At 41.9% G+C, this 576,716-nt stretch overlaps 4 protein-coding genes, 1 long non-coding RNA gene and 1 pseudogene across 12 annotated transcripts; 4 read left to right on the forward strand and 2 right to left on the reverse strand.

Moving 5' to 3' along the window:
- Positions 1-59,980: 59,980 nt before the first annotated feature.
- On the forward strand, positions 59,981-306,218 carry SLC35F3 (solute carrier family 35 member F3). 2 transcript variants are annotated; one of them, XM_061624518.1, is made up of 9 exons: positions 59,981-60,059; positions 61,031-61,260; positions 94,907-94,911; positions 249,576-249,892; positions 280,431-280,650; positions 289,134-289,259; positions 299,411-299,603; positions 301,430-301,519; positions 305,974-306,218. In XM_061624518.1, exons 1-9 carry the CDS (start codon positions 60,007-60,009, stop codon positions 306,216-306,218), a joined length of 1,479 nt encoding a protein of 492 aa, XP_061480502.1. In that variant the 5' UTR covers positions 59,981-60,006. The 2 variants fall into 2 exon arrangements, with proteins under 2 accessions (XP_061480502.1, XP_061480503.1); XM_061624519.1 differs by lacking the exons at positions 59,981-60,059; positions 61,031-61,260; positions 94,907-94,911 and adding an exon at positions 226,754-226,844 and having other exon boundaries at positions 249,568-249,892.
- LOC133384682 (5S ribosomal RNA) lies at positions 282,493-282,610 on the forward strand (annotated as a pseudogene).
- An 11,239-nt stretch (positions 306,219-317,457) lies between the features above and the next one.
- LOC133383578 (cytochrome c oxidase assembly factor 6 homolog) lies at positions 317,458-327,320 on the forward strand. Of its 3 annotated transcripts, none has more exons than XM_061624521.1 (3): positions 317,458-317,565; positions 324,830-324,975; positions 325,680-327,320. In XM_061624521.1, the coding sequence occupies exons 2-3, from the start codon at positions 324,832-324,834 to the stop codon at positions 325,773-325,775; spliced, it is 240 nt and encodes a 79-aa protein (XP_061480505.1). In that variant the 5' UTR covers positions 317,458-317,565; positions 324,830-324,831; the 3' UTR covers positions 325,776-327,320. The 3 variants fall into 3 exon arrangements, with proteins under 3 accessions (XP_061480505.1, XP_061480506.1, XP_061480504.1); XM_061624522.1 differs by lacking the exon at positions 317,458-317,565 and adding an exon at positions 317,599-317,772; XM_061624520.1 differs by lacking the exon at positions 317,458-317,565 and having other exon boundaries at positions 324,796-324,975.
- On the reverse strand, positions 323,551-391,302 carry TARBP1 (TAR (HIV-1) RNA binding protein 1). 5 transcript variants are annotated; one of them, XR_009762338.1, is made up of 32 exons: positions 390,143-391,302; positions 387,751-387,848; positions 387,219-387,288; positions 384,575-384,723; positions 383,748-383,800; positions 382,558-382,655; positions 381,442-381,577; positions 381,256-381,352; positions 380,465-380,554; positions 378,536-378,671; positions 376,486-376,585; positions 375,291-375,466; positions 368,856-368,953; positions 367,569-367,730; positions 366,816-367,006; positions 362,621-362,873; positions 362,344-362,532; positions 360,344-360,543; positions 359,642-359,713; positions 357,946-358,066; positions 353,978-354,088; positions 353,406-353,555; positions 352,823-352,909; positions 351,290-351,486; positions 349,243-349,324; positions 336,106-336,277; positions 335,699-335,878; positions 335,155-335,279; positions 334,055-334,191; positions 328,347-328,443; positions 324,087-324,166; positions 323,551-323,713 (listed from the first exon to the last, which is right to left on the reverse strand). XR_009762338.1 is itself a non-coding variant. In XM_061624516.1 (31 exons), the coding sequence occupies exons 1-31, from the start codon at positions 391,038-391,040 to the stop codon at positions 323,681-323,683; spliced, it is 4,758 nt and encodes a 1,585-aa protein (XP_061480500.1). In that variant the 5' UTR covers positions 391,041-391,302; the 3' UTR covers positions 323,551-323,680. The 5 variants fall into 5 exon arrangements, 3 of the variants coding, with proteins under 3 accessions (XP_061480500.1, XP_061480501.1, XP_061480499.1); XR_009762337.1 differs by having other exon boundaries at positions 323,997-324,166; XM_061624516.1 differs by lacking the exon at positions 324,087-324,166.
- A 106,445-nt stretch (positions 391,303-497,747) lies between these two features.
- IRF2BP2 (interferon regulatory factor 2 binding protein 2) lies at positions 497,748-501,218 on the reverse strand. The gene is made up of 2 exons (XM_061624523.1): positions 499,724-501,218; positions 497,748-498,876 (listed from the first exon to the last, which is right to left on the reverse strand). Exons 1-2 carry the CDS (start codon positions 500,736-500,738, stop codon positions 498,170-498,172), a joined length of 1,722 nt encoding a protein of 573 aa, XP_061480507.1. The 5' UTR covers positions 500,739-501,218; the 3' UTR covers positions 497,748-498,169.
- A 52,210-nt stretch (positions 501,219-553,428) lies between these two features.
- Positions 553,429-568,832, forward strand: LOC133384452 (uncharacterized). The gene is made up of 2 exons (XR_009762568.1): positions 553,429-553,841; positions 568,448-568,832. It is a non-coding gene; the product is annotated as an uncharacterized LOC133384452 (long non-coding RNA).
- Positions 568,833-576,716: the final 7,884 nt, after the last annotated feature.

Consider the following 576,716-nt stretch of genomic DNA (forward strand, 5'->3'; position numbering starts at 1 on the left):
TGTCTTTATGAAATATGGTTTGTTTATTTACACACATTCCAACCTGAGCTTAGGATGGAGGGGTTCAAGGCATCAGCAGTCCAATATCCAGCTTTTCCATCAGGGTTGCAGGAGGCATCCTAAAGCCATGGTGCAGAGAGCCAGCCTCTCTGCCTGCCTCCAGTTCCCAGCCATTCTCAGACAACCCTAAACACACTCAAAGCACAAAAACAAAGTCTCCGGGGGGGGGAGGCTCTCCTGAAGAGTTTCAATGACAAAAGGATCTTCCTGGCCCATTCACCAGTTGCTGGGCACCTGAAAGACCCATTAGCAAACTGGCCACTCTACTAGCTTAACAAAGAAACTCATCTGGCCAGCAGAGCCTGCCCCTCGCCCAAGGCACAGGATTCCACATCAGAGGCTGGAAGCAGACTCAGGAATTATCCATGCCAACCTGCAAACTCACAACAATATTTTTGTGTGAACCATTAAATGATTACAATTTTTTTATTGTGCAAGTCACTTTGAGACTGTTCCTTGTGTAAAGTCAGAAATAAATAATAATAAAATAAATAATGATATCACAGAAGTCATTCTATGTGTAGAACAAGTGAGCTGGCCAGAAATATAGGTACTCCTGAATAATAACCTCCTGTCTCTGCCTTCCCTGAATGTTAATTATATCCCGAGAGTTATATGCACACAAACAAAAATCTATCAACATAATTGCAGTTGGAATACAGACTCTCTGTTTTCATGGCTATGTATTTTTACCTTTTTTTACCTGTATTAAATTGTCTTTGGGATTATTATATTTAAACTTCATCTAGATATTCATTTCTTCTAAAAATGATGGCAATCAGAGAACCTGCACACAAGCTATTTATATTATACAGGTATTGTTTACTGAATTGACAGCACAATTTGTTTTGGTGTGTCACCTGCAGAGGTTTTATGATTGTTACCCGAACACAAGAAGTCACTCTCTCTTTTGTGGTCATATTATAGCTTGCCTCCAGATAGTGAACTTATTGAATAAGCTAGCACCCTATGGTGGCAGAACCAGGATAGAAGTTTCACACAAGTGAGACTGGTTAGCATGACTACATGTGTCCCTAATCACATATTATGTGAACTTGCGAGTTAGAGATATGGACATGTGATATTTGGGGATCTTTAACATGGAGCTCATTGAATATGATGGGGTATATTGCACTGTACCCTTATAAGCTATTAGGGGAATTAACAAAAAACACTGAGTTTGAATTTGGATTTCAAACTTATTTTTTTATCTATTTACAGAATCAAAATGGTGGTCAACATGTAAAAATAGCTTTGCAGCTTGAAACGCCAAATACACCCTTTGCAAAAGAATAAAGTGGGTAAAGATTAATATAGGCTGATCATTCCCACATTGCCTGGACCAATAGCTTCCACTTACCTTGTTGCTCTGAGAGACAGAAAGAGACAGAGGTGGGGAGTTCTATGGTTGACTTAGAAGGAGTGGGCAATGGCATTAGGCAACCAGCAGGCTGAACTGGAGGCTTAAACACACCATGGAGAATGCTTGAATGCACATGACGTGGATGTGGAGAACACTCAAGGGTGAAAATTTAACAAGATTTAGGACATTGGGGTGATAGAGAGGAAACAAAGGACTAAAACACTAATAATTACTTGTTCAAAGGGCTGTATTTCCTGGGTTTCACCCAAGCATGCAGGTTCACAGCTATGTAGTGGGGGGCCCTTAGTGGCTAAGTACAACTTTTGTGGATGTATGTCACAGTCAACCTCTCATTGTCTGCATATTGTGACTAGCTATTCTGGATCATTCAGGATTTCACCAGTACTATCCTGATGTAAAACTATATTTCCAATAACAACCTGAGTTCCAGAGCTCTTCCAAGACAATCCCAAAAGGAGAAGCATTCCGTTCGGGAGATCGCAAGATTTGTGTCCCCTTAAGGTTCTAAGCTTAGGAAAGTAGAAGAGGCCAGGAGAGGAAGCTGGAGTTGGAGCATGTGTGCTCAGGAGGAACTGGCTTGAAACAGTCTCAGTCAGGTGAGATCCCACGAAGACTGAGCAACATGGTTTCTTGGAGACAGACAGTAAAAGACTTGGTTTTCTGAGTGGATCCCTATGATAAAAGATTGGCTAAGATAAAATGATGGAAGCAGAAGGGATGCTGTAAAACAACAAGTGAAGTTGCTGAGTCACTGCAGGTACAACAATACATGTTTCCTGCCATGGACTGATTTGACAGCCCTAAAGGGCAAGGTGAATGGTAACAGCCAATCGGGTCAATATATACCAAGTCCATACCATATCTAGACTTGGGTGACAAAAGTGATCCACATGAGAACCAAAGATGAAGGTGCTTAATTAGCCAAATGACTATTTATTGAATTATCAATGGGGGAGCACCATTCAGGAAGAGACATTTGTTCTTGCTACAGCTACGGAAGACCAAATACAAGACTTGTACTTGTGCTGGCAGTTGGCAAATGACCAAGGGTCTTTGTGGGGTGGGGATTGAGTCACTACTGAGTAGTCTTCTTCAGGAATACTCCCCCTTTGCTGAGGTTTTGGACTTTCCCAGTCCTCTGGAACAGGATCGGATGTGAAAATTTCCTGAAGCAGGCTCATCCTTCTAATCCATAGCTGTATGAACTTGAGGATCTCTGTCTGTGGTATCTGAGGATGTGATTCTGACAACAGATGATCTAATTGGTCATGAGTTGGGGTGGTGGAACTGCAGCTTATTATGCAAACCCTATTGTATAGCTTCTGATCTTTGACAACTATTACAATCCTCAGGGGTCCTTAATTCTAGGGCTCATAGTAGGGATGGGGAAGAATATCTGACAAAATTGAACCTGGTACCGGATCCCAACCAAATTCGCTAGCTCGCTATCCCTTTGGAGTGGCATTGATTTCTTGCGCTGGGCCACAGCTGTAATCAGCATGGATTTTGCAGCCATCGGCTGCAATCCGCAAGATTCCCCCCCCAAATCTTCCCTCTATTTTACACATTTTTTTTCATAATTAAGATATGTCAACCACAGGATTTCCATTTGTCCATTATATATTACAAAACATTTTTCATTATCGCAATATAATGCAAAAACAAATTGGCTATGTATGTCTTCAATCTTAATTGTCAAATCATCCTGCAATGTCATGCTTTTCAAACAAGATATCTCAGAGCATTCTGAATCTCTTGCATGGGAAACATTATGATGATGAGACTGACCCATGCTGCCTGCCTAGCCCACCCCCACCCCTTTCATTGCTGCTGTCCTGAGTTAACCAAGGGCTGTCTCTTGCTTGCTCTCGCTCTCTCTGTACTGTTTGTGTATGCCACTGTATGACTGAAAAAAACCCCAAAAACCCACGTGGAACACTGTGATCATTCATTCATGTCAGTGACCTAAAAATTACGCAATGTTTTTCTCCGCTGCCAATAAACTATGTGGAATGCTGTCATTTACATAAGTATCTACAAAAACAATCATGTCATTTTTGCAACCTGAACAAAACACCTGCAGATTGAATCACCCAAAACTGCGCGCAGCAGATCTAATTGGCAAGCGCCAGAAAAGCTGAAAGAAAAAAGGACAGACCAGTAAAGAAATGATGGACTATCAAAATGCATGCAGATCAGCACCATGCAGTGAACCCCATCCCTAGCTCATAGTACTTGCAAGTTCTTTGAAAGGAAAAAAGGTTAGAAACCAAAGTTTTTTAATTCCAGACGTGAAATAAATATATACAGTAACAAACCCACTAAGATCATTTTAAAGGCATGGAAGTAAGTTGGCAAACCAGTGGAAGGAGAAAATAACTGTCCCAACCCTTTCAGGCTACTGTTGTCAGGCATGAGATGGGCAAAGATGTCCCTCGCCCCCAGTTGTTCAAAATTGTATATATTAGATTTTCCCAATTTTTATGCCTTGCAAGTTTTGTGCTGGGGCTGATGGGAGGCTGGACCTGGCAATGGAAGCTGTCGTGTGCCTGTGTGGTCTGCACATGTTGCTGTTTATATTTTATTAGAGTTTGACAGATTTTGAACAGCTTTTGCATGAACTACAGGAAAGACAAACATCATGTTCTCAGAACTCGCCTCCCTCTTCCTCCCCAAAATTCTACCACATTTCACTTCTTCATTTTTAATTTTTTTTAAAATGGAAATGGAAATGGACTGCCTTCAAGTTGATCCCAACTTATGGCTACCCTATGAATAGGGTGTTCATGGTAAGCGGTATTCAGAGTTGGTTTACCATTGCCTCCCTCTGAGGCTAGTCCTCCCCAGCTGGCTAGGGCCTGCTCAGCTTGCCACAGCTGCACAAGCCAGCCCCTTCCTTGTCTGCAACTGCCAGCTGGGGGGCAACTGGGCTCCTTGGGACTATCCAGCTGCACAAGTGGCAGGGCACCTTACCCCTGAGCCACTCACTGTGGGATGATCTTTAGCTGGCCCTTTACACCCAGGAGACACGAGCGGGGATTTGAACTTACAGACTCTGGACTCCCAGCCAGGGTCTCCTCCCCACTGCACTATACCAGCTGTTCTTTTTTTTTTAATGAACAACATAACAAAACTGCCATGGGAAGATAGTATATTTTGAACGGTGACTATTTATACACACAAATGTAGTCACTGTTCAAAATATACTATGTACACATAGTTACACACACACACACAGTGACTGGGACCGATGGGAGCTGTGATCCAAAACATCTGGAGGGCACCAGATTGGGGAAGGCTGTCTTGGAGGGATGGTACCCATGTATATTCCTCGCTTGGTGAATACATGATCAGGAGATAACTTGCATGTATGAATAAGCCACCACAAATCTGAAAACACAGATAAAAGTTCTATAACATCTCACAGAGTGCTTTTCTTTAATGGTAATTTCAGTGCGGGGTTAAGCCTTTTCATTCTCCCTGGCATTTTAAAAAATCTGTTTTTTTAGAATTCTGAACTAGTTATTTAATTCTTCCTTTTGCTGGAAACTTTTTATTTTAGGATGTTGTGTTTTAAATAGTATTTTTTATCATCTTATGCTGTAAGCAGCCCAAAGAATGTCATTGGTTAATTTTATATAAATACAGCCAATACATAAATACATGTCTGTTGAACCATCTCACTCACGAAGCTGCTGCGAGTCAGAGGGTGTTGTAATTAAGGGTCACACAACACACAACTGCAATTGGAACTCCCAACTCTTTGTTTCACTAAAAAGCAGCGGGGGGGGATGAAGTTGGGGCATGACTGCAATGTGGGTGGAAAGGTACAAGCACTTTGCCTCCCCCCCCAAAAAGCCCCTGATATTAGTTGCAAAGGGGAACCTTATGGGCTTAAGCAATAAACATTCATGTGATTTGAATTGAGGATATGATGTGAGGGCCAAGAATTAGATGCCCCTTTTCTTCAGGATGATTTTTTTTTAAAGTCAGAATTGTGAAATCAGCCCAAATAACACAAAAGCCATGCAGATTATCACAATGAGTGTCACCTGTGTGGTTTACATTCTCGGCAGGAGCCAGGTGGCTGGTGTAACATCTTAAACAAGATATAGCTGAGTGTTCGACTTACAGTCTAGCTGTACCTGATGCCCTTCTCATCCCAGCCCTGCCTTGGACATTATGCTCTGTTCACTCCCTAAGCCAGGGGTCACCAACCTTTTTTGACCAGAGGGCGCATTTCAAAATTTGAGAGAGTGTTGGGGGCACAAGTCACAAAGAGGCTTGGGGGGGGTAAGATAACTGAAAATTAGAAAGTAGTCATGGTGAAGCTTTTCCCATAACTGAATTTCAACACTAGAAAAGGCTTGACCTGTTGAATTTCTGCCTGTCATGTAGATTTTAAAGAACCCTGTTTCTCTCCAATGCCAACCCTAAACCAAAGCCTAGACTGCCAAACAATTCACTTATCAATCACAATTCTGACTTCACTCATTTACTAATAATACTGACAGGCAGGAGGTGCCAGGCCAGCTCATTTCACACAAATTGCTTAAAAGGGTACCTGCACATTTTGCTCCATAACTTTCTTTCTAGGAAGGCCAGAGACTTATTTTTTTTAAATAATGAAAGCCCAGATTCTGGGCTACCTCCTGGGAATGCCACTGAAGGCCTTTGTAGGTATCACAACACCCACAGAGGACATGTTGGTGACCCCTGCCGTAAACAGAGAGAATTCTCTACATAAGTCAGTATCTCTACCATTCCCCTTCCTTTCCATTCTTTGGTGCCACAATGCATCATTCCTTCTCACTCTCTGCTATCTTACTCACTGCAGCTGGGGACATTGTGCTACAGAAAAGAGTAAGGAATAGATGTAGGGATCTTTTTGGACAATTTCATATTAGCCTCAGGACACAAACGCAAGGCTAGTATGTAACTCTGCTGCAATTCTGCCCTTGATGTGATGAGATTCCCCTCCCATTTTTTCCTGTGGTTGGCTATATGGTCTGTTCTGTGACTAAAATGGTTTTAACTGTGTTTTGCTATACTTTGAATGTGTTTTAGATTTTTTTTTTTTTAAGTGTTTTGGAACACTTTTAGCTGTTTTTAGTGTGTTTTCCTTTTATTAAATTGCTTTGTTTCTGTTTGTCGCCCTGGGATCTTTCGGGAGGAAGGGCGGGATATAAGATAAATAAATAAACAAACAAACAAACAATAAAAGACTGTGTTTAACATTCAGATGGGTAAAATAAAAACGAATTAAATTCATTTTTCAAGTTGGTGAAACATTCAGACACTGTGACATGCTTAACACTTTATATCCATTTTTGCAGCAGCAGCAGCAGCAACAGGAAATTGGGCTGCTTCAGCAGCACTGTTCTGTACAAGTCAAAGGATGAGCTGATTTCATTCCAACCCTAGGAGCTCTTATACAATAACAGCTGCATCTTGGCATATGAAATCAGTTTCAGCCGAGTCTGGAATCACTGACTCTTTTGACTGAAGCTCAGCACACATTATCCTGCAATATTTGCCTTGTCGTGCAGGAGATGAGCACAATGTGAGGTACCTTTGTGCCTGCACGATGAAATGTTCTCAGAAAGAACCTCTCGGGTAGGTGTAAAGAAGCTACCCTCAGCCAATTTTGTAGCATCTTCTAAACCTCAAAAGTCATTAACAACCTAGGACAGAACTGATCAACCTCACATTAACATATATGAGGATCATCATCTTTCACAGGTTGCCACTTAATGAACAGAGTCAGAGTACAAAAAATGTACAATAGTGGATAGGAAAGTATACCTGAATCCTTGTTTGCCTATTGCATTTGATGTGTATGAGCTGCTGAACAGCACAGAACAGAAATTGGAGCCCAGAGCTCAAATAAGCAGGAAGAGGCACAGGCAGACAGCAAATCTTTTATCCTTCACAAGTTGCGGGGAAATCTGTTAAAAATGACATATTGGAATGATACAGGAATATCAATAATCATAGCAGTAATAGTAGCAGCAATAATAATGACGATAATATTGAGCACTACTATTTACATGCATAACCTTCTCATCACTCTGAGCATGATCTAGTGCTTCCAAGTGCTCAAAGAACATCCCAGACATTATCTCATCTGTCCTTAGAAACAACCTGTAAAATAGGCCAGTATTATTATTGCCATATTTCAGATATGGAACAGAATGTGGTCCTTGTTTAATACTACTCAGGATGAAATCCTGTACTCACTAGTTTGCCAGATGAAGGGCCTTAGCATGAGGTGGAGGGCTCCTGACACCACCAGAAGTGGAGAGCTGCCACCTCTTCTGGAAAACTTGCCCATGGAAGGGCCATTGAGCACTGTGGAAAGGCTAAGCGACTCGTTGGCCAAATTGTATCCTTACATAATGATTCCACTACCAGGCAACAGAACAGGATCAAGAACTTTACAGCCAACCCAAGGCCTAACTACCAACTACAAACAACAGAAATGAAACTGAAACTATGCTAAAATAACTTATTTGCCTCTAAGGGGCAATGTCAAAATTATTCAGCTGTGTAGGCAGAGAACATCCCCAAATGCTAACAATAGATAGATAGGTATAACAAAGTGGATCCCTGAAAATAGGGTGGGGTCACAGACAGGGCATGGGCACCACAAGGGAAGAGTGTGATTCCTCACACATACACATGCTAAGAACCTACATCTGAACAGGATCAGACAAAAGTAGTTTCCTTCCTATTGACTCTGTGATAAGAGCCAAAGTTACCCCATATTTCTGAGACCATGTGATCGACAAACAGGCTCCAGGCGAGCAAGAGACGTACACACAGTTAAATCTGCCCAGTGACTTCAGGAGTAGCAGAGCACCACATCCTGTTCTATCAGCTTATTTTATATAGCATACTGTTATTAACCACAAACTTTGTTCCAGTAGCCTGCTTTCTCCTAGAACAGTGTGCCTCTGTGGGTATGCAAAGTTTATATCTTCCATGCTTGTTTGTACCATATCTGTGTGGTTAGCAAAGTGCTAAGTTCTTATCTATGCAAAGAACTGTCTCCATGGATACCATGTGACGTGTCTATGAGGCAGAGACCACTATGCAACGTCTATAATGTAAAAGGTATAAAAGTGACTTGTCTCTTGACTACTGCAGTCTCATTTCAGAGACTGGGGTCTTAGTTCTGAACTAATAAACTGCTGCTACTTTACTCCCTGTCAAATGGCTGTTATTTGCAGTACCTAGAAAAAGACCCCAAAGGGAATATTTTCTCTTACAACAAATGGCACCCCAGATGGGACAGAACTAGGTCGGCTTCCCCACAGCTCCTGAGGATTGGAGACAATCCAGTGCACACCCAGGTGAGTTTACCTTTTGGGGTTCTCTTCACCTTGGGATCCGGTGGGACCGATAAAGTTGCAGGGCATTTGGCAACAAGAGTAAAGTAATTTAATTTCTTAAGAGACATTGCCAATGGAATTCAAATTTCAGGTTAATAGAAGGAAATAAATCCTAGGTGTTCCAGAATTAGGAGGTAAATCCTGAGGTGTTCCAAAGGGAAATAAATCCTGAGGTGTTCCAAGAGAATTAAATCCTGAGGTGTTCCCAGAGAATTAAATCCTGAGGTGTTCCAAGAGAAATAAATCCTGAGGTGTTCTACACAGAAGTAAATCCTCTTATTTGAGGTGTTCTATTATAACAGGAGATAAATCCTCTTATTGAGGTGCTCCCAAAATGGGTACAGGTCAGTCCATTCCGGCTGACACTCCATTGGCATGTATCTTAAGAAATTGGAAAATGTTTTCAAGATTGACTCACATACTGTCTAAAAAGCGCTTTATTAATTTGTGTATGAATTTTTGGCCATTATGTCTGAAAAACGCTGAAAGACATGACCCCAATTTGGCACTTTCAACCAGGCAATATTAACCAAATTGCGCCTCTGTTTAGAGGACAACAATCCTGGTCAAATTGATTACTGGTTTGTTTGGGATGATTCTGAAGTCAAAGACAAATGTAAAAATTACACATGTGTAAAACCATCAGAATGTTCAAAATTTAAAACTAAACATCTGATGCCTGTAAAACAAAAGGATCCTCAGGAAATTAAATCTGGAAAAAAGATTTTTTCTCCTCCTCCATATAATCTCAATCATGAAGACTGATATATTTTCTGTCACTTCTGTTCAATCCTCTGTCTCTGCCTAAGTCCTAGTCAAATAAGGTCTGGAATCTCTTTTCATCCTGACCCCTGTGTTCAAGTTCCACTATGATACAATCCTGTCCCTTTGGCTGGGGAAAATGTGACTTCTAGTTTGACTCATATTCCTTTCAGCCCCAGTGAAATCCTTACTTGGCAAATTAATACACTTCACTTAAGGGAAGATTTAGAATTTGAGGCGCCTCAAAACAATTTTTCAAACACACAGACCAACTGTTGGGGATATTGATCAATTATTGGATGCATTCTTGAATTCTGAGGGAAAGGCTTTGGTTTTGAGACATGCTGGTCAGTGGTTGACAATTTGTTGAGATATCAGAAGACTGTTTTGGCAGGTGTGGAAAAGGTTGGTGAAAAGTCTGTGAATTGGACTAAGGTGAAACAGTTGTAATAGGGTCCTGAGGAACGTCCTAGTGTTTATTATAGTAGAATGACAAAGTCTTTGAGACAGAATAGTAGTATTTCAGAGGCAGAAGCAGATGCAAACAGAAAGTTGGTGCCGTCATTGTACGTAGATCAGAGTATAGCAGACATTAGAGAATATTTTTATGACAATTCTCCAGGATGATAGGGAAAGTCATTGTTTGAAGTGGTTTCATTGGCAACGTTTGTGTTTAAGAAGAAGGAAAGACAAAAGGAGTTGAAAGATGAAACAGACAGACAAGTTCGTATGTTGGCTGTTTTAGTGACTCCATCCCACGGAAGGGGACGTGGTAGGGTTTTCCTCAGAATTCTCAGAATTACAATCAAAGTTTTTTTCTATAGGACATGGTTTTCCACGGGGACAGGGAGATAATTCCTGTCATTATTACAAAGAAATTGGCCATTATAAAAAGAGACTGCCCACTGAGGCTCTGTGGACTTAAATTCAAGGGTCCAATAATTCCTGCTGATGGAAAAATCCCATCAGAAATGGCCAGTCAATTTTTTTGAGGATGAGGTGGGTGACTCAACATATATTCTTGTTTTCCTAGTGTCTGATTTGTCTTCTATGTATTATATGTCATGTTTGTCATCTGAACCAATGGTGTCTTTGACTGTTGATGGATGTGTGTATGAATGTCTGGTTGATACCGGTACCACTTATTCTTTTTTTTTTTTTTCAATAATTTTTATTCAGATTTTCATAAAACATACAAGACAAAATCATAAAACATTCAAAGACAAAAAGCAAAATCAAAAATAGTTAAACAAAAAGAAAAAAAAGAAAAAAAAAAAACAAAAATAAAAATAAAGAGTAAAATATTGACTTCCCATTTGTCAAAGATCAAATCAGTTATAAGTCTATAATATATAACAATCCTGTCTCTTAAGTCATATTATAAAATCCCTTTCCTCCAGTAGTTATCTTACTTAATCATCAAATCTCATAAACATTATTTTATTCTTTCCACAAAAAGTCAAAGAGAGGTTTCAATTCTTTAAGAAATATATCTATCAATTTTTTTTTCCAGATAAGCATATCGATTAATCCATCTCATTACTAATTATGATAATCTTATTGTCATAACCATAGTCAAAATAAACATTTCAATTAATCCATCACATCAGAATCTGTTAGGTTCAATAATTTCAGTAGCCATTGTTCTATTATCTCTATTAGTTCCATTTTCCATCTTCCATCTTCAGTAGTCTTGTTAAGTCCAGTAATTTCAATATCCAATCTTCCATTATCAGTATTCCATAATAATCTTGCTGTCAAAGCCATAGTCATATAGTAAGAGTCTGATGGGGATTACCTCTATCCCAAATATTTTCTTGCCATCCATTCTGAATAGGTTGCTGAAATACTGCTGTAAAATCATATCTCTGTTCTTTTTTTCAAAATACACTGGGTCATCTCTTAAAAGTTTTTCCATTGTCACATGGCTGCAGTTAATTCCATAGATTTTCTCTATATTGGGCTCCATCACATCATTCCAGTCCAGAAGATTATCCATGCCATTGATAACTTTATCTCTAGAATCTTCATTCATTTCTTCAGAGATAACATTGAGTTCCAAACAATAGATTTTATTTCTAAAGTCCATAGACTCCAAATCTTGTTCCTGTTCCACGTTGGTTCCAATCTCCGGGATCTCCTCTCTCACAGGGACCCCTATTCCAGTCTCCAGGGTCACCTCTCTCACAGGGACCCCTGTTCCAATCTCCGGGGTCTCCTCTCTCACAGGGACCCCTTCCAGGGTCACCTCTCTCACAGGGACCCTTATATCTTTAATCTCCTGCTTCATTTTACTCAATTCAATTTTCATTATCTCAATCTCATCCATTATTTTCTGAAACATAGTTATTTCCAGATTTTCAGCCACTTTCTTAATTGCCATTTTAAAAGAAAAATATAGGAAAACCACTTCTTATTTCAGCAACAATTGGGTTAATACTCCAAACTTGGTGACATCACAGTATAAACAGAGCAGACAGCCTTATCTCTCCAATAGTTAAGTAAACAAAATGCAGTTCCCAGGATCGAAACAATTAATGGCAATCGTCAAGAAACAGATTCGTCAAAATAAAATAGACCAAAAAGAGAGTAGTCTCAAAACAGTATAATATTTTTCAAAATAAAAATCTGGAATAGAAATCCCTCTTCTGTGTATATCTTTAGAATGCAAATCCAGGACAGCTTTTTGCAACAAAAACAGAGATAAGCTATTAATTAGTGCGTAGCAGAGAGAAGTTATGGCTCCCCAGTGAGATGTCAAAAACTGATCAATCTGGCAAATCTCTTTTAAACAGCAACAATTTAAGTCAAGTAAAAGAAAAATATAGAAAGAAGGGTGCTTGCCTGTTAGTGCGTTCTCTCTTAGAAGATAAGGTGAACGTTCGCTTTATCAGATAGAGCTTGCTGTTAAAAATCCGTCCCACCTTCGTCGGCTGGACCTCGTCCCATAAATTAATGAGATCTGGTCGTCCCAACAAAAATAGGCTTTGAGGTTAATCTCTTCGTTTCTCCCTACCCGGGAGAAGTTTAATCAGTCAAAAAAAAAAAGAAAAAACTGACTGATATATCTGAATAAGCTTCTTTTGAGGCAGGAGCCCGTCTCAAAAGCAGGCACAGGCTAAGTCACCCTTCCCGGAAGTCTCGATACCGGTACCACTTATTCAACGTTGCAACAGGGCTCAGTAACATCAAGCCCTACAGATGTACAAATTATGGGAATACAAGGACGGCCTCAGACTGTGAAGAAATCAGAAACTACTAGAGTTTCAATTGATCTTTTGACAACTGAACATAGTTTTTTTAAAATGCAAGATTCTCCTGTCAATCTGTTGGGACGAGATCTCTTATGTAAGTTAAATGCAACCATTTACTATTCACCTGATGGGTTGAGAATTGTACTGCCAGCACTTAAGGTGTCACAATTGATTGCGTATTTACAGGCTCCCATTTGTTCCCTCCAAATTCCCTCTGAATTGGATTCTGTACCTCCTATTTTATGGAGTATTAAAGAGGGAGAGGTAGGTTTGTTGAAATCTGCTTCCCCAGTAAAAATTACTATTAAGCCACACAAGACATATCCTAGTGTGCCACAGTACTCACTCTCCCATGAAGTTATCGAAGGCCTTCGACCCCAGATTGATGTATATGTAGTTCAAATGCTCATTGTCCACCATCCCAACGCTGGGACTCCCCAACTATGAGAAATCTTTGTTTATATGTTCACAATAATAAGGATATGGACTCAGATGTGTTGTGCCAAACCTTTGGAAATACTATGTGACCTGTTGCCTATTACTCTGTTCAATTGGATCCGGTCGAAAAGGGGGGGGGAAGTAGTCTGTTTGCAGGCGCTAGTGGCTGCAGCAATATTGGTCAAACGCGCTCAGAACATTGTGTTAGGACATTTATTAATTCTGAGAGTTCCTCATGTGGTAACAGTTATCCTTTTTGCAAAAGAAAACAACATTTTATCCCTCAGAGACTGATTCAGTATGAACTGCATTTCATTTTACCAGGAAATTTAACTACTTATAGTCTTGAAAAACTATATATAACAGTTTTGGAAGAAGAAAAACATGTATGGACAAAGGATTGTGTGCAAAAAGATTTGGATGGGGTTTGGAGAATTCCAGGTGTTGGAAGGCCGGTGACCCCTAAATTTTTACTCAGAACGTTATTGCAGGAATTACATCAAATAACATATGCTGGACCTAATGTTATGGCTGATATCATTTCCAGACAATGGTTTGCTCCAGGAGTGCATCAGGAAGCAAAGCGGGTGGCGGTAAACTGTCCCATTTGTCAAGAAACGAACCCAAAGGGCCTACCTAGGAATGTTCCAGGAGGAAGGCTATGGGTTCATTTACCTTTTATAAGGTTGCAAATTGATTATGTTGATATGCCTAGATGCAAAGGGTTTCACCATATGTTTGTTTTTGTAGATCAATTGACTGGATGGCCAGAAGTTCGGGAAGATTGTCTCCTTTTGAGTATTTGTTTGGCCATCCTATATCCACTATTATGTCCTTAGGTCCTACTCATACTAGTCTTTTGGCAAGCGATGAAGAACTAATCTGATTTGTTCTGTCATTGCAGTATCAGTAACACTCTCTCTGCAGATATGTGGCTCAGTTCTATGCCCTTCCCCTTGATGTCCCTGTACATCCGTATAAGCCAGACATAAGAATGAAAGAGAAGAATTCCTGAATACATTATACTAGGACCAAGAAGGCCCCAACTCCAGTGGACATTGCAGGGACTGTGTCCCCAGAAGTAGACGATGGCGGACTTCATAGGCAGCAATGCATGGCCTTCTGACGGTGAAAAGGAAGGTCCAGAAGTAGACGAGTGGGTTGCCGGTCCTTTGTCCGGAATAAAGCTGAAGCTGAAAAGGCAGCGTACTAAGAAATAGACTCATGCATTGTTACCCATTTGGCTGTCTCCCTAGATGTAGTAAAGAAACACTTAGAACAACCAGTAATACTCTATCCTCTAAATGCTTTTGAACATATATTTTGAGGGTTTTTTTAATTTATTGGTGATATTATATTGCTTGCTTCTTGGGCAATTGAATTCCTGTAGAAATAGTTATGAAGCTGATATTTATGATAATTCACCTGATTTGCTTTCTAGGTGCCATCCATCCCTTTCCCTTTAATCCTTTATCAACAATTAACTAATGTCTCTGCAGAGAAAATGTGGGTTTGTCAGCATGGGCTCTCTTGTCCAGGGTGACTTCAGACCCAGGATCAAGAACTTTTAGGAAATGGAAAACCTTTGGATGAATGTAATGGAAGGTGGAAACACTAGTAGTCCCTTGTCTAGGACTTATTATTCTCTTGATTGCCTAGTTCAGGATGATTAAGATGATTGGCAATAGGAGCAATAACTTGTCTAATTGGGTTAATAACATTTCTGTGTTGTGTATAATGTCTCTGTGGAATGTTTCAGAGTGTGCTTTTTAAAATCTTGAAACCCTCACATGGTCAATATTCATTGGTTAGATCCAGGGGAAGATCGGAGTATGCACCAAAGGCCAAGGATTCGAAGGGATGTAGAGATGCCATTAGGATGCAATGTCTTCCTTATAATAAAGTGTTCTTGAACCAGTGAACTGGTTATGAACAAAGGGGGGATTGTGATAAGAGCCAAAGTTACCCCATATTTCTGAGTCCATGTGATCGACAAACATAGGCTCCAGGCGAGAAAGAGATGTACCCACAGTTAAATCTGCCCAGTGACTTCAGGAGTAGCAGAGCACCACATCCTTTCAGCTTATTTTATATAGCATCCTGTTATTAACCACAAACTTTGTTCCAGTAGCCTGCTTTGTCCTAGAACAGCATGCCTCTGTGGGTATGCAAAGTTTATGTCTTCCATGCTTGTTTGTACCATATAGCCTGTGTGGTTAGCAAAGTGCTAAGTTCTTATCTATGCAAAGAACTGTCTCCATGGATACCATGTGACGTGTCTATGAGGCAGAGACCACTATGTAACGTCTATAATGTAAAAGGTATAAAAGTGACTTGTCTCTTCTCTTGACTACTGCAGTCTCATTTCAGAGACTGGGGTCTTAGTTCTGAACTAATAAACTGCTGCTACTTTACTCCCTGTCGAAGGACTGTTATTTGCAGTACCTAGAAAAAGATCCCAAAGGGAATATTTTCTCTTACAACAACTCCAACAGGAGAAAAGAGGAAGAATGGAGGCTGTGCCTCCTGCCACACTTTACCTCTGCCTTCCTCCTCTCAGGTTTGCCATAGTTTGGGTGCTGTGGATGTTCTGCTGCTGCAACTATGGGGGATCCTGCCTCACTCACAGTGTAAATGTGACTATAGGATTCTTCTGCCTATCATTTTAAGACTGAGGAGAAATTTGAACTGGGGACTTTCTAATACACACTTGTAGGGTATGAACACACTAGTTGCCAGAGCAAAGCATTTCCATTGGCCACACCTGGAGGGGGAATGGGTTGATCTGCTGATCAGCTGCAAAATATCTTTGAAGCTGCATTTTTCAAAAACACACTCAAGCTGCTCCCACCAGATTTTGCTGTAAAAAAGGACTGAGTTTGACTAGTATCATGTACCCCCATTTTCAGAAGAGACAGGTGGAGGCGCACTGGATCTTGCAGAACAGTGAGTGTGCTTCTACCCTAAGTGGTGCTTTGCTTGAGAGTCCCTTGCTTCTCTACACTGATAGGGGCAGATATGAGCAGATATAAATTAATGATAACAGAAATAAATTTAAATGAACAGCAGGATTAGGCATACAATAGGTGAGGGAATTTGTTTTGAATGAAAAACTAGTTTCTAACAGAACAGATGTGAGATGATCTGCAACCTTAATTTTGTATGTATCAAATGCAATAATCCTTAATATTCCTCTTTATTAGAGTTTATTCACAGAACCATCTGGTTGGTTGCACATGGCCAAGCCAGTTTTGTGCATCTCCCACCATGTACAGGATCTGGCTTTCACAGTGTCAGCTGGAAAAGCAGCAGAAAAACAATACTTCCCAGCATGTGCTGAAAGCAATTGGTGTGCACAACCAGTTTGCTACAGGTTATGAGTTGGCATGTGCAAGCATTTCTCATGGCCACTTTGTGCCAAATGTTGTGTGAATAGACCCGAAATCTGGGTTTACTACTGTGGAATCATAATTTGTATAATCCAAGTCTTTCATTCCAAGCAGTTGGCAAGTATTTAAGATTTGACGGTCAAAACCAATGGGGTGTCATGATGACCCAGGGCTCTCTTCCTCTCTTCTCTAGGAAAGAGGTCCCACACATAGCTAGTTCTTCAGACCATTAAGAGGATTTGGCTTTGGGATTGGTTCTCAATGCCCCTACATCCACCAAACCCCCATAATCAAAAAAGACAATGAGGCCAACCCTTCTTAAATCTAAGGTGGTACCATTATCATCCTCAGGCTCTTGCCTCTGCATCACCACAGTCATGGGCTCCTAAGACAACCAAGGCCCCTTTAAGGGTTAGGGTGGAGGCCTCTTCATCGTTGTGGCACAGCTAATAGCCTAAAGCAGTGATCCACTTTTTTGGGGGGGTTGGGGGTCCTGTGGTCACATTTGTAGTTTTGAGAGAGTGCCATGGGCATCGGTCACAAAGTAAGTTGCCTTGGGGGGTGTGGCATATCACAAAACAGCTGCCATTCAATAACAAAAAAGGCCAAAGGCCACTTTGGGGCTGCTGCTAGTAATGGGGAATTTTATATATCCATACCTGTATGATCATAACTATTAAAAAGAGGTATATGTTTTATAATAATAATTAAGTATTGAATTGCAGGCCTAGTGGGGCCCTGAGATTCATGCTTATAGAGAAAACAGAATCTTAGCATTTTATTCAGGCTAACAGCAAAAACCTGTTGTGATGGCAACAGGTCACAGCGGTCTCCTGTTTTCCTGCCAAATTGCCGGTACTTGACTAGGCTAGCCTAAAGCAGGAAAGGAGAATACATGATTTGGTTTTGATGATGGCGTTAGGTGCCTGTTATGATGATAGAGATGAGGTGTTACGTACTGTTGTTATTTCAATTATATATTTTGGTGTGCCATCCTTTGGTGGCAGGGGCATTATAAATAAATGTTGTTGTTGTTGTTAAGGATCCCTGAGCATTGTCCCTGACCATTGGCCATGCTGGCAGGAGCTTATAGGAGTTGCAATCCAACAACTGGAGAGCCACATGTTCCCAGCCTTGGCCTAAAAGAATTTAAAACCCTGCTTAAGGCTCACGCAGAGTTTGCTAGAGATTTGTTAGAGAAATGTTCAGGTGAAGCTTATCCTGCTGCCAGCTCCACCTGGAACTCTCCATGGTGCAACCCATTTCTCTGCTCCTGCGTGTCTTGCACTCCAGACCAGGAAGTGAGGAAGATGCAGACCAGCAAACTTTGAATGTTGAAAACATTCTTAAATGCAGCAGAAGTCTAAACAAACTACTACATTCATTCACTACCCCATCATCTGCCCTGGGGGTCTACATTTTCCTTCCTCTTCCTAGAGTTCTACTTGCTTGCTTTTAAAGGCGCAGGGTAACATATTGTTGCATGCATCCCAATCTCCAAGCAGTGAGAGACTTCCAGGGGTGCCTGCACTTACTCAGGTTTCAGTTTCCTTGGAATGAAGGTCAAAAGAGACTCAAGATATATGATTTCATTTACACATATATACAACCTGAGTATCAGATGCTCACAGCATTAACACTCCAACAGATCTTGCATCCCCATTAGTTTTTTAGGGAGGTTTCCCAAAGCCATTGCTCGGGGTTCAGTACACAGAGCAGTCAAGCCTTTCTGTGTCTTTCTAGCTTCCAGCAACACATCAGATTAACATAAAGGCTATCGCTTGGCCCTAGCCAGGTGTGCAGAGAGGGCTACCCTCCATCACTGGCCATATGTTCCTATGGGCAACATATCTGTTCTTGACTAAGTTTTTAGACATGTAGATCATGTAAACTTGACAGGTCTATTCACTCAACAAAGAAACTGGCTTCACCAGTTCAGCAGGTTCCTTTACTACAAACTCCATCTCTACAGACACAGAATTACAGTGGAGAGTACCCACAGAAATCATCCATACCAACCCCCCAGTCCTATAACAATATATTAAGGATCAGTGAAAGCAAAGCTTAAATCAGATTTTAAATTAACAGAAGACAATGACAGGCTAATTACTCTTCACACTTCCACACTGGCCAGGCACCTGGAAGCCTGCTTCTCAAAATCAATCTCTCTTGCAGGATTGGGGCAAACACAGAGTACAACAAATGTATTGTTCCCCAAACAAAATCTCATATTACTGCCTTTCAATAAGCCCATTTGCCAAGATGCAGTCTTCACTTTTTGTTCTTTCTGAGATTTTAGGAAATGTTTCAGTCCTTAGTCAAGCAATTAAACCCTTCAATTTCAAACAGTATTGTACAGTATTGATTTAGCAACAACAAAAGCTAATGACAAATGTTACCTGCTAAATGCCACAGTGAAGGTGACCCAGTTTTGCCTGTCAACAGCTTTGAAAAAGGCCAGTACCAGATAAATACTATTCAGTTCCCAGTCTATGTGTCTTTGGTGTTTATAGTCCTTTTGTTTTATAGTGCATACCTGTTATTTCCTTCCTAGGCATACGTATTTCTGAAAAGAGGGTAGGATGTGCTGGCAATAACTATTTTTGTATGTTAAAAGTTCAGATGAACAGCACGAAGCCACATGTGTGAGCTTCCTGAGTGCATACAAGCAGGTTCTCTGTGAGCACAAGTGGAGTCCACTTACATGTTGGCTCTCAGTGGCTGGAGCTTCAGCGCATGGTGTGAAGGCACATTCTAAAGTAGTCTTGACTATAACCTCACCAGCCTCAGCAAGCATGGCAATACTAGCTCATGCTGATAGGAGTTGTAGCCCCAGACATCTAGAGGACACTGTCAAGATCACTGGGTTCCAGCCACTGGTGACCACAGTGCTTGTAAGGCAACCCTCAGATGCCAATCTGGCCAGAGCTGGTAAAAAGTACCAAGCCTGCCAGGCAGTCACACTGCTACCACTCCCTCTTCGCAATAGCCTGGTTCAAAGGGGGGGAGGGACAAAACCTCAAAAGAAAGAGGACTGGGATTCCAAGGGGCAAGAACTAAAGTGACCCTTGCTGCTCCTGGAGTCTCAAGCCAAAAAAGCTTGTAGCCAAAAGGCCGAGGTGCTGGCTTCAGTACCTGGTTTCACTTGAAGGGACACATCCAAAGTAAATATGAGGTAGTTTTCTTAAAATTGTATAAATACAAGAAAATAGCAGCATAAAACTCCTTAAACCCAAATCACCCAAAAGGGTAGGCATAAAACCTCAAAAAATTCAGGTGAGAAAAATCCACAGGACAAAATAATAAAGTCTCGGTATTCCTTCGCTATACATACCAACACAACTTTATGATAGCAAAGGATACATCAGGAACACAAACTTCAGGGTAGGAACATGGAAGCAACTAACAAAGGATTTCAAAAACATTTTTATAGCAAGGCAAATGCCTTAGCCAATCCAAGGGTCAATAGGACAGAAATGTCTAGGCCTAGGCATCCCGGGACCAATTCAAGGGATAAATGGTTAGAACCCTGGCCAATCAAAGGACTTCTGGACTGGAGGATGTAATGGGCCAGGCAATTCCAGAACCATCTCGTACATGCATCCTCACTGTTACCTGAGACTGTTTACCTTGAAGGTCCGGCAGAGACTAGATAACACAGGTGTCTCTAAATAATGAGCATATAGCTTATAAGTGAAGATGCTTGCTTCTCCACAGATATCACCCTCCTTTCTCACATGTTATCCAGAATCTTTCAAGGCAAAGCCATAATTTCAGATCAGAACAGGCTTTCTCGACAGGTACCAGGTTGGGGAGAGCTGTTATTCAGCAAGTTAAACAGGTATAGGTCCGATCAGTGCTTGACTCGAGGCTGTCAACATCTTGTGTTCCACGCATGAAAGACAAGATAGAAATGCAATAAAAGAAAATTCACATTCAGCTCCAGTATGGAAGTATTTATAGCAAATCATAAGTATGTCTGTGGGTGTGTTTTGAACACCAGTTCAAAAGAGTTTATGTGGGAGGCTTTCCCCCACCTTTGATAAATCTAATTAGTTTTTAATAGGAATCATGGGGGAAAGAGCTGTTGGTGTCACGCAGACTGATTAAATAACCTTGTTATAAACTTTACCCAAATTCATCTTTTTTGAAAAGTGCTTTGAATGAGAAAGATTAGCCTTGGGTTCAAAAGTTATTCAGAGCTACACATGGCATCTTGTAGCCTGGAATACAGGTTAATTATATGGCTAACATCTCTTGTAAAGTTGGTCCTCATTAACAAGTTCCCATCTTAATTATTGTTATGCAGACAGAACACTCCAAAGAGATAAACAAAATGTGACATAAGGCTGCACTATAATAAAATCAGCTCAGGCTATATTCCTCAAGAGCATATGTTTACAAAAGCTGGTTTCTTGGCTGGGGCTTTTTAAAAATCTGTAATATTGTCTCTGGTAGCCACATCAGACTTCAGCTTAAACATTCATGATGGCAGAGACAATAATATATATATATATATATATATATATAGCCTGCAGTTGCCATCTCTTAATGCCCTTAAAATGACCAGGGTTCGAATCCCCACACAGCCATGAAGCTCACTGGGTGACCTTGGGCCAGTCACTGCCTCTCAGCCTCAGAGGAAGGCAATGGTAAACCCCCTCTGAATGCCGCTTGCCATGAAAACCCTATTCATAGGGTCGCCCATAAGTCGGAATCGACTTGAAGGCAGTCCATTTCCATTTTTCAAAACATCCAGATGGAGTGGGAGAAAAAAAATACTCCACCCCCCCTCGCTGTGGCAAATCTAAGTGTGACACGTTTTTAGGGCTAGCCCTATCATTAGGCAGCATTAGGTGGTCACCTCAAACTTCAGAAACTGGGGAGGGGGCAGCCTCTCAGCTGTTTCCCTCTGTTGGAAGACAGAGTTTTGTGTGCCACACATTCTGCCCAGCACCCCCTCAGCTAACTTCTCACCCTCAGATGAAGTGGTGAATGCTGTGCCCAGTGCTTTTTTGGAGTAAAAAATGAGGTGCTGGTACTCGTATCTTGGCCACAAGTTCCATGAATGCCAGCATGAAATAGCTGCTACGGGCAGCAAAAAGAGAGAGATGTCGGTACTATGTGCCGGTGAGTCATACACATAAAAAAAACCCTAGCTGTGCCATTGTCAGGACAAGAGGGGCAAATCTAGTATAAGACATCTGCAAGATGCCAAAAGCAACAACAACTTTTCCAGTAGTGCTGACTCAAACTATCGACGGGGATGTGGGGACCAAGCCTGGCAAATACATCTCTCCTTGAGATTCTCCTTGAATAACGTCAAAACAAACATTTGTGTCCAAATACTAATGAAATGCCCAACATTGTGAGGGGTTGGTGGGCATCGAGCATGTTGTCGGTTCCACAGGTTTTGTCCCCATGTTAGCTTTGTCTCTGAGAGCACTGCTTTGTCTTCTCACATAGAAGTAGATTGGCTCAGCGGCATCACTAGCCGGGTGCGGGGAGTGCGGACTGCACCAGGGTGACACCATGAGAAGGGGTGTCACCCAGAGTAGGGTTGGCATATTGCCCGGTTAGCTGGGTTTCACCTGGATTCTTTGCATGCCACCTGGTGCCCGTTTAGCCCCTTAGCTGGCCTGGATTCTCAGCTTTCATTTAAAAAAAATTTAAGTTTCTAGGTAGTCCGGTTCTCGAGATATACATAAAAACATCAGCCCCCCCGTTAAATCTTTTTTTAAACTACTGTATAGCACTTCGTAGCTTTAACCCCGCCCGTTCAGGATTGCAGCCAATCAGTGAAGTGTTTGGTTGACCTGTGGCAGTGTCTAGAAAACCTCATTGCAAGGCCAGAAAATGGTGGTTCCCCCCCCATTTATCTGAAAATCTCATAAATTGGGTAAGTATATACATTTCAGTTTTTTCCCCTCTTGTGTGTAGGAGTCAGATCCTGGGCAGTGTTTGAAAATCTTCCCAATACTTGCTTTTGTGGGGGTAAAAGCATTGCTAATCCCATATGTCCAGAGTAAATCCCATTGAATTCAATAGGATTTACTTTTGAGTAGACATGGTTATGAATGTGCTGAAAATCAATGGGACTGTGGAGTGAATTTAAAAAAGAATTGTGTTTGTGTTCTCTTTCTGTCCCGTCCCCCTCAGTCCTATTTTAAAGCAAGTAGGCAGGGCTTACTTAGGTATTACAGTTTTTATTCTGTAGGAAACTAATACTGATTTTTTAAAAACTAATACTGGTTTTTCTGCAATGACCAACTGGTTTGACAATAAACTATTATATGGGCTGTATGTATTTATACATCTGCAGTGTGTGTGTGTAGTCTTTCCAACAACCCTGTGAGGTAGGGTTGGAAACCAAGGCAGCTCACAACAAGAAATAAAGCCATTTAAAATCCAATAACCATAAAAACCAGTATAAACAGTTGCAAAACAGCGTAAAGTGGCATGATTCAGAATTTTGGGTTGTGTGAATGAAGTTGCTTATCACTTGAGGTTGCAGTTCTGTTCCTGTTTGAGTAAGTTCCACTGAATACACTGGGACCTGCTTCTGAATAAATAAACCTAGGATTCCACATAAATATCTTTACAGTTTGTGTAAATAATAAATATATTTGATAGTCATGCTTATATAAATATTTCTTCATTTATCATATTTTTGGTTTTTGGTTAGGAATCCTGACTGGTTGTGAGATGCTTAGTTTTCTGCCTTACTCACAGGAATCTTGTTGTGGTTGGTATGGTATTACATTTAGGAAAGTGTTACTGCCTTCTGTGGTTTTTTCCCCCTATTTGCATTTCACTTATCTTTAACCTCACTCCATTACAGCCATAGAAGCAACAGCAGCATATGCAAGATAATTAACTCCCATTAGTGATAAGAGCAAGAATTTATAATTATTATTTCAATTAAAACAAGAGGCTTATCAGTACTTTGAAGAGGACCAGATATTTATTTTCTTTCTGAGCCCAGGACTGGGTCTTTCATGATGCCCGGTGGGGGGGGGGAGCAGGAGAGTAGTCGATAAGACAGACATCCTGGCATTGGTAATCTAATTAGCAAGGTATGTGTGGGGTTGTTGTATACTTCCAGGCCCAGTTTCATTTTGAGTATGGAGGTGGAACCTGTGTAGATGTGGTTGATCAAAGGGAGAAGAAATTGTGAGTTAAGCAAAGCTCTGCTTTTATAAAACCTAAGAAACATACAGATACTTTGAATGTCTGAGTGCCTGCACCAGTGGAATACTGGAGGAACTTGTAAAACTTGCTGCAACAGTATTTAGAACTGAGCATGTGGTGTGAAATACTCCTTTTCTTATAATTTTGGCTTGTTTTTCTCCACCCACCACATCTCTGAAATATATCGTATATGTAATGGTTAACCGTACTGCTGCCCTGACTTACTTTATGTTTGTTGCTATTTTGTGTTTTTATTATGTTTTTGTATTGATTGTGCATTTTTATTGTTTTTATTATATTTGTAAGCTGTCCTGAGCTCTGTTTTTAACAGCAGAAGGGCAGGATATAAATCCTCTTAATCAATCAATCAACATTCCATAGTGTTGGAAACTAGAGTCTAGGCATTTAAGGCTGAAAATGTTAAGTTTTTTTTAAAAAAAGATTTCTCACATCTTTCCCCAGTTTTTGGTGGTAATTCCTAGGCACAAAAACAAAACAACTGGACAATCCAAATATCAATAATATGCAAATATTTTGCATAATATGCAAATTAGCCTGCCCGGATTTGTGGAACTGGAATGTGGCAACCCTAACCCAGAGCCGCCCCGCCCCTAGGCACCCTAGGTCTGGTATGGGAGGAGGTCCATGGGGGGGTGACACCATGAGTTACCGCACTGGGTGACACCAACCCTAGTGACGCCACTGGATTGGCTGGTTTAAACCCTTTCAGAAAAAACTGCCTAGGGCTCTACTCAGTTGCAAGCAAAATTGGTGGTGGCTGGTGGGGGAATCCATGCAGGCCAGGTTCAAGGTTCTTGTGTTAATTCACAAAGCCCTAAACAATTTGGACCCAAACTTTGTTAAGGACCATCTAATTCCTAATGCTCCTCCTTGATCACTGGAATCCTCTGATGGGACACTTTTGGTGGTTCTCCACACTCCTGAGGTTTGGTCAGCCTTTACTAAAGGACCAAGCCTTTAGTGTGGCAGGCCCTGCCCTGTGGAAGTCCCTGCCAGCAGAGGTTCAGCAGGAATCATCCCTGTCTTCTTTTAGACAGCTCTGCTATTCAGACAGGTCCTTGAAACATGAATTCCTTATTTCCAAAACAGTATTTTTGATGTTTTATTTATTTTATTGTAATGTTGTTTGTTTTACATTGTATTCTGCCTTGCTTTATTTTTTATGAAAGGGTGGTCTATAAATATTTAAATAAATAAGAAATACTCTACCTAGGAAAGGTCTATAGAACTCTGCTTTCTGACATCTAGTTCTACAGGTACAGGGTTTTTCCATGCAAGTGGAATAGTATTTACAAGTGGCAGAATATTCAAACATATGATTCAAACATGTGATTTAAAACTGAATTTGGTTCAGCAAAAGTTAATGTTCTGGGTACACTGAACTCTGCAACACCTTTATAGAACAGAACTGGCTCATTCAGATAGATGCTGGCAATGTAATGCTGATAATGCCTCTTTGGGGCACATGATGTGGGTGTGTCCTGTGATGTCTTCTTTCTTGTCAAAAATTGTTTGTATTAACATTGCTTGGGGAAAATACTTGATATCTGTGGACGTTCACACACTTTTAAATTATATTCCTGTGGTGCAGGACTAACTAATAGATGGACAAAAGAAGTGAATCTTGCAAGGTCTTATGGTTGCAACAAGAATTATACTTCAAGGTTGGAAGGATAAACACCCACCATCTATTACTCAGTAGTCTGATCTCACTGCCCTATATTTTATCATCATCACTCTCATTTGGATATCTATTTGAACATACAGACTGCTTATATTAATGTTTTTCTCCCTCTCTCATAATACTAGAACTTGTGAACATTCAAAGAAGCTGAATGTTGGAAGATTCAGGACAGACAAAAGGAAGTACTTCTTTACTCAGCGCATAGTTAAACTATGGAATTTGCTCCCACAAGATGCAGTAATGGCCACCAGCTTCGATGGCTTTAAAAGAAATGAGACAAATTCATGGAGGATAGGGCTATCAATGGCTGCTAGCCATGATGGCTGTGCTCTGCCACCCTAGTCAGAGGCAGCATGCTTCTGAAAACCAGTTGCCGGAAGCCTCAGGAGGGGAGAGTGTTCTTGCACTCAGGTCCTGCTTGTGGGCTTCCCCCAGGCACCTGGTTGGCCACTGTGAGAACAGGATGCTGGACTAGATGGGCCACTGGCCTGATCCAGCAGGCTCTTCTTATGTTCTTATGTATATGTCTGGATTGATGGATTATTTTTATTGTCAGTGTGAGCTGAAGATGTTTCTTTTTTATTTTTGTTATACTTGCAAACTAAAAGCATGTATAAAGAAAGAACAACATGTGATTCTTGTTGCCCACCCCCAGTCTAAAGTGGTATGGTCCTGGAACAGTTTCACCACTTCATTTGCTGTTTGCGTGAACTGAGTCCCAAAATCAAGTTCAGATTCTTATTACACATTTTTCCACCTCAAATCCTGCATTTGAATCTGAACATAGTTCATAGTTCACTGAAATTCCTACAAAACATTAAAATAATGGGGGGGGTTGTTTCTTATCTGTGTGTAACTGTAGTGTTCATTTTCAATTTGGTACTTACCTGATTCAAATGTTAATTACAGCAGCTCCGCTCTTCGTTACAGTTCTCATACATTTTGCACGTGTATGTGATCAATAAGAACTGAGCCTTCTGCTCCTCTTGTGTGAAGTAATTTGTACTCCTAACTTGGACAACAATTATCTGCCAAATTATCTTCTCAGCGAAAATTGCCGCTAACCTTATGAACGGTGCCATTGCTGGAATGATGCATATTCATATTTTTGTTATCTTCAAGCATCACTAATCTGAAAATGGAAGGTATTTGATAGAAGTGTTAGTATCAAATTGTAATGGCTAACTTCTTGTTTGATAGATGCTCATCTTCATACTAGCTGAAATTGTTCATAAGGTTTAAAAGTGGGACACATTATCATCATCACCATACACTATCCATCTGCTGATCTCTAGAGCCTTCTTCCCTTTGTCCATAGTGGTGATATGATTTGCTTAAGGATCTCAATGAGATGATAGATCCCAAAGACCAAACCTGAATCACCAAACAGGACTCAGCTCAGCTGTTAATTCATTTGTAGTAACAAGCCATGAGCACTAGGTGGCAGGCTAAGAAAATACTTGGCTGTTGGGGGAGGCTGTGTGGCTCACAAACAGTACATATCCCATCTATGTGAGCTGTGCAAGTAATATACAGATGCTTATGTGGACTGGATAAATATTCCCTTGGAGACAGATGCTGAAGAGACCCAGTTAGAATTTGGAAAGCAGCCCATATTGATGATAGTGGGATAGACAGAAAGTCACTCAGTCCACCATTCTTATTTGACCCGTTACATTGAGCCATCCCAGTGATAGTCAATGTACATTCTTTGTAGTTTTCTCTCCATCAATTAATTAAACTTTTAGATTGTTTGTCAAAGAGACTGAGTTTCTCTAGATCTAAGATGGAGAAATATCTAATAAATTTTTAATGTCAATTTTAAGCTAACCACAAACATATTTCAACAAAACCATTTTAATTATGGTGTTCACAGGCTATTCAGCAGAGTAAATATTCTATACAAAGCCCAAGCTCTTTAGAAATGTTTATTTCAATGCATTTAATAATGGTGGCAAAACGACTCATGTTCTTACAAGGAATTCTGCAGTTTTTCAGATATTAGGCAAAACTGTTTAAAAAAATGGAGGAAGTAACAGCATAAAAAGGACTGACAACGAAGTGGAACAGCAAATATACCAAATGTAGGTTCAGCATGAATCTTGTGAGGAAATGACACCTCCTATGTCTAATAATACTTCTCATCACTAGATAACTAGGTGCCATTTTTAAGACCATATTTCCTCTGTCCTGGGTAGTGATGGAGGAGAAATTTGATTCAGTTCCAGTTTAAAGGTGAACCAACCTAATAGACACTTTCCAAAACAATAAATTTTGCAGTGTAGTTCTTCAGTCAAGCAATGTGTAGAAAAATGCATAAATTAAAGTAAAGTGTGCATAAAAGTGCATATATATTTGTGAAAATAGCAAAAAAATTGCATTATATTAGGGAAAACTGTTTTTCAAAAATGAGTATATCAGGCAAAATTCAAAGGTAACTTCAAAGGTAAGTCTGCATGAAGACGTGCTCTCTTTTCATTTGCACAAATTACTCAACAATGGGAACTCATTTATAGTACTTTCAATTCTGTGACACCTGAACAGGCATATCAAACACTGCTTTATACACTGGATGAAATGTTTGGATGTATATGGCTGTATTTCTTAAGGGCAATAGTCAATCTGATGCCTTGCTCAGTTCCCTAGGTAAAGGTTATTTATTTCTGGAGGAAAATGTTATATAATAAAAGTCTTTTTAAATTAAAAAATAAGCTGTAACTCTTGCCATCTACTGAGAAAAATGGATTTCAAAAAAATCCTTTGGACTCTTTTCTGCTTCACTATACACTGACATTACAGTAATTTCCTTGGCAACGCATTGCGACAAAATAGGTGGTGATCCAGACTGGCTGAAGTAAAATGATATCCATATTCATCTGCTGTCAACCAGCATATGCCGAAGTTTGCACAGATTGGTTTTTGCACTCAGTCACAAACACTGCTTTTTGAGAATTACACAGTCTGCTCCCATTATCTGGTCTACACTTATTTATTTGTTAAATTTGTATGTTAATACAAATATATTAAATTTGTCTTTCCAGCCAGTGGTGCTTAAGGCAGCTAACAGCAATAGCACAAGTGCAAAATAATAAAATAAAACAAAACATCAACAAAAATCATAAAAACAAAGTAGGTAAAACATCAATAAAATATGCAGTTAAAACCCATTGCAATATATTTTCAAGTCAGCTTATGGGCCAAAACCCCATCTAAATAAAAATGTATTTGCTTCCAAGCAGGAGATCATCAGAGATGGGACTAGACAGACATTTCTTGGGAAGGAGTTTCACAACCTTGGTTCAGACCCTAAGTAAGCCCTCCCTTGAGTTACTGCCAAATGGGCTTTAGATATTGGTGTGACAGAAAGTAGGGCTTCTCCTGAGGACCTTAAAATGTGGGCAGACTTGTATAGAGTCTTTCAGATAACCTGGTCTCAAGTCATGTAGGTCATAAACAGCACTTAGAAATGTATCAAAAAAAAGGGAATGGTAACCAGTGAAGGTGTTGTAAACTGGAACTCATATGACCCCTATATGTAGAAGGTGCACAAGTCAATTCAGATTATTAATTGTTATTATTGTTGTTAGACTGTAAGGGGTATACAGTCTAAAAGCAGACACAAAAGCCAGTGCAATATAGTGGTTACAGTGTCAAACAAGGGTTAGGAAGTCCTACTTGGGGGGGGGAATAGTAGGGGAAAATGTTTTTTAACCCTTTCCCCACTACCACAATTTTCCAGTGTTCTTTTCCTGGGTCTTCTCATCTCTAGTCCTGGGTTCATATTCCTATCAAGCCCTTAACGCTCGCTGATTGACCATGGGCTAGTCACTATTTCTCATCCTAATCTACCACCCAGGAATGTTGTAAGGAAAAAGCAGGAAGGGGTAGAATCGTGTACAGTTTCCTGAGCTCCTTAGAGGAAGGGTGATATGGAAATGTGACAATCAAACAAGGAAACAACAGAGGAATGAGAGGAGAATGAAGGCAGGGATAAAAAGGGGAAGAAAATGTGACTATTTGTTTACATGTACTTGGCTTAATTACAGTAGCAGGCTGGGATTTCACATCTTCTCCAGTTACTTCCGCATAATGTGTGAAGCACCTGAAAGTGTGTTGTCATTGGATGGGCTGCTGAGGTCAAGGTTGATTCTGCAGAATACTTATTTATAAGCACTTCAAAGGGCAACCATTGCTGTATTTCCTTGGAGAATAGAACAAGAAAAGTAAAGAACTGTGAAGAGTTCATTTTTAGTTTGGAGTGGCTAGACCAAAGTGTGAGTGCTCAGATAGGCGTAAATGTGTGCTTGATTATGCTAATTTGGGAAATTATCAAAACCAGCCAGGAGTTGGGATATCAGAGACTAAGCATCATTGGTAAAAAGGTCTGTACTCTACTTCTGATGTGGGAAGAAGCTAGTGGTTAGAGTATTGGACTAGAACACAGGAGACCAGGGTTCAAATCCCCACTCAGCCATGAAGATCACCTTGGGCCACTCAATGCCTCTCAGTGTAATGAGGAGGGAGAGAACCATGTATGCCACCTTGAGCTCCTTGGAGAAAAGGTGGTATACAAATGCAATGAATAAATGCAATGCAATGAATAAATAAAAATAAAATAAATGGTGCTCTTCTTGGCTGGAGAACTGCACTACAATATTTGGAGAAGTACAAAGTTTGAAGGATAACTGTATTTTGTGCAGTATATTAATTTGGAAAGTGTGAATTAGGTAAGTTTGCATTCAAATTTATCTCCATCCGTAGTTCAAGTAAGCTAAAAGGAATATTGGCAGATGGTTTACAGAATGGAGAGCAGCATCTGGAAAGACACAAAACAGGCAGGAAAAATCTTGGTAACGGCAATGCTGCCTAAAACAAGCCAGTAGAGCAATCAGATAGAAAGTAGGCAAGTGTGATCCATCAGGTATGAAAGAAAAGTTCATCTCCCAGGGCACAACCTCGTGTTGTTTGTTTCAAGGAGCATGTATGCTAACTTCATAGTTCACACACTTAGAATCTTAGAATCATAGAATAGTAGAGTTGGAAGGGGCCTATAAAGCCATCAAGTCCAACCCCCTGAGCAATTCAGGAATCCAAATCAAAGCACTCACTTAAAGTGCTAGCTCATAGTTGCCCCCTTTCTGCCCATGTTGGCTGCTGAGGCCGGTTGCAAGATTGAGAGGGACTGTACAGTCTGCAAAGTAGGTTCCCTACTCTTTGTGCAAGGGCCTCCCTACATGCCTTTCCTGCTCCATTCCCTATCAATCCAGCTGACTGCTATAATGATGAATTAGCCAGTTTATGTGTTCTTGGTGGCAATGTAAGTAAAAGTATCACATTGCAAACAAGCCACGTCAGATGCTGCATTTGTGCAGAAATCTGTGTTTTATTTATGTTTTTTAAATCCTCATGAAAATTCTCCACCATTTTAGTGCAAATGTTCCAAATAAACACATTTTTGCAGGCAGTTTCGACAAAGCTACACATTTTTGCAAGCCATTTCTCATCACATCATGCCTGTTTGCCTGTAATTTTCACTAATGTATTCATTTTCATGCCCACTTTCCCCTAATACATGCATTTTGTAAATATTGTTTAGTTGGTGAACTGCACCCCAAAATTCTAATAAATGTGAATTTCGGAGGTTGGCTGTGTTTCGGTTCTCATATTGTTTTGGAAAGTGTGGATTTGATAAATTCTGCTTGAAATGCAAACTGAATCGAAATTCTCACCCATCCCTACTGCCCACCCAAACATTGTACTATAGCGCATCCTCACTTGTGCTCCATGTGATTTGAAAATGGATTGACCTTTTCTTATTGGATTATCCACAAAATGGAAAAACCTGGATTAAATGGGGGGAAAGTCTTGACTGGCATTTTGATCAGGACAAACAACACTTGTAGTTAAGTAACCTGAAAAGAGGGGATGATAGAAAAAGTAAACCTTATGTTTCTCTCACTGACTTACTCTTTTGCAACTAAGGAAGTTTCCTTGTTTGTTTCCCTTCTTCCCCCTTCTTCACCTGATCATTTTCTCCTTTGTTCTCCCTCCAAGGATGAGCCATCCTGAGCTCCCACTCATTTTCTTTCGCACCTTCAGCAATGGTCTTAACAGACAGTTTATTGTTGCAACTGCTGTGAGACTTTGCTGACATCCAATACTCAGGAATAGCCACTAATCCAAAATAAACTTCTGCATGGACTATACACTAAATTAGCCACCTGACACTCCCTCTATCAATCAGAATAAAAGAAAGATTTTTAGAACCCATCAAGCCCTCTACACTGCCACAAACTATGTCCTGGATTTTTCTTAAACTGCAGTGGCTTGTTTGAACCAGCCCCACTGCTGTGCAACCTGTATTAATAAATTCTGGAAATTAGCTCTAGATCAGATGTAGTTTTCAGCTTAGGCTGGAAGCAGTAGAGGCCATAGAACTGAAATAAAGATGTGGTTAGGGATACATGAATCTCTCAGATTCAGTTTCACTCAGTTTCACATTTCTCCAATCTTAAATTCAGTTCTCCACATTTCCACATCAATCTGCATTATTTTTTAAAAAGTCATGAAATGTTAATGCGATTTTCTCCTGATGCACTCATTGTTGTATGAGGCTTTAACTAATATACACATTTGTGCAAGTAATTTTCCTTCATGCAATGCATATTAGTATGTTATTTTCACTTCTATATGCATTTTAATACACACATTTCCCTAATATGAACTTCAATGCACAATTTCTCTAACATACGCATTTTTCTGCACATTTCTGGTTGGAGAACTACACTGAAAAACTTGGAGAAGTGCAAATTTAGAACAAAAGCTGTGTTTCAGTTCACATACTGGTTCAAGAAGTTTGAATGTGATAGTTTCTCATTAAGATGCAAAAAAAAGCACATTTCTTCCCCATCCATAGGTATGGCATTGCTGCAGTCATTTACTTAGTTATGCCTATTTTCAGAACAAGGATGTTAGAAGTCCAGATACAGAGATGACACTGGGCAGTATTCAACTAAATATCTGCATGAGCACAAGGATTTCTGCTCATGCAATGAGACTCCCCCCCCTCCCCTGCATGTACCTTGTGCCATCCCCAAATGTGCTCCAGAGGGTTGGGGGGAAACCCAGAACAGATTTAGGGAGCATATGGGAGGAGGAGAAGGGGAGAACATTCCATTGTACAAGGAGAAATCCTTGCGCTGGTGGAATGTTTGCGCCGTTGAAAAGAAGCTGCTGACTAAACCAACCAAATGACAAATAGTTGGCATTTTCTGGGTTAAGGCTGGAAAACAAAAAACAAAAACCACCCCAAGATAGAGAGGTATATGAGAAATATATACAACTTTGTGGGATGTAACAACCAACAGTAAACATGTCTGACTTCAGTAACATTTTGGTGTCATCAAAGACAAAATAAGGCAAAGATAAAAGATAAACAAATTATTAGAGTAGATCATGCCACAATTTGTTCAGGCTTGTTGGGGGTCCTTGGAGCACCACTGAATTACAGTTTGTGGGATTGGTTTCAATTGTTGCAGCCTGAGGATGTCGACAGGACACTTGCAGAAGTAAGGACAACTATGTGCTCTCTTGATCCTGCCCCACCATGGCTGGTAAAATGAAGCAAGAGAGGATTGACTGGATGGGTCCAGGGAGCACTTAGTACTTCACTAGGGAGGGAATTATGCCCACCTCCTTGAAAGAAGTGGTGGTGTGGCCCCTATTGAAGATGCCTCCCTGGATCCAGAGGTTTCAGAAAACTACTATCCATTCTCTAATATTGCCGTCTTGGGCAAGATGATTGGGTGGGTGGGGCTGGCCAGCTGCAGGCCTGCCTGGAGGAAACATGATCTAGATCCATTCCAGTCTGGTTTCCACTGCAGTTTTGGCACCAAAACAGTCTTGGTGGCCCTCATTTATTATCTATCTACCCTGTGGAATTCCCTATCATTAAATATTAGACAGGTGCCATCTCTGTTATCTTTTTGGTGCCTATTGAAGACCTTCCTCTTTCAACAAGCCTTTTAAGTTGAGACCTTATCCCAGTCTGCGTCTGTATTGGAATTGCTTTTTAATATGTTTGTAAACCTTTTTTAAAAAACACAATATATTTTAACCCTTTTTTCTTTAAGATGTCTTTAAAGCTTTTTTAAAAAATGTTTTTAAAGATGTTTTGTCTTAATGTACTTTAAAGTCTGTTTTTATGATGTGTTAAAGTGTTTTTAGTATTTTTGTTTGCCACCCTGGACTCCTGCTGGGAGGAAGGGTGGGATATAAATTAAATAATAAATAAATAAATATTTATTGGGGCAGAAATAGGGGCAATGTGACCCTGTTGGTTCTCCTTGACATCTCAGAGGATTTTGACACCATTGACCATGGTGTTTTCTGGAGTGGCTAAAAGAAGTGGGAGCTGGAGGTATCATATTAAGTGATTCTGCTCCTACCTGCAAGGCCACTAGCAGAAAGTAATACTAGGAGATTGTTGTGCGACTGCACGGCTTTTGGGCTGTGGGGTCCCACAAGGGTCCATTCTGTCTCCTATGCTATTTAACATCTATATGAAACTGTTGGAAGCTGTCATCTGAGGATTTGGAGCATGGTGTCATCAGTATGATGATGACATGCAGCTCCATCTCCCCATTCCATCGGAATCAGGAGATGTTGAGCTGGATGGGGGCCAACAAACTGAGGCTGAACCCTGATACGTTAGAAGTTCTGAATGGTTCTTACGTATAAGAATTAGGTGTACAATCTGATCTGGGAGGGATTGTATTCCCCCGGAAGGAACAGGTTTCTAGTCTGGGAGTATTCCTGGATTTCAGCTTGTCACTAGAGTCCCAAGTGGCTAGGAGTCTTTATGCCCAGCTTAGGGTGATTCACCAGCTAGGGCAATTTCTGGACTGGGATAGCTTGGCCTCAATTGTCCATGCTCTGGTGACTTCCTATCTGGACAACTGTATGCACTGTTGGTGGGGCTGGCCTTGAAAATGGTCTGAAGGCTGCAGCTAGTGCTGAATGCTGCTGCTAGATTGATAAGTGGAACAGCCCAATCGGCTCATGTGTCACCAGTCCTGAAAGCACTGCACTGGCTGCCAGTGAGCTCCTGGGTCAAATTCAAGGTGTTAGTACTAGCATAGAAAGCCATAAATGGCTTGGGATCCAAGTACCTAAAAGAGCACCTTCCCCAGTATCAACCATCTTGGACTCTACAATTAGCAAGCAAGACTTGTTGATGGTGCTGCCTCTAGGGGCTGCCTGGTTGGTGTTGATCCATGACAGGTCCTTTTCAGTGGTGGCTCCTCATTTGGGAATGTCCTTCCCAGTGAGGTGTATCTGTCTCTATCACTCTTTGATTTTTAGGAGAAATTTGAAAACATTCTGTTTACTCGGACATTTGATGGCTGAAGAAGACTGTTCCTGGCAACATGGGTGAAATAATGTTTTTATCTGGTTTTTAGAATGTTTAAAATCAGTTTTTGGAATGCTTTTCCTTTTTTGTTGTTGTTGTTAAATTGTCTTGTTGATGTGTTTGTTGCCCTGGGCTCCTTTGGGAGGAAGTGTGGGATATAAATTCTACTACAACTGCTACTGCTACTACTACTACTAATAATATGGCTTATGAACCTGCGGTTTCTTTTATGTATCTTGTCTGCAAGCAGTTTAGGGCTTCAAATATCAATAACAGCACACTGAATTGGACTGAAAGCCAGTGCAGAAGGCAGAGTACCAGCATGATGGGCCAATATCTACCAGTCCTCATTTATAATCTTGCTGCCCTATTTGGGGATAGTTTATGCTGATTTACAGACTAGCACGCAGACCATTGGGTTAGCTTACAGAACATTTTCACCTGCAATCACATGCATGATGCATTGCAGTAATCCAATCAGGAGGTTATCAGAGCATGGGTAACTTACAAGGTTATCTCTGTGCAGATAGATGGTAAATCAGCTGAAGCTGATAAAAGGCACTTCAGGCCATGAAGACCACTCATGCCTCAAGTCCCAGGCTATGGTCTGAAGGCACACGAGGTCACCATCTTACTGAAGCAAGTCAAGTCTGGGTCTGGTCAGTGCCTGAGACTGCCTGAGAACCACATGTATGTTGCCTTGGGTCTTATGATGAAAGAAATGAAGTAAATAATAAGTGACAAAGCTGGATGTAGGAACACCCAACTATTTGTTCTTTTAAGAATATGAAATATGGGATAATGATGAGAGTAAGGCAGTCTTGCAAAAAGAATATTTAACATCCCTTTTCCCAGATTCTCATGCATACAGGATCTCTGTGGACTCTTCCCTTAATAGACAGTTGGCACTGGGCTAGATGGCCTGCAGGAGGCGAAGCAAGCTTAGAAAAGGGCGTAAGATCAATAATGTTTGAGAATCATGGGCTAATAGCCATATATGCAAATGCTCTACAAGAATGTACCAAAAGAATTTATCAAACAGGAGGGAAAATGTGAGAAGGAGGCGATCAGAAAGAACTACTGTTTATTCTAATGCCAGATCCTTGCATAAATTGTAAAATTCAGAATTCCAAATCTGAATTCACTTGAGAAACGTCAGGATCTAAAACATAAAGCTAAACTCAAAGAACTACCCAACGACTATGAAACTCCCAGATTCATATATTAGAGATCAAGAAGTTCATTTTGAGAGTACATTGAGTAGATAGCCAACTGAAGTAAGTCTGTATGGTATTACCTCGTCGTGGTTGCAGGAGTTTGTGTTGTATCCTGTTGGCATTTTGGGATTAAGGATTTTATAGGAGATATGCACTATACTTTGGCAAAGGTGTATAAATGTCTTATTATTATAAAACTACTTTTAGTGCCTATAGCTTTAAGTGCTTGCAAAGGAGAAGGCCGAATTTCATATTGATTTAGCTGAGCTAGAAGGGTAAGGAGAAGAAAAAGGGAAGAGAAACCAGGCATGTCCTGAAAGCAGTTGCTGGGAGTATCAGTGGCCTACTTGATAGAATGGCTAGGTGAAAGAGCAGCTAATTGTCCAGCCTGTGAAAAAGTACTGAGAGTATTAGGAGCTGACATTAAGAGTTGGTATTTTAGAATTATTCTTGACAGAATGAGGTAATCACAGATGATCATAAGAAAGAACGAATTATTTAGTATCAAAACTGGTAAGACTAGGGAAGAATTCTGCATAGGGGCACAATTTATACAGAAATGATCTCAGTGTGGTTTAGGATTGTTTTAGGTGCCCAAACTGGGTCTCAACAGATATTTGGACTGTTGCACCAGGACGTGAAAAATTGAGAAGTAGGGTATCCTTTGCAGGATCAGGAGTATTCAATCTGAGTTCATGGGGGGATTTCTTTATGAGATCATATATAGAGGTTGTCAATTATAATCCCTAAAAGCTTGGTCTAATAGATGATTCTTTGAGGCTGGGTCTAGGTCAGTTTTGAATGTACAAAAACAGATTCTGAGGTCAGGGGGCTTGTCTTCTTTTCAGAATCCTAGTGAGAGATCCCACTCCGGAAGTGTCAAGTGTCTTCTTTTACTCTGCTTTGATCTTGTTAGCTCTGGCTGTGTGAGAAGGTGTTGATCGTTTTGCTTGCTAATTAATAAAATCAACAGTTATCTCTGTGTTGGTTGTGTATTGACTGCGGTCCAGTTGATGTCTCTGCTGAACCTCCCACCTACAGATTTGGGGATTTGTTGTTTGTTTGTGAAGCTGTGGCCCCTTTGCAGCTCTCAAATGGTCAGTAACTTCAAGCCTAACAGTCCTCATAGAAACAATCCATCTCTCAAAGCTGATGAAGGCTGGCTTCCTGTATTCCAGAATCAAAACAAATAACTTGTTCTGCTCACCTGCCCAAATATTTATGAATCCTTATAAAATAATTTTCTAATTAGTAGTGTCCCCCATATGACCAGCATAGAAACTCAACATATGAAAGTTCTAGCTGCCAGACATGCAGCATTTTTCACATCTCTTTTCTCATGCAAAGCATATCATTAAGTTCTAAATATTAAAAAATTCTCTTATTTACAACAAAAAATGTGTGTTTCCAGGTACAAAGCAAAGTGATAGCAATAATAGTAAGCTCTAGCTATGATAGAGATGTTATGGATAGTTCCACTGTCCATAAAACACACTGTAAAGGTTCTAGCAAAAGCTTTTATTATACAGCTGCAAAAATATATTAAAAATATAGGATGAGATCCAATTGTGGCAGCTCACTAGCACAGCAGCCATTCTGATAGTGACAGCCCTGTTCTTAGCATAAGGCAATAGTGGGTGGTCTGCATCAGCATAAATGGTGCACAGTGTTTTGTACTATTACACCACTTCCACTTGCAAAATAAAAATAACTAGCACAATAGTGCTAACTCTCCCACTTGTTATGCTAACATTATGTTGAATCTTGGTTATATAAGCTGGAGGAAAGCCTAAATATCTGGATAATTTGAAGTTGTCATCCATTGGAGTCTATGATGATCATGATGATTTATTAGCTTTATTAGTTGCTTGATCCCCAAAGATCCCCAAGCACAAGGTCCCTGGTGTGCAATTTACACAAGGTTAAAACAAAAACGAATAAAACACACTATAAAAACATAACAATAAATAACAACAAAACAATAGCAATAGCACCCCACACAGCCACAGGAAGGTTTGACGACATAATAGAACAAAACAAAACAAAACTACTTGTTTAGGATTATGAACTCTCTGGTAGATCGACATAACTAAAAGTTTGAATGGGTGTTTTATTGTACTGTAGTTCAAGGAGTAATAGTTATATTTCAGATTTGTTGCATGGGTGTTTAAAACTAGGACTGTAACATTTAGGCTGCAATCCTATACACATCAGGGAGTAAGCCAGTAGCAGAAAGCATGGTGGGGCACTGCTGCTCACCTGACCTCTGGTTGGTTGCATTGCTGCTGCTTATTGGGAAGTACAGGGGGAGGGGAGAGGCAATGGCAAGGCTGGTGTTCAAATGCACTGGCAGGAGCACCAGACTGACTCCACACATGCATTTGCACTGCACCAACCTCACTGCCACCTCATCTCTCCAGAGCTTGGAAGCAATTAGTTAGGAAAAACAAATTACTTGTAATTTATTACTTTTTTGTGGAATGGATGGGTAATTTATTTATATTTTGATTGTAATAGCATGAGGAGTGAGGTATAATTGTAATGTTTCCAGCATTACTTTTGGGAATTTCGGGGGGGGGGAGCAGGATAAATCTTCTACTCCTCTGATTTATGGATGAAAATCATGTGCCTCAAACTGGCCTTCTGTGCAACATTGCTCTTCCCTCGTGCTCTGTGGGTGTTTAGAAGGTGATGAGGGAGAAGGTGGAGAGCAAGACGGGTGGAGTGGAGAGAAAAAATGTTGAAATGGATGGTGGTGGAGAAGAATGGAGTAGAGAGAGAAAGGAGCTGGAGGGCAAGGATATGGATGAAGGAGGCAACAGTGGAATGGAGATGAAGTACTGTGGAGATGAGAGACGATGGTGTGTGTGTGTGTGAGAGAGAGAGTGAATACTGTATTTTCACTTGGTGCATGAAGCTGGCTCTGCCATCTCCCCTGGCTATTTTGCTGCATTTGCAGTGTTTTAACTTGGTGCAATGTTTGCTTGGGCAGGTGTGCCTTAGTTGCTGGCAGGGCAGGGTCCAGAAGGTGACTGAGTGAGAAAGACAACACTTGCTGGCTGAGAGTGTGTGGAGGTGGGGGTTGTACTTGGCTTGGTGCACAAAGTTCTGAGCAGTGGCCTCTGCCTCCCTCCCCACCCCCTGTATCAGCAGAGGGACCACCACTGCTATATTATAGATTAAAAATTTTATTCTACTACCCTCTGTGAGCGTGTGTTTATTTTTAATGTTTTAGACTACTTAGGTGTGCAGCAACCAAGGCCAGCAGCTTGTAGGCATTCTAGTTTTTTTAAAAAAAGTAACTTAACTATAATTGTATCGATAACTTTTGAGTAACAGTAAAATAATTAATTCTTTTCAGAACAATTATAATTGTTATAGTAATTAATTCCTTTTTGGGGCCATATAACAGTAATTGTAATTTATTCCTTTTTAAAAGTAATCTTCCAAGCGCTGCATCCATCTCCCTCTACTTCCAGTAAGCAGCAATGATGTGACCAACCAGAGATCAGGTGAGTGGCGGCACCCCACCCCATTACTTTATTTATTTATTTATTGAATTTATTAGTCGCCCATCTGGCTGGTTATCCAGCCACTGTGGGCAACGTACAACATAAAAACATACAAATTACATTAGAGCATTAAAAATCTCAAACAATAATAATAAAACCTGTCCCACTCCAAAAGCCTGCCTGAAGAGCCAGGTCTTTAAGGCTCAGCGGAAGCTTTTCATTAACGTCTAGTGCTTGTTTGGAGGAGGGGCTGTGTCTCTAAGTTTGACTAAGAAAAAAACACAGTGCTGTCTTTTTGCCCCATTTATTGCCAAATCAACATCTAAACAGGAGAAGACAAGAATGATACCAAAAGAGACATAATTGAGGCACAAGCTCAAAGGCCTGTTTTTGGATACATTCAAACTGCATTAAAAATATATTGCAAAGAGCAGTTTCCAGACTATTGCAGTTAGATTTTATACCTCATGATAACCTAAGGAATAAACATACAGGAGTGAACTACTGGAGTGAACCCCATTAAACTCAGTGGGGTTACAACTGAGAAGATATGCATAGGACTGTGCTGTTGATTAAATCAAGCCCTGGCAGGGGTGGGGAATGGAGACGGTTGCCCAAGGCCTCATAAATAGATGGGACCATATCACCCATTCACCAACAATACACTACATCTGAGAGAAGAAAGGAGGTGCCACCACAAATGAATATTCTGGGTTCCAAGATTTTAAATTTTTTAAATGGTTAGAATGTTCTATTAGAATCTTTTGATCTCTTAAAAATTAATAGATCAATTAATCAAGGAACTTTAAAAAAAATGCTAGCTATTTTTAATACAGGTGCTTAAAACAACTTTGTGGCAAGTACCTTCTTACAATAAGCATCCCATCTTCTCTCATAAAGATGGGAGTGAATGCCTGTTCTAAGATGGAGCCTCCTGTGAATGACACATGCGTGTAATCTCTAAAAAGAAAAAAAACTACTTTTTTTCCTGATAATATTTCACTGATTTATTTCCCACATTTCTACAAAGTATTAGGTGATAATGATAAGGAAATAATAAAAAGTGCAATAGATAATATAAAAGCATAATCCCATTGTTAAAAACAACTATTATTTAATTCATGGGCAGATTTCTGAAGATTTAATCAATTAAGATTTACCTAGCCCAATGTAAAAGCTGTCTGATGCTTGCAAAACAGTGCTTCTATCAAACCGGTTTTCATTAGTGCCACGTATTTACAGCTTTCCCCACAAATCCCTGAGATTTGCAGGAGCTAAGCATTTATGAAAAAAGACCCTGCAAATGAAACAAGCCATCATACATTTGCAGCTTTTTACAATATCTCACAATGGCATAGTATCAACAAGCAACAGCACAAGTTTGAGCTTTATCAGCATTCAAGATCTGAAGTGTGGAACTTCAAAGAGAAAGCAACAATTAAAATAAATTAAATTAAAAACCCAAAAAACCTCTTTATCTCCAAGAAGTGAATATGAAATTATGTGTATTAAAATGTTTTTCAGAGTTAATGAAAGGAAAGGGTGAACAACAAAACACATTTGCACCCCAGCCTTCCTCAGACTAGATCAGTTAGAACCAAAATAGACATGACTATAAATGCAGCTTGGCTTTTAATGTACACATTTTCCAAATGCAAATAGCAGCTGCTAGAGGTGCTGATGATTATTGGGACTGAAAGAGACAGGGTGGTAGTGGTGTTTAACCCATTTCTTCCTGCTGTGATAGCTCCCTCCCCCAGCAACTGCTATTTGCATTTTTTAAAGTAAAGATTAAATGCAAAGACACATTTAATGTCATGTCCAGTTTGGCCCTTGACTAACCTCATAAGATTGTTATAAGCAGCAAGACACTGATTTGTCCATCCGAGAGGCTTCATCGATAAGCAGCGGTCTGAACCTGGGCTTCCCACATTTATAATTATCACAGCGTATTTGGTATATGAATTTTATTTTTTGCAGTTGTAAAGTATGAAGGGTAGATTAATGTTTGTGAACATATGGGCACAGATAGTGGAATCATGCTTTTGGCCACAGTTTCCAGACACATTTCACCATATGTTTTCACATTTGCCTCTCCCTGCTGCACTTTAAGGTGTTTACTGTGATGCTCCATATTTCTTTTGTGGATTTATTTCAATGTTTATGGTAAGTGAGGTTTTAATAGGTTGAATATGGTAAGTAATGAGAGTTGAGAGGGGGGAACGAGAGCATGGAATGTTGGTGAATGCTGCTGCATGATTGTCTGGGTGAATGTGGAATGACTGATATATATTTGAAAGGTTTGACAATTGACAGTGGAATAGAGATTGAAGTTGGAGTTGAAGTTGGAGAGGGATAGGTTTTGATGTTTGGAGAGAGAGGGCTGTAGGGGGGGTGTGGGTGCGGGGTGTGGGGTTTTTAGAGGGCTATATAGGCAGGTTAATATTGACAATATAGGAAAGACTGTTGGAACTGTATAAGTAAAGAACATATTTAGAAACCACATGCTTTACTTGAAACATAAACAAACTTGCTTTAGAAACATCTGTTAAATAAACTTATTCGTTCTTTTTAAAGACACCTTGTTCTTGGCCAGCTATTACAAGAATGCAAGGGTGGCAAAACAAACAAAAAGGGGAAAACAATATCAATGGTGGCAGCAAAGCACCTGAAAAAGTAACTGTAGCAGGTTACAGAGGACCAGCCCAGGGCTGTTATCTTTGAGAGTCATACAGATACACAGGGAAGTTGAGGCTTGACTGGAAACCTGGATGTTTATAACAAGGGCTGGGGGAAACAGGCAAAGTCCCTAATAGCAGCTTTGTTATTTATAAAGGGTGGTACAAGAAAAGGGAAACCATGTTTCCTTCTGCTAAAGGTGGAGTGTTGGCAGGATGGTAATTGGTAACATGACATTTACCACTTCATTATGTGGTGAAAAGGAAGCAAATGCATGTGTCCCATAAACTGTGAATAAATCTATGGCTTTCTCTGATTAAAAAGTTGGTAATGGAATATAGAGCCAGCTGTGTTTTCAAACCAGTGACAGATTCATACAAGACATTCTTATTCTCACCACAGATCATTCTTTTCTTTTTGTCCTGCTGGGATCCAGGGATTTCTTCTGCTGCTGCTCTTTCTACACAATTTAAGAATTCAGTGTTGAGAGAGTCTGGGAGGCCTGTTATGTATGATTTATTATGTGTGATTTATTATGAGTGCTATGTTGATTGAAGACTCTGATCACAGCATCTCATCAAATGGCTCATTTTTGGCTTGAACAGAATTGCTGAGATCAGTGAAAATGTGCATGTTGTGCATAATACTTATTCTCTAATGCATTTGTAAACTACCATATTTTTCTTGCACAAACATAGGATCACGGAGTTGGAAAGGATTAGCTAATCTATCTCCCACCCTTCTTCCCAGTAGGAGCCCTGTGAAGCCATTTCCTTACTCATTAGAAAGGAGAAAGAGAAATGCATGGCTGGAGGAAATGAATCCCACAGTAAGGAACACATATAGGAAAGACCCAATTACTCACTGACATATGACACTATTTGTTTGTTTAACAAAGTGTATGTACCACTTGATTGTGAAAAACTTCTAAGTGGTTTACAGATGCTGGGATACGCCAACTGCAGGTCTGATTTAGATGTGCATGTCCATAACTGCAGCATCATGTCATTATCTGCATATGTGGATGAGACATCCACATACTTCACCTCATACACAATGCTTGGCAATAAGAACCATGCACATTCCTCTGCAAATCACCAAGACTGGTTCTGTTGCTGTAAACGATACAAAGTATGGATGTGAAGAAAGTAATGCCTGACCATATCATCATAGAATCATAGAATAGAAGAGTTGGAAGGGGCCTATAAGGCCATCAAGTCCAACCCCCTGCTCAATGCAAGAATCCAAATCAAAGCATTCCCAACAGATGGCTGTCCAGCTGCCTCTTGAATGCCTCCAGTGTTGGAGAGCCCACTACCTCTCTAGGTAATTGGTTCCATTGTCATATTGTTCTAACAGTTAGGAAGTTTTTCCTGATGTCCAATCAAAATCTGTCTTCCTGCAACTTGAGCCCATTATTCCATGTCCTGCACTCTGGGACAATTGAGAAGAGATCCCGGCCCTCCTGTGTGTGACAACCTTTCATGTACTTGAAGAGTGCTATCATATCTCCCCTCAGTCTTCTCTTCTCCAGGCTAAACATGTCCAGTTCTTTCAGTCTCTCCTCATAGGGCTTTGTTTCCAGTCCCCTGATCATCTTTTTTGCCCTCCTCTGAACCTGTTGCAGTTTGTCTGCATCCTTGAAATGTGGAGACCAGAACTAGATGCAGTATTCAAGATGAGGCCTAACCAGTGCTGAATAGAGGGGAACTAATACTTCACATGATTTGGAAACTATACTTCTGTTAATGCAGCCTAAAATAGCATTTGCCTTTTTTGCAGCCACATTGCACTGTTGGCTCATATTCAGCTTGTGATCAACGACAATTCCAGGATCCTTTTCACATGTCGTATTGCTGAGCCAAGTATTATAACTGTGCATTTGGTTTCTTTTTCCTAAGAGTAGAACTTTGCATTTATCCTTGTTGAATTTCATTGCTGAATTGTTGTTTTCAGCCCAGTGCTCCAGCCTATCAAGGTCCCTTTAAATTTTGTTTTTGTCTCCCATGGTATTAGCTATGCCCCCCAATTTTGTATCATCTGCAGATTTGATAAGCATGCTCTGTACCTCCTTATCCAAGTCGTTAATAAAAAAGTTGAAGAGCACTGGGCCTAGGACGGAGCCCTGTGGTACCCCACTTGTTACTTCCTCCCAGTTTGAGAAGGAACCATTGATAAGCACTCTTTGAGTACGATTCTGGAGCCAACTGTGGATCCACCTGATAGTTCTTCCATCCAGCCCACATTTAGCTAGCTTGCTAATCAGAATATCATGGGGCACTTTGTCAAAAGCTTTGCTGAAGTTGAGATATATTATGTCCACAGCATTCCCATAATCTACAAATGAGGTTACCTGATCAAAAAATGAGATAAGATTAGTTTGGCAGGATTTGTTATTCATAAATCCATGTTGGCTCCTAGTAATCACTGCATTGTTTTCAAGGTGCTTACAGACTGACTGCTTTACAATCTGCTCCAGAGTTTTTCCAGGGATGGATGTTAGGCTGACTGGTCTGTAGTTCCCCGGTTCCTCCTTTTTGCCTTTTTTGAAGATAGGGACAACATTAGCTATCCTCCAGTCAACTGGCACTTCACCAGTCCTCCATGATTTTGCAAAGATAATAGATAGTTGTTCTGAGAGCTAGTTCCTTCAATACTCTAGGATACAGTTTATCTGGCCCTGCCGATTTGAACTCGTTCAAAGTGATTAGGTATTCCTTGACCATTTGTCTATCAATATCAAGCTCCAATCCTGCCCCTTTTACTTCATGTTTCCCAGGAGGGTCATAGACCCTTTTTTGGGAGAAGACTGAGCCAAAGTAGGAATTGAGCACATCTGTCTTTTCTTTGTCATCTGTTATCATTTTGCCATCCTCATTGAGTAGCTGTGCCACCATTTCTTTTCTCTGTCTTTTACTATGGACATACCTGAAGAAAGCTTTTTTGTTGCTTTTAGCATCCCTCTCTCAGCTTTAGCCTTCCTGACACCATCCCTGCAATTCCATGATACCTGCCTGTACTCTTCCTTTGTGGCTTGGCCTTCTTTCCGCTTCCTGTATGTGTCCTTTTTTGTTTTCAGGTCATCTCTAAGCTTTTTGTGAAGCCACATTGGCTTCTTCTGCTGTTTCCCCCCTTTCTTCCTTGTTGGAATTGCTTGCCATTGCACTTTTAGATTTTCCTTTTTTAGAAACTCCCACCCATCTTGGACTCCTTTTCTCATTAGGGTGGCTTGCCATGGAACCGTACTTACAATTGTTCTGAGTTTATTAAAATCAGCTTTCCTGAAGTCCAGGGTGCGCGTATGGCTACTCTCAGCTTTTGCTTGTGTTAAAATCAAGAATTCAAATATGGTGTGGTCACTTTCCCCTAGAGTTCCCGTAACTGCCTCTTCAGCCACCAAATAATCTCTATTGGTTAGAATCAAGTCAAGGATAGCTGATCCTCTGGCTGCTTCCTCCACTTTCTGTAGAAGAAAGTTATCTCCAAGACAAGTCAGAAATTTCTTGGAGTGGCCGTGTTTGGCAGAATTTGTCTCCCAACAGATATTGGGATAATTGAAGGTGAAACCATACTTGTGCTGCTTCCGGTAGTTGATCTTTTATCCAATACACTAAAGCAAATTGTGGCACCAGGAAGTGGCACTGATCAGCATGGGTGCATCATGGCACACATGAGTTCTTCCATGTCATTGTGTGTACAGGGATCCTCTGTATTTTATTTTATTTTTACTTTTATAGCGCAACTTTCCTCAAAGAAGCTCAAGAACTACATGGTTCTTCCCCTCCCCATTCCTCAGAACAACCCTGAAAGTAGGTTAGGTTGAGAGATTGTCACCCAGTGAGCTTCATAGCTGATTGGGGTTTTGAACCCTTGTCTACCAGGACCTAGTCCAACACACTAACCACAACACCACACTGGCCTGCATGAAGGATTTTAGAATGTCTTCCTGTGAACCTTGTGTAAGTGTTGAGGGGAGTTGGAAGGGACATCAAAAGTCACCCAGCTCAACCCACTGATGCAGGAAGTCTACTGTGACGGTATTCCTGATAGGTGACCATCCAGCCTCTGGTTAAAAAACAAAGGAGAGTCCAAGGCTGTCTGTTCTTCTTAACTGCCTCTTCTCCAAGCTGCTTATATACTCCTTCAACCCTTCCTCAGAAAAGTTGGTCCAAAGCCTTCTCCATCATTGTTACCCACATAGGAACATAGAAAGCTGATAGGTTATTGGTCCGTCTTGTTCAGTATTATTTACACTGACAGGCAGCAGCTCGCCTGGGTTTCAGGCAGGAAACCTTTCCCAGCCCTACCTGGAGATGCTGGGGATAGAACCTGGGACCTTTTGCATGCAAAGCAGATCCTCTACCACTGAGCTATGGCCCCTCCTCCTCTGGACACGTTTCAGTTTATTGATATCTTTCTTAAATTAAGCTTTAAGAAATCAAGTAGTTCAGTTATAAGAAATCAAGTGATGCATGTGTGAAATCAGTCTTAATTGTCCCCCAGAAGGAAATATCTTTCAGGCAAATGGACATCAAACTAGAAGATCAGCTTAACTTTTATTTTTATATGTTTAAGTATAGCAATTAGAGTTAGCATATAAAGCTTATAATATTAATTGCTTCAATGCATATCAAACACATTACTAAGCATGAGAGCATTTTCGGTGGAAGGTTTTAAATTTGCATTTTGATTTTAATGGGCCAAGGAAATATACTAGAAGCATATTTCAGTAAGATACTATAGTAACCAAAAGAACAAACTGTGCTTCTTTCTGCTTTTTCCTGTTCTGATATTAAGTATTTTGGGTGGGGGTAGGGAAAATACATCAGAATACTTTAGAATCAAGGTCCTCTCAGAAGGTCACCTGCTCATGACTCAACTTTAACAAATACGATCCAAAGGTTCCTGAATTTCCACAGCCTGTGCCCCTTGGCAGAACTAGAGTATGTTGTTGCCAATGCAGCTCAGTGCCAAGCATATTAATGAAGCTTCTTGGCCTTTTTATTTGTTCGACAGTCAAGAAGATCAAATCAGTGGTAGATTTTGTGAGAAAGCCGTTTTCCAAAACTAAATGAAAAAACAAAAACAAATTGAGATTATGGTGTCCAGGTGAAAAAGAGGTCTCTTGCACCTTTAATGTGTGTAAGAGGGAGTTGCAACATATGTATATAATAACGCAACCTGCACCTGCTGAAATCCCCTCTTCAATTGCAAGAGCCCCGTTCTCTTTTTCGTAGAGATTGCATTGGATATGCAGTTGGAAAGCTTCCCCTGTGGTATTTCTGCTTGTCATGTAGATGAAGGAACCTGAGTCCAATGAGAAAGAAAAGTTCTAATCCTATGGGTGAAACAGATCAATGAAAGTGTTTTGACAGATACACCTGCACTTTTATAATATGGAGCCCTCTCAGCTACCCTTCCTCTTTCTCTCATCAGAAAGAGATCTCATCTGAATCTGTATTCAGGGCTCGTTCACACAGCAGTTTAATTTGAGATCGAACCTCCCTGCATACCTGTTAAACTTGCAGCAATCACATGATGTAGGAGGCAAAGGGGAGGCGTCCCGCTGCTTTCTCCTTTAAATCCAAAGCAAATCAATCCACTTTAAATCCAAAAAGGGAAGGAAAAACCATCTGTGTTTCACATCTCTAAGGGTGTGTAGATGGTTAGCTCCAATGCTTTGGTGAGTCCCCGCCGACTCTCTCCCCCTTTGTTTACCTTTTCCAGCTGGCTCCTGTTCTGCAAGCCTGCTGCAGAGGAAGAGATACTTCGACCTTAAGAGGGCATGGTCATTAGGAAGCTGCAAGATTACCCTTTCCTTTCATTATGAACGGGAAAAAAGCGGTTTGAGGGTTCATATAAGGTAAGCAGTGTGAACCTTTAAACCCTATTGCGATGAGAAAAGCTTCCTCTTTTATCCAAAATTCAGCTGAAGTCAGCTGCAGTGTGAACCAGCCTTTAGCGAACAACATTTTCTATGCACCTAAAATATCACTTCTTGGGACCATGATGTTATTGGAAGGATCTTCTCAGTGAACCAAGAACTTGCTTTAATATAGTTCTAGTATAATTCAATTTACATAGAAAAGAATGCCATCTTACACAACAAACATCTCTCAGTCAATAAATATTTATATTTAATTCATATCCTATTTTCCCCTTTAATGTGGACATCTCGGAAGATAGTATGTTTGCCTGTTGTAGAAGACTGTCAGCAAAAGAGGGATACTTTTTCTTAAACAAAAAAAAAGTATGTTGCTGGCAGCATGCCAAAATCTAGGTGGGGCAGATGCAAGAGCAGTCCGCATAGTGAAGGGTGCCAGGTGGTGTCACCATCCTCCCAACAGCAGTGTTTCTGCTGCTTCCTTGGACTTACATAGATGGTACAAGGATGGGACAGGCCGGTGGCAAGGGTAGGACTATGTCTGTGTGGGCACACTGGTAGATTGGCTCCCATGCAGCCCTGCCCCTTGTCTCCACCCTGCCCCATCCTTGTACCATCTATGTAAGTGACAGCAATGCCTGCCACTGTCAGAAAAAGTGTGCACAAGCATCAGTTCTTACTCCCCTTTGGCATTTTAAAAAGAGCACTCCAGTTTGAATCACTTCAGAGGTTGCCTGATTTGGCTTAGGATCTGAACCCTAATTTGGAAAAACAAAGCCTTTCGCTAGCATGGGGAAACAAAAAATGGCTAACTTTTTTTCTTTTTGGCAGAATTGGATGGAATTTTCAGGTTTATTAGCTCCTAATGAGTTAATACCTTCTGCCAAAAGACAAATAAATCAATGGGGTCTTGTACTAGGCACCATTAAAATATGAGGCCCCTCCCAAAAGGAAACTTTTGTTTAATTTTTTTGGCAGAATTGGATGAATCCTGCCAAATTTCAGAAGGATAGCTGCAGTGGTTTTCCTGGAAGGACAATCTACAGTTTGAGGTAGTTAAAAAAGGATTAACTTAATGTATCCTATTATTTTGTCAGCAATCTGTACGAAAATGGCATACCCCATGTACCCCAAATTGCAAATAGGTCCAGGTTTTTTTTTCTGCCAAGCACCTTTAAAGTTGACAGGGGAAACAAAAAGGGATTTGCTTCCCTCCCTTTTAGACAACTATTTTATTATGAAAATGACAAACATGATAGAGGTTTGAGGAAAATAACCTGCAAAATTTCAAAAGGATAAGTGCAGGGGCTGAGGAATTATGATAGATTTCATTCATTCATTCATTCAATTTATATCCGCCCTTCCTCCCACTTCAGGCATTCTGTTCAATTGGTGCCAAAGGTCACAGCAATTTAGTGGAAAGCTGATTTGATAGGAGTAGAGGGATAGACATGCAGCACAGATACAGAAGGACTTGAATGCCCAGCATTCTAAGCAAGCATCATTAGCAGAACTAGCAAATAGCTCAGAACAGATAACAATGTGATAGGAATGCCCTGGTAAAATAATTCCCTCTTATTAGAAGCTAGACCTGTCAGTTACAAAATAGTTCTTCCTCTCCCCATTGTGTCATTTTCCTTATATGGCAAGCTTGGGGAGAAAAATTTCAGTTTTTGCATACATACTGTCATTAGGCTTTTTTATTAAATCTGAATCTCTGGTCCCCACTTTGGTTCAGGGCACTCCAGACAGATCCTGCTTTGGCTTGGATAAGCCCCCAATTTATCTGAAATTATTCTTAATTTAGGATTCATCCCAATCTTTTATACCTCCGCTATATAGCTATTTATTTATCTAAGGATTTATCTAAGGATTTTCCAACTGAAATGGCTTCTCAAAGCAGAGAATAATATTACATTGTTTTTTAAAAAATCATTAAAACATGCAAGAAAACATACAAAATATATCAGGAGCATTATCTTAACATCAGGGACAATAATGCAGATCAAACAAAAAAGGTTAAAAGCTTGCTGAAAAAGAAAAGTCTTAACAAGCAGCCTGTCTAAACAGGCAAAATTCTCAACTTATGAATCTTTTTTTGAAAAATATTTTTACTGAATAAATTTCGTATAACAATTAACTCAAGACAACCTCCCATCATACCCAACACCAAAACGCCACAGTATGTAAAGCAAATACAATTCCTAATGATTACAGTAAATAAGCACTAAGTCAACCCATTAACCAGGATCTCTGTGGAATTATGTCTAACCAAAAATATGTTTGTGACAGTGGTAGCAATATCATTCTGTCTTTGTGTACCACGTATACAATAAAAGGATATCAGACATCTTCAAAAGTCTCTTTTATCTTCACACCTCAAGTTCTATAAATATAGAGCAGCAACAGACTTAGCTGTAAACCGCTCAGAGAGCTTCGGCTATGAGGCGGTATACAAATGCAATAAATAAATAAATAAAATATGCTCTATTTGTTCAAGGCAATGTAAACATTCAGCAAAGACCTATTGGACCTCAATGATTAAGGACATAGGTGCTTCCCCAGGTATCCCACACCTAGGCCATTTAGACTTTTAAAATTAAAACCAAAAACCTTAAAATTAACCCAGAAACAAAATGGTAACAAATGAAGCTCCTGCAGTATTGGCTGGGAACAGAGTCTGGTTGGTGGCTGCATCCTAAGCTCCCTTTCCTCTCTAGTGGGCCACTTTGACAGGTGGTGGGTGAGGGTATCCACCTGCTGCTACTATGACATCAGATGACCCATTTTTCCTTTGCAGTGTGAGCTTGAGGTCCAGCCATACTGCAAAGGAAGATCCCAGCCAATCCCAGTGGGGCTGGAAGTCACTGTTGATCAGCAATGTCTACAAGCCTTGCTTTCAGCAGGTATCAGAAACTCCAGAATATAGCTGATTGGCACAGACTTCAAGCCATGCTTTCATCTGGGATAGGCTACACTCTGGAATTTCCAAATGAGGACCAGCTGATCCCAATGTGGTGCCACATTCAAAAGACACAATATAAGCCCCACTTGCCAAGGAACAATCAGGGGTAAGTTTTAAGACTCCTGTTTGTTCCTTTGCAGCCATCTATTTAATTGTCCCACACTGGACATCGTATATTTCAAGTAGATTCAGCTTGGAAAAATAGCTCCACATCATGATCCCTGCTGGCCCTAATTAAGCATGCAGACTGGAGGTTCCCCAGTTATATATGCTTCTAGTGGTTACATCTCATAACCAGTCCAGTTATCACATTTTGAATCAACTGAAGTGTCTGAACTGCCTTCATGGCCAGTCTCACCTATAGTACATTACAGTAGCCCAGTTAGGAGGTTATCAGGACATACACAAGAGTAGCAAAGTCTCACTTTTTCAAGAAGGAATGGAAGTGTGTATCAACTGACACTGATGAAATGTATTCCTGAGCCCCATTCAGACATAATAGCTCCTGCGTTGCTCTAAACAGGAGCTGGGAGCAGGGATGCACCAAGGAGCCCTACCCCCTGGTGTCTGTACAAAGAACATGGATGTCTGAAATGGCAGAGCCTTTGTACATATAGCTGTACTTGAGCAGTAGGAGGTTTTGATCCAGGACACTCCCAGACAGTGAGTCTCATTTTTCAAGGAGAGTGTGACCTCCACAGAGGACAAGCACCTCTACTATTTCTCCAGTTTTAGGGCCACTTTCTGTGAAGATCTCTATTTTATCTGTATTAAATTTCAATCTCATTATCAGCACATTACCAACCTCAGACAATCATTCAAGGATTACCCTTTCACACCTGATTCAGACAAAAAATACAAACCGAGCTTGAGGTGGTAGAGGGGGGCACTAGCCCACTAAGGACAAAATACTTTCAAAACTCTGAATATCCTCTCCTGTGGAAGAGTCCAACCAATAGGAATCAGCCACAAAGGCCCTGCTCCATGCCCTCTACCACCTGGAATAAGGCAGCGTATTTTGTTGTGGAACCCCAATTTTTGGAACTCCTTTTGCAGAAATGTAAGCCTGGTACCATCACTATTCTCGTTTTGAGCCCTGCTAGATGAGAATTTTTTGCCCAGATTGTTGGGCTTTTTTGTGCTGAATTGTAATTATCCAGTGCAATTTGTTGTTGTTTTAAATGATTTTTATTACTTTATCTGTAACTCACTCTGAGAGCCATGACCAGCTAACAAATATTTGAAATAAATAAGAGCAGCAACCTTCTTGTATCATTTTCTGAAATTGCTTGCTGAAGCTGTATTGGTCCATCTAAACTGGTATGGTGTATTATCACTGGCAGTAGCATCTCTCCAGACATCAGCAGGTGTTTTTTCCAGCCCTTGTGAGATCCTTTTTCACTGGATGTACTGCCAGGGATTGAGCCTGATAGCCTTTTAAGTAGAGACCCTATCCCAGTCTGTGTCTGTGTTGGAATTGTTTTTTAAGATGTTTTAAAAGATTTTTTTTAAAAAGATGTTTTAATTTGTTTCTAAAGATGTTTTGTTTTAATATATTTTAAAGTCTGTTTTTAAGATGTTTTAAGGTGTTTTTAGTGTTTTTGTTTGTCATCCTTGGCTCCTACTGGGAGGAAGGGCAGGATATAAATTTAATAAATAAAATAATACCTTTCACATGCAAACACTGTGCTCTACCTCTGAGCTCTGTCCCTTTCTAAATAGAAATTTATACGTTGTCTACTTCAGGAACTGTCCATGCAACCACAACTCAGTTCAAGAATTCTGCACCACTCTGAATTTTGGTATTAGCCTACTGCTCTGTGCATTGGCATGCCTCTTGTGAGCCACTGGATGCTCAATAAAGAACTCTCTAATTCAAACACTTTTAGAACCTGGTCTTAAACATGAAAATGAATCTCATGAAATTCAAGATCCTTTGTTTCAATTTAATGATCATGATTTGGTGAGAAACCATAGTTCAATGGGAGAGCACAAGTCCTTTGCATACAGAATGTCCTATGTTAAGTCTTGGCAATCTCTACTTTAAACAGTATGAGGTAGCAGGTGATAGGAAAGACCTCTGACTGAGACTCTGGAGACCCACTGCCAGTAAGAGTAGACAATACTAGGCTGGCTGGACAGTCTGACTTAGTATAAGGCAGCTTCCTATGATCCATTGCACTTAAAAGTCATTGGCGGTAGAACACATGAAAATATCTAGACGCATCATCAGCCACAAATATTTGGCTGAATGAAATGTTCTTATAGAATTATTTTATGGGGGCTTATCCCTTCCCCATCACATAGCTTACCAAACCAGTAAACAAAGGAAAGGAGTGTGGAGAGGACAAAGAGGTAATATAGGAACATAAGGAGCTGCCTTATACTGAGTCAGACCATTGGTCCATCTAGCTCAGTATTGTCCACACTGACTGGCAGTGGCTCTCCAGCATTTCAGGCAGAGAAACTCTCAGTCATACATGGAGATCCCTAGGATTGAACCTGGGACCTTCTGCATGCAAAGCACATGCTCTACCACTGAGCTGTGGCCCTTCCCCAGGGCATTCCAGGGGATGCTCACCAGTGTAGGAATATCCTTCTTCTAAACACCAGTGAGGCATCTGTGGCCCTCCAGATGTTGCTGGACCACAACTCCCATAATTACTGTCACACAGACTGGGGCTGATGGGAATTGGGGTCCAATAACATCTGGAGGACTATAGGTTCTCTATCTCTGTTCTAAAGGTTTATAAAAGCTGATGCATGGTTACTGTGCATTTGAGATCTTGAGGAAATTTTTACTCTAACCCCAACAAAGTGAAAATACGCACTATACAGGTGAAGCAGGAGGGCCCTCAGGTAGAATCTGGTGATGGGAATCTAGTGATGGGAGAAAAGAATGGCATGGAGGAACAAGTCACTATTATCAAGGTGCTATAGGAAAGTAAGCAGAGTTCTTTCAAACAAATTGTTGGCAAAGTTCACATATGCATGTTTTCAAAAAAATATTTGATTTAGATTATGTCTGAGCAACAGACTGTTAAAGTATTCAGTTAGCCTCACTCCCACAATCATTATGAGTCAGATTGGCACAAAAATGATTGTTGCCACAAAAAACACTGGCAACCAACACCATTTATTGCTTTAAAACTTCTGTCTGTGAAATTACTAATTCAGTTGATCCTCTGCAAATAGTATTGGATTAAACTGTTGGTGAAATTAGTAAATACTAGAGAAATCAGACTTTGGAAACAAGTTGTCCACACACATATTAGAATGGTTTCTGAGGAAGGGGAGGACCAATAGCTCAGAGACAAAACTCATGTGTTGCATACCTGAGGTACTAGGATCAGTACCCATCAATTCCTGTTAAAGGCTCTTGGGTTGGAGGCTGTGAAAGACCTCAGCCTGATATCTTGGAGTAACAGTAGACAATATTGATATAAGTGAATCAATGGTATGACCAAGCAGAACAAGGATAGGGAACCTGTGGCACACCAGATAATGCTAGTCTATAACTCCCATCATCCCCAACTATTGACTATGCTGAATGGGATTATTTATTTTAAAGCATTTATCAACTGCATAATATTTTTTTTAAACCCTCTAAAAGTTGGATTCGAACAACATCTGGAGAGCCACAAGTTCCCCATTGCTACAGCAGAAGAAAACTTTATATTTTATGTGTATGTGTTGTGATATATTATGTGTATGTATTGTGATAAGACTCAGTGAGAAAACTACATATGGATCATTTACAGAACTGGAGGAGTTGGACCTGAAGGATGCATTCCTATGCACAATTATTTAGATTAAGTCCCATTAAACTCAGTGAGGCTTCTCAGAAAAGTTCAGGCTGCATTTCTAAACATAAATATTTTATAAGGCTTACTTGGAAATAAGTATTATTGGTATCAATAGGGCTTAAATTTGCATAAGTGTGATTACTAAAAGGCATATTTAGTCATGAAAATGTCCTTAGTTGGCTGTCTGTTTTACTTTCATAGATTCATAAAATCATACAGTTGGAAGGGGCCTATAAGGCCATTGAGTCCAACCCCTTGCTCAATGCAGGAATCCAGTTTAAAGCATACCTGACAGGTGGCTGTCCAGCTACCTCTTGAATGCCTCCAGTGTTGGAGAGCCCACCATATACCTAGGTAATTGGTTCCATTGTCATACTGCTCTAACAGGAAGTTTTTTCTGATGTTCAGTCGGAATCTCGCTTCCTACAACTTGAGCCCATTTGCTTTGCTTACTGTGTATGTGTACTGGAGGGGTTTTGGAGCAGTAGGTGAGATGACATAATGTATCTTCTGCCACTGGTCTAAACACACTAAAATTGCCAGTTGTATAATGCCAGGTCAATCAGGACCCTGGACAGCTCCCAGTGTGTCTTGCTAGCTGAGCTTGGGAAGTTGTTTCAGCAAAGAGAGGCACCAGAAAGCATAAAAGTGGCTCAACCCATCAGGAGAGTTCTTTGTAACATTTAAAGTGCTTGTAGCCTTTTCTGCAATTGGAGTCACCTGCACAGTTGTGGAGCAGAAGAGTCTGCAGGGAAATCATTCTCAGACTTGAAGTACAACGGAAGAGTAATGCCCTCAGATGAGGAAAGTGTAGAAGAGGATTCTGGGGACTCCCCAAGTGGGGCAAATGATGCATAATCTGAAGCATAGTCTTCCTCAGGCCACCCCTCCCCCTATGGTTGTTGTTTAAAAACAATAAAACAGAGATACATTAAATGCAACCACACATTTAATGTAACATGCAATTTGGCCCTGAGATGCGAAACATCCATGAATCTTGTCTCATTTTTCCTAAAGTCAGGGCTAGATGTTTTCTCTTTGCTAGACTGCTAAAGAAACAGAAGCCTTCTGATAATAAAAAGTTGACATATAAGTATATATATATTTTTCTGTAAGGCATCATCAATGTACATGATTACAGGGAAACAAAACCAAAAACAGCAGAACAGGATTCCTTTGATAATTTTGCAGAGGGAAGAACATTAGTTAGTCCTGCTTCTCCTCCAACTACAGTACTGTTGTTTTGACTACCAAGTGTCAGGGATGAAGAAGTGCAAACCTGTCTCAAGCTCAGCACCATCTCCATTCAGATGCTTACTTCTGCTTCAGCCTAAGGTCCAGAATGCTGCTGAAACAGAATTTGAGAGACTGCTGTATTTGATGGTTATGGAGAGACAAAGAGGCTTCAGAATGACACTTTAGGTTCATCCTCACTTTCTTCCATGAACAGCATTTTAAAAAGAGGTTGCTATATGGGCCTTCTTGCCTTCATTAGTTTTTAAATCTTTATGGTGCTATTGATCCCAAAGCAGCAAGGGATGTAAATCTCACAGGACCTGAAGACTGCACCGTTATCAAGCAAACAGAATGCTTATGAAAAACAAGCCATGTTAAGAGATTCTAGCTGGATTAGCTGCACTAGTTTTGCGATAGCATCCGCTTCACACATATCATTTTTCAGTGTAAACCTGTAGTGTTCTAAATGTACACATATAATGCACACCTATAAACACAGAATGTTTAAAACAGTAAGTATCACTGTGGCAAGTATGTACCATACAGGGATCCATGAGTGGCTACAGCTCCCTTTTTGAGATACACTTTGCAATGAATTTGTCGGATGGTCCTTTGCGTACAAGCTTGTGGGGTGGTCATACCTGCATGGGTGGTCAGAATGTGGGCTTGTCCAGCCTTTTTTTCTCTAGAATCACTAGATTTACCAACTAGAGCCAGCTGTTAAAAACATATAGATTTTTTTTAAAAAAGGAAACAAGGTGGTTCTGGGCACATTCTGAATATACAAGTTTCTTTTCAGTATTATAACTGACTGGAGTTCACCGGGTTGTATTCAGCTGATCCAGCAAATATGTCTGCTAGTCAAAGAGGAGAGGATGGAACATTGGCCTATTTATTATTAAAATGCGCTCATATTTACATGTGTTACATGAGTGCAGTTTTATATTTAAGGTTGAAATACATTTTTTATCTTTGTAATATATATGTAATATCTTTTACCTTAACTCCATTTTTAGCACTTGTGGTCTGTTAAGAATAACCTTCCAGCTTTCTCCCCAGCATAGGCAGTGTGGGGCACTACAGGAGTTAAGGGTACATTGGCAAAAAATCACCTACCTTCCTCTTCTGTCAGAAGACACCTCCAGTGGAGCAAAAGTGCAAGGAACACCAGTTGTCCTTTCATTTTTTATTTTTTTAAAAACCCACTTCAAACACAGGAACATAGGAAGTTGCTTTATATAGAGTCAGACCTGGTCCATCTAGCCCAGTATTGTTCACATTGACTGGTGGCAGCTCTCCAGAATTTCAGGCAGGAATCTCTCCCAGGTCTCTTTGGAGATGCTAGGAATTGAAGCTAAGGCCTTCTGCATGCAGAACGTGTGCTCTATACCAATGAGTTACAGCCCTTCCCCTGGCTAGTTTTCTTCATTTCAGCAGTGTAATTTAGTTGGGAAAAGTCACTTTGTAAAATTGTTGAAACCCTTGCCTCTCTACTGCAAATCACCCAGATATCTACCTATAGGTTCCCATTGGTCTTCTGCCTTTGCCTGCTGTAAGGCATTCCTCTTAGCTTTATTAAGAGCCAGCAAAAATGAAATAAATCACTTTGGGTGCCTGAAGCAGAAAGTCCAAACAACGTCATCACCTCTAGTAATGAGAAATGTGAGGCATGATGCATGGGGAAGTTCTCCTGCACAAGCCCCATTGAAATGAATAGAGGGAAAGGTTCATTACTCATCTGTTTTGCATGCAAAAGGGCCCAGCTTCTCCAGGTAGGGCTGGGAAAAGATCCCTACCTGAAACCCTGGAGAGCTGCTGCCAGTCAGTGTAGACTGAGCTAGATGGCCTGTTGGCCTGACTCAGTATAAGGCCGCTTCCTATGTTCCTAGCTGTGAAAAAGCACTACCTTAAGCAGCTCCCATTAATTTCAGCGGGGCCTGTGCCAGAGAAACTCTCAGAACATTCTGTCTCATGGGTCAAATTTGCCTGTCTCAGGTTCATTCTCCCACCCTTAATGGCACAATTGGCAGCTCAAGGCAGCTGCCTCTCCTGGCCTCTTGATGGGGCTGTCTCTGGCTTTGCCTTCATTATGTGTCAGGTTATAGAAGTGAAAGTAGGAATATCCCAAGGTCAGAGGAAAGAGCTTTCACCTCCCATTTAGAGTTCTACAAAAACTTGACAGGTGAAGTAAGCATTCCTGAGCTGCTCTATTTCAATTGACCCTCACTTTGAAGATCATTCTCATGCTTTCTTTCTCTAGAGCCCAAAGGTTGTGTAGAGGGAGGACTGGAGGGAGGACTGGGGGGAGGACACAAAACAGGAACACAGGAAGTTACCTTATATCTAATCCATCCACTGGGTCATCTTGCCCAGCATTTCCTACTCTGATTTGCAGGAGCTCTCCAGGGTTTCAGGCAAAAGTCTTTCCCACTCCTATCTGGGACATGCAAGGCAGGTACTGTTCCATCTTGGATCCTCTTTGGTATAAGAAATGATTGAACCACCAAGTGGATACATTTCAGGGTAAGCCCAAGACATTTTGCTGTCTGAGGCAAAACAGCAAATCTCCTCTTTCATGCATACTGCCCAAGGCCAGCCAAGTTATTTTGGTACTTGAGGCACAAAGGTCTGTTAGCACCTCTCCCCTCTCTGGCTGTAAAAGTATGACAATAGCAAACTAAACAACTAGCAATCTGCTGCCCTTTCCTGACACCCAAAGTCTGTTACCTGAGGTGGCTGCCTCAGTCTGTCTAACGATAGGGTTGGCCCTAGTTGTGAAGGAACTGAATCTGTATCATTTGGCTAATTTTTTTTATTATTATTATTGCTTTTTTATTTAAAAAATGAGGTGCTTTGATAAATGTTTTGTGAGTGCCGCTGTTTTGTGAGTAAATGGTTACCATGAGCAGAAAGAGAGAAGGAAAGGAAAGAGGTGCCTGTACTCTGTACTGGTGAATTCCATCACAAAAAAGTCCTCATTATCAACATCAACTGTGAGGGCTTATTGTTTTTGCCCCAAGGGCTAATTCTGCCACCTGTTTGGAAATAAACGTATAAAACATTTTCAAGTTCAAAGATATTAAAAGCACTGCATCTTAAGATCAAATAAAACTAAGCGTTTTAAGAGTATCTGCCTCCTAAGACAGGAGAGGGGTGGCCTCCTTTTCTTACAAACTGCCCCCTGGCTCCCCCTGTAGGTCGCTGGGCCAATTTCACGGCAGGGAAGAAAGCGGAGGAGAGAGAGAGAGAGCGCTCCCCCTAAGGGAAAAGAGAGAGAAAAGGCGGCGTTTTCCTAGAGAATGGGTGATGAGAGTGGTTGCCCGTGAGGGGAGCGACTTGCTTTTCTTTCCTCCTTCGCTTCCCTACTTCATGCGTGGCGGCGGCAACGACAGCAGGTTGCAGTCAGGAGCCAACGCCTCGCCCGTGTTGTGGATTAAAACGACTCTCATGCAGCAGCAGCAGCAGCAGCAGCAGCAGCACCACCACCACCACCACCAGCTGCTGCTCTTTTTCTTCACCGGCCGTTCAAAACTCCATGCTTGTGTTGTGGTGGCAAGCGCTAGCTCCGGCCACGTCTTTCTCCTTCTTCTCGCCGTAGCGACCCGCACGAGCGCCGCTCCTGCCTCTCACCCCGTGCCTTGTCAGCCCGCCAGCCCGCCCGCGGCGGCTGCACCTTCCTTGAAGTCTGGGAGCCCTTACTCCCCCGCTGCTCTTCCCTATGGGGATTCGAGAGTTTCCCAACGGCACGACGAGGGGCAAGACCATTGCGATGTAAGTCCCGGGGAAGCGGGCGAGCGAGGGAGGGCGTCGGGGGTGAGGAAAGATACCTGCTTCTTGCAGCAGAGGCAGAGCCACTTGCTCCGCTGGTACCTCACGCGGCCTTTCTCCGCGCCGGCCGTCCCTCTCCCACGGGGGCCGCCGCCACAGCTGTGCCTGGGCGCAAACCCGGCGCCGACCCCGGGCTGCCTCAGCAGTGGGGGAGGGGGACAGCGGGAGCAAAGTTTTCAGCCTCACCCCCCCCCCTTTGTCCTGTGCCCTTCGCTCTCCTCCTTCCTGGGATATTAGGAATGTAAAGCGGAGAAAGGGGTGGGAGGGAGGAATCGTGGGTTTGTCAGTTAAAGTTCGCCTGGAGCTTTTTGTGGCTAGTTTGGCAGGGACGGGAGCGGAGGAGCTCGCCTCTCTTTCGGAACTGAGGCGCTTCAGGGCTCCCTCTTGGCGGACTTGGAGGAGGTGGCTCCCTAAGGAGGATGTGTGAGCGGGAGGGAAGTGTGTACACACACACACACACAGCCTTTTTTGAAGGAAACGTCCTCGAAAAATCCATAAAATAGGTCTAGCACAGGTAGCAGCAGAACCTCAACTAAGGGACAGCTTATCCTTTGTGCCCAGTGCCCTCCTCAGGACCACAACTCAGTGACAGAGCATCAGTATTGCATGCGGAAGGTTCCAGGTTCAATTCCTGGCACCTCCAGATGGGGCTGAGAGAGACCCCCCCTGTCTGAAAACCTGGAGATCTGCTCCCAGTCAGTGTAGGAATACTGAGTTAGATGGTCTGACTGCATAAGGCAGTCCATGCATTCCTGTATTCCTCGCTCCAGCTGCCCACCCATTGTGTGTGCTTTTGTTACATTATTAATACCTTGTGGTGATGTTCTTGAGAGTGTTTGCATTTATTACATTCTTCTTTGCCTTACCTTCTGTCCACTCCATCTCCTCTCCTCCCGTAACCTCCCCACCCCCAGTGGCATGAGGAGATCTCCAGATGTCAGCCCCAGGAGGCTGTCAGACATCAGCCCTCAACTCCGGCAGCTCAAATACCTAGTGGTGGATGAGGCGATCAAAGAGGATTTGAAATGGTCTCGATCCATGGAAGACCTCACCAGTGCTACCGTGGGGCTCACTTCCATTGAGGAAAGGATTCTGCGGATTACTGGCTATTATGGTTATCAGCCCTGGGCTGCCAGCTACAAAAGTAAGTCCCTTGCTTATCCCTGCCTCCTTCACAAATGCAGTCACCATTCTTTCCATACCCCCCCCACACACACACAGAGAGAGAGAGAGAGAGAGAGAGAGTTGTCACCTTTCTGTCAGGTTAAACCAGTTTCTTCTCAAACTGCTTGTTGCTTGTGAGGTGTAGAGGGATGGCTTACGTTGTAGTCAGGAATTAACCCTGTGAATCCTCTTCTAGGTGTCAGACTGTGACAGTGGAATTTTATATCTTGTATTATCAAAGTAGATGATAAATCAACTTTGCTATTTGGCTAGTTTGCTGCTGCTGCTTTTCCACAACTCTTGTATATATGTGCCACATGCCTTATATTTCCGTTCCTTTTGGTGCTTGTGTCTATTGTTTCAGAAGGATATAACAACATGAGGAGTTAAATGCAGATCAGCAGACCTTACTGGTTGTCTGGAAAAAACATTGTGGTGATTATTATATAAAAAATGTACTGCCATCAAGTCAATTCTGACTTATGGTGACCCTATGAATAGGGTTTTCATGAGGCTGAGAGGCAGTGACTGGCCCAAGGTCACCCAGTGAGCTTCATGGCTATGTGGGGATTCGAACCCTGGTCTCCCAGGTCATAGTCCAACACCTTAACCACTACACCACACCGGCTCTTTGATTATTATATAAAACATAAAATACTTCAGATTAAGCACTCAAGCTTGGATCAAATGTGAATTTTATAAAAGGTCACTGTGGCATTAAGCTTGTTTTTAAAAAAGTGGTTACATAAAGTGAATAAAGTTTTATCTTTAATGCAGAGAATTGATCTTTTATTATATTTCAGGAAAATGTCTTATAGCTGGATGATTTAATGAATTTCTTTCAACCTCTTTGAAACAATTAAGCACATATTGTAAAGTCCATAAGGAACATGGACTTTAGTGCAGCAGTCCTAACCCCACTTACCTGGGAGTAAGCTTCAATGAATTCAGTAGGACCTATTCCTGAGTAGGCATGTTTGGATGCAGCCTTAGTGTTACTTACGTTAATTTTGGTTCTAAGGTATAGTCGTTTAATACGATGAATGAAATCAGACTTGTTTGTGAAGACAACTTTTAGCTATCCATGCAGAGGATAATTAAATGTGTGTTTATGAGAATACATTAAAGAGTACTTTAACCAGATTCTTAATGCTGGACTTCCTGCCAGGTTGCAGTCCTATATCCATTTACCAGGAAGTATGCCCAGTTAAACTTATTGTGAATAGGATTGTGCTGTAAATGTGTACATCATTCACTACATCTCACAACACTACACTGAACATGATTTGATACACGTTTTCCTTTAATGTCTGAGAGCACTGATGGTTATTGACACTGGCTATTTTTCATATATCATACAAAAAGACAAGAGGATTTTTTCATTATGAATCACCTCCAAGAGATGTCAAATTCCACGTTATGAAATTTGTGTATTTGCATGGTTCCTTCACAATAACATAATCCTGGTTTGTCCAGAAGGAAACATGTTCATGCTCCTTGTTTTCCTATCTCCATTTGTATTGGTTCAGGAGAGACCGTGTTCCCAGGAGGTGAGTCTGGAAGTTTTATTTTCAATAATGGTGTAGCTTGGTTGTTCAAGAACCCATCCTGTCAGCTCACAAATATGCATCCAGTATTTTATTCAAATTAAATAACTGGTTAAGTATTCAGCACCTTGGAAAGTGATTTGTGGAGTGCCACAAGTTTCTGTTTTGATATCTACATGAAGTCACTGGCTGAGACTGTTTGATGCTTTGGAGTGGGATGTCATTAATATGCTTATGACACCCAGCTCTGTTTTTCTATCAAGATCAGGAACCGAAGTTCCCTCCTGAGTTAGTGTCTAGAGACTGTAATGGACTAGATGAGGATGTATAGATTGTACCTGAATGCATATGAGGTATAAACGATGACAGTTTGGGTCCCTGGAGAAAAACTCAGTGTTGATAGCATTTGCCTTCCTTTAATTGAGTAGATGTGCATTCTAGGGGATCTTTTCAGCTCTACATTAGTTTAGATTCTAAGAATTCATGGTTACTGCTTCCATCTATCATTTTAACAGGAGGAAGCAGCTGTATGTATGGGAACCTGGCAACTATCACACATACTTTTGTAATATTAATGGACTACTATAATGTGTTCTATGTGGGGCTGAGCCCTCACATATGCAGACATGCAACAGTCTGCCTATTTTGGGGAGTAGGAAGACCTGTGTATTTAAGACCTGTGTGATTACTATCCAGTCCTGACAAAGACAAGTCCTTGCAGGGAGAGGGGGACTCTAGAGCTAGCAGGTCAGAGATCAGGTATGGACTGGCAAGTAAGCAGTTTGTATCCATCCACACAAAGGTCACACGCAGTAGCAGAGTGGCAAATTCATAAGTGTAGAGTCCCTTCATAAATGTCACAGCCATGCCTCCTTCTCAGATTATACAACCTTCTAAGATTACAGAATAATCTGGCCAGGTTTGAATACTCCTTCCTGCTTATCAATCTTTGTTAATGTCTTCTCCTATAACAACATATTGGGATAAGTAAGATTGCATGCTTTTAATAGGGAGATGTCCCTTCTAGCCAGAATTTGGGGACACCTCTATGCTTGTTTACTGTGATGTAACTTCCTATTGATAGGTGTTATTTCCCTTCTTCTCTTCCTTTTCTTTGTTAAGAGATGTTCTCTTATTTGCATATCCTCCATTAAGCCACAGGAGACAGAAGCCTCCACAGGTTTCTCTCCCAGATCATCCCAATCATGGACTAAAATCTACTATCTACTTCTATCTTTTCTGTCCAAGTTAGAGCCTGTGTTTCCTGAACATATGAAAGGTTGTGAGTAAACATACTTAATAATTTTACCAAAGAAGACTGTCTCTATTGTTTTTATTCAGGTAGTCTGTATGAGGGGAAGGTGGGCTGGTTAATTCTCATTCCACTTTGCAAAATATATACTCTGCAAAGAATCTACTAAACTGTTCCTATTTCATTTAAACCAAACACAACAGATGCCTCTAGGAGTTAATCAGCATGAAAGGGGAGTTTGTTAGCTACTGAGAAGAGTCTTCTCAATGGCTGATTCACCTCTTTTCACTCTGATTGGCTCCAATCAGCAGGAAAGGGCAAAGAAGCAGGTTAGAAGACTCTTTTCAGTGGCCAACATACTACCCTCTTGTTTGTTTGTTTGTTGCATTTGTATACCACTCCATAGCCAAAGCTCTCTGAGCGGTTTACAACAATTAAAAACATTAAAAACAAATATATAAATTTAAAAACACATTTTTAAAAAGCAATTTGTGATGATTGGCTCAAAGGATGCTGGATGATTGGCTCAAAGGATTGGCCCGCTGGCACCCTGTTCCCCAAAAGATAAGGGGGGTCTAAGACACACACACACACCCTGAGACCCTGGACAACTACACTCCTGGTCACAGGTCAGAAAACAAGAGTGGTTAGAGACAGACCTTTCAGTACCCTGGACAGGTCCTATGGAAGAGACCACTTGTTCTGAGGACTAGTTGTTGATTGAGCTCATAAAGTTCTTCACCCTGACTTCTCTTCCCATGCTATGCTCCCTTGTGCCAGCTCTACACTGCATCAGCAGTGTCAGGGGGGGCTGGAAATTCCTGGGTCTTTGGCAGGGAAGGAAAGTCCTTAGCCAGCAGTCGGGTTGTAAATCTGCCAGGCCTATCCGAAGCGTACTTGCCGAGTCAGAAGTCCAGAAGCGAGGTCAGTGGAGGTCCGGGATCAATTGCCAAGGAGGTCAGTCAAAGAGATGCTGCAGGGAAACTAGGTCTACACAAAGCCACGCCTGACATTGCAGTCAGCAACAAGCTGCAGCCAAAGTGTGCGTTATCAAGAGCAGGATGGACAGCAGGTGTGAGCCCTCAGCGTTTGGGCCTTAAGGAGACAGGCCTGCCTCTCTTCTGCCTGACCTTCTGCTGTCTACGTTCTGCAGGTGAGGGGGGAGTATCCTGTTCACTGTCTGTGTCTGGCTGCAGGGACTCTGCTGTATCTGGGGTGCTCTGCAGCTGAGGGGCAGAAGGAGCTGGATTCTCAGGAGGCTCCTCCGTGTCTCCTGCTGCTCCTGGGTCTGCTGCTGTTACTCCCGAGTCATCCTCATCTGAGGAGTCCTCTGACGGGGCCATGACACCTTGCTGGAAAACAGAGATAGTTTAAGAGGCTAACCTCTGGCCTAGAGCCTGGATTTTTGTTGTGTCTCCATTGCTAGGCACACTGCCTGTGGTGGTAAGCAGATTTGTCACACAAGGCCTTTTGGGGGCCAAGGATGCTGCTTCCTTTATGGGCCTTGGCTCAAAGACTGCAGTCACTGGCTGTCCTGGCTTAAATGTTTTAGCTTCAGATGTGTCAGATTCCAATAGTCCCTGGTTGCTGAACTCTGGGTCAGAAACAGGTCCCAAATCAGGTGCTTCTGTGGGTGGTACTACTGGTCTCTATCCCTCCAAGCCAGTGTCCAAGCAACTTGTGGTAGTCTGGATCATGACAATTGCAATGACACAGGCTGAGTTTTAGCTCTGAGCTGTAATTAAAGGTGCTCACTGTGGCCTCAGAGATATACAACCTATGCCCTGAATAAGTCTGCCAGTTCACTAAGATGTTCAGAAGCCACTGCGCTCCAGGTGCCTTTGGTGGAGGGCTGTGGCTCAGCAGTAGAGCATATGCTTTGCATGCAGAAGGTCCCAGGTTCAATCCTTAGCATCTCCTGGCAGGGATGGGGATGTTCCCTATCTGAACTCAGAAGATCTGCTGCCACTCAGTGTGGATATTACTGAGCTAGATGGACCAATGGTCTGTCTTGGTATAAGGCAACTTCCTATGTTACATCTGTTGTTTTGAACTACATGGAACAAAGTCTCTTTGGTAGTGGATCTATACTACAGAATTCTATTCTGAAAGAGGCCTTCTTAAGCTTTTTGCACCTTGAGAAGGCATTATAAATCTTTTTTTTAAAGTTTTTAATAATTTAATGTTCAGGATCATATTGTTTCCCTCCTGGAATATTCAGGGTTTGTTTCATTTTATATTCTGTATTTTGAGATTTGTATATGTTTAGTTATTTTTTATTTTTATTGTAATAACTAATTTGAATTTGAATTTAAAGCACTGTCAGTTTCTTCTTTAGATGTAACAACAATATAAACAAATTTAAGAAGGACCATCACAATACTAGGGTAAACATGTTTTTGATGTCACTGATGAAACTGGCGACAGGTTTATTTGTAAAGTATGAATTCTACACTTTAGTATAATAACTTATAAGTTCCTCATTCTTGACATTTACATAATCTTGAGCCTGACATCAATTCTATAATTGTTCATATGCTGAAATCCAGTTTCTGTCTATTTGGTACTAATATAATTCAGAATTTCAGAATTTTGCACTGGGAAGCGGGAAGATTTATTCTAAATGATTGTTAGTTTTTGTTGTAGCAGACTGCCTTGATGTGAAGATAGAGCTTTCAGGATGCAGCATATTAATTTTATAAAATATGATATACTGATCCTAGTGTTAATCTGATAGAGACATGCCTTATGGTAATAAAAGAAGGAGCTGTTGAATGCATGATGTGCATGGTTCACTAATTGTTTGTAAAGCATCTGCAGTTTATTAATTTTTTCTGAAAGATATCTGAGAACATATAACTTGTTGGGTAAAGTGTTGGTACTTTTGTTTTGTTGGCAAAAACTGGCTTGCTGTGTGTATATCTGTGGTAATTATTGCCCTGCAGGCTTTGTTTTTTCAGCCTTAAAATGAGCAGTACTTTGTCTTATGGCCCTATTGCCCTTTAAGAAAAGTATCTTTATTGGTGTTTCTGCCAGATTGGACCTTATAGGAGGGCCAGCTTCTGAGCTAGATATTAATGCTCCTTTCTGACATGATGACTAATAGTCCAATTGACTTCATGTCGAGGAACTATGGATAGACTTAGTGAAGTAAGAAAGATCACATCAGGAGCTCAATTATAATATGTTTGCTGGGTTTAAAACTTGCCTTTTAATGTTAATTGTAACCAAAGATTAATGTGCAATGTGAACTCTCCACAACAGTATTTAAATGGCATCTGTCTCTTGGAATCTATTTGGTAAATTTATGCCCATAAGAAGAGCTGGCGACATTTTTGGATTAGACACCAAAAATAATTATTTATTCAAATCCAAAGTTTTGTAAATATTTAATTATATTGTTGAGATACATTTTGCATGCTATACTTGAAGAGTACTTCAGTTATAAATATAATAATACAAAGTTCTGTTTACTTGGAATGGAATTTTTTGGAAAGATGATTGAGAATATCAGACTAAATGTGTTATCCTTCATTTTGTCCATTTGTTTTTACTGTGATGATGATCTGAAAATTCTATCAAGACCATTTGAAAATTTTCAGGGACTATTGTTCTGAGTATCAACAGGAAGACTTGGGTGGAAGTCAGAACATCTGAAACAACCCAGCTGAAAAATTTAGATACCTGTCTTATGTCACCTGGGAAAGTCAGAAAGAAACATATCCACCTATATGCAACCGTTAAAGTTGCTGTGCAGAAATTACCAGTGGAAGAAACAATGTTGTTCACTTTCCTGGGATTATAAGGCTATCCAGTGCAGAGAAGCATACAATGGAGTGCAAAGTTGGGGAGCATAGAGGAGGGAAAAGGCTTTGGGGCAGTTGGCATTATGATGCAGCTGTTGCACAAGTGACCACTGACTGGTCTGATCTGAGCTGTTGGGGGTAGGATCAGCTATAGACTAGAAATGATATAAATGTGGCATACTCAAATGCCAGTTTACTTTGTCATTGGCTTGGGCTCTAATAAATTCAGTTTGTGAGTTTGGCCTAAATATGTGACAACATATGAGATGGTTGTTTATATAGGTCTAATCCATCTGTTTCCAGCATTGGTCAGGCCTCTGCAGAGTTTAATAAATGTTTCATCATGTTAGTGGTCACTTAGAGTATGGATCAAAGATGTAAACTTCCTCTAAGAAACTACTGGTTTAGTGTAATATGCATGAGGGAAAAGCAATTTTAAAAAGTTGGAATAAATTCAGCAAAGTTTTGGAAAAAGACATGACATGTTACATTATTCTTACTAGAAGGTAGGACTCACCAAAATCAGTTAGACTTCCACATTAAACTGTTCAAAATTGAGGTCTTAAATGAATAATGTTAAATAAGTGTAAAACTAATCATGATTCAATGTGCGTTCCATAACAATTTTCTGTAATTTTTCTACCATGTACCAGAACATTAATTTGATAAGCTATCCAAGCAAGTAAACATGAAAATGATATGAAACATCATAATGTGATTTTAGGCTTTTGGAGGCAGCTAGATATTTCCTTAAGAATATATTTTCATACTATGTTTTGAATTCTAGAGCATACTGTTGTATTCAGATTAGCAATTCCTTATTAGGTTGTTTTTAAACTGTGGGTCACGCAGAAGACAGCAGTAATCTACAGGGTTCCTCTGTCACCTGGCACTGGGAAGCAAACAGCTTCTCCATCTGCCACCTGTTGGAAGGTAGCTTGCAGGCTATTGCTGATCTGCCTGGGAATCTGATAGTTGCAGGGAATGCAGAAATACAAACACTGATGTTTTATGTGCCTTTGAATGCATGATGGTGTCACTGAGGACCTCCTTCTAATAATATTCTGCCATTTCTCCCAGCAAATTGCTCTCTAGTTAGGCTTCTTAAGTATATATATTGGGAGTTGTCAGAAATATATTACTCAGCTGTATTAATGGGTTAATCCTAAAGCTTGTTGTGGATGCAAGTATTTGGGGTGAGACATACCATTAGCTGTGTCAGTGATATATGGCTCAGTTTATTGACACAATAAACTTAGGATGCAGAGGCTAGGCAGTGGGATAACTGTATAGAGCAAGCAGGTGAGAGGGCAGGGAGAAGACAATAGCTTTGGACCACCTGGTCCTCTTCTGTGTGGTTTTGCTTGCTGCTTGAAGATAATGGCCACACATGGGCCATTTTCAGCTGGAGAGTTCTGCTCTTCCCCATAAAGAATCAAACAGTGAGAGCACCCTAGTGTGCCGTTTATATTGTTATTGTTATTGTTATTTATATCCCGTCCTTCCTCCCAAAGGAGCCCTGGGCAATAAACATAAACAAAACAATTTAAAAAGAAAAACATACTAAAAAGAGTTGAAAATGTTCTAAAACTCAATTTCAACTAAAAATATTCTCAAACACACTTAAAAATCTAAAACACAGCATAAAAACATTCTATCAGTGAACTCAGTTCTCCAAGTTTTGCTCCATATATTGCCCAAATGGCACTAACCATGCACAAAGGGGGAAATAGCAGGCATGGGGGAACTTTGCAGAAGTATTAAAAAATTATTTAGAAAAAAAGCATAAGGAGTGGGAACCCGAAACAGACCAGTTCAACCTCAACATGCTCAGTGGCTATGGTATGCTGAAGGATGGACTAGAAAACCAAGGGTAGAGCAATGGAATAATGGAGAAGGACATTGCTGGAACCCTGAACAGGAATATTTCACACTGCAACATTTTCTTGCAGGTCTCTTTTGTACTTATTCCTGATTGGAATAATCTGAGGTGGAGAGGGCAAAATACTGGATGGCCCAGAAGGAAAAGCAGAGAGCCGTGGGTTGCCATGCAATAGCTTGGAGTGCTGTGGTTTGCTTATTATGGTATTATAGATGGGTGATGTGAGGGGCCTTAGGATCCTGCAGTCCACATTCAAAATGTCAGATCATGACGTTAGATATTCCAGTAGCATGTGTTGCGTGGATGGATAACATGAAATAAATTGATACTTTGGAATGGGTTGTATTCCCCTGATGGAGCAGGTCATAGTCTGAGGATGCTCCTGGATCTATCTTTGCCATTAGAAGCCAAGGTGACTTCAGTGGCTAGATGTTCATTTGCCCAGCTTCACAGATAAGACAGCTATGGCTGTTTTTGGACTGAAATAAGTTGACAGATGTCATCTTTGTTTTAGTAACCTCCAGAATGGATTACTGCAATACACTGTATTTGGGGCTGCCTCTGAGATTGGCCTGGAAGCTGCAGCTAGTGTAAAAGGTAACAACTTGACTACTCACTGTAGCAGAAAATTGCCACTTTTACACCATTGATGAAATAATTGCACTGGCTGCCAGTTACTTATTGGGCTAAGTTTAAGGTGCTAGTACTGGTGTATAAAGCCCCATACAGCTTGGGACCAGGATACCTAAAAGATAATCTCACCCATTATATGTCAAACCAATCACTGCACTCTGCAGGAGAGAAGCTTCTGCAGCTATTAACTCATTAGAAGTTCCTCTTCACGTGATGTAGGAATAGGGGCTTTGGAGTAGTGGCACCTGCCCTCTGGAAATCTCTTCTGTTGCTGTTAAAGAAGCATAATCTCTATTGTCTTTTCGACATCTTTTGAAGACCTTCCTTTTGCAACAAGCCTTTTAAATGGAGATTTTTATCCCATTCTTTTTCTGTATTGGATTTGAAAGTGGTTTTGTAATATCTTTTATTGTATATGTTTTAATTGCTTCAGGATGTTCCATAGGAAATGATTAAATAACATGAAATAAACACTGTCTTAAAAATCTTCTTTTAAAAACTTCTCAGGTATGGCATGATTCACAGTTCGTTTTCCTCAGTGAAAAGAGAATGCATGAAAACAATCAATAATGAATTTGTCAAATCCATAAAAGATTAATTTTGTGATAGACATCACCTAGTCTGTTGCAAGTGAGGCAACATTCGAAGTCAATTCATTTTCTAAAACTAGGCATTGCAAAACAAAAACAACAAAATCTTCAAATCCTTCTTTACTTACTCTAATGCAGGCTACAGTCATAACACTTACTAAGGAGTAAGCCTTACTGAACAGTGTGGACCTCTGAGTAAATATACATAGGATGACACTGTTAGTTATTTTGCATTCCTGCAATCAGGATTTCAGCTCAGTAGTGGCACCCCAACTTTGGAACTCCCTCCTTTCTGAGGGGTGACTGGCACTGACTTTGTTGGGTTTTGTGGGCCAGTTAAAGACCTGGTTACTCACCCAGGCATTTCCTGGCCTTTATTTTACTGACAGAATAAATTTTAAGCATTTATCTGGTTGTAATTTATCTGCCTGTATTTTAATCTGTCTATAGTATATGTATGAGTTGTATTTAAAATTGTAACCCACTCTGGAATTGCATTGCAATGAAGAGCAGACTAGAAATGCCTTACATTTTTAAAAATAAATACATTTGTTCTTGCTTACACCAGAATATTTCATAACAGCTGTAAAGCAACAGAATAGACTATGATACTGAAGGTGAAAAACATTTAATACTATGTTGTATCCATTGAGAAGTAGAAATAAATTTAATAATGAAAAACATTTAATAGCATGTTGTATCCATGGAGAAGTAGAAATTAATTATCAAGGATATGCAAGGTCTGTTGTAACGATACAACGGTGCATCTCAATCCCTATGGTTCCTGCATTCCTGTTGTTTGTATTGCTACCCTTAGTATATATTGTCCTTGCACCTCCTTTTTCAATTTCCTATGAGGCTGGATTCACTGACTTGTTAAAAACGTTCTCACTTCCCACCCTCAGTAAGCGAATACTGAAATAATGTAGGAGGAAGTCTTAACTGCTTGTTTAGTAGATCATGTCTTGTTTAACAGGTCCTAGAAGAGAAGGTTGATGTGCTATTTCTACTATTCCATTCCATTTTTTGTTTAAATTGCCATAATTTAATTCAGTTATGCATTTGTTTTGGATCTAGCGTGCAATCTGAGGATGAGAAAGGAAGCTAGAACAAGGTAGTAGTAGCCCATCATTGTAGTAAGCTCTGTATGAGCCCTTTAGTACCATCAAAATTACTCGTGTGGTGAATGATAACCACTAAAGAATGATATTCTTTCTCTAACCTTTTGTAATTTTTGATCAGGTCAAACTTTGGAGAAGAGTTTTATGTTATTAATAGGAAATAAGTTAATTTATTAAAACATGTTTATATAATTTTCCCACACACTCAAAGTACTTCACACTAAAAAAACCCACATAATAAACAAATTGTGGTACAATCCTATAATGATTTTGCTAAATTGCTTGAAAGTCTCTGGTGTGTATAGGCATAGAGTCTTATTAAAAATCTGTTGTTATGTGCCTTCAAGTCAATTATGACTTATGGCGATCCTATGAATCATCAATCTCCAACAGCATCTGTCATGAACCACCCTGTCCAGATCTTGTAAGTTCAGGTCTGTGGCTTCCTTTATGGAATCAATCCATCTCTTGTTTGGCCTTCCTCTTTTTCTACTTCCTTCTGTTTTTCCCAGAGTTATTATCTTTTCTAGCGAATCATGTCTTCTCATGATGTGTCCACAGTATGATAACCTCAGCTTCATCATTTTAGCTTCTAGTGATAGTTCTGGTTTAATTTGTTCTAAAACCCAATTATTTGTCTTTTTCTCAGTCCATGGTATGTGCAAAGTTCTCCTCCAACACCACATTTCAAATGAGTTGATTTTTCTCTTATCTGCTTTTTCACTGTCCAACTTTCACATCCATACATAGAGATCAGGAATACCATGGTCTGAATGATCCTGACTTTAGTGTTCAGTGATACATCTTTGCATTTGAGGACCTTTTCTAGTTCTCTCATAGCTGTCCTCCCCAGTCCTACCCTTCTTCTGATTTCTTGACTATTGTCTCCATTTTAGTTAATGACTGTATTGATAATCCTTGACAAGTTCAATGTCCTTTTTGTCAACTTTAAGGTTACATAAATCTTCTGTTGTCATTTCGTTAGTCTCCTTGATGTTCAGCTGTAGTCCTGCTTTTGTGCTTTCCTCTTTAAAATCTATTTAAAAATCTGTTAGTTGCCAAAATTTTGTTGTTCCAGAACACTGGAGTTCTAATGGACCATATAAAATCTTTGAATGATTGAGGAAAACACCACATAAGAAGAGCCTGCTGAATCAGGCTAGTGGCCTGTCTAGTCCAGCATCCTGTTCTCATAGTGGCCAACAAGTTGCCTGTGGAAAACCCGTAAGCAGGACCTGAGTACAAGAGCATTCTCCCCTACTGCAGTTTTCAGCAACTGGTATTTGGAAGCACACTGCCTCCACCTATGAAGGCCGAGCATAGTCATCATGGCTAGTAGCCACTGATAGCCTTTTCATCCATGAATTTGTCTAATCCTCTTTTAAATCCATCCAAGTTGTTGGCCATCATGCCTCTTGTGAAGCAAATTCCATAGATTAACTATGTACTCTGTGAAGAAGCACTTTCTTTTGTCTGTCCTGAATCTTCCAAAATTCAGCTTCACTGGATGTCTATGAGTTCTAGTGTTATGAGAGAGGAAGAAAAGTTTCCTCTATCTACTTTCTCCATGCTATGCATAATGTCACCTCTGATTCACCTTTTCTCTGAACTAAAAAGCCCCAAATGCTGCAATCTTTCTTCATAAGGGAGTCACTCCATCTCCTTGATCATTTTTATTGCCGTTTTCTGAATCTTTTCCAGCTGTGCAATATCCTTTTTGAGATGACCAGAACTCTACACAGTATTCCAAATGCAGCCACACCATAGATTTATATTACAGCATTATGATATTGGCTGTTTTATTTTCAGTGCCTTTCCTAATGAACCCTACATTGAATTTGCCTTTTTCACATCTGCTGCACACTGGGTCAACATCTTTATGAAGCTATCCAATACAACTCCTAGGTGTTGTTCCTGGTCACTCACCACCAGTTCACACCCCATGAACATATATGTGAAATTAAGATTTTTGCTTCTCCAGTATGCATAACTTTACACTGATTTACATTGATTTGCATTTGCCATTTTACCACCCATTCAGTCAGTCTGAAGAAGTTCTTTTGGAACTCTTAACAATCCCTTTTTGTTTTAACAACAATTTAGTATCATCAGCAAATTTGGCCACCTCACTGCTCACCCCTAACTCTAGATAAGTTCTGCACAAGTTGAAAGGCACAAATCCCAATACCGATCCTTGGGGGACTCCACTTTCTACATCTCTCCATTGGGAGAACTGTCCATTTATTCCTATTCTCCACTTCCTGCTACTTAACCAATTCCTGATTTACAGGAGGACCTCTCCTCTTATTCTACAACTGCTAAGCTTACTCAGGAGTCTTTGGTGAGTCTTTGGTCAAGAAAGCATTTTGAAAGTCCAAGTACACTCTTGGTAATGGAAATGGGCAAACTAACTGGATAGTTTTGACTTTGGAATGATATTGGGAATAATGAACTGTTGCAGCAGTGGGGTACTTTGGTGGCTTATTGAAAGAATTACTGTAATTTTCCTCAGTTAAACAAACATCTTTGTTTCTGCCTTGTAACATATACAATATGCACAATAAATATAGTTTTAGAAAATATTATTTTTATTTCTGCTTTATTATAAAGGACTCAAAAGTGCTTGCTCTTAAAACTTCAAGGGGAAAGTAAATGTAGTTGATACTTTTTATAATTAATATTGAGTCTACTAAGTAATACAATAGTTTTGCCAGGGTTCTGAAAAGTTTAAATAGTTCTGTTAACAGGAGCCTTTGTTCTACACTTAAGTTACATTTCAACTCTTTTTTAGATTTAAAAAAATCAGACAAACTAGTGAATCCAGTGGGGAATGAATCTAGAGGGGAGGTATGATAGCAGTCCAAGTTCTTGAAAGGTTGTCACACAGAGGAGGGCCAGGATCTCTTCTAAATCATCCCAAACTGCAGGACACGGAATAATGGGTTCCAGATACTGGAAGCCAGATTTCAACTGAATATCAGGAAAAACTGTTAGAGCAGTACAACATGGAACCAATTACCTAGGGAGCTGGTGGGCTTTCCAACACTGGAGGCATTCAAGAGGCAGCTGGACAGCCAACTGTTGGGTATGTTTTAAGTAGGATTCCTGCGTCAAGCAGGGGGTTGGGCTCAGTGGTTTTATATGCCCAATCCAACTTTACTATTCCACGATTCTATGATTCTAGTGACCCAAATTTACAAGCAACTGGACAAATCATAGTATGGGGCAGAACACTGCAGTGATGGTTTGAGGTCAGAGGGCCAAACCAGATGTGACATTAAACCTGTCTTTGAATTGAGTGTCCAAGCAGCTGCTAGCAGCAGGCTGATAATTTTGGGGTTTGCAGCATGTTGCCCCCCTTTTCTCCCCTACCGTGTTCCTGAAGCTATTGCATTCAGAGAAAAGCTCCCATTGATGGAACTCTGGCAGAAACACACAGTTTTTCTAATAATAAGCATAATGAGCAAAATGTGTATTTGTGAAATTTGCTTGTGTTCTTCCCAGTAACCCTGGCTGTCAGGTGTCATGTTTATTTTCCAGGAAGATGACAGAGTGTCTTTCCAAGGGGCATTCTTAAACATAGTGGCTACCAGCCATTGGTCTTTACCACTGAACAGGAGATGGTGGGAGAATGGCAAAAAAGACAGGGCAGATTTGTCCCTCCTTTTACCTCCAAATCCACCTTAAATTTCACCTAAAAGCTCTCTTTAAGAGGACCTTTGGCTCAACATTAATCCCAAGTGTGAATTACCTGTGGCATGTGTTGTTTTAAACTAGGAAGCTGAACTTGTGGAGTCCTGATGATCAATGATATTATTTAGAAATATAAAGGCAAATAATATGTCCTGTGCATTGGCATGGAATATGCATACTCTAGGCTGTGACTTGCAACCACTATCTTTCAACTCAGGATTGGTATTGGTACTATGCAGAAGCTTTTGGTGTACAAAGCCTTATACAGCTTGGGACCAGGATGCCTGAAAGACCATCATCCTTTATATACCCAGTCGATCACTGCACTCTGCAGGTGAGGGCCTACTGCAGATACCATCTTATCAGGAGGTCAGTTCTGCACAACATAGGAAATGGACCTTTAGTGTGGCGGCACCTACCCTTTGGAAATCCCTCCCCTTAAATATTAAAGACCTTCCTCTTTGAACAAGTCTTTTAAGTTGAGACCTTATCCCAGTCTGTGTCTGTGTTGGAATTGCTTTTTAATATGTTTGTAAACCTTTTTTTAAATATATATATATATAAAAACCTTTTTTTTCTTTTTTAAGATGTCATTAAAGCTTTAAAAAAATTTTTTTAAGACGTTTTGTTTTAATGTATTTTAAAGTCTGTTTTTATGATGTTTTAAAGTGTTCTTAGTGCTTTTGTTTGCCGCCCTGGGCTCCTGCTGGAAGGATAAATCAAACAATAAATAAATAAATAATAAATTTCTAATCCAATTTTGGAAGCCACCCTATGGGTGTGGAAAAGGTGTTATAAGATGCTGGCCTCTCCAACTCCCTAACATATCGATCATCCAGCTATGACAGATCATCCAGATATGCAATATCTGCAAATATGCAAACTGAAACATAGCCATCCTTCAAAATTTGAACTTCTCCTAATTTTGCAATATAGTTCACCAGCCAAGAAATATGTACAAAAATCCATATACTAGGATAAATGTGTATAAAAATGCATATGCTAGTGAAAATAGCATACAAAAGTGCATTATATTAAGGCTAACTGCTTTGCAAAAAAAGGTCTATATTAGGGGAAATTGGTTTACAAAAATTGTATATTAGGAGAAGTTAGCTCTAAATGCGGATGAATTTTTATGAGAACCTTTTTAAAAAATAGTAAACTGGTATGGAAATGTGGAGAATTTAAGGTTGGAAACAGAAACTGAAAGAGACTGACATTGACAGATTCACCCATTCCTATGAGAGATATATAATCTGTTTGGTAATTGGGAGGCGGCTGTAATTAGCAGAATAAAGATTTGAGCAAGGTAAACCAATATGACAGGAGAGCCATGCTTTTGCAAAACCAGAGGGTCAACTGGTTGTGTGTACTCCAGGTACTCCTACCCTAGATGAGATACTGGGGATACATAGATCTCTTACTCTATTTGAAAATGAATGTTTGGAATATCTTGACTGCAGAAAAGAAACTGCTTTGATCATTTATAACACTTAGTGGCAATGTGAGTACCTAAGGGTTGAAATTGACATAGAAGGCTGACATTGGGGGTAATGATACTTGATACAGAATAGGATGAGAAATTGAGAAAACCACCTTTCAAAACACAGCCACAATCTATGAGGAAGTCTGAACTTAAAAGAAGACAGACAAAGCATATGACATCTTTCAAGCTGTAAGACAATACCCTTTCACCCAGTTGTTGGAGGATATGCAGTCTACAGGGCACACAGTTACATATGTGGTAGCATTGCGATCATGTAATGTAATTTTGAAACTTGGCTTTTGAGCATATTTACAGAATAACACAGCAGTCAGTTCTCAAAATGCCTTTCTTGGTTTGCTTATCCATCTTCATGGGAACAAAAGTATTACAAAAAAGGCCTGATGGAGTTTCTCTTGTTAGCTAGGATGGTGGTATCCAGGGATAGGAAGAGGTCCTCAGAGTTTTCATTGTGAAGCTAGTGCTATGGTATTTGGCATATCAGGCTTGCCGAAAAGCTTATGCATAATAGCAGATTAGCAAAGAGTCTGACATAACCTAATGCATTTGAGATATGTGGTTTCCATTTATATCTTTAATAAATGTTAATGTTTCTGGGATTAGGTACATGATTCATTTGGAGGGACTCATTGGTGTAACAGGAATCTGTATTAACATAAACTTAATGTATTGTCCATGCTGGGCTATGAAAGTTTTAAAAGTGCACTAATTTTATTGCTGATGGATTGCAGGATCTGCACTTGTTTTGTTGTATGTTGATTATTTTTAAAATGTCAAACAATTATTTTCTTTTCAAGAAAGCTTCAGTGAAAGTTAAGTTAAAAAGATAAAATCTTATGTTCACAATGGGAGAGCTCAGTCTTAACATCAAAATCTAAACGTAACATGACAAGAACCCAGATGGATCAGACCGAAGGCATATAGTCCACCATACTGTTCCCAACAATGGCCAGCTGCATGCCTATGGGAAACCAACAAGCAGGACATGAGCACAACAGCTCTCTCCCATTGTTTGTTTCAGAAGCAAACTGCCTCTGATACTGGAGGTAGTACATAGCTATGATGATTAGCAGTAATAGATGGTTGTATGTTCCATAATTAGTCTAATTCAGTTTTTAAATCATCTAAGTTGGTAGTCATCACCACATCTTGTAGTAGCTAATTCCATAAGTATACATTGTGTGAAGAAGTACTTCATTTTCATGAATCTCCCACCCTCAGCTTCACTAGATGGTGCTAGTATTATGAGAGGGAGAAAATAATTATCCCTATTAAGTTTTTCGCTTAGCCCCAAGTGTTGAAACCTTTCCTCATAGGTACGTTGCTCCAGCCCCTTAATCATTTTGGTTGCCCTATTTTACACCTTTCCCAGCTCTATAGTATCCTTTTTGGTGTAAGGTGATTAGAACTGTACACAGTATTCCAAGTGCAGTGGTACCATAGATTTGTATAATGGCATTATGGTGTTGGTTAGCCTTTTCCTAATAATCTCTAAAATGAGTTTGCCTTTTTTCACAGCTGTTACATACTGCACTGACATTTTCATTGAGCCATCTACTATGATTCCAAGATCTCTGTGCTGGCCAAGTCAGACCCCATTAGCCACAAGTGGAGAGGGCCAAGACAGAACTATACATTATGTGTAGTTCTGTGATTCTTTCCAGGAATGTTTTTTGTCTTTATAAAATATTGCTAATGAGGCTGCAGTTTAAAGAGGAGGATCAGCAGAATGGAAGGGGGCTTCTTAACTCTTCCCTCTTGGGCTCTTCAAGTTGCTTTTATGTTTTCATTTGCAGGGGTAAAAATAGCTTGGTAGGAAAATGAACCAAGGAGAAATTGCCCTCTCCCCTTTTGCATTTCAGTTTCAACAGCTGTCTTTTGGGCAGGTACTAGAAACAATCATCGAGCTACATGTGAAATATAGTTCTGCTCTTAGTGTGACAGATAGGGTCTGTTCAGAGCAGAAGTCTAAACAGGTCATCTGTGTAGCTGGCTATAAGCCTGACAGTTAAGCTGGAACCTTTAGATCTCTCTGAGACAGATACCACATTAAAAGGAAGAGAGTTAGCCCCTCCCCTTCATATTAGCAAACAGAAAATTTAGGATTCAGGAATGAGTTCCCAGACAAGTAAGATCAGTTAAACAAGTTTTTCTTTACTTATAAAACTAAGTAAGGAACTTACATAAGGAAGAATAAAGGTTAATGATAAACTCAAAATAAAAGTAGGTTAAGGCATAACATATCTTAAAGCATAACAGATAATGCATTCATACAACCCGTTTGATGCAGAGCTGAGGTACCTTGCTTAATTCACGAATAGGCAAGAAACCTTGTGGTTTAAGAACGTACCTATAGCCAACAGATATTTCTATCAACCTTTAAAAAACAGGGAAATTGGGCAGCTATAGTGAATGCGTCAGGGGAGCAGATATTGTACTGCCCTACAAATTTGTCAAAATGCAAACACAATTTGGGTTGGCCTTTCAAAGTCCAATCCACTTCCTGTGTAGCATGGAAGAATTTGGTAACATGTATCTCTGAGCATATGAGAATTCTGACAGAAAAAAGTCCAAAAGGGGTCTGGTTTTTTCTCTCTCTCTTTTTACACTTTGAACTTTCGATTCTCTCTGACTGTTTTGTGTATCGCCATGAAAATTTAGAGGGTTGTTAAGCAAGCATTTCTGAGTTCACGACTATAAGGTTGGAAAGTTTTGTTTTAAATTGAGCTTATAAGCAGCATCAGAATGGCATGGGGGAGTATTTTCAATTTAACATTGCGGAATGTGAAAAATCCATGCTGACTATAGTATACAGCTGTATCTTGTGGCTGTATAGTTGGATCTTAAAAGGCCATCTGGGTGTGCAAGCCTACTGAGACTCTTCTGAGAAGACTACCTTAGTGTTAAAATGCAGAGATATTTGTACTAAATTTTCCTTTGAAGATTATATATTTATGAGAATTTCCTAAGTTTAATTGCTGTCACAATGATCAGAGAAAAATAAACTATTGTAAACTATAGAAATTAGAAATTATGATTCTATAATACATAGAATATAATATGAAAGAAATACAATAAATTCCAGCTACAAAATAACATACATTAAATCTCTTAGACATATCTGGTATGCATCTGCAGATGCTAAGAAATTGTCAGTTCAGGAATATTGTCAGTAATTATAAAAAGAGGTTGTCCAACTAAGTGGAACAAATTAGCAATTTATGAGAAAAAGTTTATTGCATTGTTATCAGTGTGATTTAATTGCTCGTAATTGATAGTAGTCACTCCAAGATTTTATTTATTTAAGTTTCTATCCTGTCCTTCCAGGAGCCCAGGGTGGCAAACAAAACACTACAAACACTCTAAAACATCTAAAACACCTTTAAAAACATATTTTTACTTTAAAAAAAGCTTTAAAAACATCTTAAAAAGCAGTTCTAACACAGACAGAAAGTGAGATAAGGTCTCTACTTAAAAGGCTTGTTGAAAGAGGAAGGTCTTCAGTAGGTGCTGAAAAGATAACACGGATGGTGCCTGTCTAATATTTAAGGGGAGGGAATTCCACAGGGTAGGTGCCACAACACTAAAGGTCTGCTTCCTATGTTGTGCAGAATAGATCTCCTGATGAGATAGTATCTGCAGGAGACGCTCACCTGCAGAATGCAGTGATCGACTGGGTATATAAGGGGTAAGACAATCTTTCAGGTATCCTGCTCCCAAGCTGTATAGGGCTTTGTACACCAAAATCAGAGTTCAGTAGCTAATGGGCAGACAGTGCAATTCTTTCAGCAGTAGGGTGACATGTTGATGATACCCTGCCCCAGCGAGCAGTTGCTCTACCGCATTTTGCACCAGCTGCAGCTTCTGGACCAACATTACAGTAATCCAACTGGAAGTTATGAGTGAATGCACAACAGTGGTCAGGCTATCCTGACTCAGAAGCAGCCACAGCTGTCTAACCAGCTAATGCTGGTAAAAGGCACTTCTAGCCATTGAGGTCACCTGGGCTTCTAGCGACAAAGATGGATCCAGGAGCACCCCCAGACTATGAATCTGCTCTTTCAGAGGGAATCTGACTCCGTCCAATGCAACTCACCAATTATCTGAACTCGAGAACTACCAATCCACAACACCTCTGTCTTGCCAGGATTCATCCAGTCTGCCACTGAGTCCAGGCACTGGTCTAGGGCTTGCACGGCCTCTCTTGATTCAGATGTTACAAAGAAATAGAGCTGGGTATCATCAGCGTACTGCTGTCACCTCACCCCAAATCTCCTTGTGACTGCTCCCAAGGACTTCACATAGATATTAAACCGCATTTGGGACAAGATGGTACCCTACAGCACCCCACAGCACAACTGCCAGGGGACCGAAAGACAATCACCCAATGCTATTCTCGCAAGATGACCACTGTAAAACAATGCCTCCAATACCCATCTTAGCAAGTCAGCTCAGAAGGATACCATGGTCAATGGTATCAAAAGCTGCTGAGAAATCAAGTAAGAATAACAGGGTCACACTCCCCTGTCCTTCCCCCAATAAAGGTCATCCAGCAGGGCGATGAAGGCCGATTCAGTCCCATAACTAGGCTTGAACCCTAGAATGGGTCAAGATAATCGGTTTTATCCAAGAGTGTTTGAGATACTTAAATTTTATGGTTATATGGCTGGAGCCATTAGGATTGGGATTCTAAAACCTTGGAATGTGGATCTGATCTCTGTCAGATGTCATCACAGTGAGGCCCTCAGATATAGACAAAGGGGTGCCTATTCCCTGTGTATTAAGTTTAATTGTGCCCCCTTTGCTTGAGGAGAATTATTAATATTAGCTCTGAATCCTCCATCATCTCTAAGGCCATTCACTTCTTCCTATAACAGCTTTCTTATTCTGTTCCTTTCTATTTTAAAAATGTTTTTAAAGCTGTTTTGTTTTAATATGTTTTTACAGCCTTTTTGTTTTTATATGTTTTAAAGTGCTTTTAGTGTTTTTGTTTGCTGCTCTGGGCTCCTTCCGGGATGAAGGGAGGGATATAAATAAATAAATAAAATGATGATGGGCTGTATCCAATTAATTTCTGCTCACTAGAGTAGACCCATTAAAATTCATGAACATGTCCTCTAATTTCAATAACTCTACTCTGAGTAGGACTAGCACTGGATACAGCTCTACATAAATAATATTGTTAATAACAGCTAAACAGAAGCAACAGTCACCACCACCACCACCACCACCTCCTCCTCCTCCTCCTCCTCCTCCTCCTCCGGCCCTTTCCCCTCAGAGGAGGGAGAGTTTCTTTCTCTTCCTCTCTGAACATCTCTGTCTCCCAGCCACCTTTGCTCAGGATGCAAGGAGTTGCTGGATCCTAGCATTGATCCAACCAAAAGGCTATGGCACAGCTGGAGGGTGGAGCAGGCATGTGAGGAGGCACTGAGCAGGTGGTGGCATTGACGTCCACCTGAAAGTGTCCCAAGGACTACTGGTGCACTGCAGCCTGCTGTTTGACAAACACTGCACTACTGCTTTAACCTTTGATTTAGAAGAAAGGTCCAAGTTTCAAAGTTATATATTAATATGCATCCTAGTGCATATTGTACCCAATTCCTTTAAAGGCACAAAGATATTGTACTCTCTTTTTTCAGGGTACACATATATATACCTTTTCCTTTCAAACAAACAATAACACACCTGCTGTTAACTTAGCTGTACATTCTAAAATCTAAATCTCCACCAGCTTGAAATCATGATATCTCTAGTGAATAACAGAATGCCAGAATCAACCTAAAGAGATATGGAAGTGTCTAAAGAATGGACATTCAGAAAGTTGCATATTTTTAAGGGGCATATCTTTCTGATTTTGGTGAATTTCTTGACTAAATAGCACTTCCTACTCCTTTTTTATGGTCTCTTTTCTAAATTCAAAATTTAACTTGTGATGCAAATCCTGGTATACATACCTTGGAGCAAGCCCCATTGAATAAAGTAGGGTGTCTTTTCTTAGTAAAATGCATATGATTGTGGTATTAGAATATTCCTCTTCAACTCACTTGTACCCAAGTGAAAAACATTATTAATAAATGTAGGAGGTGCACTAGCATTTCCTAGTATCTACATCCTTTGGCAGTTTGTATGTTCTCACTGCTTTTCTGTCTGTGCTCTCAATTAAATACTTGTTCCTAAGGCAACTGTAGCCAATTACTCCTACCCCAAGTGCCTTTAAAATATTTTGAACTCTGTTGTATGTCAGTCTTCTGAGTGTGGAATAATCTATATCTTTTAATGGATGTGCAAGATAAGTCTCCTTTTATCTCCCTATATTCATCAAGTAATCATTTCTAGTTTAATGGCTTCTGCAAAAGGAAATAAAAATGCTTCTCTGCTGCTCCAGATGAGGCTGGTTACACTGAGTTTATCTTCACTCATTGTGCCGATGACTGGGAAGGCATTTAAACTATTGTATAATATTATTATTAATATTAGTATTGGTAATGATATCGAACAGCAACAACAACAAATCATCATCCACCCTTCACCAGAAGGTTCCAGGGTGGGTTACAGCAGATAAAAACATAATACAATGAAACAATAAACAATAACAGCCCACCCATAACCTCAAAATAATAATTCTGTTCAGCACATTACAGGGAGGACACTAAAAGCAATTCTTCCATTTTCAAATGCCAGGGTGTAAAGAAGTGTGTTTTCAGCAGCTGATGGAAACAGTATAGATGGTATCAGATGCACCTTTGCGGGGAGGGAGATCCCCATTATTCGGGCCATCACCAAGAAGGCCCTCTCATGAGCCACCGCCATCATCCCAAACCTATGAAAGCAGCAGAACCACCAGGAGTGTCTCCTCCACTGGCCAAAATCCCCAGTCTGGTCTATAGAGAAGTACGCTCACTTTCAGTTACAGTACCTGGGGCCCAAGTTGTTTAAAACCCTAAACACTAATTTGAGCATCTTAAATTGAACTCAGAAGATAATATTCAACCAGTGTGGCAGCTTCAGAACAGGTGTTATATGCAATATTGCAGCTTCGTATAGAGCAGGAAAACTGTCAATACATAGCAGGAAACATTTATGGAACTACATCTAATAATTCTGAAATCTCAGACCACTGTTGAAGTCTACCAGTTGGCATGCTCACAGTGAGAATCTGGCTTCACTTGATTATGATTATGATTAAGAAAATTACCAGCTGTGCTTGGTACAACAGTGACAACCATTCCTGGGCTGGCAGAGCTTCATCACAGTAGTTCAGACACTGGTGACTTCAAGACTAGATTACTGCAGTATATCATATATGGGGCTTCCCTTGTGTTTGACCTGGAAATTGAAGTAGTATAGAATGCTGCAGCACGGTCGCTGTCAGGAGTGAGACACTGTCAGTATATAATGCCTCTGCTCAAAGATCTGCACTGGTTGCTAATCTGTTGCCAGGCCAAGTTCAAGGTGATGCTGCTGTTATATAAAGCCCTTAATAACTTGGGACCAATTTCTTTGCAGAACCATCTTACCCCATATATGCCCACTTGACCACTTTGATCTGCAAAACTGGCACTGCTGCAGGTGCCATGTATTCATTCCGCACTTGTAAGAAATCTTTCTTTTAGTGTGGCAGCACCTTGTTGTGCTGCAGCCAACTCAGAAGGGACAGGAAGGGGGGAGGCATGAGTTTCAGGCACCTCTGCAGCCAGAAGAAGCAGAGTTGGGGATTGTTGTGTCTGAGAAGGATCGTGCGGGAGGGGGGCAGCCTGCTCTCCAGCCAGTTCCCACGAGTAACACCCTTTCCGAGGAGCCAAGTGCACCGCCCCCAGTTGATGCAGAGGACTTGTGGGGGGAAGCTTCAGAGTCAGTGCCAGCTCCTCCTTACCAAGCAGTTCCCAGGAGGATTCCAGTGTGGCACCGCCCCCTGACCTCGAGCCTGTTGCTCGGGAGCAGGTGTCTTCAGATGAGCTGTTGGATGCGCGTCCCCTGTCTCCTCGTTCCCGTCGCCGTGAGAAATGGACAGGGCAAAGACAGGAATTACGAAGGAGTCAGAGATTATGTTCGAAAACATTTCCTATATAAGCCTGCCGCTCCCAGTGGGGGGTCGTTGAGTCAACTTCCTTCACACGCTGCAGAGCATGTCTAGAGTATAGTTAGGGACTCTAGTGAGTTAGCGTAGGGTTTCCTATGAAGCGCAATGCCTTTGATGTATCCATTACTCTAATAAAATGAGATTTACTTGCACACACACTCCAGCCTCATTCTTTTGGCTCTGGACGGGACACACCTATGCTTTGGAACTCCTTGCCTATTGACATCAGGCAGGTGCCTTCACTGTATTATTTTCAGCGCCTGCTTAAAACAGTAATGTTTAGGCAAGCCTACCTAGACACATAGATGTTAATGTGTTTTAATCTTTTTCATTTTTTTCTGTTTTAATTGTCTTTTTAAAGTTTTAATTACTTGTTTTCACTGTTTTTATTGATAATTTTAATGTCTCTTGTAAATAACAGATGTTTCTTACTATCAAGTGGTATATACGTTTTGTTAATTAATTAATAGTAAAAACATTTCACACTGCCACCCTGGGCTTCTTCTAGGAGGAAGGGTGGGATATAAATTTATAAAATATTAAATAGGCTAATTCCAATCACTGAAAAGGCCATTTCCCAACTTGTCTGTTGGGAAATAAACAGGCAAAATGGTAAACACATAGTAAGTTAATGCGGAAGACAGATGTTGGATAAAATCTAAACAAAGGCAGGAAAGAATACAATTCTTCTGTCTCTCTCTAATATTATATATAATGTGAAGTGCAGCATGGGTCTCCACAGAATTCAGATTACTTACAAGTCACAACAAATAAATGATGTTGGGTCCTGATCTTAATTTCCCTAATCACCCAAAATTTGCACTGAGATTTTGTAGAATCAAATAATGTAATAGCTTAGGCTTGGTACATAGGTTATGTTTGTAGTAAGGGGGCTGAATTGGCACAAGGCCTTCATGTCAGGTCTGTAGCCAAGGGCGGGGCAGAAGAGGGCTGAGCTCCCTAAAAAATTTTTGCGCCCCCTAATCATTGTGTAACTATTTTTTTTATTTTTCATGTTCCAACTTATTTGAATACATATTTACATTATTTTGTATTAACTATAATCCACAAAAATTAAAACATAATACACATTTTTTTTGATTGGTGGTGGTGCGGCATGTGTTTATCAGAGAACGAATAATCTACTGCCTGTACTGAATGCACAGACGCGCACACACCATGACTGTGTGACACCCGCACTGGTGCGATATGCCTGCCGACGTGAAGGATGGCACGCCAGCAGTTTGAATTGTACAATTATTTCTGATTGCACCAAAGTGATGGGATAAATCGCAGGTACATTCTGTTGCTTACTGCTTACTGCTTTGCTTGTAGGCAATTTGGATCCAATAAAGAACTGGCGTTCACTTCAAAGGAATTTAACAATTGGAAAAATGCTTTATGTGCAAAAAAAGGTTTGGTTTATCATGACAAGAATCCAAATCATTTGTTTGATATGACGATGTGGAAGGAAAGGAAAAAGAGGTGTGATATGGGCATGGAGATATCAACTTTAGTCAATGAAAACATATTGGAGCGAAACAGATATTATGTACAATCAATACTAGAAGTAATTCAGTTCTTTGTGATTAATGAACTGCCTTTTCATGGAACTTACAATATCCAAGAACATGTGGAGAGGAGTTTGTTTAAATATCTTTTTGAATACACCTTGAAGAAAGATCAAAAACTTTCAGAAATTGCCAAAAGTATACTAGCATCAGCAACATACACTTCACCAGAAATACAGAATGAAATTATTCAAATTATGGCCAATATGGTTACTGAAAGTGTAGTGAATGATGCAAAGAATGCCGATGTTCCTTATTTTTCCATACTGCAGGATGGAATGAAAGATAAGAACAAGAGGGAAAACATTGTTTTGGGGATTCAATACATTTTAAATGGAAAACCAAAGAATCCATTTTCTGCATAAAAACAACCACCAATCTTGATGCATCAGTGTTTGCTAAACATTGCCAACTCCAGACACTCTTGGATGAGACCGATTATCTGGATCCATTTCAGTCAGGTTTCAGGCCTGGTTTTGGCATGGAAACAGCCTTGGTCACCCTGTATGATGACCTCTGTCGGAAGAGTGACGGGGGAGGGTGACTGTTGATTCTCCTTGATCTCTCAGCGGCTTTCGATACCATCGACCATGGTATCCTTCTGGGAAGACTGGCTGAGTTGGGAGTGGGAGGGACTGCATGGCGGTGGTTCCACTCCTACTTGGCAGGTCTCCTCCAGAAGATGGTGCTTGGGGAACATTGCTGGGGACCCTGTCCAGTATGGGGTTCCACAGGGGTCAGTTCTGTCCCCCATGCTGTTCAACATCTGCATGAAACCATTGGGTGCAGTCATCTGGAGCTTTGGAGTGCGTTGCCATCCGTATGCTGATGACACGCAGCTCTGTTTCTCCTTTTCATCTTCTTCAGATGAGGCTGTCAATGTGCTGAACCAGTGCCTGGCTGCGACAATGGACTGGATGAGGGCTAATAAATGGAGACTGAATCCAGACAAGACTGAGATGCTGCTAGTGGGTGGTTCTTCTGACTGGATGGTGGATGTCCAACCTGTCCTGGATGGGGTTGCACTCCCCCTGAAGGATCAGGTTCGTAGCTTGGGGGTTCTCCTAGAACCATCTCTGTCACTTGAGGCTCAGGTAGCCTCGGTGGCACGGAGTGCCTTCTACTGACTTCAGTTGGTGGCCCAGCTATGTCCCTATCTGGACAGGGATAACCTGGCTTCAGTTGTCCATGCTCTGGTAACCTCCAAATTAGATTATTGCAATGCACTCTACGTGGGGCTGCCTTTGAAGACGGCTTGGAAGCTGCAGCTTGTGCAAAATGCAGCGACCAGATTGGTAACAGGGACCAGATGATTCAAACACTTAAAACTGATTCTGGCCCGCTTGCATTGTTTCCCAGCTCAATTCAAAGTGCTGGTTTTAACCTATAAAGCCTTACACGGCTTAGGACCACAATTCCTGATGGACCGCCTCTCCCAACATGAACCCACCCGTACACTAGGCCCACCATCTAATGCTGTCCTCCGGGTGCCTACTGCGAGGGAAGCTAGGAGACTGGCAATAAGGGAGAGGGCCTTCTCAGTGGTGGCCCCCAAATTATGGAATGATCTCCATGATGAGGTGTGCCTGGCACCAACACTGTTATCTTTTCAGCACCAGATCAAGACTTTCCTCTTCTCCCAGGCATTTTAGCATGTGTTTTTAAATTGTTTTTTAAAAAAATTAAATTGTGTTTTTCAATTGTTTTTTGTGTTTTAAAATTTGTATATTTGCTTTTATTGTTTTTAATTGCTGTAAACCACCCAGAGAGCTTCGGCTATGGGACGGTATATAAATGTAATTAATTAATTAATTAACATTAGAAACAATTGAAAAATGTGGTCTAGACACAAATAACATATTAAGTCAGTGTTGTGATGGTGCAGCTGTAATGAGTGGCAATGGTGAAAAAGGAGGATTATTCAAGAATCTCTTGAAAGAAATATTCCTTACGTACATTGCTGTAACTATAGGTTGTATCTCATAATAGTTAAAACTATTGAGGATATTCCAGAAGCCAAGGACTTTTTTGATTAATGTTCAATGCTTTATGATTTCCTGAAAAGGCACAATATCAAGAAAATGTATGAAGGACAATCCATCTCCCATCTTCTGGATCAGCGATGGAGCGGTCATCTACATATGACCAAAGTAATTGATTCAAATTATCGGAGTATATTAAATGTACTGCAAAAAGCAAAATCTAACAAAGAAATACCAGGTGATTGGAAATGAGAAGCTACTGGACTTTTGCTAGCGATGCCGTCAAAAACATTTTGGTTTTGTAATGTTTTGTTAAAGAAATTACTTTCTTTTCTGCCAATAAACTTATGCAAGTGCATCAGTTCAGTTTAGGGGATGCATTAAATATTATAAACTCAACGACAACTACTATTAAAGAATTCCAAAATTAAAATGTCTTTAATGATATTATTGACAAAATACAAGCAAAGAATCAGGCTGATGATGATGAATATGTTCCAAAAAGAAAAAGAAGACTGAACAAGAGTTTAAAAGACTATCTAATCATGGACAAAACAGGAGAAAAATCGGATATTGATGCAAAATCCTAATATAAACTTGAAAAGGATTGTTTATCAGTGTGTTGATAAAATTTTGGAAGAAACAAATTCAAGATTTAAAAGTAACAAGGATTTCTTGTATATAGAGTGCCCCCCTCTAGGATGCACACCTTAACGTGGGGAGGGGCGTTGAGAGTGTTGAAGAAGCTGAGAGCAATGCCGTCAGCAGTCTAGACCAAGAGGCTAGACACCTAGCAGGGGCAACCAAGGCAGAATGGTCAAAGCTGAGACACCAGACTAAGACGCATCCAAACTCTGAGGAAGGCAATGATAAACCACCTCTGAATACCTCTTACCATGAAAACCCTATGAACAGAGAATCCAAAATGCAACATGAGATAGTGCTGGAAAAGATTAGACCCCCCCAGGTCAGAAGGCACTCACTGAGCTACTGGGGAAGAACAAAGGACAAGTATGAGTAGCGCTGTGACTAATGATGCAGCTGGGTCAAAGCTGAAAGGAAGCCCAGAGGCTGATGTGCACAGATGTGAAAGGAGAGTCCAGAGTTGTACAACCTACACAATAGGAACATGGAATGTGAGAAGCATGAACCAGGGAAAGTTAGAAATTGTCAAGCAAGAAATGGAACGTGTCAACATTATAATACTTGGTGTGAGTGAATTAAAATGGACGGAAATAGGACATTTTCAATCAGGCAACTACAAAATATTCTATGCAGCAAATGAGAAATTAATAAGAAATCAGGTTGCTTTAATAGTGAGAAGTGATGTAGCAAAAGCAATTAGGAGCCACAACGCAAGGTCTGAGCGAGTGATATCAATGAGATTAAATGGGAAACCTATTAACATAACCATCATCCAAGTCTATGCTCCAACAGAAAATGCAGAAGAAGAGGAATTGGAGAGATTTTACGCAGAAGTACGGGAAGAAACTGATCACACACCAAAACGAGATGTGCTGGTAATCATGGCGGACTGAATGCAAAAGTACGGAACAGAAAAGAACTAGGAATTGTGGGGAAATGGGGCTTAGGAGACAGAAATGAAGCAGGAGAAAGATGTATTGAATTCTGTGAAGCCAATTATTTGTTTCTTGCAAACACATTTTTTGAGCAACCGAAAAGACGACTGTACCTGTGGACATCACCAAATGGTCAATATAGGAATCAGATTGATTATATAATTGGTAGCAGAAGATGGAGAAGTTCCATACTTTATGCAAAAACAAGACCAGGAGCAGAGTGCGGTACAGATCATGAACAGGTCGTATCGAAAATCAGAGTAAAGCTGATTAAAGTAGGGACAAAGAGAACTATTACAATAGTTATTGTATATAAATAGAGGAGGACAACAAAAAGGGAAGAACAAGAGCCCTATTCCAAAAGATTAGAGAAATGAAAGGGAAATTTAAACCAAGAGTAGGGATGTTGAATAATCAACGGGAACACACTGAATGCCCAAGATTAAATAAAAGGAAGATGGAAGCAATACACTGAAGAATTCTATAAAAGAGATGCCAGGATGACAGATTCATTCACAGAGAAACCGTATGATGAACAACCAGAAATTTTAGAATGTGAGATGAAAGCTGCTCTTAAAATACTTGGAAGAAACAAATCACCAGGAATAGATGGCATACCAATAGAGCTGCTACAAGCTACTGAGACTGAATCTGTCCAAATTTTGACAAACATCTGTCAATATGGAACACTAAACAATGGTCCACATACTGGAAGCGTTCCATATACATCCTAATTCCAAAGAAAGGGGATCCCAAGGAATGCAGTAATTATCAAACTATTGCCTAAATATCCCATGCAAGTAAAGTAACGCTCAAGATTCTACAACAAAGACTCTTACCATATATGGAGCAAGAAATGCCAGACGTCCAAGCTGGATTTAGAAAGGGAAGAGGCACCAGAGATCATATTGCAAACATACATTGGATAATGGAACGAACCAAGGAATTTCAGAAGAAAATCACCCTGTGCTTTATAGATTACAGCAAAGCCTTTGACTGTGTAGATCATGAAAAACTATGGAATGTTTTAAAAGAAATGGGGGTGCCACTGCACCTGATCGTCCTGATGTGCAACCTATACTCTGGACAAGAGGCTACTGTAAGGACAGAATATGGAGAAACTGATTGGTTTCCAATCAGAAAGGGTGTGAGACGGGTGTATATTTTATCAAGAAGACTAAAGTAATGACAACAGAAGCTTTATGTAACTTTAAAGTTGACAACGAGGACATTGAATTTCTCAAGGATTATCAATACCTTGGCACAGTCATTAACCAAAATAGAGACAATAGCCAAGGTATATTTTATCATCCTATTTGTTCAATCTATACGCAGAACATATAAGGAAAGCACGATTGGACCAAGATGAAGGTGGTGTGAAAATTGGAGGGAGAAATATCAATAATTTAAGATTTGCAGATGAAACTATGCTACTAGCAGAAACCAGTAATTATTTGAAACGAATGCTGATGAAAGTTAAATAGGAAAGCACAAAAGCAGGACTACAGCTGAATGTCAAAAAGACTAAAGTAATGATAACCGAAGATTTATGTAACTTTAAAGTTGACAATGAGATCATTGAACTTTTAAAGGATTATTAATACCTCGGCACAGTCATTAACCAAAATGGACACAACAGCCAAGAAATCAGAAGAAGGCTAGGACTCGGGAAGGCACCTATGAGAGAACTAGAAAAGGTCCTCAAATGCAAAGATGTATCACTGAACAGAAAGTCAGGATCATTCAGACCATGGTATTCCCGATCTCTATGTATGGATGTGAAAGTTGGACGGTGAAAAAAGCGGATAAGAGAAAAATCAACTCATTTGAAATGTGGTGTTGGAGGAGAGCTTTGAGCATACCATGGATTGCGAAAAAGACAAATAATTGGGTGTTAGAACAAATTAAACCAGAACTGTCACTAGAAGCCAAAATGATTAAACTGAGATTATCATACTTTGGACACATCATGAGAAGACCTGATTCACTAGAAAAGACAATAATGCTGGGAAAAACAGAAGGAAGTAGAAAAGGAAGCCACAGACCTGAACTCACAAGATCTGAACAGGGTGGTTCATGACAGATGCTTTTGGAGGTCACTGATTTATAGGGTCGCCATAAGTCGTAATCGACTTGAAGGCACATAACAACAACATATAGAGTGCAGAATCTGATTTGGACATCAGTAAATTAATATTATTGGAAACACTCAGACTCGGCACTCAACTTCCATCTGTGGAAGAATTAAGTGTCGTAAAAAATTTTTTTAGAAAGGTGTGTAACAAGACAGTCTTTTAGGCAGTGTATGAACAAAGGGTAGCTTTCAAAGACACCTGTGAAATGTTAGCTGTGATAAAAACTTTTGGTTGCAGCACTGCAACAATTGAATCTACTTTTTCAGTTCTTACGCATCTAAATCGACCTCAAAGATTGTCAATGTTACATGAAAGTTTAGCAAACTTAAATTTGTTAGCTTTTGAAACAAACGAAATGAAAAACACTGACAGGAATCTTTCTTAACAAATTTCAATTCCAGTAAAAACAGAAGATTGCAATTATATTAAATGAAAAATGTTATAAATGTGATTTTTTGGTGATTTTCATGTTGTGGTTATATGTTTACTATAATTTTCGTATGTTATGGGAAATACCACAGTTATACCATTTTTGTATGTTACTTGCCCCACGCCAACCCGTCTGACCTTGAGAAAAGAGTCCCAGAAGATCCAGGTGTCCTTGGATTATGAAAGGGGCCAGGTGCAGTTTTTGGATGGTGACACCGGCAAATTGATTTTCACTTACCATACAGGGCCATTCTTTTGGGAGAGGATCCAACCCTTTTTCCAAGTGAGGACACGTGGACTCACCAAAAATGGTTGTAAGTTATGTTATATGTTATTTTGTTTGTTATGTTAATGATATTGACATGTATATTAAAATTTAAAATCATTACAGCAAGGAAAAAAAATACTGCTTTTTTGTTTTCAACTAGCTCCCCTTACAACATCATCTGCCCCCTCTACATTTTGCTCCTAGCTGTGGGCCTGTTTCATGTACACCTGCATGATCTTGGGACCATGGGAAATACACTAGAGTTTATTTATTTATTTTATTTATTTATTAAACTTTTATACTGCCCGACTAGCAGAAGCTCTGTGGGCGGTGAACAACAAAAATACTAAGATACACAATATAATACAATAAAAACATATAACAATAAAGCAGTCTAAAATCAATTACAACAAATGAAAAATCAATAGCTTAAGTTAAAATGCATTGGGAAAGAGGAAGGTTTTAACTTGGCGCCGAAAGGATAGCAGTGTCGGCGCCAAGTGTACCTCCTCGGGGAGACTGTTCCACAGTTCGGTGGCCACCACTGAGAAGGCCCTAGATTTTGTCACCACCCTCCGGGCCTCTCTATGAGTCGGAACCTGCAATCCTATACTTACCTGGAAGTAAGCCTCATTAAAACTTAATGGGGCTTAATTCTGATGTGACACTCTGGTTTTATTATATGTACTTTGTTTTTGTCTTTATTTTATGCATAGAATTTAATTGTTTTATTTTTTTTATTTTTTTTTATAATAATTCCTGTTTTCAGGTTGTAAATCTGATTGGGGGGAGTTGCAGCATGGGCAAGTACTAGGAATCAGTACATCGATAGTATACTAGGAATGAGGTTGTACCTTCCATTCTGCCAAGGTTATATATGAGTAGCTCTGGCACTTCTTATAATAAGCTGTTAATTTTAGCTCAGGTGTTTAGGTTGACATGTTTCAGATATATGCCTCTTGTGTCAGAAGCTGTAAAGAGAAACGATACAAATAATATAAAAGGACAACATTATATTTAAAAACAAAACCATATAAAATTTAAACACACACACACACACACACACTCTATTACACTAAGGAAACACATAATATGTATACCAACCAGAAACTTGACATGAAAAATCTTAACCTCCATTCTTTTAAATCCTATTGGTAATATATGAACCATACAGCAGCGGCGTCACTAGCGGGAATGCAGGGGGGTGCGGACCTCTGGCGCACGCGTGCATGCACACGCACTCACCACGCACTCCAGGCTGGTGGTGGAAGGCTGTCCAGGCTTCACCGCCAGCGGGCGGGCACCTGCTGTCAGTCTCGCCCGCCCGCCTCCGAGGAGGAGTTGGCTGCGCCGACCTGGAGCGCTTCTTGGCTCCTTTGCCGGCCAACGGCGTGGGGCGGGGCGGCTCTGGGTGTCACCACCCTCAGGGTGTCACCCGGGTGCGGTCCACACCCTCCGCACCCCGGTAGTGACGCCCCTGCCATACAGGTGACTTTTGGATAGACTCAGACAGAATATCAGTACTTATAACGTCAGTTGTCACACTTGTTTAGATGAAGTTATCTGTAGAAATTTAGTAGCTGGTTTGGTTTAGGATGAAACAAAAAAAGCACAACTAAGGATAAAGGCTGGAATATTCCTGCAGTCTCTGTTCAGTTCCTGCTGAGTGAGGAGGGTGTCAGTGGTGCTAACCCAGTTTTGTAGTTGTTTTTCTGCCCTTTTCTGTGAATTGTTATGCCATGCTCCTTTGATTTTCTAACATTGTGTTTTGCTTTCATTTATTTCAATCCAACCCTTCCAAGAGGCATAGGACAATAACCCATTTTATTTTCATAAATATCCTGTGAGGTAAGTGAAGTTTAAACATAGAAACTGACTCAAAGCTTCCTAGTGAGCTTCATGTCTGAGTGGGGATTTGCATTTGGTTAGGATGACAAACTAACCACTATACAACACTGTCAAGACACAAATTATGCTACAGGGATCCATAATTTTTTTAAATTGCAACCTGAAGTAAACATTGGTTTAACTCACTAGATAATCTGCCTACCGCATTTATTTCTTATTTATTTGATATTTCTATCTCTCTCCCCTTTAAGAAAGTTCTCAGGGCTGCTCAGTTACACAAGAAAAGCTGAGTCACTTGGCCAAAGCATATTTGATGCAGGAGATTCCATGATTTTATCTCAAAAATCTTTGTCTTTCCCTCATAACTGATTTAATTTTGGTTACAGCAATAGCACTGAAGAGAAAGTATGATTAACTTTTTCTTCCCATGTCATTTTCCTGATGTAAACCTCACCCCCTATAGCTGCTATTTAAGCCCTGCTGGAGGGGACATAGGTAAGATACAAATACCTGAATATTTTCTATTAGTTGGCTAATAGCCAATTTGGTAGGTGTTCAAGTTCAGGGAAATGGCACAGACAAAAGGGTTAAATATATATCCTCATGGTCAATTTAAAACAATTTTTAAAATGTTCAGAGACCAATTCATAGATTTCCTACATAGCATGCAGTTTGGCTCTTTACTGATAGAATAGTTTTCTTTTCTCCTTGAGAACATTTCATAATCACAACCCCACTGAAGGATTGACTGATTCCCCCCCCATCCTAATTGCTACTTTCTTTCCAAGGTGGAAGAAAAATCAAGCAACTGTGCACAGCAGCTACTTTCTACATGGTACATTAAATTTCCTTTCCCCATCTAGTTGCTTTTAAATTAGCCTTTTCCCCTAGTCTCATCTGTGAGGAGCTCAAGTTCAACATGCGGTTATTTCAAAAGACAAATGGTAATTTTGACTGCAGTTTTTGAGGGGAAATGTAAACAAATCAGGAGCAATTATTGAAAAACCCATGCACTGTATTTTTTAAAAACCTTCCTCTCCTTCCCTCTCCTTCCCCGCCCCCCAATTCATGGCGGGGATAGGATGCACAAATGTTTTAGATGCAAAAGGTCCCTGGTTCAATCCCTGCCATCTCCAGTTTGTTTGTTTGTTTATTTATTTATTACATTTATATACTGCCCCATAGCCAAAGCTCTCTGGGCAGTTCATAGCCAAAGGTCTCTGGGCGGTTAAAAAGAAAACTTAAAAAGAAATGGTGACAAGTGATAGTAAAGGCCTGTGCCTGAAATCCCAAAAAGCTGCTAGCAGTCACAGTAGAGAATACTGCACTCACTTTTCCTAGTATAATGCTTTTTACATTTTCTGGGTTTACCAGGTCCATAGAATGGAAATGGACAATCACTGCCATGATGCAGACTACCAGCAGTAGGGAGAGAGGTCAGCTCATGAAGGCCAGTAGTACAGACCACAGAGGTGCTGCACTGGGTCTCTGACACTGAATCCAAGTCCAGCAACCTGGGACAACCTGAGCTGGCATCACCCACCCTTAGACTATTCTTGCAATAAAATCGTATCATGTTTGAGTAGACAGTCTTGTTTACTCATTTCATCTGATTTGTTGTCTTTTCCTGTTCCAACCCTGGATTTACCATTAGCAATCATTCTACCATTTGGAAGAAAAACGCTTCCATTGAGGAATCCAAAGATTACATAGTGTTTATTAAATTTACTTGCTTCAAAACTGAGGCATGTTATTATTTACCTTAAGATGGTGCATGAAAATGTTGAGAACTGTAGCTTTAAAGAAAGTGTTGTTTATTTTATTTTATTGTAAAATCTTAAATTCAAGACAGCTAACAATAAAAAGTAAACATAAATCAAAATATTGTCATAAAAACCTAATCCACAATAACAATTACAAAGCAGCAATCTGAATTAAAACATGAAAATACCAAAAAGCTGAAGGCCTTTTAAACAGCCATGTCTTCACCAACTATCTACAACAGTGCAATGAAGTGGCATGATGCAGCTCACTTGGCAGGGCATTCCACAGTGTGGATGCCACTGCAGAAAAGGCCACAGCCCTGGTCACTGCCAAGCATATCTCACAGAGTCAAGGGATCTGGTGGAGGGCCTAAGGGAGCAATCCAACTCACCCTACTGCTGGGCTGGAGTGAGTTGTATGCCGTGGAGCCTGGGCTACACCGGCAGGCTCTCAGCTGTGCTGGCCTTTGCCACAGCTGAGCTGTGGCGCTGTTGGAGCCTGCCAGTGCTGCCAGAGGTCCACCAGGGATGGGCAGCTCACCCCGAAAATGGGGCGTTCCATGGGCATGATGGGAGGAGGCACAGAGACACTTACATGAGTTCCTCCTTGCATTCAGAGCACTTCCCCAGGTCTTGATCCCCCCACAAACTCTGCCAGCCAAAAAAAATGTAAATGTACTGCCTTCAAGTCGATTCTGATTTATGGCGACCCTATGAATAGGGTTTTCATGAGGCTGAGAGGCAGTGACTGGCCCAAGGTCACCCAGTGAGCTTCATGGCTATGTGGGGATTCGAATCCTAGTCTCCCACGTTGTAGTCCAGCACCTTAACCACTACGCCTGATTCAATAAAATATTTTTTTTAAAATTCCCACATTGTGGCCTACAGTGAGTGCTTACTCTCTGGGAGGCCTGTTTGTTGGAGCCAGTGCTTCCCAGTCAGCTTGCGCATCTGGCTCCTGACGGAGCTGGCTGGACTGGTGGCTCACGAGTGGGTGGAGGATCCTGCAGAGCTTTCCACCAGCCCCTCCTCTGCCGGTCCCCTCTCTGCCAGCTTTCCAACATTTGGATTGCTCTGTTAGATGATGATCAGAGCATGCAGGGAACCTCATGCTCTGATCTCATATGGAGGTACCCAGGTTCCAAGCCAGTTAAGGTTTTAATCATTGACATCAGCACCTTGAATTGAGCCTGAAAACATATTTTTTGAGGGCAGCTCCACTAAGGCACATTGTAGTAATCTAATCCGAAGGTCACTAGGGCACAAATGAGTGTGACAAGTTCTGACTTTCTCAGGAAAGGTCATAGTTGATGAACCAGTCATAGCTGGAAAAAGTTGTCCCTCACCACCAACACTACCTGTGCATTAACAATAGCTCTGGGTCACGGAGGGCCCGTAGTCTAATCTACAAATCTAAGCCTTCAGGAGGAGTGTAATTCCATCCAGAACAGGTTGTAAGCCCAATTCCAAGTCAGCTGATTCATCCACCAAGAGTACTTCTGTTTGTCTGGTTTAAGTTTCAGCTTGTTCTACCCATCCAGTCCTTCACAGCAGTTCGGCCTTTCAGTTGCCTCCCTGGGATCAGATGAAAATGAAAGACAAAAAGTTGAGTGTCATCAGCATACTTTTGACTCTACCACCCAAATGATCTCACCCAATGCATTCATGTATATGTTAAACAGGACCAGGGGGACAGTAGAACCTTGCAGAATCCCATAGGCCACCAGCCTAAGGGAAGAGCAATAGTTCTCCAGCATCTGCTGGGGCCTATCTCTCAGGAATGAGTTGAGACAGTTCAATATTGTGTCCCTAATGTCCATCCCTTCAGAAATATACCGTGGTCGATGGCACTGAATGCTGCTAGAAGGTCCAGGAGAACAAACAGGGATGTGCTTCCCATGTCTGTTTCCTAGTACAGAGCATCCACTATGGTGACCAAAGCAGTTTCCAATGCAAAACCAGACAGTGAGATTGGAAGGGATCAAAATAATTAGTTTCATCCAAAAATGCTTAGAGGTGAATCACCACAACCCGTTCACATACCTTGCCCCAAACAAGGATGATAGACGTTGGGTGATAGTTATTCAAATCAGAGAGTCGAAATATGCATTTTTTTCAATAGAGGCCATGTCATTGCCTCTTTCAGTGTGAAAGTACCAAGCCCTCCCTCAGGGAAGCATTTATTATTTTGCACCAATCTGAATGTCTCCAAACAATTTTACCTCCAAACAAGTTACAACAGGTCCCAGAGCATTCCTTTTCCTTAGTCTAAGAACCAAGATGTAATAGCTCCACTGGACATGCAAAATAGCTCCTCTAGATGGCACTGAGCAGGTGCAGTGGTGGTGAAAAAGAAATAATAATAAAATAATGTCTTAAAGAGACTCGGGTAGTTACAAAAAGATGGTGGGGCTTCTCTCTTATTGCTTCCTTGCTTTGTTCATTTGTTGTATTTTATTATTTGTTGTACACCATCTTAACATGCCTGCATAATAGGCAATATATAAATCTTAATTAATAGATAAAATTAGCCACCAACATAGGAAGTTGGTCCATTTAGTCCACTATCATCTATACTGACTACGGTTGCCAGGTTCAGGGCCTGAGACTGATCCTATATCTTTAGGAGAAGAGAAAGTCAGCCAAATGCAGGTGTTCTTGCAACACTGTAATGGGAAAAACCACAAGGTGGAATTCTCCTTTCCCCCTGCACAATTTTTAAACATACAGAAGACCTCTTGGAAGTCGGGACTTTCTCTTCTCCTAAAGATACAGGAATCAGTCTCAGGCCCTGAGCCTGGCAACCCTAATACTGACTGGCAGTGGCTCTCCAGAGTTTCAGGCAGGAATCTCTCCCAGCCCTACCTGGAGATGCCAGGGATTGAACTTGGGACCTTCTGCATGAAAGGCAGATGCTGTACCACTGAAGTATGGTCCTTCCCCAACTTCACTCTCATATCCATTTTCCTATCCATGCCTCCTTCTCAACTTCAGTGCAGTTTTGTAATAGCTATTGTGCATCTCTTTCTAGATGTCATTACTGTTGGGAGTCATTACTGCTAAAACTGCAAGAGTTACAAATAAAAAGTATTAACTTGTTATAACTGTGAGGAGCTTTAGCAAGAGTTTACTGATATGAATAGCAGAAAGCAGCCAAGACCTGAAAGTAGAAAATACTAGTAAGACATCACACAGAATCTAAATAAAGTATAATAAAACAGATTTTTTTAAAAAAAAATGCAGATGAAAATGAGATGGAAGAAAACCTGAATGGAGTATAACTTCAGCATTTAAATCTGGGTGTAATTCAATCCATACTAGGAAGCACTTGATTAGCTTTGTTATTGCAGAAGCCCACATACTGATTTTATTGGTGTTAACATGGAGTCAGCTTCAGACATAAAATATGGAAGGGAGCATACAGGCAACCTTCATTCAGAAGAAGAAAGAATATGTGTGTGGGTTTTTAAGATTATTATTTGATATTTGTGTTTGATGACAAACCACTTATTTTCCCTAGTTGTTTTGTGGCATTTGGCTATTAATAAGATTAATTTTCATTTGGCTCTTTGTATCTTCAAATCCTTTGTAACCCAAAGCTTCTGGGATTGCATGGGCTTAAAATCTAAGTAAACAGATCCTTCACCTCTGAATAAAACTGATTTTTTCCAGAGAATGAATGAAAGAAAGAAGCTGTCTTTCGTGATATATACTTGGAGATGCAATCCCACTTCATTTCAGGTAGACATAGTAGAGTCTGTCCTAACCCTTCTGCATCTCTTCCCCTCTCTCCCACCCCCACTTTGAAATCATACCTCTCTCTCTCTCGGCACTGCCTGTACATATTCAGGTTAATGCAAGAAACACTAGGGTTAAATTGTTTCTGTCCTTCATGAATACATGAAGTTGGAAATCTAGTTTTGTACATAATTGGTATTTAGAGTTGTGTGTACATTAGGGGTGTGCTAGAATTCCACCCAGTTTGGATTTGGTACCAAATTTCCCATTAATTTGCTTATTCTCTATCATTGTGGATCAGATTTTTATATAGCAATTTTCCATGGCTATTTTTGAAAATGGATTTTTTTTAAAAAAATCCGACTCTAAAATACCAATATTTGGAACAACAATTTTATCAATATTTCCTCTCTTGTATAGATATTTCCTTTAAAAATAACAATATTAATATCAATATTTTTTGCAAGGAAAAAACGGATTGGTAAAAGCAGCAGCTAGTGAACAAAGAATGAACTCAAATCAATACTGGCCTGTTAGGTCAACTGAATGCTTTCCAACCGGCACTGGCCAACAAATCTGATCCCTAGTGTATGTGCATAAGATAGGGATGTGCATCGGCTTTGCACCACTATCTTTCTAAATTAGGGGGCTTCATCCCCTCAGAAGGGACAACTATCCCAGCAATTTGCATCTAATTCTGGCAGAAAATAAACAAGCTAAAATACTTTTTTCTTTTCTTTTAAAAATAAACTTTAAAGGTTTCCTGCATGAAAACCCTTGGATTGATCTGCCTGTAATCTGGCAGGCTTAATCAATCTGCTCTGGAGGAACTTCTTTACCTGCAGATTTAATCCATTTATGTGCGGCCCTGGGGTCCTTGGGAGGAAGTTGCAGGACAGAAATCTAATCCACAACAATAATATAGTAAAGTGTTATCATGTTTTTAGATTCCCCATTACAGTGAATGGGTGAAATAGAGCTTCAGATTTAACAGATCAGATTCAGACCTGTATGACAAATCAAATAAGAATGATCCAGAACAGATCTGAAACAGACTGGGCTGCTTCCATACTTACAGATACAGATAAAAGGTGAATCCTGTGGTTGTCACACACCCATAGTATTTGACATCCAAACTTTACATGTTTGCCTGCTGGAAACAATGGTGTTTCTTACAGCAATCATAATGTGTGGAGTTGCCCATGGAAGAGAAGGTGACCTGTGTACTCCCAAATGAGAAAAAAAAAATCTACAAGACATCTTCGGAATCTTGAGATCAATCAATTTTAGAAATTATTTTTTAGGATACTGCTTCTCACTTGAAATTCATGCTAATGCACAACACTTTTATATTTATAGCCTGGTTCAGGGCCAAGTTACAGCAAGACAAAACATGAGCCCTGGTTTGTATGTAACATTACATGAAATCATGATTTAGCTCTAGTTAGCATGGCAGTAGAAGGACCTGGGGAAGATTGAAGAGGTAGCAAACTTTGCTCACATTTGTTTGTTCACCCTAAGCTGTGGTTATGTGTGAACTGGGTCACTGTCTTTCAGAGCAGGCTCCAGGTTTTGGGAGTCCTGCAGCAAGATGCCCTCCAGTGGGCTCCTTACTAAATTACTTCCTCTCCTGACTTTTTAAAAGATTGGTCCTCCCCTTCTCTATCACTTCTGTGCTGCACCAGTGGCTTCTTACTGGCCTCTTCCTCCTCTTCCACAGACAGTGGGTAGGTGGTTGCTGTTGCTTGTTATTGTGAATGAGCAACTATTGGGAGTAGCCACTGCTACCACCACTCGAGAGAGGAGGGCAGGAGAGCACTTGCCCTGCTGTGAGGTGGACTAGGGGTAAATTGTGGATCTTCCTAGGGCTTTGAGGTTTCATGGTTGCTGTTCCTTGGCCTGCTTCAAGAGATACAGTATGTTTCATGATGCCCCTTCCTTCCTGCTGCACTGAAGCAAGAAGTTGCAAGTAAGAGGTACAAGAAGTACAGCCAATATCACAGAATTGGTTATCTGTTTCTATCATCAAATTTCTCATCATCTTCTACTCCAGTGGCCAAAGGAAATCAGAGAGTTGCAAGAGTTGTTACTAGGATTGCCAGGTCAGAAGCATCCCAAACCCTGAGATTTCAGGGGCAGATCCTAGTGATGTCATAGGGGGCATGCCCTGGTGATGTCATAGGGGGTGTCCTAGTGATGTCATTAAGCATGATACATTAAGCATCAACCACAGTTGCTTGGTGCATACCACTCAAACAAAAAATTTTCTGATTGGAAATTAAGATTGAAATCTTAGCTAAATGAGTGTCGAGCCCCAGGTGACCCAGGGGGGCCTGGATCAGGAGGTGGGGGACCCCCAGGGCCCCTTCCCAGCACAGAGTGACTCTGGGGGGGAGCTCTTCTAGGGCACCCCCCAGCTCTGCAGATGGAAGAGATGTCAGATGTGGAGGATGCTCCTGAAGATCTGGGGGGAGGAGACACAACCAACCACTCTCTGATTCCCATGGGAAATTTGCCCACTCACGTGGAGACCCCTCCCTTGCCAAGTGCCCTAGGACAGCCATTGTAGGAAGACCTCACACGCATGCCAACTCCACCCCAGGATTCCTTGTCTGGCCCTTCAAACGCCTCCCTGCCAGAAATGTCTCCTCCCCCTTCAATGGAGCTGGCACCTGAGGAGTCTAGACTGTCCGATGAGCAGACATGTGTGCACCCTCTGTCACCTCGTGCGCACCGCCGAGAAAAGAGGCTTGGCCAAAGGAAGGTCCCACGCAGGAGTCAGAGATTACGAGCAAAAACCTTTCCTACTTAAGTCCACACACCCCTGATGAGGGTGCTGAGTCAACTCCCCTTACATGCTGCAAAGTAAGCCTGAGTAGTCTAGTTAGGGATTACAGTGAGCTAGTCAACGAAATCTATGAGATGCCTTGCCTTCGATGTTACTCTAATAAAACAGGAATTAATTCCAGTCTCGCCTACATTTCATGATTTTCAGGACAATGAGGGTGTTTCCAGGTCCAGCTGAGATGAAGGGATCATTCCTTCTTACCTGCTTAGATATCCCGGGTAAGGAACATTTAATCTAGCCTACTTGCTTCTGGCAAGAAGGGTTTAAGTGCCCTCAGGCTAGGCCAGGCACAAGAAGGCCATTGTAGGAAGGGCCCTAGCGTTGTGGAGATGTTAGATGGGAGCACTCAGGAGTAAATATGGATACCCCTGAAGGCTGCAATTCTAAACACACTTACTAAGGGACTAAGCCCCATAGAACTCAACAGGACTTTCTGTATAGATATTGTTAGGATTGTGCTGTGGGTAAGTCTGGACTAGGAATACTCTGCAATGGCATCTATATTGGCAACCCCCTGCCTGGAATGCCCTGCATGCCTTTTAATGTGGCTGCTCCAAATTTCTTTACAGACTTGACCCTTCACTGCAGAGACAGGTTTGAGAAATCAGTAACAGTTAAGAAGATTCTCTACTCTTTCCTCTGCTCTGTGGGCTGCTATAAACTCAGTTTGACAGCCAACCCAATTTCACTGAGTAATAATTGACAAAGAGAAAACACACCTACCTTCACAGGCAGCAGCTTGGGAACAACTACAATTGCAGCCACACTTCCCAGTATGTGAATTATCTTTTACCACTGCTGGGCAAGAAACAAAATGTCATGCAACCAAAAGGTGCATCATCAGTGAGTGTAAGCGGGTTGAGCTGAGCACATGAAACCACTGTTTTTGCTTCTATAAGGGAGTGAGGTCAGAGGTAAATGAAATGCAGATCCACACCATTCATTTAAAGCATATTCAACACACATTTGAAGCACATTAATCCCACCACATAATCATGGGAACTGTAGTTTAAGGGTGGTGGGAACTATAACTGTGAGGAGAAAACTAAACTTCCCAGGATTCTTTAGAGAAAGTCATGTGCTTTAAATGCGAGTTGGTTGTGCTTTAAATATATTGTGTGGATCTACTTAATAAACGTCTGCATGTAAATTGTTTAAATTATTTTTTTTAATTGTAAATGAGCTATAAATTTACTGTGTGACCATGGGCTACTCACCATCTCTCAGCATAATCTTCCCTTCAGGGTGAAAACAACAGAGGGGAACCATGACTACCCCAAGGAAGAAGGGCACATTTAAAATGTAAAGAAAATGATAATGTTCAACCATAGTGTGACATCAGATACTTATTGGGACATAGTATGGAGAAATATTTATATAAGCATGCATGTCAAAGATGTTTATTATTTACACAACCTGTAAAGATATTTATAATGCAATCCTATGTTTGTTTACTCAGAAGCAAGTCCCAATGTATTCAATGGGGCTTACTCAAATAGGGTAGCGTGCAAATAACTGCACCATCAAGTGATAAGGAAATTCATTCACCCAACCCAAAATTCAGAATCATGCCACTTTAAGCTTTTTCGCAACTGTTTATACTTGTTTTTATAGTTATTGGATTTTAAAGGGATTTCTTTCTTATTGTGAGCTGCCTTGGTTTCTAATCACCAACCCTACCTCACAGGGTTGTTGGGAAGACTCCATACACATACACACACTGGAGATATAAAAATACATCCTTATAAAAATTAATTCCTTCTATAAATCTCTTTGAGGTTTTTTACAATAAAGCAGTATATAAATGTTGTAAATAAAATATATAAATAAATTTCTGAGTCACTGTGGCCCTTGGGTCTCTTTCCTTTTTTATACTGAGTCAGGCGATTTGGTACCATCTAGCTCAGTACTGCTGACATGGATTAGCATTGGCTCCCCAGGATTCTAGGCAATAGTCTCTTCCAGAGATTGAATTTTGGACCTTTGCATGAAAAGGATGTGTCCTACCACTGAGCTACAGCCCTGCTTTTAAAAGTATCTTATTTTTAAAAAAGTAAACAATTAGATTGCTCTTTTCATTTCACTAATGAATGCACAGCATACTAGGGCAAACCCACATAATATATTTAAAGCACATGAATCCCAACACAGAATCCTGGGAAATGTAATTTGTTAACGGTGGTGGGAACTATAACTGTAAGGGTGAAACTACACTTCCCAGGATTCTTTGGGGGAAGTCATGCACTTTATATGCAGGTTGGATGTACTTTAAATGTATTATGCGGATCTGCATCACTTCATAAACTTTGCCTTCATATAGGCCATTTCTGTCATAGCCCTGGGCTCCTACTGGGAGGAAGGGCAGGATATAAATCAGATGATGATGAAGATAGATAGATGGATAGATACATAGACAGACAGACAGACAGACAGACACATACATACATACATACATACATACATACATACATACAAAGTTTACTGGGCGACCATGGGCTACACACCATCTCTCAGCCTAATCTGCCCCTTAGGGTGAAAACAACAGAGGGGGACCATGACCACCCCAAGGTGCAATCCTATGCATGTTTAGAATCATAGAATAGTAGAGTTGGAAGGGGCCTATAAGGCCATCAAGTCCAAGCCCCTGCTCAATGCAAGAATCCAAATCAAAGCATTCTTGACAGATGGCTGTCCAGCTGCCTCCTGAATGCCTCCAGCGTCAGAGAGCCCACTACCTCTCTAGGTAATTGGTTCCATTGTCGTATGGCTCTAACAGTTAGGAAGTTTTTCCTGATGTCCAGTCGAAATCTGGCTTCCTGCAACTTGAGCCCATTATTCCGTGTCCTGCACTCTGGAATGATTGAGAAGACATCCCGGCCCTCCTGTGTGTGACAAGCATTCATGTACTTGAAGAGTGCTATCATATCTTCCCTCAGTTTTCTTTTCTCCAGCCTAAACACACCCAGTTCTTTCAGTCTCTCCTCATCGGGCTTGGTTTCTAGTCCCCTGATCATTCTTGTTGCCCTCCTCTGAACCTGTTCCAGTTTGTCTGCATCCTCCTTGAAGTGCAGAAACCAGAACTGGACACAGTATTCAAGATGAGACCTAACCAGTGCTGAATAGAGGGGAACTATACTTCTGTTAATGCAGCCTAATATAGCGTTTGCCTTTTTTGCAGCGACATCATACTTTTGGCTCATATTCAGGTTGTGATCAATGAGAATTCCAAGATTCTTCTCACATGTCGTATGGCTGAGCCAAGTATCCCCCATCTTATAACTGTACATTTGGTTTCTTTTTCCTAAGTGTAGAACTTTGCATTTATCCCTGTTGAATTTCATTCTGTTGTTTTCAGCCCAATGCTCTAGCCTATCAAGGTCCCTTTGAATTTTGTTTCTGTCTTCACAGTATTACCTATGCCCCCCCAATTTTGTATCATCTGCAAATTTGATAAGCATGCTCTGTACCTCCTCATCCAAGTCGTTAATAAAAATGTTGAAGAGCACTGGGCCCAGGACCTTGCCCTGTGGTACTCCACTCGTTACTTCCAGTTTGAGAAGGAACCATTGATAAGCACTCTTTTGAGTACGATTCTGGAGCCAGCTGTGGATCCACCTGATAGTTCTTCCATCCAGCCCACATTTAGCTAGCTTGCTAATCAGAATATCGTGGGGCACTTTGTTAAAAGCTTTGCTGAAGTCGAGATATATTATGTCCACAATATTCCCACAGTCTACAAGGGAGGTTATCCAATCAAAAAATGAGATAAGATTAGTTTGGCAGGATTTGTTTTTCATAAATCCGTGTTGGCTCCTAGAAATCACTGCATTGCTTTCAAGGTGATTACAGATTGACTGCTTTATAATCTGCTCCAGAGTTTTTCCAGGGATGGATGTTAGGCTGACTGGTCTGTAGTTTCCCGGTTCCTCCTCTTTGCCCTTTTTGAAGATAGGGACAACATTAGCTCTTCTCCAGTCATCCGGCACATCACCAGTCCTCCACGACTTTGCAAAGATAATAGACAGCGGTTCTGAGAGTTCTTCAGACAGTTCTTTCAATACTCTAGGATGCAGTTTATCGGGCCCTGCCAATTTGAACTCATTCAAAGTGATTAGGTATTCCTTGACCATTTTTCTGTCAAGCTCAAGCTCCAATCCTGATCCTTCTACTTCATGTGTTCCGGGAGGGTCATAGACCCTTTTTTGGGAGAAGACTGGGCCAAAGTAGGAATTGAGCACTTCTGCTTTTTCTTTGTCATCTGTTATCATTTTGCCATCCTCATTGAGTAGCTGTGCCACCATTTCTTTTCTCTGTCTTTTACTATGGATGTACCTGAAGAAAGCTTTTTTGTTGCTTTTAGCATCCCTCGCTAACCTCAGCTCATTCTCAGCTTTAGCCTTCCTGACACCATCCCTGCAATTCCGTGATACCTGCCTCTTCCTTTGTGGCCTGGCCTTCTTTCCACTTCCTGTATGGTTGGTAGTAGACTCCAAACACCACATTCCTTTTATTACTTGCCCCATTAATTTTAATCCAGATACTCTCTGTTGAGCTACCAAGCTCATCTTCCTGAATTTCTGTGCAGGGATATATATTTTTAACATATAGTACGACTCCACCTCCCTTTTTATTCCTTCTGTTCTTTTTGAACAAGTTATATCCTTCAATTGCTGTATTCCAGTCATGGGAGTCATCCCACCAAGTTTCAGTTATACCTATCAAGTTGTAATTGCCGTCCTGTATTAAGAGTTCAAGTTCGTCCTGCTTGTTTCCCATGCTCTGTGCATTAGTATACAGCCGTTGAAGACCATGTGATTTATGGCTTGGCTTCCTTACTACTTTTTTCTGAGGACTGTTACTGGGCCCTATTAGAGCCGATCTCTCTGTTTCCATTACTGTGCACAAGCCTTCATCAGTAGTTACCACCAAGTTTACTTCTCCCTCCCCCTTAGGATTCAGTTTAAAGCCCTCCTGATGAACTTCTCCATGCTATAGCCAAACACATTCTTCCCAGTCCTTGCGAGATGCAACCCATCACTTGCCAGCAGTCCATCTTCCAGGAAGTATAACCTGTGGTCCCAGAATCCAAATCTCTCATGTTGGCACCACCTTCGTGGCCATTCATTCACATGGAGTATTTCCCTTTCTACTCCTCTTCTAAGTACTGGAAGGATGGATGAAAAAACTATCTGGGCCCCAAAGTCCTTCAGTTTCCTTCCCAGAGCTTCCCAGTTTACTCTGAATCAAGTCCTAATGTATTCTATGGGGCTTACTCAGACAGGGAAGCATGCACAGGACTGCAATTCAGTGATAAGGAACTTCACTCACCCAATCCAAAATTCAGAATCATGTCAAGTTAAGCTGTTTTGCAACTGTTTTATACTTGTTTTATGGTTATTGGATTTTAAATGGCTTTATTTCTTCTTGTGAGCTGCCTTGGTTTCCAACACTACCTCACAGGATTGTTGGAAAGACTCCATATACATACACACACTGGAGAAGTAAAAATACACACACCCCATATAATAATTTATTGACAAAACCAGTTGGCCATTGCAGAACTTTTTTTAAAGTATTGGTTTCCTGCCAAATAAAATCAGTGACACCTAAGTAAGTCCTGCCTAACTGCTTTTTTTAAAAAAAAAAGGATCAGAGGGGGAGAAAAAGATTTACAACACAATCCTTTTCTATGTTCCTTCAAAAGTCCCACTGATTTTCAGCACAAACCTAACCATGTCTACTCAAAAGTAAGTCCTAGCGAATTCAATTCAATGGGGTTAGTTCCCAGATATGTAGAATTAGCACTGCAGCTTTACTCCCAGAAAAGCTTCATATTGGGAAGGTTTTTAAAACAGGTTATGAAGAAAACAAATAAAGTGCCCTGTTCCACTAAAATTTAAACTTGTTCGACTCCTTAATTAGAAAAGTATAACACTGCAGCATGTACACCTTTTAAAACTTCTATTTAAAAATTATCTGAAAGATAAAATGTATAATATGCCATTTTTGCAAGTAATTAAAAAAACCCTGCATGTACATTTTTATACCTACCAAGATCTTGCTGTGATCTTCTGTTGTAGTGCAATCCTATGCATGATTACTCAGAAGCAAGTCCCAATCCTGTACAGAGAAAGTACTCTTTATGCTGCTGAAAGCTATATATTTACTGAATTCTTGATGTGACCCAAGCAGGAAAAGGAAACTGTGAGTTTAGCTATTGCCTGGGGTCAACAAATCTTGTCATTCACAACCCTGACTTCACTTATTCATCATCATCATAATCAAAATTTATTTGCAGGGCCATTGGCCAACACAAAATAAAACAGATACAACAAAATTGCCTATAGTATTAAAACAATTTCTAAAAAAACCACAATCTAAAACAGTACCATAGCTGATACATATTCACGAACCATCTACTTTGTGTGACATTCTGTAGCAAAATTGACTCGTAATTTCCGAGCTGCTATCACATACAAAGATACTTTATGAGTCACCTCCGAGTATAAGTCAGACATTAGGAAAATTATTTTTTCATCATCTGTGCACAACGTATGAATGTCTAACCATTTCTTAAGGAATTTAATTCTAAGATTCTTATAGATTGGACAGTAAAACAGAATATGTGGGAGATCCTCCTCCGTATGGGATCCACAAATACATTTCCTTTGATTCTTTGGGATACCAGAAATCCGTCCCTCTCTATCAGCATTAGGCAAGGGAAAAAAACGTAGTGCTATAAATGCCTGTCTAAGGGTGACAGGTAGGGGCTGTAAGAGGTATGTGGAACATAGATGGTCAAATTTAAACCTCCCATACCAGGGAGCCACCTTAGAATTAATTAAGGATAGTCTGTCTAGATACTTAGAATGTTGGAAGACAACCTCACGGAGCCTTTTATTATTTGATATTAAAGCAAATTCCTGTGGGAATGGATGGTATCTGTGAAGTAGTTGATCTAATTTGCAGCCCCATAAATGGCGGGCAAAAGGGTGGTCAAGACATGATTTTAGTATTTCTCTACCCTGAAGTGCATTAGGAAATCTCATGAACTTCATGAGAGTAAGATGGATGTGTGCACTCAGCGGGGGGAGACCGGTCTCCGCTCGCAACATAGCTGCAGAAGTTCCTGGCGGGAGGGACAGTAAACGCCTAAGAAAGTTGGTTTGAATAGTCTCAAGGGACATTATGATCTTATTGTCCCATCCCCAAACAGACACACCATACAAAAGCTGGGGAATCACTTTAGAATTGAAAATTTTTAAAGCAGGGAGAATCAAATTACCGCCATCAGAGCGATAGAATTTTAAGATTGCTCCCACCGTTTTTGCCGCTATTAACTTAATGGATTGCAGGTGCCTTTTCCAAGCGAGAGTATCTGAAAAATATACTCCCAAGTATTTATACGCACGGCATTGTACTAACTGGTGGTCTGCCATTAGCCATCGATGTCCTGCGTATCTCTTTCCGAAAACCAGAACTTTCATTTTTCATAGTTTATTTTCAGCCTTTCTTTTATACAAAAGGCCTGTAGACTTCTCAGCAACTTTCTTAGACCAATAGGAACTAATGAAAGAAGAACCATGTCATCAGCGTAAAGCAACAGAGACACTTTTCTTTGCCCAATGGAGGGCGGAAAATATTGAGAACCAGATAGCTCAGGAATGATGTTATTTAAAAACAGGTTGAAAAGCAAGGGAGCTAAAAGACACCCTTGCTTGACACCCCTCTCTACTGCTATCAGATTCGTCATAACTCCAGGTTGGCTTACTCTAACCAGAGCTTTGGTGTTAGTATATAAAGCCCTGATAAGATGTAATAAACGGGGGTCAATATTCAGATTATATAATTTAGACCAGAGGGCGTTCCTATCAACCGAATCGAAAGCTGCGGCCAAGTCGACAAATGCAACATACAGATGTCTTGTGGGGCCAGCAATGTTCTGTTTTGCCAAGAAATGGAGAGTTAGGCAATGGTCAATTGAAGAGGAACCTTTTCTAAAGCCGACTTGTTCAGGGTGGATAAGCTGATGGATATCCACCCAATCTTCCAACTTTTGAAGGAGGTGTTTGCTGTAAAGTTTGGAGGCTATATTCAGCAAACTCATCGGTCGGAAATTTGAGGGTTCAGAGGGATCGCCTTTTTTATAAATTGGAACAATAATATTACACCTCCACCCTTCTGCAATTATGCCAGAGTCATTTCTCCTAGAGAATAGACGTGCCAAAAAGGGGGCCCACCATTCAGAAAATTGCTTGAATATTTCTGGGGGGAGAAAATCTTCTCCCAGAGATTTACCATTTTTCAAGGAATCAATAAGATATTTAATTTCTTCAGTTGTAACTGGGGGCCACGGAGGCATATTCATAATATCGATAACTGGTGAAATATTATGGGGAACCATAATTGAGGAATAAAGCCCATGAAAATGGGAGTACCAAACTAAGGTCGGAATTCGCTCCGCATTTGGAGTATTAATAGAACCAGTCCCAGACTTTACTAAGATCCAGAATTGGCGCTCTTGTCTTTCGGAAATCGCCTTGGTTAGCCGCTGCTAATGGAATTCTGCAAAATCGGATTTCTTTTTGTCTTAGAAGGCCTCTGTAAGAGGCCTTCCTTAGTTTAAAAAGAGTGTAAGACTGTTGGCTAGGAGACTTAAGTGTCAAACTAAGTAGGGCCTTGAGCTTTCTTTTTGCTACCCTACATTCTTGGTCAAACCAGGGATATGGGAGATATTTTCTAGAAGTGCCGTGGTTCTTTTGTGTTAGATAAGGTCTAAATAAAGTAAGAATAGTTTGGAAGGCCTGTAAGGGGTCCAGGGACTCATCTAGGACTCCCTGATGAATTGATTGAAATATGTTACTCCCAAGCAAAGTTGCTAAAAGGGCTTTTGTCTTCTCTGACCAGTGGTCTCTTCTCTCTGCCCCGGGATGCCCTTGTTGGAGTGTGGGGGGAAATGTGCTCTTAGATAGCGTAAGTTTTAATAAAAGTGGGAAATGATCGCTCTCTGTCCTGTATTCAACCTTAAAATCAATAGTGTCCGAAAACAATAATTGGGACACTAACACGTAATCAATTAGGCTAACACCATGAGAAGACCAATACATATAGGAACCATTGGAAACATCCACTATGGACCCATTTAGGATTACAAGTGAGTGTAATAAAGCAAGTTCGACCAAAAAAGAACCCTGTTTATTTGTCTTTTGGTCCTGTAAGCTCATATACTGAATAACATTCTGGGATAGGGGATCCCAGTTAGAGGATTCAATATTGTGAGGCCAGAAGTTACCTATTCTAGCATTAAAATCCCCACATAGGAGGATTCTGTCATTTGGGAATTGCACCTCATACTGGGAGAGAGCCTCTTCCAACTTATCCCATATATTGATAGCCCCAAAAGAGGTACCATAGGAAGGAGGAAAATATACGTTAATACAGATCAAGGCTTCATCCCATAAACCTTTTATCCTAAGTATCAGAATAAAATTGGAGAGAAATGAGGAGAGCTGGACAATTGACAAGGCCCAAGTATTCAAAATAAAGATTGCAAGGCCCCCGCTGGGGCGTCCCCTCACAGAATGCTTTACTGCTGGACTGGAGAAGGAGTGGTATCCTGGAAGAGTCAGACTATCTGGGGAGATAGCCCAGGTTTCCTGTAAGCAAATGATCCCGAAGTTATTTAAGTAGTCCAAAAAGTCAGCATCTTGTCGCTTATTTTCCCATCAGTTTACATTCCAAGACAAAATAGATAAATGTCATATGGTGCTAATCTCGTTAAGAGAAGATGAAAAAACAATGCACCCATTTAAAGTTGATGTTACCGATGCAGGTTGTAGAGGTTTATCAGCCGAATTTGCTAATGAGGTAGGCATCATAGGAGCTTTCTGTTTGAGAAATAAACAATGATTCACTCTTGACTCATAAATATATTTTGGAGTCCCCCTCTCTTCTGCCGCCAGAAAACGCATTTTATCCCAGAGCCCAGGTGGATCAATTTTTGCATGTTTAGCAGGGGGAGTTTTCCGGAAGATTTCTATCTTGGGAGGGGGAAGAGAAGTCTCCCTCCAAAAACCTCCTGCCTTTCTCCTGTTGAGAGATAGTTTGAATTACAGGACCCATAGCGGGATTAGATTGAAGTCCCACTAATCCACTAGGTTTAGGAGGCTGGCTTGTGTTTAAGATCTTTATCATTGGCTCTAAAGTAGCAACAGATTTAGCCCTTTTTACCGATAGTTGTGCTGAACACCGATTCGTAAGGGCACTGAGATGAACTTTCAGACGATCCAGTCTGTCTAATATCTCTTTTCGGTTCAGCTCAGGTAAAGAGCTAAAGGTGTCAATAAGTAGTAGCTATTCAGAGGTAAAGGCATTATTAGCGGCCTGCGTCAACAGAGCTGGTTCATGAATCAAATTAACTTTAGAATTCGGCTCCTGGGCAGGAGATTCAGGAGCGAGATCAATAAGAGGTTCGTATAATTGTAGAGGGTTAGCCTGAGGCCCGAATAAAATTCTAGATTGAGCAGGTCTAGTGAGCAAGGGTTCAGCCACAGCTCTATTTTCAAAAAATCTAAGTATGGTTATTCCTAGACTAGCTAAAGCGGGCCTGGCAGATAACATCCTTTGGACTATAAATCGAGAGGAGAATCGAACCAAAGTGCGAGCATTAGATCCATTAAAAAATAGATATTGGACCTGAAGAATATCTGAAATGGACAACACCACTCTTGATTTAAAAAGATTGCAGAAATGAAGGATACGATCAACTTGAGGTAATAGCCCAGGCGGTTTCGGGAAATTTTCAAATACTAGCTGTAGGGGGTCCAGAACCAAGTTCCATTGGTTAATCCTAGATATAAGATAAGAACATAAGAACATAAGAAGAGCCTGCTGGATCAGGCCAGTGGCCCATCTAGTCCAGCATCCTGTTCTCACAGTGGCCAACCAGGTGCCTGGGGGAAGCCCGCAAGCAGGACCCGAGTGCAAGAACGCTCTCCCCTCCTGAGGCTTCCGGCAACTGGTTTTCAGAAGCATGCTGCCTCTGACTAGGGTGGCAGAGCACAGCCATCATGGCTAGTAGCCATTGATAGCCCTGTCCTCCATGGAGGTCTTAGCAACACTTCAGACCAAGGATCCTGAGGTAAGTCAAATTGAGTATGTGTACTCCTCTGGAATGTAGGAGATATGTTAAAAGATTCTGGGATCAATGATTGATTCCTATTCAGGGAATTCGTTAATTGATCAGATATGGGGGTATTTCCTTTGGTCACCCTGACAGCAGAATTCTGTGCTTCATTTATATTCCGTGTAGATGGTGCAGAGGTTTTCAGCAATAAAGAATGTTTATTTGATTTAACAGATTGTTCCAGGAGCACATATAACTTCTTGAAGTTCATTTTCCTCCCATAAGATTGTTTATGATTCTTCACATTACTAGTCTTCTTTTTTTTGCATTTCTGTACTGAACAGTGCTTCTGTTTAAATTTTTTAGTGCATACACTTTTAGCCCAAGGTTTACTATTTACTGTCATCTTTTCCGTGTGGGGAAGGGAAGAAATAGGGGCAGATAGCTGGTTAGCAGGAAAGTCAGGGTCCTTGTTCATAAATGTGCTAACTATCAATGTTAGCAGATGGTTACTTTCGAGTAAAGATGTCTTCATGGAGTCAAGGTCAAGGGCAAGCATAAGTAGCTAGCCTGCAACTGTAGGGCTAATTTCTTCTACTATCTGGCTTACATTTGCCGACTTGCGGATACGGTCTTCAGTTGCATCTATAGAGGGGTCCCCCTCGGCCAGGCAACTTGGTTCCTCTAAAATCTGAGGAGGCACTGGTAACATATGTGGTCTGCACTCATTGGGCCAGGCGTCTAAAGCTCCCGGGATATTTTGCAGCTTACACTCGGCAGTATTGTCTTTTATTTCCACTGCTATTCTTAGTGACTCGCAGGAATCATCCTGAGGGGAAAGGCTCTTATTGTGAACTGACTCCACTATAGCTATTTCTTCTGCCAAGTTTAGAGCTGTGAAGTCATTAATTGCACTAGTATTTTTAAAAGAAGGGTGCAGAATAGACCAGTCATGGTTCAGAGGGGAGTCAAGGGAGGAATTCTTCAAAAGGTTCTCTTTCTCAGGTGAAATGAGAAACTGGGTAATTTGTAATTGGCCCTTTAAGTCCCTAGGCTGTTGAATAGCTTGTTGTGTGATTGTAGATGTTCGGCGTTGATGCGGCTGATTCAGGGCTTTAACTTTCTTTTCTGTTTATTTTTCTGTTTATTCTTCATAGGCAAGGGCTGAAGGGGGATCCCCAAAGTCTTCCTTAGGCTTCTCGTTAAAGCCATATAGTTGCAATGTTTAGCATAGATGTTTGGTTTAAATATTTCCCTTTATGTATGATATTCCTTTAAATAAAATTTTCTCTCGGAGGTAAAAACAGGAACTGGGATTAATAACAGCAGTAAAACGGCTCGTTATATAGCGAGTTTAAGTATAGAACAATAAAAACAATTAAATGATAAAATAATGGAGCGAAGCTCACTGCAGTACAATCTGAAAAGCGCACAAACTCAGAATGCCAAAAAGCTTCGACCTTGGCAGATAAAAACAGGTAAGTCAACACTTGGGTCGGCTCAACATAAGTCAGTGAGCCAAAACTCATTACTTAGTCCAAGATAAATTCAAAATAAGTAGCAGATAAAAAGCTAGGTTAGCAAAAAAGCGCTCCAGAAGCTCCGGAAAACACTACAGAGCTTACTTGTCAGGATGCCATCTTGGATTATTATTGGCAAAAGACCTGAAAGGGCAGGGATTAGAGCTGCTGGTAGTAACAGAAGTTGTGGGGGAGGCTGACATTTTGGTTTATATCTTTTGAACCAGACTACCTAGAAACTTAATTTTTTTTAAATGAAAGCTAAGAGTCTGGAGATTAAGGTGAGTCACCTGGAGACCCAGAGAGGACCTGCAAAAACCAGACACCTGGCAATCCTAGTTTTACATCTAGGCCTTTGCTCAGAAAATGATATGTGTCGGACTCCTCACATGCTGCAAAATACCACAGCTGTTCTATTATAACAGATATTCACATATACAGAAATGACATTTTGATAAGGTCCCTACCTAGTTCACCCCGCTGCTGAAACAGCTACATTGGCTGCCTATTTATTTCCAAACTAAAGTGCTAGGATATGAAGATAAGCCTGCCTGCTCATTACGATAATCCACTGAGACCTTCCTGTCTGCTCCAAGCTCATGTTTGATTGGAACAAGGAAGGGGGCAATTTATGTTGCTGTGCCCAGACTTTAGAACTCTCTACTTAATAGAGAGGTCATTTTTTTCTCCTTGGCCCCAGTGTGCAGACCTTCTGTTCACAAAGGTTTTTGCCAGGGCCGGTTCTAAAGGGCGGCCAAGTGGGGCACTGGCCTGAGGGCCCCTGGAGCTACAGGAGGCCCTCTGCTCTCCTTCCGCGATTCGCGGAAGCATCAGCGGACCACCATCACCCCACTATCCCGCTTTACCTACCTTTCCGTTGTTTTTTGCGGCGCGCAGATTTGCCATCAATTAAGATGGCGGCCAAGGTTTCCTTAAGGGGCTGAAGCCTCTGCCGCCATCTTTGCTGATGGCACACATGTGTGCTACGCGTGTGCTACATGCGCGCGTTGCTGCCTTCAACAAAGATGGCGGCAGAGGCTTCAGCCCCTTAGGGAAACCTCGGCCGCCATCTTGATTGATGGCAAACTTGCATGCGCTGCAAAAAACAATGGAAACGTAGGTGAAGCGTGGGGCTAGCGGGGGGATGGGGGGCGGCACAGAAGCTCCTTGTGGTCCACAGATGCTTAAGTTCCACAGATCACAGAGGGGGAGCGGAGGGGCCTAGGGCATGCCTGGGGCCGGCCCTGGTTTTTGCCTTTTAAAGTCATCACTTATTTTACAAGTTGGCCTTACTATATAATCCTTCTGGTAGAGTGAATCTCTTTCACAGTTCTCCACTATATTTTTATTGCTGATGTTTTTGTTTATTGCTTATTTATTTATTCATTTATTCATTTATTATTAAATCTATATCCTGCCATTTCTCCCAGAAGGAGCCCAGGGTGGGAATTGTTTTTACCCACTGGGTCATTATTGTTGTCAATCTTTTTAATTTGTTGGTTTTTAATCGTATTGTTATGTTAGCTTTTGTATGGGGCTCTACAAGGGAAGACAGAAGATTATATATACACACTAACTAAATAATAAACACATATTACCTAAATACAGAAGGTGGTGGATTTTTGAGATACACCTGGCTTGACGGTTGTTCCTCAGCTGCCACTTTTTCACAGAAAGAAATTGAAATTTCCTGTTCTGCTTTCATTGACTATGTATTTCTTATTTTATTATATCCTTAAAATCAGATTAATACAAAGCAAAGAAATGGCAATCACAACAGAGAGAGAGAGAGAGAGAGAGAGAGAGAGAGAGAGAGAATAGGGTATACTTTAATGTTGTCCTGGTATTTATTGTTCCAGTACATTACAAATAACGCCCATCCTTCAACAAATTTATTTGTCTCCTGTCCATTAGCTGATTTTGTACGATAGGTAAGTTTTTATAAAATTGCAATATTCCATGCTGTGCCATTCCATTCAAAAATCAATAGAGCAACTGTCTTCTTCCAGTGGCTGCCATGCACGTTGATGTTATGTTTACAACATCATGGTGAGTATTGTTAACCAAGTCTTTAACAAAGTAATAGTATTTTAGAATTGTGATATCAGACAGACAGTCATTTCATTCATCAAATTCCAGAATATTAGTCCAAAAAGACTGAATTACTAGACAAACCTGAAAAATACACATGCAATCTCCATAGCCAGTCCAGCATCACCAGTGAGTCATATGTCGAACTGTAAATCCTAAATAATTCCTGAAGAACTCATAAGGATACTGCATCTTTAAAAAAAAAAACAGATCAAATGATACTAATTTAAGTATATTTCTCTTCCAAGATGTCTTGCTGTGCTTGAACTGGCCGTTCCAAACCCTTCTTAGACCTGACAAAACTTGATTCAGAGGAAGGAAGGGAATAAAGTTTTGTCAGGTCTAAGGAGAATTTTTACAAGTAAACTGTAGGTTTTAATTAAATTAGAAATTCCATTAACACACTGGGTGTTTCAGAGGCACTGATGGCCCTTGGCCCCAAAAGAGAAATTAAGAGATGCTCCAAACTAAGCTTTAATATTCTGGCTTGTTCCAAACCTAATAATCATAGTTACCTAGTTTGAACATAATGGGAAATTGTAATGAACTAAAGACTTCTGAAGGGAATGGGCTACATTCATGGGCACAAGGCTTGTTCATCTCTCTGCTTATTAAGGCCAAGATATAACCATCAGAACTTAGCCAATTACAGTTTTACTGTTTTCACTGTTATGTCTTCAACAGTGATTTCAGTCTAATGTCAACCTCAACAATACAGTGATTGTATTCAAGTACAATAATCTTTAATTATACCCAACTCAAGAAAAAGTGCAAATGAGTCAGATCTTTCGCATGCTGAAGATTAGAATGACTCTAACTAAATTATTTCTACATTTCAAGGTTTCAAAGACCTGTAGTTGCCTGGCAACTATAGAGGAAAATGCAAGCATAATTCTGTTCTTTAGCTAAACCATGGAAAGGGTTTTAATTGTAGAAATGGCACTTAAAATGTTAAGTGTTCTATATTAAACCATATTTGATACTCTGATTCTTTCATCCAGATTGTTTGCTTTAGAGTTCTAATGCAAACATATATCTAAAGAAAAAAAATCACAGTAACAGGCAAATATGTAGGTGTGCACAGCTGTGGATGAGGCATAAAGTAGCTCATATTAGCTTAACTATAGCAGTTTGAAAAATGAATATTCTTTGTTTTGATATGCTGCCATCTGTAGTTTCAAACCCACCTACTGCTTCATTCCTTTTGTATAAAGTTATTGATATGCATAGTGTTGTAGTGCTGAACCAACAGCATCAGTGGCTGCTTCTGATAGCACCTATTAGGACATCTAAATCCTCATATCTCTGGCTATCAAAATGTCTTTAAGGATGCTGCATAGGTGAGCTGCACCCAGCCTGCTCTTAATCCCATCACATCACTTCTCTGTTGAACTCTGTGTTCCATAGTAGCTTGAAGTAGTATGGCAATACCACATATGGCAATATGGCTGTTACTGCCCAAGAAGAATTAGCATACAGTTTTATGACACCAGAACAGTTCCACAGATTTTAATGCTGTGCTAGTGTAGTAGTCAGTCCACTCCGTTCTGAATGTTTATTTATCAGCACCACTACTCATAGAATTTGGGCCATAAATGTGTGGGGTTTGCCATTTGTGAGGTTCTGCGCTTCTGTTGCTAACGTTTTTGGACTGGGATAGCCTGACCACTGTTGTTCATGCACTGGTAACCTCCAGGCTGAATTACTGTAATGCTCTCTATGTGGGGCTACCCTTGAGGTTGGTCCGGAAGCTGCAGCTTGTGCAAAATGTGGCGGTGAGACTGCTCACTGGGGCAGGGTATTTCCAACATGTCACCCCCACTGCTGAAAGAATTGCACTGGCTGCCCATTTGCTACTGGGCCAAGTTCAAGGTTCTAGTTTTGGTGTACAAAGCCCTATACAGCTTGGGACCAGGATACCTGAAAGACCGTCTTACCCCTTATATACCCAGTCGATCACTGAGCTCTGCAGGTGAGGGCCTCCTGCAGATACCACCTTATCAGGAGGTTAGTTCTGCACAATATAGGAAACGGACCTTTAGTGTGGCGGCACCTACCCTGTGGAATTCCCTCCCCTTAAATATTAGGCAGGCGCCATCTCTGCTATCTTTTCGGTGCCTTTTGAAGACTTTCCTCTTTCAACAAGCCTTTTAAGTTGAGACCTATCCCAGTCTGTGTCTATGTTAGAATTGCTTTTAATATGTTTTCTTGAATAATATGTTTTTAACCCTTTTTTAAAAAGATGTTTTTAAAGCTTTTTAAAAATGTTTTTAACATTGTTTTGTTTAAATGTATTTTAAGGTCTTTTTATGATGTTTTAAAGTGTTTTTAGCGTTTCTGTTTGCCGCCCTAGGCTCTTGCTGGGAGGAAGGGTGGGATATAAATCAAATAATAAATAAATAAATAAATAAAATAATGTTGAAAATGGAGCTCGTCACAGGAACAACGCAAACAAAAAAATCCTAAAGGTCTGCTCATACATTATGAATACACATTGAGGGAAGAGTGGGGCTGACATAGTAGCCCTGCCCCCAACTTCCCTGTCCCCACCAGCTGCAACCTCAAACCATCATGTGTTGAATGCAAAGATCTAAAAGAGGAGTCACTTAGAATCCTCCACACAATCAGGAACCCTGCACAATCAGTGTTCCCAATCACATGGATGATTCTAAGTGCATTTAGCTGAATGCAAAGATTCTCCTTCAGACCTTCTCACTGAGCACAAACATTAGGGTGAAATTGGCAGGAATCAGCACATGTGGCCTTGCTCCTCTCTGTATATGTTCTGAGAATACACGGAAGCAAATGCCTGAACAGGTCTTAAGTCAGGCAAGCAAATCAGTGTAATTTACTTCCAAATAGGGTTCTGGTGCACGGAGAACTGTCAAGATCCCTGAAGTGAAGCAATGGGAGTATCATGGCATGAAGTGAAGTTTCTGTTCAATATTTACATTTTGGTATTGTTGCTTGAGTTCCTAGTGAAACAAAATCCTCTCAAAGAGTACTGGGTGCATTCTGAATTCAAAGTTGGGTAGGAGTTATGCTTATCCTTTTTGCTGTCATCACTATTCATTGGTTAACTCCTATACACTTTGTGTTCACGATCCATAACTTTTCTTCACATTCCCACCCCCTACCCTTAAGAGCAATCATCTGGCCTTCCCACAAAAGCCTTTGTTTAGAAGAATAAGTGTAGTCCTGTAAAAGTTAAGTGTTCATACACTGATTGCTGTAAGTCCATCTGACAGATAGTGGCTAAAATCCACAGACCAGCTAACAGGAAAGTTTGATTTTAAACTAGCAAGGGCACTTTCATTTCTTTGGAATGAAGCCATTTTATATCCAACTACTTCTTTTTAACTAATTTGTGGATTGACCTGTGTCTTCCTTTCTTTGTCTTTGGTATGAATGTGAACAAGTTTATTAAGGAGCATGTCAGAATGTGACTTCTGCAAAATAACACAATAAAATAAAACAGCAGGTAAATGCAATAATAGGCTAAGTTGGGGTTTTTTAAGCAGCTCTACATTTTACTTTTTATAACTTTTTTAAAAAGTTAACGTCTGTATAAGAACACAAGAACATAAGAAGAGCCTGCTGGATCAGGCCACTGGCCCATCTAGTCCAGCATCCTGTTCTCACAGTGGCCAACCAGGTCCCTGGGGGAAGCCCACAAGCAGGACCCGAGTGCAAGAACACTCTCCCCTCCTGAGGCTTCCGGCAACTGGTTTTCAGAAGCATGCTGCCTCTGACTAGGGTGGCAGAGCACAGCCATCATGGCTAGTAGCCATTGATAGCCCTGTCCTCTATGAATTTGTCTAATCTTCTTTTAAAGCCGTCCAAGCTGGTGGCCATTACTGCATCTTGTGGGAGCAAATTCCATAGTTTAACTATGCGCTGAGTAAAGAAGTACTTCCTTTTGTCTGTCCTGAATCTTCCAACATGCAGCTTCTTTGAATGTCCACGAGTTCTAGTATTATGAGAGAGGGAGAAGAACTTTTCTCTATCCACTTTCTCAATGCCATGCATAATTTTATACACTTCTATCATGTCTCCTCTGACCTGCCTTTTCTCTGAACTAAAAAGCCCCAAATGCTGCAACCTTTCCTCATAAGGGAGTCGCTCCATCCCCTTGATCATTCTGGTTGCCCTCTTCTGAACCTTTTCCAACTCTATAATATCCTTTTTGAGATGAGGCGACCAGAACTATACACAGTATTCCAAATGCGGCCGCATCATAGATTTATATAACGGCATTATGATATCGGCTGTTTTATTTTCAATACCTTTCCTAATTATCGCTAGCATGGAATTTGCCTTTTTCACAGCTGCCGCACACTGGGTCGACATTTTCATCATGCTGTCCACTACAATCCCGAGGTCTCTCTCCTGGTCGGTCACCACCAGTTCAGACCCCATGAGCGTATATGTGAAATTAAGATTTTTTGCTCCAATATGCATAATTTTACACTTGTTTATATTGAATTGCATTTGCCATTTTTCTGCCCATTCACTCAGTTTGGAGAGGTCTTTTTGGAGCTCTTCGCAATCCCTTTTTGTTTTAACAACCCTGAACAATTTAGTGTCATCAGCAAACTTGGCCACTTCACTGCTCACTCCTAATTCTAGGTCATTAATGAACAAGTTGAAAAGTACAGGTCCCAATACCGATCCTTGAGGGACTCCACTTTCTACAGCCCTCCATTGGGAGAACTGTCCGTTTATTCCTACTCTCTGCTTTCTGCTTCTTAACCAATTTCTTATCCACAAGAGGACCTCTCCTCTTATTCCATGACTGCTAAGCTTCCTCAGAAGCCTTTGGTGAGGTACCTTGTCAAACGCTTTTTGAAAGTCTAAGTACACTATGTCCACTGGATCACCTCTATCTATATGCTTGTTGACACTCTCAAAGAATTCTAATAGGTTACTGAGACAGGACTTTCCTTTGCAGAAGCCATGCTGGCTCTGCTTCAGCAAGGCTTGTTCTTCTATGTGCTTAGTTAATCTAGCTTTAATCATACTTTCTACCAGTTTTCCAGGGACAGAAGTTAAGCTAACTGGCCTGTAATTTCCGGGATCCCCTCTGGATCCCTTTTTGAAGATTGGCGTTACATTTGCCACTTTCCAGTCCTCAGGCACAGAGGAGGACCTGAGGGACAAGTTACATATTTTAGTTAGCAGATCAGCAATTTCACATTTGAGTTCTTCGAGAACTCTCGGGTGGATGCCATCCGGGCCCGGTGATTTGTCAGTTTTTATATTGTCCATTAAGCTTAGAACTTCCTCTCTCGTTACCACTATTTGTCTCAGTTCCTCAGAATCCCTTCCTGCAAATGTTAGTTCAGGTTCAGGGATCTGCCCTATATCTTCCACTGTGAAGACAGATGCAAAGAATTCATTTAGCTTCTCTGCAATCTCCTTATCGTTCTTTAGTACACCTTTGACTCCCTTATCATCCAAGGGTCCAATCACCTCCCTAGATGGTCTCCTGCTTTGAATGTATTTATAGAATTTTTTGTTGTTGGTTTTTATGTTCTTAGCAATGTGCTCCTCAAATTCTTTTTTAGCATCCCTTATTGTCTTCTTGCATTTCTTTTGCCAGAGTTTGTGTTCTTTTTTATTTTCTTCATTTGGACAAGACTTCCATTTTTTGAAGGAAGACTTTTTGCCTCTAAGAGCTTCCTTGACTTTGCTCGTTAACCATGCTGGCATCTTCTTGGCCCTGGCGGTACCTTTTCTGATCTGCGGTATGCACTCCAGTTGAGCTTCTAATATAGTGTTTTTAAACAACTTCCAAGCATTTTCGAGTGATGTGACCCTCTGGACTTTGTTTTTCAGCTTTCTTTTTACCAATCCCCTCATTTTTGTGAAGTTTCCTCTTTTGAAGTCAAATGTGACCGTGTTGGATTTTCTTGGCAATTGGCCAGTTACATGTATGTTTAATTTAATAGCACTGTGGTCACTGCTCCCAATCGGTTCAACAACACTTACATCTCGCACCAGGTCCCGGTCCCAACTGAGGATTAAGTCCAGGGTTGCCGTCCCTCTGGTCGGTTCCATGACCAACTGGTCTAGGGAATAGTCATTTAGAATATCTAGAAACTTTGCTTCTTTGTCATGACTGGAACACATATGCAGCCAGTCTATGTCCGGGTAGTTGAAGTCACCCATTACTACCACATTTCCTAGTTTGGATGCTTCCTCAATTTCATATCTCATCTCTAGGTCTCCCTGAGTATTTTGATCAGGGGGACGATAGATCGTTCCCAGTATTAAGTCCCTCCTGGGGCATGGTATCACCACCCACAACGATTCTGTGGAGGAGTCTGCCTCTTTTGGGGTTTCGAGCTTGCTGGATTCAATGCCTTCTTTCACGTATAGAGCGACTCCGCCACCAATACGTCCTTCCCTGTCCTTCCGATATAGTTTATATAGTTTATATCCAGGGATAACCGTATCCCACTGGTTTTCTGGTCTGTATGTTCCTTCACTTCTTGTGCTGATACTAGCTATGTATGACATGGTGTTTAACTAGGGTTGCCATATTGCCCAGTTAGCCAGGTTTTACTCAGATTCTTTGCATGCCACCCGGCGCCTGTTTAGCCCCTTAGGTGGCCCAGATTGTCAGCTTTAATTTTTTTTAAAAATTAAGTTTCTAGGTGGTCTGGTTCTCGAGATATACATAAAAACATCAGCCCCCCCGACTGTTAAATCTTTCTTTAAACAGTACTGTATAGCACTTCGTAGCTTTAACCCTGCCCATTCAGGATTGCAGCCAATCAGTGAAGCCAGGGTTGTGTTTCAGTTTGGTTGACCTGAGGCAGTGTCTAGAAAACCTCATTGCAAGGCCAGAAAATGATGGTTCCCCCCGTTTATCTGAAAAGCTCATAAATTGGGTAAGTATATACATTTCAGTTTTTTTTCCTCTTGTGTGCAGGAGTCAGATCCTGGGCAGTGTTTTGAAAACCTTCCCAATACTTGCTTTTGTAAAAGCAATGCTAATCACATATGCCCAGAGTAAATCCTATTGAATTCAATAGGACTTACTTTTGAGTAGACATGGTTATGAATGTGCTGAAAATCAATGGGACTTTGGAGTGAATGTAAAAAAGAACCTGTGTAGATGTGGTTGATCAAAGGGAGAAGAAATTGTGAGTTAAGCAAAGCTCTGCTTTTATAAAACCTAAGAAACATACAGATACTTTGAATGTCTGAGTGCCTGCACCAGTGGAATACTGGAGGAACTTGTAAAACTTGCTGCAACAGTACAATAGGGCCTCGCTCATACAGTGGGTTATGTTCCGGACCCCCGCTGTAAAGCGAAAACTACTGTAAAGCAGATCCCATTGACTTACATTGACCAAAATGGCACCTGGTGGCAAAAAAAAAAGCCGTAAAAGCAGAACAAGCGCTGTAAAGCGGGGCCTTTCTACAATTCACAACCGCTGTATTAGCGGAATGCTGTACAGTGAAGCGCTGTAAAGCGGGGCTTACTGTATTTAGAACTGAGCATGTGGTGTGAAAGACTCCTTTTCCTAACATTTTGGCTTCTTGTTTTTCTCCACTCACCACATCTTTGAAATATATCGTATATGGTTAACCGTACTGCTGCCCTGACTTACTTTATGTTTGTTGCTATTTTGTGTTTTTATTATGTTTTTATATTGATTGTATATTTTTATTGTTTTTATTATATTTGTAAGCTGTGCTGAGCTCTGTTTTTAACAGCAGAAGCGCAGGATATAAATCCTCTTAATCAATCAATATTCCATAGTGTTGGAAACTAGAGTCTAGGCATTTAAGGCTGAAAATGTTGCTTTTAAAAAAAAGATTTCTCACATCTTTCCCCAGTTTTTGGTGGTAATTCCTAGGCACAAAAACAAAACAACTGGACAATCCAAATATGCAAATAATATGCAAATAATTAGCATAATATGCAAATTAGCCTGCCCAGATTTGTGGAACTGGAATATGGCAACCCTATGTTTAACCTCTGTCAAGAGCTTCAGTGGAGAACCTCCAACCTGCAGGCCTAATTAGTGGCATCATGTATGGTGCAGGTAAATATACAGGTGCAAAAGAACAACTGGGAGCTTAAAGTGCACTTCTGTTTGTTCTTTGGCAAGTGGGGTTGCTGACAGTGCCGACTGGCACTGACAGCGAGCCTTGAAGTTGTCCGTTTGAAGGCATGGTCTAGGCACGGTTTGGTTTCAGACCATGCCTGCAAATGGCCATTTTTGCTCTGCAGACTGGCTTTGCAGGCAGCTTTGCAGCCTGCAGAGGAAAAATATCAGTTTCCAGGTACAATTTGAATCCATACCATTCCTGCAAAGTGAGACTTGCTGAAAGTGCCAATCAAAAGGGCTTACAGTCCGTGCTGATTGGCATTGACAGTGAGCCCCTTTGAAGCTGTCACCTGATGTCATAATTTTGGCATCATGGTTGACAGGGTGATTGACAGGAGGGTGTCTCCACCCACCTATCAAACTGGCTCACATAGATGTGGGAAGGTCAGGATCCAGCCTGCCAGCCAGTTTCCCACCTGTGGTCAAGAGCATGGACCAGCATGTCTGTCTATGTACATCTGTCATTGCCATAAAAGGAAAGGTCAGATATCAAGCTTTTGGGATCTACTGTGTTATTTTCTAGAAGCCTGCTATCCATCGGTTAGAAACTGCTACAAAAGACATACAGCTAGAATTAAAGAATTCTGAGACCACAAATTTGTTTCAAGTACTGAGCTCACAGCTTTCTGTCCAAAAACCCACTCTTGGATCGCCCCTCCTCAGTTTTAGCAGTATAATTTAGGGAATTATTTTATTGTTGCCATTGGTAAGCTATTCGGTGTAAGAAATCTTGTCCATCTCCTTCAGACCACCCAAACATCTTTCAATACATCTTAGTATACCTTCTGTCACCACTGAGCTGTGAATTTGAAAAGATAACATCTAATTAAAAACTCTTTTAATATCTGTAACTTGATCTGTGTTGCACTTAAAGCGTATGATTAGCCTCACAGAGGTTAATTGATCTATTGTCTTCAATTTGGATTTCAAGTAGGGTAGAGTGTTACTTTTGTTCCATGAAAGTTTGTTTTAAAAAAGACATAGGCTAAGAATAGGCCCTTTCATGTCAGATGCACCTGAGCATACTTATGTTGGGATTACTTTCTAGCCTTGGATATCAGCAACAATACTTTGATCCTTTATATAATTTCTGCTTGAAGCTGTAATCATCTTTAGAAGTGCTGTTTTTCATCCAAAAAGTTCATATTGTACACCTCTTCGAAAGCCTCATGTAGAACATTTAAAAGGAAGAAATATAAAAAATTGGGCTCCTACTGGAAGGGTGGAATATAAATAAATAAATAAATAAATAAATAAATAAATAAATAAATATTAAAGCTTGCTGTTGGCTCTGATGTGAGTAATAATTTGAAACCAATAGTAGGGGTGTGCATTGGTGTAGACAAATCTAGGATCCTAAGCTGAGCTGAAGTGCTTCAGAGGGATTTTGGGCTTGCCTAAGGTGAAGTTGGATGTGTGTGAAGCTTCATGAATTGAAACAGGGACTCCTGAAGCTTTTTACAGTACCTAGCAGCCTTTCCCAACCACTGTGCCTCCAGATGTTGTTGGACCACAACTCCCATCAGCCTCAGCCAGCATTGCCAATGGTCAGGAAGATGGGAGTTGTGGTCCAACAAAATCTGGAGGCACACTGGTTGGGAAACAGTGACCTAGACAATCCAGACATTTTTAAAAGCTGCAGACAAGCATCTACTGAAAGCACAGGGTATGGGGGAAGGAAGGAGAGAGTAGCTGAAACCTATCTCTCTAGCTTATGGAAAATGCTAGGAGGGGGAGCTCCGTCACAACTAACCAGTCTAGTTTATAACGAGGGAATGAGTTTATCAGCACTCTCCAGTCCCACTGCTTTGGGGGGGGAGGTTACAAGAACAAAACTTAGGTCTCTAAGCTTGAGGAAGACACCAGCAAGGGAGAGGAAGGCAGAGCACCTTTGCAACTAGGGTTGCCAGATCTCCGGTTTTCTGCCGGAGTCTCCGGCAAAAGGGAGCCGTCTCCGGCCTCCGACCATAGGTTCTTTTAAGACGTCAATCTCCGGCTTTTGAGTCTCCCTCTCAGCCACGCATGCGTGATGGACACAGAAGACGTTGATCTCCGGCTTTTGAGTCTCCCCCTCAGCCACGCATACGTGATTGAGACACGCATGCGTGACGGCTGTGTCTGGCTGCCTTCCCACGCTTTGTCAGTCAGGCAGGGACTGCACTGCAGAGACAGGAGGACTGCCATAGTTGTTTCTGTCTGTGCTATACCCAGGTGAGGGTGCTGGACGGTGGCAGCGAGGCTGGGCCGGCTCCTTCTTAGGCCCGGAGCCTGCTCCGGAAAGTATGGCTGGCTGCTTCACCCCTCATGCTGTGGGCACTGCTGGGCGGGAGCAGATGCGATTGGGCTCAGCAGTCTCTGGCTGAGGGGGACCATCGTGGCCGCGGCCGCCCAGCAGCGCCCACGGCATGAGGGGTGAAGCAGCCGGCCGTCCTTTCTGGAGCAGGGAAACCGGCTCCGGGCCTAAGAAGGAGCCGGCCCTGGCCGGCCTCCACTCCTGCTGAGGCTGGCAGGCTGCTTGGATGCCATCTCCTAGCAACCGCTGCCGAGACGGGGCCCACGTGGCCTGGCAGCCTGAGCAGGAGGTGTGAAGAGGCGGTGGCAGAGGAAGCCAGGCTGGGCAGGCTCCTTCTTAGCCCTGGCCCGGAGCTGGTTCCCCTCCTCCGGAAAGGATGCCCGCTTCACCCCTCATGCTGTGGGCGCCGCTGGGCGGGAGTGGCCGCGATGGAGCTCAGCAGTGGCGGCGGTGGCCACAGCGTCTCTGGCTGGGGGGGCCATCGTGGCCGCTGCCACCCAGCGGCACCCACAGCATGAGGGTGAAGCGGCCAGGAGTCCTCGGGGCTAAGAAGGAGCTGGCCCCGTCTGGTGTCCACTGCTGCTGTGGGTGGCAGGCTGGAGAGAGAGAGAGAAAGAGAGAGAGGCTGGAGAGAGAGAGAAAGAGAGAGGCTGGAGAGAGAGAGAGAAAGAGAGAGGCTGGAGAGAGAGAAAGAGAGAGGCTGGAGAGAGAGAGGCTGGAGAGAGAGAGAGAAAGAGAGAGGCTGGAGAGAGAGAGAGAGAAAGAGAGAGAGGCTGGAGAGAGAGAGAAAGAGAGAGGCTGGAGAGAGAGAGAGAAGGAGAGAGAGGCTGGAGAGAGAGAAAGAGAGAGGCTGGAGAGAGAGAGAGAGAGAGAGAGGCTGGAGAGAGAGAGAGAAAGACAGAGGCTGGAGAGAGAGAGAGAGAGAAAGACAGAGGCTGGAGAGAGAGAGAGAGGGAGGGAGGCTGGAGAGAGAGAGAGGCTGGAGAGAGAGAGAGGGAGGCTGGAGAGAGCCAGCCTGATTGCAAAGAATTGTAGAACTGTGTGGCAGCAGGTAAGTGGTGAAGAATGGAACGCCAGCATTCTTTTTTGGTACAAGAAATGTCCAAGACTGTTGATGGAGCTACAGAATACCTGTGTATGAGTAAGATAACGAAAGAAGCTAACAAAAGCAGCTCTGTTAAAATCATGTTGCCAGATATAAAAGGCAGGAAAAAGACCTTAAAAACTTTTCAAGCTGCAGGAAGCATTCCATATGATACTAACAGGTTTCTGACTTCCTGAGTGGAGGTCTGTAAGGCAGACTGGACAAAAAAAGGATTCTTTTTTCTTTCTTTTTAAAAAAGGTTGCTGTTGGAGAAATGCATGCCTGACAAGCACCACTGGACACACGGTGAGCCCTGACCTTCTGACAGAAGAGTATGTAGCACCACAATCTTATACACACACATACACTTATCTTGAAATCAAGGGGACTTTCAACAAAATGTGTTTATTTCACCTCCCAGTTATGTTTCCCTGAAATCCTACCTTGTTTTCTCTTCCCCCACCCATATACAAACACATGGTGAAATCTGAGATATTAGATCACATAGAATTCATCCATTTAAAATTAACATAGCACCTATAATAATTCTTATATAGAGTGTAACCCTGTGTAAGCTCCCTGAGGAATGCCTAGAGAGCAGAGTCCTTCGGAGCCACCCTGAAAGTTTGGGTCAGAGGTGGTTGGGAGCAAGATTCTGAGGAGAGATGAAGATCAGACAGAGAGAATAAGGAGGTTATAGAGAACAAAGGAGTCATCCAGATAAGATCATGGTGAAAGCAAGAGCAGCGGGGGTATAGACTTCCAGGGTGTTGCGGGGATCTTAGACCCCTTTCTTTTTTGGGAGCTAGTCCCAGCAGGGTCCCTATGTCTCCAGCATCCTATGAGCCAATCAGCATGAAAAGGGAGTGTGTTAGCCATTGAGAAGAGTCTTCTAAAGCAATGTTCAAACCTGGCCAGATTATTCTATAATCTTAGAAGGTTGTATAATCTTAGAAGGTGTTTGCTTGTGGTGACATTTCTGTCAGAAGGACAAGGAACTAGAATTGGGGGGGTTCTGCATCTGTCTTGGTGCTACAGAGAGAGGAGTGAGTCGATTGTTTTGTCCTCTGAGTCTCCAGCATAGTTCCACTTTGTTCAAGCAGCCCATTGGTTCAGACACTGGCCTGGTTATAAACTATTTATTCCACTAGTTCATTTGGATGACCCCTGAGAGAGAGAGAGTGGTCCACACCAGACTGATGTGGTTACCTAGCAGCCTTGTAGAAGTGCTGCAGTTAATAGCATCACTGAACAGTAAATGGTGCATCTGAATTGTCCACAAGAACATGTTGTTGTTTGTTGTTATGTGCCTCCAAGTCGACCACGACTTATGGTGACCCTATCAATCAGCGACCTCCAAGAGCATCTGTCATGAGCCACCCTGCTCAGATCTTGTAAGTTCAGGTCTGTGGCTTCCTTTATGGAGTCAGTCCATCTCTTGTTTGGCCTTCCTCTTTTTCTATTCCCTTCTGTTTTTTGCAGCATTATTGTCTTTTCTAGTGAATCCTATCTTCTCATGATGTGTCCAAAGTATGATAACCTCAGTTTCATCATTTTAGCTTCTAGTGATAGTTCTGGTTTAATTTGTTCTGACACCCAATTATTTGTCTGTTTTGCCTAGAATGCCCTCCCTTGTCCTTAACATGGCTGCAACCATATCTACTCAGAAGTAAGTCCTATTGAGTTCTATGGGGCTTAGTTCCTTAATAAGCATGTTTACAGTTGCTGCCTTCAGGGGCATCCATCTGTGCTCCCATCTAACATCTCTGCAACACTAAGCTCCTTTCTTCCAATAATGGCCTGGCCTGAGGGGTGTAAACCCTTCTTGCCAGAAGCAAGTAAGCTAGATTAAATGTTCCCTAAAGGCGTTGAACTGTGACCTGGCAGACCAGGGTTTGAATCTCCACACAGCCATGAAGCTCCCTGGGTGACCTTGGGCCAGTCACTGCCTCTCAGACTCAGAGGAAGGCAATAGTAAACCACCTCTGTCTGAATACTGCTTACCATGAAGACCCTATCTGGGATCAACTTGAAGGCAGTCCATTTCCATTTCGCATCACCCTAAGCTTGTGAGAAAGAATGACCTTGTCACTTCAGATGGACCTAGGAACACCCTATTTTAGGTACGATTTCTATTTTAATCTCCAGAAAATTTTTTTGAATGGTATGCTCCAAGCAACTGTGGTTGATACAATGTATCATGTTTAATGACATCACTAGGGCCCACCCCGTGACATTACTAGGGCCCGCCCCATGACATCACTAGGGCCCGCCCCGTGATGTCACTAGGGCCCACCCCCATTTTCTCAGGTTTTTGGATGGTTCCGACCTGGCAACCCTATTTGCAACTAATAGGCAGAGTTTGGAAAAGTTACTTTTTTGAACTACAACTCCCATCAGCCCAATCCAGTGGCCATGTTGGTTGGGACTGATGGGAGTTGTAGTTCAAAAAAGTAACTTTTCCAAGCTCTGCTAATAGGTCTAGCTTGTAATCAGAGGGAGTGGTTTCACCCAGAAAGATAATCCCTTTCAGTTCACCCCATTCCAATATCATATTTGAAAGTGCTTGGCACAAAACCCTTGGTCTTGTCTGCAATTTGGCAAGTTTCTTACCCAGGGGACACCCCTCGAATGTCTGCAATTTTCAGACCAATTGCCCACAAAAGGCTAGGGAAAATATTCCTATTTTACACACTCCTAAACTGTAATGGCTGCCCTTGTGGGAAAACGACTGCAACTATTCTTCTGAAATTTGACATAATTCTAGGCCCTTGGGGCAAAGGATGGGGAAGTGCACTTGTACTTTCAAAAAGCTTTTGATGAAGTACCTCAACTCCTGAGTAAGCTTAGCAGTCGTGGAATAACAGGAGAGGTTCCCTTGTGGATCAGGAACTGGTTAAGTAACAGGAAACAGAAAGTAGGAATAAATTGATAGTTCTATCTATGGAGGGATGTAGAAAATGGAGTTTGTTGTCTGGACTGCATATGTTAATATGTTAGACTTTTAGACGGTGTTGGACTAGAGCAACCTTTCCCAACCAGTGTGCCTCCAGATTTTGTTGGACCACAACTCCCATCTTTCCTGACCATTGGCAATGAGGCTGAGGCTGATGGGAGTTGTGGTCCAACAACATCAGGAGGCATACTGGTTGGGAAAGGCTGGACTAGAGGGTCTGGGCCGTTCAAACTCTTGTTGTCTGTGAATCTAATGTGGGAAAGAGGGAATGGCAGAATGGAGTAATTGACAATGGTGTTCTATGCTAAACACAATTGTGATTTATTTCATTACATCTATGTTATAAATGATGTCATCATAATTAATGTTTGGATGTTATACAGCAATAAATTGCCTGTTTTTAGAATTAATGGAAGTTTGCCTTGCAAAATAGTTGCATTGATCACTTAATTTTAATAAGCAACAGGTGTGTTCAGGATTCTGATGCAAAGGCAGCAGTACGGTTCCTAAAAATGTCAATAATGCAGAACACAGACGAATTAAGCTAGACTTAAGTATTTTTTTAAAAAAACAAATCCATCAAAATTGCTACCAGGGATTTTAATATTCAGAAAACAAAATAAAGGTTTATAGAAGAGATTTATGCTGTTATGCCTTTAGGAAAGCATGCAGAACAAGTCAAAGTGTTACAAAACAAAACGCCCCAGTCCCTTTTAGGGGTCCTGGTAGCTTGGATCCGCTCCCAATACTCACCCAATAGAGTCTCAGAAACGAACGAAACAAGATGGAGGATGGAGTATATTTATTGCTAACACGTGCACGTGGAGAAGGGCCAAGCCAGTTCTGGCAAAACACTGCTGTGCTGGCCTTTTTATAAGCTTTGTTTTAATAATTATGCATGCATCAATATCATAGTAACTACATCATAACTACATCATTAGTCCATACCCATTTCCTCCTGGTAACCATATTAGGAGATTGTTTTTCACACTTGTTATCTTGTTATGTTCATTTTAGCCTTGTACATCTGCAACATAGTTTGATACTCTTCTACAGTACAGCTGCAGTTTGCAACAACTACTGATTTCCCCAGCTATAGTTATTTTGCAAACACAGCTTTAAACAATGATAATGCATGTCAGCAAATTAGCATTTCTCTTTACACACACACAAGTAAATTAACTTGTCAGCAGATTAACACACAAGCAAGCTAACTGTCAATTTTACTGTGCTATATTTCTAAACAGGCCCAGCACTTTTTTACTTTAAGCAGCAAATAAGCAAAATACATCTTTAATTTAAACAAATAAAGCCCAGTGTCACATTTAATTTAAACAAATAAAGCCCAGTGTCACATTTAATTTAAACAAATAAAGTCCAGTGTCACAATTCCCCCCTTAGAAGCTTTTTGATATTTATATCATATAGCTTCTTCATTCTGAATCACTTGTTGATACATAATTCTGCCATACATTTGCATGTTACTTTTAGTTACTGCATTGTCTATTATGCTACGAATACCATTCATGATTATAGACATCAGGCAAGGCAAAAGCATACATCCCATTAAAATCAGAAGAACCAATACAATCATTGTCTTCATTCCTCCAAACCAATTGAACCAACTTCCCCAAGTTCCAAGATTTATTCCTTTCCAAGTTTGCACTGGGACATAAGCAAGCTTTTTGATTTTATTAGCAATGTCTTTTACTACTTTACCATTGTCATCAATTTTCACACAACATTCTGTCAAATTAAGGAGTCCGCAGACCCCTCCTTCTTTGGCTAATAAATAATCCAAGTCTAGTCTGTTTTGGAGTATAGCCTCTCTCATCTGAGTTGATTGATCAGCAAGCAATGTTAAAGCTTTAGCTGTTTGATTGGTTATTATCTCCAATACCGCCTGAAGTCTAATAAGGCGATTCAAAATATATATTGGACCTCGGTATCCCGCTGAACCATCTTGTGCCCATGAAGCAGGATCATAATGTTCAATGATCCGTTCTGGAGGCCAAGTGTCTCTCCAACCATTGTCTTGGCCTTTTGTTAAAGAGGTATCAATGGCCCGCTTCTTTCTATCAGATTGTTCTTCATCAAATACTGGAATTAAAGGATTTAGATTTCCACCTTTTATGGTATACATTGGCTGTATGATTCCAACATAACAAATACCAGTCCAATTTAAGGGGAGAATTGCATAAGCCTTTTGATCACAAATCCAATAGTGTCCTTTTAGTGCAGGCATAGTAGTATTGTGTAGAATTGGGGAATTTTTATTATAAGGAATGTAGTAGGTATCCTTTGAGCCAAGAGGGCCCGTAACAATACGATACCCTTTTCCCAAAATAAAACTACATTTCCATAATTGAGATTCATTTCTGTAGGTACATTTGGTATCATTATTAGTTTGATTCCATATTGCCCAATAATTCTGAAATCCCAAAATAACAGTTCCATTAAGGTGTTTCCATAGCCAACCTTGATCTTTTAAGACTGTAGGAATCGTTAAATTTCTTTCTTGACACTCATGCAATTGAATATCTGTGAAGTCTGAGCACTTAGACCTACATGAACTCCGATTACGTGCATCAGGGATACATGAACACCATGTTCCATTTCCGAGTTGGACATGTGTATTATTCCATCGGGAGGCAAATGTAGTACAATTCATAACTGGACAACCACCGATGGAACAATATTCACGCCATCCCAATGTCCAATTACATTTACTATTTCCAACATATTTGCCTCTAGAAATATTCTGTTGAAGACAATATTTGCCCAAACTTGATTTGTACAACTCCCATTCATGTGGCTCTGTCCAAGTGCTCAGATTAACGTGTACTTCACTTTTATTACTTAAAAGCCAGTAGGGTGCAAGGGGAAATCCTATCCATGGCCATTTTAAAAATCCTTTTGGACTTCCACAGATCCAACAATTTGTGAGGTTAAACCCTTTGGCTACCTCTTGAGCGAGTTCAACAAACACATTTTCCCTTTTTTCCTTCTGGAATGAGCTCCTTTGACCTCTACATACTCTCGTTTCTTGAGTGGAAAAAGGAGTTGGGAAGCAGATATATACCACAAATAAAGAAGTGAGACACAAAATAGTACCAAGGATAGGCTTAAAGCCCAGAGAATTAATATCTGCTGAGTTTCTTCCCATTTTGACATAAGATATATTGCTAATTATGATCTATTCTATATTAATATCTTCTAATCCTAATCTCCAAAATGTTAATAAGCCCCAAGTCAACACTTTCCAACGGTACCTTGTTCGTCTGTAGCCCTTCTGATTTAACCTAGGCTGAGCATACAATACTTTCACATCTACCGCTGGTCGGGTATCTCCTGGAATCTCTTGTACAGCTGCTTTCAAAGGTAAGGGTCTTACTGAACCTCCCATTGACTTAAGGGCCTTGATCAAGGATGTATCGATCCGCCCATCTACGCCATACACGTCGTCGGTGTGTGAGTTTTGTCTCTAAAATAGGATGATAATAATACTGTCTAGGATTATTTGGTATATTGGCAATCAACGGAACATGGGGCAAAATAACTTTTACTCTTACACGTCCCCAAGTTTCAACAGATTCAAATCTCCAATCTACAGTGTATGCTTCCGGCGGCAATGTTGGTGGAGACCCTCCCATCTACCACCTTAGGTGTACAGTCCTTAGATCAATATTGGGCGGAAGAACAGAATTCAGAAAGGTTCGAGCGATGGTATGTAGGTGTTGCCTTTTATCCTTAGTACACGTATCTACGAATTGGATTACTGTTATTGGAACCTTCCTTCTAGGATCTCCTGGCACTTGTACACTAACAGCTTGGATGGGAAAAGGTTTCCGTGAACCTCCCATACAATCTCAGTCTCTCTGTCTCTTCAACTTGAGCTTCAGGTTGAAACCCGGCATGGTTTCCGACAACCACTTTTCTTCAGGCGTCTGATCCTTCGCCTCTCCAGGTGGGGAGTCCTTGGCTACTCCCTTCTCTGGTTCCTGGGTAATTGTAGGTTCTGCTTTCTTTATCCTGCTGCCATGGACCCACCGCTTATGGCCTACGAGCTTTACGGCAGACTCAGTAATCAGAATGATCTGCTCCGGTGGTCCCCACGTGGGCTGCAAAGGCTCTTGCTTCCACTTCCGAACTCGTACCCAATCTCCTGGTTGGTATTGGTGGATAGCCACATCCAAGGGTAGCCTCTGAAACTCACGATTATGCCTGTGAATAGAAGACAAGACACCCTGCAAGGCAGTAACATATTCCAATAACTGTCTGTTCCCCAATTCCCCATTAATCTCTGTCTGGGGCCCAGGCTCAATGGGAGGTCTGCCAAACAGTGACTCAAAAGGAGTCAATTTTGTTTTTCCCCTTGGAGTGTTTCTCATAATGGTCAAAGCCAATGGCAGTGCTGTTATCCAATTCAGCTTAGTCTCTTGGCAGAGTTTGGTCAACAAAGTCTTAACTGTTCGGTTAGCACGTTCAACTTGACCGGATGATTGTGGTCTCCATGGAGTATGAAGGTTCCACTTGAACCCCAAGGCCACACTTACAGCACAAATTATCTTACTCACAAAGTGTGGGCCTTGGTCTGACTCAAATGTCTCTGGCATAGAATATCTTGGAAAGATTTCCTTCAGCAGTATCTTTGCTACTGTAATTGCTGTCGCCGTTCACGTGGGAAAGGCCTCTATCCATCCTGTCAACTGATCTATTATAACAAGCAAGTACTTGTACCCTGCACATCTTGGCAATTCTGCAAAGTCTATTTGTAATCTCTGGAAAGGATAGTAGGCCCATGGTCTTCCTCCCATTGCTGGCGGTGGCTTTGGAGCAGGATTAGTTGCTGCGCAGATAGTACATCCATATACTGCTCGCTTGGTCTCTTCATATAATCCAGGTGCAACCACTTGTCTGATTAGAAGATCTCCTAAAGCGTTGCCTCCAAGATGAGTCTGTTTATGAGTCTCTAGTACAAGAGCTCGAAGCACTGCCCTTGGGACAAAAATTAATCCTGTAGGTAGCTGCCACCAACCATTAGGTAATTTCTGAGCCCCATATTGTACTGCAACATCTTCTTCTTTCTTAGAATATTGGGGGACCAACTCCCTCCATGGAATCATAATGTTCATTAGATTCTTCTCCAATGGTCGTCCACTCAGCGCTGCTTCCTTTGCTGCCTCATCTGCTTGATGATTTCCCTTTCGCCGAACTGGATCCATTTCTCTTCCATGGGCCTTCACATGAACAATAGCTACTTTCTTTGGTAACTGGACACATTCCAGAAATTCCTTTATCATCTGTTGATGCTCAATCCTGTGTCCATCACTTTTAATAAAACCTCTTTCCTTCCACAACATAGCGAAAGCATGTGCAGTTTGGAATACATACTTGGAATCAGTGTATATATTCCCCTCTTGTTGATCCAATTCTTTCAGAGCCTCTATGGCTGCGGCCAATTCCGCCATCTGGGCTGAATAGGTAGGCGGCAACTTAACACTCTTTACAGGCTTCAGGTCCTCACACACGGCGTAGCCTGCATACCGTTGTCCATCTATTACCTTCGAGCTTCCATCCACATATAAATGTCGTCCTGCTATTGGCTCATCAGTCAAATCTACTCGGGGTTTCAATGAGCATTCCAGTGTCTGGATACAATCGTGTACTAACTCTCCTGGTTGAGGCAGTAGTGTTGCTGGATTCAAGGTATTACAAGCTTTCAGATGTAAGCCTTGTCGTCCTAGCAACTGCTGTTCATACTGGGTAAGCCTACTTGGGCTGAGAACCTTAGCTGCCTTCTCTCCCAGGATCCTTTTCAAATCATGAGGTCCTAGTACTTCTACAGGAGCTCCCATCATGATCTTTTCAGCTTTCTTCAAAAGAATTCCTGTAGCTGCCACAATTCGCAGGCATGCTGGCCATCCTCTTGCTACAGGATCCAATTGAGAGGAATAATAACCTACAGGTAGGTGATCAGGACCCCACTGCTGTGTCAAGACTCCACTAGCAGTTCCCTTATTTTCTGAAACATAAAGTCTGTATGGCTTAAGTCCATCTGGCAGAGCCAAAGCTGGTGCCTCTTGTAAAGCTCGCTTAATGTTTACAAAAGCTTGATGACATTCTTTAGTCCATTTCCAATCTATTTCCTTCTTCAGCAACTCGTACAGGGAAGTGGCATAACTACTATAATTTGGTATCCATTGTCGACAAAAGCCAGCTAAACCCAAAAATGATCGTAGCTCCCTAACATTTGTTGGTGGTGGTAAACCACAGATCGCTGTACGCCTTTCAGTTGACAACATTCGTCCCTCCTGTGATAGTTGGTATCCTAGGTACGTTACTTGCTTCTGATTCCATTGTACCTTATCCTTGGACACTCGATATCCACAAGCATGCAAATGATTCAATAGGCTCACAGCATCTTGTTCATTGCTCCTCTTATCTGGGCTACAGATCAAAAGATCATCCACGTAGACCAGCAATGCTGACTTTGGTTGTCGTTGATACCATGGTCCCAAATCCTTCTGTAATGCCTTAGTAAATTCAGATGGGGAACTGATGAATCCTTGAGGTAATACGGACCAGGTTAGTTGAGACTGCCGATGGTCAACTGGATCTTCCCATTGGAATGCAAAAAGATCTTGGCTGTCCTCATGAAGAGGTATTGAAAAGAATGCATCTTTTAAATCAATCACAGTAAATCGGGTAGTGTTGCCAGGTACATGAGCCAGCAGAGTATGTGGGTTTGGCACTACTGGAACATCTTCTAGAACTTTTTCATTGATAGTTTGCAAATCTTGCACCATCCTATACTGTCCTGGGCAGCCTTCCTTGGGAACTCCAAATATGGGGGTATTGTGAGGACTAGTAGTTTGATGTAACCATTGATACTGGATGAAGTCCGTCACTAGTTCCTTCAAACTCAAGCGTACTTCTGGCTTCAAAGGAAATTGGCGTACTGGGGTTGGGCCTACCCCAGGCTTCAATCTGACCTTCACTGGTTCAGCATTGACCGCACGAGCAGGATTATTCTTTCTGGCCCAAATATCAGGGTGAATTCCTTCCGGAGGCTCCCACTGTTGTTTCTCTTTAACTTCTGGCTCCCCCCTTAGGATCATTTGGAAAGCGCATTCTTGTTGCTTTGGTATCATCACTTCCAAGGTTTTTCCTCTAAATGTAATTTGGGCTTGAAGTTTTGCTAGAAGGTCCCTTCCAAATATTGCAATAGGGCAACCATCCGAAACCAAAAACTGATGTTTAAAATATTGTTGGTTATCTTCTTTTCCTGGAAGGTGTACCTGGATGGGTTGGGACAAAGGGATTCGACTACGCTTTCCTTCTATTCCCATTACATCCTTGGTTTCTTTACTGAGGGTCAAGGGTAGACGGAACATTGCTCGTGGAATCATAGAGAAGGCCGTTCCTGTATCCACTAGTCCTCGGACTGCCGAATTATCCAGGGTAAGGGAAACATATGGTTCTTCCCACGAGCCGCCCTCATATCCCGTCCACCTTCATTCTGATTCCTCCTGTTGCCCCCTGGCAGCTGCCATCCGAACATAGGGTGGATTCGGATCAGAACTTGAGACTGTCCTGGATTCCCTGTCCCTAGAGCCAGGAACCTCTCTGTAGCCATATGAGGCTCCTCGTCCATCTTGGCAGGACCTAGGTACCTTCTCATTTCTACAATCCTTTGCCCAATGGCCTTTCTTCAAGCATTTAGCGCACTGGTCCTTCTCTAATCTCCTCCTTGGCCCTCTTTCTTTGCCCCTTTGATTCACACCAACCACTGCCGCAATCATATCACATTGCTTCTCAATCATACTGTATTGCTTCTTCATCAACTTTCCTTCTTCTTTCTTAGTTGCTTCATCCCTATTTACATAGACCTTGAACGCTATGTCTATTATTTGTCCCAGTCCCATTCCCATCACTCCTTCCACCTTCTGCAATTTCTTTCGAATATCTGTGGAACTTTGGCCAATAAACAAAGAAATTAGGAGCCTTTGATTTTCAGCACCCTCTGGATTAAGGGTAGTAAATCTCCGCATAGCTGTAGTAAGACAATTAAGGAAAGCAGAGGGAGTTTCCTCCTTTTCCTGATAAATTTCATATAATTTTGCCACATTCATTGGTTTAGGAATGGCATGTCTAAGTCCATGTAAAATCAATCGTCTATACGTGGTAATTTCAGGGCCCGCTGCTCCTGGGGTTTGAACCCACCTCTGAGGTTCTGCTGTGGGTAAAACACGTGCTGGGGCCAAACCGGGCGCATTGCCACCTTGTCTTTGCTCTTCTAATGCGAGAGCATTAGCTTGGGAAAGTACCAGTGACTTCTCCTCTGGACTAAGAAGGGTATTCATTAATGTCTGTATATCTGCCCATGTAGGATGGTGGCTTGCAAAAATAGTCTCCCACAATTGACAATGCTTATCTTGGTCTTCTCTCAAACATGGGATCTGGTTTTTCCAATTAAACAAATCAGATGTAGTAAAAGGTACATGCACATAAGCAATCTGTCCATGGCCATCAAGCATTTGTCGCATCGGTCCCATAAAGGTACCATCAGCCAAAACATCTTCCATTTCAGGGTTATTTCTTCCTGCATTATTGCCTATAGGAGTGGAACTATATGTCCGCCCACTCCGCAAGGTATGTCCACTTGCTCCTTGATTCTCCCTTCTAACTTCCTCAATCATTTGGAGCCGTGGATGTATCGTTTGGGGCGAAGCTCCCAAACCCTGACTTTGCCATACAGAATGGGTATAACGATCCAACATATCATATTCTTGACTCAGCCGCCCTAAAGATTGACTTAAATCCTGAAACGTTGCTACCGCTCCAGACGGGGTTCCAGAACTAGTGGACTGGGTCTGCGGGGTAGTCGACTGTTGATACGTTGGGGGCTGATTTTGAGGTGGTGGCGTCTGAGCTGGTGGCTGAATTTGAACTGGTGGCTGTTGGACCACCTGTGGTAGCACTGGTAATGCGGGTACTGGTGGAGGAATCACCGGACCCTGTGGTGGCGGTAGAGGAATCACGGGCGGAGCCGTGGGTGAAACTAAACATTCCTCTTCTTCTGCCTGGAGGACTGGGGGCTTCATTTTCAAATTCTTCCCCTCATTAATTTTACATTGAGCCAGTGCCATTTGGAGCACACATTCTTGTGGTGGGTCTAGACAGATGATTCTCCAACCCCTTGCATAATACCATGAGGTTTCCTCGTTTGGTAGTAACTCATAAAGGGTGGCTTCCAACTGTCTAGCCCTAATCATATTGAATGTGCCTCCCTTTGGCCAGCCAATGCCCAGCTCCACCCACTCTTCATCACAAAACATTGACAATTGTTCTTCGTTCGGGACTGGCCCTCCGGAAGAAATAACATTTTTCTTAAATCTAGCAAAATTTTGCAAAACACATTCAAGGGGGGTCATTTTCCAGTCACCCTTTTTCTTTTGAGTCTTTCTAGACCCTTTCTTAACTTCCCTGTGTACTGTCCCCTCTGTCTTTTCCTGTTTTGACGCACCCTGCCCCATTTTTCCTGTGCCTAGTCCCCTCTGCCCTTTGCAGACGACGTACGACACTTGGGGGTAGCCTCTCCGTCTAACCTGGGGGGTGTCTGAGACAAAACAACAGACAGATGATGTACAACACTCGCTTCCCGGTTTTCGCGGCCCTTCTCCTCGCGGAGGTAGGGAAACGCGCTACTCACGGTCCACACTCGCTTCAGGGTAAACCGCTGCGGATAAGCCCTGTCTCATGCACACACTTTCACACACCACTCTCTTCACACTTAGGCCCACTGGGCTTCTTACCCCTGCCAAGCAAAGACGTTGGAACGTTCAAATTCAATCCCCTGCTCCTCTCCAACCTTGTTTCGATTTAAAAGGGAGTCATTATGGCGATCCCTCGTCACCCTGATCCGCTCTCACAGGCTTGGGCAGGCTGAAGGTAGCCTGGCGCGCACTTTTCCCAACTCCCTGTGGACCACGCCCGAGGCAAAAAAGGGGTGCCAGTAAATGAGTCCTCGGCGGAGTTGCCAGTTTGTTACAAAAACAAAACGCCCCAGTCCCTTTTAGGGGTCCTGGTAGCTTGGATCCGCTCCCAATACTCACCCAATAGAGTCTCAGAAACGAACGAAACAAGATGGAGGATGGAGTATATTTATTGCTAACACGTGCACGTGGAGAAGGGCCAAACCAGTTCTGGCAAAACACTGCTGTGCTGGCCTTTTTATAAGCTTTGTTTTAATAATTATGCATGCATCAATATCATAGTAACTACATCATAACTACATCATTAGTCCATACCCATTTCCTCCTGGTAACCATATTAGGAGATTGTTTTTCACACTTGTTATCTTGTTATGTTCATTTTAGCCTTGTACATCTGCAACATAGTTTGATACTCTTCTACAGTACAGCTGCAGTTTGCAACAACTACTGATTTTCCCAGCTATAGTTATTTTGCAAACACAGCTTTAAACAATGATAATGCATGTCAGCAAATTAGCATTTCTCTTTACACACACACAAGTAAATTAACTTGTCAGCAGATTAACACACAAGCAAGCTAACTGTCAATTTTACTGTGCTATATTTCTGAACAGGCCCAGCACTTTTTTACTTTAAGCAGCAAATAAGCAAAATACATCTTTAATTTAAACAAATAAAGCCCAGTGTCACATTTAATTTAAACAAATAAAGTCCAGTGTCACAAAAGAAGTAAAAGGCAACAGTTTTCTGCAGCTAATTCCTTCATCCAAAATGATATTTGTAATCTCTGAATTTTAGCTGTGATAATGCCTGAGCTTTTGAGGAGTGAGGCAGGCCTTGGGGATTTATAGTTATTTGCTTGAGCCCCACATTAATTGTGCGTGTGTGTTCTGATTAAGCTAGGCAATGAAGTGCTGGTCTCCATTCCTTCCCTCAAAGAATTTGACTTTCACATGACCCACTGCTATATATCAGAGTGTGTGTAGAAAACAAGTCTTGAAACTGTCACCATAGGCTGAGGAGTAAATACCAGGAAGTCCTCCCCACAACTGATAGATGTTTAATGCTTATAATAGTGTTCATCTCTTGGGGTAGTACTGTCATAGCATTGTCCTATTGGGTAGGAAGACAAATCTGGACTGATTTCAGCCTCTCTCACACAGTGGCTTTGGTCAAACACTAGCACAGTATCCAATCTCCATGTCAAGGAGTAGGTAGGGTGGATAATAGGGTTACAGATCTCTGTTTAGCCAGAGACTCAGGTTCTTGGGGGTCCCCTCCAGGTCTCTGGGTGACTCACCTTAATCTCTGGACTTTCAGCTTTCATTTTTTTAAAAAAAAGTTTCTAGGTGGTCTGGTTCCAGAGATATACAGCAGCCCCCCCCCAAACTTCTTAGTTGCTCTAAATTCTGCTCTAATCCCTGCTATTTCAGGTTTTTAGTCAATAAGAAATCAGGGTTGTGATTGACTAGAAATTATAGAGCCAAAATGTAGAGTCAAATTGAATTGACTGCCTTCAAGTCAATTCTGACTTATAGCGACCCTATGAACAGTGTTTTCATGGTAAGCGGTATTCAGAGGGGGTTTACCATTGCCTCCCTCTGAGGCTGAGAGGCAGTGACTGGCCCAAGGCTCAGAAACATGCTTTTTTCTGCTTTTCTGAACATCTCACAGATTTAATAAGTAAGCTTTCAGTCTTTTTCTCTCTTGTGTGTAGGAGTCAGACAGGTTTACTTTGAAGAGGGCAGTGTTTTGCAAACTTCCCAAATTGAAGCTTTAATCCAGTATGAAAAGTATCATGAAGGAAGAGGCCACACAGAGCATCTAACAATAACAAGAACTTTACTATAACTAATTATATACAGACAACAACGCCCACAGCATGGTGCTGCTTGTAAGGCAGACCTGGAACTGAAACTGCCACAGCCTGCGGCTAACTCAGCAGTTCCTGGTATGGCAAGCCTGGAGGGCCAATACACTACACAGTATGTGCTTTCCAGAGTAAACATACCCAGAGTAAACCCCATTGAATTCAATAGGACTTACTTTTGAGTAGACATGGTTAGGATTGTGCTGTAAATTAATGGAACTTTTGAGTGAATATAGGAAATAATTGTTTGTGTTGTATATAGGGTTGCCAGGTCGGAACCATCCAAAAACCTGAGAAAATGGGGGCGGGCCCTAGTGATGTCAGGGGGCGGGCCCTAGTGACATCAGGGGTGGGCCCTAGTGACATCACAGGGCGGGCCCTAGTGATATCATTAAACATGATACATTGTATCAACCACAGTTGCTTGGAGCATACCATTCAAAAAAAAATATCTGGAGATTAAAATAGAAATCTTACCTAAAATAGGGTGTTCCTAGGTCCATCTGAAGTGACAAGGTCATTCTTTCTCACCGGCTTAGGGAGCATGGATGCAAAATGGAAATGGACTCCCTTCAAGTTGATCCCAGATAGGGTCTTCATGGTAAGCAGTACTCAGACAGAGGTGGTTTACTATTGCCTTCCTCTGAGTCTGAGAGGCAGTGACTGGCCCAAGGTCACCCAGGGAGCTTCATGGCTGTGTGGGGATTCAAACCCTGGTCTGCCAGGTCACAGTTCAACGCCTTTAGGGAACATTTAATCTAGCTTACTTGCTTCTGGCAAGAAGGGTTTACATGCCCTCAGGCCAGGCCATTATTGGAAGAAAGGAGCTTAGTGTTGCAGAGATGTTAGATGGGAGCACAGATAGATGCCCCTGAAGGCAGCAACTGTAAGCATGCTTATTAAGGAACTAAGCCCCATAGAACTCAATAGGACTTTCTTCTGAGTAGATATGGTTGCAGCCATGTTAAGGATAAGGGAGGGCATTCTAGGCAAAACAGACAAATAATTGGGTGTCAGAACAAATTAAACCAGAACTATCACTAGAAGCTAAAATGATGAAACTGAGGTTATCATACTTTGGACACATCATGAGAAGACAGGATTCACTAGAAAAGACAATAATGCTGCAAAAAACAGAAGGGAATAGAAAAAGAGGAAGGCCAAACAAGAGATGGATTGATTCCATAAAGGAAGCCACACACCTGAACTTACAAGATGTGAACAGGGTGGTTCATGACAGATGCTCTTGGAGGTCACTGATTCATAGGGTCGCTATAAGTTATAATCGACTTGAAGGCACATAACAACAACAACAAACCTCCCTGATAGACTGTGGGAATGCTGTGGACACAATATATTTCAACTTTAGCAAAGCTTTTGACAAAATGCCACATGATATTCTGATTAGCAAGCTAGCTGAATGTGGACTGGATGGAACAGCTATTGGGTGGATCCACAGTTGGCTACACAATCACATTCAGAGTGCTAATCAATGGTTTCTTCTCAACCTGGGAGGGGTAACTAGCGGGCTACTATAGGGCTTGGTCTTGGACCCAGTGCTCTTCAACATTTTTATTAATGACTTGGATGAGGAGGAGCAGGGAATGCTTATCAACCTTGTAGATGATGCAAAATTTGGAGGAATACCTAATTCCCTGGAAGACAGAAACAAAATTCAAAGGGATCTTAATAGGCTGGAGCATTGGGCTAAAAACAGCAGAATGAAATTTAACAGGGATAAGTGTAAAGTTCTACACCTAGGAAAAAGAAACCAAATGCAGTTATTAAGATGGGGGATACTTGGCTCAGCAATACTACATGCAAGAAGGATCTTGGGATTGTTGTTGATCACAAACTGAATATGAGCCAACAGTGTGATGTGGCTACAAAAAAGGCAAATGCTATTTGAAGCTGCATTAACATTTGGAGGCAATATGCCTCTGAAGGCCAGTTGCGCTTATTTATTTTATTTATCTATTAAACTGATATCCCGCCCTTCCTCCCAGAAGGGTCCTGCTTGCAGGCTTCCTATTACGGTTGGGGTGAGGAACTAGATGTTCTTATGTCCTTAAAAGGGAACCTGAAAACTACTGAAAGGTACCAGGAGAACAGATGGGCCCAACTCCTGCTGTGCAGCTCCCAGCACGGGCGGATGAAGCAGGGTGGCCAAGGCAAACTAAGACTCCGAGCCCTGGCCTGAGGCAGGATTGGACCAGATGTGAGGATCCGCTTCATTTACCCAGGAATGTTGGATGCAGACCCATGGGTGCTCTCTAGCCCAGTGCTGTCTGCACTGGCAGCGGCTCTCAGGGCTTGAGGCAGGGGTGTCTCTCAGCCCTACCTGGAGATGCCGCTGAGGACTGAACCTGGGCCCTTCTGCATGCGCAACAGTTTCCCTAAAAATAAAGTAAGATTCTAGTCCTTATGGTTCTGAATGAAGGGTGATTTAAACAGGGAGCTGCTTTATACTGAGTTAGGCCATTGGTCCATCTGGTTCAGCATCAGCACTGTCTACAGCGACTGGCAGCGACTGTCCATGTTCTGTACCACTGAGTTACGGCCATCTTCTCTTGATTTAAAAGGGGAGGACAGGCTCTGGCCTGCAGGTCCCCCAATATCACCTGCTCCACAGGCTCTTCTCAGGCAGGAGGGTGTTCAGCACTGGGCAGTCTCTGCTTGAGGAGAATTTTGAAAGTGCACATTGGGCAGGCTGGCAGCTGATCCAAGGCATCTTCTCCTCAGGCCACTGACCCACAGACAAAGCCAGCTGGGGCCTCAGGTTGATTTGGCTGCTGGTGGTCAATGGCTCTTGACAGACAAAAAGAGGCTTCCTACTCTGCTGCGGGGGGCTTTGCACGCACACTGAGAGGTTTAACTTCCAGAGTCTTGAGTGGAGGCAACTCAATGCTGAAAAAAGACTAGAAACTTGTTAGCAGAGTTAGGTTTGGGATCAAGAGCAGACCCAGCGCTGATGTGTGTGTGTGTGTGTGTGTGTGAGAGAGAGAGAGAGAGAGAGAGAGAGAGACTTTCCCTGTGAAGTAGCAGACTTTTACGCTGCAGGAATAACTGAAGATTCAGACTTAGTAAAATAAGGAACAGCTTGCTTCATTGAAGGAAATACACAATAGATAGGAAAGGGATTCTAGTTCTAGTAAACTACCTGCATTGGAGGTTCATGGACCTGACATGGCCTTTGCCCTCATGCTGCAGGTGAGAGAGACAAAGCAAAGACATCTCTTCTCTTCAAGAGACAGAGAAGAAGCAGGAAGGAGAGAGTTGGAAGGTGTGGTCAGCATTCCTAAGAGGTATCAGTTTTCAGGAAGATGAGCATATGACCAAAGGAAAGGCACAGCCTAGCAACCTGGAGGTCTCCTCTCTGTCTCCCTCCAGACGTGGAAACACCCAAATCGAGTTGCATTTCCACAATTCCAACACAAGTGATGCTTAAAATGGAAACTGTGATTTATCAGGGACAGGAATTAGGAAACAGACATTGTTCCTGGGGAACCTGGCCTGGTTTTCCCTGCCTTCCATCTGCAAGATTCTTTCTTTATTTTAAGACCCACTCTGCACCCACCTGTTCCCGGGGCTGCCAGCTTTCTTTGGGTGGCAGCCAGAAATTCAAGACGTAGAACTTTCATTGTCACAGAGATGAGGGGATGGGCCTGTTCACCTGCTGAAGTTCCATACACACACAAACCCAGCTGGAAAAATCACATGGCAACCTCATCCTGCTATACATTTTGCTTATTTAAACATTTGGTTTTCAACAATCCAAGGAGCAGTGGCAGACATGGAACCACCAGCTTTCCACAATCAGAAAAGGAAGAGGGGGGGCCCAGGGTGTGAGAGTGTGTGTGTGTGTGATGGAATTTCCTCCCCCAATGTGTGGTGATGGCCAGAGACTGCTGAGCCCCATCTCTCAGGCCTCTCTCTCTCTCAGGCCTCTCTCTCTCTCTGGCCTCTCACTCTCTCTGGCCTCTCTCTCTCTCTCTCTCTCTCTCAGGCCTCTCTCTCTCTCTCTCTCTCTCTCTCTCTCTCAGGCCTCTCTCTCTCTCTCTCTCTCAGGCCTCTCTCTCTCTCAGGCCTCTCTCTCTCTCTCTCTCTCTCTCAGGCCTCTCTCTCTCTCTCTCTCAGGCCTCTCAGGCCTCTCTCTCTCAGGCCTCTCTCTCTCTCAGGCCTCTCTCTCTCTCTGGCCTCTCACTCTCTCTGGCCTCTCTCTCTCAGGCCTCTCTCTCTCTCTCTCTCTCTCTCAGGCCTCTCTCTCTCTCTCTCTCTCAGGCCTCTCTCTCTCTCTCTCTCTCTCTCAGGCCTCTCTCTCTCTCAGGCCTCTCTCTCTCTCTCTCTCTCTCTCAGGCCTCTCTCTCTCTCTCTCTCAGGCCTCTCAGGCCTCTCTCTCTCAGGCCTCTCTCTCTCTCTCTCTCTCTGCAATCAGCCGCAGTCCAACCTGCTTTAGCTCCTGCCACCCAGCAGCCTTCTGCTTCCAAACGAGATTCCAAACTGCTCTATCGGCCGTGATGCAAACTGCAGCCAGAAACGCCCATCGCGGCTGCTCCTCCCACCCAGCAGCCATGCGTGTCAATCACGCATGCGTGCCTGAGGGGGATGTCCAAAAGCTGGAGATCAGCCTCTTCACATCAAATATGGCCGGAGGCCGGAGACGACCCACTTTTGCCGGAGACTCCAGCAGAAAACCGGAGACCTGGCAACCCTAGTTGTATATCTTTCTCTCCCCTTCCAATCCTATTTTTAAACCAATTAGGCAGGGCTTACTTAGGTATCACTGTTTTCATTATGTAGGAAACTAATACTGATTTTATTTTTCTTTAATGTTCTCCAATGATCAACTGGTTTTGACAATAAACTATTATATGGGGTGTATGTATTTTTACATCTCCAGTGTGTGTGTGTGTGTGTGTGTGTGTGTGTGTGTGTGTGAATCTTTCCAACAACCCTGTGAGGTAGGGTTGCAGTCTGGAAACCAAGGCAGCTCATAATAAGAAATAAATCCCTTTAAAATCCAATAACCATCAAAACAAGTATAAACAGTTGCAAAACAGCTTAAAGTGGCATGATTCTGAATTTTGGGTTGCATGAATGAAGTTGCTTATCACTTGAAGTTGCAGTTCTATCACTGTTTGAGTAAGCCCCACTAAATACATTGGGACTTGCTTCTGAATAAATAAACGTAGGATTGCACTATAAATATCTTTACAGGTTGTGTAAATAATAAATATATTTGATAGTCATGCTTATACAAATATTTCTTCACTTTTCATGTGTTTGATTTTTCGGTTTTGGTTAGGAATCCTGACTGGTTGTGAGATGCTTAGTTTTCTGCCTTACTCGTAGGAATCTTGTTGTGGTTGGTATGCATTTAAGAAATCTTCACTGTCTTTTGTTCTTTTTTTTCTATTTGCATTTCATTTACCTTTATCCTCACTCCTTTTCATCCATAGAAGCAACAATAGTGGTTCCATGCACTCCACTCAACCTTCTTAAACCCACTGATGATGCACCTTGTTGTTTGTTTCTTGTCCAATAGTGGTAAAAAAAATCACATACTGGACAGCGTGGCTGCAGTTGTTGTTCCCAAGCTGCTGCCTATGAAGGTAGACCAAATCATGTGTGCTTTCTCTCTGTCAATTATATTCACTGGAATTGGGTTGGCTGATAAAGTGAGTTTATAGTAGCCCACAGGTGAGACAGAAACGGGTAGAGAATCTTCTTACTTACTACTCAGACCTCTTTCTGAAGTGGTCAAATCTGTAAAGAAATTTGGGTGTTAAAAGGCAGGGGGGGGCATTCCAGGCAGGGGGTTGCCAACCTTACTTGGATATGGATATCTTTGCAGAGGATCCCTAGTCAAGCTTAACCAACAACACAATCCAAATCTCTGAATATTAGGCAGGTGCCATCTCTATCTTTTTGGCGCCTTTTGAAGACTTTCATCTTCAACAAGCCTTTTAAGTTGAGACCTATCCCAGTCTGCATCTGTGTCAGAATTGTTTAATATGTTTCTTTAATAATGTTTTTAACCCTTTTTAAAAGTTTTTTTAAAATATGTTTTTAATGCTGTTTTGTTAATGTATTTTAAGATCTGTTTTTATGATGTTTTAAAGTGTTTTAGTGCTTTGTTTGCCGCCCTGGGCTCCTGCTGGGAGGGAGGGTGGGATACAAATTAAATAAATAAATATCTACTGAGAAGTAAGTCCTATTGAGTTCTATGGGGTTTAGTCCTTTAGTGAGTGTGTTTAGAATTGCAGCTCTTCAGGGGCATCCATCTTTACTCCTGTGTGCTCCCATCTAACATCTCTACAGCACTAGGCTCCTTTCTTCCTACAATGGCCTTCTGGTGACTGGCCTGAGGGCACTTGAACCCTTCTTGCCAGAAGTGAATTAGCTAGATTAAATATTCCCTACCCAGGCTCCATCTTTTAGCTAAGATTTCTATCTTAATTTCCAATCAAATAAATGTTTTGTATAAATTGTATGAGCCAAGCAACTGTGGTTGATACTTAATGTATCATGCTTAATGACATCACTTGGACCCACCTCATGATGTCACTTGGACCCACCCTGTGACATCACTTGGATCCGCCACATGACATCATTTGGGCCCGCCCCCCAAAATCTCAGTGTTTGGGATGCTTCTGACCTGGCAACTCTAGTGGAGAAATGGTCTGACAAATGAGCAAACACTTTCCCTGACATAAGAAAAAAAAACACTACCATCCTTGAAAGGTTCAAGTGGAGAGTGATTTAAACATCTAGAATGTCCCTTTTTAAATTTCTTTTTATATATTTCTTTATAAAGTATTTCTATATTGCCATGTCATAAAATGTCAGGGCAGTGTACAATGATAAAACATCATTAAAAATAATACAAACAATAACTAATAAAGTGCCTGGCTAATAAATAAATACATTTTTTTAAATAAAAAATTATGTGGTGTTGAATGAGGTCACGTTTAATCATGAATAAGGTCACAGTTGCTACCAAACATGTCAGTATAAGCTAACAGGGCTCCTACCAGAAGGAAAGGTGGGATATAAATCAAATAAATAAATAAAATAACTTTCCACACAGCATTGAAATCTTCCTTTAAAAAAATTGAGAGAAATACAAATAAGTAACTGAAGGGCAGGGAAGGCTATGCAACATGTTACCATATGTTCTCTAAGACAAACAAATGACCATGATATTTCCAAAATTAAATCATTGCTCTCCATTTATTTTTAAAAACTGTTACTAGGTTATCATCAATTCTTGCCGTAATAAAATATATTTACTGTTAATCAGGAGATCCAATCAAGCCTCACACACACCATACCAAATTCTGGCCTGCATCAACCTTCATTGGATCCTTTCAACCCTGGTTCAATTTGCTCAGTAGTAATTCAGCGGAACAGGGAACAAAGCATGACCACAGAAAAACCACAAACTCAAAATTGTAACTGAAATTAATACATTGTGTTACTTATATACAAAGCTTAATGGTGTTCTAGAACTGAGTAGGGTTGCCAGGTCTTCAGTTTTCACCTGGAGATTCTGGGTTTTTGGGGTATTCTCTGGGTCTCTGAGTGAGTCACTCCAATATCCTTAGCTTTAATTTTTTTAAAAAAAGAATCTTAATTCCCAGGTGGTCTGGTTCAAGAAATATTCACCAAAATGTCAGCTGCCCTCCTGTGACTTCTGTTAAATGAGCTAATAGCCAGCTGCTCAAATCCCCACCCTTTCAGGTTTTTAGCCAATAAGTGAAGTCAGGATTGTGATTGATGATGGATTTGTTGACCTCCAGGCAATAGCTAAAACCAGTTGCAAGTCCTGAGAATAGCATCCTTTTCCTGCTTATCTACACATCATGAATTGAATAAGGTTATAGCTTTCAGCAACCGCGAGAGTGCCTTTTTTTCAGTGGGCGTATACTGGACATTAATCAAGCAGGAGAACTAGAACAAGATCACAGCAGGATCTTGGTAGCCATGGACAGTAAATAATTTCAGTTACAATTATAATAAAGTATACATGCAGGGTTTTTTTAATTACTTACAAAAGTAGCTAATCATACATTTTATCTTTCAAATAATTTTTGATCAGAAACTTTTAAAAAGTGTACATGCATCTTATGATGCCATTACAGTGTGTTATACTTTTCTCATTATAAGGAGTCAAGCTAGTTTAAATTTTCCTGACCTGCTGAAGAAGGCAGTCTGTTTGTCTTATTCATAGTCTGTTTTGAAAACCTTTCCAATATGAAGCTTTAATCCGAGACTCACACAATACATGTAGAGCGCAGCCAACTCACATTTAAAGCACATGACTTCCCCCAAAGAATCCTGGGAAGTGTAGTTCCCCCTCAAGGTATATTTCCCACCACCCTTAACAAATTACAGTTCCCATGATTCTGTGGTGGAATTCATGTGCTTCAGATGTGTGTTGAATGTGCATGGTGTGGATCTGTGCCAAGAATGCTGTGCATTCATTAGTGAACTGAAAATAACCATTTTAAAAGAACATTTTTAAATGGGAAAGGGCTGTAGCTCAGTGGTAGGACACATGCTTTGCATGCAAAGATCCAAAGTCCAATATCTAGAAAAGACTATTGCCAGGAATCCAGGAGAGTCAATGTTAGTCCATATCATCAGTACTGAGTTAGATTGTACCAAGTGGCCTGAGTCGGTATAAAGCAGATCCCTTTGCTCCTAAATGAGGAAAGAGACCGCAGGACCACAGTGCCTCTGAAATTTATTTATGTATTTTATTTACAACACTTACATACTGCTTTGAGAGCCAGTGTGATGTAGTGGTTAAGAGTGTTGGAATCCCCACACAGCCATGAAGCTCACTGGGTGACCTTGGGCCAGTCACTGCCTCTCATTTTGTCATATACTGCTTTATTGTAAAAAAAAAACCCTCAAAGCAGTTTACAGAAGGAATTAAAACAATAACACTATTGGCAAAAACAGTTAAAGACAGGTATTCAAAACATTCAAAATAATAATACCAACAACGAGTTAAAAACATAAAAAACACAATAGCTTCTACATTCCTGAGTAGGCTTGCCTAAACAAAAATGTTTTTAGCAGGTGCCAAAAAGAGTACAATGAAGGTGCCTGGCAAATGTTAATAGGCAGGGAGTTCCAAAGCTTAAGTGCTGCCACACTAAAGGATCAATTTCTTACAAGAGCAGAACAAGTACTATGTGGCATCCATAATATGGAAAGCACACCTTGACCTTGGCCTAGTAGCAAATTGGCAACCAGTACGTATTTCAGAGCAGAGGTGTTATGTGCTGACCCGGGTCTCATATCAGCAATCATTCTGCATCATTCTGTACTGACTGCAGCCCCCAGGTCAGGGTGTGCTACATGGGGATTTCTATGACCGTGGCTGCCTGGCTGCCAGGATTTTTTTAGTTTTGATTTTTGGGTAGGAACCCTGACTGATTGTGGGATGCGAAGTTTTCTTCCTTACTCATAGGAATCTTCTTGTGGTTGGTATGGTACTGCATTTAGGAAATCATCACTATCTTTTCTTTTTCTTTTTTATTTGCATTTCTTATATCTCTGACCTCACTCCCTTACATCCATAGAAGCAACAACAGTGCTCAGCTCAACTCCCTTAAACACACTGATGATGCACTTTGTTGGTTGCATGATGGTTTGTTTCTTGCCCAATAGTGGTAAAAGATAATTCACATACTGAGAAGTGTGGCTTCAGTTCCTGTTGTTCCCGAGCTACCGCCTGTAAAGAAGGTAGACCAAACCATGTGTGTTTTCTCTTTGTCAGTTATTACTCACTGGAATTGGGTTGGCTGTCAAAGTGAGTTTATAGCAGCCCACAAGGTAGACAGAAAAGAATAGAGAATCTTCTTACTCATTTCTCAAACCTCTTTCTTCAGGGAACGGTCAAGTCTGTAAAGAAGTTTGTTAAAAGGCAGGCAGGGCATTCCAGGGAGGGGGTTGCCAACCCTTCTTAGATATGGATATCTTTGCAGAGGATTCCTAGTCAATCCTTACCAACAGCACAATCCTAACGATATCTACTCAGAAGTAAGTCCTGTTGAGTTCTGTGGGGCTTAGTCCCTTACTAAGTGTGTTCAGAATTGCAGCCTTCAGGGGCATCCATCTTTACTCCTGAGTGCTCCCATTTAATATCTCCACAACACTAGGCTCCCTTCTGCAGCCGCCAGAGGCACCTGCGGAGAAAAGTCGGGAGAAAGTTTGGAGCAGGCAGTGGGTGGCGGCGGTGCTGCCCTCGGGTTTGTCCCCGGGCCAAGGCCAGCAGCCGCCGCCTCTCCCAGCCACGACGCCGATGCGTGCCGCCTTTGTGCCTTTGCCTCACTGGAATGGGACGGGTCTGCCTGGGGCCGCCGCGAACTTCTCGGAGATGAGAGGGAAGTTGTCCGTGCTCGCCACCACCATTGGCGATCCTTCCCTGGGCTCGCTTCTGGGCTTCTCCTCCTCCCCGCTGCAGCCATGTCGTCCATCCTGCCCTTCACGCCACCCATCGTCAAGCAGCTGCTGGGCTTGAAGAAAGGCGAGTAGAACGGGCAGGAGGAGAAGTGGTGCACGAAGGTGGTCAAGAGCCTGGTGAAGAAGCTCAAGAAGACCGGGCAGCTGGATGAGCTGGAGAAAGCCATCACCACCCACAGCATCAACACCAAGTGTATCACCATCCCCAGGTAGCTGCCTCCTTTCGCCTTGCATCCGATGACTGAGCTTGGCTTAGAAACGGAAGTCTCACAAATGGGGTCCAATCCCAACAGTCTGCTGGGACTGGAACAGAGTAAACTGTGTCTGAGAGAGACTCTAAGCATGGAATATTGTGTGCTGGCAAAGACAGAGTGTGATCCATTTTAAATTCACTTGTTCAAAATTTTTCTTGGACATTTGTTTTTCTTAATAATGTTATGTTATTTAGTTTAATTTTTGTAAATTGTATTGCTTTTATTGATGTATTTTTATACTTGTGTTTATTTTTCTTTGTAAGCCGCCTTGAGGGCCTTTGGCCAAAAGGCGGGGTATAAATAATAATAATAATAATAATAATAATTTCTACAATGGCCTTCTAGTGACTGGCCTGGCCTGAGGGCACTTAAACCCTTCTTGCCAGAAGCAAGTAGACAAGATTAAACGTTCCCTATCCAGGCTCCCTAAGCAGGTGAGAAGAAACAATCCTGTCATGTCAGCTGGACCTGGGAACACCCTCTTTTAGTTTTCTATCTTAATTTCCAATCAGAGTTTTTTTTGTTTGAATGGTATGCTCCAAGCAACTATGGTTGATGCTTAATGAATCATGCTTAATGACATCACTAGGGCCTGCCCCATGACATCATTAGGGCCCACCCCTCAAATCTCAGGATTTGGGATGCTTCTGGCCTGGAAACCCTAGACCTGAGAGATACTAAAGCAAAGATAATACTTGGAATTAAAGCAATTTAAAGTAAATTAAAACTAAGGTGATACATATAAACATTCTAGATAAATAATTGTTTTCCACCTAACTTTCTCCAACTCCACTACTAGCGTATTTTAGCTGTATGTTCCCTAGCATATATCAATAAAAATCAGTTACCAATCCAAGGAAGATGCTCAGGCCCTCTTAGGCCTTGTGGTCTTTAGTTTAGGTGAATCAAGGCAGATAGAAGCAAAGAAGAAAAAAGGAAGGAATCCAAAAGGCGAATCCCCCCTCCCTTCCCAAGAAAAATCTAACTAATCCAAAATTTGAATACTATTTTATACTAACCAGCAAACTGGATTAGCAGGTAGGAACAATTCAAATTTACATTAATTTCTCTGAGTGTGGGTGGACCCCCATAATATGTAATTATACGTAGACTTTGAATTACCATAATCTGTCAGGGAGGAGGACAAAGGAGTAACTGAGACTCCAGCATCAATGATTTTCCATGCTGGCAAAGCAGACACCTTTGATCTGGTTTAACACTGTTCTGGTGTTATAACAAAAAATATGCTATGCTTTCACTTTTGTTGTGTTTTCACACAGCTGCGTACTACAACTCCTTATCAAGTTACCAGCGATGCACATTTTTCTTGTTGGCAGCAGTGACAATGGTTTCAGAAATCCAATCAGTTTGCAAAAATGACACACAAGGCAAAAGTGTCATCCATCTTGTTTCATCATGGCTACTCTATTTTGTGCATTCACTTACCATAACTGACATGTGCACGCCTAGCAAGAACCAAATTAACATTTTCTATTATAACTTCCCAAATTTTAATCAGCCAGCGTTAGCATTAGCTGTCATGCCATTTATGATGAGTCATATAAACTGGAATATAATCCAGTAACAACATTTCAGAGGCTGCTAGTATGGTGTGGACCATTATTAAACTGATATATGAATAATTCCTTGTTAATATTCAACATTCTCTCCAGAAATTGATGTATGTCTGTTTATTGCTACAGCCTATCCAAGACAGACCTATACATATATGTCATTTTTTAAAATCCTCCATAGTGTCAGCTGTCATTTCAGTAGCACTTTGAAATGTGCCTCTTTAAAGGTTAGACATTGCCATCTTCCAAATATATTGCCAGAAATTATCTTCCACTTTTCCCACATTATTCAGTTGCTCATTTTAAAAAATATGAAGCTATCAACATCTTATACATTTCCCCATTTTATTTTAGCAGTGCTAATTAGCATGAAATAATCACTTCACTCATCAGTGACCATAGTTTCTCTTTAATGGAGTCACAAGTAGTGTCTGCCTTCTGCAGTAGCAAAAATCATCAGGTAACAAAAACTTGATAATGCTCTACTCATCAGTTCCATATTAAATATGTTCCCTCTCCTTCCCCTTTTCCCCTCAAACTTTTCTTTACACAGCAGAGCATTATTTACAAGTTGCTGCCTTAGATGTTTACCGCCTTTTGGTTCTCTGGATTCCTTCCACAATGTCTGCTCTTCATCATCATACTCAAAGAGTGCTTATCAATGGTTCCTTCTCAAACTGGGCAGAAGTAATGAGTGGGGTACCACAGGGCTCAGTCCTGGGTCCAGTGCTCTTCAACATTTTTATTAACGACTTGGATGAGGAGGTACAGAGCATGCTTATCAAACTTGCAGATGATACAAAATTAGGGGGCACAGCTAAGACTGTGGAAGACAGAAACAAAATTCAAACGGATCTTGATAGGCTGGAGCATTGGGCTGAAAACAACAGAATGAAATTCAACAGGGATAAATGCAAAGTTCTACACTTAGGAAAAAGAAACCAAATGCACAGTTATAAGATGGGGGATACTTGGCTCAGCAATACGACATGTGAGAAGGATCTTGGAATTGTCGTTGATCACAAGCTGAATATGAGCCAATAGTGTGATGTGGCTGCAAAAAAGGCAAATGCTATATTAGGCTGCATTAACAGAGGTATAGTTTCCAAATCACGTGAAATATTAGTATTAGTATTAGTTCCCCTCTATTCAGCACTGGTTAGGCCTCATCTTGAGTATTGCGTCCAGTTCTGGTCTCTGCACTTCAAGAAGGATGCAGACAAACTGGAACAGGTTCAGAGGAGGGCAACGAGGATGATCAGGGGACTGCAACAGGTTCAGAGGAGAGACTGAAAGAACTGGGCATGTTTAGCCTAGAGAAGAGAAGACTGAGGGGAGAGACGATAGCACTCTTCAAGTACATGAAAGGTTGTCACACAGAGGAGGGCTGGGATCTCTTCTCGATTGTCCCAGAGTGCAGGACATGGAATAATGGACTCAACTTGCAGGAAGCCAGATTTCAACTGAATATAAGGAAAAACTTCCTAACTGTTAGAGTCATATGACAATGGAACCAATTACCTAGAGAGGTAGTGGGCTCTCCAACACTGGAGGCATTCAAGAGGCAACTGGACAGCCATCTGTCAGGAATGCTTTGATTTGGATTCTTGCATTGAGCAGGGGGTTGGACTTGATGGCCTTGTAGTCTCTTTCCAACTCTACTATTCTATGATCTTCTCTACCTGGAGTGCAGTCTTTCGTTGCTTGCCTCATCAGCTCTGTCTCTGTCCTGTTGTGAGAAAATTGAGCTCGTGCCTTGCTCTGGTCACTGAAGGAGCCGGACAACAGTTTAGAAGAAAAAGTAACAAAGGAATTTTATTTAAAAGCACTCACACTAGCAGCACAAGCAGCATGGGTGCGGTCGACGACCAACTGCCGTCTGTGGTGGGCTTTTATACCCTCAAGTAAACAACTACATTCCATGTCCATATAAGGCAATAAGACAAATGTTACATTCTAATTGGCTGTCTTCCAGCTCATACTGTCTCAGCAACTCATGATGCATCTTATTTCTCCCTGAGTGCTGGGCCTGCCTAGTAATCCTAAGATGGTGTCAGCAGGGCCTTCAATTGCAAAATTGAGTTACTATGGCTTATAAGAAAATATCTCTTAACACTCCCCCCTTTGAGCCAATGAATGCACAGCATTACAGAGGCTCACTTCCAACCATATTTGGCATCTAGTCTGGAATGAATTTCACGGATTTCACACCTAGCAAGCATTTGCATACTAGCAGCTTTTTGTTTACACCAAGAACAAAACACATCCATAACAGTGGGTAAGTTACCCATACATTGGAAACAGCAGCATAGACAAATAAAGATAGCAACAGTACATATAAGGCCGACGGCTATATTATGGAGCCACCCAAAGGAAGGGAGCCATGACCACAAGCCTGACCACCAGTTGTTAATGCTATTTGCCCTCCCCAACTGAGTTCTTATTGCTTGTACCGCCCCAGTAATATTATTCTTTTCATTTTGTATGCCCATGATACAATGATCTTTGGATAGCGTGCACACACCCCTACTGGCAGGGAAATAGTAGTCCAAAGCGTGGCGATTCTGTTCTGCATAGAGTCTGATAGAGGTCATTTCTCCCCCTATGGCTTGTAGGGCCTTAATGGTCTGATTCCCCACAATAGTGATTCGGCATGCCAACTTCTGTGCATAATCCTTGCTTTTTAACGCTCCATAACCACCCAACGATAACACCCCAAGGAAAGCTGCTTCAGCCCAGGCCCCAGGGGTATTTTTTCCAACATCCAATTCCCCTAAGGTTTTACAAAACTCTGAGGTCATAGTACGGACCAAACGTCTCTGGTGGTTAAAGTGTCCAGGGCATGGGATAGCTATTGGTAAGGCAAAACCAATGGCTGCCATCTGGTTTCTGTTCAAGTAGTTGGTATACTTTCCATTTAGGAGAAAAAATGTCCCATGAGTTGAATACGCTGGTGCTTGGACACGGATAGTGGAAGTGAAAGTATTCTTACCTGGGAGCCCCATAACGCAAGCCCTTGCCGGCCCCCACTCCCCAGATGAGGCTATCCTTTGTGGTTTCAAGAATAGTTCCACAAGTAAATTCCCACCCCTGTACGCATTTGGGATGGACTTCAGAGACTGAGTTATCGTGTATGTAGGTGAATTCAGTGATGTTCATACAGGTGTTATTTACAAGATCAATATAACCACAGAATCGTGAGCCCTTTTCATAGGTCCAGCAATTGGGATAACCTGGTGCCAAATGGTTGAAACATCTGCCAGGTAAAACTGTGCCAAATATACCACGAATATGAGTAAAATTTGCAAGCTTATTATAAGTACAGGTGCCCATATAATCGAGGGGAAAAGCAGTTCATAGGGAGCGAACAGTTAGATTTCGTCCCCATGGATAGCACACAACCTGATTTTCTTTATATAGCTTGTGGTGTACTGTTAAAAAGGTATTTGGCAATATAGGTACAGGACACAAGGACAGGAGAGCCAACATTAAAATGGTCATGGTCCCAATGACGCAAATGTGGGTGTGCACATGCACACAGTTCTCTTAAAGATATTCGTTAGGCTTCCAGGAACAGGGTGGCGAACAGATATGTTCGAACCAAGAGAAAGACCAAGCAAATGGTGGGACTGCTGCTCAATGAGGATGGCAAAATGTTGACAGATAATGAGGAAAAAGCAGAACTGCTCAACACCTATTTTGCCTCCGTTTTCTCCCAAAAAGGGAACAGTGTGCAACCTTACATCAGTAGCAATCTCAGTAAGGGGTCGGGACTGCAGTTCGAGATTGATAAGGAGATAGTCAGGAAATACCTAGTTAACCTAAATGAGTTCAAATCTCCAGGGCCTGATGAACTGAATCCCAGAGTATTGAAGGAACTTGCGGATGTACTCTCGGAACCTTTTGCCATCATCTTTGAGAAATCATGGAGAACGGGAGAGGTGCCAGAGGATTGGAGATGGGCAAATGTCGTCCCGCTCTTTAAAAAGGGTAAAAAAGAAGATCCGGGGAATTACAGGCCGGTCAGTCTGACTTCAATACCGGGAAAGATATTAGAACGGATAATAAAAGAGTCCATTGGCAACTATCTAGATGACAATGCTGTGATTAGAAGGAGCCAGCATGGGTTTGTCAAGAAAAAATCCTGTCAAACTAATCTCATCTCTTTTTTTGATCGGGTCACTAGCTTAGTAGATGGTGGAAATGCTGTAGATGTCATCTATCTAGATTTCAGCAAGGCGTTTGACAAAGTCCCCCACAACCTTTTGATTAGCAAACTAGTCAAATGCGGACTACATGGAAATACCGTCAGGTGGATTCACAACTGGTTGGAAAACCGTACTCAATGAGTGGTCGTTGGTGGCTCTGTTTCAGACTGGAAGGAGGTCTCGAGTGGAGTGCCACAGGGTTCTGTCCTGGGGCCGATACTCTTCAACATTTTTATCAATGACTTAGATGATGGGGTGGAGGGAAGCCTTATGAAGTTTGCGGATGATACGAAACTGGGAGGGATAGCTAACACAATGGAAGACAGGAATAAAATCCAAAGAGACCTGGATAGACTGGAAAATTGGGCTGAAATTAATAAAATGACATTCAATAAAGACAAGTGCAGGATTCTGCATTTAGGCCACAAAAACAAAATGCACGGGTACAGGATGGGAAATACCCGGCTTAGCAGTAGTGCGTGTGAGAAGGACCTTGGAATTGTGGATCGCAAGTTGAACATGACCCAGCAGTGTGATGCTGCGGCAAAAAAGGCAAACGCAGTTTTGGGCTGCATAAACAGAGCTATAGTTTCCAGGTCAAGGGAAGTAATAGTCCCACTATATTCTGCTCCACGAGCTAGAGGGAGCCCCAGCTGACGAAGCGTCAAGGCCCCAGCTGACAAAGCGTCAAGGCGAGTTAAGCAGCAGAGCGAAAAGAGGGTAAGTAGCTCCCATTTATTCCATTATTTAATTGAAGTAAAACAGCTCAGAGCAATAAGTAATAAGGGCAGCCCAAGGTCACCCTGAGCTAGGAGCCAAATCCTGAAAGAACCTATATCTTAGGAGACAGATCCTAGGAGAAGGAAGCCCATAGAAAGCTAGTTTTCAACACCACCCTAGCAGGAAAGCTTCAGGGGACACTGTAAACAAGGCTAAATTCCAGTCGGAGAGAAGGGGGAAAAGGAAACTCCACCGACACATACAGGGAGAGAGTCAGCTCAGTCCTTGCTAAAAAGGGCAGCTTCAGCCTTCCTGAAACACACCCACAAGCTCTGTTTCCCTAGGTTAAAGAAAGGTCAGGCTGTTCTAGGTGGGAAAACAACAAACACAAAAGACTTGACTGGAAGGCGCAGCCCCTTGATTAGATTAAAAGCAGCCAAAAGCTTAAACAGCCCCGCCCCTCGCTCAGGAAGGAAGGAAGCCTGAGAGAATACTAAAGAGTTAAGCCCCAGCTGATAGCCATCAGCCTCAAGTAACACATCATTGGCTGGCAGCAGTAGCTGGGAGGAACCAGCCACACATATAAAGTCAGAGCACCCTAGCGAGGGAGCCTGCTCCACGAGCTAGAGGGAGCCCCAGCTGACAAAGCATCAAGGCGAGTTAAGCAGCAGAGCGAGTTAAGCAGCAGAGCGAGTTTGGCAGCAGGGCGAGGAGGCCAGGGCCCCCCACTCTGCCCGTCTGTTCCCTGACCTCAACTAAACCGCAGTCTCCAACCCATTGACGTAATAAACCTTAAACAAAACTATGCAGGTAAGAAGCCAGCAGGGGTGTGGGGGCTTTCCAGTGTTTTGCACCGCCTGCAGCATGTACGACTATCTCCCTGTTGGACAGAAGTTGTGGGTGTGCTCTCGGTGCAATGAGCTCCTGGCTCTCCGGGAACGACTTCATTTCCTTGAGGCCAAGGTGGCGGACCTGGAAAAGCTGAGAGAGGCAGAGAGGTGTGTGGAGGAGGCCTTCAGGGACGTTATAGCTGTGTCCCACTCCAACGATGATAGCTCTCCTGCTATCGTGGAGAACGATGGTCTCGGGGAAGGACAGCATCCAGCTGAGGAAGAGGGAAACGATCCCTTAGAAGGGACCCATTCCTTGGGGAATGAGCAGCTATCCTCTCGTGCCGAGGATATATCTCCAGGGGGTGGAGGGATCCTTGTAGTGGGTGATTCGATCATTAGGAACATAGACAGTGGGGTGTGTGATGGGCGTGTAGACCGCAAGGTGTTTTGCCTGCCTGGTGCGAAGGTTGCGGATATCGCCCATCGTTTAGATAGTTTGGTAGACAATGCTGGGAAGGAGTCAGTGGTCGTGGTGCACGTTGGCACCAACGACATGGGGAAATGCAGCCGTGAGGTCCTGGAAGCAAAATTTAGGTTGCTAGGTAGGATGCTGAAAGCCAGGACCTCCAAGGTGGCTTTCTCTGAAATGCTACCAGTTCCACGCGCAGGACCAGCCAGACAGGCCCAGCTTCGCAGTCTCAATGCGTGGATGAGACGATGGTGTCGGGTGGAAGGGTTCGGATTTGTTAGGCACTGGGGAACATTTTGGGACAAGCCGGGCCTGTACAAAAGGGACGGGCTCCACTTGAACCAGAATGGAACCAGACTGCTGGCACTTAAAATTAAAAAGGTAGCAGAGCAGCTTTTAAACTGACTGAGGGGGGAAACCCGACAGGAGCTGAGAAAGGTCCGGTTCGGAATAAACCTCCCCCCTGGGATAAAAACCAAAGAAATGATGAAATTTTAAAAGGGGTAGGCCTAGAAGTAGGCATTGTGAGAGCAGGGGCACAGGATATAAATTCAGAAGAGCAACATTACCACAGGCCAAACCACAAGTGCCAAAGACACTTGAAGAGAGACACTGCTTACAAGTGCCTGTACGCTAATGCTAGGAGCCTGCGAACCAAGATGGGAGAACTGGAGTGCTTGGTCTTAGAGAACAGCATTGATATAGTGAGCATAACCGAGACCTGGTGGAATGGAGAAAACCAGTGGGATACGGTTATCCCTGGATATAAACTGTATCGGAAGGACAGGGAAGGACGTATTGGTGGCGGAGTCGCTCTATACGTGAAAGAAGGCATTGAATCCAGCAAGCTCGAAACCCCAAAAGAGGCAGACTCCTCCACAGAATCGTTGTGGGTGGTGATACTGTGCCCCAGGAGGGACTTAATACTGGGAACGATCTATCGTCCCCCTGATCAAAATGCTCAGGGAGACCTTGAGATGAGATATGAAATTGAGGAAGCATCCAAACTAGGAAATGTGGTAGTAATGGGTGACTTCAACTACCCGGACATAGACTGGCTGCATATGTGTTCCAGTCATGACAAAGAAGCAAAGTTTCTAGATATTCTAAATGACTATTCCCTAGATCAGTTGGTCATGGAACTGACCAGAGGGACGGCAACCCTGGACTTAATCCTCAGTGGGGACCGGGACCTGGTGCGAGATGTAAGTGTTGTTGAACCAATTGGGAGCAGTGACCACAGTGCTATTAAATTAAACATACATGTAACTGGCCAATTGCCAAGAAAATCCAACACGGTCACATTTGACTTCAAAAGAGGAAACTTCACAAAAATGAGGGGATTGGTAAAAAGAAAGCTGAAAAACAAAGTCCAGAGGGTCACATCACTCGAAAATGCTTGGAAGTTGTTTAAAAACACTATATTAGAAGCTCAACTGGAGTGCATACCGCAGATCAGAAAAGGTACCGCCAGGGCCAAGAAGATGCCAGCATGGTTAACGAGCAAAGTCAAGGAAGCTCTTAGAGGCAAAAAGTCTTCCTTCAGAAAATGGAAGTCTTGTCCGAATGAAGAAAATAAAAAAGAACACAAACTCTGGCAAAAGAAATGCAAGAAGACAATAAGGGATGCTAAAAAAGAATTTGAGGAGCACATTGCTAAGAACATAAAAACCAACAACAAAAAATTCTATAAATACATTCAAAGCAGGAGACCATCTAGGGAGACAATTGGACCCTTGGATGATAAGGGAGTCAAAGGTGTACTAAAGAACGATAAGGAGATTGCAGAGAAGCTTAATGAATTCTTTGCATCTGTCTTCACAGTGGAAGATATAGGGCAGATCCCTGAACCTGAACTAACATTTGCAGGAAGGGATTCTGAGGAACTAAGACAAATAGTGGTAACGAGAGAGGAAGTTCTAAGCTTAATGGACAATATAAAAACTGACATATCACCGGGCCCGGATGGCATCCACCCGAGAGTTCTCAAAGAACTCAAAGGTGAAATTGCTGATCTGCTAACTAAAATATGTAACTTGTCCCTCGGGTCCTCCTCCGTGCCTGAGGACTGGAAAGTGGCAAATGTAACGCCAATCTTCAAAAAGGGATCCAGAGGGGATCCCGGAAATTACAGGCCAGTTAGCTTAACTTCTGTCCCTGGAAAACTGGTAGAAAGTATTATTAAAGCTAGATTAACTAAGCACATAGAAGAACAAGCCTTGCTGAAGCAGAGCCAGCATGGCTTCTGCAAGGGAAAGTCCTGTCTCAGTAACCTATTAGAATTCTTTGAGAGTGTCAACAACCATATAGATAGAGGTGATCCAGTGGACATAGTGTACTTAGACTTTCAAAAAGCGTTTGACAAGGTACCTCACCAAAGGCTTCTGAGGAAGCTTAGCAGTCATGGAATAAGAGGAGAGGTCCTCTTGTGGATAAGGAATTGGTTAAGAAGCAGAAAGCAGAGAGTAGGAATAAACGGACAGTTCTCCCAATGGAGGGCTGTAGAAAGTGGAGTCCCTCAAGGATCGGTATTGGGACCTGTACTTTTCAACTTGTTCATTAATGACCTAGAATTAGGAGTGAGCAGTGAAGTGGCCAAGTTTGCTGACGACACTAAATTGTTCAGGGTTGTTAAAACAAAAAGGGATTGCGAAGAGCTCCAAAAAGACCTCTCCAAACTGAGTGAATGGGCGGAAAAATGGCAAATGCAATTCAATATAAACAAGTGTAAAATTATGCATATTGGAGCAAAAAATCATAATTTCATATATACGCTTATGGGGTCTGAACTGGCGGTGACCGACCAGGAGAGAGACCTCGGGATTGTAGTGGACAGCACGATGAAAATGTCGACCCAGTGTGCGGCAGCTGTGAAAAAGGCAAATTCCATGCTAGCAATAATTAGGAAAGGTATTGAAAATAAAACAGCCGATATCATAATGCCGTTGTATAAATCTATGGTGCGGCCGCATTTGGAATACTGTGTACAGTTCTGGTCGCCTCATCTCAAAAAGGATATTATAGAGTTGGAAAAGGTTCAGAAGAGGGCAACCAGAATGATCAAGGGGATGGAGCGACTCCCTTACGAGGAAAGGTTGCAGCATTTGGGGCTTTTTAGTTTAGAGAAAAGGCGGGTCAGAGGAGACATGATAGAAGTGTATAAAATTATGCATGGCATTGAGAAAGTGGATAGAGAAAAGTTCTTCTCCCTCTCTCATAATACTAGAACTCGTGGACATTCAAAGAAGCTGAATGTTGGAAGATTCAGGACAGACAAAAGGAAGTACTTCTTTACTCAGCGCATAATTAAACTATGGAATTTGCTCCCACAAGATGCAGTAATGGCCACCAGCTTGGATGGCTTTAAAAGAAGATTAGACAAATTCATGGAGGACAGGGCTATCAATGGCTACTAGCCATGATGGCTGTGCTCTGCCACCCTAGTCAGAGGCAGCATGCTTCTGAAAACCAGTTGCCGGAAGCCTCAGGAGGGGAGAGTGTTCCTGCACTCGGGTCCTGCTTGCGGGCTTCCCCCAGGCACCTGGTTGGCCACTGTGAGAACAGGATGCTGGACTAGATGGGCCAGTGGCCTGATCCAGCAGGCTCTTCTTATGTTCTTATGCATTGGTCAGGCCTCATCTGGAATACTGCGTTCAGTTCTGGGTGCCTCATTTTAAGAAAGATATAGACAAGTTAGAGCGGGTTCAGAAGAGGGCGACAAGGATGATAGCCGGTATGGAGAACAAGTCTTATGAGGAAAGGTTGAAGGAACTTGGCATGTTCAGTCTGGTGAAGAGAAGGCTGAGGGGTGACATGATTGCACTCTTTAAGTACCTGAAGGGCTGTCACATAGAGGAGGGTACAGATTTGTTCTCTGCTGCCCCAAAGGGTAAGACTAGGTCTAATGGTTTTAAGTTGCAGGAGCATAGATTCAGATTGGACATTAGAAGGAACTTCTTGACAGTAAGGGCAGTTCGGCAATGGAACCGACTGCCTAGGGAGGTGGTGGGATCCTCTTTGCTGGACATCTTCAAGCAGAGGCTGGACAGCTATCTGCGGGAGATGCTCTAGCTGTGGATTTCCTGCTGTGAGCAGGGGGTTGGACTCGATGGCCTACAAGGCCCCTTCCAACTCTATGATTCTATGAACCACTTATCTTCTTCTGGATCTCTCCTTAACTTGAGAGCTGGAATAGGACTGGCAACGTCTTGGCTGTGATCAATGACAGCAGGCTTGATGTGGCTGTGGTGGATCCAAGTACTACGCTCAGCAACCTTGACAGCTGTGTGGGTGGTAAGAAGAATCTGGAATGGACCCAACCAGGAAAGAGCCAGTGGCGAAGTCTTGGAAAATGACTTGATCCAGATCCAGTCACCAGCCTGAAAGAGATGAAGTTGTTCTTCTAATGGCAATGTCTGGGTCAAGGCTGCAGTTTTCCACAGGTGTTTAAGGCTTCTAGAAAGAGAAATCAAACAGGCATGTAAAGAATTATCCCCACCCACTAGATTGAGGGACCTTGGTTCTAGCCCTTTCGTAGTGGGTGGTGGGTGGCCAAACAGCATCTCATATGGTGACAACCCACAATCAGCACGAGGTCTAGTGCGTAATTGAAAGAGGATGATGGGTAACACCTGAGGCCACCGCAGTTGTGTCATACCCAAAAGGGTCTTAATTTCACAATTTTACTCTTTCCACTCCCCCCGAACTTTGGGGGTGATGTGGGGCATGCAAATTACGTGCAATGCCAAGAGGAGTATAAATGTGTCAACACATCAGCTGTGAAGTGTGTGCCTTGATCAGAATCAATATAAATAGGCGGACCAAATCGAGGGACAATTTCATGAGAAACCGTAGGACGACAGCAGCAGTGGCGTGGGCTGCAGGACAGGCTTTGATCCAGTGTGTGAGCTGATCACAACAGACTAGGACAAATTTATAACCCTGTGAGGGAGGCAAGGAAATGAAATCAATTTGTAGCTTCTCAAAAGGTAAAGTAGCCCAGGGGCGCCCCCTTTTGTGGCTTTTGGACTTGGAAGATGCATTAAAGGCTTGGCAAGTGGGGCAGGCATGGGCAACCAATGTAGCCTCCGAATAGACGCCTGGAGCAAACCAACATGCGCGAATGGTGTCCACTAAAGCTTGAATGCCACAATGTCCTTTCTTGTGAAGCTGAGAACAAAGGAGGCGAAGAAGCTGTCAAGGGGCTATAGGTCATCCATCTGGAACTTTCTAGAGGCCATCAGTACAACACGCATCATGTTTTTGTTCCCAATCGTCGGTTTCCTGTGGAGAAAGGAAATCTGCATATTGTTTAAGAGGTGTCATTTCAAAAACAGGAGCCTGTACAGACAGCGGAAGTGGGTGCTGTGCAATCCAGTGGGCTACAGCATCAGCATAGGTATTACCTTTTGTGGTGACAGAAGAATCTTTCTGATGAGCTGAGCAGTGCATAACAGCGATCCGCATTGGTAGATGAATGGAGTCTAAAAGAGCCAACACTTGTGCGTGGGCAATGCGTTGTCCATTTGCTGTTAGGAAACCTCTTTGTTTCCACAGTGCTCCAGTAGCATGGCATATTCCAAAGGCATATTTAGAGTCAGTAAAAAATTTAACAGTCAAATCTTTCGCTGCCTTGCAAGCTTCTGTGAGAGCAACAAGTTCTGCTTGAGCTCCTTGGTGAGGAGGCAATGGGGCAGCCCACACAATATTGTACAGGGTCACAACAGCTGCACCAGTGTATCTCTGGCCCTCAAGCATGTAAGAGGAGCCATCAGTAAAATACTCACAGTCTGCATTTTCCCAGGGTATATCGGTGAGGTCTGATCCAGGAGTCTCAGTCTGTTGAATAATCTGAAGGCAGTCATGTGGAGTAGGAAGAGTTGGATCTGCGTCTGGGAGTAAGGTAGCAGGATTCAAACTGGAGCATCTTTCCAGGCTCATGTTGGAGGCTGCCAATAGTTTGGCTTCATAATTTGCAAGGCGCTGGTGTGAAAAGGCTTGAGTCTGACATTTAAGTAGAACAGCTGATACTTCATGAGGAACCAAAACAGTTAAGCAGTGGCCCATAACTACGTTCTTAGATTTTTGAACCAACAGAACAGTAGCTGCAAGGGCTCTTAGGCAGCCCACAGCTCCTCTAGCCACAGGGTCAAGTTGGACTGAATAGAAAGCCACGGGACACTGTCTAGAACCAAACTCTTGACTGAGGACCCCAGGGGCCACTCTGAGGCGTTCATGCACGTACAATCCGAAAGGTTTCTCATAATTTGGTAGGCCCAAGGCCGGGGTCCTGGTAAGAGTACATTTAATAGTTCGTAAGAGCTGAATGAGCTCTGGTGTTGGTTCAATCTTGTCAGGGGCATCTTTCACAGTCAGTGCCACTAAGGTTTAGTCAACTCACGCAACACTGGAATCCATGGTCTGCAGAAGCTCAAAGTTCCTAGTAGGGCCCGAACCTGGCGATTTGAAGTAGGTAGCAGAATCTGCAAGATGGCCTGAATATGTTAGTCAGACAACTCTCGTTGGCCAGGGGCAATAACATATCCCAAATACTTTACCTTTGTACTTGCAAACTGCAACTTTGCAGGTGAAGCCTTATGCCCCCTTTCGGCCAGTTGACATAGCAAGGCTTGGGTGTCTCTGGAAAAAGAAGCTAATAGCAAGTCATCAGTTAACTTCTGAATGGGTTGTATGGCTTCTGTTGGACTAGGATACTGTGGAATGCAAGGGGGCAGTCCTTGTTTGACATGAATCACAACTGGAGTGGCCGATTTTAAAAGGCCTACATCAGTAGAGGCCCATCCCCATAGAGTGGAAGGGATGGCATCTAATTCTTGTGGCAAGCTAGAAGGCATAGGTGTTTTTGTTCAAAATCATGGCCAAATTATAAACTTGTGAACTTGAAATATCCAATAGAAGGCCATCGGAGTACAACAGATGGTGGCTCTCAGTTTACAGAGGAGATCACGTCCTAAAAGGCAAACTGGAGACTGGTTAGTCAACAGGAAGGAATGTGAAAGAGATAAAGGTCCAACTGTTACACACAATTCATCAGATATATTCACAGAGAAACCTTTTCCACCCAGCCCTATAATGTGGTCTACTCCTTGTGTTTTACAATTGAAATCCTTTAGCAAAACATTCAATAAAGATCTTGTAGCTCCAGTATCTGAAAGACAATGATAAACAGTTTTCCCCACCTTCAAATCCACAAACGGCTCTCCCCTTTCAGTGTGCATTATAGGAATGCATGCAGCTTGCAATACTAACTCTCCACCCCCATTCAGTGTCTGGGACTCCTCCCCCTCCCATCATGCTGACATCTCATACTCATATAGGTCAGAAGAAACTGCTGCAGTGGTGCACTTGGTGGTGGGGATAGAAACTTCCAGTCCGGACCTTGTTGCTGATACGGTGCCGTTGGAACTCGAAAAGTGCCAGCTGCTTCATTTCTCTGGCGGAGCCTGCACTCCCGTTTTATGTGGCCAATTTTTTTGCAATAAAAACATACTGGGGGTTCTGTACTTACAAGCTGAGTTCTTCCTCCTCTTCCAAAATGCCCCTCCGAAGCCTCTGCCTTGGCTTCTGAATCCTCCCTGGCCACCTCTGAATCCCTGTAGGGAACTAACCAACAATTTAAAAACATTCTTACGCTCCCTTGGCCGCTTCTCTCTCTCTTCGACCTTCAAACAAATATGTTGCAATTCCCCGTATCTCACTCATTGACTTTCCACTCCAGCCTGGACAAAACATCTGGAAATACAGTCTGATATCAGGAGCAGCTTGGTTAACAAAGGCAGCAGCTATGGCTTTTATGTCTCTCTCATTGTCCGGATTTAGTTGTGCAAATTTCTGTGCTCCTTCTGATAGACAAACATAGAAAGTATTCGGATTTTCATCAGGCGCCAGAACAATAGAGTGGAATTTTTCTTTGATGTTTCTTTGAGCACTCTAAAAAAAAAAGTTTCTTTGGCCTGGGTAAAAATCTTCCACTGGCCTCCATTTCCATGATCATTATAATTCCAATTTGGATCGTGGGTGGGCCAGGGAGTAAAACGCACTCCTGCAGCATTATTTTGGGTTTCTAATTTTATGCAGTTAGCCAACACAGATGCTTTTTCATCAGTAGTTAAGAAAGCATCTAAAAGATCATTTATATCGTTCCAATTTGGATTGCGTGACCGAACAATGGTACAGATCCATTTAATAACTGTTTGGGGGTCGGCTCGAAAGGTGGGGGGTCTGTTGCTGCCACAAAACTGTATCTCCCGGGGCAAACGGATGGTGTATAAACACTTCATTGAATATAGCTGGTTGATCATTAAACGGAGGTTGTAAAATGATCTCAGCCCTTAAAGGAGCAGTAATTTGTGGCGTCACCATATCGCCCCAGGCTCTGACCCAGAAGCCAAACGATATGGAGGTGGGCGTATTGAAACATTGGCTGAGGGACAAATCCCATCAGACAAAGCTGCCCAGCAATACCAATAGTCCAATCTGCCTTGGCGCCAAGCCTTCCAGCCATGGCCTAAGAAGTTTCAGCTTGCAATAATCAAACGTCTCCCATTCTGGCCAAATCTGTTGTCCACTATCATCCAAAAATCATTCCCAATTTCCACACAGAAATGCAGCCTTTTTCTTACTCATTCCAGGCTGAACAGGAAGTTTTCCTTTGTCCCATGCCTGTAACAGTTTCTTTAACGGAGTTCCATCTGGTATTTTACTCTGTCCAGAATCCATTTCCTTTCCCTATAACCGTGACGACACCGGTGTCCCTTGGTTTTTGCCGTGTATTTAGTGGGGGTTGTCCTACTGACAATCCAAGACCCTTTTCTTTTCTTATAAATCAGGACAAAACAGGCAATTTCCACAAAAAGGCAGACAGCAACACAACATGCATTCAGCATTCACTCAAAACAAAACAATGTCAATAGGGGACAAGATATTCTATTTTGTTCTACACTGTTGCAAGAATAAACCTTGACCACTTTACAGCCATACTCATCCCAGAGCCCACGGAAACATCACCTTGAGACTCAGCAGATCTCTGTGCTGGCTGGCGATGGTCCAATGGTCCCCTGGGTGGTCTTTGGCAAGCAAGGTAGTCCCATCTGGGTCACCAATTGTGAGAAAATTGAGCTCATGCCTTGCTCTGGTCAGTGAATGAGCCGGACAACAGTTTAGAAGAAAAAGTAACAAAGGAATTTTATTTAAAAACACTCACACTAGCAGCAAAAGCAGTATGGGTGTGGTTGATGACCAACTGCCGTCTGTGGTGGGCTTTTATACCCTCAAGTAAACAACTACATTCCATGTCCATATAAGGCAATAAGACAAATGCTACATTCTAATCGACTGTCTTCCAGCTCGTACCGTCTCAGCAACTCAAGATTATTTCTCCCTGAGTGCTGGGCCTGCCTAGTCATCCTAAGATGGCATTGGCAGGGCCTTCAATTGCAAAATGGAGTTACTATGGCTTATAAGAAAATATCTCTTAACAGCCCGTATATGGCTCTGGCAGATACCTCTTGTTAAAAAGAGGGAAAGACTTCAATGTCTGACTGAAGAAACTCTTAAAATGGTTAAAGAGAGAAGGAAAGCAAAAGCAAGAGGAGACAGAAACACGCTCAGAACCCTAAATGCAACAATACAGTGACTAGTACGTAGGCACAAAGAGAACTATTACAATAGTTATTGTATAGAAAAGGGTAGAACAAGAGCCCTATTCCAATAGTTAGAGAAATGAAAGGGAAATTTAAACCAAGAGTAGGGATGTTGAATAATCAACAGGGAAACACACTGACTGACCAAGATGAAATAAAAGGGAGATGGAAGCAATACACTGAAGAACTTTATAAAAGAGATGCAAGGATGACAGATTCATGCATGGAGGAACTGTATGATGAAGAACCAGAAATTTTAGAATATGAGGTGAAAACTGCTCTTAAAATACTTGGAAGAAAGAAATCATCAGGAACAGATGGCATAATAGAGTTGCTACAAGCTACTGAGACTGAATCTGTCCAAATTTTGACAAAACTTTGTCAAGAAATATGGAAAACTAAACAATGGCCCACAGACTGGAAGCGTTCCATATACATCCCAATTCCAAAGAAATGGGATCCCAGAGAATGCAGTAATTATCGAACTATTGCCTAAATATCCCATTCAAGTAAAGTAATGCTCAAGATTCTACAACAAAGGCTCTTACCATATATGGAGTGAGAAATGCCAGACGTCCAAGCTGGATTTAGAAAGGGAAGAGGTACCAGAGATCATATTGCAAACATACATTGGATAATGGAATGGAACCAAGGAATTTCAGAAGAAAATCACCCTGTGCTTTATAGATTACAGCAAAGCCATTGACTGTGTAGATCATGAAAAACTATGGAATGCTTTAAAAGAAATGGGGGTGCAACAGCATCTGATCATCCTGATGCGCAACCTATACTCTGGACAAGAGGGTACTGTAAGGACAGAATATGGAAAAACCGATTGGTTCCCATTTGGAAAGGGTGTGAGACAGGGATGCATTTTATCACCCTATTTGTTTAATCTATAAGCAGAACATGTCATACGGAAAGCAGTATTGGAACAAGATGAAAGAGGTGAATATTGGAGGGAGAAATATCAATTATTTAAGATATGTAGATGATACCATACTACTATTTATTATTACTACTACTACTAGCAGAAACCAATAATGATTTGAAGTGAATGCTGATGAATCTATATGCAGAACACATAAGGAAAGCATGATTGGACCAAGATGAAGGAGGTGTGAAAATTGGAGGGAGAAATATCAATAATTTAAGATTTGCAGATGAAAGTATGCTAGTAGCAGAAACCAGTAAGGATTTGAAATGAATGCTGATGAAAGTTAAAGAGGAAAGCACAAAAGCAGGACTGCAGCTGAATGTCAAAAAGACTAAAGTAATGACAACAGAAGATTTATGTAACTTTAAAGTTGACAATGAGGACAACGAACTGGTCAAGGATTATGAATACCTCGGCATAGTCATTAACCAAAATGGAGACAATAGTCAAGAAATCAGAAGAAGGGTAGGAGTGGAGAGGGCAGCTATGGGAGAACTAGAAAAGGTCCTCAAATGCAAAGATGTATCACTGAATACTAAAGTCAGGATCATTCAGACCATGGTATTCCCGATCTCTATGTATAGATGTGAAAGTTGGACAGTGAAAAAAGTGGATAAGAGAAAAATCAACTCATTTGAAATGTGGTGTTGGAGGAGAGCTTTGTTCATACCATGAACTGCGAAAAAGACAGATAATTGGGTGTTAGAACAAATTAAACCAGAACTGTCACTAGCAGCTGAAACGAGGTTATCATACTTTGGACACATCATGAGAAGACATGATTCACTAGAAAAGACAATAATGCTGGGGAAAAACAGAAGGGAGTAGAAAAAGAGGAAGGCCAAACAAGAGATGGATTGATTCCATAAAGGAAGCTACAGACCTGAACTTACAAGATCTGAACAGGGTGGTTCATGACAGATGCTTTTCGATGTCACTGATTCATCTGGTCGCCACAAGTCGTAATCGACTTGAAGGCACATAACAACAACAACAACCAAGAACAAGACCTTGGGGTCGTAGTGGATAATTTAATGAAGATGCCGACTCAGTGTGTGGCAGCTTTGAAAAAGGCAAATTTTATGGTAGGGAACATTAGGAAAGGAACTGAAAATAAAACTGATAATATCAAAATATAAATCTATGGTGTGACTGCATTTGGAATACTGTGTACAGTTTTGGTCACCTCACCTCAAAAAAGATATTGTAGAGTTGGAAAATGTTTAGAAAAAGGCAACCAAAATGATCAGGGGGATGGAGCATCTCTCCTATGAGGAAACTTTGCAGCATTTAGGGCTTTTTAGTTTAGAGAAAAGGCGAGTTAGAGGTAACATGATAGAAATGTATAAGATTTTCATGGCATGGAGAATGTGGACAGAGAAAAGGTTTTCTCCCTCTCTCATAACGCTAGACCTCTTGGACATCCAACAAAGCTGAATGTTGGAAAATTCAGGACAGACAAAAGGAAGTACCTCTTCATGCAGCACATACTTAAACTATGAACTTCACTTCCACAAGAGGCAGTGATGGCCACCAACTTGGATGGCTTTAAAAGAGGATTAGGCAATTCATGGAGGATAAGGCTATAAATGGCTACTAGCCATGATGGCTATGCTCTGCCACGGTCAGTATGCTTCTGAATACCAGTTGCTGGAAACTACAGGAGGGGAGAGTGCTCTTGTGCTCAGATCCTCCTTGCTGGATTCCCATAGGCATCTGGTTGGCCACTGTGAAAACACGATGTTGGACTAGATAGGCCTTTGGCCTGATTCAAGAGTATCTTCTTATGTACCTATAAGTCTCCTTACACTCATCTTCTTCCCTTTCTATCTTTCAAACTAACTTTTTCTTCTTATTGTGAACAAATAAATATCAAATGATGCCCAGTATTTCTTCTGTACCATAAATTTCATATTTCATGATCCACTGATCTGTCATTATTTAAAAAAAATTTAAGCAGCCAGGTGAGAGCTGCTTCAGAAGAAAAAACCCTCCACAATTATTATTGAAACTGATGGTAAGATCTCTGTTCTGACCATTTTCTTGAGTCTGTTCTGTATATCATATCACAATAAGAACAATGTGTGCAAAAGGCAATTCTCCCTATTTTGGAGATGAAATGAGGTCAAATTTGTGGCTCCCTCAGTAATTGCCCTAACTTCAGTGAACTAGCCCTGAAGGTGCCTCATAAGCTTCCTACAGTTGTGATGCTAACAGGATTTTTTTGTAAAAAGTGTAAGGATTCTGCTTACTCCCATGAAAGTTGTTCAGGTTATAAAGGGCATTCACTTTCTTTAATCTTGTTATGTAAATTTGTATAAATGTAGGGATTGTCAACGGTCTGAGATGCGTGTGTGACAGTGTGTGCTTTTACCTAAGTGGCAGACGTGGGTATTGCCCTCATGGCTCAGGAGAGAGAGCAAAGTCAAGGATGTCTCCTCTCTCTCAGACAGTCGGAGAAGAGAAGAACAAAGGGTGGAAGGAGGAGAGGCAGATAAGCTTCCCTAAGCATATCAGTTTACAAGGAAGGAAGTTAGTCAGAGCATAGCACAGGTAAAGGTAGGTAAGCCTAGCCAGCTGGAAGACCCTAACTCTATCTTCCTTCTGGAACACAAATGAAAGAACCAAAGCAGGAGTTGCTCTTGCCCCACTTCCAACACCCCTTCTCAACGAATGTTTGGTTCAGCCCATGAGGTTCATCTTGTCTTGCAGTTTGCAATGTCTGACTTTGCCCAACGCCTTCATGCCATGCAGTCATGTCTTCCATTGGACAATACTCCATTTTGAGTAGTCGTCTGCAGTAGGTATCTCTAATGAAATGGTGCTTCACATCTATGTGCTTGGTTCGTGAACTCACCCCTTCTGACTCCATGAGTCTGATGTATCCTTGGTTGTCTTCATGCATTACAACAGGCCAGGTATAGAGATGCCTAAATCTTTGAACAGTTCAAGCAGCCACATCAGCAGTCTGCTTGCTTCAGAAGCTGACACATATTCTGCTTCTGTGGAAGAGAATTCTACAGTCTCTTGTTTCTTACTTGCCCAGCTGATCACTGAATTTCCATAGTAGGAGATGTTTCCACTGGTGGATTTTCGATCTGTAGTGTCTTCAGCCCAATCAGCATCTGCATATCCCACTAGTCTGGGATCTCTGGTAGCTGCTAACTTCAGTTTCATGGTTGCAGCGCCCTTCAGGTGTCTCGCCACTCTCTTGATTGCTTCCCAGTCTTTCTTGGTTGGCGAGCTGATTTTTCTGCACAGTTATCCCAGTGCTGCCGCCGCATCTGGTCTGCTAACAGTACTGATACACAGAAGTTTCCCAATGGCTTGTCTGTAGCCTTCATGGTCTTCACATGGTTGTTTGTTCTGGTCTGGTTTCAGGTATCCTACTTCCATTGGAGTAGGTGCTGGATGTGCATCCTTCAGTCCTAGACTCGCGAGAAGGTCTTGGATCTTTTGTTTTTGATTCAGCAAGAAGGATCCATCATCTTCTCTTTCAATTTGTATTCCAAGGTAGTGAGTGACATCACCTAGGCACTTCACTTCAACCTCCTTGTTAAGATGATTCACTAGTTGTTGCTTGTCCAGTGGGTCTTGATAAGCCAACAGTAGATCATCAACATAAATCTATAAGTCTATCTGTTGTCCTTGAATCTGCTGTACAAGCATGGCTCTGCTCTGCCTTGTACACAGCCTTCCTTCAAGAGCATTTTGCTCAGTTTCTCATTCCAGGCTCTGGCAGCCTGTTTAAGTCCATAGATGGATTTTTGAAGTTTACACACTAAGGTTTCTTTTCCTGGAATTTCAAACCCTGGTGGTGGTTGCATGTAGATTTCCTCTTCTATTTCTCCATGCAATAATGCTGTTTTTATATCCATATGCTCCACCTGCATTTTCGTGTTAGCAGCAGCAGTCAGAAGAGTTCTGATGGTCATGTGTTTGACCATAGGAGCAAATGTTTGATAGTAGTCTTGTCCATATGTTTGAGAGTATCCTTTGGCTACTAGTCTTGCCTTGTATCTCTCAACATTTCCTTCAGGATCTGGCAACTACAAAAGATTTTATGCAGGAAATGACAAATTAAGAAGAAATTGGGTTGCTTTAATAGTGAGCAGTGATGTAGCAAAAACAATTAGGAGCTACAACGCAAGGTCTGAGAGAGTGATAACAATGAGATTAAATGGGAAACCTATGAATTTTTGAAGTTTACACACTAGGGTTTCTTTTCCTGGAACTTCAAACCCTGGTGGTTGCTGCATTTCCTCTTCTATTTCTATTCTATTTCTCCATGCAAGAATGCTGTTTTTACATCCATGTGCTCCACATGCATTTTCTTGTTAGCAGCAACACTCAGAAGAGTTCAGATAGTCGTGTATTTGACTACAGGAGCAAAAGTTTCAAAATAGTCCTGTCCATATTTTTGAGAGTATGCTTTGGCTACTAGTCTTGCCTTGTATCTCTCAACATTTCCTTCAGCATCTGACTTTTTCTTGAATATCGACTTGCAGCCTACAGCTTTCCTTCCTTGAGGGAGCTTGGTCAGTGTTCAAGTTTCATTTTTGTATAGAGCTCCCAGCTCTTCCTTGGCTGCCTACCTCCACCTCTCAGCTTCAGCTTTGGGTAAGTCTTCAATTTATTTCCAGGTCTCTGGTTCTGGAAGTTCAACTCTCACGAGGTAAGCAAATATTTCTTTTTTTTTTCATTAATTTTTTATTAAAAGTTTCAAAAAACAAAACAAAACAAAAACAAATTAATAACTAATACAATAAAATAAAATGTTGACTTCTGATTTGTCGCAGATCAGTTATAGGTCTATAATATATAACAAACCTGTCTCTTAATATATTACAAAATCACTTTCCTCCAGTAGTTATCTTAATTAATCATCAAATCTCATTAACATCACTTTATTCTTTCCACAAAAAGTCAAAGAGAGGTTTCCAGTCCTTGAGAAATATATCCATCGATTTTTCTCCAAATAAACATGTCGATTAATCCATCTCATCAAGTCTGCTAGGTCCAGTAATTTCAATAGCCATTCTTCCATTATCAGTGTTAATTCCATCTTCCATCTTCCATCCTTGCATCCATAATAATCTTGCTGTCATAGTCATATAATAAGAGTCTGATGGGAATTTCCTTCCTCACAAATATTTCCTTGCCATCAATTCTGAATGTGTCACTGAAATGTTGTTGTAAAGTCATATCTCTGTTCCTCTTTTTTATGAAATGCACTAGCACATCTCTTGAGAGTTTTTCCATTGTCACATATCTGTAATTAATTCTATAAATTTTCTCTAGTTCAAGCTCCATCACATCATTCCAGTCCAGAAATTTTTTCGAAACATTGATAGCTTTATCTCTGATATCTTCATCAATTTCTTCAGGGACAACGCTGAATTCCAAACAGTAATCTTTATCTCTAAGGTCCATAAACTCCAAATCTTTTTCCAGTTCCACATTTGATATATCTGTTCCAATCTCCAGGACTTGCATCTTCCCTTTAATTTTTCTTTCTTCTTCTATTGCTTGTCTAGTTATATGTTTGATCTCATCAACCTCCTCTCTCATAAAATCCCCTATTTCTTTCAGCTCCTGCTTCATTTTGCCAAATTCAATTTTCATCTCTTGTTTGCCATGTCTAAGTTCTTGTTTCGTTATCTCAATCTCATCCATTATTTTCTGAAACATATTTACGTCCAGGGTCTCAGCCACTTTAATTGTCATTTTTAAAACCAAGAAGAAAAAAAAACCCTTCAATTTCCAATATAGCACTATTCCCAAGCAAAGAGCAATTTATTTCTTTTTCCAGCAACAAAGGAGTTAATATTCCAAACCTGATGACATCATAATGTAGACAGCACGAACTGCCTTGTCTCTTATGTGTCCAAGAATGCAAAACAAATTTAGTTCACAGCATCCAAATAGTGAGTGGCATAAAGAACAAGCAGATTCGTCAAAATGAAGTAGACCAGAAAAAATAGTCCCAGACATATAATACTCAACAGTTCATATAAATCAAAAAAATTCTCCTCAGATTAGATATCTCTCATCCGTTTGTATCTTTATAATTTTCAATTCCAGGCCAGCTTTTTGCAATAAAAACAAAGATAAGCTATTTCGATTTCCTTCCGCCTTAATTCCGTGTATAAAAGAGAAAAGTTATAACTCACCCAGGGATTCTTTACTGCTGATTCTTTTAACAAATCTCTTTACTGCAACAATTTAAGCCAAATGATAAGGATAGAAAGAAGAATGCTTGCCTGTTAATATCTGTTTTTCTTTGAAGAAAAGAAAAACGTCTCGCTTAATCAGTTTGAGCTTGCTTGAAATTCCTTGGCTCCGTCTGACGTTGCTGGCTGGTCCTTCGTTCATAGGCAATCCTAATGAATTCAAGTCCCCCAACAAACACAACGAAGCTTGTGGATGATCTCTTCGTTTCTCCCTTGCCTGGGAGAAAGTTTTTACCAGTCAAAAAAAACCTTTTGACTGGTTTTAAAACTGAAAAAGCTTCCTCTGAGACAAGAGCTCGTCTCAGAGGCAGGCACAAGCGAAGCAATCCTTCCCGGAAGTCCTCGAGGTAAGCAAATATTTCTGATGGTACACCTCTGTTGGTGTGTTCAGAACATCTGGGTGCTGGCGCTTCAGCTGCCCCTTCTGGCTCTGTTGCCTCTTCTGGCTCAGACTCCTCACCTTCCTCTGCAGGTGTATTATTGTTATACCTACTGTTGTGGAAGAATAACTCAGTTTCTTCCATTTTACTGTCATCTGTTTGGTGTGGTGCCCCTTCATCAAAGTAGACAGCTCTGTATACTCCAACTTTGCCAGTTTTGGGATCTATGACTCGGTATCCCTTCTGCATTGAAAAATATCCTATGAATATTACTTCCTTGGCAATGTTGTCAAATTTTGACCTCTTTGGTTTTGGGATGTGCACAAAGGTCTTGCAGCCAAATACACAAAGGTGAGACACACTTGGTGTCCGATCATGCCTTAGCTCAAATGGAGTTTGGTTGGTTGTAGATGCAGGAAGTCGGTTCTGCAGGTAGGTGGCAGTAACCGCTGCCTCTTCCCAGTATTTCTGTGGTAACTGTGCATCTTCCAACAAGGAACTAATCATCTGTCCAAGGGTCATGTTCATGCGTTCCACGACCCCGTTCTGTTCCGGACTGTAAACAACTGTAGTCTGGTGCTCTATGCCTGTCGTGTCCAGGACTGGACTCAGTAACCAGACCAGGGTGTGAAAGCAATTCAGTCTTTATTAGAGTAATATCCAAACAGAGGCTGCGCCTTCTCATGAAGGAACACAATACACGTGTCCAGCGACATGCAAGAGAGTTGACAGAACAAGGAATTCCTGCCCCCCCTCATCCTTATAAAGGGGGCTTTCTGGCGTGAATTCTCTCACTCCGCCTTAGAGTGCTCTCTTCCCCACCCCTCCTCTTTGCTCGTTTTTGTTTTCTCTGGGTTCTTGGTGAAGGTGGAGGCTCTGCCCCCTCCCCTTCTGATGATGTTACCTCTGGTATTGGAGACAGAGGGGGGTGAACGTTATGCCCATCGGGCGGGCTTTTCTCTGGCTGTTGAGGGAGTGGAATTCCCCCCTACTTCTTGTTCTAACTGCTCTGACTCGAGAAGGGGGGCTGGCGTGAGAAATTCCTGAGAGGAGTCTGTAGCTATGTCTGATGGAGTTCCAAGGCCACGGCTGCTGGGCAACACTATCTCTGAGAGTTCTCTCTCCCACTCTTCACACAACTCTGGGAAAATGATCTCCTCCTCATCCTCTGAAGTGCCAGGGCCCCAATCCTGCATCCTGACACCATCCCTTCTCCCATGCTGTGCCCCCCCAACTTGTCGGCTTAGGGCGACGGGGACACCGTTGATGGAATTCTTTCACTAAATCTGGGGCATGCACATCCCTCTCATTTTCCCAAGATCTGTCAGCTGGCCCATACCCCTTCCAGTGAATTAAGTACTGTAATCGATTGCGCCTCCTTGTGGAATCAAGAATCTGTTCCACTTCAAATTCTGGTTGCCCATTTACTAGAATGGGTGGTCCCGGGACTTCCACTGGTCGTAAATTGCAGGGAGGGGCTGCTTTCGTTAGCAAGGAGCGGTGAAACACAGGATGTATTTTGAAGGTAGCTGGCAACTTCAGTCTATAAGCCACGGGATTGATTTGTGCCTCCACTTGGAAAGGCCCCAATTTCTTATCCTGCAGCTTTCTACACTTGCCCGGCATCTGGAGGAAGCGAGTGGACAACCACACCTGGTCTCCTGGTTGGATGGAGGCCCCCTCCCTTCGGTGTTGATCAGCAATTCGTTTGTATTCTAGTTTGGCATCGTTTAGTTGCTGTTTAAGCACCTGCTGCACAGCCTGTAATTCCTGCAGAAATTCCCCTGCTGCTGGCACAAGCCCACTTGCTGCACTACTAGGGAAGGCTTTGGGATGGAACCCATAATTAGCAAAGAAGGGCGTCTGCCCAGTGCTGGTATGCACGGAATTATTATAGGCGAACTCTGCAAAATGCAAATAGGAAACCCAGTCATTCTGTTGATAAGAAACATAACGTAAATACCTCTCTAACACGGCGTTCAGTCTCTCCATCTGCCCGTCCGTCTGGGGATGATGAGCAGAAGAAAGTTTTAGCTCCATCTGCAACTGCTTCCAAACTGCTCTCCAAAACTTAGCTGTGAACTGGGTTCCCCGATCTGAGACTAAGCTGTTTGGCAATCCATGTAACCGGTAAATTTCTTTTATGAACAACTTGGCTGTTTCTTTAGCCTCTAAGGCCATTGGGCAAGGGAGGAAATGTGCCATCTTGGTAAGAGAATCCACTATGACCAATATGGCCGTCATGCCTTGTGACTTCGGCAAATCAGTTATAAAATCCATGGATAAATCCTGACAGGGTTTGTTCGGAGTAGGGAGGGGCTCCAATAATCCTGCGGGTCTTCCCGTGTCTGTCTTCGCCCGCATACAGACAGCACAGGATTTTACATAGTTCTCAATGTCACTGCGCATTTGAGGCCACCAAAAGTCCTTGGCTACATTCTGTATGGTCTTAAAGATGCCAAAGTGCCCAGCTGTGATAGAGTCATGACACTGACGCAGGATCCTGAGTCTTAGGTCCCCCTTCGGCACATATCTGGCGGCTTTAAACCACAACAGCCCATCTTTCCAATGGAAGTTTACCTCTGGGCCCTGGCTCTGTTCCATCTCCTGGAGATACTGTTGCATGCATGGATCCTCCTTTTGTGCCTTTCTGAGCTCCTCTTCCCAAGAAGGTTGACACGATCCCAACATCAGCTTCTCTGGCGGAACAACATACTGGGGTTGGTTGTCAATTTCACCTTCTTTGTATTGCAGTTGCCTGGATAAGGCATCTGCTCTCTGGTTTTTTGCGTGGGCATGGTAAGTAATCTTGAAGTTAAACCTGGTAAAGAACTGTGACTAGTGTATCTGTCTCTGATTCAGCTTCCTGGCCGTCTGTAGACTCTCCAGGTTCTTGTGGTCTGAACGCACTTCTATCTGGTGTTGAGCTCCCTCCAGGTATTGTCTCCAGTTCTCAAAAGAATCCTTGATGGCTAGTAGCTCCTTTTCCCACACTGTGTAGTGCCTTTCAGCGTCCCTCAGCTTTATGGAAAGATAGGCACAGGTGTGTAGCTCCGTTCCTTCCTCGTTCATCTGCAAGAGAACCCCCCCAATGGCAAAATCCGAAGCATCCGCTTCCACGACAAAAGGACGGGTGGGGTCGGCAAAACGCAAGATGGGCTCAGATGAAAACTTTCTCTTCAGCTCTTCGAAGGCACTTGCAGCTCCCTCTGTCCATTGAAATTTCCCTTTTCCCCTTAAACAGTCAGTGAGAGGGGCTGTTAATTTGGAAAAGCCTGGAATGAACTTTCTGTAGTAGTTGGCAAATCCCAAAAAACGTTGTACATCCTTTTTAGTGGCTGGTTGCCCCCAATCCAATATACAACTCACTTTTTCTGGGTCCATTTCCACTCCTTCTGCTGAGATGCGATATCCAAGAAAGTCCAAAGATGATAGGTCAAACCCACATTTCTCTAACTTAGCATACAAATGGTTCTCTCTCAGTCTTTCCAACACAGTTTTCACATGCTGATCATGGTCTTCTTGGTTCTTCGAAAACACCAAAATATCATCTAAGTAACAAATCACATACTTATCCAAGAGGTCTCTAAACACTTCGTTCATGAACTTCTGAAATACTCCTGGACTTCCACAAAGTCTGAATGGCATCACCAGATATTCAAATTGACCATAGGAGGTCAAAAACCCTGTTTTCCATTCATGTCCCTCCTTCATTATGATCAAATTGTATGCTCCTCTTAAGTCCAGTTTAGTGAAGATCTTTGCAGAGCGCAGTCAGCCCAACAACTCCGAAATCAGAGGAAGCGGATAGCTGTTGGAAATAGTTATTTGATTTAAAGCACAGTAGTCATTACAGGGCCTCAACTCCCCCCCCTTCTTCTTCACGAACAACAAGGGCGCTCCAGCGGGGGACAGCGAGGGACGTATAAAACCTCGCTTCAGGTTTTTTTCCAGAAATTCTTTCAGGGCCTCTCTCTCTTTCTCTGTGAGAGAGTAGATTCTTCCCGATGGGATGCTGGCCCCCGGTATTAAATCAATGGCACAGTCATAAGGACGGTGGGGGGGTAGCATCTCTGCCTCTTTTTCATCGAACACATCTCTAAATTCCCCATACTTCGAGGGAAGGGTTACTTACTTGGCTTCCTGCACTGCTCCTGCCAGCGTGCCAGAGGTTTCTTCTGCCTGACAGTTTTCCTGGCAATACTGAGAAGTGAACCACACCACAGCGTCCTTCCACCTTATCTTTGGGTCATGCTTGACTAGCCAGGGCATTCCTAGGATCATATCAAAGTTCAAAAGGTCTGTTACATACAGCGAAATGAACTCTTCGTGCCCCAGGATTTGCAGTTTCAATTCCTCCGTGGCTCGCGTTACCCCCCCTCCTTTCAGGGGCCTCCTGTCTATGGTCTCCACTGGCAAGGGGGTGTCTAATTTCCATTGGGAAATTCCATAACACTTTGCTAACTCTGCATCAATGAAATTTGTGGTTGCTCCACTGTCAATCAAGGCTGTGGAATTAAACATCACTCCTTTGGAAGTTGTAATCCGAATTGGTAATACCAAGACTCCTTTTGAAGGAGGATTGGTCAGCGGAGGCCCTTTGTACAACGTAGCCCCCAGTCCACCGGCCTGTGCATGGACTGGGTTCGTTAGTTTCCCACCGGCTCTGTTTTTCCCCCTTTTAGTCCACAATCTCTAGCCACGTGGCCCGGCTTTGAACAGTAGAAGCATAAACGTTCTTTACGATGCCTCTCCTTTTCTTCTTCCGACAGCTTCAGCCTAGCCCCCCCCGTCCTTCGGTCACATTGCCTGATGTTCTCGGGGTTGAAGGGGTCTTGCTGCGAGATGCTGAAACTGAGTATCTCTGGATCTCCTGTTTCTTTTCCAGGCGCCTTCCCTCCAACCGATGATCGATCTGCAGGCATAGCCGAATCAGTCCAGGCAAGTCATTTGGGGGGGTCGTTCTAGCCAAGTCATCCAGGACTTCAGAACTCAGTCCACTCCTATACATGAACCTCAAGGCTGCATCATTATAACCAGTTTCCTGGGACAGAATTTTAAAGGTGTTAGTGTACTCGGACACAGAGCCTTTCCCTTGTTTCAAGGTGCCCAACAGCCTGGCCACCGTCTCCGCCCTTTGAGGGTCCTGGAACATCTCAGTCATGGCTCGCATAAATTCTCTATATCTTCCCAGAAGGCCATGCTTTCTGACCAGGTACGGAGTCACCCATTTGGCAGCTTCTCCTTCTAAGAGGCTGATCACGAAGGCCACTTTGGCCACATCACTAGGAAACTCTGCATTTCTGATGTCCAAATATAATTCACATTGAGCCACGAAGGTAAAGAGCTGCTCACTCTGTCCCGCATATTTTGGTGGCAATCCTATAGGAATCTTCACCACAGCGGCCAGAGGGGCTGCTCGCATCTGATCTACCGTGGTTCTCAAGGTCTGATTGTCCGTCTTCAGAGTTCTGACATCTGCTAACAAGGTTTGAACATCTGCCTGTAGATCCACCACATTAGTCCTCAGCCGTCTCACTTCTTCCGTCTCAGAAGTGGGATTTGTTCCCCCTGCTCCCTTCTCCATCTTGTCACGTTCAAGCGGTGGAAGTGTTGAGGGTGAAGGATGTTGAGCTCTAGTGCCTGCCCAGGCAAGGCAGAATTAGCTTGCTGCACAGGACACAGAGGTTCACAGCTGAAACAGGACCAGTAAGGCGGCAAACAGGAATGAAGAACTCCGACACAGTCCAGCTTCGTGCTAGTACCATAAACTTTATCAAAGTGCAGTCAACGAATACAATCACCAACATAAGACGCTCCTACTTCCCCCCCCCCCCACAGCCTGGCTCTCTTAGCTTCTAATTTATAGCCAGCCCCTTAGATCAGTTGCAGCTGTGTGTCCTTGACTTAATTGTGCTTCAGTTAACCCATTCCCAACATGGGGAATGACTCAGCTTAACATGAGCTAACAGCCCCCACCTCATTCCACATTGTTGGGAGTTACTGTTGCTCTGCTGTTACAGTTTTTCCTTTTCATATTACAGTGTACATACATTTACACATATTACACATATTATTTACAGCAATCTTTTACATATACATAAGACATACAGTGTACATACATTCTTAGTCCCATTTGAGTTACATTGCACATTTTCATTAAACATTAACGTCTGTTTATTACATGTATAGGTCAGCATTTCTAAACAATGTTATGTAACTTATCTCGCCAATCTCTACCCCCATCAAGCATTGCATACCATTCTTGAAAATCCTGCTCAGTCCAGTCATCTTCCCCATTCTGACACTTTGCTGGTGTTTTGTGTTCCTGTTTTACTTTTACAGTCGTTACTTTAAATCTTTCTGGAGGTTGCCCCAGATTAGCTCTTTGTGATCTCCTTGGTATGGGTGTAGGCTCTTCTATTGGTACTTCTGGACTCTCTGTCTGTGCTATGTTTTGATCTATCTCTTTAACATTCTGACATTCCTCTGTTCTTTCCTCTGCCTCTTCAGTTTCTGCAGTGTCTACAATTCCCCCTCCCCTCTCTTCCTGGGGATCAGGTTTAACGTTAATTTCCTGTTGCTCATCTTGTGTGCTATCTATGTTTATTTCTACATGTTGTGTACTGTCTTCCCAGTCTTGCTCCTGTGTTTTAACACTTCTACACACATGTAAACATTTTTCTTTCATTAACCAGACTCTGTGATATGCCCCCTCAAAGCCGAGATAGTAACCCTTTAACGCTCTCGGACCTTGTTTACCTTTATGTTGAGGCTTGGGAATATGTGCCCAACATATTGCTCCAAATTTCTTTACATGATTGAGATAAGGCTTTCTGTTAAACATCTTTTCATAAGGTGTACAATCCACAGTACTTTTATATACCCTGTTCAACAGAAAATTAGCATAAATTGCACATTCACCCCAGAAATCCCTGGTAATTTTAGAGTCTGCTAACATTGCTCTCACAGTGTCCTGTAAAAATCTATGATATCTCTCTGCAACAGCGTCCTGATGTGGCGCAAAAGGACAGTGGTTCTGTCAATCTGTCGTGTCCGGGACTGGACTCAGTAACCAGACCAGGGTGTGAAAGCAATTCAGTCTTTATTAGAGTAATATCCAAACAGAGGCTGCGCCTTCTCATGAAGGAACACAATACACGTGTCCAGCGACATGCAAGAGAGTTGACAGAACAAGGAATTCCTGCCCCCCTCATCCTTATAATGGGGGCTTTCTGGCGCGAATTCTCTCACTTCGCCTTAGAGTGCTCTCTTCCCCACCCCTCCTCTTTGCTCGTTTTTGTTTTCTCTGGGTTCTTGGTGAAGGTGGAGGCTTTGCCCCCTCCCCTTCTGATGATGTTACCTCTGGTATTGGAGACAGAGGGGGGTGAACGTCATGCCCATTGGGTGGGCTTTTCTCTGGCTGTTGAGGGAGTGGAATCCCCCCTCCTTCTTGTTCTAACTGCTCTGACTCGAGAAGGGGGGCTGGCGTGAGAAATTCCTGAGAGGAGTCTGTAGCTATGTCTGATGGAGTTCCAAGGCCACGGCTGCTGGGCAACACTATCTCTGAGAGTTCTCCCTCCCACTCTTCACACAACTCTGGGAAAATGATCTCCTCCTCATCCTCTGAAGTGCCAGGGCCCCAACCCTGCATCCTGACAATGCCTTCCTCACGGAGAAGTCTTGCATAGCCCTGGACACATATTCTCCTCCATTGTCAAATGTTATGATCTGTGGCTTTCTGCCAAATTTGTTGGACACAATTCTGACATAGTCCTTCAATTTTTGAAGTACTTGACTTTTCTCTTTTAGCAGGTACGTTGTAGTATACCTTGAGTAATCATCTATAAAAGTCAGCATGTATACATTTCCACCCTGTGATAGCACTTTCATGGGTCCACAAAGATCTGTGTGAATTAATTCTACAGGTTTTTCCATTTTCCTTTCACTTTTCTTAGGAAACTTTGGTTTCACACTTTTTGTCTTTATACAACATTCACATCTTTCTGTAGATTTACATTGTCCCATTTTAATGCCTCTAGTCAAATTTTCCTTCTCTAGAGCACTGATTCTGGCTAAGTTGGCATGTCCCATTCTATGCCAAACATCCAAACATCCAGAATCACAGGTTTCTTGTTGATGGTGGCGGTTCTTGCGTGACACAGCATACGTTACTTTGGAGTTAAGTTGAGCAAGAAACTTCTCAGATGCATTAGATCAGGTTAAGAGTCTTTATTAAGACATTAGGGCCAACAGGCTTAAGAGTAAATACATGTAGAGTTTCTTCAGTCACCCCCCCTTCTGGTACATCTCTCTCCAAAGGTAAACACAAAAGACAACCTCTCAGTTCAGAGGCAATATACAGAAGAACATAACTTACAGACTCTGTTAGAACTTTCCCAGTTGCTATCTCACGTTACCATGACAACGGCTGGCCTTGGAGTGTCTGCTCTCAAGCCAGCAAAGACATAACAGTGTTACTTCTCCAAACTTGCAGGCTTTATGGAAAACTACTAGAGACAGTAATGCCTATGAGTCAACAATCCAACATATTCCCCTTTTTCCATTAAGACTGCATAATACACATAATGTTTAGCAATACATCTCCACAATACATTGGAATACAGTAATATTTTACATTGCATCATACATATCCAAATTACATCTCAATACATTGCAGTACATTTCAGAACATCTCTGTACATTTAGCTAGAACTTTATTCAATCAAATTTCGGCTGAACACAAGTCAAATACAGTGTATCAGGATCCATTTCAACTTGTTTATGCATACCTGGGCTGGTAATTACCCCCACAGTAAATCTTTCAGGCGGTTTCCCTATGTTTGATCTTGTAGAATGTCTTAAAGGCACTAGGGCTTCTGCTCTCTCTGCCCCCCCCATTTGTGCTTGTGCTTGGCACAGCGTGCCCAGGATCCTCCATTTCCTCAGCCTTACGTTTCTTCGATCTTCGTTTCCCACAAATGAGCTCATTTAAAGCATCCCTGAGAGGAATTTGTGTGCCTTCCACTTTTATGTCAAGATCTGGTTTAAATGTTTGTGCTTGTGTTTGTGCTTGTGTATCACTTGACCCTGTGAGAATGACTGTTTGCCTTTGATCCCAAGGCTTCTCTGCAACTTTAATGCTTCTGCTCAGGATTAATTGCTGTGTTTCTGGACACCAAACTCTGAAATATGCATTCTGAAATCCCAAAACAAAACCTTGCTGTGCTCTGGGCGCCAGCTTGCCTCTTCTTTTTCCCTGTGAAATGTGGACCCAGCAACGTGCCCCGAATTTTTGAATGTGTTGTATTTTAGGCTTTCTACCAGTGATTTTCTCATAAGGAGACATTCCAAGAGCACTATGAAACACCCTGTTGTGAATATAATTCGCATACAAAATCGCCTCTGCCCAGAAAGAATTCCCTAAACTGCAATCCATCAGCATGGCTCTCATTGCTTCCTGAAGCACCCTATTTTTTCTCTCAGCAGACCCGTTAGAAAACGGGCTAAAAGGAGCTGTGAAAGTCTGGCGTATTCCCTTACTCTCAAGGAAGTCACTCAATGCTTTGCTTGTGAATTCCCCCCCTTGATCTGAGTGTATCGCTTTCACAGTAACGCCATGTTGAGTTTCAATTCTCTTAATGAACAGTTTCAGCTTCTGCTCAGCTTCACTTTTATGCTTTAACAGAAAAACATGACAAAATCTTGAAAAGTCATCCACAATTACCATAAAGAATCTTGCACCTCCGCGTGAAGCATTTATTGGCCCTGATAAATCAACATGAACTAGCTGATAGGGAGCTGTTGTGGTTCTCTCAGCCTCCCGGTTAATTGGTGCAATTGTCATTTTCGCTTTATGACATGCATCACAATCCAACATTAACTGTCCACAATTTCTCAAACGCATGTTTTCACTATGCATTGGGGTTTTCTTTATCGTGTCAAAGTTTGCATGCCCCAGCCTTTGATGCCATTCATGGACGCAGCCTTGATGTGTGTGTACCTCAGCGTTTAACACAGCACACCCTGCTTGACTGCTCTTTATTACAAACTGTGAATCATTAAGGCTTCCCTGCAAGCACACTTGATCTCCTCTCATTACAAAACATTTGTCTTTGTGAAACAATACTGAAAAATCACAACTCACCAGTTTTCTGACTGACAATATATTATGAGCCAATTCTGGAACAAACAAACTATCTGAAAGTATTCCAAGTTTATCAAATCTCACCAGTCCTCGGGCTTCCACATTCTTCTGCGATCCATCCGCAAGTAAAACAAAGTCCTGCACATCTTCTGAAGTGTAAAACAAACTCCTGTCTGTGATTAATATATGGCTCGCACCGCTGTCAAGAATCCATTCAACAGGTCCTAAATCTTGAGACTTCTGTTTACAAACAAAGTTCACACTTCCCTGTTTCCAGCCTCCGTCCCTGGAGTTTCGCTTGAATGCACAGTCTCTCTGGAGATGCCCACGAGCTCCGCAACCATAACAAGCCTTCAGCTCCTGCTTGCTCCCGGCTGCCTCCTTCGGCACAGCACTTTTCTTTGCCTCCTGCCTCTGCTGCCATTCCTGGGTCAGCTTTTCTTCAATAAATGCAACGTTCAGGCCTCCATCAGGCATGGCCTCGATTCCCATAACAAAATTATTCCAAGTCCCATCAAGTGAAGCCAGGATCAAATAGGTCTTCTGAAGGACAGAGTGTTCCATGCCTCGATCCTGCAACTCAGCAAATAGGCGCCTGAATTCCATGAGATGCTCACTCATTTCGCACTCACCCATGAAGCACATCTGGTACAGCTTCCTTGCCAAACACAGCTTAGATCCCGCGGTCTGTTGCACATGAATGCCTTCCAACCGGTCCCACATCTGTTTGGCGTTTGTAACATCTCTCACGTGTAGAAGTTGAGAGTCTGATAGAGCCAGAATAATAAAAGCTTGAGCTCTCTCATCGTTCCTAGTCCAAGCCGCTGTAAGGGGTGCAGGGGGTGTTCCATCAATAGCTTCCCATAAATCCTCCTTTACTAGGAAAGCACGCATCCTTGGCTTCCAACTGCCATAATTCTTTTCATTAAGTCGTTCCATCGGCAAGCCTCCAGACATGTTTACAGCAGCCATCCTGCTCACCTCTGTCTGGCACAATCAATCAAGCTGCCCTCTCTGGAATTCCGTCTGCCGTTCAGACCAGCAACTTACTCTTGTGTAACATGCTGTGGATCTGGGCCCATAACCTTGTTGATGGTGGCGGTTCTTGCGTGACACAGCATACGTTACTTTGGAGTTAAGTTGAGCAAGAAACTTCTCAGATGCATTAGATCAGGTTAAGAGTCTTTATTAAGACATTAGGGCCAACAGGCTTAAGAGTAAATACATGTAGAGTTTCTTCAGTCACCCCCCCTTCTGGTACATCTCTCTCCAAAGGTAAACACAAAAGACAACCTCTCAGTTCAGAGGCAGTATACAGAAGAACATAACTTACAGACTCTGTTAGAACTTTCCCAGTTGCTATCTCACGTTACCATGACAACGGCTGGCCTTGGAGTGTCTGCTCTCAAGCCAGCAAAGACATAACAGCGTTACTTCTCCAAACTTGCAGGCTTTATGGAAAACTACTAGAGACAGTAATGCCTATGAGTCAACAATCCAACATTTCTTTGGCTGTGTTTGCATGCATAGTTTCAAAATATTCTAAATGCAGAAGTCCATTTTTCAATTTTGCAGTACAACATACTTCTCCTTTAGAACTTGGCAAAATTTCCACTCAGAAAAAGTTCACCTCCAAGCTGCATTATTTTAGTTGCGTTTATTAAATTATCTTTAAAATCTGGAACAAATGGCAATTTTTAATTTCAAGATGTCTAGCGCCCTCTGGCATTTTGCAAAGCTGTTGCACTGTGTCTATACTTTGAGAACAAAAGGTGTACCTAGATGCAGTTACGACATTCTGTGTATGGTTTTTAAATTCTTTAAACAAACTTTATCAGTTATAAGATGTGAAGTAGAACCACTATCAATTAAAAATCTGGTGTTATAATAATCTTTCTTTTCATAAGACACATGGTAACTGGAATCTTTCACTTTAGCTTGCCTTTGTTTACGATCAGGCTTTTCTCCTGTCTGCCTTCTATTGCAATCTCTTTGAAGGTGATTAGGAGATCTACATATGAAACACCTTTTTCTGTGTTCTCCAGTATTCTGCTGTGGTCTCATGGCACGACTCGTCCCTTTATTCTTTCTTTGTTTGCCATCTCTGCCTGCAGTAAAATTTGCTTTCTCAGACAGAGCTTGTTCTTGTCTCTCTTTAAAGTCCTGATCTTTCAAATATGACATAATCTGATTCATGTTCTGGTCTGTCTGTTCTAGTATGCAAGCTGTCACTTGATGACGTTCATTGAGAGAGGTCAGGAGGAGAGCTTTTTGCATTTCATCTTGGGATTATACTGTAGCTCTCAAAAAGAAGAGCTGTCTCTCACATGAATAAACTCTGTTCCTAATGCAATCTAAGGCTGTGAACACACTAGTTACTTATAGCAAAGTATTTCCATTAGCCACACCTGGAGGGGGAAGGGTAGATCTGCTGATCAGTTGTGAAATCTCTTTCAAGCTGAATTAAAAAAAAACTTAAACTGATCCCACCAGGTTTTACAGTAAAAATGAGTGGGTTTTTTTACTAGTGTCATGTGCCCTTGTTTTCAGAAGACAGAGCAGCTATGGGCAGCTATGGATATTAGCAAACTAGTCCACAAAGATTTGTGATATGGCTTGGACCAGACTGGTCACTTAACATTATGGGAGTACTGTCAAAACAGGCCGTCCATTTTTATTATTTATTCAATTTCTGTAAAATTCCTATAAAAAATACAAAACATCCAAATATGTTTGACTCTTCTGCTGACCCCTCCTAATAGATTTGACTATTCTGTTAGCCCCTTCCAATAGACTGGAATGTGCATCAAGAAATACAGCTCATTTTGTAGCCCGATTCTCATTCTCCTGGGCTCACAATTACGCCTGACCTATGCTGAGAATACCATAAGAAGGGCCTTACTCGTATAAATTGTGGCTCAAATGCATACTGAAGTAAGAGAAACATTATTTATTATTATTTATTGAATTTATATCCCGCTCTTCATCCCGAAGGAGCTCAGGGTGCCAAACAGATCAACAAAACAATTTAACTACTACAACAAAAGCATCATCTAATGACCCATTCTTTCATCCACTGATCTCAGGGTTGCCATAACAGTCCCCTTTAGCCATCAAGTCCCTGGGTAAACAGGAATGTTTTCAGATTCCTTCTAAAGGTAGTGATGGAGACAGACACATCTCACCAGGAAGGGAATACCACAAATGAGGAGCTAGCACTGAAAAGGCCCTGTCATAGGTCACTGTTAACCAGGCAGGCCCTGGTGGCAGCACTACCAACAAGGCCTCACCTGCTAATCGTAGGGTCTGATATGACAGAGACTGAGGAAGGCACTCTTTTAGGTACTTGGGTCCCAAGTCATTTGGGGCTTTATATGCTAGTACTAACACACTGAATTGGGCCCAGTAGCTCGCTGGCAGCCAATGAACACTTTCAGACTGGTGGCACATGGTCTTATCGGGCTCCCCGCTTATCAGCCCTTAAGAAAGATGGCAGCTGAGGTTTTTCTAAGGGGCTGTAGCCTCTGCCGCCATCTTGGCTGATGGCACGCATGCGTGCCGCACGCTCGCATCCCTGCCATGAACCAAGTTGGTGGCAGAGGCTTTAGCTCCTTAGGGAAACCTCAGCCGCCATCTTTCTTAAGGGCACTGCTGCGTGTGCAACCACAGAACAAGGTAAGTTAAGCAAGGGAATGGCGGAGTCCCGAAGCTCTTGCTGTGCGCGAATCACGGAAGGGGAGCGCTGGGGCCTGGGGCAGGCTTTTGCCCAAGGGCTCCAGCATGTCTGGGGCTGGCCCTGGGCGTGCACATGCATGTATGTGTGCATGCGCACATGTGTGCCAGGGCCCAGGGCAAGCTGGTGCCCAAGGGCCCCGGCATGTCTGGTGCCAGCCCTGAATATGGCTACACAGTCATGAAGTGATGCATATGCTTGTGGTAGCAAGTCCAGAGAACATCTTTATTCAGGAGTAGCCAGTGAGGGAGGGAATCATCACCACATACCTGGGGTCCCAGCAACAGCATCACTGCTGCATACAAGATGGTGATGGATTGGGCAGAGAGGTGGCAAGGTTGGGGTGATGCAGTACCCCAGCAGACCAATCTGGTGCTCCAACCAGTGTGCCCATCCTGCCCTGACTTGTGCTATGCCCTGCCTGGTCTCAGGGAGTGGCAGTGACACTAGTCCTGGCAAGCCAGGTCTTATGACACCACTCCTGTCAACTGGCTGCTGCCGCCTGTACTAATGGTGTTGGATCCAGATGTAATCATGCTTAGGGACAAAAGTTAGTTGTGACTAACTGAAATCTCATTTATTTCAGTGAGTCAGCTCTAAGTCTAGTTTCAACCCATGGTCTTTAAAACTTCTTTGTAATTGTTGATAGTTACATATGTCTTGTGTGTTTAGACTGATACAAATGTCACATGGAACAAGTTCTCTCCAACACTGTGGAATTCCCTCCCCTTAAATATTAGGCAGGCATCATCTCTGCTCTTTTCAGTGCCTTTTGAAGACTTTCCTCTTTCAACAAGCCTTTTTAAGTTGAGACCTATCCCAGTCTGCATCTGTGTTAGAATTGCTTTTAATATGTTTTCTTTAATAATGTTTTTAACCCTTTTTTAAAAAAAAATGTTTTTAAAGCTTTTTTAAAAAATGTTTTTAATGTTGTTTTGTTTTAATGTATTTTAAGGTCTTTTTATGATGTTTTAAAGTGTTTTAGCTTTTCTGTTTGCTGCCCTGGGCTCCTGCCGGGAGAAAGGGCAGGATATAAATCAAATAATAAATAAATAAACAAACACTGGAGGCATTCAAGAGGCAGCTGACAGCCACCTGTCGGGTATTCTTTAATTTGGATTCCTGCATTGAAGAGGGGGTTGGACTCAATGGCCCTCCAACTCTATAGGCCCCTTCCAACTCTACTATTCTATGATTATATGATTATGAGTGCTAAACCATGATCTAGAGAATTCTCCGCCCCCCAAAAAAGATACAAAATGGAATGGCCATCTTGTATCTTGCAGACCAATCTCTACAGTGGGGGTGGGTGGACTTGTGGCCCTCCAGATGTTGTTTGAGTCCAACTCCCATCAGCTCCAGCCAACATGACCAATAGTCATGGATGGTAGGAGTTATCACCCACCAACATATGGAGGGCCACAGATTGCCCATCCCTACTCTAGGAATCACTTCATTATAAAATGCCACCCATGCTCATTCTGTTGATAATAGTCTAATGTCATTTTGGACTTGAAGAATCAGCACAGTCCATGCGCAACTTGTGCTCTTGTGGTAACTTCTAAGGAATATCTCTGTTTTACAAGTGTATATTAGTTTTCAACAGTTTAACTGTCACACCTTACCCAACCCATGTAAAGTTGGTAAAGATGCTGAGAATACAAAGGGCATAATAAGAACCAGACCTTGAAAAATCCTTTGCCTGGAAGGCTCTTAAGTGATAATGAATATGCAGTACATCTCTGTCTCAAGGATGGATAGCATTTCTCCCAAAAAGATAGTCTGAGGAAAATCAGCATGTTACTTTTGAACACAAGATGGCACCACAAGAATATGCTTTCTTAACAATGTACTTTCCCCCTGCTGTATTTCCTTCTGTAGGAAAAATGTGGTTTGTTTCTTTTTGTTTTAAATTTTGTGCAGTCTAATTTTTTTAGAGTTTTCAGGTTTTTGTGTGTCATGTGCATGCTCTCTAGCAGACCTTTGGCCTAGATGCAGTAGTATTTTATGGAATATGGCATGCATACATACATATAAGAGTCATAAAAATCAACAGTAGCAACACTGAATCTATAAAAATAAATAGCTCCATGCTTATAATTTTTTTCACACAGTGACCAGTTACAGTTACAGCTATAAATATCTTAAAGAAAAACATCCATCACTTTTTAATACACATTAATATGCAAGTAATATTACACAAGATGGCATTTCAGTAGCACTACACTTCTGTCATGCTCATATTGCAAATAGATTACATGAGTGGGAATAGGTTGTTATACCTGTGGTCTGCCTTATTGCATGTATATTGCATGAATAAAAGTGAAGAATGAGGATATAATATAATAATACACAAAGTGCCCAAAGTTGGGACACACAAATTAGTTATAAAAGCTAGAACAGAATCTCTAATGCCACTGCTATTTGGTATTTATTTACTGTGCTAGGTGCTGGGTCAGTGAATAGCAAATGGGTGAACAAGCATGTATCCAAATTGTTTTCAGGAAGTGATATAAATGCAGTGAGTCAAAATAAAATAAAACTAAATTGAAAAGGTAAGTTATGATTTTAGAGAAAACGTTGAGATAGAAGAGATTACACATTGATAGGAGATCAGATGGGATGGTGAAAGTAGCATTTAGAAGAATTTTCAGAAGTCACATAAAGGGTTCCCTTTGGCATCCATCTCCTGCTATTGGCTGCAGAGCCCTGCATTGTGGGGAGCAACTTTGATGTAAGGAATTTTGTGTGCCAAGAATAAGCTCATATGTATGAACAAACTACATGTTTTAGCAGTTGCTGTCCTCAGTGGCTTGCGCAGTCAGGCTTTTCTGCCCCCACTCCTTGAGGAAACTTCCAGAATGGCTTGTCACAGGTGGGAGGGGGAGTAGTCCTCCCATGCACAAGCAGAAGTGTCTCCCACTCATCATGCAAGAGTTTCTTTGAATTCAAGCCAACATGTGTGGATCTCAGGTTTAAAAGTATTCTGTCGTTTCCTTGTCTCCAAAGAGAGAGAGAATTAGGGCATCCTTGAAGTAGTTTTCATGTAAGAAGTGACCAGTGGAGACTTAATGATATTTTACATTTACAAGCATGCATGTTAGGCAAGTATTAAGAGAGTGCCATAGTAAGCAGCACACAGACAGTACTGAATTCACATATTTGTTCTGTTCCACCAAGATTACAAAATTAAGAGCATCTCTGTCCACCAGACCAAATTCAAAACTCTTGCCATTTTGCTTGCAAGCACACATAGCTCTCAAACTGGTTTCCTTAGCAGGTGGAATGGCTTGTATTTCAGGTGTGTGCAACAGCATAATGGTTCATTAGTGCCCCCCTTTGGTGGCCAAGCTATAGCATGCCTAAAGGGAGTCTATGCATAATAGGTCTGCATGAAACTTAATAGTATTTTAATTATCCCCAGTGATCTTTTAATCACATGATTTGCAGTTCAAGTACCAATTATGATAGTTCTTCAGAATTAGAGTACTTAAGACTATTGTACTACTTAATGTAACTGAATGTCCATCAGATCTTTCCAGGTTTTACTTGGTACAGATTATTTGGTACAGTACATCCAGTTCAGCACTCTTTGCATTTCATTTTGCTTTGCTCTTTGTGCCAATCTTTATTTCCCTTTCAAATGTGCTTTCTTTTCTTATATGCTCCAACGAATTAGATATAAAAAGGAATGATCTTGAGGTGAGATTGTGAACTGGTTAGGTGCTTAGCCTCTACTAAACAAATCAGGAAAAGATATAGAGCAAGGTATGCAGAGGCTACTTCAGTGTCTCTCTAACTCAAAGAGAGCAGGCAACAGCAGCAAGGAGTTGCAGGGCCAGGATGCTCCAGCAATCGGCAATTAACTGCTTTTATTAAAGTTAACCAAGGGCTGGCTCACACGGAGGTTTAGTGTAAATCAGGTGCTATTTGCAGCCCCATTTAATTCATAGGGTTTACATGACGTATCTGTGAATGCGAAGGCATGCTGCTGCTTTTCCCTTTAAATTTGCATCAAATCAATCCAATTCTAATTTGAAAAGGGAAGGAAAAACTGTCTGTGTATCCTATATCCAGGGCTTGTAGACGCTTAGCTCCAATGCTTTTGTGAGTGTCTGCCCACTCCCTCCTCCTCCCTTTGTTCATGTCATTTCCTGCTGGCTCTAGGGTTGCCAGGTTCATGGCCTGAGACTGATCCTGTACCTTTAGGAGAAGAGAAAATCAGCCAAGTGCAAGTGTTCTTGCAACCCTGTAATGGGAAAACCCACAAGGTGGAATTCTCCCTTCCTCCTGCACAACTTTTAAAGATACAGAAGACCTCTTGGTTGCCAGGCCCAGCCTCCAAGAGATCTTCTGTATCTTTAAAAGTTGTGCAGGGGGAAGGAAGAATTCCACCTTGTGGTTTTTCCCGTTACAAGGTTGCAAGAACACCTGCACTTGGCTGACTTTCTCTTCTCCTAAAGACACAGGATCAGTCTCAGGCCATGAACCTGGCAAACCTAGCTGGCTCCCATTCTACAAACCTGCTGCAAATGGTGCTTTTTTTTTCTTTCCCCCCTAACTTGTGCAAAAAAGCATAACACCGTTCAAACAAATATTTGTATTCTACTGGATTCTGAAAATGCAAATACTCATACTTGAGGATTTTTTCTTTTTTTTTTAATGAAACTTACTCTGGAAAAAACTGAGCATGCTCGGTTGCCAAGGTAACCAGAGGAAGTGGTAGTTAGACCTTAAGAGGGCATGGTCATTAGGAAGCTGCGTGATTGACCCTTTCCTTTCAGTATGAACAGAAAACAGAGTATTGGAAGGTAGAAGTGTGAACCTTTAAACTTTATCGCGATGGGAAAAACTTCTTCCTTAAAATGGAGTTCAGTTCCCGTGTGAATGAGCCCCAAGTTGCGCTTAAACTTCCTGAAATCTCTGCCTGTCACTGTATGTGCCATTTCATGTAGACAAACCCCGGTACACTGAAAGTCAAGCAGCCTGAGAACTCGGGATGCTTTCTGTGCCTGACTTTCTTTCTATGGAGCAGCAAAATAATTTTCTGACAATATCAACCCAGTCCACATGAGTCATGCATGTCACAGATCAAAATGACAAGTGGGCAGATCTTGCATTCACCAGGGAACATATTTTAATATGATTTATACCATATTTTCCTCAATTTTTAAAATCTAAGATGATCTAAAAATAAATGATATGGAATCTATTAGTCATCTTGTGATGAAAATATGCTATTTTGGAGTCAAGTATCAATTGATGCTAACTACATTTATGTATAGTTATTCATATTCTTCACCAAGAAATCCTCACTGAGATTAATCATCTTGCTTCTGATAGCATCCTGTGGTGAAAATATCCCCTTGATTAACATGTTTATAAAGTCAATGAAAATCTATATTGGTTTGTGAAAACTGCATTTCTCATTTATTAAGCAAAGTAGACATGCTAAAAGAACTACATTTCTCCTTTGCTTAATAAATGAGAAATGCAGTTTTTGTCTTTGTCTGATGTTGCTGAAATCTATCAATTTAAGTTTGATTGGTCATAGTAGTGGGGTAGCAGAGTAACAGAAATCAAAAAGATTGTTCAATTCTGGCAACTAATGTACCCTTTTGTTTTCAGGTATTATTATAGTCATATATTTTGCTTTCATAGTGTGCCTTTCACAAGCAACATGTGTAGGAGATGAGCTCCTTACATTGGGCTGTCAGACCTGGCAATGTCATCCATCTTGGATGATTATCTCCCCCCAGCAGTAGTTCATAAAAGGGGTAGTCAGAACCAGTGGTGTCCTCTCAATGGCACTGTGCTCATCAGGACAGGGATATGGGACAGGGCAAGGGAAAGCAGCCCCATAGGTACACACACACATATCTTTGCAGCCACTGCCACCAACCCAGGCTCTTCCATACTTGCCTGCCATCTTACCCCACCCCAAGCACAACAGCACTGCTGCTGGAGGACACTGCTGCCTCTGCCCCCCCACAAGTCACCACTGACTTCCCATATAATTTTTTTCTCCCAGCTGCACAACAGAAAAGGTGAGCTTCATGCAACCAAACAATGGTCCTATATTTTTAAAACAGTTTTAGTGTTTTTATGAAGAGGGTTCCTGAATATAGTGACATCTTTGAATTCCACTATCATATGTGAAATCTTGAGGCATGCCATCTTCCATTTGAGTGGTGCTGCTTTATTGTCAAGGACTCCAGTAGCTCCACCATCACCTTTAACCATTTTGTTTTGCTCATGAAAACTGTTTTATGTTTTATCTGGATGTTTTTTACATGGCAATATTTGTAAATAAATACTTTGTTTTAATGTATTTAACTTTTTGGTTCTTACTATTGTAAACCACTTCAAGAATTTATAGAAAGTGGTCTAGAATTCGATTAAATAAATAAATCTATTCTGCTGCTAGTGGAATTTTCACAAATAAATGCATAAAATATACCTGGTGCTTCTCTGTAGGTTTTTGGAGTGTGTCAGAAAATACTGGTGACCACTGATCACAATGGGCTGCATTCACTGCAAATGTTTATGATATAACTGCTTAAGAGTATCCACATTATTTGATGTAATCTGAAAGTACAAGGAACATCGGGTTGGTATTTCATTAACTGATCTTGATTTGTAAGTGTACAACATATGAACACATTATTTTACCTTCAGAGATTTTACATGGCATATACTGCTCCCTGGAGGGCATGTGAGAAAATGTGTGTCCCATTTTTTTTGGACTAACATAGCATCTCAAGACAAAAGGGCATGTTCGTTGCCAGAAGTTAAGCATTTTTTTGGTCCTCCTACTCCAGTTACAACTCCTGTTGTAATTGTACAGTGAATTTACTATAACATACATAACTGCCAGGAACACTGGTTTGCTGCAGTTCAGGGAAATTGTCCTCATAAGCACTCCTCTAAATATTCTAAATTACATCTATGGTGGTGTACAGATTTGCTGTTTGGTTTATAATGAGATATACTATTTAGGTAATAAAAAAGCTGAATCATATTTTTAATGAGAGCTTTCAAAAATTCATCTGAACTGCACGTCCTTGGACTTATCAAAATATGCTACAGCAATAAAATTAATGCAATACTAGCTACACTTATTGACACTGGAGGCTGGTTCACCCAGGTGATGGCAAAAATCCTGTACACATAAATGGAGGTGCAGCAGGCATGTATATGCCATGCCCAGCCCAATCACACTTCTTGTAGTTGTTACCTTCTACACATGTCTCAAGGTGATGTACAAAGTGTAAGACATGGCACATATTTGCATACATCCATATGTATGTACATCCAATCCCATGTTCCCTTTGCTTCAAGTACAGATGAAAGGATAATGGGAATCAAACATACACACATTTTCTCCATATCTCAGCTGCCATCATCTGTTTAGGAAGAGCATACATGCTGGTCTTTTGCCCCACTGAGTACAGACTTTCTACCAGTAGCAGAATGGTGGTGAGATTTTATGGATGCACCAATGCGAGAGCTGGGTTGGTGGTGGCACTCCCACTACTGCAATCACATGGCCCCAACCTCACCACCATCACACCCCACTCCCTCCAGGTGAGGCAACTCTTGGGTTGGCAGCTCTTCCTCACCACACATGCCACTACTGCTTTCTGTTTCTTAACCTGACCAGGCTAGGTACACTCTGAGCTAATTGGTTTGAATGTGACTCTTAGTCTTATTGAGGCTAAATATTGCGTTTCAAAAAGGAGGATGAATAACTGGTCCTGGTGGAATGAATAAGATTATGCCCAATATTATTCCTTTCAAAGCTATTCTTTGTGCCCAGTTCTGATTTGTGCAAGACCTTTTATTTGGCAAATTGCCCAATGGCAATTGCTGTCTTCTTGATTGCTGAACCAATACACTATCCTAGGTGTCTTTGCTGCACTTATGCAATTTCATTATTTCACTGTTCCATCTGATTCTCTTTTTGCTCTGTAAAGCTGGATAGGTTGTACAGTTTTAAAGAGTCAGTCTGCTTTTAATTATAAGTAGAATTAGAATATTAGCACCACCTAAGGTCTAAGGTACATCCAGCAAGGCTCCCATTGATTAATATAATGAGCATTACAAGATAAGCACATGCAGGTGTTTGAGATGATGATTCAGGTGTTGCAAACAGTATTAGGAGTTAACTTCTCATTACAAAATGACTTATAAATGTGTGCTGTACCTAGTAAGATTTCATAACTAGACTATTAGTCAAATAATGGATCCATTAATTACTCTGAAGTTCATTTAAGAGGATCAGTGCAGACTTCTAATTAACTTATCTGAAGGTCCTCAATACTGGGGAAATAGTCGCCGAGGAAGGAAGGATGGATCAAGGGATGAATATATGTAATATATAGCACTAATTATGTGTTATATTTTTAGAGTTATCACCTGAATAAAGATCTATTGAATTTGATACATGCTGAATCATGTTAAGTGGATGATATTTTTCCATAATGGATTATGGGAAGTTAGGAAAACTCTACTGCCAGACTACTAGTAAATAAGAATGGATAGACTCATTAGAAAGTGTTGCTGAAGCTGCTTTGAGGCATAAGGGGAGGATGACAGAGAGGCATGACAGAGAGAGGACCCAAGCAGCATTAAAGCAAGGTGAATGAGCACTGTTCAAGCCATGGCAGTATTGCAATAACAATAGGTTAATTAAATATGTTTCCATTTATTATTAATAATATTTATTGCCCACCCTTCACCAAAAGGTCCCAGGGCAGGTTACAAAATATAAAATACAATATTAAAAAGAATTAAAACACATTTCAATCATAAGAATGGGGTGGGTTCTGAAAACATATATCTCAGGAGACAATGGCCAGGGTAAATAGGTGTGTTTTTACCATTCCCCAAAAACTATATAGTGAAGATGCCAGAACACACGTCTGTAAGGTGGGAATTCCACAACTTAGGGGCTTCCATAGAAAAAGTTATCTCCCAGGCCACCATCCCCCAAAATTCTGAGGGTGACGGAACTACCAAGAAAGTCTCCTCTGCTAATCTTAACACCTGAGACGGCCTGTAGAGAAGGAGACAGTCTCTGAGATATTTGGGGCCTAAGTCATTTAGGGCTCTAAACACTAATGTGAGCACCTTGAATTGGGCTCAGAAATGAATTGGAAACCAATGCAACTGTTTTAAAACAGGGATTATATGAGTTCTAAAAGGAACCCCAGCCAGTAGTTTGCCTGCTGTATTTTGGACCAGTTGAAGTTTTTGAGTTGTCTTCAAGGGCAGCCTCGTGTAAAGTACAGTGCAACAATCCAATCTGGAATTTACCAGAGCATGGAGTACTGTTGCCAAGCCATCTCTGTCCAAAAGGGGCCGTAGCTGATGAACCAGCCAGAGCTGGAAAGAGGACACCTGAGCCTCCAGTGACAATGCTGGATTGAGGAGTACCCCTAAGCTATGAAACTGCGCCTTCCAGGGCAGTGCATCCAGAACAGGCTGTCTTCCCATCTCCTGGACTCAAGAACTTGGAAGACATAATACTTCTGTCTTTTCAGGATTCAGCTTCAGTGCGTTGGCCCACATCCAGCCCATCACTGCCTCCAGACACCTCAACTGCCTCTCCTAATTCAAATGGCATGGAGAGATAGAGCTGAGTGTCATCCTCATATTGGTGACACCTAACTCCAAATCTCCTGATGAACACTCTCAACGGCTTCAAATAGATGTTAGATATCTTGCGGGACAAGATGGAACCTTGCCACAGGAGGCACACACAGAAAAGCTCCCATGGTGTTGAACAGCATCTGCCCATAACTACTCTCTAAAAGCATCCCTGGAGGTAGGAGCAGAATCACTGAAGTACAGTGCCCTCTTTCTGAGCCACTCCTGAAGGATACCATGGTCCATTTATCATGGTATCAAAGTCCTCTGAGAAGTCAAGAAGAACTAGCAGAGTTGCACTCCCCACCTCTCTCTCTCTCTCGACTAATGGCATCGACCAGGGCGACCAAGGCATTTTTGGTGCCATGACTGGGCCTAAAGAAAGACTGAAATAGATCCAGATATTCAGTCTCCAAGCATGCCTGAAGTTGGACCACTACTACCTTCTCAAGCACCTTGCCCCAAAATGGGATGTTTGCCACTGGGTGACAGTTATTTAACATTTCTGGGTCCAAGGAGAACTTCTTCAGGCACCATTGCCTCCTTCTCCTCTTCCACTGAAAAATTAATCATTCCCTGGACCCACCAGTCAATCCCTCATGGCTAGATCTAAGAAGCCAGGATGGGCAAGGGTCAAGGGGGCAGGTGTTGGCTGCACGTCTTCAAGCACCTTGTCCACATCCTCAGGCTGCAATAATCAAAACTGATCCAGTACAGATGGAACAGACTGTACTCTGGACACCTCTACTGGACTTGCTCAAACTGTGGCATCCAACTTGGTCCAAATCTGAGCTATTTTGTTCCTAAATTGCCTCCCACAGTTGTTACAGCTGGCTTTTGAGGGTGTCAGAGCAAAGCTCTCTTGGCCCGATGACCATTCACCATTCAGAAAAGCTGTTACACGTTTAGCACAATCTTAAAAATGTTTATTCCAAAGGTCCCACTGAGTTCATTGGGGTTTACTCCCAGGACACTGGGTATAGGAATGAGTGACACTGGCCTTCTAGTAGCAATATTGCTGCCACTTCCCAGGATGGTGCAGGGTGGGGGGCAAGGTGACAATGCAATCAGGCTGGCACAGTCATACTGGTAATATGTTTTCTTTAATAATGTTTTTAACCCTTTTTTTAAAAAAAAGATGTCTTTAAAGCTTTTTTAAAAAATGTTTTTAACGTTGTTTTGTTTTAATGTATTTTAAGGTCTTTTTATGATGTTTTAAAGTGTTTTAGCTTTTCTGTTTGCTGCCCTGGGCTCCTGCCGGGAGAAAGGGCAGGATATAAATCAAATAATAAATAAACAAACAAACACTGGAGGCATTCAGGAGGCAGCTGGACAGCCATCTGTCAGGAATGCTTTGATTTGGATTCCTGCATTGAGCAGGGGGTTGGACTTGATGGCCTTATAGGCCCCTTCCAACTCTACTATTCTATGATTCTATGGTAAGTGACAAAGACACCAGGAGGTTGGTGCCATGGCCCTATTCCATCAGTCGCTGTTGGGCTAGTACCAGTGAAAAACCCTCATTTTTAGTGCTTTGCAGTGGCTAATCTGTAGCTAGCTCTCTCTTTTTGTTTTGTGTTTGTTTGGTAGTGAAATCAGTGATATAGCAAAAGCCATATTATGAATTTCTGACAAATCCGTTTTACTGATGGAAAAAGAACTACACTCCTGGAATGAATGGAACTATTTTCTCATATACAAAGGTTATACTTCCATTGTTTACTTTTGTTTTCATCAGGTCTGATCTTACTTGTCTTATAAGTTATAACAATAATACTTGTATTATTATATGCATAATATATTATATACCCAGTCGATCACTGGGCTCTGCAGGTGAGGGCTTCCTGCAGATGCCATCTTATCAGGAGGTCCATTCCGCACAACATACAAAACGGACTTGTAGTGTGGCAACACCTACCCTGTGGAATTCCCTCCCCTTAAATATTAGACAGGCACCATCTCTGTTATCTTTTCGGTGCCTTTTTAAGACTTTCCTCTTTCAACAAGCCTTTTAAGTTGAGACCTATCCCAGTCTGCATCTGTGTTGGAATTGCTTTTTAATATGTTCTTAAGCTTAAAATGTTTTTAATCTTAGAAGATGTTTTGATAGCTTTTTTTAAGTAACATTTTGGAAGATGTTTTGTTGTAATGTGTTTTAAAGTTTGTTTTTATAATGTTTTAATGTTTTTAGTGCTTTTGTTTGCCGCCCTGGGCTCCTGCTGGGAGGAATATAAATCAAATAATAAATCAAATAAATAAATAAATAAAAATATAACAGATACTTAATTGATGGTAAAGTCATGAAACCACACACAGGTGGTATTCAATGTTAGTGCTACACAGAGTAGGCCAATTGAAGTTAATAGACATGAGTAACTTAGATTCATTAATTTCAGTGAGTCTGCACTGAGTAGGACTTAGCTGAATACAAACCAAATGTCTTACCTGAACCTAGCTTTAAAAAAAACACCAAGGAATCCTGAAAGACATAATACAACACTCTCGGCTTGGTCTCTCTAGAAATCCAGAATACTTATTTAATGTATGTTTACAGCAGCTTACCACCACCACCCGCCGCAGGTATGTCTCAGGAACTGCTGGGTGGATATACTTCACTCCCAGGTTTTGTAGTGAAAAAGTGAGTCCCTCATTAAAGAGGTACCTATTTCCTCACAATACTCAGTGTGATCTCTGAACTGACATTGTAAGGAACACTGGAACTGTTCCCAATAAAGGGCATAACTACTAGCTGAGAAGGGCTTTCTTGCAACCAGAATCCTGGAGTTCTCTCTAGAATCTACTCATCATGAGTAAGCACCCCAGCCTGCTGAATGCTAAAGATACTTAGGACACTTCCAGACTGTTGCTATTTTTGGATGGAATTCAATCATATAACAGCAAATTCAGGTTACACAATTAATTTGGAACTCTTGCACAATAAAACCTCTCCCCAAAACTGGATATTTTCTTATAAGTAAACTTATAAGTAAAGTGATGGGGAAATGCACTGGATAATGTGGGATAACATTTGCATGACACAACATCATTTAACCTCCCGGCAAACAAACCAGAATATATGCTCAAATAGCTGACTTCATCTAACCTCCCTGCAAACTTTGTGCAAACAAATAAGGATGAATTAACTAATAGGCAAAATCCTTGCGGTTTAAGAACATACCTATAGCCAACAGATATTTCTATCAAACTTTTAAAAGCATTGAAATTGGGCAGCTATAGTGAATGCACCAGGGGAGCAGGAAACCTGATCTCCTCTCTGAGATATTGGACTGCCTTACAAATTTGAAAAAATGCAAACACAATTTGGATTGGTCTTTCACAGTCCAATCCACTTCCTGTGTAGCTTGGAAGAATTTGAAAACGTGCCTCTGAGCATTTTATGAGATTTTATGACTATCCTGCTATCCAATTTGGAAAGTATGTGTGAATGATTATAATACAATTTGTGTCCTTAAAAGTGATTTCTAGTTGGGCATACACTGGGCAAAACTCTTCTTCTAAAACTACACTGAACAACCAGCACAGTCCAGAAATAGGCTGCATTCTGCAGTCTGACTGCATTTTGGTAAATTCCTACCTCCCACTGTGGCTTGTCCTGTGATATGAGCAGCTGGAAACTAAAAATGGTGCTTTGTTCTTCTCTAATCAGGCCACTCTTCAAAATTTAATATTAAACTTAGACATGGTTAATAAAACATTTTCACTAAAGCTGCCTTGCATAGATTTTATTTCTCAGCAGCTGCTCTTAAAAATAATATAGCAGAAAGTCTCAAAAATAGAAAGGTATGCTCCTGATTCACACTGCAGGGTATCCCTACAGGCTAGAAGTGCAAAGCATAATAATAACAATAACAACAATAATAACAGCATAGTGTTGATGTTTGCCATTTAGCAGAGGAGAAATGATATATATCTGAAATTGTTTTCAAGGTGTTTTAAAAAATATTATTTGTCTATCCTTGATTTGGCAAAGCTTTAAATTGTAGGGAAGATTGCTCTTGCACTGAGTCTTAGCAACCTTTGTAATTGTTATACTTAGTTCTGTAGCTTGTTGTGTTTTGCTTGTGGACATTGCATACAGGGCTTATTTTATTTATTTGATTTATATCCCACTCTCTAACAAGTGGCTTACAAAAAAGTTAAATTATAGTAAACCAAATGAAAACAAAAACATTAAAACAAGAACATTAATCAATCCATCTCTTGTTTGGCCTTCCTCTTTTTCTACTCCCTTCTGTTTTTCCTAGCATTATTGTCTTTTCTAGTGAATCATGTCTTCTCATTATATGTCCAAATTATACCTCCCACTCCCAACTCAGCCAGTCTTCCCAGAAGGATACCATGGTCGATGGTATCAAAAGCCACTGAGAGATCAAGGAGAATCAACAGAGTCACACTCCCCCTGTCCTTCTCCCAACAAAGGTCATCATAGAGGGCAACCAAGGCTGTTTCCGTGCCAAAATCAGGCCAGAAACCCGACTGATATGGATCCAAATAATCTCATCCAATAGTGTCTGGAGCTGGCCTGCAACCACTCGTTCCAGGACCTTGCCCAGGAATGGAATAGTTGCCACCCGCCTATAGTTATTAAGATTTTCCAGGTCCATAGTTCTTCTGGTTCTCTGTCAACTAAGTTTAAAGCCTCAAACCTATTCCTTATTTGATCTTTATATTCTTCTGGGATGTTATTTAAATTGTATTTTGGCATTATGATTGCTTTGTTGTTCTTCTTTGGCTTTACTCTGATTTTCAGTATTGCAAGTTCATGATCTATACCGCAGTCTGCTCCTGGTCTTGTTTTTGCAGAAATTATGGAATATCTCCATCTTCTGCTACCAATTATATAATCAATTTGATTCCTATATTGACCATTTGGTGATGTCCACATGTACAGTCATCTTTTCGGTTGCTCAAAAAATGTGTTTGCGAGAAACAATTATTGGCTTCACAGAATTCAGTAAGTCTTTCTCCTGCTTCATTTCCATCTCCTAAGCCCCATTTTCCCACAATTCCTAGTTCTCTGTTCCCTAATTTTACATCCCAGTGCCCCATGTTTATCTGCACATCTTGTTTTGGTGTATGATCAATTTCTTCCTGTACTTCTGCATAAAATCTCTTCAATTCATCTTCTTCTGCATTTGCCACTGGAGCATAGACTTGGATGATGGTTATGTTAATAGGCTTCCCATTAAATCTCATTGATATCACTCACTCAGACCTTGTGTTATAGCTCTTAATTGTTTTTGCTATGTCACTTCTCACTATTAAAGCAACACCGTTAATTGCTCGTTTCCTGCATAAAATATTTTGTAGTTGCCTGATTGAAAATGTCCCATTCCTGTCCATTTTAATTCACACACCAAATATTGTAATGTTGTTACGTTCCATTTCTTGCTTGACAATTTCTAACTTTCTCTGGTTAAGAACATAAGAACATAAGAAGAGTCTGCTGGATCAGGCCAGTGGCCCATCTAGTCCAGCATCCTGTTCTTACAGTGGCCAACCAGGTGCTTGGTTCATGCTTCTCACATTCCATGTTCCTATTGTGTGCGTCATACAACTCCAGACTCTCCTTTCACATCTGTGTGCATCAGCGCCTGGGCTTCCTTTTGGCTTTGACCCAGCTGCATCATTAGTCAGTGCTGCTCATACTTTATTCTTCCCCAGTAGCTTAGTGAGTCTTCCAACACTATCTTGTGTTGCATTTTGGATACTCTGTTCATAGGGTTTTCGTGGTAAAATGTATTCAGAGGTGGTTTACCACTGCCTTCCTCTGAGTTTGGATGCATCTTAGTCTGGTGTCTCAGCTTTGACCATTCCGCCTTGGATGCCCCTGCTAGGAGTCTAGCCTCTTGACGGCATTGCTCTCAGCTTCTTCAACACGCTCAAACCCCCTCACCACATTAAGGTGTGCATCCTAGAGGGGGTTACTCATGATATTTATTATTATTTTAATCCCATCTTTCCTCCAAGAAGCTCAAGGTGGCTTACAAACATGGTTCTCCTCTTCCTGATTTTATCCTCGCAACAAGCTTGTGAGGTAGGTTAGGCTGATAGACAGTGCCTGGCCCAAGGTCACCCAGTGAGCTTCATGGCCGAGCAGGGATTTGTCCCCAAAGTGTGCTGATGTGGAGCTGGAGAAAAAGATGTCATGAGGCTAGGAAAGCCTTTGTCTCATCAGAGCTTGGAAAAGTTACTTTTTTGAACTACAACTCCCATCAGCCCCAGCCAGCATGGCCACTGGATTGGGCTGATGGGAGTTGTAGTTCAAAAAAGTAACTTTTCCAACCTCTGGTCTCACTAGTTTACAGGCATTTTAAAAAAATTAAAGGTGTTCTAGTTCAGTATGGATCATCTCCAGTTTGCAAATATTCCTTGAGTCTAGCTAGTTCTTGTGGAAGGGAGCACCCCTGCTCTTTCTTAATCCCCAAGTATCGATTGAATGAAAGTATTCATCACAACATCCCCATTCCCATCTTGCTTAGCTAAGACACACAAACACTGCCAGTTTTACTTTTGAAATATTCCAGAATCCACAGCTGGCCAGGCAATACCTTTACTGTGACCAAAATATCACAAAAATAATGAACAAGCTCACCAGAACTCATCAGTCAGAATGTTAAGAACAGTAATATGGGCATGAGTGTGAGAAGGACAGGAAACACTCTTGGTGTTGAAGCCATGAAAAAAATGGAAATGAACTGCCTTCAAGTCGATCCTGAATTATGGCGACCCTATGAATAGTGTTTTCATGGTAAGCTGTATTCAGAGGGGGGTTACCATTGCCTTCCTCTGAGACTGAGAGGTAGTGACTGGCCCAAGGTCACCCAGTGAGTTTCATGGCTGTGTGGGGATTTGAACCCTGGTCTCCCAGGTCGTAGTCCAACACCTTAACCACTACACCACACTGGCCATAATGTCTGCATAAATCAAAGTTCATATTTGTTGTATAGTCTTAGAAGGGGTGTGGCCATGGGCGTGGTTATAGAGGTTGTCATGAAGAGTACCTGAACTTCTGAATTTATCACTATATTTATCACTGTACTGAAATGAATGCTAATCTGTGCCAACTTAATTAATTTAGCTGTAAGCTGCATGCTGATCATGCAAGATCAAGTTTCCTAGGGCAGAACTTACTTACCTACAAAAACTGTTATGAATTTTCTGTTTTTCAGCAAAACTGTAATGTATGTAGCTGTCTTTTACTATTCTCCTCTTCCACACTGACACATGCTTCAAATTATATAATAGTTTAAAGGTCTTGTGAGTCTTGTAAAAATCTCCCTCCTTCCCTGGCCAGTTTTAGAAACAAATGGCTCTGTGATAGCCTTAGCTTTTGTTGAATGAAAATTAGATACTGGAGTATTACACATTGTAAAACCAGATATTACATGATCACGACAGCGACATATTAATTATATGTGAGGATTCACATTTAAATTGGTGAGGTTTGTTTTAAAAAAGTAATACCAGAAGATATTCCTCCAGAAGAGGGCTGTTATTGAGAATCAATTCTTAAAGTACAACTAGAATCCTTAAGCACTAAGGATTTAGCTGGAAAAATATGGGAGAAGGAGCTTAGCTAAATTCTACCCTCTTATTCACAACATGCTAGACCTCGTAGATAATGCAGCACTGTAGCTGGAGACACCACTAGCAGGGTGGAAGTCAGGTAGGATAGTGTATATTTTCTAAGTACTACTGCTACTGACTTCAGAGTACTGCCTTAAGCAGCAGAGTCCAGAGCCTTATGAAATTGAGTTGCTTACAGACTGAGCATACCCACATTAGGTTGCAAGTATATCCTGTCAGAAAAATTCACATTCAGTCCACACTTTCATATAAACCAGTCTGCAACTGTAACAGCCCACTAGTAAGCTAGGATGCCTGAAAGATCACCTCCTACGTATATAAATTTAAGATCCTCTTTGGAGGCCCTGCCCCATGTGCCCCCATCAAATGAAGCTACAAAAAAGAAGGCCTTCTCATTGGTGGCACACTCAAGGGCCACCTGGTACTTTATGGTATTTTTGGCATCAACAATTTACCAATTTAAAACAATTTAGTTTTCGCGTGCTATCAATTTCTTCCTGTATTGACTGTACACTGACTGACTGAGATGAAATAAAAGATGGAATACACTGAAGAACTCTATAAAAGAGATGCAAGGATGACAGATTCATTCGTGGAGGAACCGTATGATGAAGAGCGAGAAATTTTAGAATGTGAGGTGAAAGCTGCTCTTAAAATATGTGGAAGAAACAAATCACCAGGAACAGATGGCATACCAATAGACTTGCTACAAGCTACTGAGACTGAATCGGTCCAAATTTTGACAAAAAATTGTCAGCAAATATGGAAAACTAAACAATGGCCCACAGACTGGAAGCACTCAATATGCATCCTAATTCCAAAGAAAGGGGATCCCAGGGAATGCAGTAATTACTAACTATTGCCTTAATATCTCATGCAAGTAAAGTAATGCTAAAGATTCTACAACAAAGACTCATACCATATATGGAGCGAGAAATGCCAGACGACCAAGCTGGATTTAGAAAGGGAAGAGGCAACAGAGATCATATCGCAAACATGCAATGGATAATGGAACGGACCAAGGAATTTCAGAAGGAAATCACCCTGTGCTTTATAGATTACAGCAAAACCTTTGATTGTGTAGATCATGAAAAACTATGGAATGCTTTAAAAGAAATGGGGGTGCCACAGCATCTGATTGTCCTGATGCACAACCTGTACTCTGGACAAGAGGCTACTGTAAGGACAGCATATGGAGAAACCGATCGGTTCCCAATCGGAAAGGGTGTATTTTATCACCCTATTTGTTTGATCTATATGCAGAACATATCATACGGAAAGCAAGATTGGACCAAGATGAAGGAGGTGTGAAAACTGGAGGGAGAAATATCAATAATTTAAAATATAAAGATACCATACTACTAGGATAAATCAGTAATGATTTGAAACGAATACTGTTGAAAGTTAAATAGGAAAGCGCAAAAGCAGGACTGCAGCTGAATGTCGAGAAGACTAAAGTAATGACAACAGAAGATTTATGTAACTTTAAAGTTGACAATGAGGACATTGAACTTGTCAAGGATTATCAATACTTTAGCACAGTCATTAATCAAAATGCAGACAATAGTCAAGAAATCAGAAGAAGGTTAGAACTGAGGAGGGCAGCTATGAGAGAACTAGAAAAGTTCATTAAATGCAAAGATGTATCACTGAACACTAAAGTCAGGATCATTCAGACCATGGTGTTTCAGATCTCTATGTATGGATGTGAAAGTTGGACAGTGAAAAAAGTAGATAAGAGAAAAATCAACTCATTTGAAATGTGGTGTTGGAGGAGAGCTTTGTGCATACCATGGACTGCAAAAAAGACCAATAATTGGTTGTTAGAACAAATTAAACCAGAACTGTCACTAGAAGCTAAAATGATGAAACTGAGGTTATCATACTTTGGACACATCATGAGAAGACATGATTCACTAGAAAAGACAATAATGCTGAGAAAAACAGAAGGGTGTAGAAAAAGAGGAAGGCCAAACAAGAGATGGATTGATTCCATAAGGGAAGCCACAGACCTGAACTTACAAGATTTGAACAGGGTGGTTTATAACAGATGCTATAGGATGGTCTGAATTATCCTGACTTTAGTGTTCAGTGATACATGTTTGCATTTGAGAACCTTTTCTAGTTCTCTCATAGCTGCCCTCCCCAGTCCTAGCTTTCTTCTGATTTCTTGACTGAGAAATTGATTGATTGATTGACTGTTGTCTCCATTTTGGTTAATGACTGTGCTGAGGTATTGATAATCCTTGACAAGTTCAATGTCCTCATTGTCAACTTTAAAATTACATAAATCTTCTGTTGTCACTACTTTAGTCTTTTTGACGTTCAGCTAACCTCTAACAGTTAGAGTCTAACTGAAATTTAGCATTTCCTTCAATTATGAATGTAGGCAACAAACCATAGTAGTACTAGCAGTACCTGTGACTTTGTCACCAATAGAAATCACAGATATTTTCATATCACATTACAGTTGTTGCAGATATCTCGAAATATCATTTTCACACATCACAACTTTGAAATTATGGTAGTTATTAGACCCTCTGCTAGATCGCACGTGATCGCAGTCTTCCTGTCTACAGATGGCCGTGTGATATAGCTGGCCAACTATTGGGCAACTCTGTGCCTAGTAGCCATTCAGCCACCAAACCAAATATTTCTTTTAACATTTTGAAGCAGGTCATTGAGGAATTGGCAGCCTCACAATTCCCCTTCAGTATGCAACTGGATGAAACTACAGACATCTCTCAATGTAGCAGCTCCTTGTTTTTGTTCACTATGTGCATGCTGACACCATCATCTTATTTTGTGAGTCCCTTGTGGAAACTACAAAGGCTGTCAACATTTTGGAAAGGGTTGTAGCTCATTGCTAAAGCATCTTCTTTGCATGTAGAAGGTCCTAGGTTCAATCCCCAGCATATCTAGCCTCTAGGTAGGGCTGGTAATGACCCCTAGTCAGTGTAGACAATACTGAGCTAGATTTATTCAGTATAAGGCAGCTTCCTATGTTATGGAGTTATTTTTACACATGATATTATCTATGTAATTGGGTAGCTAGAAAAAGTATGGGATGAAGGCAAAACTATTGTGTGAATTGTGCCCTAGTTGTTAGTTTATGTGTACAAAATGTGTATTTGAATCCACAAGGCAACTTCCCTGGTACAGATGGCTAAGTAAAAAATGTTGTATTAAATTTTTTCTAGGTAATAATTTCAACTGAATCAGATGGTAAGAATCATAGAATAGTAAAGTTGGAAGGAGCTTATAAGGCTATCAAGTCCAACTCCCTGCTCAATGCAGGAATCCAAATTAAAACATAACTGACAGGTGGCTATCCAGCTGTCTCTTGAATGCCTCCAGTGTTGGAGAGCCCACCACCTCCCTAGGTAATCGGTTCCATTGTCATACCACTCTACAGTTAGGAACCTGATGTTCAGTCGAAAATTGGCATCCTGTAACTTGAGCCCATTATTCCATGTTGAACACTCTGGGACGATCAAGAAGAGATCCTGGCTCTCCTTTGTGTGACAACCTTTCTTTTTTTTTTTTTTTCAATTAATATTTATTCAAATTTTCAAAATCAAGACAATACAAAAAGAAAAACACCAATTAAAACTAATACAATAAAAAGAAACAAAAAAAACTATTGACTTCCGATTTGTCGTAGTTCAGCTATAGGTCTATAATATATAACAAACCTGTCTCTTGATAAATTATAAAATCACCTTCCTCCAGCAGTTATCTTAGTTGGTATCAAATCTCATTAACATCATATCATTTTATTCTTCTACAAAAAGTCAAAGAGAAGTTTCCAATCCTTGAGATATATGTCCATCAATTTTTTTCTAGATAGACATGTCAATTAATCCAACTCTTCAAGTCTATTAAATCCAGTAATTTCAAATCGCTCTTCTTCCTTTATCCGTGTTGATTCCATCTTCCATCTTTACGCACCCAATAATCTTGCTGTCATAGTCATATAATAAGAGTCTGATAGGGATTTCCTTCATCACAAATATTTTCTTGCCATCATTTCCGAACGTATCACTGAAGTATTGTTGCAGAACCGCATCTCTGTTCCTCTTTTTTACAGAATGCACTAGCACATCTCTTGAAGGGTTTTTCATTGTCACAAAACAGGAATTAATTCTGTAAACTTTCTCCATTTCAAGTTCCATCAAATCCTTCCAGTCCATGAATTTTTTCGAACCGATGATATCTTTATCTCCAATCTCTTCACCAATTCCTTCAGGGATAGCGCTGAATTCCAAACAGTAATATTTGTCTCCAGGATCCATCACAGCCAGGAAATCCAAATCTTTTTCCAAGACCATATTTAATCCAATCTCCAGGGCTTGAACCTTCCCTTTAATTTTTCTTTTTTCCTTTTTTAATTTTCCAGATTTATCTTTGTTCTCCTTTCTCATAGGATCCTGAATTTCTTTCAGCTCCTGTCTCATTTCGCCAAATTCACTTATCATCACTTGTCTGTTATGTCTGAGTTCTTGTTTTGTTAACTTAATCTCATTCATTATTTTCTGAAACATATCTAAAGAGAAAGTCCCTTCTTGTACATCCATGATCTCAACCACCTTCTTGATTGTCATTCTTAAAACCAAAAAAAACACAATCCCTTCAATTTCCAATGTCCCAAGCAAAGAACAGTTTATTTCTTTATCCAGTTACAAAGGAGTTAATCTTTCAAGCCAGCTGACGTCACCCTCTAGACAAGACGAACTGCCTTATCTCTTGTATGTCCAAAAGTGCCAAAACAACTTTAATTCACAGCATCCAAATAATTAGTAGCAGGAAGAATGAGCAGATTTGTCAAAAAAAAAAAAAAGTAAACCGGAAAATAGTCCCAGACATATATTACTCAAAAGTCTTATAAATCAAAAAAAATTTTCTCTTTAAATTAGAAACCCCTCAGCCATTTGTAATCTTTATAATGCTGAATTCCATGCCAGCTTTTTGCAATAAAAATAAAGATAAACTATTTCTATTTTCTTCCCCTTAGCTCCGTGAATAAAAGAGAAAGCTATGACTCACCCAGGGTTTCTTAATTGCTGGTTCTTTGACAAATCTCTTTAGCTGTATTGATAACAAAATAATGAGAAAAGACAGGAGAATGCTTGCCTGTTAATCCGTTTTTCTTTGAAGAAAAAAAAACGGCTCAATCAGTTGAGCTGGTTGGAAATCCTAGCTCCGTCCAAGCTGCTGGAAGACCTTCTTTCGCAGAATTCCAGCCTCCAACAAACACAACAAAGCTCTGTGGAAAATCTCTACGTTTCTTCCTTATCCGGAAGAAATTTTCCCCAGTCAAAAAGCCTTTCTGACTGGTTTTAAAACTGAAAAAGTTTCCACCAAGACGGGAGCCCGTCCCAGAGGCAGCACAGGCGGAGCGATCCTCCTGGGAAGTCCCCTTTGTGTGGCTCTAACAGTTAGGAAGTTTTTCCTGATGTCCAGTCAAAATCTGGCTTCCTGCAACTTGAGCCCTTTCCGTGTCCTGCACTCTGGGATGATCGAGAAGAGATCCCGGTCCTCCTCTATGTGACAACCTTTCAAGTACTTAAACAGTGCTATCATATTTCCCCTCAGTCTTCTCAAGGCTAAACATGCCCAGTTCGTTCAATCTCTCCTCACAGGACTTTGATTACAGTCCCGTCGTCACCCTTGTTGCCCTCCTCTGAACTTGTTCCAGTTTGTCTGCATCCTTTTTAAAGTGCAGTATCCAGAACTGGATGTGGTACTCAAGATGAGGCCTAACCCGCACTGAATAAAGGGGAACTATTACTGCACATTATATGGAAACTATACTTCTCTTAATGCAGCCTAAAATAGCATTTGCCCTTTTTTGTAGCCACATCACACTGTTGGCTCATATTGAACTTGTGGTCCACAATTCCAAGATCCTTCTTGAATGTATTGCTGAGCCAAGTATCCCCCATCTTATAACTGTGCACTTGGTTTCATTTTCTTAGGTGTAGAACATTCCCCTTATCCCTGTTGTTTTCAGCCCAGTGCTCCAGCCTATCAAGATCAGTTTGAATTTTGTTTGTCCTCCAGGGTATTAGCTATCCCAGTTTTGTATCATCTGCAGATTTGATAAGCATTCCATGCACCTCTTCATCAAAGTCATTAATAAAAATGTTGAAGAGCACCGGGCCCAGGACCGGGCCCTGTGGTACCCCGCTTGTTATCTCCCCCCAGTTTGAGAAGGAACCATTGATAAGCACTCTTTGAGTATGATTCTGTAGCTAACTGTGGATCCACCTGATAGTTGTTCCACCCAGCCCACATTTAGCTAGCTTCTAGTCAGAATATCATGGGGCACTTTGTCAAAAGCTTTACTGAAGTCGAGATATATTATGTCCACAGAATTTCCACAATCTATCAGGGAGGTTACCTGATTAAAAAATGAGGTAAGATTAGTCTGGCAGGATTTCTTCTTGACATATCCATGTTGGCTTCTAGTAATTAGTGCATTGTTTTCAGGGTGCTTACAGACTGATTGCTTCATAATCTGCTTCAGAGTTTTCCCAGGGTTTGATGTCAGGCTGACCAGTATGTAGTTCCTCGGTTCCTCCTTTTTGCCCTTTTTGAAGATAGGGACAATATTAGCTAGCCTTTAGTATTAGTGAAAACCCAGGTCTTGGTAGCAAAATATTGTATTATGCCAGAAATATGTGTTGTAAACTTAGCAGAACTTCTCACCTTTATATCCTGCCTTCATTTTATGGATACTATAACCCATCTCCAGTTCTGGTTTTCTCATCTTTTTGAATACTTGGTTAATGGTCTGGAAAGCTCATTCATTCTGTCAGTGCTGGGAACAGTGTCATTTGCCATGTGCTTAACACCTAAGGCCAGGTTCCATGCTGGGGAAAAGCTACACTGACTTTTCAGTTGATTGCAATATTTAGTTTTATCACTTTGGAACTATGTTCAGCCTAGAAGGTTCCACATTTATGCATTTTTCTAGCTTGATAATTTAAATGCATTGAGGTCAATTGAGTCTGTCATCTGGTCCTTAAACAATACATAATATGTTGACTGTTTTTCTGATGCAGAATTTTAAGGAGGTCGTGTATAAATATTTAAGTTAGTATGTTAAAACACTGATAATATGCTGTAAAAATCCAAGCAGCACTAATGCAGCTGTTAATGCATTACAATTTTTCTTACTGAGTCATGCACCAAGCAAGCGAAGGCAACAATCATACTGTCTCTGTGATTCTTAATTTCCTACAAGTTTTTTATACCATCATTCTGGCATTTAAGCAGGTTTTTAGAATGAAAAGATTTTGATATAGATGAAATGCCAGTTTTCGTATACAAATGTATGAATGGGAAGGAGATTGAGAAGAGCGGTGGGAAGGTAGCATCAAGATAGTGCAGGCAGCAAAATGTCTTGGGCCAGCCTTGTGTGTAGCTGATATAGCAACTATAAATCCATTACACTGATCACAGTCATGTATACAGAAGATGTATGTGTAACAAATATGATGGATTATGAAAAGATCTTAAGAGTGTTGTTTTAAACAGTCTTTCATTCAGTGTGAGTTGTTGAAAACTTTCAGAGGTTTTCTTTGGTTAGAAAACACATGAAGAAATAGAACAACAATACTGGTCGAATAGTAGCTGCCCTTCACTTATTGACACATGCTTTCTATAATGTATACTTTCATATATAAAATAATACATTTTCATTATTTTTTCCCTGAACACAAAATGAGAAAATGCCTGTCTGATCATTTCTGTATATATTTTCACCTTGGCATTTTTACTCTCACTTAAATAATTAATATACCCTTTCTTGTTGCAAGTTGGCTTACATGTAATTATACAGCAACAAAGAGTGGCTGTATACTATAGCCACCGTGGATTTTTCACATTCCGCAATGTTAAATTGAAAATACCCCCATGCCATTCTGATGCTTCCCATAAGCTCATTTCAAAACAAAACCTTACAGTCCTGAACTTATAGTCCTGAACTCAGAAACGCTTGCTTAACAACACTTTCAATTTTCATGGTGATACACAAAACAGTCAGAGAGAATAGAGAGTTCAAGTGTAAAAAGAGAGAAAAACCCCAGAGCCCTTTTGGACTTTTTTCTGTCAGAGTTCTCATAATCTGTTGAAATTCATTAAAAAATCAGCCATGTTCACAGAGTACCTGTAATCCTAATATTGACCCTGCCCCATACTCTGACCTTCATCTTCTGCAGTTTAAAAGTTTAAAAAATGCCTGGCTGGTTTTTAATTAATTTAATAAATTTTGGCTGGAACCCTATGATAACCTTGGGCATGCTCAGTAAGAACCAACTGTCAGAATTCTAAACGCCAGACTCACAGCTGCTGGGCTTGCCTAATCAGGGGGCCACACCCACACCAGACTTTGATTTCACTTGAGAAAGTCAGGGCTTCCCTAAGAGAATCCTGGGAAGTATAGTTTGTGAAGGGTGCTGAGAGGAGACTGCTATTCCCCTGACAGAGCTTCTGTGGCCAGACTGGTTTAACAGTCAGCCGTTCTGATTGATGCTCTGTGAGGGGAACAGGGCATCTCCTAGCAACTCTCAGCACCCTTCACTAACTACACTTCCCAGGATTCTTTGAGAGAAGCCACGACTGTCCAAAGTGAAATAAAGGCCTGGTGTGGATGTGGCCAGGGACAGCTTTGGTTTAAATTTGGGTGGGAGGCTATGTGTGCCTGCTGTAGAATAAAAAAGTGGGGGGAAACGCTGAAAAGCAATGATACTGTTCACAATGTTTTCCTTTTGCAAAGGTAAGGGGCTTCCCCTCTGCCCAGTGCCCACCCACTCAATCTCCTCCCCTCCCCCTCCCTGCCCCTCCCCCAGGTCAGTGTTGGACTATGACCTGGAAGACCAGGGTTCAATTCCCCACACAGCCATGAAGCTAACTGGGTGACCTTGGGCCAGTCACTGCCTCTCAGCCTCAGAGGAAGGCAATGCTAAACCCACCTCTGAATACCGCTTACCATTAAAACCCTATTCATAGGATCACCATAAGTCAAGATTGACTTGAAGGCAGTCCATTTCCATTTTCAAACATGATTGCACAGAAATAAATCCCATTGATCTCAAAAAGTATGCAACTGATCAAACCCACCCTCCCTTCTCCTCCCTCCTAGCCCCTCCCTCTTGCTCCTTCCCTCCCCCTTCCTTTGCCCCTCCTCCCCCTCCCCTTCCAATCCCCTTCAATATCTCAGAGAGGAGAACAGGTTTCCTGCTTCTCTGGTGCATTCACTATAGCTGCCCAATTTCCCTGCTTTTTAAAGTTTGATAGAAATATCTGTGGGCTATAGGTACATTCTTAAATGGCAAGGTTTTTTGCTTATTAGTGAATAAAAATGTAAGAATGTTACGATGCACCTCCCAATGGAGGATCTGTAGTGCTACGTCACAGTCTTGGATATGCATGAAGTCAGGGCAGGGTAGGGGAGCAAAAGATAAGGCAGGTTGCACAACAGCGCATGGCATGGGAGCGAGAAGGGAGGGGGAAAGTGATGGTTTAATACAATGGGAAAGGTCTGAATAGGCTAGAAAGGAACACTGAGGGGTTGCTTTTAAAAAAAAAGTTTTAAGAAGAAATAGCAGAGATGGGTACAGCACATAAGCTTTCACAACAGAATCTTTCCAACTCCCTTCTTGCTATACTCAAACCTTGTTTTAAACTATGGCTTTTTTCCTCTCAGTGTCTTCCCCTGCTCACTCTACTCAAGCTTCTGCCATTGTTCAAAACTGTCATTTTCCTCTCAATGTCCCTACATTCCTGCTTTACTCAAACCTCTGCCATTATTTAAAACCACCACTCCCCCCCCCATGTCCCTCCTTTCTCACTGTACTAAAATTTCTCCTTCTTCCATTTGTCAGCTGTCAGGGAGATAAAGGATGTGGAGCCCTCGAAAGCTTCGGCTATGGGGCGGTATACAAATGCTATAAATAAATAAATATTCCATATTACCTTCACACAATGTATTTCACTCCTAATACTATGTGTTGTCCTCAACATGAAGTTCCAGATTCAATGTAGTAGTTTAGAACAGGTATTTTACTAACAAGTAAACACCCATGTATGTACAACATCCATCAACTGAATTTAACCTTCTTGTGACAGGCTTACTGTTAAGATTCTGTTCGTGTTAAAAACACAATCGCATATATCATCATGCCATCTGGAAGAAAAGGGGGAGGAGGGAGGGAAGGAGGGAAAAGAGGTGAAGGTGAAAATGCAGTTACAAAAGGGGATTGCAAAAAGAGGGAGAAGGAGGCATGAGAATGGAGGTGAAGATCAAAGCTGGGGTATGAAAGGGGCTGCAGAATAAGAGGGGATGGCTGCTTTATAATTGGGTGAAAGGTTAAAAGGGTACTTAGTAGGTGGAATGTATGGGAGGAGGAAGATGCAGGAGTTTACCATGAGGATGGTCTGTGTGCAAGGGGGAGTCACACAAAAGAAGAGGGAGAAGGAGGCATGGACATGGGGTGAAGGTGAAAATGGGGTGCAAAGTGAGGCTGCAGACTAGAAGAGAGGTGGCTTCAGAAATAGGGTTGGGAAGATGAAAAGGGAGTTTAGTAGTTGCTACTTAGTAGTAGCTGCATGGGGTGGGAAAGAGGTTAATGTGAGGGGAGTGGGGAGGCTGGCAAGCAGAGCAAGCAGTGGCACAGCCTCTAGTTAGACACATAATGCAAGTCTGAAGAACTAATGACTATTTGATAAGCAATTGCCATATTCAAGAAGTGAAGCTGAAGTGACCACTAGAGGTAGAGAGGTTGTGAGACTGCAGAAATCATGAATCGCTATGATATACTACAGCATTATTTTGGGAAGAGTAAGGAAATGATTGAGACAGGAATTGGTGAAAACCCTCTTTACCTTTTTATGTTCACTCACCTTTGAACTTAGCGCAGTCTTTCTGAAATTTCTTATAGCTGGGACATGCTTATTTTCTGTATTAAAATGAAGCACACTTCACACTGTTTATTTTAAAAATGTATTTCTCTCAGGGCTCACTAGTATTGCCTGAACCTGAACGAGTGACTATAGGACCATCAAGCTGCCTTATACAAGGGCAGATTATTTTTGCATCTAACCCAGTATTGTCTACTCTTACTGGCAGTGGCTTCCTAGGATCCCAGGCAGAGATCTCTTCCATCACCTACTACATGTTCCTTTTAACTGGAGGTGCCAGGGATAAAACCTCAGGCCTTCTGCGTGCAAAGTATAGGGGCTACCACTGATCTATAGTCCCTCCCTTATAAATTAAGGAACAACACAGGGAAAGTATTCATCAGCTGATTTTGAAATCAGAACAGCAGCTGAATAAAATATATTCTTTTTCTTTTTAAAAAGAAAGATAATGACCATAACATAATTAGCAAATATAGTAATATAAGATTAGATACATGGGAAGTGCCTACTAGAATATGTTATCATCTTAGAAAATGGTGACTCCTTCCTGAGTAGTTTGTTTTTTGCAAGGTTTTTGTTTCTCACTGATATGTCTACATTGACTAACAGCCTGATCTACAATCCAGTCAGTGATTTAATTTAGTCTTAGGCTATTTTTAATTACTTCAGTGGATCAACATCTACTGAAGTCAATATAGGTATGATCCCTATCTGTCTTGTTCTTCAAACATGGGAAAGTGGACTATGTTTCTATGAGCCTATTCTATACGCACAAGACCAAAAGCTGTGCTGCAGCAGAGGATGAGCAGACAAGCCAAGCTGGCCTACTGGCTAGCACAAGAGAGGGGAGCTGGTTTAATGTATGCTGTAGAACTTCTATCCAAAACCAGGACCCCTCCCTTGTGCTAGCCAGTAGGCCAGCTTGGCTTGTCTACTTGTCCTCTGCTGCACCATATGCATCTCTGCATTAAGACCAATGAATAGTCCTATCATTACAGCCAACTTTTTCATATCTGACATGTCAAGAACTCTGAAGTACAGATTTTTGAATATCAATTATTTATAGCAATTTGCTGTAAAGCAATACAAAAATGGCAACGGTGATAAGTTAGTTGCTGATATTAGAAATAAGAGAAAGATGGCATAAACTACCAGCGGAAGGGGTGGCAAGAGCAATGGGTAGCCTCTGGAATGTTGTAATTGCCACAAAATGTGGACAGGTGTGCAGCAGAAGTGCAGCACCATAGCAAAAGATAATCGTGTCACCAAGAATTTAGATTAATAGTAATATGGCTTATCTTTTATAAATACCTGCTAAAACAATGTGGAAGTATCCATTAATAAGATAACACACATTTCTCCATTTCTGCTAATCCATGTTAGTGATTATATATGGAACCAGGTTTGTTAGGTATTCTGACTAATGTGACAGTACAAGCAATCAATGTATGACAGTTGCAAGTTTAGATAAATAAATTTATTTATATATTTATTTTAAGCATTTTACCCTACTTTTTAGCTTACATATTAATTAATTAGCTTACATATAACATCAGTAACAAACAAGACAGTCACTGACCACAGGCTTACAATATTGCCGCCCCAGGCTCCTACTGGGAGAAAGAGCGGGATATAAATCTAATAAATAAATAATATAAAAGACATGGCACAAATGGAAAAAAGGAATGAGAAGAAAAGAGGAAAACAAATTCAGACATTAGTTCTTAAAGTTACAAATTTCATATAATGACCACTTTGAATGGAACCATTCATGGAGAGGAGCTAAATAAAGCTGGTCCCTCAGCAGAACCAATGGAGGGCCCTGCTTCCCACCTCACTCACTGCTGCAGCCTGCATACAGTTAGGTTTTGTGTATACAAATGTACAAATGTGAAACTCATGACAGACACTAGCTGAATCCAGAGTAAGTACCATCCTTGATTGTAAAGAACCCATTTATTATCTACTATTCATTAATGTAAATGGCCAGGTATGTAGAGTTGTGAATGGTTCTACATTTGGCACCATGGTTAGATATGTTTCACAGCTTGAAATGAAACATGATGTAAAACTGCGTCAGATTAGGTCTCATATGAGATCTCTGTCCAGATTACAACACATGGGGACTTGAAGCCTTGGTTATAATTGCAAAAGGGGACAGTACCTTGGTAGTTTGTAGTACTGAAAGTGAATTGTATTTTTATTGATTAAGAGCATCAAAAGACTCTAATCTGATTGGTGTCCTGTGGGTCTTACTCCTGTAAGGACTACCCTCCATTTTCCTCCAAAGAATATGTACAAGCTTCAAACAGTAAGGTGCTGGCATATTCCAATGATCAATTTGTGTGTGGGGGGGCATCATACATCATACTTGCTTCTCCATCTCCTCGGCCACACCAACATTGACAACTGATGCCCCAGTGGTTTTTTTTTTACCAGTCAGGATTGTACATATAGCTTCCATTTCACCTTTTATGCAACCACCTTGGAAGCTGGTACTCATGTTCCATAGAGTGTTCTTGATCCTCATAAGAGTTAAAGCATGCTGCTGCTACTACCACAGTGCCAGGCATGGGGATAAGAAGCACTGATCACCTAAATGTGTATTAGAGAGTGATATTTCTTATCTTTTCAGCACCTGACAGACGTATACAAATAGAAAAAAGTCCTCCCTGAAAGATCTCTGGAGAAGGATACTGAGCCTTGTATACTTCATGATCATCTGGACAAGGACCTAGGCCATTATTCTTGCTCCATAGTTGTGAACACATTGATGCTAAAATTTAATTGCTGCATACATGAACGAGTGAGCTCCCACACTAATATTTCATTTTCTGACTACATCCTTTCTGAGATGCACGCTGCAGCTCTGCTTAATTTTCTTGCTTTTTCAGCTGCTATTTGGAAACTCCAGCCATAAGGGGTCAGACAGGTGTCTGAAGCTTGAACAGACACACAAAGGAATGCAGCCAGCAAGCTCCTATTAATTGGAGCCCAGTGGAGAAAACTGTTGCTGGGTTTATGTAGAAGGAGCAACATTGATTGCCAAAAAAACCACAACAAAAATCCACAAAACCCTTCTATGATGTATTTGAAACAGTTATGTTGCAAGAGTGGAGCAGTGTTGTAGTATTTGCTTTCTATTATGTAATTTAAAACAAAAGACAGGATTGCAAAAATAAATAAAAAGATTGCCAATAATCAGAACATGTAAAATTCCAAAATTCTTTTTGGGATGCTCTCCTTTTCTGCGGACTGTTGATCATATGAGGGAGGAAACATACATACACACACAGCCACTATTGGAATTCTGTGCCTATGTGGCAACAGGCATGCATGGAACCAGGGCATGAATAGTACTGTGTGGGTGTAAATATGTGGCAGAGTGGCAGCAGCTATATGAGACTTCTGTCATCTTAGTGCACTAAGTGTGTGGGCTCCACTAAAGTGTTAATCAAACCAGTTACAGAAAACCTGATGTTGTAAATATACTGCAAAGACAAAAGTTCCTTGCCTCTACCATAATTGAATATATTTAATTGTTTAAAGATTATTTCATTGAGTAGCCCACTGAGAAATTGGTTGTGCAAATAAAAGTTGCAGTTTTTATTGTATTCTGAGATAAGCCAAATACTTAAGCAAATAACAAATATCTCAGTAATGACTGTGTCTAACAAAAACATGAATATATCTAAATTGGAAGAACACCAGTTACGTACCTCACCTTTTGACGAAGGCATTCTAATGGATTTTAACGTATCTGACCTCTTGGAACTCAGTTTCTAAAAGGAACTCAAAGGCACCTCGCCTTTTCTGGATATGCCTGATAATAATAATGGGCAGCATATTGCAGAGATTTACTAAACAAAAAGCTTCATGAGCTAACAGGCGAGGCCAACTTTTAGCTTTGCAAGTATCTCTGCTTTTCGAGTCTTATCCTCTTCGGTTAGGCCCGGAAGGAAACCAGTCTCTAGGGCACTTGCGGGAATACCCAGCTAAGGATAACCGTGGTTGTCGGGGGCATACTACTTTGGTTGAAGAGTCCGGCGCACAAGCTGACGGTGGGGGGAGGGTGCAGGGGAGGGGATGGATTGGCTTGTGACGTTTTGTTTGCAGCAAGTAGAGGAGAGCGTGCGAGACAGGAGGTGGCGAGAAGCTGCAGGGTGGCAGCAGCAGGAGGAGCTGCCGCAAGAAGGTACGAGAGGACGGGGAAGTGAGCTGGGTTGGCAGCCGCCGAGACGAGAATATTCACGGGAAACGGAGCTGACCGCTCTGCCGCAACCGAAGCCAGGATGTAGGCGATCCGCGGAAGGGCTCTTACTGGAGGAAGGGCTCATCATGAAGAAGCACTCGGCCAGGGTAGCCCCTCTCAGTGCTTGCAACAGCCCGGTGCTGACTCTCACCAAAGTGGAAGGTAATTGTGCTCGCCAGCTTCACCGGCGCGCTCAGCCCAAGCCTACGCAGCGAGTCCTGCTGGGCTCAGGCCGGTTTACTCCAAGGAAAGCGTGCCTGACTGGGATCGCAGCCTGCATCGAGCGGGAACGCCAAGCGGCAGTCGGGCCGAACCGTGGGGCGGCGAGGGCAAGCTTTGCTGGAGGCCTGCGGTGCGATCGCAAGCACCCGCTCTGCGGGGTCTAGGACGGTGGGCGTGGTGGAGAGGATGATGAGGGGATGGGCGGCGGACGGCTCGCCCGCCCGCCCGCTGCAGTCTCCCCCGCTCTCCTGGCAAAGGACATGGAGGAGGGGATGGGGCAGCCAGTTAGGACATGCTTGACTGGACTCCTTTCAAAGGAAGCTTTCGCCAATGCGGGCTTTGCCGTCCTGGAGTGGGTGCAGTGCCCTTGCTCCAGCTCTTCCCGCTGTCCCTCCCTCGAGAAACGTGCCCTCCTTGGCCCGCAACAATAAGTTCTCTCTGAAGGTCCGAGGCGTTTCCTGTAATGGAGAAGGATAAGGGGCTGTATGCGTGTGTGTGTGCGCGCGCTAGTGTGTGAACTTGGTGCATTGGAAGGGTGCAGCCCCGTCACCAGTGGGAAATGGATAATCATAATGCTCTGCTTTGGGGTTTGGGTGTAGCTGGAGATGTGAGGTAATTTTGCGGGTATCCATTTTGAGGGCGCTCTGAGGAAGAAGCTCTGGTTCTTGTGTTATCTTTTTTATGACTCCCCAAAAATACGTAGCCCAAATGCCTTCATTTAAGATGCATCTCCTCCGGTGTCCTGGCCATTTGGAGGGAGGGGGGAAAGGGGAGTTTTCTGGAAACACTTTCGCGCGCGGGGGGGAGGGGGTCTGGATATCTAGGTGAAGCCCAAACTCTCCCCGCAATGTGACAAACTGGCATTTCATCACTGGGGCTCACCTAGGCTAGGAAGTTGTTGCTATTATGCCAGATAAAAAGGGGCCCACTTGAGCCCGGCAGGTGGATTGTTGGTGTGTGAGGAGTTGGCAGTTGTTCAAGGGGAGCTTTGCCGTCATGCAAGTTGGGCTGCAGCAGTTGAGAGAGATGGCTCGGCTGAGCTGAGGCAACAACATGGTTAACTTGAAGTTAGCTTTCAGAGGCTGGCACAAAGGTTGTGCCATGACTCCAGGGAGCTGAGGGAAGCGGTGGCGGGGCACGGAAAGAGACGCCCGCGGGAAGCCCTGTAGCGAGTCGGGTGGGGAGGTTTGCGAGGCTGTGCTCCGGGGAGCTGGATGCAGCTGGGCAGGAGGGAGTTGAAGGGCGCCGCTGGGGTCACTGAAGGAGGCAAAGAGGAAAGGGAGACTGGGCAGAGAGGAAAATATGACCATAGGAAGGCTAGGAAGAAGACAAGGGAGGAGAGTTCACTGTTGTGACTATGGCCCAAGGTGGGGATTCTGCCATTAGAAGCATAAATATGAGAATAACTGGGGTAGGATTTGTTCTTTTTATTGTATTGGTGGATGAGCACTTCAGGAAATCTTCTTTATTGTATTTTTGTTGTTATTTGACTTAACTATTTTTAGCTTTTTTGTATTTTATCGTGTTTGTAAGTTGCTTTGACACTCTTTTTTGGTATAAAATGATGAATAACTGAAAATAATAATAATTTTTAAAACTGGAAAATCAGAGAAAGAGAGTAAGGTATAGGGAGAAAACATGGCTTAGGAGAGCAAGAAAAAGTTTGAACCTGAAACCAGAAGTACATTCTACTTAATTCACTGAGTTTTGGTCAGTAGGGCTGCGGACTTATTGTAGAGTTGCAAGGGAGTTGTTAGACCATCTAGTCCAATCCACTCTACTGTCTAAGAAAAATGCCCTGTACAACTACAGCATTCCCACCTGCCACCCAAAAAAGGTGACTTTCTCACCCTTTCCTAAACATTTCTGAGAGTATTTTGCTTCAATGGTTGAGAAATTGTTTTTAATGTTTAATATGAATAATGGGATAAAGGAGACAATGATAAAGTGAGAGAATTAAGCAATGGATAACTTCTTGAAGGAAAAAAGCCAGAATGTACAGAAGTTTATATATGGATAGAAAAGAAACAAATATAACTCCCCCCCCCAGTTTCAATAGGGGGAACTGGATTTGTGTGTAGAAAGTCACTTCTGAAAGTGAATAATAAGCATTTGTAAGCAGCACAGACCTGTACCTGTCTACTCAGAAATAAATCCCATTGAGTTCAATAGAGATTACTCTCAGGTAAATATAGGATTGCAGCCTAATCCAATCCTATAACACTTAACTGGGAATAAACCCCATTGTACTCAAGGGGGCTTTTTTTGTGAGTAGACAGGTACAGGACTGTGCTTTAAGAAATTTTAAGCTTCACAGGAACCATATCCTCCTTGTTTTGGTTTAGTATAATTCTAAGAATGTTTTCACTGGCATCAAGATAAAATATAAGGAAAATGGGAAATACCATATTGTCACCTTTTGAATGGTTGGCTTTATAGCTTTGTGTCAGAGCTATGTGGTATTTCTGTGTGTTTGTAACTTAAATTGGATTCTCTCTTGGCTTTTTGGTGCTGATGTCGGTTAGCGATTAGCTTTCCAATATGGACCATAATAATAGCCCTGTTAGGTCAAACTAAAGACCTGTCTAGTCCAACATGCCAACTACATGTCACATGAGTAGGAAATGAGCACAATCTTGCTTGTGATTCCCAACAACTGGTATTCAGAGGTGTTCACTGTTATGTGCCTTCAAGTCAATTTTGTCTTATGGTGACCCTATGAATCAGCGGCCTCCAATAATAGCATCTGTCATAAACCATCCTGTTCAAATTTTGTAAGTTCAGGTCTGTGGCTTCCTTTATGGAATCAATCCATCTCTTGTTTGGCCTTCCTCTTTTTCTACTCCCCCCTGTTTTTCCCAGCATTATTGTCTTTTCTAGTGAATCATAACCGCCTCTAGGATGCGCACCTTAATGTGGTGAGGGGCTTTGAGAGTGTTGAAGAAGCTGAGAGCAATGCCGTCAGGAGTCTAGACCAAGAGGCTAGACTCCTAGCAGGGGCACCCAAAGCGGAATGGTCAAAGTTGAGACACCAGACTAAGACGCATCCAAACTCAGAGGAAGGCAATGGTAAACCACCTCTGAATACCTCTTACCACGAAAACCCTATGAACAGAATATCCAAAATGCAACACGAGATAGTGCTGGAAAATGAGACCCCCAGGTCAGAAGGCACTCACCGAGCTACAGGGGAAGAACAAAGGATGACAGATGCTCTTGGAGGTCGCTGATTCATAGGGTCGCCATAAGTTGTAGTCGACTTGAAGGCACATAACAACAAAGTGAATCATGTCTTCTCATTATGTGTCCAAAGTATCATTTTAGCTTCTAGTGATAGTTCTGGTTTAATTTGTTCTAACACCCAATTATTTGTCTTATTTATTTAATTAATTTGTATCCCTCCCTTCCAGCAGGAGTCTTTTTCGTGGTCCATGGTATGTGCAAAGCTCTCCTCCAATACCACATTTCAAATGAGTTGATTTTCCTCTTACCTGCTTTTTTCACTGTCCAGCCTTCACATCCATACATAGAGATTGGGAATACCATGGTCTGAATGATCCTGACTTTGGTGTTCAGTGATACATCTTTGCATTTGAGGACCTTTTCTAGTTCTCTCATAGCTGCCTGCCCCAGTCCTAGCCTTCTGCTAATTTCTTGACTGTTGACTACATTTTGGTTAATGACTGTGCCAAGGTATTGATAATCCTTGATAAGTTCAGTGTCCTCAGTGTCAACTTTAAAGTTACATAAATATTCTGTTGTCATTACTTTAGTCTTCTTGACATTCAGCGACAGTCCTGCTTTTGTGCTTTCCTCTTCAACTTTCATCAGCATTCGTTTCAAATGTACTGCCTCTAATACTGGAGGTAATATAGCTATCCATGAATTTGTCTGTTTCACCATCCTCCAAGCACTGAACTGACCTAATAGTACTTGACACCTTTAGTTCCTATGAGCCAAATGCTGCTGCCATTATAATAAAGGTAAAACTGACATTTTTTTCAGGTACCAAACTAAAAATGGAAACTCAGCAATAAGACAGCTTTAGAATTTGTGGAATTTAGGCACATTTATTTATTTAAGTTATTTATATATTGCTTAATTCAGAATTCTTAAGCCTTTTGACTGTCTCTTCTTTCAATCATGTGTGTGCTACTCTGTTATTTCACAGAATGTATAAAAATTATCAACAGTATATTTTTCTTCCTGGGGAAAAAATAAATACGTTACTTGAGCAATATACTTCAAGACGTAAAAAGGCTCATGTACTTTGTCTTATTTCACTTTGGCAAAAGCACGATTATTGATTGATTGATTGATTTTATTAAATTTATATCTCGCCCTTCTTCCCAGAAGGAGCCCACGGTGGCAAACAAAAACACTAAAAGCCCTCTAAAACTTATTAAAACAAAACATTTTTTTCAACATATTAAAACAAAACATATTTTAAAAATCTTCTTTAAAAACAGCATCAAAAACACCTTAAAAAGCAATTCCAACACAGACGCAGACTGGCATAAGGTCTCACTTAAAAGGCTTATTGATGATGTTAGTCTGCCAGGGTGTTTTTCTTGCTCTCCCTCTCTCCCAAGCTAAATGTGGATGCTGAAATGGAAATGCTAAGGATTCTGCAGCAGGAACTTACCAGCTGTTTTACTGGTTACTTCTCCCATGACAATTGTAAAATCAGTCCTATTTTAGATAGAGGAATTCGATCCTGAGAGAATGCGCCACCTACCAGATGGGCTTCTGAGAGGAATTTTTCATGGATATGCATTGTCTTAATGTCTTCCAGCGGTTCCCTCCTTTTTTGCTTGTACAGTAGCAACTTTGTGCCAAAAGGGAAATAAGAACTTCATGCTGTTTCTGACACAGAACTGCCATTTCAAATTATCATAGAGATGGATTCCTCAGTAACCCCTGAACCTATAAAAACACCACAACAAATGCATCATTTTGTAAGGCAGCAAACATAATCTTTTTGTGTGTGTCTGCCTCTGTAGCACATGGTATATTTTTTATAGCTCCTGCAAAGCTTAGGCTCAATGTCCTTTCATATAGATGTGTTTATGGGTAAGAGGATGAAACAACTATCTACAAACTGTGTGCTCTCTTTTATTTCCCTCTTAACTACTTGCAGATCCATACTTGCTGTGTGGGGAATATTCACCTCTGGATCAGACAGCTTCTAACGTTCATCAGTCTTGGGCGGGTTCTTCCAATTTTGACTGTTCTTTAGATTTGTGGTTGTCAGTCTTTCTTCCTTGGTGGAAACACTTCCAAACATCACTTTGTCAGCCATGGAATCCATATTCATTCTCAGGTATATTCTGGGATGCACACAGTTACACAGGGCACTTGTGTGGAGTAGTGGGAATATCCTAGAACACACAGTTTTTGCACATTGCAGCTAGAAATCAATAGTGGCGGGTGGGCAAGCTGCCCTTCAGGGACATTTGTCCAGCATTGTTTATCTTCTCATTGAGAAGGTTTCTCATAACATAGTCTGGAAATCATTGCCTTAAAGCAGAATCCTGTGCATGTCATGAATTAGATAAGTTTGTATAGACAGGATTGCAGTCTTAGTCACAGTCACTGGAAAAAGGCATGTAATGTGAGAGAAAATTAGCTTTATTTCTCACCCAGCATGAACTCAGGTTTGTAAGATTACCCACCAGTCCCAAGTGTGGCTATCTTTAAAAAGTCACTGGTGGGGAATAAGAAGGAGAAAGCACAGTATGGAAGTTTGGTATCTGCTCTTGGGTCTGCCTGTTGGGTATGTCCCTATTGAGGCAGAAATAGACTTTTTGACTGAAGATGTAAAACTTGGGTCACAAGTTGATTTTGACCTGAAATTTGATTTGTAGAATATGCAACTGGTAACAAAATAAATGAGACAATGGTTAAAGAAATGAGATAATATGTATATGATTTCTTTTTAGTTTTGGTGGGAATATTGCTTGTAAAATCAGTGCTTCATACTTACACAAACATTAGAATTTTCTTTTCTCTTTGGAACACTGCTTGTTCATCTTGTACATTCCATTAGGTTCACCCTATGCCCTTATAATGCTGAATATGTTGCTAGACATTGTGCAAGGTTTTTCACCTTGGGCATGTTTCCTTTTAAGAACTTGGTGGCTGTTTTATCAATGTTTAAAGGGTTAGATAACTTGAGTTTCCTAATGTTTGAAGTTTTCTTTGTAAGCCTATATCTGCTGGTTGGTGAATCTGAAGGGAGAAGAGAATTCTTATTTATTTATTTATTTTATTTATTTATTTTGTATCCCACCCTTCCTCCCAGCAGGAGCCCTTCTGAATTAGCGCCCTGTGTTGTGACAGCATCAAAGTGCAGCAGCTGTGAAAAAGGTAAATTCCATGTTAGTAATCATTAGGAAAGGGATTATTAGGGATCATTAGGAAAAGAATTGAAAATAAAACTGCTGATATCATAATGCCACCGGGCCCATAGCTGGGGGAGCTAGAGGGTCTGCCCCACATTTCTTTTCTGCCCCTAAATATTTTTACAAAAAATAAATAATTAAATATATTATAGAAAAAATGCTTCCCCCATTTTTCAGTGCTCCCCCTGAACTTTTAGGTTGGCTATGGACCTGAATGAGAGCCAGTGTGGTGTAGTGGTTACAGTGTTGGACTATGATCTGGGAGACCAGAGTTCGAATCCCCACATAGCCATGAAGCTCACTGGGTGACCTTGGGCCAGTCACTGCCTCTCAGCCTCAGAGGAGGGCAATGGTAAACCACCTCTGAATACCGCTTACCATAATCCCTATTCATAGGGTCATCATAAGTCAGAATCGACTTGAAGGCAGTCCATTTCCATTTCCATGGACCAGAATGCCATTATAAAAATCTGTGGTGGTGTTGACTGCATTTGGAATACTGTGTACAGTTCTGGTCACCTCACTTCAAAGGAAATTGTAGAATTGAAAAGTTTCACAAAAGAACAACCAAATGATCAAAGGGGAGGAGCAACTCCCCTATGAGGAAAGGTTGCTGCATTTGGGGCTTTTTAGTTTAAAGAAAAGATGAATAAAAAGAGACATGATGAAGTTAATAGAATTATGCAAGGTATAGATAAAGTAAAGAAAGGTTTGTCTCCCTCTCATCACTAGCAATTGCGGCCAGCCAATGAAGTTAAATGAAGATTCAGGACATGCAAAACAAAAAGTACTTCTTCACACAGCAACTTCCACAGGAGGCAGTGATGACCACCAGCTTGGGTGGCTTTAAGACGATTAGATATATTCATGGAGGATAAGGCTATCAATGCCTACTAACCATGAAGGCTATGCTCTCCCTCTATGGTTAGAGGCACTATGCATCTGAAAAACAGTTGCTGGACGCCGCAGGAGGGGAGAATGCTCTTGTGCTCAGGTCCTGCTTGTGGGCTTCCCACAGACATCTGGTTGGCCACTGTGAGAACAAGATGCCGGACTAGATGGGCCATTGGCCTGATCCAGCAGGCTCTCATGTTCTTAAAGTAGTTCCTGTGAGACTAGCAATATAGTATATGTAAATGCACATAAGAGACCTTGACATCCTTTTAAACAAACAAGAACTGTTTCAGAAGAGAGTTGTAGAGAAGAGAAGTGATGGGGAAGAGGGTACTCAAGTTTTTTCCCCAACCACCGTTTCCCTCTTTGAAACCTGTTATTTCTCCAACTGGGTTCTAGTAGCATGTTTATCTTTGCATTTTACATTCTTGTAAATTATAAGTGGTGTATTATTTCACTTTTACTAGCAAGATTATAAAAGAAATTTAAACGAGACCTATAATGTTAGGAAATGCACCTTTGATAGAAGTTGTTGATATAGAAATCAAATTATGCTATTAAATTAATCCTGGGTAATAAGTGCTGATTTATACAGACTGCTATGGAACTGATCAGGTATCCATTGCTTGTTTTATCAGGAGTTAGTCCTTCAAACATTGTTTGCAAATGAAGCTCAGAACAAGGGAAAAATTAACTTCAGGATATTTTGTGTTGTCTAAGGGACTAGTACATGTTACACAGAAATGTGTTTTAAACAATTATTCATCCTTTTTTTCTGGAAAACCTGCTTTGGGAGAGAGGGAGAATAAAGAAGTGGCTTGTGTGTACAAAGTTCTCTCTGTCTTCCATTGCTTTCCTCCAAAGAGATCTTCCCAAGTTGCCCTTCAAAATATGGGCTTAACCTCAGAAACATGTGTCTGGAAACTTCTTGGAGAAATGCAACTTCCGAGTTGCTTTTTAAAGGGAAGAAGCAGCAAGCAGAGAAAAGGTTAAGCACTCCCCTCCTTTCTCTACTTTTATTTTATTTGCTCCAAAAGAGATCTCAGAGTTGCATGAGGGGTTTTTACAAGTAATATGCTACACCCTAAATGTGCCCTAAAATGAATAATTCTGTAGAACAGGATGATAGCCTAAATACAGATTTGTTTCTTATGGCACATGTGTCACAAACAGCATGCAAACGAAGGGCTATTTTAATGCTGTACAGAGGTGGGTTAGAAGGGTTTGTTACTGCTCTGTCAAGTAAAGCCAAAAGATAGAAGGCTGTACAGCTTATCGCCAATGGTTTAATTATTTTAGCAAGAAGGCAAAAGCTGTTTACCTTATCAAAACTATTCAATTTTATGTGAATAAGAAAATAATTTTCTAGTTGAAAACATTTACTCGGGACAATAATCCAAGACATCAAGAACTGCTATAACAGAAGTAGAAAGTAATGTGATAATGATACTACTATTAAGGCTGTTGTACTGGTCTTGGAACAGGAAGGCTTGGTTTCATATACAGGGTACCATTTAAAAACATTTGAGAAAGTAGAGATGTGGATCAGCTCTGTGTGTACGGATTACAAGGCAAATTGTGATTTGGGGGAGATTGTCCTGCTCCCAATTCAGATTGTGCTGTTAACAAGGCATGTCAAGGCAGATCAGGGTGTCCCCAATCTTCTATTTCAGTTTTTCTAAAAAGTTAAACACATGACCTCCCCACTCCCACCCCCTTTCTGAGAAAAAAAACCAGTATTAACTAGGGGAACACCCAGAGCTTGAAAGAGGAAAGTGGGGAATATTTCATTTTGACAGACAGGTCTAACTTTTAATCACAGTGCATTATTTCCCCAGTACACTGCATTCCAATCACAGTTATTTGGAGGATGGATGTTGGAATAAACATGAGGTTCATCATTCTCCTCCAAGTTTTGGCTGTGAAAGCAGGACATAAGCAATGCTTCTTTCCCAATCATTCTTTTTCCTAACAAACAATTAAAAATCATAACACTCCCTTTTTTTTCTTCATAGAGGGTTCTTCTGGGGAGGGAGAAGGACAGTGAGAAAAAAACTGACTTTCCAGTTTTTTAGAATGATGGAAAAAATTTCTTAGCACAATAACCCCTCAACCTATTTATATGAAGGCAGGTTTCTTACCAGGGCACCTCCCTCATGTCCCCAGTTTTGGAAATTAATTGCCTCCCAAAAACTAGGGAAGGGAACAGGATTTCAATCCACTCCAGAATGGTGAAGTCAGCCCTTGAGGGAGAATTATTGCACTATCTTTCTGAAATTAGGCAGGCTTCACCCACTCAGAAGAGGCAACCATGCCTGCAGTTAGCATCCAGTCCTGGCAGAAAGTAACCAAGTTAGAGACTTTTTAAAAACAAAAAGTTGCCTGCATGGAAAATCATGGATGGATCTGCCTGAAATTTGGCAGGCTTGATCAATCCAGCTGGAGGAACTCCTTTGCCTACAGACTTCATCCACTTATGTGAAAAGGAAAAAAGTTATAGCTGTTGTTTAGATACCCCATTATAGTCACTGGAGATGAAATAGGGCTTCAGTTTTAACAGAGTAATTCGGATCCCAATAACTAATCAAATCGGAATGACGTGGAGTAAATCCATAATGGATCAGGCTGCTTCCAAATGCTACAGATACAAGAGGAATCTTGTGGCTGTTGTTCATGCCCAGTAAGTAGGCATCAATGAAACGAATATTTTCTCTGAAATTAGGCAGAGAATGGAAGTTAATGGAAGTCAATATTTATCTTGCTGAGTTTGTACTTATTTCCTTTTGGCTCTTCTGTTAATCATGCCACCAGTAAAATGCTTGGATTCTTGACCTGCCATGATAATCGTTTCAGCAAATCGATCTTCTGACTGATATCTGGCCACCAGTTAAAGAACAGTTAATAGTGGTGATTTTAGAGAGTTACAGCAAAAATATAAACATTTTCGGTGCAATTTTAATAGTCCTGCCAGTGTCTTAAGCAATACTAGATGTTAAATCAAATGCAAAAAACCCCCCATACTTATATAATGTGTGGAATATTCATTAGAAATAGCTGTATTAAAGGAACAATGTTTATCTGAGATTTCATTTGCTCTGAAAAGGCATTCTTCTACTCATGTTCACATTAAAGGTTTATTGTTGGGAATTTGTTTTCAAATATTTCTAACATGGGAAGGCTATGCCCTTTCCAAGGCAGCTTACATTAATAACAAAAATAACATTACTAATAACAAACATTAAAGCATACAATTCAGTTCACAATAAAACAGACAGTTTAAATAAACTCAGGACAATAAAATTCAATAGTTCCTCACCCTGCAAGCAGACAAACAATCCCAAGCATCCTCCTTTCTTACTCTGTTTACCAAGGATAATTATTTACAAGCGTTTCTCCTGGTTGCAGTTCCATGAAGATTCAAGCCTCAGTTCTATCCCTTTAGTTACCTGTGTACATTAAGGGTAGAGACACACTTACTGTTGTGCCAGTTCCACTGTGTCTCTACCTCTTTTCTCAAAATGGGGGCACAATACGCTAGTCAAACTCCACCCCTTTTTACTCTTAAAACCTTGTCAGCTTAGCTCCGGTGCTTTTTTGTTTAATTATTCTGCTTCTTGAGCTTCTTGGAGGCTTCACAACTGATTAGTAGATGACCCCTTTGTCTTCCAGGTGTGTCCTATAGAAACACCTTGCTGCAGGTTCAGGCAGAGACAGTGATTGGCCCAACACTTTGCTGTGGGTGGTCTGGAAAGGTCTGAAGGCAGCAGTGGGGAAGGGAGGTGTGGCCAGCAGAGGGCAGTGTCACTTCAAAATGCAGCCGGAAAAAACATTCTGGTTGCTTTTGAAGTACAGGCGGGTCCCGCTTATACGACAGGTTCCGTTCCAGACTGCCGCCGAAAAGCGGAACCCATTGAAGATAATTGTGCGTGTCGCGAGAAAATGACATGGAAATGGTGCACGACAAGCAAAAACTGCCGTAAAAACGGAACAAGTGCCTTAAAGCAGGGACTTTCCCTAATTGAAACCCGCCGCGTTAGCGGAATGCCAAAAGGCGAAGCACCATAAAGCGGTGCCCACATGTAATTAGCTTGCAAACAGCCTCTATGTACAAAAATTCTTATGAGAGTTCCAATCCAGCTCTTAAGAAAAGGGCTATTTTTAAATTGTATACAGATGGTCCTCTCAGACTACTTTCTGTATTTATAAACCTGTCTTTGTAGTTAAGATTTTCTTTCTTCCTTTATTATTTATTTATTATTTGATTTATATCCCGCACTTCCTCTCAGCAGGAGCCCAGCGTGGGAAACAAAAGCACTAAAAACACTTTAAAACGTCATAAAAACAGACTTTAAAATACATTAAAACAAAACATCTTTAAAAACATTTTTTTAAAAGCTTTCAAGACATCTTTAAAACAAAAAGGTTAAAACCATGTTGTTGTTGTTTAAAAAAGGATTAAAACATATTAAAAGCAATTCCAGCACAGACGCATGACTGGGATTAGGTTTCTACTTAAAAGGCTTGTTGAAAGAGGAAGGCCTTCAATAGGCGCCGAAAAGTTAATAATTATGCTGCTTTTACATCTGGCTTATTAAATGAAATTTATTCATACATAACTCTGCACAGGAATCTCAGCCTGTGGTTGTGATCCTTTTCAAGCTGCTTACTCCATGTTCATCTAATAGTCATCCCACAGACTTGACTGAAACAACTCTAGTGATGCTCTTAGCCTCTTTGATTAAAAACAACAGATGATCTGGAATGGCCTCAACATTTATTGTGGGATAAACTGTTTGTCTTAGGGTTGTTAAAAAGTATTTTCTTATTATGATTCTTGCAATTCAAAGACGTTGAACTGGGCAGGAGGTCCTGCCCTTGGTGTGTGCATTTAAGGATCCTCCCACAATGTGCATGTGTAATCAGTCAGATGGCTAAGATTCTCAGCATTAACAGAGGTGGTCATTTGTTTAGACTCTAAAGAAAGGCAAGGATACATAGAACACTGATTCGAGGCACCCCATTCCCACTTTGGTTTGTGCTGCTGAAGCCAAGGGCAGCACGTATATTTCAACAAGTAACACAGAAATTGCCCTCTGACAGTGCCCCTACCTAGTAGTGTATTGCCAGAAAACGATGCATGACATAATTTTGCCAACTTTTCTGTGTCTTGAAATCACACGAGCACATGTACAGAAGGAGCAAAGGAGCGCAGCTGCCTTCTGAGAATCCTCACACTTGTGTGTTCATGTTCATACGAAACCTGATTTTGACTTAGCGTTACATGCAAACCAGCTCAAAATGTTTGTCCTGGCTCATTCAGATGTGGACAATCTCTCAAACTATGAAGCCCTTGCTCAGAAATGTGTTTTTCATTGTCAGATACTATACTTGCTTCTCCGAAAGGGATGGTGCTGGTCTGCTCACATGAATACCCCACAGCAGGAAAATACACTTTGGTGGGTAAGAATGAGATTTGAGATAAGAGGGGGAGCTGTACTGGAGTGTAGGTGTGATGCAAAAGCAGGCAGAGACCATGAGAATGATTCATATTGCAAGGTCAGACTTGGATAGGGTAGACTATGATTTCCAGAGGAACATAGTTCCTGGCTGTTTCCATTCTTATCTCATTGTGTGGAGCATAGATTAGCCTTTAGTGAGTACAACAAATACTAGCTGCCAGTCAGTGAGCATTACTGAATGTCTTTCCTCCTTTGCTTTTTTCTTCGCTGATTACTTCTACTTGTTCAGTTCTCTTGCTTCTGTTGGCTCACTTAGTCTGATATCACAGTGGACCTGAGTTATCTTGCGAGTCTGCAGCTTAAACTGATGAAAGCTCCAGATATCACAGCTTCTATTTCTATCATTGGCTCTGCTGCTGTGATGTCATAGATGATCTTATGTGCCTATGGCTAAATAGTACACTGTATAGGGATGATGGACAAGCCGTTTGATACTGGAATGTATTTATGCTGTGGTCTGAAAGCATATGGTTAGAAACAGATGACACTTGCTTTTTTCTGTTGTTGAGTGGGGAAGGAAGTTTTAAGGACACTCATTGCAAAATAGGGAGACACATTTTGGGAAACCCAGGTACTGCTTCCCAAAATGATGCAATATATTTTGTCTGGCCTGTGTTTACTCCTTCCAGCGAGAGATCAGAAGAACATCCTTGGAATTCAACCCCTGATGGGTGAGATCATTTTCATAGGGAAGTGATACTTGAAGTATTGTGTGTCACAGTATTTCTACAGTGTAAACATCTTTCTTAGTGTGTTTAATACTTCACTTAAGAATGTACATAGAAGACTTATGTGTAACAAACGTTCTTGCTCATGTTTGTGATTGGTATATAGCAAATTTTAAGAATAGTAATATTTTCTTATGCCCCTAAATGGGCTTATGTGCTCATGAGTACACAGAGTGCTTTCCAAAGATAAAAAATAAAGTTATAGGTAAGAAATAGAGTTCTAGGTAAGGCTCAATAAAACCTGTTGCTTGTAGTGGTTGCATTCTGGGATTGTTCCTAAAAAATGGATATCAGTGGTATGATATCCCATAGTGATTCTTTCCTCTTTTGTTGTGTTTTTGGTTTGTACTCCAGTGGTATTATCATTCAAACACAAAGTAAATACTATTATTTGAACTGGCTATATATTCCTCCTTTTAATAGTATTTATTGTAATGGTCTGCTGGTGTGGTAGTAATTTCCTTAGTCATGTTACAGTAGCCTGCATTCCTGTTCTTTTCAGCTTTCTCTTTCTTTTGTAGAACCAAATAGTTCTATATTTTGGATATATAGGACCAGGAGAAAAACAGGTTGGTATTGTGGAAGAAACAGAGCTTCGCGTTATGTATTAAATCCAGATCTTTATTAAAACAAGGGAAAACAAAACCAAGCAAGTGGCTGCTTGGAGAGAAATCCAGACAAGCATAAGTCCAAAGTTCTCTGCCATAGACAATTTTCAGCTCACTCTTATAGCAAAATTTCTAAGGCATACATAAAGCAGATTTCTATTATCACACAAACATTTCTCAATTACTTGCAAAAAGAATGCCCGAGCTACATACATGTGCCTATCTACTTGTGGTTTTTTAGAAGGTCAAACATCAACAGTTGTCTTGGAATATTCTGAAACACGCCCTGTACATGTTCTCTGTAGCACATTTCACATCATTCTTCCCATCATTCCCTTCATGTCTGCAAGGTTCTGACTAAAGTTTGAGGCCCATAGAATTTTAATTCCACAGTATGTAACCAACTATTAAACATGGTTATCTGAGCAATTCAAGACTGTAAAAAGTCCTTAAGTTTTGAAACTTATGTTTTATTATTATTTATATTTATGAGTTGCTTTTTTCAGAAAAGTGAAACTCAAAGCAACTTACAAAAGCAAACATTGAAAACAAGGATAAAAACAACCTAAAATACACAGACCAGATGCAACTCAAGATCCAACTCACATCCGCCTGGAAGAACAAGAAAAACAGATAGTGGTGGCACCAGGCATGCCTCCCTGGGGAGAGTATTCCATAAACGGGGAGCCACTGCTTAGAAGGCCCATTCGTCTGTCACCACCCTCCGCACCTCCCTCAAAGAGTGTACACAAAGAGTCTCAGAAGTTCATTCATGTGAAGAGAGACAGTCCATGTATTCATTTTTTATTTCTTTTATTTATTTAATTTAAATAAATAAGTGTGTAGCAAGGGAATACTCTGTTCTTTATCACTGTGTGGTCTATGAAAGTGACACATTTTTGAGTTTTTTTAAAATTCAGTTTACTTAAATCAATGTAATTCATGTAATAGTGTGCTCTAGAAATTGATTCTAATTCAGGACAGCTAAGCTTCATATGTTACATTGCTTATGGTACTAAATTCTTCAGGGTCATTAAAACAAAAAGGAATTGCAAAGAGCTTCAAAAGGATCTCTCCAAACTGAGTGAATCGGCATTAAAATGGCAAATGCAATTCAGTGTAAAGAAATGTAAAGTAATGCATGTTGAGACAAAAAATGGTCTATTGGCCTCACCCGAAGGGTGATTTTCACGGGTAGATTCCCATCATGTGGGCACTACTGCCATCTAGTGTCTGAAGGCAAGAATGCATGGAAAAGACCAGGGGCATCAGTCCCCTCCCACTTCCAGTTTCATTCATGGCGACTCCGGAGTGGTACACCTGAAAAATACAAAGGGCCAATGGGCCCACCAGCAAGGAAAAGAGAAAATACAGTCCCCTAGACCAACATAGAACAGCATGCAATGTAGCAGGGGCATAAAGGTCTTGACTTAACTAGACAGTGCCATATAAGAGAACTCTGGACCTAAATAATATGACAGCGGTGCGAAACATCCAGACATTCTCCAACAGGGAGGGCCATGATGGGAGTCTGTCTATGAAAATCACCCTTCAGGTGAGGCCAATGGACCATTTTCCACAGGTAGACTGCCATCATGTGGGATGTACCAAAGCAGCCCTCAATAGGGACCACCAGAGATTATTTATTGGAAATGACTTGCTGCAGGACACACCTCCCAAAGGAGGCATTGGTAGAGGCGTAGCGGTCAATTTTATAATGTTTCACAAAAGAATTTGGAGAAGATCAGACCACAGCTCTACAGATGTCAGCAAGAGGTGCGTTGGTTGCGAAGGCAGCCGAGGTGGCGGCTGATCTGGTGGAATGGGCCGTGATATTAGGTGGCACAGGAAGGTTAAGGGACTCATAAGCCAAGGCAATACAAGCTCGCAACCAACAGGACAAAGTGGATTTGGAGACCTTTTTTCCCAGGGTCCTAGGGTGAAAGGATACAAATAATGACTCAGTTCACCTGATGTCCTGGGTGCGAGATAGGTAGAGTTTGAGAGCTCTCCGAACATCTAGCGAATGCCAGGCCCTCTCTAATGGATGGACTGGCTTGGGTCAGAAGGACAGAAGAACAATGTCCTGGTTACAGTGGAACACTGAGTTGACTTTGGGACAGAAGGATGGGTCCGGACGCAACACTACAGAGTCCTTATGAAAGATGCAGAGATGGCGGGCCAATGACAAGGCTTCCAGCTCTGAGACTCTCCTCGCCAATGTTATAGCCACCGGGAACAGGACCTTGAAAGACAACAGTTGGAGGGGGACTGAAGCCAGGGGTTCAAATGGAGGGCACTGTAAGGCTTGTAGGACCTTCGAGAGACTCCAGGAGGGAAAGTGGTGACCCATAGCCGGCGAGAGGCGGGCGGCCCCTCAGAAAACGTTTGATGAGCAGGTGAGAGCCCACAGGAACGGTTGATGAGGAGACGGACAGGATAGAGGAGATAGTGGAGGCATGACGACGCAAGGTGTTTGGTTTTAGTCCCATTCTGAGCCCTCTATATAGGAACTGTAGAATCTGTTGTACAGAGGCTTGAGAAGGCAGGAAGCCCTTGGATGTGCACCAGGTGGAAAAGGCAAGCCAAGTACTCTGGTATATGCAAGTAGTCGACGGTCTTCTAGATGCTAGAATCGTGTCAACCACCCCTTAAGGTAATCCTGCGGTAGTCAGCTGCCTCCGTTCAAAAGCCAGGCTGTCAGACTCAACCAGGCTGGGTCCAGGTGCCAGATCAGTCCCTGGGAGAGAAGGTCCAGCCTGGTAGGCAGTGTCCAGGGATCTGTGACTGACAGTGAGAGAAGGTCCGAGAACCATGGTCAGCGAGGCCAGTATGGGGCTATGAGGAGGAGCTGAGCTCCCTTGTGTCACAGTTTTCTCAACGTCCGGCCCAGGAGGGAGATTGGGGGAAACACATAGAGGAGACTGTCTGGCCAGGGTGCTGTCAGCGCGTCCACTGCTTCTGCATTTGATTCCAGGTACCTCAAGAAGTAACATGGTAGCTGGCAGTTGTGGCTTGAGGCAAAGAGATCCACCGAGAGGGTGCTGAACCATTGTTGGAAAAGGTCGAACACCGCCGGATGTAGTTTCCATTCTCCCAGCCTCACATGCTGCCTACTGAGCCAATCGGCGGTCACATTCAGCACCTCGCTGAGATGTTCTGCTCTTATTGACAGTAGATGGGTCTCGGTCCAATTGAAGATTCGGGTCGCCTCCACCTGGAGGTCTCGGGACCTTGTTCCCCCTGCCTGTTCAAATGTGATTTTACGCATGTGTTGTCTGTATGGATTAGCACATGCTGCAGAGAGAAAAGAGGCTGGAAGTGCTGCAGGGCCAGGTAGATGGCTCTGAGTTCCAGCCAATTTATATTGTGACATTGCTCTGTTGTGGACCACACACCCTGGACAAAGTTGGAATTGCAATGGGCTCCCCAGCTGGTCAGACTGGCATCTGTGGTTATTATGACTCTGTCTGGCTCCCAGAACGGAGAACCTCTGCTGAGGTGTGTTTTCATTGCCCACCAGCAAAATGATGCTCGCAGCAATGGCTCCAGCAGGATCACGCGATGGACGGAATTGGCAATGTCCATCTGAAAAGGTAGGAGGGCCCACTGAAGAGGTCGAGTGTGATGTCGTGCCCACGGGACGATGTGAATGGTGGAGACTAACGTCCCGAGAACTTTTGCCAGAAACATGACGTCCGCCTTTGAGCATTGCGTCAGTGATGTTGCCATGTCTAGGATGGTAGAAATACGCTCTGGAGACAGAAACACCATGGCTCAAGTCGTGTCCAGTATTGCTCCTAGGTGCTGGAGCCGCTGGGTTGGCTCTAGATGACTCTTCTCAATGTTGACTAGCCAGCCATGAGATCTGAGAACCTCTAGGGTATAATGGAGCTGTCTGTTGGCCTGGTCCTTGGAGTGCGCCCGAAGGAGAAGGTCATCCAAATAGGGATAAATATGGACCCCTTGTAGGCGGAGGAAGGCTACCAGGGTGACCATCACCTTGGTAAATACTTGCAGGGCCAATGCAAGTCTGAACGGCATGGCCCGGTATTGAAAGTGAAACTGGCCCAATAAAAATCTCAGGAATCGTCTGTGGGCGGGACAGATTGGGATGTGCAGGTAAGCGTCCTTCAGGTCGATGGATGCCAGAAAATCCCCCCGTTGCAGTGCTTCTACAATCAACGCCAGTGACTCCATTTTGAACTGGCGATACTTGACAAAGCGGTTGATGAATTTTAGGTCCAAGACCGCCCTCCACGAGGAGTCTCACTTTGGAACTGCAAACAGAACAGATTAGACACCTTGCGACCTTTCCACTGGTGGTACTGGCTCTACTGCGGCTATGTTGAGTAGATGACATAGGGCGTCCTGCATGACCCTCCCGCATGACTTGGAGATGGGAGAGGGGCAATATTTGTCCAGAGGTGTCAACCAAAACTCTATGTTGTAGCTGTGGACGAAGATGCTTCTGATCCAGGAGACCTGTGTTAAGGCAAGCCAGGGGCTTGCGAAGAAGAATAGCCTGCCCCCGATAGGGATGGCATCAGAACTGCCTGTGCTGATGCGCTCTTCTGCCATATGAGGAAGATGGGGCTGGTTGGACTTGGTATTGGGTGTTCTGGAGAAGCAGAAATCTGAAGTTCAGCGTCTCGGCCTCGCCCCCGGCCACGCCCCTCAAAAGGGCTGGTAGGAACAATATGGGGTAAACCGTCGAAACGGTCTGCGGTCATCTCTCCTGGCCATGGCTAAGGTAGGTTTCCGATTGTCCTTGGGGTCAGTCAAGACCACTTTAAGAGCATCCTCCCCAAATAGCAGAGAGCCCGAGTATGAAGCCATGGACAAGTTGGATCTGGCAGTGGTGACAGCATCCCAGTGCCGGAGCCAAAGAGTTCTTTGGGCTACTACTTCTGCGGCCAGGGCTCGTGCTCCTTGGTGGGTCACATCCAAGGTGGCGTCCGCCATGAATGCAGCCGCCTTATGTAACTTGAGTAGGCCCTTTTGCAGTGTGGCTGGATCCAGACTGGGATCGTCCAAGAGGTCATTGAGCCACATCATAGAGGCCCTTGAGAAGATCGAGGCGGCAGCGGAGGCCCGGATGGAGAAAGCGGAGGCCTCGTGAGTCTTACAGAGCGCAAAGTCCAGCCGTCTTTCAGAGGGGTCTTTGAACTGTGAATCTCCTTTCGGAAGGAGGGACCTAGAAACTAAGTTTGAAATTGGTTGATCCACTCCAGGGACGTTAAGGAAAGCCATGAATTCCAGAGCCAAAGTATACAGTTTGTTGGCTAATGGCGAGAAGCAATGTGGGCGCAGTGGGCGGACCCATTCCTCCTTGGCCAGCTTGTTGATGGCGTCTGGCACTGGAATAGAGTGGTTCACTGACCTGGGGGACTTGAGAACTCTGGCACCTTTCACAGGCGGAGTAGTAGGTTGTGTTTGTGCAGGTTAGATGCTGAGGGTGTCCATCACTCTGCGGCAAAGAGGAAGGTAATCTGCCGAGTCGAAGAGGCGATAGGAGTAGTCCTCGTCCAGATCTGAGTCTCCACTCCATTCATCAGGATCTGCCTGCATAAAGGATAAATAGTTGTCCATCCCTGAGGGTTCACCGCCAAGTCTGCCTTGGGAGACATCGAATGGGTTTGGCGAAGCGGGAGGGGCGTCATCATGACAGCCAGGTTGCCCTGTAGAACTGGACTGCCGTGGAGCTGCTGGCTGAGGTGATAGGTGTGCCTGAGACTGAGGGTGAACTTGGGAGAGGAACCCAAGTACCTCTTGCAGCTGTGACAAAAATTCTGGGGTCAACTGTAGCCCTGAGGCGAGATCAGAGGGTACAGTGTGCTCCTGTGTAGGCAGATGAGGCTGCACTGGCGGAGGCATAGAAGCCAGAGGAGTATCAGAGTGGTGAGATGATTGAGTAGGAAAACCTTCAAATTCATCCTCTGATGACCCAGTAGGAGATTGAAAAAGAGCAGGTAATGCTTCTTGAGCATGTTCCTCCAAGGCCGGGGCCAATACATATCAGGCCCGCTTGGTAGCACTGTGGGCAGACAGATGCTTAGTCTTGGTGACAGCCTTGGCATGCTTGTGCTTAGATGCTTTGTGTTGCGCTGGAGCGTTGCACTGTTGACTTGCTCCTGAGCTATGCGCTGCCTCTGGTTGCTGATCTGCCATGTCAGGGTCTAGATACACACACACAGTGGGGAAGGTGCAGTATCACTCCTGTACAGCGTGCCGGTGAGGGACAATATGAGCTGTGCAGGCTGGGGTGCCAAGAGAAAAAATAGGCTTGGTTCGCTATGGCACCAAAAAAGTTGGGTACACGCCCACAAGGAGTTTACTGCTGCTCCAAAGGATAAATTGAGATACAGTATGGGCCGCAAGCTTACATGCACACAATGGGGAAGGTGCGAGACCGCTACTATACACTGCCCAAGCCGTGCCAAGGGAGAGATTTAATGCAGTGTGGCCCAAAGCTAGATACACGCACACAATGAGGAAGGTGCAGTACCACTAATGTGCACTGGTCAGGCTAGTGCACCAACAGAAATAGCTTGCATCAGTATGGCACGTATAAAGCCAGATACATGCGCACAATGGGGAAGGTGCGGTATCGTTCAAAGCAGCATGTTTGGGCTATGCAGCTCCTAGAGGCAGCAGGGAGTATGTAGTGTATCTGAAAAACGTGATCCAAATAAAGAAGAGAGCAAGAAAACTCTCGTGGCTCAGTATCGTTCTGCCTTAAGTGGGAAGAGAAAAAACAGCAGACGAAGGGGGGCGGGAAGCTGGGACGCAAAACAAAAATGGCAACCTAAAAGGGCAGGAAGACAAAAACAAAATGGCGGCCGGGGCAATTTGCCCCGGGAAGGGGCAATGGCAGCCTAGAGTGATCGCCTGCAACCCTTAACAGGCAGCCGAGGAGGACCGTGGCCATTTAGAGACAAGAAAATGACCTCAGCGTGCTTTGAGAGCCGCATGGAGGCAAAAGGCTGCAGGAACGAACCGGGGGGGGGAAACGCCGCCACCTCTGAAACGGGGCTAAGCGGCGCCGGAAGGCAAGCTGCTAAGGAACAAGGAGCTGCAGCCACAGACTCCTGGCTGTTCTGTGCAAGGCGCTGCTGAAGGATGCGGTGGCGGGCAGACGGAGGTGGTTCACGGAAGTGGAAAAATGCAGAAGCCGCGAACGTAGGCTTCCCTATGCAAAACCGGGGGGGGGGGAGCCGCAGCCACGGGCTCCCAAACAAGGAAGCAGCAGCTGCTGCTGCTCAAACAAGGTGGGGAGGGGGAGGAAAAAAAGGCTACCCTGAGAAGAGGAAAAAAACGAGGGCCAAAAAACGAACAATCACTCCCACACACTCCAAAAATGAGAGGAGGGGGGAACACGAGGGAAAAATAAGGATAAAATCATACGCTCAAATACACAAAAGAGAGGAAAAATAGGTAACTTAGCTACGCTCTGCTAGATTTCCAAACGCCTCGGACGAAGGCAAGAATGAAACTGGAAGTGGGAGGGGACTGATGCCCCAGGTCTTGACTTCCGTGCATTCTTGCCTTTGGACGCTAGATGGCAGTAGCGCCCACATGATGGCAGTCTACCTGTGGAAAATATTTCACATATATGCTCATGGGATCTGAAATGGTGGTGACTGGTCAGGTATGAGACCTTGGGGTCATTGTTGGTAGCTCGATGAAAATGTCAGTTCAGTGTGCAGCAGCTGTGAAAAAGGCAAACTCCATGCTAGGTATCATTAGAAAAGGAATTGAAAATAAAACTTCCAATATTATGATGCCATTATACAAATATATGGTGTGACCGCAATTGGAGTACTGTGTACAGTTCTGGTCGCCTCGCCTCAAAAAAGATATTGTAGAGCTGGAAAACGTTCAGAAAAGAGCAACCAAAATTATCAAGGGGATGGAGCAACTCTGCATGAGGAAAGGTTGCAGCATTTGGAGATTTTTGATTTAGAGAAAAGAGTAAGAGGTGACATGATAGAAGTGTATGAAATTATACATGTCATGGAGAAAATGGATAGGGAAAAGTTTTTTCTCCTTTTCTCATAACACTAGAACTCATGGACATCCAATGAAAGTAAATGTTGGAAGATTTAGGACAGACAAAAGAAAGGACTTCAAAAAGTGCATAGTTAAACCATGGTATTCATTCCCACAGGAGGCAGTGATGGCCACCAACCTGGATGACTTTAAAAGATTAGACAAATTTATGGAAGGCTTCTGGTGGCTATTAGCCATGATGGCTATGGTCTCCCTCCACTGTTGTAGGCAGCATGTTTCTCAATACCAGTTACTGGAAACTGCAGGAGGGGAAAGTGCTCTGGTGCTCAGGTCCTTCCCATAGGCATCTGGTTGTCCACTGTGACAACAGGATGCTGGACTAGACGGGTCATTGCCCTTGCAAAATAATTGCTTGCAAAACTGCTTGCAAAGTAAAATGGTCCATAAACTTGTTTGTTAATTCTAAGATTCCATCTCTTCTCCCTTTTTCCCCCCAGGGGATGAGCGTTCCCATGATTCCCCAGCCCCAGCAGAAGCCCAGGCACAAGCTGGAATGGAAGCTGGGGGAAGAAGGAGCCGATGTTGCTGGACCTGCTCAGTGACCCAGCTTAAGAAAATTTTCTGGGGAGTACTGGTGGTGCTTGGTGTCTGCTCCTCCTGGTCAGGTTCAACCCAGCTAGCAAAACTGACCTTTAAGAAATTTGATGTACCCTTCACTTTGACATGGTTTGCAACAAACTGGAACTTTTTATTCTTTCCTTTGTATTACATTGGACATGTTTGTAAGTCAGCTGAAAAACAGTCTCCACAGCAAAAATACAGGTAAGGCACATTCATGGTTTTAATTCTGCTGCCTTACTTTCTCTTCAATTATATAGTGCTGTTACAAAAAATGTTTATTATTTGACCAAAAAAATGAGGAAGGAATGGATGTTAAGAAAAGGCTCAAAGGAGGGAAATAAAAGGAAAAAGCAGGATGGGGAAGACAAGATTACTGCAAATGAGGGGTCTCTAATTGTGACAGTCAATATTATTAATTTTTTACAACACCATGCTACAAGCACATATAGCATCAATGTATCCTTCTCTTGGCATTTCTAGGTGGCAAGTTCATGTTGATGGTTGGCGGTTCTTGCGTGAAACAACACGTTACATTGGATGTAAGATGGTAAAGATTCAACACAGAGGCTTGAGAAAGTTTCAGAGTCTTTACTTAGACATTAAGGCCAAAGGCTTTTAAAGTAGATACATGTAAGAACATAAGAACATAAGAAGAGCCTGCTGGATCAGGCCAGCGGCCCATCTAGTCCAGCATCCTGTTCTCACAGTGGCCAACCAGGTGCCTGGGGGAAGTCCGCAAGCAGGACCCGAGTGCAAGAACACTCTCCCCTCCTGAGGCTTCCGGCAACTGGTTTTCAGAAGCATGCTGCCTCTGACTAGGGTGGCAGAGCACAGCCATCATGGCTAGTAGCCATTGATAGCCCTGTCCTCCATGAATTTGTCTAATCTTCTTTTAAAGCCGTCCAAGCTGGTGGCCATTACTGCATCTTGTGGGAGCAAATTCCATAGTTTAACTATGCGCTGAGTAAAGAAGTACTTCCTTTTGTCTGTCCTGAATCTTCCAACATTCAGCTTCTTTGAATGTCCACGAGTTCTAGTATTATGAGAGAGGGAGAAGAACTTTTCTCTATCCACTTTCTTTTTTTTTTTTTTTTTTTTTTCAATAATTTTTATTCAGATTTTCATAAAACATACAAGACAAAATCATAAAACATTCAAAGACAAAAAACAAAATCAAAAATAGTTAAACAAAAAGAAAAAAAGAAAAAAAAAAAACAAAAATAAAAAATAAAGAGTAAAATATTGACTTCCCATTTGTCAAAGATCAAATCAGTTATAAGTCTATAATATATAACAATCCTGTCTCTTAAGTCATATTATAAAATCACTTTCCTCCAGTAGTTATCTTACTTAATCATCAAATCTCATAAACATTACTTTATTCTTTCCACAAAAAGTCAAAGAGAGGTTTCAATTCTTTAAGAAATATATCTATCAATTTTTTTTTCCAGATAAGCATATCGATTAATCCATCTCATTACTAATTATGATAATCTTATTGTCATAACCATAGTCAAAATAAACATTTCAATTAATCCATCACATCAGAATCTGTTAGGTTCAATAATTTCAGTAGCCATTGTTCTATTATCTCTATTAGTTCCATTTTCCATCTTCCATCTTCAGTAGTCTTGTTAAGTCCAGTAATTTCAATATCCAATCTTCCATTATCAGTATTCCATAATAATCTTGCTGTCAAAGCCATAGTCATATAGTAAGAGTCTGATGGGGATTACCTCTATCCCAAATATTTTCTTGCCATCCATTCTGAATAGGTTGCTGAAATACTGCTGTAAAATCATATCTCTGTTCTTTTTTTCAAAATACACTGGGTCATCTCTTAAAAGTTTTTCCATTGTCACATGGCTGCAATTAATTCCATAGATTTTCTCTATATTGGGCTCCATCACATCATTCCAGTCCAGAAGATTATCCATGCCATTGATAACTTTATCTCTAGAATCTTCATTCATTTCTTCAGAGATAACATTGAGTTCCAAACAATAGATTTTATTTCTAAAGTCCATAGACTCCAAATCTTGTTCCTGTTCCACGTTGGTTCCAATCTCCGGGATCTCCTCTCTCACAGGGACCCCTGTTCCAATCTCCGGGGTCTCCTCTCTCACAGGGACCCCTTCCAGGGTCACCTCTCTCACAGGGACCCTTATATCTTTAATCTCCTGCTTCATTTTACTCAATTCAATTTTCATTATCTCAATCTCATCCATTATTTTCTGAAACATAGTTATTTCCAGATTTTCAGCCACTTTCTTAATTGCCATTTTAAAAGAAAAATATAGGAAAACCACTTCTTATTTCAGCAACAAGCCCCAAATGCTGCAACCTTTCCTCGTAAGGGAGTCGCTCCATCCCCTTGATCATTCTGGTTGCCCTCTTCTGAACCTTTTCCAACTCTATAATATCCTTTTTGAGATGAGGCGACCAGAACTGTACACAGTATTCCAAATGCGGCCGCACCATAGATTTATACAACGGCATTATGATATCGGCTGTTTTATTTTCAATACCTTTCCTAATTATCGCTAGCATGGAATTTGCCTTTTTCACAGCTGCCACACACTGGGTCGACATTTTCATCGTGCTGTCCACTACAACCCCGAGGTCTCTCTCCTGGTCGGTCACCGCCAGTTCAGACCCCATGAGCGTATATGTGAAATTCAGATTTTTTGCTCCAATATGCATAATTTTACACTTGTTTATATTGAATTGCATTTGCCATTTTTCTGCCCATTCACTCAGTTTGGAGAGGTCTTTTTGGAGCTCTTCGCAATCCCTTTTTGTTTTAACAACCCTGAACAATTTAGTGTCATCAGCAAACTTGGCCACTTCACTGCTCACTCCTAATTCTAGGTCATTAATGAACAAGTTGAAAAGTACAGGTCCCAATACCGATCCTTGAGGGACTCCACTTTCTACAGCCCTCCATTGGGAGAACTGTCCGTTGATTCCTACTCTCTGCTTTCTGCTTCTTAACCAATTTCTTATCCACAAGAGGACCTCTCCTCTTATTCCATGACTGCTAAGCTTCCTCAGAAGCCTTTGGTGAGGTACCTTGTCAAACGCTTTTTGAAAGTCTAAGTACACTATGTCCACTGGATCACCTCTATCTATATGCTTGTTGACGCTCTCAAAGAATTCTAATAGGTTACTGAGACAGGACTTTCCCTTGCAGAAGCCATGCTGGCTCTGCTTCAGCAAGGCTTGTTCTTCTATGTGCTTAGTTAATCTAGCTTTAATAATACTTTCTACCAGTTTTCCAGGGACAGAAGTTAAGCTAACAGGCCTGTAATTTCCGGGATCCCCTCTGGATCCCTTTTTGAAGATTGGCGTTACATTTGCCACTTTCCAGTCCTCAGGCACGGAGGAGGACCCAAGGGTCAAGTTACATATTTTAGTTACATATTTAGAACTCTCGGGTGGATGCCATCCGGGCCCGGTGATTTGTCAGTTTTTATATTGTCCATTAAGCTTAGAACTTCCTCTCTCGTTACCACTATTTGTCTCAGTTCCTCAGAATCCCTTCCTGCAAATGTTAGTTCAGGTTCAGGGATCTGCCCTATATCTTCCACTGTGAAGACAGATGCAAAGAATTCATTTAGCTTCTCTGCAATCTCCTTATCGTTCTTTAGTACACCTTTGACTCCCTTATCATCCAAGGGTCCAATTGTCTCCCTAGATGGTCTCCTGCTTTGAATGTATTTATAGAATTTTTTGTTGTTGGTTTTTATGTTCTTAGCAATGTGCTCCTCAAATTCTTTTTTAGCATCCCTTATTGTCTTCTTGCATTTCTTTTGCCAGAGTTTGTGTTCTTTTTTATTTTCTTCATTTGGACAAGACTTCCATTTTTTGAAGGAAGACTTTTTGCCTCTAAGAGCTTCCTTGACTTTGCTCGTTAACCATGCTGGCATCTTCTTGGCCCTGGCGGTACCTTTTCTGATCTGCGGTATGCACTCCAGTTGAGCTTCTAATATAGTGTTTTTAAACAACTTCCAAGCATTTTCGAGTGATGTGACCCTCTGGACTTTGTTTTTCAGCTTTCTTTTTACCAATCCCCTCATTTTTGTGAAGTTTCCTCTTTTGAAGTCAAATGTGACCGTGTTGGATTTTCTTGGCAATTGGCCAGTTACATGTATGTTTAATTTAATAGCGCTGTGGTCACTGCTCCCAATCGGTTCAACAACACTTACATCTTGCACCAGGTCCCGGTCCCCACTGAGGATTAAGTCCAGGGTTGCCGTCCCTCTGGTCGGTTCCATGACCAACTGGTCTAGGGAATAGTCATTTAGAATATCTAGAAACTTTGCTTCTTTGTCATGACTGGAACACATATGCAGCCAGTCTATGTCCGGGTAGTTGAAGTCACCCATTACTACCACATTTCCTAGTTTGGATGCTTCCTCAATTTCGTATCTCATCTCAAGGTCTCCCTGAGCATTTTGATCAGGGGGACGATAGATCGTTCCCAGTATTAAGTCCCTCCTGGGGCACGGTATCACCACCCACAACGATTCTGTGGAGGAGTCTGCCTCTTTTGGGGTTTCGAGCTTGCTGGATTCAATGCCTTCTTTCACGTATAGAGCGACTCCGCCACCAATACATCCTTCCCTGTCCTTCCGATATAGTTTATATCCAGGGATAACCGTATCCCACTGGTTTTCTCCATTCCACCAGGTCTCCGTTATGCTCACTATATCAATGCTCTCCTCTAAGACCAAGCACTCCAGTTCTCCCATCTTGGTTCGCAGGCTCCTAGCATTAGCGTACAGGCACTTGTAAGCAGTGTCTCTCTTCAAGTGTCTTTGGCACTTGTGGTTAGGCCTGTGGTAATTTTGCTCTTCTGAATTTATATCCTGTGCCCCTGCTCTCACAATGCCTACTTCTAGGCCTACCCCTTTTAAAAATTTCATCATTTCTTTGGTTTTTATCCCAGGGGGGAGGTTTATTCCGAACCGGACCTTTCTCAGCTCCTGTCGGGTTTCCCCCCTCAGTCAGTTTAAAAGCTGCTCTGCCACCTTTTTAATTTTAAGTGCCAGCAGTCTGGTTCCATTCTGGTTCAAGTGGAGCCCGTCCCTTTTGTACAGGCCCGGCTTGTCCCAAAATGTTTCCCAGTGCCTAACAAATCCAAACCCTTCCACCCGACACCATCGTCTCATCCACGCATTGAGACTGCGAAGCTGGGCCTGTCTGGCTGGTCCTGCGCGTGGAACCGGTAGCATTTCAGAGAAAGCCACCTTGGAGGTCCTGGCTTTCAGCATCCTACCTAGCAACCTAAATTTTGCTTCCAGGACCTCACGGCTGCATTTCCCCATGTCGTTGGTGCCAACGTGCACCACGACCACTGACTCCTTCCCAGCACTGTCTACCAAACTATCTAAACGACGGGCGATATCCGCAACCTTCGCACCAGGCAGGCAAAACACCTTGCGGTCTACACGCCCATCACACACCCCACTGTCTATGTTCCTAATGATGGAATCACCCACTACAAGGATCCCTCCACCCCCTGGAGATATATCCTCGGCACGAGAGGATAGCTGCTCATTCCCCAAGGAATGGGTCCCTTCTAAGTGATCGTTTCCCTCTTCCTCAGCTGGATGCTGTCCTTCCCCGAGACCATCACTGTCCATGATAGCAGGAGAGCTATCATCGTTGGAGTGGGACACAGCTATAACGTCCCTGAAGGCCTCCTCCACACACCTCTCTGCCTCTCTCAGCTTTTCCAGGTCCGCCACCTTGGCATCAAGGAAATGAAGTCGTTCCCGGAGAGCCAGGAGCTCATTTCACCGAGAGCATACCCACGACTTCTGTCCAACAGGCAGATAGTCGTACATGCTGCAGGTGGTGCAAAACACTGGAAAGCCCCCACACCCCTGCTGGCTTCTTACCTGCATAGTTTTGTTTAAGGTTTATTACGTCAATGGGTTGGAGACTGCGGTTTAGTTGAGGTCAGGGAACAGATGGGCAGAGTGGGGGGCCCTGGCCTCCTCGCCCTGCTGCCGAACTCGCTCTGCTGCTTAACTCGCCTTGACGCTTTGTCAGCTGGGGCTCCCTCTAGCTCGTGGAGCAGGCTCCCTCGCTAGGGTGCTCTGACTGATGTAGAGTTTCCACCCCCCCTTCAGGAGAAGCTCTCAGTTCAGAGACAAGACACAGACAGCAACTCAGACCGCTCAGCACAGAACAGAACAGGAATAGAAAGCAACTAGAACTTTTTCCCAAGCTGTTATCACCCGTTACCATGACAACCTGTCTGGCCTTGGATGTCTGCTCTCTCAGGCCAGGCACAGCTGATAACACAGCTCCTCTCCCATACATCTTGAAACATTTCAGACTTGATGAAAAAACACATTGGTAGTACGGCCTAGTAAGCCAACATTCTCCCCTTTCATCATGTCTGTAAATCCATTACAACAGTAACAATAACAGTAATACATTTCTACAATACATCTTGCAATACATTTCAGTACATTTCAGAACATCTCTGTACATTTAGCTAAAACTTTATTCAATCAAATTTCGGTTGCACACAAGTCAGATACAGTGTCTCAGGGTCCATCTCAACCTCTTTGTGCATCCCTGGACTGGTTATTAATCCCACCGTAAATCTTTCTGGCGGTTTTCCAATGTTAGATCTCTCAGAACGTCTCAAAGGCACTAGAGCTTCTGCTCTCTCAGCCCCCCTGTTTGAGCTGGTGCTTGGTACAGCCTGCGCAGGACATTCCATTTCCTCAGCCTTGCGTTTCTTTGATCTCCGTTTCCCACAAATGAGTTCATTTAATGCATCCCTAAGTGGAATTTGTGTGCCTTCCACTTTTATGTCAAGGTTTGGTTTAAATGCCAATGCCGGTGCTTGTGTGTCATCTGACCCTGTGAGAATGACTGTTTGCCTTTGATCCCAAGGCTTTTCTGCAACTTTAATGCTTCTGCTCAGAATTAATTGCTGTGTTTCTGGTATCCAAACTCTGAAATATGCATTCTGAAACCCCAGAACAAATCCCTGTTGTGCTCTGGGTGCAAGTTTGCCCCTTCTTTTTCCCTGTGGAATGTGGACCCAGCATCTAGCTCCAAATTTCTGAATGTGTTGCACTTTCGGCTTTCTCCCAGTGAGTTTCTCATAAGGTGACATTCCAAGTACACTGTGTAACACCCTGTTGTGAATGTAATTCGCATACATGATTGCCTCTCCCCAGAAAGAATTCCCTAAACTGGAATCCATTAACATGGCTCTCATTGCTTCCTGAAGCACCCTGTTTTTTCTCTCAGCAGTCCCGTTAGAAGGTTTAAGTGCTATTTTCTTACTTGCCAGCACTTCATGCAATGCTTTACCCATGAATTCCTCCCCCTGGTCTGAGCGTATAGCCCCCACCGTGGTGCCATGTTGAGTTTCGATTCTCTTAATGAACAGTTTCAGCTTCTGCTCAGCTTCACTTTTATGCTTGAGCAAATAAAGATGAGTGTATCTCGAAAAATCATCTACCACTACCATAAAGAATTTAGCACCTCCTCATGAAGTGTTTATTGGCCCTGATAAATCAACATGAATGAGTTCATAGGGAGCTGATGTGGTCCTTTCAGCCTCCCGGTTTATGGGTGCAATTGTCATTTTCGCTTTATGGCACGCATCACAATCCATCATTAACTGTCCACAATCTTTCAAACGCATGTTTTCACTATGCATTGGGGTTTTCTTTATCGTGTCAAAGTTTGCATGCCCCAGCCTCTGATGCCATTCATGGACGCAGCCTTGATGTGTCTGTGCCTCAGCGTTTAACACAGCACACCCTGCTTGACTGCTTTTTATTACAAACTGGGAATCATTCAGGCTTCCCTGCAAGCACACTTGATCTCCCCTCATTACATAACATTTGTCTCTGTCAAACAACACTGAAAACCCACAACTGGTCAGTTTTCTCACAGACAGCATGTTATGAGACAGTTCTGGTACAAACAAACAATCTGACAGTATTCCAAGCTTATCAAATCTCACCAGTCCACGAGCCTCCACATTCTTCTGCGATCCATCCGCTAATTGCACAAAGTCCTGCTCGTCTTCTGAAGTGTAAAACAAACTCCTGTCTGTAATTAATATATGGCTCACACCACTGTCAAGAATCCAGTCAATTTGTCCCAAATCTTGAGGCTTCTGTTTACAAACAAAGTTCACACTTCCCTGCTTCCAGCCTCCATCCCTGGAGTTGCGCCTGACTGCACAGTCTCTCTGGAGATGCCCACGAGCTCTGCAGACATAACAAGCCTTTAGCCGCTGCAGCTCCTGCTTGTAATCCTGCTTGCTTCCGACTGCCTCCTTCGGCACGGCACTTTTCTTCGCCTCTTGTCTCCGCTGCCATTCCTGGCTCAGCTTTTCCTCAATAAACGCAACATTGAGCCCTCCATCGGGCATGGCTTCAATTCCCATAACAAAATTATTCCAACTCCCATCGAGTGAAGCCAGGATCAAATAGGTCTTCTGAAGCTCACTGTGTTCGACGCCTCGGTCCGTCAGCTCTGCAAACAAGCGTCTGAATTCCATGAGATGCTCACTCATTTCACACTCACCCGTGAAGCGCATCTGGTACAGCTTCCGTGCCAAACACAATCTAGATCCCGCGGTCTGTTGCACATGAAGGGCCTCCAACACGTCCCACATCTGTTTGGCGTTTGTAACATCTCTCACGTGTAGCAGTTGAGAGTCTGATAGAGCCAGAGTAATAAAAGCCTGCGCCCTCTCATCATTCCGTGTCCAGGCCGCTGTAAGGGGTGCAGGGGGTGTTCCTTCAATAGCTTCCCATAAATCCTCTTTTATTAGGAAAGCACGCATCCTTGGCTTCCAACTGCCATAATTCTTTTCATTAAGTCATTCCATCGGCAAGCCTCCAGACATGTTTACAGCAGCCATCTCTGCTTACCTCTGTCTGGCACAATCAATCAAGCTGCTCTGTGGATCTCCGTCTGCCGTTCAGACCAGCCACTTACTCCTGTGTAATGCGCTGTGGATCTGGGCCCATAACCCTGTTTATAGTTGGCGGTTCTTGCGTGAAACAACACGTTACGTTGGATGTAAGATGGTAAAAATTCAACACAGAGGCTTGAGAAAGTTTCAGAGTCTTTACTTAGACATTAAGGCCAAAGGCTTTTAAAGTAGATACATGTAGAGTTCCCCCCCCCCTTCAGGAGAAGCTCTCAGTTCAGAGACAAGACACAGAGAGCAACTCAGACCGCTCAGCACAGAACAGAACAGGAATAGAAAGCAACTAGAACTTTTTCCCAAGCTGTTATCACCCGTTACCATGACAACCTGTCTGGCCTTGGATGTCTGCTCTCTCAGGCCAGGCATAGCTGATAACACAGCTCCTCTCCCATACATCTTGAAACATTTCAGACTTGATGAAAAAACACATTGGTAGTACGGCCTAGTAAGCCAACAGTTCAGTGCAGTGTGGCAGTATTTATTTTCTCACTGAGAGGATTCCAATGTCATAAGGCATGAACCTGCTGAGTTATTGTTTATATGTTATTCTTTACCTATTTGACCTATACATGTTTCTGATATTTGAGTTTCTAGAATATATTTTGTGGTCCAGTTTTCTTTCTCATTTGGCTGTAAAGATCCTGCTTGTGGGCTTTCAAGTAAAGCCCATCAAGCTGGCATAAACAAGAGACAGGATCTTCTCAGTGGTGACCCCATCATCATAGAACACACTCCTATGGGAAGTGTGTGTGGCTCCCTCATTCATTGTTTTAAAATGGACTCTAAAGACCTGGCTATTTACATCCACTTTTAATTAATTTGAAGTTGGCCAGGTTTTTAAGCTGCAACTTTAACCACTAGGGCTATTTTATTACTTTACTTCTGGCTTTTAGACTGAATTGTTTTAAGCCTGGGAATTTGTATTTTATCCTTTTATATATATAATTTTTAATGTGTGAATTCTCCTTAGAAGGGCCATGTAGCCCTGAAATGTATATAAAAATAAAATAAGGAAAGTATTAAAGTGTATTGCTTGTTTCAAAACATTTTAAATTATTTTTTCCTCATTCTGCAGAGGATTTCAGAGTAGTCTCTCTGAAATGGAAAAAGGGGTTTTCCAAGAAGTTTCCAGTGTTATACTTGGGTTTTGCAATGGTTTAAAAACCTAGATGCATAAATGCTAGTACAGAAAAGCATTTGAGCAAGACTGTTTCTAGTTCATTTAGGCTACATCCTAAGCATGCTTTTCTATTCCTTCTGTCTATAGTTATGACAGAAACAAGAGCTATGTAATTAATAACATTAATGTTGGCACAAATCCCCATCCAGAACCTTGGGAGTAGTCTAGGTAACTTACTGTTGGATGCTTGAAAGGCTATTCCTCCCTATTTTTAATACTCAGATATACATTATAGTTATAAAAGATATTTAATCCTCACTTTGGATAAATAGAATCATAGAATTGGAAGGGGCCTTGTAGGCCATCGAGTCCAACCCCCTGCTCACAGCAGGAAATCAAGTTGTGCACTCATGAAGTCCTACATGTTGTGCAAAATGTGCAGTCGCATCTCTCTCCACCTGGGCAGAGAGGCAGGGTTGTGTTCTTCAAATATGCAAAAAGTTGCCAGTGTATTTTTCAATTGCATGCATGCCATTGTCAGGATGCATTTTGAAGTTTGAGGCTTCAAATAGCTGTAAGGCAGGGCTTGCAGTTCAGCTGTGCATATGATATTATTTGCAATCTTCTGGTGCAGTTACTAAATTCTTCTTACCTTTTGCCCTATCATCAGGACTGATAAAAGTTGCTGGAAAGCTTTTTTTTTAAACGAACAAACTTTGTAAAGAGAAGAAAATGAAAGGTGAAACTTGAGTGGAGTTACTAAGAATTAAATATATGCTTCTCTTTCCATGAGAAATAGTTGTGTGTGTGTGCGTGCGTGCACGCATCATGAAGCCCTCTGCATTCATCCACCCTGCAAGGTGGTAAAGTGCCACCCACTAGGTAGTACTGCCATTATCCTGCTTGTGGCCCTCTGAGCTAGTGACAGTCCCAACACCCTTCAGGCTGTTATCTTCTGAACAATATTGTCTAGCAGCTCAGTGATCTCAGGATCCACTGTCAGTGCTCTTTGTTTCCCCATGTAGTAAAGTAACATGCATGCGATAAAGATCACAAAGCTGTTTGGCTTGATTAGAAAAATATCAGTAGGCAAGCACTCTGTTTCCTGGATCTATCTGAACACATGCATAACTGTGTTAGGGAGCAGCCCAGAAAGACTTCCCTCATAACTGCCTGCAACATCTTAAGGAGCCCCATGCCATACATTTAAACTTACGATTTTGAACAGTGACTTGCTGGAAGAACAACGGAATCGTGTTTTAGACCCTATTGGGTTTTTTTCTCTGTCTTTTTTAGAGGGTGGAGGTTGATACACTGCATAAATAATGGATCAAAGGCTCTGCTTTCATATTCCTGCTTCATTCCCAGTTTTCATAGAATTCATTACTGATGAAGGTTCCTTTCATGGAACAGTATACCATTCCATTCTGTGACTGTTTCTTGAGATGATCAGTGTTAGTGCCATCTTGGTCCTACAGAATGGAAACCATGGAGCTTACTAAAAGTAATGTATTTTCTTTGATCTACTCTCATTGCTTACTGGGACTCGCTATGAAGATTCTGGCTTTATTCACACATAACACTAAACAATGGTTTGTTTTAACTATGGTTCGTTCAAGGAACTTGTTGCTCCAAAATCTGGTTTGTTTTCCACCTGCTTTTGCCTTGCACCTCTATGACTGTTGAGTGTCTGGGGTGGGGTGCCCAAAGAAACCATGTTTAAGTAATAATAATATAATAATAAAATTTTATTTGTTAGTCGCCCATCTGTCCGACTTAACGGACACTCTGGGCGAGTTACACAATATAAAATACAATATAAAACATAAGCATACAACAATCATAATATTAACATCAGTTTATCTAAGCCATCCTTCAATAATACAGCATAATAACCTAACCCACCCCAGAAATCCCATAGGCCTGCCTGAATAGCCAGGTCTTTAAGGCTTGGTGAAAAGCCATCAGGGAGGAGGCATGTCGAAGGTCAAAAGGAAGCAAGTAAGGCTGCTAGTTTTAATTTCAGATGGATGTACTGATGGTTATTAATGTGAGCTGTAGTGTTTTTGTTGTGTCCCACCTTTTATTTCTTTGATATTTTCTTTGATATTTATAAATGTAAAAAGGCAAGGCTGTTGGGTTTGGACATAATGCCAAATCATAGTTAAAACAATTCATGGTTCAATAACCAGCAAAAGACCATAAATTCACATCATTATTTGTTGCAAGAAAACAAGCCATGGTAAGTCTGCAGGACATGGGTTCAAGCAACCATAGTTAGGCTAAACAAACCACAGCTTAATGTCATGTGTAAACCAGGTCATTGCACAGTCCACAACCCAATAGAGTGCAGCATTTGTGAGTTCATCATCTCTGCCTTGTACTGCTTGCTCAACTGCTTGGTAATCACTAATGAGTCAAGCCACTAAGGGCTAGAGTTGCAATCCCCAAGGAAAACAAGTGAAATATGAAAGGAGAACAGATTTTTGAATTAGTGGTCCTTCTGGAAAAATTGCTCACGTGCCCTCAGAGCTTCAGCATGTCTCTTATGTTCAGAGCCACCTGATGAGCCCATCTCCCTTTAAAGGTCAGGATGCTCATCAGCAGCAAGTACACTCTTAGATCTGTTACTTTATACTCGTGCACTTAGTTTGTCACTGGACCAGGCTGCCCTGGACTTCACACACCTCCTTCCTCACATATCTGTTTTCTCCCTCCTTGGTAATACTTACCATCCCTTTTATTCAGCTGTAAACTCTTCTCTTAATTTACCACAGGTGATGCTGTTTTCCTTTAGTCCTGCTGGAGTCACTGTCTCATTCTCATCTTTGATTACCTACACTTGTTTTTGCCTGGTTACTACTTGGCTCTCTGCTTGTTCCTCCTCCTCTGTTTTATACTCACTCACATATTCATGATCCCTGATTGCCCTCCCTTCAAGTCCACCCAGTCTTGTGGTCTCTTCTTCACTCTTTCCTTCCTGCCAGGCTCCCATCTACCTTTGCACACATTCTGTCTTTCACTGGCTTCCATTCATTCACACTCTTTCTCTGATGCCACTCCTTTTCTCACACTTCCTCTTCTATACAGTAATACCTCAGTTAACAAAGTAGATGTGTTCCTGGCCATTACTTCTTTAACAGAAACTTTGGTAACAGAGTTAGGAATAACATGGAAAGAATAGGAATAGGTTTCTATACCCACTCATAGATGGTGGCGGCAACTTCAACAGGGGCTTTAAAGGGTGCCTACCCAGCACCCATCCACTCCCCCTTCTCTTCCTCCTGCTCCTCTGAATTGTATTGGATCCTTCCCTCCCCAGCCCTGGGAGAAAGCAAGAGATCTCTTTAATGCAAAGCAAACAGACAGGCTCGTCAGTTTCACCCTAGCAAAGCAAAGGCTCAGATTTATCAGTTTATCCATAGCAAAGCAAAGACACAGGCTGGTCAGTTTCACCTTAAAACAAAGGCACATAGTAAAGCATTGCTGATCAGTTTCACCTTTCAAAAAGCTTTTGTTAGAAGGCGCTTTCTTCCTGGAAGATTCATTAACTGAGGTATTATTGCATATTGGCTCATCAGCTCCTGTTCCCCCTTTTCAGTGACTGTGACCCACACCCATGATGTATCTCACCCTGTCTTTATCCTCTGTCTAGCTGAATGGCACTACATCCTCAGTGCTCGCTCTCTCTGTGCAATATCACTTCCAGTCAAACTGGCTCACCTTCTGGTCAGATCACCAGCGCTTCGGCATGTTAGAGGGCAAGCCTCCCCGTTCTCTCCTCACACCTCAATTGTATGATTTTTATAAATAATACTTTTTAAATTCAAGTATGTTATTGGAATTTGTGGAATCCGTTTATCTATTTGCAAACTCCCTAGAGAGGACCTAAAAAAATCTATTAACAATTCTGAGATATTAGGATTGTAATAATTTTGTAGTTGCCTACTACAGAACAAGAGGCTAGACTCCTTGCAGGGGCACCCAAGGCGGAATGGTCAAAGCTGAGACACCAGACTAAGATGCATCCAAACTCAGAGGAAGGCAATGGTAAACCACCTCTGAATACCTCTTACCACGAAAACCCTGTGAACAGAGTATCCAAAATGCAACACGAGAGAGTGCTGGAAGATGAGACCCCCAGGTCAGAAGGCACTCACCGAGCTACTGGGGAAGAACAAAGGACTAATGCTGTAACTAATGACGCAGCTGGGTCAAAGCCAAAAGGAAGCCCAGAGGCTGATGCACACAGATGCAAAAGGAGAGTCTGGAGTTGTATGACGCACGCAATAGAAACATGGAATGTGAGAAGCATGAACCAGGGAAAGTTAGAAATTGTCAAGCAAGAAATGGAACGTATCAACATTACAATACTTGGCGTGAGTGAATTAAAATGGATGGGAATGGGACATTTTCAATCAGGCAACTACAAAATATTCTATGCAGGAAATGAGAAATTAAGAAGAAATGGGCTTGCTTTAATAGTGAGAAGTGACATAGCAAAAACAATTAAGAGCTATAATGCAAGGTCTGAGTGAGTTATATCAATAAGATTAAATGGGAAACCTATTAACATAACCATCATCCAAGTCTACGCTCCAACGGCAAATGCAGAAGAAGAGGAATTGGAGAGATTTTACGCAGAAGTACAGGAAGAAATTGATCACACACCAAAACAAGATGTGCAGATAAACATGAGGGACTGGAATGCAAAAGCAGGGAACAGAGAAGAACTAGGAATTGTGGGGAAATGGGGCTTAGGAGATAGAAATGAAGCAGGAGAAAGACTGATTGAATTCTGTGAAGCCAGTAATCTGTTTCTTGCAAGCACATTTTTTGAGCAACCAAAAAGATGACTGTACACATGGACATCACCAAATGGTCAATATAGGAATCAAATTGATTATATAATTGGTAGCAGAAGATGGAGAAGTTCCATACTTTCTGTGAAAACAAGACCAGGAGCAGACTGTGGTACAGACCATGAACTGGTAATATCAAAACTCAGAGTAAAGCTAAAGAAGAACAACAAAGCAATCATAATGCCAAAATACAATTTAAATAACATCCCAGAAGAATATGAAGATCAAATGAGGAACAGATTTGAGGCTTTAATCTTAGTTGACAGAGAACCAGAAGAACTATGGAATGAAGTCAGACACATTATCAGGGAAGAATGCAAAAAGACAATACCTCTCATTAAAAAGAGAGAAAAACCTCAATGGATGACTGAAGAAACTCTTAAAATGGTTAAAGAGAGAAGGAAAGCAAAAGGAGATAGAAACACGGTTAGAATCCTAAATGCAACAATACAGTGACTAATACAAAGGGACAAAGAGAACTATTACAATAGCTATTGTCTAGAAATAGAAGAGGACAACAAAAAGGGTAGAACAAGAGCCCTATTCCAAAAGATTAGAGAAATGAAAGGGAAATTTAAACCAAGGGTAGGAATGTTGAATAATCAACAGGGGAACACACTGACCGACCAAGATGAAATAAAAGAAAGATGGACGCAATACACTGAACAACTTTATAAAAGAGATGCAAGGATGACATACCAATAGAGTTACTACAAGCTGCTGAGACTGAATCTGTCCAAATTTTGACAAAAATTGGTCAACAAATATAGAAAACTAAACAATGGCCCACAGACTAGAAGCGCTCAATATGCATCCCAATTCCAAAGAAAGGAGATCCCAGGGAATGCAGTAATTATCCAACTATTGCCTTGATATCCCATGCAAGTAAAGGCATGCTCAAGATTCTACAACAAAGGCTCTTACATTTATATGGAGCAAGAAATGCCAGACGTCCAAGCTGGATTCAGAAAGGGAAGAGGTACCAGAGATCATATCACAAACATACGTTGGATAATGGAACGGACCAAGGAATTTCAGAAGGAAATCACCCTGTGCTTTATAGTTTACAGCAAAGCCTTTGATTGTGTAGATCATGAAAAACTATGGAATGTTGTAAAAGAAATGGGGGAGCCACAGCATCTGATTGTCCTGATGCGCAACCTATACTCTGGACAAGAGGCTACTGTAAGGACAGAATATGGAGAAACTGATTGGTTCCCAATCAGAAAGGGTGTGAGACGGGGGTGTATTTTATCACCGTATTTGTTTCATCTATACTCAGGTGCTATTGGAGGTCGCTGATTCATAGGGTCGCCATAAGTTGTGACCTACTTGAAGGCACATAACTACAACTACACTTTATATATTTCTTAACCTAACATCTATATATATAGTCTCTTATTGATTGCTGATTCAGGAATACTTTTCCTGTTTTACTTAATCAGATACATTGCAACCATTGTGTCCACATTAGTTATGTGTGAATACAGCATTTGTATCTAGAGAGTAGTATATTCTCTTCTGTTGCCTCTTCTAAAAAACTTGTGCTGATTAAAGAAAAGGATTTTGTTTACATTATACCAGAACTGAGCAATGTACATACCAGGCTCTTCTTAGAAGCTTGACTAAGAACTCGTATGTTTCCTCAAGCCTATTTTGGGGTCGTGAAGTAAAGCTATATGATATTTACTGCCAAGTTCTTAAAATCTGAAGGTCAACAAAATGACCACAGGTTGCCTATGAAAGGTAGACAAAATGTGGAGATACTGCTGGTGCAGTTCGAAGATTGTTGTCAGTGTGTTAGTCTGATTGTGGAGAAAGGCCGAAGAGTAAGATGCCTGTGTCTAAGATGTTTCTGTTTCTTTTCTGTTCTATTTATTTTCTAGCATTTATATCCTGCCTTTATTTCCATCATGGAACCCTCTGTGGTATACATGTGGTTCTCAGGCAGTCACCCATATAGGCACTGACTTAGACCCAGGCTTGCTTAGCTTCAGCAAGATAGCAGCCTCATGTGCCTCCAGAACATACCCTGTGAACCAACACACCTGACACGATGGTCTAACTTCCCCATTACATAATAACCTTCCTGTCACACATCTTCCATGTTCAAAAACAGAACTCACCCCTGATAAATCTTGTCCACCAAAAGTACATTGGAAATTTCTCTTGGTCTCACCTTTTACTTCCACCTTCCTGTTTTATTGAAAGATGCCAATGCCTATTCTTCCTCTGTGTTGGACATGTGTATCTCCTTAGAGACTGGAGAACCATAGAGAATGAAATTGACAAAGCTTTCGAGGCAGGCGTGAAACCGACCAGCAGCCCCTTTCTTGTTTGTATTTGCGATATTACGCTTAAACGAATGTATGCTTTTGTGCCTTTATGGATATTTAATAATAATAATAATAATAAACTTTATTTCTACCCCACCCTTTTTCCAATAGGACTCAGAGCGGCTTACAGCTAAAAGATAACACACCATTAAAACATAGAACTGTATACAATTAAAAATAGAATTAAACTATGAGGAAAATTAAAAACTATAAAATGTACATTTAAGAACAGCAGATAATTCAAAATATTTAAGGAGATACACATGCTGGCAATTACACTTATTTCTCCAAAAAAGAAAGAAACGTATCACCCCCCCCTCCTCCCTTTCCTTCCCTCGGGGAAATAATTTGAAACAAAAACCCCAGCCAGTAGAATGAAATTGACAAAGCTTTCCGGAGGCAGGCATGAAACCGACCAGCTGTCCCTTTCTTGTTTGTATTTGCGATATTACGCTTAAACGAATGTATGCTTTTCTGCCTTTATGGATATTTAAGGAGATACACATGCTGGCAATTGCACTTATTTCTCCAAAAAAGCAAGAAACGTATCACCCCCCCTCCTCCTCCCTTTCCTTCCCGCGGCAAAATGATTTGAAGCAAAAACCCCAGCCAGTAGAATGAAATTGATAAAGCTTTCCGGAGGCAGGCTGAAACCAACCACCCTCCTCCTTCTCCCTTTCTTTTCACAGTGAAAACTCCTTTACAGCCATATTGTGCTTCGTTGCAAAGGGGGAGAGGAGCATACGTCATTTTTTTGCTGACCAATTGGTTGATAGGGGGAGGTTTTAGAGGCGGAGCTTTGAAAAAGCAAAAAGAATGTAGGGGTTTTACCGCTGCATGTGCAGGTGCAAAAAAGCGGTTTTTTTAATTGGGAAAGAGCAAACTAAAAGGCAAAGTGAAGCCTATCAGATGACAAACCGAATATGGAAACCGTGGATTATCCCGCTCTGTTTGGATAAGCCCTTAGTCTGGTGTCTCAGCTTTGACCATTCCGCCATGGGTGCCCCTGCTAGGAGTCTAGCCTCTTGGTCTAGACTCCTAACGGGATTGCTCTCAGCTTCTTCAACACTCTCAAACCCCCTCACCACGTTAAGGTGCACATCGTAAAGGGGATTGGTGTCTTAGGGCTGTTTAAAAATGTTGTTGAGGGTTATTTAATGCTTACAATAAATGGCCTATGAGTTTTACCAAGATGATTCATTAATTTATCAAAATGATTATTTTATGGGTATCTTCAAGGTTACCAATTATTTAATTGACTACTTGAATTCTCTGACTTACATGAGTAATAATTTGAATTTATATGGGCTATGGAGTGATTTTCTGTATAATTGCCTTAGCTTAGAAAAGTCAGATATTCTCTGTCCTGCTCTGCACCCAACTTGGTTCTTGCTCACCTTTTCTTTCTAACAATTCTAAATGTTAGGCCAACAGAACAGTATCCTGCAGTTTCTTCTGAGCTGAGTATCCTAATATTAAGTTGTCAAGTGGTTAGCCTTTTGTAGGCTGTTGTACAATTACTGCTTCCAGATGTCCTATTTTAAATTTTCTTCCTGCTATTTTTCTATTTAAGTTCTGCTTCCAATTCTTGCAAGTTTTACATTTTGTTCTATCTTCCATTTTATAGTTTATATTATAGTATTAGGATGTTAAAGCACTGCCATTTTATTTCTACAGCTTTGATCTTCAGTGATGTTCCAATTCAGCCTTCTCCAACCAGGTGCCCCAGCCAGCTGGTGGAAGTTGTAGCTCAAAACTTCTGGAGGGCACAAGGTTGGTGAAGGCTGTTTAATAAACTAACCCAGTTATTAAATTGAGAAGGGGTAGTCCTGTAGTCAGTCACATTTCCAGGTGGGATATTTGGGGGTGGAGCATAGTATCAGCCAATTCCCCCCCCCCCCGGTCACTGGTGGAGAGGATGTAAGGGCCAGGCCGAGGAAGGAAAGGCAATTACTTTCTCCCTCGTTCGTCCTCCATGCAGAGAGTATATTAACTTACATAATGACTGTGTAAAGATCGAGTTAACACAAAAATTAGTATGAATTAAATGACTGGCATATATTTTTTATTTAACAAAATGTATATACTCTTGAATGTAAAGACTTTGTGACATTCCTGTGTCTCTGGGATTACCACCTCATGATTCCCAAACATATGGATCAAGAAATCCCCAGGACATATGCCTCAACCTGGGTCAGATATGCCATCTGAACCACAAGCTTCAGCCCTACCACTACTGTAATCTGTCTGTAAATTGGTATAGGGTACAGAATAGGACCATAGTATGGCAGCACTCTTGACCAAGCTGACGTGGGATTTTGAATCAAACAAATAAACTTTATTATATGCAAGATGTTAAATATGATGGTAAATGAGTAAGTTATTGTCCCTATCCTACCTACCTATCCGACCCCACAAATCCCAATGAAATCCTCCCCCAAAACCACAGCCCTTCTAACTAGATGTTCTCTGCTTGATCCCTAATCCTGTCTAACTCTGTCAAACCCCAATGGTTTTCTCTTTAAAACTCCCCTTGGAATTCTCACTCTCACACACCCTCCCACCTGTCAGTCACACCTCATCTGCACCTACTAACATTCTATTACCACTTTCTTACCTGAACACAATTTCAAAACAGTTTTAAACATATAAATAATTCTGATTTCATTATAGACCTCTAAGCAGTTTACAGAAAATATTAAAATTATCAATAAAAACATGTATGTTTTGTTTCATAAGAAAAAAGGATGCTAAGGATTCAGTGAACAAGGGTATATCAAAAGGTGTTAACTCTTCCTTGAGGCTCCCTCCTTCTAGTCTTATTTCTGACCTTTAGATTTTCCTTCCTGTTGGACAATTAATGGAAACTTTTTAACTGATTGCTATATAAGAGACTAACTAAGCAATTGGAAACTAATTGTGGAAAGCAACTGGACTTTTTCTTTTACTGATTGTTGTGTTGATTTTGCTGCCCAGAAACTCTGAAAAGGCCTCATGCCGAGTTGCTCGCATTGGGAAAATTAGAAATTAGGCCTCAGTTACAGCCTAGGTGACCAATGAACCAGCTAAATGTAGTGCGCACAGCAGTGTTTCAGTTCCTCTAAGGCTCTTTTCCAGAGCTTGGAAAAGTTACTTTTTTGAACTACAACTCCCATCAGTCCAATCCAGTGGCCATGCTGGCTGGAGCTGATGGGAGTTGTAGTTCAAAAAAGTAACTTTTCCAAGCTCTGCTCTTTTCATCCTTTGCCATCAAGTATTTTTTAAAAAAGAAAAACTTGCCACTATGACTGAGTGCTTTAAAAGAGTGATTTTTTCAGATCACTTTAAGTTATTTATTTATTTCACCCTTTAGTGTAATAAGCATTCAGTCCTGCTCTACACATAATAACTGCAGAATAAAAAAACCTTCTTACTGCAGGCAAACAAACATGCTTCTTTATCACTGACTGGATAGAAAACACAACTGGAACTGAAAAGCAGAGCAATGGAAAGTCAAAGGCATGGACTCTAACTCTAGCTCAGGGGTCACCAACTCATCGCCCATGGGTGTTGGGGCATCCATAGGAGCCTTCAGTGGTGTCCCCAGCAGGTAGCCCAGAATCCGAGCTTTCTTTTTTTTTAAAGAAAGTAAGTCTCTAGCAGTCCTAGAAAGTAAGTTATGGAGCAAAATGTGCAGATACCATTCTAAGTAATTTCTGTGAAATAAGCCAGCCTGGCTGCTTCTGCCTGTCAGTGTTATTAGCCAATGAGTGAGGTCAGAGCTGTGATTGATCAGTGAGTTGTTTGGTCACCAGGCAGTACATATCGTTGGGGTCCTAAAGCGCTGCTGTTTTGCCCTCTCTTTTAGTGCACTTTTTCCTGCTTCTGTATTTTTTCCTAGTTCTTGGAGTCACCATAGTTTGCCCTTCTTTTCCTCTAGCAACCAGGATGCATCTTTCCTGTGCTGGGTTCATCTGAGATCAGGTAGTGCCTAGAAATTATTTTCTGCAAATACTACTACACAATAACTGTGGATGAATATTAAAGAATCCCCCTCCCTCCCAAAAAGCAAATTTTGCAGAGGCGTAGGCATTGTTTTCTGCTTTGCTGGACTAAAGACCAGGGACCTTACAGCTAACAGTACAATGGTATGCATGCCTGCTCAGACATAAGTCTCTTTATGTTTAATAGGGGCTCACTTCCAGGTAAATGTTCCATAGTCAGAGGCAGTATGCTTCCAAATACCAACTGCTGAAAACCACGGGAGGGGAGAGTGTTCTTTGCACTCAGGTCCTGCTTGTGGGTTTCCCTTGGGCATCTCGTTGGCCACTGTAAGAACAGGACGCTGGACTAGATGGGCCATTGGCCTGATCCAGCAGGCTCTTATGTTCTTATCTTCTAACATTCCCCAGCAGGAGTGAGATCAGTGGAATAATAGTTCTTATCTAGAAACTTCCAGCGGATCTAACTTGCCTGTATAAAACTCTTTGAATAAATGCTGGAGTCCTGGATTAATATTGAAGGGAAACTGTAATCCTAGCTGCTACTAGCCATGATGGCTGTGGTGTGCCACCATAGTCAGAAGCAGTGTGCTTTTGAAAACCAGTTGCCTGAAGCTGGCCTAATCCAGCAGGCTCTTCTTATGTTCTTAATATGTTGTTTTTCTCAGTGAAGCCCTGATGGTAAAGAAAATATGGAGTGTCAGCATCATCACACCAGCATCCTACAGAAGGCAATTGGTCGGTCCAGTTGCTCAGGAACCCATGGAGCATTCTAAAGCCTCCTGTGACATATTTGCTAAACACTTTCCCGATAAAATCGAACGCCTGAAGAGCATGATTCCGTACGCCGTGGACACAGGAAGTGAGCCAGAGGCCGCCAGTTGCATTCCGGTCTGGTGGGATCGGTTTCAGCCTCTCCCTTCTGAGGAAGTGGACAAGGTGCTCTCTACTGTGAAGCCAACCACCTGTCTGTTGGATCCTTGCCCTTCATGGCTCATTATGAGCTGCAAAGAGAGGCTGAGCGAAGGGATCAGGGCAGTGGTAAATGCATCCTTGGAAGAGGGTGCAATGCCAACAGCCCTCAAGGAGGCAGTAATAAAATCCATCTTGAAAAAGCCCTCCTTGGATCCCCAAGAGTTAAACAACTTTCGCCCAGTCTCTAATTTGCCATTTTTGGGCAAGGTGATTGAGCGAGTGGTGGCCAAACAGCTACAGACACACTTGGATGAAGCAGATTATCTAGACCCATTCCAATCGGGCTTCAGGACTGGACATGGAACTGAAACAGCCTTGGTCGCCCTGGTGAATGATATGAGGAGGGCGTTGGATAGAGGAGAATATACCTTCCTCGTCCTCCTGGATCTCTCAGCGGCTTTTGATACCGTCGACCACGGTATCCTTTTAGATCGTCTGGGGGATTGGGAATTGGGGGCACGGTTTTACAATGGCTCCGTTCCTATCTCTCAGACAGACATCAACGGGTGGCATTGGGGGATGAGGTTTCAGACCCTTGGCCTCTCAATTGTGGAGTCCCCCATGCTATTCAACATCTATGTAAAGCCACTGGGAGCCATCATTAGGAGATTTGGGCTGCAGTGTCACCAACATGCGGATGACACTCAGCTCTATCTCTCATTCAAGTCCTCACCAGAGTTGGCTGTGGATACCATGTCCAAGTGCCTGGATTCCGTAAGTGAATGGATGGTAAGGAATAGGCTGAAACTGAACCCCGACAAGACCGAGGTGTTGCTCGTGGGAGATAAGAGAAGGTTGGGAGACATAGACCTGGTGTTTAATGGGGTAAGATTACCCCTGAAAGACCAGGTCCGCAGCCTTGGGGTCATTCTTGACTCCCAGCTGTCCATGGAGGCTCAGGTCTCGGCAGTGAGCCGGGCGGCTTGGTATCAATTACATCTGATATGGAGGCTGCAACCCTACCTTCCTGTTCATCTGCTCCCATGTGTGATACATGCCCTGGTCTCCTCTCGCTTAGACTACTGTAATGCGCTCTACGTGGGGTTACCCTTGAAGATGGTCCGGAAATTACAGCTGATACAGAATGCGGCGGCACGCTTGATTAAGAACAGCCGTCGCCGTGATCATATCACCCCGGTGTTAGTAGATCTACACTGGTTACCAGTTGTCTACCGGGCCCAATTCAAGGTGTTGGTGTTGACCTTTAAAACCCTATACGGTTCCGGCCCAGTTTATCTGAAGGAGCACCTCCAGCATCACCAATTATGCCGCCTGACAAGATCAGCCACACAAGACCTTCTCTCAGTCCCATCAGCTAAAACAGCTAGGCTGGTGCGGACCAGAGAGAGGGCATTTTCTATTGTGGCCCCCACCCTCTGGAATTCTCTTCCTTTTGACCTTCGCCATACCCCCTCCCTGACAGGTTTCCACCGGGCCTTGAAGTCTCCGGGGGTGGGTCAGTTTTTAATGTTGTTTAGTTTAATGTTGTTTAATTTTAATTATTGTATTTTGGGTTTTATATTGCATTTTATTGTGGCAATGTACGTCGCCTAGAGTGGCCGTTCAGTCGGCCAGATATTTATTTATTTATTTATTTGTTTGTTTCATTTATAGACCGCCCATAGCGAGTGGCTCTCTGGGCGGTGTACAAAAAGGTTAAAATACAAAATATCAACAATAAGATCAGACAACAAACAATAAACACAAGCAGCAACTAAAGAAAAAAATAAAAAATAAAAAATTTAAATTATAACATAAACGTAAAATAGGCGACTCACAAATAAAATTTTATTTTATTATTATTATTATTCCTCAACAACTAGTGGAACTCAACACATTGCCTAGCTCCTTTGGGCTCATGGAAACACAATGGCTAGGTTGTGGTCAGGGAATGAGCAAACAAATAGGGGATGAGATAACAAAACATTACCACACACATAAAAAACCTCCATCCACACAATGCACTTCAGTGCATCCATACTTGAGTAACATGATTTTATGTTGGATTTTTCCCCTTGCCACATTATCCATAGATCAGGGAAATCTACATTAAATGGGGAAAAGTGTGGGCTGCCACTTTGGATGAAGACAGTGTCATGTGGATGATACAAAAAACATGCACCTAAGGGGTGCATCAAATCCACTTTAAACTGCTGTGTGATGCTCATTGTTCCATGTTTTTTAAAAACCTTCTGTAGCCTTTCACTACACATCTCTTTTCCTTGAAAGAAAGAAAAGAAAGAGTAATGAGCATGGGGCTACACCCATAGCAAGGCTATTCTGCCTGCAGCATGGTTACCCTTACCCTTCCATTACTTAAGGGCAGGATATTGTGGTGTTGGCACTCAAATTGCTTAGCATGCTAGGGAGAAGATCTAGATTTTTTAATCTTCTGGGAAGGCCTTTAATGACCTCCCCCAAAGGGATGGCACTCTTCAGAAAAATATAGTTGGTTAGGCACTTACTTGAATGCTCTGCTCTTTGGATGTCTGGAACTGTTACTGCATCTTACTGCTCTAATGTTGGCATCTTGCCTCCACTGCGGTAAATTCCTCATACTTCTCAGCAAAGAAGATTTTGCTTTTCTCTTTTTCATTTGGATCTCTTTGGCAACTTTTCTTGAGGAACAAGCTGGCATTTCTGGAATCGGGAAATTATTTACTCTTGGGAAAAGAACCATGCATGCCACCTTTAGCTTTTTGGAGGAAAGGTGGGACATAAATTTAGAAATAAATATTTAAGAAATTCTGTTGAACTGCACTCCATCATTTCTGCCCCTCATCAGGCTTTGTACTTGGAATTTAGAGAACAAAGCTCTCGTTCCTGGATACTGAGGGATGGTGTTTGACTCTAGTTATGCCACTCTGTAAACATTTGCATTGAACTGAACTGACAGATCCACCTTCCTGCTCAGTTTTTCAGCTAAATGTTAATAGTAATACAAAATTACTTGATATCAATCCATAAGAGTAAACAAAAATCTAAAAATAAAAATATATGAAATAAAAACCATAAGACCACCAAATATAGTGTCTTAAGAGTGTAGAAGTTGGTCTCATTCCTTTTATGACTTTGCTATACTGGCAAGAACTTCATCACAAACAGTATCTGACATGTTCTCTGTAGTATTGGAACCTTGGGACCTTTTGTTCATGGAAGAATTTAAGCAATTATTTTTTTCTGTTCTGATCTGTTATAAAATTATTATTGGCCCCTTAACTAAATTGGTTCACAATGCATATTAAGTGTTTTTAATGAATAAATCAATAAATCAATAAATTAATTGCTACCTCCAAATCAGTCTCTGGGATTATATTCTTTAAATATCCAAAGAGGGGTATTTTAGGTTCCTGATGCATATAATAACCTAGCATTTCCAAAACAGCAGTACAAATCGTATGACAAAAAGTTGTATATGAGGGCTGTCCCCAAAATGTGCATCAAGTTTGTTTTATTTCTACTGCATCTCCAAAAACGGTCTTGCCCTAGTTTATATATTAAATTAAGCTTATACGGCATTAAGTACTAAAGATTTTTTATAATAGGTTTCTTTCAAGTCAGCTAATATCAATCTGGACATAATGTATGTCCATATCCAGTTCCATTAATCCATATTTATTTCTTGTCTCAAACGTCTCTCCCATTTTCTCATAAACATACTTACCTTCTGTTTTTATTCCAACACTATATAATAGGATTCACCATTATTCCCTTACCATTACTACAAGTAAATATAATTTTGCATTTATGTTCCTTTCTTAATATTCCACATTTCATAAGAATATAAGAAGAGCCTGCTGGATCAGGCCAGTGGCCCATCTAGTCCAGCATCCTGTTCTCACAGTGGCCAACCAGGTGTCTGGGGGAAGCCCACAAGCAGGACCCGAGTGCAAGAACACTCTCCCCTCCTGAGGCTTCCGGCAACTGGTTTTCAGAAACATACCACCTCTGACTAGGGTGGCAGAGCACAGCCATCACGGCTAGTAGCCATTGATAGCCCTGTCCTCCATGAATTTGTCTAATCTTCTTTTAAAGCCATCAAGCTGGTGGCCATTACTGCGTCTTGTGGGAGCAAATTCCATAGTTTAACTATGTGCTGAGTAAAGAAGTACTTCCTTTTGTCTGTTCTGAATCTTCCAACATTCAGCTTCTTTGAATGTCCACGAGTTCTAGTATTATGAGGGAGAAAAACTTTTCTCTATCCACTTTCTCAGTGCCATGCATAATTTTATACACTTCTATCATGTCTCCTCTGACCCGCCTTTTCACTTAACTAAAAAGCCCCAAATGCTGCAACCTTTCCTCATAAGGGAGTCGCTCCATCCCCTTGATCATTCTGGTTGCCCTCTTCTGAACCTTTTCCCACTCTATAATATCCTTTTTGAGATGAGGCGACCAGAACTGTACACAGTATTCCAAATGCAGCCGCACCATAGATTTATACAACGGCATTATATCGGCTGTTTTATTTTCAATACCTTTCCTAATTATCCCTAGCATGGAATTTGCCTTTTTCACAGCTGCCGCACATTGGGTCAACATTTTCATCGTGCTGTCCACTACAACCCTGAGGTCTCTCTCCTGGTTGGTCACCACCAGTTCAGACCCCATGAGCGTATATGTGAAATTAAGATTTTTTGCTCCAATATGCATAATTTTACACTTGTTTATATTGAATTGCATTTGCCATTTTTCCACCCATTCACTCAGTTTGGAGAGGTCTTTTTGGAGCTCTTCGCAATCCCTTTTCGTTCTAACAACCCTGAACAATTTAGTGTCATCAGCAAACTTGGCCACTTCACTGCTCACTCCTAATTCTAGGTCATTAATGAACAAGCTGAAAAGGAGAGGTCCCAATACCGATCCTTGAGGGACTCCACTTTCTACAGCCCTCCATTGGGAGAACTGTCCATTTATTCCTACTCTCTGCTTTCTGCTTCTTAACCAATTCCTTATCCACAAGAGGACCTCTCCTCTTATTCCATGACTGCTAAGCTTCCTCAGAAGTCTTTGGTGAGGTAACTTGACAAACGCTTTTTGAAAGTCTAAGTACACTATGTCCACTGGATCCCCTCTATCTATATGCTTGTTGACACTCTCAAAGAATTCTAATAGGTTACTGAGACAGGACTTTCCCTTGCAGAAGCCATGCTGGCTCTGCTTCAGCAAGGCTTGTTCTTCTATGTGCTTAGTTAATCTAGCTTTAACAATACTTTCTACCAGTTTTCCAGGGACAGAAGTTAAGCTAACTGGCTTGTAATTTCTGGGATCCCCCCGGATCCCTTTTTGAAGATTGGCGTTACATTTGCCACTTTCCAGTCCTCAGACATGGAGGAGGACCCGAGGGACAAGTTACATACTTTAGTTAGCAGATCAGCAATTTCACATTTGAGTTCTTTGAGAACTCTCGGGTGGATGCTATCTGGGCCCGGTGATTTGTCAGTTTTTATATTGTCTATTAAGCCTAGAACGTCCTCTCTCGTTACCACTATTTGTCTCAGTTCCTCAGAATCCCTTCCTGCAAATGTTAGTTCAGGTTCAGGGATCTGCCCTATATCTTCCACTGTGAAGACAGATGCAAAGAATTCATTTAGCTTCTCTGCAATCTCCTTATCGTTCTTTAGTACACCTTTGACTCCCTTATCATCCAAGGGTCCAATCGCCTCCCTAGATAGTCTCCTGCTTTGAATGTATTTATAGAATTTTTTGTTGTTGGTTTTTATGTTCTTAGCAATGTGCTCCTCAAATTCTTTTTTAGCATCCCTTATTGTCTTCTTGTATTTCTTTTGCCAGAGTTTGTGTTCCTTTTTATTTTCTTCATTCAGACAAGACTTTCATTTTCTGAAGGAAGACTTTTTGCCTCTAAGAGCTTCGTTGACTTTGCTTATTAACCATGCTGGCATCTTCTTGGCCCTGGTGGTACCTTTTCTGATCTGCGGTATGCACTCTAGTTAAGCTTCTAATATAGTGTTTTTAAACAACTTCCAAGCATTTTCAAGTGATGTGACCCTCTGGACTTTGTTTTTCAGCTTTCTTTTTACCAATCCCCTCATTTTTGTGACGTTTCCTCTTTTGAAGTCAAATGTGACCGTGTTGGATTTTCGTGGCAATTGGCCATTTACATGTATGTTTAATTTAATAGCACTATGGTCACTGCTCCCAATTGGTTCGACAACACTTACATCTCGCACCAGGTCCCGGTCCCTACTGAGGATTAAGTCCAGGGTTGCTGTCCATTTCCTTACCAAAGAAATAACTGCTCCCTTAATTTGAAATAAATGAAACAAAGGGAGGCCTCCTTCATCCCATATAATTTCCTCAAAAGTTAGTACATTTATTCCCTCTACTTGATCTGTTATAGTGTCCAATCCTGCATCCAGCAGCCATTATATTTACTTACCTATTATTTTGATTTCTAGTCTACCCTTCATCAGATTAATGATCCCAGGGTGGGTTACAATATAAAGTACAGCAACAATAAAATCATACAGCACATTAAAAATAAAAATAGAAACAACAGATATAAAACAACATGATTCTAGTAACAGAGCAGATAGACAATTAATTTGCAGCTGGTGTCAGTTACACCCATCCTCTGAAAAGACTTGATCAAAGAGAGTTCAGCTGGCATTGAAAAGTAAACAGCTGCAGTCAGGGTGTCACCACAGAAAAGGCCTATCCTGTGTTCCTGCACAGTGTACTTTATCCAATGGCAGGACCACAAGAAGGGCCTCTCCCACAGATCTTAATACACAGGCAGGCTAGGCATGAGTTTCAGGTTCCTCAGCAGTTAGAAGGCATGGAGGAGTCAGTAGTTGTTGAGTCTTCTCAAGACCTTGGGGAAGGGAATGAGTCTGATGTCATGCCAGTTCCCACAAACAACGCTGCCTTTGAAGAGAACAACGTGCAGCCCCCGGACATGCCAGTAGAGCCGTTGGGTGATGCTTCGGAGCGTGCAGTAACGCCCCCTTTACCAAGCGGCTTTCTGGATGCATCAAACGCTTCTCCACCCAGTGACCTTGAGCCTGTCTAAGGAACTGGTTCTTTCAGATGAGCCGTTGGAAGCGCGCGCCCCCCTTCACCTAGCTCTCGACGCCGTGAGAAACAGACAGGGCAGAGGGAGAGCATGCGCAGGAGTCAGAGATTACAATCCAAGACTTTTCCTATTTAAGACTGCAGCTCCCTGATTAGGGCGCTGAGTTAACTTCCTTCATATGTTGCAGAGCATGTGTAGAGTTTAGTTGGGGAATTGTAGTGAGCTGGCATAGGGGATCCTATGAAGCACGCTGCCTTCAATGTATCCATTACTTTAATAAAACAAGAATTGTTTACACCTGCATCTCAGTCTCGTGGCTTCCACTCTGAACGGGGCACTAGTATAGGGAAAGGTGCTCCTTCAAGTATTTGGGCCCCAAGTTATTTAGGACTTAATGTTACCTTGAATTGGGCTCAGCAGTGTATAGGCAACCGGAGCAGATTCTTAGAATCAGTATTACATTATTCTGAGCCAATGAGCTAGTCAAGACTCTGGCAGCCACATTTTGCACTAGATGAAGCTTTACGTGTATTCAGAGGTAACCTCCATGTAGAGCACATTACAATAATCCAACCTATTACTGCCTCCAGGCAATGGTCCAGCATCTGCACAGCCTCACCTGATTGAAATGACAGGGAGAAGTAGAGGTGGGTGTCATTTACATATTGATTACACTAGGCCCCAAATATCCTGATGACCACTCTCAACAACTTCATGGGAAAAAATTGAATGCCTTCAAGTCAATTCTGACTTATGGCGACCCTATGAATAAAGTTTTCATGGTAAGCGGTATTCAGAGGTAGCTTACCATTGCCTCCCTCTGAGGCTGAGAGACAGTGACTGGCCCAAGGTCACCCAGTGAGCTTCATGGCTTTATGGGGATTTGAACCCTGGTCTCCCAGGTCGTAGTCCAGCACCTTAGTCATCAAAAAGCATGGGGAATAATATGGAACCTTGCAGGATGCCACAACACAATTGCCATGGGGCTGAGCTGAAGTCCCTCAGTGCTACTGTCTGGAACCAACTCTACAGCTAGGAATGGAACCGCCATGTCACCATGCCTCCCACTCCCAATCCACCAAGCCATTCCAGAAGGATATGTCAATACCACAGTAGGACAGAAAGAACTGGCTAAATTCCACGCATATATTAATTCTCCCAAACATGCATTAATCTGATACTTCTATTATGAAATTGGCAATGGTGGGCATTTGGAAGGACACTGCATCACTTTTAATTCCAACCCTTTGTCTGATCTGAATGTTCAGTCCCAGTTGAGGTTCTGCAAAAACTTATAAATAAAAATTAAGGTTCTTCAGATTTGAGAAATAACTGTTTTAACCCAGTCTTTGGTTTTATTCCACACTGAAAAGCAGTGCAGCTGATACAGAATATGAAGGATATGCTTTCTACAGGGTCTAATTATTTTATTTTCTTGTTTTAGGGAATGCTGTCGGTTTTTTGGAGACAACGGCTTAACGCTAAAGGCATTTTTTACCAAAGCAGCACCCTTTGGTGTTCTTTGGACACTCACAAACTACCTGTACTTACATGCAATAAAAAAAATAAACACTACGGATGTCTCCGTGCTGTTCTGCTGCAACAAAGCTTTTGTGTTTTTGCTTTCATGGATCATTCTCAGGGACAGGTTCATGGGAGTGAGGGTAAGTGATTAATGATCTCTGTTTTTCCACCACCCAACTCTTGTTTGACTATTCTCAGGAGTTTCCCTACTGGGAAAATGCTGCTATAACAGATTGCATTTTACTATTTAAAGTAGTTCTTCCAGCCTTCTTTTGTAACATTTTGAATGTTTATTCTAAAACAAAATTACTGCTGAATATTACCATTGTGGTTTAGGTCTGAAACAATTATGACTTCCTCCTTCAAAAACTTGTTAATTTATCACTGCCTAAAAATGCATATATCTTATGTATATTAATGTTTCTATTCTAGTTGGAAAATATATAAAATAAAGCTTCCTAGAACCAAAATTTAGCTTTGTAGACCATACTATTGATGTGCATATTTTAAGAGGATCCCATGCTTAAGATTTATCTTCTGCTACATATAAATCTCAACCCTTACTGAGCAGCTGGCCTTTACTAAAGTGCTTTCCAGATAGAATTTTGAGTGTACAAATGTATATGTGCATAAGGGTCCAGGATTGTGCTTGCTTGTCAAATCTTTCACCATGCCTGCCCACCACACATTAGAGGTCCTGTCTACACAAAAGGGCCTAAGCAGGTAGGCACAAGCCATATTCTAGAAAGATGGTGGGGATAGAGTGCATGTTTGGATGTGTTGGGTATATGGTTTTGAGATTGCTCACTAGGTCTGAGCAACATCCAGTGCTTCTTCATCTCTTCTGGCTTCTAGTCCTTTTCTGGCCAAATTCAAAATGATGGTTTTGACCTTTAAGGCTTTTCATGGATTTGGACTAAGGCGCATGGAGGATCGTTTAGGTTGCTAGGTAAAATGCTAAAAGCCAGGACCTCCAAGGTAGCTTTCTCTTAAATGCTACTGGTTCCACACGCAGGTCAGCTAGACAGGCAGAGTCTCATTGTGTGGATGAGATGATGGTGTCAGGAGGAGGAGGAGTTAGGATGCAAGACCTGGTGCAAGATGTAAGTGTTGTCAAACCAATTGGGAGCAGTGACCGCAGTGTTATTAAATTAAACATACATGTAAATAGTCATGGGACCTTTGGGTAAAGGGTGGGTAAATAATGATGATGATGATGAAAATCTAGCATGGTCACATTTGACTTCAAAAGCCAAATCACTCCAAAATGCTTGGGAGCTTTTTTTTAAAAAAAATGAGAAGTTCAGCTATATACTGCAAATCAGGAAAGCTCCCACAAGGGCCAAGAGGATGCCAGTGTGGTTAATGAGCAGCGTATTCAGAAGCATACTGAGGAAAGGATGCAGCATTTGGGGCTCTTTAGAGAAAAAGTAAGAGGTGGAATGATAGAACTGCATAAAATTATGCATGGCATGGAGAATGTGGACAGAGAAAAGTTTTTCTTCCTTTGTCATAACACTAGAACTCACGGACATCCAATGAAGCTAAATGTTGGACGATTCAGGACAGACAAAAGAAAGTACTTCTTCATGCAGCACATATTTAAATGATGGAATTCACTGCCACAGGAGGCAGTGATGGCCACCAACTTGGATGACTTTAAAAGAGGATTAGGCAAGTTCATGGAGGATACGGCTATCAATAGTTACTAGCCACGATGGCTGTGCTCTGCCTCCATGGTTGGAGGCAGTATGCTTCTGAATATCAGTTGCTGGGTATCACAATTGGGGAGAGTGCTTGTTGCAGTCAGGTCCTGCCTGTGGGCTTCCCATAGACATCTGGTTGGCCACTGTGAGAACAGGATGTTGGACTGGATGGGCCATTGGCCTGATCCAGCAGGGTTGTCTTCTTTGCATTGGTTATACCTGCAAAGTACTGACTAATGCTGAGAGAAGAAAATACAAGGTAGGTAATATTTTGCCACCTACGGCCATGCTACCCTGAGCACGCCCTACTTGTCTGATCTCGGAAGCTAAGCAGGGTCAGGTCTGGTTAGTACTTGGATGGGAGACCGCCTGGGAATACTGGATGCCGTAGACTTAGAGGAAAGCAATGGTAAACCACTTCGGAATACCTCTTACCATGAAAACCCTATGAATATATTCAAAAAAGATTCATAGGGTCACCATAAATCGTGTTGACTTGAAGGCATATAACAACATTTTGCATCAAAAAACATTTGTTTTTATTATTGTTTTTTTCTCCCAGAACATTTGTATCCCATCTTTCTGTCTCAGAAGGAAGACCAAAGACAGCTTACATCACAAACAATACAAAATGATTTAAAAATATCCAGCCAGCACACAGGAGACAGCTGATAAAAATATATAACAATCCAGTAGCAGCAGAAAAAAACACAGGCAAAAACATACAGCTGTCATTGCACAGTACCAAATAGCTGACTAAATGATTATAATATGCAGAAGATGAGCCAAAACTCTAGACTCCATAAGTCCATGGACAGAATCTAAGACAAGATTCTGCCTTTTTTGCACTCATTTTCTTAATACATTCTGGAGCTCTTCCCATCATTTTGAGCCCATTTGGCCCCAAATTAGACAAAAAGAGTGAACATTTCAGTCCAAATTCTGAAACTAAAAAATGGGTTTTAGATCTGTGCCTTTAAATATGTCCTGACAAATAATTTTAAGAAACCTTTCAAAGGCTTTTGGTTGAAGTTGTTCCCAAAGAGTAGAACAAAATAATCCTTTCTGAGCATATGGTCTAAGTGATTATGAGGACAAATCTAGGAATTTTTGTTTGCACCTTTTCTACTAATGTTTACAGACAGAAGCTGACTTGTCAGAAAATCAGCAGTAAACACAGTCCTCAAAAAAATCACTTGCAAGTAAGAACATTATTCCTTAAAAATGCTAAACATTGTCTCTCAATGACAGCCTGTGTTTTCAGAGGAAACAAGCTGCCTGATAAATAAGATCATGTTTCATTGGGATGCTCTGGGCTCTTTTGAGGGTTCAGTCTTACATAATCATGATGGACACCAACCAACCACTTAGGTCAATCTGTCACTGAAGGAACTGTCTCCCTTATGTGCTGAATGAAACAGAAAGGGCACATTCCTAAGCTTGCAAAGGACTTGGGTAGGAGGCTGTTTTAGTTGTGATCCACACTTCTTGGAATAAGTGCTTGTTCACATGGCAATTTACTGTGAGATTGGTGCTACTTGCATCCCCATTTAATTTGCAGGGTTTACATGACGCAGGGAAGGAGAAGGAATGCCGCTGCTTTCCCCTTTAAATCTGTATTAAATCAATCTGCTTAAAATGCGAGAAGGAAAAATGGTCTCCACTTCTCTGTCCTTCTCCCATGTAGGTGCTTTGTCCCAGTGTGTTTTTTGGGGGGGGGGGGTGGATCGTCACTTTCAGATACTCCCTTTTCTCTACCCACTAAACTCTCCATGGGTTCCATTTTGCTTCCGGCAGCTTAACAAGGTACTGACTGCTCCTGAACTCCTGCAGACCTCCTTTCTTTCACCCCTTTCTCCCCCCAGTAAAATGCCTTCCTTCACACCTGTTCTTCCTTTTTTCTTTCAAACTTCAGCACAGTTCAAACTCTTTCCACCCAAACTCCCTCGGGCTTTACAAAAGCAAAGCAGCACCGCAGATCTGCAGGAAGGAAGGGAATGTTGGGCTGTGAAGTGTGTGGCGGCAGAGGCGGCAATGCCCTGGCACTATAGAAACAGGGCAGCCCAGAGTGCATAACAATTTCCACTGAAATCACTTTTATGATCCAGGCTAACTTTGGCAGCTGAACACAAGCGTGCACGCATGCATAACCCCTGCTGATCTCTCTCTTCCCATCAACCATTCTTCTCCCAGAGAAGGGGAGAGAGAGTGGGCAGAACAGGAGGGGAAAAATCATTAGCCTTACACAGCAGAAGAGAAAGGCGAGTTCGGCTCCACGTGGAGTCACTGTCCCTTACAAAATAATCCTGCACACTGTGCAAGCGATTCTTCAGACCACGAGGCACTGCTTTTTCCTTCCAGTTTGCTGCACACCACCCCAGCGGAGGGGGGAAAGGAGCAGCTCCTGGATAGCCTGAGCCACCTCCACATCTCCCCAAAACCACAATGTTCACTAGCCCCAGACCATTCCTTAAGGTTCCCCCCCCCCGCTCACATGCAGGCAATCCTGCAACTCTCACAAAGCAAGATTGTTTTATCTGCCAATTACTGGCAATGTGACAGAAGGCGCGCACACACACACACTCTGTCTCCCACTATAAAAATTGCATTTCATAAATACTTAAAAAAGGTGGGGTTACTATAAATGTCAGGAGGAACTGAAACTGACAGAAAATAGTTTTTCATGTCAATTGCACACACACACCCTTCATCATGCAATTGTCAAAAAAAATCCTCCCCTTCTCCATTAGCAATATGGATACTCTGGATGGAGTAAACATGTAAAACTGGGAACGGGGCCACAAGGAAACAGTGATACTAAACCTTCCCGGATGAACACAAACTAGTGTGAATGCAAAACAGTGGATTGGAAGGTAGAAAGTGTGTGAACCTTCCAAATCGATTGCAATGGAAAAAGCTGAGTCTTTAATTCAAAGTTCAGTTCCCATGTGAACCAGCCCTAAGTTTCACTGACCTCACTGGGGTTCATTGTGCCAAAGATGATTGAATGAAAGCTATGATGTTCTTTGTAAAACTGAATTAAACTTATTTTCTTCTTCTGAAACATTACCAGACTTTGAATCAATAGTAAAACATGTGCTAATTTTAGCAAGTACAGAGGTAAGCCTTTTCTCCTCCAATTAAAAATGCACTTTGAGAATTCAAGCATGGCACATATACTGTTTTCACTGGGGAGCGGGGGTGGTTTTTGACATTATTACTGTAAAACAATGTCTATATCTTTATAATACTGCCTTATATTCCATCACATAATTGGCCCAGTTGCTCAGTGTCTAGTCAGGAAGAGGAGTTTTGTAACCCCATGGCACAGATCCCACTGAACCCTAACTGCTCTTCTTCCCCCTTCACCAGACTACTTTCCTCCCCCCCTTGACTGATGCTTCTACATTCTTTACATCCTGGAACCAACAGATCCCTATCAAGGTGTTTGGCTTATTTATTTATGTTATTGCTTCCATTTACAAAATAAGCAGAATAATACAGAAAAAAACAGTAAAATGCAGCATGTTCACAGAAATACAAGAAGGGTCACCTTCAAGAGAAGGTTTGCTGGAGCCTGGAACAAATAAGTTTTAAGCTGGCACCTAAAACACACTGGGTTGTATTCAACTAACTGTAACTCAGATGTCTGTTTTTATTTAATTTACAAACTTATGTACATCTTCAAGCCTAGAGAATCGCCCCCAACATCCTAACACTTTGAATGGCCCTGTTTTGCTTCCAAAATTATAAGTGCTCAGTTATAATTTCTAAGCTATTAGAGGAAAATATTAATTTCAAGGCAACTCAGTTAATGTGTATTGTAGATGGCACATAAATAATTTTAAATTTACAGTATTTCTACAACCAAAATTTTCACTTTTCTGAACATATTCAATACAATACTCTGTTCCCATGACTTTTAAACTGGGGTGGCTAAACAATGGGTCATATCTAGTCCCCAAAGAAGCTTTTTTGTGGCCCCTGACCTCCACCCCATCAAGCTGTGTGTGTGTTCAAAGTTATTGACTTCTCCTGTGGGCTCCCCACTGTGATGTCAAAAGGACCCTCCAAAATGTACCCTTTTTTAAGAAAATGAACATTTGCAGGGTTTTTTGCAGCATTTGCCGACCTGGACTCCTACTGGGAGCAAGGGTGGGATATAAATCTAATAAATAAATAAATAAAACGTTAATTGTTTTAATTGATTGCTCCCAGAGCTCTCCCACTGTGATGTGATTCAAAAAGGTTTTTGTATCCCTCCAAAACCACTGCCATTTTTTTAAAAAACTTTTTTTCTGACTGCACCTGTACGCACCCCACTGTGATGTCAAAAGTCTTCTCTTCATCACCCCCACTTTTATACTTTAGCTACACCCGCTTTCACATTTCAACCACTTTGAGATGTAGCCCCCAAAGGATTGATTTGGGTCAATACCGCTCTCAGGCTGAAAAGGTTTAACCACCTGTTAACCGGGTGGGGGCGCTGTATGCCGCCTTCATAGACTTTTAAGTCTGCCTTCAATCTCATACCAAGAGACAGGCTCTGGGCTAAACTGGAGTCTGCCAACATCGATAGGCGTTTATTAGCACTCATACGTTGTTTATATCAGGACACCCAAGTTCGTATTAGATGTGATAGTGCAGGCAGCTTGTCCAGGCCAATCACCTCTGCTAAAGGAGTTAAACGTGTTTTAGCCCCCACGCTCTTTAATCTTTACATCAACTCCCTATTTAGAAGATTGTCGGAGGTCCCCTCGCATTGTCCTACTCTTTCGAATAGGCCCATATTTACTCTCCTCTACGCTGATGATGCCGTGCTGATATCTCTAACTTGCACAGGGCTCCGACGGTTGCTTAAAGCGCTGGCTAGCTATTGTAACAATGAGTCATTGGTCATTAATTATGACAAGTCCACGGTTGTGGTGTTCTCCAGGAAGCGGAGAAAACATTGGTGGTGTTTAAATGGGACCATATTAGACCAAGTATCCTCATATAGATACCTGGGGATAACTTTACACTCCTCCGGAGCGTGGCACATAAAGGCCAAGAATGCCCTGGCCAACGCCCAGAGGAGTTCTAAGGCTCTCCTCTCTTTCTGTTATACGAAAGGGGGGCAACATGTATCTTCTGCCATACAAGTATTTACCACCAAAGTTATTTCCCAACTATTATATGGTGCGCAGACAAGCATTTATGGTAATTACTTCTCTTTCGAAACCATCCAAACTAAGTTCCTTAGGAGTATATTGGGTACTCCCCCATGTCCCCAATGCCATCTTACGACTCAAAGCCAGCCTTCCCACAATTGAGGCGTGCATCTGAATTCTTAAGTTTAAATACTGGTTAAAATTAATGCTACTCCCAGCCAGTTTGGCCCCTCTGGTCCTATCTGACGTCTTCCATTCAAAATGGAAGAAATCTTTAGCCACGAAACTTTCACGATTAGGTCTCACTACTCCCATTCTTTTGGCGGCAGGTTTCCTTCAAGCGAAGTTGTGCATTACCCAGAGAATTTTAGACATGGAACTCCAAAACCACTTGGTTTTTGTTTGCTCTTACCCTGGTTTTGTTATACAAAGCCTTTTACCCCGGCGCAACACCTCGCCTTTCTAGATACCCCCAGGATCAGGAAAGCTTTTACCCTGGCTAAGCATAACATTCTGCCATCTGCCCTGTTAGAGGGCAGGTACCGGAAAATTCCAGTTGCAGAATGTCTTTGCCCTTGTGGAGCTGGCGTCATTGAAAATGTAAGACATGTCTTACTAGATTGTTCTTTTTATTATGACCTCAGATGTTTGCTTATTGCCCCCATCCTATGAAGACTCCCAGGCAGGGATGCAGAGTATCATGTGAATTATCTTTTAGCAGATACTGATTCTCGTGTCTCTTCCAAAGTGGCGGGGTTTTACACAGTGGCCATCAAACTTCGCAAAGCTTTGTTAGCACCCTAATTTTAATATTTCTGAGATGGTTTTAGCCTGAGCTGATGTTTTAGCGCTAGCAGTTATGTATATGGTGTTCTGTACTGCTTCTTTGAGATGTAATGTGTTTATTTTTATACTGTTCTGCATATGGTGGTCTCCGACCGTAATAAACCATTCAACCACCTGTTAAAAGAAAACATAAACATGAATCAAGTGCAAATTAAGCATGTAATCATAGAAAAGAAGCAATGATCATAATTATTAATGTAAGGGTAGGAATGAAGTATCAGAAATTCTAGAATATTAGAGAAACTGAAAATAGTAAGTACATTGAGAATAGTAAAAATATTAAGGGCTGCATCTTAAAGTGGAAAAAAGGCATAAGGCTGTATCTTATCTTGTATATTATTGTTCTAATAATTTATTAATAGAGTCCATTTTTCAATAATTTATCATCCTGTGCATTTTGTTTGGCTTTGTTTTAAATCCTACTTCAGGTGCTTTCGCTGCAAACATTTATGTTTCTCTATAGTATAGGTTTAAAATTAATCACCACACAATTAATTACCATACAATTGAGATTTTCATATTTGCAGTAGCACCAATTAATGCAATGCCCCATAATTTATTGTGGAGCATGGCACCTCCAGCTACAGAGTGTGAATGAGTATGCTGTAGTGACCATAACATTTCTCTCAAGGAAAATTGTAAAATTGTAAAAGGAGATTGTACTTTGAAGAATAATTCCCTTGCTCCCTATATTAGGATCTGATAGATTCTCTTAATAATTGTTTTTCCACTGGCAGCTTTTAGTTTTGTTTTGCTGTAACATTCATACCAGCAATTACTATATAAAAGTTCTTAATACTGGTTATATTCTTACAAAAGATACAAATTAGATAATAATCTTCTGTGTTACAGTGGGCCTTAAGTATTTCTCATGGTCTTGAGAGAACACTACTAACACGTTGCTTCCCTGTATCCAAACAGATTGTTGCTGCTATACTTGCTATTGCAGGGATAGTCATGATGACTTATGCTGATGGATTCCACAGTCATTCAGTTATTGGAATAGCACTTGTTGTGGGATCTGCCTCAACGTCAGCTCTCTACAAAGTAAGTATGCTCAAGCTTCATCACTGTAGCGATTCCAGTCTTGTGTACTGTCAAATAAGTAATAAATGGGTGCTTTTCCCGTTTTATATCTCTCCATGGCATGAATTTATTTATTTATTTATTTATTTATTAAATTTATATACCGCCCGACTAGCAATAGCTCTCTGGGCGGTGAACATAAAACAGCATAAAAATACAATAAATAACAAAACAATACTAAAATACAAGCAACAATCCAACACAATAAACATTTTTAAAATTAAATCAGATGAAGATCTAGGTGTCTATAAAATATGTAATGTAATTTGTTAGGCTGTGTTTGTGTATGCCTCAAAGAATTTCATGTGTACAAACTACATGATGAACAATTCTGGGTGGCAGGAATTACAAGTATTAAGTCATAGTTTAGATGGAACAGGGTCATTTTCCTACTGTGTCTATAGTGAAACGCAGACATGAAAAAGTCCATGGAAAAGAAATGTGTGCCACCAGCTGGCGGTTTAAATCCTTTGCTGTAGATTCTTCTGCGTTTGATAGAGACAATATCTTTCCATTGCCTTTTTTCTGTTGCTTTCTTACATTGGTGAAACAGCTACCAGACAGGTTGCCTGTGGGTGTTAGGAGAAGGGCAGCTGGAATTCAAATATAAAACCTTCTGGTTCATAACTGAGTCAGCATAAGGAATGTATATAAATGCGGTGGCTAGTTCTGTCTGCAGAGACACCTCTGCTGCTGTTGTCTATAATACTCCTTTGTGTTAAATCAGACTGGTGTCAGGAGAACCAAAATAAGAGAGGCTACAAAGAGAAAAAGATGTAAACACCATTAATATTGATTGTATAAAATTAAAAAATAGGATGATAGCTACATCATTAGTACATTTGCAGGCTTTCTGACAGCAAAGAGCCATACATGCTTCTTAGCAAAGAGGAAGAAGTTTATTTTTGCATTAATATATTAATATTCCATAACAGGAACTTTGTTCGGTCTTCCTTTTGTATCCTGAAACAAGTCATCTGAGAGTACATGGGGGCATGAGATGACTCCTCACTGTGCCATTCAATGTCTTGTTAGCACATCATCCTTAACCAAATAAGCAGTCTTCAAAATTTATTTTCTTTGTATCTGATGTTCTTGCACTCATATTCCATACAATGTGTCCTGAATTAGATTAAATGGCACAGTATAATGCCAATAATTATAACTGGCCAGAGGGGGGCAGGGATAGCAATCACTGACAATAATCAGAATAATCATTTGATAGGTTTCCGTGTCAAGCAGAATGGAAGGTGTTCAGGCATAGCCCCCAGCTATTCAGTGTCCTGTGCCATTTTGCATAATACCAATGACACATATGAAGGTAAGAGCACCTCCACACACACTGCCACACCAGTATAGTGATGCGGGCTGCCCAGCAGAAGTAGCTCAGTAACTTTCTGAGTGTCAGGTGCACTGAATCAGCACATTCGTGACTCATAAACCACAAAAGAACTTATGTACCAATGCCTATGCTGAGCTATGCTGTGCTAAACAGCAGACCAAGAGATAACATGAGTGGCACAATCCAAAACAAGGTATGGAGCACAATACCCACCATTAGTCAGTGTTCTTCCACGAGGTACCTTTGCTCTCATTTATATTTCATAGAATCATAGAATAGTAGAGTTGGAAGGGGCCTGTAAGGCTATCGAGTCTAACCTCCTGCTCAATGCAGGAATCAAACTTAAAGCATACCAGACAGGTGGCTGTCCAGCTGCCTCTTGAATGCCTTCAGTGTTGGAAAGCCCACCACCTCTCTAGGTAATTAGTTCTATTGTTATACCACTTTATAGTTAGGAAGTGTTTTCTGATGTTCAGTCGAAATCTGGCTTCCTGCAACTTGAGCCCATTATTCCATGTCTTGCACTCTGGGAAAAGATCCTGGCCCTCCTCTGTGTGACACTCTTTCAAGTATGTGAAGAGTGCTATCATATCTCCCCACAGTCTTCTCTTCTCAAGGCTAAACATGCCCAGTTCTTTCAGTCTCTCCTCACAGGGCTTTGATTCCAGTCCCCTCATCAATCTCATTGCCCTTTTTTGGACCTGTTCAGTTTGTGTGCATCCCTCTTAAACTGCAGTGTCCAGATGCTCCAGCCTATCAAGATCCCTTTGAATTTTGTTTCTGTCCCCCAAGGTATTAGCTATCCCTCCCAATTTTGTATCGGCAAATTTGATAAGCATTTTCTGTACCTCCTCATTCAAGTCACTAATAAAAATGTTGAAGAGCACTGGGCCAGTATCAAGTCCTGTGGTACTCCACTCATTACCTTCCCCCAGGTTGAGGAGGAACCACTGATAACCATTCCTTGAGTACAATTCTGTAACCATCTGTGAATCCACCTGATACCATCCAGCCTACACTTAGCTAGTTTGCCAATCAGAATATCATGGGGCACTTTGTCAAAAGCTTTGCTGAAGTTGAGATATTATGTCCACAGCATTTCCACAGTCTATCAGGGAGGTTACCAAATCAAAAAATAAGATTAGTCTGTCAGGATTTGTTCTTGACAAATCTGTGTTCACTTCTAGTAATCACTGCATTATTTTCAAGGCGCTTACAGACTGCTTTATAATCTGCTCCAGAGTTTTCCCAGGGATTGATGTCGGGCTGACTTGTCTGTAGTTCCCAGGTTCCTCCTTTTTAAAGATAGGGACAACATTAGCCCTCCTCTAATCATTTGGCATTTAACCCATCCTGCACAATTTCGCAAAGATAATAGACAGCGGTTCTGAGAGTTCTTCAGAGAGTTCCTTCAATACTCTAAGATGCAGTTCATCGGGCCTTGGAGATTTGAAACAATTAGGTATTCCTTGACCATTTGCCTGTCAATCTCAAACTGCAATCCTGCCCCTTCAACTTCATGTTTCCTTTTTTTTTTTTTTCAATAATTTTTATTCAGATTTTCATAAAACATACAAGACAAAATCATAAAACATTCAAAGACAAAAAACAAAATCAAAAATAGTTAAACAAAAAGAAAAAAAGAAAAGAAGAAAAAAAAAAACAAAAATAAAAAATAAAGAGTAAAATATTGACTTCCCATTTGTCAAAGATCAAATCAGTTATAAGTCTATAATATATAGCAATCCTGTCTCTTAAGTCATATTATAAAATCACTTTCCTCCAGTAGTTATCTTACTTAATCATCAAATCTCATAAACATTACTTTATTCTTTCCACAAAAAGTCAAAGAGAGGTTTCAATTCTTTAAGAAATATATCTATCAATTTTTTTTTCCAGATAAGCATATCGATTAATCCATCTCATTACTAATTATGATAATCTTATTGTCATAACCATAGTCAAAATAAACATTTCAATTAATCCATCACATCAGAATCTGTTAGGTTCAGTAATTTCAGTAGCCATTGTTCTATTATCTCTATTAGTTCCATTTTCCATCTTCCATCTTCAGTAGTCTTGTTAAGTCCAGTAATTTCAATATCCAATCTTCCATTATCAGTATTCCATAATAATCTTGCTGTCAAAGCCATAGTCATATAATAAGAGTCTGATGGGAATTACCTCTATCCCAAATATTTTCTTGCCATCCATTCTGAATAAGTTGCTGAAATACTGCTGTAAAATCATATCTCTGTTCTTTTTTTCAAAATACACTGGGTCATCTCTTAAAAGTTTTTCCATTGTCACATGGCTGCAGTTAATTCCATAGATTTTCTCTATATTGGGCTCCATCACATCATTCCAGTCCAGAAGATAATCCATGCCATTGATAACTTTATCTCTAGAATCTTCATTAATTTCTTCAGAGATAACATTGAGTTCCAAACAATAGATTTTATTTCTAAAGTCCATAGACTCCAAATCTTGTTCCTGTTCCACGTTTGTTCCAATCTCCGGGATCTCCTCTCTCACAGGGACCCCTATTCCAGTCTCCAGGGTCTCCTCTCTCACAGGGACCCCTATTCCAATCTCCGGGGTCTCCTCTCTCACAGGGACCCCTTCCAGGGTCACCTCTCTCACAGGGACCCTTATATCTTTAATCTCCTGCTTCATTTTACTCAATTCAATTTTCGTTATCTCAATCTCATTCATTATTCTCTGAAACATAGTTATTTCCAGATTCTCAGCCACTTTCTTAATTGCCATTTTAAAAGAAAAATATAGGAAAACCACTTCTTATTTCAGCAACAATTGGGTTAATACTCCAAACTTGGTGACATCACAGTATAAACAGAGCAGACAGCCTTATCTCTCCAATAGTTAAGTAAACAAAATGCAGTTCCCAGGATCGAAGCAATTAATGGCAATCGTCAAGAAACAGATTCGTCAAAATAAAATAGACCAAAAAGAGAGTAGTCTCAAAACAGTATAATATTTTTCAAAATAAAAATCTGGAATAGAAATCCCTCTTCTGTGTGTATCTTTAGAATGCAAATCCAGGACAGCTTTTTGCAACAAAAACAGAGATAAGCTATTAATTAGTGCGTAGCAGAGAGAAGTTACGGCTCCCCAGTGAGATGTCAAAAACCGATCAATCTGGCAAATCTCTTTTAAACAGCAACAATTTAAGTCAAGTAAAAGAAAAATATAGAAAGAAGGGTGCTTGCCTGTTAGTGCGTTCTCTCTTAGAAGATAAGATGAACGTTCGCTTTAACAGATAGAGCTTGCTGTTGAAAATCCGTCCCACCTTCGTCGGCTAGACCTCGTCCCATAAATTAATGAGATCTGGTCGTCCCAACAAAAATAGGCTTTGAGGTTAATCTCTTCGTTTCTCCCTACCCGGGAGAAGTTTAATCAGTCAAAAAAAAAAGAAAAAACTGACTGATATATCTGAATAAGCTTCTTTTGAGGCAGGAGCCCGTCTCAAAAGCAGGCACAGGCTAAGTCACCCTTCCCGGAAGTCCCAACTTCATGTTTCCCAGGAGGGTCATAGACCCTCTTTTGCAAGAAGACTGAACCAAAAAAGAATTGAGCACTTCTAGCTTTTCTTTGTCATCTGTTATTTTGCCATCCTCTTTGAATAGCTGTACACCATTTGTTTTCTATGTCTTTTACTATGGATGTACCTGAAGAAAGCTTTTTTGTTTCTTTTAGCATCCCTCCCTAACCTCGGTTCATTCTCAGTTTAAGTCTTCTTGACTCCATCCCTGGAATTCTATGCTTCCTATCTGTATTCTTCCTTTGTGGCCAGGCCTTCCTTCCACTTCTTATATGTGTCTTGTTTTGTTTTGTTTTCAGGTTATCTCTAAGCTTTTTGTGAAGCCATGTTGGCTTCTTCTGCTGTCTTCCCCCTTTTTCCTTTGTTGGAATTGTCTCCCATTGTGCCTTTAGAATTTCCTTTTTTAAAAACTCCCACCCATCTTGGACTCCCTTTTAGCATTAGGATCGTTTGCCTTGGAACCATACTTATCATTGTTGTGGGTTTATTAAAATCAGTTTTGCTGAGGTTCAGGGTATGCGTATGGCTACTCTCAGCTTTTGCTTCTTTGAAATCAAGAAATGAAGTATAACACGACCATTTCCCTCCTGAGTTCAAGTTCCTGTAACTGCCACTTCATCCACTAAGTCATCTCTGTTAGTTAGAATCAAGTCAAGGATAGCTGATCCTTTAGTTCCTTCCTCCACTTTCTATAGGAGAAAGTCAGGAATTTCTTGGAGGGGCCGTGCTTGGCAGAATTCATCTCCCAACAAATATTGGGGTAATTAAAGTCCCCCATTACTATTACATCATGCTTCCTCAAAACATTGGCAATTTGCTTTTCAAAAGTTTCATCCTTGTCTTCTCCTTGATTGGGTGGTTGGTAGTAGAGTCCAACCACCATGTTCTTTTTATTCCTTGCCCCATTTATTTTAATCCAGATACTCTTGGTGGAGCTACCAAACTCATCCTCCTGTATTTCTGTGCAGGGATATCTATTTTTAACATATAGTGTGACTCCACCTCCCATTCTTTTCCTTCTTTTTTTTTTGAACAAGTTATATCCTTCAGTTGCTGTGTTCCAGCCATGGGAGTCATCTTACCAAGTTTCAATTATACCTATCAAGTCATAGTTACCTTCCTGTATTAAGAGTTCAAGTTCATCCTGTTTGTTTTCCATATTCTGGGCATTAGTATGCAGACATCAGACCATGTGTTTTATGGTCTGCCTTCCTTCCTACTTTTTTATGAAGACTATTATTAGGACCCTTACAGTCATTCTCTCAATTCCTGTGCCACCTTTGTTGCCAGTCATTCTCCCAAAGTATTTTTCTTTCCCTTTCTACACTTCTTAGAAGTGTACTGGAAGGATGGATGAGAAGACTGTCTGGGCCCCAAAGTCCTTGAGTTTCCTTTTCAGAGCTTCAACATTTGCCGTGATTTCTTCGTAGCTCTGCTTGGCAGTATCATTCATTCCCACATGGATGAGAAGACAGGGATATGTGTCAGTGATCTTTATACAGCATACTTTTCTTGGCATACTTGAGTTTCAGTCCCACACAGTAGGGGGTCTCCCACTACTACTGCTACTCTTCTCGTTAAAGGGCATGGTTTCATTGCCTCTGCTTGACTGAGCTCCAGCCTCTCACTTGCTTCCATGTGGACTCTCCTCTAATTCTTCCTCTGCAGGTTGTCCTGCAGTCTCATCCTCAAGTGCCTGAAAGTGGTTCCATAGTTCCACCAGTGCAGGGTGTCTTCTAGCTCTTCTGCTCCCGTCACCCTTTTCCATGGAGTTTCCTCTACTTTGTTGTTCCTCTCCTCAACATTCTCCTCTTCTGCTTCAACATGCTGTTGTTCTTCCACCTCCTGTACTTCTCTTTGCTGCTGCTGTTCCAGCATTTTGTCTAAGAATTCTTTGACTTCTCTTATACTCTTGAGTGTGGCCACCCTCCACTCCAGGCCTCTCACTTTTTCTTCCAACAGTGTCACCAGCTTGCACTTATTATTTATTGTTGTTGTTGTTTATTTCTACCCTGCCTTTTGGCCAAAAGGCCCTCAAAGCGGCTTACAAAAAAACCACAAATATAAAAATACATCAATAAAAACAATACAATTTACAAAAAGCAACAGTTACAACTTCCAATAAAATACATTAACAAATCACAGAGCGAAAATCAGAAGGGTAGCAGTGAACTTTTTATTGCATGTGTACATCGTGGTGTTCTCAGGCAAGAAAACAAACATTGCACATACCTTGCAGGTCACCACCACTGGAGTGTCCTTTCCGTCCATAATTGCTATTACTTCCCCCCCCACTTGGAATGGCCTGTGCTTTGTCCTGCCGTCCTTGAAGGTTAACAGAAGAGTCCAACTGGTATGTGGCGCACAATACAAAAAAAAATTGTTAGGGACCTCCCCCTGCCGAATTCTACTGCCAAACTCCTGTTAGCTCTCCCTATTCTCTTGCTCTGATCACTTGCTCTCTGAGAGCTGGCTTGCTTGCATATCCTCTGGATCAGCTGGGACAGCTCTCTCTGCTCTGCTCTGCTCAGTTAGGAATCAGGAAACAGAATGAGCCCCCCAGCACACACACCTGTTGCTGGTTCCACTCAGCAGCTATCAGGCCACACCCCTTCAGTCACCAGCTATCAGGCCACACCCCTTCAGTCACCAGCTATCAGGCCACACCCCTTCAGTCACCAGCTATCAGGCCACACCCCTTCAGTCACCTACAGTTTCTACAGTTCAATACAGTAATACCTCAGTTAATGAATCCTCCAAGAACTAAGCTTTTAACAAAGGGTTTTTTAAAGGTGAAACTGACAAGCTTTGCTGTGGATAAATTTACAAACCTGTGCATTTGCTTTAAGGTGAAACTGACCAGCATGCCTGTTTGCTTTGCTGTGGATAAACTTTTATGCCTGTGCCTTGGCTTTGCTAAGGTGAAACTGACAAGCCTGCCTCTGCTTTGCATAAAGAGATTTCTTGCTTTCTCCCAGGGCTGGGGAGGGAAGGATCCAATCCAATCAGAGGAGCAGGAGGAGAGGAGAGGAGGGGAGGGGAGAGAAGAGGAGGGGAGGGGAGAGGAGAGGAGGGGAGAGGAGGGGAGGGGAGGGGGTGGGGTGGGGTACATGCCTGGTAGGCACCTTTTAAAGCTGCTGTTGAAGCTGCCCCACCATCTATGAGTGGGTGTGGGAACCTATCCTTACTTCTTTTCATGTTATTCCTATCTCTGGCACAAAAGTTTCTGTTAAAGAAGTAATGTCGAGTAACACATCTACTTTGTTAATAGAGGTATTACAGTACTAAATCAACTGTTGTAGAAGCTATTGTAGCAATAACACTGCTGTGGAAAAAACAACATTCACTGTATTTCACTGTAATTCCAAGCAGTGCTATATGAATGATGCATGTTTTCTTCCAGTGGCAGCAACAGTTTATTGAAAGCTCATATCGTCTTTTGGGTGAAGCAACTTCCAATTTTTAACAGTACTCTGTGGTGAAGTCATAAAACTATCAAAGCCTGAGGCTATTTAGGATTGGAATTTGCAGTCTAGGGCCTATCATTGGCAGTGGGCTTGAGAGTTCTCAAGTAATAAATAGTAGGTAAAGGTGCTGTAACTGTTGGTATAGCACAGTAGGGAGGAGAGTCTGGCTGGCAGTCCAGAGTCTGTGAGTTCAAATCCCCACTCGTGTCTCCTGGGTGTAAAGGGCCAGCTAAAGATCACCCAGGGACAGAGCTTGGAAAAGTTACTTTTTTGAACTGCAACTCCCATCAGCCCAATCCAGTGGCCATGCTGACGGGGGCTGATGGGAGCTGTAGTTTAAAAAAAGTAACTTTTCCATGCTCTGCTCAGGGGTTACATGCCCTGCCACCTGTGCAGCCGTGGGCAACCTGCATAGTCTCAAGGAGCCCAGTTGCCCCCCAGCTGGCAGTTGCAGACAAGGAAGGGGCTGGCTTGTGCAGCTGTGGCAAGCTGAGCAGGCCCTAGCCAGCTACCCTAATATAGGACTTATTTCAAAGTAAGATTGTAGCAGTGCAGAACAATCCCACTAGGGCAGGGGTGAGCAGCTATTACCATTTCCTTAAAGCCTGCCAGCTCATGGTAGCCAGGATGCAAGTGAGGCAAGCTTTTCTTTCTTTCTTTTTTGGGGGGGAGGGGCTACCTAACATTGCCTCCAATTAAATTCCCATTTTCAGGCAGGCATGGTTTCCACCTTTGGGGGAACATGTTAGGGAGACAAAGGAGCCTAGGAACAACATACATTCTTGGTAAGTCCCAACATGATTCCAAACTAAGTTATTTTCAGCCTAACCTCCAGTGGAGCCCTGCTGACAGATAGTTATGGTGGCAGAAAGCACCAGTGTTGTTTGGGGGGGGGACGGGACCTCTGGCTGTGAACCTCCCTTTCCATCTCTAGAGAGAGAGAGGTCTGCAATATCCTGTGACCCTGGGACATAGAATTGCAGCCTTAATGTTTTGCATGTAATTGAAATGAAATAAGAGCTTAAAGGGGATATACTGTCTAAGTGGTTTGAACAGTGCTGCCCCATGTTTATCAGAAAGCTTGCTAAAACAGACTTAGGGCTTGAATGCATATATCAAAAAACCAAATTATTGCAGGAGGTTGGCAACAAGCAGAAAGTACAAAATTAAAAGAAAACATTTAGAATTGGAGATATTTCAAACAGCACACAGATGACTGGCTATAGAGAGTTTTGATTCTTGAAAACCATTCCTGATTGGTTACCAATCCACATATAGCCTAGCCTGGCTAGCGTAATAGGTACTAAGCAGCTATCAAAAAGCTGCTGGTCATATTTATGTTGATGAAGGATGTACTTGGAACCCACCATTATAATGTAGAATTGTGCCCCTTTCTGTAACATTGTACCAAGATGAAAGAGTTTGCATAGCATTTCTTCTATTCTTATTTTTTCCCATTTTTACTATTATAAAATTATATTTTTTACAAAAAAGAAAAGTATGATTTAGGTAAGTTATTTCCTGAAGATATATTTCTGTATTTTCTAGCTAGTCTGCGGAATGCAGAAAGCACTACTGCTTCTGCATAATAGCACAAGCCAGATATTTTCTATCTGCTAGGATATTAGCATACGGTAAACAAGGTTTCAATGAGAAATGATATGCTTTAAATTAAGTTTTTAAAGAGCTTTTTACCATATACAAACATCTGGTTTTCAATGTTTCTCTTCCTGTATTACAGGTTTTGTTTAAGCTTCTCCTGGGCAGTGCTAAATTTGGGGAAGCTGCCTTATTTTTGTCAGTGTTAGCTGTCTTCAATATCCTTTTTGTTACCTGTATTCCTGTCATCCTTTACTTTACCAACGTTGAATACTGGAGTTCTTTTGATGCCATTCCTTGGGGAAGCATTTGTGGATTTTCAGTCCTATTATTGAGTAAGTAAACACTGTGTTACTAAAACCCTCCAATAATAGCAAACCCCACCACCCCTGGCCACCATAAGCAACTGGTTGGATAGAGGCTTGCCGAGTCAGACTGAAGTCCAAAGACCTTTCTGGTCCACCATCCTATTTCCCACAGTGGCCAAAACCACATTCCTATGGGATGCCCTCTTGCTGTTAATCCTCATGGACAGATATTCTGAGGCATACTGCTCTGATACTGGAGGTAGCATATAGCCATCATCACAAGTAACCACTAACAGCCTTATCCTCCATGAAAGTGTCTAATCCCTTTTTAAAACCATCTATGTTGGTGGGCAGCACATCTTGTGGTAGTAAATTCCATAATTTAATAATGCTCTGTGAAGTACTTTCTTTTGTCTGTTCTGAATCTCCCACCTTTAGTCAACTTTTTCAATACCCCAAATCAAATTTCATTCATTGTATATCTGCTGGAACTTTTTGTTTTTCTTTAAGAAATCAGTAATATCTGCAGCAGTCTTAACAGAATCAGTATGCTAACGTTTACCATCATGGAGTCACCATAAAAACAAATTTTGATCCGTAGAAAGTGTGTTCCCGTAAAATGTATGCCATTTGATTGCCTTGGGGTTTCCCTTTTGATACAGAAAGGGATGGCATTAATATTTAATAAATACATTCATCTAAGCCTGTCCCATAGTTGCAATTGGAAAAGAATATGTTGCTGAAGTGAGTCTGATGTGTATCCTCTGCAAGTTAATTTCTTTGTTATAAATATAGCTAGCATGGTCTAAGAAAAAGAAATCAGTGCAGTTTTGAAATGTTCAGTCCACCATCTTGATTCAAAATGGTGGCCAATTGTATACAAACTTGAAAAAAACTGCTCTTGATTTCAGGAACCATGATGCAAATTTTGGTTGTGATATCTTACATTTTGTTAAAGTAACCGCAGTTCAGTAAGTTCCAAATATATTATTGATGCCAGTACAATCACTGGTGTTTGAGGCTGCCATGTAGTTGAAGATGGTCCAGCAACCACAGTTAAGCTTCTACAGTGTCAAAACCTATGGTACTGAGGTAGCATTATCAGGCAGCAGAGAGCATTACATTGGAACACTTGTGTGGAATCTATGCAAAATCTGAAGGGCATTCTCATGATCATGGAACCAGATACACTGGTATTGCTTATTGTTCAAGTATTTGATAATAGCCTTTTGTAACTGGAATCTACCTGACATGTTTTTCTAGGTAAAAACTAATAAAAGGGCATGTTGTGCTGTATTATTCTATTGGGGTAAGGATTATTAAATAGGAGCAACACTGAAATCTGCAGCAGGATGAGTCCTTCAGCTTGGTTATATCTGGTTAGAAAGTACTTCATACTTATCTCGATGCAAAGATCCAGTCACAATGAAGTAGATAGCAATCTTAATGGCTTACACTCTATATTACCAATTCAGAGCTTCATGAGGGCTCCATGTGCAGTATCATGTGAAATGCATTCCTCATAAATTTGAAGGACAGGGTGCTGCATGTAAGAGTGCACATGTGAAGCGTCCCCTTTAAATGAAGTTAATGAACAGTAGTTCTGTCAGTAGTGCATGCACAGTAGTTCTGTATACATATTGGCATTTGTGTGCATACAAGAAACCTCTTTATTCAGGCACAATCAGAGAATTTAAATGCCATTTGTACTCTTTACACTTTTTACTAGCAAGTGTTCACATTGGTTGAAATGGAACTTCTTTCAGTGAAAAAGTTACACCTGTATAACTAAATGGGATTAGTTTTACATCTATGCTAACTCTAAAATGAAATGGTTTTATTTCTTATTTCAGCATTCAATATTTTATTAAATTTTGGGATTGCTATTACATATCCTACCTTGATATCTCTTGGAATTGTACTAAGTGTACCTGTAAATGCAGGTAAGAATTTTTTTTAAAAAATTAAACTATATGCACACGTTTGTCCAGACTAAACAACATTTGATTTATACTTCAGAATATGCATGATGGGCAGAGCAATCCAAATCATGGGAAGCCAAAGGAAGAGGGGCGGGGGCGGAGGAACCAGTGGAAAGCTTCACGGCTTCCCATTCGAGAGCTGCCTGGTTGTCTAAATGCCAGCTGAGTTGGGACCACATGCAGGGGACAGAAAAGCTGGACCCAGCTCCTACGAATACCCCTACTGGGGAGTAAGCACTCCCCATTGACCAACATGGAAATAATTTTACTCTATTGGCCAGCGGAAATCTTACCTGAATCAGGACTCGTGGGAGCACTCAATGCGAGGAGGATGGCATGGAATCTCCCCCAGCTCCTCCTCTGTCACACCCCTGGAATGCCCCATTTTCAGGCCTTCCACTGGCTTCTGCTGGGCTGGGCTTCCCCAGCAGATCCCTGGCTGAGCCAACAGGGTCCCAGTGGCACTGTGGCTCAGGTGGAGGGGCTTCTGCTGGTGGAGCCCGGCAGAGCCCAGCGGCACCAGAAGCCTGCCGGTTCAGCTGGGGGTCTGCCATATCTGCCACATCCCAGTTCCCACAGCCTGACGCAAATAAAAGTTGGAAAGCGCCCTTATACTTCAAGTGTAGGGGATAAATTGCATTCAAAATAGCAAGTAAGTTTGTTGTAATATATTTACTTTAGTTCTTATAACTGTATGTGAGTAATATAATTTGTGGTATTGGTCTTTAGATTAAAAAGTTGGCGTTTCAAAAGAGTTTGATTTCAAACACTGATCTCTAATTTTCTATGGGCACAAGATCTTGTGCATCTCCCATTCATTTCAATGCAGCTTGCACAGAAAAAAATCCTTGCTTGATTGGGCTTTATGCAGAGTGTGAAAGTGATGGTTTGAAATAGTAAAACCATTGATTACTAATTATCTGTTAATCATATTCAAGGAAATTCAGAATGACAGCCAATTCAGTAGACTACATGAGTCTGAAGAGAATGGCTGCAAGTTTGGGGGGGGGGCAGGGAGTGGAATCTATAAAGAATAAGCAGCTTAATAACCATCCTAAATGGCCAGTGGCTATTGGGACATACTCAATAAGATAAAGAGGAATTTGGTACTTTTGGTTGGAGCTTATGACAATCATGTTGTTTGTGTTGTATTCTTTAACACCCAGTGACAAATTGTTCAAGATTTCTGGGAGTGTGACAAGTTTCTCCTAGAAACTCGTTCAAATTAATTTTTTCACCTTCATTCAGTATGACTATGTTTTATAAAGTAAAATTACAATTCTGTTTAATAGAGTCAGAGATTCAAGGACCCAAAGATCAACTAATCCAATTCCCTGCCTATAAACAGAATTATTACACACAGGCCTTGTTACAAATCAGCCCTCACAATCCAGACCCCAATATGCTGCAAAAAAACAGGTGCACTGTACCAAGGTACAGTATTAGTATACAGCAATCCTTTCAAATGATTTGAAACAAAGTATATAAACCGCATGTCAATAGGAAAAAAACAAACCACACCTCTAGTCAACTTACTTGTTTTTAAGATGTATATCCCACACTTCATCATGTGTCAGTTTCATTTGATGGGTAAAAAAATGCAGCTCGCAGTGGTAGGTATTCTAGTCTACCTGAATGCAAGAAGCAAACGATCAAGAAAAGCATTATACCAGTAAGAATATCTGTGAAATTCTTTGCAGAAAATACTCATTAATGCTTAAGTCAGCTATCCAAAACTAACAGAGTAATCCAACTCAGGGGAAGCCACCATAAAGTTCTGTCACATCCAGTTGCCATTCAGAAGCCTCTGGGTTGGCTGAATGCCAGCTCAGCTGGGAGCTGCGCGCAGGGACCAGAATGTAAAACCCTGCTCTCCCACATACCCCTACCGGAGAGTAAGCCCTCTCCATTGACTTCTATTGCAGTTGTTTTCTTAGACCGATCTTTTTCCTGGTGTAAATTTTGCTTAGATTGGGACCTGCAGGTGTGCTTCAAAGTCCCCTTACCTTGGCCCTTCCCCTGACATATCCCGACATGCCCCTTTTCCAGGCCTTACACTGGCTCCATATGTGCTGACCTCAGCTGAGCCAATTGGGTCCAGCTGGGTCAGGCTGAGAGACTTGCACCAGTGTAGCCCAGCTGAGCCGGGCCCAGCTGGAGATGTATCACATCTAACTCCCCTCAGCCTGGTATAAATGCAAGTTGGATTGCACCCTAAGGTAACATCCGTATCATATATTTAATCTTCATGCAGACTTGTGGGGTACTTTTCAGCCTCAGGTGCACTTTTCATGGTGTAATGTATACATAAGTAGACCTACAGGGACATTGTCAAATTTTAATCTGTACAGTGTCCCCGAATTTCAGCCAGTTGCCACTTATCGTTTTCCTTCTGGAAACAGAAAACCACCTGGGGTCAAAATATACCCCAGCCAAAAGCCCTGGGGGCACATTTCTGCCTTTTATTGTGTGATTTACACGAGTAGGGCTACAGGGTTTTCCTTCTAGGATATTGTCACAAACTGTCACCCATAAAACAAGCTTAAATTTCAGCTAGTTACCACTTACTGTTTTCCTTTTTGATGCAAAAAACACCTGGGGTCAAAAATACCCCAGCCAAAAGCCCTGGGGGGGGGGAATTTCTGCCTTTAGTTGTACTTTACATATGAATAGACCCACAGGGTTGTCCTTCTAGGTTAGTGTCACGAACTGTCACCTGTACAACGTTCCCAAATTTCAGCCAGTTACCACTTAACCATTTTCCTTCTGCAAACAAAAAACCCAGTGGGGTTCAGAAAACCCCCTTTACCCAATATGCATGGAGAAGCGGCCAACATATACTGCTCAGAAAAATTCTACCTCCTCTGAAGAAGTGTTTTTTTGGCTCACGGTACTTTGGTAGTGTCAAGCCCCTTACGATGACCAAAAACAAAAAAGGTCTCTGGGGTACAAAGACCTTTCCATCCTTTCATTGGAAATCTCATAGGGGTCCAAATACCCCAAAGTCAGGCAGTGTGATTTTTTTGCCGGGTCTGCATGAGTAGTAAAGCACATGACTTCCCCAAAAGAATCCTGGGAACTATAGTTTGATAATGTTGCTGGGAATTGCAGCTCTGAGGGGGAACTAGAGTTCCCAAGATTCTATGGGGAAAGTCATGTGCCTTAATGTATGGTGTGGACATGACCTACACTGCAGCTCTCACTAACCACACTGATAATATATTTTAAAATCCGCAGCCCTTTGTTTTAACTTGGAGGTAAGCCCCAAGAAACTCAGTGGGTCTCGCTTTCAAATAAACATGCATAGGACTGGGCTGTAACACGCCAGAGTTAGAGCCACACAGCTAATTCCATGTACCCCAAATGGTTTTGGCTTCTTAAACAGCAGTTATTGAATTGAATTGAAACTTTATTTTTACCCCGCCCTTTTTCCAAACTGGAACTCAGGGTGGCTTACAAATAAAACTACATGTAGTTAAAAACATAGAAAAACATACAATTAAAATACAATTAAACTATGCACAACCTTAAAACCGTAAAAGGCACTTAAAAACTAAAAACAATTTAAAATAATACAGACAATAATATAAAACAATAAAACAAGCCTTGTAAAGCCCAATCCTAAACACCTTCTATCCCAAAAGCCTGTCGGAATAAAAAAGTCTTTACTTGCCGACGGAAGGATGGCAAGGAGGGGGCGATTCGTGCCTCCTTAGGAAGGGAGTTCCAGAACGTAGGAGCAGCCACTGAGAAGGCCCTTTCTCGCGTCCCGACCAATCGCACTTGCGAGGGTGTTGGGACTGAGAGAAGGGCCTCTCCTGAAGATCTCAGGGCCCGGGCAGGCTCGTATAGGGAGATACGGTCTGACAAATAGCCTGGACCTGGGCAGTATAGGGCTTTAAAGGTCAAAACCAACACTTTGAATTGTGACCGGAAACAAACTGGCAGCCAGTGGAGCTGTTGTAACAAGGGAGTTGTATGGTCCCTGTAACCAGCCCCTGTTAATACTCTGGCTGCAGCTCTTTGTACCAGTTTAAGTTTCCGAACAGTCTCCAAAGGCAGCCCCACGTAGAGCGTGTTACAGTAGTCTAAACGGGATGTAAGTTATGCTGCATAGGAAGCCATTTTGAAACTGAGTGGAGTGCGCAAACCAGTTTCTGATAGACACAAGACTTCTACTGTTCAAAGAGGAAAAAGAAGTCCCAAACCCCAATGGGCTAGTACATGCCCTTGGGCATGTCTGAACTAGTTATTTGTGTCCAGGTCTACAATACCACTGGTAATGTTGAATTTCATCAGTATTGTTTGGTTGCCTATTTGGAACTGAATTGAAATGCAGATTTTGCTATGTGATATTCTGTAAAATATGTGATGCTTTCTACCCTTTAACGATATTAGTTCAATGTTTCATACAGTTATTGATCACTACTCAAGAGACATTGAATTCAACAGTGTCCGGGTAATTGCCCTTGTCATCATTGGCTTGGGCTTCCTCCTTCTGCTTTTACCAGAGGAGTGGGATGAGTGGTTAATAAAGCTCCTCACTCGCCTCAAAGAACGAAAGAAGGAAGAGATACCAGAAGGAAACGGAGACATCATTTCAGGATTACAAAATAAAAGCAGGAGAACACGCCCATCCATGTCATCGTTCACACATTAATGTTTTTGTTTTTTATGGAAACTCTTAACATTATATGCTATAATTCATAGGTCTTTTCTTGCAAAGCACATATGCTCAGTACAATGTACATAGATGTACAGTTTTGATAACAGAGTCTGAGGCATTACGTTTCAGCATGTCCAAATAGCTTGCACCGTTTCACATCAGATGTTTCACTTGAGAGAACTTATTTAAAAAGACAAAAACATAACTTTTTAAATGAATGTAATGTATAGATGAATTATCTTTGATTATATTGTTTTAATGATAAGTCATCATGAGAAGCAGGGCATATATTTTGAACATTAAGTACTGAAGGACACATTGCACACTGTGATTTACAAATTATATATATGTAATGTGTGTATATATATATATATGTGTGTGTGTGTAGAGAGAGAAATGCTATACTGTCATAAGCTTATTTTTTACCAGAGCTGTACTCGATAAACATTTTCAAATAAACCAAAAGATTTTTTTCTGGGGGTAGGAAATGGGGGGGGGGGGAGATTGCTGTGTGAAGATTAGCACATTTGGTGCCAGAGCAAAAGCAAGGATAAAATGTTAAATTTTGCACTAAAGCACGAGGGCGAAAGCAATCAAGAGTACCAGGTCACCATCAGCCAGGAATTTCTCCTGTGAAAGCTGCATTGAAATGAATGGCAGATGTGCAAAAGCATGGGAAGCTGCTTCCTGCACAGTTACCTTGCACGCCTCTCATTCATCTCAGAAGAGTTTGTGCAGGAAAAGTTCTCAGAGGATTGTGCATCCAGTCTTTTAACTGTGCATGATTACTGGAATTCATGCTTAATCTCATACAAAGGAAAATTCAGTGCCTTCTACAGAATTCTAGTTCATTGTCTGTGTAGAAGTAGGTCATACTGCAAGTTTCTGTATTGGTCATTAAAACATGAAGAGTGTGTTCTGCAGACACAGTGCTCTTGAAACTCCCAAAGAAATCAATGAGTGCCTGCTACAAGCCACTGAAATGGGGAGTGCTGAACACTTGGGGACTTCAGGATCTTTTGCTAGGTCAGATTTGCTTCCCACTTAGATGAGCCTTGAGGTGGGACTCTCCTCCTGATCTGTATTTCTGTGAGTGAGGAGAGAACAAAGTCCTGTGTATAAGAACCTTGCTTAAAAACTAATAAAGTTAACAGCCACTTACAGAGAAACACAATTTATGATGTATATAGTAGGGGACTAAAAGGTGAAATGCCACTAGCTTTTATTACATTGCTGTGAGGTGTTTTTTTAAAGGACACACAAAATATTTACATCAAATCCAACACTTTTTACAAAACTTATAAGCACCCAGCTGTTTATTTCTACAATTTAGGTTTGCCATTAAATTTCTATCTGTGATAGACTATGTGATATGTACAAAGAAACAGGCAAAGGTTATAGTTTACTATTTTTGAAGTTTACATTGCTGCATACAAAATTTTAAAATGTTGCCATAACCTAATGGTACATGTTGTCTCTGGCAATTTTGTGTGTCAAATGAGGGTGGCATTCACTTCTCAACTTTTTATTGAATCAATTTCAGATTCAATTATCTGCTTGACAAAACTAATAAAACTACTAAAAGTTCATAACAAGTTAATGGCTTCTGCTTCACTTTCCTACCTTCTGATGAAATAACAGTGTTATGTTTACTAAGAAACATTTTGCTTGTGCAGAAGGGACAAAATAAAAGAAATGGGTAACACACCTGTATTATAATCCTGACAAAGACTTTCTCCAGTCTCAAGTACACTAATTTTGTTTACATCATGTATAAGTGGACCGAGCAATGTTTTGCTGGGCCATGGAGGCATACAGATCCTACCACATTCACAGCCCTGTCAGTTCTGTATGTGTCTTTTTTTTTTTTTTTACACTGTACTAACTCCAGGATGGCATAGTAGACAGGCCAAGATCAGGCACCTCTCCAGGGGCTCAACTAGTTTAGGATGAAGCAGAATCCCTACCCTACCTCTTTAACACCCCATTTTGAGTCCGTCCACTAGATCAGTGTTTTCTCCACCATGTTTATGAAGCTGCAGTGGGGGCCTCTGTAATGGCAGATCCCCCTCCTGCCGGTGGATGCCAACGGACAGGAATACCTACTGAATCTTAACCCCTTTCCATCAGCATAGATGGGGATTAGGACTGCAGCCTCAGCATTGCAAACACAATGGGATGCTTACAGCAGTCATTGTGCCTAACTTTTGCTACATTGTGCCCTGTAGGTTTTCAGTTCTAGAGGTCATCAATATGATTTCTCTGTTCATAGACTGCTGATCCAAAAACATACTTCCATCTTGGCATGACTCTGATCCTCTCCTTTTCTGGACATTCTAAAGGGAAAAAATTGGACATTCTAAAATAAGTAAGATTGCCATTCAATTATGGATAAACATGAATTATCTTGGGTCTTGAATTATAGGCTTTACAGCTGTAGAATATAAGGATGATAATTTTTGTAAAGAGTTAAATTTACTCTTTGTCCACCCTAACAAATTGTTCTCAGAATGTTCATGGTTGTGCAACCTTTAATATTTTTATTGCTTGGATTTGGGGATTCATTGGGGGTTTACAAAGGAATTTACAAACTGTTACAATGATTGAGTGTGATTCAGCCAAAATTAACCATTTTATGTTTCACTGATTTTCAGAGGGAGAGAAAATAAGCACAAACCCATTTATCAGATTATAAACCTTCAGCAATACTTATTTTGAAAACTTCCACTGTTCATTCATTCATTCATTCATTCATTCTATTTTTATGCCGCCTTTTGGCCAAAGGCCCTCAAGGCGGCTCACAAAAAAATAAAATAAACACAAATACAAAATACACATCAGAAAAGAATACAGTGCACAGAAATTCAAACAACAAAACATTAACATTGTTTAAAAAACAAGGTTCTTTACAGGCCTGGAGATAATCTGTCCTTAAAATGTAGCACTGCCACTCCAGGATTTTAGTCCTCAAACATTGAGCAGCTGTTGTAAAGGATTTGCTCACCAACACCATCTGATTCTTGCCCGAAATCATCGTCCGTAGACTTGAAGTATAACTTGTAGTTGGGCCAGTTGAGGAGCGCCTTAAAGTCGCCCAGTGTCACCCGCTCAGCCGGGATGAGCAGCTTCTCCTGGTTGTCCAGATGGTAGATGATCTTGGTGTCCACCACCGCTATTGCCACCGCTGCTCTTCGCGGAGGGCACCGCCGGCCGAGCCCGGGCCTTGCTGTCTGTAGCTCGGACGTCATGGCTGTCCTCGTTAGAAAAGCCCAGCAGCTGTTTTTCTTTTTCTGCTAAGTGAGACTCGAGAAAGGATGTTGGTCGAGAACTACCCTCCCAGTTGGCTCAGGGTCGCAAACTGTTGAAACGGAACAGTTTGTATTCAGGTTTTTTGAGAAAAGGACAGCAGGGAAAATGTTTAGTTCCAGCCTAACTATTCCATTGACAAGAAGAACAGGATACAAAAGGTTATGAGATCCATACTCAGAATATATGTCACAGATAGGGTGATCGCACATCACATTTTTTATGTTGCTGAGTGCTACATTTATCTCTTTATATGCTGCCACCAATATTTCACCAGCTTCAAGATATCAACACCAGTTATTTTAGAGGCCAAAACATGGCAAGAAATATTGGTTCACTGAAACTTGCCCAGGTTTGCTAAAACTAGAAATATAATCCCTTCCTACAGATGCCCTTCCCATTTATGGCCATATTGAAAGAAAAAAAGTATTTGAACAAGAACAAAAAAGCTAAAGGATTAGCTAATTATGTTCATGAAAATGTTCGTGAAAAACTCACCTGTCATGTCCAATACTGCAGCTCTTAAGTGCTGCTTATTCCCAAGGGGCTTTAGGGCTGTGGCTGTTTGGCCCATTTTCTACTCTGTAGCATAGCAACAGTTCAGTACAGGATCCAGTGCCAGAGTTATAGCACAATGACACACCTCAGCCCTCTGATTTGGAACTGTGGAGCAGCCTTCATTCTTCACTTGTACAATAGAATCAGTGATTGCTACAGTGCCAGTGCTCTGGAGAAGCCAATACACTGTGCAGCTGTGCTATACAAAGAGGGCAGAGAAGATCAAGATAGAGACAGATGCAGGTGAGAGCTGCAGCTGTATTCTAACAACAGTCACAGCAGTCAATTCCCAAGCATTAATACTACTTTGTACCTTCCAAACCACAACAACACTGTGCCATCAAAACTGTACTGGGAGAGAGAGCATCCTAATGTGATGGCATGGGAGTCTAAGATGCTATGCTCCATGCACAGTACAGAATGCCACTTTAGCTGCAGTAAAACAAGGCTTTCCTTGGGCTATTACAGCCAATAGGGGAAACCAGCATTGTGCTGAAAGAAATTGCAGCTAGTACTCACTAGTGTATAGGTAGTTTTCTATGGTAACAAGGATATCCTCAGTTTCTTACTATCTCAGAAGTTTTATAACATAATGAAGTTCCTGAGTTCCAAGTTATCTAAAAGACATTCTGGGCATGAAGACTGCCACTCAGCATGCTCCCTTACCAAAGTCATTTGCAGAGCTATACAATAGATACAAAAATGCATAGCATTCAGCTGGAAGATTTTAATGCTAATCAGATCAGAACATGATTATATCTACTGAAAGCTTACAGAAGTTTCCTAATGAATAGAAAACCCTAAAAAGTCTCCTAAATTCAAGTTTATTTAGATTAAAATGTACATGTTTTTTGTTGAAAACAGTATTTGGCAGCTTTTTAGCTGCCACCTTCAGAATAAACATGTAGTGAATCAGTAGACTTGCTTACAGTCAAATCACACGAAACGTAACAAATTAAACATATTTTCCACAAAGGCAAAATAGCCACCTAAAATATTTCCAACTACTACACAAACGTATTGCAAAGATCAATATAAACCAGATGTTTCATCCAAATGTAAACCTTAATGGGCAGTGTTTCTGTTTCATAGAGAGGGAATTATAAAGGACTGAAAGCAACTAAAACCAAAATTGCAAGTTGAAGTGGGAGGAAGTATTCCACTGATGATTTTGTATAATCATGAAGATACCTAATCAGGAAAACTAAAAGTGGTCATCTCAGCACATCTTAAATACCTTTCCCATCTTACCCCAAATACAACCAGTAATTTAGCTACATCACTTCAATGCATATATAGAAGGAGCATGCTATTGCTCAGTGGCAGTACATGTGCTTTGCATACAGAACATCACAGGTTTTAATACCCAGGATCTTTATAAGAGGTCTGGGAAAGACCTTAACCTTAGAACCTAGAGGGGTAGGCTGCCAACCAGAAAAGATAGTACTGAGCTAGACAGATGAATAGTCTGAAGTACAAAGCACCTTCATATTCAGAAGTCCCCCATAATGCATAGCTCGGGTCATGGAATATAAGTCTACAGTTAGTGTTACTAGGAGCTGGTTTTCTTTAAAAAATGTCAGCATCCACACTGCGAGGGAACTTTGCTTGCATTCACATGAACAAGAAGTATTAGGTTAGTGATATCCCAGGTATTCTATCATATCTATCTTGACGTTTTTGTTCCTTGTACAGATTTTCCATGATTCTTCTGAGAATAACCACAGTACATAAAAAGATGCCTTACAACAGGCCAGACTATTGTCAGTCCAATACTGTCAACTCTGACTGGATGCAAGATCTTCCCCATCACCTGCCACCTAAACCTTTTAACTGGAAGTTTGGAAATTAAAGATTTCTGCGTGTGTTCTACCACTGAGCTATGGTCCCTCTCCAAAAGGGCAAATGAATTAACTGAACCCTGGGATATATTTTGATTATATAAAAGATAAAAACTAATTATTAATAATAAACAGACCCATTCTTCCTTTGGAAGATCTCCTATCCATTAATTGAGAAGGTACATACCTCCTTAGCTTCATCATTGTTGTAGGATTTAATGGCAAACATGAACTGGGCCCATTCTGACCATTAGGGGATAATTTATATGGGAATATATTGGACTGATATTCTGATTGCAACAGAACAGTGTTGTTTTCAGGTAAATCATTACAGGGCAACTCATTCTGTGAGACAATGAAAGAAAAGAGACCAGAAAGAACAATCTCTTCCAGACAAGGGAACTTGTCTGTAGAATCTCCCATTCTGCAACTGTGCATTTTTTTTCCAACCAGTAAATAGCTACAGTGTTCCTTCAGGTTTATGCCCCACAAACAGCAAATTATGGACAAAGTGTATCTCCGCCATCCGAGTTTTCACAGACAGATAAGACAGAGAGCCATAAAACAACAAAAGATAGAAAAAGCAGATATTCGATTACAAGCAACAAACATATATGGTAAAAGTATGCCTTAGGAGTTCAAAAGTGACAGAGACCTGTAGTGTCTTACTGAAGGCTTTTGAGAATTAAAGCCATTCAGTATTTTTCAACATCTGCTCTTTTACCTAAATACTATTAAAGACCCAGACAGTTCAGAAATGTAGCTCCTTCATTCCCATAGAAACAAGAGTCATCATTTCTTATTGTGCCACTAGCAGAATGTAAAGGTGCTTGGGGCTTAAAGCTTGCTATTTTATAAATACAAAACTATGATCAGTCAAGCACAATTGATAAATTACTAGATATTGGTTGCTTTGGTTTGGAACAAGGCCAAAGGGTCATCACGTCCAGCCCCTGCCTCACAGTAAGGCCATCAACAGGTATCCCTCCACCTCCCCAAACTGTCATAATCCAATCCACAGAACTAGAAGCACAAAGCAGGAAACAAACTCCAACATCAAAATACCTGCAGAGCAGATAGATGCATTTGACGCTTATCTGTTGTTGTTGTTGTTATGTGCCTTCAAGTCAATTACGACTTATGGCGACCCTATGAATCAGTGACATCCAATAGCATCTGCTATAGACCACCTTGTTCAGATCTTGTAAGTTCAGGTCTGTGGCTTCCTTTATGGAATCAATCCATCTCTTGTTTGGCCTTCCTCTTTTTCTACTCCTATTTTTCCCAGCATTGTTGTCTTTTCTAGTGAATCATGTCTTCTTATTATGTGTCCAAAGTATGATAACCTCAGTTTCATCATTTTAGCTTCTAATGATCGTTCTCTTTTAATTTGTTCTAACGCTCAGTTATTTGACTTTTCCACGGTCCGTGGTATGCGCAAAGCTCTCCTCCAGCACCACATTTCAAATGAGTTTATTTTTCTCTTACCCACTTTTTTCACTGTCCAACTCTCATATCTATACATAGAGATCGGGAATACCATGGTCTGAATGATCCTGACTTTAGTGTTCAGTGATACATCTTTGCATTTGAGGACCTTTTCTAATTCTCTCATAGCTGTCCTCCCCAGCCCTAGCCTTCTTCTAATTTCTTGACTATTGTCTCCATTTTGGTTAATGACTTTGCTGAGGTATTGATAATCCTTGACAAGTTCAATGTCCTCATTGTCAACTTTAAAGTTACATAAATCTTCTGTTGTCATTACTTTAGTCTTTTTGACGTTCAGCTGTAGTCCTGCTTTTGTGCTTTCCTCTTTAACTTTCATCAGCATTCGTTTCAAATCATTACTGGTTTCTGCTAGTAGTATGGTATTGTCTGCATATCTTAAATTATTAATATTTCTCCCTCCAATTTTCACACCTCCTTCATCTTGGTCCAATCCCACTTTCCGTATGAAATGTTCTACGTCTATATTACACAAATAGAGTGATAAAATACACCCGTCTCACACCCTTTCCGATGGGGAACCAATCAGTTTCTCCATATTCTGTCCTTACAGTTGTCCAGAGTATAGGTTGCGCATCAGGACAATCAGATGCTGTGGCACCCCCATTTCTTTTACAGTATTCCATAGTTTTTCATGATCTACACAGTCAAAGGCTTTGTTGTAGTCTATAAAGCACAGGGTGATTCTCTTCTGAAATTCCTTGCTACGTTCCATTACCCAATGTATGTTTGCAATATGATCTCTGATGCCTCTTCCCTTTCTAAATCCATCTTGGACGTCTGGCATTTCTCGGTCCATATATGGTAAGAGCCTTTGTTGTAGAATCTTGAGCATTACTTGCATGGGATATTAAGGTTCAGTTATTGTCTCCTTATTTGTTCCCTGCTTTGTGCTTCTAGTTGTGTGGATTGGATTATGACATTTTGGGGAGGTGGAGGGATGCCTGTTGATGGCCTTACTGTGAAGCAGGGGCTGGATGTGATGACCCTTTGGCCTTCTGGGGAGACTCACGGAGTTGGGAGTTGGAGGTACTGCTTGGCAGTGGCTCCGCTCCTACTTGGTGGACCGTCTCCAGAAGGTAGGGCTTGGGGAGCACTGCTCGATACCCTGGACTCTCCATTGTGGAGTCCCACAGGGATCGCTTCTGTCCCCCATGCTTTTTAACATCTATATGAAGCCGCTGGACGCGGTCATCAGGAGTTTTGGAGTGCGTTGTCACCAGTATGCTGATGACACGCAACTCCATTTCTCTTTTTCATCCTCCTCAGGTGAGGCTGTTAATGTGCTGAACCGTTGCCTGGCCGCGATAATGGACTGGATGAGAGCTAATAAACTGAGGCTCAATCCTGACAAGACTGAGACGCTGTTGGTGGGTGCCTTCTCGGCCCAGATGGTGGATGTTCAACCTGTTCTGGATGGGGTTACACTCCCCTTGAAGGAACAGGTTCGTACCTTGGGGGTTCTTTTTGATCCATTCCTGTCTCTTGAGGCTCAGGTAGCCTCGTGGGACGGAATGCGTTCTACCACCTTCGGTTGGTAGCCCAGCTACGTCCCTATCTGGACAGCGACGACCTCGCCTCAGTTGTGCATGCTCTGGTAACCTCAAGATTGGATTACTGCAATGCGCTCTACATGGGGCTGCCTTTGAAAACAGTTCGGAAACTACAGGTAGTGCAAAACGCAGCAGCCAGACTGTTGACGAGGACCAGACGGTCCGCACATATAACACCTGTTCTGGCGCGTTTACACTGGCTACCTATCTGTTTCCAGGCCAAATTCAAAGTGCTAGTTTTGACTTATAAAGCCTTACACGGTGCGGGACCACAATACCTGGCGGAATGCCTCTCCCGATATGAACCTACCCGTTCACTACGTTCAACATCAAAGGCCCTCCTCCGAGTCCTGACTCACAGAGAAGCTCGGAGAGTTGTAACGAGATCTAGGGCCTTTTCAGTGGTGGCCCCTGAACTATGGAATAGTCCTTCCGATGAGGTGCGCCTGGCGCCTACACTTTCATCTTTTCAGCGCCAGGTTAAAAACCTTTTTATTTTCCCAGGCATTTTAACATATTTTATTGTTGTTTAATATATACCAGACTGTTAAATATTTAATATGTATGCTTTTAGTGTTTCTATTGTTATTTTATTATATTTTATTGTATTGTATTTTCTTTATGCTGTGCACCGCCCAGAGAGCCTTTGGCTTTGGGCGGTATAAAAATTGAATAATAAATAAATAAATAAATAAATAAAATTGTTCCAAACCAAAGCAACCAATATCTAGTAATTAATCAATTGTGCTTGACTGATCATAGTTTTGTATTTATAAAATAGCAACCTTTAAGCCCCAAGCACCTTTACATTCTACTAGTGGCACAGTAAGAAATGATGACTCTTGTTTCTATGGGAACGAAGGAGCTACATTTCATGACAGATGCTGTTGGAGGTCACTGATTCATAGGGTCACCATAAGTCATAATCGACTTGAAGGCACATAACAACAACAGGTGCTGCCACGCTAAAGGTCCATTTCCTATGTTGTGCAGAACGGACATTCTGATAAGATGGTATCTGCAGGAGGCCCTCACCTGCAGAGCACAGTGATCGACTGGGTATATAACGGGTAAGACGGTCTTTCAGGTATCCTGGTCCCAAGCTGTATAGGGCTTTGTACACCAAAACTAGAACCTTGAACTTGGCCCGGTAGCAAATGGGCAGCCAGTGCAATTCGTTCAGCAGCGGGGTGACATGTTGGTGATACCCTGCCCCACTGAGCAGTCTCGCTGCCGCATTTTGCACCAGCTGCAGCTTCCGGACCAACCTCAAGGGCAGCCCCACATAGAGCGCATTACAGTAATCCAGGCTAGAGGTTACCAGTGTGTGGACAACAGTGGTCAGGCTATCCTGGTCCAGAAACAGCCGCCGCTGTCTTATCAGCTGGTAAAAGGCACTCCTAGCCACTAAGGTTACCTGGGCCTCTAGCAACAAAGATGGATCTAGGAGCACCCCTAGACTACAAACCTGCTCTTTCAGAGGGAGTACGATCCCATCTAAAGCAGGCAACTGACCAATTATCTGAACATGGGAACCACCAACCCACAGCACCTCCATCTTGCTAGGATTCAGCCTCAGTTTATTGGCCCTCATCCAGCCCACCACCAAGTCCAGGCAGCCGTACAGGGCTTGTACGGCCTCTCCCAATTCAGATGTTATGGAGAAATAAAGCTGGGTATCGTCAGCATACTGCTGACACCTCACCACAAATCTCCTAATGACCACTCCCAAGGGCTTCATATACATGTTAAACAGCATGGGGGACAAGATGGTACCCTGCAGCACCCCACAGCACAACTGCCAGGGGGCCAAAAGACAGTCACCCAATGCCATTCTCTGAGAGCGACCTTGGAGATAGGATCGGAACCACTGCAAAACAGTGCCTCCAATACCCATCTCACCAAGTCAGCCCAGAAGGATACCATAGTCAATGGTATCAAAAGCCGCTGAGAGATCAAGTAAGCATAACAGGGTCGCACTCCCTCTGTCCTTCTCCCAAAAACAGTCATCCATCAGGGCAACTAGGCCGATTCAGTCCCATAACCAGGCCTGAACCCAGACTGGAATGGTTCGAGATAATCTGTTTCATCCAAGAGTACTTGCAATTGCTGCGCCACAACCATCTCAATCACTTTCCCTAAAAAATATTAACTATCAGATCAGCTAAATTAGGGCCACCAAACCTATTAGGGCACACGAAATTAAATGATAATTCAAGCCTTTCGTAAACACAGCCACAAACAGCAACAGTAAGGAAACTCTCCCAAATAGATTAGGTCACAAGCCACCAGAGGCCAGGTAAGCTTGCACGTTAACCTGCTCTGTTACAGGACTTTATATTGATATGTGAATCCTACCCGTTTTTTCCGCTCGCAGACGAGCGCTAAAAGGGCCGGGCGGTTTCGACAGCAACCAATTACCCGCATAAACGCGCACGCGCGCCCTGTACAGCAGAGGGTTCTCTCCGCTTCCGGTTTAGCCTTGTTATAGTTAAGGCACTTGTAGCACAAACGCTTCCGGTTTCCGTCACTTTGATGCATATTCGGGTTTTTCAAGCTCAGCCGGAAGCACAGCGGGTAAGTGAAGGTGGCGAGTATAGAATACCCCCCCTCGTTTGGCTGGAGGTTGAGAGCGCTTCTTTCTGCTCCTGCCAAACATTCCCAGCCAGTCGGCCGCGCTTCCCTTCTCAGCACGAACTCTGAGGAAAGAGGCGAGAGTCGTTCGCTTACGCCTCCTCCCCCTCGAAGACTGAGTATGGGGTAACTGCAACACACATGCGGAAGGTGAGAGGGGCGTGCAGGGGCCGCTGTAGGGTTCCTGCGTGTAGGAACCCTGAAGGGAATACACGGAGAGAGAAACCGCTCACATCTTTCAACGATTCTCAGCAGAAATTGGACCAGAATAGATCCCATATTTTAGCTCACATTATGAGTTCAATAGTTCATGGTCATCTCATGCAAAATAGGCTGTCAGACGAAGGATATTATTTCTCTATTTGTTTATTTAAAACATCAATACATTGCTTAATCATGTACATTTCTAGGCGGTGCACATAAAAACAAACCATAAACAATAAAATAGTTATAAAATTAAACACGACCTTTAAATGCCTGCTGGAACAGGAAGGTTTTAGTCATGTGCCTGGTGCCCTAACTATGGCCATGCTTGGACAGGGATAGCGTGGCAGCAGTGATTCATGCACTGGTAACCTCAGGATTTGATTTTTGCAATGCATTCTATGTGGGGTTATCCTGGCGCCTGCTCTGGAAGTTTGTGAAAAATGCTGCAGCTAGATTATTGATGCAGACAGGCTGCTACTAGCACATAAGTCTGGAGCCAAAAAGTTTGTACTGGCTGCCCATATGTTATTGGGCCCGGTTCAAGGTTCTGGAATTTTTACAACAACTTGGGCCCAAGATATCTTGATGGACTGCCAGATCTCTTATATCCCAGCCCAATCACTGAAATCTTTGGGGGGGTCTTTGTTGTTGGTCCCCCATAGCTCAGATGCACCACTTACAATGTTGTGTTTTCAGTGCAGCAGGCCTGATCCTGTGGCACTCCCTCCCAACTGAGATTAGACAGGTGCCCTCCTATTGAATTTGGCAAATCCCCAGCAATAGATGCTTTCACTCTTCATCTGACAGTCTGAGATTATCTTGAATGTTTAATGTAGATAGTGAGGGGTAGAGCATCTATGCTCAGTGCAGCTTTGTATGCTGTTGGCCTGTTGTATGCTAAATCTGTCTTAAATAGTGTTGTTCCTAAAATACCGACCAGCAGTTCATCTACTCTGATATCTGAAAGAATGATTACAGAGACTTGTTTTAAGAAGATCAAGATTGGGGAAGCTTATTAAATTGTGCCTCCTTAAACATTAGGTGTGGTCTTTTCTTTGCTTGGATAATCCAAGGTGTAAGTATAATTAAAATCTGATGACCTCAGACTCAACTGTGACCCAAACAAATGGCAATCCTGGAGTCTCTGTATACTTATGATTACATTCCTGCTTGCGGGCTTTCCATGGGCATCTGGTTGGCCACTATGAGAACAGGATGCTGGAGTAGATGGGCTCTTCTTATGTTCTTAGCAGCAGATGGTGTCAACAGAACTTGAAAAAAGAAACAGACCTGGCATCCTTGTTAAGGCTCCAAGAGGATAAGAAGAGCCTGCTGGATCAGGCTAGTGGCCCATCTAGTCCAGCATCCTGTTCTCACAGTGGCCAACCAGATGCCTTATAGGAAGCCCAAAGGCAGGACCTGAGCCAAACAGCACTGTACCACTTATGATTCCAAGCAACTGACAGTCAGAGGCATACTTTCTCTGACAGTGGAGGTGAAAGCCATCGTGGCTAGTACCTATTGATCATCCTAATCTATAAGGGTTTTATTTGAACACTTTCTTGGTCAACAGCCTGAGGAACACCAGCAAGACTTTTTCAGCACACTTGCTGGTGTTAACATTCACTACAGACTTCATACATGCTGTGATGATGTAGATGCTGAATAGGCTTCTGAAGGGAAGGTGAAGTCTAGCTTGCTTTTCTTCCAATATCCCCATTTTACAGATAACAACAGGCTAGCCCTGCTCCCCAACCCACTCACAAATTACAGAGAAGGGCTGGCATACCCTAAATTCTCCCACCTGCAGATGCAAGCCCAACGGTCAGCTGGTTGCCAGATCCTATAATGAAGTGCTATCTCAAATTGCCTTTAGATGCTACATTTGTGTGTGGGGTGTGTGTGTGTCATTTGCTCTTTAAATATTTATAAAGTATAAAATACTGCACATCTTCAAGCAATCAGGCACCCTTTCCTATTAATGGAAATTGGTATATAAATCACCTAACGAAGAACTGCTCTCTTAAAATGTGAAGACTGTTATTACTAGTAGATTTCTTACCAGTCCTTTACCATGAGGTCCCAAGGCTTACAACAATTTTAAAATGCCATGTTAAAAGCATTTAAAATGGATTACAGAATAGATAATCTACATTTTTTATTTATTTATTCATTCATTCATTCGTTCATACATACATACATACATACATACATACATACATACATACATACATACATACATACCCCGCCTTTCGGCCAAAGGCCCTCAAGGCAGCTTACAAAAAACACAAATATAAAAATACAATATAAAATACATCAATAAAACAATACAATTTACAAAATACAATTTACAAAATATAAATAACTGCTCTTAGGCTAACAATGTAAAATGCATGACACATGAGGGAAAGTGATGGCTGTGCTCTGCCACCCTAGTCAGAGGCAGCATGCTTCTGAAAACCAGTTGCCGGAAGCCTCAGGAGGGGAGAGTGTTCTTGCACTCAGGTCCTGCTTGCGGGCTTCCCCCAGGCACCTGGTTGGCCACTGTGAGAACAGGATGCTGGACTAGATGGGCCACTGGCCTGATCCAGCAGGCTCTTCTTATGTTCTTATGAAAAGGGTCAGAGAAGAACAAGGAAAAAAGCACTGTCAGGCACCCGTTCTCAAATTACAGTTCTTATTATGACCAGCTGGAATGGAATGAAATATATCTCGGGTGTCAAAGGCAAATTACATAATGTAAGTGACACAGCTTAGGGGCTGCCACAGAGACTGCCCTTTCCTGGGGCACCATCCCCCAACCTTCTGAGAGTGGTAAAACTATCAAGAAGGTCCATGTTGCTGATCTTACAATGCAGGGATAGGGAACCCTTTTGCTCCATGGGCCAGATCCTTATTTGGATCGATCTTGCCTCCCTACAACAAGGCAGAGTTCCAATATGTCTAAAGGAGGCAATTGTAAGGCCTTTGCTGAAAAAGCCCTCCCTGGACCCCTCTATTATGGATAATTATCGGCCAGTGTCTAATATCCCGTTTCTGGGCAAGGTAATAGAGCGTGTGGTGGCCTCCCAGCTCCAGGGATTCCTGGATGAAACGGATTATCTAGATCCATTTCAGTCTGGTTTCAGACCTGGTTATGGGACGGAGATGGCTTTGGTCGCCTTGGTGGATGACCTACACAGAGAATTGGATAGGGAGTGTGTCCCTGTTCGTTCTGTTGGACCTCTCAGCAGCTTTCGATACCATCAACCATGGTATCCTTCTCGGTCGCCTTGCCGGGATGGGACTTGGGGGCACCATTTTACAATGGCTCAGTTCCTTCCTGGAGGGGCAAACCCAGAAGGTAGTGCTGGGGGATTCCTGTTCGACTCCTTGGCCGTTGGCCTGTGGGGTCCCTCAGGGTTCAGTTTTGTCCCCCATGCTATTTAATATCTACATGAAACCACTGGGAGAGGTTGTCTGGAGGTTTGGGGTTCGGTGCCATCAGTATGCAGATGACACCCAACCCTATTTCTCCTTTCCACCTAATTCCAAGGAAACTCTCTCGGTTCTAAACCAGTGGCTGATAGCAGTGGTGGACTGGATGAGGGTGAACAAGCTGAAGCTTAATCCATACAAGACAGAGGTGCTCCTAGTCAGTCGAAAGGCAAATCAGGGAATAGGGATTCAGCCTGTGCTGGATGGGGTTACACTCCCCCTGAAGACGCAGGTTAGCAGTTTGGGTGTGCTCCTGGACTCAGCTTTAAATTTGGAGGCCCAGGTTTCTGCGGTGGCCAGGAGTGCTTTTGCACAGTTAAGACTAGTGCGCCAACTGCGCCCGTTCCTGGAGTCGCCTGATCTGGCCACGGTGACACATGCCTTAGTTGCATCCCGCTTAGACTACTGTAACGTGCTCTACATGGGGCTGCCTCTGAAGACTATTTGGAAACTTAAGTTGGTGCAACGAGCTGCAGCCAGAATGTTAACTGGGACTGGTTACAGGGATCATACAACTCCCCTGCTGCAACAGCTCCACTGGCTGCCAGTCTGTTTCCGGACACAATTCAAAGTGCTGGTTATGACCTATAAAGCCCTATACGGCTTAGGTCCAGGCTATCTGTCAGACTGTATCTCCCAATATGAACCTGCCCGGGCCCTGAGATCTTCAGGAGAGACCCTTCTCGCAATCCCAACACCTTCACAAGTGCGACTGGTGGGGACACGAGACATGGCCTCTTTGGTGGCTGCCCCTAGGCTCTGGAACTCCCTCCCTAGGGAGGCAAGAATGGCCTCTTCTGTGCAGTCCTTCCGCCGACAGCTAAAGACTTTTTTCTTCCGGCAGGCCTTTGTAACTGAAGGCTTTAAGGGTAGTGATTGAAAAGGCTGCTGTATGTTATTGTTTTACTTGTATGCTCTTAACCTGGGTTGCATTTTAAGTGTATGGCTAATTGGTTTTAACATCTTAATAGTTTAATTCTGTTTTAATGCTGATTTTTATTTGTTTATATGTTCTTAATTATATGTTCTTACTTTTATCTGGAAGCCGCCTTGAGTTCCAGTTTGGAAAAAGGGTGGGGTATAAATAAAGATGATGATGATGATGATGATAATAATAATAATAGCGGGCAAAATTTGACAGGTGGGCATGGCCATCCTTCTATCAGTCGCATCATTAATGATATTGCATCATTGACAAGTGAGTTCTCCTGCCCACACCATCAACAGCACTTGTAGGGTTCACAAGTGCCCACTGCCCCTGAAGGAAGCCAGAAAGAAGCCTACATTTTAAAATGCAGGCTTATTTCTCTTGCTTCCGGCAGCAGCAGCGGGGGGGGGGGAATAAAGGGGGAACCAAGAATTGAATCATCACATGTCAGAGGTGCAAAACCCACCTGTGCTCCCCCCTTTCAACCTGTAACTTTAGAGGTTGAAAGCACTTTGCGATCCTTTCCACTTCCTCCTTTGCAGAGGTATTTTCCATTTCAGAGGTGGAAACAAGCTGCAGAAGGCGGCTTCAAAGAACAGTGCTGGGTGGGAGAAGCAATTTACCTTGAATGGAAATTGCATCCCCCTCCTTGAGCAACTCATCAGCTGATGGAGCACACCTTGCTGCAGCAAAGAAATAATCAGGAGTCCACTCTAAGCTCCCAGTTGTTCCTCTGAAGGCCTGCGTACCCTGCCCACACCTGACATCATGTATGGCATCAGGTGTAGGGCGGATAGGTATGATCCGTGTTATAGTGCAACCCCCTTGTGTTCAATGCTAAATAGGTGCATGTAGGGCTAGATTATTAAAGATAACTTTATAATGGTTTGTTGAATCAGTAGCAAGGAATCCTCTCAACAATCTGAAATATTTGAGTAACAAATTTAGTGGGATTGGAGCTGCAATGCTGTCCACACACTATTGGGGATCTCATTGCACTAAATGGGATTTTCAAGTAAACACATAGGCAGGAGGCTGTAATCCTGTCCTTGCTTCCTTGGAAGTCCCATTAACCTCCCTGGCACTTAATTCTGAATGTAAACATGCTAAAGCTGTAAATTCAAGTAGATCTGTTTATCTAGGCTATGGGGTCTGCTCTTTGGTTATGAAATACCGTCAGAAGTTAACTGCATGACTGTCTTATTCCTTGGTTCACTTAAGGCTTAGATCGCATGCAAGCAAACGCATTGAACGCAGTGACTGTCAAGGAGACATGCAAAGGATTCAGTTACAGTACATAGCCAAACTCAGCACTTACCAATAAGGAACTAGCAGTGAACTTGGCATGGCTTGCTTCCTCAGATGAATTATAAATATACGTTAGTTCCTTGTCCCTTATAATTCTGTTACCACCTTAAAAACTCGGAGCAAAACCTTATCCTTAGTTCACCAGCAGTAATGTAGTAGGATAGTATTAGGCTGTAGACATGAGATGAACAGATACAGATTTTAAATTTAGAACATTTATTTGTATGTATGTAAACATTTAATAGGCTATACATTAATAAAATGTATCAGACTAGATGTTATCCATAGTTGTTTATATTAAACATGTTCAAAGCAGTTATATCCTTCTCTATATTAATTTCCCTAATTAAAATCCCAGATGCCAATTACTGTTATCCTAACTCTGTCCCAGTTAGCTCTCCAAGAAAGACACAAAGGACAAGACTTTAATTTCTCTTTCTGGTCATTGACTAACCAGATGGCTGTAAAGTTGAACTGACTGTCTCCACGATCACTTTCAATGGAGTCTCAGCTTCTTGGGACAGACACTTTCTGGCAGACTTACTTCAGGTTTCCCCAAGGACTTCCTTCTCAGGAACTCAAGACAGCCAAGATGATGTCACAGTTTTCTCCTCTGAAGTGTTACTGCAACCAAATGTTTTCTGTTATCACTCTGACCAGAACCTATCCTAGAAAACCTCCTCTGGAGTCTCTCTCGCCTCCCAAGCTCTCACAGCTTCTTCAAACTCTTCCTAAGCTCTTCTGTTGACTCTGCTGGCCATTAGACCACACTGACTCTGAACAATGCTGAGACTGCCCTTTTATACAATTAAGGGTCATCTACTATAGGCCTTAGTGCAGGGATGGGGTAGCTAATCCCTGACCCTCCAGGTATTGTTGGATTACAGCTGTCCGGGGTTATGGGAGTTGTAGTTTAACACCACGGGGGGGGGCACAGGTTAGCCACCCCTGCCTTAGCAGTCCATAGTTAAACTTCAGTTAGCTGACAGATCTAACTGTAAAAGCATGAAGGCCTGTAACCACTGTAACAACTAACAGGCTACATACAAAGTAACAGGTTTCAACTAGACTGATCTGTTTTACTTCCCCATTACCAGCTTATAAGTGCAGTGCCTTTCAACATTTTTTTTTGTATTTATGCAACATTTAAAAATATTTTACCCCAGATATTTTAGATTCATGTAAAGACATTTTAGATTTTGTAAAGTATAGTACTGGATGGTAGGGTATGGAACTCCACAAGTGGTTCAAGAATGACAACTTCTTATATTTTGTTTATTGTGACAGAAATGTCAGCTCCATCAATGAAGGAAAGGAAGGCTTGCTGGGGAGCCCGGGATGAGTATTGGAAGTGCTTAGATGAAAAAATGGAAGATACACCCAAGTGTGAGAAGCTTAGGTACTGTTTTGAAAATTTGTGTCCACAACAGTGGGTAAGCAACATTGATTGTATTCTTTGGGAAGAGATATATACACACATGGAAATTGGCCTAGATGCAAGAGAACAAAAGGGGAAGGGCAGCAGCTCAATTATAGGGCATCTCTGCCTTTCATGCAGAAGGTCCTAGGTTCAATCCCTGGCGTCTCCAGAAAGGACTGGGAAAGCCATCTTGTCTGAAACCCTGGAGAGCTTCTGCCAGTCACTGTAGACAGTACAAAGCTAGGTGAACCATTGGTCTGACTCAGTATAAGGCAATTTCCTACGTTCCTAAAATGTACTTGTCTTTGCCAGCAATGAGACAAACCCTGTATGCTTGCGTAGAACTAATAGAGATGGGAATTGCAGTACTCTATATCCAGTATTTAAAGGATTGTTAGGACGTCTCAGAAAGCAGTTATCTTTTCTACATAGGAAGGTATTTGGTAGGGTTGGAATGCATACTATCCCACTTACCAGACAGCAAGAAAACATTAGAACTGCTTGGTACTAAAACTAGGAGGAAATTCTCTCCAAGGAAATGGTGGGTCCTTGAGTACTTTGATGTTAACCATTCAAAGTATGATTTGATCAGTGTGCTACATATCATGGTCTGAAATGCTGAAACAATAGTCAAAACAGGTTCTTCCTGATTTCATTACACTAGAACGTTACTGTATCAAATCTGATTTCCTAACAAAGTGATCTTGTTCAAAACAGGTTAAATATTTTGATAGAAGAAGAGATTATTTAAAGTATAAAGCAAAGTTGGAAGCAGGAGAATTTCAGCCTTCAGAGACAACTGAGAAGTCATAGCTATTCATCAACTTTTATAAATGCATCCACCACCAAAGGAGCTTCAAGAAGAAGAGCAGCAGGCATCAGTAAAGGACAGTGATGGCCTCTAAATAATTTCAATTTTCTTTATCTGGTATTGGTACGAAGGCTTCTAGCCCATGTGAAGGGCATGGTGAAGGGAAGGGGCACCCACTAATTCCTCAATGAGGCTGCGACCACCAATAAAGTATGAATTGGTGCACTGTACGAACTCAAATGTTACATTGTGAGTTCATTGCTGGGTTTTTTCCTTTCAAGTATTGTTTCCTTTCCATTGAGCCTTTACATACACTTCGATGTTCCTTTCTAGCAGGTGAGAAAGTAAAATAAGCCAAGGACTAGTTATTGTGCAATTCTGCCAGTGTACTTGTGGGTATGTTTGCATGTTAACCTATATCTTCAGTGAAGCTAATAACTAATTTCTGAATTGTTTACTTTTGCAATGCATTTTATTAGATATCTGCTATGATAGGAAAGCAAGGGTATTGCTAAAAGAGGAAGTTCCAATGTCATTTTGAATATTAAAGCTTGTGAAAGCAACTCAGATGCTCCTCAGGAGTAGAATTAGGTGTCTCTCCGCTGTTCTTTCTCCTCACTAGAGCCACCTGTCCCACCTTGCCTGTCCTCTCCTTACCCACAACTGAGCTATATGGACTATAGGAAGGTGATGGTCAGACAAACAGTAAAATAAGTATTAAGGGGTGTCCCAGTGTCTGTTTGGGTGCATGATCAGGTAGGTCCCAATACTGTTTTCTACTTTTATTGACCCAAGCATAAATGAAATTCAGGCAGCAGGGTAACTCAGAAGAGGCAGTCTTATTTTTGAAACCATTTCACAATACATGCAATACTGATCAAGCCTGCAGGTTTCAGAGTGATCATTAACAATTGGTGCAAGGCCCATAGCTTCCTGTTGAAATCCCTTCATCTTTTAAACCACAAATGTTCCAATTTTGGGGGGTCCACTTTGGTTGCACTATATAGTGCTAGGGAACCCTGGCAATATGCCAAATTAAATTTGCTTCTTTGTGATATCATTCTCACATAGTGGCATTCCTGTGGGTATTTTGCCACCCTGGGCTCCTGCTGGGAGGAATATAAATAAAATAATACAATACTTAATTAATTAATTAAAATACTTTGTAGAAACAAGTGAAGGTTTCACATAGAAATCATGGCCTGAACATAAAAACTTTAAAAGTGTACAAGTGAAAGCATGGTGGTATTGTGTCATACAACAACTTACTTGCACTGAGAGGGAAAAAGGAGAATTGTGGATGGTGGGAACATGGACAACAGCACGGGTAGAATTAAAAGTGTAAATGCAATAATCCAGGAGCATCTACTTCAACAGCGCTATTAGGTCAACGCAGTGCTGTTTTGGATGAAGTTTACAACTGACCCAGCTATGGTGGAGGGATTCCTTTGCAGATGCTTCCTTTTGTGAATTTGAATGTTATTTAGAAATATGTAACATGTTTAAACTGCAACCATGCAAGCATTAAAACCTTGTGCAAAAGCAAACTGCAGCATGCAGCCAGGTTCCTGACGACGATGATTACCCCCCCCTTCACCCAAAGGTCCCAGAGCAGGTTAGAATAGTTTTAAAATACATTATTAAAAACAGTTAAAAACAACCTAAAATCACATCACAAAATAGGGTGTTTGAGAAAAGGTTACAACAGTTGGAACTTCTTCAGTTTAGAAAAAAGGTGAGTGAGTAAGAAGGGACATGGTGAAGGTGTATACATGGTGTGGAGAAAGTGGACACAGAGAACTTTTCCCTTTTTCTCATAATACTAGAACTTGGGGACGAAGATTTGGGACACCACACCAAAGGAAGAAGTACTTATTCACACAGTGTATAGTTTAATTCTGGAAATCACTACCACACCAACTTGAATGGCTTTAGACATATTCTTTTAAATTCTGCGGGTGACTCTCTACTACCATTAGTATCAGAAGCAGTATGCCTCTGAACACCAGCTGTTAGAGAATGCAAGTGGTTCTCTTCTGCTCATGTCTTGCCTGCGGGCTTCCCAGAGGCATTTGGTTGACCACTGGAAGAATAAGCAGGGTGCTAGACTACAGGAGCCTTTGGTCCAATTTCTTATGTCCTTATGTCACAAGGAAGCAGTAGGGCCACTAACTCGTGCCTCAGCAGCTCTGTGTGGCTGCTGGGGCCACACAAAGTGTATGACTTGCCGCCCTGCTGCAAATGGTCATTGGGAACCACCTCATAATAATATCAAGAGGTGGTATTTTCAACAACAAACACATTTAAATCACACCAAGAAACTTGTATACTGAAAGAATATTTAGTATCAGTGAATATTTTAATACAGTCATGGTTTAAGGCATTTGTGTTCTTTTTAAAATGAAGGCATGCAAAATATAAAACATTTCTTTGTGTGGCATCTGTAATTACTCTTCGGATTTTAAAGCACCATCAGAGCAGCAGCTTTAACAAGATTTGTATATTTATCTTCGCTGCTTTTCCTTGATGATCTGTTGCCTTACATATTCCCAAATAAGTAGAGCTCCACTTACATGGACATTAAGTGACCGAATAACTCCTTGCTGAGGAATTTCTACACAAGTGTCCAACTGCTGAATTAGATTTGCAGGGATTCCCTCATGCTCATTTCTGACAAGAAAAAACACAAACATGCATCACAACAGAGAAGGAACATAGTTCAGTAGTGGAGTATCTAATTTGCATGCAGAAAGTCCAAGGTTTAATCAAAGGCATCTCCAAATAAAATGGTCTTAAGTAATAGAACCCTGCCTGAGGAGCCACTGATGCTGCTGAACCAGATAGTGTATAAGGAAGCTTCATATATTCACCATTTCTCACTCTGGGAAAAATAACATAGCTTAATACTTTTTGCAGGCTTTCTAGCAGAGCTACAGGCTACAGGGCCAAGAAGTGAACATGCTTCTTGTTTTCTGTCACAGTAGTTCTCACTGCCAGAGATGCAAGTAACTGTTCAATTCAAAAAGCAGCCTATCCCTTTGGCACTGCTGCAGCACTAACAAGTGGAACTTTAGCTTATAACACAGTAGACTCCACCATGCACCTCTAGATTGGGATCACAACCTAGCATCGTTGGGGCCTGGTGTGATGTACACTCGTGTATTTTTAAAAATGTACTTAACAGGACTTATGTACCACCAAACAAGCAGAACTTCTAAGTGGTTTACATAAATAAGAGCCGCGTATGAGCTATGATTCACCTGGCACCTTGTTAGCATGGAGACCAGAACATATTTTTTTAATATGCTGATAGGCATATCACAAGCCCTACTTCTTCCTTTCCCCAAGGTCTTGTGCATTATTGATCATCAAGTGCATTATCAAGACAGGTTTTCTTTATTAAAGGAAGAGAGGAATTCTAGTTCTCTATGAGATTCAGTTCACAGTTCCTAGTAAGTCAAATGTATTTGCTGAAAACCACTAATCACAAAAATATACAAATACAAACAGTATTGAGGTACATTTTAGCATAGGTGGCCCCCACGTTATACACTGAAAGTTCATCTGACCTCTTCGGATTGCTAAAGCAAACAGAAGCCTTGCAGGTAGTATGTTTATCCCTATCCAACAGCAAATAACAAATGTTCATATTATTCAAGAAGGAAACTCTCTGAAGAATTCCTTTGAGAAATGTATCCCTAGGAAAATTATACAGGGAGCAATATAACACATAATGAACAATATTTTCCACCTATCCCTGGGTGCAGATACACCACAATTATTTACATGTATTCTAGCACCTCTCCCAATTAAATATGCTCTGAAATGCCTTCCTTATCCTATGAACTAATAATTCAAAAAATAATCTGGAAGACCATAATCAGATTTCAAAGAATAATAAAATGGTGAAAATAGCTAGATGTCATCTTCAAACCATGCTAACAAGAGGCCCCACTCTACACAGCTTTATGACTAGAAGTAGCAACCTTGAGGGCATCAACAATTAGTCCATACATGACCATAAGGGTTTCACATTTGTTGACCCAACTTTGTACAGATCTATTGGCAATTTGCTCCCAATAACATTTTTGGACAACCATGTGTCTGGCATATGCTGTAATTTCAACCAATACAGTAATAAAGAAGCATGAACTCTGGATAATATGAAAGAAAACCCAACCTCAAATTTCATCATGACAATGAGAGTGTCATGTGGGAGATTCAAGAGTGACCTCAAGAAGGAATTCTGAATTGTTCCCAGTTTAACAGCATTTTGCCATTGGAACACGACTATGAAAAATTGATGTATAGAACTCTTAACTCATAAGAACATAAGAAGAGCCTGCTGGATCAGGCCAGTGGCCCATCTAGTCCAGCATCCTGTTCTCACAGTGGCCAACCAGGTGCCTGGGGGAAGCCCGCAAGCAGGACCCGAGTGCAAGAACACTCTCCCCTCCTGAGGCTTCCGGCAACTGGTTTTCAGAAGCATGCTGCCTCTGACTAAGGTGGCAGAGCACAGCCATCACGGCTAGTAGCCATTGATAGCCCTGTCCTCCATGAATTTGTCTAATCTTCTTTTAAAGCCATCCAAGCTGGTGGCCATTACTCCATTTTGTGGGAGCAAATTCCATAGTTTAACTATGCGCTGAGTAAAGAAGTACTTCCTTTTGTCTGTCCTGAATCTTCCAACATTCAGCTTCTTTGAATGTCCACGAGTTCTAGTATTATGAGAGAGGGAGAAGAACTTTTCTCTATCCACTTTCTCAATGCCATGCATAATTTTATACACTTCTATCATGTCTCCTCTGACCCGCCTTTTCTCTAAACTAAAAAGCCCCAACTGCTGCAACCTTTCCTCGTAAGGGAGTCGCTCCATCCCCTTGATCATTCTGGTTGGCCTCTTCTGAACCTTTTCCAACTCTATAATATCCTTTTTGAGATGAGGCGACCAGAACTGTACACAGTATTCCAAATGCGGCCACACCATAGATTTATACAACGGCATTATGATATCGGGTGTTTTATTTTCAATATTTATTTATTTATTTATTGAGTTTCTATACCGCCCAACTAGCATAGCTCTCTGGGCGGTGTACAACAGAGAAATATAAATATACACAGTAAAATCCAATAAATCAGTGCAAGGGACATGTATATAAAAATCCACAAATCTAAGATCAATTACAACATATTTAAAACTAAAAAACTAAAATGCCTGAGAAAAAAGGAAGGTTTTAACTTGGCGCCGAAAAGATAACATCGGCGCCAAGCGCACCTCATCGGGAAGACTATTCCACAGTTCGGGGGCCACCACTGAGAAGGCCCTAGTTCTTGTTATCGTCCTCCGAGCTTCCCTATGAGTCGGAACTCGGAGGAGGGCCTTCAATGTTGAACGTAGTGTACGGGCAGGTTCATATCGGGAGAGGCGTTCCAGCAGGTATTGCGGTCCCGCACCGTATAAGGCTTTATAGGTTATAACCAGCACTTTAAATCTGGCCCGGAAGCATATTGGTAGCCAGTGCAAGCGGGCCAGAACAGGTGTTATATGTTCAGACCGCTTGGTCCTCATCAGTCTGGCTGCCGCATTCTGCACAAGCTGTAGCTTCCGAACCGTCTTCAAAGGCAGCCCTACGCAGAGCGCATTGCAGTAATCCAATTGAGAGGTTACCAGAGCATGGACAACTGAGGTGAGGTCCTCCCTGTCCAGATAGGGATGTAGCTGGGCTACCAACCGAAGTTGGTAGAACGCATTCCGTGCCACCGAGGCTACTTGAGCCTCAAGTGATAGGGAAGGATCTAAAAATACTCCCGAACTACGAACCCGCTCCTTCAGGGGGAGTGTAACCCCATCCAGAACAGGGTGAATATCCACCATCTGATCAGAGAAACCTCCCACCAACAGCATCTCAGTCTTGTCAGGATTGAGTCTCAGTTTGTTAGCTCTCATCCAGTCCATTATCGCAGCCAGGCAACAGTTCAGCACATTAACAGCCTCACCTGAAGACGATGAAAAGGAGAAGTAGAGTTGCGTGTCATCAGCGTACTGATGGCAACGCACTCCAAAACTCCTGATGACCGCACCCAGCGGCTTCATGTAGATGTTAAAAAGCATGGGAGACAGAACTGACCCCTGCGGGACTCCACATTGGAGAGCCCACGGTGTCAAGCAATGTTCCCCAAGCACTACCTTCTGGAGACGACCCGCCAAGTAGGAGCGGAACCACTGCCAAGCTGTACCTCCAACTCCCAACTCCACGAGCCTCTCCAGAAGGATACCATGGTCGATGGTATCAAAAGCCGCTGAAAGATCAAGGAGAATCAACAGAGTAACACTCCCTCCGTCCCTCTCCCAACATAGGTCATCATACAGGGCGACCAAGGCTGTCTCAGTGCCGAAATCGGGCCTAAAACCCGATTGAAAAGGATCTAGATAATCGGTTTCATCCAATAGCGCCTGGAGCTGGCCAGCAACCACTCGTTCCAGGATCTTACCCAGGAATGGAACATTTGCGACTGGTCTATAGTTGTTAAGGTTTTCAGGGTCCTAATTATCGCTAGTGTTGAATTAGTTTCTGAAACTAGCATGGAATTTGCCTTTTTCACAGCTGCCGCACACTGGGTCGACATTTTCATCGTGCTGTCCACTACAACCCCGAGGTCTCTCTCCTGGTCGGTCACCGCCAGTTCAGACCCCATGAGCGTATATGTGAAATTCAGATTTTTTGCTCCAATATGCATAATTTTACACTTGTATATATTGAATTGCATTTGCCATTTTTCCGCCCATTCACTCAGTCTGGAGAGGTCTTTTTGGAGCTCTTCGCAATCCCTTTTTGTTTTAACAACCCTGAACAATTTAGTGTCGTCAGCAAACTTGGCCACTTCACTGCTCACTCCTAATTCTAGGTCATTAATGAACAAGTTGAAAAGTACAGGTCCCAATACCGATCCTTGAGGGACTCCACTTTCTACAGCCCTCCATTGGGAGAACTGTCCATTTATTCCTACTCTCTGCTTTCTGCTTCTCAACCAATTCCTTATCCACAAGAGGACCTCTCCTCTTATTCCGTGACTGCTAAGCTTCCTCAGAAGTCTTTGGTGAGGTACCTTGTCAAATGCTTTTTGAAAGTCTAAGTACACTATGTCCACTGGATCACCCCTATCTATATGCTTGCTGACACTCTCAAAGAATTCTAATAGGTTACTGAGACAGGACTTTCCCTTGCAGAAGCCATGCTGGCTCTGCTTCAGCAAGGCTTGTTCTTCTATGTGCTTAGTTAATCTAGCTTTAATAACTTTCTACCAGTTTTCCAGGGACAGAAGTTAAGCTAACTGGCCTGTAATTTCCGGGATCCCCTCTGGATCCCTTTTTGAAGATTGGCGTTACATTTGCCACTTTCCAGTCCTCAGGCACGGAGAAGGACCCGAGGGACAAGTTACATATTTTAGTTAGCAGATCAGCAATTTCACATCTGAGTTCTTTGAGAACTCTCGGGTGGATGCCATCTGGGCCCGGTGATTTGTCAGTTTTTATATTGTCCATTAAGCCTAGGACTTCCTCTCTCGTTACCACTATTTGTCTCAGTTCCTCAGAATCCCTTCCTGCAAATGTTAGTTCAGGTTCAGGGAACTCAGACATGTATATGTTATTCCTACAGTGTAGATATTTAATGAAACCTTTCATTACATGGTTTTTAATTCAAAGTAAAAAGAGTTCCTATAGTAAACCATAGTAAAGTTAATTTGTAAACAAGGAAATTGTCTTTGCTACCTGTGTATTTAGAGCCCACAACTAGCTTGGAGTAGCAAAGAAGTTACTATGATACAATTACACCTTTTCCTCATCCCTTTCCGTAACTCATATTCCTTTTAAGACAGATCAGTTGCAATTATAAGGTTCCTGCCTCACCCTCTAAAAGCAGCACTCAGTGCTATTGTATGGAGTAACTAGCTGTTTGACATCCATTTCAAGCACATGGAAAATGAATGTCTAGAGCCACTTTTAATACTGGAGAGGGGGGACAACCAATATCTGCAGTGAGTGAATTCCTTACTGTGAGGCCTTCAAAACAAAAGCACAATACTGGGATCCTCAATTGGCTGGCTGGCTGGGGCCTACATTTATTTCTATTCTATGCCAAACCAGCCTCCATAGTAAATAGAAAAACAATCATAGCAAATAGCTTATTTTCATTTTCCTCAGACTGTTTGATTCTCAGCTTTCACTATCTAAAAAGTATTTAGATAACGTTTTATAATAAGTTTTTTTTTCTTCAGTTACCCCAGCAACAAGAGGGATTTCTCTGGGAAACAATATTCTGTTAGATCACAACTTTTAGCTGTTTGCTCTACACCTATTATAGTGTAGCCTTCCATTTTCTTCTGATCCAAATAATCAGCAAGCTGGAATGGCTTGACCTGCATATTAAAAAAGTGAAATTAGTATGGAAATTAGAAAAAGAATCAATACACAGTACAAAATAGGCATAATAAACAAAATAAAGGATCAGACTGGGGATGGATCTAGTTCCACAATCCATTCCCAAGAGAAATTCTACAAACAGTCTGTGTCTGTGTTGGAATTGCTTTTTAATATGTTTTTAACCCTTTTTAAAAATGTTTTTAAAGCTTTTAAAAATATATTTTTAAAGATGTTTTAATATATTTTAAAGTTTGTTTTATGATGTTTTAAAGTGTGTTTAGTGCTTTGTTGCTACCCTGGGCTCCTATAAATCAAATAATAAACAAACAAATAAATAAAGCAGGGCATGAAGGCAACAGCTCTCCCTCCCACTGTTTGCCCTCTCACTGCCACCACCACAGCTCCAGCAGCGCTAGTAAGAGAGAAATTCAGAAACATGCATGCTTCACACTTCCAATTAAATCAAAGAGACATCAAAGTGCTTAACTTAGACTGGATTGGGCCTCTGGCTATTTTACAAGTCACAGAAAAAACCTGTAAAAATAGCAGTCTAATGCATAATACTTTGATGCTAACATCCATAAGTAATTCTTCAGTTTGTTTCTGAAGAAGCATGAAACAAGATACAGTCCTGAAGATTTTGTCAATTATTATCTATATTGTTAGGAGAACTTCTTTGTTTTTGATATAGCGGCAAGAACTTGGCTAAATTGTTTTGTAATTCTATACATGTACTTGCACATGTCTACATGTATAGTTCATATTCAAATAATCACTTTATTGTCACTTGGGTTCCTGTGATTTTGCCTTTGTATTACTTGTATTTGGGGGGGGGCACCTCCTCTGTTTTTTGCTATACTATGCTAGTTAGACATGCCAGTTCATGAAAATCAGAGGCAAACCTTTGAATTCTGTATAGCAATTTCATTATATTTAAGATTAATATACTCTTTACTCACCTCAATAAGGGAAAGCCATTGTTCAGCAGAAACACTAAGGTACTGAAATTGTTTGTCATTTATGTAATGAAAGCTCCCAACAATTAGAGCAGCCACCCCAAATATTTCACATGTACGGCACAAGCCTACAAAAAGAAGAGCACTTTCAGCAAAATATACATTTCATCAATTGAATGGCTCACTTACATGCTGGGAGAGGAGATTCACAGTGGGCCCACAATGTGTACATCTATTAGGCTATACGCAAATACTATAGCATCACTCACTGTTACCTTTAAAAACTTAAACTAAGTATCCACATCGTCCTGTAACATAGCCTTGCAAACAACTTACTTGCTCCAAGTAGCTAAAATATACTCATGCACTAACTTTTATGGTGTCATCACAACTGGACAAAAAGAAAATGATCATTAAACAAAAGTACCTATTTCCATCTGAAATTCTAGGTTGAATATTTTCTAGAGGGAAAAAACTTGATTTTTTAAAATATAAGCCATGTAACATATTATCAAGTACTAGTAGTTTCTAGTGGTTAAGGTCTTACCTCCCAAATTGGTGGGTTTATCAATGAGTGAAGCTACTACAATCAGTTTATTATTTGCTTTACCAAGTTTAGTAGCCCGATCCTGAAATACAAGTTCCAAATCAGGAGTGCTGTCCTTCCAAGGAATTATCTTTTTTTGAACATCTGTCCATTGTCTTTGGTTACTTGGCTCAGCTGAACCTAAGACAGATTTTGTTTTTAGTTATCTGAATGCAACCGACTGTGTCCTAAGAACCCTAGCGTATTAGGACCTTAATTACAATACTCTTTGTGCACATTTAAAATTTTGTGCTCCTAAAATACCATAGAATAATTTATCTTAAAGTAATTATATAAAATACACATGGCCATTTAAGCCAGTACTAATTATTTAGCCATGATCAAAATGCAAATGGCTTATATTTTACCCATATTTTGCTGAGACCAGTCACTTGGCTTCAGATCGAGAAGTGAAGTTCGAGAATGGTACCATGGAAATGTTGAGCTCAGTGGAACATCTGTGAATGCTGTAAATTTAGATAGAGAAATCCACTCCTCCTCTGCAATTTCTGAAAGACGTGGCAGGGTGCAAAATATTGTCTGAAAAATAATATTTGAAAAAATGGAAATTTTACTCACCGTGAATTCCTATTTGAAAATCGGGCTGGAGGACATTCCTCAGTTGGGATGACTCCTCCTACTGGTCGTGACAGGCAGGGTCTCTAAGCTTCTTGGTATCCTCTCCTGGGGGAGGAGTCGTCCCTCTCTCCAGACCGAACTGACAAAGCCAGGAACACTCCTCAGGCCCCATATCCGCAACCATTCAGACATCCCTAAAGTGGAAGCCTATACTAGGAAACAGCTGCAGAAAAGTGACAGACCTACACAGAACCAACGTGCTGGGGGGGGAGGTCACACAGGAAGGAAGACACACAATACTAAACAACGTGTGCAAATGTAAGGCGCTGGCAGAAGCCCTAACTCCCCCACTCCCCCCCCCCGCTCCAGAAGGTCAAAGCAGAGGAATGAGAGGTAGGTGGAATGTCCTCCAGCCCTATCTTCAAATATAAATTCACGGTGAGTAAAATTTCCATTTTTGCTAGATAGGGCTGGAGGACATTCCTCAGTAGGGATATGACTAAGCAGTGTACTAGAACTCTGGGTGGGATTCCTCTAGCTAGGGGGCAACACCTTCTGGAGCACCTTCCTACCAAATGCAGCATTGGCTGATGAGAATGAGTCTATTTTGTAGTGCCTGATGAAGGTGTGTGGAGAAGCCCATGTAGCTACCCTACAGATATCCATTATTGGGAACCCCCCCTTAAACCCTGCTGAAGCCACCCCCCAAACTGAGCGGGCTGTGGTACCCAATGGGGGTTCCTTACCCAGTGCTTCATATGCATGTGCTATAGTCGCTCTGAGCCAGCGCGAGATAGAGTAGGTCGTCACCTTACACCCCTTTGATTTCCCAGAGAAGGCCACGAAGAGGGCCTCTGACCTCCTGAATTCTAAGGTACGTTCCAGGGAGAAACAAAGAGCCCTCCTCACATCAAGGGAGTGCCATCTACGTTCCTGGGCACAGGAGGGAGCAGGGCAGAAAAAAGGGAGAACCACTTCCTGTGACCTATGGAAAACAGAATTGGTGTTAGGTAGGAATGCCGAGTCTGGTCAGAGGACCACCGTCCTGGTGGAACACACACAGTTGAGGGTCCGAGGACAATGCCCCTAACTCAGAAACTCTGTGTGCCGAAGTAATGGAGACCAGAAAAACTGTTTTGAATGTCAAGAGGTTCAGGGGGCTGGTAGCCATTGGTTCGAATGGCGGTCCTGTTAACTCCGTCAACACCCAGTTAAGGTTCCAGTTTGGAATCATTGGTGGGGAAACAAATGTCACCCCTCTTAGAAAACGTTTAAGGAATGGGTTGGAGGAAAGTGGAGGGCCCCCTAGGCTTAATAAAATACTACTAAGCACTGCTGCTTGTGTCTTGATGGTGGCTGCGCTCAGACCCATATCTAGGCCCGACTGGAGAAACCCCAGGGGGCCCTTGATGTCTTGAGACCAAGGTTCCACCGTGTTTGCAGAGCACCAGGACGAGAAAACCTTCCATGTGGATGAGTAAACCCTGTTCATGGACTGTCTATGAGAGGCTAGTAGCATGTCAAGCACTTTCCCCTTAAAGCCCTTACCACTCAACCACAACCACTCAGCCTCCAAGCTGTTAACCAGAACAGTTCTGGTCAAGGGTGGCAGACTGGGCCCTGAATCAGAAGATCCATTCAAATGGGGACCTGCCATGGTGTCTCGACTGACATGTTCAGCAGGTCCAGAAACCAGGGACGTCAAGGCCAATACAGTGTCACGAGAATAATTTCTGCCTTCAATGTCCGAACCCGCTGGATTGTGCGTTGTATCAGCCCGAACGGACGAAAAGTTTACAGAAGGCCTTGTGGCCACTGCAGAATGAGAGCATTTGCGTCCTGAGCCTGGTGACACGGTGTTCTTGTGAAGAATCTGTCCACTACTGGTTCTCCCCACCTGTGCACCACTTGTTGGAAAACTGCTGGGTTCAGCTGCCATTCCGCCTCCTTGATTGCTGTCCTGCTGAGCCAGTCGGCTACAAAGTTGTTTGTGCCCACCAGGTGTTCGGCCTTCAGAAAGGCAAGATGCCACTCCGCCCATCTGAACAGACGCTCAGCCTCAAGCATTAGGCCCTTTGATCTCGTGCCCCCTTGTCTGTTGACATAAGCTTTCGCAGATGAGTTGTCGGTGCGTATGAGGAGATGCCTCCCCTTGATCTCTGGTGCAAATGCCTACAGGCCCAGCCTGATGGCCCGTAACTCCAATACATTTTTATTGAGCTCTGCCTCCATTGTTGACCATGTACCCTGGGTACGAGCTCGGGTCTGAGCTCATGATTATGCATGGAGGATCTTCCAGGCTGACCCCTTGGACCAACCTCTGAGGCTCCAGCCACCACCAGAGCTCTGTTCTCACTGTCGGAGGAATGGAGACCGAGCGTCTGTGTCGTAGAAGAATTGCCTCCTGGTAGGGCAGAAGGATCTATTGTAGTGTTCTTGAGTGAAATTGGGCCCACTGAACTGTATGCCAAGACCATTGACCCCAAGAGCCGGCCTAGACTCATCCGCTTCCCAAAGCAACAGCTGAAGTCTTCAAGCCCTTTCTTCCGTGAGCCTCATGCGGAAAAGTTGCATGTCCAGGACCACCCCCAAGTGCGGAACAGTTTGGGATGGGGTCAGCATGCTCTTCTCCAAGTTCACTACGAAGCCCAGCCCCTGGAGCCATGCCACGGTGAGATGGGTGTCTGTGCATGACTGGTCCCCGGATGGTGCTCTCACCAAGATGTCATCCAGATAGGGATGCACACATATCCCCATTGTTCTGAGATGTGCCACCGCAGCAACCAGCACCTTGGTGAAAACCATTGGTGCTGAGGAAAGGCCAAAGGGCAAAGCCCTGTACCGGAAGTGTCTGTTGTATGAGACAGCGTCTGTGCTGTCTGCGAATTGGAATGTGTAGATATGCCTCGGAGAAGTCCACAGAGGTCAGCCAATCCCCTTTCCTTAGGGCTGCAGTTATGGAACAAATGTTGAGCTCTTGTGCCCCAAACCAACACGGCAGACGACACTTGTTGCACAGGACACAGAGGTGTGTGAGTAACAGCGTACCGGAACCGGCCAAGACGAAGAAACCACTCCAACACAATAGAGCTTTGTGCCAGTAAAGGAAACTTTATCTAAGTGCATATAGAACACAATCACCAACATAAGCTATACTCCTATCTCCCCCCACACAGTCTGGCTCTCTGGGCTTGTAATTTATAGCCAGCCCCTTTGATCCGGCACAGCTGTGTGTCCTTCACATAATTAACCCATTCCCAACATGGGGAATGACTAAGCTTAACGAGCTAACAGCCCCCATCTCATTCCACATTGTTGGGATCTTCTGTTGCTCAGCTTTTACATTTTACATGTCTTTTTACAGTTTTCATTCACATTTACATTATACACTTTTTATTTACAGTAGTCTTTTGTTTAATACAGTCAGTATACATACATGCATACATGCTTAGTCCCATTCATTTTCTTGCCATTTTCCCCTAATCCATACGCCATCCTGTAGTCTAGCACGGATTGCCTCGTTTATGGGCGTACAGGGTTTTGTTCTTCCTTTGTTTTCCGTTGTTACATTAGTTACCTTAAATCTTTCAGGCGGTATTCCTAGGTTGGCTCTATCTGACCATCTTAGGATGGGTGCTGGTTCTGCTATGTTATGTTCTAGCTGTTCTATGTTTTGTTCTACATTATTTATGCTCTGACTTTCTTCTGCTTTTTCCTCTGCCTCTTGTTTTACTTCTGTTTCTGCGGTTTCTACATTTCCCCCTCCCCTCTCCTCTTGGGGATCAGGTTTAATGTTTATTTCCTGTTCTTCATTGTGTGTGCTGTCTACGTGCATCTCTGCATGCTTTGTTCTGTCTTCCCAGTCTTGTTCCTGCGTTTTTACACTTCTACACACATGTAAACATTTTTCTTTCATTAACCAGACTCTGTGATATGCTCCCTCAAAACCGAGGTAGTAGCCTTTTAGTGCTCTCGGACCCTGTTTCCCTTTACGTTGAGGTTTGGGAATATGAGCCCAACATATTGCTCCAAATTTCCTAACGTGGTTAAGATAAGGCTTTTTGTTAAACAACATTTCATAAGATGTACAATTTACAGCACTTTTATATACTCTGTTCAACAGATAGTTAGCATATATCGTACATTCACCCCAGAAATCCCTGGTAAGTGTAGTCTCCTAACATTGCTCTCACAGTGTCTTGCAAAAATTTGTTGTACCTCTCAGCAACCCTGGTGTCATGGCCCCGTCAGAGGACTCCTCAGATGAGGACGACTCGGGAGTAACAGCAGCAGACCCAGGAGCAGCAGGAGACACGGAGGAGCCTCCTGAGAATCCAGCTCCTTCTGCCCCTCAGCTGCAGAGCACCCCAGGGACAGCAGAGGCCCTGCAGCCAGACACAGACAGTGAACAGGATACTCCCCCCTCACCTGCAGAACGTAGACAGCAGAAGGTCAGGCAGAAGAGAGGCAGGCCTGTCTCCTTAAGGCCCAAACGTTGAGGACTCACACCTGCTGTCAACCTTGCTCTTTATAAGGCACACCTTGGCTGCAGCTTGTTGCTGACTGCAACGTCAGGCGTGGCTTGTGTGTTCCTAGTTTCCTGGCACCCTCTTTCGGACTGACCCCTTGGCACTTGATCCCGGACCTCTACTGACCTCACTTCTGGACTCCTGACTCGGCAAGTATGCTTCGGACAAGCCTGGCCCTTATCAGCTCCCCTCCTCCTAGACCTGGCAGATTTATGACCAGACTGCCGGCTAAGGACTTTGCTTCCCTGCCAACCACCCAGGAATTTCCAGCCCCCCCACCGGCACTGCTGACGCAGTGTAGAGCTGACACCCGTTCTGATGGGGTGAAAAAGGAGCAGTTAATTCATGTTTTACCCCTTTCCTGTAGAGATACTTTTGCAGTGTTGAGGATAAAAATTCCCCTCCTCTATCTGATCGGATCACTGCTATCCGGGTTTTAAATCTAGCCTCTACCCATTCCAGAAAATGTTTTAGCTTCTCAGCGGCTTCTGCTTTGTTATGCAATAAGTAGACAAAAGCGTATCTCGTGTAGTCATCGACTAACACATAATAAAACTTAGCATTGCCTTTAGACTGCTTAAAGGGACCAGCCAGATCCATGTGAAGTAGCTGAAATGGCCTTTGAGTGCTTATTAGCCTTTCTTTGTGTATGGGAGCTGCCGTTGACTTCCATTCACTACAAACGTCACAGTCCTCATATTGCGTACATGACCCAACCTTTTGTGGTACAAGTGTATACATTTATCATGAGTTGGCTTATTTCTTACTGTGTTTACACATAGTGGGGCTTCATCATTTACTATGAACAAAGCCTCTTTGAACTTTCCTATAACACATACCTTATTTCCTTTACATATTGTGCATTTCCTTTTGTCAAAGTGAACTACATAATTCATATCATTTAACTTGGCTACAGACATTATATTCCTGTCCATACTGGGGACATAAAGCACATTTGTAACTAGCGTTTTTAAACATTTTTTTTTTTTTACAATAATTTTTATTCAAATTTTCATAAAACAGAAAACAAAATCATAAAACATTCAAAGACAAAAAACAAAACAAAACAAAAATGATTAAACAAAAAAATAAAATGTTGACTTCCCATTTGTCACATATCAAATCAGTTATAGGTCTACAATATATAACAATCCTGTCTCTTAAATCATATTATAAAATCACTTTCCTCCAGTAGTTATCTTAATTAATCATCAAATCTCATAAACATTACTTTATTCTTTCCACAAAAAGTCAAAGAGAGGTTTCAATTCTTTAAGAAATATATCTATCAATTTTTCTCCAAATAAACATGTCGATTAATCCATCTTGTTAATAATTATAATAATCTTATTGTCATAACCATAGTCCAAATAAACATTTCGATTAATCCATCTCATCAGAATCTGTTAGGTCCAATAATTTCAATAGCCATTATTCCATTATCCCTATTAGTTCCATCTTCCATCTTCAATAGTCCTGTTAAGTCCAGTAATTTCAGTGTCCAATCTTCCATTATCAGTATTCCATAATAATCTTGCTGTTGTAGCCCATAGTCATATAATAAGAGTCTGATGGGAATTTCCTCTATCCCAAATATTTTCTTGCCATCCATTCTGAATAAGTTGCTGAAATACTGTTGTAAAGTCATATCTGTGTTCTTCTTTTTTACAAAATGCACTGGCTCATCTCTTAAGAGTTTTTCCATTGTCACATGGCTGCAGTTAATTCCATAGATTTTCTCTATATCAAGCTCCATCACATCATTCCAGTCCAGAAGATTATCCAAGCCATTGATAACTTTATCTCTAATATCTTCATTAATTTCTTCAGAGATAACGTTAAATTCCAAACAGTAGATTTTATTTCTAAAATCCATAAACTCCAGATCTTTTTCCAATTCCACATTTGTTCCAATCTCCAGGGCTTGTATCTTCCCTTTATTTTTTCTTTTCTCATCTCTGATCTCATTCTCCTCTCTCACAGGATCCCCTATTTCTTTAAGCTCCTGCGTCATTTTGCTCAGTTCAATTTTCAGCTCCTTACTACCCTGTCGCAGGGTTTGTTTCGTTATCTCAATCTCATCCATTATTTTCTGAAACATAGTTACTTCCAGATCCTCAGCCACTTTCTTGATTGCCATTTTTAAAACCACGAAAACAAAGCAAAACAAAAATAAAGAAGAACCACTTCTTATTTCAGCAACAATTGGGTTAATATTCCAGGCTTGATGACATCACAGTATAAACAGAGCAACCTGCCTTATCTCTCTATGTTCAAGAATGCAAAACAAATTTAGTTCCCAGCATCAAAACAGTTAGTGGCGTCGTGAAGAAGCAGATTCGTCAAAATAAAATAGACCAAAAAGAGAATAGTCCCAGACAATATAATATTCCTCGGAATAGAAATCAGGAATAGAAATCCCTCTTCTGTTTATTATCTTTAGAATGCACTTCCAGGACAGCTTTTTGCGACAGAAACAGAGATAAGCTGTTAATTTCGTGAATAACAGAGAAGAGTTATAGCTCACCCAGAAGTTGTCCAAAGCCGATCAATCTGACAAATCTCCTTTTGCTGCAACAATTTAAACCAAGTAAAAAAAATAATAGAAAGAAGGGTGCTTGCCTGTTAGTCCGTTCTCTCTTTAAAGAAAAGATAAACGTATCGCTTAAACAGATAGAGCTTGTTTGGAAGTCCGTCCGGCATTGTTGGCTGGACCTTATCTCATAAATTAATGAAATCCAGTCCTCCCAACAAAAACAGGCTTTTGAGGTTGATCTCTACGTTTCTCCCTGCCCGGGAGAAATTTCATCAGTCAAAAAAAAAATGTTCTGACTGATTTATATCTGAATAAGCTTCTTTTGAGGCGGGAGCCCGTCCCAAAAGCAGGCACAAGCGAAGTCACCCTTCCCGGAAGTCGCGTTTTTAAACATTTTAGATATACCGCTCCTACCCCTTTTACTTCGCGACAGCTTCCATCCGCCAAGTAAACGTTCTGGTTCATTGTTGGGGTCAGGGTTTTAAACTGTTTATCATTGTTAGCCAAAAAATGACTAGCTCCCGAGTCCACAGCCCAGGATGCTCTGTTCAGTTCATTGTCCTTGTCTTTTGTTCCTACGACATGCACTTTAAACGGGTCTTTCTCGCATTGTTGTGTTCTCCTTTTCCTCTCAGCTTGGCATTGTCTGCGTAGATGATGAGTGGAACCGCAATTGTAGCAACGTCTCACTCCATATGCCATGGATACTCGCTCATTCCGCTCCGGATTTTCTTTGTTGCTCTGTTTGCTTTTCTCTTGCCGGCGTTCCGCTTCTTGCAGTAGTTTGTTTGTGATGTAATTTACACTGAGCTCCGCGTCTGGCAAACTTTCTAACGCGCTTATTACTCAGTCCCAGGAATCATTTAAAGTTGACAAGGTAATGTATGCCATCTGTTCCTGTGTATGCTGCATGTCCATTTCTTGCAGTTCGGCAAACAAACGTTGTAAGTTCTGTAAATGCCTCTGCATGGAGTCGCCCTCTTTGTAACGTGTTTGGTAAAGTCTTTTAGCAAGTAGGACCTTAGAGCCCGCAGTTTTTCTCACGTGTACAGTACGCAACACATTCCACACTTCCTTCGCAGTGTTCAAACCTCTTACATGTATTAATTGTTCATTTTCCAGAGCTAGGATAATCAGAGCTTTAGCTTTCTCCGCCGCCCTTATCCACTCTGCTGGTGGGGCTGCAGGGGGGTCTTCCGCAACTGTGTGCCACACGCCCTCCTTCACCAGTAGCATTTCTGTCTTTACCTTCCAGTAGGAGTAGTTGGTGCTCCCCAGCCTCTCCAAGGGAAAAGACGCGCCTCCAAACGCTGCCATTCTTTATACCCCTTCTCGGCTGCCTTTTTGCACTTGTCTGGATCTCCGCCGTCAGCACAGTTTCTTACAGTAACGCTGTTATGGCTGGGCCCATAACCCTTTGTTGAGCTCTTGTGCCCCGAACCAACACGGCAGACGACACTTGTTGCACAGGACACAGAGGTGTGTGAGTAACAGCGTACCGGAACCGGCCAAGACGAAGAAACCACTCCAACACAATAGAGCTTTGTGCCAGTAAAGGAAACTTTATCTAAGTGCATATAGAACACAATCACCAACATAAGCTATACTCCTATCTCCCCCCACACAGCCTGGCTCTCTGGGCTTGTAATTTATAGCCAGCCCCTTTGATCCGGCACAGCTGTGTGTCCTTCACATAATTAACCCATTCCCAACATGGGGAATGACTAAGCTTAACGAGCCAACAACGAAGGGTTTCCATTTTGAAGGGTTTCCTGGCCACCCACCTGTTGACCCATTTGAGATCCAAAATAGCCCTTGTATCACCATTCTTTTTGTTTACTAAGAAAAACATTGAATAAACCCCTGATTTCCTCTCCAAGGGAACCACAGGCTCTATTGACCAGATGTTCAGCAAATGCTGAATAGCTTCCAGGTAGAGCCAGTGCTTCTCCGGCTTTTGAGACCTTGCGGGGGGGGGGTCGAAACCGGTTGTGTGTGTCAGCTCTGCACTGAGTCAGCAGTGGGGGTTGGAAATTCCTGGGTCGTTAGCAGGGAAGGGAAGTCCTTAGCCAGCAGACTGGTTGTAAATCTGCCAGACCAACGAGGAGGGAACCTGATAAGGGCCAGGCCTGTCTGAAGCTTACTTGCCAAGTCACAAGTCCAGAAGTGAGGTCAGTAGAGGTCCGGGATCAATTGCCAAGGGGTCAGTCCAAGAGATGCTGCAGGGAAACTGGGAATACACGAAGCCATGCCTGATGTTGCAGTCAGCAACAAGCTGCAGCCAAGGTGTGCCTTATAAAGAGCAGGGTTGACAGCAGGTGTGAGCCCTCAGCGTTTGGGCCTTAAGGGGACAGGCCTGCCTCTCTTCTGCCTGACCTTCTGCTGTCTACGTTCTGCAGGTGAGGGGGGAGTATCCTGTTCACTGTCTGCGTCTGGCTGCAGGGCCTCCGCTGTATCTGGGGTGCTCTGCAGCTGAGGGGCAGAAGGAGCTGGATTCTCAGGAGTCTCTTCCGTGTCTCCTTCTGGGTCTGCTGCTCCTGGGTCTGCTGCTGTTACTCCCGAATCGTCCTCATCGGAGGAGTCCTCTGATGGGGCCATGACAGTGTGGAATTTGAACACTCTGTGGCATATCCCATGGACACCATGTCCAGCACCCATTTGTCTGAGGTGATGTCTCTCCAGTGGGAGGCAAACTCTAGAAGCCTTGATCCCACCACGCGAGAGGCCTCTGGGAACCGCCAGTCAGGAGGAGGGGCCCTTTTGGGTCCTCCCCAAAGAGAAGGAGGTGCCTCCCGATTTAGTAGAGGAAGCGTGCCCACCCCCATCTGTCTTCTCTGCCCCAGCGAAGCCTGTTGGCTGACTGAGAAATCTGGAGGGCTGCCTTGAGGAACAAAAAAACTGGTTCTGTCTGCCCTTCCATTCCTCTTTTTTGGCCATAGGGAGTGCTTTCTTTTTGTCCCTAGTTTCCACCAGGTGAGCCTCAAGGGGCGTCACCGAATAGCTTAGAACCTGAGAAGGGTAGGGCAGTGAGGCGAGTCTGTGACCTTGCATCTACTCCCCACTGTCTGAGCCAAATGTAACGTCGTGTCACAGTGGAGGCAACCATAGACCACGCTGCAAATTGTAGGGCGTCCATGGATGCATCAGCCAACAGAGCAGAGGAATACACCATTTTTTTTAAACCATCCTTAACGAATTTTGGGACATCGTCCCATGCACCCAACTCTTCAGCCCACATAAAGACTGCTCTGGAAAAAACTGAGGAAGTGGCCGCTGCTCTGAAGCCGGCCTCATCTGCTTCAAAACTCCTGCGAAGAGCCCCTTCAACTCGCTTATCACATTGGTCCTTGGGCCCCCCCTCCCCTTCTGTTGGGATCACTGCGGAACTTGCAAGGGCAGCAATAGACGGGTCCACTGTGGGAAAATGCAGCCTTGCCATGATCCTGTCAGCAAAGACATACTGCTTCTTTGTCCACTTGCCAGGCAGCTTTGATTTGCATGGCGATGACCATTCAGCATCCCATACGTCATCAAATGCCTGGGGAAAGGGAACAGTAGCCTGCTTGGTGTCCATGGAGGGAAAAGCCTTTTTACCTCCTGCCGAGGCTGACTGGGTGGATGCCTCGCATCCCACCTCTATCTCTGGCAGCTGCAGCACTCTGCGCGCCTTCAATAGGAGTGGCTGAAAAACCTCTAAAGCGAAAAGCCTCACCAGACAGCTCCCCCTCTTCCCTGTCCAGCTCGAGTAGATCTTCGGAGTCCAACAGCACCACCTGTGGGACAGGGGCCTGCCTGGCCGACTGTGTCTGAGCCTGCCATGCCTGAGCCATCGAGACTGAGGAGCCTGCCTGGGTCTGGGCAGAGGAGCGCTTCATTACCCCCTCAGCTGGCTGCAACCAAGGGAATCCTTGTCACCGAGTTGCGCTACCATAATTCGCTCACCGTGTGTTATAGCAGTGAGGGCGGGCCTTGACTCCTGACTTGATTGGAAAGGGAAGAGGACCTGGAATGGCTATGTTGTGATGGCAAACTGCCATGACTGTTCTCCCTGCTGGAGTCAGTGGAGGGGGATAAGCGCCTCCGCTTTCCCCTATGGGAGCGCTTCCTCAAGTGTCTGTGCTTCTTACGTTTAAGGACACATTGGAGAGAACCACTGATTTCAGAAGCGATAAGCTCTTTAACCCAAGTCATGAACTTGGGAAACTGAGAGTGAGGGGAAACTTCCATTACCTTCTTCCAGCAGATTCACACAAACACACACCCGCTGTCTATGCTCAGGGATGGAGAAAATACTTGTTGGGCACTCATTGCTCCATGTGGCTGTGGCTCCTCTAGGTCCCTAGCCTCCCCCATGTGGCAGGGCTCTTGGTGGGAAGGCGGGGAGGAAGCAGGTGAGGCCATAACGTAGCGGCCTTGACTCACCAGCGCTAAGGGAAGTGAGCATGAAGCCCTTTCAATGGTGAGTTCCCTTGGGGCGCACCACTCAACCCCCTGCTAAAAATGCTCACCGAAGCCTAGACGAGCCTTGTTCTTCCCAGGAAGGCGGTGGGAGGGGGGAGCCAGAAGCCACGATCCCGCTAAACATGTGCATTGTGGAAACGCGGCTCCGCAGAGTGAGGGGAGAATCTCCCGTTTGAGCGGCTGCCGCTACTGCTGAGACGCTGCAGCTAGCCATGCTCTGCCCTTGCTTTAAGCTCCGGTCCGATGCCAGGGAACCCAGCCGGGTTCGGAAAATCTTCCCAAGCCCCAGACCCATGGAGTGAAGGCAGGAGAAGGGGAGGGAGAACAGATGTGAAGTAAGACAAAAGGTAAGGAGAGAAGAGAGCTAGCAAAGATAAAAAGGCTAGGGAAGAAAAAAGAACTGAAGGAAAAGAAGCTCTGAGAGTAGAGAAGAGAGAACAAACACCCAACCTTCAATTTTTAAATATGCTAAAATATGCTAGGCATGAACCAAAAGTGAAGCATTTGTATCCCATTATAACGACAGAAACAAGCTAACTGTATTGAAATCCGATTGATTTAATGGAAGGCATGCATATTTAGGGCATAATCCTACCTCCAAAGGCAGCAGGGAGAAAAAATGGATGTATTCAGGGAGCTGGATCTGCAGGATCCAATGCTTTTCCCTCTCATGAAAAGGGAGTGGGAAATACATCATTCCGGAGCTAGTGTACTTGCTGTCCTTCCACCCTGGTCAGCAAGACTGTAGATCTGCCTGTTCTTCCAACCTGCATTTTCCCATCCCCACTGGACTGTTCTGCCCACCATTTCTAACTGCATAATGACAATCCATAAAATAAGGCATATTCCAAGCAGGTAGTCATTTCCCATAACACAGGCTGCTCTTTACTATATTATGTTCAGGACTGTGTGCATCCTCAAATTCCACAGAAACATGAAATTCAGACCCTGAACTTGCATTGCCCTTATTTAATGCTAATTTCTAGCTTCTATGAATGCATGCAATACCTAATAAAATCTCAGGAATGTAAAAAAGTTTAATGAATTTCAAAGGATCTGGGGAGCAGGATTTATAGGCTCTGTAGCAAAGGTAAAATAAGCCTGCAATCCTAATTAACTTATCTAGAAGTAAGTTCCATTGACAGCAATGGGGCTTACTTCCAAGAAGACGTGTACAGGACTGAACTGCTCATTATGCAAAGTAAGCATATACTTTGGCTGAGAGTTTTAAGTTTTTAACACAGAAAACACATGCCCCTGATTAGTGACCCAAGGTCACATTTTTAATTTCTTGAATGAGTGGGGATCTGAAACCACACTGGTGGTCTCATCAGTTAGACAGATCTAAGATAAAGAGAATTTAAAAAAAACTACACTGAATAGTTACTATGCATACTTACCTCAACACAGTAATCCTTAAGTGGATGAAAGTTTTCAAAGAAAAAGTGTTTTTGGATGCGCTGCCAATTCTTTTTAGCATTCCTGCATTGTAAGAACAGCATAAAGATGCATCACAAAAAATGCCTCCAATAAGCCTTTAGAAAGAAAGTTACCATAAGGTAATCCTAACCATATCTACTTATATATCTATGAAAAAAAGTTCAAGATTATGGGCTGGATCCAGACAAAGTTAGCTGCATTTGGTTCCCCATGAAATCAACAGGACTGAAGTCCATAGATTTCAATGGGAACTAAGCACAACTAACAGTTTGGACCCAACCCAATATTTTTTTCTTCAACAAAACAATATAGAGGAGACCTGCATTGCAAACTTTTTTCCCCCAACTATGTGCATAAATCTGCATTATTACCTTACCTATCTTCTTGCAGTTGACACAGAGAGAAATGGGTTATACTACCATTAAATCACAGCAATGCTTTACATCTAATTGTATGGAGGTTCTGTTCCTTTAAGGCAAGGCTGGGGGAACCTCTAGCCTGTAGGTCAAATTTAGCCCGGCCCAGCCCCCTATTTGGCCTGTGATGCCATTTTCCCTGTATTACACCTACTTGTCCCACACCTGACACCATATGTGTTTTGGGCTTCTTACAGACATCTGACTAGATGGGCCATTGATCTGATTCAGCAAGACTATTCTTACGTTCTTATGTGATGTCTGATGTGGGACAGGAAGAGATGTGGCTACATTGGCTGCACAATTGTGTTCCCGTGGAGAACTCAACTGCACCCCCAGTCCTGGCAAAAAGCCAGGTTAAAATCAGTGCCCATCTGCTGAATGGTGGTGATTTCAAGCCTGCTGAAGCCAGTTCCTGGAGTCAAGCCTTTCTACAGAAAGCAGCTTTGCCAGCCTGTTGTCAGGTGTTTGAAAAGAGCTGCACATTGCAAAGCTCTGTAATCAGTGCTTTCCAAGGACCAAGCATAGGGCTGGCAAAGCCTCTTGCGCTGTTGTTCCAAAGCACCTGAAGGCCAGCTTGGGAAGTGCTGTGCAAGGGACTGGCAAGTGGGCAGGACAATCCCGTCATTCATCTGACATCAGAATGATGACAGGTGATTGGCAGGTGGGTTGCCCCACTCAGCTATCAAGTTGGCCTGCAGGAGTGGGGACAGATAAAGATCTAGCCCACCTGCTTCAAGCATAATGTTCTATATAGCAGAATGTGAAAAAAGTTCTGCCTCAAAAAATCTAAAAATAAATATAAGCATTTTTTATATTTAGATTTATAACCTGCCCCATTTCAAGGACTCTGGATAGGTTAAATGTATATATTATAATACAATATATTCAAGGGATAAAACCCTCTTTCCCATGCACTCATAGTCGAAGGCTGCAGTTTTAAGCATAATTACCTCACGAGTAAGAATGAGTGAATTCTGTGGGACTTTTTCTGAGTAAATATGGTTGGGATTGTAATGTTATTCATGTTTCATGTACAATAAACTATACAAGAGAAATCCTACATTACGGGGGGGACTCTTATCTAAATAGATTGTTATTACCTGCCTTATTTAGTCCACCACTTAACATTATTTGAGACATGAAGTCATATATTCACCTGATACTTCCAAACCAATCTAACCTCACCTTTTCCCAAGAAAGAACAAACTGTCACACTGTTGGTCTCTTCCTATTACTCCACAACCCACCAGCATCTTCTACCCCATCCATAACAATAAAGAAGCTGTTGCACTCTACTTATGGGAAGACAGCACAAGTCAATTTATTAAAATTCAAGAGACAGATGGTGCCAGTTCCTCTGTCTCACAGACCAAGTATGCTTTTAATAATTTCACTGTATCTGTTACTGCTGAATTTGGCTTATTTTAAATGTTCCAGCTTGATCAGATGAAACAACACAACTATGAATAGAACAAGATGCTCCTTGAGAAAACAAGATTCATCCATAAGTGGACTAGAAAGTGTTTTTCCCATTTTGGAGCATCACCAGCTTTAGAGCAGTATTTTAAATAAAAAATGTACTACTAACCCTGTTCCATGCATGTTTTCTGCTTGATTAAGACTACATTCAATAACTGGAATTAAAGTTTCAAAATCTTCCACACACAATGCTTTGCACATTCTCCAAATTTTCTTAAGAGCTATTAAAGCATAAAGTCGAACACTGAAATTGTGATGGAAACACCACTGTAGGACAACAACTAGGGCTTTCTTCAAAGCTGGCGTCTAGAAGAAAAAAAGCATTCTTTAACAGTTCATAATTCTGACACCTTGCACTGCAATATAAGAAATCAATATAAAATGCTATTCATCTGATTCCTGAATATGAAACATTTGTCACTGGCACTGAGGTGGAAGTTTAACTGAAGTTGTATCAAGGAATCTTAAATCCAAGCATCGGAATTACTTTTCCACTTATATTCCATATACACTTATACATTTCTCCTATAGCCTTCTTAGCAACCTTGCAATGTTATAAACCAAAATATAACTCTGAAAACTTATGTTAATTTTAATTAATAATAATAAATTTAACAATTTTATTCTACCTTTTGAAATTAAAACAAAAACAACTTAAACACCAAAAAATACAAAGTAAAAACTATAAAAATATGTTTAAAGAATTAATAGACCAGTAAACACTCCAAAAAGCAGTACTGTAGCTTACAATGCAGTTATTGAAAAGGCCTGGGCAAATAAAGCTGTTTTCACATGGAGCCTAAAATTAATAAGAATAGACACTAGGTGCATGGACCTGGGGAGGAGACATTCCAGAGCGAGAACACAACTACTGAGAAGACCTGATCCTCAGTCACCATTTGCTAACCTCGATGGCCTTAATGAGTAAGTAGGGCTGAGTGGGAGCAGATGGTCTTCAAGATACCCTGTCTCAAGCTGAAATGAACTGAAATGAACTGAACTTTACAGGTTGAAACCATCAATTTAAATTGAACCCAGAAATGTATGGGAAATCAGTGAAACTGTTTTAAAACAGACAAAATATGTTCCAAATGATCTGTGCCAGTCAGCAATCTAGGAAACTAGAGGAAGGTTTGGAGGGAGGAGATCAGTAAGAGGAGGCATAGTAGGTTTCTAAAATTATGTATAGTGCGGGGGAAATGGATCAGGAAAAGTTTTTTTCTCTCTCAGTGTACAATGCTGTTGAATGGTGAAATATTCAAGACAGACCAAAACAAAACACTTCTTCACAGTGCATATTTACAAACTGTAGGATTTACTACCACAACATGTGACTGTCACCAACCTAGATGGCTTTAAAACGGGAATAGCAACAGCAAAATCAACAGCAAGAAAGGACTACTGCGCTCATAACCTGCTTGTGGGCTTCTGATATCCAGCTTGCCATTATGGTAAAGAGGATTTTGGATAGACAGGCCTTTGGTCTGATCCAGTAGAGCTCTTTTTATCTTTTCAAGTTTCTGAGTGGTCTTCAGAGGCAGCCCCATACAATACATTGCAGTAATCTCAATTGGATGTGAATTAACAGATGATGTCGATGATGATGATTTCCCTGTATACGATTTCAACCAAAAGAACATACCTTTTCAGATATATTTTGGAGAATGATGTCAAAATGTGACATCACTGCTAAAAATGTGCAAATGCTAGTTTTATGCTGTTCTTCACCCTGAAAAATAAGCCATATGTAAGTACCAATGTTTCTCAATGCAAGTCATTCCTTAGATTTTAATTGCACCTTTTTGACCAAATATGGGCATAGCAACAGTCATTCGTGTTCCCATAAAACAGAAGCATCTGCTGTTAATATCTATGATAGAGTAGTAATAAAGTATCAGTGCTTTTTTGTGACAGTACTTATTTGAATGGAGCACCATCACCTCTTTTTTGTCGCCCATGTCAACCATTTTGTACTGGCACCCACAACACTTTTATTAAGATATGAGGACCAGCACCTCATTTTTTGCAAAAAGAGAGCACTGGATATTATCAAAGTCAGTATGTACATGGTGCATGCTACCTTAAGGAATCCATGGTTAAGCAAAAAATCAGTACTTGAGAATTAGGTGAGCACTCAATAAAACCCATGATCTTGAATGGAATTTATGTCTAAACAATGTATTTGAATTATTCACAACTGAACATCTAAATTCTTTGTTACTCACGTATTTAAAGCAAGCCCAGAATTTTTGAAGAAATTGGGGAAACTTATGTAGAATCAAGATGAGATTCCATTCTATTAAGTACTTTACAGATGCTTGATTATTACTATGACCAGCCTGTAGAATCCTGTCAACAGTTCTTGTTAAAATGTCCTAAATAAAACAACAGGTATCAAATCAATTGTACTTTATCAACATATTTCACTAATCACACACACACATCCCTTCCTTTGTAGGACACACAATAATTTAAAAAGAGTTTTCTAATAATAGTTTGAAGGAATTGCATTAACACTATAGTCCCCCAATATATCTAATTTAGGGATTGCTGGTCTAAAACTGTTACGGTTTTCAGTTTATGAAAAGTACATGCCTAAGGTGTCCCCCAAGTATGTAGAAGCCATTAAGTTGTTGCTAAACTGATAAGAATCTCAAGTGATTGATTACTAGCAGAGAGGAATATTTCTCTTACATGCTTGTGGTACTATCTACCCCATTTTATAAACACCAAAGCTGTTTTAGCGATTAACCTTCCCTTCATAAGTAATAACAACAAATTCTATGAAATATAATACCTCATGAAGTTTTGGGAACAGAACTAACAATGTCTGCCACAGTCGATTTTTAATTCTGTGTTGTAAGGAGTTCACATAATAGCCGTTTTTTGATTTGGATATGAGTTCACCCTGTAGAGAATATAAAGGCTGATGATAAATGTTTTGGTATAATAGGCTAGTTTCAGTTGTGGTTTAAAAAAGTGAGGCAGTAATATTTTATTTATTTATACTACAATTTATATTCTCCTTTCCCCTCCAAAAATGGAAATGCCCCACAGCAGCTTAGCATCAATTTAGAACATCAATATTATACAATCACGTGAGTGGCTGTATACTGTAGTCAGCATGGATTTTTCGCATTCCGCAATGTTAAATTGAAAATACCCCCCATGCCATTCTGATGCTTCCTATAAGCTCATTTTAAAAAAAAAAACCCGTACAAAACTTATAGTCCTAAACTCAGAAACGTTTGCTTAACAACCCTCTACATTTTCATGGTGATACACAAAACAGTCTGAGACAATCGAGAGTTTAAAGTGTAAAAAGAGATAAAAAAATCAGACCCCTTTTGGACTTTTTTCTGTCAAAGTTCTCATAATCTGTTGAAATTAATTAAATATCAGCCTTCGGTCAGTTTTACCTATCCTAGGACTATGGCCTGAGAGACCAGGGTTCACCCACAAAGCACACTGGGTGACCTTGGGCCAGTCACTGCCTCTCAGCCTCAGAGGAAGGCAATGGTAAACCACCTCTGAATACCACTTACCATGAAAACCCTATTCATAGGGTCGCCGTAAGTCTGAATCTACTTGAAGGCAGTCCATTTTCAAGCATGATTGCATGGGAGTAAATCCCATGGAACTCAATAAGCATGCAAATGATCTAACCTGCCCTCCCATCCCCTACCTTTTGCCCCTTCCCTCCCCCTTCCAATCCCCTCCTTCCCCCTCCCACTCCTTCTGATCCCCTCTCCCTCCTTCTTCCTTCCCTCTACTCTCCCTCCCCCCTCCTCCTCCTCCTCCATGGTCAGTTTTACCTATCCTAGCCATAATTGCACAGGAGTAAATCCCATTGAACTCAATAAACATGCAAATAGTCAAACCTGCCCTCCTCCTCCCCCTCCTGCCTGCTCCTCTCCCCCTCCTCCCCTCCCCATCTCCTGTGGTCAGTTTCACCTATCCTAAGCATGATTGCAGGGGAGTAAATCCCACTGAACTCAATAAGCATGCAAATGATCAATCCATTCTCAGCAAACTTGCACAGGATCCCATTTCCTACCTCCCGGATTAAAAAGCAGGGAAATTCACTAAGAGGCAAAAAACCTTGCAGTTTAAGAATGTACCTATATAGCCAACAGATATTTCTATCAAACTTTAAAAAGCAGGGAAATTGGGCAGCTAAGTGAATGCACCAGGGAAGCAGGAGATCTGACCTCCTCTCTGAGATATTGTACTGTCCTACACATCTGTTAAACTCCAAACACGATTTGGGTTGGTCTTTCACAGTCCAATCCACTTCCTGTGTAGCTTGGAAGAATTTGGTAACATGTGTCTCTGAGGAAGAACCTACAGCATCAGCTATCCTTTTCTAACCAATAGAGATGACTTAGTGGATGAAGTGGCAATTATGGGAACTCCAGAGAAAAGTGGCCATGTTATACTTGAGTTCTTTATTTTAAAGGAAGCAAAAGCTGAGGTAGCTATATGTGTACCCAGGACTTCAGGAAAGCTGATTTTAATAAACTCAGAATAACGGTAAATTAATAAACTCAGAACAACTGAAAGAAGCAACACGGATTTATCAAGAACAAATCCTGTCAGACTAATCTTATCTAATTATTTGATCGGATAACCTCCCTGGTAGACTGTGGGAGTGCTATGAACATAATATACCTTGAATTCAGCAAAGCTTTTGACAAAGTGCCCCAAGATATTCTGATTTGCAAACTAGCTAAATGTGGACTGGATGGAACAACTATCAGGTAGATCCACAGTCGGCTACAGAATCATACTCAAAGAGTGCTTATCAATGGTTCCTTCTCAAACTGGGGAGATGTAACGAGTATGGTCCTGCAGGGCTTAGTCCTAGGTCCTGTGCTCTTAAACTTTTTTTTAATAACTTGGATGAGGAGGTGCAGGGAACGCTTATCAAATTTGCAGAACATACAAAATTGGAAGAGATAGCTAATACCCTGGAAGACAGAAACAAAATTCAAAGGGGATCTTGATAAGCTGGAGCATCGGGCTGAAAACAGCAGAATGAAATTTAACAGGGATAAGTGCAGTTCTCCACCAAGGAAAAAGAAACCAATTTTAGGGTTATAATATGGGGTATACCTAGATCAGCAATACTATATGCGAGAAGGATCTTGGAATTGTTGTTGTTCACAAGCTGAATATGACCAACGGTGTGATATGGCTGCAAAAAAGGTAAATGCTATTTTAGGCTGCATTAACAGAAGTATCGTTTCCAAACTGCATGAAGTATTAGTTCCCCTCTATTTGGCACTGGCTAGGCCTCATCTTTAGACTGCATCCATTTCTGGACATCGCACTTTACGAATGATGCAGACAAATTGGAATAGGTTCAGAGGAAGGCAACAAGGATGACCAGGAGACTGGAAACAAAGCTCTATGAAGAGAGACTGAAAGAATTGGGCATGTTTAGCCTTGAGAAGGGAAGACTGAGGGGAGATATGATAGCAGTCTTCAAGTACTTGAAAGGTTGCCACACAGGAGGGCCAGGATCTCTTCTCAATCGTCGCAAAGAGCAGGACAGAATAATGGGCTCAAGTTACAGGAAGCCAGATTTCAACAGAACATCAGAAAAAACTTCCTAACTGGTAGAGTTAGGTCCCAGGCGATGGTCTGAAGGCACATGAGGCCAGCTCCCTGCTGAAGCTGAGAAGGGTCAGGTCTGGTCAGTGCCTTGATGGGAGACCGCCTGGGAACCATATGTGAGCCACCTTGGGTTTCAATCATGAAAAGAAAGGCAGGTTATAAATGTTATAAATAAATAAATAAAATAATAGAGCAGTACAACAATGGAACCAATTACCTAGGGAGGTGGCAGGCTCTCCAACACTAGATGCATTCAAGAGGCAGCTGGATGTCACCTGTCTAGTATGCTTTAATTGGGATTCCTGCATTGAGGAGGGGGTTTGACTCGATGGCCTTATATAGACCCCTTCCAGCTCTATTATTCTCTGGCTTTATGATTCTAGGTCAAAAGGAAAGCAGATGCAGGATACTTCTTTCTAGTACCAAGCTAGATCAAAGATTTCCAGAATGCAGCAATTCAGAAGCAATGAAAGCCCTGTAGGCACTTCTCATAAAGATGGTAGCACTCTAAGGTGCAGAAATGCATCTTAGATTTCAATGCTGTATATGTCTACAGTACAAACAGAATGCAAAAAGTGCCAACTACATATGTTTATTGTAGCTGAATGTGTTTTTGAAGTTGATCCAGGAGCAATCTTAGAAGCAGGTAACACAAATGCGGCTCTATATCTGGCCCCATGATGAATAGGTGCCAGGTAGGCAGCAGCATTTATGTAAGCCGCTGTACTCCACCGCTCCCACCACCCTGCAGGCCTTCAACATGTCTAGGTAAGACACTAGGTTTACATACCTTTGTCTATTAAACATTTGTTAAACTATTCTGGGGGCCAGTTAAAATAATAATGCACAGCTGCCTAGACAGTAAAAAAAAAGCCATTTTCAATTCTTATTTCTATTACAAACTACAATTATAGCAAGGCAAGCAAAGAAATACAGGAAATGACCCTCCCACATCATAGGCACACCAGGATGCAGCTGATAGACAGTGGCATTATCATCAAATTAAGCCATTATGTAAACATCAAGATGCCACAGGGCAAGTAGAGGGAAGAACAGGAGGCCTGCTATGGCCCCAATAACCACAGCAGTCCAATTGTCAAGGCCAGGATATACAGTATTCATGAAGCACCATAAACAGATTCTTACTTTATCAAGTAGTTTCATGACAAAGTCTTCTATAAACTTCCTATGCAGTGAATTTTCCTCATCCAGCAAGCACAGAAATTTGATGGCACAAACTCGCACATAATGGTCATCTCTGTTCGTACTGTAATACATTATGGTGTTCATATATGAGAATCAGACATTGCAATGTTTTCTGTAATACTAAAGCATTAAAGATCAAGGCACTCTATTATTATGCATACAAGCATGCTGTGTTTTTCTAAAGATAAAGCAAAAACACAATGATAGCCTCCACTACAGCCACATGTTTTTGGGATAGTTAGTCCCCTTATTTTAGAAACTGAGGGCCAAACTAGATATGCATGGCACACATTTGCTCCAATCACATAAAACTGGGTTGTGTACTACTTATACCTCCTCCCCCTGCCTTATCTTGCTGTGCTCCATAGCTTTAAAACATTTTCTCCCCACCCAGATAACTTCCAGTATTGGAGCTGGGCTTTAGGGAAACTGTTTTAAAAGCAGCAGATCACCGTGAGTTAAGATGGGCAGGCAGGAAGCGGAAAGGCTGGATTATGCTCCCCTACTATGACTCCTTTTGCATAAGAAGTAGATCCCCACCCCACCCCAGCTTTATATGTGAACAGGGCTAACATACTGTATATTTAAGATAGCCACAAAAGTTTGTGGGCAGAATGGAAACTCCTGGGCTGCCTGGCTAAATCACACTCTAGTGAGAGCCTGGGAACAGTAGTTATGGCATTGGTGACTTCACGACTGGATTACTGCAATGCACTCTGTATGGGGCTTCCCTTGCACTTGACCTGGAAACTACAGTTAGTGAAGAACACTGCAACCAGATGGCGGCATATAACATCTCTGCTCAGGGATCTGCACTGGTTTCTGATTTGTTACCGGGCCAAGTTGAAAGTGTTACAGTTGGTATATAAAGCCCTTAACAGCTTGGAGCCAGTTTACTTGCAGGACTCCATACCCTATATGTGCCCACTCAAGCGCTTCGATCTGAGGAACTGGCACTGTTTCAGGTGCCACATAATACTCATTCTGCACTTGTAAGAAATCATTCTTTAGGGTGGCAGTACCTACTCTTTGAAACCCCCTGCCTACTGACATCAGGCAGGCACCTTCGTTGTATTCCTTTCAGCGCCTGCTTAAAACTTTTTTGTTTAGGCAAGCCTATCCAGACATAAAGATGCTGACCTGTTTTAATATTTTTTAGTTAGTAGCTATTTTAAATATTTTTAATAACTTGTTTTAACTGCTGTATGGATAATTTTAATGCTTTTTCTAAAACCACTTAGAGGTCATTACCTTCAAACAGTATATAAAGTTTGATAAATAAACAAAATTAAATTAAGTAATAAAAACTGAGAGCTGTATCCAACGTAGCCATCCGGTTCCCACAAGAACTTCCACTTGCACAACAGAACTTCCCCTCCTTGTCCTTCCTCTACATGCTCCCTAAATTGGTCCTGGAGTTCTCCAACTGTCAAGAGCAGATTTGCAGGCGCACACAAGGAGAGGAGAGGGAGCGGAAACTCCACTGCACAAGCGGAAGTCCTTGCATGAATGGGACAACTTTATTGGATACAATCCTGAATGTTTGCAGAGGATTATTGGGGAGAAGATGAATGCTATGAAGGGTACAATTACAATTAATGTTAACTATTACAAAACCAAGTGAGAAAACACTGACCTTTCTGTAACAACATTTGCTGCACATTCATCTCCAAGATTTTCTATGAAAGAACACACTTCCTGAACGAGTCTTGATATTAATTTGTATTTAGAAGAAGAGAAAAAATTAAAAGTTTTCAAATCTTTACTTATTATGGTTTAAGTCACCCGCCACTATAAATTCACTAAAACCTAAAAGGGCTGTGTTCAATTAAGTCCAATTCAGAGTAGACCTACTGAAATTAATGAATCCAAGTTAGTCATGTCCATTAACTTCAGTGAGTCTACTCTAAGTAAGGCTAGCACTGTATACCACCCAAAGTCTCTTGTGGCGCCTTAAAGACTAACAAATTTATTATGGCATACACTTTCATGGATTAAAATCCACATCAGATGCATGAAGATAATACAAAATAAATGTATTAGTATTTAAGGTGCCATAAGACTATTCGTAGTTCTGCTTGCACAACAAGATTTTCTCTTCATTTCCCCTCCTGCAGCCTCCATGCTCAGATTTGTGGAGGAAGGTCTCCCAACCTTCTTGAGGGAGAAAGAAAGGAAGGGGAAGTCCCATTGCACAAGTGCATGAACACCACTGGACACAACCCTTTGCTATTTTTGCTCCAAACAAACTAACACAGCAACCCCTCTGGAAATTCCATAAATCCAGAGCAAATATTTCCCATGCACAACACAAAAGTGCCCGAGTTTTTATTTTTACCTTTGATCGCGCCTGAAAACAGTTCCGAACAAGCAGGCCTCTATGACAAGTTCACTGTAATTGCCAGCATTTGAAAAGGCTTTTTCAGCAGCACTTGTGTCATCAGAAGTAGGAAATAGCCAAGACTGACAGCAATAACTCAGCAGCATATTAAAGACTCCAGTCCTTGTAGAGGACATTTCAATCATCTGGAATATGATCTTAGAAAGGAGGGGAAAATAATTCCAAGAAACACACATGCACACACCACATCTTGGCATATTTTTAAAACAAACAAGTCTTGATTCAGTGGGTGTATTTGAGCTTGCTTCTGTACAAGCAAGTTAGCATAAAAAGTTCAAATTCTACATACCACTATTTGAGTAACATTTTTCTCCTGCATACATGTGTTTTAAGACGTTCAAGGAACTTTAATTTGAAGCAAAACAAAATGCATACATAATTTATCTAATGCTTACATTTTCTGTGATGGTAGAAAATATTTCAGTTTTCAAACCAAGGATGTCATTAAGAAAAGGAATGCAGCCAGGCTAAATAAGATCTATTCTGTGAATCCAAATGTTGGAAATGTAAATCAGCTAGTGCTAATTTAATGCTTATGTTGTAGAATTGTGTATTTGCTAAAGATTATTGAAAGCAAATATTACGTGGTATATCAGAAATGATTGGGATTATAGTTCGACCCACTCCAATACTGGTAATATTTAATCATACAGAGCTGGATATTAGTAGAAAGTTAACACTGATGGTTTCTAATCTTATGTTTGCTGCAAAAATAGTCTGGCCTAGGAGAGGGAAAACACAAAGCAGCCTCTCAGTTTGGGAATGGAAATTCAAATGCTTGGACATTGCTGGTATGCACAAACTTGCAAGCCTGATTTGGATAAGACAGGAAAAGGTAATCCTCTAGCATTATTGGACCAATGGACTCTTTGTAAATTATTGGAGCAGATACCATACAAATCTGAGGTTGGATCATTATTTCTATAAACACGACTTTTGATATTGTAACACAAAAAATGAGAGTGGATCATTGTTTTATGTTTTTACAATTATACAGCTACTAGAGTGGATTAACAATCATTGTTAGTATTCCATACTGTACTGAGGCTTACAAATAATTATTAAAATAAAACATTTAATAAGAAAAGGAATGCAGGACCTAAAAACCAAGTATTTCTCTCCTCAGTGGTCATTCCTGTACAAGTTTGACTGGAGGTTTACTGTTAGTGTGAAAGACCTTATATTCTATACTTAAAGTTCAAAAACAAAATAAAAACCTTCCGTTTACTTGCTTCATGCCAACAGAAAAAAAGTCTGAATTAAAGATAATGAGCAAGATTTAACAATCATGTCTCAGCTTTTTAAGCCAAGATATGTGTGAGGCTTTTACTTAAGCAACAGAGCCTTTCACACAAACTGCAATTAAACCAGAAAGCCTCTCAATAACCAGAGGATTGTATCCAATGTTATCTGTCCGCTAGCACAAGGGTTCCTCTGTTAGCGGATGGGTGAGTTCATGTTGCACAACAGAGGAATCCAATACAGTTATGCTAGTGGAAACTTGTGCAACAGATTGCACATCTACTGTGCAACGAAGTTACCAGCGACCTGCTTATGCATTCTGTTGCACAACATCAATCCGCTGGCACAAAATATATCACCAGCAGTATACTGTTAAGTGACTTTAATTTAGCGTTACATTGGATGCAATCCAGTTTCCAAACTGGGAAACTATGGTTATCTGCTGCAGAACAAGCTAAGATGTTAAGCCAACTTCAAACAGTGGTTTAATGTCCTGGCTTGTTCCAAACCCAGTAACCATAGTTTCCCAGTTAGTTAGAAGCTTCCTAGTTTAATCATGGCTCAGGGAAGAGCAATAGGGCTGTGTGGGGGGGCAAATAGCTCATGCATACCTTGGTTTAACAAGCTAGGATACGATCATCTAGGGCACTAAAAATAAAGATATGCAGAAAGTACTGGAAATATTAAACATTTACCTCTTTTATCTTGGTGTATGCTTGACTCTTGTTCTTTGCTGCCACAGCAAGAATTTCAGGATCAAACACAAACTGAACAAAAGCTTTTAAATTAGGCCAAAAGATCAGCTGTGTGTTACTAAGAGTAAATATAATTTTCCATGCCAAGTCAAAAGCCTCTATGCACAGAGATTCAGAAGAGTCCAGGAGCTAAAGACAAAAAGAAGGAACAGAATTCAGTTTTTCAAAAAAATATGAAGCTCTGTAATAAAGTCCTACATGGCTTTAAACCACTTACCTTGGAAAGGACTATTTTCATGGAATGAAACACAGATAACACATAATCAGAAGGAAGAATAGTTATTGCTTCCAGTGCAGATTGTAACGTTCTTGTGCACATTTGAACATCAGGCAAAAAGTGCTCCAGAGCGTTGTCCTTAGAAAGCTTTTGGTAACTGTTGAGAATATAATGAAGACAAACCCACTGATCATGTATGTAACGTGCTACAATTTTCCCCCATCCATGATGAGATGTTGGCTCCTCAAGATATCTGTTAATAAAAAAATTTTTAAAAATCAGTTCACCTTAAAGACTGTGTTGTTCTTTTTTAACAGAGAAGATAAATTTACTGTACAGTATTCCAAGGAAAGAAATAGACTAAATTCAGTGTCCAACAACAACTCAACACCAAATAAAATTAATTATACAGCCATGAGAGTGGCTGTTTACTATAGCCAGCGTGGATTTTTCACATTCCGTAATGTTAAATTGAAAATACCCCCATGCCATTCTGATGCTTCCCATAAGATCATTTCAAAACAAAACCTTACAAAATTTATAGTCCTGAATTCAGAAACGCTTGCTTAACAACCCTCTCAATTTTCATGGCAATACACAAAACAGTCAAAGAATAGAGAGTTCAAAGTCTAAAGAGAGAGAGAAAAAGAACAGACACCTTTAGGACTTTTTTCTCTGAGAGTTCTCATAATCTGTTGAAATTCATTAAAAATCAGCCATGTTCACAGAGGACCTGTAATCCTGTTACTGACCTTGCCCCATACTCTGACCTTCATCTTCTGTAGTTTAAAAGTTAAAAAAGTGCCTGGCTGATTTTTAATTAATTTAAGAAATTTTGCATTGAACTGAATGATAACGTCAGGCATGCTCAGTAAGAACCAACTGTCAATGTTCTAAAAGCCAGACTCACAGCTGCTTTGCTTGCCTAATCAGGGGTCCACACCCACACCAGACTTTGATTTCACATGAGACAGTCACAGGTTCCCTCAGAGAATCCTGGGAAGTGTAGTTTGTGAAAGGTGCTGAGAGGAGACTGCTATTCTCCTGACAGAGGTCCAGTAGCCAGAGTGGTTTAACAGTCAGCCACTCTGATTGAACCTCTGTGAGGGGAACAAGGCATCTCCTAGCAACTCTCAGCACCTTTCACTAACTACACTTCCCAGGAATCTTTGGGAGAAGCCATGACTGTCTAAAGTGAAATAAAGGTCTGGTGTGGATGTGGCCAGGGACAGCTTTGGTTTAAATTTGGGTGGGAGGCTACATGTGCCTGGTGTAGAATAAAAAGGTGGGGGAAGCCCTGAAAAGCAGTGATACTATTCACAATGTTTTCCTTTTGCAAAGGAAAGGGTTTTCCCCTCTGCCTAGTGCCCACCCATCCAATCTCCTCCCCTCACTCTCCTCCTCCCCTCCCTGCCCCTCCCCCAGGTCAGTGTTGGACTACAACCTGGGAGACCAGGGTTTGAATCCCTACACAGCCATGAAGTTCACTGGGTGACCTTAGGCCAGTCACTGCCTCTCAGCCTCAGAGGAAGGCAATGGTAAAACCACCACTGAATACCATTTACCATGAAAATCCTATTCATAGGGTCACCATAAGTCAGGATCGACTTGAAGGCCGTCCATGTCCATTTTCAAACATGATTGCACAGAAATAAATCCCACTGAACTCAGAAAGTATGCAACTGATCAAACCTACCCTCCCTTCTCCTCCCTCCTATCCCCTCCCTCTTGCCACTTCCCTCCTCCTCCCACTCCAATCCCCTCCCACCCCCTCCCCATGGTCAGTTTTACCTATCTTAAGCATGATTGCACGGGGGTAAATACCATTGAACTCAATAGGCATGCAAATGATCAAACCTGCCCTCCCCTGCCCCTTCCTTTGCCCTTCCTCCTCCAATTCCCTCCATCCCCCTCCTTCCACTCCCCTCTCCCCTCCCTTTCTCCTTCCTTCTCCTCTCCTCCTCCTCCTCCTCCTCCTCGGTCAGTTTTACCTATCCTAACCATGATTACAAAGGAGTAAATCCCATTGAAATCAACAAGCATGCAAATTATCAGACATGGCTTTGCCCTCCTTACCCTCTCCTCTCCCTTCCTCCTCCCCTCCCCTCTTCCTTCTTCCTCCTTCCCTGCCCACTCCAGCCCTCCCCCCGATCAGTTTCACCTATCCTAAGCATGATTTCACAGGAGTAAATCCCACTGAACTCAATAAACATGCAAATGATCAAACCTGTCCTCCTCCCTTCCCCCTCCTTTCTGCTCCCATCCCCCTCCTCCCCCTGCCCTCCCTCCCCTCCCTCCTCCTCCTCCTCCTCCCCTCCCCATCCCTTGTGGTCAGTTTCACCTATCGTAAGCATGATTGCAGGGGCGTAAATCCCATTGAACTCAATAAGCATGCAAATGATCACTCCATTCTCGGCAAGCTTGCACAGGATCCCATTTCTTACCTCCCGGATTAAAAAGCAGAGGAATTCACTAATAGGCAAAAAACCTTGTGGTTTAAGAATGTACCTATAGCCCATAGAAATTTCTATCAAACTTTAAAAAGCAGGGAAATTGGACAGCTATAGTGAGTGCACTAGGGGAGCAGGAGACCTGACCTCCTCTCTGAGATATTGGACTGCCCTACAAATTTGTCAAAATGCAAACACAATTTGGGTTGGTCTTTCACAGTCCAATCCACTTCCTGTGTAGTGTGGAAGAATTTGGTAACATGTGCCTCTGAGCATATAGTGAGTGGTGGCAACACCTGCAGTCACCCCAAATAATAGTAACAAGACATGTGCTGTACTGATCTTGTTTTAGCAGGGAGGAAGCAACATTATTAACACAGTTGACATAGTTCAGATAGTCACTTTAAATATGTCTGATTTACTTTGCAATTTTAGTGAAGTTTCCTATAGGAAATCATTTTCGTTTGCTTTTATTTCTGTGAATATGTGAAGTACAGCAACACTTTGCAAAATTTGCACTAAAAAAAACTACAAAAACAATTGTGGAATGATGGCACTAACTATTCTGCAGAATAGTCTCCAGTGGACATCAGGAGTGTCTCAGTTTGCACAAGATAAAACAGGGGGAGGTGAAATATATTCTAGCAAAATTCTAGGTGTTCTGTATGTTTTTAATTGACCTTGCCCACCTTGCCTTAAATGAAGTGGTTTATACATAGCAGGCTGAAAACATGCATCTTGGGCAGGCTAAATTTGGTTTTTCCAACGGCTGGAGTCATTGCTGAAGTAGCAACATGTTGTAATCAATCTGATTTTACATCAAACTGCAGTTTCAGATTCAACCGTTAATGTACCCAAAATAGAAATAGAACATAACCACCAATTTGAAACACAAAAGGCTGTCTTCACCATCATATGACACTGACCAATAAAAAGGCTTTGAAATTAATATAAATAAATTTAACACAGGTTTCTAGGATGTATAATGAGAAAAATAAAATTTTCTAGATTAGATTCTCTGTAGAAGCAATCGTAACACAGGAATGAAGCAAAGTAAGAAGAACACCAACAAACATACAAAAATGTAATTCTCCATCCTTGGAGGTGGCAGGTGTTGCCACCACTCATCATATACTCAGAGGCACATTACCAAATTCTTCCAAGCTACACAGCAAGTGGGTTGGACTATGAAAGACCAACCCAAATTGTGTTTGCATTTCTACAAATTTGTAGGGCAGTACAATATCTCAGAGAGGAGGTCAGGTCTCCTGCTTCCCTGGTGCATTCACTTAGCTGCCCAATTTCCCTGCTTTTTAAAGTTTGATAGAAATATCTGTTGGCTATAGGTACATTCTTAAACTGCAAGGTTTTTTGCCTCTTAGTGAATTTCCCTGCAAACATTACAGGAACATACTGCCAAGTATGTGTGCTTATGATCACAGAGTTAGCTAAGGCTGCAATCCTAAACCACTTGCCTGGAATTAAGCCCCATTTAATTCAATGGGACGCATTTCTGAGTAGACATGGTTAGGATTGCAGCCTAAAGACCTGAAATCCTTAGATATTAGGAAATGGAATAACAGGACCATATCAGGAACAGGAAAATTATGAGGCTAAAGAAACCCTTAAGATATTCTGCATTTTTTATCAAGGTAGGACATAAGAAAACAGATAAAAGAAGTTAGAATATTAGAGTATTTCACTCCAAATAAAGATACGTTAAACAAAGTGATTAAGACGTATACCTATTTTCTTCCATACTGCAAGGCTTCTTTAATACATGGTTAAGTCGAGCACAGGAAATAGTTGTTTTCAGGCTGTCAATAGCTGGGAGAGATTCAAGCTGAAGGTCTGGCTTCCTATGAATAATTTCACAAATCACACTTAGTGATGCCATACTCACTGCCTTCTGAATCTGTTCCCCAAGTTTCACCTCCTGAAACAGAAGTTATACAAGTAATTTCCAATCTCTTACAATGTGCTCTAATAAACTAAGAAAAAAATAAGATATATATCAATAAAAATAATCAAAGGCCTGTTATACATATGAACATTACCTTTCAATATAATTAAGATTCAAAGAGTTTATTTTAAAAAACCCAAATCCATAATGAGTTCAGTATATGGCTGTCCTGCATCTGGCAAGTAGGGTGGGGGTGTAGCACAAATCCCCTTTTCTTACCAACTGCATGCAAGGCAATCAACTGCCAAATCGCTTGAATTGATTAGAAGACTATCTCTGCAGGGAAGAAGCATGACAGACTAATGCATGATAGGGACAAGGCTTGTATATGGAATAGGAATAGGGCCCTTGAAAGAGTATTTACCACGACATTTCTAGAGTTATTTGTTTTTTTACTGTAAACAGAACAATGACACATAGTTTTTAAAGCCAGGCTGCCCTGATCTCCCTTCAAAAATATTATTTTGTGAAAATATGCATATTTTCATTATGCAGAAAAGTGACGATTCAATTTTCTGTGTTAAGACAAAACTACCTTTTCGCTATTTATCTCTTGAAGATTGCAGAGGGATGCATTTATTAGGGAAGAGATGAAGTTGCAAATCGATGGTCCCTTTTTCCAGTCAATGACTGTGCAGATGTTCATTAGCTCTGACAACACTTCTAGATATAAATTACAGCGCTGCAGATCTGAAATCTGAAGGGGTAAGTTATTACAGGCCTCCATTAAAAAACCACGTAAGAGATAAAGCTTGCAGTTAGTCTCCGTTTCAAAAGTAGCTTGATAAGTCACACAGAAGGCTGCTGATATAAGCTACATTTGGGCACACTAAACTACTTCTATGGTTAATTGGATCCAAATCTAGTAATTCTTATTCTGCAGAGAGCTCATCATAGCATTAATAGGGCCCTAATGTCCTTCTGCCCCTCCCCCTTCTTGGCATGAATGCAGAGATGTATAGGCAAGCAATCCACAAAATAGCAGATCTGCATGTGCTTTCCATATTCCCACCCATCTCCAATTCCACTCCAGTTATATCTAAAAACAAACCATGGTTTAATGTGAACACACAGCATGTTGGGTGCATGCTGGTAAAAAATTCTCTCTGGTCCCACTCACCCCCCAACTCCTGCTGCACATCTGGGAAACAAGAAAAAGAGCATGGCTTGTTGTGGGCTTGTGGTTTGTTTCTCTCCAAACAAACCATAAGCAGTAACCAAGGATTATTTTTGACTTAATGTCTGTAGATAAGCAAACAATATGCCCAAATTTGGACCTCACAACAAGTCAAACTCTGGCTTACTTTCCAGTGGCATGGCAGGAGTGGAGCAGGGGAGGAACAGGGCAAGAGCTTTCCAGCAGTGTGCACCACCACATTGCTTGTTCATGTTAAACTACTATGGTTTAATGTGCTATGCAAACTGGTGCTGTGCAAGCCTGATAACATATTGGAATGCCATTGGTTGTTTCTTCACAATAACTTGTCAACCAAGATACGTCACATAAATATCTGAATTATTTTGCCCCTATTTGAAAGAGGAGCATCTTCTCTAATGAATACAACCTAAGATTTAAAAAACCAAACACAAAAGCTTTTATAAACACAAAACTGTTTTGTAAAAAAATATTTTTACAAGGCTAGAAAGAAAATTTTATTTCTCTGTTTTGGTAAATAATTTTCACAATGTTTGTTGACAAAATATTTCTCTCTTAGATAATTTTTCTAAGCATTCCAAATTAAGACCGTTTTACAATATTGCTACCCTTCTGAATAACAACAAATGAAAATTAGCCAAACCAGTATTTACACTAAATACTTACAGTAGTTAATTCATTTGCAGTAAGTCTTCTGAGGAGAAAACCCAAAATACTTTCTGTGGTAGTCATAAATGAATTCTGGATAAATGTGATTATCCCATCTATACAAAGACACATTTTATTAAAATGCTGGAAATACAATTACTCCCAAAACAATAATCATACAAATTTGATATAGAACATTATAAAATTACCATGGTAAAAGCATATTACTAGATATAGATATATATAAAAGCCACAGTTCATAGTCTCCACTTGCATGCTTTTACTTTTAAAAAATAGTGGAGTGGGCTATCTATCATCCCAGCTTCCAAGTGTCCACCATTCTAAAGGCAGCTCTTGGGGCAATTGTGAATAATGATTTTAAGATTAAAACTAAAGAGTTGATCCAGTCCTGCCTGAACTTGAAGAACTCAGACCCAGCTGGGTTTTTTTCTTTTACTGAAGTAAGAGAAAGTTTCAGTTCAGTGCACTTCATGAATCTACCTAGGCTTACCCAGAAATCAGCATCTCTCTAGGTCTAACTAGGGCCAACACTGCTGCACTAAGACATTGACTCAGCAACTACTCCCCCCCTCACTCAACTTAAGTAAGGCTGGGCAGGCACCCTACCTGTGTGTGCCAACTGTCACTATTGGGAGCACATGCACAGGCAAATACTCCGCCTCAACTGTGCCTGTTGAATTTCCCACCACATTTGCCTCCTGGAGTGAGGAAAGGTGGAGCCCCCATTACTGTCCCGTTTTCCCCCTCAGAGGGAAGAGGACTGCTGCAGGCAACGCAGATGCAGGGAGAGGGGAAGTGTCAGGCTAGGAAACAACCAGCTGGTCAGGTTGACTCTTCACAGGGGTATCTGGACCTGCTGGGGTTGAGCTGTCCAGTGCGGGGGCACCTTCTGAGTCCAACTCCCCACTTGGCCCTTCACTGGCTCAACCATCCCATTCTAAGTCCTCCTCCTCCTCCACTTCATTCTCATTGGTCTACCCTCCTCCAACAAGGCACACTACATTATCCCCCGTTCTATGCTGATCCTACCCCCAACCCCAGAGGCTTGGGTTTGCCAGGGTATCCTTCGTGGAACTCTCTCACCAACTCTGGTATATGGACCTCCAACGCCACCTCCCAGGATCTTTCTTCCGGCCCAAAACCCTCCAGCAGATCAAATACCGCAACTTTCCTTGGTGCCGAAGGGAGTCTAGGATCTGCTCCACCTCACATTCCTCTTGCCCATCAATGATTACTGGTGGCGATGAGGCATTGGGCACCCAGTAGGGATTCAGTGACTCCTCCGGGGTTATTAACAAACGGTGGAACACTGGGTGAATCTTCATGGAGGTGGGCCAGTGTAGATGGAATGCTACCGGGTTGATCTGTGCCTCTACTTTGAAGGGCCCCATCCTCCTAGCCTCTAGTTTGTGGCAGGGGGCATTAGTTGGCAAATAATGCATAGATAGCCATACTCTATCTCCCACCTGTATCTCTGGGCCAGACTGGCAGTGCTGGTTGGCAACTCGCTTGTAGGTGGCTTTAGCCCTTGCCAGTTACTTTTGTAACAGCTGCTGCATCACCTACAACTCTTGCACAAACTCTGCCACTGCAGGAACTGCCAGAGTGGAGTTAGGTGTAGGGAAACTGTGAGGGAGATAGCCAAAATTGGTGAAGAAAGGAGTCTGCTGGGTAGAGGCATGCACAGAATCATTGTAGACAAACTCCACCACGGGCATCCAATAATGACATCCAATTATCCTACAGATAACTGACATAACAGCGGTGTTCACCTTCTCTGTCTGTCCATCTATCTGGGGGTGGTGTGATGAAGACCGTCGTAGTTCAATCTGTAGCAGCTGTACCAGGACACACCAGAACCAGGCAGTGAACTGGGGGCCCTGATCCAAGACCAGGCCGGTTGGGAGCCTGTGCACCCAGAAAATGTGTTGAATAAACAACGGTGCAGACTCTCAGGCTGTCAGTAAGCCGGCACACGGAATGAAATGGGCCATCTTGCTGAAGGCGTCCAAGACTACCAGAATGCCAGTTTTTCCCTGAGAAGCGGGTAGGTCCATGATAAAGTCCAGGGTCACCATCCCCCAGGGTCCCCCAGGTGTGGGGAGTGGCTCCATTAGCCCAGCCAGTTGCCCAGGGGCGTGCTTGGCTCTCATGTATGTGGGGCAAGATTGGACACGTCTCTTGATGTCATGCTTTATTCCTGGCCACCAGATATCAGGTGTGACAGCCTGCAGTGTTTTGAACACCCCAAAATGCCCCCCCAGTCGGGGTGTCGTATCATTGCCAAAGGCTGGGATCTCCCCAGGGGACACGTACAGGGCCTCATAAAGGTAGAGCAACCACCCTCCTCTGGGAGAAGCCTGGAGTCCTGTCCTGAGGGGGCTGCTTTAGCTGTCGCACCCACTCCTGAGCAAAAGGATCTTGTTTCTGAACAGCATGCAGCTCCTCAATCCACAGATTGAGACAGGCTACCACCACTAGCTTGTCTAGGGGCATGTTGTGGCATAGTGTGGGCTCAGGCCGGGTTTCATTGTACTCAGGCTTGTGTGAAGATGCATCAGCCCTGCAGTTTTGAGCCTGGGGGACATAGTTGATGTGGAAATGAAACCTAGTGAAGAACTGGCCCCAGCACACTTGCCATTGGTTCTGCTTACAGGCTGTTTGTAGTTTCCAATGGACAGTGTGGACCTCCACCTCATGCCGGGCTCCTTCCAAGAGGTGTCACCGCATCTCAAACATGTCTTGGGAGGCTAATAGCTCCTCCTCCCAGACAGCATAGTTCTGCTCCGAACTAGTCAGCTTTCGGGAGAAACAGGCACAGGGAAGCAGTCCGCCGCCCTTTCTCAGCAGGTTGTAACAACACCGCTCCGATGGCCACATCTGAGGCATCCAATTCCACCATGAAAGGCCATGGGGGTCGGAGTGCTGCAATATTGGTTCTGAGGAGAACACTCTTTCAGACACTCGAAGGCCAGCTGGGCTGCCTTGGACCACCGAAACGGCCCAGACCCCTTGAGGCAGTCCATTGGGGGAGCTGTCAAGTTGGAGAAAGCTGCGATGAAACGTCTATAGTAGTTGGCAAACCTGAGAAACCTCTGCAAGTCTTGTTTAGTCTTGGTGGGGTGCTAGGAGAGGATGCAGTGCACCTTTCCTGGGTCCATCTCCACCCCTTCTGGGGTGACAATAGCCTAGAAAGTCCAAAGTAGTTAGGTCAAACCCACACTTCTCCAGCTTAGCATACAGGTGATTCTCCCTCAGCCTCTGCAAGACCACTCTCATGTGCATCTCGTGCTGAGCTGGGGAGTCCAAGTAAATGAGGATGTCATCCAGATAAAACAATCATACACCGATCTAGGTAGTTCCAAAAGATGTCATTCATAAAATGCTGGAAGACCGCTGGAGCCTCTTAGAGCAGCCAACTCCGGCTCAGACAATCAGTATATGTGCCCAGAGGGAACTTGGGCCTCCAGGAGCAAGTCTATGGTACAGTTGTAGGGCCTATGGGGTGGCAACTGGTCAGCCTCCTTCTTGTCAAAGACGTCCTAATAATCTTGCTACTTCACTGGCTGGGGAGCATCGTCAGGTGGGGGCAGATCGGCCACTGCCGCTGTCACTGGTTCCTCAGTAGGCTGCCAGTGCCATTTACAATAGTCTGACTGGAATATCACAGTTGTTTCCCCCCCCCAAAGAGATTGTAGGATCATATTGCATCAACCAGGTCATCCCCAGCAAAACTGGGAATCGGGGCAGGGTGGCTAGCTAGAAGGACAGTCACTCTACATGCCCAGGTAGCTCCACCCACAACCCAGCAGTTGCCTGGGTGACTGCTCCCAACGCCAGGGGCCGCCCGTCTATGGTTTCCATGGACAGGGGAGTCTCGAGCATGGTGATTGGGATGCCGTGTTGTTTAGCAAAGTCCAAGCCCTTAAAGTTACTGGACACGCCAAATCAACCATGGCAAACACTTGGATGCTTTGGCTCACGGGCAAGCCTAAATGGATTGGCTGGTGTAAAGTGGACTTTGTGCGGGATGGGTCCAACTTAAGGTCCCCATCTTAGAGTCGATCCCATAACATGGACCTCTACGAGAGCAGGGACTTGGGAGTTTTCCTGCACCAGGGTCTTCTCCGACTTGGAGGGGTATGCCTTTGTGAGGTATCCCACCTTTCCACAATAGAGACACAACTCCACTCTGTGACACTTCTCCTTCTCTGCCATTGTCAGACACGGCCACACACACCCTATCTGCATGGGTTCCACCCCCAACTGGGTGGTGGTTCCCATGCTGGGTAAGAAGCACATGTGAGGGAGTGGTGTGGGAGGCAACGCTCAGGCCGCCTTAGCCTTGCGTTCTAGGCAACGACCTTCAAGTCTGCTGTCTATCTGCAGGCAGAGCTGGATGAGCTCCAGTAAGGTGTCCAGTGGTGGGGTTTGCGCCAATTCATCGAGGATCTTGCTGCTGAGGCCATTATAGTATTGGTACATCAACTGGTACTCATTCCAGTCCATCTCTTCGCCAGGATATGAAAAGTGTTGGTATAAGTCCCAACAGAGTTCTTGTCCTGCCCCAGGATTCCCAATTGGCAGGCCACGGTGCCCTTCTGCTGGGGGTCCTGAAGGATTTCCGCCATGGCCTCAAAGTTACCATACACTGTGTCAATCCAAAGCAAAACAGGTGTTGCCCACTGAGCAGCCTCCCGTTCCAAGAGGCTGATGATGAAGGCCACTTTCATGGAGTCGTTGGGAAAATCCTACTGCCATGCATGGATGTAAAGCTCGCAATGAGCGATGAACATGGCAAACTGCTCCTTCTTCCCACTGTAATGGAGGGGCAGTCCCACGGGCATCTTGACACGAGGCGCAGGCACTGGTGGGGCTGGGGCAGCCATCTGTTGCAAGGGTGACACTTGAGTCCCAAGCTGAGTCACTTGCAGGTGCAAGGTCTGATTCTCCGTTCGGAGGTCTGGGTCTTGGCTTGGAGTTTCCAGAGTTCAGCTAGCACAGTCTCTAAGGCTGTCTGATAGTTCTCCCTTGTCCCACCACTCACTTCCATCTCAGTCATGGGGTCGTTGGGTGGAGAAGGTGGTGGCTGAGTCAAATTGTCCTGCCTGAACTCGAAGAATTCAGACTCAGATATAGCTGTGGGTTTTTTTCTTTTATTGAAGTAAGAGAAAGTTTCAATTCAGTGCGCTTCAGGAATCTTCCTACGGCTTACTCAGAACTCAGCATCCCTCTAGGTCTAACTAGGCACAACTTCACTCCACTAAGACGTTGACTCAGCAACTACTCCCCCCCTCACTCAGTTTAAGTAAGGCTGGGCGGACACCCATGTGCTGTCACTGTTGGGAGCACATGCGCAGGCGAAGACTCTGCCTCAACTGTGCCTGTTGAATTTCCCACCACATTCGCCTCCTGGCATGAGGCAAAGGTGGAGTCCCCATCCCTGTCCCATCTTCCCCCTCAAAGGGAAGAGGGCTGCCTGCAGGCGACACGGGCACAGGGAGAGGGGAAGAGTTAGGCTGGGAAACAACCGGCTGGTCAAGTTGACTCTCCACAGGGATATCCAGAGCTGCTGGAGTTGAACTGTCAAAGTCCAGACCTGGGGCGCCTTCTGAGTCCAACTCCCCGCTCAGCTCCTCACCAGCTCAACCATCCCACTCTAAGTCCTCCTCATCCGCTTCGTTCTCATAGGTCCATCCCCCTCCAGCAGGGCTCACGACAGATCCAGAGATAAAGTGCGCTGAAAAAGGCTGGCAGAAGCAGACTTTCCTATCCTCTTCTTCTCCCAACAGTCACTAACCCCCAAAAAAGCTTCCCCGAAGGAACAGCAGAAGAGGAGATCCGTGAGAATCAGGCACAGGGAACTGTTCCCATTCTCCCCCATCTTCCTGTGCCACATCCCACCCCATTCAATGGGGTGTCCAGAGCCTTGGTAGGAGTTGGGGGTGATGTTGGGGGACTGCTGAGGGAAGAATGGGACAGGAAAGACCACTTCCACCAGCCCCCTTCAAAACACTTACCTCTTGATCAAACCCAAAAAGGTGTTTGAAAAACAGTGATATTTTTAAAAAGTATTTTTCATTCTGTATGTTATCATTTCTGCAGAAAAATGAACCCCTATTGTAAGGGGAAATAGGACAATGGGTATCATGTTTAGCAAACATTAATTTTAGATTGTACTGTGCTTTATAATTCTTTTTTTTCCTGTCTGGCTATCATAGCAATCTCTGCATTTAGATGTTTGTTGAGGGTATTATAATTCCTTATTAGATACATTTTGAAAGTTTTTTATATGGTTGTTTGCTTTTAATATGAATTACTATTTCAAAGCAAATCATTAAAATTAGTTTAATGACTTTAGGTAGCCTGCCTTTGTTACACCAGTTAGAAGACTAAGATTGATAACAGTAACATACTGAAGATATCACTAACCAAGCTGTGGACAGGAACATTTGACTGAACAAGTCTGTAGTAACTTCAATAGTAGCTGTAGGCTTTTATCGGCTTTCAGTGATGAGATGTAGGGATTAGTGCCAAGTTTCAGCAAGACATCCAGTAGAGGGTTTAGGAGAGCCTTCAGCTCACTCCGTTCTGTGGTGCCATTGACACTACACAAAACAAACATTAAAAAGAGAAACATTTTCTACTGTCTATATTACTGACTTTAGGGTAACTGCATTCACCTTCCACAGAGCAAAAAGCAGGAGACAGCTCCTCAGCCTACACTGTACACCATCAAGCAAGAATGGTGTCACATAAAAAGACCCCATGTTGGCACTGTTTGTTTAGTTATTTATTTTTAGAGTGAATAAAACACATCTTTAACCAACATTAATCCACAAAATGTTCCAATATTTGTATATTTTCTAGGAGAACACTTACACCAATGACTAGAGACAGATGAGAGGGTTTCTTTATCAGATAACCGAAGGCAGTTTGCAAGAAAGATTGTGGCTTCTACTGGGTACACTTCTCCCACGTTTGCCTCTTTTTTTTTCTTTTTAAAATTATTATTCTAAAAGACTGTAAAGCCTATGTGATCAGAGACAACAGTGGAACAAAACAAATGTGTACAATATGGTCTCCCAAATAACTTTCAATCCTCTTAAAAACAATTGCCCATTCCAGCCAGCTTATTCTCTTACGACACCATAGACAAATAGGTCAATACTCCACCAATCCACAGTTGCTCAAAGGAATTCTGAACTCAAAACTGCAGCTCCTGAAATACCCCAGGATACAGCGGCTGTATCACAAAAAACTTATAAAACAGTTATCTTTATCTGTATGCATTTCTTTGCCCATACATGTTGATGAAAAAAAATTCCAATGCAAGATGTAAACAATGTAATCCACAAAACATTCAAGCAAAGATTATCTATCGTAAGGCAATTTATGAGCTACCTTATTCCACATGTGACTAACAGCTCATTTAAGCTGAACTCCAATTCTTTCCTAACCATGATACTTTAAGAGTCTAAGGATTTTCAGGTGTTTCTTATAAACAGCATTTACATTATGCCACTTAGCTCTAACCTTTCCTTAGACTTTATATACAAAAGCTAATAGAACAAAGTGTTTGTGGACTGCATCCAAATACAAATGCAACAGAAAACAGCTTACATACTTGTATTCATGCTTTATCTCTTCCACATCTGCAGCCAGTAGAACCATTGTAGCAACAAGTTTAGCTTCAAACCAGTCAGGCATAAGGCAGTCTTCCGCAGCTGTAAAAAACAAATCTAGTTTTTAAAATGAAATGTTGCAGGGGTATGCATGAATGAATGTGTTTTAAGATACATAATTTCATCATCAGTCCAGCTCAACTATTTTCCCTAATTGCTCTACCTGCTGCCTCACAGAGAGAAGTGTGATACCTGGGAAAACATAAATAGGAAGTTATGTGTAATTTCCATGATCCTTACCTGACATTACTTCAAAGGGGTGAAAGAAAAGGAAATCTCAGGTGAATGGCAGTATGTTGCCACAATTGTTTCGCCTATGGCTCATACTATGTCCTACATGCAGTGGGAAGTACGTACGCTCTAGGAGGCCACTGCCATGCCCTTCTGCATGTGAGCTACATCTGTGAGGTAGACCTGTCAATGTCTGAACAGGGTCTGAGTTCACAAGCTGGTTTGAACCAGGGGCATATACAACAGTATAAGTAGTATTCTTTTTCATCACCAAGAGAAAATAAAAATAACTGAACTTTAGAAGAAGCATTCTGTAACTAAAAGACTATGACAGGAGCTTCATAAAAAATCAAATGAAATAAGCAATGAAACTGACTGCTTTTATGAATGCTGTTGTGTAACATGTTTGAAGCAGACTCTTTAAGTAATACAACATATAAGCAGCTGACACAAGAACTGTGTTTGAGAACTTCAGTCATTTTAATAATTTACCAGGACCTTATTTGAGAACATGGATGGAATCCTATTACCAGTTACATGAGTGAACAATATGCCAATTGATTTTAATAAGGGTTAAGCCCCAGGCAATTAACGTAAAATGACTAGAATGCAAAGAGCTACTGTATATATGCTGAAGAGCTTGTGCACACTCCGTGGGATTTTTGACATTTTTGTTTTGAACAGCAGATGTCACACCAAACTCCGCTTGGATTCAAAAGTGTTTTGCCAAGCGGCATGAGTAGCTACTGTTCTAGAAGCACAAATCCAATCCCAACACCCAGGCATGCAATTCTTTGCAAATATTTACAAAGACCAAGTTCCAAAGATTTTCTGTATAGTCGCAAGCTTTGTGGGTCTGTGCCAACAGCAGGACTGTGAAACAAGGCCACCCACAGACAAAATAACGATTTTTCCATAGTTGAGGTCTCTGGTAAGGTATGCAGAAATATATTACTCTGTTAAACGAAAACAAACAATTCTTATGGGAAGACTGTGCATGAAACCCTTCAAGTAGGTACAGAACATCAGGAACACTAAAAAGGCATTTTATTTGTCTTTTAACTGTTCCTGAGCATTTGCCTGTATAATGTCTTAATCTTGATTTTACTGTTTTAAACAAATTTTGACTATAATTCTATACACGCCATGAACTCAGTGGGGCTTACTTTTATGTAATTCATAGACACAGAATTGCACTGTTAACCTATCCTGCCTTTCTTCTATGGAACTCTAAACAGTGCAAGATCTTCTGAGGTGGTATCCCATCCAGACACTGACCAGACCTAAGGCTGCTTCATTGCACCAAAGTTACTGGGTTAGGCACAAAACGAGGGTATAAATATTTTTAATAAAATGTATCCCCCTTTTATTAAATACTACTAAATATTTACTAAAACATATTAATAGGAACATAGGAAACTTCCTTACAATGAGACAGACCCTTGGTCCATCCAGCTCAGTATTGTCAACCCTCACTGACAGTGGCAATCCAGGATTTCAGGGAGGGACCATTCCTAGCTCTGGAGATGCCAGGGATTGAACCTGGGACCTTTTGCATGTAAAGTATGTGATCAACCACTGTGTCGCAGTCCCTCCCCACAAAGCGCCACCGTCAAAACAATATCATGTATTAGTCAGCAAGTACCCCATACACTTTGACGTAGTGCTAGATAATCCTTAACTTTAGAAATACAACTATTTTACAAATGTCTTCATTGATTACACAAACAATATTATTTATAATATTTATAAACTACTTACTATTGGCTATAGGTGTTTTCAAATAATCCTCGACAAGGGATTGCACATAAACACTTAATGCAGCTTTGTCTTGAGGCACATTGCAGTTTAAAGGGTTTTGAAAGTGCTTGTCATTTACATTCAACCAATTACAAAGCTAAGCAAAACAAAATTAATTACTATTTCAACCTATCACAACACTATTTTTCTTCAAAACATATACAAATGCATTTGCCTATGTACAATGTTGCTGTCTACATATTTCTACTTAATATTGTTCTGAAGTTACATCACAATCATGAAAATTATTGAAATACATCATCAGTTGTTCACATATAGGCCAATACTAAGATGTGAATTGCCAGCATGCAGCTCAGTTTAGAATTGAGCATACATACTATCATAACATAATCTGGTTTGTGCTCCATGCTCTGGTAAATTCTGGTTGGATTACTGCAATGTGTTATACACAGGGTTAACTTTGAAGATGGTTTAGAAGCTTCAGTTTGTTTGTGCAGGCACAGTTCATTTGCTCATATTACACCAGTTTAAAGATGAACACAGGCTACCTATGTGCTCCCAAGACCAATTCAAGGTGCTACTACCTTCCTTTAAAGACCTGAATGGCTTGGGACTCTTGGAACCATAGGAGTGCCTACTCCAATAGCAACTTCAAAATCATCTGTCAAAGCCCTTCTCCATCTGCCTCTCCCATAGGAGGCAAGGTAGACATCAGCAAGGATGAGGACTTTTTTGGCAATGGAGCTCCAGCTATGAAATCACCTCCCCAAAAAGGGCCAAGTGCCAACATTGCTACTAAGCACTAGGAAAGCCCCTTTCTATTTTTTTTCAAGGCATTTCAATATTGTTGGTCAAATGTTTATTACTCTCTTTTAAGATTTTATCTACTGCTTTTACTTCGATGAGTTTTGTTGTATTGCTTGATTCTGTCTAAACTGTCCTGAAATCTAGTATGATAAAAGGAGATTTACATATATATATATATATATATATATATATACTATATAATACCACCAAATGTAACATTATGTCAGCACTTCAAGTCACAACAATATAAAATACAACAGTAAAAACAGTTTTAAAAATGTACAATCACAACTACAGTGAGTCCTAAATTATATATCAAGAGTCAAATGCCAGGTAAAAGAGGTGTATCTTCACCATACAATACAAGACCATAAGAAGAGTCTGCTGGTTCAGGCCACTGGCCCGTCTAGTCCAGCATCCTGTTCACTCTGTGGCCAACCAGATGCCCATGGGAAGTCTACAAGCAGGACCTGAGTGCAAAGAGCACTCTCCCTCCTGTGGTTTCCGGCAACTGGTTTTCAGAAGCATACTGCCTTCGACTATGGAGGCAAAGCATAGCCATCATTGCTAGAAGCCACTGATAGCCTTATCCTCCATTAATTTGTCTAATCCTCTTTTAAAGCCATCCAATGAAAGCTGTATAATGAATGTGCCTGAAGCATTTCGGTTAACACCAGCAAAAGTATTTAGAATCGAGGGCTTGCAACCAAAGAAGTGCAAGTGGAACTCCACCAGTGCACCAGATGGGGTTTTCCCATCTCCTCCTCCCTACTGTGGCTGAATGCACTGCCATAAAGCCTCATGTGAGAATAGGTGAACACTCAGGAAATGCCTGGGATATGGAAGGAGGGACCTGCAGCAGGAGGGAAAAGTTGTATTTACTCAAGCAGCCTCCATCTGATTTCCCCCTTCCACTGCAGCCCCCTGCACTATATCCCTGGTCTTTCCTATTGGCCACTGAACTATGCCGGAGGCTATTCAAGGATCTGTATAGAAACAAATTGGGGGGGGGGAGCTTCTAGTCATCTAGGGTATGTTACAACCCTTTATAATCAGATAAGGAATCACCAAGACTAGCAATAACTAACCAACTGTATAGTAGTTTGATTTCATTTCTCTCACCATTGTCCACAAAACAGTCCCTCTGCCTAATGACTCTTCTGGTCTCAGACATATGATGAAGTTTGAAATATCTGAAAAGGATACTTTCTCCTAAGAAAAGAAATGCAAGTAAGATTCATTAGAAACCAAGACAAATAAATTTTAGGTTCAGGGCTACATTAAAGATCACATTTTTTCATTTTGCAAATAATTATATAAAAGGTTAAAAAGAAAGCATCAATCTTCTGCTCTTATTTACCTGGCACAGGGACAAAACGCAAGTTTTTTTCCCAACTGCCGAGATGATTTCAATAAGAAATATCAAGAAATATGTAGAACACTAATGTGAGATAATTCTTGAACACAGATATCATAATAAAAACGGTATGATCAAATGATGGCATACTTCTGCATTTACATTAATACCACCAGCTTCTTGTCTGCCTATATCCATTTTAGGGAGGAGGGAAGAGGGAGGAAAAAAGCAAAAAACATTGCAATGCAATTGCAATTCTGAGCTTCACTAGCTTACTTTGGTCACAAAACCTAAGGCAATCATGAAACATTTTAATGCTTAAGAATGCACAAGCCAGTGACCTTTGCTTTTTGTACACTTGACACCTAGAAAAATAAACATGGAAAGGAGAAGAACATTTTACCTGAGTTTTAAGAACAGTAATCAAATGTATCCTTAAATCTAAAGTAGCAGCAAAGTTTATCCCATCGAAGCTCTAGAAAAGTAATCAGCTGTATTTGATAAATTACCTTTCCTAGGATACAATGTAACTACAGTTCAGAATAGGAACACTTACTACATCTGTCAAGAATATGGCTGCTTTAAGAAGATAGCACTGAGCAGCTCCTCGTAGTAGAATCTGATGTGTGATCATAGTACACTGCAGGACGTCTCTGCAAACGGGTAAGACACATGATTTTAAAAATTAAAACAATGAACTGGCGACACAGAGTATTCACATGAACAAAACTCAGAATGTTACCTCAGAGCTAGGAGTCCTTCAGTATCTAGCACTCTACATGCTGGAATATGGGCCAGTGCCATGGAGAGAAACAAAATGGGAACGGCACACCAGTGCCGACTGCTCATCTTCTGTATAAACTTTAACAAAAAACTACCTAAAAAAAACCCAAAAGGAAAAAAATTGTTAAATCATTGAACATAAAATGCAAGCAGTACGGGAAAAAAATCAAGAAATTTTGGGATTTTATTACCTAAATCCTACTGATCTCTTCAATAAATCTAGCCTAAACAGCTCATTTTACTGAGGGCTCAAATATACATGACAGCAGAGAAAAATGTGGTAGTGAAACACTTGCCAAAGGCAGAGCAGGGCAGCATTGTGACACTCTATGCATGCCGGCTGCATGGACAGAAGGAGTACACAACATACCTACTTCTGTACTGTGAATGATTCTTGAATGTATGCGCTTTCACCGTCTCCCCCAGATTCCAACCCCAACCACCATGGAAAACAAAACTAAAGAAAAGCCAATTTGGTGGTTAGAGTGGCCAGCTAGGATCAGGGTAACCTAGATTCAAATGCACATTCAGCCATGAAGCTCACCTTGGGCCAATCAGTCTCTCTCAGCCTAACCTACCTCACAGGGTTGTTAGGAAGATAAAATCGAGGCTGGGAAGAGACCCATGTATGCCACCTTATTTGCTAGATGATGGGATGATAATGTGATAAATAATAATAAAAGTAAAGATCCCTGCAGGGCACAACCTCCTATTTCCAACCACGTTTGGGCCAGCATTCCATATACCGTGCTCTCTCTGAACTCAGAGAGGATGGAAGAAGGGAGGAACTTGAGAAGAGTGGCAGCTCTGTGCCCTGACCAGGGAGATGCCACCTTCCCAATCTTTCCATACAAGCTCAAAAATGAAAATAAATGCAAGGCACTTTTTGCATACAACTGTAGAATCCTTTCCAGCACCTGAGCTATACTAGTCTCACAGCAAAAGTGGGACAGCAACGTAACAGAGGTGGCTTTATATTCCCTCTTACCCAACCAGCTCCCCACTTTGGCTGCTTTGCATGACCAAAGCGGATAGCTGGCTTCTGTGAGATTCTAAAACTTTTAACTAAACATACTTTTTTCTTTCTCTGGAAGGCTTGTGAAGTAAGTAGCCAAGAAGGTCTGCAGCTTCATTCCTAAAGGAGGGCAAGTTCCCATAATCTGACCTGATAGCCTGTTAAGTTAAAAACATATGAATATATTGGAGGAAATTCAAAGACAAGACTGTCACCTTGTTGCAAAAATGTAATTGATTAATCAAACAAATAAAATTTATATATTCACAAAACCACTGTACAGATAAACTAACTTACAGCTTAATTAACAGAAACTTCCATCTTGTTAAAAAGAAAGACCATCTTTAATATTAAGCCAACATACGAGACCCAAGCTAGCCTCACTGAGCAAGCATACTAGCAAATCCACTGATTAAGAGAAGTAATACCAACTCTTGCTGAAGGAAAGGGTGCTATGAGGACCTTAGGAAGGAAGTGCTGTTTCGCCAGCAGGATGGTACATCCATCCTGGAGACCCCCAGAACTCCTGCAGAAAGCTGCATAGGAGCACCACCAGCAGTAGTGCTACCATGGAAAGGGAGCGTGTTGGGGATATGTGGGATCCAAAGCCCCCTCATCCCCTGTACAGCCTCCAGATTAGACCCCTTAATCACACTAGCCTGAAGCTGTAGTTAAATTCTCCTCCCATTGGTTTCAATGGGAGGGAATGTTAAAGGGTGGCAGGTACAGAAGTAAAAGGACCAGGAAAAAAGTTGCAGCCCTATCTCCCATCTTGGTTGCTGTGAGCTGGCAGGGTTCTAGATGTAGCAGTTGCTCTGCACTGGTTTTCCATCTCCATCCCAGTACGTAGAATTGCTCTACTGATAAAATATTGCATCCCAGCAAAAGAACACCTTCCTAAGACACAGTGAAACACCTTGGAAAGTTTTTTTTATCATCAACTAGCAGTGATAACATCAGAAAGAAGTTTTTTCTATACTTCCTCCACCTCTCGTCCTTTTTGAGATAGAATTAAAATTGCATGCAGTATTGTAAATTTGGGTGCACTATATATTTATAAAATTGTATGATGATAAAACCTTCCGGGATATTTTCAGTCTCTGTCCTAATTGGAGGAAAGTTCAGAGATCAACCCCTATCACACATACTTCTAAATATTCAGCCCTCCCAAGATATCCGTATATAAGTGGCATTTAACAAATCCAGTTATCTATAGAAATTCAATTATTTTTCCATGAATAATGTATTACCTGCTATAAAGAGAACTTTCTGAAAGAGCATCCATTAAAGGGCCAATAATGAACTAAAAACAAAAGTATGTTTGCATTAAAAGATATAGCACAGACAATAACAGCATTTCATTTGTTCTGAAGAACATGTATGGATGGATAATACTTAAGACCTGTATTAGTAGAGAACTCAATACAAAACTGGAAGTTTACTTCTGCTAAAGAAAACTGTGGGTCTGATTTTACAAAACATTCAATGCACATAATAGATAAAGGAATTACAAATCAGCTGTATAAACACACCAAAGAACAATTTAATCTAAAAGATTTAACTAATTATATCTGTTTTATAGTAGGGGGGTAAGAGAAGTATTTCCTGAACTATACTATGTGATAAGACTACTGACTTTTAAAAAAATAAATGTGCAGATTTGTGACTGTTACAGTTATTCCCAAAGAATGCTATAGTTGAAAGGGTTCTACCCTTCACTACTTTTCCTGCATCTCAAGAGTGGGATGAACCTTAGTAGGGTAATGGGCACAATTGTTGCCATCTGCCCTCACAATCAGTGCAAACCGGACAGTGTGTGCTCCATACACTGATAGACAATGCTCATATGTTTATAAAGAGAATTATGTTTTCCCTAGGTTCCCTTCAAGAGCTCTTAAGAATATGCTGCCCGCTTGTGTTCTCACTCTCTCTTGATAATCTCTGCTAAAATTGTAACATTCCCAAACAAGGGCAGCAAGTTTTTACCTTTCCCCCCAAGAGAATATTGATAGTGGGGCAAACTTAAGGAGCTACAATACAGGAAAATCTTAGGAGAAGCAAAGAAAGAAAACTTTACCTCTGAAAACCCTGGTGATGTGGGGAGGTGTTTTATTTGCCATATATCAAGAAAGTGAATTACACCTTCCTTGGTCAATGTTTTGTTTTCACTTTCAAACATCCTTTTGTAAATGCACACATGCCACGATGGGTGAAACACCCAACAATCTGTTGGGGGACAAAAATAATCATGATACAGAGTGACTGGAATCTCTTGACATATATTTTATCTAGAAATGTGCATAGGATCAAGAGCCTTTATTACGTTATCACAAGATATTTACATATAACCACATAAAAACAGTTTTCAGAAAGTGTTGTTTCATTCTACACTATACCTGAATTTGGCTGCAAGAGCCCCATAACCTCCACAGCTCTTACATTTGAATCAGACAGATTTTCATAGTGCCTGTTGAACTTTGTACTTATATGCCATATGCAACTATGATAGGGGCAGTGAGGGCAGCAAAAAAACAATATTTTGCTGCTACTATCAAATCATCAATCTGCTGCACAGCGGCGCTCTTCAGAATTGTCCGGGGGCTATTACACACTGGCCCCAAGGACATGGTAGAACCATCTGAGGCCTGCTGTAATGAATTTGCTAGGCACTTCCAGGATAAAATCTTTAGCATCCGCCAGGACTTAGACTCCACTGTTATAGCAGGTGAATCAAGCAGGGTATCCAGAGAACAGCCGTGTCCCGATTTCTTAGATGAGTTTCAGTTGGTACAGTTTGAGGACGTTGACAAGGTGCTTGGACAGGTTTGTGCAACCACTTCTGTGCTGGATCCTTGCCCTTCTTGGCTAATAAAAGCTAGGAGGGATGGAACAGCTGGCTGGGCCAGGGAAGTGATTAATGCCTCTCTATGAGAGGGGGTGGTCCTTAGCTGCCTGAAAGAGGCAGTAGTGAGACCACTCCTGAAGAGACCCTCCCTGGACCCAGAAAATCTTAATAACTATAGGCAGGTAGCATATCTTCCATTCCTGGGCAAGGTCCTTGAACAAGTGGTGGCAGGCCAGCTCCAGGCACTCTTGGATGAGACCAAATATCTGGATCCATTTCAGTTGGTCTGGTTTTGGCACGGAAACAGCCTTGGTCGCCCTGTATGATGACCTCTGTCGGGAGAGAGACAGGGGGAGTGTGACTCTGTTGATTCTCCTTGATCTCTCAGCAGCTTTCGATATCATCAACCATGGTATCCTTCTGGGAAGACTGGCTGAGTTGGGAGGGGGAGGGGCTGCATGACCGTGGTTCTACTCCTACTTGGCGGGTCGGCTCCAGAAGGTGGTGCTTGGGGGACATTGCTCGGCACCCTGGATTCTCCAGTATGGGGTTCCAAAGGGGTCAGTTCTGTCCCCCATGCTGTTCAACATCTACATGAAACCATTGGGTACTGTCATCCAGAGCTCTGGAGTGCTTTGCCATCAGTATGCTCATGACACGCAGCTCTATTTCTCCTTTTCATCTTCTTCAGGTGAGGCTGTCAATGTGCTGAACTGGTGCCTGGCTGTGACAATGGACTGGATGAGGGCTAATAAACTGAGGCTCAATCCAGACAATCTGGATGGTGGATGTCCAACCTATCCAGGATGGGGTTGCACTCCCCCTGAAGGAGCAGGTTCGTAGCTTGGGGGTTCTTGTAGAACCATCTAGGGCTGCCTTTGAAGACAATTCTGAAACTGCAGCCTGTGCAAAATGCAGCAGCCAGATTGGTAACAGGGACCAGATGGTTCGAACATATAAAACCGATTCTGGCCCCTTTGCATTGGCTGCCTGTATGTTTCCGAGCTCGATTCAAGGTGCTGCTTTTAACCTATAAAGCCTTACACTGCTTAGGACCACAATACCTGATGGAACGCCTCTCCCAACACAAACCCACCCGTACACTACGCTCCACATCCAAGGCCCTCCTCCGGGTGCCTACTTGGAGGGAAGCTGGGAGTCTGGCAACAAGGGAGAGGGCCTTCTCAGTGGTGGCCCCCAAATTATGGAATCATGTGTTGGATGAGGTGCGCCTGGCGCCAACACTGTTATCTTTTCGGCGCCAGGTCAAGACTTTCCTCTCCTCCCAGGCATTTTAGCATGTGTTTTTAAATTGCTTTTTAAAAATGTGTTTTTAAATTTGTATATTTGTTTTTAATGTTTGTAATTGTTGTAAACCACCCAGAGAGCTTCGGCTATGGGGCGGTATACAAATGCAATATTAAAGGGGGGAAAAACTAGCCAAAAATTTGTTACATTCTGTAAATGTGACAGGGTATCAGGACCTCATATGTCTCTCATTTCATTGACAATGTAATATTTGACTAGGGAAATATCAGCTTGCAATCCTTCCTCCACCATGTATTTTTATGGAAAAGAACTGCAGAAAGCAAACTCCCAAGCCACACATTATGATGAATGGGCAAAGGGGTGTGTGGCTCTGATGGCCCATTGCATGTACCAAATTTCTAGACAGCCATGGTATGAACTGGCCTTTAAACTGCAAGTTCTTCTAGAAATATGCATATATATAATTACCACCTATAAGTGTTGGAAAAATATTATTAAAATGGCTGAGTAGCCAAGTATGAGGAATTCTTTCAACCCTGAAGATATATAAACCAATCCTTCAATTCCTGACAAAGTTAATGACGCTTGTCTAAAATATTAGGCTTACCTTTTTGTCCTGATACCGCATGTTCATATAAACTATCTAACTTTGGTAATACTGGCTTTATAACATGTATCTAAAATTGAAAAACAAATGTTATTACATTGATTTGATTTACTATGTAACTAAAAAAGTATTGTAACTGCAACTCTCTGTAATGATTTACATGGCATACTGACTCCAAAATCATGGAAAACATCACACAATGTATCGGTGTAACCCTGGTTCAACCCCTTGTGAACAGCAAATCTGTACACAATTCTGATTATGTGATCTTATTCAATGGAACTTGAAAGAGTATAATTTAGACTGAATGGTTGTTTCCATTTTCAAATTCCCTTGCCCTACCCCATACAAAGGAAACTGTTATGTTCCAAATGCATGGAAGATTTTTTGCTTAGCAATAAAATAATCTCTATACCTGATGGCTTCTACCTTCATTCACTGTGTGACGCAGCCCAGTGTCATTTTGCATATTTGTAGCAGAAAATTAGAAGAGTGACTGCCAGCAGAGCTTTGTAAAATGATACATACTTACCTGATTTCCTTCCAGAGTCTCCATAATTAAAATGTAATTTTCCCAAAACTGAGCAAGTTCATCATTTTTTTCAGCACACCACCAAAACAGACATGGTTCTAGAAGACAAGCAAATTAGAGACGTTTCTTCTCTTCTCTCAGCAAAGGGAACATATAAATACTGCTACATTCAGATTAATATCACTAACATGAAAAAGTAATGAAACCAGGCCTGTAAGCATCAACAGGAAATATCTCTCAGTGAGAACAGTATGCACTGAAGACACAGGCCGCAATCTTCCAAAATTCGTGGTCAAAATTCGTGGGCAGCAAGAAGTATTAATGTAGGTCAATAGTATGACCCTTTCTCTCCATGGGGTTCTGTGCATAATTTCTATTGAAGATTTTCCCTGCCAGCCCCTATCTTGGTGCACTATCACTGTGCCAAGCCCAATGTAATAACTGGGTGCAATGAAAATGTGAGGCCCTATTACACCTCATATAATTATTCAGCAGCTCACTTCTCCATCCTCCTCCATCACACAGGCCACTCTCAAGTATATCACAAGTACACTGCACCCCATGGGATTTGGCTTTGAAGCAGGCTCTGCTAGTAAATCTATCTGGGATGTGGAAGAACCTCACATTACCAGGAATGACTGTGACATAGGAAGGATTGTTGCACACATTTTCAAGTGCACATTTCCTCTGCTCTTTGCCAATTTTTATATCTAATCCTGGGTGACGTCTTCATTAACATTTCCAGTCAATTCCACCTTCTAGTACAAAAGCAAATTCATGCTTAAGTATTGAATGAACAATGAAGCAATGACCTTCATCTTGGTTATTGCTCCACCTATCTTCCTTCACAGTCAAAACCTTTTTTGAATAGGGAGATCTTTGTCAGGAAACAAGAGCCATAGCCAGTAGCAGTTGGTAGGGCAGTGTTCCATACCTGGCTTCCAGACACCAAGCATTCCTGCCACTTACTAAGGAGAGGGGCGAGCCACAGTCTGGGTGCAGCAAGAGCATCAGATTGGCTCCACCACCACACTTGCACTGTGCCTTGCTCCTCAAAACTCTCCCTCTTGGTAAGCAGGAGGTTTGCTCAGTGTCCAGAAACCAGGTATGCAACACTGCCCCACTGATTGCGACTGGCCACAGCTCTGTGGTACAGCATCTGCTTTGCCTGCACAAGGTTCCAGGTTCAATCTCCAAGCAGGGCTGGGAGAGACCCTTGTCTGAAATCCTGGAGAGTCACTACCAGTTAGCATAGACCAGGGGTGGTATTCAGTGCTAGTCCTGCTCAGAGTAGACTCAGACGTGGCTAACTTATGTTCTTTCATTTCAGTGGGTCTACTCTGAGTAGGACTTAGCTGAACTACAATCTCAGGTTGTAGTTCAGATGTTGCTACAACTCCCATCAGCCATGCTTGCTAGAGCTGATGGCAGTTCAGCAATATCTGAAGGGCCAAAGGCTTACACCAGGTGTAGATAATCCTGAGCTAGATGGACCAATAGTCTGACTCGGCAGAAGGCAGTTTCCTGTGTCTCTTGAACAGTCTCAATGATTTCATAATTCCATGGTGGTCCTCTCCTTTTGTAATCATCTCAACAAATTTATGGGCATCTATGGAGATACACTGCTGCGGTTTCGCCCTCCACATTTATTATGATAGACAAACTTGTGCTTTTCCTAAGGCAGAACCAAAGAGGATCAGACTTGTTAACTTTCCATCAAACTCTTAATTTTATTTTAATGCTGTTCAAAACAGCAATGTGTTGTCAAATGGGTTGGAGGCTGTCGCTTTTAAGCATGGCACAATATCCTGGGGCTACTCAAAACTAAAACATCCACACTCAGTTAAGATAGCATTTCTTGTTCCCTAGCAATAGCATACAAGGGACATTTTTTTACCAGATACAGCACTGTGGCAGAAAGGGTGTGTATGCCCAGGTTCTCTCTTTGACAGCATACTTGAGTAAAAGTACAGGAGATAAATCCCACCTTGACCTTCTTGGAGAAAGGGTAGGATATAAATGCAATAAATCCCAGCTAAAGCACACAAAATGCATAGATTGTAATACTGCACAGACACAGATACAACCTAGTCAACATCACTAGCTACAGAATTAATTTCACAGTGTGGTGATCATGGAGAAAAAAAACTGTCTTACTTGCAGCCTTTAGCTACTTCTGCCAATGCAAGATTCAGCTTTTGGTACCTTATAAAGGTATGTGGTGCCAAGCCAAAAGTTGGATATTATACATTGCAGAGGATGCCCGGAACCAGGCATGGCTTTAGCCACAACCCATCACATGTTGGAGTGGTTGCAAGAAAAGACATTGTGTCAGGTATATTCCATTAGTGGAAAGAAGCAAAGCAAAGCTGCAGCAGCATCATACGTGTACCATTTCCGGTGTCCGAGTTGCATCTGCACTCCACACGTAGTTTCTCAGAAACATCAACAGCTCGCTTCAGCAAATAACGGGCTCTTTTCCTACACAGGGCATCGCTCTCCGTCAGGCCCTTTTGCACCACTTTCCAGAAGCTACTACAGAGCCTGGCATCCAGCAACTGAGCAGCCTCACCACTGGAACCCTCATTCTGTTGCCGCGGGTCCGCCGGAAATACCGCGTCAGAGAGAGCGCTCAAGACCAGCAGGGTCCGGCTCACCCGCTGGGGGGCATCGTTGGGCGGGAGCATCAGTCCTTCCCAGACGTGCCCAAGGGCGGCGCTATTTCGCCCCAGCGCTGGTAATAGCCTCCCGGCCGCCAACAACGCTTTCTCCTCTTCATTGTCCTCTCCGTCCCCCCACAGCAACCTCAGGGCCGTCCCCACGGTTCGCCTCAGGAGCGCCGGCTCTTCCAGCCAAGAGGCCACGGCCGTCAGGACCGCGACGGCGGTTTCAACCTGCAGCCGCTCAGGCCCCTCGCTGCCTTCCAGCGACTCCCTCGCCACCCGCTCCGCTAGGGGGGGCCCGCAAAGCGAGGCGCAACAACGCAGTGCTCCGCAGGCTGCTCTCACCAAGCGCAGCCGCTCCTCCGGGGATTCCCCCGCCAAGGTGCTGCCGCCGAGAAGGACCGGGAGGCAGCGACCCAGCGCCGCTTCCCAGGCTACTCGCTGCGCTGCGTCCTTCTCACTACGCTGCCCACGCCAGCCGCCCGTCGCCGCCAGCCGTTCGAGAAGGAAACGCAACGTCTCCGCTTGCTGGACTGAGAGCGGCCGGTCTTCGCCGCACACCGTCCGGAGCAACGCGCTCGAGTCGGAGCATTGCGAGAGTAACGCGTCGGCTAACAACTGCTCCATGGTGGGGACGCGCTGGAGCGCGCGGCCTAGTAGTGAAACCGCGCGTAGCCAACCATCTAAGAGTACCGACCAAAGGACAGGGTAGGCCTCCCTGATTCCTATACTCGCGCTTTCTCCCGGCAGCCTTTGCGCTTAAGGTGGCTGTGGGCAAAGCAAGGAACAGCTTTCTGATAGGCCTCACTTGCTACGCTTGCTCTGGCATGGCTTTTCTGTACCCCTGAGAGGTGTGGGACGGGCAGAAATTCGTTGGGTGAAGCTGGCATCCGCATTTCTCTGCCCCCATGCATTAACTGCATCCCTATGCTCAGGTAATGAATGTGCACCAGTTTAAACTGCTTGTGACCACAGCAGGACTAGGTCAAAGTTCTGAAAGTTAAGGAGGGATTGGAGCTGAGGAGTGTAAACCAAAGGACAGCTGTTATTTGATGGGAAGATGGTGTGTGTTTAACGTGGGTTTCACATCCCAGTCACAGCACTTACTCTGATCATTGGTTATACAAGCAAAGGAATTGCACCAAAGTAAATGGTGTGTGCATTACAGCCCATGGCAGTTTTGAATTTATGGGTGGGCTGTGCCTGCCAAAGTCATGCTCTAAAGCAGATGTGGGGAATCTTTGGCCTTCAGGTGTTGCTGAACTACAACTCCCATCAGCGCCAGCAAGCATGGCCAGTGTTATGTACCTTCAAGTCAACTACGACTTATGGCAACTGAATCAGCGACCTCCAACAGCAACTGTCGTGAATCACCTTGTTCAGATCTTGTAAGTTCAGGTCTGTGGCGTCCTTTGTGGAATCAACCCATCTCTTGTTTGGTCTTCCTTTTTTTCTACTCCCTTCTGTTTTTCCCAGCATTATTGTCTTTTCTAGTGAATCATATCTTTTCATTATCTGTCCAAAGTATGATAATCTCTGTTTCATCATTTTAGCTTCTAGTGATAGTTCTAGTTTAATTTGTTTTAACACCCAATTATTCGTCGTTTTTGCAGTCCATAGTATGCATAAAGCTCTTCTCCAACACCACATTTCGAATGAGTTTATTTTTCTCATCCCTTTTTTCACTGTCCAACTTTCACATCCATACATAGAGATGGGGAATACCATGGTCTGAATGATCCTGACTTTAGTGGTCAGGGATACATCTTTACATTTGAAGACCTTTTCTAGTTCTCTCACAGCTGCCCTCCCCAGTCCTAACCTTCTTCTGATTTCTTGACTATTGCCTCCATTTTGGTTAATGACTGTGCCGAGGTATTGATAATCCTTGACAAGTCCAATGTCCTCATTGTCAACTTTAAAGTTACATAAATCTTCTGTTGTCAGTACTTTAGTCTTCTTGACGTTCAGCTGTAGTCTTGCTTTTGTGCTTTCCTCTTCAACTTTCATCAGCATTCGTTTCAAATCATTACTGGTTTCTGCTAGTAGTATGGTATCGTCTGCATATCTTAAATTATTGATATTTCTCCCTCCAATTTTCACACCTCCTTCATCTTGGTCCAATCCTGCTTTTCGTATGATATGTTCTGCATATATGTTAAATAAATAGGGTGATAAAATACACTCCTGTCTCACACCCTTTCCAATTGGGAACCTGTCTGTTTCCTCATATTCTGTCCTTACAGTAGCCTCTTGTCCAGAGTATAGGTTGCACATCAGGGCAATCAGATGCTGCGGCACCCCCATTTCTTTTAAAGCATTCCATAGTTTTTCATGATCTACACAGTCAAAGGCTTTGCTGTAATCTAAAGCACAGTGTCATTTTCTTCTGTAATTCCCTGGTCCGTTCCATTATCCAGCGTATGTTTGCGCTATGATCTCTGATGCCTCTTCCCTTTCTAAATCCAGCTTGGACGTCTGGCATTTTTTGGTTCTTATATGGTAAGATCCTTTGTTGTAGAATCTTGAGCATTACTTGCATGGCATATTAAGGCAATAGTTCGATAATTACTGCATTCCCTGGGATCCCCTTTCTTTGGAATTGGGATGTATATTGAGCGCTTCCGGTCTGTGGGCCATTGTTTAGTTTGTCAAAATTTGGACAGATTCAGTCTCAGTAGCTTGTAGCAACTCTGTTATGCCATCTGTCCCTGATGATTTGTTTCTTCCAAGTATTTTAAGAGCAGCTTTCACCTCATATTCTAAAATTTCTGGTGGTTCATCATACGGTTCCTCATTAATGAATCTGTCATCCTTGCATCTCTTTTATAGCATTCTTCAGTGTATTGCGTCCATCTTCCTTTTATTTCATCTCGGTCAGTCAGTGTGTTTCCCTGTTGATTATTCAGCATCCCTACTCTTGGTTTAAATTTCTCTTTCATTTCTCTAATCTTTTGGAATTGGGCTGTTGTTCTTCCCTGTTTGTTGTCCTCTTCTATTTCTATACAGTAACTATTGTAATAGTTCTTTGTACATACTAGTATCTACATACTGTATTGTTGTACTTGGGGGTCTGAATGTATTTCTATCTCCTTTTGCTTTCCTTCTCTCAACCATTTTAAGAGTTTCTTGAGTCATCCATTGAGGTCTTTCTCTCTTTTTAACTAGAGGTATTGTCTTTTTGCATTCTTTCCTGATAATGTCTCTGACTTCACTCCATAGTTCTTCTGGTTCTCTGTCAGCTAAGTTTAAAGCCTCAAACCTGTTCCTTATTTGATCTTTATATTCGTCTGGGATGTTATTTAAATTGTACTTTGGCATTATGAGTGCATTGTTGTTCTTCTTTAGCTTTACTCTGATTTTTCAATACAACCATTTCATGATCTGCACCGCAGTCTGTTCCTGGTCTTGTTTTTGCAGAAAGTATGGAACTTCTCCATCTTCTGCTACCAATTATATAATCAATTTGATTCTTATATTGACCATTTGGTGATGTCCATGTGTACAGTTGTCTTTTTGGTTGCTCAAAAAATGTGTTCGCAAGGAACAAATTATTGGCTTCACAGAATTCAATAAGTCTTTCTCCTGCTTAATTTCTGTCTCCTAAGCCCCATATCCCCACAATTCCTAGTTCTTCTCTGTTCCCTACTCTTGCATTGCAGTTCCCCATGATTATCAGCACATCTTGTTTTGGTGTGTGATCAAATTCTTCCTGTACTTCTGCGTAAAATCTCTCCAATTCCTCTTCTGCATTTGCCGTTGGAGCATAGACTTGGATGATGGTTATGTTAATAGGTTTTCCGTTTAATCTCATTGACATCACTCGCTCAGACCTAGCGTTGTAGCTCCTAATTGCTTTTGCTACATCACTTCTCACTATTAAAGCAACCCTGTTTCTTCATAATTTCTCATTTCCTGCATAAAATATTTTGTAGTTGCCTGATTGAAAATGTCCCATTCCCATCCATTTTAATTCACTCACGCCAAGTACTGTAATGTTGATACGTTCCATTTCTTGCTTGACAATTGCTAACTTTCCCTGGTTCATGCTTCTCACATTCCATGTTCCTATTTTGTACGTTGTACAACTCCAGACTCTCCTTTCGCATCTGTGCACATCAGCCTCTGGGCTTCCTTTCGGCTTTGACCCAGCTGCTTCATTAGTCACAGCGCTACTCGTACTTGTCCTTTCCCAGTAGCTCAGTGAGTGCCTTCTGACGTGGGGGTCTCATCTTCCAGCACTATCTTATGTTGCATTTTGGATACACTGTTCATAGGGTTTTCATGGTAAGAGATATTCAGAGGTGGTTTGCCATTGCCTTCCTCTGAGTTTGGATGCATCTTAGTCTGGTATCTCAGCTTTGACCATTCTGCCTTGGGTGCCCCTGCTAGGAGTCTAGCCTCTTGGTCTAGACTACTGACGGCATTGCTCTCAGCTTCTTCGACACTCTCAACCCCCCTCACCACGTTAAGGTGTGCATCCTAGAGGGGGGATGGGAGCTGTAGTTCAGCAATATCTGGAGGATCAAAGGTTTCCCACACTTGTTCTAAAGTGATCCTAAAATCTAACTAACACAGAAGCTTTCTGGGAAACAACAGGAGAGGGCTTTTGGGAGGCAACTTATTGGCTACTGTGGGAAACAGGAAACTGAACTAGAAAGGCCTTTGTTTGATCCAGCAGCGCTCTTATGTCAGAATTTGTTATCCACATACCTTCCCTGGATCTGGAACTAGGAATGGCCCAATAAGATTTTAGATCATTTCTAAACACGTACACTGCATAGTCTCGATATAAACAAATGCATAAGTATTGTTCATCTGTGTCTAGGTGTACACTGCCTGATTTGCTCTGATTTTGAGGATAGGGTTGCCTTCAGTCTTCTGGGTAAATCAAGATGCTCACACAAACAGGTGTAAATGGATATCAGTGAGGAGAACACAGATAATGTAAGAATTGCCCACATATCCTAGTGAGGCTCTTCCCACCCTTGGAGGAGCATAGCAGCCCACGAACCAAGCCACAGCAACATTTATACCCAAATGTATACCTGTATCTCCAACTAGTGAAAGGCTGTGTTAGTAGACCACGCATTTGTCCTCCATCATTTAATAAATAAGACCATAAAGGGGCCAAATAAGTCCCTATACGTGGCATATGTAGATTTTACTTCGGCCTTTGACTTAATCGATAGGGACCTCTTGTGGCATAAGCTGGGTCAGACTAGCATTGATAAACGGCTGCTGTGGCTAATTCAATCCCTATACCAGGCCAATTCTCTCCAGGTCCGCCTAGGTCTGCACGGTGCCCTCTCCCAAGTAATTCAAGTCGAGAGAGGTGTTAAACAAGGCTGTATACTGGCACCATTTCTGTTCAAATTCTATATAAATGATATTATCCCGTCAATGGCCTCCCCTGCTTTCTTCCCCCCATCAGTTGGGAATAGGAAGATCTCGTCACTACTTTATGCTGATGACTTGGTCTTACTTTCCCTAAACAAAATTGGTTTAAAAATGATGCTGACCCGATTGGGGGAATTTTGTAAAGAGCAGCACCTGCTTGTTAACCATTCTAAAACCAAAATAATGATTTGTGGGAAGAGAAAGAAGTCAAAATCCATCTGGGCCCTTAATGGGCAACAACTTGAACAGGTGCATACCTTTAAATACTTGGGTCTGTGTTTTAGCGACAACCTCTCATGGAAGCATCATCTAGAGGTCACCAAACTATAGTGCGCCAGAGCCAGTGGTCAAGTCAGGAGGTTTTTCTACGCCTGAGGTGGACAGTTAATTAACCCAATGCTTAAAATTTTTGTGGCCAAAATCGTGACCAAAAATTTTATACGGAGCAGAGCTTTGGGGGGACTCAGCTAAACACCGGCTAGATGTCCTTCAAAACATATTTAGGAGGCAGATCCTGGGGCTCCTCCAAGGTGTTCCTTTGGCCCACTTAAGAGCAGAGCTCGGCCTCCCTTCCCTGTCAGCAAAAATAGATCTTATGTATCTTAGATACTGGCGAAGGATATCCAATATGGATGATCGTTCCCTTGTTAAACTCTGCTGGGATGAACAACAACGGATTGGGGGCTGGGCCCAAGGGTGCCAAGAAATACTAAAAACTTAGAATCTCACCCCGGGAAAGTATTTAAGCCTGAACCATCTCAAGCTCCGAAATTGGGTTTTCGATCACGACGCAAACCAAAATCGGGCAATAATCGTTGCAGCCCCCTTTTCCTCCTGGTTCCCTTTATTTAAACCCAACCACACCAAACCACAATATTTTGACATATTGACACGTGCCTCCTTGTGAAGATCATTTACTGAACTCAGATTCCAAACGATGCCCTCAGCTTATCTTGACGGGAGATATCCAGGAACCCCGATCAAGGAGCGGAGATGTGTTTTTAGCTGTAAGCAGAAAGAGGATATTGTTCATTATCTCCTATTCTGCCCCCTGTACAATGACCCTAGAAAGAATTTTTTGACCGTTTATATCTGCCCCCGTCGGAGGGTAGCCCCCGATGATTTGGTGGTAGAGCTACTGGCTGACAATCACAAACAGGTTACAATTGCAGTGGCTAATTTTGCCTTATCCGCCAAAAAGCTACGGGCAAGTTATATAAAATCCCTAACAGACACATGCCCGTTGTAATATTATGTTCCCCTAAGTCTTATGGAGTTTACATGATTGTTTCTTCCTTTTTGTACTGTGCAAAGGCCTATAGCTAAATGCAATAAAGTTGACTACTACTGAAAGGCTGTGTTAGGTTATTCTTGCAACAATTGTCTCTTTCTCACCTTCCCCTTTCCAGGAATACCAAATGCAATCAAGCCTTAACATAGAAGATCGACTTTATTTGGTCTGTGTCTGAATTTTTATGCATGAAGAAGGTGTGCACTCACATTAACAGCTAGTGATTTATAGTAAAAGATACGATTTCACTTTCTCTGTGTTTCACTTGATAGCAACATCACTATGAACATTGATGTGGCAGTGACATCGTAAATCCAGAATAAATTATTTCACAGATAATGTGATATATCTGAAGAGGGTTGATAATATTGAATTAATACTGCACTGAAGGAATAATATGTTCTCTGCAGTCCTTTTTCTCTTTGAAGTATGTACTTTGGAATTTGTTTCAAGCCTGTGACTGGATCAGCCAGAGGACATAGTAAATCCAGAATAAATTATTTCACAGATAATGTGACATATATGAAGAGGGCTGATAATAGTGAATTAATACGGCACTGAAGGAATAATATGTTCTCTGCAGTCCTTTTTCTCTTTGAAGTAAGTTCTTTGGAATTTGTTTCAAGCGTGTCGCTGGATCAGGCAGAGCCTGCTGTGTTTTTCTGAGAACAGTAGATGGTGCTGTTGTCAAGACTTTCTCCATTCTGTTTTTTCTAGTTGTATGGAGTGAAAGCACAGGTGGCTGGAAATAAAAGCTTAATAGCCTTTCAAAAATTTATAATCCTTAAAATAAAAAAGGAGATAATTCTGATGTATATCAGCCATGTTAAAGAGCTTCATAAAACTAGTCCAGGAACAGAATTTCTATGTCATGAGCATGCAGCAGAATGGTGGCAAAATTTAGACATAGGAGAGAGAGGAATTAGATCCAGATATTTAATGCTGATTTGTTTCTGAGTGTTTTATTAAACATTTAGGAACTTATTCTTTCAAAGGTACTTTAGACCCACATCCTCTCATTAGCTCTATGAACTGAGACAGATCAAGCTTTGATATTACTCAGCATATTTCTTTGCACTATGTGGAAAATATCTAATACTGAAATACCTTTTTTTGTAGAAGTTGCAAGGATAGCAACATATAATTTTTGGATATAAGCCTTTGAACAACCTGCAGACAGTGTAACTTTTATTCAAACTACCCATTTCTCTTGTCATCAGCTCAAGTCCTGTTGTCTTCTGAAGTCCCATTTCTTTTTAGAAATGCTCTGCCAAATGGCCTTTCTGCATATAACCATTTCACAAGCACATACAACTCCTGTCATTATCCAGTAATTGTAATTTAAAAAACAACAATCCTGCATACTTTTAGACAGGTACTAAATAAACATACTACTTCACATCTTGACTCAATAAAGCAAAACACAATACAACTAGGGCCTAACTATCAGGGCCATGTTGGGGAGTGGGGTGAGGAAGACAGGGCTGACAGCCTTGAGCTGTGCATTTGGGGGGGGCACACGTAGTCTTGGAAGCCACAGCCAGCAGCCCTACTATCGCCTGGCCACCCAGTAAGGCTCTCCTGCTCCTTTCCTCAAGCAAACCAGAAAGAAAGAGGGTGGGGGGGCTTGCCAACTAAAACACCAACAAAAGAAAAAAATGTAAGCCAGGCAAAAGAATGGAAAGTTGCCACCTATTGAAGACCTTTCTCTTTCAACAAGCCTTTTAAGTTGAGACCTTATTGCAGTCTGCGTCTGTGTTGGAATCTCTTTTTAATATGTTTTTAAACTTTTTTTAAAAAATACGTTTTTAAACTTTCTTCTTTTTTAAGATGTCTTTAAAGCTTTTTAAAAATATGTTTTTAAACATGCTTTGTTTTAATGTATTTTAAAGTCTGTTTTTATGATGTTTTAAAGTGTTTTTAGTCCTTTTGTTTGCCGTCCTGGGCTCCTGTGGAGAGGAAGGGCGGGATATAAATCAAATAATAAATAAATAAATATAAAAAAATAAAAAGGCCACAGATCAACAAAGAATGAAGGACTACCACCACCACCATTGCCATGCAGGGGAGGAGGGGCAACAGAGCTCACACCGTGTGATTTGCCCTGGGCTTTGCAGCTTCCTAAGGATAGGCCTTCCCCCTAGACATGCGCGACCTGTGGCTGACACTGTCCCATGACTGGTGATTCATCTTCTCAGTAAAGTCTAGTAAATGAAATGCAGTGACATGACATCATATTTAGCATTTCTCTGTCCCTGCTCCAGCCCGTTGTCACTTGTGGCAGGTGGGAAAATACTGAATGTAATGGCATGTCACACATTTGTTTTTCTAGATGTGACCAGGGCAATGCAGGACAGATGCAACCAGGCATCCATTGTAACATCAGGCTAAGCCCTCAGATGCCTCAAGAAGCAGTTAAAGTCATGCTTCCCACTCTGCAGTTCTGGAGTCTGGATTTAAGATTTTAAAAATCCAGCTTGGTCACACAAATTGGGGCAAATGGCTTATTCTCACAACCACTTCAGCATGGCAGCTATGGGAAAAAGCCCATGTTGATTTCCAGCTGCTGCCTACACAGTCTGAGCCAGTTGTGTGTACTCACTGCCATGCACTAACCTAAGCTCTCCACTGCAGTTCACCAAATGTTTGCTACTTCCTCAATCACTGTGCACCAAAATGGTTGTGAGAATAGTGGGAAACCCTGTTGTTCCTGACAAAGCTAATGGAATCCTGTAGCTGGTATATTTTGTCTGACTGAATTAACAAACTGTAAACATTAACAAAATCGCTCCTATGAGGTGGTTGCCTCATACAACGTATTTTGAGTGTCTCTGGGAGTGTCAAAATAGGAGACAGATAGATCTAACCCATAGGATCACAATTCAGTGGAGGGTTCTCTTTTGTAAGTCCCATTCACAGAAACTGGTGCTATGAAAGACTAGTGTAGTTCCTGTTTTTTGAGGCTTGTGCAGGAAAACATCCTAATGGATTACACCTCATGTGAACTTTGGGAGAAAAGGATCTGTCCCAAGATGTCTTTTCCTGCTCCCTGAATCTATGTTACCTGGTACATCATTGCTAGAGCTAGAGGGATGGTCCAAGGGTAAAGCTCTAGTCACTGAGTGGCATAAAGTGGCTTGCAAAGGTTAATCCCTTGCCATCTGTTTTTATTTTGCTACTCTGCTTGTCAAAAATGTCTCCCAATCAAATGTCACTACTACAGTGCTGGTGTCTAAAAAACAGGGAGGAAGCAAGAATTAAATTTGCCCAAGTAACAGTCTGCTTTTCCATTTGTTAAGCCTGACATACTTTTATTGTATGACATTCCTTTTATTGAAAATGTTGCAGTACTTACTTGTAAGATTGCAGCCTAGGCCAGTATTGTTATCTCCTTCTACTTGAAGCAGGAAACAGGAGGAAGTGTTTGTACAAGGTACTTTGTGGCTCATAAATTAGGAACAGTGCAACTCAGGCTGACCTTGTAATACCAACATCACTGTGCAGGCTTCAAAAGCTGTGCAGGCTTCATAATTAGCCATTATGCAGTTCTGCTGTTTGGATCCTTTGGCTTGGCCCTGAACTATGTGCAATGTGCACAGGTGACATAATGCAGCTGCAAAAGTGCAAAATCCAATGCACAGTGAAGAAAAGCAGTGGCACGGAAGCCACCATTGCAGCACTATGCATACACACAATGTTTCAGCCTGTGTCCATATTACTGCATACTTTAAGAAAAAGAGACAAAACAGGAAGAAACTTTGCTTGCAACACTGATGGCAAGACACACCATGAAGTCATTTTCTCTTTTTAAAAAAGTTTTGCTTTTGATCTATAGAAATGGCAATCACCCATGGAGTTTTTGAAAAAGTATATTTAAAATCCCATACTTAGTATGGAGTACAGTGGCTTCAAATGCCTGTTCCTAAACATTTGAGCAGGGACCTGCCCCTGCACATTTATTATTTCTTTCTCATATTTGCATCCCACTTTCTTTGATAAGCTCAGAGCGGTAGAGTTAAGGCTTGAAAAAAAAATTTTGTTCTGTGGGCAGGCAGCCACAGTCTGTCTTCTGGATTTAAGATTTTAAAAATAAGGCTTCCAACTAAGTTCTTCTTAAAAATAAAGCACTGGAGGTCATTCATGCTCCCAGTATGCGTTTTAACATACACCTGATGGGAGGTCAGAAAAACGAAAAGACTGTGTTTCTCCAACATCATCTACATAGATTGCAATTTATACATACTTTCACCACATCTACTACTGAGTTGTCACACAGGAGATGATGCACTGGGCTGTGTATAGGTAGTGGGCAGAATGTGGCTTGAGGGTTCCAAATGTTCTGAATGAGCTCACCAGAGCAGACCTGGAACATGTGTATGGAGAAATCTACATGTTTGGCTGACTAGTCAGATTTTGCATTACCTTCTACCTTGTATAATCATTTACATACATGTAAAATAAGTGTTGAATGTTGATAACATTGCTGTGATGATGCAATATTTAACAAGCTCATTGAACTTGCATACCGGAATGCTGCAGTTCCTGGTTTCTCCCTCCCTCTCTGCTTTTGGACAGTGAAAAGATCAGGAGATCTGATCAGAGTCAGGCAACTCGCTACTCAGTCAGGGCAGTAACCTGGGCTGAAAGGTGATGGAAACAGCCACAACAGCCCAGTGAGAGGGAGGATATGCTACCCCAAAGGCAGCTATGTGTCAGAGGGTGGAGAAGCAGGCCTAGCGTAATCATATGTTACTATTTTTATATAAGACACTTTGGAGACATTCTAAAGGCAGGAATCAAAACAAATGGATGAATGGATAAGGATTTTTGTGTCAATTTTGTGTCATCAGTTTGGCTTGTGCTTCAAACAGCATATTTCAAAGAACTGCACTTCCTCCAATCCCTTTGAAAGGTTTTAACTTTCAGGGTAAACACACGTGCCTCATCCATTTGGTTGAGAATGATGACATCAAAAAATATGCCAACAAATGCACAAGCATTTAGAAAACAGATCCTAATGCAGCACTTTCTCTTTAACGAGTGGCTAATCCTCCCAGTTGGCTCATATACACAGCAGCATAGACCCAGCTGATCCTTGCCAATTACTTTGAAAACTCCTGACTCACTCCAGTATCACTTACGGCCTCCTTAATTGAGTACTGAATACTTTCACCATCAGAGCTGGGTCTTTTTTTATGCTATAAAAAAGCTTTCTTTGAGAGTACAATCTCTTCGGTCTTACAGCTTACTTTAAAATGGATGGGGAACCTTTTTCAGCCTGAGGTCTATGTTCCCTTCTAGTAGTAGCAAGCAGAGACAAAAATGGAGCAATGAATGTCAATTTTACTTTTTTATAGCAGACTAGTTTCTGTACACTCTTCTCTGTCCTCTAGCCAGGCAAAGAAGAAGTAAGTTCAAGACACATTCCAGCCAGGCAAAAACAACGTTGGAGAAGGGTATTGAGCCGGGCCAGTGAGGGTTGTGGCTGAGGAGGGAATGTGGTCTGAGGAGACTCCCAAAGCCCAAATATAGAACCCAAGACCTGAGTCTCCACACCAGGATCAGAGGAGCTCCAGGGTTCGGAATGACGTTTATCATTTCAGGAATACTCGCCTCTCTAGTAAATACATCTACTGTTTGTTTTTAAACTCTGTGAACAAGATCTTGACCCATATTTTCCACTAAATATATATTTAATAGCATACTGCCCCATCTGTTAACACACTGTCACCCTGGGCTTCTACTGGGAGGAAGAGCAGGATATAAATCAAATAATAAAATTCTGTGTTAAGTGTATTGAGGCAGGTATGCCTCACAAAGAAACTGCTGACAGTGCTCCAGATATTGTGGGTAGATGGCACTCTTAGGGGAGTTACATCACTCTCAGAGATGTGGACAAACAGCATCTGCAATGGCATTCTCCTGCTAAGATGACCAGATGCAAGGAAATACGGGCTCTGAGATCTTATGTAAGTGTATAGAAAAATGCATTTGGCATGAAGGGACCAGTGTACTTGCTACTATCATTAGGCAGAGTGAGCCCACTGACTCAATCAGCAGATACTGCTGGGCAGGGAGCAGTGCAAGTTTTTGGAGGAAACAGCTGTGTGTGCCACGTGGCCTTCTGTGTGCTTCCTAAGCTGTTCTGCTGCCCTCGGGTGTGGTGGAAGATGATGTCCTGGTGCCAGTGTTGAAGTAAGATTTAGCTGCCAATCTGTAAATGGAATGGAGAGAGATGTGTTTGGTCAGCCTTGAGGTCTGTCAGCTTTTGTACAGGGTCACCCTATCTGATGCACCATTCTACTGGGACTGCAGTGGAGAAGCACAGAAAGACAATATCACAATGCTGAACCACCAAGCAGGCAAGACCTACAGGCTTGTTCCTACAACGGAAGTGGGGGTTATTTTAAGAAGGGACCAGAATTTAAAAGCAGAATTTTCATGCATGGAAAGGCACTGCTCATCCTTTGCACAAGAGTCCTCCTGGAGGGCCAAAGGCTTCATCCCACTTTGTTCCCCCTTAGTGTTACAGGCCCCCACACTTTCCCCTCCCTTAATCTGGATTTACTCATACCAAGGATACTCCAAAAAGGAGAAAGAGAGCAATTACGAATTGTTACTAAGGAGATATCCCCAGTTGCTTTGCCCTGCTGTTTCCTATGTGGTATTGGAAATAGGTGGTTCAGCTCATGCTGGTGGGTTGGGTCTGAATGGGGTTACAAAGGGTAAATAGAGAGGAGACCTCCTGGTTCCTAGGTTGCACCTATTCTTTGATCTTCTGCTAACCCTTCCTGTGTAAACTTGCTAATCTTAGGTTGCTGACCACATCTTCAGGCTGCTTCATTAAAGAGAGAAAGAGATGGCATCTTCCATTTTTCCGTCTGTCTCCTCAGAGCATGAGGGCAACCACTGGGCTCAGTGTTTGCATCTCTGACTTAGATAGATGCAGAACTCTTTCCTAAGCATGTATTTCCTGAATAAACTAGTTTTCTTATTTTGAAACCTAAAGTCTCAGTCTGATTAATTCCAGGGAAAGTGTGCTACTTAGCAAGGATTCAAACACACACAAATCTCGCTCAGGTGCTTATTTGCAATTCTGCAACATGTGGGTGGCTCTAACTCCACCTCCTTCCTTGCCTCCTGCTTTTGTTGGGTTCCCATTGGCTCAGCTTGGCCCTCCCCTCTTTTATCTGATCTAAGCCAAAACACAAAGAGGTGAGAAGAAAGTGTGTTATGGTCAGCTCTGTGCTGGGAGGGGGAGTTTGTAAAGAAACCAAGCAAACTTGTGGACTCACATATTACTCACTTGATCACAGAAGGAGGGGTAGTGGGTGCAGAGGCAGGCAAACAGCAAAAGAGCAAAGTAAACAAAAAGGACATGCCTACAAGTACAGATGGGGGGAAAGTTTGATCCAACTAAGTAGGAAGAGCAAATTACCAGGTATTTATTTATTATTTATTTATTTTTAAAACTTATATACCGCCCGACTAGCAATAGCTCTCTGGGCGGTGAACATAGATACAATAAAATACAATATAATACAAAACATCAGTCTAAAATCAAATTTCACAGTCTAAAAACAGCAAAGGCTAAAATCAGATTACAAACATTACAATCATTAACAAAAAATTAAAATGCCTCGGAGTAGAGAAAGGTTTTAACCTGGCACCGAAAGGATGATAGTGTTGGCGCCAGGCGAACCTCCTCGGGGAGACTATTCCATAGTTCGGGGGCCACCACTGAGAAGGCCCTTGATCTTGTCACTGCCCTCCGGGCCTCCCTATGAGTCGGGACCCGGAGGAGGGCCTTCGTAGCAGACCGTAGTGTACGAGCCGGTTCATAGCGGGAGAGGCGTTCCGACAGATATTGAGGTCCCGCGCCGTATAAGGCTTTATAGGTTAATACCAACACTTTGAATTTGGCCCGGAAGCGTATTGGAAGCCAGTGCAAGTGGGCCAAACCAGGTGTTATATGGTCAGACCGCTTCGTTCTTGTTAGCAGTCTGGCCGCCGCATTTTGCACCAGCTGTTGCTTCCGAACCGTCTTCAGAGGTAGCCCTACGTAGAGCGCATTACAGTAATCCAAACGTGAGGTTACCAGAGCATGTACTACTGATGTAAGATCCTCCTTACTCAGGTAGGGACGTAACTGGGCTACCAATCGAAGTTGGTAGAACGCATTCCGTGCCACAGAGGCTACATGAGCCTCAAGTGACAGGGAAGAGTCTAGAACAACTCCCAGACTACGAACCTGTTCCTTTAGGGGGAGTGTAACCCCATCTAGGACAGGATATGTATCCACCATCTGATTGGAAAAACCATCCACCAACAGCATCTCAGTCTTATCAGGATTGAGTCTCAGTTTGTTAGTTCTCATCCAGTCCATTGTCGCATCCAGGCAACGGTTCAGCACATTGACCGCCTCACCTGAGGAAGATGAAAAGGAGAAGTAGAGCTGCGTGTCATCAGCGTACTGGTGACAACGCACTCCAAAACTCCTGATGACCGCACCCAACGGCTTCATATAGATGTTAAAAAGCATGGGAGACAAAACCGAACCCTGCGGGACCCCACATTGGAGTACCCACGGTGTCGAGCAATGTTCCCCAAGCACTATCTTCTGGAGACAGCCCGCCAAGTAGGAGTGGAACCGCTGCCACGCAGTGCCTCCAACTCCCAACTCCGCAAGCCTCTCCAGAAGGATACCATGGTCGATGGTATCAAAAGCCGCTGAGAGATCAAGGAGAATCAACAGAGTTACACTCCCTCTGTCTCTCTCCCGACATAGATCATCAAACAGGGCGACCAAGGCCGTCTCAGTGCCGAAACCGGGCCTGAAACCCGATTGAAATGGATCTAGATAATCGGTTTCATCCAATAGCGCCTGGAGCTGGTCAGCAACCACTCGTTCCAAGATCTTGCCGAGATATGGAACATTTGCCACTGGTCTGTAGCTGCTGAAATCCTCTGGGTCCAGGGAAGGCTTTTTCAGGAGTGGTCTCACTGCTGCCTCCTTCAGACAGCCAGGGACCACTCCCTCTCGCAAGGAGGCATTTATCACTTCCCTGGCCCAGCCAACTGTTCCCTCCTTGCCAGTTTTTATTAGCCAAGAGGGGCAAGGATCTAGTACCGAAGTGGTTGCACGTACCTGTCCAAGCACCTTGTCCACGTCCTCGAACTGAACCGACTGAAACTCATCCAACAAAACATGATAAGACTGTGCACCAGACACCTCACTAGGGTTAACTGCTATAAAATGAGAGTCTAGGTCCCGGCGAATGCGTAAGATCTTATGCTGGAAGTGCTCAGCAAACTCATTGCTGGACTTCCAGGGGTCAATTTGAATAAGGAATTTGAATATAGTATAGATGAGCCCTTTGTTCCCACTCTTCTCTCTTGTCCTCTTCTTGGAGAGAGAGATGAGCTCCCAGGCATATAGTTCAAACATTTGTAGAGCCATGTGGATCCAACCCTTTCTCTCCAGACCCTTTAAAGGATTCACTTACAGTTGATCCCATGAAATAGCAAGTGATAAAAGAGAATGGTAGAAGAATGGTAATTTGGTTGTTTTCTTGTAGGATCCACAGAAAATGATTACAGCTCTTTTTCTAACAAAGCAGTAGCTGTGAAGAACTCTACCCTAATCCTCAATGGTTTCTGCGGCTTCTCCATGCAGAGGTTTTTGTAAATAGCCTTGGTACTGTAACCTCTGGGTCTTTAGCTCAAACACATCATGTAGATACTTGTAAGTCTCTCTATTGCCAGGAACCAAACAGAAATTCTGAAAATAAGGTTACTGCTTGAACTTGAATATGGAGAAGTCCCATTTCATCTCTTTGTGTACGCTAATTATTTTAATTAGTGCACATTCTGAATGTATGACATCAAAGTTGGGAATAAAAATGAACTGCTGAATAGCCTAAACTGGCTTTTCTGTGCAATACTTTCACTGTATAACTGTTTCTTTTCTGAAAAGAATAATGTCATTGATGACATTTTTCTGACTGTCATTTTAAAATAAACAGCTTTATAGCTGTTGGCCAGCTTTTCCTTTTGTTAGGTAGATTACTGGTTAATAGCCTTGGATGGTTGGCTGATGGTTCAACAATGGGTTAGGAGATGGTTCTGTGATAGCTGGAGATAGCCATCAGAGCTTAGAGAACACAACATACCTCCAGATGAGGGGGAAAGGACAGGGGTGGCTGTGTGTGAAAGAAAGAGAATGCCTGAGTGGGTCTGAAGAAACAGCAATTCTGCTGTTTGAAAGAATCTTGGAAAGAAAGCTGTCTACTGGTCTTAGGATGAGGGCCTTTCTGGATATAACGTGTGATGGTATCTTATAGAAATGTCTGTCTGCCTCTGCTCTACTTGTGTATTTTTAAATAAAGCCAATACTACAAAAACTCTCTGGTTCTTTGACCTAGGGGCAGCCCTACGTGCAACTACCTGAAACCTGCATAGCACCTAATAGAGCCTAACCTATTCAAGTTTGCTCTGCCCTTTCACATTCCATCTCAAGACTGTGACTAAATGCAGACTCCACAACTTCAATATGTCAGGTCCCCCCCCAACCCCTTGTTTCATTTAACAACCAGCCTGAAAAAGGGTTCTGAAGAACTCAAAAGCTCAGTTGCTTTTTGGTGACATTTGGTTGATCCTGCTAAAGGTATTCTTCTCTATGGAATTTGGATAAATCTTCAGTGCTCTTTCATCAAAAAGAAACCAAACCCAGGTTATACTGCTGCCCCAGGAATGTCTCACTACCCAAGAAAGTTGTGAATGTAGGAGTATACAACAATACACAATCTGAAGTGTTCAAGACTGAAACTGAGAAACACCTGTGGGCATTACTTAATTTACTGAAAACTGAAAGACTGAACACCTTACAAGACATGTTTATACATCCTCCTCACACATTAATGCACCATAGACACTGGGAATGTGCTGTGCAAATTAGCTATAGAAGAGGAGAGAGTGAGTGAGTGGCTGGCATTACAGTTTAACATCAAAATAACTCAATCTGGAACAGAGGACACAACAAGACAGGTGGAAGGCTTTACGCTTGTTAGGGCATGGCTATAGGAACTAAGGCTACAATCCAGTACACACTTACCTGTGAGTAAGTTCCATTGAACCCAATGGAACTTATTTCTGAGTAGACATAGATTGCAGCCTAAGTGAGAACTTGGCTAAGCCTTTGCTAGTTTGTATGGGGATCTTACATGGACTAGACTGTAACTATAGTTTATACAGGAAGCCTTAGGCTGTAATCCTACCTCATCTACTTGGGAGCAAGCCCCACTGAATTCAATAGGGCTTACTTTTGAGCAGACATGGTTAAGATTGTACTGTTGTTCCTTTAATTTTGGCCTAGGTTTTATCAATCAACCAAGTGTTAAAACAGTATAAAATAATCCAGCTCATTCATCTGCACGTGTGTTGTTTATATTAACAAACACTTTGTTTTTATCACTAAATAAACCAAATAATAAAGGGAGATGATGTCTGTACAAAGAGGCATCTTTGTAAATAGTGGCCACTTCCTACAGCACAAACACTTTTGCAACATATTAAGTAGGGCAACTCAAAGAGCTTTCAAAATATATCCTTTATGAGATGATACTGCAAGTCCCAGCAGTGTGACACCTCTTCCAAAAGCAAAAGTTTTGGGGAAAGGTCAGGAGATGGACAGCTATGTTACTTGAAAAAAGGGATGCTGGATTATGCCCACTGAAGTGTAGAGCAGGGAATGATCAACCTTCAAAGTCCACAGGAGCTGATATGACTCAAGGCGTCTTGCCTTGAGATTTGGCAAGAAGCCTCACTGCATCTTCTATGGAAGATCCCCATCAGACATTAGTAAGCTTCAGCTCCCTGTGAATTTGAACTGACAAGGGATTCTCCAGAGTTGGTCTTAAGACTTTTTGTCACTATTACCTTGCACTTGCTGTTGTACAGTTCAACAGAATACAGTCTTCTGATAATCCGAATACATTTAAAGATTAAAAGAAAGAAGCATAGCAATTAAGCAGCGGCATGCTGAATTTTGGCAGAGGTGCAGCAATGTCAGATACCAGTCTGTTTCAAAAGCCTGTGTCAGGCTTCGGAATGCAAGCCCTGTATCACATTATCTGGGAATGTGTTGCTTTGCAGATGTATGGTGGATGAAGATATCTTTCCTTCATGTTGGGTAACCAGAGCAAGCCTTGTGTATCTGAGATTGGGAAACATGTCTTTAGGGCAGACTTTGGCCTCAACAGCTTTCTTGTACAGATTATGCAATCAAATAACTGTCGTTTCCCCAAGAGGAAGGGCATGTATTTTGTTCACCAGCTACTCCCAATTATGACCTAATATGTGGAAAGAAGCCAAACGCACTTAAGTGAAAGGAAAGACTTTGGGAAAACGTAGAATCACTCTGACAATTTAGACTACTGTTGCAGTTACAATGAAAATGCAGTAGGTGCCAGAAAAACCATAACGAAAGAGGTTTCCACTGGCTGTAAAAAAGTTCAATACTGATCTCATTTCATGTTAAAGGAAATTTTGCAGAGGGCTGAAAAGGGATCAAACATTACTATTGAAAGAACTGGACTATTTGAGGCAGTTCATAAATACATTGAAGTCAAGAGAAGCGATCCAAAATATTTGTATGTTTGGCTTAGATTTTTATTCAACAGTATTAATACAAATATTGTATGTTGTTCAATCAACATACAATTGGGGGAGGGTGTTAAAATGTGCTATTGTCCTTCTTTCAGGGTGGCCAAGTGAAAAAGCAGACAAGTCTCCTAGCTCTTTAATAGCTGTGAGGGAATTTCAGTTTGTTTATTAAAGTTGCAACTGGTCTGTCCTATTTTTCATCTAGCCCCATACCTCTCTTTTTAAAAATGTGGAACGATGAGAGTTCCAGTGCATAAGTTTCAGTTCCCAGTGATAGTATTAGGGGTAGCACATTATGCAGGCCTGAGGGGAGGGAACTGTTTCACTGAAAATTAAGTGATGAACAGTAACCAGTGCCATATACGGTCACAGAAACATTGCTGGGAAAATATTGTCTCTTAACAGTGCAATCCTATGCATGTCTACTCAGAAGCAAGGTCAAGGTTATTAATCGACCTTATTCCATTTAAGTAGGGATAGGACTGCAGCTTAAAAGTACTTCTTTGAAGAAAGTCAGGTCCTGCACAACAAATTATTAACAACTGTGTTTATTACATTGGTCCTGATTATTTGGCAAGGACCTTAGAGGCCAAACTTGTATTTTAACCAGTTTATGCTAAAAAATAGTGTTCTAAATTTTAAAGTTCTTCGTCTGATGTTGGAGAAAAGTAAGTCAAATTATTAGTTATATCAAATACTTTGGGTTGCTCCCCCCCAAAAATGTATTTAAAGCTGTGTGAGTTTTGGGGTTAACAGTTTAAAAGAGGAGAGGAGAGGAGAGGTTGTTACACAGGGGTGATGGAAAGCTGTACCTGAAATTCCCTCTTCTGTGCCTAGAGATGTGAGGGCCTGGGGGAAAAAAAGAAAAAATTGGGGAACATTTTTTCAATTTTTCCCAATTTTTCAGGAAAAAAACCAGAAAGAAAATAGTTTATTTTTTCTGGTTTTTTCCTAGGCCTTCCAACATCTCTATCAGTGCCACTATCAAAGAGTGCAGCAGCCCTGCTTTCACTGTGCTAGTCTAGTGGGGTTCCAGATGTTCATTCTAGTCAATGCTTAGTTAAGAGAAATGGATGCCCACGTACCTTCTGTAATGTTACCACCCTCAAGATTTTACAAAGGTCTGCCTCTTGGATGTAAGGGATTAACTGAATCATGCTGATGAGGAATGAGAGAAGTTGTACTGCATGTCACAAGTACCAAGGGCAACTGGCAAACTCCCAAAGTAAATTAATCAATTGCTTCAAAATACAATGACAGCAAATGAAACAAGAAAAATACAAACAATACAGGCATGGTCAAGTCACACATTAATCAAGGTTATGGTTTGGATATGGCTTTTGAACCTACTTTAGGATGAGGGTGGGCTGTACTAGATGGCTTTTAAGTTTCTTCCAGGCCCTGGAGTCTTTATGTAACAGTTGAAAATGACGAAAAATCAGAAATTCAATAAAAAAAGATTATGAGTGCTTCAGGACCAACTTTCTGAAGTTGCCGGAGCGTAATTCAAGTACATTGGGCTCTTGTTTTAGCCTCTCCAAAAATTCACAAGCCAAGCAAACAAAAAAACTCTCTTTACACTGGAGGAGGCCTGAAGGCAAATGCCCCTTCCTTCCTGTTATCCAATGGATCTGACACTATGCCCATGAAACCTGTTTATTGGTGGCATCATGTTTCTATTTATGTATTCTGCTAGCTTTTAGCAAAGGAGATAGGATTATAGGAATAAACTATCAAATGATGCAGTCAGTTTAATTTCTTTTAATATGTGGTTCAGGTGTACATTAGTTGTACAGAGATTACGAGTTTATAAAGGGACTGAACCATACTAGTCTGTCAAAGAGGTCTGATCCAGATGGAGGTCCACACTCCTTAGTTTGGAGTTTGATCTATTTGGTTTGCTGTTTTGTCAAAGTCTATTCCTGATACTGTAGCAGGTTGTAACCAGTCAGAAAGTTGAAACAAGAGCTACTAATTACCAGGTTTTAAAGCCTAGGGGTTGGGAACAGAAGGCATTCCACATGGCTTTAGTTTAGGGGACCAGATGCCATGATTTAGCACATTCTAATCCAATCCCGTACCACACACAGACAGGGTTCTTTATCCCAAACTGGCCTTGCACCAGTCTTATACAATTGATAAGGACCATTGGAGAACCTATTATATAGACATGTTGACAATACATTCAAAAATGCTATGTTTACTTCACTATGTGTACTCTTGAAATCATGCTTCAGCCAACCAAATCGCCAGTTACATGAAACAGCACTTACCAGACTGGGTCAACATTTCCCTGACTCTGTTGAAACAAATTCAGAAGTCCCTTGTTATGCAAAAGTGTAGCTTATCTGAATTACATGCCCCTTCACTTTAATTTTTTTTTTCCAGGAAAATGAAAATGTTCACAGATCTTTACTTTCCAGTAACAGCTATCTGACTCTCTACAGCACAGATGCTTGGCTCTACATGAGCCAATATATACAGAATTTTTGCTTTAGCTGTTTCCATTCAACTGGTTATTATAAGAACTTTGTAACTTTGTAACTAAGAATTAGTGCCTGAGTTTGTTTTTCTTTTCACTCGCAATCTCTTTTCCTTTTGTGTTGAATCTTTTAGATTATAAACCTGAGAGCAGGGACTGTCTCATTCGTTGTAAGCTTCTGTGGGGGGCTTTTTTTTTTTTTTGCTGCAGATAATAAATAAATGCAGAAGTAGGTTTCTGAATACACAGAGTCCAGCAAAAGTGGAGCTGCTGGGTTGTGCATGCTTTTACATGGTCTGCACTGACAGTGCTAATGACATGCACAACCCGGATGCTGAATACATTTGATGTTCCACATATTAGGTAGAGGGTAACGAGCAGAGTGGGTGTCAGATCCAGTCCAGCAACCTCTCTGTCCCCACACCACACCTAACAATAGTTTCACTTTCATGGAGTTGATAAAGCTGATCATATCTTGGAGGAGATGGTCTATGGAAGCACAGGTGTGTCACTGAATGCCTAGATCAGGATCATAATCTTACATGAAATTGTTGTATATTTTTATGAACTATCCTAATTTTTAAAAAATATGACATGATGGAAAATCCATGTTGAAACAAGAAATACTAGAAAGTTGTTCCAGTGATGCATTGAACTTTGAAAGCACTTTCCAGCAGGAATTTGTGGTAATTCATAGTTAATAATCTGTATCCCAACACCTATTCTGTTGTATTTTTACTACACTACAAGACAACTGGTTAAGATTGCAATTAAAAACAGCAACATGAGTTGACTGTACCAGAAATGACCCTTTTTGAAATCAAACTCTGCTCACCATTTTTCTTAGAAACTGGGGGATTTTTGTGCTGTCTGTTGTGACAATTACATCCTTGTTCATCCTCACAAAAAACTTTATTAATATTTATTTACACCCCACCATTCAATAAAAACCTACAAAACTCTGAATTAAAACATTGTAAAATACAAAATTACAACAAGAAGAAAAAAGCACCCAAGGGGATTGTAAAACCAGATCAAATTCAGAACTATAATGTCTTTAATTCTCAAAAAGCCTGTAAAAATGGGGAGGGGGAGAAAGAGAGCTTTGCCTGGTACTGAACAGATAACACTGAAGATGCTAGGAAAGCCTTGGTGAGCACGTTCCATGAGCTGACTGGAACCACTAAGAAGACTCTATCCTCAGTCACCACCTGCCCATTAGACAGGGATACCCAAAGATGAGCCCCAGACACTGAAGTTAGATCTTATAATTGTTTAAGCAAGCAGAGTACTGTTGAGGAAAAGAATTAACGTTTCACAATCTGTAACACAGAGAGGTGGTAAGAAAGGTCTGCTATAAACATCTGCTTTAAATATGTTATATTTTAAAGTATGCTAATAACCCTGCAAGACTCTTATATAGAAATACTGGGGGATCAAAATGAAAATTGGAATCAACTATACCACTGCCAACATACAACTAAATGTACAAACCAGTATCTGGTGAGTCTGCACAGGTAAGGTACTGGCAGGCCTTGTTAAAGGATAGCTGTCTCAGTCACTGCAACCAATTTTGTTAAGGATGAAAGCAGCTATAGTCATGGCTAGCCCTTTCCCATAATTTTTTCAGAAAAAGATTGGAGATAAAAGATGTCCCAGATTATCCAGTATGCCCGTTGAGGACACATGGATCTCACTAAGTTCCCTTTACAGCAGGGGTGCGGTACCAACTATCCTATGCCTAATTTCATGTGGATGGCAAGGAGGCCAAGCCCACTTCTAGCCCCTGATGCCCCTAGCTGGAATAAAAATTAGGACACACCAAATCTTGTGTCTAACTTTGTATCATCAGTACTTTACCTATATATATTTTATTAATAATTATGAATATTTTAACTCTTTAATATGACAAGAGTCTATATCTGTTAACAAAAAAAAAGTCTTTTACCAAATGGCATTTCTTATTTGCTTAAATATGCAGCTCTAAGCTAAGAAAGTATGTCATGTTTTGGTCCAATGTGCATAAAAACAAGTTGTAAAACTTACCAAATGCAAAAAAATTAACAAAGGTCTAAATTTGAGGAGGGCCATCCTTTGAGCTTGAAGCCCATGCCAAATGGCCCTTCTGGCCCCACCTCCACCCCTGATTGACCCTGGGTGGGAGAGAGAGAGAGAAGATAATGCTCCCCCCACTTTGGGTTTGGGACTCACCCAGCACTGGCTACAGCTCCCACCCACTGCCAGTATGTGGTCCCTGACAAATTGCCCCCAAGGAAATTTGCTCATTAACAGGAACCGTTTGCACACTCACTTTAGAGAGATTACCGCAATCATCTCTCAAGCAGTGCAAGATATCCATAAAGTGACTTCATGCCCTCAAAATATTGCACTGAATGCTTGATTAAATGGTCTTGATCTACTACAGGGGTAAAAAATGTGCAGCTTCCTTCCCCCTCTCTTTTCGACAGAACCTAACCCAACAGTTCAAATAAGCTCATATACTGAAAGTCAACAGCCTATGAAGCAAATCCCAGTGTCAAGGACCTTTCTCTGCAAATTCTGCCTCTAGGATATCAGTATTCAAATCTAGGTATTGTTCAGAAAAAATGTCATGGCGGATTGTAACCACCATGACATGACAAAAGGAACTAGGCTCAGAGACAGACAGAGAAAGCCTTTCTCTATACCCTAATAATTCTGTAGAGGTTTCTAAAACAGTACTGGCCTCTTTGTGCCTGTCTTTAAATAGAAGAGCAGAACAAGGTTCTTATTTCCACTACCATCCCTCAAATATGTAACACTACTTTCTTACCCACAACCCCTTGCTGTGGAGGGAACTATAGGGCCTGAGTTCAAACCAGAGAGGGGTAGATGAGGGGAGAGCGCTCGCCCTCAAATAGTGCACTGTACCTTCAAGTCCCCCAGCCCCCAGTTTTTTGAAAGGAGGAATGGGAAACAACAGTGGGTACTTTAAAAGAAGCGGGGGGGGAGAAGAACTAGGTTTTATTTAAGGGGGGAAGAGAAGAAACAAGACCTCTTTCCTCAGTTCTTTCCTCACACAGCACCATTTAAACAAGACAATATCAGAAGGTGAGGTCTAGTAAGTGAGGTTACATCCATACCTTACATTTAAACACATAGCTTCCTCCAAATAATCCTGGGAACGGTAGTTTGTTAAAGGTGCTGAGAATTGTAGCTCTGTAAGAAGTAAACTATAGCTCCCAGGATTCTTTGGGGAAAGCCATGTGCTTTAAATGTACTTTAAAAGTATGGTGTGGATGTGACCCAAGTGATCCACAGGGGAGTTAATAGTTTCTTGGATAGTGATAGGAAAGGGCCTTGCCTGAAACATTTAGAGCCACTGCCAGTCAATGGAGATAGTACTAGGCTAAAATGACCAATGGTCAGGGAGCTGGTTTGCATGTAATGGTAAGCCAAGCCATGGCTTGGCATGAATGTGAGGGTTCCCATGTAGGAGATAGTGGCTATTGCACTCCTCCCAGAGTCCTCCCATTGCTGCACTGCTGAGGTAAGCCATAGCTTGTTTTAGCATGGCATCCAAACTCAAGCTCATGGTTATCTTATTCAAAACAACCACAAGTTGTAACCAAGACTTGTTCTTGAGTTTACAACTCATGGTTTGTGTGGAGCAAGACAAACCACAAGCCCAGATTCAGACAACACACTAAGCCAAAGTATGGCTTAGCTCACAGCAGTGCAGCAGCAGGACCAGAGCAGCTCTGCTCTCTTCTAAAAGAACCCACACGCTCATGTGTTTGTGCTAAGCCATAGTTTAACCTGGCATTATGTGCAAACCAACTCAGTTTAAGGCAGTTTCATATACAGTATTTATACTTACAATAGGTCAGTTATTCATTTGTTCAATGCCTACATCACTGACGACAAGAGATAAGCCGCCTCCAATGCCTGCACAGATTTGGGTCTTTTAAAACAGAGGTGCTATTTTGCTGTTATTTTATTTTTTAGCATTTTCAAGGATGAGTTTTTTCTGCTCTTCTGTGTCATTGTTCATCTAGCCTGTTTGGGGACTGGGGTGGGGATAGTGTATTTAAGCAAAACTCCTCCACACTCAGCAAATGTGCTACAAACAGGAACTCATATCTCCTGTTTGTTTTGTCCCCCCCCCCCCAATCTGCCAGTCATTGGTTCTGGCTGCTCTCTGCCTTCCATCCTACCAGTCCCATCAGCCACCACTGGTGAGGGGTCTCCTTATAAGGGAATTAAGTTGCGGAATTCCCTCCCCACAGAGGTGCATCTGGCACCTTCACTGTACAGATGCACCTCTTTACCCTGGCCGTTGACACCTGAGAAGTGTGTTTTCATGATCCACCCTATTCCTATTCCTGTGACTAATTTGTTTCAACTGTTTTTAATATTGAATTTTAAATTGTTGTAAGCCACCCTGGGACCTGCTTGCTGCTATTCAGAATCTTTAACAGTTCCCAGGATGCTTTAGGGGAAGTGTGCCTTAAATATAGGGTGTGTTTGTGACTTTCCTGACATTTGTACAGTGATGCTGTCCCTTCAAGATTAGGGCTAAAGTGCCATGTTAAAGGGCCAAGCTATCTCTTTAACAAAATGAGTAACCCTTAAGACTTTTAATTTGGACACATTTTTACCTAGGAATGAGAAGAGGGGAATCTTCTAATGCCAGATCGGTTGAGTTAAGTATCTTGCTTGCCTGGTTCCAAATCCTGTTACCCTTCTTGACCCTTTAGGGATAGTGTGGGTTAAAGCAATAAAAAATAAATTCCCACAGCGGTTTCAATGAATTGAAGAAAAAAATGCAAGTGGAATCTGAAACATCAGAACAGCGGTGGGGAACCTGAAGCCTGAGGGGAACATGTAGCACCCTGCTTAAATCCATGTGGCTCTCGTCCTAATTTCATGGGGAGAAGGGGTCCCAGAGGGAGGAAAAGAGGGCAGGAGAGGAAAAAAGTGAAAACAGGTGGAATTATGAAAGTGCACTTGTGTAGTGGGTGGGGAAGCCCTCTGAAAATGATCAGTTCACACTTCTGGCAGGTGCAATCTCTCCTTCCCATGGCAGCCCACTGGGTGGGGAGGGAAAGAAAATGGTGGTCCTGCCCACTTTTGTTTTTGACCCCTCCATACACACACACTGTTGGCCTACGGTCATGAAAGATTACTCCCAAGAGAATGAAATCCTCAACAGAAAAAAATGTTTACCAGCCCTGCATGAGAAAAAGTCTGAAATATTTTTTAAAAATGTGTGTGTGTGTGTGTGTAGATGAGAAAGACACAAGTGTGTGTGTGTGTGTGTGTGTGTGTGTTAGAAAAACACAAGCATGTTTATGCTGGTACAGAAGTTATTTACTTGCCTCATTCTTCATTAGCTTTGTGATTTTATTCTCAAGTTGTTGTGGTCTGTAAAGAATGACAAATTAATATGTGTGGCTATTTTGTGTAAAGAGAGGGAGAGTATATAGCAGAGGCAAAAGTGCACTTTGGGAAAGCTATGCTAAATGTGACACCAAACTATCCTTAACATTTCAGCAAATTATTTATGGAAGCTAGAGGTCACTGCAGTCACAATTTTAAATACCAGATAGCTTTCGTTTTCAGGATAACATATTTAGCATCCATTAAGCAAAGTCAGATAGCATGGTTTAAATCATAAAAAAACCTAACGGACATTATTTCATTATCAAAATATAATGTTGAGAGAGAGAAAAGAGAGAGGCCTTTCATTTCTTCTGAATATACACAGCAGCCAATCTTTAAGAGGAGGATTTGCTTCTTGCCGCCTAAATATAAACCTTTTTTTAAAGACCATCATGACATTCAATCTTTATATTCTTTTAAATTGGACTTGTGTCTGTGGGACACACTGCAAAACCTGTCACCTAACTGTTTTGGGAGGAGGAAAAGAACTATTCAGCATTAAAGATTTAGGAATGTCTGTTGACATATTAAGGAAACAACCTCCTGGGACAGCTGACAAGGCTCCAAGAAGCATTACCAAGGGAACAGTGACGCAAATGCATTCCATTTTTACAGGCTGGCATGCTGCCAGATTCTCTCGCCTGATGTCTGATGTAATGCTAAGCCCTATCTGGGTTAGTACTTAGCTATCAACCACAGCAGCTCTCTCTTTTGCAATCAATACTCCGTACTGCTCTTTATCACAAGAAAAGCAAGAACCAAAAACATTTTTTAAAAAAGAAAATGCCTGAACACATAAAATCATTAAAAATGCAATAAGAAAAGATTTAATGATCAAAGTGAAACAACATTGGTACATTTGCATATGTGAACATGGATTCCTGAAATCCACACATTTAAATATGCTGGGGCTAGTTTATAACCTTCCCCCCCCCAATAAACTAAAGCCATTCCATTGACTTCAGCTGACCCTTGACCAGGAAGAATGGAGTATTTATGTTAGTACAGAAATAGGAGAAAACAAGCAGCATCACTCTGGAAAAGATAATATTTATTTTGTATTAAAGCATGGGAAAGGAGGTTTCGAATGTAATCTTTTTCCTGTTCTAGCTCCATACCTCAGATTGATAAACATTAATTAAGCTTTGTAAACGCCAATACATACTAGAATGCCTGTGGAGCTGGGAGATTAAAAACTGGAATAAAAGGGAAAGGATATAATGAGAATTATTTCACTCGACACCACATGGCTGTTACCCCATGGAGTGTCAATGCAATCGCTCTAGTGTTGCCCACTCCTGGTTTTTATCAAAAGCTGTATGAGTTAGGATGCTGCTTCAATGTTTATCTTTGAAGAGTTTTCTTGCATATGGAGGACAGCTTGCATTGTGAAGATTCAAATCTCTCTGTACCTTTAGTTTTTTAAGTGTAAATCAGATGCGGGAAGATAAAGGGGACTGCTTCAACTAACAACACGATAGCTGCTCTTTATAACCATTTTGGAAAGGTAATAAAGCATGCCCTAGTGGTCACAGAGGGCAGTGGAGAATGCAGTTGTTAGTGTTTAATTTAGTTTTTTTAAAAAACATTTGCAGTCCCATGATGGAAGAATAGTTAATACACAAACTTGTTTGGTTACCAGCTTGTCCATCTTAAATCAAATGGCTATAGTTGGCATATGTCCTTTTGGTCAGGTTGATAGCACTAATGCTTGTTTATTAATTAACTTACCAGACTCTGTCCAACATTCCATTGGTTGACCTCAAATCAGGATTTGGAAATCATTGGCTTAATTGGAAATAATATGAATGAGTCACTTGGAATCTCCCTTTTCTCTGAATTACATGCTGTGTTAACATTATGCTTTGCTCCTATGCAAGAAAAAGATGTCAGAACACAAAGCTATAGCTTTGTTTGAAATGTTTGAAACTTCACAGAAATGGAAGTGTTAAGCATTTGTTATTAAATGTTATCCAGCTGTCCATTACCCTGAAAGCAGTTTCACCATTCTGATAGACACTGGAGGTACTGTAAGAGTAAGGGAAGTCTAAAAAAAATAGCAGCCTTTTCCCTTTACACTTCCTGTCGTTATACCAAGCACTAAGTAGAATGTGGAGTGAGAAGGCAGGCTGTCTTTCCCTAACTCAATAGTGCAAATGAACCACCCAGAACCAAAAACTAAACTCTGTTTTGAAAACCAAAAAATATTAGGAAAGCATATTGCAAAGTGAAACATACAGGATTCTTATCTAACAACACATGCAGCCTTTGAATTCTTTGAATGCAGTAAAGAAATCTAGGGACCTCAAATATTAGTTTATTTGATATTGCTCTCGTCTTTATCCTTTCTGTAAGCCTTACGGTGTTTCTACTCCAGTTGTATTCTGGGCTGCAGACCCAGAAATAACAATTGATCTTCTTGATCATTGAGACACTTCAGGGGGAAATTGTCCAAACTGAAAATCCCAAAGTCAGTGGAACATAATCTAGAGCCCAACTGACCAGGTAGGTGATCTAAGGGAATTGCACTTACGTGTCCACATCTATTCATTCCCAGAGAAATTACAGAGACTGACCAGGGAGTACTGGATTTTCCCATGTTACCTAATTGTATATCATAGCAGTTTTATTAAACCAAGTCTTGACAGGTAGCAAATTAAGAAGCAAGTTCAAAATTTTATTAGAGATGACACAGGTAACTACAAACCACATGCTGGCCCAGGTTACTTAATGACCCCGTGCAAACTTATTCCATTCCTCTGCAATACACACAGAACTCTTGATTACAGTAACTGTGCTAACCTGACCCATGAAAAATATTTTCTTTTTGTGAAACTTGGATCTGCCCATCCAATGATGCAAAAATTATCTCCCCCAGTTACTTACTTGTGGAGTACCACAGGGCTCTATCCTCTCCCCCATGCTATTTAACATCTATGTGAAGCCACTGGGAGCCATCATCAGGAGTTTTGGGCTGCAGTGTCACCAATATGCGGATGACACTCAGCTCTATCTCTCATTTAAGTCCTCACCAGAGTTGGCTGTGAAGACCATGTCCAAGTGCCTGGAGTCCATAAGCAGATGGATGGGCGAGAACAGGCTGAAGCTAAACACTGACAAGACCGAGGTGTTGCTTGTGGGTGACAGGAGAAGGTTGGGAGATAGCGACTTGGTGCTTAATGGGGTGAGATTACCCCTGAAGGACCAGGTCCGCAACCTAGGGGTCATCCTTGACTCCCAGCTATCCATGGAGGCTCAGGTTTCAGCAGTGAGCTGGATGGCTTGGTATCAATTACATCTGATACAAAGGCTGCGACCCTACCTTCCTGTACATCTGCTCCCACGAGTGATACATGCCCTGGTCTCCTCTCGCTTAGATTATTGTAATGCGCTCTATGTGGGGTTACCCTTGAAAACGGTCCAGAAACTGCAGCTGGTACAGAACGCGGCGGCACGCTTGATTAAGCATAGCCATCGCCGGGATCATATCACCCCGGTGTTGGTAGATCTTCACTGGTTACCAGTGGTTTACCGGGCCCAATTCAAGGTGTTGGTGTTGACCTTTAAAACCCTATACGGTTTGGGCCCAGTATATCTGAAGGACCGCCTCCAGTATCACCAATCAGGCCGTCTTACAGGACCTCCTCTCGGTCCCACCAGTCAAAACAGCTAGGCTGGTGCGGATGAGAGAGAGGGCGTTCTTTGTTGTGGCCCCCACCCTCTGGAATTCTCTCCCTTATGATCTTCGGCATGCCTCCTCCCTGATGACTTTCTGCCGAGCCTTAAAGACCTGGCTATTCAGGCAGGCCTACAGAGTCTTTGGGGTGGATTAGATTAGTTTTTTTGGTTAATTAATTGATGTATTAATGTTATTAATTGATGAGTTTGTTTTGGACTGTATATTGTATTTTATCATGCTGTTGTAAGTCGCCTAGAGTGTCCGTGAATTCGGACAGATAGGCGACTAACAAATAAAATTTTATTATTATTATTATTATTATTATTATTATTTATTACTTCTCTCTTTGTCATATCTGTGTTATAGCTAGGCTTCTTCAGATTTGTCTTCCCATTCATTAAAAAAAGGAATGCCAAAAATTGAGACAACTTTATTTGTGTCAAATTTATTTATCTGTTTTAGTATATATATTATACCATCTACTGTACTATAGCAAATAAATCTTGAAGTGGTTTGCAAAGACAGAAATAAAATGCACATTATAACCATTTCAACAATAGTATATAGGGCAACAGAATCAGTGCTACCAGTCAGGGAAGCCCAAGCAAACAAATGATTTTTTTAATAATCATTGGAGGCACAGAACAGTCAGTGCCTCCCAAATCACAGGAGAGGGCATTCTATAGGGAAGGTGCCACTACAGAGAAGGACCTGCTTTCATATTGCCACCAGATAGCCAGTGCAGTTCCTTCAGCATTGGTGTAATATGTGCATGGCCGGGCACTCTGTCAAATATTGCAGCCTCTGCACTAGCTAAAGCTTCCAAACCAACCTCAAGGGAATATAGAAGAAGCAAATTTATTTGACAAATTTACTTCCCACACTTTATTCAAGGTGCTCACCACAGCATACATGAGAATTATCCCATGTTATCTTTGCTGCAACCCTTTGAGGTAAATGAGGCTGAGCGACAGCCGCTAAACTTGCTCAAGGCCCCTTAGAGAGTATCATAGTGACTGGAGATTTGAACTTGACCTTCTTATACCCGGCTTTCAAGCAACTACACCATAAGAAGGCTCACCAAAAGCCATTGTGTCAAAGTTACCCCTAGTCACCCAGCTAGCTGACCACCCACCATCCCCATCCCCACAGCTAAGTAGTTTGTGCATTACAGCCCTCAGGTAAGCCTGCCTGCCATCTTTGCTTCACAGCTGGTAGTCCCAAGCTCCAAGCATGATGGACTCTACTGGAAGTCTTCTCCTTTACACCAGATACACAAGTTCCCAAGGCCACTCCTGCTCGCAACCAGCACAATTTCAATTGTTGTAAAGCTGGCATAGCAAGGTCACTATTCAGAGCAACATAAAGACTCTGAACAAGTCCGCCTAGGTTTCTGAGCAGGCACGTAGTTGACTCCAGGTAGGGGTGTGCTCAAAAATATTAAAAACAAGATACATATCAGTCTCAGTGCCCTGCAGGGTGTGTTGCCTTCTTAGTCTCTCTCACACACAGAATGCTTCAATTAGCATGACTCAGGTATTATCATGCAATGTTTCTTACTCATAGCACCCCACCTCATTGGTGTCATTCTGATATTACAGCATGCGTCAGAGAGAAACTATTTGAGTAAGACAATGATGTCAAATAACAAGCCATCTGATCTGGGTGCTTTGCATTCAAATATTCTTTTTCCTGTACAAAGCATTGCTTACTCCAGCTTTCCAGGTCCAGTGTAAGCAACCGGTGGAATGGATAACCATCCTGTACCTTCAGAATGGCACTGACACCCCCCCTCCCCTCCAACACCCAAGCAGGGCTCCTGTGCCATTAACAGTTCATAGCAAACATAAATTCAACAGGAGCAGCTCTTCCCAGTATAGATAACAGTGTTTTAAAAAGCTTCACCTGTTGGAATATCTTCTTGGCACAAGAGCCCTACCCCCCCCATGACAACCTTATTGAAAGACCTACAATTGTATAACATTATCATGCAAATACCAATTTGCATTTCTTTCCTAGCAAAGGATACAGTCAGACTGGATCATCATCTACAGGAAAGGAGGAAGTGGCCACTCTTCACATCCAGTGCCCTCCAACTACATTATAAACACTTACCCTTTCTAGTTTATGTCATCTTTCCAGTGCAGACAAAACACATATTTTTCTCATGCACAAGCAAAACAAACCAGGGTGTGGCTTGTTCTCCTATGACAGAAACTTCTACTACTACCGTGTCAGGTAGAGGCCCTGTAATATTCCACCTCCAAAATTAGAATAACTGCTGCGTTGTGCCAAAAGCTGACTCAATGGGAAGTTGGGTGGACATGTGAAACACACATGCTAATAGGAAGGTCAATGCTGGCAACCAAGAACATTAAATGGACACTCCCTTTAGGGTATGTCTTCTTACACCCACAAATCCCAGCTAAGAAGTGGTTGTTAAATACAAGTCAACTCTCATACTTTGAGGTGTGACAACACCTTGGCTTGCTGACAGTTTAGGTTTGTCACAATTAAGAAACTATTACAATAAATAGCCGCCAACCTAAATCATAGCATCATGATTAAGAGAAGGAGCTGTGAAGTCCCTGGTCCAAATCTCACCTCAGTCTTGACTTCTGTGGGAGGCCAGAGGCAAGCTACTGTCAGGGGCTTGGTGTTAACATTACACATATCAGGGGTTTTTTTCCCCTTGAACCATAGCAGCCAAGGTTTAATCCCTGCGGTGGTCCCACCAATGCTTATCCCTAGAAGCTACTATTCATCCTGGGAAGGAAGCTTCCTTTGGTGCCAATGAAAGCTTCTCTTCCAGTGCAAGTAACAGCTTTAGGGGGCAATTTTTGGTGGGATATGGTAGGAGAAGGGTTAGAACTCTTCCCTGCATGCCATGCTCCCAGTCCTGCTCTTTCCCCAGCCCTATGTCTACTATAGTTATACAGTCATCTTAAATGGATTCCCAGTCTACTTAGAAAGAAGTCAATGAGTACAACAGGACTTACTTCCAGGGAAATGGTATAAGATTACAGCTCTGGTGCCAAAACAGATGTGATGTTATCTTACAGCCTCAGTCTCCATCTGTAGTATTTGAATGAAATTACTTTCCTACCATACATAGATATTGTAAGGATTACTGAAATAATGGCAGCTTCCCCACATTAACTGTAAACCAGGCCCAGGAAACCTGTGGCTCTCCAGATGTTGCTGGGCTATAACTCCTATCAATCCTGATCATTGGCCAAGCTGGCTAGCGCTGATGGGAGTCAGAGTCCAACAATATCAGGAGGGCCACAGGGTCCTACATCCCTCTGCTTAGCTATAGTTAAAACCACAGTCTCCAGTTTCAATGCAATCCTAAGGCAGGGATCAGAGTTTGTTGCTCCTGATCCTGCTAGGGGAGGAGCAAAATGGGAGTGATCTCCACATTCATGGTTACCATGATTTGTGAACTGAGCCAATGTCTGTGAAGCACTTTGAGCACTCAGAAAAAGCACTGTATAAATATACTACCTAATTAATCCTAAAAGAAAGCCAACATTTTGAAAGACATTTCAGAGGAGAGAAAAGACACAAAAGTGACATCTCTTGTATAACCAAACTTGTCTTGTTGACGAACATGGGTATAAATATATTTTAGCTAAGAGAAATCTTTAGGCAGCTTCCAGAGAGGCAGCCATGTTAGTCTGTTGCATCTGATGAAAAATTAGTCCACAGAAGCTTAGACCACATAAGAACACAAGAAGTTCAGACCAAATGTCCATCTAGTCCAGAACCCTGTTCTTGCAGTTGCCAACCAAATGAATGTGGGGAGACAGCAAGCAATATATGAGTGCAACAACACTCTGCCCACTTGTGATTCCCAGCAACTGGAATTCAGAGGCATACTGTCCCTGTTATTGGAGGTGGTACACAGCCATGATGGCTACTCATTGGTAGCCTTCACTTACATAAATGTGCCTACTCGAAACCCCTTTAAAGTCATCCAGGCCATCACCGCATCTTGTAGGAGTGAATTCCATAGTTTAACAATGTGTGGAGTGAAGAAGTACTTCCTTGTGCTTATCCTGGATCTTCCGACGTTCGACTGCATTGGATAACAAATAATAAATGTGTTGGTCTTGAAGGTGCCACAAGACTTCTTTAGGCAGTAAGAGATGCTAACATTAATTCAGAATTAGCATAATGGAATGCAACAATGCAAATGTTTTAGGCAGCATCCTGGGGACAGCTTCCTCCTCTGAGTGCCAAACTAGTAGTGGGAGGAAAGGTATCTCTAGAGGATAACTTGTAATTTGCCTTTTAGAAGAAGTACTACTGAAGAGAAGCTGAAAAAAATAGGGATACCGTCCGTGGTGTAGAATGAACCACTCAGGCTATTCTGGTAGTCCTTCGTACATGCAATGGTCAGCAGCATGGAGATCCATACTTGCAACTGTCGTGTGACTTTTAGGTGCAAGGCATGCTGAATCAGCATCTACAAAACCAAAAACCCTCTGTCTGGGAACACCCTGAGTCAGAACTTGTCTGATCTAGTTGTTTACCTTGTGGAAGTGCTGCTTTTAGGCTCTGTATTGTGCATCAGACCAGGAGCACCATTTAAAGTGGGTGAGAACACTTACCTCCCCCTCCCCACTCCTTTGTGTTTCAGACCACACACAATTATTCCTCTGGGGCATCTATATATTGCTGGTTATTTTGTGGTATAAAAAGTAACCACAGCAAATGCTTTTGAACACATTGTATTCTTGTTTTGCAATTTAATCTCAAATGTATCCTAGAACAAGTATTTGAACCTTGCTGTGAATTGCTTCTTAAAAAATGAGCTTCATCGGGCTTCTCCTTCAACTGCAATCAAGCAGCAGCCATTCCATCAAGCTATAGGAAAGTAAGCGATGGGATCGCACCTGTGGCCATACTGCTCCAAGCAAGCCCCACCCCATCTAATCTGGGAGAGATGGGATTAACAGAGCTTCTCCACTGGCTCTGCTGAAAGATCAACTTTCGAATCATTACATTCTGTATGTAATGATTACAATAACTTTGTAACGAAGAACTAGTGCCTGAGCTTGGTTTTATCCTCCTCCCTGCTAAACCCTTTTCCTTTTGCAACATGTCTTTCATATTATAAGGACTATCTTAACTTTGATATTTGTAAGCTGCTGTGGAAGCCCTTTTCAGCTGAAGAACAGGATAAAAAGGCTTTAAATAATATCTATTATACAGGATGCCAACAGACATGTAGACAAGGTTGGTTTTTAGTGGCCCCAGGACCAGCAGAGGGGCTGGACTCTTAGTTTTCATCTTTTTTAAAAAGCAACTTTCTAACTGCTCTAGAAAGAAAACTAGACACCAAACTATGAGCAGCCCCCACAATTTGTGTGAAATGAGCCAGCCTGCTGTTCCAAGTTCCCTCCCCTTCAGATTATTAGCCAATGAGTGAAGTCAGAGCAGTGATTTATGATTGGGCACCAGTGAATCAAAAGCTGTTGTTTTCTCCTCTCTGGCTAAAGGCTGGTCTATGGCATACAATTGGCATTCAGAAGCCTCTGGGCCTGCTGAATGCAAACTCAGCTGGAAGCTGTGCACAGGAACCAGAAATAAAAGCTGGCTCTCACTAATACCCCTACCAGGGAGTAAGCGGGCTCCATAGACTTTCATTGTATTTATTTTCTTAGACCAACCTTTTTCTCAGAGTACCGTTGATCTGGATCGGGACCTGCAGGAGTGCCCCCAACACGGCTTGGATGTTGTGTAAGAACCCCCCAGCCCCTCCTTTGACATGCCCACAGAACACCCATTTTTCAGGCTTTATGCTGGCCTATGCCAGCACCCCTTCTGCTGGGCTGGATTTCCCTGGCAGACCCCCAGCTGAGCCAGCAGGGTTGTGGCTCTGCCATGGCTGAGCCAGGGTGTGGGGCTTCTGCCAGTGGAGCCAGTACCCTGCCAGCTCAGCCGGGAGTCCACCATTTCCAAATCCCTTCAGCCTGACATAACTACAAGTTGGATTGTGCCCTTAGCTGCTATCTTTTAATATATTTTTTAATTTTATTTAACAAAATTGATATACCGCTTTAATGTAAAGACCTCTAAGTTGTTTACAAAAAAAAAATTATGAATAAAACAGTTAAAAACAAGTAATTAAAAACATTAAAAACAATTAAAACAGCTAGCTAAATAAATTAAAACAGATGCTTGAACTATTTATTTTTCCTGTTTCACATTTTTTTTTACCTGCTACTATCTTTTTCTATTACCTTAATGTTTAAATGTTATTTAATAATTATCAGTTATATGATTATGGTTTTTAAAGTATTTATGACTATTGTAAGATGCCTTGTGAGGGCACAGATTTAACACTGCAGATACAAAATAACTATCCATACTGGTAATATATGTACATAAGAAGCAGTCCTTGCCATGCCAATAGATTGCCAGGAGGTGGGGGGAAGAGAATGTAGGGGCCCATACAGTATACTGGGCCAAGGAATGTAGGGGCCCATACATACAGTATACTGCACCGAGGAAATCCTGTTGGCACCCCTGTCTATCTAAATAAAATTGTGTCATGCTGCAGTTCACAGTGCCAAAACAGGTGCTGCTGCAAACTATAGCATGAATGCTTCCCCCCCCCCGTCACCTGCCTGCCACTCGCACTGCCCACCACTGCCCGCCTTGGCCATACTGTTCTATGGGGATGGCCGACCGACTGTGTGGCAGCACTGTGGTGGAGTCTGTTCAGGGGAGCCAGTGGTGTGGGACAGCGGCAGCCTGGGTGGGTAGGTGGGAGACCAGTCTGCAGTCTAGCTGTACTGTGCACCCTAGCTGCACTGTACTGCATGGTGTCACTGTTTGTCTGGGGCAGCAGCAGGAGGGACAGACAAGGCAAGTGGGTTTGTGAGGGGAGTGGGGGGCCTGAAGGTGTAAGGGTTGGCGAGGGGAGTAAGGATGCCTGATGGGTGGCAGGGGAGTTGGAGCTGGGGGTTGGAGGGGGTGGGGGTTGGTGAGTGGACCGTCCAGGAGGGCAGAGCCTCCCTAGTGTATACATTCACTAAAAGGCAAAAAATCTTGCAGTTTAAGAATGTACCTATAGCCAACAGGTATTTCTATCAAACTTTAAAAAGCAGGGAAATTGGGCAACTACAGTGAATGCACCAGGGGAGCAGGAGACTGACCTCTTCTCTGAGATATTGTACTGCCATACAAATTTGGCAAAATGCAAACACAATTTGGGTTGGTCTTTCACAGTCCAATCCACTTCCTGTGTAGCTTGGAAGAATTTGGCAACATGTGCCTCTGAGCATATGGTGAGTGGTGGCAACATCTGCCATCTCCAAAGATGGAGAATTATATTTTTGTATGTTTGTTGGTGGTGTTCTTACTTTGCTTCTTTTCTGTGTTACTACTGTTTCTACAGAGAATCTCACATAGAAAATTATATTTCTCCCATTATTCATCCTAGAAATCTGTGTCAAATTTATTTTTAATTTCAAAGCCTTTGTATTGGTCAATGTTATGTGACAGTGAAGACAGCCTTTTGTGTTTGAAACTGGAGGTTATGTTCTATTTCAGGCGCATTAACAGTTGAATCTGAAACTGCAGTTTGATGTAAAATCAGACTGATTACAATATGTTGCTACTTCAGCAATGACTCCAGCTGTTGGAAAAAAAACAAACTTGGCTTGCCCAAGATGCATATTTTCAGCCTGCTGTGCTTAAACTATTCCACTTAAGGAAAGGTGGGCATGGTCAATTAAAAACATAGAACACACCTAGGATTTTGCTAGAATGTATTTAATCTCCCACTGTTTTATCATGTGCAAGACTCCTCATGTCCATTGGAAACTATGCTGCAGAATAATCAGTGCCATTATTCCACAATTGTTTTTGGAGCTTTTTTTTAGCGTTGCCAAGTGTTTCTGTACTTCTCATATTCACAGAAACAGAAGCAAAAGACTGGACTGTGAAAGACCAACCCAAACTGTGTTTGCATTTGTACAAATTTGTAGGGCAGTACAATATCTCAGAGAGAAGGTCAGATCTCCTGCTCCCCTGGTGCATTCACAATAGCTGCCCAATTTCTTTGCTTTTTAAAGTTTGATAGAAATATCTGTTGGCTATAGGTACATTCTTAAACTGCAAGGTTTTTTGCCTCTTAGTGAATTTCTCTGCTTTTTAATCTAGGAGGTAAGAAATGGGATCCTGTGCAAGTTTGCTGAGAATGGATTGATCATTTGGATGCTTATTGAGTTCAGTGGGATTTACTCCCCTGCAATCATGTGTAGGATAGGTGAAAATGACCACAGGGGATGGAGAAGAAAGGAGGGGGATGGGAGCAGGCAGGAGGGGGAGGAAGAGGGCAGGTTTGATCATTTGCATGTGTATTGAGTTCAGTAGGATTTACTCCCATGCAATCATGCTTAGGATAAATAAAACTGACCATGGGGAGGGAGGCCTGGAGTGGGCAGGGGAGGAAAGGAAGAAGGAAGAGGGGAGGAAAGGAAGAAGGGAGGAGGAAGGGAGAGGAGAGGGGAGGGGAAAGGCAGGTCTGATCATTTGCATGCTTATTGAGTTTGGTGGGATTTACTCCCATGCAGACATGGCTAGGATAGGTAAAACTGACCATGGGGGCAAGGAGGGGGGGAGAGTATAGGGAAGGAGGAAGGGTGGAGAGGGGAGCAGAAGGAGGGGGAGGAAGAGGGTTGGGAGGGGAGGAAGAGGGTTGGGAGGGGAGGGGTGGAGGAAGAGGGTTGGGAGGGGAGGGGTGGAGGAAGGGGAAGGGAAGGGGCAAGAGGGAGGAGGAGGGGGAGGGCAGGTTTGATCATTTGCGTGCTTGAGTTCCATGGGATTTACTCCTGTGCAATCATGCTTGAAATAAAATGGACTGCCTTCAAGTCGATTCAGACTTATGGCAACCCTTTGAATAGGTTTTCATGGTAAGTGGTATTCAGAGGTGGTTTACCATTGCCTCCCTCTGAGGCTGAGAGGCAGTGACTTGCCCAAGGTCATCCAGTGAGCTTCATGGCTGTGTGGAGATTTGAACCCTGGTCTCCTAGGTCGTAGTCCTAGGGTAGTGAAAACTGACCGAGGGGGAGAAGGAGGACATAGGGGAAGAAGGGGATGAGGAGGGCAAGGGAGGGGAGGGGTGAAGGAAGGGAGAGTGAAGGGGCAAGAGGAAGGGGATAGGAGGGAGGAGGAGAGGAGGGCAGGTTTCATCATATGCATGCTTTTTGAGTTCAGTGGGATTTACTCCTGTGCAATTATGCTTGGGATAGGAGAAACTGACCTTGGGGAGGAGAAGGGAGGGGAGGGGGAAGGGGAGGGGGAGGGGATTGGATGGGTGGGCACTGGGCAGAGGGGAAGCCCCTTTGCTTTCCAAAAGGAAAAAATTGTGAATAGTATCATTCTTTTTCAGGGTTTCCCACACCTTTTTATTCTACAGCAGCACACATAGCCTCCCACCCAAATTTAAACCAATGCTGTCCCTGGTCACATTCACACCAGACCTTTATTTCACTTTAGACAGTCTTGGCTTCTCCCAAAGAATTCTGTGAAGTGTAGTTAGTGAAGGATGCTGAGAGTTGCTAGGAGATGCCCTGTTCCTCTCACAGAGCTTCAATCTGAGCGGCTGACTGTTAAACCACTCTGGCCATTGGAGCTCTGTCAGGGGAATAGGAGTTGTCTCTCAGCACCCTTCACAAACTACACTTACCAGGATTCTTTGGGGGAAGCCATGATTGTCTAAAGTGAAATGAAAATCTGGTGTGGCCCCCTGATTAGGCAAGACCAGCAGATGTGAGTCTGGCTTGTAAAACTCTGACAGTTGGTTCTTACTGAGCATGCCCGGGCTTATCACTGACTCCAATGCTAAATTTCTTAAATTAATTAAAAATCAGCCAGGCATTTTTTTAAACTCTTAAACTGCAGAAGATGAAAGTCAGAGTATGGGGCAAGATCGGTAATAGGATTACAGGTACACTGTGAACATGGCTAATTTTTAATTAATTTCAATAGATTATGAGAACACTGACAGAAAAAAGTCCAAAAGGGGTCTGGTTTTTTAAAATCTTTTTACACTTTGAACTCTCAATTCTCTCCGACTGTTTTGTGTATCGCCATGAAAATTTAGAGGGTTGTTAAGCAACCATTTCTGAGTTCAGTACTATACGTTTTGTAACGTTTTGTGTTTTTTTAATGAGCTTATGGGAAGCATCAGAATGGCATGGGGGTTATTTTCAATTTAACATTGTGGAATGCGAAAAATCCATGCTGACTATAGTAGACAGGCAGTCACTCTCGTGGCTGTATAATAGGCCTGGGGCCCATGATTTGGCTATAATTGGGGTGAGAGCAGAGAGTCAGGATTTGTGGATTTCATTAAGGGCCTCAGCCTCCTATCTCCTCCTCCTCCTCCTCTACCACAGCCAGTTCAAGAACCTGAAATGTGGCTGAATTTACCCTTGGTTTTCTCCCCACTTCAGATAAAATAATAGGGCTAAAAAAAACCTCCTTTTGAACAATGTAGAGGTTCATAACTTAACATAAAAAATAATTATTGGCTCTCCAACATTATCCTGTTTAGAGAAATTTATCCTCTATTCCACAGTTTAGTTTCTTTTGCCTTCTGTGTGCCTCTGATATCCTGTGTGGTATTTCCAAGAGAGGTGGGGAGGGGTGTGTGAGAAGGACAAGAAAAACAGGAAGAAAAAAAACAAAATATGGTCTCTTACAGCCTAATTTATTATGTGCTCCTGAGGAAATTTGTTTTGAAAATACCTGACACTGTAGAATCTGATTAATTCCCAAGGCAAAGATTTTACTCTTCAGAAGTATTTTCAGGAGCTCTGGGGATCAGTCATGTCTGGCAGGGATGATTAGGCAGAATGAGAGGCAAGTTGCTTGACTCCATTACAGGCAATGAAATCACCTCCAGCTGCCCTTCAGGTTGGTGGTGGGATTTTAACAAGATGCCCAGAGAGCCCCCTCCAACACCTTGGTGGGATATATATACCAAATCAGGGCAAGAAGTGTGTCATGTAGGGCCTGTTTCAGATAGCGATGTTGGTTGGAGCTGAATGGCCTTTTACGCAATACAGTCCGTTGCCGAGGTTGATGCCATTTTTGTTGGTCTCTTTTCCTGCATCTTTAACAGCAGCCTGCCATGCACAAATGACGAAGATGAAGCTTTTCCTGTTTCTTTATCTCTGAGCCAGGGGGAAAATTTTTATTTTTAATGTCAGGACACTGCTAGATACAGGAGCAGTGCCCAGGGTGGATGGAGAAGACAGGTAGCAGCTTTATTTACCACCACACATTCAAATCAGCACAATTATTTAAGATTGGAAATGTCAGGGTGACTGAAATAAAGGAAGCTGAGAAATGGACAGACCAGAGGTAAGCTAGCTGGGAGGGCTTTGCTAAGACTCTGGCACGCAAATCTGTTAAGAACGATTCTTAAGATTGTTGCTAAAAATTGAGAAAAACAGAACTGGTTGTTTTCCTGGGAATGAAAAGAACTGAGCTTGCAGTGCAATTAAAGTCAAATAAATAAATCAAATAATAAATAAATAAAAATAAAGTTGGACAGTGAATAAAGCGTGTAAGAGAAAAATCAGAGAAAATAAGAGAAATGTAGCGTTGGAGGAGGGCTTTGCGGATATCATGGACTGCGAAAAAGACAAATAATTGGGTGTTAGAACAAATTAAACCAAATGTGTTTTAAACTGGTTTTAAAAGATGTGTGTTTAAGTTTATATATTTGTTTTTAATGTTTTTAGTTATTGTAAACCGCCCAGAAAGCTTCGGCTATGGGGCGGTATATAAATACAATAAATAAATAAATAAAAGTAATTAATTCCTTTTAAATGACTCAGGCTGCAGTCGTGCAGACACTTACCTGAAAATAAGCCCCATTGGACACAGTGGGGCCTACTTCTGAGTAGGCATGCATAGAATTGTGTTATCAGGACTTTGCCTCTATTGTTTATTGTTATGCATTGTGTATGTTTTACATATATCAGCAAGCAGACTTCCACTTAAAAACATACAGCAAACATTCCTGAATTTAATTTTCTTTCTTTCTTTCATGAAATGCTTCTTGCAGATAAATTAATAAGATAGCCTTTGACAGCCTGGTGCCCTCCAGATGTCTTGGTCTGTAATCCAAATAATTTGGAGCGTGCCAGGTTGGCAAAGGCTAGAATAAGACATGACCAAAAGCTAGTTAGCTTTTCTTCAACTACTCTTTCTTATTGTGACATTGTACTGATGGGAGATGCCCTGCATTCTGATCAACATCTCACTGCACGGTCCTATAGGTGCCCCCCTTAGGATGTTTTCACATCTTTAAATCATCTTTGGTTCTAAGCTGTCTTTTAATGTAAAAGCAACTTTTGCTCTACATGCATATTCCCTTTTTTTTGGTATGTTCTGCCCTACATTAACAATATTTGTATGTGCAACCAATAGCCCAAGATACAAACCTGAAAGGTACATTTAAGTCCCACATGTTAACAAAAAAAGCCATGACTTTTTCACATGCTGTGGCATAGGAGCTTATTAGTGGAGGAACTGCTGCGTATTCAATCCCATAACTGGAGCTGCTGGTAATTCTCATTGTGAGGGTTTTTCTGTGGGGATGGCCCATGTGATAATGGCACAGGACAATGCTTGTGACATCACTGCTGGGCACATACCAAGGTCATCTCCACATACCTGCACCATTTAAAATCCCATGCAAATTTTAAATACTTTCCCACTTATTTCCACTTCTTAAGCTGTTCACTCACCTTATACATGGCTCATTCATGGACTTGCTGCTAAGAGAGAGAGATAACTACCCCCTTCTGTAATAGTGCTGGCTCCAGCCATTTCATAGAGGCATATATCTTGCAGCATTTGACTTAAGCCTCTTCCAAACTGTCACTGTTTTACAGGTGGGATTCAGCTCCATACTGGCAAATTCAGGTTGCACAATAGATTTGGCACTCTTGTGCAGCAAACCAGTTTCTAAAAAATAAAAATAACTTTTTGCAGTAAGGTAAGTGATGTGGAAATGTACTAGAAAGTGTGAAATAACAATTGTTTGAGGTGACATCATATTACCTCTCCACTAACAAATCAGAAAGAATGCTCAATAAACAGCTGACAGTATCTAATCTCCCTGCAAAATTTGACCAAGCATATCAAGATAGATGCTCAATAAGCAGGTCTTCTGGAAGCAATGTCACAGTAGCAACCCAAATAACAGTGTTACCTGCATAGAAAAAGCACCCCTTAAAAAAATTATTTATTATTTTCCAAAATACAGGCATAAATTGCATGCTCTGGATTCCGAAGTACTTGTACTGTATAATACATTTTTTACAAGAAAAACAATAGCAGGAATTCATTAACCCCCCCCCCTAAAAATTCAGGTAACTGATGTTTGCTTGTCCGTATTTTGTTTTTAGGGGTTTTTTAAACTTTTTTTTTGTATTGTATCATATTTCTTTTTATAGAAAAAAATCCTTTATCTGGAAAGATCCAAAAGCAAGCAAACTGATTTTATGTATTAAAATAACAAATATTCAAAATGCTTGCAGCATTTTATTAAGCTAATCTCAGTCTGGACATGTAACACTCTTCTATTTTTAATGTTTGCTGTGAGTGCTATACCTGAAGAGGAGATCTGTGCAATTTGAAATCTAGTTTCCCATATTCTGAACTAGTTTCCCATATTCTGTAGGTTGTCCAATGGAGGAACACCTCCCTTCTCCTGTGTTCCTCATTCCAGCAAAATTTGACTCTAAGCATGTCTTGTTTGCATAGCTCTGGTTCAAAGCCAGTTTTATAAACCCAGCGGAACTCTTTTCTGTGAATTGCTGACGCAGGGGAAAAAAAGAAACCTTGTCATGAATCAAAATCACATAGAGATTGCTGTACCCACAATGCCATATTTACTGACCGATGGAAAAAACAGATTCTTCCCTACTGTCAGTTTCAAAGATTTCACCAGCCATTGTTTACATAATTCAGAGCAGGGCTGGAGAACCTGTGGTCCTCCAAAGGTTATTGGATTCTAACTCCCAATGGCCTCAGCCAGCATGGCCAATGGTCAGGGCTGAGAGGAGCTGGAGTCCAACATGATCTGAAGGGCTACAGGTGTCTGACCCTTGCCTTAAAAACTATAAATTTGCTTTTTAAAATTTTGAGGATGTCAAATTATGTGTACAATACCAGTTTTCACCTTTTACAGTATGAAAAGGCTTTACACAGCCTTGCCCAAAGCATAACACAAGCCTAAAATCATATAACATTCTGAGGGACGGAACAGTTGCCTGTTGCACAACCTCTTTTACCTTGACAAGATGATGATCCTTCTCTGTGTCATATTTGTGGTTGCAAAGAATATTGAACTGACTGGTAGAAGCACTTTAGCTTAAAATATATCACATCATTTTATGGTGCTATCTTTTTTCCCTTGTTAAAAATCTTGTCAAAAAATCTTATTTTACATATTCTTCCCAGACACTAGGCAGTCTCCATGAAATGAGACAGGCTTCCTTTCAAAATTTTCCAGGAAATAGAGTTGTCTTCCACATGTTACATTTAATATAACTAAAACAAATGTTTTAGGAAATTCCTACTAATTCATTGAAATGGTCACCTTGGCAATGGAGAAATGGAAATATGATTCAAAGATATTGTATTTCTTTTAACTGTACAGGCAAGCAAGAACTTAAAAACGGACTACTCAGGAAGGGGGGAACTCATGTTACGCATAAAGGACCTGGCAGGCCCAAGCACAGAAATTTCCAGAAGTGTTTGCGTGGCAAGAACTATGTGCCAATCCACATACTTTAGCTATTCTGGCTGCATGCCCAGAGTACAAGAAAGTTGTGGAGCTGCGCAGTTCACTGGCTTCCCTGACGAGTTTCCATCCTGCATGGCAACACTGGGTAATTTTGCATGCCAAAATCTCCTGCTACTTATATTGTTACAAAATAGCAGATGTGCTTAATAAAGAGTAAGTGCAGCCAAACCTAGGGTAATCACATAACCTATCATTAACATTTTCTAAAAACAAAAAACAAAAAAATGCAATTGGAACGCCAGATTACTGTTTTGCTTTGTTTGCTTTACGCCCTGTTGCTGGAACCCCCCTAGGGTGATGGGAACAAGACGCGGTAGGAGTAGACAGTTCTGGAGCATTTGATGACATTGTTTACAATCACACCGCTTCACATCTGAAACATGTGTGAGAAAAGTAAAGGCTAAGCAGATTTCCTTTGCACTCAGCACAAGAACCAAAAGGGAGGGGGAAAGGCTGAAGGAAGAAGTCTACCCAAGAAGAAAGAAAAACAAAACAAAAAGTGTTGGGAGTCATGTTTCCTTATCCCATGGAGAACAAACAACGCCACTAGCTTGATCCTCTGTCCTTGAACATCCATAATTCCTTCATGGGCAAGGTATACACAAATAGCCCAAACAGCTTAACAGCACTCAAATGTTTCCGGCCATCTAAAGACCTGGCTCGTGTACACCAGTCACCCCGTCGCCAAGAAAGGTGTGCACACACTGCCCACCAATTTTAAAAGGATGTTATACTATAATAATAAATAAAATAATAAATACAAGTGCATTTCTTCAGCTGATCCCAATTACAGGAATAATCCCAATTACCCTATGCCAAAGATCTGCCAGGTGATGGGCTAGAGCAGGGGTGAAGAACCTTTTTTGGCTCCATGGCCCAGATCCTTATCAGGATCAGCCTTGTGGGCCATACTTGATGTCATGTTGTTATGATGTCACATGACTGACCGGTTTTCAGCAGGCTTTACACAAAGCAATACACAAGGGCCCTGCGGTTATTTTTCCCAGTCCGCAGAAGATCTCCTGCCCCTTAGGAACATAAGAAGCTGCTTTATACTGAGTCAGACCATTGGTCTAAGTAGCTCAGTATTGTCTACATTGACTGTCAGCAGCTCTCCAGGGTTTCAGAGAGGAAATATTTCCCAGCCCTACTTGGAGATGTTGCAGACTGAACCTGGGACCTTCTGCATCCAAGGCAGATGTTCTCCCACTGAGGTACAGCCTTTTCCCCTTCTCAGTTCCTGGCTTGCCACCAGATATTCTTTGCCCAGAATTTAAACCCTTTCCTCTAGTTGCTTTGCATGTTTCAGTCCCAGGATAAGAGGTGGTCCTGGTTCCAACTCCAGGCATTAGCACCCTCCAATTGGGACCAGTTTCCTTTCTGCAGCCACTGCCTCCTCTCTGTCTCCCTTCTCCTAGGTTACTTGTGTTATGGAGAGGATGAGGGTGGCATCGAACAGGCAGTCAGCCTCAGCCACATCCAACCAGACCACATTTACATATGCCAACCAGACCACATTTACATATGATTGGGCCAGTTGCAGCAGGGAGCAGATGAGAACACCACCTGTCTGACCTCTCATGCCCTGTTTCACTGGTGGAGCACCAAATATGATGGCAGAAGAGCTCAAATGTGCCAGTGGAACACTTCAGCAGCAGAATTATCAAAATGGGGCAGAGACATGGGTAGGATGCGGACAGCACAGGGGAGGAGCACATTCAAGCCATATCTTGTGCCCCTTCACTCCACAGCCACGCTTCCATCGGCAGTACAACTTTATATCAGCCCCAGACTTGGGGCAGAGCATTTCCTTCCCAGTGACATCAATGGAAAGCAGAGAAATTTTTAAAAATAGCTGCTCTGTGTTGATGACTGGACCACCCACATTGCTAAGACAGGGTATGGAATATAGTATAACTCAGCATCCAATTGCTACACATCACCAGTAGCAATATATAAATATCACACAAGAAACCATCACTCATGTAATATGATACACGGCTATCTCTCTCTGGAGAAACTTTGGCAATGGGTAACCATGGGAAAAGGGCACTCTGCACACAAAGTGAGCCACTTGCATGAAATGCCCTGGCCTTATAATACAGGTACTTGAGCACAGTGCTAATAATGCTAACACTTCTCTGCCTAGAACCCTAACAGGTACACTGCCTCAGAACTCCAGACACAAATACCCAACACACTGTGCTGCCCAGTTGTGTTTCTTGCATGTAGCAGGTGTGTGGCAACATGACAGCCATGCCCCTGGCTTGGCTTGTGTGGGTTGGCTCCCTCTCTGTCTATGTATCATGTGGGCTTCATCATCAGCACATTGTCTGGTACATTGTGGTGGCATTTGCAGGGATGTGGCGGATGTGTCTGTTGCTTTTATGCAGTTTTTGGATTTTCTTGTGTGTTTTTCCCTGCCCCTCCCAGGCTGAGCAAACCTTGGACATGGTGGCTATTCCACTGGTATAGCAACACCGGCATGTCTCCAATCCCAGTACAATGTGAGTGCAAGACTGCTCTGCCTATCCTGTAGCAAGCAAGTTCTAGCCTCTGCTTCACTAGGCATGTGAAAGAGAGATCCAAGAGCATGATTGTTTTTACAAGCCCCCTTAAAAAATAATACAGAAGATTTCCTCTAATGTAACAGGAATAACTGCTCTTGGAGGTCGCTGATTCATAGGGTCGCCATAAGTCGTAGTCGACTTGGAGCCACATAACAACAACAACAGGAATAACATAAAATCCACAAAGCATTTTTTAAAAGTTGTTCTCATTCAGATGTAAAATGTATCTCAGGAGGAAATGGCTGTTTTCTTCCAATGAAAGGGTTTGTGGTTACAGTTAAGTATTTTAAACAAAATAAGCCAGGAAAGAAAAAAGATATTCATGTTTATCTAAGTAGCTTTATTACAGTTATTATCCAAACTGAAAGACTGGCAAAATTGCACAGATCTGAAACTCATCAAGAATCTTAATTATAGTATGCAAGAAAAGTGTGTTATACGTTTAGTTTTTCACTGTAGAAAAGGGATCTCTTAAGTGTGATGAATGACAAGGCTTTGCTATGTTTGGGGGAAAGGACGGTATGAATATTTGTGCCCAAAATGAAAGCCAGCAAAAGTTCCTACAAAGCATAATGGATACAACAGAAACGTTGTCACATGACAAATGCAGGCTGGTGATGAGAATTAATCACAACAGATGAACCAGTTTTTATCAGGTTGAGTCATCACAGCCCAAAGGGTGCAGAGTCAACTCCTTGACTTGTTCTCACAGTTGCATAATACGATGCCAGCCAAGCATTCAAGAATGCAATAAAGGTTTCCTCACAGAGATTTGAATCCAGGTGAAAGCAGTGTTCTTTCCTGGGAAAGTTTAGGGCCTCTTCACACTTTAGTCCTCTTTTAGGTGTTTGATATTTTTGTGTTAATATGGTGTGTGTGTGCGTAAGCACACGCAAAGATGAATGTGCTATTTTCACCATCCACCCCCATCACCATTTTGATCACCCTTCATGACTTGGAAGGTGATCATCTGAAGCAGGCAGCTTCCTACAGTCCCGGAGTCTGTGCACATGGTTTAGAATACGAGTACAGGAAGCTCTCCACTTCAGAAGGTTGTCGTCCAACTCATAGAGCAGGAGTGGGGAACCTTTTCCAGCCTGAGGCCCACATTCTCTTCTGGGCAACCTTCCAGGGACCACATGCCAGTGACGGGCACGGCAATAACGTAAATTTCACCTTTGCACATTAGGCTAATTTTACACATGCTTACATACCTTTCTCTGTCCTCCATCCAAACAAGAGGCCTTATCACAGTCCAAGGATTCATTCCAGCCAGGCAAAAACACTCAAGGAGGGTGCAAAGCAGGTCCCTGAGAGGGTGTGGCTGGAAGGGGGTGTGGCCCAGGGAGAGTCCCAGGGGCCAGACAGAGAGGTCTGGAGGGTTGCATTCAGCCCTCGGTTTCCCACCTGTCATAGAGGGTGATTAAAATAGTGATGGTGGAGGAAGCTAGCATACTAATTGCTGCCTGCACTTTGCATGCCAAGTTAACATGAATACTGAATGCCCAAAGAGGTCTTTTATGTATCCGCAAACTGATTTCTAATTGCACATCAACTACAGTATATTGTTTGGGAATGGTGTGTGCATATCTAGATTCCTGTTTTGTGTCTCAACAGTGGCAAGGTGAGAAGCAGCACCACAACTCCCTGCAAATGTGTTTTGACATCAAAAGCTGCAGCACACACACACACTCACATGGGTTCATTGCTCAGGAATTATGCTGATTATGGTGAATTGTACCTGCCTCTATTGAGCTCTTGTGTGTAACATGGGTGTACAACTACAGTGGTCACTGTTGGAATGTGCATGTGACATCATCACTGATATCACAGACACACACAAGCACACAATTTCTGTACTATTGTAGCCTTTAAAATGGTTTCAATTTGGGGAGGGATTGGTACTTTCCAGGAGGACTGTCTCTCTGGTCTATTGTACAACTGCTTATATACAGTAGCTCTTCAAAGACAGGGGATTAGAGAATTGAAGGGTGCACTTTTTCTGCAATAACCTACATTTAAGAGGGCATCCTTCTTTATTTCTTTGGTGGAATTGTGCCTCCCTACAACTCCAGCATGGAGTGCACATTTCCCATCTTGTGTTCATCTGTTTAAACTTTGCAGCAGGAGAAGGAAAGATTAGCCTTCCACTTTCTCTGCATTGAAATCTCCATGAAGAACCTCCCCCTTCAGCAATTAGTCTTGAAAAAGCTCTGATTTGTTGTTGTTGTTGGTGGTGGTGGTGGTGGTGTGTGTGTGTGTGTCAGAGAGAGAGAGAGAGAGAGAGAGAGAGAGAGAGAGAGAGAGAGAATGGGTATGTATTATGCATGAGAACGGATGTATGTGGGTATTATGTGTGGATGTGTATGACTTCATGTCTGAGGATATGCAGGAATGGGTGCCTGAAGATGAGTGTGTGTGGGATGGTTTCATCCAGATTTTGCATCTCCCTGTTCATTTTTTGCATTGGCCCACCCAGGACTGGCCTATCTTCTCCCGCCTGGCCACCAAAGATTAGCCACACGGAAATGCAGTTCTCAGGCTGAAGAGGGCTCCCCATCCCTGGTTTAAAGGGTCAAATAGACTTTTTTCTAGCAGGAAGGCAAGCTGCAGTAAAATTCTTCATTACTTTGGAAAACAGCAACCTGCCTCACTTTTGCTGTAGGATTCGGGCTAGTGCAATGTGTAGTGTTACAAAGGAAGCCACTGCTACTTCCCCTAAAACCATATGAGCCTTAATAGAGACTGTCATGAAGTGCTATTAATTTCCATGTCGGAATCATACAAAATATTCTCTCTCACCCTCTTCTTGCAGCTTTTCTGTGTGAAGTAAGAAAACTGATATATAGTCTGCTGATTTATTATATACAACCCAGGTACATGTACATAAGTCTGTGCACATAACTGAGTGCAGGACTGCAACCTGAGATGCTTTGGATTTACATACAATCTTATTGACTAAATTAGGCACACTCCATATTCTGAGTACTAAAGATGGTTTTATTTTTTAATATTTATGAAAGATGCTTAGGCTCTGGTCTGGGTGATTATCCAGAAAGTAGCGTAGAGGTCAAAAGGGTGTGTTGGGTTGCTTTGCCAGACAAGGACATTGCAATGGAGTGGTGGATCTCTCATGTATTTGCAATGCAATCCAATCCACACTTACTTAGGAATGGAGTAAGCTACTTCCAACTAAACACACACAGGATTGTGCTATAAAACTGGCTATGCAAATACTCTGCGTAAACCTGCTGCAACATAGGCAAAGGATACTTTCTGATTGCCCACACCCTGATTTTTAACTTCACAATTTATACTGGAACTAATTAAGGAGCTCATCACACAATCACAGCCTCTATTTGAAGCAATTCACACTGTCAAGGACATATTCTACCTCTTCCAACCTTTAATCCAAAGAAAACTCTGTGTCGGTAGCTTGCATAACATTTAAGGATCTGAGTCAGAACATTTGAGTCTGGGAGGTTGCCAGGAAGACCCTGCTCAAAAGCCACTTCTAGGAGGCAGCTTTGGGACAATGCAATGCAGAGCCCTTACCACAGTGGCCCCGAGGCTGTGGTTTCCAATAAGTCCCCAGTGTCCTCCTTGTTGACTTTAGGGGAAAGAATAAAGGATTCTTATTTGGCCAATCATTCAGGAGTGTTTTATATGTTCTGATGATGCTAACTGATGTCAGGGGCTCACTAGGACTGAAGGCTGGTCTACACAAAAAACAAATCAGATTATAAACCTTCATGGATTGCTACCACTTGAGTCTGCCACTTTAGTTGAATTCTGCTGCGTGCACACATGCAAAGTCTGTTCACAAAGCCAACTAAATGTCAGGGCAAGAGAGTCTAGTCTTCCCAATATGCTAGTTTCATATGTGCAGGGATTCTACATATTTGTGGGGGGAAACAGTCAATCATGTGGCACCCCCCCCAAACACATACTCCTGCAGTCTTAAGTGGTACAAGCCAGCATCAGCTATACCATGTGACCTTCTGTTTGGCTAGACAAGCCCTGAGTCCAGACTCAAAAGAAATTAAACTATGGGAGGAAAAATGGCAGAGCCTAATGAAGGTATACTGCTCTTATGGGAGGTATCCATTGGTTGCACTCTGAGTACTAGTCTTGTTCTAGGGCAGCAGTTCTCAGACTAGTTTTGGTGTGTTTTTTGAAGGACCACTTTAAAATTGCACTGGCTCTGTCTTGATAGATTGCTTAATAAACTTCCCCTCCCCGCTGCCGCGTTTTCCTCATTGTCAAAACCAACACTGGATTATGAAAACCACTGGCTCTAGTCCAGGCTGCTGAAAAGGGCCCCTTTAATGGATACCTTTTAGGAGGGAAATTGACTGCAGTAGAACCATATTATGAAAAACACAGGTCTTGTAATGCTGCATTCAGATGTGGGTTTATTACATTAGTTTTACTGGTTATAATGCTAGCTTCTGTCCCAATTTCTAACATTCCTTTTACAATGCAGTACTTGTTGCATTACAAATCTGTGGCTCTCTGATTTATATACTACATCAAAATAAATTTCATTCACACTAGTGTGTGTAGTGTGACACAACAACAAAATCTTTGGACATGTCGCCACTCCCCCACCCTTCCCGTGTATGCACACTTCTATTCCTCCATGATTCACCACACAGTATGCCAAAATACCACCCCAAATTTTGTTGCATGAGCAGTGGGGACATGAGCTATGAAAACCACTGGAAACTTACAACCCAAAACTCCCATGATATTGTGGGTATCCACGATTGCCAACTGATTTTTCTAGAAGCAATTAATATTTGAAATGAGCACTTAAACCTCTGCAAGATTCTGCTAGATTTCCAGAATATTATGTTGCATGAAACATAAAAGTTTATGTTGCGTGAAAGATCACTTAAAACATGAAAATTAACAGATAAGAAAATGTTAGTAAGATGGAATAAAGTGCTGTCTGAACGCAGCCGTAGTTTGTTTGATAAATCTAGACCTGGTGGTGTTGGAGAAGAGCTTTGCGGATACCATGGACTGCAAAAAAGACAAATAATTGGGTGTTAGAACAAATTAAACCAGAACTATCACTAGAAGCTAAAATTATGAAACTGAGGTTATCATACTTTGGACACATAATGAGAAGACATGATTCATTAGAAAAGATAATAACGCTTGGAAAAAGAGAAGGAAGTAGAAAAAGAGGAAGGCCAAACAAGAGATGGATTGATTCCATAAAGGAAGCCACAGACCTGAACTTACAAGATCTGAACAGGGTGGTTCATGACAGATGCTCTTGGAGGTCACTGATTCATAGGGTCGCCACAAGTCGTAGTCAACTTGGAGGCACATAACAACAACAAACACAACAACAGACCTGGTAAAAATGGTATCAGTCACCATAATTGGTGAGGAGCGGAGGGAATAAAATGAGGAGCAAAATACAGAGTTTTGACTGTTCCATAAATTTTCTGCAGACACAGAATGGAATGTCTGGACCTCCACAGGCCACTAACCATTTCTTTTCTACAGCTTCTGTTCCAAGACAACGTACTGGATTTGAGAGGGATTAAACAATTTACAGGACTGTTTGACTAGTCTGAAGTTAGAATCCAGACCAACATGTCTACATTCAGCAGCCCTTCTTTTGATTTGCCCCTGTGTAAAGCAGGTAACAAAAATGCTGTTCTTTAGGCTGTCAACAATGACAAGAACCTCAAGGCTGCACAACTCCTAGTATCTAACAGGGCTTGGGATGCAATGCTGCTATTAAGGAAAACATGCGTCATTTGATTTAACTTAGTCAGGTCATTTTATAGATGAATGCAATGCATGTGTATTATGTATGCATACAATTCCAGCAGGATGGCAAAGATATAGCAAAACCAATATGATTGGATTCTCTGGAGAAATTCTAATGTAGCTATGTGCGCATTCAATCACACTGTTGTTCTAAGGTCTTTCTTTGGGTATTGTTCCAAACTTGAGAAATTATTTGACTTGTATACATTTTTGCAAGAATGCTCATTTCTCTCCCAATATGTGTAGTATTACAAAAAATATATATTAGAGGACATTACATTCTGAAGAATAATTATTTTAACTGAGTTTCATTTTGTTATCTTTTTGGCTGTTATTCAGCAAGACCCAGTATATCTATTAAAATATTATTTATGCTGTATAAACCAGTGGTGGCTCTGCAGTAAGTTTGATACTGCCGCAGTCTCTAAACCCCTTAAAATGGCATGCCTGCACATGTCAGTTTTAGTATCATTGACTTCAATCTAATTGTGTGTGTGTGCCCATAAGAGCCCAGATGCTGACACCAGGCTTGTCTACCACTGCCCCATCATCTGCTGCTCTCTGGCTGGTCATCTGGAGCCTCTCTGAACTGTGGGACCTGGGACTTCAGCCCGAAGTCGAGTATTAACTGCACCACTGTGTGTGGGCAGGTACAGAGCTCTTATGTAAAAACTAGACTGATGACCATTGAAATAATGTCATTTGTGCTAGAGTGTTGCCATGTTAATCTGTTCACTCCCACTCATTCCAAAGTCAGCTTGCAGCAGAAGAACTTCCTGGTGGATTGTTTTTGCCCTTCCTTAGCTTCTTTTGTAATTGTTCTGAACTCTGCGGCTAGCACTTCTTGTTGCATTTGGGACTTATTCTTCTGATTATTCAAGCCTGACAGCCCAATCATAATAAAGACCATGTCACTGAAGACCTGTGTGCCATTGCAGCTGCATTATTTATTCACCTAAGCAAAAGCTGCTGCTCTATAGTTAGCATATGATGTCAGTGGATTGTTTGGATCCCTGGAAACTGGCAGGGAGCCACCTCTCACATGATATATGAAATCACTGATAAATGCTTCTTTTCAGCGAAAGAAAAACAGCTTAATAAATGCAGCTCTTTTTGGCTTTCATCTTTCCTCCCACCACTCCTGGGATTTGTCTCTCCGTGGCACAGCTCAGTAGAGTCTGTGAAGTGGAAATGAATGCTTAGAATCACAGATCAAAATTAGGCATTTGGTATGCTCAGGATGCTGTCCCTGTCCTCCCCCTCCCCACCATCTCCTAAATCTTGGAATGCTGCCAAAGCCCTAGTGAGTCAGACAAAAAAGAGAATTGGCACAGCAGAGACTTTGTAGGGATTTTGTACTCCTGGTATGTTACTTCAGTTTTTGTTGTTGCTTTAAAAAATACAAATAAAACTGAGATACAGAATGAAATTCAAGAGCAATTCCTTATTTAGTGTTACAATTTTTTTTAAAAAGCATCCTTACCTAGTCAATTAGAATCAGTAACAAAATTACTCTCCAGTGCCTGGATGTATCTAGATGACATTATGTTGAACACATCTACAGAGAAGCTTCTGTAAGATGCCATTGGCTGCCATGTCTATGAAAATAAGAATAAAGAATTTATGACAAAGGAATACTGTTCTGCTTGGGCCTGCCTACTCTGCTGGAAAGTGACACCATTCCACTGAAGGCAACTGAGCTGATTTATATCAAGTCTTTTTTATACCCAAATTTAAATACACATTTGTAAAAATAAGACTTCGCAGTCTAGCACTTTAAATGCATCCATATCAGTAAAATCATTCACTATAAATAAGTATCCATCCAGGGGGAAAAGGTGTGTCACCTCTAAAGGACTCTGTACTCTCATTGCTCATTACCTGCTGTGAGTGGATTTGTACAAAACTACAACTTTGGTTAGGGGTTAGTATCTTATTAGTAAGTTGTCCCCTCGCTGGATCGTCACCTTGTAGTGGTGAGTAGGCTTGCGTGTTCCAATGAACCCTGTGAGCGATGCCGTCGGGAGTCATGTACTCCCAGCAGGGTCACCCATGGCGGTAAGGTCAAGGGACAGGAACCAGACAAAAAACAACCCAAGAAAGTTCTCAACGGCAGAACAGGCGGAGGATAACAATGTGTACGTTACAAAAGTAGTGAAGACGGATGAAGGCTGCAGCAGATAAAAGACTTCCAATAGTCGTGGTATCCATGCCATTGGATCAAAGCCTTTTTCTGTCAAGATTGTGTGTTGATCGTCATGCACCGATCTCCCCATATAAAACAAATTTACGCACAGGCGTCTTCCAAGCAAATCCATCTGGAAACCTATGTCCTCACTGTGGGAGGCTGTGTGGATCCAGAATTGGCCTCCAGAGTCACTTACAGACCCACCGTTAAAGAACTTATCTTGGAAGACAATCTTACTCGGCCACGAGTGATCGCCAATGAGTAAGTTCTATGAATAATGTTGCTGTGTCGGATTCGGTTACGTGTTGTTTTGTCATTTTTAATGTTACCTGTACAAATTAATTACACATTTTTCATAGATAATGCTCCATGGCAAGAACATACTGTTTGTACTGATGGGATGACTAGGAGCAAAATAAATGAGGCATAAACTGAATGGAGAAAGGACGTAATGCTTATGCCTTAAAAACAGGCAATAGGCAAGTGAAACTGATGAACTGCGTGTGCTCATTTTCATCAGAATGACAGATCAGGGAGAGTTGCAGAACTGGAAACATTAATTAATTAATTAATTTACTCTCACGCATTTTCAGTAAAATTCCTTACTGCTGCTATGAGCAATGGAACTGGACTGAGGACATTTCATCTGATACCACTGCAGACCTAGTACACTGGATAACAAACTGTATTGTGCACAATCACCAAAATACCAGCAGTAGTTTGTAGACTGAAAACATTAAAGGCCAAAGTATACGTAACACTGCATGTGTCTCTTGAAGTTGCATGACTGTTTTTACAAACACAGGCAGGTATCTGGGGACAACCAGAATTGGGGAATACAGTTAACCCTTTCATGAGAACATGTGAAACTACCTTATAGTGAGTTTGACTGTTGGCCCACATGGTCAGTGTTGCCTACACTGACTAGCAGCAGTCTCAAGAATTTTAGACAGGGTTCTTTCCCAGCCCTACCTGGAGATGCCAGGGATTGAACCGGGGACCTTCTGCAAACAAAGCAGATGCTCTGCCAATGAGCTAAAGCTATTCCCACCCATTTCAGCCCGTGCTGCAGTCTCAACAAAGATCACAGACAGAGCGAGGGAGCAGCAGTTATAATATTTAGGATTGCACAGAGTGAAGCCACTACTGAATAACTCTGCTTCCCATCCCATGTCTTTGGCGTGTATGCATATTTGGAGCTTGGAAAAGTTACTTTTTTGAACTACAACTCTCATCAGCCCCAGCCAGCATGGCCACTGGATTGGGCTGATGGGAGTTGTAGTTCAAAAAAGTAAATTTTCCAAGCTCTGTATATCAGTGACCACCACATGATAACTGCAGTCTGCACAGCAGAACTCCTTACATATTACAGCTGTGTGTGTATGTACTCCCTACTATAAAAAAGCCAGCTTTGGCAGCATCCCATGGCAAGAGTGGCCTGTATTCAGGATACAATTCAATTCCCAAAAGGATAGCCATGTTAAATGCAAATAAGCAAGTAGCCATATAAGTCTGTTCATCATGTTCATCTCCACGTTAGTCTGCTGCAATTAAAACAGCAAAAGATTTAGTGGCAGCTTTAAGGTTAGTGAAAGTCCAGATTCATGCAGTTTCTTACACAGAAGCCATTTCTGTGTAAAAACTCTCTTCTGGGTGTAGTGGCCTGTGTGCTCAGCAACTAGAAGTACGAGAGCCTAGTCACAAAGAATGTGCTCTGAGCTGTTGCCATCATGGTGGTCTAAAGAGAAATGAGCAGGAAAGCACTTCCTCTGCCCCTTGAGGCATACACAAAGAATCACAGATTTCTCAGAGGGAGGGGTAGCAGTGCCAACCCTCCAACTAGTAGCATGTTCTTTCAATTGACCTATATGCTTAACTGCAAAGAGCTTATGAAGAGCTGGCACAATCCACTGGGAAGTTCTCCAGCATGTTCCATTGAAACACATGACAGCAGCACATAAGCTAGTAGCAGGTATGGGCCGTAGGTGGAGCAACTGCTTTGCATGCAGAAGGTACCAGGTTCAGTCCCTAGAAACTCCAGCTAATGCTGGGAATGTCCCCTTTCTGAAATTCTGGAGAGCTGCTGTCAGTCAGTGCAAACAGCACTGAGCTAGATGTACCAGTGGTCTGACTCCGTATAAGGCAGCTGCCTGTGTTTCTAGTAATCTTGCACAACCTCCATTCATTTCCACGACTCATGCAGGAATACTTCCTGGTGGATTTTGCCTCAACTAGCTTCCTTGTTTATCAATTTTTTCAGGATGCACTTATGTATGCATAAATGTCACAGCATCACGATAATCCAGAATGCCCCTCCCAACATGAGATCTTTGTGTCTGCCTTATCCTAATGGGAAGTTCAAAGGATGAGGATGATAAACAAAATATGGCAGCTTGCTCTCTCGCTCTCTCTCTTTCTGTGTGTGTGTGTGTGTGTGTGTGTGTGTGTGTCAGAGAGAGAGAGAGAGAGATCTACAGGTGAATCAGGCCAATGGTAAGATAGCAGCATCTATTAATGTGGCATATTTTCCTGTAAAAAGTTTACTTTTCAAATCCATAGCTAGCTTTTAAATACATGCCACGCACTGTTAAATCACATTTTAAGTCCTCAGATATAATTAAGGTCACGTATCTTTAACAAGCACTTTAATTGGCTTTGTGGCATTATTTTCTACCCCTGAAGAACCCAAAGGAGGATTAGGAATTGTAATAAAATGCATGATCCTCCGCCACCCCCAAGACATAAGACACTGTGCAGGAGGGACAGTTTCAGAACAGGCAGGAATGGAGGAAAATAGGGCAGGAAATAAGAGGACAATGCACCATAAGAGCTGCCGCAAGGTGTCAGATCCGCATGAATCCTTTTCTTCTACTGTCTTAAATACAATAGAGCCAGTTGCTATGGAAACTAGTGTAAAAGCACCCACACAGGCAGACAGGCAAAGGCTAGAAATGAAAGGGAACATAATATTTTTAAGGCCACTTATAAGGAATGCTAAAGAAGGAGATTAGCTACATTCATCATTTGCACCCAGGGTATAACCCACCTTGTAATTTATGCTATAGGGAGTTAAATGAAGAGGTACAAGCTATATTGGTGAATTATAGAGTCTGCAGTAAAGTGAATTTAACAGAATATTAGACATTTTCTTCAATCAGCAGCTAAGGGATGTTTACTACAACTATGCTAATAAGAATTCGTCATCAAGAGCGAGAAATGCTATGCAATGCCAATGATCATAATTCTGTCAGGAAGTAATATGATTTATTTTCCTGCTGCTATGAGATATGAATAATTTTCTACATCTATTGGAACTGGAGGAAGATCAAAGTTGATTTAGCTTCAGTCTTAAATATATATGCCATAACAGCTTAGAAATATACCACATTTATATCTTATTGATGAGATGCATGTTTGTTGACCTTCTGCAATGCGGGCTGTTTACTTCTAATTAGCTCTTAGCTTGTAAACAAGGAGACAGAATTGAAGCCTGCTTCTAGGCTACATCCTTTTACATACAAACTGGCTCTTAATCCTAGATGTGTTAAGGACAGCTATGGTTTCTTTGCACATGCTTAAGCACACTCTCATTTAATAGCACTTCACATATACCTGCCATTCAAGACAAGTTCTGGACATAGCTCTGGCTGAAAGCAAGTCATCATTCATTCCAAGCAACCTGTCAGCCTGTCAACAACAACAACAAATTGGAGAAGTTAGCAAGCCATTAAAGCAAAGTACTTTTCCGCTGACAAGCAAGGGATGAAAAGTGAGGGTTGTGAAAGAGCAAAAATGTGGACCGGTCCCCAGCTGAGAATGTACCATGGCAGCATGGCTGCAACTCTGTCCATACATAGTCAGCTGCTCTATGATGCTACAAGAAGAGCAGGCATATTAATAGCAGCAAGGCTATTGCGTACATTTTGAAAAGACCAAGCTGCATAGGACACTGTTTAAACAAAAGGTAAATTGTGCTTACAAATGTGTTCAGATCAATACTTTGCTCTTACAAATATATGTGAAGGAAGATTAACAAGAACTAAATCATCTATGACATGTCCATCTACAGTTCATAAAGAGAACTGGAGTGAGGGGGAGAGAGTAGCTTCTAAGTGAGAGGTGTAGAGAAAGTGGTCTGGGCTTGCTTGCTTTGCATTGCAGTGCTGGCACGTAAAGCCTGCTGCTGCACTTTAGAGACCTAAATTGCTATTCAAGTCACAGCACCAGCAATAAAAGTTAGAAGGATAAAGCCCAAAGGAGCATGTTTCTTGTGACTGAGAAACTTCGAGTCTGCTCACCACACCAGAATAATGATTAGGGCATGTCATGCTCAACTAGAGAGTACAGTAGCTGTCACTTGTCATTGAAGCCCTTCTCTGGAGCCAAGCAAGGGCTTAAATCCCCAATACACACAGGATCCACATTACCATAAATAATTAGCTTCCTGAAACTAGTTTCCAAAGGCTTGTAATTAGTTTGGTGAGAATTATTTTTCCCTCTCCAAAAAATATATTGGCAAAAATTCCTCGTTGCATATAAGATTGCAAACACCTTGTTCTTAATCTGTGCACAGCTTTATTCTGCTGTGTTTGGTTCCTTTCATGGATGGTGAGCACAAACACAAAGATCATCTTTCTGGGGGGGGAAATGAGGACACACACCCCACGACTGGAAAGAGTGTGTACATGTGATTCTCTACACTGTATGCCAACCAAGCCAATTCTCTTTTTGAATAAAGCAAGAAGCTCCCACCAAGCCTGCCATCTTAAGACAAAGTACATAATATTTGACCTCATGTTTCTTTGCTTCCAATAGTAGAACTAACTGAACTGAACGGAGATCCTATTGTATCATTGGCTAAGAGATGGAAGAATTGTTAGGCTGCTGCTGCATGGATTAACTCCATTTTGTGGGAACAAAGATAGTGGTGCTCATTTCGAACATTTTCGTGCTGGCTACTTTCTCTTCTGCTCCACTGAGAATGTGTACTGAGGATAATGTACTTCACCCTCAAATTGTAAAAGAACACTGCACACAGTCATACACGGGTACATTCAACGCATGTGCAACTGTACATCCATTCTGTACTCCAGCTTTTTGATGAATTTAGCCCATGTGTTCATTTTTAAGTTCACACAAACATCTGTACATGTGTACAGACTCCTTGTCCATGTGTACAGCATGATATGTGAATAACCCTAAAGTGAACGGTAAAGCTAACCTGCAGTGTCTTAGTCCCAGGAGTCACCAACCTTTTTGCACCTGTGGGCACATTTGTGAATCAAAGAAACAGTCATGGGCGCCACAGACATACTACAACCAAGTATACACCACAAACTATTTCACTGGCTATGGTAGAATGCTCTTTCAAGCCTAATTTCAACAGGGTCAGGAGACCTGTAGGTACCAGGGAAGGCAGCTGGGGGCACTTTGTGTCAACACCTGCCTTAGCCTGTTAGTGTGCTCACAGGTGTGGGATGGTACCACATATAAGAGCACAGTGAAGGTGGTAGTTTTCTAGATTATATTCTGTTAACTTTCCCACATCCCAAGTATTATGGATGATATATCTCATTTTAGAGGATACCTTGGTTTACAGGCCAAATAGACAAGACAAGGGCAATCAGACACACAACTGGCCAGTTCACATATGAAGAGGATAGGAGGTCTGTTTTAAGAGTTAAAAAAATTATGGGAGAGGGCTGCTAACCCCTTTCTCCTTTTGTACCTTCCCTCCATCCAGTTGGTTGCCCCAGCTATTTTTCCCCATGTGACTCTGATAACAGGTGAGCCAGGAATAAATGTTTGTAGGAATGGACTGAGGGGAGGTAAAGCTAGGAGGAGATGATTCAGTACCCCTCTCCTGTATCCTCCCTTTACTATTAAACAAAGACCCCTAGCCCTACTTTGTATGGGAATAAAACAGGCAAGAGAGGTAAGTATGCCTGTCACCATATTTACTGACTTATTTATTTACATCCTGAGCAGGAATTTGAACCCAGAACCTGCTGTATGGATCAACTCCATTTCATGTGAACAAAGGTGGTGGAACTCCCCAGTCCTACCCTCAGTCTCACTCTAATCATGATGCCTCATGCTGGCTATAGTTTAGCCCTAAGAGAGTCCTCTTTGTAGTAACATATCAAACATACATGTAAGTTCTTCGCCTTGTTTTATCTCAGATGAAACAATCACAAAGAATGAAGACTTTCATCAGATGTAGCTTCTCCCCTCCTAATCCACAGCTGCCAAACATTTTCCCCATCTTCAACTATTAGAGAAAGTGTAGAAAACCTGCAGCACACATGCCGAATTTGGCCCAGTCCACACAGGTCCCAATTTGGCCCATGCAGGACCGACTTATCCATTAGGCACAGTAGGCACAGTGCCTAGGGCCCACAATACTTTTAGGGGCCCACAATACTTTTAGGGGCCCACAAAAATGTTTAATTTCTTTTAAAATCAGAAGAAAAAAATGAACTTTTAAGGTCAAAGAAAATCTTTTAATTTTTTTCTCACATCAGAAAAAAATGAAATTTTTAGGGCCCATGAAAATCTATTAAATTTTGCCTAAAAGAAAAAAATAAAATGTTGAAGTATTTAAAGTTATATCAAAAATAATTTTTAATATTGATATTATTATGGAGGAAGGGGCCCACAAAGGCAAAAGTGCCTAGGGACCACGAAAGTCATAATGCGGCTCTGGGCCCATGAGGCCATTTTCTCCAAACTAGGCCCACCTGCCTCACACCTGTTGTTATATGTGACACCAGGTGCTAGGCAGATAGAGATGTGGCTAGATCAGCTGCCTGAACAGGTTCCCCGTGGGGAACATGATCACACAGCCAATCCTGCAGAAAGCAGGCTTGAAGTCACTGCCCATCAGCTAATAGGCAGTGACATCGTGCCTTCTGATCAGTTATGCTTTAAAGCACTGTGCAGGGCTCTTTGTAAGCCCTTCATGGTTCTTTGAAGTCCTGACAATCATCACTTGACATCAGTTGATAGACAGGTGGGCAGCCCGTGCAGAGGTGTAGTTGACTGGGGTCTTGGGGGATCTTAGACTCCTTACTTTTTTGGGAGCAGGGTCTCAGCAGGGTTCCTATGTCTCCAACATCCTATGATCTAATCAGCATGAAAGGGGAGTGTGCTGGCCACTGAGAAGAGTATTCTAATATTCTTCCTTGTCCTTTCCTGCTGATTGGAACCAAGCAGACTGAAAGGAGGTGAGTTAGCCACTGAGAAGACTCTTCTCGGTAGCTAACATTCTCCTTTTTAATGCTGATTGGCTACTAGGGAAGTCTGTTGTTGTAGGGGAAGGCATTAACAAGGATCTCATTCTCAAAAGGGGGAGCATGGCTATGACTAACATGAAGGGACCCTGCACTTCTGAATTTACCACTGCAGTACTGAGCCCATGAGGAGATAAGGATCTGGTGTACCCCTGCATTAAAGAGGTAGGCAGACTCTTGTGACTAGGCACTGGCAAACCTAACCAGAGGGAGAGAGAAGCAGTGCTTCACAATTTCTGCCTTGCCTAGGAAATCAAGGTAATAAAGGAAAAGAAGCCATTTGAAAAAACAGAATGAGTAACGATCACAACAAAAACAGCAGCCAACATTAAATGCTTCATCTGCTGTTAGTGGCTAGTGCATAAGAGGGTCCAATATACCGCAGTACATATGGCACAGAATCAGCAGAGGAAAACCAGGCTAGATGAATGATATAGGCCAATTATGGTAAGTGAGCGATAGAGCAAGGCCCCTGAAAATCTGTGGGTCACTGCTATGGACTATTTATCCAAAAGGGTCTCAGTGGTTGCCACACAGACATTTCCTCCTATAACTACAAAAGGGGCCTAGCAAGTCACCTTATGGTTTCCCTCACACAAATCTGAGAGATTATTCCCATCATCTTTGCTACATAACACATTTCCCTGCCCCTCCCCTATAGGAATCTCTCCAATCAATGTCTGAGACTTTTATGGTTCCTGCTATGCTAGCATAGTCATCAAGATGGCTGGAGAAAGGGTTGCAGTTCAGATATTTTTCAAAGTATAGAACAAAGAAATGTATCACCTAGGGAAGGAAGAGAAGGGGTAAAGTATTATTAATTAATTGATTGATTGATTGATTGACAGATATTCCGCCCTTCCTCCCAGCAGGAGCCCAGGGCGGCAAACAAAAGCACTAAAAACACTTTAAAACATCATAAAAATAGACTTTAAAATACATTAAAGCAAAACATCTTTAAAAACATATTTTTAAATAGCTTTGAAGACATCTTAAAAAAAAAAGGTTAAAAACATATCGTTTTTTTAAAAAGGTTTAAAAAAATATTAAAAAGCAATTCCAACACAGATGCAGACTGGGATAAGATCTCAACTTAAAAGGCTTGTTGAAAGAGGAAGGTCTTCAATAGGCATCAAAAGGATAACAGAGATGGCCCCTGTCTAATATTTAAGGGAAGGGAATTCCACAGGGTAGGTGCTGCCACACTAAAGGCCCGTTTCCTATGTTGTGCAGAATGGACCTCCTGATAAGATGGTATCTGCAGCAGGCCCTCACCGGCAGAGTGCAGTGATCGACTAGGTGTATAAGGGATAAGACAGTCTTTCAGGTATCCTAGACCCAAGCTGCATAGGGCTTGTACACCAAAATGAAAACCATGAACTTGCTCCAGTAGCAAATGGGAAGCCAGTGCAGTGCTTTCAGCAGCGGGGTAACATGTTGGTGATACCCTGCCTCAGTGACCAGTCTTGCCATTGCATTTTGCACCAGCTGCAGCTTCCAGACCAACCTCAAGGGCAGCCCGATATAGAGCACATTACAGTAATTGAGCCTGGAGGTTGCCAGTGCATGGACAACGGTGATCAGTAGGGTTGCCAGGTCAGAAGCATCCCAAACCCCGACATTTTAGGGGCAGGCCTGAGTGATGTCATGGGGCAGGCCCAAGTGATGTCATGGGGCGGGCCCGAGTGGTGTAATTAAGTATGATGCATTAAGCATCAATCACAGTTGCTTGGAGCGTACAATTTTAAAAAATCTGATTGGAAAGTAACATAGAAATCTTAGCTAAAAGATGGAGCCTGGGTAGGGAACATTTAATCTAGCCTACTTGCTTTCGGCAAGAAGGGTTTAAGTGCCTTCAGGCCAGGCTAGTCACCAGAAGGCCATTGTAGGAAGAAAGAAGCCTAGTGTTGTGGAGATGTTAGATAGGAGCATTCAGGAGTAAAGATGGATGCCCTTGAAGCCTGCAATTCTAAACACACTCACTAAGAGACTAAGCCCCATAGAACTCAACAGGACTTACTTCTGAGTAGATATAGTTTGGAATGTGCTGTTGGTAAAGCTTGACTAGGGATCCTCTGCAAAGACATCCATATCCAAGCAGGGTTGGCAACCCCTTGCCTGGAATGCCCTGCCCTTATCTTTTAACATAGCTGCTTGAAACTTCTTTACAGATTTGACCCTTCACTTCAGAAAGAGGTCTGAGAAATGAGCAAGAGTTAGAAGATTCTCTACCCTTTCTGTCTACACTGTGGGCTGCTATAAACTCACTTTGACAGCCAACCCAATTCCAATGAGTAATAACTGACAGAGAGAAAACACACATGGTTTGGTCTACCTTCATAGGCAGCAGCTTGGGAACAACAAGTGCAGCCACCCTTTCAAATATGTTAATTCTCTTTTACCACTATTGGGCAAGAAACAAACTGCCATGAAACCAACAAGGTGCATCATCAATGGGTTTTAGGGGGTTGAGCTGAGCACATGCAACCACTGCTATTGCTTCAATGGATGTAAGGGAGTGAGGTTAAAGGTAAATGAAATGCAAACAGAAAATGAAAAACAAAATACAATGATGCTTTCCTAAATGCAATACCATGCCAAACACATCAAGATTCCTATGAGCAAGTCAGACAACTTAGCATCCCACAACCAGTCAGGATTCATAACCGAAAACCAAAACTAAAAGAATCCTTGCAGCCAGTCAGTTAATGCAAAATGTTGCGGCATGATTGCTGAAGTGAGTGAGATTCTATCAGCACATAATACCTCTGCTCTGAAATCTGCATTGGTTGCTGATTTGCTACCAGGCCAAGTTCAAGCTGTGCTTTCCATGTTATGGGTGCCACATAGTACTTGTTCTGCTCTTGTAAGAAATCAGTCCTGTAAAGTGGCAGCATTTTGGATACTCTGTTCATAGGGTTTTCGTGGTAAGAGGTATTCAGAGGTGGTTTACCATTGCCTTCCTCTGACTTTAGACACATACCATTCTTTGGACACATAATGAGAAGACATGATTCTTTAGAAAAGACAATACAGAAAAACATAAGGGAGTAGAAAAAGAGGAAGACCAAACAAGAGATGGATTGATTCTATAAAAGAAGCCACAGACCTGAACTTACAAGATCTGAGCAGGGTGGTTCATGACAGATGCTATTGGAGGTCACTGATTCACAGGGTCGCCATAAGTAAAAATTGACTTGAAGGCACATAACAACAACAATGAAGTGGCAGTACCTACGCTTTGGAACTCCTTGCCTATTGACATTAGGCAGACACCTCTTTTCAGCACCTGCTAGAATCATTTTTGTTTAGGCAAGCCTATCCATGCATGTAGAAGCTTTTGTGTTTTTAAATCTCTTTTTAACTCATTGTTGGTTTTATTAATTTGAATGTTTTTCAATACATGTCTTTAACTGTTTTTGCCAATAATTTTATTGTTTTAATTCTTTCTGTAAACTGCTTTGAGATTTTTTACAATAAAAGTATATAACTGTTGTAAATAAAATACATAAATTTTGGAGTCACAGCTTTTAAAAATGTTTTTAAAGATGTTTTGTTTTAATATATTTTAAAGTCTGTTTTTATGATTTTTAAAGTGTTTTCAGTGCTTTTGTTTGCCGCCCTGAGCTCCTACTGAGAGGAAGGGTGGGATATAAATAAAATAATAAATAAAAATAAACAAATAAATTTCATTCACCCAACCCAAAATTCAGAATCATGCCACTTTCAGCTGTTTTGCAACTCTTAATACTTGTTTTATGGTTATTGGTTTTTAAAGGGATTTATTTCTTATTGTGAGCTGCCTTAGTTTCCAATCACCAACCCTACCTCACAGGGTTGTTGGAAAGACTCCATACACACACACACTTGTAAAAATACACCCCGTATAATAGTTTATTGTCAAACCAGTTGGTCATTGCAGAACATTTTTTAAAAATCAGTATTAGTTTCCTACATAATAAAAAATGTGATACCTAGGTAAACCCTGCCTCATTGCTTTAAAATAGGATTGGAGAGATAGGGAAAGATTTATAACACAAACATAAACACAATTCTTTGTTATGTTTACTCAAAAGTCCCATTAATTTACAACACAGTCCTAACCATGTCTACTCAGAGAGCTATTGCTAGTCGGGCGGTATATAAATTTAATAAATAATAATAATAATAATACTCAAAAGTAAGTCCTCCAGGTACATGGGATTAGCATTGCTTTACTCCCAGAAAAGCAAGTATTGGATTAAATACTTTCATATGGCCAAGGTTTTCAAAGCACTGCCCTCTCCAACAGCCCAGGGTCAGCCTGGGGCACACAAGAGAAAAAAAAAACTTTAAGCCATATTATTACTTACTCAAACTGAAGATTTCAGTCGCGGGGGGCAGCTGATGTTTTGGTGTATATCTCAGGAACCAGACCACCTAGAAACTTAATTTTTTTTTTAATTGAAGCTGAGAATCAGAAGATTAACGTGGGTCAGCTGGAGAGCCAGAGGGGACCCCCAGAAACCAGAGTATCAGGCCAAAAAATGGAGATCTGGCAACCCTAGTGGTCAGGCTATCCTGTTACAGAAACAGCCACAGCTGTCTTACCAGCCAAAGCTGGTAAAAGGTACTCCTAGCCACTGAGGTCTCCTGGGCCTCTAGCAACAAAGAGATCCTGGAGCACCCCCAGACTACAGACCTGGTCTTTCAGAAGGAGTACGACCCCATCCAAAGCAGGCAACTGACCAATTATCTCAACTCAGGAACCACCAACCCACAGCGCCTCTGTCTTGCTAGGATTCAGACTCAGTTTATAGGCCCTCATCCAGCCCACCACCGAGTCCAGGCACAGGTCCAGGGCTTGCATGGCCTCTCCCGATTCAGATGTTACAGAAAAATAGAGCTGGGTATTGTCAGCGTACTGCTGACAGCTCACCCCAAATCTCCTGGTGACCGCTCCCAAGGGCTTCATATAGAGGTTAAACAGCATTGGGGACAAGATGGTACCCTGCAGCATCTCGCAGCACAACTTCCAGGGGGCCAAAAGACAATCACCCAATGCTATTATCTGCAAATGACTGTAAAACAGTGCCTCCTATACCCATCTCACCAAGTCGGCCCAGAAGGATACCATGGTCAATTGTATCAAAAGTGGCTGAGAAATCAAGTAAGAACAACAGGGTAACACTCCCCCATCCTTCTCCCAATAAAGGTCATCCATCAGGGCGACCAAGGCAGATTCAGTCCCATAACCAGGCCTTAATCCAGACTGGGATGGTCAAGATAATATGTTTCTTCCAAGAGTACTTGCAATTGCTGCACCACAACCTCTCAATCACCTTCCCTAAGAAGGGGGTATTTATGACCGGTCAGTAATTGTTGTAGACCAATGGGTCCAGGGCGGGCTTTTTCAGGAGTGGTTGGATCACTGCCTCTTTCAGGGCAGCTGGAACCACTCCCTCCTGCAACGATGTGTTAACCACACCCTGGATCCACTCAGTGAAACCCCCTCGGCAAGCTTTAATAAGCTAAGAAGGGTCGAGAGGGCACGTTGCTGGCCGCATCATTGCAAGCACCTTGTCTATGTCATCAGGCCGCATCAACTGTTCCCAAGAAGTTGCAGCAGACGTTGCACTGGACACCTCATTGGGGACTACAATAGACGTGGATGGGGCATCAAGACTCCTGTGTAAGAGTAACTGGATATCGAGATGAAGGCAGTGGGAGAGGAATCCAACACCACATTTGCACTTTTACAAGTGCCCATATAATGTTCATTCTGCATTTGTGAGGAGTTGATTTTTAATGTGATGGCACCTATGCTCTGGAACTCCTTGCTTGTTGACATTAGCCAGGCAGTCTTGCTATATTGTTTTAGACACCTTCTGAAATCTTTTTTTACTTCAGCAAGACTACCAAGACATATATTTGTTTTTTTTTAAGTTTTGTTGGTTTTATCTGTGTTTTATTGATAATTATTTTATTAAGTATACTGTTTAGAGATTTTTTTTCTGATTAAACAGGCTATACTTTTTCTAAATAAATAAAATAAAAATAAACAGTGAACTTGAATCTTAGTACACTAGCAGAATTTTAACAAGTTGTCATACATGAGGTGTAAATAATATTTTCCTTAAACCAGTCTTTAATGAAAATGTGAAACTCTACTTTCACTAGAATGTGCATCCTGTTTCTCTTCAGTGATCTATGGGCATCACTGGCCTGCTACAATTTTGCAGGAAGGTTCCAAGTGCATATTAGGACTTTAGGTGGCTGCACTTAGTGGGTTAAAGCACTTTGTTGTTCTAGCACAACAAATCCACTTCAAAAAACTATATGTGGTTTGGGAAAGTGATGGGGAAATGCATTGAAAATATAATAATAATAATAATAAATTTTATTTGCTAGTCGCCCATCTGTCCGAATTAACGGACACTCTGGGCGACGTACAACAATATAAAATACAATAAAAACACATACAATCAACAGTCACAATATTAACATCAATTTATCTAAGACCATCCCTTCAATAATACAATATAAAAACCTAACCCACCCCAGAAATCCCATAGGCCTGCCTGAATAGCCAGGTCTTTAAGGCTCGGCGAAAAACCATCAGGGAGGAGGCATGTCGGAGGTCAAATGGAAGCAAGTTCCAGAGGGTGGGGGCCACGATCGAAAAAGCCCTCTCTCTGGTCCGCACCAGCCTAGCTGTTTTCATTGGTGGGACCGAGAGAAGGTCTTTTGAGGCTGATCTTGTTTGGCGGCATATTTGGTGATACTGGAGGCGTTCCTTCAGATAAACTGGGCCGAAACCGTATAGGGTTTTAAAGGTTAGTACCAACACCTTGAATTGGGCCCGGTACACAACTGGCAACCAGTGTAGTTCCATCAACACTGGGGTGACATGGTCCCGGCGACGGCTCTGCTTTATTAAGCGTGCCGCCGCATTCTGTACCAGCTGCAGTTTCCGGACCGTCTTCAAGGGTAACCCCACGTAGAGCGCATTACAATAGTCTAATCGAGAGGAGAACAGGGCATGTATCACTCATGGGAGCAGATGTATAGGAAGGTAGGGTCGCAGGCTCTGTACCAGATGAAGTTGGTACCAAGCTGCCCGGCTCACTGCCGAAACCTGAAACTCCATAGACAGCTGGGAGTCCAAAATGACCCCTAGGCTGCGGACTTGGTCCTTCAGGGGTAATCTCACCCCATTAAGCACCAAGTCTAAATTTCACAACCTTCTCTTACCCCCCACTAGCAACACCTCGGTCTTGTTGGGATTCAGCTTCAGCCTGTTCTCTCCCATCCATCCACTTACGGACTCCAGGCACTTGGACAAGGTATCCACAGCCAACTCGGGTGAAGATTTAAATGAGAGATAGAGCTGCGTGTCATCCGCATATTGGTGACACTGCAGCCCAAAACTCCTGATGATGGCTCCCAGCGGTTTCATATAAATGTTGAATAGCATGGGGGAGAGGATAGAACCCTGTGACACACCACAGTTGAGTGGCCAAGGGTCTGAAACCTCATCCCCCAACGCTACCCGTTGGTATCTGCCGGAGAGATAGGAACGGAACCACCGTAGAACAGTGCCTCCTATTCCCAATCCCTCCAGGTGATTTAAAAGGATACCTTGGTCAACGGTATCGAAAGCCGCTGAGAGATCCAGGAGGACGAGGAATGTGTGTTCTCCCCTATCCGACGCCCTCCTCATATCATTCACCAGAGAGACCAAGGATGTTTCAGTTCCATGTTCAGTCCTGAAGCCCGATTGGTAAGGATCTAAATAATCTGCTTCCTCCAAGTGTGTCTGTAACTGTTCAGCCACCACTCGCTCAATCACCTTGCCCAAGAATGGTAAATTGGAGAAAAGTGTACAGTAGGGCCCCACTCATACAGCGGGTTATGTTCCGGACCCCCACTGAAAAGCGAAAACTGCTGAAAAGCGGAACTCATTGAATAGAATGGTGCATGACGCCCAAAAACTGCCGTAAAAGTGGAACAAGCGCCGTATGAGTGGGGCTTTAGTCTAATTGTGTCTAATTGAGACCGCCACATTAGCGAAGCGCCATAAAGTGAAGCGCTGTAAAGCGGGGCCCTACTGTACTAATTACTAATGGGAAGACATGTAAAAGCCTCGCAAGCAATTCAGGATGAATGCTTAGTATCATAAAACCACCCCGTACACAACTCAGAAAGAATGTTCAGTAAAGTCCAGATATAATCTAATCTCTACATACGCTCTGTGCAAGCAAATCAGTATAAATGTTCAATAAATAGGTCGTCTAGAGGGGGCCTATCTCATATTAACCGATAGCACAAAAACATATGTGCTTCATGCTTTACTCTGGAAATTGTTTGGTCACAGACTCAGGCTTATAGCTAGACCATTATGTCTCGTCAAGCTTGCATTTATGTGTGATGTCTTTTTTTGTGCAAGCCTCTTTGCTCATCTCCAATCCCTTATCCTTTCTAAAATCATCTTTGCATATTTTGTTACAGATGCTGAGACAATAACTCTGTGGTTCTTTGACCTGGCAAATCTGTACTACTTCTGGCAGATTCACCATGTTCTGAAGCATGGAGTATGCTCTGCTCTATGGTAAACTGAGGTAGGGCTTACTGTAGCCTTAGAGGAATTGATTCTGCCTTGGAGTGTCTGGAGCCAACACTGCTGATGCCCCAGACAGAGAACAAGCGAGGGTTCATGTTTACTGTTTCTCTAAGCCACTTGAGTGTGGATGCAGGGAGGCAACACTGTCACAGAGAGAGCGGCTGTATGATGAATGAATTTGTCTTGCTATCTCTGCTGGACTCCCAGTCCCAAGACAAGAGGGCAGTGGAAAGGTTCTTCTTTCTGGGAATACATATAACACTGAAAGACTGCTAGGCATGCAGAACAGAATGATCATATAGCGCACAATGGTTCGGAAGTGCCAGAAAGGGAAAAGATGCCTCCTTCTGTGCCCATATTTTTGCTTGTGTAAAGAGTTTATGTCGTTAATGTACTAGTCCATGAGTAGTCCTCTGTGTCAGTGAAACAGTTATAACCTGCAGGTTGTCATTGTAGTAGATTATACATTAGGGACACATCCTTCCAGTAAATTTATATCTGGTGGTATTGATCTTAATATGCAGGGAAAATGTACATTGCAATAATATATGCTGCAATAACCTGTTCAAAGCTCTTTAATTTCTTGCATGACGACTAAAAGCCAAAGAGTTACTGGAAGAAATTGTCCTGTAATTAACACCAAGACTACTGCATCTAACTAAGAGATGTGTACTACTGTTAGCAGAAAAGCATGTTTAAAAAAGTAACATGACTATTTTAATAGATCTATGGTAGAGGTAGACATAAAAACTGGCTGCACTAAGTGTAATCCTTGTGGTTAACAGAAGGAAATTAATGGTACTTTGAACTGACTAGAGGGCAAGATCAAGCCCTATGTGTTGTTTTATGTGGATAATTTTTAAAAACTGGGAAAGAAAAACACAACTGATTTGCAAAATAAGTTGTTAAATATTTGATGATATAATTAAGTCTTATTAATGTAGTGGCCTTTATTTTGCAAATTAAAATTTCACAAGAAATCATTTTTATTACATTAGGCCTATATTTGTCATATTTGTTTGCTAAGTATTTGATTAATATTAAATACTGAAGAGTTTTTTTGAAAGTTAATACTTTAGATGAAGTAGCTATGTGGAAATAGTATTAATGAGTTAGTATTTATGATGCATACTAGTTCTAAATATTACTTTTGATATTTTTATTGCCACCTAGGACAAATACAGTTCATTACACATGAGAAATGGTTTAATCTTCGAGCTCCGTGAAATAATCAGCAGAACAAATGGTTTTAGCGCTACTTTCGTATTGCTCTCCCTCTGCCTTCTTCATACTTCTGAAAACACCTAATCATGGCTTTTATTTCTGGCATCTGCCCATGTTTCATTTTTCCTGTCTCTTCCATTTTGAGTATTCTGAGCCCTTGCTGTGATTTTTATCTGCTCCTTTTATTTTTCTGTTTACAATTGTATGGGTTTGTTTGTAATTGATATTATTGGATCCCAATAACTGGGTATCATATTGCAATAAAGGGCAGGTTAATAATATTTTAAATAAAAGAAAAAGAAAAATCTCCAATGTCTGGCAGGTTGATACCTTGCTATAACTAAATATAACTGTGCCCAGTGTAAACCGTATATTGTGCACATTACTCTCTTTTGCTATCAGCATCCATTTATTAAATTAGAACCTCTTTAAATAAGAAAAGTTACAATATCTGACAATTGTCTTTTGAAGGCGCCAATAAATATTACAATTTCACATAATCACATTGATGCGGTTTGTTGATCAACGGTAAATTTGAACGAAAAATAATTATAATTGAAGAAATTTCATATATTTAAAGATGATTTTCATATTTATGTCATTATCAAAAAATAAAAATTACCCACACGGGTTTATTCACTGTTTATATTTATTTTATTAATTACCTGTGGTAATTTTGATTTTTTATTTAAAAAATGAACATTATCATTGAATATGTGAAATTCATGCTATTATAATGATTTTAAGTTACATTCCATTAGCAGTGGCCAATCTTGCAACCCTCCCCCCACCCTGATATTGTGGTTGGTGTTTGGACACCAGTCACACCACTCTAGTTACACTACTGGGTTGAAGAGCCCTAAGAATATCTCCGTTTCAAGCTCAGGCTAGGGAACTAGTTAAGGGAATAGACAAGGGGCGCAGTCTCTTTTTGGACTATGCCACACTGACTATGGAAAGCCACATATGGGCTCCTCAGGATGACCTTGTTGAGCATTCATCCTGATTTCTTTGCAAAAGCTTACATGAAGTTTATATTGGGCCATATATGAACTCCCTTTGTTTTCTGGAACACACCAGATTTTGGGAGGGGGACATGCAGGGAGAGGAGAAAGAGGGGAAGGTCCTTGCATGATGGGACAACTTCATTGGCTACAAGGAGGGATGGGTGAATCTGTCAATTTCACTTTCTCATTTTTACAAACTTATGTTCAGTTCTCTAGATTTCCACAGAGTCCTCTTTAAAAGTCTCCCTTCCTTCAGGGGACCCTCCAAGCCTCTCTGTCAAGCCCTTGGGAATCTCCCCAGGCCACACCCCTCCCCAGGCCTACTTTGCACCCTCTTAGAGTGTTTCTGCCTGGCTGAATGTGTCTTTGAACTCGAAACATGCCTCTTGCTTTCCTGAATGGAGGAAAGAGAGGGGTCCATGAGTCTGTTTAGAAATCAACCTACTGTACAAAGGTAAATTCTACATTTGTTGGTCCGCCCACTTTTGCCTCTGGCCGCCACCCCACCCACTACCATCATGCCCCCCCCCCAAAAAAAACAAGTTGCTCAGAAAGGAATGTGGCTGTTGGACTGAAAAAGTTTTAATAAACTTCTGTATGCCAAAGGCAGAAGCCCATTTCATTACAAATGTTTTTATTCTGTCCTGTATTGCTGTAAATATGAAGTATTTTTTTAAAAGTTACCTCTGTTTGCAATTTAATATATCAATGATTAGATCTTTGAACCTTGTTATGAATCTTAACCCAAAAAATCTCATTGACCTCTATGACCAACATTTGAAATTGCGCCTCTGTTCAAAGTTCCAGTGGGTCATGTTCCCCCACCTGCACTCCTGATGGTTCTCATGGAAAGAACCTTTCCAGCCTAGGACTGGGGTTGGAAGCACTTTTCAGATGCCTAGCAACTGCCCAGGGCATTCCATAGCTGGAAAAAACTCATGGAGCATGCTGAGCTGTGGCTAGGATCCATCAACAGGGACTGGAAACAAAGTCCTATGAGAAGACTGAGGGGAGATATGATAGCACTCTTCAAGTATATGAAAAGTTGTCATACAGAGGAGGCTAGGATCTCTTCTCAGTCGTCCCAGAGTGCAGGACACATAATAATGGGCTCAAGTTGCAAGAAGCCAGATTGCAGCTCATTGGTAGGGCATATGCTTTGCATGCAAAGATCCAGAATTCAATTTGGAAATGTCGATTGCCTGGAATCCTGGAGAGCCAATGCTAGTCCATGTCATCAGTACTGAGCTAGATGGTACCAAATAGCCTGAGTCAGTATAAGGCAGATTCCTTTGTTCCTAAAAGTGGGAAGAGACTCAAAGGCCACAGTGAATCCAAAATTTATTTATGTATTTTTATTTACAACATTTATATACTGCTTTATTGTAAAAAATCTCAAAGTGGTTTACAGAAAGAATTAAAACAATAAAATTATTGGCAAAAACAGACATGTATTGAAAAACATTCAAATTAATAAAACCAACAATGAGTTAAAAACAGATTTAAAAACACAATAGCTTCTTCATGCCTGGATAGGCTTGCCTAAACAAAAATGATTGTAGCAGGTGCTGAAAAGAGGTGTCTGCCTAATGTCAATAGGCAAGGAGTTCCAAAGCGTAGGTGCTGCCACATTACAGGACTGATTTCTTACAAGAGCAGAACAAGTACTATGTGGCACCGATAACATGGAAAGCGCACCTTGAACTTGGCCTGGTAGCAAATCAGCAACCAATGGAGATTTCAGAGCAGAGGTATTATGTACTGATAGAATCTCACTCATGTCAGCAATTGTTCCGCAGCATTCTGCATTAACTGACTGGCTGCAAGGATTCTTTTAGTTTTGGTTTTCAGTAATGAATCCTGACTGGTTGTGGGATGCTAAGTTGTCTGCCTTACTCATAGGAATCTTGATGTGTTTGGTATGGTATTGCATTTAGGAAAGCATCACTGTCTTTTGTTTTTCTTTTTCTTTTTGCATTTCATTTACCTTTAACCTCACTCCCTTACATCCATTGAAGCAACAGCAGTGGTTGCATGCATTCAGCTCAACCCCCTAAAACCCATTGATGATGCACCTTGTTGGTTTCATGGCAGTTTGTTTCTTGCCCAATAGTGGTAAAATAAATTCACATATTTGGAAGTGTGGCTGCAATTGTTGTTCCCAAGCTGCTGCCTATGAAGGTAGACCAAACCATGTGTGTTTTCTCTCTGTTAGTTATTACTCATTGGAATTGGGTTGGCTGTCAAAGTGAGTTTATAGCAGCCCACAGTGTAGACAGAAAGGGTAGAGAATCTTCTAACTCTTGCTCATTTCTCAGACCTCTTTCTGAAGTGAAGGGTCAAATCTGTAAAGAAGTTTCGAGCAGCTATGTTAAAAGATAAGGGCAGGGCATTCCAGGCAAGGGGTTGCCAACCCTGCTTGGATATGGATGTCTTTGCAGAGGATCCCTAGTCAAGCTTTACCAACAGCACATTCCAAACTATATCTACTCAGAAGTAAGTCCTGTTGAGTTCTATGGGGCTTAGTCTCTTAGTGAGTGTGTTTAGAATTGCAGGCTTCAAGGGCATCCATCTTTACTCCTAAATGCTCTTATCTAACATCTCCACAACACTAGGCTCCTTTCTTCCTACAATGGCCTTCTGGTGACTAGCCTGGCCTGAAGACACTTAAACCCTTCTTGCCGAAAGCAAGTAGGCTAGATTAAATGTTCCCTACCCAGGCTCCATCTTTTAGCTAAGATTTCTATCTTAATTTCCAATCAAATGTTTTTAAAAAAATTGTATGCTCCAAGCAACTGTGATTGATGCTTAATGTATTATGCTTAATGTCTTCATAGGGCCTGCCCCGTGACTTCACTAGGGCCCACCCCTGAAATCTCAGTTTTTGGGATGCTTCTGACCTGGCAACCCTAATCAGAACACAGGGACAGACCACAGATGAAAAAGGACTGTAGCTATAGGCAGTCAAGCTTTTGAGTCTGGTATTCCTGGGGATTTCTCAGAAAAGGGTGAGACAATTTGACAGATTATTTTTATTTATTTTTATTATACTTGTATACCGCCCCATAGCTGAAGCTCTCTGAGCAGTTTGCAGTAACTAAAAACATTAAAACAAATACAATTTAAAACAGATCTTATAAAAAAACAATTTAAAACACAATTTAAAAATTTAAACAGTATAAAACACATGCTAGATTAATTTTCATTCATGTAAATTAACACACTGTCTGGATGAAGGAGGAATGATGGGGAAGGTCACTGCCTTTTCCTTTTCCTGGCCTGGCCCTCACATCCTCTCCACCAGTGAGGGGGGAATTGGCTGGTGTTATGCACCTCTCCCCCTCAAATGCCCCATCTAGAAATGTGGCTGCCCCACCTAACAAGGAAGGCTGGCTACACAGCCACACTGAAGAGGTGATCTGATCTAGACTTGCTTAGCTTCAGCAAGGTGGTAGCATCATGTGCCTTCAGACCACAAGAAACAAAAAACAACTTCCTGTGTGACTGAAATATAGGAAACTGATTTCACTGAGAGTTAAGCCATTTGTCTATTAGCTCATAACATTAACAGCCATGGCTTCCCCCAAAGAATCCTGATAACTGTAATCTGTTAAATGTGCTGAGAGGTGTTAGCAGACCCCCAATGCCCCTCACAGAGCTACAATTCCCAGAGAGGTTTAACAATTAGTCCTTCTTCCCACTGCCAGGGAACTCTGGAAATTGTAGTGCTGCTAGGCGAGCTGGGGTCTCCTAACACCTTTCAACACCCTTAACAAACTACACTTCCCAGGATTCTTTGGGGGAAGCCATGACTGCTAAAGTGATACAATTGTGCTTTCAATGTATGGTGCAGATGTTGCCTCAGTGTTGTCCTGGTCCTAGAACCTTTTGCATGCAAAGCACGTGCTCTGCCACTAAGCTTGGCCCCCTTCCTTACAACGCATTCACTCAGGAAAGTCTGGGAAGTCTGGAGCAGGGAGGTGGATGCTGACAAGGCAGATTCTATTTGTCTCCAACAATCCCATTTGTGGTCTCTACCACAGTCATTCCACAAAGGCCATCTCACAGTAGTGTGTGCGCGTGTGTGGGGAGAGATGTTAGCAGAGTTATTTTCAGTTGACTGAAAATGAGAAAGAGGAGAGGCCAGCAAAGACAATACTTCTGGCAGATAATAATATCATGGATGACAGTTTTAGCATCAAATACACAAGAATGTTTTGAGCAGTAGACACCATCGACTCTTGTGAGGAAAAGTATGAAGATATTTGTAAAATACTAATACATAGAAAATAATACATGTGGACAGACAACCAAGACAGAGGATTCACATTCTTAGTAAGTTTTGTTCTCATGTTCAGGGGTTGCTAAAGTCATTCTGGGGGCCCAGGTGGAAATGATGCCTCCCTATGATAAAAATAATAAATTGACGTATAACACCACTTTCCCCACACCAACCTGCTAGGGAGGGAAGCTGTGAGTTCAAAGATGAGATGATGTACCTGGTTCAGATACAACTTTAAACTTTGGGCTAAATCCTTGGGCTCATGCACTTCCACCTCCCTTTTCCTTCTAGTGCCACCATTATGAAATTGGAAGCGTTCACTTCCATTTTCAATAAACATGGTTTATTGTTTTGTTAATCTGGTTAATCTTAACTATAGTAAGGGAAACAAGTCAGCATCATAAACCACGGTTTGAAATCAACTTGTTTCCCTTTGCCATTTTGTGCACTTTGTTCAGATTCAGATGTAACAATAAACTAAGATTAGTTAAGTGAAAGCTTCTGATCTCTTCCTTGCAGTTGAACTGGAAGAGGAGGGAGGAGGATCCTATGAACCCTAATGCTTAATGAGACCAAAGACTAATCTCTTTTAGGTAATAGCCATTACTGGCCTGTTTTGTGATTTAGGTGCTTTGGCCCTATTCCAGTCAAAGTTATTTGTGATGAGGCTGCAGTCCTAAACACACTTATCCAGCAAGCCTTACTGGATATAGGTTAGCATACATAGGATGTCACTGAGACTCCTATTAAAATCAGTTGGACTCAATCATAGCTAAGTTGCTCCATTAGTTTCAGTAGGACGTCATGACTAATTTCAGTTGGCCTCTGGGAATCAGAAGAGAAGTCTCAGGAAACCCGCACAAAGATATCCTTCTCAGTAAACTAGTGGATAACTGACTTGAAATGCTCCTGGGAACAGGTGCTGTCTTTGATGCTAGAAACAAAAGATCACTTTCATTTTACAGCTTCCCATTTAAAGGCAAAAATATATGTTCACTCTACGTTTAGCTTGCCTTATGAAACAAGGCAACACTTCATCAACAGAAAGATCTTCCACATCTTGTCTGTCAATTTTTCGATTAAATCATTCAACTTCAGTCTATCCCAGTCCTGCAGATAAGATCTTCCAAAGCTGCCTAGATCCATCATCAGCTTGACAGGTTACATCCTCTTTCTTCAGCATAAACCTCTTCTCTTCAGTGCCTTAAAAATTCTCTTTGACACTCCTGGGAACTTTCAGAGTCCAGAAGTAGAGGCACATTTTTAATAGTATGTACACAGTGACCACCATGGGGTCCTCTATCTACAAACCAATCTATGTGTGAGAAATTAGGGTCCTCCCCTATCATCCTTTGACAGTAGGATTATTCCTCAGCTGCTCTTTCTTAACTCTCTAGATCAAACTAGACAAGACATGAAATGCACTATTGCTTCCCATCTCTTTAATTTTTTTTAAGTGCTGCTGCAGGAGGACACCCCCCCCCAATTCAGATCATGACTGTGATGTAGGAGTGAATTATTCCCCTCCCTGCACCATGTTGACCATGAAAATCACACATGTGCACCTCTGCAGGGAGATAAGTTGTTATGTTATATGTTCCCCCCTCCTGAGGCAAATAGCAGCTTCAGGAGGTAGGTTCTCATGGGAAAGCCAGCAAAGAGGAAAAGAATTAACATCTGGGCCCCGTTCTGCCCTGTATCTTGGTGCTGATCCAGATGTAGGGGCCTGTGGCTGCAATGCTTAAAAACTATAATTTTGAGGCTGCATTTTGCATCTCGCCTAGTTTGAGCCTGTCAGACTATGATTCAAAGATTATGCTTAACAGCGCAATCCTGATATGAGATGATAGGCAATGATAGGAGAAAGTCGCCAGATGCCTTCAGAGTGAGAGTCTGTAACTGGCAGAAGGCTGGCCCACCCTGGGTGTGAGACAGAGGGGGAGTAGATGTGCCCTGTGTGAAAAATATTGAGTAGGTCTGACTGTTCCTAATTCTTGCAGAGGCCTACTGGGATAATTGGCTCAGGTAGATTTTGTTGGTGGGGTCCATATCAGGTGTTTAGGAGGAGTCTTAGGGCTCATCCAAATGGAGCGGGATAATCCACGTTTTCCATATCCAGTTCGTCATCTGACAGTCCTCACTTTGCCTGTTTGTTCGCTCTTTCCCAATAAAAAAACCCGCCTTTTTTTACGCCCACACACGCAGCGAGAGGACCCGTGCTTCTTGCTTTTTCCCAGCTCCGCCCATAACACTCCCCCCTATCAGCCAATTGGTCCGCAAAAATATGACGTATGCTCCTTTCCCCCTTTGCAATAAAGCACAACAAGGCACATGCGCTTGAATGTACGAGCGCGAAAGTTTAAATTTCCTGATGGTTTGGTAGTAGTGTCTGTAATGGAGTTCCTTGTCGCTCACCACTCTGGAGCAGCGCCGGCCGGGGTGTGTGTCTCCAGGTGCCCCTGACCATCCAGGGGGATTGTGGGCAGTGCAAGGTATCAGCGCTTGTAATCGCCGGGGGAATCCCCCCGTAAACCTTGGGCTCATTCACTGCAGGGTTCAGCCCCGGACCATTATGCAGCTCGGCGGCAGAAATACTGCCCCTGAGGGAAGCAAACAGCCCCCCCCACGGGTGGCCACTCTTGGCTCAGGCAGGGAATGCGGGAAAACAGCCCCACGTGCTGCTGTGTCAATCTGTGCTGAATCGACCAGCACAGGCTTTGTGGTGTTCCCTCTGATAAAAGAAACATGCAAACCACTTATATGCCTATAATTCCTGTATTTTTGTTTGTTTGTATTTGCGATATTTCGCAAAACCGACTGTATGCTTTTCTACCTTTAACGTTTCTGGAGATACACATGATAGCAATTCCACTTATTTCTCCAGAACAGCAAGTAACCATGTGTCATGTCTAGGAAGGTAGACCACCAGTCTCTATAGTTGGGGGGGCTGGGACACTCTAGCAAACCACTTATATGCCAAACCCTCTAGCCACCTCTTTCCCCTGGGTCAGCCTCATCCTATGGAGATAGAAAAGGAGAAAGTGCGTGACACCTGCTTCACTCTTCCAAGGGATCTGGATAAAAGTTGGATCCAGTAGAATTAATTTGAGCCTTGAAAGGCACATAGAGCGGAAAGAGGAAGTGGGAAAGAGCATCACTATTGCAACGAAAAAAAATAAAAGCATGAGGAGAGTGTTGCTGGATCAGCCCAAAGGCCCATCTAGTGCAGCATCCTGTTCTCAGAGTGGTCTACTTTCAAGGAAGAAAAAGGTAACCACCCTCCTGCAACATCTCATGACCCAGGCAGCAGTGCCTTAGATGCTTTGTGGACCCTAGGGGAAGGCCTCAAGTGAGCCTTTGTGCCCATAGACACACATTAGCAGCCCCTGTCTTTGCCCAGGCTGCTGGGCAAATGCTTCTAACTTGTTTTTCATTATAGAATCACAGACAGAGCACAGAATTTGAATACACATCCCTCCACCACATTGTTGTCAGTATTGTCCTGCCAACAACAATGGGCTGTTTTCAGCTAAGTTCTGCTCAGAGTAAACCCACTGAAATTAATGAACCTCAGTTAGTCATGTCCATTAACTTCAATGGGTCAACTCTGAGTAGAACTTGCATCGAATACTACCTAATATTTTCCCCAGCATGTGCTGTGTGTAATGTGAGACTGCTGTAAGATGATGGTGCAATTGTCACAGACTCCTATTTGACGAGTGCTACCAGGATCATTAATGGAAAAAGGACACATGCTTCCTTTCTCTGCCTGTGCAATCTTCAGTATTTTACAGGGTTTTGACATTCTTCTCTGCTAGAGGACTTCCCTGCTGTTCTGCTTGATTGCATTTCCAGTCCTTTAAAAGAGGGAATTTTCCTTACAGCAATGGCCCTGCAATGTAAGGACCTTTTAAACTAACAACATGCCTATCTACAAATCCCTCTTTTATTATTATTTTTTAATGGCACACACTCTCTCAACGTAAGACTCATTCCAGTACAGTGAGGCTCCCATTACAACCATTTTATCTAACAAGCATAATGGCTTTAGTAATGGGACTGCTAAGAGTCTCTGTGTGTATATACTCTAATTTCTCCCACAACATACTCAGTCCGAATGCCAATATTACAAAATTATACTAGTAGCTCTAGTATAATGACTGGACAGTTCTCACACATTCCAAGGGGCAGACCCGGGCTCTGACCTGCTGGCCCTTTCAGCAAGCCAACTCTCTTTTAATCCCTAGATAAGACCTGCCATTTATTAGTGGTTCCAGACATGTGTTGTGCAATAGTAACATATTTCCAGCAAAAATTAATCCCAAAGCTGCAGGCCTGCAATGACTCATTCCCAAGGGAGATCTGATAAATGGTAAACTGAGACCTATCCCAACATTGATTTTTAAACCCCCAATCAGATAAACCTTGGACTAGGATTAAGTTTTCATTGTGAAGAAAAGCCACGGTTAAATCAATTCACTGTTCACTTTCTCTTTGATTTTTTTTGTAACAGTGCCGGTTCTTCAAGTACCTAGGGCTGTCAATTGGCAGGGAAAAAAATTGTCTTGTGCCTTTAACAGCAACTTATTCTGCAGCAATTGGCAAATGAAGCGTTTCAGGACAAGGAAATAAACACTATCACCTGCTAACTTTTACAGAACAAACAACTGTATCAGTGCATAAAAGAAGGACCTGCAACAAAAGGTTGCAGTATAGAGTACTCTTTGTTCAGGATTCCAGCCACTCAGTTCTCCCTCCCCCCACTTTTGGTTCCCCCCCCCCAACAGTTAATACTCATTCTGTGATCACTGAGCATGCTCACTGAACTCGATGATATTTATTCCTATTGAACAGGTGCAGGTTTGGGCTGTTACAGTTTTTCAGCTACAGATATTAAAATGCAATTTAAAAAAAATGGCTTGCTAACTACCAGAAATGCAGAAATTTAGCAAGAGAAGTTGTTAAATTGTTGTTAGTGTTATTAAAATTTATATACCACCTTTCATTTCAAGAACAAATACCAAGATGGTTCACAAACAAAAGCCTAGAGCAAAAAACAAAAATAAAACTAATGATAAAAACACAGCTGAGAGCCAGTGTGGCGTAGTGGTTAAGGTGTTGGACTACGACAATCCCCACACAGCCGTGAAACTCACTGGGTGACCTTTGGCAAGTCACTGCCTCTCAGCCTCATGAAAACCCTATTAATAGGGTCGCCATAAGTCGGAATCGACTTGAAGGCAGTACATTTACATTTTTACCCATAATTAAAATACATAGTAAAATAACTACATTAAAATGAATAATAAAAAACCCCATTAAAAACAGCTTAACAGTTAAAACTACAATCAAAGCAGGAGATTCAAGTCAGAAGATTAGATAAATGTTTGTCTAAACAGGTGACGAGCAACCAGAATGGCAATCCCGATGAGGCCTCCCATATTTCAGCAAGCAGAGCACTCCACAACATGGGTGCTCTCAGTGAAAAAGGCCACTTTGGTGTTTATCATAAGCCAATAATCATCAGGCTATGGCAAAACTAATCAGGATTCCACTCCCATTATCGTTGACCACAGGGGTCCAACAACATTTGGAGGACTATAGGTTCCTAAAGATTTCACCATGTCCTAGACTAAGCTGGAGTAACATAGACATTGATATACCAACTATGTGTAAATAAACATTCCCTTTACTCTTCCCCCCCTTCATTTCCACCCTCACCCTGCATTGGCTCCACTTTCTCTTCAAAGGCCTGGCCTGAAGCTTCATCTCAACGCCAGGAAAACCATCTTCTACTTGATATCCAGGGCATTTTTGAAGGAATTGTTAATGGGTATCCATTTTTTTCATCCAAATGGCATGCATGTGGAAGCGTCTCTACCATGTGCAAGCCCTGACATCTGGATTGAGGCAAAAGTGATTCAAACTTTTAAAAGGGGGGGGGAGAGTGAATACAGCCTTGTAAATACATTTATATGTTACTAGCATTAGCAAAATTCTTACTCGGCTGCCCCCCCCCCGCAGTAAATACATGAATTAGAATGCACATTAAAAGTAAAAACGTATGATCCTCGCCCTGCTGAAGCAGAATTATTATGAGAAAAAGAATGAAGATACAAAGAACCAAACATCACAGTGTGCAGGGAGAGAGATTTTGTAAGAAGGTTTTCAGAAAGATTGGTGGTTTTTAACCCTATGAATTATTGTGTAAAGTGCCCCTATGTACTTTTTTTTGGGGGGGGGAGGGAAAGGACTGTAGATTAGTAATACATTATCTGCCTTGCATGCAGAAGGTCCCAAGTTCAATTGACAGCATCTCCAGGTAGAGCTGGGAGATACTCCTGCCTGAAACTCTGGAGAGCTGCTGTGAGTCAGTGTAGACAGCACTGGGATAGATGGAACAATGGTCTGACTTAGTATATATTCCTATGTTCCTATGAACTGTTTCTATACAATCTACACATTTTGGAGTAAATTGTCAGCAATATGCTGATGACATGCAGCTCTATTTCTTCATAACATCTGAATCAAGAGAGGCTGTGAACACTCTGGATTGGTGTCTGAATGGAGTAGACGGATGAGGGCCAATAAATTGTGCATTTATTGGGAAGACGGAGGCTCTTTGGGTAGGTGGTTCCCATGTAGGTTAGCTGCTCAGGATGTGGTTGTGCTCCCTCTGAAGGACCAGGTACCTAGCCTAGGGATACTCCTGGATTCATCTTTGTCACAAAAGGCTCAAGTATCCTCTGTGGCTAGGAATGCCTTTTATCAGCTTTGTCTGGTTCATCAGCTACAGCCATTGATAACCTGACCTCTGTAGTCCACTCGTTGGTAACCTCGAGGCTGGATTACTGCAGTGTGGTATATGTGGGGCTGCCCTTGCCCTGGTTCTGTTGCTCCAGTTGGTGCAAAATGTGATGGCCAGTTTGCTGATGGCAGCACATGGCTGACAACATGTGACTCCCCTTTTAAAACATCTGCACTGGCTGCCCATCCACTGCCAAGCCAGGTTCAATGTCCTTGTATTCATTTACAAAGCCCTGAACAACTTAGGTCCAGAGTATTTTAGGGACTGCCTGAACCCTTATATCCCAGCTCAGTCACTGAGATCATCTGCAGGAGCAGCTTTGGTCGTCCCTCAAGGTTCATTTAACACGGACATGAAACTGAGCCTTCAGTGTCATCGGCCCAGTCCTCTGGAAACCTCTGCCAACAGAGATTCAGAGGCACCTTCTGTTTTAACTTTTAAACACCTGCTGAAAACCTTTCTGTTCCACCAGGCTGATGCAAACAATTAAGAAGATGCTTCCCCTCCCCCCCAACAGTTGTTTTTATTGTATTTTTAATGTTTTTATTCTATGATGGTGGTGGTGATTTTTAACATGTTGTAAACCGCTTTGGTGTTTTAAACGAAATAGCCATTTACAATTTCTTTTTTCAAATAAATAAATAAATAATATTTTTATAAGCTGTCACGCCATTAAGCAGTGTGATGACAGCATTCCATGAGGGCAGGGAGGGAGGTGCTGCAGGTGTGAGGCAAGTGTGGCGAGGGTGTAGGGAAAGAAGGAGGGCAGACAGGTGGGTGAGCAAGGTGGGGGTGAGGCAAATGAGCAACCAAGGTGTGCAAGCAAGGCAGCCTGGGTGAGCCACAGAGGAACAGGCAGGACAGTCTGGGGTAGCTCCTCATCAACCACCCTGCTCTGTTGTTGTTGCCCTTCACCTCACCGACAGCCTCACAACGGAAGACAAGGAAGGAAGCAGCAGCAGAGAAGGATTATTGATTAAATTTTATGTGTCCGTTTGTTTCCACTGGGTGTTCAAAAGGTAGGGCTGGGTCTCCATTTGGATACACAACTCTTACTTGAAAAATGCTGTGTTGATATGTGCATGTCAGGGGGGTGTTAAAAATACAGGAGCATTGCAAAAAATAATAATAATTGGCAGCTATATAAAACAGTTCACTAGGATTATTCCTTCGCATAACAAAAGCTAATCTATTTCCGATCTTGTTACATAAATTGCTAAATAAATGTCTAAGTTTTCAGCCACATGTAATCAGGACCATAACTTGTTACACCTGGCCTAGCGAGTTTGTACCAAAGAAACAGGATTACTCCTTCCCAATTGATCCAGAGTTTGTTTGCCTTAATGACCTCTGCTTCAGAAGCTTCTCTCAAAGGACAGTGGTCTGCCTTTGTGCCTTATTCAATTATCATATCTGTTCTATTGTCTTATCTGGCTCTCGGCTACAATAGACAGTTGAGAAGCACAGACCACGGTGGTAGTGGAGTAGGGAAAACAAATTAGGCTGAGTGGCCCACATTGCAACACAGTAAGAGTGGGCAAGAAATTCAATTCAGTTCTCATTTCAAACCAAATTTGCACTTTCATGAGAACCAAAACACAGCCATTCTTCAAAATTCGCACTTATTTGAATTTTGCTATGCAGTTTGCCAACCAAATAATATTTACAAAAATGCATGTTAAGGGAAAGTATGAATGAAAAAGAATATATGAGGGAAAATAACATACAAAAATGCATTATATGATGAGAAATTGCTTGCAAAAATGTGTACATTAGTCAAAACTGCCTACAAAAACGAGCTTATTAGGAGAGACTCACACCCAAATGCTGGAGAATTTTCATGAGAAGTTTTAAAAAAAATAAAATCTCAAATTGCTACAGAAATTAGGAGAACTGAATTTAAGATTGGCAAAATGAGAAACTTAGAGAACCAAAATTGGCAGATATTTCCATCCCTACAACAGAAATCTCTAAGGTAAAAGAATTCTGGGCTAGTTGAAAGATGGCAGCCCTGTACACACTGGCCGTAATTCAGCACATCCCTAAATAGGCTTAAATTCATTCAGAGGAACTAGAAACATTAAACTGTGTTGGATTATGGTCATAAAGTTTAATCTGCCAGTGGAGTTACCTCAGAAGTCCAGTATTTAAGAAAAAATCCAAAATACATACTAGGGCAATACCTTAATTAGGCCAACCTAAATGTCACAAAATAGTCTGCAAGTTTTCTAGTTTCCCAGAATTCTTCATCATACTAGGTAGTAAAAAACACAAGTGGGAGGGAGAGAGAGAGAAAAGGCTGTTGTTCAAGTCATCCTTGCAAGTATTTTGTAAGAATCTTAAAATGGAGTATGGGAGGAGATAACAGACATTCAAATGAGGCCCTTTCAGGTGCTTTGCACGTTACAGGTTGCACTCAGGCCTCTTGGGAAGGAGAAAAGACATAATGAATAATTTTCTGTCTCTGCAGATGCTGCCACTACATCTCCTACCCAGCCAGCTGCTTCAGTGGGCTCCTCATTCACACCCTCTCCCACCATCGGGGAAGGGCATAGGGACTCGTGGAACAGAGGATTGGTAAGAGGTGCAGTGGTGGCTGCTTCTTGATTTGGCAAGGCTTTTAAAAAGTACAGGTGCAATCCCTGGCTTGATGCCCACCAGTTGTAAGCCATTACCAAATAGTAGAAAATAAATATCTAACTCCCCCCACCCCAACACATACACACTTCTACTTTTCAAATGGCTTTCCTTTATTTTATCTTGGTGAAATTCCATCTTTCCATCAAGTGGGTAAATAAACAACACTGCCATGGGCCATTCATCTGGAATAAACTTCAGCATAGACTCCGGTCGAAAGAGAGAGAGAGAGAGAGAGAGAGAGAGAGAGAGAGAGAGAGAATGGCTATAATGGCTACAATTGCTACTGCCTGCATTACTCTCACAGGCTGTACTTGTGAGGCATCATGTAGCTGATGCTTATCTAGTGTTTCTATATCCAGCATCACTGGGGAACTCTTCAGAAAAAGAACAGCATATTTTAACACTAGACTGATTAAACCAATCTTATTGTTTAACAACCTCTTTTCCTTTTCTCAGTGGAATGATAAAATCTTGAAGAAGACCCCAGAATCATAACTTGATTACGCTTCTTTGGGGCCAAAGCAAAGCAAATCCTTGAAACAAAGGATCCTGGATTTATTATACTATGAGATTTCATAGGCAAAAGCCTATGTCATAAAACCAAAGGTTGTAATTCTAAACACGCTTACCAGGAAGTGAGCCCACTCAGCACAGTGGGACTTTCATCCAAATAAACAAGTTCAGAGTTATGCTGTATGGTGCATCTGAGCCCGCTGAAATCAAGTGTTCCTAATTCTGCACAAAATTAGGTTGTTGCTTGTCTACCTTTGACCGATGTCAAGAGATAAATGTCTGGTTACACCAGATTTACTTACAATTCTAATCCTAATCCACCACTGGTACTGCTTTAGTGTACTGTATAAGCATATAATTACTAGCCACATGTCAATCTGGAGGTGGCACATCTTTGTTTTATAGGCTCCACGGCATCAAAAGGTATGACTGAGAGGGAAACTAAGCTAATGGTCTACCATGAGAGAGGATACTAAGGGAATGCAATTGTCACACAGGGAGGCCATGCTATGCTATATAAACATTTACTTGTGGCTAAATAAATGTAACTTAGAACACATCTTAGGTAAAAATGAGCCAAAATCAATTAGTGGTGCTCCAAACATTACAAAATTGCTGCACAAGGAAGGAACACCTTGATACATAAATTAGCATACAACCTGTTATTGTATATGATGGTGACACACATATACATACACACAGTGGAAGAGGAAGAGGGGAATTTTTACCTTGCTGCCGAGCACTATTTTCAATTCATCATCTTTTCTCGAGAACAGCTATTATAGAAAGGTTGATTCTCTACAGCAGAGATGGGCAAATTCAAGTATGAGGGCAATCAAAACCCCTCCTCTAGTCATGATGATGCTAAGATTAAAGTGAGGTTAAAATGTGAAACTATATATGTGCAAAGTCTTTTCACATGGCCGGCTAAAGGGGATAGAATAAAATATGATGAAAATTTGAATTATAGTTGTATGAATGTGAGGTGTTGCAATGCAAAGTGTGAGTAGGCCACTATTATATTGTCATTTGGAATAAAATATGCTTCTGCTCTGGTTCTACCCAACGTTTGCAGAAATACAGTCTTCTGAGATATTAAGAATTCTAAGGTACAAATTAATTTTTTTGCATTATCATGTGAAGTCTTCTTTAGCAAATTAATAGGAATCATTAATCAGTTCTCAACTGGTAAATTCAAATAATTCCATTCTTCCACTTATTATCCTTCTATAGTCAGACCATAAGAACACATCCATATTATTGTTTGCTTCTTCTTACAGTATTTTGTCTATTATTCAAATATTCATTAGGATATGAAGTTAGCCTAGGGCAACAGCTGCCACCTCATCCTTCTCTATCAAAACAACAAGAAGAAACTTTGTTATTTCTCAAGCACTACAAGTGACACAATTTATTCTAAATAATTTACATTACATATTAATGAAAATACTGAAATACAAATCTGCTTTAATTTAAATGATGAATAAATTATAATGTTCTACAATTTTTATCTAGAAAATTTATTACTTATAATTACCATTAAAAAGAGATTATTGAAAAAGGACAGACTGACAAACAGAAAATATGATTGGTGAAGCTCCTCTAGCTCCCAATCCTACAAACACAAATGGAAGAATTTTCATTCACCAGCAACTTTTTTGTAACCCTTACCCATCTGCTTTAAGATTTTTTTTTGCACCAGAAAGGTTGCCATATTTTCACTGGCTGTGCTTGCTTCTCTGTCTGTAAACATCAGTCTGACATACAGAAGTTTTTACTGGTGTAGCTTCTTCCAGCATGGATGTAAGTCAGGGTTGGGGAAACTTTTTTCATCGTGGGGGCTGCATTCCCTTTTGGACAATCTTCTGGGGCTCTCTGGAAGGGCTGCAATTGATGGCTTTTTATATTTATTATTACATTTTTTGCCACAGAGACAGGCACCACAGTTTTGATTTTCCATCTCAGGTCCCAAAATGTCTTACGCTTATAAACCACTGCCTTAGGAGAAAGGGGGGGGAATGAAAATGGGCTGCCTTCAAGTCAATCCCAACTTATGTCGACCCTATGAATAGGGTTTTCATAGTAAGCGGTATTCAGAGGGGATTTACCATTGCCTCCCTCTGAAGCTAGTCCTCCCCACCTGGCTAGGGCCTGCTCAGCTTGCCACAGCTGCACAAGCCAGCCCCGTCCTTGTCCGCAACTGCCAGCTGGGGGGAACTGGGCTCCTTGGGACTATGCAGCTTGCCCACGGCTGCCCAGGTGGCAGGGCACGTAACCCGAGCCACTCACTGTGGGGGTGATCTTTAGCTGGCCCTTGACACCCAGGAGACACGAGTGGGGACTTGAACCCATAAAGCTCCCAGTTTTTCACACAGTCCTTAGACAAGCTGAATAAGCCAAAGGGTTTCTTCAAATTCTAGGCCAAGGTATATCTCTGGTGTCGGGTGGAGAAGAAAACAATGACAGTTAATAGTGTCCTAGTCTGTAGACAAATAGACAACTTCTGACTTTCAAACTGCCTCTCTGGCACCTTTCATCAGCACTGAGATCACACAGAAAATGTTTTTAAAACCCCAAATCCATTACTCTTTGTACTTACAGAGCAGTGGCGGAAGGCCAAAGTACTAACCACCATGCAAGTGCAATAATTCCCAGAAACAGTCTGTCTGGAAGATCTTACTGCTGTTACGACATGCCCCCCCTTTTTTTTCCATAAAGAAGAAAGACAAGATCAAAGTGAGAGCCGTACACTGGATTAGTTATTATTTATATTGGCTTGACAACAGTGAATGGCAGTCAGACAACTTATTGTGTTCAATATGGTAAATCCAATGTAATCCAAATAAATTTATAGTGATGGTGGTATTTAAAATAGCCTTCAACTGCAAACATTTTAGAGGAGAAATAATTAGTACATGACATCTTTTTTTCTGGCTATAGATAGTTTAAGTGAGGTGTACACACAGAGAGAGATCCTTTGACCCATTGTCAGTCACCTCTGGGCAAACAGACTTTGCAGGTTGTTCAAATAATACTTTAAAGGGGGGGGGAAGTAAGGCAGTAGCCCTATTTGTGCCTACCGGGGAGCAAACTCCACTGAAGGAAAATGGAAATTATTTTTCCTGGCAAGTATGACTATTAGTTCGTGTATGCAACATCACTTCAAGTTCATCAAACCTTTGGGATTTTGAATGCCCCACTACCATAAACTTCTCCTTTCTCCACCCCTAAAACTATGCACTCATCTTCTCCAACATCAAGCACATACCTCAAAGCAAGCATATCCCTCTTAACACATTTACAGATACAGTAATACTTTTTTTATCAGCAAGGCTATCCCAACTCCCTCCCGTTACCAAGGGAGTTAGCAATTACTTCATATGGTTAGCAGTGGCCTTTTAAGATCTTGAAGCCTCATATCCTTTTCTTGAAACGCAGGTCAATGGAACTTATAAATGAGTATGTCTTTAATTATATTTGTCTTTTAAAAAAAAAAATAGTTTCTATTCTTTCTTCAGGAGCTTTTCTATTTGGCCCTGCCACTGTCTTGCTCTTTGACCTCAGTCATCTTACTAAATCTTTCTGCTTTCTGTTTCCACATCTGGAAAATGGCAGTAATGACATGTGCCTGCCTTATGTGGGTGGTATGAGCATTAATTAAATGTCTCTGAAGCAGAAGAAGATACTGTAATAAAAACGATGGCACATATGTGCAAAGTATTACATTACTGAAACCATGCATAATCATTAACTACAAAATAGTATCTTGTGCATACAAAGCTTTTGTATATTTTTAAGGCTCCCTTAGTAACAGACAGACCATGACAACTATGGAGCTAACTTGGCTGGAACATTGTAACTGGAGCTTACACAAATAGCAGGGCACACTTTGTACTGGCTGTTTTGCAGTGGCCAATGCTGAGATCATTTAGAGATTTGAGGTTTTGAGATTAGGGATTTGTTATGATCAGATTATCTAATTAGGGGATTTTGGGGGGGGTATTAGGATGGCCTGTTTATTGAGATTTATGGATCAGTTAGGTTCCAGAATGCTCTGAGGAAGGCTATACCACAGGGATGGGGAACCTGTGGCCCTCCAAGTGTTGCTTGACTCCAACTCTCATCAGTCCCAGGCAGGATGGTGGAGGGTCAGGGATGATGGGAATTATAGTCCAATAGCATCTGGCAGACCACAGATTCCCCATCCCTGCTGCACAAGATGATTCAGGAAATGCTGGTGAGGATCTTGTTGAAAAGTGGGGTGGATGACTGACAAATTAAAATCATTTATTTATTAAATTATTTATATCCTGCCTTTCCATAAAACATTCAAGGCAATTTACAATAATTATAATCTTAAACCATAGAATCAATTTTAAAAACATTCTAACAGATTCTAACATTCTAAGAAATGTCAGAAATTGAAGGAATTGCATTCTAGCACTCCGTCCCCTGTCTCAAAGTCCCCCATCCCCTTAGTATGCAGAACTCATGATAATTTCCTTGGTTGATTAAATTGCTCCGCTCTGATCCATCTTAGAGGCCATCATAAAAGTATGTGAAGCACCCACAGTCTCAGCTGTGTGGATCCCTTTAGCCTACTTACCTTGGAGAATGTGGACTGAGTACTAGGAAGTGTGAAAGCCAACACATGCAGCGTAGCTTTTAACAGGGCTTTTTCTTGGCTACTAAAGAGCCAGTGTGGTGTAGTGGTTAAGGTGTTGGATTACGACCTGGAAGACCAGGGTTCAACTCCCCACATAGCCATGAAGCTCACTGGGTGACCTTGGGCCAGTCACTGCCTCTCAGCCTCATGAAAACCCTATTCATAGGGTCGCCATATGTCGGAATTGACTTGAAGGCAGTACATTTACATAATGAGACAACATTGGCAGGTATTGTGAACAATTTGTATCTAAAAAAAGCCAAGGTAGCCCAGTTGTTCCATAAGAAAAATTCTAAAATCCACATTAGGGCAATATCTTTATTATGCCAACCAAAATGTTACAAAATAGCATGCAAGCTTTCACATTTTTCCATTATTCATCAGCCTACAATCATAGAAACACAGGGCCCATCCATCCCTAACTGTAAAATCCGAGTTTTCCGTATTTGGTTGATGGCCCTGAAATCCATACATGTCCTGTTTATGGTCGGATTATTGTGAAAACCCAATTATCAAGTATCTATACTTGTGGGCCTTTTTTTTTTTTGCTTTTCACACGCTTTTTTAGAAAAGTGCAGAAACACATGCACAGGTTTGTGGATGTGCTATTGGGTGGGAAGGAGATAAAGGCTTGGCATACGACAGAGGAAAGCCCATGGACCACCTTTTGCAGGAAAGTCCACGGCATTGTGTCTGAGTCTACGGACGTTAATGTGATTGATTATCTGTTTAAGAAACCTTATTGGTGGTATTTTTAATGCAGATTTGTGAACGCGAAAATCCGTATTACCTTGCAACATCATATGGATGACGGAGAATTAATGAGGACACAAAGTTATAACACTGCAGATTATACAGTCGTATGGATGGACCCATAGAGTTGGAAGGGGCCTATAAGGCCATCGAGTCCAACCCCCTGCTCAATGCAGGAATCCAAATTAACGCATACCTGACCTACCTGCTTCTTGAATGCCTCCAGTGTTGGAGAGCCCACCACCTCCCTAGCTAATTGGTTCCATTGCCGTATGGCTCTAACAGTTAAGAAGGTTTTCCTGATGTTCATTTGAAATCTGGCTTCCTGTAATTTGAGCCCATTATTATGTGTCCTGCACTCTGGGACGATCAAGAAGAGATCCCGGCCCTCCTCTGTGTGGCAAACTTTCAAGTAGTTGAACAGTGCTATCATATCTCCCCTCAGTCTTCTCTTCTCCAGGCTTAACATGCCCAGTTCTTTCAGTCTCTCCTCATAGGGCTTTGTTTCCAGTCCCCTGATCATCCTCGTTGCCCTCCTCTGAACCCCTTCTTGTTTGCCTACATCCTTCTTAAAGTGTGGTGTCTAGAACTGGATACAGTACTCAAGATGAGGCCTAACCCATGCCGAATAGAGGGGAACTAATACTTCACGCAATTTGGAAAATGTACTTATGTTAATGCAGCCTAAAATACCATTTGATTTTTTTGCAGGCACATCACACTGTTGGCTCATATTCAGCTTGTGATCAACAACAATCCAAAGATCCTTCTTGCATGTAGTATTGCTGAGCCAATTATCCCCCATCTTATAACTGTGTCTTTGGTTTCTTTTTCCTAGGTGTAGAACTTTGCACTTACCCCTGTTAAATTTCATTCTGTTGTTTTCAGCCCCATACTCCAGCCTGTCAAGATCCCTTTGAATTTTGTTTCTGTCTTCCAAGGTATTAGCTTTCCCTCCAATTTTGTATCATCTGCAAATTTGATAAGCATTCCCTACACCTCCTCATCCAAGTCACTAATAAAAATGTTGAATAGCACTGGACCCAGGACTGAGCCCTGTGGTACCCCACTTGTTACTTCCCCTCAGTTTGAGAAGGAGCCATTAATAAACACTCTTTGAGTACAATTCTGTAGCTAACTGTGGATCCACCCGATAGTTCCATCCAGTCCACATTTAGCTAACTTGCTAATCAGAATATCATGGCGCACTTTGTCAAAAGCTTTGCTGAAATCAAGATATATTATGTTAACAGCATTCCCACCATCTACCAGGGAGATTAAGCGATCAAAAAATGAGATAAAATTAATCTGGCAGGATTTGTTCTTGATAAATCCATGTTGGCTTCTAGTAATCACTGCATTGTTTTCAAGGTGCTTACAAATTGACCGCTTTATAATCTGATCCAGAACTGACTGGTAAACAAAACCATCTAGCCTGATGCAGAGGAGATAAAAGTATTGGCCAATGCTGAAGCCATGGATGGAATCTGCAGCTAGTTATTCTTCAAATGCAATGTGGGAGGAGGTAGCAGATATTCAAATCAAGCTCTAAGGTCTTTTGTAGGTTCCAGGTTTTTAGAGATCAATAAAAGGAAAGCTTCTCTGATGGTGTTTCTAGATCTTGTAAGTTGCATACAACTTGATGGACCTCAACTTCTTGTTTACAACAGTAGAATATACTGGGGGGTTATCAGAATCATATTTGAGTAGTCCCATTCTTATTTAGAGTGATTCAGTCAAAGAATGGAGAATGGCAAGCTCAGCCCTTCAAGGTGTGTCATTTGGGTTTAAGCTGCATACACATTCCTGTTAACTCTGCATCCAGTGCGCTCCGCTGCAGCGTTGGGAAGCTGTGTATACACAACTTTAGCCCTAATCCATATCTATCCTGTATCTATTCTGCTGTTTCTTATGAAACACTGCATTTTGTTGCATTTTCCCCCAAACCAGCTTCAATCTTAATTAAGAAAAAGAATGACCTATCTGTGTTTCAAACTGGTAATGTGTACACAGCCTTACACAGGGATCAGTGTTGTTCACACTGCTAATATCTATACAGAGCTGCTGGATGAGATCCTCTGCAGCTTTGAAGTTGCATGTCATCGGTATGCCTATGACACACAGTGATCTGTTTTGGTAACTAAGCAGCTGGGAGCTGCTGCCTCATTGCTGGATCAAGTGTCTGGAGGCTGTAGTTGAGTTAAAACATGTTGACACTGAATACAAACCAGAAAATGGTGAGAGCACTAGGGAGACTGAGTGCTCTGGCACAGCATGTCTTCCTGCAATCAATAATGTAATTGTTGGAAACAGGGCCGGCACCAGCCTGCCCAAACATCCCCTCCAGGTGCAAGTGGCACGGGATTTAAATAGGCCCACTCACCGCACCTACCTCCCATGTCAGTGTACACACCCTGCACAATGCATGCACATGCCTGCCATCATCCAAGATGATGATGGAGTGTCAACTCCTTAAGGACATCCCCTCCACCATCTTGGGTGATGGCAGGCATGCACGTGCAGTACACAGGGTATGCACACTGATGTGCTAATGCAACAGGTAGGTGGGGAGGGCAGGCTGCATCAAGGGGGGTGCCTGGGAGCTCCCACTCTGTGATCTCCACCCTCCCACCCTAAGGAGGGGCCCTCAGCCACAGCCCAACCTGACTGCCCACTGGTGCCAGGTCTGGTTGAAAATTGCCCCATAGGCCTTATTTAATGAAATTTAAAAGCTGTATCTTATTAGATTGCCTATATTTTATTATTGGTTTCCAAAATGTCTGCAACTCTCCACTAAAATAGAACCCCATATAGTTTCCAAACTTTTAAAAAGCTGCAGTTGAACCTTTTATATGTTGCTATTGTATATAAACTGTCCTGTTAAATTTTATTTGATGGGCAAGATGGAAGTTTTTTCAGCTTGAGATTTATTAGTTCTTTTGTAGATCTAATGGTGAAAAGCAGGCAACAAACAAAACTAATAAACAATATTAACACTGGGTCAGTTTTACATTTTTTAAAAAAGTTTCCTCTATGTACACCGCCCAGAGAGCCTTTTTGGCTTAGGGCGGTATATAAATTAAATTAAATAAAAATAAAAAATAAATTTAAAAGCAGTAGGAATATTTTAACACACATACAATTTATAGAATCATAGAGTTGGAAGGGGCCTATAAGGCCATCCAGTCCAACCTCTTGCTCAATGTAGGAATCCAAATTAAAGCATACCCAACAAAAACTTTTAAAACTCTAACAGCTGCAGTAGGAATTATTATTTGACCTTTAAATGGAAATTCCTCAAAGTTATGCTGGCAATACAAATCAAGAATTAATGACAACCAGGGTTATTCTTTGCTTTAGATACCAGGACATATACTCAAAATATGTGAGAATATCAGTTTACAGTTCTGCTCTGAAATGAATAACTATAAATAAACCTCTATATTTGACAGGAATATTCCAGGACTACCCTAATAGTGCAATCTCATGCATGTTTACTCAGAAGTAAACTCGATGGAGTCTAATGAGACTTATTCCCAGGGCGATCTTGTACAGCAAGTAACTCCCAAACCATGAATGCTAGGGTAACACTAGCTGATGCCTCGAGCCCTTAGCAAAGCTTGCTATGATGAGTCAGAGGCTTCAACTGAGATGTAGGCAAGATTCCGTGCTTGCCAGTTAATAAAAAACCCCAAAGCCAGCCGTTGGCCATTTGCACGCCCAGCCTGTCGCTGAACGCCACGTCACTGCTTTGCTCTTTTTCCCTGGTTGCGCAATTCTGCCAGACTCTCCCTTTTGCGAAGTAGCAGCCAGGAGCCGCTTTGGCCGTTTTACTATATTTGGTTCACCACGAGGTGACCCGTCCAGATGAAGACTTGAGTCGACATGCACGATTCCTTTCTTGGTACGGCTGAAGCAGGCACGAGGAGCCGGGAAAGGGAGGGTGAAACTGAGGAATGAAACTGATCTCTCTCCTGGAAGGAGGTGCTGCTATGACGCCTGCGCCACTCGCTCTAATTATAGCTGGCGCAGCTGGTGCAGTTTCCTTGACTGGGAGGGGTTCGCTAGAGCCAGCAGAGGAGGCTTCCGGAGCTTGCGGCTGTGCTATGCTTCCCCCACCCCACCCCCGTTCGTGTCCACGCTGCATTGCTATAAGATGATCCAGCGTTTTTGTTGTAGCAACGTGTCCTTTAGTGCCCGAAAAGGGAGGAAACTGATCTGTGTGGAAGTCTTAAAAAAAAAAAACACCGTCTACGAGCCAACACCTCTTCATTCGTGACCCCATAGGCACACTCTTGAAATGCCTGGATCTTTATTTTTAAGCAGACTCTGTCACCGACCCTCCTGTTCCTGCGACTGGGTTTCTGGGGGTGGGGTGTACGCTGGTGATTTTAAAAGCCGGCGCTTGTATTTTGTTTCCACTTCCTTCACAAAACGAGGTATTCCTGCTGTTGTAACATACATATGAAAGCTTGCGTGGAGTGGGTGTGTACGTGGCCTTCTTCTGCAAGTTATGTGATTCGGTATATTTTTTCTTAAAAGTATTATCAGAAACCTTTTAAAATGAAATAAATAACTTATTTTTAAATCAAAAGGTGTGTATGTTGGGGGGGGGGTAAGTTCACAAAAAAAAATTAGAAATGCAACATTTCCAAGTAACTATGAAAGAGGATTTATAAAATCAAAAGGCCCTGTAATATGGATACATACAGCATTTGGCATAAAATTACACCAAAATCCTATGCATGTTTATTCAGAAGAAATTCCAACTGTGTTCATTGGACTTAGGCCCTTTGTTGTTGTTATGTGCCTTCAAGTCAGCTATGACTTATGGTGACCCTATGAATCAGTGACCTCCAAGAGCATCTGTCATGAACCACCCTGTTCAGATCTTGTAAATTCAGGTCTGTGGCTTCCTTTGTGGAATCAATCCATCTCTTGTTTGGCCTTCCTCTTTTTCTACTCCCTTCTGTTTTCCCCAGCATTATTATCTTTTCTAATGAATCATGTCTTCTCATGATGTGTCCAAAGTATGATAACCTCAGTTTCATCATTTTAGCTTCTAGTGATAGTTCTGGATTAATTTGTCTTTTTTGCAGTCCATGGTATCCACAGAGCTCTTCTCGAGCACCAGATTTCAAATGAGTTGATTTTTCTCTTATATGTTTTTTTCACTGTCCAACTTTCACATCCGGAAATACCATGGTCTGAATGATCTTGACTTTAGTGTTCAGTGATACATCTTTACATTTGAGGACCTTTTCTAGTTCTCTCACAGTTGCCCTCCCCAGTCCTAGCCTTCTTCTGATTTCTTGACTATTGTCTCCATTTTGGTTAATTGCAGCCTCCTGGATATTTCAGCAAGCACATCATAAGCATATTGATCTGGCCACATAAGTAGGTGTGATAGCTTTCCCGTGATTTGAGTTAGTTTGTTCTAGCAAGAGTATTTTAATCAGCCGTTTAGAAGGCAGACATATAATAGGCTTAGTTTTTTCCTGATATGGCAAGGCACTAATGGTAGATAGCTTCACTCATGAAATTTCTACCTGTCATTCAGCTGTGTAAGAGCTCTTTTCCAAAAGAAAGTGGCCACAGTAGCAGAGTTTATTTAGCAAGCGTATAAACTGCTTGAAGTAAAAATACCAAAAACAGTACAAGAATTTAAACCACAAGTTCTGCCTTCAGGGCCTGCTGAAGCAGTTGCAAGGTCACTCTGCAGAAACCCCCCTTATTCCTGTGACTGCAATTTGTTTCAAACTGTTTTTAATAATAAATTTTATATAGCCATAACCTGCCCTGGGAGCTTATGGTGAGAGGCTAGTAAGAAATCAAATAAATATAATAATTACTGCTGTGACACTTACACAATATGCCAGTTTGGTTCCACACAATCTAAGTTTGTAATGTATTTCAGGAATCTTGATTAGATACTTTGACAGAGTATTTGCAGAGACAACTCAATGGAATCCAAATGTTTTTTCACCTCACTGTTTGGACAGGGTGGTTCATGACAGATGCTCTTGGAGGTCCCCGATTCATAGGGTCGGCATAAGTCGTAGTCGACTTGAAGACACATAACAACAACAAACTGTTTGGAAGTTTGTTCCTAGTATAGGCAAATTTAACTATCCCAGTATGGAGCACTGTGGTTAACTGTCAGAGGGAACCTGACAACTATGGGGAATAATGTTTGGGATGACAGATTTTTAAGGAGATGGTGAACTTGGTTAAGTAAACATTAGTATTAGGACTTTGTCTGGAGCAGTGAGCACCTTGAACAAACCTTAATCACAAAGAACACATGGCTAGATTGCATCTCAGATGGGTGTTAAGGAAATTAATCATTTACTAACATACACAATCCCTTAATTTTTAAAGCAAGGGTTTAAACACCTTTAAAATTGCAAGACAGCAGTTCCGTAAAGCACTTCTGATGCTGGTAACAAGTTCTAGGAATGCTAATGAATTGTTAACATGTTTTCTGGTGACTGCAGCACTTGCTTTTGGAATAGCAGGATTAAAAAAAATATTTTTGATTAACTAAAGGTTTCTTCACACATTAAAATGGATAGGTTGTAAAGATGTGGGGAATGCTAGCCAACCATCTCACCCCTGTTGTATCTTAGTATAACACACATTTTTCACATCACATCTCGTTCTCTCACAAGTAATGTGCAACCCAGTCCTTGCTTGTACTTCAGTCCACAACCCTGTTAAACTGAAGTACTCTTATTTAAACTAGAATATACACTAGCCCTAAACATGTCAGGTGGAAGTAAATCCCATTGATTTTTAGAGTGGGTTATATTCTTGTAATTTGTTTAAGATTGTGGTACCAATCCCAATGTCTTCATTTAAAACAAAACTCCATTTATTTATTTTTACCTAACTGGGTTCTTGATGGGGCTGTTTGTTGACTTGTACATATGTCACTTTTCAGCCTCAGATCTTCATCCATATAATGGGACTAATAGTAATAATACATCCTTCTTTTTTCAGCTGTACATGGTGCGTGGGGGTGTTGCTATTGTTGTTGTAGACATGTTTCAGAAACCTCAAATGAGAGACTTTAGCCATCAAGTACAACCTTTCTGTATAACACCAGGATGGAAAACCTCAGGGAATCCTCCAGGTCTCTGTCTGGCCCTTGGGACTCTTGCCAGGCCCCACCCCCTCTCTCCAGAGCACATCTCCCACCAGCCATGCTTTACATCCTCCTTGAATGTTTTTGCCTGGCTGGAATATGCCCTTGAAATCTGATCATGCCTCTTTGCTTGTCTGGATGGAGGATAGAGAGGGGCATACTGAGTGTGTAGAAACTAGCCTGTACATAGGTAAAATTCACATTTGTTGCTCTCTCTCCACTTCTGCCTCTAGCTCCACTCACCACTGGCACGTGGCTCCCAGAAGGGAATGTGGCCCTGCAGTAAAACATTCAAGGTTCGATGTCTTGCAGCTCCAGTTAAATGGCCAAGTTGCAGGCAATGGGAAAATCTCCTGCATGAAACCTTGGAGAGCTGCCACCAGTAAGAGCAAATAATGCTGAGTTAGATGGACTATGATCTGATTCAGTGTAAGGCGGATTCATCTGAGTTGTTCCTTTAAAAAATAATCTTGTCCCATTGCTGTTGCTGTTACTGAATTATTGGGCAGAGTCCTGCACACTGTTATCCCCATTACCTCCCAACTAGTGAGAACTGTTGTTGGCATTGTGTAGGTGGGAATTCTTCCCTCTCTTTTCTTGTGAGCTTTGCTTTGGATACCTCTCCTTAAAGTTAGATTGGTCTCCTCTTGCTGAGAGTAACGATAAACATTACCAGGTGAATCCTGTTTTATGCCACACACTGACTTTCCCCAGCCCAAGCAGACTGCAGAAGTATTTTTAGTTGAAACCATTTAGACTTATTGCCAGATAAGTGTGTCTAGTATTGGGTGGTTGAGGAGGCCCAGAGTCTCTTGGGTGCTGGAGAGTTGGCAACTGAATCCTAAACATAGAAATAAATTTCAGATTTCAAAAGGGGATCTTTCCATGAACATGTTCTTATAATTTGCAGCCTAAGCATTCTGTGATGAATAGGATTTACAATCAGAAGGACTAAAACTGAAATAATGCAGTTGTTAAGCAGGGAATAGTCTTTGCATTAAATTTATATTACATTGGTAGGGGAGGTAGAATAGGAATAAATATTCCTGAAATAATCTGCACCACAACAATAAATCTGCTACGTGATCCTATTAATTGTTTTTAGGATTGGGGTACCAGACTGCAATTCCCCAAACCAATTCCAATTTCTGTAGTATCTGCAGCAACACACACAACTTCTTGGGAATAGATCCCTTTGAATCCACTAGGACTTGCTTCTAAATAAATGTGCATAAGATAGCACTTTTAAGTGGGTGCAGGGCTGGATTTTAAACTGTATGAAAGCATTAGAAAAGTAGCGGTATTTATAAAAGTGACATTTATATTGCATGTTATGCCTCCAAAAGTGCAGTCCAATTATGTAAGCATTATGTGACCATTTTTCTGAATTAAAATGGGGATTTAAAAAAAGATATTTGTTCATTCTGTTACAGAATATTAAAAATATATAATTAAGATCAGTTATTGGCTTACATTTGGTTAGGAATTTATTCATGATAAAAAACATCATCATGAAAGCAAAAGCTTTACGACTTGAGGAGTACAGTTTAACCAAAGGCATCCAATGAGTTAATAATCCAAGTGTTCCAGCTCCAGTCTGGAATGATGAAATGGGTAAATATGTATTCCATTCATCTGTTAGTACAGCCTGACCTTGGTCTATGACAGAGGAAAGGCGTGTCCTCTCAATCTGCACTTCTTGAACAAAGGCAAGCAAATGAGGGTGACTCAGGATTTCATGCAGCCTAGATGTGAGAAAGATTTTCTGAATGATTACACATCTGCACTCAAGAATCAAGAAGAGAAACCTCTTATTCTTTACCAAAAACTATTTTATAAACTGCTTGCAGGATTTTTTTCAAAATAATGTTGTGCACGAGCAATAGTAGTTTCAAAAACCTCTAACTTGCCCAGCAACCTGTAATAGTAGATTTTATAAAAAATCAAGGCCAGTTTTATATGTAATGGTAAGAATTTATTTGCAGCCACCTGTATTTTGTTATCTCAGACATGAACAGGTCCACTAAAGTCCACTAAATCCAACCCTCCCCGCTGCTTTCATAGCTATTTATGGAAACACCCATATTCTGATATCTTTTTAAAATAACTACAGTTGCAATTTTTAACGTGTACACAAAATAGTTGCTATTTAAACATAATCTTAAACCATTTCCGTGGAAAGTAAAGCCTATTAATTTCAGTGGGATTGTTTCTGTTAATGAATGTTTAAGATTGCATTCATGGATAGATTTGAAATATATTCAGATATATCCCTGAATACAATCCTAAACATTCACACACAGAAACAATCCCACTGAAATCAATGGGCTTTACTTTCCATGGAGATGGAAATGGTTGACATTTTATGCTTAAATGGCAACTTATACCTGTATCACTTTTACCACTGCATTTTTATAGCATTGCATGCCCATCAGCCACAGAAATCTCCCAGAACTGAAAAATGGAACCTTTCAGCTCAGTCTAAAAGCAGATATGCAGGAGCACTTGGATTTAAACAAATTTAGTCCCACCAAAGTCATTGGCTTAAAAAAACATTTAATATAGTTAACTGCACTCCTTTCACCACCTTCAGTGAGGCTTTTAGTGTAAAATAACTTGCAATGCCATATACCTCTGCAAAGTATTATATTTGGTAGTCCTTGCTCATGAAGAATTCCCATTTAAATGACTAAAATTCTATTTTTAAATATCCAGTTCTTATAAAATTTAAACAAATGTATTATAATCAGAACTCATCCTTTTCCATTATTGTGCATAATCAGTAACATTTCCAATACTGCAACTTCTCTACTCAGTACTTCTTTTGACTGAGAACATCTAGGTTGCAATTGTGCATAGTAGTTCATGTTTCCATACCACACTACAGTACAGAGAAAAGGCAAGTACTCCAATGCTAAATATATTTAGTTAGTATTCCAATGCTAAGCATATTTACTTGGACTGAATTCAAGGAAACGTTTTTCCAGTTGCATATGCTTATGACAGCTGTTTGCCATCAGCCTTGTTCATGATTTATATTAGAGTTTTGACACCTCCAGCTGAAAGAACCTTTTGCAAAGCTGCAAGGTACAGTGAAATCATTTGTCCTCAATGACTCTCTCATGTCAGTGGTACACTCTGTCTGTTCTTCCTGGTAGAAAGGTAAGAAGGCTTTGGCCCAAGAACAGAGCAAATTTCCTAGGATCCTGTTACCATAAAAAGCCATTGGGAGAACCCTCCCAAATGTGCCTTTTCCTGAATGTGATTTCACCAGACATGCAGCTCATGGCTACAAAGGCCACAATACAGTTGGCTAGCAGAGGTTCTCTTCTTTGTACTTGTATATTTCTTTCCTGCCTGCCTTGGAAATCTTGATGGGCACTATACCATAATAACAGACATGCAGATGGTCAGCTCCTGAAGAAAAGTAGTACACTCCAGCTATATGTTATACTGCTCTTTCCCTAAGTTTTGTTTTCATGACTAATAAAAGAGAGCAATCTTCTAAAACATCCAGTTGATTTGGCTACTATGAACCTCAGTAGCTGCAGTATTACTTTATTTTTTTAAATGAAAAGATTAACAAAAACTCGCAGAAAGTGTTTAAAGCTCCTAGTTTCATTTTATTCAATGCAAAAGATAAAAAATAATAGGAAAAAATAGTAATGTGTTAGTTTAGCAACTATAAACAACAAAAGCATAGTGCAGGTGATATTTCAATAAAAGAAAAGTGTAATGAAGGTGAGATTTTGACAATCACACTCTCCATTAAAACAACGTTTTGCTTTATTGCTATACAAATCATCACCATTAAAAACTTCAAAAAATTAAGGGTGCAAAATTTGACTCCATAGAAATGAATGACTCAGTTTACATTAGCTTCAATGGAATCAAGGTTTGCATTATTATCAGAGATTAATGGTAGTACTGTTGCAGCTAAAGCATTTTAAAACTTTGTAGCCAAGAAAGCATATAGTAAATATTATGTGATCCGTTGTGATGATGTCATAAATTTATCAGGAAACAAACTAAAATTACATTAGGCCCAATTGATCCAAAAATCATGTACTAGTTTATGACATTTGTTTTATGAATTTAAGAACCAGTCACCTTAACAGGTTTGGAAGGAGTTGGCTGAACAGGTGGAGAGCTTTGAAATGTGTTCCAGCTGTCATCACATTTTATGTCAAGTCCCAAATTTTCCCCACTATTTAAACTACTTTAAAGAACATACAGTGATATTACTGGGCTACAATATATGAAGACAGTTGTGTAATAAAAGAGCTTTCGTTGGAGATCTAGATCAAATGCCTCTTAATATCTTGACATGCCTGAATAGTATTAGCAAGAAAAAAATTACTATCATCCCACTTCAAGTCAAGAAGCTCAAATCTGAACTACATGCCAAGACATCACAACGAACTTTCCAGGAAAATTTTGGTAGGGATACTGTCTTACCTAGAATGCAAATTCTCCATACAAATTGGTATAATACATGAGGTATTATGTCAAAAAGATTCTTAAGAACTTGTTACCATCTATCAATTCAAAATCCAATTTTTAATAAAGTGCCTAAATACATATTTCCATAGACTATAGTGGTTCCAAAGAATCCTTTACAGTTGTATATATGTGCATTTTTTTCTTTCAAACTGTCTAAACAAGTGTTTACATAAGACACCAGTCTGGACTATATGTATTTCTATCATTTTTAAAGAGCATTGAATTGGTTTATCATGCAAATCTTGTTATTTAATTTACACTGACCTGTAATATGGAACACAATGCTAGTGGGTGTGCTTAAAACACTTCAAAAAGAAAAGTTACTGTGCATGTGCAGTTTGGATTTTCAGATGTCATGACCATTAAAAAAAAAGCCTACCAAAATCTATTCTGCATTAAATAGCAGTCTCAACATTAACACATAAGAACAGTCTGACCCAACAGCATCAAAAACTGTTTAACTTAGCTGAACAGATTCTCTCAACATCAAAATGTATAGTGTTATTTGCCACAGAGATGGAGACCATATAACCATCTTTCTGCTTCAAACAAGTCTATGTGACATATTATAAACACTTAACACAAGGGGTTGCACAGCAGTGTTGCTAACACAACTGTAAACAGCACAGAATCACTACAGTAAGGCTTAACTATTTCTAGTAACTGGTGATTTATTGGTTAAAAATGTTGCTGTCTGATGCAAAACAAAGTATGATCAAAATAATAATTTTACAAAAGAATTCTTGAAAGTAGTCTAAAAGGCAAGAAACTGGAGTTGATTTATATCCCAGGTTGTTTCATTTAAATGAGAATTAGTTGTTTTCTCTCCAATGCATGTATTATGAAATTTCAGGTAGAAATTTCCATTAATTTCTATACTGCCACCATAGGCAAGCCAGGTAAAGCCTCATACACTGCTGTTTTTATGATACTGTTATCTGCCACAATCTGGTAACATGATGTCAGTAGCAGTAACAACAGTACCATACTTAAGTGCTAAGCAAAATCAAAGCCCACCTGCACTATATTTAAAAAAAAACTATTTCAGAGTTTTCCACATGAATTTGAAGGAAGTTGTAATGCTAAATAGTGCTGAAAAAGGTATGGATGTTTTTTTAAAAATGGCAGTGCTATTCTGTCTGCACCAATGCACAGTTAAACAATAAACTTATCACAACAAATTTGCAGGAACATGAATAAATGCAGTTTTGCAATCTTATAACCAACCACTTCAACTGTGGTCAACTCTGCCTTTAAGAAAAAAACAAACTCCCCAATCCCCAATGCAACAGCGCCTCGCTTAGCATAATACTCTGAAGGCAACTTCCTTCTAGAAATAAACTGCTCTTAGAATCTGGCCATTTCTGCAGCAGCAGCAGCAAGAGAATGATGTTTCCGAATGAAACCCCTTGTGCTTTCTCACCTGTCTTTGGACTGGAGTGAATGGCATTTCCACTTTAATTCTATGAACACTTTTAATGCCAAGTTGTCTCCAGAACCTGCATGCCTCCAGCATGAATTAGTACAGGCAAAAAATAAGGAACCACAGACAGTAAGGCGATCTTTACAATGTCAGAAGATGTATTTGGCATTTAAAAAAAAACAAAAAGAGGAGAGAAAAAACAAGTGCATACAAACACAGCTAGAAGCATTTCTGGATTGCCAAGTGCTCTAAAAAAGCAGCGCAAGTCACAGCCTACACTGAACAGTAACTGTCACCAAGGAAGCACAACAAATAGTTGCTAAAACAAAAAAAGGAAATGCTTTTATAAGTACATACCTTTTGTCTTCAAAAAATATAGAAACACAATGTATTCAAAAAAGGAAATCAAAATTATACAGCCATGTTTTATGAAGTCTACATTTCCCTTGTCCTATATATAATATATATATATAGATAGGTATTTATAGGTATTTATAGATATATACAATTCAAGCAGTTTTATGTTAAAGTTGATGTTGCATTGAGAAACTGGAAAAGTCACGAGTCTCTCTCTTTTTTCACTTTCACATCTCCTGCAAGAATGGTTGCAATCTCACCCTGCATGAAGGCCCAAGGGACATTGGAACCCACCAGAGGGCACTTCTCCCCACTGGGACAATATACCTCACCACTAGCTCCTTGCTGTTTGATGCTCTGTCTGGAGCAAGGGAAGCAAAATTTGTGGGATGGGACGGAGGGACACTGCACAAAATGGGTGTCTTCCAGGCGCTCATGACACAGAGTGCAGCACAGGGGGACGCTGGCTGCCAGCGAAGAGTCTGGAAGGCTGGCAGGGTGCACGGGCTCCATCCCTCCTGTGTTTGTCCCTTGACTTGGCACCTCCCTGGTTGGCCTTCTTTGGTTCATAGGGGATGGAGAGGGCGGGCTACTGCTATTCCTCCTGGTGGTGGAGTGAACCTGGTTGGCATCTTTGGAGGCATGGTTTCCCCCAGCATTGTCTGCAACTAAAATAAGCGCAGCCATAGGAGACTGGCCATTCTGGACTGCCTCAGGTGGTGTGGTCCGGTTGGAATGAGGTGAAGCAGTTGGTGGTGGCGGAGACATGAAAGATGCTGCTGCCATTGGTATTTTCATCCCTTCTGACGAGGTTGGTAACCATGACTGTGCCTCCCCATTGATTTTAGGAGGTCCAGCTTCACCTTCTGGCTCTGGAGAAGGCTTTCTCTTCCTTGCAGCTCGTGCCCCTATAAAACAAACAGGAATGGGAGAGGAGATAATGTTGCAAAAACACAGCCACAGGAACATGTGAAAATCAGTAGGTCACGCCACAGCTCAGTCACGTCAAGCAGTTGGGATGTCAGCCAAGTTACTCACTGCATTCAAATGGATAAAACCAGCTTAAACCCAAGTCACTTCAGCTTATCTGGGGTTGTGGAGCGGGATGTGAACATCCTGTGCCAGTGCTTACCCCAGAATACACGCCACATTCAAATGTGCCTACAATGTACCACCCTCCCACCACTTGCATGCTGGTAATCTTCCACTCACTCCCAACCCATTCCAACTAAGGGCAAGGTACAACCAATATGCCCTAACCTAATTGCAGTTTAGATGGGAGACACACGGTATCTGGCTATCCCAGATCTGGTAACTTCTGTATGCGTGTTAATCTGCACGTCCAAAGATCAAGCCTCACAGAATATGAGGAACATATGGCGCCTAGCTCGAGGGTTCGGCAACATGTCTGCTGTTGCTGCTCGTAACAGCCCTGCGCGTCTCAGCTCCCTCTGCAAAAGAATGTGGCCAGGACAGGGGAGGGGAAACCCTCTGTCAGTGTCTATCAGCGAGCGCCCTGACTCATCTATGTTACGCTGCTTCAGCACACCAAACACGCTGCTGCCCCCGCCTCAGCAATGCTGCTGCCGCTTGCAGGAACCAGGAAGTTGGGTCGAAATGGTGACCCTGGGTTATATTTCCCACGAGGGGAGGGGAGGACAGAGGGCTCCCCTTCTTTCTCCCTCGGCAGCCCCCCCTCTAGCCGTCCAACACTCGGGCCAGGCGCGCGCGCACAGTCCCCCCAAACCATCTCACCTGATTTGGCCACAGCCCCGTTGCTGTCGTAGCCCACCAGCCTCCCTCCCGCCATGCCGGGCTCTTTCTTGAACTTGCTCTCGTAGGGCACCGCGTGGCCGCCGTGCTGCAAGGCCAGAAGGGTGTCTCGCACCGTCTTCGGCTTGGCCAGCCACTCCTGTTCCGAGCCCGCTGCTGCCGCCGGCGCTCCCCGGCTTTTGCTGTCCACCCCTAGCTGCTCCAGGTTGTCCGCTGAGCCGCGCGCCTGCTGGTGCCCCTTGTCCTTGCCCTCCAGGTCGCTGGCTCCGCCACCGCCACCGCTACTAGACGACGAGGAAGATACCGAGCCGGGCCGCTTGTGCCCCCCCACTTCCCCGGGCTGCTGCTGGCTCTGCTGCGCTTGCGAGACCGACACCTGCAGCGGGGTTGGCGCCCCGGAGATGGCCGCCAAGGAGGCTGCCGCCGCCGCCCGGCTGTTAATATTGATAGCAGCGGGCAGGGAAGCTCCGTTCATGAGGGGCACCAGGGTAGGGGCCACGGCGTGCGTCCGCCGCGGGTTGGGGCTCTGGCGATTGAGCTCAGGCGGTTCCTCAGGCTTGGAAAACCCGTTGGGCACCAGGATGCCATTAACCTGCCTGCTGCCTCCTCCGTATTCAGGTCCCAGTCGCGGCGGCCGCTCGGGAGGCGCTGCGGCTGCCAGAGAGTAGCGCTCATGCGGCTGCGGCGGGGCACGGGACGCTGCTTCAGCTGCAGCCACCGCCGCAGAGTGCATTTCCTTGGCGCTGAGCGGTGGGGGCTGTTGCTTTGCATGGGGAGGCTGCTGAACCCGGCCTTCCTGAAAGCAGTGAGCCCGCTTGAGCTGCCGAGCCGTGTCGATGACGAACTCCACCCGGTCGGCCCCTTCGTAGTTGACACAGCCCCTGCAGACCGGCTCAGTGAAATCCCAGATCATGGCCCAGGGCATACGGGGCAAATCGCACAAGTAGCACGACTGCCTGCGGGAGGCAGCAGCCACCGCCACCGCCGCGGACGACATGGCCGAGTCCAGGGGCAACGAGCGCCCCGCGCCTCGTCCCCGATCTCCTCTTCCCACTGCTGCTCTTCTAGCCACCGGAGAGGCTCTGTGCTTTGCAGCTGCTGCAGCCTCGTGCACGGACTGCCGCCTCCTTTTGCGGACAGCGCAGCTCCAAGACAAGACGGGGAAAAGCACCTTTGGCTTCTGCCAGGCTCTCCTAGTCCCCCTGGCTGCAGTCACTCACAGGGACACGGCGAGACGCATCGCCCAAACAAGGCACTCTCAGACCCCCCCACCCCCCAGTACAGCGCACTGCTCGCTCTGCCTGCACCGCGCTCTCGCTACTACAGCGCTGCCCGCCGGCTGCTGGCCGCCCAGACACTCGCATTGGGGCGGGGACTCCAGAAACCGTCGCCGCCGCTGGTGCGCTCTGCTCCAGTGACTCGATTCTTCGACAGCGCCCAGGAGCGCCTGCGTGCTGGGCTCTCCCCCTTCCCTTCTCCCGCTGCTCATTGAACTTCTGCCAAGACAACAAGAGCTGCAAGAATAACCAGCTCTCTCCTAGTCAGCACACGGGAGGAAGGGAGGGGGAGGAGCGGTAGGGTATTCGCATGTGAATGGATGCAAACGGGGAACTGGGGGCCTTCCTCTTCTCCTTCCTGGTATGCAAGGCTCCTTTGATAGTAATGTTCTCCCCATTTGGATGGCTATCCAATACACATTTTGCTTTGCATTACACCACTTCTCACTCTGTCTGTTGTTGTGTTAGAGGCTTTTGAATTCAGCAATGTGCCGCTTTTTGAAATCTAGGTTACCATTTGATCCTTTGGTCTAATTCTAGCTTTGATGTTGACTCTCATCGTGTGACCTTCGGCACATCGCTCAGGATCTGATTCTCTAAATTTGAAAGCTGTCATATGAGTTCAAACCCCTCATCTTCTCTGTAATACTACTCCAGCCCCGGGGAAAAAGGCTTGATGCAAGAAGGGATATTGTGATGATTATGAGTGAATCTTTCAGAGAGCAGCCATTGCCTTCACTTGGGAGGGAGGGAATTTATTTATTTTAAAATCAGTGTGCAGATTTACTTGGACGTAAATCCCAGTGTGATTTCTTTCCAATCCCAAACATATTTATAATGTAATCCTATGCATGTCTTCTCAGAAGTAAATCTCACTGCATTCACTAGGGCTTAGCTCAGATAACTATACAAATTGCAGTCTTTCTTGGGAGTAAATCCCATTGAAGTCCAAGAAGGCATGGTCAGGATTAGAGTTTATGTCTGTAAGCCTTGATTATGCCTACCGAGCACTGGAATTTACTACTAAGTAAAGACCGCCTAATTTTAATGAGTCTTACTCCCAGGTAAGTGCAGACAATTGGTGCATTTGCAAATCTGTTCTTTTTTGAAATCAGTAACAAATGAATTAAGCGCGAGTAGAATATTTTTATATCCAACCATGAAGTGTTAAACGAGGCATAGCAATAAATTCCTTGCACCAGAGGAACCCCACTTAAAAAGGGCACGAGAAACCTCCGGAGTTTCGAGTATTGCAACGCAGGCAATATTCGTAAAGCTCATAAATCTATTATGCATAATCACTGCTTCGGTGACGTTCAGTGGTAGCAAAGTTCATTATAAATTAATTTGTTACCTTCCCCATCTTTTTTTAACTTTTTTTTCAGAAATCGGTCATCCCCGTTTTCTTTCCTGTTTTTAACCGTGAGACAGCAGCTGTGTACTGTGCAGATTAACAGCGCGCAGACACACAACACTATACAGGTAACGCTTTCCAAACAATTGCTCCCCCACTCAACCTTCAGACATTCCGCTTCCACGAATAGCTCATTTGGCATTTCCGCACGACTATTTAAAAATAAAAAAGAACTGTTGCTCCATAAGGAAAGGCGTAAGGCTACTTTAGATCTGTTAATGTCGTTGTGTGTGCGTATAGGATTGTGCCGAGTAAACAAAGTGGAAGCGTTTCTCTAAAACTCTTGAGTCTAGGTCACCATTCCCACAGTATTGCTGCTGTTGCTGTTGCTGAGTTATGTAGGTTACAAAGGGAAAGGGGGAAGGGAGCGAGCAGAGAGCTCTGACGTTCGCATTTTGTTCAAGGGCTTCTGCTACACTCGGCGTGCGCAGCCGCAGTCAGAGACGTGACTCTATGCAATTGGCACTTGAAGCCTTGTTAAACGAAATGCACATTCCAGGGACACAGAAAGAGCTACAGCCAGCACTGCCGCTGCGCCGTCACAGCGTTAAGCACCGCCCTCTTTGCTGCTATTTCTGGGCGCTCAGCGCTCCCTTCCTCCCAGGCTTATCTTTTACTTAAGGTAGTATGAAAGCTGTATAGACTACAGTGGAAGACGGTGTAAAATGGCGAAACACACTGCGCCTTTCTCTCTTGTCTTGCATGCCCTGTCTGCTCATGTTGCTACTTTTTAATTGAGACACAGTGTTCGTCGTTCATTCAGACTTGACTGGGTGGCGAGAGAACGATTTGGCATTGCAGATCCGGCTGGTACAACCTGGCAGGCTTGCACATTTTTGTTGTTGCTGCCTCCGCCATGAAACTGATTTGTCCCTGCAGCGGCTAGCTATCCCTATCGGAAGCCTGCTTTGCAGTTGCAGACCCTGTCGCGGGCCAGTTAGCAATTGCAATTTAGCCTGCTGGTATGCAGGACGAATTTGCAGCATTTGCTATTAACTGTTCTGCCACCCGCAAACTCACATGAGTTGTCAACTTTCCGATCGCCATTCTTTCTTTTTGCAAACGCGCCCCAGGCCGATTAAAAAAACACACACACACACACACACAGAGAGAAACTCCTTTGAACTGGAATGAGCTGGTTGTGAGTTGGAAGAGCAGAGTGTAGATTATTATCTTTACAACTGGATTGGCAACGGGGAGAGAGAGGAATCTTGCTGACGTTTCTACTGTGTTGCTATTGCAAAGGCGTTACTGTGTTTGAACAGTTTTTCCTAGTGAAGCGGATGGTGATTTAAAAAAAAGAAGTAAACCACCCTCGATTTTATTGATCTCACTAGATCACATTAATAAACCTGTTCCAAAATTACGCGGAAGATATTTAATCTCATATCAACACGTTCCGTTTTCTTTTCGACAATCATTATATGGCATGACTCCCGTGGGGATTTCCAGAGTCAATGCTGTTTCTTGTTACAGCGGATGCGTTTTCAAGGGCTGCCAGCCAATCCCACCAGCACACGAACCAGTGCAGTGAGGTTGAAAAAGGCTTCTCGAATCTATCACAAGCCAACTTGTGTGAAAGAGATGGTGCAAAGTCGCCCCCTCCCTATTCCCACAGAATCCGTACAATTCCCTCTCCCTTTAAAGTGGAGAATTGCAACCGGAGATATGTTAAGAGAAATACGACCCCCCCCTTGCTGCAATGAGGGATTAATGGTTTCCTGCCCTCTGATGCCTCCCCAGGCAGGCTATATGAAACGTAAACATTGCCCTTCCTTCTTCACCTAGTTATGTTTCCCCGCACACCACAGAGCCAGTCATCTTTGCCCACTCCCACTTCTTCCCCTCCATGGCCCCATCAAATAATACAATCGTTGTTAAACAGCAGCGTAAGGCAGCCTTTAGGATTTGTGTGTGTGTACAGGTACAAAATGAAATCGGCACGCATCTTATAAAATATAATTTAAGCATTTACATTGGTGTGGCTTTATTATTGTCTCCCTGAGAATTTTTTTTCGACATAGGACAGCCATGAACGTCTGGAACTTCTTTGAAATGAAGCGGCATCAAGGGCTACCCCTCCTTCATTTTTGTTTGGACCGGCAAGAGTTAATGTGCCTTGTTTTCAGTTTTAAAGCCGCCATGCCTTTTATGTTCGAATCTTTTGTCAAATGCACTCTCTGTGTTCCTTCCCCCCCCTCTCTTCTTTTTCTGAAGAAGCTGTATACTTTTAGTAAACAGATCTTTGTTTTTGTGTTCCACCCACTGCCCTCGTTGTTTCTCCAGAGTGAAATTGGATCCTTTCCAACCCGGCTGCAGCAACACATAAAGAAAGAGAGAGAGAGACGGGTTTCTAGGGTGAGGCAATGTGTCTGCAATTCACAGAGACAAGGCAGGAATTGTAATTGCTTCCATCATGTGATGGGCTTATGAAAGAGGAAGTTCGGATGTTTTAGTCTCGTACTTCTGTGCCCTCTTGCTTAGCTTCCAGGTTTTGTAAAAGGAAAATTGCCTGTATAGTTGTCCACAGTGGTGAAGAGCCAAGAACTAGCGTGTTTGAGCATGGAGAAAATTGTAACCAGTGTGAACTGTTCGCTATGGGAGGGAGGGAGAGAAAACTTTTTAGATGTTGGGAGGGGGCACACATTAGGTTCTTTTAATAACATCATTTATTAACAAAATCAGAAATGACAAAGTTTAGAGATGTTGGTTGCTGGACTGATGTAAATGTAGAAAAGACCTACATAGCCCACATGAACAAGAAGTTTAGTTCTGTAAAAATACCTCCACACTTGTCCTCATCCTCTCCTCAAAACATTGTTGTTAAGATGTTCATACATTCTCAGAATCAAACAAAGATCTTTTTCTGTTTGGGGAGTTTGCTCCTTTTAACTTATCTGAATCAAGTCCTCAGAGCTTAACCCATTCAGGGCTTCCATTGTTACATGGCAATTCTATATTTAGGAATAGTTATTGCTAGAGGACACCTAATGGTGGTTGGCTGTAATACCATGTGCCTGTAAAAGAACTTGTGTAACTGCTGAAAAAGAAAAGCATGCTAAAGACTTCAGATTTTGCTTTTGGCTGAAATATAAAATGGCCGGACCTTTTCTACAGGGGACTATGGAATCTTTAAATAAGAAGCATCCATTATGCTCTACAGAGCTGAAACAATCATTTTAATAAATAACAACATAACCCCTGAAAGAATGGGTATTTTACAAACTTAATTTTAAGCAGTTAGACCAGTTAACAAAGCACCTGATCAAGATTTGGCTGTGATACAGAGAATTCTGTAGCCTCAAGGTGGAATTGAAAAAGAATACATCACTGTTTAAAAGAGGGCCTGACACCAGAATCTTTGACTCCTGACTGTATATATAGAACTCTTGTGAAAATTAGCATTTACTTTAACATACAGGTATGTGGAATTGGATATTGTTTTTGCAGCAGAACAATCTATACCTGAAAGAATGTCAAATTTTCCTTTGTTAGAACAGGAGTCTGGTTCAAATCACTGCTCAGATGAAGATCACTGGGATCCCTTGGGAAAATCACTCAGATTACCCAACATTACAAGGAGAACAAAGAGGCTTGTTGCAGCTCAAAGACCAACAGATTTATTGTGGCAGACGTGTTTGTGGAGGCCAGAACTTATTGCAAGGGTACATATGCAATCATGAGCCTGTTTATCAAAAAGGAAATTAATATGGTCAGTGGGACACATTTCCAGATAAAAGCTTCAGATTGGGAAATAGTAATCATAGTGGGATTCTTAAATTGAGTAAGAGAGTGAACTTGACTGAATGTTCACAGGAAAAAAACCTAGAAACATATTTCAGTGATTTGCTTGCTTGGGTGGATAAGAGTAAGGGCCAAACAACACTTTATGTTGGAGTTTTCTTAACTGAAACTCCCATCGTTCTTGTTTAGAAAGGAGGATTTGGATCAGGAAAAAGAATTAGACCATGGCCCCAATTAAAATTCTTTTTGAAGAAAAGTAGCCGAATTTTTAACCAAAGATGCATCACTGGAGGAAAAGGTTGGCATCTCCACATATTGTAGCACTATTCCAAATTAGCCCCCCACCATGGCTCTTTTGAAATAGAAAATTATATTTGAATTCCAATCATGATACTCCAGTATAACATGTAGCATAGCCTGGAGTATAAGCAGCTCACACTGCAATCCTATAGTCATTGTCACTTAACTCAGTGGGACTTATTTCTGAGTAGGCATGCCTAGGATTGCACTGTAAGGTAGTGCTTCTCAAATTGAGGGGACATGGAGAATCAGAGGGATGAGATAGTGCAAACAGTATTGTAAAGGGTCATTGGTCAAAACCTTATAGATACTGTTATGGGATCGAGGGTTGTGATAGATGATTTCTATGGGTCCCCTTCCAGCCTGTAATCTTGATTCTGGAAGTCACATCTGCAGTAGAAGAAACACACTCCATTGAGTCAGACTAGTTTCCTTTGTTTAGCCAAGTCAGACTGTGACTTAATGGGCTTAATGAATGGTCAGTATGCATATCCAAAGGGATGTGGCCAAGAGAGATCCTCATGCTATGGGAACTCTTTTGAGGAGAGAGGCTCCTCTCCCTCCCATTTTGGAGCCAAGGAGAAGCTTATGTTGTTTAGTCTCATCTTGGGGTAAAGCTGGAAAGACACAGAGAAAGGCCTGCTCTGTGTGTCTGAACCCTCAAAGCTATGGGCGATGGGGAACAAGATCTGATGTACTGCTAAGGGAAGAACCCTTCCATCTTATGCTCAGGTTCTGAATATGTGTAAATAAAAACCATATATCCTATAAGACACCACATCTCCGCTGACATTCTTTCCAAAGAAGCCAAACCCTGGGGAAGCCCTGGCACCCCTGGAAGTCTCACACCGCTCGGAGATTAGAGTGGTGCACAACAATACTTAAACCTCAGTGTTTCTCAAAGGATGAGTTCTGACCTCTCTGAGATTGCTAAGCATCAGAGCAGAAGGGCTATAATTCTATGCTGTGTGCCATTTACCTGTTGCCAAGTAACGATGTGCTATTGGGAGGTGAAATGTGTTGCAGTGACAAAAGAGAAGAGAGACAGTGATGATTTAATTTTGTGTGTACATATGTTACTTTTATAACTGGCCTTTCCATAAAAACATGTAAGGTGCCTAACAATTAAATCCTCAGTAGAAAAAAATCAATCCACATAACATAATAAACAATATCACAATGAAACAGTAGAAAAATTCAGGTAAGACCAGATAAAAAGTAAAAAAACAAAAAGACAGCCAGGTGAAAACATAATTAAATTAAAAATGCAGATTAAAACAGAGAGCAGTTGGTTAAATACCTGTTTAAATAAAAAGGCTTTTGCTTGAAAAGCCCCTTTCTTGAGTGTGATAGAAGAGAGAGATAGGTCTGTCTGGCCGATCTCAATGCCCAGGCATGCTTGTATGGAAGAGGACAGAATTTTAAGTTGCAACAGTCTGACTGAAGCATTCTGAACCAGCTGAAGTTTTCAAAGCAGTCCCACATAGAGCATGTTGCAGTTATCCAAATGAGATTTAAGTAAAATGTGTTGCCACATCCAGATCTGACACCTCTAGGAATGGGCACACTTGGCACACCAGCCTTATTTGAGCAAAAGCATTCCTGACTACTACTGAAAGAATGGCATCCAGGTCTAGGAGTGGATCCAGGAGTACCTTCAAACTACAATGGTGATTTTTCCAGAGGAATGCTATTTAGCATCAGTGTAACATAAGGTTATCCAAAGATATTTAACATAAGGTTATCCAAAGCAGACTGAAACACGATTTCATGATCAGCCTTTCTGTTTACCAGGAACAAGTGCTCTGTCTTGTATGGATTAAGTTTCTGTTTGATCTAGTCCATTACCAGCATGAGACATAAGTTCAGAACATCAACCGATTCCTTTAAGTGTGATCAAAAGAAGAGGCAGATTTTAATTTCACAAAGCTGAACATTCAGCTTATGATGCTGAACACAAAGTTCAGGACAGCCTCTCCCAGTGGTTTCACATAGATGTGAAATAGTACAAGGGACAGAACAGAGCTCTGTGGAATGCCATAGACTGATGGCCAAAGAGTCCCCAAGTACGACCTTCTCAAACCACCCCTCCTGAAAAGTCTGACACCACTGCAAAACAGTGCCACCATACCCATCCTGACAAGACAACCCAGAAAGATGCTATGGCTGGTGATATAAAAAGCCACTGAGAAGTCAAGCAAAACTAACAGGGACACTCTTCCCTACTAGTTATCTACCAGTGCTACCAAAACTGTCTCTGTCCCATAACCAGGCCTGAAGCTAGATTGAAATGGATCTTGATAATCCATATCACCTGGAAAAAACGTGGAATTGAGATACCACCATGTGCTCAAGCACCTTGCCCCTTCCCCAAAAGGAATATTGTAGACTGGATAAAAAGGAGCTGATGTGGTGGGGTTCAGGAACGGCTTTTTAAAGGAAGGCTTATCACCACCTTTTTTTAGGCCTGGTGGAACAAGCTCCCTCTCTTAGAATGGCATTGACCCTCCTCCCTATTCATTCAACCAGTTGCTCTCTGGCAGCTTTTATAGCCACGAGGGGCAAGGGTTGAATTCTGTGTGCAAATCCTCAAGCTCTGCAAACGGAAAAGTTTCCATACCACCTGGATAAGGTAACGACAAGCTACAAAAACTAGATGTGCAATAATCATGGCATCCAAGTCAGAATGGATGTGATCATTTTATCTGAGCAGGCAGCACTTTAATTGGTAGTAGTAGCAGCAGCAGCAGGAGGTCCCTGTCCCAATTTTAAAAATAGACACAAGGGAACGGGAGGGAAATTGAGTAATGGGAAATTTAGTATGTTAGATGTTCAGTATCTTAGTAAATTTAAAAGGAGGGGTATCATTCATGAAATCTTGGTTTACTTACAAAGTCTTTGAAAGCGGTGCTTCCAAGACAGGTTTAATTTGCACATAGGTTGTTGAAATATTGTAAACAGGCCACTGGCAATAGGTTTTTTGGTTTTGTGTTTTACTTTTTGGATTTCCCCTGGAAAGGATGAACTCTGATTACATTGCAGGGAGACAGAGGCTGAAATCTGATGCCAATGATACTGTGTAGCTCCTGCAAAAACTTTGCATGCATGAGGAGCAGCAATTCCACAATAAACCCCATCTGGAAGAATCCTCAGTTTTAGCTAATCCTCATTCCAGAAGAAGACGTCTTGATAGAATGAAATGAATGTCCTTTAGCCAAAACTAAACTATAAAATAGGTGTCTCTGTTCCTCAGCATTAATTCTTGTTTTTACAAATTCAGATTTGGGCAATCCTGAAAATACAGTGTCCTTAATATTTGCAGTTCAGTTGAACTGGAACAAAATTTCAAATATTTTTATTTTGTTCCCCCCAACTCCTCCAGTAAAGATAGCTTTTTAAAAAATCTAGCAAAATGGCTTTATTTTCTCCTGTTACGATCTGGTGTGCTGCTTTGAAGTGAGACATTTGGCCAGGGAATAAAATGATTGTGAGGAATAGTTGCTATATTATTCAGAATAGAATTCAGAGGAAAATAAAGGCTCCTTCTCAAACTTCAGACATTATTATGATTTCATCATTTGTTTTGAATCACTGGATTGGAAGGGAGCCTGTGTGCAATCCACTGGGAAGTTCTCCTGCACAAGCCTCATTTAAATGAATGGGAGCAGCATGCACTTGAATGACTTCTATTTATTCCACAGTGAGGCCTGCATAAAAGAACTTCTTGGTTGTTTACCCATAGACATTGACATCCATTCAAAACCTTTCTATATGATAGGATAACCTATATTCAAAACTTCCCCAATAGATGCTGATCCAACTTTTATGTAGAACTCTTCAAGGAATGAGATTCCACACCATCCATGAGAAGCAAGTTCCATAACTGCATTGTTAGGAATTTGTTTTTGCCATCTAACGTGAACCCATTATTTTAATGCTGTTTGTGGTTTTGGGATACAAAGGGCTAGGTGTTCACATTTTAGATTTCTTGTTCTGAAAAGAGGTTAACTTTAACCCAGCTGCCTCTTTTTCTAATGAGGTTTCTGGGAATAACCTCCACAAACCCTTTTACAAATAAACAGGAAGCTATGGAATCTGTGACCCTCATGTGACATAGTTCTGGCTTTATTCATGACTTTAAACTCATTAGCTCAATAGGCCAAAAAAATGCCCCACAGAAAATGGGAACAAGCCAATAATTTATGAGGAAACACATTACAAAATAGAAAAACAGGGAGCTAAGAATATCACTTGGCATATATGTTCATTGTGCAAATTTTCATTCAACAAATAAGTTTGTTGCTTCTCAACTGTAATGAAAATAACAAGTATTGCACTGAACTTATTTTAAAAAGGTTGCTGACGTTTACACCGTTCGTTTATAAAGTTTCTGTAATCGTGAGAGATTTTCTGCTAGTGATAACCTTTGGAGGACCCAAACTCAGAAGACTGTTATTCTGGATTTTAGAAAGTTTGAAGAAAGGGTTACACTTCTATCAAGTCAAAGACAAAACTTTCTCAGGACCTTTGCCAGAAGCATTGAGCTTTTTCCAGTATAGGAGTTCCTGTATTACTAATTTGTTTCCCCAACTGAAGCAAAAATGACAGTCCAGTTTCATATGAACAGTGTCGAAACAACTAGTGTCCCTCTGGGACAGGCACAAGAAATAGTAAGCTGTCCATCCCTTTACAAGCCTTGAAGGACATAGCCAACTTGAAATCCAGTAAATGGAAGAAAACTGTTAAGAACTTGGCTTTCTACCATTGTACTGTGGATGCATCACGGACCGACTGTTCTTTATGATTCTCTTTCTGGTTCCGCTCTCTGGCCACAAAGTCACTGCCTTTTCCTTGTGTATGTATGTTTTGCCATACCCTGAAATCCATTGCTAGCAGTCTACTCTTAAAGCAGTTTATGCTTGCTTATCAAGCGCTGTTGCACAGCGATTGTTGCTTACCTGGATGCAATAAATAAATAAATACATTGAAGAATATCACTATGACATTTGCAGGTTGCACAAATTTCATAATACAAAAATCACAAATGGATGAACTGGACTGAAGTTAAAGGAAAGGAACAGAGGAACAGCATATCATAAGAATGTTAAAATTGACAATACAGTAATTAGTTCAGAATAGGTCAGCTGAAAATAATGTGGGAGTTGCTGCTGAGCACAAATTAAATTTGAATAATATGCGCAAGACTGCTGCAAATAATGTTAATGCTATTTGGCTGAACCAGTGTTAGATCCCAAACATGGAAGTTACATCATTCAGTTTGATTCAGTACTGGTGAAAACTTCATCAGTTTATAGCTGTAGCTTGGGGCCCCATACTTTAAGAAGACATTTTAACCAGAAAGTTGATGGACAAACCAAGCAATCATTGGTGCAAAACCAGGACAAGAGTGTTTTCTGTAGTGAAATTTGCTTTATAGACCAGTCTCCCCACAGTGACCCAGTCTCCCCTTGGTGATCTAGCAAGTACCTTCACTGGTGGGTTTATGCCAGTAGTTGGAGATTTTTTATTTACATGAGCATTTGCAGACTATTGATCACTAGCTTGCTCATTTGTGTCTACTGTTGATATTGAACATTTTGTTATTTTTGTAATATTTGATTGCAAATAAAACTGTACATCACTTTGATACATTGAGTGAAAAGTGGTACAGACAACTTTTTACAAAAATAAAGCAATGAATAAATAGTTTTCAAAGAGGAGGTGTCCCATCATCCACAAACACATTGGGTTTTCAATCTACCCATAAGGTTTCAGCAGTTTATGTTTATGCTTTAAAGTGCTGTTTCACAGGGATCGCTATTAACCTGTAGGCAACTTGGATGTAGGAGAGGCGAATACCACTACAACATTTGCAGCTTTCCCAAATTTAAGAGAATAGGATTAGAATGCAAAATTGCATTAATGGACTCAAATAAAAGATAACAGCCAAATCAAGCATATTTGTAAACAACATTTCTATATTTCCACTGGACCTTTGCAGCAATTATAGATGCAAAGGATATGAAGTAGGATGTTTAATTGTGACTAAAATCATATGCATGAAAATAGTTAAGATGGCTGAATTACATTACAAAAGTATCATAGAGAGAAGCAGGGTAAGAAACAGCACTATCATTTAGCAGAAGAAGAATTGAGAAAAGCTGAATGGGAACAAATTCAGTTTAGAAATGAATCAATGCACTGACTGCCAAGGAAGGCTGTAGGCATTACATTACTGGACAGCATTTCAAGGAACATATTTGGAGAATAATGAGACATTATGGGCAAATGTATGGAGCAGAACTCTGACAGTCACAGAAAATCTGTTTTGGGAGGAGACAATTTGGTGCAGAGAAATGGTGTGTGGAGTAGGTGATTAACCCTTTCCACACCAGCTACAACTTGCTCCTCAAGCCACACCCACTTCCCTGCAGATTTCTAGGCATGTGTTTCCCTTTGCATGTGACATTTGCTTAGGCTCTTAGCCAAGCACAATTAATGGGTTTGGCATACAAACCAACCACGGTCATCCTGCATTATTGGGGTGATATTCCAGCTTCTCATATACTCAAGTCACTGGATCTATGTTGGATCTATGAATGCTTTATATTTTTATATAATTTATATAAAATAAAAAGTCATAGATTATAAATCATGGACAACAGTGATTATGCTAAGCAATTATGCCACCCCATTTAAACCAATCTAACAAGTTAAACCAGAGTACTTGGATTTGAGCTAATACAGTTTCAGTAACTTAAATTGTGCTGATCCATCAAGTACTGGTACAAAAGCTTAAGTGATAGCACCTCCCCTGCAGTGACTCCCCAGTTGGGGAATTCCCTCCCAGGGATATATGGACAGCTTCTGATGCCAAGTTAAAACATATCTATTCACTCAGTCCTTGGTGCAATTGTTTAGATTGTTCAAGTATCATGGAGTTATGTCAGCTGCTATATTATACCATCATATCATGGGGCCAATCCTCTCTTGCTCCTTTAGATCAGAACTAGGGGAGCTTTTTTAGTCTGAGGGCCATATTCTGTCATAGAAAGTCAACAATTGGGGTGCATATGCCAGTGCTGGGTGGGGCCAGAGGCAAAAGTAGGTGGAGCAATAGGTGCAACTCCTACCTTGCAATAGTAGGTGACATTCCACCCTCGCAAAAGTCAGAGGTTTCTACACTCCCACTCCTCACCTTTTTCTATCCAGGAAAGCAAGAGGCATTCCCACACTTTGTGGGCACACTCCAAATTGGTGCAAAGTAGGGATTGTGAGTAATGTGGCCTGGGGAGGGGGTGGAGCTTGGGAAGAGTGCCAAGGGCTGGATAGAGAGGCCTTCAGCCGTATCTTTCAATCCAGAATTGCTTATGTTCATTCTCAGCATGCTACTTTCAATCTAGATTAATTCTAGATCCTGCCATCCACAAGGGTAGGTGTGGTTACTTGATATGCATTTGAAAACCCTCCCCTTGATTAGGTTATCCACACCTTTCCTCGCTGCACACGCCCCAGGTGAATGAAGTGGTGATTGAGATCCTGGTATATGCCCACCCACAACATCATTAGGCAGGGGTGGATACATTGCTGGGACCGCCTACATCTGTCTTCATCTGTTTTCAAATGGACACACGGGGGGGGGTAATGCAGAATCAATCTGCAATGAGCTTTTATTTTTTGAATGAAACTAGTTTCTCAAGAAGTGCTTTTCAGGGTCAAAAAATATGCAATATATCTAGCTTTTGTATGTACTACAGAGAAAACACAAGTACTCAGGCTCCATTGATTCTAGAAAAAATATTGTGTGTGCACAGCCTAAGGGGCCATATTTATTCATGCTTTATTCATGCAGATTTATTCATGCTTAGATGAATAGGCCAGTAGAATGCAGATACAGGTCCCAACGTTTTCTGCTTCTTGTGTAGCATTCCAATATGTATACGTTTGCATTCTTCTTTTATGCAGAAATTTCAGTTCTAGAGAACATGTAATCAGATTGTTCAAGAAATAAAACTCCTGATAATATTGTCTTTGCTTATATTTAAAAAGCTGTTTCACAGCAGTGATAAAAATTATGGCTAGCACATCTCCTGAAATATGAAAGCTATCAGGACCTGCTATACTTATGGATTTTTCTTGTTCTTCCACAATATGCATATCCTTAACAATTCTCTTTGATCTAAATTTTAGTTCAAGGCTAAACTTCTACAGAAGTGAATCTTTCTGAACTTTTTCTTGAAACTCCAAGGAAAACAAAACATGGAGCTCTATAGATTTATGCAAGCCTACAACATGCTTCTTCATCTAAAGGTAAAGGTGTCCCCGCACTTGTAGTGCGAGTCGTTTCCGACTCTTAGGGTGACGTCTTGTGACGTTTACTAGGCAGACCGCATATATGGGGTGGGATTGCCAGTTCCTTCCCCGGCCTTTCTTTACCCCCCAGCATATTCCGAGTACTCATTTTACCGACCACGGATGGATGGAAGGCTGTGTGGACCTCAACCCCTTTTACCGGTGATTCAACTTCCTCCTTCTGTTGGAATCGAACTCCAGCCGTGAGCAGAGCTTTTGGCTGCGTTACAGCTGCAGAATCAAAGAGCACTTCCAGACAAAGTTTTGAGAAGCAGATGCACTGCCTACAGCATGCCCAATACCTACAAGTCTAATGGGGACTATGCTGATCACTGCAAGACCCAGCAGCAGACTGAGAAAATAACTACCTAGATCAGTGTAGATGGCATAGTGTTAAACAGATGCTGTGGCAAGATGTCCCACTCTAGGTGGTGTTCCCTCCCAGATATATATTGCTTTCTTCAGCAGTACAGCTTTATATGATGATGTTCTGAACCTGTGTCTGGAGGCAGTAGTGGGCTGTATGAGAGTTAACAAACTGAAACTAAATCAAGACAATAGATTAAGTTGAGGTGCTCTAAGTCAGATGGGAGATGGACTCTAGAATAAGACTCAGCTTGTTTTGGATTCTGTTTGAAGAATGTTTGCAGCCTCTGTGATGGTGACTATGGCCAGGAGTACCTTAGGCTGTTGTGCCTATTCCTGTGGATGTGCTCTGCTTCAGGTGCCCAGTACTACTCAGTCCAGTAGAACTAGGGTCCTATCCAAAGGGGACTCACAGCAAGCAGAGTCAGGTGTAATCAAGCAGAGTAAAAAAAAGATAGTGCTGGTCCAAGTTTTGGCAGGAGAAGAGTTCAGACTGGACTGCTCCATGTTGCTGAACTCAGTCTGGGGTGTTTGCTTTGCCCCCAGTGGGAGAAGTCTCTTGATTTAAAGACATCTTGTCTATTTCAACAGCCACTGGATCTTATGGCATGGGGGGACATTGTGGTTCCACTGGAGTTCTCAGCATCAGTGGGTGGCAATGTGACCTCTTCAGGCCAGAGAGGTACTGAGATCTTCTTGCCCAAAACCTTCTGCGGGCAGTGGGGATCTCCAAGGAAGATTCTGGGGGCAATTCCTTCTCACCACCTGATACTTCTTCCAGATCCACAGATCCTGTGAAGGGGGGGTTGTACAGGGAGGTCGTTATAAGAAATTAGATCTGGCTGTGGCATCACATGTTCCAGTTAAATCTAGGTTCGATAACTGCAATGCAGTCTACATTTGATGACACTTTGGAAGTGAAAGTGGTCCAGAATGAGGTAGCAAGGATGTTAGTAGGCATTTCCCATGGAGTCACACTGCACCTATCCTGCAACAGCTGCAGTGGCTACTAGTTTGTTTCCAGGCAGAATGCAAAGTGTTGGTTATTAAAGAACTCAGGCCCCATCTGACGTTACATTTAAAGCAGTATTATATCACTTTAAACAGCCACGGCTTCCCCCAAAGAATCCTGGGAGCATAGTTTGTTTAGAGTGCTGAGAGTTATTCTCCCCTTAGAGCTACAATTCTCAGAGTGGTGTAACAATCTATCCCTCTTCCCTCTAGCACAACAAAAGCAGGACAAAACCCAAACAAACTCTGACCATTTGTGGTATGAAAAGTTACTAGCTTTCAGCAGGATGTTACAGAATATGCATTGACTGAAAATGAAGTATGATTTTTGCAGGCCCAAATCGTCTTGAAAGTGAGAACACTTGCCCCAATAGCATCATGAACACAAGTCATTACGAATATGCAATAAAAAGAACATCTGGAGGGGCCCTTTATCTGAAGCTTGTTTTTATTTAGTCTACCTGCCTCCACTGTATCTTTTCTGATTTCATGGCTTTATGGTGATACTGTTTTTTAATTGTCGCAAGCTACCCTAAGAGATATGTATGCATTAGAAGGGGGTGAATGGGCAGAAATGATAGTACATAAATTAATACATCAGCTCTGAGCTTAGCTATCTGGACTCATCCTAAACTCCATCCTTACGAATTAAGTATGGAGAAGGAAAGCAAGAAGCCCTTTTCACAGCTCTCCGGAAGAAAAATCATTTAACAGACAGCTATTTTTGAAAACCTCATTAACAGAAGACTTGTCAAGACACGATCATTTGTGATACCATCAGCTTTTGATAGTTTGCCCTCCTGATCCCGTTTATGTATTAAAATTAACTTTACCCATCCAGCAGGGTTTTTTTTAAAGTCAAAGTACCCTTTGTGCCATGATACTGCTATGGTTCTTCATGGGTTAAAGGGGGAATAGGAAGTAAAGGTGGAGCTTAATAAGGGAGAGATTATCTCCTTGGGGAGAGGCACTTTGTCAGTTTCCTACTTTAAACATGGCTGCCAGTCTTTCTGTCATACACCTTAATCTTTTCTTTGTAGATTCCACATCTAAATAAACCTAGAGGGTTTTTTTTAATGAGTCATAATTATGGCATCAGCACACAAACTTGGTCTGAGATAACAGATGCCAATGTAGCAGAGAAGATAATAGGTAAATACAGATACTTCTTTTCCGTGTTATTCTAGGCTCTTTGAAGCTAATGGCAAATTTCCACCGGCCTTAGAGCTCTTTCTTAGTTAAGAGCTAAAGAAATGTATTAGAATACAAAATATAGTCATGGGTTTTAAAGGAACAGTTTGTCTAAAGGTTATTTGTAATTTATTGCCTCTTGATTTACTCGTTGTTAGGTGAGAAGCAAGCAAGATATCAAATCTGGCCATGTTGGCTAGGGTGCAGATTCATTTTAACAATGCACCCACATTAGTTTTACATTGGAAAAACAAATGTAAGAACAAATTATGAACGTAGATGCATTTTTTTCTCATTCATTTTTGTTTTTCACCATCTTACATAGGGGATCTCAAATTCAGCAGGAGTAGTACTCTGGTGGGGGAATGTAGTACACTGCTTCATGGCCCGCTTGGGTGAAAAAAACCCACCAGTTATAGGCAGCAAGAACTGGATGGGTCTCCACTGAAATCAATGGGAAAAACAAGAGATGAAGGCAATTGAAAGAAAGATAAAACAAAAAGGCAGTAAAAATGCAAGAAAAGTGACATGAATGTGGCTTTAAAAACATTTCTTGTTTTTGTTTTCATTATGCACTACTAGTACTGATAAACAATCTACCTCACAGGGCTGTTGTGAGGATAAAATCAGGAGGGGGAGAACCATATTTGTATGCCACCTTGAGCTCCTTGGAGGAAAGGTGAGATGATGTAGTAGCAGTAATAATAATAACAACAGTAATAATATAGATCAGGAGTAGCCAATGTGATGCCTTCTAGATGTTATTGGATTACAGTTCTCATCAGCCCCAGCCAACAAGGTCAGTGGTAAGAGATGATGGAAGCTGTAGTCCAACAATATGCGAGGACACCATGTTGGCTACCCCTGAGATAGACCATGGACAGAATGCTAATACAAAGTCCATTTTCAGAAACAATGAAGATGCTAGAATTACTATAGAATTTTACCTGACAGGACATAAAATATCCAGTCTACATTTGAATACTTTTAAAGTCCAATTAGATTTCAGTGGCACATGTTTAAGCCTGTCCCACTGACAGCAATGGGGTGGGATTTAAGAATGCTCAGCTGTGGGTGGATCATGCTCACTCTTTGCAGTGGGTTTTTTATTCATTATTTTGCAGGCTCATCTTCCCCTTTACTGCTCTTGGATGTGAAATCAAGACCCAAAATAAAGCTCAGCTTTGCCATGTAGTTTAATAGAATCTGCACAGCAAGGTCTACAAGATTTGTAATGTCTCCAATTCATAAAAATAGTTTAATTGATTTGAAGGCAATAAAAAATCCAAAAAGTTCTTATGATTTTCAATCTCTTTTCATTTCTACCTGGCCATAAACTCTGAAATACTGTTAAGTGTTGTAGCCCTTGTTTATTACTCTTATTACAATCTCGTTTACAAAGCTAAACAGACAGCCCTCACGATGAAAGAAATTGCATTGTGATCACACAGCCCTGTCCACAAATTGCACCCATTGCCTTAGCCCTGAGAAAATAATATGGCTTGCTCTAGTAATGTAGTTTGAAAGTCTGGTTTCCAGAGAACAGATGATGCTGTTAAATACCTGGGCAAAGTCTGAAGTCATGGTTTCTAAGAAATTAACAAGACTTACTATCTCACAGCACAAGTGGGGAACCTCAGGTGTGGGGGGCAAATGTGCGGGACTCATCCTAGGCCATGCCCCTCCCAGGTTCCTTAAGCAGAAAAACAGCTTCTGTAAGCAAGGAAGCTTATACCAAGTCAGACCACTGGTCCATCTAGCTGAGTATTGTTTACACTGAATGACAGTGGCAGTCCAGGGTTTCAGCCAGGAGTCTTTCTCAACCCTTCCCAAAGATGCCAAGGATTGAACCTGGGACCAATCTGCATGCAAAATCGTTTCTCTGCCATTGAGCTACAGCCTTTCCCCAACGTAAAATGAACAGGTTCATTTAATCACAGTCTGGGGGTCACTTACCTATGTTACTTTCTTTTGCCTCTTCAATAACTGCTGGCTCATTTTATAGCATAGACACACAAAACAATCAGAATTCATGAGGAGAAACTCTAATGGAAGGGTTTAATCAACAGGGAGACTGAATGCCCTACACACACACAAAAAAACTTGGTCAGATATTATCTTAAAGCTCCTATTGGCTCTCATGATCAGGAGTTCACTTGTTTTTTTTCTTCTCAGCTTGTCAGGCATTGATTTATTCTCTCTTCCCCCCCCCCTTAAGAACTGAAATTAACAGTGCCCTTTACATCTATAGATAATTTCCATTTACTGTAGGTAGTTCTTTTTTTATGCCAAAAGCCTCTTCGTATGCTTGCAACAACAATCAATGCCATCACCATGCTTGAATAATTAAGGTCTACAGTCATACCTCATTTATTGAACCGTAATGGACATGAAAGTAATTTTGAGATATAGATTTTGGATAAAGCACAAGATTTTCCAAAATATCAATGTATTTAATACCTGTCAAGGCGTCATGACCTTATTTTTGATAAACAAGCTCTGGCATCATCATTAATGACCATTATTAGTGCTAGCCAAAAAGACAATCCTAAATGCAATAATGTAATAGAGCAAAACAAACCAACAAAAAAACCTTCAAAGGATGGCATGAATCAGACTGCTTCAGAGTAAGGATTCCAGTGAAGTAATATGAGTTTAAAAGATTGCATCCATTAGAAAGGTAAGATGAAACAAAAATTGTTGTCAAACGAATGACCAAAGTTCAAAACACATTTATGTATTTGAAAGTAAATCTCATTCATTTTATAGGAATTTATTTCCAAATAACAATCACTTTGTGCTTAGGGTTCCAAGCATTATTATTATTGTTGTTTATTAAATGTATATCCCGGCCTTCCTCCCAGTAAGAGCCCATGCTTGCTTACATACTGTTTTTGATTCCACACAGTGGAATGCTTTGTAATGATTTTCACTTGGAAACCTAAGGACATTTTCTGTATTATTGTACTGTACCAACTAGTATTCTTTAAGCAGTTTAAAAATATGATGGGTGTGGGTTGTATCCCCAAGCTATATGAGCAATAGGGCTTTCCTCCCACTGCAAGCTGCCGCCACCTGATTTTCACCCCCTCCTGCTGCATCCTCCTGCACCACATCCCAGACTTCACCTAGGTGCCTTCCAATTCTCAAGAGAAGCTCTTCAGGGAGATGCAGTGGGGCAAGCCCAACTGCATGACCAGGCTTCCCCTTGGGTAACTTTGGACAGATAACTCTACAATTTGAGTTTAAGTGCACCAATACCTTACCAAAGTAGTCCCAGTTTAGGCATGTTTGAGAGCAGCAATGGGCAGCACACCCATTTCAGTTCTCACATGCATCTTTCCACTCTTTCCCTCCCAATGGATGCTCAGTACTCTCAGCTGGCGCATGTTGACAGCCTATTAGAGGAAATGGGATGTCTGGGCTAGGCCTATGCATCTATTGTCCATCTCATTCACTCTACCCAAGTTTAATAGTCCTGATAATAATCTGTGAGTATGTACAAGAGTTTCCCTGTGCTGTACCCCTTTGCATTGGAATATGGACAGGTCTGCACATGGGAATCCAATCCTCTTCCAGGTATATCTTGCTGGATCAGGGCAAATGCATTCCTAGTTTCATGTCCCTCTTCTCAAAGTTAAATGCTAATGTCTTGAATATTTATTTAGGCAGCTCCTTCAGTGTTCTAGAATGGGTTTCATCAGGCCCTAAGGCCAGACCTTAGGACTTACTGTGTCGCAGAGTGTATATGAACAACTGGAAAGCTATTATTCTGATTGGCTAGGAGCCTTTTATAAGTCCTTCTGAGACATGCCACTCTGAGACTGACTGATCCCCTCAATGATGCAGCCAGCAAACTAGACTTCTCTGTCACAGTCTGCCTAACTTTTCTTCAGCTCTGGGCTCATCCAGACTGCTGTTTTATTGTGGGTGTATGCAGCAACATGACAGTGACACAGGAAGAGTGCATTTGAAATGGATTTATGCTGGACTGTGCACACATCATCCCTCTTTATCAGTTGTTTTGTGACACTAACCCAATGTTCTTACGTTATTGCATCCACACTTAAATTTGCCCATTCCATCATCCTTGTTCTTGCCATCCCCAATGCTCACCCTCTTTTCCTGAGCACAAGTTAGTTATGCTATGATGGCAGGCCACCATACTTTCACTTTTACACTTTTTAAGTTTTTATGTTGAGGCTGTGGTTGCTGTGCTAAACCATTGCTCATTACCACCAAAAAATTCAACAACAACAAAACCCACAGGAATGCCAGTATCTGGCATCAACAGGATGTAGGAGTGGCTACATCACAAAGAAGCAGATACATTTCAGCACATTGCCAAGGTGCTCTTGCACCATAGCACATTAAAAGTGGAAGTAAAAAAAGAACCAGAACATTTGTAGTACAAAATGTTGTGGGATTTTAGCAGGAAACCATGGGACACTGTGAGCAGCTGAAGTGATAATAACTGCCCCAAAACATTTGCAAGTGCAAATGGTACTGAAAGCACAATCTCATATAACCACCTCAATAGCATCATGAACACAAATCATGATGAATGCACAATAAAAAGGATGTCTGGAGGAGTCCTCTGGCTCACAGATTTCCTTGCATGCTTTTGGGTAAACTGCAGTTTTGATTCTAATCTCAGTGTCCACTTACCTGGCTTCAACCTGAATGGAGTTGTTATGAGGTCAGTGAATAAGGAATAGCGTGAGGCACAGAATAGGTAGGCAGCTACATGGTAGTTGTGCTGAAAATTGCATTCATACACAGTACATATTTTTGTGTATGCTATACACAGATTGTATACATGTTGAACGCAGCATGTGAATAAGACTTTTGCAAATGTTGTTGCTGCATCAATGCATAGGCAATGTGCGGCCGATCTGTGGAGTTTTGCTAGTGCAAAGAGCTGCACAAAACATTGCAGGCCAAGATGAATGGCCTGCCCTTCTCAAAAAGAAATCAATTGACACAAATTGACTTTGCTGTATTTTCTCTAGTGCATGTGCATGACTACACTCCAGACATCTGTTGTTATATTCTGAATCTTGCCAAAGCCATTGATGCTATAACGCATAAGTAACTCTTTAGAAACTTTCCCCAACACTTTCAAACTGTTTTCAAAATAACATTGTTACTCTTCTTCGGCATACAAATGCATTACTGCTGTTTAATGTCTTTGTTTCAGTCCAAATGTTTCACAGTTTGTCTGGTTAGCTGTGCAATGACAAAGGAATTTCACTCACACTGCAGAGCTGTTGTTTAGTAAAGGGAGCCACAAAAGATATTGCAATGTCATGCCTTTTTATCTCCATGCTTGGATTGCCAAAGAGGCCTACAAGATGAGTAAAGGACATGGCTGTTGTGAACAGAAGAGGAAACAGCTCAGATCTTCTAATTTTTTTTTACAACATAAGAGCACATAACAACTTGTGGTAGAGTGTTTTCAGAACATTTGAGCTTTAATCTTAATTTTCAGTTATTCTCACTGCAGTTAACAAAGTCAATTTATGTGAGAAAAACCTCTCTGATTCGCCTTACAGTATATCCTACGAACATGCCTGCAGTGCACATTTAAAGCAGTTTATACCAGTTTAACTCTCACAGCTTCTAACTTGTGATGCATCCTAACTCTGAGTGTTGGTGATGCATCCTAAAACTGAGCCCATCCCTAACAGTACTCAACAGGTAAACATGAATTGGACTGCTTTTCTCTATTTCTCTGCAGTTCTGTTTTGGGAGGAACTGGTAGAGTGGGACATCACCAGCCACCTATCAATTTATTGTTATCATTCTTGCATGTTCTGGCTGGGCTGAAAGGTTGCAAGATCTGAAGGAACTAACTTAGAGCAGAAGATGACCAGAACAGGTGGCAGGATGTGGCCCTTAGGAGCAGAGAGCAAATCTCAGATGGCAGAACCAGTTTATAGGCAGCTGGCCAGATTCAGACACCACAAGACATGGGAGGGAGAATTCCTATTGGACAGCACTGGGTGATGTAACAAGGTCCAAAATCATATAGGACCTGATGATGACTACCAAAGCCCAATGTCTCAAAAAGGGACTTTTTAAAGGGGCTCTCAGTTCCAGCTTCAGAGTTTGGTAACTGCACCTCCTCTTCCTCAAAAAGATTTATGGTGGCTTCAGGCACTGTAGCACTGCCACAGTATTCCTAGGCAAATTATTCTAGCTATAATTCATTGTCAGAAGGGTTGTTATTGGAAGAATCTAGAGCCAGCTCATAAAATCTCACACACCTTCCAACAGTACACCCACTATGTGTGTGTGTATATGTGTGTGTGGCATTTAACTATCAACTGCAGTTGCGTGAGTATGCAACTGCATTTTAGGGATCAGCTGAGGTTTTATATGAGTGAATCATGGAGTCACATCACTTGTTTAGTTTGGCTCCTATTTGGGTTCAGCTGTGAGTGAAGTTGTTCCAGTTCAGTTCTGGTTCAGGCCAATAAATATTTGATAACTGTTTAGGCACACTTTAAGTGATTCAACTCCAGTTCCTATGGTGAAATTTAAATATCATTCACATTACAAAGCTGAGCAGAGCAGAGCAACTTAATGATCCTGAGTAAGTTAGAGCAATTATTTTAATGGGTTGAATAACTCAATCTTTTTAGATGCCTGGAATTCAATAAAGGATGGGAGGACCTGCCCAGCCTGGTTGGTATCTTCCACCAAAGTCAATCTGCACACCCCTCTGGTTTCTTCTACCATTCCCCCTTCACAGCATTCATTTATATACTTTTGGTTCGGCAGCCTAGGCAGAGCTACTGGATTGGCTAACTGGCATTCTAGAAGTGCACTTTTCCAATTTGGAAGATGGGCAGCAGTTGATCATACCAGCTTTCTTCCTATCTATATGGCAGGGATAGCAAACTGGCAGCCTGATCCAGGCCATGAAATCTTTGCTAGTGGCTCACCAGCTCCCCCCTCCCCCACATCCTCAACTTGGCCCTGCCACTGTGGGAAGAGGAGTGCATAGTACCAGTGGCAATTCATCCCAAAAGTGGGATGGGACAGGCAGAGAGATTTCAACCACTCCATCCAGCTCAGCACCACAATCAGGATACAGATTGCTCCTTCTGCAAACTCATGGGATGAGTGATCTTGTGAGCAGGGGAGAAAACAGCATTCCTCCTGACAGTGATGCTGGGGTGGGCATAGAGGCTGAAACCTCTCTGTCCACCTCCAAACCATGATCAGGATTGGGACTGTTTCACCACCACCACCACCACCTGATTTATCTGGCAAGCAGGGAGAAGGGAGTGATGCTTTCCTGATCATGCTACTGGGATTTCAACCTCCCTGTCCAGCCCAGCCCCATAGCTGGGATACCGATTTCTCCCTCTCCCTGCTCACCAGGTCAATAATCTGGTGAAGGGTGGGAGGAGTGATGTACATGATTGATCTGATGAACAGGGGAGGGTGCAATGTGCATCTTGTGTGTGGTCCCATCCATACCTAACTGTAAAACCCACATTTTCCATATTCGGTTGGTGGCCTCGAGATCCATATATGTCCTGTTTGTGGTCGGATTATTGTGAAAACCCAATTATCAAGTGTCCATACGTGTGGGCTTTTTTCTTTCTTTCTCATTGGCTGCTCCCCTAAGTCCACCCATTTTCAGTGATTGGTCCATGTCATTAGCTTTTCGTGTACTTTTTCAGAAGAGCGCAGAAACGTATATCTTTTTTTTATTTCCCACGCATGATCAAGTTTGCGGATGTGCAAAAGGGCAATGTTATTTCCCCTCCAAGTGCAAGCAAAATAAATGTCTGGTTTGTTACATATAGCATAGTGCATATTAAGGATGGGAGCCAGTGGTTACTCCCAATTCCATTGAATTTGTCAAACTGAGACACCAATGCCTTTCCGTGTTCAGTTGTTTCCCACTATCTCCTGTTGTTACCTTCTGCCCAGTGCACCCACCACATCTCCTCTTCATGCCTCCTCCTCCTAAATTGTATTAGATCCGCTACCACCCACCATGGGAGAAAGCAAGATATTAGCCACATTCACACTGTACATTTATTCCACTATTATTCCACTTTAAACAGTCATGGTTTCCCCCAAAGAATCGTGGGAAGTGTTGTTTGTGAAGGGTGCTGAGAGTTGGTAGGAGACCCCTACTCTCCTCACACAGCTACAATTCTCTGAGTAGTTTAACAGTCAGTCCTTTTTCCCAGAGAACTCTGGGAATTGCTGGCCTGTAATGGGACTATGGGTTTCCTAACAACTCTCAGTATCCTTCATAAACTACACTTCCCAGAATTCTTTGGGGAAAACCATGACTGTTTAAAATGGAATAATAGTGGAATAAATGTACAGTGTGAATGTGGCCATTGTCTCTCGGTCAGTTTCAAATTAGCAAAGGGAGGACCCAGATTAGTCAGTTTCGGGCTTGGAGGAAAGGAACACATCTGGCTGCCTGGAGGAAGGGAAGATGATCTCCCCTTCCTCTCATTCCCCGATTTTTGGCTCTTTGGTATGTTTGGCTCCCCCTCCCATCTCCATTAGATGTTGGTCAGGAAAAGAGACGCTTCGCCTGCTGCTGGATCAGCTGCAAGATTAATGCCACATTAAAGTACTACAGCTTGCTCCCCCCTCCTTTCCCCCTATCAGCCCAAGGAAGCTCAGTTAAAAACCTCCTTTAAACTCCATGTTTTCAATTAATTGTTTGTGTAACATCGCAAAATAGCTTTTAAGTGGAAATTTAATTAAACATTTGATTTGATGTTTGATTGCAAAATAGTAGTTTTTTTAAAAAAAACAAAAAAACACCAATGCGATACAGTTACAGAAGCCAGAAGGAGGAAGTATCCCAGTTCACTACCAGAAGCAGGAATAAACTGTAAGAAAGGAGGAGCAGGCGTGGACAGAGGCTGGAGGGGAAGGAGAAGGGGCTTGGGATATGACGGGGAACACCCATGGACCACCTATGGTAGGAAAGTCCACAGCATTAAGTCCGAGCCCATGGACGTTAATGCGACTGATTATCAGTTTAGGAAAGTTTATTAGTTTTTCGGGGTTATTTCTAATGTGGATTTGTTAATGCGAAAATCCATACTAGCTTGCAATGTCATATGGATGATGGTGAATTAATAAGGACACAAAAGCAATTACATTGCAGATTATACAGTTGTATGGACAGGCCAGGTGTTTGTCTGCCTGTCCCTCTGGTGATGTACGTCTGTGATGATTATGGATTGCTGTATAGTACATGTTCTGCTAGATTTTGCAATAGAAGGTATCTGGCTGGAGCATCATTCAGAGATCTCTTGCATGTGGAGAGTTTTTTTAACAGCAAATGAACTCTACCACACTTCTATGACATTTTTAGTGACTGCAAATCCACAAATGGTAGGGATACATTACTGGCTTAAAAAGCAGTCACCCCTGTTCTTTGAATCTGGGTACACAGGTATTATTCACAATTACCCACAATCCACTGGTTTCTTCTGAAATACTTCATTTTGATGTGGTACCTCCAAACCCAGTTTCACTCCAACTTTAAAACAGTTTGAATGACAAATCCCAGTGGAATGGAAAATATACAGTGGAAAGTTTCTCGAGGGTGGTCCTGCATGCCTGATGTCAGCAGAGGGGGTGGGTGTGTATTGTGGGAGAGTATCCCATTTCTCCTCCACCCACTGCCTGCCCTCTGCAATCCTACCCATATCTACTCAGAATTAAGCTGCACTGAATTCAGTGGGGCTTACTCCCTGGTAAATGGATTAGAATTGGAAGTTCATTTTAAAACAAGAGGCAGAGGGGAGAGAGTCTGCCCATCAGTGTCTATAAACAAGAAGCGGGGGGGATCTGTTTCCTCTTACTCACTCTGATTATTTAAAGTACCAACACCAGAAGAAACAAGAAGAAAATGATTTCCAGGGGGATGAAAGTTGGAGCTATGAAAGCTCCACCAACAGGAGTTGGGGTGGGTGGAGGAGCAGGGAAACCGGGTGCAGACAGTGGGCGGCTGGAGACGCGGATTTGTGAAATCAAATTGAAATGCAGCGAGAAAAAAAGTCTTGCTGCATTTTAAGCTTGTAATGTGCACATAGCCAAAGTTTCAAGACAGGATGTTCTCATGAGCTGAACTAGAGGAGGGGGGACTAGTTAGCACGTGCTAAATTAACCATTACTTTGCCTTAAAGAAGTATGGTATAGAATAGGGCCCTTAGTGAAAGTGTGGCTTCACTGCAGGGGAATTATTATACAGATAGAGAAACAGTTCATTTTAGTCACAGATGGGAATGAGTGGAACAAGCAAGATAAAGGGGGTCGGCCTAAAGGAGGCCTGAGCATCCTGATCACTACAAATCTGTGAATTACTATATCTAGACCCGCCTCTGTCCGGACTAGCCACGTCGCTAGTCATCAAATTTAAATGGACTTGGCTGTTACTTATAAATGTTTATTTGCCCCCACATCACCAAAAAAAATCAGTGAACGACATCAGACAAAAATTAGAGGACTATGTTGCCAACTTGACATCAATATACCCACAAGCCGTGGTGATGATAGCATACGACTTCAATGCCAGAATTGGCCCGAATGATGAGGCCCTGTATGCCTATTTTTATGCAATACCACCACTCCCAGATGAGGCCCTTAATCTTCCAATCCGGCATTCTAAAGATTTAGGATATAATTACGCTGGCTTCTGTCTCATGCAAATGATACATAGACTGAATCTTGTCCTGGTAAACGGGTCAGTGGAGGGTGACAAAAATGGTGAATTTACCTTCCTCTCAGGATCTGGAGCATCTTCTATAGATTTTTTCATAGTCTCCTCTGATCTGCTAGGCACTGTAGCCACTTGTGCAGTAGGCAACCGCACAGAAAGCGACCATCTTCCTTTGATCCTATCCCTGCACTGTGGCAATTACATCACTCATGCTGTGCAGGAACCAATCACGAAAGATGACATTGAAGTAAGAGCCACACGTGTCAGATGGTCACCCAAAATAGAGCAGGATCTAAATGGGATACTACTCTCAGCTAGTTGTATCCACCAATGGGAGACCCTGATAACAGCGACTTCTGGGGAACCCATGCTCACTGCCTTCCAAGAACTGATCCAGGATTTACAAAATCGCTTGTTTCCTAAGCACTCGATAAGGCCTTATCCTGGTCCTTACAAATCTAATCCCTGGTTTGACCAGGAATGTACTGATTTGAAAAGACTCTTAATTCAGAAATACAGGGCCTACAGAGACATGAGTCTACCTGTACTACCCACTGAATGTCTAGAGCTGAAGAAAAGATACAAACAACTAATTAAAGGGGGGAAAAGACTAGTGCAGACACAACTCTGGCAGTCCCTAATTCAAGCCTCAAGGGCGAAGGACTCAGCCACCTTTTGGAGGTTGGTGGCCAGGAGATGGCCTAAAACCTCTTCCTCCTCGGTCTATCATACCGGTGCACACGTGGGAGTTGCATTTCTATAACATTTATGCAAAGGGACAGAATCAAGTTCAACCTGCTGACAACCCCATAAAGGACCTCCCTGTTTGGCCCCCAGTTTTGGCCAGCGAAGTTATCAATCTAATTGCAAAACTGAGGCTGGGTAAGGCCCCCGGGCCTGACAACATCCCTCCTGAAGCTTTCAAAACTAACACAGAGTGGTGGGCTCTGGTTCTGGCAGCTCTATTTATGAGCATCGATCGTACTGCTTGTATCCTGGAGGACTGGGGCCTAGCCATCATCATTCCAATCTACAAAAAAGGCAACCGAGCAGATTCCGCCAATTACAGACCTATCAGCCTATTAAACATCGTTAGTAAGCTCTATGCTAACCATCTACTTGAAAAACTACATGACTGGCTGGAACAGGAAAACATCCTGGTGGAGGAACAAGCCGGATTCAGAGCGGAACGCTCAACTATAGATCACGGTCTTGTGCTTCAACATCTAATTGAAAAATATACAACTAAACTGGGGGGGCACTTTATACCGCCTGTATTGACTTTAAGTCAGCCTTCGACCTCATACCCAGACCTAGGCTCTGGGAAAAATTTGAGGCTACCAACATAGACAGACGTTTATTAACTCTCATACGTTGTTTATATGATAACACCCAACTACGTATGAGGTACAACAACGCCGGCAATCTGTCTAGGCCCATTACCACTCTCAGGGGAGTTAAACAGGGATGCATTCTAGCCCCCACCCTGTTTAATTTTTATATTAACTCCCTAGTCAATAGTTTGGCATTGGTGCCTTCTCATCAACCCACTTTGTCGAACAGGCCCGTGTCCATTCTTCTTTACGTGGACGACGCAGTACTTGTATCTCTATCAAGCACTGGTCTGCGACGTCTCTTGAGGGTGCTTGCCAACTATTGTAACAAAGAGTTGTTCGTTATCAATCACGATAAATCGAAGGTAGTAGTGTTCTCCAGGAAGCAGCAGCAGCACCGCTGGCACTTAAATGGATCCCCAATAGCACAAATAACATCATACAGGTATCTAGGGATAATTTTTCACTCTTCTGGCTCATGGCATCCTCAAGCAAAAACTGCCGCTGACAACACGCAAAGGAACTCAAAGGCTCTCCTTTCCTTTTTTCACACCAAAGGAGGCCAACATGTCCCTTCTGCAATACAGGTATTCGTGGCCAAAATTATCTGCCAACTGCTATATGGCTCTCAGATAAGCGTCTATGGCAAATATACATTGTTTGAAACCATCCAAACCAAATTCCTAAGGTCTATCTTGGGCACTCCTTCCTGTGTCCCCAACACTCTCTTACGTCTTGAAGCAGGGCATCCCTCGATAGAGGCCCGCGTATGGATCCTCAAGACTAAATACTTAAAAATACTCTTTTCACCTGTGGGTCTGGCCCCACTCGTATTGTCAGACGTTTTCCAGTCAAGATGGAAGAAAGCCCTATCCACGAAGCTTTCAAGTCTGGGATTCTCTTACTCCGCTATGGTTATGCTAAGCTTTTCAAAAGCGCAGTCGACCATTCGTCAGCGAATCTTAGACATTGATTACCAGAACTATCTCGCCCTAGCTGCCGCTAAGCCTGATCTCAGATTCAACACAGTGGCTTTTACACCTGCGCATTACTTGTCTTCTCTTACTATCCCCAGATTTAGAAAAGCATTCACGCTGGCCAAGTTTAATATATTACCGTCGGCACTCTTAGACAATAGATATCAAAAACTCCCATTTGCTGAGCATATATGCCCCTGTGAGGCGGGTGCAGTTGAATCCGTGAACCATGTCCTACTGGATTGTGCCTACTATTCTGACCGTCGTCGTTCATTTATTCGTCCGATTTTACAAAAAAATCCCGGGCAGGGATGCCTCATTTTATGTTAGCTATCTCCTATCTGACTTAATCCCCCAAGTCTCATCCAAGGTTGCGAGTTTTTGTGCTGCAGCTATCATATGTAGAAGGGCACTGTTAACCCAACAGCCTACACAGACTTGAGAATTGATTTTTAACTGAGCTTATTTTACTATGTAAAATGTTTACATTGTATTAATGCTTTTAAGATGATTGTGATTTTTTTACTTTCATGCTGGTCCATGACCGTAATAAACCTATTTAATTCCATTTTAGTCACAGATGGGAACAAGTGGAACAAGCATGGCTACTTTTTTGTATGTGGAAAGGGTGGAGAGGTAGACAAAATTATGTGGTGTCTGGGTCAAACTAATACCAGGCCCCATAACATGATTCACCACAAGGCCACAATTTTTTATAATATGGACATATAATTATGCTCTCTCCATAATTTTCATGAAAAACTGGTGTGGTTGTGGGGTGTGTATATGCGTGTGTGTGTGGAGCTAGCCTTCAACTCTGTAATTATATTTTTATCTATTAATTATTATTATTTATTATTTATTTCATTTGTTAGTTCCCTAATACCAAGTGGTCTCTAGGTGACTTACAACAGATAAAAAACACATATAGGAATTTAAAACCAGAATCATACATAAAAACCCATACAATCAATAAAATATAAAACTCTTCAATTTAAAAACATACAGAAATTTAAAACAAGAATCATAGATTAAAAGCACATACTATCAGTAAAATCTAAAGCTGTTCGATGCAGTAAAAGCCAAACACAGACATACCTAATAGCCAATAAAAACTTAGAAACCCACCAGATAACAAAAAGAATAATTGGGACAGCATGCATCAAGGGCCAAAGGCCTGAATGAAGAGAAAGGTCTTTGCCTCATGCCTAAAGATGCATCCCTGGGGACAGCATTCCACAGCCAGCCACTGAAAAGGCCAGTTTTCATGTTGCCACCCTCTGAGCCCGCTGTGGAGGGCGCACACAAAGGGCCTCTGTTGACAAACACAAGGACCGGGGGGAGGGAGTTTCCATACAGAGAGAGGCAGTCCTTGAGGATCTGAGCTACATAAGACTTTATAGGTCAAAACCAGCACTTAGAATTGATTATTAAATCAAAGCTCTATCTATAACCAGAAATTGCCCTGTTCTTGTATGAACCAGCATCTGTGAAGGAGGAACCTCACAAATCTTGTTCTGTGTAATCAACAGTTCTGTGTAATCAACGTAAGTGTATGGCTGTTGTCCAAGTGCAACTACTCTTAAGTGACACAATTTATCAAACAGAATGTGAGGGCATTGCATCTTTAGTCTATATTAAGAACGTAGGAAGCTGCCTTATACTGTGTCAGACCATTGGTCCATCTAGCTCAACATTGTCTATGCTGATTGGCAATAGCTGTTCAGAGTTTCAGGCAGGCAACTTTCACAGCCCTAACTGTAAATGCAGGGGACTGAACCTGGGACCTTCTACATGCAAAGCAGATGCTCTACCACTGAGCTGTGGCCCACTGGAGACACGTAAAAGGTTTTTCCCCTTCAGTTGCATCATTAGTTGGAACCTTTTTGATATGCCAAAAATATGGGCAGGAAATTCTTTTTTTTTTCAGTTTGTAGCTATGCCCGCATTGCAAAATTCTGTGGGTGCTTGTGTAATTTTGTAAAACCAGCACAACTAAAGAACAGCTTTAACTGGAAAAGCATACAGCCTACCACATTAACGTTACAACTTGTCCCACTCCCACTTATTTGTTTTCTCCTCTACTAAGATAGGGTATTCCTTGAAGGACCATAGATTACAGCTTTTGCAGGGAAACTGGTGGAAACACACTGGACACTTTCACTGCTCATCAGTGGTGCTTCTAGCAAGCAGAAATGGGAAAGGGCTGTGGCTCAGAGGGAGAGTACCTGCTTTGCATGCAAAAGGTCTCAGGTTCATACCCCAGCATCACCAGATAGAGACTCCGGTCTGAAACCCTGGAGAGCCGCTACCAGTCAGGACGAGATGGACCAATGATCTGACTTGGTACATTCCTATGTAGTGACAGAGTTCCTGTTGCTGATATTCAGAAGTTGTCAATATGAAGCAAAAGGTGATCAGGTGATGGATAACAGTAGTTCTGATGGTACGTTTTACAACTGGTAGCATAATCAGAGTATAATATTATAACTGTCCCTAAGGATGAAACTTATGAGGCATGACCTCTCCTGGTCAGTTTGGTTTGCCCTTGTCCCATTCTGTCTATGTCACCTTGATGGTGCTATCAGCAGGCTTGGAATCCCTGTGTCTCCATAGTTCAGCAAGAGTCCTTATCATTTGGATGCACTCCATTATCAAAACCATCATATGATACAGAAATGATCAATTTCTGCAGATGTATTCCTGGATATATTTAGGAGACAACTATGCAAACAGGGCAGTGAAACATCACTTCATGAATCAGGGAAGGGGACATCAGAGGAGATGGAAAACACTGAGTCACAATTTGTTTTTCTGTACCACTTTCATCAATCTCTGGGCATTAGAATCCAAGATGTATCAGTCATAATTTGGTGGTACAGTGTTGATGAACTGTTGAAACTGTGATTTGACCTGTGACAAGCAGTATTTAAGTGCTTATTTGCTTTTGAAGGAATCTGAAAATAGAACTGAACAAAAAAAAATTTAAATTTTAATGGTTCCTTTGTGATATTTTTTTAATTGAAAAATAACCCAGCAGCACAGAGTGGAAACATAGGCTTTTAGGACCTCTCCAGAACATATTTATATTCAGCATTTATCCTGATTTGTTTGCACAAAGCTTATTCAGCGGTTAGACTAGTCTTTATCTGAGCATTCATTCTAATTTCTTTTTGGAGTGGTTATACAACAATGAGCATTTATCCTGATTTGCTTCTGAGGTATTTACATGTCTTTCCGTTAATCATCCATCCACCCCACACTTTTCAATACATTTCCCTGACACTTTCCAAACAGCAAAATTTCCATTTTTTAAAAAAGTGGATGTGTTGCACAAGGGCAACATTAACTGGGCAAACTGAAAGTTCCAGTATGCGCTTGAGTCCCTGCTGCAAAATAGTGAAAGTCTAGAGACACCCTTAAGTAGACAACATAGTGAGGATTTTGCTGTATCAGCTTCTCACAACAATGGTGCAGAGTCCTGTAGAGGCCTAGATAATTCTAGCAAAACAAAACAAAATGTCTCAGCTTTTTGTTCCTCTGGCTGTGCCCAAATTCAAAATGCCAATCTCCTTCTAGCTAACTCTTTGTCCTTTCTCCAGCTCAGATGGGTGTTATATTCCAAAGGCTGGGAAAGAGCTTTCCAGGACATTAATGAAAACATCCCTAGTCATCAAGGAACATTAAGAGTCTTTTGTTAAGCCCTGACCACCCATTTCTATGTCAGGCAAAACTATACGATAGGGCCCTTCATGTCAATTGTGACAGCCAAACCCATCACACCATAGTTATATGCTTGACTTATTGATTGCAATAACTGTGCAAACGCCAGTTCAAAAATCACAATATGCTGGCAGTCATACATCCACAGGTGTATTTTCCACACACTCATTCAAGAAGCAGAGCACAAGATTATCCAAGTACACTTGAACTGGCAGATATGACCAGTGGAATCTAAGAACCTGGGACTAGAGACTAATATTTCATACACATAGCTGTACAGAAAAGAGTCAGTCATTTGAAATGACTCTAAGAGTGTTATGTCCAAAAAAACCCCAAACACCTTGAGCTGCACTCAGGCAGGGACAGGAAATTATATCAGGCTGAGGGAATAGGCTTCATTTAGTCAGCACTATTAAGAACAGGAGTCATCTACCCACGTTGTTCAGTTTCCCGGGAAGCATTGGAGGGAGGGTGAAAGAGGCACCTATTTCAAACGATCACCCCCAAACTTTCACAGAAAGAAAGTTCTGGTTTTACACTGTGATATCCACAGAAATGAAAACAATACACTTAACATAATGTCATTATTTTCAGGATATTATTTTTATAATGCCACTATTTTCAGGACTGGTGTGTGAATGCAAATACTTAGATCTAAACTACATGTTGCATGCAAACAACATAACAGTAGTCTGACAAAGGCACATTTTGAACCAGACAAGTCCCTTCCAGTGATTGTGAGCAGAAAAGCAGTGGGAGCAGCTCCACATTTGAAGGGCTTCCTCCTCTCTTGATGCGTCTTGGGTGGGGGATACTCAAAAGTGGTGGTAAGCAGCTGTGGCAGTAACAACTTTCTGAGCAGCACTGGGTAACTGATTATAGCTGCCATTTACATTTCCCACAATACCCCAAAGCTTTGTGGGGGCTTTGTAGGGACTAGACCCAGTAGCCTGGTGATCCATAGCAGTGGGCCCAATCAGGACACTGGGGCCATAGCAGCTGCCCAAGGATGCCAAGTGCTGATCCTGAGCTTAAGCTATAACTCATCCACCATTTTTCCACATGATAGCAGCCACTTGTTTCCCGTTCAAAACCATGCTTCCATTTTGTTTATTTGCATGTAACATATAGTTCAAGCCTCACTCATTTTTTAAGTAGTGTTTTTTCACCTAGTGCTCAAATTGCTTTACACACTGGTTTGCACATAATGCCAAGCCGAACCATGGGTCAGCATGAATGAGCAATTGTGTGGGTTCCCAGAGTGAAGACTGAAGATGCAATGCTCCTTCTCCAGTCTTGCTGTCACCATGCTACCCGAGGCTAAGCCATGGTTTGGCCTGGCACTTTGTCCAAACCTGGGCTTGTGGTTTGGAGGAGACAAACCAGAAGCCCGAGTTCAGACATAATGCAAATCCAAACCCTGGTTTAGCTCTGGATAGAACGGCAACAGCAGGACCAGGGGAGTTGCATTTGTGATTTTTGTTCTGGGAATCCACAGAAATGCTCATTCATAAGAACATAAGAACATAAGAAGAGCCTGCTGGATCAGGCCAGTGGCCCATCTAGTCCAGCATCCTGTTCTCACAGTGGCCTACCAGGTGCCTGGGGGAAGCCCGCAAGCAGGACCCGAGTGCAAGAACACTCTCCCCTCCTGAGGCTTCCGGCAACTGGTTTTCAGAAGCATGCTGCCTCTGACTAGGGTGGCAGAGCACAGCCATCATGGCTAGTAGCCATTGATAGCCCTGTCCTCCATGAATTTGTCTAATCTTCTTTTAAAGCCATCCAAGCTGGTGGCCATTACTGCATCTTGTGGGAGCAAATTCCATAGTTTAACTATGCGCTGAGTAAAGAAGTACTTCCTTTTGTCTGTCCTGAATCTTCCAACATTCAGCTTCTTTGAATGTCCACGAGTTCTAGTATTATGAGAGAGGGAGGAGAACTTTTCTCTATCCACTTTCTCAATGCCATGCATAATTTTATACACTTCTATCATGTCTCCTCTGACCCGCCTTTTCTCTAAACTAAAAAGCCCCAACTGCTGCAACCTTTCCTCGTAAGGGAGTCGCTCCATCCCCTTGATCATTCTGGTTGCCCTCTTCTGAACCTTTTCCAACTCTATAATATCCTTTCTGAGATGAGGCGACCAGAACTGTACACAGTATTCCAAATGCGGCCGCACCATAGATTTATACAACGGCATTATGATATCGGCTGTTTTATTTTCAATACCTTTCCTAATTATTGCTAGCATGGAATTTGCCTTTTTCACAGCTGCCGCACACTGGGTCGACATTTTCATCGTGCTGTCCACCACAACCCCGAGGTCTCTCTCCTGGTCGGTCACCGCCAGTTCAGACCCCATGAGCATATATATGTGAAATTCAGATTTTTTGCTCCAATATGCATAATTTTACACTTGTTTATATTGAATTGCATTTGCCATTTTTCCGCCCATTCACTCAGTTTGGAGAGGTCTTTTTGGAGCTCTTCGCAATCCCTTTTTGTTTTAACAACCCTGAACAATTTAGTGTCGTCAGCAAACTTGGCCACTTCACTGCTCACTCCTAATTCTAGGTCATTAATGAACAAGTTGAAAAGTACAGGTCCCAATACCGATCCTTGAGGGACTCCACTTTCTACAGCCCTCCATTGGGAGAACTGTCCGTTTATTCCTACTCTCTGCTTTCTGCTTCTTAACCAATTTCTTATCCACAAGAGGACCTCTCCTCTTATTCCATGACTGCTAAGCTTCCTCAGAAGTCTTTGGTGAGGTACCTTGTCAAACGCTTTTTGAAAGTCTAAGTACACTATGTCCACTGGATCACCTCTATCTATATGCTTGTTGACACTCTCAAAGAATTCTAATAGGTTACTGAGACAGGACTTTCCCTTGCAGAAGCCATGCTGGCTCTGCTTCAGCAAGGCTTGTTCTTCTATGCGCTTAGTTAATCTAGCTTTAATAATACTTTCTACCAGTTTTCCAGGGACAGAAGTTAAGCTAACTGACCTGTAATTTCCGGGATCCCCTCTGGATCCCTTTTTGAAGATTGGCCACTTTCCAGTCCTCAGGCACGGAGGAGGACCCGAGGGACAAGTTACATATTTTAGTTAGCAGATCAGCAATTTCACCTTTGAGTTCTTTGAGAACTCTCGGGTGGATGCCATCCGGGCCCGGTGATTTGTCAGTTTTTATATTGTCCATTAAGCTTAGAACTTCCTCTCTCGTTACCACTATTTGTCTTAGTTCCTCAGAATCCCTTCCTGCAAATGTTAGTTCAGGTTCAGGGATCTGCCCTATATCTTCCACTGTGAAGACAGATGCAAAGAATTCATTTAGCTTCTCTGCAATCTCCTTATCGTTCTTTAGTACACCTTTGACTCCCTTATCATCCAAGGGTCCAATTGTCTCCCTAGATGGTCTCCTGCTTTGAATGTATTTATAGAATTTTTTGTTGTTGGTTTTTATGTTCTTAGCAATGTGCTCCTCAAATTCTTTTTTAGCATCCCTTATTGTCTTCTTGCATTTCTTTTGCCAGAGTTTGTGTTCTTTTTTATTTTCTTCATTTGGACAAGACTTCCATTTTCTGAAGGAAGACTTTTTGCCTTGGTTTGCTAAGCCATGGTTTGGTTTAGCATTACAGGGAATTGGGCCTTTCTTACAAACATCTTGCAAAGCATGCAAGTATTATTATATTGCAGATTGCATGCAGGGGTTGAAGTTGAATGATAGTGGCTTGCTTAAAACCTCTTAGTTTATGTCTTACATGAGATCTGAATAGGGGATTTCCCAGCTCATTGTTACTGCCCATAGCCACTACCCAACACCTCCTATTTAAACTCTGAAAGCACTTTCATGATCTTAGAGAACACTGGGGGGGGGGAATAACTTGGAGTGTCCTATTTGTCAATCTTGTTTCACTTGAAGCAGCAAGTGCGTACTTTCTTGGGTGTGACTAATACAATGCTTAAACTGGTGAAAGTGATTGATCCTTGTGCAAAATCAGAAAGCTTAGATAACTACCTATTTAGAGATTTGTACAGCAAGTATGTGATGAAAATACATATTTGTACATTTTAATCCTGGATAATCCCCCATTTAGACATATTATGAGGAGATGCATCATGAAAAATTGTTAATAGTATCTGTGGAAAGCAGAAGTGAAGAAAATTATAACATTATCCGAAGGCTTATTAGGAGAGTGTCAGAGTGCAACACATTTAGGCTGAAAACTGTAACTAAGAAACACTAAATCTTATTCAATTTAGAATGTGCAGGGCTGGGTTAACCACTGTGCTAGACATGTTTTGGAAAAGGACACTGGCAAAATTAGCTTCCTGGAAGTTTTTTGGCAGGAGAAAGATTGTAATGTTGAAAAAGGGAAACTTGTTTTTGCTGCACACACTCAGTTCACTTTTGTGCCTGGTAAGCATGTTTCGTAGGTTTGTTGGTGTGGGTGTGTTTAACCCTTCAGATCCTCTTTATCCAGAGGTATTAATGAGACAAAAGAAATGTGAGGACACATTATGTGGAGTGAAACCACATTCAGCACTTTTAAGGTGCTTGTCTGCCTCCAGCTTCTGTGTGGCTATTGAACCACTTTCCTCTGGCTTACTGGGACTGCAGTTTCAGTACACAATACACCATTCCGTGGTAACCTACCCTTTCCAAGGAAGTGAAAGACTGTTCTGTTCTCACCAGGTGGGGCGTAGGGGATTAGCAGGAAGGTCATGGGGGTGCCATCTTTGGGCATGCGTTATTACTGTCTCTTTGTGAGTGCTTGTAATTTGGAAAGTGTTGCATTGCATGTAGGTTAGATGAGCTGGTCTGCAGAATCTCACACTGAATAGGAACTCCCCCCCCACCAGTCCAGCATATTTTGCCACTGAACCAAGAAGAGGACATAACTCAGCGGTAAGCTTCAGTCCTCACCATCTCTAGTTAAAGGATCTCAAATTGCAGTATTGGAAAAGACAAGTGAGCTTTTGATAGTACTGAGCAGACAAACCATTAGCCTCAGTCAGTTCTTCATCCAGCATTGGGGAATGCAGAAATTATTTGAAGCCCCAAGTCAAGAAGCGTTATATTTCAGGTGTTGAAATGCAAGGATAACTTTGAACATCTTGTACCTCACTGAAAACTTTGTGTGTGAGAGCATGTGCGCGCACACTATCATGACTCCAGCTTCCAACAACGACCAGGGGTCTGAGTCACCAGCTGAGGAACTAGACCAGGGGTCTGACTCTGAGCTGGATGCTGGTGATGAATGAACCAGATCCCACAGCACCAGAGCCTGTAGAACTGGAGCCAGGACTCTCACAGGTCCCAGAGGTTCAAGGAATCATGTGCCTTCTGCACAATATTGTGTGGTCAATGGCACAGGTAGCACACCAGGCAGGAGGCCATGGAGCTTAGGAGCAGTCCCCATATTCAGGTCAGAGGGTTGACACATTAGACTGAGGCTTTGGTTCTCCAAAAGGGGGCAGAACATAGAAGTGGACTGGATGTGGAGGCTCAAAGAACCACTTATAGCCCTTGTTGGAGCAATTTGCTCATTAGAAGCTCTCCTTGGTGTTGCAGCAACTGACCTGGCTTGTCTCATGGGCTCCTTTGAAGAACTGGCCAAACACATGCATACACACAACCCTTCTTCAGGTGTCCTTAAATTCTATCAGTGGGTGGATGCTTCACCCCAGATGTTCCTGCATTGAGCAGGAAATTAGACCTTTATGTTCAATGTGGGAAGGTAAGGATGGTGGAGGGGGTACATTTGGCCAGACAGTCCCTCAACAGGTAGAATTTAGGAAGACATGAATAGATCAACAGGTGTGTGTATGTGTGTGTGTGTGTGTGTGTGAGAGAGAGAGAGAGAGAGAGAGAGAGAGAGAGGCCGTGTCTCAATGGTAGAGCACATGCTTTCATGCAAAAGGTCCCACATTCAATCCCCAGCATCTCCAATAGGGCTGGAAGAGACTCCTGTCTGAAACCCACAGAGCCTGTGCCAGTCAATGTAAACAAAACTGACCTAGATGATCCAATGGTCTGACACAGTATAAGGCAGCTTCCTATGTTTCCTATTTGAATGTTAATGCTCATGCGTTCATCAACATAGGAGCAGACACTCCAAGTAACCCTGTCCCCTGTGCAGAGGGCACCCATCTGTAGTGACGGAGCCTTCACACACACAGCTTCCTCACAATCCAAAATCCCAGTTGTGTAGCATTTTAGGTCATGTGGAAGCCTCTGTATGGAGATACATGTATGAAGGTTTCGTCATTACATACAATTTTGCTCTTTAAATGAAGACTTCAAGAGGGGCTACTTGATGCATCCCTGCTCTCTGCTCCCATGTTGACTTACATGAGAGCATTAACATTTGAATAGGACTAGAGAGACTCAGTGGCTCTTCTTTACTAATTCTAAAGGAGAAAAAAAGCACACACCTTATTAGTCCTCCAAAGTAATATGATGTATGATAACTGTACTATCCATCTTAAATATATAACAATGACAAAAAGCCATTTCTCACCCTTCCTTGTGGAGTGGATATCAAATTAAAAACAACAAATGACAAAGAACTGTAACTATGCATCAAGGAGTTTGTGCTTTTGAAAATGAAACGTTAGTTATATACTATACTATATATCCTATGAGATAATCAATCCTATATTGCACATTTGAGAAATAAACTAAATTATGAATCTCATTTGTGGGTTTGAATTACTCTGCACAGAAATACTTCAGGGTCCAATGTAAGGGGTGAAGGGCTGAAACTTAAACCAAATTTGAAAAATAAATAGATTTTAGAGTTTTATAGCTTTAATGTTGTTCTTTTTTTATGGGGAAACCAATATGAGAGCAGATGTTTACTTAATTGTCTGTTTCAAAACTGCAATGCCAGTTAACATACTTTCACCAGTTTTGCAATGTTGTAAGCTGGCATCACATGACTACCTCACACACTGCCAAATGTGCCACAGATCAACCCAACCCCAAATAAAACTCTGTAATGGCACTGATGAATGCTTTATGGGGGAGGCAGCAATAAACTCACGTGAATGAATTCTTCACAGAAAATATAGTTGCAAATTTTAGCCACATCAAATGTATCCCCATGCAGAAATGTCAGCTATGACATAAATAATTATTGGTTGAGTTATGGTTATGGTTGACTCAACAGAAATTTCTCCTTTGAATGTCCTAGATTCCTCCAAGTTTATAATTACTTTTTAATTTATTACATTTATACACTGCCTTTCCTCTAGGCGATTTACGGCAGTGTACCTAGGATTGCTAGAGGGTCTATTTCAGACACTGACCAGCCCAAACCTGCTAAGTTTCGTCAAGGTTGCGATATCATGTCTTCAGACCAAGCCCATGATCATACATACAGCCTGGTATATTCAAAGTATGTATAAAAGAGTTTGATATATCTTGATAGTGGAATTTTAATTAATGAATTTAAGACTCACTGATATTTTTTCCCCTTTCAGACTGCCTTGAGACAAAAATTGTTTGGGAGAATGTGTTGGAAAGTACATTTTTCAGTGTTGGATTTCTTTCTCCTGGACTCTCATACTAGGCTGAATGAGACGACATGGGATATTGTGTTATAAAAAACTTGGCTAGAAATTTGGAGCTGGCCCTACCATTAGGCTAGGAATGGGGACCCTTTGGCACTCCAGTCGTTTTTGGACTCCAACCCCCATCACCCCCAACCAGCATGGTCAATGATCAGGGATGATGGGAGTTGTAGTCTAACAACATCTGGAGGGTCACAGGTTCCCCAGTCATATATTAGGCAGAGTAAGGCTGCCAGTCAGAGAGCAGATGCTGTGGGAAAGTAATGGCAGTAGCCCCCTTCCTGTTCTCCTGAGCATGCCTTCCAGTGGTAACAATGCTTGATTGTTGCTGGTGTTGACAGAGCCACTGGGAAAAGCCCCTGACCGAGCAAACAGACAAAGAAGCAACCAGGCTAGGCCAAGCATTCTTGCTGGCATCGCACAAGGGCATGCATTGCTCTGCTCACACAGGACACATCCTGGTGAATGGGCAGTGAACAAGTGAGCAGCAGCAAGGTCTTCAGGTCAGAGCAACATGTGCCATCTGGCCTGGCCTGCTATCCTGCTGCCTTCAGATGCACTAGTTGAGGATGCTGTCCTGTTTACGAGCGTTGGAGCAAGATTCAGCTATCAGTCTCATCAGCTTTTGTCTATAAAATGGAGGGAAGAGGGAATACCTTCTTGTCCTTTGCCTAAGGCACCAAAACGTCTTGAAAGCATAAGAAAAGCCCTGCTAAATCAGGCCAAAGGTTCACGTCGCCCAGCATCCTGTTCTCACAGTGGCCAACCGGATGCTTACAGGAAGCCTACCAGCAGGAGCTGAGCACAACAGTGCTCTCCTCACTTGGAATTCCCAACAACTGGTATTCAGAGGCACAGCGCCTCTGACCCTGGAGTCTTGAGTTGCCTCTGCCTCAATACCCTTACTCAGAATTCAGGGCAATCAGACACGAAGGTCCCTTTGCTTATAATCAAACTAGAAGTTTATTGCTGCTGTTGCCATTTTTACTTTCGTAGACCATTTTGTTTCATGTTAGGTATAGAACAAAAGCTGGTCTATCACTGGGATTTTTCAGAAACTGAAGAGTAGTCTTATAATATAAAAAGCATTCATGGCTGATATTTAAATGCTGCTGCTTTATTGTTTTCTCTGGTTAATTCCACTTATATTTAAGATAAGAGGAGGGAAGAAATGAGAGTTAATCAGGAGGAGGAGGGGAACTCCATCCTTAAGCAGGCAGGCATATTCTTGACATCCTCAGCGACCCACTGCTAGTCTTAAAACCTCCATTATTTAGTGGAAGGACACACATGCTGAGTCACTGGCAAAGGTTAATAAGCACAAGTGTTGCAACAGCAGACGCCCATTAGAGGAACAAAAGAACTGTTGACAGTTAATAGTGCATAGCTAATTCTGATTAAAAAGTTAGACTCTGTGCCTTTAAGGGTCTTATCATGACAGGGGTTCAGAAAAGGCCTTTGGGGAGGCATACTAGCCCTGAATAAGCTCCAGGAAGGATGCTGACTGTGTTTAGCCGTAACATTCCCCTTGATTTTTAGGTGAAGCATATGCTGGGGGAGGATCTATGTGACATAGCTACAAAGTGTAGCAAACGTTCCACTAGAGCATGGGCTAAACTCCACCCTTCTTTTGTTTGAAGTGTCGTGATGCTGTACCAGCAACTACAAGTGGATTCTATCAACAACAGAATTAGGGCCAGTTTAGCCTGCTAGAATTAGGGGAAGGCATTGCAGCTCAGTTGTAGAGCATCTGCTCTGCATGCAGAAGGGCCCCGGTTCAGTCCTCGGCATTTCCAGGCAGGGCTGGGAAAGACTCCTGGCCAAAAGCCGGGGGAGCCACAGCCAGTCAGTGTAAATAATGCTGAGTCAGATGGAGTGCTGGTCAGACTCAATATAAGGCAGATGAATGTGTAGAGAAGGGCTAGTGTGAACAGGGCTGTAGGTGCAATGACCTGCCAGCTAACTCGGATTGGAGCTACTGGACAAAATGGCCATGGAAATGACTGTTCATGTACAGCCCAGATCCTACTAGCCTTTCTCCAAGTGATGTGCAAGCTGCAGAATGTGTAGGCACACTTAGTGAAAGAGATGGACCACAGATGACACGTTAGATTATATCTAGGTCTCAGCTTTCAGTGCCAAGCTGGGAGAGGGAGGGAACCTATCAAGTTTGATACTCTTGTGTCTGGGGAGGGTAACACACACCTATGAGCAATGTAAGAAAAATGTGGGCAAAATTCCATCATTGGACATGTCCCTCCAGTTGTTGCTGGACTACAGTTCCCATCATCCCTGACCATTGGCCATGCTGGCTGGGGCTGATGGGAAGTGAAGTCCAACAACATCCGGAGGGACACAAGTTACCCAACCTTCCTTAGAAAATCAAGCAGAGATACATGCAACTGGTCCTTGCCCTGCCTTGAAAAGAACAGAACATAGAAAAGCATATTGGAAAAGAAGGTTTTGCAACTAGGATGCAAAAGGATAAAGGCTGGTGTGAGAGTGCTTAGAGTGCTGGACTAGGACCTGGGAGACCAGGGTTCAAATCCCCACTTAGCCATGAAGCTCACTGGGTGACCTTTGGCCAGTCACCGCCTCTCAACCTAACCTAACTCACAGGGTTGTTGTGGGGATTAAATGAGGAGGGGAGAGAATCATGTACACCACCTTGAGCTCCTTGGAGAAAAGGTGGGATAGAAATGCAATAAATAAATAGATAAATAAAAGTCCTGCTGCTTTTCTAGACATCTTAGCCATGTTGAGTGGGAGACTAGAAGAATTGGGCTGAAAGCCAACAAGGAAGCTTTCCTACAAGCCAATTGCCACTAAATTCCATTGAACCAAGGCTGAGCATTGCAGTAGCATTTTGTCTTTCACCTCAGGCAGCAAAATGTCTTGGGCTACCCTGCCAAGAGGAGTCCGTATCGTCATTGCAGGGAAAAGAAATCAGTGCATCCATTCAGCTGATCCGACTACACCCTCCTGCCTTATGGCAAATGATGCCCAGACTTTAGCTTGAATGACTTGATTCCTGTCTACATGGTAGAAAGGAACAATTGGAAGGCCAGCATGAGTGGTACTGCTGGCACCCCACCTCAGTTGTGATGTCACAGCCAGATTATCTGTTACCACATGTTGTACCTCCTCTTTGAAATTTTTTTACATTTTTTGTTTAACACTATGGCACCGAATCAAAATACTGAGAACTTATTCTCAGGGCACTCTGTTTGGGATTCCTCTGCTTTGTAGAGGGAAAGTAAGAAGGGAAAGAGATGATGGTTGGGAACTCATTTCTTATGTAAAGTTCTTATGTAAGTCTGTCTGTGATTCATTTACACAAAAAGTGTCAAAATTCAATGTCTCTGATGGAGAAAACAGAAGCAATAAAAAGTCATCTGGAAGGAAAGCATGATTCATGCTGAGGACTAGCTTAGCTGGGGTAGAAATCCAGTGATGGCCACATATGAATGCATTTCTTTTTTAATGAAGCCAACTTTGCCATGAAGGATGTCATTACTGCCAAAGGAATATGTTACATGGAAGAATATTGCAGCTGGGATTTATGGTAATAACCCTGACTCATCCAAGTAGTCACAATGAAGCCAACACAATATTACTGGAAGTTAAATGTGGTAAGCAGGTGAAGAAGAACAGGCAATTATCAACATTTTTTGTAGCAAACCAGTGTGAAGCCCAGGTATCTCCTTATTAATTGGGGAAAAAATGCTACCAGCTTTGCCTATGTCTGGAATGATACTCCGTTCACAAACATCCAAACTAACAGAAATACAGATCTGATATAATTGAAACAGTACAAAATGGCACGACTGCATGATTCTAATTCAGCACATCTGATTCTCACCGGCAACATTACTGGCATTACTCACTGGCAACATTACTACAATATTACTGGCAACATCTTGCAGCTTGCCACAGTCTTTTTTTTTGCCAATCCACGTGGCTGCTTGGTCCATTTCAGTTCATCTTCACTCAGAGTGGTGATGTTTGACCTGTTCTGGGCAAGGTTGCACACTCTCTGAAAGACCAGGCCCACAGTTTGGGGGTGGTAGTAAATCTGACATTGTAGGTGGCTTTGGTAGCACACAGAACCTTCCACCAGCTTAGGCTGGTATGTCAACTATGGCCCCTCTAGGACAGACAGTCCAGCTAACTGATCTATGCATGTGAGGGTGGGGCTGCCTTTGAAAACTGTTTAGGAAAATGCAATTGGTTCAAAACACAGCAATGCATCTTGCCAGTTTCAAATTGCTACACTGCCTTCCAATCCATTTTTGGGCACAGTTGTTAATTTATTTACTATTTCTTTATTTATTAGATATATATCCCCCCTTCCTCCCAGTAGGAGCCCGGGATGGCAAACAAAAGCACTAAAAATATTCTAAAACATCATAAAAACAGACTTTAAAATATATTAAAACAAAACATCCTTAAAAACATCTTAAAACAAAACATCTTTTAAAACATCTTTTTTAAAAAAGGCTTTAAAAAAGTATTAAAAAGCAATTCCAACACACACGCAGACTGGGATCTCTATTTAAAAGCCTTGTTGAAAGAGGAAGGTCTTCAGTAGGCGCTAAAAATATAACAGAGATGGTGCCTGTCTAATATTTAAGGGGAGGGAATTCTAAAGGGTAGTTGCCACTACACTAAAGGTCCACTTCCTATATTGTGTGGAATGGACCTCCTGATAAGCTGGTATCTACAGGAGGCCCTCACCTGCAGAGCACAGTGATTGACTGGATATATAAGGGTAAGACGGTCTTTCAGGTATCCTGGTCCCAAGCTGTATAGGGCTTTGTACACCAAAGGCTTTTTAAATTTTGTAAATTTTTAAATATTTTAATTTAACATTCTAAACTTAATATGATCTTAATTTAAATCTCAATGGCAATTTTATTAATGTTTTATAATTGTACTATATATATATATATATTTTTCCACACTTGCTCATATTTTAATTGTGATTTTATTTGTTGTACACCGCCCTGAGAGCTTTCTGTTATAGGGCGGTCTAGAAATGTAATTAAATAAATAAAATAAATAAATAAAATCAGCACCTTGAACCTGGCCGGGTAGCTAATAGGTAGCCAGTGTAATTCTTTCAGAAGCAGGGTGACATGTTGGTGATATCCTGCCCCAGTGAGCAGTCTTGCTGCCACATTTTGCACCAGCTGCAGCTTCTGGACCAATCTCAAGTGCAGCCCCACATACAGTAATCCAGCCTGGAGGTTACTGGTTACCCAGTCCAGAAATGGCTGTGAAAAGGCACTCTTGGCCACTGAGGTCACCTGGGCCTTTAGTGACAAAGATGGATCCAGGAGCACCCCCAGACTATGAACTTGCTCTTTCAGAGGGAATATGAACCCATCCAAAGCAGGGAACTGACCAATCATCTGAACTCAGGAACCACCAACCCAAAGCGCCTCCATCTTGCTACGATTCAGACTCAGTTTATTGGCCCTCGTCCAGCCCACCACCAAGTTCAGCCAGTGGTCCAGGGCCTGCACAGCCTCTCCCAATTCATATATTACAGAGAAATAAAGCTGGGTATCATCAGCATACTGCTGACACCTCACCCTAAATCTCCTGATGACCACTCCCAAGGACTTCATATAGATGTTAAACAGCATGGGGAGCAAGATGGTACCCTGCAGCACCCCACAGCACAAGTGTCAGGCAACCGAAAGACAATCACGCAATGCTATTATCTGAAAATAACCCTGGAGATAGGATTGGAACCACTGTAATTTATTTATTTATTTATTTATTTATTTATTTATTTATTTATTTATTTATACTGCCCCATAGCCGAAGCTCTCTGGGTGGTTTACAGTACCTAAAAACACATATACAAATTTAAAACATATCTTTTAAAAACAATTTAAAACACAATTTAAACATGTAAAACAGTGCCTCCAATATCCATCTCATGAAGTTGGCCCAAAAGGATACCATGGTCAATGAGAAATCAAGTAAGAATAACAGGGTCACACTCCCCCTGTCTTTCTCCCAATAAAAGCCATCCATCAGGGTGACCAAAGCCAATTGAGTCCCATAACCTGGCCTGAACCCAGATTGGAATGGATCAGGATAATCTGTTTCATTCAAGAGTACTAGCAATTGCTGTGCCATAACCCTCTCAATCACCTTCCCTAAAAAGAGGGTATTTGCGGCCAGGTGGTCATTGTCACAAACCAGTGGGTCCAGGGTGGGCTTTTTCAGGAGCAGTTGGATCACCGCCTCTTTCAGGGCAGCTGGAACCACTCCCTCCCACAATGATGCATTGACCACACCCTGAATCCACTTGGTCAAACCCCCTCGGCAGACCGACCTGCCAGACACAACAGATACAAGGCAGAACCTACTGCCCTGCCAACCTGCCCCCCCCTTGACAAATAACCAACCAGCCCACTCCACATTTATTGATCCTCTCATGGAGCATTTCAGGCTAGAAAAATAAAGTATCCAATCCATCTTTCTTGGAATACCTTATAAAACATGATATTATTTTTCTCCAAGAGATCTGGCTTAGAGGGGAACTAGGCCTAAATGGCTATACAACCCATTTACTAGAAGCTACACCTAGTACTAAGGGGGGGTGCTCTAAGGGTGGATCATGCACACTCATCTCTACAAAACTACATGCCTCTATCATCAAGCCAGACTCCCTCATGGCCCTTGCCAGCTCCACAATTATTAGATTTCCATGGGAGTCTTTACTACCTATCAATGTTTACTCCCCTCCATGCCGCCACAAAAAATCAGGTAAGGCAAATATGACAAGACTGGAAGAATATGTGGCCAAATTGACATTGCTCTACCCTGAAGCTCTGGTGATTCTAGCAGGGGACTTCAACGCCAGAATTGGCTCGAGCAACGAAACCCTCTATTCGAGCTTTCACATGCCGGTTCCACAAGTGGATGGGTCCTTTAATGTTCCAGCTAGATGTTCAAAAGATAATGGTGCTAATTACACCATTTATGTCTTATGCAAATGTTGACTAACCTGAATTTAATATTGGCAAATGGACAGGCGAAAGGGGATGCTAATGGCAAATTTATCTACTTATCTGGCCTGGGAGCGTCAACTATTGATTTTTTCATTGTCTCCCAGGAGTTATTTAGGGCAGTGTCCTCATGTATGGTTGAGGACTGCCCTGACAGTGACCACCTCCCCTTAGTCCTCTCTCTGGACTGTGGCAACCAACCTATTTATGCGAACCAATAACTTATTCCAGATGCAGATCTTGAAATACGTCCATCTCGTATTAAGTGGTTGCCCAATGTAGAAAATGATTTAAAAGAGGCATTAAATTCCCAGTGGTGCCTCTCTCTCAGAGAGCATGTACTTACAGCGACCTCGGGAACGACGGCACTCCGGTCCTTCCAGCAATTGATTATGGCTTTGCAAAATGTCCTGCTTCCTAAATCCAAGAATAAGCCTTTGAGTATCGTATCCAAATCTAAACCCTGGTTCGATTATGAATGCGTAGTGCAAAAAACCCAACTAATTCCAACATACAAAGCTTTTAGAATCAATATCTCCCAACTATTTTTAGAATACCTTGAGCTGAAGAAACGATATAAACACCTAATTACCTGGAAAAAGAAGCAAGTGCTAAGAGAAAATTGGCAATGCCTGTTGAAAGCCTCTAGATTAAAGGACTCTACCCCATTCTGGAGGATGGTGGCTCAGGGATGGCCAAAAGTCCCTTCCAATCTAGAGCGCTATATCACAGTGAATACCTGGGAGAAGTATTTCACCAAAATTTATGCAAGAGAACAGCGATATCAATATACGTCCAAATTTGATATGTATGACCTTCCCGATTGGCCACCAGTGTCTGCTAAGGAAATCTCTAATCTTATAGCAAAAATGAAATTGAATAAAGTCCCTGGGGCGGATAATATCCCTGTTGAGGCCTTCAAATCAAATGTAGACTGGTGGGCCCCGATATTAGCCGCCCTATTTATATATATAGACCACTCCATTCAGATTCCAGAAGACTGGGGCCTTGTGATAATCATTCCCATCTACAAAAAAGGTTCTAGATATGATCCCTCTAATTACAGGCCTATCAGCCTTCTAAACACTGTTAGCAAATTATATGCTAGCCACCTGCATGAGAAGCTGAAAGATTGGAGCAAACAAGAAAACATACTCGCAGACGAACAGGCCGGTTTTAGAGCTGAACGCTCCACCATGGACCATGCTCTTATCTTACAACACCTGGTGGATAAATATACAGCCAATGCCGGTAGAGCCCTCTACACGGCTTTTATTGATTTTAAATCAGCTTTTGATTCGATCTCTAGGGATAGACTATGGGAGAAACTCGAGGCTACTAATATCGATAAGCGCCTCTTATCACTAATACGTGGCCTATATGATAACACTTATTTACCTATTAGATGTAACAACGCAGGGCATTTAACTAGGCCCATCCCCACTTTTAATGGTGTTAAGCAGGGATGTATATTAACTCCCCTTCTGTTTAACTTTTATATTAATTCTCTACTTGAAAGCTTATTGCCGATATGTTCGCATCCACCTAGACAATCTAAGAGGCCTTTGTCCATCCTTATGTATGCAGACGATATAGCTCTTTTATCACTGTCGTGTATTGGCTTAAGGCTCTTGCTGAGCACACTTGCCAATTATTGCAGGACTGAATTTCTACTAATCAACTATGATAAGTCAAAAGTTTTAGTCTTTTCCAATAAAAGGCCAAAGCATTGCTGATGGATAAATGACTATCCAATTGATCGGGTAGACTTCTTTAGATATTTGGGCCTGACCTTCCATTCAACGGGAACGTGGCGACCCCAAGTAAAGGCTGCTATTGCCAATGCTCAAAGAACTACGAAGGCGCTTCTCTCCTTCTATTACAATAAAAGAGGTCAATATCTTCCGGCAGCTATACAAGTTTTTGTGGCAAAAGTCATTCCACAGGTGCTGTACGGTGCACAAGTTTGTACCTATGAGAAGTATTCCTCCTTTGAAACAGTTCAAAATAAATTTCTACGATCTATACTGGCCGTTCCATGCTGTGTCCCCAACCATATCCTCCAACTAGAGGTTGGGCTCCCCTCAACAGAATCCCATATCTGGATTTGCAGATTTAAATCATGGCTAAAAATGACCCCTTGGCCCCTTACATTCTATCGGATGCTTTCCAGTCCAAATGGAAAGAGTTGATAAATACCAAACTTCTAAGCTTAGGGTTCTCCATTCCCATGATTCTTAATCTGGGGCATGCAAAAGCCAAAGAGATTATTCTCCAGCGGATTTTTGATATTGATTATCAAGGCCATCTGATGCTGGTAACAAAATCTAGATTTAATGCAAGGCCATTCCTACCTGCCCCTTACTTAGCGACTCTGACTACTCCCAAATTTCGAAAAGCCTTTACACTGGCCAGGTTCAACATCCTACCCTCGGCACTTCTGGAGGGCAGATATAAAAAAATACCTTATGATGAGAGAATATGTCCATGTGGTGATGGGGCAGTAGAATCGGTGGAACATGTGTTGTTACACTGTCTATTCTATCGAGACCTTAGACTCCAGCTAATTATCCCAATCTTACTAAACATCCCCGGTAGAAATGAGGCTTTTTATGTAGATTATCTATCTGATCAGTCCCCACAGATATCAGCTAAGATAGCTAGTTTTAGCTCCGCTGCTACACATTGTAGAAGAACTCTGTTAAGTTGAGGGTTATGTGTTGATGTAGATATGGTTTTAATGAAATTTTGATTGTTTCGTGTTGTTTTATTGCAAATTTTTATCTTCTTTTATTGATGTATATATTAATGTTGGTCTATGACTGCAATAAACTCATTCATTCATTCAACCCCCTCGGCAAGCTTTAATAAGGTAAGAAGGGCAAGGGTCAAGAGGACAAGTTGCTGGCCACATCATCACAAGCACCTTGCCCATATCATCAGGCCGCATCAACTGAAACCATTCCCAAGAAGTTGCAGTAGACGTTGCACAGGACACCTCACTGGGGACTACAGTAGAAGGAGATGGGGCATCAGGATTGCTAAGGAGGTGCGCAACTTTACCTTCAAAGTGCTTTGCAAACAATTCACAGTGGGCCTTTGAAGGGTCTAAAACTCCATTTCCCGGAGTTGATGTCAACAGACCCCTGACAATACAGAAAAGCTCCTCCGGACAGCTACTTGAGGATGCAATGGTGGCAGAGAAGTGGGCCTTCTTTGCCGCCCTCACCACCACACAGTAGGCATGGTTATGATATTTTACTCGTGCCTGATCAGCCTCATAGCACATCTTTTGCCACTTTTGCTGTAGCCATCGTCCAGCCTGTTTAATTGCACTTAGCTCACTGGTGTACCAAGGTGCAAACCAGGCTCCACAATGCTGGGGAGGGTACTCAAGGGCAACCATGTCAAGAGCCCGATGCACCTCACTATTCCACAGCATGACAAGGACTTCAGCAGGGTCACTTTGTACTTCTGCTGGTACTGACTTTTAAAGCTTTGCATGGGTTGGTACCTAGCTATCTTATGGACTGTCTTCTGCATGTACCTTTCCATGACTCTGTTCACGTACTACAATCATCCTCAAAGGGTTTCCTATAGGTATCCACACCTTTGGAGGTGAGGTAGGTACTGAACAAGATACTCCAACTTTTAAACTCTCTCCCTAGTAAGATTTGTCTTTTGCCAACCAACTTCTCTTCCTGTAGTTTCAACTAATACTATGTTCAGTATTAAATAGTGGATAGCTTAAAAGTACAGTACCATGGATGTAAATTTATTCTTCTGTTCAATCTGCTTGTTATTATAGAACCACAACCTCAATATTTGCATTGGGAAGTGTTGCAAGACCCATGGTGAACAGCAAATCCATTTACTGCCAATTTGTTTCTGTCTAGGTTGAGGATGAAACCAGGCCATTCATTCAGATGTGCGAGGACAAGACAGTGCAGATGGATCTCTGGAAGGACTGCAGGGATGAGGCAGTATCCAAGAAAGCACCCGCAAGGCACAGCTAGGAAAGGGACACTGTTCCATGCTCAGTTTCCAGCCCAACAATTCCCCAGAATATAGTCTGTTGGTCTTTTGAACAACAGGGGTGTGCAAATGATATACCCCCCCAAAAAAACACTCAGGAACAAGCAAGGGCACAGCAACAGTTCCAGGTGTTTAAAACATGAAATGGCCCAATCAGGTATAAAGAGGGGGTGAGGGACACATTTTAATAGCAAGAGGGAGACGCAGCTGAGGGGGCTGAATGATTTCCACACCTACAGCTTATGTTCCGGCAAACTAGGGATGGATGGATCAGTCTATTTCTGGTTCATGTCAGTTTCATGTGTGATCATTCAGGCATCCATTCTGTTTCATTTCCACATTAATCTGTGATTTTTTTAAAAAATCACTTTTTTGTACTCGTTTTATCCCAAAATACATATTTTGTACATATTTTACCCCCAAATATGCATTCTTGTACACATTTAACCTGAAAGTTTGCATTTTTATATTTTGGTACTATTCATGAGCTAAGAATTGTATCACAACATTTGAAGAAGAGCAAACCCCAAAGATAACTGAGTTCCAGTCTATAGAGAAGTCCAGGAAGTATGAATCAGGCAAGTTAATTTAAAAATGCAAACTGAACAGAGCCTTCAACCGTCCCTATCACAGACTGACTCCGCCCCAGGCTTTTTACTCAGCTGAACTCACTTCTAGTGTTGGCGTATAGCACAGGAGAAAACATGCTGGGAGAGAAGTGGCAGGCATCAGCTTCTGCACCCTAAACTCTTGAACTTTTGAATTATTGATTTATTTATTTTATAAATGAATTTATCATTTACCCGCCATTTGGCTCTGAAAGTCAAGGTGGCTCACATAATCAGTTAAGAACATTACATAATCAAAGCAATAACATGTTTTTAAAAGCTTAAAAAAAACAGAGACAGCTAAAATACCATTTTACAACAGGGGCAGAGCAGCATTGGGGGTTAAGACAAAAGTTTGGCAAGACAGAAAAAGAGTTTACCAGATTGTGGAAAAACTAATACATTACATTACAAGGAAATGGATACAATTTGCTTCCAAGTAAGTCATGCTTCTAGGATGATGAGTGTTAATAATGTGTTTGGAAATGTTTGTATCGGGTAAATGTACCTTTAAAGCAACCCTTGTATTCTGTTTAAGGAACCACAGAACCAGCAGTTTGCTGTTGAGCAGTGAGTAATAAATTAAAATGACCTATAAATCAAGTGTTTTACAAAACCATTAATAGCCGATTTCAGGATATGATTAAAATCATCAAGGGAAAAGCATTCTGATCAACAATTCTTCAAAGTTATGTACCAATACCTTTGAAAGTAACTTTCATGATGACACCCTTTCCGTAACTTTAAAGGCCTCCTGACATAATTTAAAGCCATCTCTTCCTGCAGTTTCAGCTAATACTATTATCTGGGTGGTAGAGTTTGACTAGGGGGCTGAAGTAGAACATAGACGGTGGGGAGGGATGAGGGAGAAATTCAATTCAGTTTGCATTTAAATTCTCACTTTCTGAAACAATAAGAGAATCTAAACACAGCCATCCTTCAAAATTCACACTTGCAGTTCACCAACCAACCAATGTTTACAAAAGTGCATATATTAGGGGAATGTGTGCATAAAAATGAATATATTAGTGAAACATATCATACAAAAATGCATTATTTTAGAAGAAATTACTTGGAAAATGTGTACAATAGTCAAAACGTGTTTCTTGTTGATGTGTTTTTAATTTTTTAATATTCAATTATTCTTAATGTACTAATATGGGGAACAAAGTAGCAAAACAAAATCCAATCTTACAGTTGTCTTATACTTGCAAAAGAAAATGTGCTTCTTAAGAGAAATTCACCCTTAAATTGTGAAGAATTTTCATGAAGATTTTTTATTTAAACGTTTGCAAATTGCTGCAGAAATGTGGAAAATTGAATTTAAGATTGGAAAAATGTGAAATAGAGAGAAGCAAAATTGACAGATCTGTCTATACTTAGGTACGTTCCAAGCTAGATATGATGCAGGACAGTCAGGATCAGGATCCTTTATGCTTTGGGGTTTGTTTCTTTGTTTGTTTATATATTAGGAGCCTCACATGACTACACTGGAAACCAGGGAAGTACACGGGGGAAGGGAGTGCTTTTTCTTCCATGCTGTTTCCGTGATCTAAATTATCCCTCCTTAAAATCCTCTATTAACCTTTAGGTGAGGGAAACATGTATCTGCATGGTATCCTTGGTGCTTCAAGATGGGCTTTTAAGAACATAAGAACATAAGAAGAGCCTGCTAGATCAGGCCAGCGGCCCATCTAGTCCAGTATCCTGTTCTTACAATGGCCAACCAGGTGCCTGGGGGAAGCCCGCAAGCAGGACCCGAGTGCAAGAACACTCTCCCCTCCTGAGGCTTCCGGCAACTGGTTTTCAGAAGCATGCTGCCTCTGACTAGGGTGGCAGAGCACAGCCATCATGGCTAGTAGCCATTGATAGCCCTGTCCTCCATGAATTTGTCTAATCTTCTTTTAAAGCCATCCAAGCTGGTGGCCATTACTGCATCTTGTGGGAGCAAATTCCATCGTTTAACTATGCGCTGAGTAAAGAAGTACTTCCTTTTGTCTGTCCTGAATCTTCCAACATTCAGCTTCTTTGAATGTCCACGAGTTCTAGTATTATGAGAGAGGGAGAAGAACTTTTCTCTTTCCTTGTGGAATTGGTGCTGCTCATGCACACATGCTTTTCATAGTGTCCAGACAGTGTCATTAGCAACAAAATGCCAGCCCATAATTTTTTCAACATTTAATCCAGATTCCTCTGGAAAATGGACTGCCTTCGTCAGTTCCGACTTATGGTGACCCTATGAATAGGGTATTCATGGTAAGCAGTATTCAGAGGGGGTTTACCATTGCCTTCCTCTGAGGCTGAGAGGCAGTGACTGGCCCAAGGTCACCCAGTGAGCTTCATGACTGTATAGGGACTCGAACCCTGGTCTCCCAGGTTGTAGTCCAACACCTTAACCACTACACCACACCACTCTATAACACTGAAAATCTAGTAAGTAAAAATAACCCATTATACATCTGTTGCTGGGGGGGGCGCTATGGATGCGTAGTTTGATGTGTGTGGTAATGTTTTGGTGGATGGCCTCTAATGCCATGTTCCTACTTCTGTTTGCTTCTCACTGTGGCACAAGTGTTCCATATTGATTCTGGTGGCCTATTTCAGGTGCCTGTTTCCACTGATTGCTGCCTGCTGAAGGCACATCCAAATTTCAGCAACCTGGTTCTTCAGCAGAACCATTCTCTCAAGACCTCCACATTGTACACACAGGGGATTAACTCAGAAACTATACTGGTAGTACATACATTGGGATTTTTTATTTTATTTTAATCCAGTGATCTTGCGCAACCTTTGCTTATCATTATTGTGCAAGCCTTCTTATTTTGCATTGTATTATAATTATCATTATTAATTAATTAATCACCTTTTACATGTGACTCAAGGCCATTTACAAACATACCATTAAAAACAGCAAAAAGTAGCTTTAAAAACAGTACCAAAAACAACACCTGAAGATAGGTTTTGAAACAATACAAAACAAACTCCTAAGGCAGAGACCTTTTTCATCCAGCTGGAAAAGCAAGTTGAAACAGAAATGACTTCAATTGTTTCCGGAAAGTACAAATATTGCATGCCTATTTTAGTTCCACACAGCAGGGGCAGCCACACTGAAAGCCCTACTCCTGTGGAATGGACTTCTGACATTTTTGGGACTATTTGAGAATATCTCTCTTGTACAAGACCTCAGAATTAAAAAGTTAAAAGCACAACAAATGGCAGTGGATTTTGCAAGACTTCTTCATCACTCTTGTGGAAGCCTCCATTTCAACAAAGGCTGGTAATCTTTGCTCTGTGCACTTTCTAGCACTATTTTTTAAAAGTTGTGTGTGCACAGATACAGGAATACCTGCACAGATGCATAGAATAGGAAAAAAATGAATAAAGAGTGAGGGAGGAGTGACCGAGTCAGGGAAGGAACAGAAAACCACAGCCAGAAATATTCTGTCACACTCTGACCACTGTTGTGGGCAGCAAGCAGTGGAACAGCAATGACTGAAAAACAGGAATGTGTGAAAACTAACATGCCAAATCCACACACAGAAAAATCAGTTCTTTATGGTCCACTGACAATATAAATCCCCCATCTAGAGCTTGGAAAAGTTACTTTTTTGAAGTACAACTCCCATCAGCCCCAGCCAGCATGGCGCTGGCTGGGGCTGATGGGAGTTGTAGTTCAAAAAAGTAACTTTTCCAAGCTCTAGCCCATAGTTTAATAGCAGATTTGGAGATGTGGGATAGACCATCAGAAAAAAGGGGGAACATCCCTTCCCTAAATAATACTTCCACAGTTGGGTGTGTTTGGGGGGAGAGGAGTTTGCTGTTTCCTTTTGCATTGGTTGCATTTCATTGGTCTTGCATTGTCTGCTTTGCCCTGTGCTCCAGTGTCTAGGTTGGGTATCCCATGCTCTCTGAGTAGAGTTTTATTTGTGCAATGGGACTTCCCCTTCCTCTTCTCTCCTGCACCCCCACCCCCCAAATCTCAGCTCTGAAAGGTCCCTCAAACATCTGGAGCAGATTTTAAGGGTGAGTGGAAGACTTCAGGGGGAAGGGGAAGTTCTATTGCACAAGCAGAACAGCAGCAATGGATACAACCCACTTTCTTCTTCCTTTTGTTCACACACTTTGAGTTATATGGGGAACAGCTGCAGCACTGGGGGAGTGGAGGAGACCTGCCCTGGGCATGAGTATCTGAGCTTTTGGTGCTTGCTGCTTGCTCCTCTGGGTTGCTGTCTTTTGAGTCAGCTGAAGTCCATGGTAAGTGCTGCAAGAACTGGGATCTCCTGCCTGACCCTGACTCCACAGAGAGGCTGCAGTCAATCTTGCAGCCTCTTGCATCAGCTCCTGGCTGGGTCAGGGGGTATAAAAGCCCAGCTGCCCTTGGGCGGCAGATCTGCCACTGATGGGGTCACCACCGAAGGGGTCACCCCTTGGGTAGTCCCAAGGGTGAAAGCGCTACCCTGTTTAATTTTTTTTAACCAATCTAGACGAGATTAGTAGGGGGAGGGCTTATGGCACATGTGTAGTTCCTGCACAGGATGAGAGCCTGTGCAGTGAACTGAATGATAGGAAAAAGTCTCCAGATGCCTTCAGAGTGAAAGTCTGCAACTGGCAGAAGGCTGGCCCTCCCTGGGTGTGTGACGGGGGGGGGGGAGTAGATGTCACCTGTGTGAAATATATTGAGTGGGCCTGACTGTTCCCAATTCTCTTAGAGGCCTACTGAGATAACTGGTTCAGGTAGGTTTTGTTGGTGGGCTCTTATTGGGTCCTTATCAGGTGTTTAAGAGGAATCTTAGGAAGGAGGAACATGGGTGCTGCTACCCCAATTTCAACAATCATGGATAGAGGGGGTATAGCCATGGGGAGATGGTGAGCTACCCTGGAAGTCGAAGGCAAGGCTATCTACGCCTTGTTCCTCGCTCCCACTCCTCTCATGGACAGGTTCCTCATTGCTCATCTGCTGTGCCCACTGGCCTATGTGTGTTGTTGTTTAATCCCAGATCGGTACACAATAAGACCACACTCATCCATGATTTGATTGTGGATGAAGGTGCTGATTTGGTATGCATTACTGAGACCTGGGTGGGTGAGGTGGGAGGAGTTGATCTGACCCAGCTTTGCCCACCTGGATGCTCAGTTCAACACTAGCACAGGCTGCAGGAACAGGGGGAAGGAGTTGCTGTGGCCTACAGAACTTCCATCTCTGTAACCAGGAAATCACTCTGTCTTGGAGCTGGCTGTGAGGGCCTGCACCTGATGTCGGGCCAAAGAGCCACTAAACTAGGGTTGCTGCTGGTGTATCGCCCATCCTGCTGCCTGGCAGCTTTTCTGACCGGGCTGGCAGTGGCCGTCTTGGCTATGGTATTGGAGGAGCCCAAAACGATAGTCCTGGGTAATTTCAATGTCCATGCTGAGGCTGCCTTTAGTGTTCTGGCTCAAGACTTAATGGCCTCCATGATAACCATGGGGCTGTCTCAACTTGTCACCAGCCTAACACATAGGGCAGGGCACACCCTTGACTTGGTTTTAGCTCCAGATGGAGGAAGGGGTGGTCTGGAGCTGGGGGCATGAATGTCACCCCATTGTTATGGTGAGACCGCTTCCTGGTGAAGTTTAGACTTATGGCTCCGATCCTCCCCTGTGAAGTGGTGGAAAGATTAAGGTGGTCTAACCCCAGAGATTAATGGAATTCACAGGATTCCTGAATGCCCTGGGGGAATTCCCAGTAGATAGAGCAGATGACCCTGTTAAAACCCATGTCACGCTGTGGAACAGCGAGGTGCATCGGGCTCTTGACACAGTTGCCCCTGAGCACCCTCTATGGCATTATGGAGCCCAATTTGCACCTTGGTACACCAGTGGGCTAAAGGCAATGAAACAGGTTGGATAATGGCTAGAGCACCAGTGGTAAAAGTTGTCTACCTCAAAGGTGTGGATACCTAGAGAAAACCCTTTGAGGATGATTGTAGTACATGAGCAGATTCATGGAAGGGTTCATGCAGATGACAGTCCATAAGATAGCTAGGTACCAACCCATGCAAAGCTTTAAAGGTCAGTACCAGCAGAAGTACAAAGTGACCCTGTTGAAGTCCTTGTCATGCTGTGGAATAGTGAGGTGCATCGGACTCTTGACATGGTTGCCCTTGAGCACCCTCCCCAGCATTGTGGAGCCTGGTTTGCACCCTGGTACACCAGTGAGCTAAGTGCAATTAAACAGGCTGGACGATGGCTAGAGCAAAAGTGGCAAAAGATGTGCTGTGAGGCTGATCAGGCACGAGTAAAATATCATAACCATGCCTACTGTGTGGCGGTGAGGGCGGCAAAGAAGGCCCACTTCTCTGCCACCATTGCATCCTCAAGTAGCTGTCCAGAGGAGCTTTTCTGTATTGTCAGGGGTCTGTTGACATCAACTCCGGGAAATGGAGTTTTAGACCCTTCAGAGGCCCACTGTGAATTGTTTGCAAAGCACTTTGAAGGTAAAGTTGCACACCTCCTTAGCAATCCTGATGCCCCATCTAATTCTACTGTAGTCCCCAGTGAGGTGTCCTGTGCAACGTCTACTGCAACTTCTTGGGAATGGTTTCAGTTGATGCGGCCTGATGATATGGGCAAGGTGCTTGTGATGATGTGGCCAGCAACTTGTCCTCTTGACCCTTGCCCTTCTTAGCTTATTAAAGCTTGCCAAGGGGGTTTGACCGAGTGGATCCAGGGTGTGGTCAATGCATCATTGTGGGAGGGAGTGGTTCCAGCTGCCCTGAAAGAGGCGGTGATCCAACCACTCCTGAAAAAGCCCACCCTGGACCCACTGGTTTGTGACAACGACCACCCGGTCGCAAATACCCTCTTTTTAGGGAAGGTGATTGAGAGGGTTGTGGTGCAACAATTGCAAGTACTCTTGGATGAAACAGATTATCTTGATCCATTCCAATCTGGGTTGAGGCCAGGCTGTGGGACTCAGTTGGCCTTGGTCACCCTGATGGATGACTTTTATTGGGAGAAAGACGGGGAGTGTGACCCTGTTATTCTTATTTGATTTCTCTGCGGCTTTTGATACCATCGTCCATGGTATCCTTCTGGGCCAACTTCATGAGATGGATATTGGAGGCACTGTTTTACAATGGTTCCAATCCTATCTCCAGGGTTGTTTTCAGATAATAGCATTGCGTGATTGTCTTTCGGTCGCCTGACAGTTGTGCTGTGGGGTGCCGCAGGGTACCATCTTGTCCCCCATGCTGTTTAATATTTATATGAAGCCCTTGGGAGTGGTCATCAGGAGATTTAGGGTGAGGTGTCAGCAGTACGCTGATACCCAGCTCTATTTCTCTGTAATATGTGAATTGGGAGAGGCTGTGCAAGCCCTGGACTGGTGTCTGAACTTGGTGGTGGGCTGGATGAAGGCCAATAAACTGAGTCTGAATCTGAAGTGCTGTGGGTTGGTGGTTCCTGAGTTCAGATGATTGGTCAGTTCCCTGCTTTGGATGGGTTCATATTCCTTCCAAAAGAGCAAGTTCATAGTCTGGGGGTGCTCCTGGATCCATCTTTGTCACTAAAGGCCCAGGTCATCTCAGTGGCCAAGAGTGCCTTTTCTAGCTTCAGCTGGTAAGACAGCTACAGCAGTTTCTGGACTGAGATAGCCAGTAACCTCCAGGTTGGATTACTGTAATGCTCCATGTGGGGCTGCCCTTGAGATTGGTCCAGAAGCTGTAGCTGGTGCAAAATGTGGCAACAAGACTGCTCACTTGGGCAGGATATCATGTCACCCTGCTTCTGAAAGAATTACACTGGCTACCTATTAGCTACCCAGCCAGGTTCAAGGTGCTGGTTTTGGTGTACAAAGCCCTATACAGCTTGGGACCAGGATACGTGAAAGACCATCTCACCCTTATATATCCAGTCAATCACTGCACTCTGCAGGTGAGGGCCTCCTGCAGATACCAGCTTATCAGAAGGTCCATTCCGCACAATATAGGAAGTGGACCTTTAGTGTAGTGGCACCTACCCCTTGGAATTATCTCCCCTTAAATATTAGACAGGCACCATCTCTGTTACCTTTTCAGTGCCTACTGAAGACCTTCCTCTTTCAACAAGCCTTTTAAATAGAGACCTTATCCCAGTCTGCGTCTGTGTTGGAATTGCTTTTTAATACTTTTTTAAAGCCTTTTTTTTAAAAGATGTTTTAAAACATGTTTTGTTTTAATATGTTTTTAAGGAAGTTTTGTTTTAATATATTTTAAAGTCTGTTTTTATGATGTTTTAGAATGTTTTTAGTGCTTTTGTTTGGTGCCCTAGGCTCCTACTGGGAGGAAGGGTGGGATATAAATCAAATAAATAAATATATAATAAATAATAAATACATATTGGGTAGGTTGATTGGCATAACTTGGTTTTCCCTAGATATGCAGAATGTAGGACTAGTTTTGCAGTTATCTGCTCTCCAAACAGTTAGATCCATGTATTATATTTCCAGCTTTATTGTTCTTTGGTGCTTCTCACACTCCGAGGCATACCATAAACTTGAAATACAGGATGATCAATTATTATTGTTGTTGTTGTTGTTGTTATTGTTATTATTTATATACCACATTTTCCACAAATACACATGTGCTTAAAGTGGTTCACACAAATAGTCCAAATGCAATAGCACAACACATAATAAAAAGTATAATCACTACATCAAAGCATAGATGAGCATAAAGCTCAACAACAAAGCCAAAGCAAAAATATTTAAAAACTAACCCCCCAAGCTGATACAAAAATCACTTCCATCCCCAAAACCCCCATAGCTCAACCCAAAGGGCCAGAAAGTCTTCTGAAAGAAGCTGCGTTTGAAGGCTTCCAGGGCTGGAGGCTGGGGCAAGGCAGGTGGAAATAGCCCTCCCCTGATGGCAGACCGAGTCTCTCTCCCCTCATAGAGTTGATAGTATGGTATGTGCTCTGTTGTTGTAGTACAAAGGAATGAATAAATGATCATCGTGACCATATAAACCCTACAAGTCTGCAATTTGGCTGTATGTGTGTGTTTTCCCATTTAAAAATGTATTTGTTATTTTCAGGATTATTAACTTTCCACATGCAAACAGCTGGTCATCCTCCTGTGTCCTGAAAGTCCATAACTAATATTTCAACTAGACCAAAGCTGATTTTGTATGGTGGTGACTGCTCTGAAAACGTATCTTATCCCAGCTGCTTCTTTCTCAATTGCCTCCTTTACCTTAATATTCATTTTTATTTGTGATCATATTCAATACCCATTTATATTCTGATCTCTTTGTTATTGTTAAAAAGTGTTTTTTAAAAAATATATAATTATATAATTTCTATCATGACAGAATGAGCCAACCATGTGTTAATATAACCATTGCAGTACAGTGTACAACACACATATCAAATATTTAATCATATTTAGGAAAAATAGACAAGATGGAATGTGATTAATTGTAAGTGATAAAGAGAAATTTGCATAGATGAGTATCACCTACGTGCCAGAGAACATATCATCACCATGGAGTCAATGAAGTCTGAGAACCCCTGATGGGTTTTATTAAGGACGGTTAGTATCCTGCCCTCCACTGTAATTTCCCCCTTCACACTTACATTTGTGTTCATTTTATGGAGCCATTTGTTAAACAGTTGGGGTATAGGGTCTTTAAGTTTTGCATTGTAAGAATAGGCCTAAGTGAGCCTCAGGTTAATGTGCTTGCCCCTCCACCTTTAGCACAGCTACGTATAGGAGTTTGGAAATTTTCACCTTGGTGTAGATTAGCCATAGCTTGCCATGTCATCTAAACCCAGGCAAATTGGATAATCTTAACTATGGCCGGTGAAAACAATCCAGCTTCAAACCATAGTTTAATGAAGCTGTCTTATTTTCACTAGTCACCATTAAGATTAGGGTTTGGATATACTGCTAAACTGTGTTACTGTAAAACAGAAGTGGAAGCTCCTGGTCTCCTCCTTGTGACCACGCTGGATAAGGAAAGAAAAGAGTGTGTGTGCAGGGCTGGATTAAGACATGCTGAGGCCCTAAACCATGTCAAGATTCAGACAGAATCATAAAAAAGGCAGAAGAAAAAGTGTTGGGAAAGAGATGAGGAGGGGATTAGCAGAAATGATGCCTAGAGCGGACCGGGACATTAGAATGTGTTGGTAGGGTAGCTCCCGTGATCTGCTCTTGCAGTCTGAGGTGAAGTTGGGGAACCTGGGGATGATGCAAGTAGTCAGTAGCACTGGAAAGGAAGTTAATGGGGTTGGGTGTGGATTGGGATTGGGAGGTCAGGGTTCAGAATTTGGGTGGTGAATGTTATATGAAAGGTTATTTAAACCAAAGCAATTTCAATTATAATAAAACTTCTTGGTTATCTATTTATTTATTTATTTTATTACATTTTTAGACCGCCCTATAGCAATAAGCTCCCAGGGCGGTGCACAGCATAATAAAACAGGTTAAAATACAAAAACACAATAAAACATAATTAAAAATTTTCAATTTTAAATTCAAATTTTAAAATTTTTAAAATGCCTGGGCGAAGAGATAGGTCTTTACCTGGCGCCGAAAAGATAGCAAAGAAGGCGCCAGGCGTATCTCATCAGGGAGGGCATTCCATAGTTCGGGGGCCACCACTGAGAAGGCCCTAGCTCTAGTTATCGTTCTCCGTGCCTCCCTATGCGTTGGGACACGGAGAAGGGCCTTCGACGTCGAGCGCAGCGACCGGGTAGGTACATAGCGGGAGAGGCGTTCCGCCAGGTATTGCGGTCCAATGCCGTTAAGGGCTTTATAAGTAAGAACCAACACTTTGAATCTGGCCCGGAAACATATTGGTAGCCAGTGCAGCTGGGCCAGGACAGGTGTTATATGATCAAATTTTTTTGTCCCAGTAAGAACTCTGGCCGCAGCATTCTGCACCAGCTGAAGTTTCCGAACCGTCTACAACATATTAGGAGGCTCCTCATAATCTGAGGCCCTAAACCATGGCTTACTTGGCTTGTTCTTAAATCCTGCACTGAGTGTGTGTAAACCCAAGACTAGTTGCAGCTCATCCCCATAATCTAATCCATGCTTTAGCATTTGCAAACCAAGCCAAAGTCTCTGTGCAAATGTTAACAGACTTCAAATAGCTGTGATTTGGTCCTGTAATTGTTATTTTATGTAAGTGTTGAATGTGGAAGAAGCTAGTGATCCTTCCAACTTGGGTAGCTTGAGACTACAGCTTGTTTTGATTTTTCCAACAAGAAGGCATAGCAATGGGGGAATTCACACGTTACTCTGTATCCGGATACAAGCCCTCTGTACCTGGGTTCAGCTGCTCTTGAGAAAAAGTTTACACATGGTGATTTCTCATATCATCACGTGTACCGGTCCCCTGAAGAAAGAGGTCTTTTGTTCACGTGTTGACTCTCCCTGCATGTTGTCCATGTGGAGTTGATTGTAAGCAATTAGTTTTCCTCCTGGGGAGACCCTGAGGTTTTGTTCTAGCACCAGTAGCTGCTGCCAATCAGAAATGAGCTCAAGAAAATGTCAATTGCTGAAGCCATGGAGTGGGAAAGAGGACAAAGGCTAAAATAGAAGCAAGGGCAAGAAACAGGGAAAGGAGACCAGCCTGAAGCAGAGTTCCTGTGAGGGAGGGAAGGAAGGAGACAAAAAACGGGGGGGGGGGAGCTTTGGAGGACTCACACTGCATTTTTTTAAAAAAAAAGTGTACTCAGAAGTCAGAAGCCAAAGACCTGAACTTACAAAATCTGAACAGGCAAGTTTACAACAAAATGCTATTGGAAGTCACTGATTCATAGGGTCGCCATAAGTCGTAATCAACTTGAAGGCACATAACACATACACTCAGAAGTAAGTTCCATTGAGTTCAGTAGGGCTTACTCCCAGGTAGGTGGATTTAGGAGTGTCTAAAAACATGAGAGAGATTGTCAGGGAAACTAGGACTAGGAATGGGCTGTCTAAATGGTTAATTCTAAAACATTAAGTTTGTTTTACAAATTTAAATGGAGTTCAAGCCACGTGTGGTCTCAAACAAGGGAAAACTGTTGTTTTGAGAGAAGGCAAAAGGAGGCAGGGAAGCAGAAATCTAGTGAGGGGAGATAAGAGAGGGGGAACAGCTTCTGAGGGCTCACATGGTAATTCTTAAAATGTCTACTCAGAAGTAAGTCCCACTTCCTTCAATGGGGCTTACTCACAGGTAAGGGGAGTTAGGATTGCCTAAAAAAAGAGTGCTCCCTGTCAAGGAAGCTAGTATTAGGCATGGACCATCTAAATTGTTAGTTTCAGGAAGTATAACAGACCCAGCATGCCTTGCCTTGTTGCTAGTAAAAGGGAATTGCTTCAATGGCGCATTTAATAAGTGTCATTGAAGCCATTTTCTTTTCCTGGCAGCAAATGTGTATGTAACGGAGATTGTACGCTCGTTAGATGTTACATGTGAATAACTGTATGAGCGTACAGCTCAACTACTTGTGTACCCAGGTACATAGACTGTACACTTGTTGAATGTAATGTGTGAACAGGGCCAATGTCTCACATACTTATATTACACAGTAGGGCTATGGAAGCCCCCCCCCCAGTTTGATTTGCTGTCCAATTCGATGATTCAGATCAGACTCCAATTCAGTTTGCATTAATTTGGACCCATCCCATTTCATATCCCAAATCCGAATCAAAATTCGGAAATCTAAACCTTTGGTCTTCCCATTCAGTTGCACTGAGAAACCAAAACCAAACTTCGTCTTGTTGTTTTTTACATGGGTGCATGAAATTTGGAGATGTGGTAGCTCCTCACTAGTGTGTACAATGTACTGGACTGCATACAATGTACTCACATGACTTAGTGACACACACAAAACGCAAAGTCCTAATAAAGACAGAAACAGAAAACAGAAAACAGCAGTAAATAAAGCGAAATTGGGGTGGGAGGATAAGGGAAGTGACACCTCCTAAGAATTAGTAAGACACACACACACACAACTGGAATTGATTGGGAAAAGATTGGGAAAAGGTATATAAGAAAGGCTGTACTGGTATGGACTAAAGGATAAACAAAAGACAAGTGGAACAAATGAATAAGGATGGGACTGGGACTGATTGGGAAAGGATGGAAAACAAAGAGGTGTAAAGGTTGAGTAGGATACTGATAAATAAAAGACAAGCTGAACAAATGCCACCAAACTCCACGTAACTCTTCCTAACATTCAGAGAACTAATGGAAGAGTGAAAAAGGAAGTGAGAGGAGCTCCTTTTAAGACTTCACCATCTCTCTGCCCAAGCACTGTGACTGGAGAGTATTAGGTGCCATTCTAGCCTTGAATAGGACGCTAGACCTGTCAATGCGCAAAACCCAGCCCCCCCCTCTCCCCACCCTCATATTCTCCTCATAGGGAAGATAAGCTGTCTGGCTTTCTTAGAGCGTGTTTTAAGTTCTGGATTGTTCTGGAGTGCTCCGGATTGATATAGGTCAGCTTGACTTGCTCAGTCAGGACCAATCCAGAGCTGCCTTGACCTGTGCTGGACCAGCCCCAATTCACCCTGGATCAGCCCAATTTAGCTCAGGATTTGGCCACAGTAGTTGCACAGCCCTGTTACACAGTGTTTAAGGGGGGGAAGTGTGTTAATGTTTCTGTGTGGCTTGCTTTGTACTTGTTGGTTTATTACACAGGAAATTAAAATGGAGAGGAACAAAGCTCCTCATGTCACCAATATGCCTATCCCTTATCAGCAAACTTCCACTTGGCTATTGAAAGATTTAGGCTACAGTCTATATACAGTACACTAACCTGCAAGTAAGTCACACTGAATACAAATGGGCTTACTTGTGACTAGACACATATAGGATCACACTGTAAAACTGAGGGGAAAATTGGAAAACAGAGCAGTAAATGAAAATATTAAATATTGATATACTAGTAATAGCAATAGTGAGTGAAATGAAGCGAAGAAAGAAATTTATGGAGTAAGGAATGACAAAGGGATATACTCAGGTGGAGAAAGCACCTCAGTACCATCTGAATTGGGAGAGGCAGTGCAAGTCCTGGACCAGCCCCTAGAATAGGTGATGGACTGGATGAGGGCCAACAAACTGATTCTGAATCCTAACAAGACAGAGGCACCTTGGGTAGGTGGTTCCCAAGTCCGGATAATTGGTCAATTGCCTACTTTGGATGGGGTCATACTGTCTCTGAAAGAACAGGTTTGTAATCTGGGAGTGCTCCTGGATCCAACTTGTTGCTAGAGGCCCAGGTGCCCTCAGTAGCCAAGAGTGCTTTTTACGAGCTTTGGCTGTGGCCATTTCTGGACCAGGACAGCCTGACCACTGTAATCCATGCACTGGTAATCTCCAGGCCAGATTACTTTAAAGCACTTTACGTGGAGCTTCCCTTGAGGTTGGTCCAAAAGCTGAAGCTTGCACAAAATGTGGCAGTCTGACTGCTCCCTGGGGCAGGATATCACCAAGATGCTACCCCACTGGTGAAGAATTGCACAGGCTATCAATTAGCCAGTAGGCTAAGTTCAAGGTGCTGGTTGTGGTGTATAAAACTTTATACAGCTTGGGACCAGGATAGCTGAAAGATTGTCTCATCCCTTATATATGCATAGGTGAGGGCCTCCAGCAGATACCATCTCTTCAGGAGGTCCATTCTGCACAACACAGGAAGTGGACCTTTAGTGTTGTGTTACCTACCCATTGGAATACCCTCCACTTAAATATTAGACAGGCACTCTGTTGTCTTTCTGATGCCTATTGAAGACCTTCCTCTTTCAACAAGCCTTTTAAGTAGATATCTTATCCCAGTCTGCATCTGTATTGGAATTGTTTATAAGATATTTTAAAGAAGTGTCGTTTTAAATATGTTTTTAAACTTTTAAAAAATGTTTTGCAACTGTTATTTGCTGACCTGGGCTCCCTTTACAGAGAGGAGTCCTCTATTTAAAAGGTTGTCTGTTCTAAAGATAAAGAACACCAGGCAGTCTGGTGCCCAAAGTCCCAGTCATGTTTGGTGCTGGCCCTGACATTCACTATTTAATGAGCATTCATTCTGATTTGTTTGTAGGAAGACTGGATGACATTACATCAAAAGAAGTGTCATCCCACACTCTGAAGTGCATTTTTCCCTTGTGTTCCTATCACATAAAGGCCAATCTTTTGGAGAAGTGGATTTGTTGCTCAAGACCTCCAAATCAACTTTAACTGCACCACCTGAATTTGCTGATATGAGATTGAATCTACCCCAAAATGGCAACAGTCTGGAAGCGCCCTCATTCTTATTAACATAGGGCCAATACCTGTCATTACTTTTAAGGAACCTTCACTCTCTTTTTCATAGACAGAGATGTGGTGTACAGATACAGAACCAATTGTGGTTGGAGAGAAGAAGAAACAAATATTGGCGTTCACAAGATGAAAAACCCAAGAGAAATAAATTGGCTTTGTGTGGATGAGTGAGTGCTTTTTGCCTCAAATGGTTGGTTTACAGAGCTGATCAATTAACACATTACTTGAAGCAATGGTGAGAACTGTTTACACTCGCATGGTAGAAGCTTGTTTTCTTGGACGTAGAAGAGTAGGCTCTTGTCCCTAAACTCTGTATACAGTAGGGCCCCACTCATACGGTGGGTTACGTTCCGGACCCCCGCTGTAAAGTGAAAACCGCTGTAAAGCGGAACTCATTGAATAAAATGGCATGCGATGCCTGAAAACCACCGTGAAAGCGGAACAAGCAGCGTATGAGTGGGGCTTTAGTCTAATTGCGTCTAATTGAGACAGCTGAATTAGCGAATCACTGTAAAGCGAAGCACCGTAAAGCGGGGCCCTACTGTACAGAGAGAGGAAGTTTTTATGGGACTGGTTTGTTGTCGGTAGTCAGTCAGGGATGAGGCAGAAAAATCTTGGTGTCCTTGTGTCCTAGGAGGATTCTGAAATCTTAGGGGATAAATAAAATCACTTTTGTACCATTTCCTCCACAATCAGAATTTTTAAAAAGGCCTAGAAGGTAACAAAAGCTATGCAGTGTTTGAGGAAAGTTCCTAGTCAAGAATCACTTCTGAACATGAACTGTTTCAGATCAAAAGGCCATCTATGATCTTGCCAGTGAAATGTTATGATTTAAATGACAAAGATGGACAGCCAGGACACAGATTACCAGAGGAACACTACATACTGTCCAAGCTGGATTTTGTTCAGTCGTTTGGGGGCATAAACAAATCAGAAAACATTCCTACACTTTTCTCCTGTCACAAGCACTTTGGGTCGATTGTATATATGGTATAAGAGCAGAAACACATTGTGAGATAAATATATCTTTACACTGTAACAGAGATGTAATGGGTGGGCAACTGATCAGTATTTGATAGGAGATCATCTGAGATCACCGTATGTATGCCATCTTAAATTCCATGATGCAAGAAAGGTGGGATTAGGGATGGGTGAGAAATTTGTTTCAGCTGGCATTTAAAGCTGAATTTATCAAATTCGCACTTTCTGAAACAATATAAGAACTGAAACACAGCTACCCTTCAAAATTCACACTTATCTGAATTTTGCAATGCAGTTCTCCAACCAAGCAGTGTTTATAAATGCATATATTAGGGGAAAGTGTGCTCAAAATGAATATAGTGGTGAAAATAATATTCAAAAACATTGTATTAGGATACATTGCTTGAAAACATTTGACTAATTTAACCGTCAAAACTGCATACTAAAATGTAATTACTAGGAGAAGTTTGCACTAAAATGCTGATGAATTTTCATGGGGATTTTTAAAAAATAAACGTGCAACTTGCTGCAGAAATGTGGAGAACCAAGCTTAAGATTAGAAAAATGAGAAACTGAGAACCCAAATTAACAGATCCTTTCATCCCTAGTTGGGATATAAATAAAGTGCTGACTGGGGGGGAGTGGGGGCAACAATTAGTAATACAAATAGGAGAACAATTTCTGAGCAGTATTCATATTTATGTTGTAAGGGCTTTTGACGTTCATTCTTTTGGATTGTATTTTTGTGTTATTAATCGACCTAATATACATGTTTCCCATAACCTTTTAACAATTACCAATACGCACCCAATACTCTTTGTGGCAATGCTTTCTTTAATGGGTAAGCAGACCCAAAACGGGCAGTAACAGGAAAAAATGGGCAATTAAAAAAAATACTCACATAATTGGGACGTTCAAAAATTCAAGTCATACAACAGTTGTATTATGTCAGGTAATGTAAAAAATGACCAATAACAATGTGAAAAGTAAATTAAATAGTCCAGGTTCCTCTAGAAGCCCAAACCCTGATGAAGCATACCCATTTCTCCTCCCTCTGCCAAACACACTCCGTACAGACTCCTCTGCTACTTCCCACAGAGTGTTCACCAAGGAAGGAAATAATTCTAGAACACAGAGACCCCTTTCCTGACAAGTCATGTGAAGTTGTCAGTGTTACGATAAGAGCATTCATGCCAGAAATATCTAATATGACCATAGTTCCCAAACTTTTTTCCTCACAGACCACCTGAAAATTGTTGAGGGTGTTAGTGGACCACGTAATGATTTTCAGCCTGTTGTAGCAATTGCAATGCAAGAGAGTTCAGACTGTAATACAATAAAATATAATATATGAAATAAAAGAAGCAAAAAATACAATTAAAATCAATATTAATATTTAATGTGATGGATGTGCCATCTCCCACCTTCAACAATAAATCCACAGACATTTCATGGACCCTCTAAATGAAGCTCGTGGAACACTGGTGGTCCACAGACCACAGTTTGGGAACTGCACTATAACATTCTTAACAGAGATCTTTTTAGGGCAGTGCAACATAAAACATTGTACCTCAACATGTCATCACAGCACACAATTATTGAACTGAGCTTTGAAAACAGAGAAATCCTCAATCTACATTTATCATGGTAATGAGAGTCAAACAAATACTAACTTCAAAGAGGGACTTAGTATGTATGAGTTCTCAGATCTCCCAAGATCCCTTGGGAGAAAAATGCTCCTTGCCAATCAAAAGTCGATCATGTCCTACATCCCCTCCCCCCATTTATATTTTTTTTAAAAACTTGATAAAATTGAAACCTATTTTCCTTTACAAAACAACCTTCCAGTCTGTGTTTTCTCTCTCTTGTTCTTAGTTTCTTTTTATAGAACCCACTCCAAGTAAAGCTTTGTTGGAGTTCATGATGCCTCTTGTGTAAAGCTTGTCTATAACACTCTTCTGTATCAGTGCTGTGAAATTCCCAGTTTAGAGGGTTTTCTCCCACTCTGTATAGGCTTCTAAATGCCATGGAATGTGACTAAGCACAAAAGCATGTGTGCACACATGAGAAAAATGCACAGGTGTGTTGTATGGAGCAGTGTGCACTTTGTGCATAAATTATAATCACATACCACTGGGCAGTTCTACATTTTCCTTTTAAAAAGCCGTGCTCTGTGACTTGCACAGCATGCACTGTCATCCTGTGCCGGTCAGTCAGCTGTGTAAACGTGCAAAAGTGCAGAGTCTACACTGAAGTACTCCACATATTAGAAAATCCCAAGACAGCTTTTCCAGTACTCATAGCACAGTTTCACATATTCAAGTTCATTACTGCAGTCATTTCAGACTTGTGAATCCATATTGATAATGTTAGTTAGCAAAAGTGATCAAAACATAGTATTATATCAAAACCACCACAAACAGCCAAGATTCTTGTGATAATAGTTTAACTATAGCCTATACATAGCCACATGTGTACATATATCATGCTTCACGAATAAGGCTGAGGATAGATATTTTGGTTTATTTCTCATTAATATAGCTTATGAGATGGTGCCAGATCCCCACCCACCAAGTTATAATTTTCTAGGCTAATCTGAGCCAGAGCCCAGCCTTGGCACTTTTGAACAGAGCAGGGACCTGATTTTAGTGCCAAAATTCACCCTTCACATGGAAAATACTAACAAAAATGGAGTCCAGAGGGCATTTTCCATGCCAGGGGATAATCACAGCCCTGAAAGCCTGAGGTTAGGAGAGGGGGCTTGCAAGTCAAAAGCTGTTCGACTCTTGTCAGGTGAATAGGAAACACCAGAATGGGGAAGATATTCTTTCTTTCCAGGAAATTCTGAGGTAGTCCTATAATCTGTAGGGTCCTAGGAGATCTTTCATATGATCATCTGCTGATTGTGCATCTCATCTGGATTTTCTCACATATCATTTGATGTGTCAGTCCCAAACGTTTGGTTTGGGACAAGTACCTATAGGAGAAGTAGATACAATATGGCAGGGTTGGACCCTACTGGCTTTGCTATGATCCTCTTTCTGTATTTAGGGGAGGTGACTCACATAATTGCCTGGGGAGGTATCCATCACGGTCTGTCTACTTAACAACTGAAACAAATAGTGCAAACGGTTCACCTTCACTTGCAAAACAGGTAACGCTGACCTGAATAACCAGCATTACATTAATTTTCTTGATAATGATAATGATGATTAGCATTTGCTGGAAAATTTACAACAATGCTCATTCCACAAACACCGTGCATGTGAATGTTCATGTGCATGTGAATGTTCAGATCCATGCATATAAATATATTGTCTTATATGGCAAGAATAAATCATTCATGCAAATCATGGATCAAAGTTGTGAAGTGGGTTACAGGTGCAATCAGATACAATATATTCAAAAGTTGAACCAATAAAGGCGAGACACCAAAGGCACTCTTGTTTTCTTTACTGGGACACCATTTGATCAAGGGCCAAGCCCTGGGTTTATCTTACAGTTACCATGTATGTTGTACACTGCAGTAAGTAGGATAACTCCAGGTAACACAGTAAGAGAAGGAGCAAGGCCAGGCCTGGTTCTAAACGGCAGCCAGGTTGGGCACTGGCCCGAGGGTCCCGGAGCTACAGGAGCCCCTGAGGGGCCCTCCGCTCCCCTTCTGTGATCCACGCCCCCCCACTTATCTGTCAGCTGGCTTTTTAGCATTGCCCTTAATGAAGATGGTGGCTGCAGCTTCCCTAAGGTACTGAAGCCGCTGCCGCCATCTTAGTTGATGGCAGAAATGTGCGCGCGTAGCACGCACGTGTCCCATCAACAAAGATGGCAGCAGAGGCTTCATTCCCCAAGGGCCCCCGCATGCCTGGAGCCTGCCCTGAGCAAGGCATATGATATAGGACAGAAAGGCAAGGGTGATGGCAACAGTAGCCGTGGCTAGTTTGTCTCCCTATTAACCAATTGTTTCAAAAGTTCAGAGCGAATTGAAATTCTGGGTTGCAACTTGGCAATGTCATTTGTTGGAGCTCGTCAGACCTCTTGAGACAACTTTCCACAGACACCCATGGGGACATGCTGGATGTTTATTTGTCACATTTGTATTCCAACTTTCCTCAAGGAATCAGGATAGCCTATACAGCAGGAATGAGGAATTTGTGGTCTCTGTCCATTAGCCATGCTGGCAGGGGTTGATGAGAGTTGGAATCCATCAACATCTTGAGGGCTATAGGTTCTCCTTCCCTGGTCTATCGGATCACGTCTACACCTATACTTGTTGGCAACATTTATAATGATATATACATCACTAAATGAAACAGTCCACCATGATGCAAAAAAACCCAACAACCCAACAGTGGCAAAACATACTCTTGGGGTCTGTGTGAGGGTGCTATTAATTGATGCCCTGCCTTTCAATCAAATTATCCTTAAGGCAGATGACAACTGATGACAACACCACAATAAGATGATGTCATTACTGGCCTGTGCAAGGGTGAGAATTGTTGTTTCCATGTAACTGTACTTAGCAGCTTATTGAGAAGTGGTGACAAAAGGAAGACTAGAGAAGTGCTTGGTAAAGTATTGTACTGTGTTCCTGGAAAAAACACATTATCTGGATCAGTTCATTATTATTAACCCCTCTTTAAAACCTTACATGGCTTAGGACCACAATACCTGATGGAACGCCTCTTCTGACACGAACCCCTGTACACTAAGCTCAACATCCAAGGCCCTCCTCCAAGTGCCTACTCTGAGGGAAGCTGGGAGTCTGGCAACAAGGGAGAGGGCCTTTACAGTGGTGGCCCCCAAATTATGATCTCCCTGACGAGGTGCACCTGGCGCCCACACTGTTATCTTTTCGGCGCCAGGTCAAGACTTTCCTCTTCTCCCAGGCATTTTAGCATGTGTTTTTAAATTGTTTTTAAATTTTTAAAATTCTTTTTAAATTTTTTTTTGTGTTTTAAAATTTGTATATTTGTTTTTAATGTTTTTAATTGCTGTAAACCGCCCAGAGAGCTTCGGCTATGGGGCGGTATATAAATGTAATAAATAAATAAATAAATAAATAAATTTCTAAACTGTGTAGGGCTCCAAGTATCCATGAATGAACAAGTCCTGCTGTGTAATTTTGGGCCCCTCCAGACATCGCACATTCATGATTATTTGTGCTCGTGATGCTATCTGGGTGGTCATGTGTGATCCCACTTTCAATACTGTTTGCAGGTTTGGGGATGGTCACACTGCTTCACTTCCATTGAGTGCATATCCTGTAACTTCTTGCTGTAATCTTGCTGAAGTTATGCTATAAGCTATAGAAAAACTTGGTTTGATTTTATTTCGGCAACTGAGGCACTGCAAATGCCTGGAGAAATAAAAGGAAAGTCTATGTAAAGCGAAAGCCTATCTGAGGTGATGGCAGCTGATTACTACCATTTTTTGAGAGTTTAAACATATTAACACAGAACTTTCTAAAGAGATGATGGCAGGGGGAGGAACCCTTTGTGATCCCACATTTTCCAAAATAACCAATCCATTGGTCACTTATTTATTAATTAAATTTATATCCCACCCTTCTTCTCAGAAGGAGATCAGGGCAGCAAACAAAAACACTGAAAACACTCTAAAACATCTTAAAAACAGACCTTAAATATATTAAAACATCTTTTTAAAAAACGTTTAAAAAACATCTTAAAAAAACAATTCCAAGACAGCTGCAGACTGGCATAAGGTCTCTATGTTAAAAGATGGTTGAAAGAGGAAGGTCTTCAGTAGGTGCTGAAAAGATAACAAATATGGTGCCTGTCTATAATTTAAGGGGAGGGAGTTCCAAAGGATAAGTGCCACAACACTAAAGGTCCACTTCCTACGTTGTGTGGAGCAGACCTCCTGATCAGATGGTATCTGCAGGAGGCCCTCAGTGTGTATATAAGGGGTAAGGTGATCTTTCAGGTATCCTGGTCCCAAGCTGTATAGGGCTTTGTACACCAAAGTGTACACTTTGTACACTTCAGTAAGGCAAAGAACCTGCTTAACCTGTTGGGCTGATAGTCACAAGAATTATATATGAACTCATAAAATCCATGTTTTACTTTATCACCCTCAAGGCAAATACCCCGAAGAAAATTGTTTTACAACCTGCAGACAGAATTGCTCCATTGTCCCCTGCCCCTACTAGAAATGTGGGTGCGGAAGCAACCCATTCTCTCTGCTGATGAATTAGTAAAGGTGTACACAAAATAAAATAAGGCTTGGGGATAGGGTCACTGTGTTCATGCCTTCCTTGGCAACCATCCACACTTCCTACTCAGTCAACCTATAATATAGACTGATCTATACAAATAATAATACTGCCCTACGCAACTGCAGCTCCGAGGAGTGATTATGACCAAAGAAGGTAAAAAGCATAGTTTTGTTGTCCGTTGTAATACCAGAAGGAAGAAGCTATCTGTTAGGCAACCAAGCAAATAAAAATCTTGGGCTAGCTCACAGAACCCACAAGATTACAGACATGATTTTAAAGTTACTCCTAGGGATTTGTGTATGTGTGTGCACACACTCTATGGCAAGAAATCCATCCACAGGGATAAAGGATGAATTCCTGCTCAGCTGTGAACCCGACTGGGTGGCCTTGGCCAAGTCCTCTCTCTATCTAACCTTGTTTTGGGGACAAAGAATGCAATAACCTACCCCTCTCTCCAAATAATAGAATCTGGGATCATCCAATGAAGCTGGGTGACGGAAGATTCAGGACATACAAAAGGAAGTACACAGGTAAACTATGGAATTCACTTCTACAAAACACAATGACTTGTAGTCATTATGGATAGATACTACATCCAGGATCAGAAGCACCACGCCTCTGAATATCAGTCATGGGGAAACAACAGGGGACAAATGGTGTCAAAGCCAGTGCATACAATCAGTCTGCCTATAGTTGCAAGCAACTTAGTGACAAGCTAGATATGATGGCAACAATCTGTCACTGGATCTCCTATATCTTTAAAATGTTGGCAACTAGTAGCCAGTAGGCAGGGGATTGCTTGTCTGGATTAAGACCATGATCCTGGAGGAAA

Source organism: Rhineura floridana, chromosome 4 (genome assembly GCF_030035675.1).
Source record: "Rhineura floridana isolate rRhiFlo1 chromosome 4, rRhiFlo1.hap2, whole genome shotgun sequence".
Taxonomy (NCBI): domain Eukaryota; kingdom Metazoa; phylum Chordata; class Lepidosauria; order Squamata; family Rhineuridae; genus Rhineura; species Rhineura floridana.

Coding starts and splice junctions, on each gene's coding strand:
- TARBP1 (XM_061624515.1), bottom strand. CDS start 391,040: ATGGAGCAGTTGTTAGCCGACGCGTTACTCTCGCAATGCTCCGACTCG. Junction 383,801..384,574: donor CATCACCAGGGTTTTCAGAG/GTAAAGTTTTCT, acceptor TTTTGTTTTTAG/TTCATTATTGGCCCTTTAAT. Junction 362,874..366,815: donor TGCAGTATGGAAGAAAATAG/GTATACGTCTTA, acceptor TTTTATTAACAG/ATATCTTGAGGAGCCAACAT.
- LOC133383578 (XM_061624520.1), top strand. CDS start 324,796: ATGACAACTTCTTATATTTTGTTTATTGTGACAGAAATGTCAGCTCCA. Junction 324,976..325,679: donor ATTTGTGTCCACAACAGTGG/GTAAGCAACATT, acceptor TGTTCAAAACAG/GTTAAATATTTTGATAGAAG.
- IRF2BP2 (XM_061624523.1), bottom strand. CDS start 500,738: ATGTCGTCCGCGGCGGTGGCGGTGGCTGCTGCCTCCCGCAGGCAGTCG. Junction 498,877..499,723: donor CGGGGCTGTGGCCAAATCAG/GTGAGATGGTTT, acceptor TTTGTTTTATAG/GGGCACGAGCTGCAAGGAAG.
- SLC35F3 (XM_061624518.1), top strand. CDS start 60,007: ATGGGGATTCGAGAGTTTCCCAACGGCACGACGAGGGGCAAGACCATT. Junction 249,893..280,430: donor TCTCCACAGCAAAAATACAG/GTAAGGCACATT, acceptor TTCTTGTTTTAG/GGAATGCTGTCGGTTTTTTG. Junction 289,260..299,410: donor CAACGTCAGCTCTCTACAAA/GTAAGTATGCTC, acceptor CCTGTATTACAG/GTTTTGTTTAAGCTTCTCCT.